Consider the following 548881-nt stretch of genomic DNA (forward strand, 5'->3'; position numbering starts at 1 on the left):
ATTCTCTTACTACATTTGTAGACTTCCTCTGTTAATGACTTATTCTCTTTTAATTTTACTGAAAGCATCTTTATACAAATCTGCATAAGTAAAGGTACAGGATACTTAAACTTGCTGTCCATTAAGACAGTACCTGTTTGCAAAAGGTTGTTTCTGAAATAAAAAGGTGCATACATTATTTGACTGCATTGATGTTTTTAGGACCAGCACCTAAGAAAGTAAATTAAGCAGCCTGGGTCAGCACTCTTACTTTATGATGATGGCTGTCATGTATTGCAGGGATTTGTGTGACAGTGCTTAGGGTCAGAAAAGAATAATCCTACTTCCAAAGAGCTTTTAATTTAAATTGAACACGTAAAGCCTGGCTTTAGCACACCTTACAGTTCTGCAGTGAACCTTACAGGTGTCTTGAGCTGGTTGTTTTCATATTGTTCTTTTGCAAGTACTAGCTGCCTTCTTTTGAGGAATTTCATGCATTTAATGTATTCCTGACTTGTATAGAATTTTTGCCACATAAATACATTTTGTTACAACACTGAAAAGGTGATGTTTGTATCATGCTTCAAGGATATGTGCTGAAGCTTTGCTTCAGTATTGGCAACTGTCAGAATTTGTGGGTAAATGCTTTCAAAACCAGTGACAGAATTTACTTCATACAGACTGTTTTGAACAGTTGCTGTCATGAGGTTGGAGAAATGTCTGTTTCGATTGAGCACTTAGCTTTCTGATTCCTTAATTTAACTGCAGTGCAGGTTTTATGCATTTATAATGCAGTTAAAAATAGAGGAGCAAGAACTAATGTTGTAAGAGTGATATATGCATGCAAACACTGTACCAACTCAACTAAGAATTAAAATAACATGTCAAAAATAGGCATTGTTTCTTGTGGAAGATTTTTTCCCCCCAGGCTTGAATATAGAGTGATGTTAAAGACCAGGAAGACACTATAGCATGCAGTCATCTCACAAAGTTCAATCCAGGAGCTCCTCAGAGAGGAAAGTTAAGAGGTGATTTGATCAGTGGCAGCACATCTTTGGTAAGACGACATTATATTCTAATAGACAAGTATATCAGCAGTTGTGCATGGAAGACAGCAAGTTTTAATTGAAAAAAACCACATGCTTGCAACAACCACAGCAGCGTCTATTGCAAAAGAGTTACTAGAAGCTACTATGTGCTGGCAGTTTTTTAGATCATAATTGGATGGTTTGTGTCATATATGCATTTCCATGCAGCAGTGATCCATTCAGGAAACTGCTGCTGTTTATCTGTCCACACGAGAGACTGAACTGAGTGACCCTTTCTGACGCTTACAGACCCAGAATGGATCTATCTGTAAACCAAGGTATTTGTTTAATGCTGGTTGATTTCATTTAGTTGCACTTTAACTCACTATCATTGCCCACTTTTCCCTCTCTAGATGGGATTCAGCTTTATTGCTGAGACATTTATTCAGTGGTATGACTTGTCTGCTTGTCTCCCATGTTCTTACGGGAGTTGATTGACAAGCCACAGGTTTGTGTTGAGGAAAGTCACCATGCCCATGATGCAGTAGGACCAGACTCTGATGCACTGAGAGGGGCTCAGCACTACTTCTGCTGTCAGCATCAGATCCACGTTCAATAGTGGGAGGATAAACAGTAGTCAAGTGTCTTGTGTTGGATGAAATTCTGCATCAATCTACAGGGTAGAGAAGTGGTGAAAGAGTTTGTAGAGCAAAAGTAAACAACCAGCAGATAGGCTTTTACGTGGAACAATTGCCTTTACAGATACTGTTTCACTAGACACATATTATGCTTTCGTGGATAGAAACTGTAATTTTACAAGGCAATAAAAATACTTTTTTAGAAACCCAGATTGATGCATTTTTAAAAATATGTGGAGGGAAATTCTAAGCTAAACAAAAGGAGAATCCACAGCGATTTTAGCACAGCCTGTTTAGAAGAAACAATATGGATAGTGTAAGAATTTGAGTTTGAATGGATACTATCATAATGCAAGACATTTTCAAGCTGCTTACAAAATCCCTTCTGTATTAGTTTTCTGGATCTCTATCATTAGGATTGTACAGGGCATTTATTTTAATAATGCATATTTTGTGCACAGTTGTCATGCTGTTTATAAATATTTATGAACAAGTTTTTGCTGTAATACAGATCCAAAATTGTTCAGACTTGGAGGTGTCAAATTTTTGGAGATGGGCCAACATGTAAAAGGATTCTAAGTGGATGTTTTGGTGTTCAGTTAAGGATAGAAAGACACTTTGGTTCTGTGGGGAAGTTTCTGACTTTATTTTCTGAACCTTAGAGAAGATCAAGGCTGAATAAAACTGCAGTAGATGACATGTGGGAAATGTAAAATTCTAATGGATGTGTCCAGGTTGCATGTAACTATGAAACTTGGTTGTTAAATACGTCACCACATTTGCTGAGAAAACTGCAGTTTGCTGGGCCTTTTCAGTGGCTAAAGAAATCTACTTGCGTTTTTCAGTTTATGCACGAGGATGACAGAACCATCCTATCAGCTGTTGCAAAATACAGGAAAGCACTTTTTTGAAAAATAAAGTCATGCTTCTCCTCAAGTTTCATAAATACTTAAGGGATGTGGCTAGTTTCATTATCTGTTTTGCCTCATACCTGCCCTGTTTCAGTGTTTAAAGCACATTTAGTGGAACTTTTCACTCTAAAGATACTGGAAACTACTTGTAGATAGATAGATAGATAGATAGATAGATAGATAGATAGATAGATAGATAGACAGACAGACAGACAGACAGATAGATAGATAGACAGACAGATAGATAGATAGATAGATAGATAGATAGATAGATAGATAGATAGATAGATAGAGATATTCCACCCTTCTCCAAATATTTTGCATGTTGAAATGTCTTCTCATGCATAATGTGCTGAATTTCTGGTTACTCAGAGATGAGCTAAGGAGGATTTGCCTGAGTTTTCTAAGAGTATGAACTCTGTGCAGACCTCCAACCCCTTGCAATAAGGTGGATTTATTTAAGTACCTATATTATAGTCATCAGATACATGTTTCATTTAGCTACTGAAATTTGTTAATTCTTTTCCAATTGCCACTAGGATTTTATTTTCAGAATACAAACATGATTTAACCCTAAGAGGATGACACATTGTGGGTTCTTAGAATTGAACATACTGATGCAAAATATTGGTAACTGAAAAGCTAAATGGATGCTGTTTCTGTATAGTATATATGTTTAACACATACCGATTGTTCTCAACTTGAAAATAGTAAGTGTTCTCATAGGGCAAATTATTGTCAGGGTTATTCCAAGTACAATATGATATCAGTATTTCTCTTGCTCCTAATCAGGTGAACAGAGAAATGTCTTTCAAAATATTTTGTTATTCGTCATAACTGTGTTTGACACTGCATGGTGATTTGTCTCTTTGGTTTAATTTTTTGGAGTAATGTATCGATGCTTGCATCTATCGTGGGAATGAAATTATGCAGAGTAGGTTATTAATGTTTTATAAATTACTGTTAAAAAAATCACACTTGTGATTTTTCTGGCATACTCTGGATCCCTCTGATGGCATGCTGTTCTGAACTTTTATTGGAGATAGTACTGGTGGTAAGAAAAAGGCTGTGCAGTTAAAAAATAAAAACAAATACCCAAAGCATACATTTTACATTACATAAATTAAGTTCATTTTTCATATTTTTCTGCTAGTCATTGTACAATTTTTATTATAACTTTTTATAGCTAGAACACTAGGGCAATATTAGTAATCTAGAAATAAATTTAAGAAAATACAGGAATTACCATAGAGAAGCTCATTTGTAATAGAATTAATTTCATCTCAGACTTTAGGTAGAGCCCGTCAGTAAAGCCTGATTTCCCCAGCATGACTTCTGTATAGTCCTTAAGAATGCTTCTCTTTCAACTCCTAAAATAACACAGGACTGGTGTGATGCAGTGACCTTGTCCACTAAACATATTTATGGGGATTAAGGTTCTGGTTTAGTGTTGCTTCACTGATTTAATGGTTCTATAAGAGATGGACATCTTTTTCAGTGGAAGAGGGGAGATGGTACAATGCAGACATTAATCCCATCTACAGTCTTCACAGAACCTGGTACACTTTGAACTTTGCTCTACAGAGTTTCTCTCATGAATCAAGAAACTCTATCAGGATATTAGTGGGTGGATATGTACTCCATCAGTATACATTCAACTGATTGACAGATGTACCTTATTTTGTGATCAGCTTATGAAATAATTTTCTTCACCTTTTTAGCAGAATTACTGGAGACAAATATTGCATTCACAGCCAACCATGAGTTTCCACTTGGTAGGTGTTTGTTTTTTGCCAGCAGGATGTCTGCGGCACTTTACAGATAAATTTTGAATCACAAACCACTGAATGAAGGAACTTGTCAGTCTCAAAACAGAGGGATGCTTTGTCCCAGGAAAATCTGAGGCATGGGATGATTGTGATGCTAGTATATGCATGTATTACCCAAGTATCGCTGTTACCAAGATAGTCAGAACATTTCAGGTCACTTTTGCATTCTATTTGAAAATTAAATGAAAAGTGAAATAAATACAAGCAGTTTAGTGGAAAAAGTCTCTGACAGTGGAAAAGAACTGAGAAGCTCCTAGGCACAAACTGAAACAATATTCTTGTCTCCCTGTTATTTATGCTGATAGAATGAGACCGTTCAGCTGTCTTTTTCCAGGTATATGATAATATTTTGAGCTAGAAAATGTGTGGAGAGTGTTCAGAGACCTCAAAATGCATGGTATGTCTGGATTCCCTCTTCAGATCAGTGCAAAGTTACACGTTTTGGAGGAGTACATTTCATGGATAATTGTCCTTATTGTAAACTTAACATGAACTTTCGTGCTCCTTTTGATCCATGTACCCATGGGTCTCTCCCACAAGTGATTTCAGTTTAACGTTTTAAGTAAATTAGAAAATAGAGCACTGAAAGCTGCAGTTTTGCAATTAAAGTTGCTGGTCTCCATCCTCTTTTCTTCAATGAAGGAGTAATAAATCTCATTATTGGTCTTTATGCTGGAAAAAAAAAAAAAATCTTTCATTTCTCTGTGTATTTTTTTTTCCCACTTTCATTTTTCTGTGAATTTGAGTTTCCAAGTTACTGACTCTGTCATGGCTCATTATGAATTGCTTTTATTAGCAATCTCAAACTTATTTGGATTGCTCTTACCATCTCTAATGAATTGTTCTCTTTCTCTGCTACAGTGACCAATCTTGTATTGTCGGAAGGATGGGCTTTAATGTAATGCTGGCATTGGAAAGTTAAATTGGGGTCTGTGGGCATATTCTCTCCAGTGAGCTCTCAGCTCTCAGTAATTGTGCTGTTCTCTGAACCACAGACGGAACTTAGTCTTCCTAGCAGGCAAGGGGACTTGATAGGAGAATTAACAATGTTTGGGTATATGGGCTTTGGTGTTATGCCTTGTTTTGATTCTTTCTTTTTTAGCATTTCCTTATTTTCTCCTCCACTTTCTTTTTTGTTTTCTTCATTCTTTTTTGTGTGTGTTGTTTTCTTTTTTTTGTGTGTGTGGTTTTTTTTCTTTTTCATTTGTTTGTTTGGGTTTTTTTGGTTGCATTAATATTCTAACTTTTCAGGTCAGGTGAAACTAACAGGGAAATAAATAGTATAGATTTCTTTTTATTTCACCCAATATTGTCAAAAATCTCAGTATCCATAAATGTTATGATGTGAGCCAAGAAGTGATATCTTGATCAGGAAGAAAATGTTCCTTTAAACAGATCAAGCTAGTGGACTCTTAAAAAAAATAAAATAAAAATAAAAATAAAGAAGAAAAAGAAAAAAGAGCTAATGGGAATTAAATATTGGCAGACATATTTCTTCCTGGAGAGATCATTCTGAAGCAAAACTGAACAGATTTAAACTTTTGAACCTTACCACTTTGGGCATGGATGCAAGCGGTTAACCCCTTAAATATGGAGGGGGTGGTGCTGTCATGAGCATAACAATGTTATGCTTTGTTTGAGGTCCCACTAAGGGATGAGGGGTACCAGGGCCTGAAAGGCTTAATGGTGTGAGAAAGGCAAAGCTAGTCTTGAGCTGGAGCTAGCTGAAGCCAATGAAGTTGTGAAAGCCAAATTCTGAGGTCCTAGGTTCCAGACTGACACGTGGTGGACTATGAATGTGGTGGTGTCTTTGTCTAAGGATGTGTTTGCTAGAAATTTCCATAGATTTAAGAACAGACCAGAGAGCATAGTGAAATAAAACACTTGAACAGGGCATATTAAGTATTCTCCAGCTTTGAAGACTGCTAAATTTGACAGCAAGTAAAGGATGGAATACTTATGGGAAATCCGTAAATGCTGACTCTTCCTAGGGTCTTCATATCTCCCAATGAGAAAAGAATGATGGGCTAAATATTGAATCAGTATGGCCCTTTTTAGGGAGGACTATAGGTTTAGGAACACATTGCTGTGTAAGGTTGCCTGTCATGTCGTATGCTAGAGACTTTCCAGTCCCAAATTCTGTACCCTTTATTAAAGAATTCATGCAATGTTACATTTCCTGATTATTGCTGTCTGCTGTTGAAAGCTCCCTCAAGATGCCATGAAGATTTTCAAATTTATTCTGTTCCATGCTAAGACATATTGTTTTCCTTGTTTTCTGCCTTAAAATCTGCTAGCTCTGCTCCCGTGGTCAGAAAATGTGACTGAAGGTGCTTGAGTGTTTGAGACCAGTGGGGCATCCAAAGGAGAGGGAGGAAGTGAGCTGTAATGACAGGCGTGAAGAGGGTAGAGGAAACTGTGGTGGAAACAGCAAGGAAGACAGGAATCAATACTGAAGCATGCTTGAAGATTTTTTTGCCTATTCCTGTTCTACCTGGACTCTGAAAAGCCTACAAATTGGTTAGACTTTCCAAATGGAAGTGGCAAATAAATGAAAAAGCTGTTAAAAATAAGAAAATAACAGGGAACAAAGGCACTGAAAGTCTGAAATTCCCAGTTCATTTATGACTTATTATCCTTGATTGTAGAGGTGTTCTGAAGCATTTTTTTTAATTCAAGGAACTCCTTCAGGTAAGACCCCTCTGCCAGTAATTGTGAAGGTTGCCTGCGCTTCACTAGTATAAAATGTGAAATTCCTCAATTTACTTTATTTTTAGGTTAGGTTTTCTCACATGTGTTCAGCTATGTTTACTCTAGGAAAGGGAAAACTGCTTTGATGAAGGATTATGTAAATCTAAAATACAGGGCATAGCAGGAATGAGGTCAACTTTTAAATTCAGTGGTTCATGATGTGGCTTTACCAGTGACTCTATCATAAGGGAGGCATTTCGTAAAAGACCTGTCTGATACACAACCACATCAGTTCTCCCTCTTAGTGGGTTATGAATAATGTGGGAAGCAGCAGACATTTTTACTGTCTTGTCAAGTATTTTGTATACTAAAAGCTTTTCTTTGCTAATGAAATCTCTCTGTATTTTAGTCTTCTGTTATTTCTGTCCATCATGTCTCCTTTATTTTTCTGATCCTTGCGTAATGTATTCTACATTATAGCAAAGCTGCCCTGCATTTACAGTCCTCCTGGAAGAGCCTTTCGAGTTTCCCACTTTTAATGTTTAAAAATATGTAGTAGTGTCAGAGTATCATCATTTTCATTATAACTCATGGAACACATAACAGATAGCTGTGTTTACACATTCAAATTGCAGTTTAAAGTCTGAAACTTATGGCAATCCTTCTCATCTAATCAGATATTTATTCCAGCAAGAATTAAAACTGTAGAACTATTTACTCCTTATCGTAATTATTTCTGGAGGTATCTATACAGCAATGAAGTAGGTTAGGAATTTTTTTATGAAATATCTTTGGAGCAGACTGAAAATTTTCAGTTAATGTAAGCCAAGACTCCCTTTTGTTTTGCCTGCACTGAGTTCAAGAAAATGTTTTTCATAAATGGTTGCTTTAGGGAGTAGAGATATGAAACCCCAGAGTTGTCAAGGATCATCTAATGGTTAAATGGTTAAATCCTGTAGATGCAGGAGATCAAGCTCATGTTTCTGTTTTATTTGATTTACAGCAGGATTTTGAAATTGCTTTTTCAGCATTTCAGATTGCTGTTCTTGTGAACAGGGTATAGTTATACTCTAGAAACAGCCTCTTAGTGGCTTGATTAATATTTCACAACTAAACAAAGAGGAAATACTCCAAACAGAGATAATGGCAGGAGGTAAGAGAGAAGAAAATCAAAATAATCAGATAGGCAAGGATCAATCAGCTAGTCTGTGGAAGATGCATGTAAATATAATTTCAAAAATTTTGGAGAAAATATTTTGATTCTGTCTCAACACACAGTGCAAATAGGCTTTACATTGTGTTGTGGTTTTAGTGGATTTATTTTTTTTTTTGGTCTGGCTCCTGATAGCCTACATTACAACTTTTACTTTATTTAGACATGGAAATAGAGTGTTAATGGATATACTTAATGGGATACATTAACAGACATAAGATATCCCTTAGCTTTCATGTTGAACAAACGATGCATTTATGATGAATGATTGTTACTGGCTCTTTCAGCTCCTTAAAATACATTTTAGTTTCAATGTACAACTTCATTGGGTAGATTGCAGTGACACTATGATATTTTCAATAGTGAATCCCTTGTCCTGAGACTCACAGGTTTATTGTTAAATCAGGAGGTAATGAGTGATAAGAGATTAAAGAATAAATACAGAATTTGAATTAATTCTATGCTGTGCACTATCCACCTTCTATTGTATCCTTCCACGTAAAAGGTGTGAATTAAAAGTGGAAATAATGTGTCTTAGCATGCAAAAGCATTTTGCTTAACATGCCCACTTTCCTAAACAGATTTTCAAATAACAGAAAAATAAAATGCGTCTATTTTGTAAGCGATTTTCCACACCAAGAAACCACTAGTCAGAAGACATTTGAGCAGTGAGCAAAATCTAGGATATGCTTAGATTTGAGGGGAAGAAAAAAAGAAAAAGAAAAAGCATGTATCTTTCTCTCTCCCTCTCACATTTGTTATTGCTTTCCCATGAAATTTTAATTCAGGCTGCTTCTATGACTATTACCCACTCCACCCCACCTCACCACTAGGGAAGGCAACAACCAGATAATGCTTTCTGCTTCAGAAAACTTTAACCGGTTATGGTTTGATTTGCCAAAGACCAAACACTCAAAGCAAATATTGACAAATAATGAGAAAAGAATGATGCCTGTTGGTTTGCCCTAAGGATTTTTTTTCTATGTAAAATTTTCTCAATACCATAATTTGAAATGTTTTTACTCTGATGTTATTTCAGCCTAAACTGAAAACCTCAGACAAGAAAAAGCAGTTAAGTATGCACTGGTTAGGATTTTGAAAGACCTTTCCAATAATCTGATGTCAAAATTGCTCTTAGGCTCAATTACTAAACTCATCCAAGAAATATATATTTAATGTGTTTCTCAAGGTTTGTCCTTAAACTGCACTTGTTCAAAAGCAGTAAGAAGAGCAGCAGCAGCAGGCCTGGATTTCAGAGCAAATAAACAGAGCATAAGGAAGCTGCTTGTAGCCTTATTTTCAAACATACCGAATGTACAGCTGCCGGTCCCAGTGCTTTAGAGCCTGGGTGTGAGGGTGCAGCTGAAAATCAGGCTGTAAATGAACTCTAGAAACAAAACGGGAAATAGTGTTCACAAACTCTTGTTTTCTGTTTTCGTAGGCGTTGATATTGTGCTACTAATTTTTTAACATACTGCTTTAATTAACACTGTTTCCTAAGGCCTCCTGTTCAAGTACTTATTTTTGCTGCATTTACATAGACAGAAGGTAGTGTTTTTCTCAAGCTGAAGTAGAAAAGACCACTTTGCGTAAGTAGCAAATGTCTTTCTCAAGTGTCAAAAAGAAACCCCCAAGTGCTAGGGATGTGTGAAAGATATTTCTTTTTAACAGCTCAGACTAAGAACATCAGTAGTTTCGTGGTGAGCCAGGGCACTGTGGAAAAGGATGCCCTTCTAGTAGATGTGAAGTCAGCCAGAAGCTTTCAGTAATTGCAAGTGATACTCATACCATTTTGAGCTTAATACAACAAAGCTTGGGGATATAGCTCATGCATACAGGTTAAATGGACGTGTTAAATGGATACTATTACCTCTTTTCCAAGAAAACACATCTGATCTGAGCCTATACTAGCATTAGTCAGATTCAAGTGTTTTTTAAATACTTGATATACTCGGTACTTTCTGTCACTCAGAAAGAATGTTTTTCAGTTTGATAAAGATTCAGCTAAGACAAGGTTTGAAGACAGTTATTTAATTAAAAAAAAAAAAAAAAAGCAACTGTTAATTCCAAGTAAGATACACTCTTATTTTAAGCATCTCAGGTAAAAACCTATTTGGAGTTGGCTTAGACTACAAAGGATAAATAAACTCTCCTTCACATAATAATAATAATTTATTATTCAAAGAGGTCTTGTAAAAACAAGTTGGCTTTTAAAGTATATTTTTCCTGTGTTTCTCAAACACCGCAGTAGGATGGAAGGACTATTAAGGTACTGTTCAGAGTTTAAAATAAGCAATATCTTTCAAGTGAACACATGGATTTTCATGTTCAGGTGATGTGAATGAAGATCATGGGGAACTACCACACACCTAGAGAATTTTGGATATGATGATGCCTCATACTAAAAAGCTACTGCAAAATCAGACTTCTTTGTGATTATGCTAGGTTAAGTCATGCTTTCATGAAATTTGTTTAAGAACTGAAAGCACTGAAGGTGTTCTGTATATCTTGACTGCAATGAAGTTGGCGCCATGCTTTTGAAATAGCACATCTAAATGTCATGGAAGTGGCAGAGAACCACTGAGACTTGCTTAATCCAGTATAGTAATGGAAAGGATAAAATTGTCCAGTACAACTGAAAACAGACAAGTTCATTGGCAGCTAAAGCACAACAGAGCACTGGACAGGCTTTCAAAGAAGGAAAGCACTGCCAGCAGCCAGAAAGCAATTCATTTTTGATTCAATTTCACACTAAGTTGCAATGGAATTTGAATAGCACTCCAAGGTGATGTGTTTGTGATTTTTCAAGAAGTTTCAGGTACACATTTAGTGTTCTGTATTTATTTGGAAACTCCTAGTTTTCAGTGACATTGGTGGGTCATGTGGTTTGTGCTACTTTCATAAGGATTGGCAAATATGCCATTTTTCAGAACTTTCCCTTTTTGTCTTCTTGCTGGATTTGTGTTTCAATCTGGCATATCTTTTGAACCTTCCATTTGCAACCTGACGTATGTTTCTCATAAAGTAACTGCTGTCAAGGTATCTGTTTCCTGACAGAAATGGTTCTTAGCTCCTTTAGTTCTGTAGAATTGGTGTGGTAGTAAAAGGAAGGCTTCACTCATTTTGTAAGGTAGCTGAGACTCAGAAAAAAATACTGATTGTGAGAGGCTAAATAAGAGAAAAAAAGGTTCTGGATTTTTTAAGTTACTGCCTAGGTTTTTAGAAAAATAATCTTTTTATTTACAAACTAGAAGGTGTAATATGAAAGTATTTAAAGGAACATATATTTGAAATAGTGGTACTTTTTCATTACTTTTTCATATTGTAACTGTGTCTGCAAAGCACTGTGACTATGACAGTAGTGATGATGGAAAAACTGTATAGCTCGTGAAATATCCTTAATATGGAACCCAAGTTGCACTATGGAGTTAAAGTAAAATATGTCAAAAATATTTCTAGATGGATCTGAGAAAAGTGTAATGTAAACTTTGAAAAAAGGATAGATTATGTTTAGATAACAGTACTGGCTAAGATCATATAGGTGTATAAAACAGTGAATTAATTATAGGGATTTTAGTTCTAAAATTTCGTTGGGTACCTTGATTTGTGTGCACATTATAAATCAACAAATTATAATCTCTGAAATAATTCAGGGTTCAGGAATGAATATAGATTGCTGCAAAGTTGTTGATTAAATTAGGAAAATAGAACTTGCTAACTGCTGCGAACAACGAAACTCACCTCCAGGTGAAAGAAAGGTGTGTTCATAGATGTGTCATATGCAAAACAATAATTTTAAAAATGTATATGGAAAATATCTAAAGACTTTTTGAGGGATGCACAGAGTTCATTTTTGCCATCACTCACCTCAATGGTGTTTTTGCAGCATGCACTTGAGAGAGATTATAAGAGATCCATGAAGTTCCATAAATCCCTCATAGGAAAAAAGCTCAGCCCTACCATCACAAACTTTAGAAGCAGGTTTCTATTAACTTAGATGTAAGAATGTCTATATTTTGATATAATTCACTGTCTGAGAGTGCCCACTTAATAATTTGTGACTTTTTACATTTTAAACCTTATCATATTTCTCCTGATTGATTTGATTTGATTTCTGAAAAAAAATCTTGCTTATGTTTTATGCCCTTTTCACCAAAAAAACACAAACAAACAAACAAATAAAAAAACAACCAACCAAAAAACAACAGCCTAGCAACAAAATATTCTTTCTCAGGCAAGTATTCCTGTTGAAGTTGTAATCTGTTATCATTGAATAAGGGGAGATTAAACAATCTAATCAGGAAAGATTAAAAAACTTTATATAGAATAGTGTGTGGAAGTTCAAACCCTTTAAAGTTACTGCATGTTCTTATGTGGAATACAAGACCAAAATAAAATAGTGATAACATGGCTTTCCCAGTAGTGCACAAGACCTTGCAAGCTGTAGTCATACAGGCACACAGAAACTTTGACTAGTGGAGATATTGATTTTCCTTTAAAATCCATGAATGTTTGATAACACAACTTGAATTCATTTTCCTGTCAAACCTGAATGATGTCTGCTCATAGCTGTCATTTGGGGGCTTTCTGTGCTGCTGCAGCATCGCTGAACTGCCAATACATTTCCAAGCCAGTGAGGGAGAAATTGTTCGGCAGGAGAAAAACTCCATGAAGCTGAAAGGTCCTGGCACACTGCATGAAATCCAGGACAGACTGGTCAAGCTTTGAATTAGAGCACAGACACAGGAAATCTACTCACAGGAAATTATTCATGTAGTAGTACCAAGGGAAGCTTTTCAGGAATCTGGGTCAGTTGTCATAGGAACAGTATGCATAATGATTTTGAAAATATAGAAAACACTTTTAATCATATCAGAAGCACAAGAGCTCAGTGGTGTGAGGGCTACTTATTAGTTGCTTTTCTGGTCTCCAGGGTGTTTTCAAAGAGAAATTAGGAGCTATCCTTTCCTCTACTCTGCCAGAGAAAGCCAGGGTAAGAAGTGAGCAGATAGAGTATGGAAGTACAGAGACGACTTCTGCGTGGGCATCGCACATCTCAGTAAAAGCGCCTGGCACTCAGGCGAAACAGAAAACAGGTTGCCATGTTTTTGGAGGCACTGGCTCTACTTCTGCACCTATTCAGCATAGTAGCATGTTTTTTCTTCTTGCTGGTCCACCTGTTAGATTTAAAGATCCACCTGGCTGTTTTTCGAAGATCTGAATAACACATGCTGCCAAGTCCAAAGCAAAATGGAAAAATGCTCTGAGTGAAAGACAAGTACAGTTTAAAAATGCCATCTAGTGTGGAAATCTCCCCAAAATGTCATGGCACTGGATGCTGGAATCATTTACTCTGCAGGAAAATGGCACTAGTAGCAGTGGTCAACAGCTGTTTCTGATGCTAGTGGTACTTGAGTGGGTTTTTAGTTTAAACTATGAAGGATAAGTGAAATGGCATTATAAATAAGCTAGGAATTTATGTCTAATAAAGCATATTTGTATAAAAATCTGAATAAGCTTTTGAATATGAGGTTAAAAAATGAAGAAAGTGGATCAAAGTGCTTATGTCTAAGAGGGCAGTCGAAAATTTCTGAAGGCTAAGCTGAATGTCTGATGAGAGACTAACTCTGTTTCAGATGGTGGGATAAAACACACAGTAAGAAAGGTCTTTGTGGTTAAAAGAAACAAATAAACAAATAAAACCAACAACAAACACAAAACAAAACAAAACAGCGTTTCACCATGCAGGTCCTTTGACACGTTTCAAAGCATGGGCTCGTCAACTCTGCTTGAGACAGTATGTATTAGATAATGCTACAAGCCAAAATCTGAACGAAAAGTCAGCTGGACACCACAGTACCAGTACAAGAAAACAGACAGACATGAGTCAATCATAGCCTTTGGGCAAGGCAAGCCCATTTGAAACAGATGGAAGACGTTAAATGGTTTATATCACTTTTGGGATTTAGCAACACCAGCAGGCTCTGCACAGCGTATAAGAAGAGCACAATAGGGTTAAATGCCTCATCAACAACTGTGCCATCTCTCTGGTGTAGGAAGAGATCACAGACAACATTGGATGACAAACTGTGCAAGGAGACTTGTGCCAACATCAACCACCACTAAGACTGCTGCTCTAAAAAACTGACTGTGGGAGGCGATCCTGATGGATGGAGCCTGAGAACCAGAAAAAACATAATTAGGTGAACTTTGCCAGAAGGGATTAAAGTAAAAAAAAGTATGTTAGTTTACCAAATTAAACAATGTGTTTTTTAGGGATTTTTTTTTCATTATTATTATTTAAGGATGGACCATTGTTTAGAAGGTGACCATAAAGCATGTATACACAGCAAGCTGCTAATCTGAATGTTATTAGCAACTTCTGTTATATTTTGGCATCAATTTAATGGAAGGAAGGAACACAGGGAAATAAAAAAAAATCTTCTTTACAGTCCTTTTGTATGAAATTATTTTCCCTTTGCTAATAGCCGAGTACATTTGACTCAAACATTGTGATTTGCCATCTGCCCCTACATAATGTGCCTGCTTGTTGCTGTCTTTAAATAGTTACATTTCCAACAGGTTCTTATCCTAGCCAGCTTCAGAAATGCAGAATCAGGGTTTACTCATAAGCCTGTTAGGAGAAAAGTTAGCAGAAAATGTCACATGACAAAAAAGTAAGTATTTTTAGATAGGTGAAATTACCTTTTTTCCCTGATAACTTACATTCTTTCCTTGCAAAGTATGACAAGGCAAGTAATCACGTATAAAAGTTGCTTTATTTCATGTGGTCATTCCACTCTGACTTCTGACCCTTGGAATAACAACGAATGCTGCACAGAGCACAAATGCCTGGAAACTGATCAAGCCAATGCTCTGGGTAGCCACAGGAACAGATGAGAAAGCCATTGAAAAATTGTTAGCATTTCTACACTTCAAAACTTCAGGCTAAATGTGATGTTCACTAGAAATGGATATTACTTATAGGGCACATTTACATGGGGCTTTTATGATTAATCAGGATACACTGTTGCAGCCTTTCTGCTCTGCTTGTGCTACACCAAAACCTAGCAGTACTTAAGTAACACTGTATTTTTGTTACATATAAAAGCTCTGTCAGTGCTAATAATACAATTTTGTAGCATATGAACTCTCTTTTTTTCTAAGGTATAATTTGCCATTCCTCTGTAAACTGTAATCCAGGCAAATTGTACTGTTGGGTAAACAGCCCCAATACATTTATTAAAATTTTCTTGTAAAGCCATAATATATCTTAACATGGTCTCTGAAAGCTTTTGGTCTCAGATCATTTTTGTTTCTAATGTTTTTTATACCCAGAACTGTCTTCTAGAAACATTATATAACAATACAGGTACAGAGAGCTGTGGATTTTGAAATGTACATAGGCATTATCAGCACTTTTATTAGTAATATATAGGGCAGCAGTTAACAAAACTTTGCCCCCTGTTAGCTAGTTGGCAAGTATCTAATGTGTGTGTGGAAATCCTCCAAAAAACTATTTTCCCTGTGCTACAAAACACACCTCTCTTCCCTCATTAACTGTAAAGAGAGCCAAGGCAACTAGCTGAGATGTGGTGCCCAGCTGATGTTATTGTTAATGTCCCATTCTTGTTTCCTTTCTTAATTTTTATGCAAGTTGCTTCTTTGTCACTTTCTTATTATCTCTCATATTATAAAGGACAGCATTAGAGAGAAATACAGTATACTTTTGCCCTGTCATTACTCCCACTGCTGCTATGTCTGTTGCTAGCAGAAAGAAGATGCTGGATACTTGGAATAATAGAATAACATGCTGTGGCCATTCATTAATAGTTGGTCTTGCCTACTGAGTCTGCTTTTTAGGGGTATTTTTAACCTTTCTTTTTTTTTTTTTTTTTTTTTATTTTTTTAGCCTGGGCGTTCTGTAGTCATCTTTTTAAAAACTATTTTCTAGAGGTGAATTTTCAAATAGTGAAAAATGTTTGGCAGTCATGATTTATTTATATGGTGCAGCCATGGTAATGGGAACACTTAAAATGAAATATTTTTAGTGATGTATTTCTGACACAACATCAATATAATTCCTTCGTCCTATAGTTTTAATCTAAATTGCTCTTAATGTAAGCACTTGACTATAATCTGAGTTTTCAATGAGTGCCACCATGTCTGTGTGTGCAAAATGTATACATTTTAATAAAATTTATTAGAAAAACAGAAGTAAGGAGCTCTAAAACCCATCCTGCCTTTTTTCTGCCTTTTTTTTTTTTTTTTTGTCTTTCCATTACTTGTGAAATTTTAAGCCCTTTGAGATTCATTCTCTACCTGAGCCAGAAGAGACATGCATCTGTTAAACATAATACTGTCATGTTTGTGGTAAAGTTTCTCATTAGATCCTCCTTTAGTGCCATGTTTACCAAATCAGAATAATCTAAGATGTTCTGCAATGTTACTTCTCTCTGCCAGTATAATTCTACAACTTAGTTAAGACCTTTAAAGGGTACAAATCCATTGCTTTTTGTTTACTTTTGCAGTTCTACTTGACAGGATATTGTTGTTTGCTTGTTTGTTTTTTATCTTCTGTATTATTCATTTCCTACTTGTTATTGGACTGCCAGTTTTGGTTTTGTTTTGGGTTTTTTTGTTTGTTTGGTTGGTTGGTTGGTTGGTTTGGTTTTTTTACAGCAAAAACTAACAGATAATGTATTTTAAAGCCTAGAAAACACAGAAACGCACAGACATCTGCAGTATATGAAATGATACGTAGACAGAGGAACTGGTGATTTAGAATAACCAGCTTTACCCAAACCTGCAACTTGTTGCTGAAATGAATGTTTCACTGAAACTCTTGTATTACAGATTTTTCAGTGACCATCTAGACTAGGTCGAGTCAAGAAGAGGAAAAAAACTTGAAAGTTGTAGAGAGGCAGAGCTGATTCATTGCTTTTCATGATTCAAGACTGAGCCTCCTACTCATTCCACATCACAGTTAAATTTCCTAGTTGGACGTAAACTTTCTGCTCCTAAATGAGCCATATTGGTTGCTATTTGTTTACAAGAAGAGGGAACTTGATAGTTTTCCCAAATCTCTGTTTTGATTTGTGATAAGTGTATTTGTTTTTTACTGTTATAACTCTTAGTAGGCTTTAGTGTCCTGGCAAAACAGTGCTGCTAATGCCCTTTCTCTGACATTCTCTAAAAATAATTTCTTTGTCCTTGGATACCTGCATTCATGATCTGAATAATTTTGATGAGAATTATGACTGCACCTCATCTTGGCCGTGTGATTGGCCTTTTGATCTCCTCTAAAGTTCATCAGCTCTCCCTGTTCATCTTCTGAAAAATACTCCAACACACCAGGACACAGCACGTACACTGAACAGCAGAGTTGAGAACAGCCATGCAGACAGGTGCTCTGGCAAAATGCCAGTTCTGGACAAAGTACTTGTCCCCAGGAGTCTGTCTGTCTGCAGTTTTCAAAGCAAAATCTCTTGTGAGATGTAACTACCTCCTGTGAGAACAGCAACATTGTTGAGAAAAAATGGTCAGTCTTTTAGGAACATTTTGTAGACCATGACCTCACCAGCATTGTTTTTGAAATGTCATTGATCTCAGAAATCACCTAAAGGATATTCATTTAGGGTAGGTGGGTATACTGTACTGTACCCATGTGTTATGTCTACTGTACTGTTACTTCATCCTGTTTTGGACCACAAAGATTCTGGTAAACTGAAGACAAGGACAGTAGCGGAGCTGAGCGCTGACAGTTCTGCTCAGATTGCAATATTGCTAGTCTCTTGTTCTGAAGACTGGTGATAAGTGCCGAAGTCTTTATAAGTAAAACTTATATTAAGTGATACATACCAGCCTGCCATAAACTTAATTTTACAGCCTAAGTTTTCCCACTAAGGAACCAGGGGTTGTAATGTGTTCAGGCTACACAGAAGGAAGTGTGCAGTTGTTGCATTCATTATTTTTAAGTTGCTGTTAGAAGCAGACCCATCTTATGATTTATCTATGAATACACTGGAGGTGTTACGAAAAGCATGTCCTCTTCTGTCCTTTTATCTCTATGCTGCTATCCTAAGTTGATTGTAGCATGCAGATATGAAGTGTGCGTATTTGTGAAATTAGGTGCTCAGTCACTCCTGTTTTTCTCACTGTGCAGTTTTCTGGCATTTTGCATAAAAATTCAGACTCGAGTAAAACAGGAGTGGAAGAGGGTGTCAGTTTTAGTTTTTTACTAAATAAAACCTAAATGGTGCTGAAAGCTGAGAATGACTTAACATTGCATCTTTTCTGATGAAGGATAGAAATTTAAAGTGTCATTCAAAATATTTCCTCTAACTTTGTTGTTGACTGATGCTATGTTACAATACAGCAATACTAAATTCTATGGAGTATAAATTTTATGGAGCATAAGAACAGCCACAGCTTAGATCCCTCTAAACTGTATACTAAAGTTGTTTTAATGAAACTGCATATTGTAGCATTCACTGCAAATTATCTCTTGCACTCAGAAGCAGCAGCTAATAAATGAGGGAAGTATATAAAGAATGAGGAAGTGCCAATACTTTTATTTAGGATCAGATTCAGCTGTTACTCATCCTAAGGCTTCAGTATGATGTTCACAGTGGGCTTGGCTATATGTGACAGATTTTTCCACTAAATTTGTTTTCCTCCATCAGGAACTATGCTTTTCTGACAGAGTTTTATTCTGCCCTGGAGAAAAATTTGTGCAGAGCTGCTTGCTGATAAACTTTTCCCCATTAGAAGCTATTTTTGTGGTACCAATCCTTCCTCACATTCCTCGAGCCTCCACACCTACTGTTAAAGTATCGAAGATGCTAACGAAGTGGTAAAAAAATATCTGCCAGGCAGCTGAGACAGCTACAAATAACCTTCAATCTAACTTTAAAAGCCATGAAAATGCATCCTTAAGCCAATGAAAGTCTAGCCTTGCTATTCCTCTCTCTAAAGAAATGCAGCACACAACGTGCAGCAGAAACCTGACTTCATTCCTCCCCGCGAACAATTCTTGCTCTTGCATTTTGAGGTACACACCTTTACTTTCATAGCTCAAGTTGTTAAGCCAAAATGGGTACATAGAATGGGAAAGCATGAAGAAAGGAGGAAAATTTGAACTGACAGGTTCAGAGAAAGACTCTTTGGTGTAAGACTGATGTGGTAAAATGCCTCCCAGTGTGCAGGATGATAGTAAGAGTATATCCTTGCTGACTTGCTCCTTTTCTGTTTGCTTTCGGTGTCTTGAAACAAGGTATATGTAGACCCCTGTCTGGTCCTAAAGTAACATATTGTATATAAATACTTGCATTCTGTATCAAATTGTATTACATACTACATGCAGCCCTTGACAACTTCTCTGGTCTGTACTCCTGGTGGTGAATGCTGCTATAGCTGCTCTGGAAGGAATAGGTTCACCGTGTTTTCGTGTTTGCTTGTTATTTTAGCTGCCTGTGAAAACTTTTTGAAGAACCTTTGCAAGAAATGGGTGAAATGAGCCTTTTATCTCAGGCAGTTACAGTATGATTTAATGAGATAAAGCTACTACTGTAGCCTTGAACACTCTCCTTGCCATATTTGAAAGGCTTACCTCAGATGATGGAGTTCTTTAAAAAATCATAGGAATTCTGTTGCCTGAAAGTTAGAGGAAACCTAAACACAGTGATTGGTGATTGTAGAGTCATGTCTATGGAAAAGTGGGTTTATTTTATAGAACAAGTTTTGTAATTAAAAATGCTCTTGGGGACTTGCTGCTGCTTTAAGCAATATGAAACATGGGCTGCAGATGCATCATTTCTGATTGTTGTTTGTACACAAACAGACAAGGTGAGGTAATACTCTACTCGAGATATTACTTAAATTCTTCTACTTCAGTGTTTTTAGAGTAATAATGAATAAAGCTGAAGTAACAGATACAGTGTCAGCAGAACAGGCTGGACATTTTGTGAGAGAATTCTTGCAAGAGTGTTTTAACTGCCTGCTAAAATATCTCTTGTTAAAGGAGGGGGAAACTCATCAGCATAAACAGCTCATGTCATGATATTGTGTAGATGTAGTATAATTTGTTAATCTTTTTCATAGGTGGCTGAATAATTTTATTTGGAAACCTAATCAACACGTTCAGGGACTCGGGCCATTGCTGTTAAAACCACACAGAAACAGGCTTCAGTGACCTGACATGTAGATGCTTCCACTGTACAGCCTAATGGGCCTACTCATGTGCCTTGCATTACTCGTGCACAACTATTTGCAGAATGGGGACCTTGACCTGTTCCTCAGCATGCTTAGGCATTCAGACCACTATGTTTTCGATTTAATGAATGCTTCTATTTCCCTTTAAATGCTGAAAAGAAATGTGTGTGGATAAAAATTAAGTTCTACTGCCTAGACAGGAAGACTGAAGACAACTCACTATTCCTCACAGAGGAAATGTTGAGGGTGTGTTTGTTTCTTTTTTTTTTTCCCTTTAATGACAAGTGAAGATATATATATATATATATATTTTTTTTTTAAATAATTCTAAGTATAATTATAAATTTATTTTTACAGACCTTTCATACCCTCTTCAGTATTCATTTGCCAATCATTCATCCGTTGATGAAAAATATTATAAAATCATCCACTGATTTAAAAAATGATAAAGTTCAACAATACTCCAAAGTTCAATATTCATGCATAATATTTCCATGTAATGCGCTAAGCTACTGTAGTCCTTCTACAATATTCAAGAAATTGTCAAGTAAGCATTTAATTAAATATTAATAGATCATTAAGTCCTCTTGGTTAAAACCTTAGACTTAGGACTAAATCCTTCTCATGGAGTGAGATTCTGGATGGAGTGACAGGATGGTTTGATTGTAGCAGAAGCTCAGTGTTCTTGTACCACAGGAAAAGTCTGAGATAGTAATTTATTACTCAAAATTAGAACTAGAAGTGGTTGCTTTGGTTTTATTTGAAAAAGAGATATTAATAGTAAAACTTTAAGCCTTCTAGAAATCTTTATAATGTTTTAATTTTTCATTTTAATGATTTTTTAAATATTTTTTCTTTTAATTATTCTAATTTGTGGTTATTTTGTTTTTACTTTGCAACACACTAGTGGAAGTAGCACATCTTATAACAAATATTACATTCTAACTTTACATAAGGCATATTAAAACTCAGATGTACTGCTTTATTCATAACCTTACTACTAATATATCATGATACATCAAAAAATGAAAACTATTTAATAACAGCATTTATTGTGAAATAATGCCTTAAAATTTTGCTGATGTTCAATTCTAAGTGACAATGTTTCTACTTTTTAAAATTTTTGCATTAAAAACGTTACTTAAATAATGCAATACTGAAAAAGCGGCTTAATAGGAGACAAAGTTCTGAGCTTGATTTTTAATTTAAATGGTGTGTTTGGTTTATAATGCACGCTACAAAAAGGAGAGAGATTTTCTAAGCAGTGTAATGAGTCTGAGGTTTGCATAAGTGTATCATACTTAACAAAAGAAGTAGTGACTAACTCGATGTGTAGGGTTCCCTTTCTGCCTGTTTGTCTGTTTAGAAACAGTGTAGGTTACCAATGTAGTATATGCTTTAGCATGCTTAGTAATATGCTTCTTGGTATGCACAGTTATATTTTATGATTTCTTCGTAGATTTTTTAAATTAAGATAAAGCTATGTAGCACCACTCCCTGATGCTGTTGTGTATGTGCATTCTTAAAATGTCTGATTCACCGCAGAATAATATTGGTGTTTGTGCAGCCTTTTTCCAGCATGGGTTCTCAAAGTATAAGTATCGATCAACTAACCTTTTTGTACAGAAGGGCAATATACTGGAAAGTACCAAGAGCCACAGGGATGATAAACACTTTGAGTGTGACACAGCTAATTCAAATAACTGGCTTTACTGTTGCTGCTAAATGCAGGATATTCTGCTTTTGAAATCTGCATATGCCTTGCGAAAATGACTGGCTTTTAAAGCACAATGGTTAGAAATAATCAACTATTATTTTAATTTATCTACATCTTCCTCTCTTCAGTGAAGAAGAGAAAGAAATGGAGGAGGTGGGTAGAGCTAGCAGGGGTGTAGTTGCATGCCCTGTGAGGAGAAATTTCAGGAAAAAAGTGTGATCAGGATTGCAGTACAGAGCCACAGGCACTGACAGTAGGACGGAATGTCATGTTGTGACCTCCCTGAGTCTGTCCCTGCCCCGTACACCTGCTTGTGTTTCAATTCCTCCAGCCAGCTTGTTGCTTTTCTCTGCCTCCTCAGGCCTCTTGTCTGCTGCTTCAGCTTCTACCACATTCTAAAGCTGCTAATGAGCTCCATCCACTTCGTTCTTGAAAAAAATTGAAGTATTGAAGTATTTGCATGGTCTGTTTTGTTACCTATCTCTTGCCTTTCTCACAAACGCATGACTTTGCAGCAGTATCTGAAAGAACTGATGGTGGGGCAGGATGAAAGAGAGACAATTGTTTGCACATGAGGAAAAATGTTGGGAAAATTGGCTAAATCTCTTTTGGTTGTGTCTGGTCCTAAGATGCTGTTCACCAGGAATTTGAGAAGTGAGGCTGTAGGGAAGGGATTCCTTTCAAGTGCAAGAATGACAGTAATAGAGAAGGTCCCCTATGGAAGTAGCACCATGATTGGATATTCGGTGAAAATTTACCCTAAGGAAACAAAAAAGATTTTATTAAAGAAGAAAAGTATTAATTTGCAGAGGTTTCTTGGTGTTTATTTGTATTGTGTCAGTAGTTGGTATTATATTAAGATAAAAAGAAAGCAGGTTAACCAAATGAAATCATGAGATGAGAAAAACGTGTTGGAGAAAAATGTGATTTTCTAAAAATATCAAGAAAATATTTTAATGTTTCCAAAAGCCTGTGTATTCTCTTTCTTTGTTCTTCATCTTTTGAAACTCTTCTAGATATAACATTTAATTTTATAATTTGTTTTCTAAATATCTTAGGTCAGCCTTTTTATAATATTAGCCATGCAAAATAGGACTCCCCGACATATTTGCTGTTGGGTGATATTGCTAAGTAACACCCTCTTGAAACATTTAGCATCAGCAAGGCATTAATTCTCACTAACTCTTCTTTTAAATAAAACTCTTGACAGTATACTTGTAGCTATTTGTTTTGTCAAGTAGGAGACCAAATTCAGCTTTGTGTGTAATCCAATTCAACAGTACCTGTAATGAGCCTAGTGTAGTAGCAGATCAAAACAGATACCATTCCATGACTTTGTTCAGTTCTCAGCCAGAATAAATCTCTGGAAAGAATTCAAAAACATGGGCAATTCAAAGTAATTCATCTTATGTGTGCTGTTGCTTAAGCTGAAATACATGTGGAAGGAAAGAAGCATACAATGTGTTTGCAATTACTTGCTATTAGAAATGCTGAGGAAATTATTTTGGCTTGCTTTTCCATGTGCTAGAGATGCTGTAGTCATGACAGTCTAAGAAATGAAGCTCCGTAGGAAAAAAACAATGGATTTTATTAGTCGACTATGATTTTGTCTTCAGAGGAACAAAGTTCCCTGATGAGATGAAAGGATGTTAAATTTGAAGACTTATGATCTAATTTTTCTGTAATGGTATACATTTGAGTGAAAATGATAGCATCTTTCCCTATATACTTTTTTAGTTTTTCATTAGTCTGCGTGTGGTTTTTTATTTGTCAATTTGTTTTGATCTATACCTAATACACACCCAGTTCATTCAGAGATAATTATAGATATCATTCAGAATTCATGCATTCAAGCATGAACAACTAATTTTTTAACAAAAGACAAAATGACAATATTCTGGGGTTAGTTTAGAGAGGGGTACTGCAGATTTTCAATCTGCATTGATTGTAAATCAATGAAACAACATCTCATGTTGACTGTCTACTACAACAGCTAAGGTTAAAACATACCTAGTTATACATGTCTGATTTCAACAGACAAGTGAACAGAATTTTGGCCACAGTAACCAAAGTAATAAAATATTTATTTATTTGATTTACAGTCATTCTAATTAAAAGTCTCTGTCTGAAGGCTGATTTCAACGTGTTACTGAGACAACGGCTGAGGAATATAACAAATTTAAGCCTAGTTTAGTTATGAAACATTTTCATTTGGTTCGTACGTGTAGCCTTTACTTGTACAGAAACAATTGAGAAGCAGAAGTTAGTGACTTAATATGTAAGATACATATGATCCATTTGATGCTTGTCATTTGATGAACAACAGTGTCCCTAGTGAATATTCACTTTCACTTTTCAGTGACCATTTCTCAGCAAGGCAGTCAGCTTGTCTGAAACAGTATTAGTCGTGGGAGTTCACTCAGAGTGGATAGTGCTGTCGTTGCATTGGCAGTAATCCTTTATTTCAGCATCCAGAGAGAAAATACTACTACATTACAGCTGTTAGTAACTGTTGATAATAACAGATACATATCTAATTCGGAAGTTAAAACTGAAACCCCCTGATAAACTGTATTTAGCATCACAAGCATACTATAATATCAAAATTAAAGGTAGAAGATAATGTTTAAATCCCCAAATCCAATAAACACTTCAGTTAATAAATAAAAGACATCAAAACAATAATTTCAGTGTTGAATACTAACACAATTGGTGAATGCTAGAAAGTATATGAGTTGTACTCTGAAAAATAATATGCAAAGCTGCTTATTTCTTGCCTCAGAATATGAAGTCTTTCCTTCTGCAGGGATCCCAGCTGGCTGCCTCCAGATCAGGAGGGGTTTATTGCAGATGTCTGCAGTACCAATGTGGGAAAAGCAAACTAAGAAAATTTAACTGAGGTTGTGGTATCCTTACAGGAACAAAGTCAAAATGTATTTTTAGCTCTTCAAAATATCACTGATAATCTTCATTAGGGATTAATAACAGAAGCCTGTGTTTATCTTAGGTAAATCTTGCATAATCCCCAAGGTATTGTGCATGTTGCAAACCATGGAAATTGCATTGAACATTTCCTGCTTTCTGGTTCTCTCCGCAGAAGGAAGAGTAGGATAACCTCAGACATTTAAGTTACAAACCGAGTAAAACAGGGAGGCAAAAAAAGTCTTAAGGCAAGAAATTCAGGTGGTATAGATAAGGATTCATTATGAATGGATGAATGTTCTAAATAATTTCAGCTGTGAACAGATTTCAGTGCCATCTGAGACCTACGGTAATAGTTCTCCCTCTAAATAAAAAATGTGGAAGTGCATTTACTTATAGCTCCAGTAAATGAAATCACTGCAGATAGGCTGATATTATTGGTCACAATGATTTTTTTCTTTCTAACCTAGTATGTTTATTTAGCTTTAAAGACTTTTTCTCTCCCCTGCAGAAAACAAGTCCTGTATTATTTGGCTGTATTCCTTCGAAGTAAATCCATCAGGTTTCATGTACAGCAGAGCACAAGGGGAACTTTTAAATGTTATTCTTATTAGAATTTCTTCAATGTATGATGTCAGCATAAAAGTATGTACAGCTGTATTTCAGGTGAATGTGGCACATGGTACCTCATAGTAACTGCATGATTTCATACAAAGATCAGAGGCAAAAAAATAATCATCTTTCTTAATGGAATGATATGATGACTTACAAAAGGTACCATCCTAAAAGACTGTTTGTGATTCTCCTTTTACATCTAAATTTATTAAAATTATAGACCCCATTTTATGTCACGTGTATATTTTTTATAAATTTTTTATTTAAGTAATTTCATTTTGAGAACAATAAAGTCAAATATGAAATGTAAACCATTCAAATATCCTTTTCCTCCACACAAGGAGCTATTCTCGCATAGCTGAAATAATGCATGCAAACAGCAGTTTCATGAAGCTCAAAAAAAAAAGCCTGAGGAAACTTATATAAGATCCTGATTAGCTTAATCAATATTTAGACCTAAGAGACTATTAGAGGGCCATATAAAGAAATATATTCCTCAAGTGCATTCTTCACTTGCCACCTGTATATAACATGGCCAATTTTAGCTGAGAGGAAGCCCTGTACCTGGAGTTGCTGTACAGTACAACTTTTAGTTTTAGAATTGTGCCATAATTCTGTGAAGCCTAGTTATTTTGCTTCCTCCCTTATTCTTTTTCTTGCTTTCACGCTATCAAACTGTTTAATCTTTTTTGTTGTTCATCTGATGGTAGAGGAGAAATGTTAGGCTTTGACTTTTGCTTTGAGTGAGGGAAATAGAGAGTAGAGGCTTATTCGCAACCATCTTCACTTAAGAAGATAATCCTCTGTAATTTGGGCATTAAGTCCTGTAGCTTCATAAAAGGAAAACAGAGCAAAATAAGTGTGAAGATAATATAGAAAATGTAGTAACAGGGAACTCTTGAGGTGGATATGGGAGAACTGTATCTGCCTTCTACTTATTACTTTGTCATACTATAGATAGTTATAAGTAGTACCTAAATTTTTCACTGCGCAGAACTAGGAAACCACAATATAAGATTTTCAGTACAGACAGTAAAACATTGTTTCTAGTTGGAATAAAACAGAAATGGTCACAATTGCAGAAGTAAACTTCTTTTGTGCAATTGGATTCATATTCATCTTTTACTTCTTTTCTCTTGCAAATTCAGATTCCACTTAGGCCAGCAATATGAGAGAGGAGGTATCTTTAAAAATCTAATTATCAGTACAGGATCTATTCTAGAAATGGCAAGATTGTCATGTTATTAAAAGGAAATCCATGTATAATGGTCAAGTATAAGCATCTTACTGCAAAAGTTATGATCACAACACATAACAGAAAATCATGAACAGCTAAAGATACTCAGCCTTGAACACTGAAGCATGGACTTTTACAGGATGCTGTTACCATCCTCCCAGGCTGCTTTGTCTTCCAGACATCAGTTTGGTTTTCTGACACGCTCTGCAGCACTCTTCACTGACCACCAGGGAATGCACACAATACTTGAGATGCATTGGAGCTGCCTTGCTGAGGCCGGCAGAGCGCTGTGGAATTGGAATTTGGCAAAATGCTGCAAGGTGCCCTGAGGAAAAGCACTCATCCACAGCTTTTCTTTTTAAATAGACTTCTGCCATATCTCTATCTCACCATTCTCATGCAAACGGTGTCCAATGTACAGAATTGCAGTGGCGTTTACATTTGTGTTGTGCTCACATGTGTCACGTGCACCTAAATAATTGTGGTATCCCTAAAGTCTGACCACCATACAGTTAAAATCCAAAACAGTGACTTGTACTTTTTTTTAGTGTTAAGCACAGAGTCTCAGCAAAACACCAAGTGTGGAGCCAGGATAGCAGATAAAATCATCCAGTGACTGCCTTCTGTTCCCTAGTGTCAACTTGTAAATCTTTCATTGTGCAAAGAGGTCTCTCTATTCTTTACGTACACTCCAGCAACAGCATGTGTCGGCAATGCAATGTTCGCTGACTTCAGAAGATAGCATTTGGGTTCTAGTTTGAACCAGTTACCAGTAAGATGTTACTATTAAAGTGAAAAGTTAAGCTTCACAAATGCTGTAGGGAAAAATCATGACTTCTGGTCCAGCCTTTTTTCTCTTACATACCTTGTTCATGTCTAACAAAAGTTCTTACTCCTTTCAGGAATATTCCTTCCTACATGTTATCCAGAAACAAAAGTAGCGGTAAGCTACCTTTCACTGGTTTCACTTCAAACAATACATCTCATGAGGTCCTATTCTTCTGTGGGTGCAAATGCCAGAAGTCATTGCCACGGGACTCTGGGGTCAATCTTACTACTGTACTAGTAAGTTACATAGCCATTCCCTACTTTTTAACAACGCAGAGGCAGATTTACCATGGCATGCTTCCCTGGGAGAAGGGGGCACAGAGCTTTGTTCTATAGGTTGGGTTTTGTCATAAATAGTCTGCATGACTGCAGTCTAGAATGGCTGAGAGACATTTTCCTCAGACCTGCCTTGGAGTTGGTCCTCCAAGCTTGAGGATGGTCCAGAACCCTCTATGAAACCTTTGGCTTCACGAGTTAGCATCTGCTCTGAATGGCACCAACAGATGTCTGCTTTTGTTTCAGCTTCTCCATTTTACTGAGGAACTAACCAACAACTAGTGTTTATCTTGAGGATTTTTTTTTTGTAAGATAATGAAATAATTCTTTTTAAATTATATTTTGTGACAAAATACTATCTCCTATTCATCCTTTAAATCATCCATATATTCTATCAAACTCATGAGCAGCTTTTGTAATGAGGGAAACAAAATTCACATTTCACAGGGCTCAACATCTGAAGGACCTTAAGTAAATACCTAGCCATATCCTAAAACCTGAATATTCTTCTTTATGGATGTTTGTAGTGAGTTTTTACTTTCGTTCTGTTCTGCAGAGTAACTCAGGTGTTTCAAGACCCACAAGGGTCACACTGCTTAAGTCAGCCTTTTAGCCATGGCAGTCAATCTCCAAAGAAAAGAAAGTTAAACATATCAATTATTAAGTACTTTCAAATAGATTCTTCTTAAAAAATTTAAAGGAAATGTAGGCGGTCTAGAGCTGACAAAATAAGAAATGGCCTTCAAATAAAATGCTAGCTGAACTAGAAACAGACTGGAAATCGTGAGAAAATTGTCCGTATGTGAAGGAAGCTTGAAGGCGATTGTTGATTTCTTCACACCTTGCTAGGATAAATTGTTTTTCTATATAGCTGCAGATAATCTATATGGACAAAGTCTATATAGATGTCTATCAAAGACATCTGTTAAGCAGAGGAAGTGAATCATTCTTGTGGAATAAAACTATGTTAAAAGCTACCTTCTGAAGTCCTCTTAGTCTCCTTTATCAATGTAAAAGTTGAGGTCATAAAATCAATAAGTGGAGTGTTTTTCCCTTCTAATTCTATGTTTGTGTGACATTACTCTGGCAGCATTATTAGATATTCTGCAGGTTGTCTAAGCCCCAGAGATCAGGAGAGAAAAACAACAGAAGCACTCTGAGATTTCAGTTTCATGTTACTGTTCCTAAGTTATTTTATTCCCTTCTATTTAGGCAACAACAACAAGGAAAAAAAAAATCTATTAAATTATGATGCAAATTCATGTTCTGTTACTAAGCACAAATGAAAATAGTAAAAGGGCTGAATGTTATAGCATTTCTTTGTTCTTCATTTGTGTGCAGTGTGCAAGAAGCAGGCTAGGTTTTTAACAAAGAATAAGAAAACATTCCTATTATCTCTTTCAGATGGCCAGCACAAAGGAAATGATGGAGTGATGAGGCTTACATACAACTTGCTGTTTTCCCTTTTTAAAAATTCCTTTTGATCAACTTATTTTGACAGCTCTTATTAGAGAGCAAGGATATAAATGTACAAAAGAGAGAGAAAATGGCTTGCTAATAACTCACTTGGAGCTGAAGTATGAAATGATACAATATGGATTCAGGATGGTGTAGATTCTAAGCGGTAGATTCCCACTGAGCAGTTTTCTCAAATACAATTTATCTCGTACACATCTTCATTGCACAATGTGAGACACCTTTCAGATGTCAGTCTATTAGCCACTTAGTTTTCTTTTAAACTGTACTGTATTTGTATTAGTCCTGGGCATTGATTTGTAGAACAAAAATATCTTTCTAGAAAAAAAGCAGTTAAGTAATTGAATCTGATGAAGCTTTTCTCATTCTTGCATATGCATTTGCTAATTAATACTTTATAAGTCATATCCAGTGAATGCTGACATCTCTGGTGGGTTGGAAAGTATTGCCACTCTGTGAGTTTGGGAGGGGAGGATTCCAATGGGGAAAATCCAATTTAGCAAGCTTACACATTCAATGTGCAACATGACTTCAACAGTTGAAGGGAACAAAGTGTCTGTGGGCTTCTTATGGAGACACGAAATGCCAGAAAATCTGTACACCAGTTTTTCACTCTGTGAGAAACCCAGTAGACAATTTGTACTACGCTCAATCTTCAAAAAACTGTTAGCACATGTTTTATGATCTTTCATTAATTTTATCTGCAAGCCTATTTGCAACATTTGCTAGATAGAAAAGTCAGTCTTTTATGTGAGTATACAAAATGTTGAAAACACATTAATTGGATGCTGGAATGTTTAAAACACTGAAGTTGTTCTGCAGTTCTTGCACTTCTCCATAGTACTAATTAGCATAAATCAGTGAAACATGATTGGCATGAGAGCATGTATCAATAAACCAAACTTGCTAGGAGCATTTCCACTTTGTTTTAATGGATATAAAGCACATATTTATATATCTATATATATGTCTATCTATCTATATATAGAGATACCTCGCTATATATATATATATGTAGATATCTCCATAGGCCGTATGTCTCAAACTACATATATAGAGAGGAAACTCTCTCTGAACCTTTCTAGTTGTTGCTTCTGTGGTACTTGTAATGCATATGAACAATAAATTACTGCCGTTGGGAAGGCTTACCAGGCTATGTTTGTATGAGTAAAGCTAGTTTGGAGCCAATGCAACTCTAGTATTGCTGTAACAAATACTAGTCTAATGGAAGCAGTGAATAAAGAGTGTCTGGATGATGCTCTTAGTCATGTGTTTTATTTTTAGGCAGTCCCACAAGGAGCAGGGAATTGGACTCAGTTACCTTTATGGGTCTCTTCTAACTTGAGATGTTTTATTATTCTATAATTATATGAATGTGAGGTACAGAATTATGTGGGAGAAGGAAAAGTTTTTTTGGTTCTAGCATGCTTCTTAGTTCCCACAAGTAACTTCTGTGCCTCTGTTTCTCTTAACCATGTCAACACTGCGTTAGGAGGAAGGAGCTGAGGAGAAGCTGTAGGACAGTGCAGCAGTCCAGGGTTGTCCTGTGGCACCCCATTCACTCAGTGCTGTGTGATATACTTATTGGGATGTAGCTATGCAGTTTGTGCACACACACTTGTGTGTAAATACCTTTAACATCAGATGAGATACCACAAAGTCTTAACAAGTTTTGCTTTGCTAAAGTAGCAGTGCTTCTATCTTACTGCAGGTCAGGTAATCATTAGTCTTCAGAATTAAAAAGCTTTCAAGTCCTGTAACAGGTTTACAGGTCATCTTCAGCTGCCTTACCCATCTGGCAGTGTCAATGCAACTGCACTTCATTTGGATTCAGATACGGAGGAAGGCAAAATGCTGCATTAAATGAAAGAGTTCCAGGCCTCTGATAGCTGGGAAACAGTCTCGGTGATCAAAAGTTCCCTTCTGGTTTGGTGCAATGTGCTGCTGTTGTCAAGCCAAAGATCCCTTTCTGCAGCACACACTGCCAGCAGCTCTCTTTATGGAGTAGGGAAGAAATACAAAGGTTTCTGCAAATGGTAGCTATGGTAATAAGGCATGGAGAAGGATGCATTCTGTTAAGTGATGAAGTATAAAGCTATTTTAAGTTTTATAGGTCATAGTCTTGAAGTCCACCCAGGCATCAGAAGGAGACTACTGGAGATCACAGAACAAAGGTGGTATACACTGTTTCTCAGAGACATTCTGCGAGCAAGATGCGTTCCCGTATTCTGCACTCTTTTAAGCTTCTCAGTAGATGCAGACTGTATTGCCTCTTCTGATCTGATGAGGCTTTTAAAAACCACAATTTTATTATCAAGTTTGGATATGAATATTCACACATTAACATGCTTCTTTCAGACTCTTATATACAAATTATTTTAGTTCTAATTTATATCCTGTCAATAATGACAGTTGTGGTGGTATATTTACTTTTAACAAGTCAGTGCTGTGATAACTATCTAGATGTTTGACCAAGAAGAGTGAGGCCTTACACATAGAAATGGTGTTATGTTGTGCAACATGATGTTTGTAAATTTTAACTCCCAAAAGAAATGGAGTATAATGCACGAACATTAGAAGCTTGATTATTATCATGTTGACTTGCCAAATTAAGACAGATTTCACAAACTGCTGAAGGGAACCTGGACAAACTGATAATGTGCTTTCCTTCCAAACTGCAAATATAGAGGGATATATAATTAGAGATGCTCAAAATTGTGTTGCTCCATCTAAGTATTTTATAATGCCTATTGAAATTAAAGGGAGTACTCCCCCAGCTTCAATAAGTTTTAGGTTTGGCCTTTGGTTATCTTCTTTTTGGTTGTGTTCTGAAACCATGTAATCAGCTGTGGTGTGTAGGGTAAGTTGCTGTAAATTCATCTTAATTGCATAAAAGAAGGAAAATTGTTTCTTCTGCAGAAATTCAGTTTCACTAGGTATCTCATAATCAGTAACAACTAATCTCTGCTTTTGTAGTTTTTTATTTAGGTTCCATTTTTAGTTGAAATTAACCTTTTCAAATGTTAAAAGTTAAGATAATATATATATTCTGCATGATATTTAATATAAAGACATATCTGTGTACATGTAATTTTCATTTTCTTTACAGTTTGTTCACTCCTTTTTTTTTTTTTTCTTTTCTTTCGAAGTCCTGGCTTTTCTATGTTACTCATTCAAAGTTATTAATCTTCACAGGAAGGTTTTTTTAGGTATCTCCACAACAACTGACCTGTTGGACAATTCATTGGGATTGCGTAAGTATTTTCAGGACTCTGTTCTGGAGGGTCCTGCAGATATAAAAAGGCTAAAAGGGTTCGGTGGGAACAATGTTCGGTGGGCTGGACAATGTTCACAAACAGAAGCCACCTTCAGAGTTGCTAAGGGTTTACAAACCATGCCAAACCCAAGAAACTCTTAATGATTGGGTGCTAGGTCACCATCACCCTTCACCATTGTATGTGTGCATTTGCCTTATTACGCTCTTCCCTAGGCACTGCCTTTAGCAAATTTTGGAGATAGAATGCTTTGTCTGACTTCCTTTCTGTTCTGACGTTCTTCATACCTGTATGCACATCAATGTAGTCTCCATGCAGTTCGTAATGCCAGCCTGTGATTTTGTTGTGAAATCCCACTTTTCAGTTATCATACTTTAAATTTGACCCACTCTTGTAGAGTGCATCTTCGCACTGGCCTTATTTGAAGATGTCTGCTCAAGATCTGGAGTAGAAAGAGAGTTTATAATCAAGCTGATTATCTTGCACAGTCATATTATTTTGATACTTCAAATGGCTTCTATCAATGAATATATTAGAACTTTAATTAATTCAACAATTTTTCTCTGATATGCAACATCAACTTGGAGTTATGGCAAAAATAAATTATGTCAGATAAATTGAGTAAAGAAAAAAGGAAATAATTTCACCTAAAAGTGACATTTCTCTGGATTATATCAGGTTATCTGAAAGTTATAACGCAGGGCTGTGCTGACATGCAATTTGTACTGAGTACAAACGGAAAGAATGTGAGTAAACTTTTTTACAGGTATCATATGATTTTGCTAAAAGCTAGGAGGCGTTATTCCAGTGCATTCAGATACTGTAGTTCATTTTTCTTAGTGCTCTGATAATCAGACACCACTTAGTTTCCTTCCATAGCAGTTTCATATGCGTTGTGCATTCTTCTTCTTCAAATTTATTGCATTGTGTTTTTCACAAATAATCTTGTGATAAGAAGAGAATAAAAGGCAGAAAACCAAGCAGAAATAGTACAAAAAGAAGAATCCCGAGAAAGTTTCTCAGCAAATACAACATCACCCATGTTTTAAATTGATTTCTATGACAAGACTAGCCCTAAAATGTTACAACCTTATTTTCTGTCTGATAGATTTAAATCTTACTTGGCTATCAAGGTGATGATGAGAACTTTTTCTCACACTGAGATGTGTTCTTCTCTAACTTCGTTATTGAACAACACCTTAGGCAAAAAGCTCCACCTGTTGTCTGTTAGATAAAATCCTTTCTTAGTGAGAAAATGCTTTACTTTTATTTTAATAAGTTGTTCATCACAAGAAGGCAGTTAAAGGAAAAGTTAAGAGTACATAAATGATGTAACAAAGATGTGTTGTGATTCAGTGCGGAAAAAGCTACTTTTTAAGAAATATCCATCTTTCCAAGGTTGCCTGACCATGGTAGTTGTCACACTCATGGTGGGAATTTCCTAAACTTAGTGTTATGCAACTTTCAAATAAAAGGTAATGCCACTGGCCACTGCACTGCTTCACTGTAAAACTGACACAAGGTATTTTTACTACTACCCAGTGTTTTTCAGTCTGCTCTTATCAGTGCCACAGTTTCCCATTGTTTGTGGTCTGTTATGTATTTGTAACCTGCAGTTACATCAAATGGTGGGAGAGAAGGAGCTGGAAAATATTTAGTTCCCTCTGTAGGCAAAAAGCTTTCAAGCTTCCTCTGTTTTTGTACTTTAAATTAGCATGCTGCTTGGTGTGTGTGTGCGTGTTTGTTTTGGTTTTTTTTTTGCTTAAATATTTTTATGGCTAGAAATCTCTAGACCTTTTAAAGGCAAGTTTATACAGCAGTCAAGGTTGCATATCCTGAAATGGTTGTTTATAAAGGTTATCATATCACAGCTGAGAACATCCTCTTCTGTGTTAATCCCAAGGTCCACCTACACCATTTGTCTCTGACATGGGCCATTAGGAAAGACTGAGAACAGGACAAACACACGGTGAAACTTACTAAGGACACTCTCCAGCCTACAGCTTTTTGGCACAAAGCCATTCAAACCTGGATGTGATCTCTCTCTATTTAACAGACATAGATGGACTTTTTCTTTCCCCCATGGATTTGCTAAATTACTTCTGATATCCTAGTGACTTCTACATATCTGTGATGTCCTGGGACAAAGCATTCCACACCAAGTACAGGCTGTGCAGAGGAGCAGGTTTTCTGCTTGTTTTTTACCAGCTGGTTTTCTTTGATGTCTCTTAGTTTGTGTAAAGAAAACATTTGAACAATTGTTTCCTGTTCACTTGTACTATTCCATTCAAAATTTTATTTCTTTCTATCATAGCTAGTTTGCTGATTTCTTTCCCAGGGCAATGACTCCTTGTCAGTATAATCATTCCCATTTGTACTTACAATTATCAACATCACCGTCCTCAGAACTTTTCTAGTCTATATATTAGTTTAAGATAAAGAATCAAACCCTACACAATGTTGAAAATGAAATGTACCATGGATTTATGTGGTAGAAAAATATCATTATGCTGTTAAGCTTTTTTCTTTCTTAATAAACCCTAGAATCTGATTTGCTTTTTTTATCTCTGCTGAGCTCTGAGATGACATTTTCATGGAACTATCTATTTTAGTCCTGTAATCTCATTTTTATGTAGGAAAAGACACCTCAGATACTGTCATTAGGTATATAAAATTAGGATTGGAGTTTATTTGTATGCATTACTTTGCTTGCGTGAAAGTTCATAATTTTATCAGTAATCCAGTCTTGAAATGTCTTTCTGCCTTTCTCCACATTAGGGCATCATCTTCAATTTGATGCCTAATAGCAAATATCAGTAAATTTTGTCACTCACTATTTTTTACTTTTCTAGGACATTAATAAATCTAAGGAATAGCATGAGACCAAAATACACAATGGAATATTGCTGACGGTTCTCTAGAACAAAAATTTGCCCTTCAACTCAGTTCTTTGTTTCCAGTACTGTTTAGCTGCCCGTTTTCCATTTCAGCTTTCCTAGTCCAGTTTCTTTAAGGATTTGTAATACGACAGACATCTCAAGTGCCTTTTGGAAACTCAGATAAGCTGTATCAACCCCACCTTCTTTGTCCATGTGCATATCAAATATTCCAAAGAACTCTTGTGTTTCCAAGGAATATCCTTCCTTCAGAAAACTATGTTGATGGTTTACTGTATCTCTGCTTCGACTGATTCTGTTCTAGAGTAAGTTGTCTCACAAATGTGTGAGACTTTCTGGCCTTTTCTTCCCTGAATCTTTTCCTGAAACCTGTAAGATTTTTGCCATCACCTTTGATGCCTTTCGTTTTTTCTGGTGTCATGCAGTTTCAAGCCAGATGAGTTTAAGTTTAATGTAATTTGTCCCCAGTGTTATATTATTGTTCATTTTGTCAATGTATTTTCATCAGAAAGGATTCCAATGAGAGAAAACTCCTTCTGCTGTCCATGGTGAACACAGTTATGAAAATTTGTTTGCTTTCTTTTATAACTTTATCTTCTCTAAGAGATCCTTTACATTCTGTCAGTCATCTGCTGGCCTTACAAATTCTATGACAAACTTCCTCCTCCCTAATGTGCTTAAATATGCATGTATATGTATGTGTGTATGTGTTTATACTCTCTGCAAGAGCTTCTCAAATGCTCTTTCTGATGCCTTTTGTTTTTAACCTGCCAGAGCTTATAATTCTTTTTATTACCATTCCTTAAACACGACTTTAGCTTTTTAAAGATGCCCTCTTATTTCCAAGATCCTTTCTTATTCTGTAGTGCCATGCAGACTTTATTTCGATCTGCCTAAAATCTTCCTGGATAGCTGCTGTGCATTTGATCCAAGTTACTAATAAACAATTTCTGTGCTGTCTTCAAACATTTTTCTCTTTTAGTTTTTCTTCATTGTTTCTTTTCAGAGAGTTTCCTCTCTAAAGCACTACCATATAGAAGTTCTTGGCTTTCCTTTTTCTCATGCAAGGAAACTGAATCAAAGTATGCTTTTGACACCTTTGGAAAGCTTTTTACTAGAAACTTTTTTAGTAATGTCCTTTGTGCTCCTCAGGACAGCTTTTTCTCAGCCACAGTCTTCTGTTGTTATCATGTCTCTTGCCCTTACAGACACATTGATTTCTCTAAACAAGTCATAGTCATTGTTCCTATCTTGGTAAGATGATAATGAGATTGTATATGCAAAAAAGTTACTTTGCTTATCTTACTTTACAGATATAGAATTATTATTACCATCAGAATTCATCTCACTCCCTATAATTTAAAATCTAAATCTAAACCCCTAAATTTCAGGACACAGTAGGTTCTATTTACCTGGATATCAATGATCCACTGAGCTAAAATCAAGGAAACTCAGAATTCCCCTTTTAGCACATTTCTGATGATGCTATTTGTGAAATTTAAGATACATATTACTATTTAAACATGTCTTCCATAGAATGCTACTAATGGTTAATAGCTCAAATGCTGAAATATATGTACCTACCGGTCATTTATCTTATGGATAAACAACACGCAGAAATATTTGTAAAGGTCACTATGTGGAAACGGTGACAAACCACAACATCCATTCCACTGGTTCTGTGCCTTTTTTCCTGAATGGCACATTCACACCGGAGTCTGACTTTGCTCTACCTGTTCCTGTCCTTGTGCACAGCAATACAGCAAAGCTAGCTCAGCCATTGCCCCTGATTTACCATGTAAAGATCTTGTGTGCTGCTGCTGCTGATCACTTCTGGTTAATGTAAGAATCATACCCCTCCTTGTGTCCATTATTTTCTCAGCTATTAAGTCCTTACCTGTAGAGCACAACAGAGAGATAAAACAGAGACATGAGTCTAGCTTGCAGGATTATTGTTGGTGAAGCCATCTGGTGAGCGGTCCCATGCTGCTAATGCAGATATCTGGGTTGTGGGAGTATGGTGGGTCTGTGGATTCCCTGACGGAGGGCATGGGAACAGAAATTAGCCTTGAAGATATTAAGGCCTACCTGTGAGAAAGATGGGACTAACGGAGTATCTGGAGATGTTAAGGATGTACCCGTGAAAGAGAAGGGAGTAAAAGAGTAACATTGATGATAGCAAAAATAGCCAATGAGATGTTACTGCTGTAACTTGTAACCAGTAGTGAAGAGACACATTAATTGGTAAAACTGTATAAAAATGCACTTGTGGCAATAAATGGCATCTACTACTTTCATCCTGGAAGAACTTGGTCTATGTCGTTTGTCCGTCTCAACCGTGACACTGGGTTACAGAGGCAAAGACGTGCTCTGGTAGCTGTGTCATACATGGGCAATACTAACAGGGTCAGTGGCCTGTGGGAAAGAGTTTTGCTGACAAGTGGTGCAACTTATGTACCATGGGTGGTCTGTAACTCCCAAGGAGCTGTGGGGCCAACTGGTAATAATACCAAAGCTGATTAGTTCTTAAATAGCTATTTCAGTATGAAGACCTTTTCCTCTACAAAACACCATCAGTGACTATTTGAGAACAGCAAACAGAAGCATCTCCTCAATGATAATAAGTCAGTTAGGGCTCAGACGTGAATAAAGTAATCAATACTATTTTTCACTATGTAAATTTTTAGTAAAGTAATGCTTAATTGTAATGGTAAATTTATAGGCTCCCACTTAGACTTATTTATCCTAATTCTTCTCCTCAAAGTCAGTGCATATAATCCTTGCTATTCTTTATTATCTGATCGCTATTTAATAAAGCACAGCAATCTCTGATATTGAAACCTCTGAAAGCTCTTAGTGGGGCTGCATTGATCCTTTTTTAATCCAAGTCTGCCAGGAGAGTGGTTTGTAGCCTTAGAGTGTAAGGCATAAGCAGAAATTCTACTGTGTGGTTATTTATACATTTCACAGCAATCTCTTAAAAGTGTCGCTACCTTCACCATTCCTGTCTTGCATAACTATTCGCATGCTGTTTACCTCGCAGTTATAACACACTATGGAAAAGGATTTATTTACTGGCTTTATTTCCTTTTCTTCTCTGTTGAATACAATTACTGAACAAAGATAACCAGTCGTTCATATCCCATGGATAAGTCTACATTTCAGTGAAAGGGGACATGAGATGATTAAATAGGGCTTTAAAAAAAAAAAAAAAAAGGCTGAATTTTGTAATTTTTGTTCTGTGAACATAAATTTACAGTCAGTAAGGTGCCAATTAAAAATTCTACTGTTCTTGTTTTTCTAAAGGGGCTGTTTAAGAACCTGGGGTTGCTGTAAACCAAACTGAATTCAAAAATATTCTTATGTAAAACACTTCATGAATTGAAACTTGCATAAAGTCTGCCAGTTACAAAACATGGTTTTAGTTCGTAAAAGAAAAGCCAGGGCTTCGCTGTTGTGAATGTATTACCCGGCTGTATCTCATCTTAGAACTTATGTGGCAAGAGGCAATAGTACAGGATTCGGATGTCATTGCTGTGAGCCGAGGAATATTTATTTGTCTCCAAATGTTTACCCACAGACTCTGAAAGTATGAAAAGACTCCAATCCTCTCAGTAAAAGCTGTCAGCTTCATAAACAGGAATAGTTTTGTTCCTCAAGACTACAGCATCAGCTCTGTCAGCTCTCAGCTGTTCCTGGTCAGGAATAAGAAGTAATTGAGGTCTCCTACAAAAATGGGAAGAAGCCTCATGTTTACAGGTGTTGTTTCACATGAGATATTTGTATTACACTGGTATCTGCTGGAGGGGTAGCACAGCAACCATGGGTGATTCAAGAGGTTTCTGGAGTGCTTTGTTGACAACTTGATGACAGAATTAATCAAGAAGCCAAAGAGCTCCCCTCTTTGCAAAGGGCTCCATTCTACTGGACGTCATACTTACGAACAAGGTCAGAGGTGTAGGGAGGCAACTAGGAAAGCTAAGGCCTCCTTAGAATTAAACCTGGCAAGAGGGGTCAAAGACAACAGAAAGAGCTTTTCAAATACATGGCAGATAAAACTAACACCAGAGGCAATGTAGGCCCATTGATGAACGAGGTGGGTGCCCTGATGACAGAAGATACAGCAGAAGATACAGAGAAAGCAGAATTACTGAATGCCTACTTTGTCTACTCTGCCAGAGGCTGTCCTGAGGAGCCTCGTACCCCTGAGGCCCCAGAGGAAGTCAGGACAATGGAGGAGTTTGCCTCGGTTGATGAGGACTGGGTTACGGAGCAGTTAGGCAATCTGGACATCCATAAATCCCTGGGTCCAGATGGGATGCATCCGCAGGTGCTGAGGGAGCTGGCTGAGGTCATTGCTGGACCACTCTCCATCATATTTGCCAAGTCTTGGGAAATGGGAGAGGTGCCTGAGGACTGGAGGAAAGCAAATGTCACTCCAGTCTTTAAAAAGGGCAAGAAGGAGGACCTGGGTAACTATAGACCGATCAGTCTCACCTCCATCCCTGGGAAGGTGATGGAACAACTTATCCTTGGCACCATTGCAAGGCATATCAAGGATAAGAAGGTCATTAGTGGCAGTCAGCATGGCTTCACAAAGGGGAAGTCGTGCTTCATCAACCTCATAGCCTCTTATGAGGATTTAACAAGGTGGATAGATGATGGCAGAGTGGTGGATGTGGTCTACCTTGACTTCAGTAAAGCATTTGACACAGTCTCCCACAGCATCCTGACTGTTAAACGGAGGAAGTGTGGACTGGATGATCGGGTAGTGAGGTGGACTGTGAACTGGCTGAAGGGAAGAAGCCAGAGAGTCGTGGTCAGTGGGACAGAGTCTAGCTGGAGGCCTGTATCTAGTGGAGTGCCTCAAGGGTCAGTACTGGGACCGGTATTTTTCAATATATTCATCAATTATTTGGACGAGGAAATAGAGTGCACTGTCAGCAAGTTTGCTGATGACACCGAGCTGGGAGGAGTGGCTGACACGCCAGAAGGCTGTGCTGCCATCCAGTGAGACCTGGGCAGGCTGGAGAGTTGGGCAGGGAAAAATTTAATGAAATATAACAAGGGAAAGTGTACAATATTGCATCTGGGTAGGAACAACTCCAGGTTCCAGTATAAGTTGGGGAATGACCTGTTAGAGAGCAGCGTAGGGGAAAGGGCCCTGGGGGTTCTGGTGGACAACAGGATGACCATGAGCCAGCACTGTGCCCTTGTGGCCAAGAGCGCCAATGGCATCCTGGGGTGTATTAGAAGGGGGGTGGTTAGTAGGTCGAGGGAGGTTCTCCTTCCCCTCTACTCTGCCCTGGCGAGACCGCATCTGGAATATTGTGTCCAGTTCTGGGCCCCTCAGTTCAAGAAGGACAGGGTTCCACTTAAATATGAGAAGAAACTTCTTCTCAGTGAGGATAACAGAACACTGGAACAGGCTGCCCAGGAGTTGTGGAGTCTCCTTCTCTGGAGACATTCAAAACCCACCTGGACACATTGCTGTGTAACCTCATCTAGGTGTTTCTGCTCCTGCCAGGGGATTGGACTAGATGATCTTTTGAGGTCCCTTCCAATCCCTAACATTATGTGATTCTGTGATTCTGTGACTGGTCAACGACGTAAAGGTCAGGGTCAGTCTTAGCTGTGATGACCATGAGATGATGGAATTCAGGATCTCGAGAGGATGGAAAAAATAGCACGATCACAACTCCGTACTTGAGAAACACACAGTTTGGCCTGTTTGGGGACCTGCATAGAAGAATCCTGTGGGAAATGGTCTTGGAGATAAGAAGGGTCCATTAGACCTGGTTAATTTTCAAGGTGATTCACCCCCAAGATGAAGAATGGTCTGCTCCTGACAAGCTGGAAATCACACAGGGGGACTACATGGATAACCAAGTCACCCCTGACAAAACTTGTAAATAAAAAAGAAGTTCACAAGAGGTAGAAATGGGGTAAGGTGGCCCAGGAGGAAGTTGGAGACACAATCTGAGTCAGCAAAGATGGGCTTAGGAAGGCCAAAGTCATTTTGGAGCTCAATTTGGTGAAGAAATTGAAGGGTAACAAGAAAGGCTTTTATGGATATTTCAGCAACAAAGGAAGAATACAAAAAGTGTGGGTCCATTGGTGAATGGGACAGGAAACCTGGTGACACAGGAGAGAGGAAAACAATGTACCTGGTGCATTCTTTGCTTTAGTTTTTCTGGCAAGACTTGCTCTCAAGAATCCGAGACCACAGAGACCAGTGGGAAAGTCCAGAGAAAGGAAGACTTACCTTAGTGAAGAAAGACCTTGTGAAGGAGCATTTGAACTGATGAGACATACACAGATCTGTAGTGGGATGCACCTGTAAATGCTGAGGAAGCTGGCTGATACCATTGTGAGACCTTCCTTGACACAGTTCTGGGTAACCTGCTGACCCTGCTCTGTGCCTGTGTTAAGTATGCAGTACTCAGGTGTCTTGGGTGCACTCAATTACTGCTCAGTTGTAACAGTCAGTGAGTATTTTGGAGGATCAAAAAATCATTATTTTGAACAGTTGGGGTTTTTTTTCCCTATTATTGGCTGATAAAGTGATGAAATAATTTGACTGGTTGATCCAAATGACTTTTTTTTTTAAGTATTAATCAATCCCTCTTAAATTCTTCTTTTTACCGGTTCTAATTATATATGTATTAGTTTCATACTGTTCATGAAATCTATGTTTAATGATATTCCAAAAGCAGCTGTATGATTTAGCAATATTCTATTTGATTTCATGAAACTTATCCTAACTGCTTAAAAATACACCTAGCATGTGCAATGCTGTGCTTGAAAAAGGTCTTTTTCCTTCTCTAATTAGAATTGCTTAGTGGCATTTCAAGTAAAGCCAGGTGTAACATCACTGGATTGGTCTTTCTAACTAAGATGAAGGTGGAAGCAGCACCAAGGCAGCACCACTGGGCTCTGAAATTTGTACTATTATAGTAACACTTCTTTCCATTTTACATATCATTGTGTCCAGCCCTTCAAGCTTGCTTTATAAGAAATGTTAGACAGAAGCCATATTTTAAAGTGGTCTTTGAAAAACCGTAACTTTCAAGGTAATTTTTTTCTTCTTATTGAAACAGTGCAAAAGAAAAGCTCTTCATTTGCTTTGTAGAGGATAATTGTAGACAAGAGACAGCCATAACTTCATGGTATCTAAATGCTGGTACAAAACACTGATTTTCCACTCCTGCATGTACAATTGCTTGACACTCTCTTTATTCAACACCAGAGGAAACCCATCAAATAAGCTTGCTTAAGTTTCAATTAATGCATTTAAATTGTGTAGAATTTTATGTAGCGTCACACTTGCATGGCATGACATCTGTTCTTGTTTTTAACCCTTTCAAGTATTTGCACACAAAGGGCCCTTGAGCCATTGTTGTCTGCACAAAACCAGTATATGTCAATTGTGCTGATTGACGGCTATATGTTAGGTAATGTGTTTAATGGACCACAAAATAATTTCCATGCAAAACCGTTGAATATCAGAGGAATACATTGCTTAACCAGTTTTGATAAACCTACCATCTAAAATATGAGGAACAAAAGTTGCATAAAGATGTGCTAAAATTTTCCTCTAATAAGATGCTTACCAAACTTCTAGCAGGGTGTAACCTTTTGCCACTGTGAGGTTTATTTATCTCTTATGATTGTATCTGACTAATAACACAAATGCAGATATAGTTATCTTGCCTGTATGCTGCCTTTCTATGTGTGTTTTGATACAGGTTGTTTATAATAGAAAGGATGACCTTTTTGTTATAGGTACAGGTGTCTAGTTTGGTCAAGCTGAGGTAGGACAGGACATAGGACTCTTGATATCATCTTGTTGCACTTGTATGAAGTAGCACCATTCTTAAGACTTTAGCTAACATGCAATATCATTCTCTGGTAAACCAGCCACTCAAGTGTCTTCTGTTATACATCATGGGAACAATAATACATTTGAACATTATTGTCACAAAATTTCAGGAGAGATTATTAATGCTGATGGCTCTAGACTAAGGGATTTCGTTTCTGCTGTACATTTTCTGCTCCTTCCTGGAGGACCGAAAGACACTGCAGGCAGACTCAAGCTTGTACTATATTAGTGAAGTTGGAAAGTGTTGAGTAGTGTTAATAAATTACATTTCATTAAGTAAAATATAGTAATGGGCTGTAGAAACTAATATACCATCTATATATGTCAAGAAAAACAAAATCAGTTAATGTTTTATAGGTGTATAATGATGTTTTGGTACAGAATCCTTCCCATAAAAGTAGTATGTTTACCTACTTAATGCTCTTATAGTACTACTGAATTGCATGAACAGTGGCCACAAATATTTATACAAGCAAGTAAAATTACATTTGGCTTATACAGAAAATTAGTCCCCAGGTTGCTCTAGCACACCTAGAAAAAGGAGCAAAGGGGCTAGCAAGACCCCTTGGTTCTCATTGTTGCACATCCAGGCTATTGTTCCAGATCAGAAGGGGGACACACAGGACATGAGGGAGGAGACAAGGGGCCACAAAAGGCTGCAGTTGCCCAACTGTGGACACACGCAGGGTGAACATTCCTTTCACCTGCTGGTTCTGCTTCAGGAGCAGAGGCTGCAAAGTCCATGCCTTCTCAGTATCAGCCTAACCTCTGTGGTCGTAAGGAGTTTGCAGAGGAGTTTGCTCATGGCTGGGTTGCAGTCCTTGAAGCTTGTGTATGTGGCTTACAGAGGAACTTTGTGTTGCTGCATTAGATGTAAGTATTGAATTCCACTTTAATCTTATTGGGCAGCCCTTGGCTAAATACCTCTCCACTGGGGATCCTCCATGAGAAGATCCCCCAAGGCCCCAGTGTGGGTCTAGAGAAAGTAAATCCACCCAGTGTCAGGCTGCCTGGCAGCGTGTCACCCAGGCATTGCATGGCTGATGCCTGGGAACTTATTCTCTCTAACAGAGAGTTCAAGGGAAGATTCTGTTATGAGTTTGTCTGCCTTTTTTTTTTTTTTTTTTTTTTTCTGGCTTTCCTGGCTCTCAGTCTAAAGCAGTAAGCTCTGCTCAGAACAATTTTCATAGAGGCTGTAGTTGTTGTCAACAGCACTTGAATTCTTGACAGCCTATTAAACCTATTGAACTGATTGTATCTTTCTTCCCTCAAAATCTCTTTCCAAGGTAGATTACATTTATTTGACAACAAAATGCTAGGGAAGTAACTGATACTCATTTTGGAAAAAATTCACGAAATACCTTCTCACTGTTTCCATTTTGTACTTGGAAATTGCCTCGTGTTAATCTAGGATATTAATATAAATACCATGCTACGCCTCTCAAGTCAAAAGCAAAATGAAAGTATGTATAACAGAAATGCAATTTTGGTAATGCTCAATATATTGAAAGCAGTCCCTTTTCCCTGGGTAAAAGAGATAAAAATGAGGTTGCGTGTGCCCAAAACAGTCCAGATGGAATCCCAGTAGGCAGCATACTAGTGTAAATGGAAGGAGTTCTATTTATTTCAAGCAATGTTCGCTTCACATTTCTGTTATGTTTCTTTGCTTTCCCAACTATGGCATGCTAATATTCAATTACTATGCCTTCAGGGATTTTTAAATTTCCAGTGTGCTTTGTCATAAAGAGCTTCTACATTTTCCTTGTTTCCTTTTTGACAACATGGGTTTCAAACCACTGCAAAAGGCTTTTGTTTTCCTGTATGCTTCAATATACTTGAAATATTATATATTTTGCCAAATAAAATACCTCAGGTAGCAAACCATCCTATCCTGTTACGTTCTTAAAAGTAATTTATGTAAGCTGTGCTGTAACAACTTTCTGAAGCTGAAAATATAAATCTAGGTTGTCATGGATACACGCATGAGAAGACTTTCTTTATAAATATATTATGAGTCTGACAATTTATTTTTAGTACATAAAAGTAGACTTTTAAAAAAAAAAAAAAAACGTAGTATATAACTAGGGTCATTATTGGTTACTCTGATTTCACCTAACTATGATTTATTTTTGTTCCTGTTCATAATCTCAAAATATTTTTAAACACTGAGGTTTATGTGGGTGTCAAAATGGCTGATGAGAACCCTGGGCTTTTCTTTCACTTGTCAGAACCCCCTTCGCAACAAGTATGCCTGAAGTGCAATTTGTATATTGTTTACCACCCATTAGAAAGTCAAGCTTTTCTTGTCTAGCACAGGGCCCAGCAGTGCTTTCAGATCTGAAGATATTTCAGCCAGCATTTTTCTCTCCCAGTAGTTAAACTGCACACAGTAATTATAACATGTAGCCGGATAACCTAAATAATTCATGGAACTTTCAAGTCAGTAGATACCTTCTGGTATCATATCTTGTATTTTGCACTGCCTTCTCTGCTACATCAGTAGTGCAAGAGGCAATGCCCTGATATGTGATCTTCTGTTACTGTTGATTATAAACCAGAAAGTTATAAGCCTATGATGAAAACTGATAAGCCTGTGATAAAAAAGAATTAAGAAATAGGAAAATATACTGTTGTGAATAGTTCACAGTAATAAAAATATACTAAAAAAATATGCTTTTAATGCTTTTGATCTGTAGGTTTTTGTAGAACAACAGAGGAGATACTAGTTTAGAACTCTCAAACTGGGTGTGTCTTGAAGTAGACTAAAACAATATAGAACAAAACAAACCCTTAAAGAGGATAAATGGATGACTTCCATAGAATACGCAAAAAAAGAAACCAACAAACTGTTATTTAGAGAGTCACATTTCTTCCAAGAGTACATAAATGTTAATCTCCTGCTTGTTATGGTGGTGAAAAAGCAGAATGTATTTAGAATTTGTACAGTTCTTTTAATGAAAACATTATGTGAACTAAAAATTTTTGAAAAATTCCACATATGAAAATATAGTCCCAAGAGGTGACTCATTTGACGTTTTTATCAAATGTCAAATAATCTTGAAAAATAGGTATCAAAGATGTTTATGTCAGTATTTGTACAAATGTTCGTTGTTGTTTTCCAGAAGGCTTTTCTTCCAAGAATTTCTGACTTGCTTATGTTTGTCCAGCTTCAATAGTCAGTTTTAAATTTTTTCTCCTCTGAATTAGTTTAGCAGCAGTAGCAAAATGATACATAAATCATAGCCATAGATGCTCTGTTCCATTAAGAATCAGAAAGTCTTTTTTTGAGTCTGAAAAATAATTCATGACTTGTGTCCTAAATACAACAGATACTTTATATATAACACAACAGAGGCATAAAGTCTAGTGCTAAGATACCAGGAAAAATATGTTTGTTTCCCTTCTGGAACTAAGGCTTAAATCAAAAAGTCAAAATTTTTGAACTAGAATATTAAAGAAGTGCTAAAAAGATGAAAGAGAGAGTGAAATCACACAGTCCTGGAGAGAATCTGTCATTTGTTAAGGCTGCCAGCATCACCATTGTTTGATGAAACAGAACATGGGATTACTACATTAGAAAATTGCTATATCTCAAATTTATTTTCAGGTTCTAGTGGAAGAGAAAGGGCCTAAAACAAAATCTACGTGTACTGGTTTTGCTTGTGATTTGAAAATCTTATGGATAAGGATTCATAAGTAGCAGTAGAATTAGTGGAATTGTACAAATCATAGGACCTAAATAACAGAGTGCTTTAAAAATTAATATTCTGCGTGTATCGGATGTTACGAAGACTTGCTCAGTATGCCAAAAAAAAAGCTCTTACAGAAGCTCCTTCCAGCAGCTCTGTATTGCCAGTGGGATCTGCCCATCTAGTGTTGGTACAAGTGGCTCAGTTTTCACAGTAGTGATGAGAGAGCCATGAGCACAGTGCAGTGTTAGAAAATACATGCTTCAAGCTATTGCAGAGGCAACTGCATAACTGAGTGACACTCAAATAATCCTTTTTCCTTTTCTTTTGCCTTTTTTTTTTTTTTCCCTTCTCCTGTGGATTCTGCTGTTGCTACATCTGAATAGTTATATGTATTCTCTTTGGAGATGTGGAAAAGCATGAGCAGCTTGTCTCCTTAAATAAACGAGTAGTTAGTCTGTCATGAGTAGTACTAGAGTTGTGCTCTACCAAAAAAGATAGATTCTTCTGCAGTGCAGTTTTATATTCCAGTTCCACTCTGCTGTCTCATTGAAGAGTTCAGAACTGCATTAATATGAGACTATTGTTGCTACTCAGTAAGAGGGTTCACAAAGAAATATTTAAAAACGCCCCACAAAAGTAATACAGCTTGGGCAGGTGTTTTTGGAGTATGAGTGATGGCTTTTCAAATGGGCTGATTTTATTAATTTATAAACTATGAAACAGATGTGATGTGATGCAATGTAAAAATAACAATGAGGATTTAATTTCTGATTTCCTGATTTCTGTGGTGTCTTTTGAGCAAGGAACTAAACTATGTGTTACATCTAAGCAGAAAAAGGGTTTAAATCTTAAAACAACAGCAACAACAGAAGAGATTTAAAAAGACAAGCAGAGTTTTTTCTGTCCTTTGAAGAAAAAAATACTGGAAAATATTTCCACCTGATGAGCTATTTTTTCCAGTCATTTCCCAGGTATCTACAGTCACAGGATTTCAGAAATACAACATTTAGCTGAAATATCAGACTCCAGTAAAAAATTGCCCATGATATAAGACACTATGAGAGAACGCCATACTTAATGGTCTTATATGTGCTTGATAGGTCTGAGTCTTCTGTCAGAGCTAGAACGATTTTTAGTAAGGCGGTGCAGACCATTTCTCTAACTTTTACAGACACCTGCCTTGTTGCCTTCAAACAGCATACCCAGGAATTGGTTAGGAAAGTGCAAGCTGAGACTGTGGCTTATTTGATACAATTGATGCTCTTTTTACTGTTGCGCTCATCTGGCACTTTTTGTGTCACCCACCTGTTGTGTCTGGTTAGGAAACTAGATTACTGTCTCTAGAGGGCATGAACTACTTTTCCTATGACTTTGATTTGTGATCAGTGTAAAAGGCTCCAAACTTTGATTTTGTTCCCGGTGTGCCACTGAATGTAAATACAAAATAAATACAACAGATGCTACCGGAAACACCTGTATAACACCATCCAGAGTTTGTTGCTGTCCAGATGGGTTTGTAATTGTCCCAGTGAAAATGTAGGTGTAAAATTGCAGGTGTTTGTGAGCCCAGAATATAACAAGAACATATGCGAACTTGTTATGTGTCTTTAAAAATAAATCAAATCCAAACCTGTGAAGTGCTAACAACATACTTGCTTAAGGTGGTCAGCTTGAAAGCATATTTTAAAGTAGACCAGAGGAGTAATTTCTATGGTTTTGAAAAGTGCAATTTGGAATAGTACTTTTTGTTGCCAACTTCATCCAGACTTGCCATGCCTCTCATTTAATTTCATGAAGATCTCAATCTTACACTTTTCCTTATGTTATTCTTTAAAAGAAAACCACAAATTGCTCAGGGGACACAGAGGATCACCTGCTCTGTAAGTCATCTTCCCATTGCCTAATATAGAAGACATTGCTGCTCAAAATGTGTGAGGAAAACATAATTACAACTCCTGTGCAAGCTTGATTTTCCAGTAAGTCTGAAACTTCTGCAAAGGATTTCCTAACAAAAGTTCAAGTATACAGTTAGTTAATTTGTAGCACCTGTGTAATAAGCAGAATTTTATCTCTCTACCAAGGACTTTTTGCTGTTAGCTACTAGCACTATGCCTGTTTGTGTTAAACTGATGTGACAGTCTCCCTGCAGCTGCTTCTGCGGTGCTGCCTGCTGTGTCACAGAATGTCAGGGATTGGAAGGGACCTCAAAAGATCATCTAGTCCAATCGCCCTGCTGGAGCAGGAACACCTAGATGAGGTTAGTGTCTATCTGTTCTGGGCCATCAGTCACCGGAGTGTTTCCTTGCGAGTGTGAGGGTGCCCCAGTATGGTCTTTTCAGTTTGGTGGCTGAACCATTCACCAGCAGACACCCTTAACCACAATCTCTTGGTGGCCAGATTAGCTCCTCAAACCGATATGAATATTGGTACACAGCTAACTGAGCAGCTGGAAATGTACTAAAGGCAGCAAAGGAGTATCTGTGTTCGCTGAAGATGGTAAAAATTTAATGGAAGGGAATTCTCTGGAAAAAAGACCAAAAAACAATTGGGTCAGTAATCAAACACTGAATGTACTCAACACTACAAATCTGAGACAGGTGGTTGCAGGAGGATTAACCATCAGAGGTGGTGTCTGCTCTAGGATAAGGCCTTTGCTTCTGGGCAAAGGTGGGGGGGATGCAGATGGGTATGCCACACACGTGGAAAACATGGTTATTTTGGTTCTTTATAACCCCACAGCAGAAGGCAGTCAAGATTTTTATAGTTCTTTGCCACTTTCAAGGCATACCAAACTACTTTCCAGTTCTGTTGAACTATGAGCTGAGGTGAGAAAAATGCTCTTGTTGCATACTGCATCTGTCTGCAGCAAACTAAGAGAAACGCCTTATTGCAAGATAGTTGCAGTGTAGGGTTTTTGTTGAAGTCTTTAACAGTCGGAGTAAAATGCTCCCTTTCATACAGTTTCTTTTTTTTTTTTTTTTTGCATTTTGTTTATCAAGATAATCAAGACTAGAAAATGTTTCCATTTATCTATAGGAAAATATTACACCAACATAACTCAGTCAAGTTGATATCTGAGCTGGAAATGATAGAGAAAATGAGGTTACAGGTCAAAACTGAGAAAGCATTAACACAAAGTTAAACAGTGCAGACAAGAAAATCATGGCTAAGATTGAGAGAGACTTTTAGCATAATCAGAAATCTGAATGTTTGAGCAACCTAATTTCTGTCCTGTGCTGGAGAGGTTACAGAACTGACAGCTTGCCTACACTTGAAAGTCAATTTAAATTAAGAGAGTTTGTAACTTAAAATGCAGTATTTGTTTCTAAGTAACAATCAACCATGGACATTTCTAGTCCCAAAATAAAAGTGTTATATGCCTATGTGTTTTAATGTGTTTCAAAGATAAACTTTAAGAGGCTGAAAACTGCAGTTATAGAGGAATGTGTGCTGAAATAACACCATTCAAGGATACGGCTTCAATAGTTAAGGGTAGGCAGGTTTACAAGCACGCAGAGAGCAACTGAAGATAAAACTATGCAAATTATCAGGACTTTCTGTCGGTAGTTGCAGAAATGAAACCACACATAATGGTTAAGGCTGGTTGTGACATATCTGCTCAAATTTCTATTTCTATGTGTGTAGTCAGACTCCGCACCTGCACCTCCACTTGCTTATTTTGGAACTGGGAACAATCTAACAGGGTCTCCAGGAAAACACCTCTGACAAGGGAGCATTGTGTGTGTCTGCACTGCCCGGATCACCCACTGTCTTCTCACAGGTCTCTTCCCCTGGGTCTCTGCAGTGGCTGTGTGCTGTGTCACTCCTCAGATGTCTTGTGGTCACCCAGATAGGTGCATTCCCAGGCATAAGCCAGGTGTAGATCAGTTAAAGGTGACCTCCAGGTGGCAGTGAGTAGGCATGTATCATATTTTGTATTAAACATACAGCTATAAAACTTAACAGAAAGAATACCCTTTATTCTGGCTTGTCAGTCAGCTACCAAAAGCCATACTTTGTAACTACATACAGTGATGTTTATGTATGTACTTGAAGCCATCTACAGAATTGCCTGCATCTAGGACAAATTAATTAATTAACATATAATAACTATATAGACATTACATTAATATGTGTATTTGTGTCTGGGGGAGAGGAAGTAATGGGTATGAGCATGTGGCAGAAGACCTGTGAAATACCTAAGCAAAGATAACAACATGAAAAGATACCTCAGGCATGCTGCAAATAGAAAAGATACAAAAGCAGTGGAGAAATTTTAAATTAATTTTCAGTTGAGTTAAACTTCAAGAAAATCTAGGTCCATAAAGCTGTTATGGCAGGCATAAAATTAAGCATAATTTATCCTGACTTCATAGCATATCTTTGTACTCTCTGATTTTTTTGCAAAAAATCACACAAAATGAAGGTAGATAAATAAATTGAAATCTGAGTGTGCTGGAAAAAATGCTATTGCTGTCATAAATATAGGCTTCTCATGATTGATGTACTCTTCAATATTGCTTAAGTTACAGACTTGCAAAGTGACTGAGTATTAAGATGGCCAGTACTTCTTAACCTGTGAAATGCTTTGTTAGCTCTGACATTTAAATATGAGCTTCTGAATTACTTCTTTTTTTTTCTGTTGCCTTCTTGCAATTTCCTTCGCAAGCCTAGTAGGTGGCAAAAGGTGTTATGAAGAGCTACTGCCTCTTCTTCTGCATGTCTCTGTAGCATTCCCATGATGAGCACCGCAAGCTAAAGAGGCAGAAGGGTAGCTCTGTTTTCTCTGGTATTTGCTACCCCACTGGCCAGTGCAAGCCTTTGGGGAAGCAGAAAAGGTGCTTGAGGAGAAAGGAAGGCTTGGCGAAGTGGTGCTGTAGCTGCACTGTGGAGATCTATCTTTCTTCTCACATCTGTTTATGTACATGGGAAAAATGGGTGTGATATGGCAAAACTCACCTGCCTCCACCTGATGTTTGACCCCAGTTGGGCAGCAACTGCACAAAAGAGGTTGCTTTCTACTATGCTGACCCATACAGCTTTCTGTTTTCCTTGTACTGCTCCTTCTGCTTTTCATTTACACAGTTTCTCTTATTTTATAGAGGAATTGTGAACTGGGCAGATGTGTTTGTCATCTGTAATACCTTTCTGTTAAATGTTTGCTCTCTGGTGTGCTGAGAGTGGTCTGGGTGTTAATGGGCTTCTCAACAAGTTTTCATTCTGTCACATTCCCAGAGATGTTAAAGTTTACTGTATCAAAGTTTTCTAAGTGTATTATTATCATATTGGATAGCAGGAATCTACAAAGAGGTGCTTTTTAAAAATGCTTTCCATGAACAATAAGTTTAAGAAGAACAGAAATCTCTCTGTATTGCAGGAAGCAATGAAATTTGTCTTTTATTTGCTATGTCTTCCTGTGATACCAAAGGTGCTCCTTGGCAAGATACAAAGAACTAGATGTGAATATTGATGGTGCAGTGAGCATGCTTCAGGGACAAAGTGTTTTAATATAACAGTGGCAGCTCCATCTATTAGCTCTCGCCAAGTAGCATCCTAAATCCTAGTGGGATTGCTACATCTTTGCATCTCCTAATGGACCTCAGATTGTAGAAGAGCTCAGCTGAGCACTTTCTTTTTTCAACAGGATAGAATAAGAGACTCAAACTCTGACTTTTTCACTGAAACAATAAAAAGCCCCGCAAACTAAACAAAAATCTCTCCCTGATCTTTCACTATCTTTATAACCATGTTGTCACAACCTCTGAAAAAAAGGCTTTTCAGGGTTTGCCTATTTGCTTCCTACCGCTTCACCATTTACACTTACCAAAAATTGGTGGATGCTACTGCCAAAACAACCTACCTGACTTTTCTCAAATTTACACTCAAGAGCCACAAAATCTCTGCCTACAGATAAGTGACATACATTAAAGTTAAAATGAACTAAAATGAAGGCCAAGCAGGGATTAAATGATCTATTCAAAGCATCAAAGAATGTTGTAGTGGAAGTGAAGCTCACATGTCATGGTAATGTCCTGTTCATCAGAGCTTTCTTGTTGCCACTGACAGAAGTTAGAATACTTGCACTCACTTTCTGCAAATACAAATGACTAGGCAAGGCACAAGGCCATGGAAAACAGGCCTGTGAAAGAAGGTTGGTGTGTATTAAACACTGCAGCACATAACAGCTCTTGTCCCTAAGGTACTGTTTGCAGAAAAAGGCAATGACAGAGCTCATCTCAAAGACATGAAGCTCTGTGGAAGCTAGAAGATACATTGGGCTCACTATTTTTAGTTTATTAAAGCTATCTGTTATGTTTGTTTATTGTCTTCAGCTCTGTAGCCTCCTCAGAGATTTGTTACTCTGCTCATTGAAAAGAAGGGCAGCATGCTATGATTCCTGTCTTCTTTGTCCCTAGCACTTAGGCTGAGCATCCTGGGTTATGGCAGATGCCTAATACAACACAGAAGTGACCTTTCAAGGTAATGATGAGTCTAGTAGCCCCTCCGCCTACCCTCCAATGAATTATTTTCTGATCTTCAAGGGTGAAGAAAAGTTATCAGCTTGGCCTGGGGGTGGGGGACAGGGGAAACATATGGTCTTGGTAGTGTTGGGAGTCTTTGTTTATTATTTGTTTGAGTCTTTTTCTTTCCTTTCCCTATGAATTCCAAAAGCTTAATAATTGGATATTATTGGAAATTACCATGCTGCACACATTTTAAGGTGCATGCTATTTTAAATCAGATTTTTTTTTTCTGCTTACTTAATTTCTCCTCTTTAATGGACTCTTAGAAAAGTAGTTTCAGAAAATCGTATTGACTTAGTCACATTCCATTTCACTTTTATAAAACAAATAAATTCAGAGTTCAAGCAAGAAGGCATTTAAATCTGTATAATATAAACTAGCTGACCAGTCATAACCAGGAGTTCATCTGCACAAGTTTTGTCACAAGGAAATGGCTGCTGGTGTTCTACCCATTCTGTTCCACAGACAGCCCACGGTCTGGTCTCTGCACGTTTGAAGTTTTATAAATTTGCCACATACAGTGGGGAGGAAGAGGTGGGAGCAGTCTTCTGGTCCACAGTCAGCCTTACATTATGTTCTGGGACATTATGTTCTGGGCAGAAGACTTTTGTATCCAACACTGATGTTGAATAAGAACATTCACAGAATAACTGAGAGGGTCCAGTGAGGAGGACTTCAAAAGAAGCATAAAGGTACTTGGCTTTCACTTCAATGCACACAGGCTCTTTCTTCATGGGCCCCAATATGTTGTCTTTGGAGAATATCAAACTATGTACCAGGGCAAGACTTCCTTCAGAGAGCAAGACTGTGGTGTAAACACCAATCCTTACTTTGTTCCACTGGGATAACTTCAGTGATTTACCTTGGAGGATCAGATGGTATTGGCTGAGGAACCGAGTTTCCCTGTTGTCCTGTTTTCTGTCCTTGAACAAACCTTAGAAAGCATTTCATATTAGAGAGTTTTAGATTTGTGACCCTACTGCAAACCATTATAGACAGTAATGTGTAAACCAGGCAGATCAGCCATGGAAACAATATTTTTCATTTCTTTTCTCTCATTTTGAGAAGTATTCAGCTTTTGCTGATGAATGTAAACAGAATAATAAGAATAAATAATAGAGGAGAAAAATCTGTGTGTTATTTGGATTAAAAGGAAATATGAAAATGGCAGTCAGTGAAATCTAGCCAAGTAAGTTGAATGTTTATTTTCTAACCTGAGGTGCAAGAGATCTAAACTTCACTGAGAACTGGCTGTTTTCCTCCATAACCTGAGTAATACCTGGTCATTACTGCAAACTGAAAAATTCATAGGATGTTTGCTTTTGCACTTTCTAACTCTTCCCTCATGTACTCTTCACCCCTCCAAAAAACAGTGGGAAAAGATGTTTCTCCTTTAGCTGGACAGACAGCTGGCATTAAGAATACCTTCATTAGCTGGGAAAGCCAGTTACTGTCCCAAATGAAAACATGGTTTGCCATACTTGAATTGCTCCAGCACTGTTACTTCATGTGTTTGCCTGTCTTTAAAAGAATTATTATGCAACTAGATTTAATACTAAAATGAACTGAATTCTGAACTTGGATTGCTTTGGTTTTGGTTTTGGTTTTTTTTCACTAGAATGTGCATGTTAACACTCATAGTCTCATAGCACAGCTTCTAACCAGTGCCGCTTACTGCTGACGCTCCAATACTATGCCAGATCAATGAAACTATGCTTTCTAGGTCCATCAGTAAACCAGGAGTGAATTATTTTTTTTCCCCTCTCAGTCTTTGCTGAGTGTTGGCCCCTCCCCTCATGCCGGTTTCCCTCTCCTCGCAATGCTTTGGGAAAGAAAGTGCAAGTGCCCCTCCGCTTGCTTTATTTAAATTAATCTCCTTTCCGCCCTGCTTCTCGCCTGGGGAAGCGGAGGAGCGAGGCGGATGGCTCAGCGTGCCGGGGAGAGGCAAACCCGGCTGCTCTCTGAGGAGGGCAGGAGGGAGAGAGAGCAGGAGCAGCATCTCTCGCCGCAGCCTTTTTTTTTTCTGCGGGCTGCTCCTTTCCGCTCCGCCAGCGCAGCCTGCCCAGAGCAGCGGGCTGGTCGCCTCCATCCCGCCGCATTTGGTATGCATGTGCACTGCTGTTCCCACGCAGGAGGTCGCTTTCTTAAGGAGGCCCGGTGGCCGCAGCCGCGCCGCTCGCCCAGCCCACCAGCCCCGTGCCCTGCGGCGGCGCGGGCAGCGCGGGCGGGATGCGCCGCTGTCCGGTGTGCGGCTGATCTCCCGGTGGGAATTCGCGGAGGGTCATGAATCAGACCGATGCTCCCCGGCCGCTCAACTGGACCATTCGGAAGCTGTGCCATGCCGCCTTCCTGCCCTCCGTCAGGCTGCTCAAGGTACGGTGACAGCCCGCGCCGGCAGCGGGGTCTGCCGCCCGGCACCTGTCCGGAGCCCTGCAGACGCCGCTGCTGGAAAGTTAATTCAGGAATAGTCCCAACTTTCCTATTAATTAGCTTCCCTACCGCCTTTAAAACCCTTTGCGGGTACCTGAAGATACCAAAATCGCGTGTCTGTGCTCCCGTTGGCATGTTTGACTGTGGGGAATGGTCTGTGAGAGGGGCAGAAGGGCAGAAAGGCGTGGTGGGTGTCTTCTGTGCTTCTGTTTGCCTTGCCTTGGAAAAATAAAGCCATGAACTTCTAGGGATGAAGAAGGAGTCTGTTTCTAAGATGTGTTCCTTTGTGAGCAGTCCTCTGCTACCTGTTCTTTGGGATCATCAGGTCCCAGGGAAGTACCAGAAGGTCCAATACTACTCAGAACAATGTGTAGATGGAAAGGTTTGTGAGTGGACAAAAATTATCTTGGTTTGCTGAAAGCTGTACATAGGAGTAGGGTCAGTTAACGACTGGCAATGCAGACAGCATCAGTGAAACTTTTTGGTGATGATTTTTCCTTTGTTTCTTTAAACAAGTGGCACACTTTTGAAGCTGTTTTAAAATGTGCTTTCCTATGACATAATTATTGATTTTCTGAAAAAAAATTATCTAGGATTATAGACAGTGGAGGGCTCTTAATCTCAGCACGCAAAGTGCCACTACTACTGTGTGTCCCATTGAAGCTGTTTTAGAGTCATTTGTAACCATAAAACACAACATCTTGAATCAACTTGTCAACAAAAAAACCCCAAAATATGTTAAATTGAACTGAAAAGTCTTGTTTTTTCTTGGAACTTCTTAATTAATAGGATTATACCATGAAAATTTAAACAATATAATCAGGTCCCTTTAGGCTGCTGCACCATTAGTATGTGTTATAAAATGTTGGATTCATGACACTAGTTATCTCAGTTGATATTGGTACTTGATAGTTTGGTTTTGAAATGAATATGCAGTCAGGTAAAACATGGCTACTCTAACAGTGTATTAGAAGGTAATGTTTGATACAAGTGTTTGGTTTTGTGTGGGTAGCTTTGAAATTAGGTCAGTCCTTACTAATGCAACATATTTGAACAGTAGTGTAGTGTATGATAGTGCACTTTGCAGGCGTTTATTTGTTGTATAGTTATTGTGCATGTGAGGCACAAGTGACTATACTGTGAATCATAACAGGTATTTTCCACATCCTGAGAGGAAGGGGCTACCCAGGAAAAATATTTCTGCTTCCAACCCAGGTGTATGGCTGCTGGGAGGTACATGGTGGGCAGCTCCAAAGAACAGAAGAAAGATAAAACTTAGGTTGCTGACAAAAACCAAAATATAACTAAGAGACAACAAATCAGAATGTGGGGTTGATTCTCTTGCAAAGGCTTTCCCAGCCCCAGAAGCACATATTAGAATATCCATACTCTCCAGCTGAAATGTATTTAGGAAAACATAATTTTTCCACGGTGTGAGAACTCAGATGTGGGAAATTTTATTACCATCCTAAATATCGGGGGGGGGAGGAGGCGGAGGGGAGGGGGTGTCTGCAATATTTATTGTTTGGCAGACAAATGTTGCCCCCTGTGTATGGTTTCTCTTCATTGCACATTTTAAGGGTGAAATGCTGCAACTGATTATTAAAAAAGCTGACTAAAAATTATTTTCTGAAGGTACTGCTATAACCCTTTAGGGCCAGACAGGGAGTGGACCCTGCAGAGTTAACAGGAGCAGGGCAAATAACCAGAGATAAGCAGCCTCTGCACAGGAGGGTGTGTGAGGTGTGGGAGAGACCATAGCAGAGGAGGTGGGACTCTGGCACCATCCTGAGCTGATGAGCAGAGCTGGTTGATTGGAGAAGGAAATGCTTATATCAGCATCTTCAAGGCTCCCAATCAGCTTAAAATTTTGCTTTCAATGTATTATTCTTATCTTTGTCTTTTATTATTTGACGTGTTCCAAGAAAGTGATTCACGTAAGAGCAGGACCCCATTGTCCTAATTCCCCAAAAGATACAACAGCCAACCTGAAGGAATTCTTCTGTCACAAAGAGCTATTAAGGAAAGAGTGTGATAACAGCAGCATTAAATTACCAGACAAGCAGTCTAAATATTTTCCTGGTTTTCCTCAGGGAATTTGAAAATTTTTATGTATACAAATTCCCTCATCAGAGGGTGTCTGTATTATTTTCTGATTTGCGTATTTCTCCCAAAACAAACAAACAAACACACCTGTTTTTTTTCCTTCCCTAAATGAGAGGTGGTCCTGGAAATCCACAAACAGTGGAAGGGCAAGTGCAGTAATCTAAGATCATTTTTAATTGCCCTTTTTTGAAATGTATTAAGTGGTTTTAAGGGCTAATGTAATATCATTTCTCAGCAGACGTCCAGTAGACCCTTTTTTATACAGCCTTTCTCTGCAGGGAATGACCTTATTAACATAGTAAGCCTTGCAAAAGCTGACATGTAATGGCACATTTTTATTATTATCTGCTGTATTTATGGTTGCCAAACTCTATTTCAATGTACATTGTGAATTAATTAAGAGTAAGAGAACATAAAATATTGTTGTGTCTTGGTCATTTCCATGCTTTATTTTAGTCTACCAGAACAAAAATAAACCTAAATGATATCACTAAGTTCAAAGATACACTTTTGCCTGAACTTCTAAGGAGAGATAGTAGAGCTTTCCTATTTTACACATGAAAAAAATCACTGTGGCATGACCTGGATGAACCTTGGTAGTAAACAGGATGAACATTTCAATTAATTCCCTGTCTTCTAAGTGAGAAATTTAAAGTCCTTATCCTGTGGATGTAAGTTTAAGTGTGGCATTGATGCTTTCACAGCAATGGATAAACACTGGAATCTAGGGCTTGCATGGAGGCCTCTTACTTTGTATTACTCACTAACAAATCTATAGGATTGTTTTGGATTAATAAAAGGTGTTATTCAGCAGGTAGGTTGTACTCCTGTTCTGTTGAAATGGTGTGCGGTGCTCAGTTGACTGAACTGACATTTGATAACAGCTCTGGTCACAGTGGCCTCATTTTATTTAGATAAACTGGGATCTTTTGCAGGTGCTGCCCAGCTTTGCTTCTTGTACTTTTCTTGCAGGTGCGTGTTTCTGTTCTAACCCATTTCATTAATACCTTCATGTTTAGGTATGGTTTTATAATCCTGTTTTCTCAGGTTTTCATTTTCTAACAGGCACGCACATACTAGGAGCTGTGTTTGAAGTACAGATTAAAACAAATTATTGTAGAACATTTTTACAACTTATGCCATCAGCTCATCCCTCACTGCTCTCATTTTTTCCCCTAATAAATATTTCTTATAGCATGTTTCATGCTGGTGCTTTTTGTAGTCGTTTCAATATGCTTAAACACGCACTAACGCAGCATCCAATGCCTTCCCATCAGAACTAAGTGGATTAAGAAGTGCCTTGAGTGCATGTGCAGAGAGGGTGGTTTTGTGCAGGGAGGGGAACCGTCCTTCTCCTGAGATGGTCAGGTTAGTTTCCGGAGATGGCTTTCCAGCAGTCACTTGTCCAGCTCATTTCTTTACGAGTTCTCCAACTTATTTCTTGGTGTGCTTGGCCAAGACCTTGTTACCTTGATACTTTCTAGTTTATTTTAAAGAAGGGTTGGTATTAGTGGCAAGCAGTCCTGATCTACTTTGTGCCATTGTGTATGTAAGAACTATTGCAGAAAGCTCTGGTAGTCACATTTTTGTTTGATTTGTTTTTGAGTCTCCACATATCAGAGGTTGCCTTCTAAGAAAGAAGCCAAGTCCAAATGGTGGAATTCAGAGAAAACAGACATTTTAGAAAAATGTTGTATGCTCTTAAAAAATTACTGAATGACATGATACTGAAGACTTCACTCAGAGGACCCTGTGCACTAGGAAAGATTGCAGGTGTTGCACTTCTGCCTGGGACAGATTTGCTTGTGATGCGTGCTGTGGGATCAAGGAATGAGCAATACACACACAAAAAAAACACAAACCCAAACTAAACTTAGGGTGGGCAGAGACCAAAAAATAAAGGGTCTGTAATGCACAATGAGTTTAACACCACAGATTTAGAGACATGCCTGCGTAAAAGTACTTTACAAAACATTAGGAAAGCAACAAATTACCCAGTCCATTTTTTAATTATACGACTAAAATTTTTTGTAATGAATTTGAATTGCATGTCAGTAAGCCTAAGAGGGCAAACACTAAATTTCTTACCAAATGAGAAACTATATTGTATTTTTGTTATTTTTTTTAAATTTGATTACCCTACCAAGAATGCAAAAGGTAACCCAAGAGAAAACGAAAAAGCTAGGAAATGGTTCATTTGAATGAGACACTGCCTTTTTAAGGATGACAATATATGCATACGAAATTCTGGTTGTGCTGAAATATGTGAAGTAGCAATGTGGACAATACTTCCCCTGCTACAGCAAGCTTGTCTGTGTCCATAAAGAATGTATCTACAGAAATAAAGACTGGGAAACATGTGGCAGGCTTTATTAAGGTACATAGTGAAATACCACACTGTTCAATAGCTTAAATCAGCCAAAACCTCATTGCTATTTGATTAGCAAAGACAACTTTATTTCAGGTCATTTTAAAAAAATTGATTTGGTAAACTGAATGAAAAATTTGCTTCTCCAGAATGACAGATGAATGAAATGTGTTGTTTGAACCTTCTACTATGAGAAAAAATAAGAGAAAAGAAAGCCGTATCTTCTTTTGGAACTGATTTTTTCTTCACATGGATTGGGGAGGGGGGCAGGGCGGGGAGTGGAGGTGTTATTAGACTTATAGAATAGTCCTATTACTGAGGGAAGATAGTTATGATTTTTTTTCTTTTAATTTCTTGTAATCGGATTTGTGTGCCATAATCACAAGATGGTAGTGTTAGATTATGTTATGGTCTTCAGAAACAGAATTGCAAGCTTTTGATGTTATTTTATTCACTATCAATAAGAAAATGAGTGGAAATCTAGGCAGAAAGGCAGTCAAAATGTGTAGACTTTTTATCTCAGTCTTTTGATGTCCAGTTGGCAGTGAGGTAGTCTGGTTTATCACTGCTTAATAGGTAAGGATTGATTCTGGTTATGATTTTAGCTAATTTACCATATACGCCTTTCAAATTGCAACAAAATGAGAGGGCAGGTTTGCTAAGTCTTGACTGAAAAAAAATGAGATATTTGGAACAAATCCTAATGCATACTGTTATCATTAGTGAGCTGGCACACTAAATGTTTCTGAAAGTAATATGCACATTACTGACAGTGAAATGAGGGCAGTAATTTACCTGTGCCCGCACTCAGCTGCTTACTGACTTAAATTGTAATAATGGATGAGCCACCACTACACTTCCTTCAGGAGGATTTGATGCATTCTGGGAAGTAACGACAGGTCAGCCCTCAGGATCAGACTGCTTAAAACATACTAGTGTAGCAAATATTAGTCAATATAACAATTTTCTTCTAAATTTGCTAATAGAAAAACTAGTCATACCTCTCTATGGTGGGCTGATGTATGTGGTGTGAAAGATATATAAGGTTTAGGAGTGCATATAAGTTCTGTTCTGAAACAAATTATTTTATAAACAAACATCTGTTTTCCTGCCAAAAGACCATAGTTATTTCTATTAGAGTTGTAATAGATGTTGCATGTTTTTGACTCTAATTCACAGATTTTGTGGTGCACATTATTTACCCTCAGAAACTCAAAAGCCACATCACAGCAAAGAGAAAGATTCTGCTTTCCGTTGCATGTTCTGTTCCTGTGCCATCACTTTCATCATTCAGGAATGGCAGAAAAGAGACCTGGCTAGGGCATTGCTGTCCCTTTGCAGTCTCCTGCTTTATCATCAAGAAATGCATTAAACACACCAAATCAAGGGAGCAACGGATGTTGCAGTGTAGCTTCACTGCACCTTTGCACAGGAATGCTTGCATTTCTCCTGCGCAGCTGTTAGCTGCACCTCTAGTGCTTCACATTTTATAACCAGTAATGGTCACCTGGTGAAAACATTTTATAACTGAGGCTGAAGAACTGATGATACGCGTTTTGGGGGCTGCATATTCCCCAAGGCTGCTTATTTCTTGAAGCCATGCATCTCACTAATGGTGAGATGAGGTGGTCCTTCTCGCATAGCATCTCGGCATGTTCATGTGTAGGGAATTTCTGACAGATTGTCAGTTCATTTCTTCTGAAAGGGAAGGAACAGTGGAAGCTGATAATGACTTTTCCTTTTTTATATACAGAAGTAGACTCTTCATCTTGTTAATTCTTTGTTGTACTGTACATTTTTTATGTGATCTAAGGTGAATCAGAGCTTCTTAGTACTTTGCTTTATTGACTGAATATTTCCCATGAGTGTGACTCAGGTTGGTGACCAGTGACTTGGAAGTGACGTAGCAGCAAAACAGCTTCCACAAGAAGAAATCATATCCTAATTAAGAAAAATGAAAGGGAGAGATGAAAATAAAAAGCATAGCAGTGGAAGTTATGTTTCCATGGGATAGCCTACATGAAAAAGAGGTAGACACATCACTGCCATTTTGAAGGAGGAGGCTGTAGTCTATTAATTCCATATGGAGGGAAAAATGTTTTTAACTTTCAGGTTGGAAAAGGCTGTGTGAATGCAAAGCTTCCTCTTTTTAACCAGAAAATTTTAGGAAAAAAAATGGCTTTTCTTCCTAGGTGTGCCACCACCGTATGAGTGCTTTTTAAAAAAAAGTGACAGAAAAGGTAGTATGCAGCAGCTAAGGTAGAAAAATACCAAGCTACTTTACAGTAAGAATCCTGCAATGGCTACTGGTTTTTATCCTCTTGCACATCTATATTATTTTGCAGTGCTTTCCCTAATCCTGCTGTTTTATGAACATCTTTTCCTTCATCTTAGAAAATACAGTGAGACTTTTGCCACCTTTTGTGCTGCATGGCCAGTGTACTACAGTGACAAAGGTGAGATATAGAGACACCATCCAGGGTTGTCCACATTTCCTGCATGCAGAAGGACTTGAGTCAGAAATAATCTCTGCTTCTCATGAGGCTCAGTCTTCTCAGGTCTGGATACTCACAGGAGGTGGCAAGCGGCCTCAGTTCCCACTGGCCTTTGCAAAAGTTGATCATGTATGAAACCACACAATAAACTTGCCTATCAGAAAGTAAATGCAAGTTTCCTAAGTTGTGACTGCATGAGAGATGCTTTACGGTCTTCTTTCCAGATAAATTTTTAAAAATGTAGCATTTTTATTATATATGAACAGAATTGAAAAGGATTAAGGCTGGTTCTGAATAGATGCTATTGTTTTAAAAACAACTGTAAAATGCTACTAAGTACAGAAGTCATGTAAACAAGAGGCTACAGATACAATTCTGCTTAATGTGTTAGTGGAATCCTGTGTTAACACCGTAAGATTTTAATGTTGTCCTGCAATACTGTTTCGTATGTTTGAAAGGGTGCCATGTAAAAAAATCAGGCCACAAGACCATAACGTGAAGCTGAGATGTTTTATTCCACCTGAATTGCTAAAAAGACTACATTGCAGTGTAAAAAGAAATGCCCTTGAGGCTCTCTAGAAATTTATGTCAAAGCTAGTAATAAAGCATAAAATAAAATCACTTCATCAAAAATATCTTTCGTCCCTCAAATAATATGATGATGTGAAACACATTGACAAAGTGCTTTTAGTAGTGTCAAGGAAGTAACTGAATAAAATATCAGGATTCTTATGATGTAATTAAAACATTCATCAGGCTGATTTTGCACTAATGAGAAGGTGACTGAGTGATAACATTGTCTTTCAGTTGCCTTTTCCTTCACCTGTTGTTGGTAGATGCAGAGTGTAGAAGTAGTAACTTACTAGGCCACCATAAACAAGAATTTAAGGAGGATGCACCACATTGTTTTGTCACAGAAGGATGCCAATTTCTGAACTTCGTGGTTTACTGAAACAGCATGGTATGTTGCTGCCAGGTCCGTTGCAGTGCAGTGTCACAGCTTCCCAGAACTGGATCAACTAATTACAGGGTACCCTGAGGACCTTCCAAGCTCACTTTTGTATGATTGTATGTAGAATATTCTGTTTTCTGAACTGCAGAAGGCATTTTCCAAATACGTTCTTGTTCAACTTTTGGGTTCAGTATTTCAAATTACTGGGTGGTGTCTTATGCAGGAGACTGTACTTGATGAAGTGTTTTTTTTTTGTCTGCAAATTATCACATTAAAACTGTGAAAATCTGTACAACCTAGCGATAATACTACTGCTTTTCTCATTTTTTTTCCCCTACATTTCTGCCCATATCCCCACTGACCCCTTTCCTGAACTGCATCACTCAAAGCAATTTTCTGACATCTAGCTGTTTCACCTTTACTCACAGAAGCAATAATGGTGCCAGGTTATGATGGCAATAATGATAACAGATAATTTGCTTACATGCAATCCGATGACTGAGCCATCTGAGGCTCCCTCTGCCTGAAAGATGGGTAGACCAGGCATCAAGATTGACCAAAATGCTCAAGCCAAGCACCAATAGTTTTTTTATGTGATGGCTGTAATTTTGTATTGTCTTTGATAGATCTGGTTGCAAAGTAATATTGCTTGGAAGCCAAATGTTTTTTAAAAATATTCAGTTCAAATCCAACTTTGCCTTAAAAAGGAATATGACACTAATTTTTTAGAGGTCCTATGCTTTTTTTTCTGTGAGAACAGGGTAAATTGAGATACACTGTGAAAAGAGACCTCCAAAAGTTTCCTACTCTAACCTGTCACTAACAAGACTACTTCAATATGCATAATTTCTTAGAGGTGTTTCTGTAAGTTCCTAAAGCCATAACCCTCACAGGCAATCTTTTATGGTGACCGCATCTATGCCATCAGAAATATTTTGCTGTGGTGTCTGCCTGGATCTTTCTTGCTGCACTTAAAGTGTATGATTTCTTGTTTTGCCCACTATGAGCAGAGGGGACAGATGAGCAGCCTTTCGTGCTTAAAAATTCTTGTGTTGCATTTGGACATTGGCCAGTTTAATAGATCTGCACATGACATAATGCTCTTTGTCATCTTCCAACATAAATTATTAGATTATTTATTCCACTGTTTCCTCCATGGAAGTTAGGGTGAGACTCGCTTGCTGCTTTCTTTTTTCTCTCTTTCTCTGGTCTTCAGGTGTCTTACTGGAATGGCCAGCAGGGACCTGAGGGACTCCAACTCAATCTTCCATGCTAATACTAGCCCTATAAACTGGGGAAGGGCTGGTAAGGAAACAGAAGGTATCAGAACCCTCCTACATTTCTGTCTCCTGAAGAGATTAAATAGCATTTCTGCTAAATTTCCCACAAAATCTTCCTGATTTAGCTGACTTTACAAGAACGTGAGGTGACTAACAACTATCAGTCTTCAGGGAGAGCACTGAGGGGGCACAGTCACTTTCTATTTGCACAGTAGAAATATTCTTTTTATTACTTTGTATAGTAATAAAACCTGTTCTTTTAATTGTCACATTAGCAAAGAAATATTAAAACTCAATGTGGGGGACAATCAGCATCACAGTACTTACTAAGACACTGAATTTCAAGCATATGTGCTACCTTTATTACATACAAATGAGGAAATCCAATGTTCATGTGGAATACAAAAGTGATTTTGATCCTTCTAACACAAATTTTGAGGTGGGAGAACAAACAAGGTTTTCAGACATATCCTAGTGGGAAATTAAATATGATCAGGTTATTTTGCCTTGATACATGTGATTATTTAAGAATAATGTGAAGACAAAGATATGATCTATCAAGGTGAAAATATCCTGTGCAGTTTCTTATTAATGGTAGCTGTGGGAGCTTTAGCTTATTCAAGATGGGAATAGTAAATTGTTCAGAGGATTGCTTCCCACTTAAAAGACGTTGATTGCTATTACTAACATCCAAGGATGAGGTTTTTCCTTTTGGTTAGTTTTATTTCTTAAGTAGTGAAAATTTCCAGTTTTATTTCATGCTCAAAAATTCTCAAGCATTACTAAAATGTCCCATGATAAAATGGATACCTGCAGAGTCAGAACAAATGAGATGAACTACTTCCTCACCCAGTGTTGCAGTCTGCCAGGGATACAACAGGAAGTCTTTTTACTAGTGAAACTGATAAAGCTGTTTGCATCAAGTTATCTGACAAATTTAGTACCTCAGTGCCATGAAATCTGTTAGCACGGATACTTTCCAGTAATTTATTTAGGACTCATCTGAAATCCAATTGGATCAATGGAGACACTTTCACCAAACATTAGGGGATGTGACCCTTACATGCCAGATATCAGAACTTGAAGCAAAAACACTGCAATAGTGTGGCATATGTATAATGTACATTACGTTATTTTGATTCAGGACTGGGCATGTGTTCAGATATCTCTGCTGCAGATAGCTGTGTGCATTACTAATGCTGCAAATTTTTCCCATACCAAATCCCAAGTCTGCTTTCCCCTTAAGGTAAATAAAGAAGGCAATAGTCTGAAGGAAACTAGTTAATATGATTAAATAAATATGAGTATCTGCAGAGAAATGTGTGGAACATTTATTAATTAAGTTGATTAGCAGCATAGCGTAGAAAAAAAATGCATTTTCTTTGAGCAATGAGGATACACTCACTATCGATCACAGTTCTAGCCCTTGTTTGCATTGATGCAATCAAAAAATGACATTTTATTACAGTTAAGCCACATTAATGGTGGATTGTATGTTCCCAGTGCTTTGGAATTGCATAGTGAAGTATTCTACTTCAGCTCATTTTGTGGAATACGCTTTATTTCATTATCAATGTGATCGCTTAATGTGACATTGCTCCAAGCCTTGATAACTAGATTCTTTTTGACAGTAATCCCAACCCTAATTGTGCTCTTAGCACTTGTAAGCAAATGCTCATTTGAAAGGCAGAGGTCATTTCATGTCAGGAAGGATTTCTCCCCAATGGTGACTTAAGCGTGGTAGAAGTGGCTGTTAGACCTGAGTTCTGGGCAACACTCTGTTCCTTGGCCTGAGCCAAAGCAAGGTTAATGCTGCAACACCATCTCAGCTAAGCTGGCATGGGTGTCCCATAGCATTTCTTCCTCATGCCAGAATGCTATTGAATGCACTGCATGTATCTGTATAGTCTAGAAAAGATCTTTTGCAGATGAAAAGTCCCAGTTTGGAAGCACCTGTGATGTATCTTCATGAGTAAAACTAGCATTAACTTTCTCAAAGTTGTTTTTTAATGCCTTGTTTTTGTGTGCTCAGAATTAATATCCCCTGACTCTAGACTGATTTTTCAGAAACAGCTGAGGCAACATTCTCTGGAAATAAGAGTCCCAATACAACCATAACATTGTGTTATCTTTCTTGAAGACGGAGAACTCAGAATCACTAAGATGAGGGACTTGTAACATGTCTGTAGCAAAACTGCTCCATTAAAATTTTAGCTCTCTCTGGATTCTCTGCTCTGTGCTTCCACAATGCAATAGGTAATGGCTCTGAATTTCACATTTGAGGTCTTCCTCAGATGCTCAGATTAGCTGTCATTAAAACACTTGCTTCCTGCTCTGATGTCTTTCAAAACTTTTCACTGGGAGGCCACAGACAGCAAAACATAATGCACTTGTTTCAGTGCAAAAAAAAATAAAGATTTAGCAAGGAATGAGATACCCATGATTAATTCAAGTAGTTGATATGTGATCTGAATAATCTGTAAATACATGAATTCTAAACCACATTATGTTTAAAGCAGCAATTATTATTATTATACCCTGCTTGTTTAGATTATGTGCACATTAGTAGAACTCTGCTTGCACTTGTTTTGTTTTGTTTGGTTTTTTTTTCAAATTCCATTCATAGTGGGTTATTTAAACATAAAATAATGAAGTAGGTTAGCAAGAGAAATATTGACAAGATGTTATAAGCAAAATAAAGCAGATGAAAATAGAAAAGTTAACATAGCGCAGTGTCTTTGAACTTCATGGACAGGATAAAATACGAATACATGACTAATAGCAGTTTCTTGCAGCAAGTTTATCTAATTAACTTAATCCTTTCGCTAGATGCTGTTTGCTGTCTGCTTCCTGATCTTGTCCTGGAGATAGCAGATTACTAATCCCAGATCTGAACTAAAATTAGTTAGCTCTTCCATGTATACTTAGAATCATAGAAACATAGAATATCTTGAGTTGGAAGGAACCAATGAGGATCATTGAGTCCAACTTCCTGCTCCTTGCAGAACTTCCTATAACTTCCTAAACTGTATGACTAAGAGCATCATCCAGACAGTTGGTGAACTCTGACAGGTTTGGTGTTGTGACCGCTTCCCTGGCAGCCTGTTCCAGTGACTGACCATCCCCTCAGTGAAGAACTTTTTCCTAATGTCCAGTCTGAAGTTCCTCTGACACAGCTTCATTCCATTTCCTGGTGTCCCATTATTGGTCACCAGAGAGACGAGGTCAGCATCTCCTCATCCGCTGCCCCCTTGAGGAAGCTGTAGACTGGGACAGGGTCAGTTCTCAGCCTTCTCCAAGCAGAGCAAGCCAAGTGATCTCAGCTGCTCATTTTAATTCTTGCCTTTGAGGCCTTTCACCATCTTGGTCACCTTCCTCTAGACACGCACTAACAGTTCAATGTCCTTCTTATATTGAGGCACACAAAACTGCACAAAACACTAAAAGTGCGGCTGCACCGGTGCAGAGTGGGACAATAACCTCCCTCGACCAACCCGCGATGCTGTGCCCCAGGACACAGTTGGTCCTGTTGGCTGCCGGGGCACATTGTTGACTCATTTTCAACTTGCTAATAACCCAGATCTCTTTCTGCAGGGCTTCTCTCCAGCCTCCTGTCCTCTAATTTGTACATATGACCAGGATTACCCTGTCCTAGGTGCAGAATCTGTCACTTGATCTTGTTAAATTTCATATGGTGACTGCTCAAACTCCCTAGTCTATGCAGGTCTCTCTGTAAGGCTTCTCTACCCTTAAGGGAGTCTAAGGCTCTTCCTAATTTAGTATCATCGACAAACTTACTGTACATTCAGCTCCTGCATCCACATCATTTATAAAAACATTAAAACATTACTTGACTTCCCATTTGCTATTTTACTCGCAATATTAGAAACAGTGGTGGAAACTGGAGTTCATGGTGAACAGCAGGGTTAAGCATGAAGCAGCAGCATACTCTTTCAGTAAAGATGGCCAGCTGCATCCTACACTGTGTTAGGACTGTAGGCAGCAGGAGTCAAGGGAAGTGATCCTTCCCCTGTATTCACGAGATCACATCTGAGTGCTTTGTCCAGTTCTTGGCTCCCCAGAACATGAAGCATATGGACATGTTGGAGTGAGTGTGGTGGAGGCCACTAAATTGATCAGGGAATTTTGCACATGACATGCAAGAGAAAGCTGGGTTTGTTCAACCACAGGAAGGGAAGGTGGAGGTGGAATCCTATATATCAAAAGCAGACTACAGAGGAGATGAAACCAGAGGTTTTTCAGAGATGCAGTGTCAGGACAAGTGTAATAGAATCAAGTCATCATGAGGGCATTTAAGCACTGAAACAGGTTGTCTGGACAGGCTCTAGACTTTCTGTCATTGGAGATGCTCAGAACTGAGCTGTATGGGGCCTGAGCAGCTTGATCTAAATGGAGCTGTCTGGCACATTGTGTTTTCCTGATTTGTTATAATTTGCAAAATGGAGCAAAGACTGTTAATTTTCAAAGAGAATGTGCTTGGGTTTACAGGCTTCTCTTCTGTTTTAGATGTGGGTAGAGATACATTTTTAAACACCTTCCTAAGCAGTGCAGAACAGCACTGCAACTGCTACGCTGTTATCACAGGAGTTTCTTGGATTCAGGAGTTGTTAGAAGAGTCTTTTGAAGTTACTGTCAGTGCTTGGTGGCAGCAGATATATCAAGGGTGAAAGGTGGCGAACTTTGCATGTATTCTGTGGATGTGGAGCGGAGTGGTTTGTAGGTACACATTACATTACAATTCTGTTGTGGAGTTGTTTTTGCTGTAGCAGCTTTGCAGCTGAGCGTCTCACAAATTTGTTTGGATGGCTGCTTGTATCACGATTGTAGAAACTGATTTATAGCAACAGCCAGCTTTCAGAAAGTTCAGACAGCCATTGTGTCTCTGACTCTTTAGCATGCTAGGAGTTGAGCTAGCAATTTATATCAGCTACATGCTGTCAAGATGTTTGTTATCTGTGACCTACTTCATCTCAAATGGAATATTTACTTGTTTATGCAGAGTTATGCACAGTGGGGCTTTCAGTCATTTCTTTGGCAGAACTTGGTTTGATAAGTCTTTATGAATAAGGCTAGGCACCACTGGCAGCGATGGTGGGGGCTGTATCCCAAAAGATCCTGAGATAGGGTTTAATCTTCAGGCTCTGGCTATCTCCTTCCCAGAGAGAAGCACAGGATCCCAATTGTCAGTCAGTAATGAGGTTGTGCTGCTGCAACTGTGTCCGCAAGGATGACAGGAAAATGGTGTGCAGGATGAAGAGGACAAAATGGCTGAAGTCTCATGTTACGGGTCTCATTAGATGATCCTGCTGGCTACAGCAGAAGCAGTGGTTGGTGTGGGGTATGACTGGTAGAAACTGGGGCCTTCCCGGCAAACTGAGAAGCCACGAAACTATGGGAGCCAGGTCTGACAGAGGCCCCAGCCACTGTAGTACGTTAGCCCTGGTCTTCGTAATGGAAATGACCTCAGTCAGCCATAAGCTGGAGTGGGCTTGCTGCCCCAACTTCAGTCTCCATGGATAATTTCATTATTTGTTCAGTGAGCCATGGCCATGGAGAGAAGGTCACAGTCCCCAGAGAACTGGTCCAGGGCAGCACATGAGGATTTGCAAACAGGGATTGCTGTAGGGGCAGGAGGTGCTATAGAGGCTTGCTTGCAGGGTTGTGACCTGCCCCAGTCAGAGCTGGCCTTGAGCACCTGAAGCCAAACCCCCAGGAGGGGATGAAAAGAAGTTGTGGAGGAGGATTACACAGATGGTTTCAGCCTGGCCAGCGCAATCAGAGCTCAAGGCCTTGGGCAAACCCTTGCATGGGGGTGCAATACTGAGCCAACTTCTGTCTCTTTTTTTCTTTTTTTTTTTTGAGGAGTAGGAGGGAAGAAGAGAGCACTGAGAGGAGCTGTGGAAGACTTCCCAGTCTCACTTTAATCGGTCTGTCACTCTAAGTGTTTGCTTCATGAAAGAATTTTAAGCAATCCAGTGAATGGAATTTTTGTTAATTCCCTGATATGTTTTCCATTTTCTTTAGACAGGCAATTTAAACACTATAATTTGTACAGGTTTGTTGTACATGTACACTCAGTTGAAGCATATTTTGGGAAAAAAAAGCTTTTTAAAATCTGAATTGTATTTTACAAATAATTTTCCCTTAACATAAATACATAGTAGAATATTTTTAATGAATAAATATTCCCCTTGTAGGGGGGGACTAATATGACCAAATTTTCAGGGTAAACCACTAAGTAGCCATTAGATTATGCTTTTTTTCTGAAGAAGCTGTGCTGTATCTGAAGCATTGATCAAGGTATTAATATGGAAAATAGATGTAAATTTTTTTCTGCTTTAGTGAAAATACAAATTCAGTATTTTCCCTCCATTCTCAGTCTGAGTGTTACTTTTTCAAAGGAAAACATGTATAATATCTTTCTGAGAAGGTTAAGAATTGTTTCTTCAGTTTGGTACTGGGGCTTACACTCATCAGTTGCTATTTGTTTGTAGGGCAGGCTTTTTTTTTTTCCTGACTGTTACACATTCTAATGCCTGAAGTAGTTTCCTCTTAAGCCTACTATGTATTAATAAACCAGTACTGTGGAAGAATCACTTACTTGTCACTGAGCTGGAGATATAGTGCTAGATATGACATTGCATCTTAGAATGATAGTGAGTAGAACTTGCATAAGGCTATATGATATAAGAGGTAACAAGTACAACTATTAGTCTTGTCTTAAAAGGATAAGGAAAATACAATCTGTATCCACCAAAGGTACGTTTGCACAGCAGAGGGTACAATAAGGTACCTCTCTGGGCAGCCTGTTCCAGTGCTCTGTCACCCTCAAGGTAAAGAAGTTTCTCCTCCTATTCAGATGGAACCTCTTGTGCTTCATTCAGTGCCTGTTGTCCCTCATCCTATCGTTGGGTACCACTGAAAGGAGTCTGGTCCCGTCCAGTCAGATAATTCCACTTCTGAAGCATGGAAGATGAATCACTTGTTATCATGCCAGACAGCATATGAGTTATTCACTGGTTATTCACCAGGCCTTGGGCATTGATGATGCTTTGAGCTCTGCTGTTTCTTTCCTTTGGTGCATGACAAGGGTTTGTTTTGTGGGGACTGAAAGTGTTTTAACTAGAAGTAATTCAACTAAATATAAAGGTCTACAATATACTGCAGGTTGGATCATATGACTGATTTTCCAAATGGCTTTGAATTCCTTAAAAATATTAGAAATGGATCTCATTTTTAAAATATTTTCTCAACAGGAGATGGAAACAAAATCTCATTGCGGTGAATTAGAAGGATGATTTCTTCCTCCATATTTGAATGAAAATAAAAATAGAGAAATATTATTTTTCTTAGTAAATGTATAGTCTGTTGTACAACAAAATATAACAGTTCTGGTACCATTCAGGTAAAAAAAAAAAAAAAAGATTCTTAATTAATTTACTCTTTCAATCATTCAGTATATTTAAATATGATGTGCTTTATCAGTAGTCATTATTCCTGTTGACAAGTAGATGTTAAGAAATATGCTATTCACGGTTCTTAATCTTTATTGCAATCGCACAATTATACCTGTAATGGAGCTAAATTAAACAAGATGCCATGTTTTCCATAGCCAGTATCTGTGCATAAAGAAACAAATAAAAAGCAGTCTAAACAAAATTAGTTTAACCAAAACTTTAATTTTGTCCTAATCTTGTAATTGCTGCAAGCAATTACCTATTAAAGGAAAAAGAATTAAGATAAAACCATGTCACTCTCTTCAGAATGACTTTTTGTTGGGAAATGGTTATGCTACCCCAAAAAACATGTGTTAATAACCTGGTATTGAATATTGCCTCTTTGCTGTACCTTTGCTGTACAGTGAAGCACTTCACTGAAGTACACATACAGACAACATGGAGACCTACTGTATCAGAGGACATGCACTGGTTTAAGTTGCAACCTTGACTGGTTTGGGCTCAAGTGGTAGCAGGCCATCTTTTTATTTTATGGTCTTTGCAGCTTTACTGACTGGAACCATATAACTGTAAAACAGAAACTGAGGGAAATTTGGCCCAGAGTTCTGCCTCTGTCCTTTTATAGACTCTGGCTTGCCTTGACCTATGACACCAACATTTTGCTACGGTGCTGGCATATGAAACTGTAAAATGCATGATGTAAAAAATTGAACGATGATTTGAAAATGATGTCTTAAGGACAGTTTCAAGGCTAACACCAAAGTATTTTTTTTTTAATAGATAAAGCGATACATAAGAAATGATATATTGATTACTTTTCTTTGTTCCTGTATAAGTAATACAAATTATGGTATTTACTCAAAAATATAAAACAAGAATGCATTTCTTAATAAGAAGACAGAGACAACAACAGCATAAAACAAACAAACCAAAACACCTGCTAATACCTAAGTTTGGCACATATTTGAATTCTTTTCATTCATTCATGTACTTTAAAAGATTTTTCTCCAAATTAAGAATACCCCATCATTTGCTATGAATTGTAATGTCTGCTTCAGGAACCTGAAGTATAAGGATCACAGACTAAAATTAAGGTAAAATAGTAAGCCTACAAGATGAACAGTTAGAATGGTAATGCTGAATTAAATATGATACCTCTATAAACACCATTGCATATATTTTTCATATAGAAAATCTACACCGCAAAAAATTTACTCTACTCATATGGTAATATCTCATATCCATATCTGCTCCAGAATAGGAGATGTTTCTGCATCTGCAATATGAATTTTTACAAAGTAGATTCAGCTTTCATATCCTATTGTGAGGCTGATTATTGTTACTTGATGTAGATCTTTTGTATAAATGTGTACAGTATTTTTGTCACTCATTCAGTTGTCTGAATTTTCATAAGGTAATAATGTACCAACCAAAAAATGAAGATATCCATGCCTTTTCCTTTTGTGGTATTAGTCTATAAATTTTATTTGTTCTTGATATATTGATCTGGAGATAGGGAAGCTGTCTTTATTCAGGATAGTATTGTTAGTCTTATGCATTTGTGTGGCATCTTTGAACATGGCTGGACCTGGCAATATTCCAGATCAAAATCATAAATTCTACAGAGATGATCAGAGAAGGTGCTTGTACAGGATACACTAAGACCATACTCAAATGGCACTGATGTTTCAAACCCTATATCTGAACTATATGCAATTCTGCTACGATTAGTGCCTTATTTTGTAAAATTGATGTGATAAATCTTTATGTACTTATATGCAAATAATTTATGACCAACAGAAAACTTCCACTTTGAGCTACTAGTGAAAAATGTTTCTCTCACAACTCTGCTATGTCTTATTTTCCAGGAAATGTGCTATCATGTTTTCCTAGTGGACTTCCAACATCCTTATCTGTTTGATGCATTAAAGTATATATAGTATTGAATTCACCTCAGTTGTGATTGTTGCTTGGGTGTTGAAAGTAGCAAATACAAGAATGCTCCCATTATCTTTTGTGATGTGAGGCTCAATTTTTGAGAGTGAAGCAGTCTTTTTCAGTTCTCTTTTAAATAAATCTATTCTATATATAGTGCTAGTGATCTCAACTGGCAAGGTTTGTAGGTCTTTGGTTATTCATGCACTTCATTTGTACAATACGTGCTTCTGCTCAAATCAGCTGGCAGACCCAGCTGTGCTAATTGCACACTGTTCTGGAGACTGGCAATGATTCCAGTTCATTGGGTTGCATATAGCATATGAAGATACAGTTGAGTTCTTTATTGTCACCTTATGGACCATCATGAGCGATCCCTTGAAGAAACTCATTTTGTTTGATTGTCTTACCTAAAACCCCATGATGTGAATATTTATGACATCCATTGACAGTTGACTTCTGCCTCTGTTATAAGAATGCAATTCTCTGCAAATCCACAAATTTCTATTGTATGGCACATTTGCTTTTGTGTGGAATGGTTTACTGTTACAGAGCATCTTTTCTGTCTGGATGACTTGTCTTTTCAGGTTACATGCACTTTGTTGCACACTCGCAGTTTGCATTTTTTTTCCTGTAAGGCCTGCAAAACAGACATTACTGCTTGTCTACTATGTAACATGAGATCTGTAAGGGAGATTTTTGTCCTTGGCATGACATCATAGTTTATTTGCAATAGGAATGTAGTTACTTCGTCTGATCATTATTTTGTCTGTGAGACTTACCTCTTTTGACTTTGATTTCTTGATATTAATATTCAGCTACTAAACCAGCACTAGGTTGCTTTGTGAACATATGTTGGATATCATGAGCTTCATTTGAATATAAAATGTTTGGCTGCTTCTCCTGCACATAGAGTGTATGTTCTGTTAATATTTTCTGGCACTGTTTTTTTTCTTTTGATCTTATTTCTGGCATGCAGCTTTTTATTGTTGTAGTCCTCAGCAGATCTGAACAGAAAATAATTTCTTTATCCTGCCAGAAGCATTGAGATTTCATTAATTCTTTCCTCCTCCAGAACAAACCTGAGATCACCACCCCTTCCACTGATGATTTCTGATAAATATAGGAAACCTCAGTTCTAAAGGTCCTTCAGCTAATATTAAATTATTATGTAATCTTCATTTATTGTGTGTTCCGATAAATAACTACTGGTAAATTCCTGCCGGTTATCCAGGTTAGGTCTTAGTAAATTGTCAATTACTTTAATGAAATATTTTTTTTCATTGTAGTTCAAATTTAATGAATTTTTAGGATAAATTTTCTTTTTATTCAAAAAGATAGGATTCTTATACAATTCACTGATCAGTTTAAACATCAGTTAAGAAAAAACTACTGTAAGATATTAAATACTTTGAATGCTTTTTAATTTTTTTTTTCCATTTGAGATGAACCAAAAAAGAAATTAAATTCTCATTAATTAAATGCTAATTTAGGATTAGTAAGTAATAACAAGTCAGTAATCTAGGGCCCAGTTCAGTTTAGGCAGAGCAGAGGGACCAGGCCACATCGGTTTGTGGGCATATGACACAAGCCTTGCACGTGACATAGACTGCTTATTTTTTCTTTCACCCAAGTTCTGTGCTCACTCTCATCTTGATCAGCGTTTGTTTCCTGTTCAATAAAGAGCAAAGGAACAAAACATTTAATTTCACTTAAAATGGTTTTAGTTACTTCTGTCAGATGAGATGACTGTATTTTTCAGCTTCTGTGGGGAATCAACTTTTAAAATTAGCAACTAAGGACTATCTAATTTCCTTTAGTTTTTCTTTTTTCAAGAATTCCACTCAGGAGTCCTCTATATCTAGGCCTGCCTGCTCTTAACGTATTGAAACTGGTGTCTGAGAATGTCTACCAGGTGCCCGTGACACCTCCTTTTGTAGCACTGAGCCAGCAGCTCAGCTGAAGAGCCTTCTTCCTTCCTTCCTTCCTTCCTTCCTTCCTTCCTTCCTTCCTTCCTTCCTTCCTTCCTGCCTGCCTGCCTGCCTGCCTTCCTTCCTTCCTGCCTTCCTTCCTTCTTGCCTGCCTGCCTGCCTTCTTCCCTCCCTCTCTCTTCAGGTATTTCTTTATTTCTGCAGACATTGGTGAAAATCACATGCTTCCTCCCTATGAAGGAAGAAAATTCAGTCTGCATTATTAGCATTTTGGAAATGATCTTTATTGTCATTTCCTTTTAGTGGCAAACCAGCCCAATATATTCTTGCTTCCACCTCTGTCCTGACCCCTATGCTCATATTAGTACAGAAATATTCTGAGCAGTGCATTTCCAATGAATTACTGCGTTTCTTGAGTCTTTTAAGTTCTTCTGGCTGTGCACGATGTGCCTTCAGTTACTATCAACAGCATGCAATGATTGCCAAACAAATGCATACTTTTAATGTCGTCTTATCTAAATGAGTTATATTCCATTGACTGTATACATAATTGTCTGAGAAACTGTTTCATGACCAAATTTCTGTAGCCTAATAATGTTTCTTTTGATTTAGGTCTTTTGCTTTCTTCTTGAGCAGCAGCAGGATTCAGAAGTGGTGCTGATGGAGTCACTGAGCATGTTGCTATGGTTGCCCTTATTTATTAATTGTGTCAGTACAACACATCAGTCCTTGGATTTTTTAAGTTTGGACCTGACTTTTAAATGTTCCTGAAAACATAAACCCAAATAGGCCAGGCTGTTCACTGCCTCACATGGGCCTTACACAGCTAGCAAGTAAAAAACTTTTTTGAATATAGTGCAGCTTCATGACAAATACATCTAATCAGCTTAATTTTAAAACAGCAAACTTTTAGATAAGATTTCTTTTGACCATTTTTTCTTAATCTGTTTCTATTTATTTTGAGTACAAAAGGTGGGTGCAAACATATACCTCTGTACTCTGCAGTTTACCTATATGAAAGTTCAATATGTAAATGTAATTCATTCTCTGTGCATTTTATTAGTAGTGAAAATGTTATTAGCAAGAAGACTAAGACTGGATAAGTGATGAACAACAGATGCTTCTCTCTCTCTCTTTAAATCACCTTAAATTGTGACCTCAGGAGGATCAACAACAGTGCTGGTATAGACAAGCATATGGCAGATGTTACCATGATTTTGTTAGAGCAGTTAATACCAAGACATCACTCTCTCAAAAGATCCTGAACACAAATTGTTTCAAAGAGAGAGAAGTAGAAAGATAGGTGTATCTACAACAATGGCTTTATTTCCATATGGGTTTTAGGTAATTTTGTTTTCTTTCGGATAGAAGTTTTTATCTTTAACACTTTTCCTTTCTCTTCTATCCTCCGTAAATCTTCTTGTTTAAAAAATAATACCCTTCACTAGAATCTATGTGAATTAGCTCAAGCCATTTACAAATACATACAAATATTTCTTAATTGTGCTGCTGCAATACATGACATTTTACCTTCCAGTACCCTTTTCAAAAAAGTAAAGCCTTAAGGACCTGAGGCCCTTAAATAAACCTGAAGATGATCAGTGTGTTTTTCTATATTCTCACAGGAGTGCAGAAATTACACTGTAGCCCAGCATTAGAATGTATGGACAACGATATTCTACCTGTGAGCTACCTAGTTGGAGGAAAGTATGAGCATGCAGTCACGGTTTTCTGTGTGTTGCTAGAAAAATGAGAATTCTGTAAATACTGAGCTTTTGGTAGGCAACATGCTAGCCACTGGCAAATGCTGCTACTGCTTTGTCTGAAAAATACTGGAGGTTCTGGGGAAGGGAGGGAGTGATTAAGGGCAGTCTTGCAGTGCACACCCAGGAATGTCACAAAGCTGAATACTTAGGGAATTGTCTAAGTTTTGAAGGCTGGGGTTTGCAGGCAGGCAGTCAGATGCAGTTAAGCATGCTGGCTGGTTTTTTGAACACTGACACTGGAAAAATGCAGGAAGGCTACAACTCAACAGGATGTTGTTGCGACAGGCATTCTGTAAACATAATATACAAATGAGTCTAAAATTATTGCTGTGAAAGCATCAAGAAAGGAACAGAGAGATCAGTGCAGAAATTGTGTGTTGGTGTAACCTCTACAGCAAACCAAGTCACAGAGGAGCACAGTTGAGACCCTGCTTCCTCCCCTGCTCCTCTGAAGAGTTGGTATTTTCTGGATCTCTGGGGCATCTGTGCTTGTTTCCTATGAGATTTGGAACTGGCTGCAGAACTGGTTCACTTAAAAGTACCATAGCAAGGGTTCATCTCAAAATAAGGATATTATACATTAATTTTAATATAATACAATTCTTGAACTATTTTTTAATGTTCATTGTATTAGTACTGGTCCAGCATTAATAGTTATTACAGTCAATGTGCTGTTACATGCTATTAAAATATTTTGCTTAGCATCTGCAGTGTCTAGTTATGCTCTCTCTATATTAAATCCTGTGAGGGACAGCTTCTTTGTAAGCTCATAATCTTGATGGCCTTGAAGTCAATTTGTTCTGAGTTACCTACAAAGAGATTTTCTCTTCCATTGGATAATAATAATTTCAGGATCTCTGCCACGTTATTTAATTTCTTTTCAGAATATAGCTTTTTTTCTGCTGAACTATCTTCTGTTGTAACTACGGTGTTATAGACTGTAGAATAAAAGGTGAATGTTCTCAGAACAATCTGGTAGTTAAACTTGTTGAGTGCTCCAGTCTTTCCTGGTGAAGGCTCTTTTCTTTGAATCCCATCAAATTTCCTTTAATGTTCATGTTTATGGCAGTTTAACTTCTCATGTTAGGCAGTCTCATGTGAATACTGGTTTTGATATGAAAATGTAGGGTATTTTCTATTGCCATCTTTCACAAGCAGCTATTCTTTCTTGTAAGTGGATGAGCTACAGAAGTGCTAGATGACACAAGAGAGACTTGTGCCTCAAGGAGGATGTAATCTGGAAATAAACGAAACAGTGGTGTATTTATTTCACTTACTGGAAGATAGAACTATTGTGTGTGTTTTCTGAAGAGAAAAAAATGTCCATTTGCAATTTAATAGGTTCAAGGCTCTATGAATTTGTAGCACTGACTTTAAATGTAAATACAGTGATAGAGTATACAGGTGTTATCACTGATTTTCATTGTGTTACCTGATGAGAGCAGCCCAAGTATTTTGAATATTCTGATATCAGCTTATCAAACAACTACAAACTGAGATTGGAAGATCTCTTGTTTTGTGTGTGCAGAATATGTAGGTCAGGATTTAAAATACAACTTAAGTGAATTATACTGAAAGAAGTGTAGCCACATTGTGATTTTTTTATTGTTGCTGGTAAATAAGTAGTTAATGGCTCAACTTCCAATCATTATTTGTTTGAGATCAAATATAGGACATAGTAGTTTTTGCAGCTCTCAGATATAAGGAAAACTGTGCAAAATATCCATAGTAATAGAACTGATACCTCATTTAAAAGGTCATCAGTTTCTTTCTGGCATCAGCAAAAAGCCTGTAGCCAGTAGTCCTTAAGCAACAATCATCTCTCATCTCCCACCAAAATTTGACAATACTTCTTTATATCTGCTGAGTTGCCCAAATCTCATGTATGTTCATAACAAATCAGAGATGAAATGTTTATCCTTCACATATATTTAGGATGTAGAAACAATATAAACAAGCATAGAACAGTCATGATCTACGCGTGTCAAATTCAAACATAGCAAGCATCTATGCTTCCATCATAGCAAACAGCAAAACCCTCAGAATACCTGCATTGTCGGCAAAAAGGATTGTCAATGAGTTAAAAGCACTGGGAAGCTCTGCAACAGCCTGTAAAGATTCATCAGGATTGGCTAAAAGCAGATTTTTGTTTTCCTCCATTGAAATGTTGTGGGCTTCACCAGATGCAAGCAACAAGGTAAAGCAAATTCAGCATTTTCACCCTCCTGAGGATTTTCTGTCCACTGTCATTGCTCTAGATAAATAACAAAACATAGTAGTACAGTTGCATCTTAGAAATGAACTGTGGCTTCCTCTAGGGAGATGTCCTCTGAGAGTACCTGTAAATTTATCATGAAGAAAGTCATTGCTTTCTAGTTTCATGGTACATAATGAAGGTTTCTCAGAGCTACATTCAATTTTGAAAGTTACTAAATGGATAAAAATTATACTACTTTTGTTAGAAAGTGGCATATTATGACATCTTTTGGACACCTACAACTTACCTGTGATAACACATTAGTTCTTTGTCAACACTAATGCAATGTCAAAAATTTGAAGCAAATTTCATACAAATATAAGGATGATTTTTGTTCTAGGAGTTAGCTGTTTTCGTGTTCGTATGCTTACAGCTCTGTGAAGTAGTGATATTTTAATATATGCTCTTTAATTATCATTTTGAGCTGCACAGGATTTCTAGCAATAATGAGTTTATTGTTTTATTAGCATTTTTAGACAGTCTTTCTGGTAATACTTTGGCTTAAAGCCAGAGCAACAGGGCTTCCTGAGAACACAGGCTGTATTACCTATATTGCTCTGTTTCTTCAGTGATGAAGCTGGTTATTTGTGTTCAGGGAACAGATGCACCTTGCTGTCTTTTGAGCTACTTTATAAATGCAACATTTGGTAATTTTAATTTAGGTGTAGGAATATGGAAACTGACTCCTTTACCAGAACACCTTTTTGTTGTAGAAGGGAAGAAAAGTTATTAAAAAAACCCACAGTGCAGAACTAGATTCCAGAATGAAAGTGTTTGATTCTCATTTTCTACTGCAAGAGAACTGTAATTTTTAGATAGGTCACAAGTCTTATGATTTTTAAATTTATTTATTTTTTTAAATTACTGTATGCTGGAAAGGAGAAAAATGAGAGTCATTGGTAAGATACTGAATAGCTGAGATTTAGTTAACAGGAGGGCGTTTCTTATGAAAGCAAGGACTAATCTCCTGATTATTCAAAGGTGTGTCTCAGTTACTGCTGCTGGATCTGCTCCACATTGCATAGGTGAAGTCATGATTGTACCAGGACTTAACCCTCTTACTTGTAAAGTTGAGTTACTGCCATATCTGTCTACAGATATGTCAGGAGCAGAGGTGGTAGCAGGGAGGAAGGCAAGCAGCTTCCAGAAAAGTCATGTGCAATCTAGTAGTAATACAGTGGTGGTAGAAATTTTGCATAAACTGAAAATCACCTTTTCGCTGTTGGTCATCTTCCCTAACCTATCAATTTTTCCCATGTGTGAACCACTGCCAGTGTAGTAGTGAAGAATGCTGATTGCTGAGGAAAGAAGCTATTTAAATGGAAAATAAAGGAAAACTCCACTCATTATATGCCATGAATTATTCATTCTGTATGCTCAAATCTTTCTGTTTCCATCTATCAAAAGAACTCTATTTTTATTTAATTGGCTTGTATTATGTATTATAAATCTGTCTGCTCATTAAACTCAGGCAGAATTACAGTGGAATTTAATACAGCAGTAGCTATTAATAATCCTCAGAATTTAGCGCTTAGTATTATCCCAACTAATGCCTACCAGACAGAATAATGGTATTTTTACAGTATTAAAAAGTTGTAAAACATTATCTCAGTGTTATTCATGCTAAGAACCTCATTTGCAAAATATCCAAAGTCTTTCCACTCCTGCTCTGCTCAAATGTGTGTTCATATCTTCCACGAAGATGTGAAGGACAGGATTTTGCAAACACAACCAGACACAGTGGGCTGTACTGTGAGCAGTTGTACAGCTGTTAAGATCATGAACGATCAGACTTCTCATTGGAACTGTTTGACATTGTACAAATATTAATTTGCTGTTTTATGTTAGGGTGGCAGGAACAGTGTTTAAGTCAGGACACCAAAATACAAACCCTGGCATCTTTTTCTGGCTTACGGGGGAGGTACCTTTGCTCTTCTGAAAATGTCTTGAGTTTAAAAAAAAAAAAAAAAAAGAGGGTATGAATTCTGGGACCATCAAAAGAAGACAGCATGCAAATGATAAGGAAAAAATAAAAAAAGGTCAAAGATTATTTTTAAAAGGAGAAGTTGATGGAAAACTGCAGCAAAAACAAGGCATTGGAGTCCAAGTGAAAGACCTGAGCAACCTTTTTTTCTCTGTCATGGCTACAGGGAAGAAAACGTAGACATCCAAGTCGATATTGTGAGGAGAACGTTTGCATTAGCTCTCTTCCAGGTGTAAAAGAAGTTTCAAGGAAAGCTAGGCTAAAAAGTTGCTTTTAAGTTATGTTTTTTCAAGCTTTTTTGGTCCTTTATCATAGAAATTCTTGCTTCACCTCCTGCCCCCCTTTCCTTCACTCAAAACCTAATGGTGATTTCATTTCTAACAGCAATGTACAAAGGTAGTATCTGTTATCAATATATGTTTTAGAGAAATTTAGGATACCTTTTTTTTTCTTTTTTTCTAATTACGAGCACAGAAATCTTGGTGATTTTGTTCCCAACTGAAAAAAAAAAATCCAAACCACATAGAAACAGGAAGGATATTTTAAATGTTTGTTTCAAGAGTGAAAGTTAAATCCAGACCCAATGTATAAAAACCAGCTGGAATTAGAAATGAACAATGCACTGCATTCTGCAAAAGTGACCTACATGTTACTGCATGCATCTTTCATGATCTCTTATAGCATACAAAGCCTATGGCAGCCACAAATACTGGAAAACATCCTTCAGTTAGCCCACGTCATCTCTGCTGGTCTCACCCATGTATATATATTTTTTATTTTTTAATTTTTTTTTTTTTTTTTTTTTTTTTTTTTTTTTTGGAAGGCAAACTGTATGACGTAAATATTTTACAATGTTTCACTCTCATTCTTTCATGGCATTCTGAATAACACCTACAAAGATTTTGTGCATCTTATCAAAATATGCTTTCCACCTTCATTCCTTTCCTTTCTGTCCAAAAATCTTTCTCTTCCAATAAGATCTTCTTTCTCATTTACCATCATGGACTCCAAAAGGAATATGTATTGTGTACTGATCCCTCCAGGGAGAGAGGTTCTCATAAGTGTTATGACATTTGAAATATTGTTTGAAATATCAATTCCCATTAAAAAATGCAATACTGAGCACTAATCGATTTACTGGCCAGCTTGTGGGTTGAATGCTGCAGGTTGTGGATATATATGTGCGTGAGATGTCTTGATAACTTATTGCTACCTGATGCCTGTGGAGGATTCTCCAGCAGTGTTCTTCCTCTCACATAAAAGGCACATGCACTGGAGTAACGTCTGCATCTCAACCACTGAAGGGATGCTACTTCCACAAGACCAGCTTTGCTTGGATGGCCAGGGAGGTAAAAGACACCATCCTAGTTTTATACTCCTTTTTTTCACTTCTGAAGAAACTGGTACCTGATCCACTAGGACGCCAGTGTTGGTTATAATTTACAGTACTTACTCAGCCAGCAGTACAAGGTGAATACCCTGTGCATGGGATTTAGGTGGAGTGAAAGGACTGTGTGTATCATTTCCTTTTATGCATCCGCAAGTGGATTACAACACCTGTGCGACACACCGTACCCAGAGGATCACTAGTGCTGCAGGTAGCTCCTCATCTATAATTCTTGTATACATTCTTTTACACATTTCTAGGAATTACTGTTTAGCCTATAAAAATAATGAAGGGTTGTTCATAAATGTCCATTTTCCTTTCTTCCATTTTCGTAAAATATGTGGCCAGCTGTTTGCAAAGTGGATTGTGCTGAAAGTTTGGAGCAGGGAGTGAAAGTACAGCACAGATGTCCTAAACAGACTTGAGCATAGAGAGGATTAAGTTTCTGAAATCCCTTAACCTGATGATGTTAATCCATTGGTAAAGCTAATTTATAGCTTCTCTTCTTGCAAGCACACCTTGGGTTTGTGAAAATTTTCCTAAATATTGAAATGTATTGTGGGTCTGAACAGAGAAAGAGATGTGCAGGTTGTTACATATGAAGGTGATATGAAGTATCATAAAGCAAGCACATGTTCCAAACATTATCCTATCTCTGACAGTGACTAATGCTTCCTCCTTTATGCAAATGCTCAAAGTATCCTACAGAAGATATTTATGGAAAAGTTTCAGCTTTAGCCTGATCAGTAAATGTTTGGCATATTTGCAAAAGCATAAGCATGTGCATATACAGCAACCGCATCTAATGGAACTCTGAATGGTAGCAATATTTTTAATTATATCTAATCCTAATTTAGTTATTGTTTTCCATATTATGTGGAAGTAAATACTTTTGGTTTATTATTCCCCAAGTTGGTTTCCTTTTACTGGATTTAAATTTCACTGAATATCCCAGTGTTTTTCCCATTTTCATTTACAATTCATGATCTTTGTTGAAATTTATCTTAATCTTCTCTTTCAAACAGTTAAATGTTCAGTCCTTCTCTCAACTATAGAACTGATTAGCATTCTCATGCATGTTTATCTGAGTAACTAGGATTTCTTACAAAGCTAGTTGTTGGTTTTTTTGTTTGCTTGGTTGGTTTTTTTTGGTGTGGTTTTTGTTGTTGTTTGTTTGGGGATTTTTCTGAGGGGTGGCCTTTTTGATTTACAGCTGTGCTGTACTTTGATTATGAAGCAAATTTGCTCCATGCATAGTTCAGTAATTCTTATACCATCAGCTGAAGATAGGGCACAAGTCATCACTTACTGAGGTGATTGGTTTGATTTTGAGTAAGCTTTGTGTATGAAAGTTATCTCTGTGGCCATTATTACTTCCACGTGAGAGGTTTGAGTCAGATCCACAAAGCCCTTGAAACAGAGTTGTGAAGAGTGAATGTTATTACGAAATGTCATTGCTGCCTCTTGTACATATACTTCTATGAGGGAAATGTGTTACATATAAAGTATTTCCACATATTCACTTGTAAAACAGGGATTCTTCTCTCCCCTAGTGTTAGCCATTGTCAGAAATAGTGAGGAGGTACTTTCTGGTTTGGAAACATGGGAGACAAGTGTTTCCCTCCCTCCTTTGCCTGCCAGGGCAATGCCATTTACCTGATTTCCCCAAGCTCCCTTGCAGCAGCTCACACTCCAATTCCATCTCGCAGACATCCGCTCCCCGAGCATTGCCCTGGCGGTGGGGGCGGCTCAGGGGAGATGTGCACGTGTCCCTGTCCTGTCCCCAGCTGGCCCTGGGGACCCCGCTGCTGACTCCCAGAATGCTGCCAGAGCACAGGGCAGGTGGTAGCTGCTAGCACAGCTGCCCTCTGCTCCCAGGAGACCCCCTTCTGCTGGGACACCTGGGGCAGTGTCTTGACAACACTGTTAATCGGGACCCAGTGTTTTTGTAACAGTCTCCCCCCTGCTTTTTAAAATAGATGATAATAATAACTGTCAAATCCAACCATATGCGTGGAATGTTGCAGATGCAGTTGTTTGAGCTGGATGTTCAAATAACATCTGCCCCCCTCAGTCGGTGTTTCTGTTTTGTTTATGTTCTGCCAGGGCAGCCTGTGAGGACTTCATCAGAGGCGGTGCTGGAGACACAGCTCTTAAGCCTGTCACTTTCTGTGTCAGTGGAAGCTACACTGAAGGCACTTGTCAGAGGAGACCTAGCTCTATGAATTAGTTTGTAACAGTTGGCTGCTTCAGAAAAAGGGAATTTTCTTCACTGCTAGATCCACCTCATCAATATTGTATTGCTTTCACTCTCCCTGGGTAGCCAGAGTAAGCTTAGTACATCTCTACCCCTTTGCACAGTACATCAGAGAGCTTTAATGTCATTATACTGCCTAGAATGGAAGTGGCATTAAAAAGGCTTTAGAAAGTGGTTCTCCTGTATCTTTTTAATGTTCTTGCACTGGAAGGAATGATTGCAATTAGTATTAGGGAACATTAAGTGGAAAGTGAGAACTAATTTGCTTCTTGCCCCTGAAATAAAGGGGTTTTGCATCTGAAAGAAGAACCATATGCAATTGAAATGATTGCAAAAGCTTACGAAATTTAAGTACATCTCAATTGTATTTTAATACCTTGGGGGTTGTTCAGGTATGCTCACTATATGAATAAAGTAATAGTATTATGCCTGTAGTTTATTTTTTGCTGCATGTGTTAGTGCCTTTTTACATGAAGATAAAGCATGTGTTTAATATATTGTTTCACATTTGTACTCTACAGCTGTTTTTAGACAAGGAGAATGCAGATCCAGTGTCTCCTTGGATTACTAGTTTCTATCATAGCAGAAATGGAGATAATGAATTTGGAGAACCCATGTTTCTTTTATAATTTATTGTTATAGTCCCTTCCAAAACTGCTGTGCTTCACTGCAAGGGGTAGGAGGCAATGACCTCTGTGGAATTACTTAGAAGAAGAAAGAAAATCAAAGCTGATGATCCCCCTAAGAGATTATTCAGATTCTCTGTCCTTACTAACTAACCAGCAGTTCATGTAATCTAACTGAAATATTTCTATACATTTTCAGCCCTGAATTAACTGAAATAGTACTCTAGGGAGTGGAAAAGGTGATGTTGATTGAATATTATTTTTTAATACTACCACAAACTAAGGACACAGAGGAAAAAAAAAATCACTCTTTGTCCACCCACTTAAGTGTTTTCGGATGTTTTTTTGAGATAAAATATATTTGCTTATGTTTAAATACAGGGGAATGTTACTGTCAAGGCAAACAAAATGGAAATTGTGTCTGATTCAGCTTTCATTTCCCCTGTGATTACTTTAAGGCAAGCTATTCCTCCTTGAACAGACTGTTAGTCTTTAGAAATAATGAGGAAGAAAGCAAACAACCAGATAAACGCAGTTTTAAACATGCGGTTAAGTACAATTGGGAAATACAGTTAACCATTCAAACAAAATTGATATTTGTAACATATCCTACATAACGAAACAAATTATTTTTGTGATGACAGATTATGTTTACTCAAGTATGTGTGTCATCCTATGCTGGATAACTTTCAAGCCTTTTCCCTTTAAGACAGGGCAAAATACTGAACAGAAATAGTGTCACCAACACATTGTCCAATGCATGTTTGCACAAAAGGCTCCACATTTTTCATTTATCTGTGCTGGTCTAGCTAAGCATTAGCCAGACTAGCTAACTAGCTCTTTATTAGTATTCTTTACACATTTTACCTTTCAGGATTTTTTTTTTTTCCCAAGAAGTGAAAACTTGGATTCCCTATGGTTAGGGTTTCTCCAAAACCATCTGAATGGCTGAGCCAGGCCTTTGCAGTACTAACCATGCCCTCCCAAGCTTTCTGGTGTTGCTGTAGTCATGCTGGCTTGTGCCAAGTCAATGGAAGGGATGTGCCATCCTCATTCCTGCTCTGGAAGAGCCATAGAGCAAATTTCTGCCTCCCTTAAGCATCTTCTGTGCACTGGGCATGCATGGGTTTCAAACTGTCTGGTGATAAACATGTCAGACATGTAGCAGGTCTTCATCTCATTTGCAGCACTATATGGAGAAAGTCCACCAATATTTGCATTGGTACTTTCTTACAAGGCCACAGACTTTTTTCATCTTTCTGTATGCAGCACATGAGGAAGCTTATCTCTACCTAACATCTTGAACATAATGATGAGGACATTCTTCACTGTTCTAAACATCTGGAGGTCATCTGATCCAGCCTTCTATTGAGCAAGACTAATTTCAAAGTTAGGTCAGGTTGCTCAGCTGCGTTGCGAAAATCTTCAAAGATGGATATACCACAACCTACCTGAGCAACTTATCCTTTATGTCGTGGAATTCAGCAATTATCTCCCACCCTTAACCTTCTCTAGGATGAATAAACCGATTACCTTACCTGCTCCTCATATGTCATATGCTCCTGTAATGAGCTTTTTCTGTCCTTCCTTGCACTGAGATTACTTTGGTGGAGCAGATTAATGTTAATGTTGTTTATCAGGGTTCCTTCTTACCACTGTTCTAGCTAGCCAAAGAAAACCTATCATAAGGAAAAATCCTTTACATAACTAGTAATAACTCAGATTTTATAAAGAAAAAAACTGATAGTTTTGTTTTAGTTTTGTTTTAGTTTTAGTTTTTTTAGTTTAGTTTTTCCTCACACGGTTTCAGCTTGCAACCTCTTCATTATGCCTACATGTAATTGCCATCTCTGACCACCCAGGTTCATCAAGTCTATGATCACACCATTCAGTTTTGTTTTTCCTATGATACTTGTGGCACCTAAAATCCCCCTCAGAATCAGACTGAGTGGCTAGCCCAGACGAAAGACTTGAGCAGCTTCTGTGAACCAGCATCCCCAAAGGCTGCTTCTCTTGACCAGAGGAGTCTGAGTAATAGCAGAGCTTTATGGATCAGTATATTAGTACAACTACCATTAGGTCACTGTATTCCTTACAGTTTCCCTAATGATCCAGTGGTAAATTCGCCTAAGGCAATGACCTGGCTCAACTTTGTATTATGAATATCCTGTGTGTGTAGTCGTTCAAGGAACTGTGTTAACTGTAATTAATAAGGCACTCATACTGAGCGGACCATACAGAAATCTAAAAAAGAGCTTACATTCAACTTTATTTAACTGGCTTTGAATTTCAACAAAGGAAATCAGGCCAAAAACAGAGAGCTGCTCCTTATAGTGGATGTGTAAGCACTATCCTGAGTTTTAAACTTTTTATCAGGTTGCAGAGCATATAGAAGGAAAAGTGGTGTTTCTGTAGATACCATCCTTTTCCTAGGTTATAAACATTCTTAGAATGTGGCCATTAGTGAGGCATTTTATTGCTAGATTGTAATTCATAGCAGTGAAAAGAACAAAAAGAGAAATACCAGGAGTAGCAGCTTCTGTCTCAAATTCAGTTTGGAGCATTACAGAACTTTCCTCAACAGCCAAGTTCTGACCAGCTTCTTCTTATATGAGTTCCTCTTTCATTGTACTTAGAAATCAGTTTTAAACAAAATTAATAGCCTTCGAATGTGGAGTGGGTGTATGTAGGCCCTGTGCCGTATAAAACATGGTATTTCTGTGTATGTGTGTATATATGCGTGTACATACATATATTAAAAAAGTTGCAATGAGCACACTGCATTAGTGGCTGTGTATAGAACATAGCAAAGCATCAAACACATTTTTTTGCATTTTATTTTTTTTCCTTTATCTCCCATGACCCACAAAGCTGGAGAAGTCACTCAGGACTAGATGTACCAACACAGGGCACGATGGTTTGACCACTTGCCTAATTTATCTTTAGCATTGAATGGAATGCCTTCATCCCCAAGGTACGGTCAGTCTCTCTCTCTCAAATTTGTGCATACACAAGTTTGTTGGTCAGTTTGGTCATAATCATATTCTCAACAAGAACTGTTGAATTCCTTATTCCACCATAAAGAAAAACCCTCAAGCTTTTGGAGTTTGGAGGTTTCTCCCACTAGACTCAATTCTCTAGGATGGTTTAGCTGGCTATACAAAATATATGACAGCAGAAATACAGTTCCATGACTATGCCTAGCAGAGATGCTGTTCTTTCCTGTATTTGCAAAAAATGGGAGAAAAAAAAAGGAGAGTGTTTTTTTTCACATTGGCTGGCCATGTGACTTTTATCTGATTTTTACACTCTGAAAGAAGGTGCTCTTTCGGCAAAAAAATTACCATAAAGACTAGAACTGTGTCTAAGTTGATGTTTTATGGTATTTTCAGTTGAATTGATCTAGCCCAAAAGACTTAATGCAGTTGAAAATGAACCATTTTCCTGTTCTAAGCAAGACCTTAAATGTGAACTAAAAGTATCACAATAAAGAACTAAAAGTTCCTTTCCTAGTAAACATTAACAGCTGAGTTTCCAGAGAGGGAAATAGTTCCTTTAATAGATGGTAGCTATTTTCCAGTGATGAATTAGGACAACATATATAGTTCATTTGCTAAGCATGAACTATGTAGTCAGTGGTGCATAAGGCGTAAGAGCAGTCTGTGGCTCGAAGAACATTTCAATCTAACACCACAGATGTTGACTAGGCGAAACGTGCCAGAGTCCCCAGCAGCAGATAATTGGTATTTTTAGTCAAATTTGTAATTAATATAATTTATTCCCTGTTTCTGGGCTCGACTGAAAAGGCCTTGACTGAATCCTCACTGAGAGAAGGGTCCATTTACTAAGTTGTATGAAAACATGTTTGATATGAGAAGTGGTTAGTGTAATTTCATCTAGTGTCAAGCAGATCAGTGAGCCACTGAACAACTTACTTGAATTTTTTTACTTTACTCAAAGCACAAGATAACTCTTTGTACATGAAGAGGGAATGCTATTCCCTACTGCAGACAGCATTTGGTACTGAGTGTGAGCTGTGGCTGTTGCAAATTTCAGCAGTACCTTCTTGATACTGCTTTCTGTTCCATACCCACACTTCATGACTACCTGTTGGCTTCCTATGGATAGAGATGTTTGGGTTATGAATCAGAACAGATGAGCTGCATTCTCCATCCATGGGCAGCGAGCAGCAGCTCTCTCTCTACCTGCCTTGGAAATCTGTGCTCTGTCAGGCAGAGCTCCAGAGCCATTGCAGCTGCAGTCAAGGGAAAGAAATGTTTAAATAGCAAAGCTCTCTCTGTGATGTGTTCTAAAAGAAACAAAAAAAACCAAAAACCAGAAAACAAACCATAGTGTTTACTCATTTGGGTGCCCAAAATTGTAATATATGTTGACATGAATCTGTCTCTGGCAGACTAATAATGTAACTGCTGATTTCACGAGTCTTGTGAAAACTGACATCTGTGAAGCTCTCAGACATCAGCAAAGATAGATGAAGAAAATCATTAGCATAGCCTGTTTCTCCATTTATAGTCTTGTGCAAGAGAGGAGAAAATGGATTTTTGTAAACAGTTCTTATGCATACAACTCTAAAATAGCTGTCTACTAAAAGACTGGATTTTCCTGTAACTGGAATTTACTGTTGATTAATTTTGAAATTCCATAACAATTTATTGATAAATTCATTACATTTTCCGACTGATGTATTGAAAGTTATCATCAGCTGCAGGTGCAAAAATGTCATCTGTCTTTCTCAGCTTGAAACTTCTTGAACTCTAAGGATTAGGAATGAGAGAAGTAGCTTCAAAAAGAGCTTGAAAACCAGCAGCACATGGTGGCTAGCAGGGCTAGAGTAGCACCTCTCCCAAGCAATAGCAGGGTGCAGCTGGGATTCATGCCACAGTGATGCTGCTGTGATGGTGGGAGAACTTCAGTTTCATCCAGTGGGAAAGAGGCAGCGCTGTGGTAGAGCAAACACGTGGATGATTGGTATTGAGTGGGATGAGAACCATATGGATGAGTCTTGTCCTGGATGCATGAAACTTGATGGATCTGGCATTGGGCACTGGGTTTCATAATGTGATACAAGCGTTCACCTGCAAGACAAGAAAATTCTTCCATTTCAGTAGTGGAAGTGGAGCCATTCCAAAATCCTTACATTCTCAACGTGGGAAAGGAGGAGCGCTTAATATGCTAATGATGTGTAGTTTGTTCCTAATTTTATCCTTTTTGTGGCTTCTTATGATGAAGATGATTGCAGTAATCAATTTTTCCTTTGAGTAAAATGTTGCTCTTGGCAGGTATTTATTTGATATTTTTAAATGACTGACGTTCCTTGGGTTAAAATAAAACAGGAAAAGTAGAGAGAGAAATTTAATGCCATCTAAGGAAAATAATCAGTGTTTTGTTTTTCTTCCTGAAAATAAGATAGTATAAAATACCATTCAGAAATAACAAAAATATCTTTTAAAAAGGACTTTTAAAATAGGAAATATTTTTGTTTAAACATCGTGCAGTTTACTAAAGTAACTTAAAAGCACTTTGCTTCATGTAAAGCCATTCTTTATTACATTCTTGGTAGGATTAAAATCAGCTGCAAGCAACAGTCTTGTTTAATTAATTAGATTTTATTTTAAGAGCTGAACTAACATGGTGTTTAGTTGGAAAGCCAGCATGTGCATAAAAATCTTCATACATCCTCTGATCCTGCTTCTTTTTCAATTCTACTTCCATGCCCGCTACTTGCATCAAATAAATAAGCACAAACGTAAAATCAATCTAGCCTGTTTAGAGGCCAGCAGTGAAAAATATTTAATTCACTAAATAGAAGTGCACTTGTGTGTAGAACCAGCAAATGTATTTTAAATCTCCTCCAACAGCCATTACAGTTATTTCAGAATCCAGTTTAGCAGTTCTGTTCATGTCACATCTCATTATATTGCTTGCATTTTAACACACTGAGGAGCTTTCTGATGATCTGTTCATGACTTTTTAATATCCTCTATTGGTAGGTGTGTAGTATTTATTTAAAGTGAAATTTCATGCTGCCAACCACAACCATTAAATTTTTGAAGTGCAACATATGGCAAATTCCAGCTTCTGCTCAGTCAGAAAGATACGGGAGGGATAGTGAACAGCACTAGCAAATAGAAGATGGCACATATGCAGATATTTGTATTTATGATAGACAGTTATGAAACACAAACCTTGGTTTCAGTTAGAAGGACACAAGTAGTATTTAGCACTCACATTCTCCTATTACATTTTCAATAAAGTACTGTATTTATACAGAACAGATATGGTGTCTTCAGAGATGACACATAAGTTTGGTAGAAAGCTGTGGCATGTCCAGCACAGAAGCCACATGTAAAGTTGGGGGCTGATACTTCTCTAAACAATCCTTGTTTCTGAGTAATCTCCTTGGCACTGCAGCACATGCATAAGCCAACAAGTTTTCCAGGCAGTTTGGACTAATCCTGATGGTTTCTATAGATATAACTATGTCAAGGTACTTCATGCTGCAGATCTATAAAGAAAGGGAAATGAGATTTGTGTTTCGGGATGCTTGGTTTGGCTGTTGGTGGTGGTTCTGGAAATTAGAACTAGAGGCAAATAATTAATGTCAGGTCTGAGGACCAGACCCTGATCATCACGTTGTGGATGAGGCTGATCAGCAACCTCAGTCCCTCTGCAGGCAGTCGAAGGAGGCAGATAATTTTCCAGCCAGTTTGGTTTTCTGTTTCTGTTCTCCAAGTGGGTTTGCTCCCTCTCTGTTCAAAAAGCCATCAAATGGAGGCAGTCTACTTCTGTGTATGTATTACTCATCATGTTGTGAAGACTCTTCCTGTTTGTGCCTTGTTTGGCAATGTTTCTCATGTTCTCCACTTGTTGAGATCCTGTAGGAGCTAGGAAACACAGAAGGCAGCGGTAATCACACCATCTGTGGTGGTACCCTGCAGCCTCTACTGTTACTTCCTTCGCAGATGATAAGGAATTTATCCTATTTTTATTTTCTTTTTTTTTTTTTTTTTTTTTAATTGTTGCTTCCAGTGTTGAATTAGTGAGAAAATCTCATTGCTCAGGAGTTTGAATGTCACTGCCAGAATTTACATGTGTTCTCAAGGGAAACGTGCCATTATAAGAAATCTCTGCTGTTCCATCAGAAAGAATATCAGTGCTTTGGCTGATTTTAGGAAAAACAATCTGGTCAAACAGTTAGTAATAAACAGACCATTCAACCACTTCGGTGCTTTTGTGCATATATATTTTTACAGGTAACACATTTATTTGCATGTATCAAGTGCAATGAAGGTACTAGGTAAGACAACATCAGGCAGTAGACTGCTTAGTAATGTTGCACAGGAGACGCTCAATAAGCGATCACTTTAGACACATAATAGGATTTCTGTTCTTTGAGAAAGGAGAAGATGAATAAAGAGGAAGTGGGGAAGTTCAAATTACTGAGCCTTTGATTCACTGAGTAAGACCAGTGTGGATAGGATATATTAATGCTTTCATTTCAGGTCCAGCTTTGAGACATTACCGCCAGAAAAATAGGGTTAGTAGTATTTTGGAAACACATTTTCGTAGCATTTTCCCTTGAAATGAGTAATACAAGGTAACAAATGGCTGTATTATGTGTTGGGTATTTCTAGTCACAAAAGGAATAGTCAGTTCTACCTTGATTCACTTAACCTCTGGCTTTCTGCCCATTTGTCATTATTCTGGTTGCAATGACCCTTCACTTCCCTACACAAGGTTACTGATGAACTGGGATGTTTATCCCAGCCATTGTCACCATTGAATAATATAATACTTGTTTGCTAGGAAGTCTTGGTTATATTCTATGTAAGTGCTACAGTTAATTGCACATTGTTCAATGTGTTTGCTGCTAGGAGGGAGTAGGAAGATATACCAAATGTTCAAGGAGAACTCTGACTCTTTGGAAAGCAAGGTACTACCAGCATTAAAGTTTTGTATTTATATATGGTACATCTGTTAGTTCTCCAAAACAACCTGTGAGATTTTGACACAAAGAACAACCCTTAGGCAGTTGTTGCTTCATGTCCGTTCCCTTTGTTTCTTGATAATAAGACCCTTTTGCATTCAGGAAGTGGGAAGTGATTCTAACAGAGTAATACTGCAAAATGAATTCTCCCATAAATGTCTGCAGTACACTCAAAAGCCTTTTCCATTTTACAATACCAAAGCTAAGGCTGAGAAAAAGCCAGAGGAGGAAGTTGTCTTCAGGCTCATTTTCCAGAGCCAGACGAGGCCTTATGATGAGTAGTTCCCATGGCAGTTGCTGGCACATAGATCACCATACAAACACGTGAACACAGATGAAGGTCCGTCACTCAAGGAAAGAGCTAGAAATTGAGTTTAATAAGGAGATAAGGCAGTCTGTGCTGATCAGGCACAGTACACATCATGTAAGCATACTGACCAGCCCCTTTTATCCCCCTCGTTGTTGATGCTTATTTTTCCTCCATGCTCATTCCTCCTCAAACCACCATGATCCCTCCTGGTTCTTCACTTGAACATCCCATAATAAGACTTGTACAAGCCTAAAAGGCTGTTCCTGGCATAATGAGTCATATGGCTCTGTTGGCCATAACGCTGCAGCCTGTGTAAGGATGCAGGGTCTACAGGCCCCAGGATCACTTGTGGGGCTCTCTGCTTTCCTGATTCTTGAAACTACAAGGCAGAAGGAGGCTGGTTCCTTCTTGGGCGCCACCTGCTGCTGTTAGCAATCCCTGGCTCTCCTGGAAAAGAGGTCTCCTTTCTCATGTCACTGCATGTTTCTATGGGAAAGTCATTCTAGAATATTTCTCAAAGGAGAAGTTCTCCAATATTTCCTAAGTAGACCTTGGTAAATTTCAAAACATTCAATATTTTGTTGTGACCGTTATGTTTTCAACACAATCCAGTGAAGTGACTGAAATGAGATTAATTGAGAAAATATAATATGATAGAGATCTTTATGTTCTATAGTCTTTTCCACCAGATAGCATAATGCCATTAAACTTTTTACTTCTAATTGTAAATATTTATACTTAGAACTGGGAGTCTCTTATGTCCAAACCTGCATGTTTATAACATAGCACAGTATAATATAATATACTACCATAGTATTATAAAAGTTATATTTCTTTTCTTGTCTATGTATGCATTGATCACAATATTTTTAAAGTGCTTCTCAGCCCCAGATCTTCTGTTTTATTAGTTCTTACCATTTCCTAGCGATAAAATAGAGTGATTTCATTTTACTGGCATTTTGCAAGTTGGGATGCTGAGGAAAAGTCCAGGAATAACTTAAGTGAGATTACTCAGGAATTTGCTGGCAGAGCAGCAGTTTCAACCTCTAGTCATCTATCTGAAGGTCCAGCCATGCTACATCTTGGATACAGTGATAGAAGCCATTAAAATTTCTTCTGCCAGAAACAAGCCATTAATGTAACCAGGATTAAGTGAAGAGTGACATCCAGTGGTCAGGCCCATTTTATTTCCATGACTGTTTTCATTCCTCTGGCTAAGCACCAGTTATCTAGGTATAAACCAGCTTAATTTAGCCCCTTTCTTTTCTGAGGTACTTTTTCTGAGCATCTCCTATTGAAAGACAGATTTTGAAAAATGTGCACTGCTCAAGAATCTGTTCAATGATGTATAAGTCATTTCAGCATCAGGACTGTTTTGAAATTCCTTGGTTGCAATTATTGTTTTATGGCTCTGCTGACCACAATTTATAGACTATATTTTTGGATTGATGATCAAAGCCTCATAGCGCTAAGATCCTAAGGATGTCTCAGACCTGCTGAAGCTCACAGCGTGAGATGGGTAGGCAGGTGTCTGTGCTTGCCTTTATGTCCATATTCCAGTACTCTTGCTAATCTTTGTCTCAAATACATCATTTTTTCCATGTTATTATACACTTTGGGAGTGAAAATTCACTTAGGGAAGACTGAAACATGTGTTCAAAAGTGACCACATATGTCAATAAATCCACTCTGCTATGGGAAAGCATACTCATCCCTTTCAAGAGCATCTGACAGAATGGGCATCCACAAAAAAACACTAGAAATATAGTTCTGTCAAATAGACTTTTTACTTCTGTTAATATCATTAAATACTTCTGATTTCTTTTACTTGTACCTAGTCATTTTCATCTACACCTCCTAAGATCTCAGTGTTTTTTTTCCGTATCAAAATGAGAAAATCCCCATAGATCACGTACATAGCAAAGCATGCTCCTCAAATGCTGAAATCTGGATATGGGGGGATGGGGACAAGAGCAGACAGCACTTATTATAAATGCTGTTTTACACACAGATAATAATAATTTGTCTCTATGCAGCAAACTGATGACTGAAAATGAATATGGTAAGAGGAGAAAGTTCTAAAGAATAGAATTGAAAAATACAAATTCTGGTATTTTTAGAGCAAGATAAAAGCTTTCATTAACTCTCCCAATGAAACACCACCAACTTGCGTATTTGAAGATAAGTTTTATGTGCTTTTTTCTTTCATTCTATATATAATAGTTACATTTACGCTTTTTTCTTCTTTATCACACAACCGCTGATTAGTGTGTAAATTATTGCCCATTACCAGGCTGACCCCACAAACTCAACTGATACGTATTCCTATTACAAGAAGTATTTGGCAAGTTAATAATTTGCTCAGTTCCTCATCAATTAACCTGAGGTCAGTCAATGAACCAGGTCTGAACTAAAAGATAACTGCATCACATGATCTAAATGGGCTATATTATTTTAGCAATGAAGTATCTGGGCTCAAATGAAATTACATTTCAGAGAGGTGACATGAATGCCTTTGTTTAGCCCACACTGCCTTTTGTTGAGCTGTACCTTAATATTATATTCTATTCTATCGTCTCACAAAGAATTGCAAACTAGAATCTTCTTTCTTAGGAAAAAAAAAGCAAAACAAAAAAAACCACGTTAGTTCTGAAGTAATAAGGTATTTGTTTGTAGCTTTTTAAAAAAAAAAAAATATTATTAGAAAAGAGCTCTTCTAATGAAATTGCTATATCACCTTGTGTTAAGATAGAGGTATCTCTGTTTAAGACATTCCTTCATTTAAAAACTTGCCATTTCAGTTAGGTATATAGAAAGCCATTCTGCTAGGTAAGACTAGCAGATAAATATAATAAATTTAATTTTTACAGTAGCAATGAAATCAAACTTTTCATAAAACCAGAGGCCTAAACTCAGACATCCAAGCTACTAATGTACCTAAATTCGTATTCAGAGGGTGCAGTTAAGGGATTTGTTTAGCTGATTTTTGGTTCTTGTAGTTTTGAGGGGGTTGTCACAGATTTCAAAAATTTGTTTCAACTGAATTCAAAGTGAATTATTTTTACTCATCTTCAGAATGGCTGGAGGGGCAATTTGTTTTTCCTGCTTTCTGTGAGTTGCCTTTTTAGAGAGGTGAGGAATGGCTAGGATAAATTCATTTTGAATTTTATATTTGTGTATCTATTGGTTTATGAATTTTTTAACTGGCTTCTACTGGTTCACAGTGGTGATAATAGAAATTACTGCTTTGTGTATGGGTGCATTAAAACATTTGATCCATTTTTCTAGAAGTCCTTTTACATGTTATTTCCTTTTACATGTACGCTTAGAAAAGTCAGTGCCCATGTTTTTGGAGGGGACTCATGCCCTCAGGAAACTACAAAAACCAATTATAGACTGCTGCTTTTGTCATAAAGAAAGTTAAAAAACATCACATCGTAAGCATACTTCTGGTTGCAAGCCCAATCTAGTTTTCAAGATAATATTTTTTATTCATTATATTCTGTGGCAAAATAGTCATGTTTCATGTAAGGCAGTAATAACGTAAGCCGATAATTGCAATGACAGAAATGTAGTGTTGCATGCAATACTCTGTGTTCACAGAGAACCTTTTCTCCCCAAAAATGTCAGTGCATTTCACAAACTAGGTATGTACCAAGGCTATATTCATCACTGAAGGGGGAAGATACACATCGTCTGTCATTACTAGCACATATCAAAAACCAACTCACCAAAACTAGGCACAACACGTAGGCCCTTATCACTGAAGGTGACAGCAGAAAGTTACCTTGCATGGCATGTTGCTATGCAGTTGAAAAGAAAGGAATAAAGTGATGATATTTCACTTAGGAATGCTAAGAAAATTCTCCTTCTTTGTAAAAACATAACAGAGATTTTTTTAATATTTGTAATTAGTAGACATAGGATTTTATGTGAAAAATTTGTTATCTGATGCGACTGCAGAACTTGCTATGATTCATAAAACAATAAATTAGTTACAGTGTGAACTCAGCATCCCACAGACTGAACGTCATGCACTGAAAATCACAGGGATATATTCAAAGCCTTCCTATCCAGTGCTGACATTATCTTTCACCATTGATCAGAGAGGCTTAAAAATTCAAACTGAAACACATCAAGGACAGAAGGCAAAATGTGACTGTGTGGACCTGTTCTATTTTCCCTTCCTACTCCTGAGAGTCCTCATGTCAGATCAACACTCTCCTTTTTTATTTAACCCTCAACAGGATAAGACATCACCCCCTCTATTAGCTTACTCGCTCCCTCACTACATGGTTCCATCTTTGCTTGCCTGGAGTCCTCATGCAACTGTCTTCTCCACAACATTTCCGGTAAAGATTAGCTTTGCAGTTAATTTTACTTCACTAGTGGAACTCTAGTCTCTCTTCTGCTTCCCAAACATGCTCCAGTGGCTTAACAGAGATGGGTGGGATATGCCCTTTCCTTTTGCTTGTTATATGCCTGAAAGTGTTTTGTGTTGCGTTTGTGGGAGGAACTGCTCTCACTATTCTAGAGATGCTGGTTTCTTAAGGTTCAAATCAGTTAAATCATGAGTATATATAAAAGGGGTGAAGGGAAAGGGATGACTGGTTGTAGCATCAGCTTACACTACACTGAATCACAGAATCACAGAATGTCAGGGATTGGAAGGGACCTCGAAAGATCATCTCTAGTCCAATCCCCCTGCTGGAGCAGGAACACCTAGATGAGGTTACACAGGAATGTGTCCAGGCAGGTTTTGAATGTCTCCAAAGAAGGAGACTCCACAACCTCCTTGGGCAGCCTGTTCCAGTGTTCTGTTACCCTCACTGTGAAGAAGTTTCTTCTCATATTTAAGTGGAACCTCCTGTCTTCCAGTTTGTACCCATTGCCCTTTGTCCTATAATTGGTTGTCACCGAGAAGAGCCTGGCTCCATCCTTGTGACACTCACCCTTTACATATTTATAAACATTAATGCGGTCATCCCTCAGTCTCCTCTTCTACAAACCAAAGAGACCCAGCTCCCTCAGCCTTTCCTCATCAGGGAGATTCTCCGCTGCCTTAATCATCTTTGTTGCTCTGCGCTGGACTCTTTCGAGCAGTTCCCTGTCCTTCTTGAACTGAGGGGCTCAGAACTGGACACAATATTCCAGATGTGGTCTCACCACAGCAGAGTAGAGGGGAAGGAGAACCTCTCTCACTCTAACCACCCCCCTTCTAATACACCCCAGGATGCCATTGGCGCTCTTGGCCACAAGGGCACAGTGCTGGCTCATGGTCATCCTGCTGTCCACCAGGACTCCCGGGCCCCTTTCTCCTACACTGCTCTCTCATAGGTTATTCCCCAACTTATAGTGTAACCAAGGGTTGTTCTTGCCCAGATGCAAGACTCTACACTTGCCCTTGTTATATTTCATTAAATTTTTCCCTGCCCAACTCTCCAGCCTGTCCAGGTCTCGCTGGTTGGCAGCACAGCCTTCTGCATGTCAGTCGTTCCTACCAGTTTTGTGTCATCAGCAAACTTGTTGACAGTGCATTCTATTCCATCATCCAAGTAATTGATGAATATAATGCATAGTACTGGTGCCAGTACTGACCGTTGAGGGATTCCACTAGATACAGGCTTCCATCTAGACTCAAGTCCCTTTGACCACAACTCTCTGGCTTCTTTCCTTCAGCCAGTTCACAGTCCACCTCACAACCTGATCATCCAGTCCACACTTCCTCAGTTTAGCAGTGAGGATGCTGTGGGAGACTGTGTCAAATGCTTTACTGAAGTCAAGGTAGACCACATCCATCACTCTGCCATTATCTATCCACCTGGTTATGTCCTCACAAAAGGCTGTGAGGTTGGTTATGCATGACTTCCTCTTGGTCAAGCTATTCATTCATTTCATTCAGCTGCCTCTCGTATAATGTATAGAAACTCTAATAGTGGGATCCTTCAAGGAAATCTGAAGCAACAGGGACTATGCACTACGCATTCATATTTGTGTGCATTGCACATGTTATAATAGGGATTTTGGAAAGAGAGTTAAAATAATCACCCATTTATTAGGTGTTTAATGAAATACTGTTATCATTTAGCTGTATGGGGTTTGCATGGCAAGGTGTTGGTAGTGGTGGCTTCTGTGAGAAGATGCCAGAAACTTCCCCTGTGTTTGATAGAGCCCATGCCAGCTGGCTCCAGGAGGGACCCACCACTGGTCAAGTCTGAGCCCATCAGCGGTGGTGGTAGTGCCTCTGGGATAACACATTTAAGAAAAGAACTGCTGCACAAGAGCAGCTGGGAGAGAAGTCAGAACATATGAGAGAAGCAGCTCTGCAGACACCAAGATCAGTGGAGAAGGAGGGCAGGAGGTGCTCCAGGCGCTGGATCAGAGGTTCTCCTGCAGCCCGTGGTGCAGACCATGGTGAGGCCGGCTGTCCCCTGCTGCCCATGGAGGTCCATGGGGGAGCAGAGACCCATCTGCAGCCCGGAGAGGACCCCACACCAGAGCAGGTGGATGCCCAAAGGAGGCTGTCTTGAAGGACTGCAGCCCATGGAAGGGACTCATGCTGCAGGACTTTATGGAGAACTGCAGCCTGTGGACCCATGTTGGAGAAATTTATGGAGGACCGTCTCCTGTGGAAGGCACCCAATACTGGAGCACGGGAAGAGAGTGAGGAGTAAGGAGCAGAGACAAAGTGTGATGAAAATCAGGAGAGAAATTGAGTCCAGCAAGAAGACAGGGGTGGGAGGAAGGTGTTTTAAAGATTTGGTTTTATTTCTCATGACCCTATTCTGATTTGATTGATAATAAATAAGTTTAATATTCACTTCCAGAAAATTGTAGATACGGTCTTTAGGCCTCTTAGTTACGTTATTCCTCAAATACACATATGTTAGTCACAAGAAACCTTAAATTTTATTCTTGTCATTTTGTGTAGAGAGATTAACAACGAAGACAGAGTCATAATCAGAGGTTGTGTAATAATTCTTGTGGCCTGGAAAACTGATGAGATATAGTGCATAGCTTTTGTCCCACTCCTATTAATTTGATGTAATAGTTCCAATGAATTAAAGAAAAGTCACTAAGTTATTCATTGTGGTGAGTGTGCAGCCACCTTTCAGAAAAAAATGAGCAGTTTTCAAGGAAAGTCTTATTACAGTTATCAAAAGACTTTCAACAGTTCTGTTGTAAAATTGTTTCATTTCATAAATAGTATTCCTTCTGTAAATCTTTGAGTAACATGAAGAGGTTAAGCAGTGCTTAGTCAAATTGAAAATTAACAAATGTGATTTGTAGTGAAAAGAAGATTAGTCTAGTGATATTGCCAGTGTTGCGTTTCATATACAGGTAAATAAATGACGTCTGTTTCTTCTGGTTCAGTAATTTTAGTTCTATCTGAAATAACAGTATTTTATGTGCTTTGGTGATACGACACTGACCTCATTGTGACTCCTGTTACTTGCCAGTTTTATTTTAGCTCTAGGGGAAGAACTGGACACTGCCATAGGTTATGGGTTCTCTGGACATAGTTCATCAGTTGTCATAAATCAGTGTGACTCTCTTGAAGTTAATCTGATTCTGCTTTACTCTTTTCAGAATCAGTTTTACACTGGCAATCTCAGACTTTTGTCACAAGCAGTAGGCAGTCTCTTGAAGTCCTGTAGCCTGATGAAGACTCTGATATCACAATATCAAAGCAAGAACACACCATGCAATGATTACACAGTTTCTGGCTACTGTTTTACCTTTCTCTCCATTATGATCAGGCTTATCTCATACTTTCGTGTGAGCACAAGGCCTCTTTGATACCTCTTCCTTATGTGTAACCCATCAGTGGACAAATGTGCAACTACTGAAGCTCAGTGTAAATGAGCAATGAGATGCTTGTTAAAGGAGGAGCAAAAATGCAATACTAAAGGCAAAAGCAGAGAATCCACAATGAAGTTAGATAGATCAGTTCAGGCACAGAATAGTACATATTGTGTATCAAAGCCAGGTTTTTATCTTTCTTTTTTTAAAACAATGATTGAGATAGCTTTATAACACTTTTGAGTAAAATAAGATGAACATTTTAATGTTTCCATTTTTAAACATTTTTATTTCATCTTACAGATAATTTTAGTGAAGAAACTGTTTGACATTTCCTTTGTTCCAGCTACTTTTAATTTAATTCAAAACATTCCTTAACAAAATTCCTCATAAGAAATACAAAAATAAGATAAATAAATAAATAAATGTGAGCAAGAAAAAGGTTCAACTTTTATCCATACATGAATCAGGGTATGTATGCAATACTTTTAAAAATTGCATTACTGTGATTAGTAGATACTGGTTTGTTATTGGTTTACACATATGATACAATGTGCACAGATGTGTGCACAGAGATAAAAATTAGTATCTCTTTACATTTAGTAAACACTCAAGAAGTATTATAGGACTTGTCACCTGTCCTGCCTCAACAAATGTAATTTAGGTAATTAACTAATTAACATTAATTTTACTCAATTATTCCTAACATTTGAAAGTGAATAATAATATTTAATTAAAAATTATGCCTTCTGATCTTGCCATTTCATTCAACTTAATTAAATTTTTTGCTTGATGTTTAAGAAAAACCAACATTCTACTAATGAATAATGTACCGTTGCTCAGTTTATGCAGATATATTATTTTAGTGAGAAGGGTTTCAAATAATTGCTTTTAGTTTTTGATCTTTATAGATTTACATACAGAAGCTATTTTTGTGCTAATACCTGAAGTATGGGCCAGCTCTTTATGAGGCTTTTTCAACGTTGCAAGCAAGATATTGATCTTCTATTTGATTCTTACTCTGACACCTTAAAATAAGCTGTAAGATCAGCCCTAGTTGGAGAAGGAAAGTTCTCCTCCCTATCCATGGGTGACCACCAGTGCCAGCTGACATCAAACACAGTGAGGATCAAGTCCCAGCTTGCCTGCCTTCCAGATTGAGGTAGAAATGAGCCAGGGTTGGCTTTATGACCTTGAAGTCTTGATTTAGGGGTGTTGTGACTGACAGTCAAAGCTGTTAATACTTCGAATGAGGCACTAATTCTCACCAAATCTGAGCAGTCATCCAGGGCTAACACACAATATTTTCTCCAGTTCTAGACCCCTCAGTTCAAGAAGGACAGGGAACTGCTGGAAAGAGTCCAGGACAGAGCCACAAAGATGATGAAGGGAGTGGAGCATCTCCCTGATGAGGAAAGGCTGAGGGAGCTGGGTTTCTTTAGCTTGGAGAAGCAGAGACTGAGGGGTGACCTCATTAATGTTTATAAATATGTAGAGGCTGAGTGTCACAAGGATGGAGCCAGGCTCTTCTCAGTGACAACCAATTATAGGACAAGAGGCAACGGCTACAAACTGGAAGACAAGAGGTTCTGCTTAAATATGAGAAGAAACTTCTTCACAGTGAGGGTAACAGCACACTGGAACAGGCTGCCCAGGGGGGTTGTGGAGTCTCCTTCTCTGGAGAGATTCACCTGGACACCTTTCTGTGTAACCTCGTCTAGGTGTTCCTGCTCTGGCAGGGGGATTGGACTAGATGATCTTTCCAGGGCCCTTCCAATCGCTAACATTCTGTGATTCAGTGTGATAATGGTACACCTTCTGGTAGCATTGAAGCAGAATTCACAACACATTAGTGAGGCTGTTGAAGCTGATTCCCCTCAAATTTGAAATATTTTATTTGACAGAGTTCTCAGGTTCTTTAGGCTGATTTATGTGTAAGTTCTTGTAGTAGGGTCATTCACCTATTGCACCAGAACTCACTAACAGTGCTGAATTTCTGTTTCATGTTTTTTATGTTGCTAAAAGCTCCCAAGTTATTTCTTATACAAGTGATGCATTTGTATATTATGCTTTTAAGAGTGGTAGCTGTCCTAACCAGCTCACTGATGAGTTGAATGACATGAGTGAAAAGTTTCGAACCAATAAGAAGTTTTGAGCCAAGAATAAAATTGTTAGCTGATTTAGAAAAGTATTGATTAAATTTCTGGTTTTGTGACATTCAATGCATTATCTGAAATATCTATAGCATGTAAATTAATGGCTTTTGAATTTGGAGTAAGAAAAAGTGTTGTCAATACAGTGATAGAATGCTGCATGGAAATTGACAGGAGACATCTCAGCTGAAGAGAGAGCTTTCTTTCTTTCTTTCTTTCTTTCTTTCTTTCTTTCTTTCTTTCTGACTTTCTTTATTTCTGACTTTCTTTCTGTCTGTCTTTCTGTCTGTCTGTCTTTCTGTCTTTCTGCCTTTCCACAATATTTCTGGATTACAGAAGCATTTTGATTGTGCATGTGTTGGTGGATCTTTACAAATATGTGTATTACCATTTCCACTAGTTTGTGAAGCGTGAAGGAAACTTAATCCTTTCTGGAAAAAAAATCCGTGATGCAGTCTGGAGATATCATTGTCCCAATAGAACAGTCTGTTTAGCACACACCATGTTGGCAAAGAAGGTGTTCTCAAAAAGGTACAGTGCTAGACAGGAGGCTGCACTTGCAGAAACAAATAAAAAATGAGAACATGAGGCTATGCACCCACCTCACTACTCTCTCTGGTTTCTCTTCTATCATCTAGCCCTTATTGTTTTCTGTACTCCTCTTTCTTATTCAAGAGAACATCTGTTAGAAATCAGTGACTCTGCTTCAAAAAGGACCTCTAGTTATTTCTTAGCTTTCCTTAGCTTATTCTTAGTTATTTTGGACCTCAGAACTAATTGTTATCAGGTAGAAGGGCTTTTTCAAGTCCAAGCCCCTCTTGGGCTTCAACAGGCACTTTGACCTGAGGACATCACATCTAAGGGAATGGGTACTGTGTCACAGTTTGCAGTGTGTTTTAGCAACCTCTCCAGATGAAATAGACAAAAAAACCCTCCAAGCAATACGATGAAATGCAAAACTGAGTTAGAGCTAAAAAACTGTGTTTGCACATCACAGTCCATGAATCCAAACAAGCTGAAGAAGAAAATGAGACCTTTGTGCAGACAGCTTGTGGGCAGAGACGGAACTGTCATCAAGATCTCTTGATTTCTACTTCAGTGTAATAACTGGCAGAGCTATAAAACCTTTGAATGTCTGCAAGAAGGATGTTCTGTGTAAGAATGATAAGCAGCAGTAGATGCAAAAGGAAAATGTATTAAAAGTAGGGCAACTATAAAATTATTTTCCTTTGTATACCCCTGAAGCTTATGGTAGACAGCAGTTTAAACGGTTGGTCAGGAGAATCTTGCAGAGCAGTGTGGTTTAGATACTTTGCTTAGAGACATCAGTAGTGTCTTTCATTAAATTAGCATTTTACTCATCTTTTAACTTATCCATCTTTAATTAGTTCCTTTAGCACTCTGTATCAATGTGTTTCACAGTTTAAATAATACCCTAGCTGAAAGAGGTTTTTTGTTTTTACACTTGCAGCAAAATTCTTAATTCCTAACTGCTTTTGTGAGAAATAGGGAATTACTATTCCCTGGTCCCCCTCAGCAGTATGCCTAATACTTTCAGGTTTTTATCTAATTTTCCCTCCCTCTCCCCACTTTGTCTCAGGTGGAAATGCCTTGTCTCTCATAGAATGTGGCACTATAAACCTATTTTGTAACTGTAATAATCTCTTTTGTCATTCTCTGTTTTTTCATAATTATTCCACATATTTCTTAAAATCAACTAACTAGAGGTATTTAACTATTTATGTTTTGTTCTCAAATCTTTTCCCAATAATTTGTAGGGTTCTGTTTGACTTGGTGATGCGTTCCAGGAATTATCGATGACAATTTCAAGATCTTTTCCAAAAGGGAATGGCTGAGTCAGAAGTCATACTTGTGATTTTCCCATTGGTGTTACTGCATACTTTCTATATTACATTTACCATTTTATTGCCAATTTATTCAGTATTAGAGGAACTCTGTATTTCCTAGTTGCTTTTAGGAACTGTGTGTTCTGAATAATTCCATGTTTTCAGGTCTTTTTCCAGTGTGCTAAACTGTTCATACTGCCTGTATCTTTTCCCACATTGTGATGCCTGGTTCATATCTCGACGTTAGTGAATGCAGACTCCCTTCCATTGCATGATGGCTTGTTTCTTTAGAAGGCTCTGCAACAGACTTGTTACAATTTCCCATAATATTCTTAGACACTATCAGCTCGCCCACCTGCTCTTTGAATCTGTCACAGAACTCCACCATATTTTTGAGACATTTTTATTTATCAAGATGTATTGATTTCTCTCTGATACAGTTTCTTTATCCTTTGGTATTTCCTCATTATAGGTTCTACTAGTTGCCTTGGTACAGATCACAAATATACCAGTCTGACTTTTTCATATAGTTTCCACACATGATTTTTCAACTTTCTGTTGTTAAAACCTTGCTGATTGCACTGGGCCAGGATTTTATGTCAGAGAGAATGAAAGTGCCAATTAAAAATGTTTCAGAAATACATTCAGATATGATATGTGTGAGATGTTTGTTTCGGTAGACTAATGCTTGGTGATTTATTTCCTTTGGCTGTCTTATCTGTCAGTTCTGTTTCATGAATTATTGTTACAGCAAATGCCACAGTAGCCAACAACTCACACTCTGTACCTGCTTTGCAATCTGACACACAGATGTTTGACATTTAAAACATATACCATTATGAAGTACAAAGTCAAATAAGAATGTTCCCTGTTTTTTTATTATCAGCAATATTTTGCATTGAAACATCTGGATCATGAACAGACAGGACATAACACAAAGCTAAGAGCATTCCCAGAAGGTTTGATTGCAACTTGTTAATGAAGGAAGCAGAAGCATGCATGTTACATGGGATTATCTTTAAATATTACCGTAACAAAGTTAAAAGACTTTTTGCAGAGATTTAGCTAATCTTCCTTACATAACTTTGCAGTTCTAGATGTTTGATAATAACACCTACAGCATGTCAAACGCTTACTGTAAATGTACAACTGACTTTTCATCTGTAGATACTGCAGATTTTATTTGCAGGTAGAAAAGTTCTTGAATACCTTTCTCCAAAATTATGAATAATATTGTATTTTCATGCCATTTGTCTACATTTCTGTATTTGGCACTTAATAGAAGCAAATATACGAAGTGAGTGGCTGCATCTGCTTCAATTAATTTTAGCAAGAACAAAGCCAGATCCTGAGATTGCAGAGCATTATACGTGAGTTTAAGTAAAACATGTAGATTTTTTAACTCATGGTTGTAGCGAGAAGACTTCGAAGAAGGCTTGTCAAATCTACAATCTTCTTACTATCAAGACCCAAGTTTTTCTCAGAGAAAATTATTAACATTGCAACCTGCTGGAGTCAATGCTTGCAAATCGTACTGTGGCCCCTCTCAATTTGCTTAACTAACAGGGGATTTTATTTGTCTCCATGATATCTGACAACTAATTCTAGAGATTGCTTTTATTTATGTAATAGGAGGATTTACAGAGAACAAAAGGGAACATACATATGATAGAAGAGGGCTGTTAAGTGGTTGTCCTCTCCTTTGGCAGTAATTCCTGTTATTTTGCATAATTATTCCTGACATTTTGCATAATCAACACAGATCTCTACACAGAAAATAGTGTTTTACAAAAATCCAGAATAACTGTAATTCTTACTAATATAGAAGCAAATTATTTACCTGTTAATTTTATTTCAACAGATACTCACTAAACTTTCTGAGTTCACGTGTGTTGTAGTAGCTTGTTTTACATTTTTATAGTGATTTTTGAGACCTTGTTGTTTTTTTCTTTGCACTCTTACTTTCAAGAATCACCTACTGTAGTATAGTTTACTTGAAGTCTGTTGCTACATGAATACAAAATTCAAGATGTGTAGGACTGTCTGCTACAGCTTATGAGGCCATTGTAATGTGACAGTTCTGTTTCTATACTGGCTTCTGAACACTTCTGTCTAAATGATAGAACTTAAATGTAGAAAATCCTAACTCATTTTGAGCTGCGAGTCCTAGAAGACAGTCTCTCTCTTTATATGACACCATTGTGGTTTAAACTCAGCTGGCAACTAAGCACCACGCAGCCACTCTCTCACCATCCCCTTCCCCGCCCAGTGGGATGGGAGAGAGAATCGGAAGACTAAAAGTTAGAAAAATTGTGGCTTGAAATAAAGACAGTTTAATAACTAAAGCAAAAGCTGCAAACACAAGCAAAGCAAAACAAGGAATTCTTTTACTGCTTCCCATTGGCAGGCAGGTGTTCAGCCACCTTCAGGAGAGCAGGACTCCATCACGCATAATGGTTACTTGGGAAGACAAACACCGTCACTCTGAATGTCCCCTCTTCTTTCTTCTTCCCACAAAAGATATACTGAGCATGATGCCATATGGTATGAAATATCCCTTTTGCCGGTTTGGTCCAGCTGTCCCAGCCGTGACCCCTCCCACCTTCTTGTGCACTTGGCACAATGTGAGAAGCTGAAAAACCCTTAACTACTATTCCTGGCAGTGGCAACAACCAAATCATCAACATGTTATCAACATTATTTTCATTCTAAATCCAAAACACAGTGATATACCAGCTATTAATACTAGGAAGAAAATTAACTCTATCCCAACTGAAACCAGGACAGACAGCAGTGCAGTTTCAGTCAGTATACAGACTGAGCAATTTCCACTTCTCTTTTGAAAAAAAAGAATGAACTTTCTGAGGTCTCTGAGCTTGCACTGCTTCTTGCACCACAGGTATAAAATCTGTCCAGGCACTTCATCAAAAGTTATCCTTTCTACCTTATTGGTGCCATTATTTGTGTGGCTTAGCCGCAACTGATGTGGGGTTCACACAGTTTCATCCTATTCATAGCTCAAGCCGTTAGCATTGAACCTGACAGTAGGTATCAAGTATAGCTTAGCACTCTTTACAGCATCATTCAAGCCAAATCATCTATGGGAAGATTCTTCGTATCTGGAGAGTGAGGATTTAATACTCTGGCCTCACCGGTGAGTGTGTGGCTGTACCTTTGGATATGCACAAGAGAAAGACTCTAATCTGTGTTAGATCAGATAAAGCTGGGAAACAGAATAAGTCTAGAATATTCTGGGGTCTTCTGGTGCAGGCATATAAACTATGTAACAGAAAACATTAGTAAAAGTTAAGGACAGCTTAAAGGCTTTTTTTTTCCCCTTAAGGAACAATGTGGATGAATTTTCATTTTTAATTAGATTATGATCTGGAGTCACATGTCTGTTCCTAAATAGAAAAGCTCTGATTTTCTGAGGAAATACATGTTTGCAACACCTACTGATTGAGTCTTTGAAAGAAAAGATTTTTAAAAGAAACCAAACAAACCTTTGGGTTTTCAAGTTTTAAACTTAGGACTGTCTTTAGCTTCATAAGATTATAGCATGCTTATATAGTATTAAAGCCTGAAAGTAACCATTTTACCCCTCTCAGAATTGCAAAATACAAAACCAGTAATGGATGCATTTTCTTGATTCTTGTATCCTATTTCCCCTTTTTGACTTTTTTGTTTCCTTCCCTACCCTCGCCCCCAGTACCATTGCAGAATCTTCGTCCTGACACATTTTTCTCACTGCTGTCTCTCTGTTCAACACATGTATTCATTACCCTTTCTCTCTCTTCCCTTTGTAACCGAAGTAATCTGTCTCTGTGACCCTAACCCCACACGCATAGGTAGCTCACTCTTTTAAGTTTTCCCTTTGAGGCATATGGGGCAACCCCTCCTGACAGTGGAGAGCAGTTCCTGTTTGATCTTTCTCTTCTGAGCAACCTATACACTTGCAGTTCAGTAGAAGAGTCCTCAGATCTTCTAGCCTATTGAGATACATGACTTTCCCTTGAAGTATACAAATGCTAGTTATAATATAGAAGAAATTCATTTAGACATTTCACAGTGATTTATTAACATCCAGATTGCAAAAGTCATGCATTCAATCCTATAGTCCATACAGTCTGTCCCAGCGAAACATTTAGTTAACTAAACTGAAAATATTTTTCTAGATGGAAGTAATAACAACCTCTTACGTTTTAGCAAATAAATGTTTAATAGGAGCACAGCATATAGTGACATAATGTATTAGTGTGTCCACATTTCACCTGAGAATATTAGTTTGTAGTTCAAACCACTGAACAAAATGGATTTAGGGAGTATGCCCGTTGTCTTCAGTTAGTTTCAAGATTTGAGCATTTCATAGTGTTTCAAGAGGTGATTCAAAGCAGGTGCTCAGTGCAGCTTTAGTTATTTAAATAATTATTGGGACTGAGGATACAGTGGTGAAAGACTGTGTCCTTTCAACAGTCATTTATGTCACAAAACCACCAGAAAGCAATAAATAAATCTGAAGTTCCAGCTATGTTTGCTAAAGGAAAACCTTAAATTGATCTGTGTTTTACTTGGATTTGTCCAAATTATTTTTGCAATTATAGTTTTGTTAACATTTTCTCCAGACCTATGATGAAAGTATTGGAATTCAGGTTTGATACAGAATCAGTGATCACCACATTTCTTTAACTCTCTGCGTCTTTAGTGTCTAGCATGAAACTATATATATATATATATACATGTATATATATATGAGTTATTTTATATTTCTTTCTATTGTTAGAGGATAATTTTGCATAACTATCATATTTAATTTATCATGAAAATGTACAAGTTTTTATTGTTTGATCTCCAGCTGTAACAGACATGCTCACTGATTGTTTAAATACCATCAAAGTTTCAGTATAGCTTCAATATTACCGCTGAACATTTCTGCATCATTAATAATTCTTATTTTTTTAACTCATTTGTTTAAGAAAATACTTATTATAAACTGACCTTGCTGATGAACAGTCTGATGAGGAAAAAAAAAAACAGAACAGATACATTTCACTGTCAGGTACAACAGTGAATCTGTTATCAATGAGTAAACTGAAAGGTGGTAAAAACAAAAATAGGAAGGGATTCTCAGAAGTCCCTGCCATGGCGTAGAGCTTGACAAGGAATATGATGTTTTGAACCGTGAATACATTAACTGTATCTGGAGTTTTGATATAGTATGTGGACTCATTGTCCTAGTTTAGAATACTTAGAACTTTACAAACTGTATGGATATTTCAGAAAATCTTGGCTGATTTATCTTTGTTTTACTGTTTTCTGTGAACTTGTTGGAAGAGAATATGCTAACATTTCTCTTTGTGATGTCCATGGGCTGTGTATAAGTGAGATCAGAAGATGTCAGGAAATATAACAGTGAAGTGTTTCAAAAAACAATCTCAAAGCCATGGGGCATTTAAAGAAGATTAATAATTACATCCAAAACCTGATTAGTTCTTTATAGAAATTTAAAACAGTAAGTGCTGTTTTGCTTTATTTGTTCTTTGATACTTTGAAAGCACTTTTTAGATTATTTGGTGGAGGACAAGTGGAAAGCCAGAAAGGCCTATGTAATGCTAGAGAGACACTGCTACAGTATTTATCTGGGAATGAGCAGGCACTTAAAATAGCCAAATATTAATCTGATAATAATGTCTTAGTGTCTGTGTAACACAATTATATCATCAAAGTAGATTTTCCAAACATGCAAAAAGATAAGTTGTTTTGGTTTGGGTTTTTTAGCAAACTGCGCACGGGTAAAGATTAGAAGATTCTGTAGAAAGTAAAATAAGAACGTACAGCATAGGTGATATGCTTTCTGGGTAAACCAGGAAACCTCTTTTCCTTACATTTTTGAAGGACTTAAGATCTTATCTATAGATCCTATAGATCTATACCATCAGAATTTATTGTTGTAGCTTTCACCTATACCTGAATTTCCATTAAAATTTAACAATGTGAACAAGTTCTGTGATATCTATTCATTACCTTTTTAAAAGGTAAATCTTAGGGTGGGAACTCTGATACAGTACAGTTAGGCAAAAAATATCAGTAAATGTATATGTCTTGATTGTACCAGTGTAGTGACTGAGATTCTAGAAAAACATGACATCTAAATATGTAGTTGTTCCTGTGAATGTGTATTGAGTGAACTAAAGGATGTTTATTTGCATAAATATCATTACTCGTGTACACACATTTCTAAGTAGGTAACCAAGAGTATTGTCATGCTGAAAGATTTAATGTGACATTTCTGGCCACTCTCTAAGTAAAAATATCTTCTCTCCTCCAGTCACCTCGAAGACTTTTCACACTTTATCACAGCAAATCGTTCCCTCAGTAATGAAAATCACTGACTCTCAAAAAATAACTAGTCTTCTTAAGATACTTACACTCTCTAATTTCATAAAGCATGAGATATTTCTTACTTTCTCAGCATCTCTGTTTGAACCTACTAAATATATTGAGGTTTCTCTGAATATGAAGTGTCACCTTCTTGCTTAGAAGAACTGAAATAACTGTGAGAGGAAGTCAGGCATGTATTACCTTTACAATGAATTATTTAGGATCTTGAGTTCTGTTAGAAGGTATGCTGGAATTTGAAATTTTCTGGATGATATGAGTCATGTCCAGAGATTATGTAGCCATGTGAGCATAGTATTTTTCATCCAAAATCCTTTGGCTGTGGAAGAAAACTCAAAACATTTTTTTAAACTTATCTTTTTCTCTGTACTTTATTCCAATCTCAGTACTTTTGCTGACTTTTCTTTCAATAGGCATTCTGCTTGTGTGAACACCATTTACACAAGAATTGCTCTGTCCTAACTGTAATTCACTTATGGCTTTTCCCTGTTGAAATGAATATTTTGTCTCGAGTGTATGCAGCAGCTTGTAACAGCTGTTATATAAAATGAGCTGGCTTATTCAAGTTTCTCCTCAAGTCAGCATTGGTAAACAACATATAAACCATTACATTTTTGTGTCCCATGGATTGACCTGGAACCATTCTGAGAAAATTACAGAGTTAATTAAAAAGAACTTATTTTGTCTCTCATATTCCGTGGATATTTTCTCTGGTTCTATGTTAATGGGGTCTACTGTGCTAATATGAAATACTGACAGCCCAGCAAATATCTTTCCAAATTGTCACCAGGATTTGTCCAAACAGTATGATAAATGTCAAGTTTCAATCAAAAAATAAATGGTTCTGTCCCATAGAGACAGCTCCTGAGCTGATGAGATTCATGTTATTTTATATGTCACATACAGACCAGCTCAGGGACTAAGTAGCTGTTGTGGGTATTTTAAATGGCCAGAAATTTGGGCTAACCACTCTTCGTGTTTTAAACTAAGGGCATCTACCTGGCACATTCCTTTTTTAAAAATGGTAGAGTAGAATTTCAAACTTTATGTCTGAATTTTGCATAGCTAAGAGTTCTCTTGATAGAGCACAGAAGTTCTTTAGTCCTGTTTTGAGTGTACTCATACCCTTTCAGATGTCTTCACAAGTTGAGGTTTGACCATTCTGTTCCCCTGCAAGATTCATTTTCACTTGGAGTAAACTCCAGCATCAGTCTCACTTCCACTGTAAAACATGTCTGACAACTGAACTGACACCTTCAAACAGATTTCACACATGGTAGGTGGAGCCAGTCAGCTTGCTGGCCTTGTAGGACCTGTAGTTTGGGAGATGGTTTTTGGTGGTGCTGTCTGCACAGAGTAGGACTGAGAAACTGAGGAGCCAGGTTTCTTTCAATGTTTATAGGTTTTCTGCCTAGCAGCAGTGATGAATAAAGGTCCTTTGCAGATCCAGTTTTTAGGTAGACAGGTTATCTTGCAAACTGAAGTCTTGTCTTCTAGAACTTACTCTTTTATTTCAGTAGGACTGCCTGCAAAATGTTTATATTGAACTGACAGAAGTTTCAAGGAGGTTGTATGTCCATAGAATCATAGAATGGCTTGGGTTGGAAAGGACCTTCAGAGGTCATCTAGTCCAACCCTCCTGCTTATAAGCATGTCTTTCACTAGATCAGGTGAAAGATACAAAGAATAATACTTTTTCTCTGCCCGTGTTAAAGCTAATGTCACATAAGCTCTGGTTATTTAAAATAAAAAAATTATCAATGCAAGACTATGATCATGAGAGATTGCTTTATGAAATATTAATGATTATAAAGAGAATTAAAATCCATGCAAATTTTGCGATACCTAGAGAACTTAGATCCACAGAATTCTTTTCCAGCCATTACTGTACTGAGCAGCTCCACACAAGATCATACCCAGGACAGCGTTTTTCTGAGTGTGGAGCATGAATGTCTCCAGTGACAACTGTTGCTTCCATTTCCCTGTGCCACTTTTAGGACTTTCTCTGAAAACCTTACTTTTTGTTTCTAAGTTTAATCTTATTACGAATAGTCTGAATAAAAAGCCCTGTGCTTTGAGTTTTCTCCAGCCTGTTGGTGTATTTGCATGTGCTCTGACTCATTCCAAACTGTGATGCTGACAGATTATCACTTGCTTTAGTTTTTCAGGTACGAGTCATGTCAATATACTTTTTCGTGATGAAAATCTGAACTGTTTGACTTTCATGATAAAAACCAAAAATATATATACATATATATGTATTCAAATAATTACGAGGCATCTTAAATTACATTTTCCATGTTTGTTTCCATGTTTGAGTACACTTTACTTAGACTGGAAACAAGTCTAGGGACAAAATGGCTGCCATGTTGGGCACACAAGGAAAGACGTAATATTTTTATGTTCAGAAAGCAAATAGCATTGGACTTTTCAAGTTATGTGTGCAAAAATACTCTGGAAACAATAGAGTAATGTGAAAAGAGCAAGGGGAATGTAACCTACCAGCCCTGTCTTCAAATGAAAAGAAATCATGTCCTTCACAAAAGAAATTGAAACAGTTAAGTAATTTTACTAATGCTGTTCTTAAATTTGCGTATGTACCAAAAATGCTTTTAAGCTTTCAACATAGAAGATGCATGCAGGGTTTAACTGAACATTCAGCCTCACAGAAGGACATTGTGGGTTTGGTATGTCCAGTCCTGTATTACACCTTCTGGAACAGAGGAGAGACTTGGAGGTAACCAGGTCAATCTTTTGGCATTGTTCAGATAACTTTCAGTGCTTATTTTCTTCTGCTCTGAGAGATGAGGTGGATGCTATTAACCAAGTAAAGATGCTCTTTCAAAGAGAGGGGAAGAAAAGATGGATTGCTTTAGGGTTGACTTATTGGCTGGTGATTCCATGGTTTAAAGGGAATGTTCTTTTCTGTATGTTTGTCGTTGCTTCTTCCTGCTGAATACTGGGGATAATATCTGGGAAATGCTCTTAAAAACTTAATATAGCTTTATAGTTATCTCTTTTTTGCACATTTCTCAGGAAAAACAGGAAAAGTAAGAATGTTCTGGAATTCTTTTGTGACCCCTAATGATGCCTCTCCAGTAGTATATCTGAACTTTTTGGAGAGAGCCTCCTGATCATCCCCATTTATGATGGTTGGCCTCATGCTGGAAGGATCTCAGAGAACACCGTAACAATTTATTTCAGATGAAACTAAGCAGGAAAGTGTATGACAGGAGCAAGCATATTGTGCTCCATTTTCTGCGCACTCACTTCCTGGGAGCAGACTAAACAAGTCTGAAGTTAAACTCTCCTAAAAGCATATGTTGTGGACCCTCAGCATCAACCGTTTTACTCTACTGATCTTTTCCTGTGGGCTGACACTTGCTATTGTAGAAATTGCTAAATCTATTAGCTGCACAAATTTCAAGACTCATACTAAAAGTTACTTAGAAATTAAGAAATTATGTTAATATAAAGAAATAATACATTTAATATTGTTTCTTAAAGAAATGCAATTCCAGTAGAAATCATATAATGTTCTTCACAAATACTTTTTAAAGACATTTTGATGCCACTCTCTTCTTCCCTCTGATTTTGCTGTTTCAGAGGTTTCTGTAAATTCTTCCAGGATGCAGATTCTTCCAACTTTTGGTCCATGTATGAAAGCAATACGGGCTTCTGGATACATTGAGATTAGCAGGTAGAATGGGACATTTTCAGCTCTGTCATAAAACTGCACGCTGCCCAGCTAACTATAATTGAAAGTCATTGAAGTCTGAAGGCCTTGACACGGCAAGCATAAAACTAGTAGCGTTGTCATATTCTAACGTTTGCAAAATTGATTCTCCTTCTTATTTTTAAGAAGAAACCCAGTATACTCTGCAAAACCCTTCCATGGAAAGTATGGGTGCATGCTGCTTGTGAAAATCAGGTATTAAGTGTACATCTGATGGCCAGAAACCTGCCACTTCATCTTATATTTCATCTGTTCTGGCAGAAGCCAAGACCTGACTGAGAAAAGGTTTAATAAATGACCCTCCAGCCCCCAGTAGGACTGAATAAATGCTTATACTTGCATTATCTGTATTACACTTCTGACAACTGGGGTTAGAGATCCCTCTTGAAAGTTGTCATGCTCTTCTTTTCCATGAAAAAGAAACTTATTTAATCTCTGTCTCCCTTTTTCAACTCTTTGTTGTTGTAGATGGTGTCACTCTATTTTTAGCATTATCCACTTAACTTTGGCCCTTGAGACATCTGATTGAAAAGAGAATGACAACATGAACATAGCTACTGACGGTAAAAAGTAAACAGATCATTTTGCCACTCCATCACTGATTTTCAAATCTCTAATACTTGGAAGCCTTTTGAGATCCCATCTGGAACACTTCCCACCGCAGTGCATTTCTTGATGGCAGGGAATGGGGCACTTCTGTTAAAAGAGCTGTCAGTTTGATAGAGGGGAAACGTAACGAAGGTGCAAACTATTTTGGCACAAAAGTATAGCACTTTCAAAATATTCTACATTTCATGCAATCATAAGCCTCTAAGGAGTGTTTATAAATGCTTTGTTGTTAGATAACGTTGAATTCTTTTGAGATCTACATTTTGAGGTAACCTCATTTGATTACTTTGATTTTTCTCTTCCTGTGGACAGTTTTTCAATTATTGGAATAGCATCACTTTAAAAAAGTGTTTCTGCAAGCATTAAAACTCGTTTCCCAAATTTGCCTTTCTTTGGTGATGGACTTTGCTGTTTAAAGTGAGGCAAAAATTAAATTCAAACTTTTCCTATTTTGAGGGCATTTCCCTTGTTGTCTCTTTTCCTTCTTCTACATGGACCCACTGTGCCAAGTAATGCATATGCTGCTTCTGTGTTTTTCCTATTATTGCCAACACCTACGGGATCAGTTCCTTCTTCTGTACAGGCTATTTTGGGACCTCGCCTCTATGTGACCTCTTTTATCCTGACCAGTTTCGATAAACTCAGTCACTTGTGTCAAAAGTCTTGGATGTAGGGAGCGGAAAATAGGACTACATGAGTCTAAGAAGCCAAGATAAAAATAGGAAGAGTACTTGCCTGAATTGCTTTACCTTCTATTCTCTGGCAAGCCTGGGTCTGAAATGAATGGATATTTTATAGTGCAACAATTCAGGAGTTTTTTAACAAAATCTGCTCACCAGTAAGTCACATAACAGTTACAGGTCTACTGAGATGCTTTTTGCCATGATGCCACTAGGAATCTCATCATATTTTTGCCTTTGTGGCCTTGGAGACAAGAAAGATGCTGAGAAATACTGGATTTCCCACAGGAATGCAGAACATCTTACATCTGAGACTATGATCAGTTTTAAACCAAATTTATTTTGGCTCCATATGCATACTGGAGACCATTGTGCAGTTAATGGTTATGGACTTTGTGTATTTGGTACCTGGATTTTACTGAGTTTATGATATTGAACCTTGTATCTTATGGTCAGTTTAGAAAGCAGTTGCAGAGACAACAGAATCTGAGGATTTGGAAAGAAATAGAGAAAGTCACTATGATGACAGATTCTGGAACTGAGAGCTCCTGTGAGGTAGAGTTAGAGCTAAAGTATAGCCACACAGTCAAATTCGATTGTTGCCTCAAACAAATCTATACATAGCTAAATACACACCTTGAGGACATATAAAAATAAAATTGAAAATCAAGACACAGTTTATAACCCTGCGGAAAAAGGAAATCAGTAATGCTGGTGTTCTGGGTGAATAGTTCCACTGCAGGCAATACTCTAACAACTGAAAAACTAAGCTCTCTTAAAATAAACTCAAATATTCAATCACGGTATCTGTCTCCCTCCTGAAATGGAGAAATTGGAGTTTACAGAATGGAAGGATGGAAGACACTGAAACACATTTGTTCTTTGGCAATGGATGTGAATGAAGTTTTCCTGCCACATTGGGTCTGATTGTGTTGTTCAGGTGGCAGTAATGTATTCAGTTCGTTGTTTCCTTGAGTATCTCTACCAGTATTTATCCTGTTTGCAAGTATTCTCGTATGCATTTGACCAAAGTGGCAACAAGAGAGACCAAATTCCATGGTTACAGTGCATCCACCTAGGAGATGAGTGTCTGAGTGCAGCAAACAGCTGTGTGTCTGAGAATATAAGGTTAACAAGAATCTACAGTACCTGATCCCATAGTATCCTAGGACTAATCAATAACAAATTTATATCTAAATCTCCCTAGGCTGAGGAGTGAAATGAAGTTGGGTTATTCATTTAGAAAGGTCAAGGGGCTTTACCACCATAGTTCTCTGTGGGCGTTTTTTTCTGTCTGACTGTATTTGACAAAGTCTGGCCAAATTCTTTAATAGTTTTTAAGTAGTTAGGGTTTTTTCCTGCTGTTTGTTTGGGGTTTGTTGTTGTTTTAAAGGCTAAACAGTTTACCCTATTGTACAACTGGATGCTAATAATGAATATATTTCAGTCCTCCCATTGCCCAGGTTAATGAACTACTCTCCTAGAAAGCACAAATATAGTTTTGACTTAGAGATAAAGATGTCTTAATGAGGATGGTTTTCACTCAGGGGTTGAGCTTCTTCCTGTTTTCAGGTATTTTGAACCAATATCAGAGCATGAAAGAAACTTTGTGGTCAGCTCCATGGTCAGATACTGAACATTTGTGCAGATGAGCCTATATTTGATTACTTTGTATTTCCATTTGCAAATATCCGAACTCCAGAAAAGAAGAGGTTAGAACAAGAAAGAATAGAGAAAACTGAGAAAAGGAAATGGTAAAGGAAAAAGCTAAAGGAAAGAAACAATGTGATTAAGGAAAGTTCTATGTAGATGTATTAAAAGTGGCATAAACAACAAAAGCTGCAGAAATTAACATTTTCCGATGATTTCTTTTTTTAATTAAGTTTTGTCAACTTGTAAGTGAAAAGGGAAACAATTCAGTGGCAAACCAATTCCAATCATAATTTATTATCTGTCTCAAATTCCTTGCATTTCTTAAGTAGTTTAATCAAGTTCATATGGCTCAAGCAAAAGGATTGTGTAGAGTCATGTACAAATCTTCATGAAAAGATGAGAAAGACAAGAGGGAAAAGAAATTACATAAATTGTTTTCAGATGGCTTTTTGTTGGTTTATTTTTAATTTTTAAGATACCATAGTTGCAGATCAATTTTTTCTTTTTATAAAAAACCTTAAAAATTATCATCTCTCCCTGGGATTCATCATCAGTTGAACCATCTGCTTACTTTTACATCTGTCATCTCCTCCTCTAAAATTTGAATTAAAGACTTGATGTAGACTTTGATAAAACAGAGCAAAGGAACAAAATTCATTGGTTTTCTTGCTAAGTCCATGGATGCTCCCAAGCGTCATCGCCTTCAGAGAAGCAGCTGGATGTTCACTGTGCTGAATCAAGTGTAATGAGAATAGGAACTCTATGTACTGCTCTAGCAATTGCTCTGGAAACACACTTGAGATATTCTCAGCCCAGTAACCTCTTGCAGAAGGAATGAAATTGAATCTGTCAGTTCTGCTTACACACTTTTGAAAAGAGGCTTTAATTGTTGCTTGTTTAGATTAAGATTTTACTTATGGTACTTACATGCACAGAATTTCAGGTTATCTGTACTTTAAAAAAAAATTCTCACCCACTCAGTGGTGAAGTGGGCTAATACCTACCTGAAATTTACTTTCCCCTGCTCCTTTTGTTGCATTATTTTCAAGGAACAATACCTTGTGAAGGGTTACATTGTATTTGGTTTGCAGTTTATACTACTAAATGTTGATAATTTCCTGGAAACCTTGGTAATATCTGGTGTTAGCACCCTGAAGTAATGCTTCTGATATAATTGATGGTGTGAAACAGTGTTGGTTAGATTGAAACCCTGTCTGTTCTGCCTTTTAGTTACAGCATTTCATACACTACAGATAACTCTGCCATCTTTCAAATCAGCTTTTGTGAACCATTTAAATTTAATTTCTGGAGAAACTGTAATTGTAGGTGGATGTTTAAGGAAACAGTAGAAACCAGATTTTTGGGTTTTTTTTTTTTTTCCATTGCATGTAATATGTTCTTTTAAAGACTTACTTGTGACAGGATGAATTTTATGTTTAATGGCTTTATAATTATTTTATAAAAATCGTGCTTGGGGTTGAAGATGGGACAAACCCATTCTACGACTGAGGACATTTTTTATGAAGCTGAACTAAGATAATTAATTATATGCCTTCAATAAAAGGATCAATATTGCAAATTCAGTGACATGGCAACAAATTTTCCCTCTGCCATACAAAACCCTTGAGGATCATACTGGAATTTTCACAGATGTCTGTACTTGGTTGAAAGAACAACCGAAGAGAGAGACTTTTCCACAGTCCTACTTTGAAAAGTTAGTGTTCTATGCTTATATTTTTAATTTTAGAAAATGGACAGTAGCAAAACACTAAAATTGGAAGGTGTCACTGCAAGAAACTAATTCCTTTGGCTACAGGCAAAAAGCATTTCAACAGAAGAAGGTATTTAAGCGAATGTTATATTTAGTCCATACCTTTGGTTGCATTCATGAATCTCAGTTTCCTTTCCCTGGCAACAGGGTAAATTAAGAGTGACTTGACTGAAATCCACTGAGTTTCACAGACAAAAATAAAAGAAGAGTCTGACTTGATAATTATTATTCATAGTAAATAAGTTTGATACATGTGTGATGAAAGCTGATTAAAAGTGGAAGCCATAAAGGCCATTTTTGCAAAAATTACTGGATTTTTAATTAAAAAATAAGCCATTAAAATAGTGTCACTCTTTTTTTCTTTTTCCCCGTCTTCTCATTCAAGGAAGAAAAACAAGAAAGGAATAAGGAGTAGGGAGGAAAAAAAAAAAAAAAAGAAAGAAAGAAACAAAAAAGAAGCAGAATTTAAAATAATTCCTTTCTTCTGAAATCTGAGAAAGAAATTTGTTTTTCTGATAATGTTGGGTTTTTCTGTTTTTGGTGAAAGGCTGTTGATACTTCTGTTTAGTTCTAAAAAGGGCTACTAGTCACAATTGATGAACGGTTTTCATTTCATCTGTGCTGGCCCATCTTTCTGGTCTTCTTTACCAGGCAGTTACTTAAAGCATCCACTTGTGAGTTCATAAGACAAAAGTACAGATGGCTGATATTGTTTTCATACTCTCTGTGAAATGTATATACCAGTGCACAGATTAGAAATTTAGAATTGAACGCAAGTAGGACATTTTTAATATACTTGTATACTCTAAGAAAAGCATTAGTGACATTATTGTACATAAACATTTCAATCTTCTAGTGTATCCCAAAATTGTCCCCAGCTTTCATTGTGGATCTACATGTCAGGAGAAGTATTTGTAAATTTCTGTGAGTGTGAGTGAATAGATCTAAAAGAAGTAGCCATCATATAATCTTGGTTTGAATGTTTATTTTTGAACTTGAAAGGATGTGTTTAAAGTATTTTGGGATGACAGGGAAATGAGAAGAAACATGTATTTTAAAACCATAAGGAGGAATTTTACCTGATGTTTTAAGTATCCTGAGGACAAAATTCTGAAACTTCACGAATACTGTTTACCTACAAATATAAAATAGCCACATACTCTTTAGCTAAGTGGGTAAAACATTTATGAGATAGGAAGAAAACAATATGACTAAGACTATGTTTGGGGGAATCAAGAAAGATAAATTCAAGTTTTGTACATTATTCCTGACTTTTCTGTCACCATCTTTTGCAACAGTGCTTGTGAGGCAGTATTCGTGAAGGTTTTTTTGCTATTGTCTAGTATCCACGTCTCTTCACTTGAACACAAAAGTGGAAACAAAAACTGTACAAAATCAGATCACCAGCATGTTATACTAGATTTCCATTTGCATGGAAATGTTAGGCCACTCACGAATTCCCTCCTTGGTTTTGAAAGGACATGCTGCTGATCTGACAGAGCAAGAGGGCTATGAGAAGAGAGAGTTGTTGTCTGATTTGGACAAAGACTCTTCCCTGAAGTCATGTCCAATGTGTACTACTTAAATGCAGAATCTGGAAAAAAGTAATTCACCTTTCTCACCTCTAAAGCATTTCTTTCTTTTTATGAAGTCTTTTGCTGTGAGCTAGAGAGAAGAGGAAGCTCAAAGTGTTTTCACCAGTGGGATTCATTAGTGGGATGACTCTTCCAAGTCCAGCAGGTGGCAGGAACATTTTGATGTTTATGTGTTAACACTGGAAGAAAAGTCTTGTGTTCCTCATCATGTGTGTGAAGCAACTGTATTACTATCCACGTATTTTTGACAAATTAATGAGAAAAATTATAGTTTCTTAGAAGAACGGGAGCATGGTGTGATGTGCTGTGCCACACTTCTTTACCACGTTTTCGTCCACTCACCAAAGGACTTCTGTAGCTGCCCTACCTTGCCAGTGAGACAAAAGGTTCTCTTTATTTAAGGATGCTGTGGATAGGAATGAGAGCAAGAACTTTTTACATGCTTGCTTCGTTATAATATTCTTCAGGAAGTATATTTTGGAAAAAAAAAATCCAGGAAAGATGGAAGCAGCCCTCAAAGTTTTCTTTAAATGGTGAACTGAAAGAAAATTGGAAGCTTAGTATTAATTCTGAAAACAACCTTTCCTTGCATTCTGTTTGAGATTTGATTTCAGTTCTGTTAGAAGAGCTTTACCTACTGGATTAGATTGCAGATCCAAAGCTTCCCAGAGTTACATTACATGCACACATACAAAGGAAACATAAAAATATTGAATTTTTATTACTGAAAACTTCCATTTTCATAAATACTGCAGAGCAAATCGAAACAGTGATTTTTTTGTTGTTGTTGTTTGTTTTACTCTATGGGTCCATAAAAGTGTATTTTTTGAGCTTTGATTAGTTTGACAAATGTATCAAATGTCTCTGTAAGTAAGGGACAGTGATTTTCTGTAATTATTGGCACAGATACACTACATGAAAGGTCTTTGTTTTTCCTAATCATGACAATCTGCCTGTCAAACAACTGCAAAACGTGGCAACCACTGGTGTCTTGAGTCTGTGGCTATCCACATTTAAACAGTATAAACCCAAAGTGATACATATTTGAGATAATACAACCCCCTAGAAACATTATAAAGGTGTATAGCACACTTTGTAAAGAGACAATGGTGCCCTCTGAAAAAATATTTTCTAAACTTAAGGCTTGATGCATTCAGGTTCTATACATGTATCTGTGGTTGTACAGGAGTGCATAACTAAAGATGTCTCAAACAACTTGAGGTTCAGGACATCTTTTTCAGTTGTTTTGGCATCAAAGTTGTCCAGGAAGATCTGCTATACAAATTCGGTTAGTGAAAACCTGTTGAAAAAATATAATATATACATTTTGAAGAATTCTTAAGTTTTGAGGGAGTCTCTTCGTATATTTCTTAAATATTAAGTGCCTGTTTTCTGCTGGTGTATTTCTACACAAGTGAATGTAAATAAACATGCCAGCACTTTTACAAGGAACATTGTGAATCCTGTTTTATTTTTCGGAAGAATGTCTGCATATAAGTATCCTTTAAAAATGGCACGTTTTTATATAATGACATACATTTATACATGATATATACTCTTATCGTCTTGAAAAATAATGGTGCAGAGAGAAAAAGTAACTGAGATGAAAATCTGATAGGTCACAAAGCACTAATGTTGCACAGCAGCTAAAACATAATGTACTCCCCTATTCATCTTAGTGATATCAAAGAATGGTTAATGTTGGGAAGGACCTCTGGAGATCATCTGGTACAAGCCCCTGGTTCAGTGAGGGCCATCTAAAGTCAGTTGCCCAGGGCCATGTCCAGCTGCCTTTTGACTACCTCTAAAGAGGGTAACTCCACAACTTCTTTGGACAACCTGTTTCAGGGCTTAGTCACCCTTAGAGTACAAACGTTTTTCCTGATGTTCAGAGGAAACCTTCTGTGTTTCAGTCTGTGCCCACTGCCTCTGGTTCTGTCACTGGACACCACAGAAGATAGCCTGGCTCCATCTTCTTTACATCCTCCTTTTTATATACATTAGTATGATCTCCACTGAGCCTTCTCTTCTCCAAGCTGAATTGTCGCAGTTCTCTCAGCCTTTCCTCATAGGAGAGATGTTCCAGACCCTTCATAGTCTTAGTGGTCCTTCACAGGACTCTCTGAGAGATATACCTCTAGTATCTCTCTTGTACTGGGGAGCCCAGTCCTTGGTCCAGTACTCCAGGTGTGGCCTCACCAGTGCTGAGCAGAGGGGAAGAATCACCTCCCTCCACCTGTTGGCAACACTCCTCCTAATGCAGTCCAGGATATCATTTGCCTTTGTTGCTGTATTGGCACATTTCTGGCTCATGCTCAACTTGACATCGACCAGGACCCTTAGGACGTTTTCCACAAAACTGCTTTCCAGCTGTTTGAGCCCAAACCTGTGCTGGTGCCTGGGGCTGTTCTTCCCCAAGTGTGAGACTTGGCACTTCCACTTACTGAGCTACATGAAATTCTTGTCTGCTCATTTCTCCAGCCTGTCAAAGTCGCTTCGTGTAGCAGCACTGATATATCAGGCAGTCCTCTCGTCGTACTGTCTACAAATTTATTGAGGTTGTGTTTGGTCCCATGATCTTAGAGACCACTTACTGGACTCTTTCCAGTATGTTCTTGTCTCTCTTGTACTGTACTGAGAAGCCCAGAACTGGACACGAGCTCCAGGTTGGCCTCACCAGTGTCAAGTATAGAGGATGGATGGCTTCTCTCAACCTGCTGGCAACACCCTTCAAATGCAGCCCAAGAGATCATTCGTCTTTTTTGCAGCGAGGGCACATTGCAGACTAATGGTCAACTTGATTTCTACCAGGACTCTCAGGGCCTTTAATGTAAAACTGCTTCCCGGCATATACTGGTGCATGGTGTAGTGTGAAGGACTTCGTACTTCTCTTTCCTGAACTTTTCAGTTTCCTGTCAGTCCATTTCTCCAGCCTGTCAAAGTTCATGTGGATGGCATGACCCTCTTGTGTACTGATACCATAAATCAGCCAATTAAAAAAACTTCTAAAACCAAAATTAGCAGTTTCAAAAGCAAGCATCCTTTATTGGCATGTCACCAGCCCCAGGGGATCCATCCTCCTAGCGGCAGGGTAGAAGAAGCTCCAGGCACAGGATATATCCATCTAGATCATACATTTTCATTACATTTCCAATAAATTCTTTGCATATGCATTACATTCCTTCGTTGTTCAGTTCATAACCTGCTTGCACTGGTGTCGCCATCTTCTTTTCTGAGAGCAAGGGCATTGTCCCATACCACAGAATCACAAGATACCCTTCCCCTGCTTATCTTAGCAAATACCATTCTTGTGACTTAATTTCTAATAAGTGCCTAAAATCTAATATCTGTGAACCTTATTCTGATTAACTTAGTAAATGCCTAAATCTATGACCCTTATTCATATAGACTTATTTTATTACTAATTGCTGGTTTTAGGTATCAATATCTGTCACTCCTTACATGTTTGTGCCATCATCAAACTTGCTGAGCATATGCTTAGCCCCACTCCATCTGGCCTGGACCCAGAACTGATCCTGGGGTACACCACTAGTTACTGACCTACGAGTAGACTTAGTACCACTGATCACCACCCTCTAGGTTGAGCTGTTCACTCAGTTGTCAGTCCAGGTCACAGTCTGCTCTTCTATCCCATATTTCATCAGCTTTCTCTATGAGGATCTTGTGGGAGACAGCATTGAAAGCCTTAATGAAATCTAGGTAGACAATATCTACTGCTCCTCCCTCATCTGCCAGGCCAGTTATTTCATCAGAGAAGTTTATTAAATTGATCGAGCATCACTTCCCACTGGTGAACCATGTTGACTACTCTTGATCATCTTCATGTCCTTCATGTGCCTGGAAATGATTCCCAGGATTAGCTGCTTCGTTACCTCCTCAGGAACTGAAGTGAGGCTGACCAGCCTATTGCTTCCTAGCTAGTTCTCTTTCTTGGAGTGGCATTTGTTTTATCAGGTCGTTATGTGTTTCTTCAATAAACATTATTGATCAAAGATTATTTAGAGTGGTCTCACAATGACATCAGCCAGATGCCTCAGCATTCATGAGTGCATCTCATCAGTGCCCATGGAGTTATGTATGACCAGTTTGCTTAAGAATTTATTCGCAATCCTGATTGCCTTCCACCAAGGGCAAGTCTTCTTTTCGCTGGAGTGTCCCCTGGTCTCTGGGGTGTGGGATTCCTGAAGGCCAGTCTTGCTAGTAAAGACTGAGATGAAGGAGATATTCAGTACCTCAGCCTTTTCCATGTCTTGTGTCACCATGGCCCGCACCTCATTCAGAGATGTGCCCACATTTTTCCTAGACTTGCTAGTCACCTATGCACTTACAGGAGCCTTGCTTGTTGCCTTTGAAAACCTATGCTGGATTCAGTTCCAGCTGGATTTTAGCATTCCTGACCTCATCTCTGGGTGTTCAGACAATGTCTCTGTATTCTTTCCAGAATGTCTTAATGCACTTTAATAGCTGTTTCACCATGCCTATTCTATATTTGTCCATATGGACAAATATGTACCCATCACAGGTAACTCAAATCTGACTAAAATACAGTCTCTCTGTATCATGAATACTGATTTAGTAGTGTGTGGAACGCCCACTCCTTCAGATTTTATGTCTTCTGCCACAGGCAATATATAGATAGCACTTCAAATGTATTTCTGTATTCTTGCAGAATACAGTAACCCTCAAAAGCATGTTACTAGGTGTGCATATTAGAACATGGTTAACTGTTGCTTTTCATTTCTTTGGTTTATTACGTTTCATGTAGATATCTAAAAGAACAGAAAATTATTTTGGAATGGATTGGAGCTTATTTGAGTTTTCACATACGTGAAAGGCTATTGCACAGTGTTGTACCATCAGGAATATATGTGAGATGACCTATTCTGCCACTCATATTTCTCTCTCAGAAATAACTGATGTTGCTTTCTTGAGGGGGAGCATATGCTGATTTGCATCAATATTTGTGGATGTCTTGGTCTATTTATTTTAAGTGGTAGTTTGCTCACCGGTCATCTGGTGGTAGGTGATATGTTTACTCTGAAATTACAGAGAGTTCATTTATGTCTGACCTTCTAATTGTTTTCATGCAATCTTATTTAACTGTTTTTCTCCTCTATTTCACTGTCAGCAGTGTAAACTGTTCTATTATTTGATACTCTGTCCCAAAACATGCAGAAAGTTCTGGAACCATATTAGTAACTGGTTTGGAAAGAAATTCATTGTGGTGCAGGAATGTATACTGAGTTTATGATAGGAAAATGTAATATCAGAAGGTTTTATCATGAGGGGTAAAATGGTAACCATAAAATGTTATTTAAATGACAAATTATGCTCTGATGTATATTGTAATATTTCTTATAAGAAAGGTTGTAACTCTCAGGGTGGTTGTGCTCAAATTGTTTAATAATCAAACAGGTCTAGCAGCACAAGGTTTTTATCTTTAATTTAAAAAGCATGTGCTTGGAGCATGTACCTCAATCAGTTCAGGTACTTGGTCATAATTACTTAGGAAATTCTTTTCTGAAAGACAGAAGTAATTCTAGACTAACAAGCAGGTTTCACTGCAGCAACATGAATAAATGTAACACACTGTGTCGTCTTGTGGTTCTGGAGGGCCATTTTCTGCCAATTGAAAACTGCTTTGCAGGGGTTCCTATAATGTGCAGTTATAGTAGAGGACTGCGTGGTGTTTAGACCAGGTCTGTGATTTACCCATCCTGACATGTGATGCCAGTTTACTCACAAGGTTAGAACAAATACTAGCTAGACTCTCCACGGATACCCTCCATGTGCTGCTCTTCTTGGCTCATTTATGAGGAAATACTTCTGGGCTGTGACAGGTGTCATTATTCTAGACAGACTCTTTACAGGATGGCCTTTTCACAGCAGAAGAGAAGGCTTCACTAGAAAGTATTTGAGATGTTTATTTTGGTAGGCTTTGGAGGTTGTTTGAGGTTTTTTTGATGTTGTGGTTTTTGTTTTTTTTTTTTTTTTTTGAGGGGGAGGATTTCCTTGTTTGTTTTTTCTCTGGAGTTTGTAAGAGGATAACTTCTCTGATCTTGTAGATTTAAATAGGACCTTAGGCTTATCTGCTTGCTGGTTCATCTTTCACCTCTGAATCTATTGTCTCTTTTTCTGGTTCCTTTCTTTGAGATTATATTGTATTTATCATATTCTAATTCAGTTTCCAGTAATGTATCAAATGTAAAGATATGGTGAAATTAGACTGAAACTTGACCTTGTGTGGCACCTGAATTCCAGCAAGACTCAAACCGTTGTTTCTGCTGCCTGCCCTTTTCCACCGTCTTACCTGAGATAAACCAGTGTTGTTTTTTATGGAGGTAGCAGTACTGTGAATATGCACATTGTTGGCTCTGAAGAAGAAATGGTGATGTTAAATACTGATTTCTGGTAGGCTGGGATCTTGAAAAAGAAAAGCACACTCCCAGAATTCGAAGAAAAATCTCAGCATCATCAAAGGCTCAGCCTGTAGATTTCATGCTCTGTCAGGGAAAAGTGTTTATATTCAAGGACAAATGTGTGGACAGCTGTATCTGTTACTAAGGAACTGTGGTGCCATGAAAAGAAGTCTGTCTTTATGTACTTCTGAATGTAGGTCTGCTCAGAAAAAAAAACAAACAACTTTATAAGGAATAGCTGATGATTTACTTTTCTACAAGAATTATCAAGCAAATATAGCTGACAGTGAACAGGTAATTCCAGACTGTCATATGTCTGCTTGCGTATTTTTAGTGCTTGATTTTGCTGCTACCTGCTTCTTTGGTTGTCCTTTTCCACATATGACTGTGGTTCAGGTACTGTTTCACCTGTGGTGGCATCTCCTCCTGCTCTTTTGTGGAAAACCAGAGAGAATCCAGCATCATCCTACTACCAATTTTTGGACTGAAAGGACTGAATTAACTTGCTGAAAGCTCAGCTATAGTAATCTGCTTCCTCAGGAAGACTAAACACATAATTGTTGACTTCTTGTATAATTTCATGCAGATCACTGCAGATGGGTCCCTGGGCACTGTCACACTCTCATTATCTCAGAGCTTTCTGAACTTTCTATCTCTCTGCTTAACTTTAGGATGCATTTAATCTAAACCAAATGCTGTTTTGTGAGGTCTGTTTGCTTTATTCCTTTACCAGTTTTTGAAACATCTTTAGCCTTCGTGTACATTTGGCAATTACTCTTTTTTCTGTCCTGCTTCTGTAAGCAGTTCTGTAACTATAGCAGATGTAAGATGTGCTTTTATTGAAAGTATGTGAAAAAAGCATTTCTGCAACTCTCAGCACATGAGTGGCCTGCTAAACTCATTGACCCTCCCTGCTGTGGTGTCATTAGCATCTTGCATTAGCATCCCAAGAAGTACTAACCAGTGAAAGAAAACATTGTATGTGACAAACCTTAAACATTACCGCATATTTTCTCTGTGATGGATTTTCTTGTTTTTCCAGCATTGCATGAGAGGGTAAAACTAGCTCTAGAACTGCAACAGTGCATGTTTTGAAGTACCCACAAGCCTTTTATATCATGTTTATTGTTTTGCTCTAAGTTCCCAGTGGCCTTTACTCTCCAACCACCACTCATGTTTCACATGAGCTTAAATGTGGAGGTAAATCTCTTACTGAATGGCATGTCTTCATGAGATCGTTCTAAATCAATAATGATGGAACAGAGAGAATACCATATAAAAGAGAAGTTAATGAATGATTTTTGTTGCATCTGTTTTTCTGGTGATGAGTCAGAAGCAATTAAGTGAGAGATCAGAATGTCCCAGAGCACAAAAAGAGATACGTATGAGCAATTTTTTACTGAATTTTTTCAGGTTAAATTTTCAATTTTCTTCCTTAAATGTCTGAAGATTCTTTAAATCAATACACACTTAATTTTTCTTTATGAAGAATGTAATACCTAAAGAGATAGAGGGGCATGTTTGTTGTTTGTTTGTTTGTGGGGTTTTTTTTTGTGGTTTGGTTTGTTTCTTATGAAGTGGCACAGCAGGTAGCATTGCCAAACTTGGAAGTCATTCAGGAAAAGGAGGCTCAATGATCTGTGAGGGTCTAGAGAATATTTTTAAAATATGACGTAGAGGAGAGTGGCTCCTTCAGATTAAAAAAACCAAGTGTTTAGGAAAGTATGTGCAAACATAGTTGAATAAACAGGGGAATGGATGAACTAGCTAATCCAGCAACAGTTATGGCTGTTGACAGAGAAACAAATTATGAAAAAGCAGAGCAATAATAAATGTACATGGGGGTGGACGGGGAAAGTGTCCAGACCTTATCAACAGTAATATTCTAAAAGAGATTTACATCGAGAATTGTAGATGTGAAAGATGACGCTTCTGTAAGAACACATCTCATTATACAGTAAAGGGATTATGTAACACGATGTCTGTGATAGATGCACGGGACCTAGGGACAACTGGATGCTTCAGTCACTGAGTCCTCTTTCCTGTCATGTCAGCAAACAGATGCATCAGCTGGGTTACTGGAGATATTCACTGGTTTATCCTCAAATGGCCAGTAAAGGATCAGATGGGTTTTTGGATTCCATTCTCAAAAGTGCAGGAAGCGATACTGGCAAGTTTACTTAAAGCTGGCTGCTCAGGCTTTTCCAAGCATTAATCCTAGTGAAAATCGGTGCTAACCAGATGTGCAGATTTGGAGGGGCTCCACTAATTAGTCTGTGACTCCTTCAGTCACCAGCTGGTCTGCAAAGCCAGCCAGCCATTTTCTAAATCACTGTTTCCCAAGGTAGTCAGAAAAATGTTAGTTATTGGAGCAGCTGCTGTTAGACCTGCTTAGGGGGGAGGGAATTATGTTTATTTGTTTTTATTTTGTGATAAATGAGTTTGTGTAGAAATAGTAAGGATGCAGAATTCTTACATAGTTTTGTCTGAATGACTTTGGATCAGTGTTCTGCAATCCCTTGGGAACAATTTTGTTTAATTTGATTGAAGACGACACCAAATGCCTGCTGTAGTTGACACTCTTTATTACTCAATTACATGCTTTTACATTCATTTTTTGTTAATTTTCCTTCTGCCTTCCACCACACATCTGCCTTCATTTCTGGTTGGTGGTTTGGTTTGGTTTGGTTTGGTTTGGTTTTCTTTTCCAAGAGCTTCAGATATTCTGCTTGAAATTTCTCTTGCAGATTTGTGGTCTTAAAATCCATTTCTTTCATTATTGTCTTTTCTTTGATTCAATTTTGTGTCTTCATGGTAGGTTGCTGTTTTTACTGTACAAACTGAGACAGACTGTGTAATCAAATTTCACTCTTAAAAACTGAGGCATCTGCAGCCATGAAGATTATACCTATTCCATCAACAGGTTTAATGAATGTCTTCCACTATGGGCTTTGCTGACATGGCAAGTAGAAGCCTGCTTATTAGTAATAGTTTGTTGCTTGATGGTTTGGGGCTTGGCTTAGTTTTAACTGTTGGCTGCAATGTCTGTGTACTCAGTGAAGGTTCCATCACACTTTTTTTTTTTCCTTCTCTAAGGTGTAATTTTTCTCATTGCCAAATGCACAGATTTGGACTGAAAAAAGAACATGGTCTTTCATTTTCCATGCATATCTTTAAAAATCTTGTGTTGTAGTCATATGTCCTCATTTAGTTTTTATAACACTCTGGACAAACTAAAGTCACAACACCTGCACACATTTGAAAAAAGGTCTTTGCTTTTGAACATCAAACTTTTCATCAACTGATTGTGCTCCAGTTTTTCCATTTATACCAAAATAAGAGATCCTTTAAGTCTCTCACAACATACATGAGTATCCTTTGGATTATTTTTTTTTAATCTTTTTCTTAAAGTTGCATCTTTTCTAAGGCTTTTCGTGCACTGTTCTTCATTTAACGAATGTCATCAGATGACGCAGTTGGAAATCTAAATAATCTGTGACATTACTAAGATACTACACAATCCTGTTTAGCCTTGCTCCTATTGTTTTCCGTTCTTGTCCTCCTCTGTTTCTTGTATATATGTGTAATCAGTACACAACTTTTAAGAGCGTGGTATTGTTAAAAGTTTGATGACAGTTCACACCAATAAAATAGGTTTCAAGAAAGAAATAGGACCATTGATGTCCTGTCAGATGATTGGGTGAATATTTTTGTTTAAATATTGTACACTTGGCTACTTTCTGGTCTTATATAGCAAAATGATCCATGGCTTCCTATTAATGCTTGTATCAGGAGACAAATTTGTGTTTTAGATTATTTTGAAGGCCAGACTTCCATTGGGCTGAATCTAATATCCAAACCCGTAATTCTGTTTGAATGAATTTTCACAAGAGGCATTACCCAGTGACAGTCAGTTTCACATTCTGCTTCTATACTTTATTTCTATGGTAATATTAGATAGAGTTGAAAACCTGATGGAGAAAAAAATAAGGGGTTTATGCAGTTTCGTTTTCAATTGCACTGCCTATTACTAAGCTAGCAAAATTTCAATTAAATGTAATTTTAATAGTTCATCATATTGTAAATTTTGACCAAGGCCTCCCTCTAGCAATTTATTTGTGACAGATTGTTCCTTTGTTCAAATGATTCTATTTTTAACTAAACATTCTTCTGTTAACATGTCTATTCTGTTCTGTTAACAGAAAGAGTGATGTATAGGGTTGAAAAATGTTATGAGAGAAGATAAATTCCTTTTGCTTTATTTTTTAAGCAGTCTAAATTTAGGAAAATATTCTAGTATCTGAGCTTATTAACAGACATGTATTCCCTATCCCAGCCACTGTCTATTGTACGGATTTTTGGCTAAATGCCAAGGTGAGCTGTAGTGCTCACAGAGAGCTGACAAAACCTGGATCACATTTTGGCCTTGCTGAAGTAAGAGTCCTCACTAGGCACTGACTTGGTGAAAGCTAGGACATGGCTGGAGATCTGCATGTGGGGTTTCAAGGTGGCAGCAAAGTTAGAGAGGGGATATTTTGAAAATCATCTGGTTCTTGGCATCTCCATGCATTCACAGGAAGCCAACGGGAGGAAACATATGTGCACGGGCTCCGTGAGAGCCGTGTTGTGCGGACTGTCCTGGGTGAGCTTGGAAGCTCATGTCTACAGGCAGCTGGCACGTAACCAACAGAAATTAGCTGTGACTAGTGTTGTATAAGCAAATCCTTAAATAGGAAGCAACTGCTTTCTTCTGGCTGGTCATGTTGTTAAGAGGGGAGAAGAGGTGTTGCCAGAACATCTCTGGATTGTGTTAGAGATGAATTCAAAGGGAAAATGCTCTAGAGAGCAGCCATGTATCAGAGGGAGCAGAGTGCTCCTCAGCCTCTTCTCCTGGCAGCTGCCTTTAACGTTCTTCCTAAAAATCAGGCCAGCACTACTTATTTAAGTTGAGAAATTATTATGTGCAAGATGAAGCATACATCTGTTAATTACTCCCAAAAGTATTTCTGTCAAGAATCATCAAATTTCCATATTTTACAAATGCTGTTTTTCTTACCAACCGTAAGCAACCAGTGATATGAAACCTTTAAATATAAAGAATAAAATGCTGGAGAATCTTTTACAGAGTTTTTACACCATTCACTTAGAGAATACTGCTTTTGGGTTTTTTTTTTTTATTTTTGATGTGAAATGTACAGACTTCATATATCGCTTTGGTTTTTGTTCCTGAGTACTTGGTAACATTTCTATATTCCTATTAAATATGATGTTGAAAACTGTTTTCTGAATTTCTCCTGCATTCCTGAGTCATTTAGAATTCCAGATGAATGTGGCAGCTCTAATATGCATCAGAGTGATGAACCTTTCCGTGATGTTTTGATGAGATGTCAGACCTGTACAACTGAGTCTTTGGGATGCTAATTAGTGGGCCCAACTAACATAAGCAAGCAAAGGTCTTGTGGCTTTTCCTTACTGTGTCATCTCAGAGGGGACATGAGACAGAAAACAAAGAGAGCAGGGAGCCTGAAAAATTGTGAAGATTGTGAAAGATTATGAACCCCAGTGTGGAATATAGCTTTTTGTAACATGCACAAAATCAGTGGTGTTCATCCAATTTAAAATAATCACTCCAGATGCTTGTGTACATGAAAGTGAATCCACAAAGCCCCAAGGTGTTTCAAAGAGGAAAACAGGAAAAACTGACAAAGCCTAACCTAGAAGCTGGTTGGGGAAAGAGAAAAGCAAGAAATAGTATTCTAGTTCCTCAGCAGAGTTAGCATTGCTTCTAGTATTCTGAGATCATCATTACTCTGAAGAGCCAGGTCTTTCTTTTGGCCCAGTGAGAGATACACATATGCCTACTGTATACAGACCACTCTGATTCTTTACAGGTTGTAGCTTACAAGTTCTAGGTCTTCCCCCCATACTCCAAAACGTGATCAGGTTAGCATGTTATCCAGCATATATCCTTTTGTCTTTCTAGTTATATTTTCCAGCAAATAGCATACCTACACTTTACTTTTCATTAACTTCAGCTGCTAAAACTACTGACAAATCAGTAGGCAAAACTTCAGCATGTTGTCTTAGTCAATGCTGATATCAAATGCTAAGGAAGTTTTTATTTTTTTTTTTTTTAACTGAAAACAAACTATCCTGAATACTCTAAAGTGATATGGATCTAAGCACAGACTTTAAAAAAATTTGCCAGGATAGTTACTATATAAATGCACTTTGGAAAACTATAATCTGTGATATAGAAAGTATTTCCAATTAATAATTTTGAATTCTGTGTGGACTATAAATTGTTAAAGATTATCAAACTTCCAAAAAACTGACAAGTGAATATTTATAAATATTGACTATACATCAGTCACTTATGAATTTGGAGATTATTCAGCAATGTATTTAGCAATGCTCTTGATAATATACCCAGGAAAAATCAATGCAGCAAGGTTTAAAAAGAGAGCTGCTGTAACAGGCATTTATTGATATGGTACAGATGTAAGTGGGATGCACTTAGAAGCAAATGGAGGAGACTGTACTTCACTGAAGACAAGAAATTGTTAGTGCTTTTACTGCAAGACTCTAATCTTAATTCAAAAGACTTTTATTTAGAGCATTTGAGGCACCTGATAATCAAGTATATTTAATATTTAATTGTAAATAAAGTCTTTTGTGTGTAGAAATTAAACATATCTAATGACATCCCTGAACAGTATGTAAAGGATGTAGTATGTGTAGTACTAATGAAAAATGGATATTAACAATTCCATTTTCCTGGTGATAAAAGCAATTTTAAATAAAGCTGGGGCAAGTGGTATGATTTCAGCAAAATAGACAATCTACTATAGAAGGAAAATAGGAAAGTTATGAACAAAAAAAAAAAAAAGAAAAATAAAAGCAAATAAAAAAGATCAAGTACCTAGGAAATCTTTGTCAAAAGTGGTAATTTCCCTCCAAAACAACTGTTTTCTCCAAGATTTAGAGCTACTTGTCTAAGGGCTCTTAAATAATTTCCTGTTTAATTTTTTTCATGATAAACACTTTATAAGATCTTGTAAGGAATAATCAAGTGTTAAAAAGTCGATATTTAAAAGCATATTGCATTGTATTTGCTTCGCATATTGAATTGTGTCAAATCAATGAGATTTAATTAATTCAAATGCAAGTATCAATTTCATCAAAAATTATTCTAAAAAATGTTTACGTTGAGCATAACTTTTTTTTTTTCTTTTTTTCTGAGCAAAATGAAAGGAAAAAAAATACTGGCTTTCTGTTTCTGTCGACGAAATTATTCCATTAGACTTGAGGTGAAATATGTTATTGTTGGCAATAGAAGAGCAAAGCAAATTAAAAGTCGGGACCACCCTTCTTGCCTTTCTGATGGTTAGATTATTTATTAATGAGATGGAAACGGAAGTCAACATTGGTTTAGTTTGTCTAAATAATGAAGTGCTTCTTGGAGTCAGAAGTGTAATTCTGGTGTCCCTTTACTATCCCCTGTGAAAATTGTCCAAAGTTTCAGAAAGCCATTCTGATTATTATCAGTTTCAGCAGATCAAATTTTATACTGGAGAAATAGACGCATTTACTCTCCAGCATATTTTTTTTGAGAGATAGAAGTGAGAAAACTTTTTTCCAAAATATTATTCCCACTTTACATCCGTGAGTAAAGAAATACTAAATACTAAGGGCCAAAGGAAAACACCAGACTGCTAGTGAAAGCACCCTCTGGGCACTAGCAGTGCTGGATTTAAATTCTCTACATCAGCAAATGTTTCCATGTGCAGAGAGGAGTTGTGTCAACCAGACAGGGTGGGAAAACCCTGCTCCTAAACACACGAGTGGTAAGCATTCTTCTCTGGAAAGTGAGAAATGTAATTCGCCAAACGCACCTGCAGCCTACATTTCCCTTTTTGAGTAAATATAATGACCAGGCTCAAAAGTTGCTGAAAAAAAATACTTTCACTATAGAATAGTATTTTTTTCTTATTTTTCTCTATATCTACCACCACCTCATGCTTTTTTCATTGTTTTTGGAAGGGCATTCTTTTAAGCATCATATCCCTTCATTCCATGAAGGATGTGTCAATCATATCAATTATTTTATGGCCTGTTCTTATTGTATCAGAGTTTTTAGATATATGTTAATATATTTTTTTTCTTGGCATATACAAAATCACCACAGGGACAGTGAATAGAAAATTTTATTAATTACAGAAGTAGTTTGTAATATGTAGTTCAAAATTATTGTAGCCCTAAGTTAGCTAGGGAAATAACTAAATCATTGATTATTGATTAACTAACATGGAAGCCCACAAATAACTAGTGGGTCAGTACAGAATAATTCTGTGTGAGGTTTCCTTATGTATAACCCTGCCTACACCAAAAGACTAAGAAGATTTGAGTGTCTTATACAAGAACATAGGATATAGTCAGAGTTCACATCAGTGAAAATATGAAGAAAAAGGAAAATTCAAAAAATGAATTTATCATTCTTCATCTACTGTATTTTAAAAATAAATATTTTTACACCATATTATACATAAGTCTATGAACTTGTCTACTCCAGTTGGTTTTGCAAGCTTGCCTTAGACTCAATAGCAGTGTAGCAGATTCTGAGGTCTGTATTTCTGCCATCAAGTCACAAAAGCAAGGTAAATTTCATACGTCTGCAAGCTGAAAAAGTTGATGAGGTAACATTGACTTACTTGCAACTCCTTTTTCAGAAAATGCTCCTTTATAGGGTCAATCTGTCTTGTAAAGAGAATTCCCACTTTGTCTTGTAGAACTCTTTATGGAAGAAATTAAGCTTCTCCTGGAATTATTTGGAAAACGTAGTTACTAAAATGCATGCTTTAGATAATATTACTTCTGAAATGTTTTTTGTCCAGAAAAAAAAACGTTTCCTTTGAATTTTTTCTAGGTTTCCACACATACCACACACTTTATGACAAATCACTGTTGTAGCAGCCTATGCTGCTTTGTCATAAATATTGACCTACTTATTTCTCCAACTCTATACCATCACATGCAGGAGGTTCCAGGTTTCACATATATGTTCATCTCACTGAGAAGTTTTATATGCATTTTCATGTTTCTGTGCAACTCAACAAGGCCAAGTGCTGGGTCCTGTACTTGGGCCACAACGACCGCCCACAACGCTACAGGCTGGACACAGAGTGGCTGGAGAGCAGTCAGGCAGAAAGGGACCTGGGGGTTATTAATTGACAGGAAGCACAACATGAGCCAACAGTGTGCCCAGGTGGCCAAGAAGGCCAATGATATCCTGTCCTGTATCAAAAATAGCGTGGTCAGCAGGACAAGGGAAGTGATCCATCCCCTGGAGTAGTGTGTTCAGTTCTGGGCCCCTCAGCTCAGGAAAGATATTGAGGTGCTGGAGCGTGTCCAGAGAAGAGCAACAAGACTGGTGAAGGGACTTGAACACAAGACCTATGGGGAGAGGCTGAGGGAGCTGGGGTTGTTTAGTATGGAGAAGAGGAGGCTTAGAGGTGACCTCATCACTCTCTAGAACTACCTGAAGGGAAGTTATAGCCAGGTGTGGATTGGTCTCTTCTCCTAGGCAGTTAGCAATAGGACAAGGGGGCATGGGCTTAAACTCTGCCAGGGGAAATTTAGGCTAGATATTAGAAAGAAATTCTTTACAGAGAGGCATTGGAATGGCCTGCCCAGGGAGGTGATGGACTCACTGTCCCTGGAGGTTTTTAAACTGAGATTGGACATGGCACTTAGTGCCATGATCTAGTAAATGGACTAAAGTTTGACCAAGGGTTGGACTTGATGATCTCTGAGGTCTTTTTCAACCCAGTCGATTCTGTGATTCTGTACTACATTCAGTGTATTACCTCTTTTAATGGAAGCCTTTTCTGTTACTCCTACTTTGGGCAAAACAGCTGGTTCACTTTCCTAAAAGCTTGAGCTCCTTAAAATACAAAACCATGCATCTGGAACTAGTGTGACTTAGCATCTCTCATTCTTAACTGGTTGGTTGCATGGAATGCTGTGGGCACCTATCTCTCAGTCAGTGTTCATGCAGATCAGGAAGTGCATGGTGGCAAATGAGGGTTTCCACCTGGATGTAAGAAATCTTCTTTCCTACTTCCATGCAAAGATTTTTATCTCTGTTCTAACATCTTCATATTATCATTCTTTAAGAGTTTAAATAAATGCTGAAAGAAAGCTGTGTATTTGCATTAGTCTTACAAGTGTACTTGTGGTGGGATGACCCTGGCCAGACACCAGGTGTCCACCAAACCCCTCTGTCACTCCCCATCCTCAACTGGATAGCAGGAGTAAAAATAAAATGAAAAGCTCATGGGTCAAGATAAGGACAAGGAGGTCACTCACCTATTACCATCATGGGCACAACAGACTTGGCTTGGGAAAATTAATATCATTTATTTCCCATCAAATCAGAGTAGGGTAATGAGAAATAAAACCAAATCTTTAAAATGCCTCTCACTCACCCCTCCCTTCTTCCACGACTCAGTTTGACCCCTGATTTCTCCACTTCCTCCCCCACAGCAGCACAGGTGGATGGGGAATGAGGGTTGCAGTCGCTTCATCACACATTGTCTCTGCCACTCCTTCCTCCTCACACTCTTCCCCTGCTCCAGCATGGGGTCCCTCCCACATGCAACAGTCATACATTAAATTCTCCAAGCTGGGTCCTTCCTATGGGCTGCAGTTCTTCACAAAATGCTCTAGCCTGGTTCCCTTCCACGGGGTGCGGTCCTTCAGGAACAGACTGCTCCAGCCTGGGTCCCCCATGGGGTCGCAAGTCCTGCCAGTAAACCTGCTCCAGCCTGAGCTCCTCTCTCCATGGGGCCATAGGTTCTGCCGGGAGCCTGCTCTAGCATGGGCTTCCCATGAGGTCACAGCCTCCTTCGGGCACACCCACCTGCTCTGGTGTGGGGTCCTCCCCGGGCTGCAGCTGGGTCTCTGCTCTCCTGTGGACCTCCATGGGCTGCAGAGGACAGCCGGCCTCACCATGGTCTGCACCACGAGCTGCAGGGGAATCTCTGCTCCAGTGCCTGGAGCACCTCCTGCTCTCCTTCTCCATTGAGCTTGGTGCCTGCAGAGTAGTTTCTCTCACATGTTCTCACTCCTCTCCAGCTGCTGTTGTGCAGCAAGTTTTTTCCCTTCTTAAATCCCAGAGGTGCTACCACTGGCCTTGACCATCTTGGAGCCAGCTGGCATTTACTTTGTTGGACATATAATACTTATATTGAGTTTTGGTATTGCGGCTGCCCTAGGAGAACTTCTCTGTGTATAGTCCGTGTGGAAAAGCTCAAAATCAGGCTTTAGTATGTAAACACAAAAACCTTTGTAACATTTCTGTGCAGTGATATTTATTTGCAAACTTTGAAAATGAGTTATAAATCTGGTTCTGTAGAGGAATGCTAAAACCAACAAATATCCAGTTTCATCAGGGAAACAAATCATACATAGCTGAATAATGGTTTGGATAGAAAGGTTTGAAGAAAGACTAGACAACTTCCGTGTTGGTTAGACTGGAAGAAAGATCTGTATCAGTTATCAGGAGATAGACACAAAATGTCTTCTTTTCAGTAAAATATTATATCATATAATCTTAGCACTCTTCAATTGCTAAGAGTCTTCCCCAGGAGCAGACTGGCTAGGGACATAGGTTTAAAGTGACACGTAATTAAAAAAATCATCATCTTGTAGCATAGAACTGTCTTAGAAGCCATCTTTGTTTCAATAAGTTCAGATGAAAGTATCTAGTCCAGCTACCATAAGTACAGCCATGCAACACCCCTCAGTGCAATAAAATTGTGTTTTGACTTCCCATCATACCCTCAGAGGGTAGCAGTTTTGATGCTTTCTGAGGGAAGTGCACTGTGTTGTCTGCAATGAAGCATCAAGGGAGACAGTGCAAGAAAATAATCAGCACTGTGCAAATGCTCTCGGGTGTCTCTCAGACATGGCTAGGGGAAATATTATGCTTTTTGGGGCAGAGAATTGCAGAATGTCTGCTGATTGTTCTCAGAATTTCTGGCCAGAGTAGGCCATGATTAGGTAACAAATGTAGGTCTTCCTTGAGTAAGCGGTCCAACAGTGTCATTATTTACTGTAGCCTTGTGTAGCACAACCATGCAGGTCCTTATCCAGAAGTAACTGTTGGTAAGATGCAAGCTTATTTCTGCTTATCAAGTATGTTGCTTTATTTCACTGCTTTAGATATCTTTTTTTTTTTTTCCTGGCATAATAACTGCTTTAATTACCAGCTAACAACCCTAAATACATGATCATAAATATATAAACAAGTTTTTTAATGCCTTTGAATGCGTCATGCAGTTTTAATGGCATTCTATATCTTCTTCTACTTGTATCTACTCTGCCCTGGTGAGACCGCATCTGGAATATTGTGTCCAGTTCTCAGCGCCTCAGTTCAAGAAGGACAGGGAACTGCTGGAGGGAGTCCAGCGCAGGGCAACAGAGATGATGAAGGCAGTGGAGCATCTCCCTGATGAGGGAAGGCTGAGGGAGCTGGGTCTCTTTAGCTTGGAGAAGCAGAGGCTGAGGGGTGACCTTATTAATGTTTATAAATATATAGAGGGTGAACATCACAAGGATGGAGCCAGGCTCTTCTCGGTGACAGCCAACAATAGGACAAGGGGTAAGGGGTACAAAGTGGAACACAGGAGGTTCCACTTAAATTTGAGAAGAAACTTCTTCACAGTGAGGGTGACAGAACACTGGAACAGGCTGCCCAGGGAGGTTGTGGAGTCTCCTTCTCTGGAGACATTCAAAACCCGCCTGGACACCTTCCTGTGTAACCTCATCTAGGTGTTCCTGCTCCAGCAGGGGGATTGGGCTCTATGATCTTTCAAGGTCCCTTCCAATGCCTGACATTCTGTGATTCTGTGATTGTCTTATTCTGCTTTGTATTTTCTTTGTGAATTATGTATCTTAGCGCACTACAGAAAAATATTTCTAACCGTCCTGGTTTTGTTAAAGTGAATTTCCCTGTCAGCTAAAGTCTACTTACTGACTGTGCTTTCCTGAAAGCCAGATACATGTTTTGGTAGACATAGCAATGGTATGCAAGGTCGCTGGACTGATAAGTATGGATGCACATCTCATGAGAGGGGCAACGAGAAACAGGTGACCAAAAAACTGACCAACTGAGTATACCTTCCCATTCATGTGATACTTCATATAAAAGTGGGAGATCACAAGGCTCTCATCCCTTTTCCTTATGACCAACATTAGGAGAGGACCTTATTAGCTGTCCCTCCGAACTGAGGCCTAGTGACAGACTGAATCCAGTTCTGGTTGGCTGCAGATCCAGTCCAGGACTTCTGGTGCTGGCCCTACATCTACCAGAGCAGTTGCCAGGACTTTCAAGATTGGTTTTGCATATTTTGTATTATTTTTTTATTGGTACCATCAGTTAAACAGTTTTAATTTCTCTCTCTGCCCTTCTTTCCCTCCCAATTGCCTGTCCTTTGTGGGAAGGGGAGAGAGGGAGGGGCTGAAGGGAGAAGTGGGGGGAAAGGGGGTTAACAATACATCTGCCACAGTTTTATTGTCATCCTGCAATCAAACCTTGACACTAGCATAAAAAATAAACAAGGCAAATAAGTATTTTTACAGGAAGAATTATAACCATGTGTTACACTGCAGTTGTACCACCAGGCCTACGTATATTTTAGAACTAAGTATTAGATTAATACCATGATCAGTGATCACTCACCCTTCAATAAGATATTCAGGTTTTGGCCAGATTCATTTTTGTGCTGGAATCTCTACTGCCATTGACATCAGTACTGATAGTTTGATTTAAGTAGAAGCAGTCTTTTGATTATTTAGGAGAATGTAATGAGAACAAGACAAATGCAGAAGAAATGCAGCACATTAAAAAAAAATTACATAATTCTCCAGGTACCTCACAAAACAGACACATCCAAGCTTATGTAACTCAAAGGCTTTCTTTTGTTGCCAAAAGTTGTATGGTTATTTAAAACTCACCAACTTTAAACCAATATTTCCCTTTTATACTGTTTTGTGGCAAGTCTCCTTCCTATTTTTAGTATCTGAAAGCAGTGTCTGAGAGTGCTTTTTGTAATAGCTATGTTTTGTTAAGGTAGAGGTGAATTTCTTTTTGGTTGAAACACAGTCTAAAACTGGAATATATTTATCAGAAGGTTCCCAGAGAAAATCAACCAAGTGTCATCAAAATGTGCTAGCACATATTTTGATGTGCGGTAGCACATCAGAAAGCTACAGTTCCTGGGCTGGGTACTGAGTTTCAGCTCTGTAGGTGTCACTGAGGTGAGAGCTGAATGCATTAAGTGCCTTACAGGACTGAATCCTTTCATTCCTTGCTATATAAGGTAGGTAGTGATTCAGTTAGTGAAAAGCTAACATTTTTTTCTCAGACCATGTGTAACAAAAATACCTGTCTGAGCTGTGATACAAACAGACTTAAATGAATAAATGCTGTTACTTCCAGGTAACAGGCAAAAAAAAAAAAAGCACTAAATCTTCTAAAAAATAGGGGAAAAAAGTTATTTGTGTGTGGATAGGAAGTAAATATAGTAGATAATGTAAATTGCATGTTTCAGAATGACAGCTCAATAGGCAAATCATAGCATTAAATGGTCTCAGCTTTCCTTTTAGCTAGTACAGGTAAAAAAAAATATATATATATATTGATCTAGCTGCGTTGGAAAATTGACAGAACAGGATGACCATAATTAAAGGAAGCAAGATACAATTTTAAAGTAATCCAGGAAAGATGGCTTTATATGAAAGACAAGAGAATTCTTTTATCGGGCTTTATCTTTTGCTGTGCTACCTCAGTAGGCAAAACAATGTCCAAACTGAAACTTAAGAAATATGAACTACTGTACATATTTGCCATGCTGTGAGCAAGGATTCACTTGAGCAAAGGAAAATAAATGTCTTCAGAAATACTTTACAAAGCTCAAACTGGTTCTTTGTCTCATGCTTTATGTGAAGTCTGTTGAAATCCTTAAAAATCCCACATTCACTTGCATTGCTTTAATTCCTGACTTTACTGTTCAAATGGTCTAGTACATACAGAAAACCAACACCAATTAGCCTGAGTTCTTGGTAGTCTCTCCATAGAAAGTTAACTATAGAAATCCTACTGTGACCGTAGGGAAGTTTTAGCAACAAAGCTGGCTTTAAAATAACAGGATTATGGACAATGAAATGTAGTCAAGAACAGCTTTGGAGTATAAGGAAGTATCTTAATATGGTGCTGGTGCTGAATATCTCATATGGTTCAGTCATGGCCTCATAATAACTGCTTGGTAAAATCAGTAAAACTGTTTAAAAATTTAAATGAACTGAGTAGAAAAATTCATCTTGTCCTGCTTTATGCATAAGCAGAAGCACCTCTGCTCTGATTCTAACTTTATTATTAGACATCTCTGAAAAACATCTGCTGTGTTTCAGTCACGTTAAAACACTAAAGCTTCTTTTACCAGAGTCTGAAATAATAGGCTTAGATGTAGGGCATATTGTATGCTTCTATTATTAAGACTTTCAATGGATTCTGACATTAACAGTCATAATATATTTTCTTTGATCATCTACAGCATTTGGGAGGCTGCCCTAGTGTACCACTTTCTTTTTTCCTTTTGTTTTTTTTAACATTCTTCTATCAATTTTTCTTTCCTCATCTAAGGTAAATTTCTCTATTTAAAAATATCACTGGAATTGGAGAAAAATTTGGAATTTGCATTCCATAAAAGCTTCAATACTTTAACATTCTAGAGAGTCTGTGGTCTTCAAAGAAGCTGGAAAATCTAGAAAGCCTCAGGAGGAAAAGAGAGCAAAAAGTTTGGTTTAGAATTCAGGTAAAATATAAAGAAACTGAAGCAGCTGAGTTTTTTTAGGTTGTCATGTTGTTACTTTCTTGGAGCCAGCTCAAATAAAGATTTTGTGTCTTCCCAGTGTCAATGTTGATGCACCTAACATGTATTGCAGTTTAGGCATCCAGTGTTATCCCAAGTAGCTGAAAAGCTAAATTGGAAGTGAGAGGAATGATCTCCTCTGAATTACAGCATACCTTTTCTTTATAAAATGAAATGCTCTTGGGTAGATGGAATTCAAAACTATTAGTTTTGGCTGCACTGAACCTCCTAGAATTGTTTTTGAAGACTGGGTTCTCAATCAACTGAACTAAGTTTCTTTAACCCGTTGTATTTACCTTGAGAAGCTTTTTTTTTTTTTTAATGAAAATCTATATAGGATTTGCTGGGAGAGCTTGCCTCATACAGTTAAAAGGAATTGCTAGAAATATCTTTCCCTCACTGTTGAAAGATGTAGCATGTCCTTGCCCTAGCTAAGGGTGATATTCCTTCCATTGTGATGCCAATTGTTCTCAGCAGGAAATAATGCTTTGCATTTTCTCACTGCTCAGTGAGACTACATTATAAAAAAAAAAAAAAGTGTCCTATTTTTAAAACCCTGATAGAATCTAGACAATTTGCATCTGCTTTTAGTCTTGATGGCTGTATATGCCAAAAAAAACAAAAAAAAAATCTTTCCCTAGTGTTTTTTTTTGTGTGTGTGTTTGTGTGTTTGACAGCTCACAAACAGTGTTCTAGTAAATGCCTAGTGATTTCTGACACTGCTGTTTTCACGATGTTTGTCTTGAATACAGCATAGTCAGATTACATTTGCAAAATATTTGGTAATTTGTTTATGACTGTAAACATCTGCTGACTTCCACAATTTAAGAACAATCTGCATTCATAGAGGGAGTTCTGCCTGGCAACCTTGAGTCATTTTTTTTCAAACAACTTCAAAGTGTGAAATCCCTTTGTGAAGCAGCATGTCTAAACAGGGAGACAATCCTGTTCTGGAAGTCCAAGTGACTTGCACATAGTTTTATTATAAAGTCCAATACTAGCACTGTAGTGCCATCTGCTGAAAAGTAGTGAGGACCCACTGGCATGTGAGCAGAGATTTCCAAATGCCCCTTTCTATATTGGATGGCAGATTCTCACTTCCCTCATACTTCCCTGCTTGTCTACAATTATCATTTTGTCTTAACTTTTTTTTTTTTTCTTTTCTTATACTGAATCTCAATCATAAACCCTTTTCTGCTGCAGTGTGGTAACGTCAGTGGTGTTGCTGTAGCAAACCCAGGAAAGTTAAGACACAAACTAAAAATCTTTCATATTAATCAGCCAGAAAAGTTTTTCCGTAGCTTCATTGTGCTCTGAGATCCCAAGTACAGATTTAGAAGTAAATGGACTATGTATATCAGAAGGTGGTTTCTGTTTTCAGGATCTCTGGCTTTACTGTCTAATACCAACAGTGTGGGTTTCTTGCTTGGGTTGTTTTGGTTATGGGGGTTTTTGGTCTGGGCTACATGGAAACACTATCTACCTCATGTAAAAGGTCTGCATCCAGTTTTTTTCACGGATACTGCACTGAGGTAGCCTCAGCTACCTCTCCTCCAAACATACAGCTACAGCTGGAAAGGAGCATACACAGTGCAACATCAGAAATGGTGGAGCAAGTCTGGGTATGCACGCTGCCCTTCTGACAGAGCAGGGGCTGCTGTCCTCCCTTTGAGTAGCCTCTTTGTCAGGAAGGTGGCCACAACTGTCATCAGTGGATGGAGGGTGACATAGCACTGAAGGTGTCTAAGGCATGATTTTTAGGGGATTCTCAAAAATTAAAGACGACGATAGTTTCAGTCCTGTGGAAGCAGATTCAGGTCTCATTTGCTCAGAACTTCAAAAGTTGTTTTAGCAAAGGGGTTCTTAGATATTTTTCTCACTTTTCATGGTAGGTGTCATGATATTCTTTTCACCAAGATAACTTTTTCTTAATCAGTACCTACAAAAGTGCTGAAAGTGGACATTAGGTTGATGAATAAAGTTGTTACTGGTTGCAAAGAAACAGAGAGAAGTATATGCCTATAACAAAATGCCAGCTGATGTGTTTAAACCCTAATGAGGGAGATTGAAGGGCCTAAAGAATGAGAAAAGGCAGTGGTTTTGCTGCTCATGATCTGATACTCTTAAACTCCAGTTAGTTATAATGAATTGTTTTCATCTGTATCAGTTCAAAAGAATATGTATGTAAGGAAAACAGCACAGCAAATCACTGACAAAGAGGAACACAAGACTACAAGTTTCATTTTATTGGGAAAAGTATCTTTATGCCTTTTTGATAACAAAAATTAAACCAACAGGCTTTCAAGACTTTTAAGATATAAACTTTCTAAATTAAATGTAATAGTGTCAAAGCAGAGGATAAGAACATTAGTAAGAACATTAGTATAGAAAGCAATATAATATAAGAAAAAATCCAAAAGTTCAGTACAAGTCTCATGTCCAAATATGTATATTCTAGGACCAGAAAACCATGTTCCATCTATTTTGCTGTAATACTAATGCTGATTTGAATTTAGAAATTCTCTTTCAGTTTATGGGCAAAGAGGAAGATTGTTGATAAAACATACTAGTGTCTTCTGAGGGTCTGAGTGAAGACTAGAGGCACAGTAGTGCAGAAAGTCACAAACAACAGAAAGTATTTATATAGGTGCATCAATAAATGTAGTGAAGATGAGTCCCTTGGGGTACTCTCTATACATGCTAATGCCTTATGGGAGGGCATATTCTGTGTAAAATACACTAATCCTCTTTGTCAAAGGTGCCTTTATGGGTCACTCTGACTGGACAATTGTGCTCTGATTTCATAGTAGTTTACAAGTTCCAGATCTTGGTTTTAATCTGTTTTGGACTGGGAGAAATACATTTTGTTTTCATAAACATAGTAAGAATATGCTTGCATAAACCCTAGTCATGAAGGTGCTTGCTCCTGTGGTAAGCAATGAATGTTCACGTCCTTTCTCTATCCAGTTTGAGAAGCAGGAGGCAATGAATGAAAGCTGTGAATCTTCCTCTCAGCTGTCCCTTGGTGAATTTGCATCAGGTCAGCCAGATGCCAGGTCTCTTTTTTATACCGTTACCTGCAGAACTGGAGTTTTCTTCTCACACTTTGCCAGCAAAATATATCCATGAACCATTATAGCATTATCTCAAAATATTTTGCCAGAATGACATGGCTAATTTTAATGGCTATGTCAGCAGATGGTCACTGTCATTTATTTTGTTTTCAGAGCCTGTTTTGTGATGCTGGTTAAAATGGCTTGCCTGCTGTTCAGTTGTTTGCATTGGAATAATACTTCATTTTGCTGCTCAGGCATCCGTAAAAATGGATATTTGGAAAGAGTTTGTGTCACATCAATGGGCTCCTTATCTAAACTCCGTAAGTTTTTCTTACTCAGCCTTCTCAGGCAAAGTGGTAAGCCCAGCTTAATAACTTTGTCACCAGCAACTTAATAAACAACTAAGAAAAAGAACAGTCCAAAAATCCAAACTTAATATGCTATGTATCACATACAGTTGAAATCAATTGAACAATCAATTTAATCTAACTAAATGAATAAATCTAATCTAATCTAATCTAATTATCGTCCAATTATCTCGTTTGATCAGTTTTGGTAAAATGTATTTAGATGCTTTCCATGCTAAGTACTAATCCTTGATCCTTGCTTACTTTATATCTAGATACATATACTTTGCTCAATAATTTGAGTCCATTTTCTGGACATTTAGTTAGTGAGGAAATTTTTATGATGACATTTTCACAATAAGAAAAGTACTTGCTCATAACTGATAAATTATGTGACAGCTTTCCAGAAGCAAGACTTTGATAGAGTTATTCTGCCTTTTTTTTTTTTTCAGTTACCATACTTAGGTGGCTGTAATTTTCAGGCACATTATGCTTCTGGCTTTAAAATCTATATTGTGCTATGTGGTCAGTAAGGCATTTCTGTGTCCCTTATTGAGTCTGGATGACTTCAAAATAAAGAGAAACAAAGGAAGCAAAGTTTGCCCATTTTGATTTCTTAGGTATTTTCCAATTTAGGTTTTTAGTGTCTTCTTGAGTTTAAAACTTTACTTTGCTATGACACGTGAACTTCAGGTCCATCTTGTTTTCTCCTTTTAGTCAGACAATTCTGATGTCTGTAAGAGCAGGTATTTCACTCAGGAAAGCACAGTGCTGATTAATATTTGCAGCACAATGTATAACGTAAAAATTACCATTGCCACTATTAGCTGTGGAAATGCAACAGTTGAGATTTTAAATATGTTCAATAATTAATGATCTTGCATATAATATCTCTCAAATCTTTTCATCTAGCCATTATAATGCAGGTGCAACATACTTAATTATGTTCTGAAATACATTTCGTGTTTGAGATATTTGTGTTTGTGTGTTTAGATTGTGTATTTGGGTTGATTTTCATCTGAAAAACATGTGATTGCTTCTGGACACACAGAGCTGTAAGTCTTCAGGAACTTTGCGTACTTGTGCTTCAGAAAATATTTTACTTCTCAGTAGCAATATAAGTAACTGTTGTGAAGGGGGGGTGTTTGATCCAGGTAAGAAATTTGTCTACAATTAAAACTAAAATGTACGTGTTGTGCATCCCAAATCTGGTATGTGGTAACAAGTGGGAACTACCTATCCAAACTGAATGAAAGTAAATATGACAGACTGAGAATACAGTATTAATTATGAAATTTTATTAATTTACTGAATGTTGCTATATCATCAGGTCTTCAACAAATAATTTAATTTAAGAGAGTAATAAAACTAGAATTGCCATAAACTTTTTAAGATAGTCAAGAAAATAATTGACATAAACAAATGTGCATACATACTCTTCCATACATTTAATTTAAATACCATACACAGAATTAAATTTGGGACATTGAGTAGGAGAAGGCAAAAATTTTGAAATTATTTTTGTGTTTGGCTTCTGTTTATCTGTCTCCTTGTACAGGCAATTCAAATTACTATTGGAAGTATTGCATCATTGTACAACTCCCGAACAGAGAGATCTTCCAGAGATATGTCTCTACTAGAGCTATGTCTGCATTAGGAAGAAATGTGGTGCACTACTGCAATTAGTCCTGAGATCCAGCATTAATGTGACATGTACTTTGGACATTTGACCTCAGCCAAGCTCTAGACCAGTCCCCTGCATAAAACGTATTTGTTGTGAATGGCTTTGAAACTCTGCAAACAGAAGTTGTTCTCTTGATTATGAACCCTAAGTGATCCAAGGAGTGCCAGACTGCTCTTTCTTCTGTGTCATGTAGAAGGTGGTAAAAGTTACTGCAGCCATGGAAACATCATCAAAGTTAGGGCACTGTCTCTTGACATTTTCAGCTGTGCTGCTCTATATTTGCAAGTTTTGAACCCACCCTCGATTATTCAGTGTCACAGGGTCAAAGTGGTACCTGCATGTTAAGGTATTGCCTGCCTCACTGCCCTTTTTCTTTGCCATTCTCCTTTGGCCTCCTCAGAGTCAGTAAGAGATTCATGTCACAGGTGGTGTCGCTTGGAAACAAGCAGGGACAAACAGAAATAAGCTGAGAAATTAAACAGGAACAAAAATGACATCACAGAATGTTAGGGATTGGAAGGGACCTCAAAAGATCATCTAGTCCAATCGCACTGCTGAAGCAGGAACACCTGGATGAGGCTACACAGGAAGGTGTTCAGGCGGGATTTGAATGTCTCCAGAGAAGGAGACTCCACAACCTCCCTGGGCAGCCTGTTCCAGTGCTCTGTCACCCTCACTGAGAAGTTTCTTCTCAAATTTAAGTGGAACCTCTTGTGTTCCAGTTTGAACCCATTACCCCTTGCCCTATCATTGGTTGTCACTGAGAAGAGCCTGCCTCCATCCTCATAACATTCACCCTTTATATATTTATAAACATTAATAAGGTCATCGCTCAGTCTCCTCTTCTCCAAACTAAAGAGACCCAGCTCCCTCAGCCTTTCGTCATAAGGGAGGTGCTCCACTCCCTTAATCATCTTTGTTGCCCTACGCTGGACTCTCTCCAGCAGTTCCCCGTCCTTGAACTGAGGGTCCCAGAACTGGACAAAATATTCCAGATGTGGTCTCACCAGGGCAGAGTAGAAGGGGAAGTTCAATAAAAACAATAGGATGGTAATTTATGAATTGTGAGGACAGCAAGAGAAGATAGAGTAGGCAGATAAAGCAGGAGAATTTCCGTATTTGTTCATGAAATCTCAGCCTTACAAGGGCCCAGAGATCTTGTAGATAATCATATGGAATATGAAATATCTGGCTCAGTTTGGCTTGTTATACATACAGAAAGCACTGCCACCTGTTTGTTTTGATGGTGGAAGGTTTAAAGACTGTCTATTGTCACATGCACTATGTATTATGTCCCGGAGGACTTCATGCTGGTACAGCCCACTTGTCAGCCCTGCATTCCCACTTGGGGCTGGCATGCAGTTTGAAACCATAGAGAAAAGGTGTTTTCCAAAAGGAATCTAATTCATACTCTCTGAAACTCATTCAGCAACTGAACTAGTGAAGGAAATAATATGGAGATTCACTTCAGAAACTCACTACTTGATCTAAATGCTAATGTTGTCAGAGGTGTATCTCAAAATGAAGAAACTTTTGCTGGCTTTTGTGTTTGATTAGTGACTTTTGAGAAGAAGGGGATGTTTGATTGGGATTTTGTTTGTATAGCTAACCTTAAATAATGTAAATTTCTGGAAAAAACAACAATGTCTTTTTAAATCTGATAATCAGATGTTGTTTTATAGTCATTCTCCATGCCAAAAAAGGCTGGAGCCTTGTTGGTTTTTAGTGAAAGCTAAAATACAGTGTAGCATTGGTAGGATTTAAATGAAATGATGAGTGTACTGTTCCATGGGCATCATGAGGCCCCAAAGGCTGTCTCTGTTGAAATTGCTGACAGCATAGAAGCAGAGTTATTTTTCCACCTGTCGTACTCTAGTTTTCTTGCTTACTGAATTATAGAATAATTTTGATTGGAAAAGACCTTTAATATCATCAAGTCCAACAAGTAACCTGATACTGCCAAGTCTACCACAAAACCATGTCAGTAAGAACCTCATCTCTTCATCTTTTGAACCCCTCCAGGGATGGTCACTCAACCAATTCCATGGGCAGCCTGTTCCAAGGTTTGACAACCATTTCAGTGACAAAATTTTTCCTGATATCCAGTCTAAACCTCCCCTGGCCCAACTTGAGGCCATTTCCTCTTGTCCTATCACTTGCTACTTGGGAGAAGAGACAAACACCCTCCATGCTACAACCTCCTTTCACGTAGTTGTAGACAGTGATAAGGTCTCCCCTCAGCATTCTTTTCTCCAGGCAAACAGCCCCAGTTCCTTCTGCTGCTCCTCATCAGACTTGTGCTCCAGGCCCCTCATCAGCCTCATTTTCCTTCTCTGCACTCTCTGTAGCACCTGAATGTCTTTCTCATAGTGAGGGGCCCAAAACCAAACACAGGATTCAGGGTGGAGCCACACCAATGCTGAGTACTGATCACTGCCTCAGTCCTGCTGGCCACACTGTTCCTAATACAGGCTAGGATGCTGTTGGCCTTTTTGGCCACCTGGGCACACTGCTGGCTCATGTTCAGCTGACTGTCAGTCAACACCCCCACCTCCCTCTCTGCCAGGCAGCTTTCCAGCCACTCTTCCCTGAGCCTGTAGTGCTTCCTGGGGTTGTTGTGACCCAAGTCCAGGACCCGGCACTTGGCCTTGGTGAACTTCATAAAACCAGCCTCAGCCCAATGATCTAGCCAGTTCAGATGTATGGCCTTCCTACCCTCAAGCAGGAACTCAAAGATCCAATATTGTTATTCATCCATTGGTAATGTACAGAAATAATGTTATTTAATGGTTTCTTTGGGGTTTTTTCTGGTTTTTATCTCCAGAAAGAGGCTGTGTTTGGCAGCCTTAACAAGGACGCAGAAGAGAGTATTGTGAACGCGAAATTACATTTCCCCTCTTGTCTGCCCTGGGAGATACTGCTTTTTTAATACTCTGACAAATGAAGAACTTGGGTGCTCTGACTGAATTGACCCATACTAAAATTCACCAGGGTAAACTTACTTGAAAATGTTTGGTACTTAGCATAGTGGATCTCTACAGTGCAATCACAGTGAATTTTTATAATAATAGTAATGCAGCTCTTTAGTAGTGTAGAAAGTGCTTGACAAAATAAACAGAAATTCAGAATTTAAATTCTACTGTAGCATAATTTTTCCTCTTTGGTTAAAAATATATAATTATTAATGACTCAAATTTATTCAAAACTGAATATTACAAATTCCTAGTACATCTTTTTGGTAGCGAGATAAAAGCTTATAACTATTAGCAACATAAAATCTATAGCTGAACTCCTTCATGCTTTCTGCAAAACGTTGATGGGCTTTGTTTTTGCCTGATATAGTCTCTAAATTGTTCTTATACTTTAAAAAAGTGGACACAAACAGTTCCATTCATGACTCTTTTGTGAAAGTTCACAAATCATTATTTTAAATAACCAAGGTTAAGATGAGATCCTGTAATTTTAGGGAAAAGGGAAAGACTATCACAGAACAGAGTAGTGATCACAACCCAGCTCTCATTCAGGCTCTCAGATACCTTTCCCCACCCCCATCCCCTTTTTCTTTTTTAAATGGTGCTTTTATGTCACGTACATATAATGGCTGTAATCCCCACAACCAAACGTGTCAGTCATTCTCTACCATAATAATGTACTGAGATTTTTAAAAGTCTGGTGATGAGTAGGAACTCATTTAAGCAACAAAGAAAACTCAGATAATTGTTTCAAGTGCAGAGCCCTGCTACACTGCAGACTATATCCAAGTCCTCCACATTGTCCAGGTTCAGTGACCTAGAAACAAGAGCTCCAGTACTAACACAGAGACTTGAAATGTCAGGAGTTTTAATATAAAGAATGCAAGGGAGTAATGGAATAGAGCTTTTCACATGTAGCTTGACGCTTAACATTTTGCTTCCTTTAAGGGATCTCCAGCACAAACCTTTTTGTTTGTTTGTTTTTTGTTTTTTTGGTTTTTGTTTTATGTTATTTACTGCTCTCTGAGGAATCATTAGTAAGGAGGAGGTTTATAAGAGCAAAATGAAAGAAGGTATTAACGTACAGTAAATGGGCAGTTTGGAGGTTTCTTATGTAATGATATGCATTTGTCTGTTCTAAAGCTCCAGGCTTAGGTCTGGTAGTTATTCTTGGTAAGCATTGGAAGAGAAAGTTTATGAAAACTGCTGACCTGTAGTTCACATGTCTTGACTTTACATATTTGCATAGTGTAATAAAAAGGATGATTCAACTCATGCTGATGCAGACAAGCTCACTTTCTGCTAACTAATATGAATGTTGAAGTTAAACCAACACAAAGGGTAGCATGGCTTAGCACCTGAGTGTGTAATCAGGCTCAGTTTTGCAGCTCTCACTTTCCATTGCTTTTGGTGATTGCATGAGTATTAATACCTGAGTCTGCAAACCTGAATCTTGCTTTGTACTTTTGCCTGCTTTCAGGCTGTGGTGACAACATACCGCTAAACTGATTCATAGTGGAGTAATCTTACACACCTAACAACCACAGCATTGGCCCCCAATCCACCACAGCCCACCAGTGAACATTTCTTCCTTGCAATAAATTTCTGAGGCTGTAAAGAGTGCCATAGCCTTATGAGCTGCTCTTTATTCTAAGACATTCGGTCTTGCAGAGCTTTCTCCATCATGTTTGGATGATCTGTTCCTTCATCCAGAGAGATGACGACTTAAAATCAGTGACCTCTGGAAAAGGATACGGAGATATTTTGTGTGTATTCAGCACATCCCCAGAAATGATGATGGGCTCAAAGAAAGTAAAGAAAAGGGAAAGAAAAAGAAGAGCTACATGGCCTGGAGTCTTCTTTCAATTACAACTGTTCTTACTCTCCTACACAGTTTTCTTCACATTGACAGAGGAGAAGCCCTGTTTACTGGAGAAACCATTCCCTGCAATGACATAGAAGAGCTCTTATCACCTTGCAAATTATATCACATACTTATCACAGAACCAGTTATATCTATGCAGATCTGTGACAGCCACTCCAAAACCTGAATGTTCCACACACTCTGTGCAACTAAGCCCAGCTGAGTTGAGAAGCAGGCAATTCATAGAGCAAGCACGAATGAATAGAAATTAAGGAAAAATATTTGCTTTTTATGGAATCACAGAACTGGAACAGTTGGAAGAGATCTCTGGAGATATCTCATCAAACCCTTTCACCCAAGGAGGGTGAACTACAGCAGGTTGCTCTAGGTCCATATCTAGTCAGGATTTGAATATCTCCAAGCATGGATATTCCATAACCTCTCTGAACAACCTGTTCCACTGTTCAAACACAGTAAGTTTTTTCCTATGTTTAACTGGCATATCCTGTATTTCAATGAGTACACATTGCCTCCAATTCTGTCAGTAAGCACCACTGAAAAGAGCCTGGCTCTGTCTTCACTGCATCCTCCCTTCAGGTATTTACATCCTTTGATAAGATTTCCCTGAGCCTTCTCTTTTCCAGGCTGAACAATCCCAGCTCTCTCAGTCTTTCTTCATAGTAGAGGTGCTTCCGTCCATCATCTTAATGGCCCTTCACTGGACTCCATGTACAGCGAACTCCATGTACAGCTGGACTCCATGTACAGTACGTCCATGTCTCTCTTGTACTAGAGTGTCCAGAACTGTACACAGGACTCCAGGTGTGGCCTCACCAGTGCTGTGCAAAGGGGAAGAACCACCTCCCACAATCTGCTGACAAGACTCCTCTTAATGCAGTCCAGGATACTCTTTGCCTTTGTTGCTGTATTGACACATTGCTGGCTCATGTTCAACTTGACATCCCCCAGGACCCCTAGGACATTTCCTGCAAAGCTGCTTTCCAGCTGGTTGAGCCCCAGTTTGTACTGGTGCCTTGGGTTATTCTTAGTCAAGTGCAGAACTTGGCACTTCACTTTCCTGAACTTCATGAGGTTCCTCTCAGTCCATTTTTCCAGCGTGTTGATGTCCCTCTGAATGTCAGCACTGCCATCTGGTGTATCAACCTCTCCTCCCATTTTTGTATTGCCTACAAATTTGCTGACAGTGTACTTGATCCCATGATCCAAACTGTTAATGAAGTTGTTAAACAGTATTGGTCACAGTAGTTATCCAGCTGGACTTTAAACCACATCTTTCTTCCTTCCTTGAAAACCAAGTTTGTACTTCAAAGTTGTAGACTCCACAAAGATTATCAGATGCGTAATTGGCAACATTTTTTCCAGAGACAAGATTTGTTGAAAGATTTTAGTTCAACTTTCAGAAAAGTCTTTCTATCATGTTTGGGTTCTGAAGCTACTTGTTTTTTTAAGCTGCTGATTTTTTGTTGTTGTTGTTATATTTTATAGCATTACTCATAGAGGCCTTTTCTCACTAAAATTATCTAAGAATGTATATAAGATGACAACTATAACCACTAAGCATTTCCTTTTCACTGCTTCTTAAGAAAATGTTTGACACCGCCCTCCTTTTTGCCTATTTACTGTCATGTTGGATTTCAAAGTTGAATGGAGATTGATGCTACCTAAAAAGTGATTCACCAGAGGAGGAGCAATGAATTTTACCTTGCATTATGCAAGTGAGACACTATTCACATCACTTAAACTAAGAACCTTTATGCCCAGTATACCAAACGAGGAAAGGACACGTCTGAGTGCAATAAACCACACATTAGCCAAAAATAAAAGTCCCGGAGCATGTAGTACCTGATGGTACTGTGCCATGTGTTTGAGGTTTGTAAACATATTCTGACTAAGCTGGGAATCTTGATTCACTGTTACACAGAAACAGTACATGAATGGACATGAATTTCTGACCATTGACGGAAAATGTCCAATATACTCCATATCTGTTCTGCTAAGAAGGAAGAGTGAAGGAAACATTGAATAGAAGTATCTGGGTAGCTGAACTTTTGCAGGCTCTACACTTCAGTGGCCATCTGCTGCATCATAAATTTTTTAGAGCAACTGAGTACTGCTTAGCAGGAAACACTAGCTAACAGGTGAGAAAAAAAGCTGCTTTTAGCTAGAAGCATAGAAAGTAACTAGATGCTTAAAGATCAGTGAGCCATGGACAGTGCCTATTTCTTGGACTCATGCTAGGCCCTGCTTGTTGCTACCATGGCATATGGGATCCATTTAATGCTTGCCATAGCAAGCTTTCCTCTGTCACAGAAACTGCTCTGGGCTAACATATGCAAGATGTATGAGATGTAGTGGTGATATGAATTGCTAGTTATTTTCAGGATAATACAATCAATAAACTCAGAACTTGGGCAGGGAAAGCATCATTTAGCCACTTCTACCTACAGCAATTTCAAAGATTACATACTTCAGTATCTTAATTCTAGTGCAACCAATGATGTGTCTAGTTTTTTATGAATGTTAATATCCCCTTTTTGGAGCATAATCATTCGTCTTTCTCTTGGCATATCCACCCCTAGCACGGCATGTGAGCAGATTTCTTTCTGACCAAGTTGCTCAGTATTGAAGAAAAAATTCTAAATCAATTAGATTGCAGAAAAACCATACTTACTAGTGCGTATTTCTGGTATTTCACGCAGGCACATTTCAATATTTGTCTCTGATGATGTGGGATTCTGCAGTGCCTGAAGTATCTGTGTGAAATATTTCCTGCTACCAGTCGAATTCCCATTGCAGATTGAGCTCTTGCTAGGCAGAAATCCGTTAAAATAGCAAATGAAAAGAATGTATTAGTGACGTTTATGTGTGCCCAGGGCATGAACATTAAAGATGTGCAATGATCAGGCTAGAAGTCCATGAAAACTGTTTGTAACCCCAGGCCTTTGTCTAACTTAGGATGTTTTGTAGCATAAGAGGGCAAAGCTGATAGGGATCCAAGGCCAGAGCATGCGATAAATGAGGGCCAGTTAGAAATAACCTGTGTGGCTGGATGTGACTGAGGGTTTGTTAAGGGGATGGATGTCTATAACAACAATTGTCAGAGGTACAGGGTCTGGCACGAAGAAAGCAAGATGCAATTGAAAGTGAGAGAGCTGAGATGGACGTGCTATGAGAGACATTTATTGCTCAAAACAGGCTACGGGTGTTAGCGAAGAAGTCAGATTACAGATAACATTTTTATAATAGAGTGGAAATAGATGGAAACTGATCTCTAGTATATATTTTGGTGCTGCCAGCGCAACGTTGTGTTTCCACTCTCTACCTTTGCTTGTGTTTCCACTTACTGTCTAGGCTCGTCTAAATCCTGAGTCCTTTTCTTTCTATGTGTAGTGCCTGCAACAGCTAGATTCTGATTTCAGACAGTGGTCTGTGAGTTAGTACAATATAAATAATTAATAATGCAATTAATATTGCATAACTAAATTAATACACTTTAAACACTGTGCTTGCTGTCTTTAAGGCTTTCAACCAATAGTATACTCAGCTTACTGAGAAACAAATGGAAACACAGAGACAAGCTGGTTTGCTCACTGTAGCATAAGAAATCACCAAAACTGATTCTCAGCACTATTATGTAGCAAGTGGCACAGATGAGCTTTTCAGAAGGTACTCCTTCTTATATGTTCTTTCTTTGACAAGGCCTCTTTAATTTTTATACAGTCTAAAAAGAGCTAGAAAAGTTTCTTCTTTTTTTCTACTCTTCTACTTTGTTTATTCTTAAATTACTCATTTCTTTCAAGTGGGAGATGAGATAGTACCTGTAGGACCAGATATCACTGAACCATTGTCATAGACAGTGTTCTGCTTTCACTGCTATATTACAGATTATGACTAGAGTGTTACGTATTTTAAAGTACTATTTGAAAAGAAAAAGTTACCAGTTTTTTAAAATCATCTGAGAAAATTGATAGCATGAGGTACACAGTTACAGGAAAATAAAACAGCTCTTGTGAGTTTCTTTTCTTCCAGAATCTCTCATATTTTGGGTGTTGGTTTCAGACCTAAAGCAAAAGTATTGTAGATGATGCAAGGTATTATTATTAAACACCTTGTTTTTATCACCTCAAATTCCAAATCCTACTTGCAAACTGTTATCTGTTTGCTTGTAGAGTCCAAATAAGGAACACTCTGAATGGTTTCAAGCCACCAGGTTTTACTAAATACTTCTTTAAATTGTTATTTATGATGCATGTGTGTTTTGTTGTCATCTCTTGATGTGTATAAATATAATCTGCAAATTGGGAATTGCAAAGCAAAAAACATGTGAAGCATTCTCAGCTCACTTAGCATACTGGCGAGAAAGGAGAGAAGGAATAAGAGTTGAGTATATAGGACATTCTCATATAGAGTTTTCAGTGTTTTTTTAAGAAAAACACTGATGAGGCAACAAAGGCAGTACTCTTTTACATACAATGAGAAAGACAGGATCTTGATTTTTTCCAGTGCTGTCACCATGGTCTTGAAATGCTTCTAATTATTGAAGCAGGAATTCCTTATAATTTTCAACAACAAAAGCAGGAAATTATGGATTTACTCAATATAAGAGTGCCAGTGTTTCAAAAGAAACTCATTACAGACTTCGTTCAATTGACAAAGATATTTCATATGAACGATTTCCTGATTTTTCCATGAGAAGGGATTTCTAGAGCAAGCAAGTGAAGTAGACATACAGAAGAAGATGGGGATTGTGTTTGTGCTACAACATGACTTCGGGTAGTGAAAATCTCCTGAAAACAATTACAGCTTAAAACTTGACTATATTAAATCCATCTGCAGTTTAAATAACAACTCTTTTCATTTGTTTTTGGTTTTTTCAGAAAATAATTAGTTTTGATAGAGATTCAAGTCTCTGTACCAAAATTATACAAAAAAAGTTAAAGAATGGGTGCACAAAATGTTTCTGTGGTTTCCAGTTCCTCCCTCTACTTGTATATACTTTTCTCTGATAGAAGCCTTTCAGTTTCCACTTCAACTTATGATGTGATAGGAGGGCACTTTTCTGGTAATGAAGTAACGAAGGTTATTTGTAAAGGTGAAGTTCTTGCAGACCTGACGTTTGTCAACTGTCACTTCAGGAAAGATTTGCAAGTGTACACTACTGTTGGAAATTAAACTTCTTGTGAACAAAAAGCTCTGGAATCAGACAATGAAATTATCACTAAACAGGCAAGAAAATTCTTCCAGAAATCTACTGGATTTTTTGGTGGTGGTGGTGATTTTTTTTTAATATATCCTATAAAGAAATCTTGAGTGTTTTTTCAATAGCATCAGTTCTGGATCCTCTTTCCCTTTACCAAAAGAAATCCAAAGGCAAAGCTTTTGTTTGAAGGTAACCCACTAAACCAGTGTTACCATCTTATTTCAAATATGTCCTACAGATATACTTTTATTTTGATACCTTCTAGGAATAGTTTAAGTTGGAGAAAGAGTTCACAGTAATTGGTACTTACTATTTGTAAAAAGTGACATTGATACCGTAGTTCTTGCCATATGTGTATTTATCTCAGGATAAAAGTAAGGTCATGGTAAAGAAAATAACTCCAAACTACTGTTAACCACAAGTATATATGTGGGGTGTTACTTATTGAAATGATGGAAACACCATTCTGTATTTGTCTTTGCTGTTGCAGCCATTAAATCCTGTATTTCAACCTAACAGTGAGTTAGGAATTACAGGGTTTGACAGTGAGATGCTGAACTTCCAGAAGACTTCAACCTCTAGCCCTTTCAGTAGTCCAGACTGTGGGAAATGCAAAGTTTTTTGCCTTTGCTAAGGATGAACTAAGAAATCACTGCTACAGTTTAAAGAGCATGCAGATTCTTTTATATTCTTTGGGTCAGGCACCCACTACAAAACATAAATTGATCATGAAGACACATCCTCTAGTCAGTCTAAAAAGTGGGCCAAAACCTTTCCTGGTGAGATTCCTGACTTCAGGTGAAACTCCCAGTGAAACTTCTGGATGAAGTTCTGGGAGATTGGTATCGACCAAGTCTGGAGCTGAGGGCAAGATGGTCCCAGCTTGCGGAAAGCAGCCACAGAGACCAGTTGTTTTGAGATACCAGACCAAATAGGAAGGAGAGCTGGTGCTGAGAGCTGAGCTGAGCTGAGTTGAACTGAGAGGAGGGGTGCAGTTTAGCCTCCCAGATAACAGACAGCAGCAATGGCAGCAGAGCTACCCAGGGGTTGTTTTCATCATTTTGCCACATGGAACTCACCTGCCTCAATCACAGCAGGATAGCAGCCTAATTGTATCAGGATTATAAAAAGACTGGAACCAGGGAGGATATTCTAAATTTTGAGTAATGAATGTAGTCTAATAATCAGAGTATGATAATAATTCAACACAGCATCATACAGATGCTGCTGCCAAAATCTGTGTTTACTGAATGTCCTTGAGCTACTTCGATGTTACCTTATTTTTATTTCTTCAAATAATGAGGTCTACAAGATATTCTCAGAAGTAAGATGTCTTTACAAGTTTATCTCCTTTTTATGCAGTATATGTACTTCATGATATAGTGAATTTGCTGGGTTGCATCAAATACAATAGCTATCTTTTGTGCATATCACTTAAGAGATCGAGGACTACTTGTCCATGGGAATTCTGCTTCACAAAGAAGTGTCAGTTACCTTTTGAATTTTAAGATTTTTTTTTTGTAATTGATCATCTTTGTTAACATAATTCTCCTCTCCTGAAGTGTAATAGAAACCTTCGTGCGTATGACGGTACCCTGTGCGTAAATGAGCATCTGCCTCCCCGGTCGTATTAGGTAGGCACAAAGATTCTGAATACATGTGCACCATCATAGAAAGGCTGGATAAAAAGTAGGAGTGGATTGCCCACACTTCTTTGCACATCATAAAACATCAACAGTTCTTCTACTAAAAAGTGTTAACTATGAATTTCCAGAAGTGTGTCTACTGTGTTCACTTAATAGGAGAGCATATTGCAATCCATGAAGTGGAGTAGCAGAGCTAAGATAATCCGTTTTGATTGTTACTCATATAAATACTATTTTTTGTTAAACCTCTCCCCTTTGCTCGTCTTCATGTTTGTCAGTGAGCCTACCTATAGCAAGGCTTAAAATCCCAGATTTTTTAGCAGGTTGTTTATTTTACGCTCTGATCAGTTGATTGGGTTGAACACCAAATGGTCAGCTTCTATCCTTGAATATGTGATTAGTTCCCATGGGTACACCTGTGAGTGCTTTGTTTGAGTGGGTGATATGTCTGCTTTGAAGGCTGAATTTAGTTCACTTGCATAATGCTGGATCACTGTAAGAATTACTTGAGGACTGAGCTTAGAGCATATTATTGTTGATTTTTAAAAATTGTGATTAGGTTGACTGAAAGATTTTTTTCTGAAGACAGTTAATCTAGCTGAACTTGTCTAGTTTTACCTGAAACACCATCCTTGGTGAAAGCCAGTAGAACAACTGCATCATAGTAGTTTTCCTATGGTCTACACAACGAAACAGTTAAATACTGCAACTGGAAAGATTTACCTTGCCAGCAAAAGGAGGGCAAACCTATGGCAGCAATTAAAGACAAACTGAGATGGATAAGGAGTATTACATGATTGCATCAAATAAATCTGACTACCAAAACAGTTTTTCAGCTCTTCCTCTTCCCAAATAAAGAAGTACCCTCGAACAGCATCTCAGGAAAAATAATGAGAGCATCCAGCTTTATTAAAATGCAGACAAATTCTGGGGAATAGCAAAGGATGAATGTAAATATCCAGTGCAAATATCTAATTTGCAATTCTGAACATTTTGGTTATACACTGTAATGGAACAGACAGCACATTATGACTGATTTATTTTAAATTTTATGGAACTGAAAAAGGAAAGAGACAGGACAAATGTTGTGTATAACTAATGGGGAAAATCAGCTGAATATTACTAAACATTAGATTTTCCCTAAGGATGCTTTTAAAGGTGTCCTTACTCTACTTAAATATAGGAAATAGTTTTCAGAATAACTGAAATTCTAGTCGTTAAGAGCAGAGTTGTATTCTTCAGAAAATGATTTATCCAATTTAGAAATGCCCTCACCTAAAACGACTGTGCTTTCATACAGGTGAACTAGACTGACCTAATAAGAGTCTTTAAAGCTTGTTCATGAAACTTGGCTTGTGACTGAAATACTGAGCACAAGCTCTTACGCACCAGGCTATTCCAGCTGTGGATTTTAAATTTATTCGACATACGATGACCTCACCAACAGAATCTAAAAGAGAAACAACAAGAGCACAAGCTGCATTCAGTAATTTAGCTTTTTACTGAGAAAAACAGACCCTTGGTTTGCCATTTATTTTCATGTGTGCGAAGTTAGAACCTGCAATGTGGACAAGGAAGACCAAGAAAGGCAGTTGGAAGCCTGTTGGTTAAAGAAGCCCTGATAACACAATATACTTATTCACTTTTACGCATAATGGGAGAAAGACTGCACTTCCTTCATATGCTTCAAATAGTTGATTCTGTTTGCTGCCTGATCCCCAAATCCTGGTTCATGTTTAACTACATAGTCACACAATCACTGGTGAGAGTCTTGCCTGTGTCAGGACAGAAGGTTGAAGCTACCCGGGTCTATATTTTATCACTTTAGGAAATACTTATTGTTAAAAAATAATAGTTATTAATGATTATAATAATAAATAATAAATAATAGTTAAGAATCCTGAAAGGAAGCCTGGAGACAAAATATTTCCTTCTGCTTTAGAGATGCTGTAGAGCTGCTGTGCTGCTTAAGTCATAATCTTACTCAGCACTCACGCTGTACTGCTATCCTTTGTGCCAGTCATTAGCTAAAGCTTTGTTTTCTGGCCTATTAGGTAGTCAGTGAAGACATCTAACCCACCAACAGCTGATGTGAAGCATGACCGGGGACCACTGACTATAGGTGGTGCCCAGCCAGGTGTGGGCTGCTGTGTTGTCAACTGAGAGGTTAACAGAGCAAGTTAGAAAGCAGCAGAACAAATGCAGTGTGAGAAGAGTGAAAATTGGAAGTAGGTAATACAACCTAATAAAAGCAAATATAGGGAGAGCAAGAGAGACACTGAAAATTGTCCAAGTAAAGATGAAGCACAATCTATTACTATGAGAGAGGAGTGAATGAGAACAAGAGGAAAATAGTAACAAGAAATGCATTAAAGAGAAGGATAACTTGAGACAGTGACTTTATTATAGAGTGTATCAAGCAGTATCCACTCCAGTTTCCCTAAACCACAGAAACATGTGGTCAAAGGGGAATCACGAAAGCACTGGTAATTTTGAAGCTTGTTGCTAGGCAAGTTGCTGTTGGGTCAGATTTAGATTCTGCAGCAGTGCTTTCCCTGGTCACTTCTGGAATAGCTAAATATCATTCCAAGTAAGGATGCTTATTTATTTCACTTTGTGTCTTACATTTTTACTTTTTACTACTGTGTAATTGGTCAGCATAAGTAATAGTTTTCCTATAGCATTAAATTATTCTGCTGTCTAGAAAAAGAACTTGTTTCCCTTCTTTCAATTGATGTATTTTTCTCTTGTTAAAACTAATTAGTGCATTTTAAAAGCTGAAAGAATGTATACAAGCTAGACTGTATTTATAGTATTGCTTAATGACTCTCACAGACTGAGGCCTTAATTCACGAAAGCAGCTCTATTTGGAAAAGTATTTGGGCAAAATTCGTTATGTTGCTGAGGCTTAAATTTAAAAACACATGACTATTGAATCTGAGTATGTATACAAACGCTTTGCCAAATCAAGATACGGGCTTTAAGAATTGTCTTTGACTCAACAGATTTTTTTTTATTTTTTTTATTTTTTCTCTTAAAGGAAAACTACAAGCCCATATGTTCTGACACAGATGAGAAAGTAATCTGTACGTCTGGCATGTGGAATAGCAGCCCTCCCCCACACGTCCTCTCAATTTTCTTTGGAGATGAAAACATGTCTCAACAGGGAGATTCCAAAGCAGTGGTTGTGTGATGGCTTAGCTGTGTCACACCAGCAGAAGTCAGAGCTGAAATCCCAGTCCCATAGGGTACAAAATGGCTACAACACCCATGTATTTCAATGGGAACTGAGGTCATTCAGCATTTTCCAGCCAAGATCTCTAGGATAATGAAAGCAGTGACTCTCCAACTAATCTCCAGTATTAGTGTTTACATAAACATTACATACTGCATGAAGTTAACTCTTACATTTTATGAGCATTGTAATTACTACCATTGGACCAAAGCAAAATTTAGTTAATGTTCTCACTTTGGGCTGCCCAGAGTGTTTGGAAGTCTATGTGAGAGAGAGTTAAAAAATGGTTCAAATGGCAGCCTCTAAGCCTTTAAATATATCTGTGGGAAATAAGCTGTTCAGTTGTTCTTTACTGCCATAATGTATTAGAAGTGACATTACAAAAAAATGGTCTCATCTTTCTGGTCCAGTAGACCAGTTGAGGCATTCACATTTTGCAGACCATGATTGCACAATTGTTGGCATCGCTTCTCCCCTTACAGTGTGTTTGTGGAAAGCCCTGTAAAATTATCTGTAGTCTTTTAGTATCAGTGTTTCACAGAGGAAAAAACTGTGATGATGTTGAGAGTAAATGAGAAGGATAAGTTAAGGGATGTTTTTTTGACCATGTGTTTGAGGCATACGCAAAGAAGTCATTTTCACATATTGCTTACTATAACCATGTTAAAGGGAAAATTGCAGTTGGTGAAAAAGAGATCAGCAGTATAAACAAAATCACTGACTTCTAGTGGTGTTGATTTCACTTTGACTTAATGAGTGTTACTTAGATGTCTAAAATTAGCCTTCTGGAGACACTGTTGATTTACACTTTATTGCTTAAGATATTTTCCTTTTATTAGCCATAGCTTTGAAAGCATTCATTTAGGAAGAAGAAATCCCAGATTCACTAAGATACTTAAGCATTTAAAATAGCCTCATGTTGCAAAATTCTGCATATTCCTTCTTAGCTGTCATAGCATTGGTTAAAAAACAGCTGCTGGCATCCTGTAGCTGCATGCACAGCAGCAAAACTATCTTTGCAAGGCTGACCAATTCAGTACATCCATACTAGTTATACATGTGTTTGATGAATATCTATCTTTCATAATCCAATTAGGTTTTCTAGGAGTGCACTCCATAGACTCCATTAATTATTATATTCTGCAGCTTTTAAAAAGAAAATCTATTATCTTCATTAGAGTTTTTCAGTTGTTGGCTGACTTTTTTTCCCACTTCCTCTTAATTTTTCTTCAATTCTCACACAATTTCAATGTCTCACAATAATTCTGTTAATTTATGGCATAGTTGATGAAGTAATTTTGTGATATAGGGAGAGGAATATCAGTGTGTAAGAGAAAAGTGCTTAAAACATGATCTTCACTATTTGCCTGACTTACCTAGTGTTTGTTTCTGCTGCAGTTCGAGATGGAGGTTCATGTCCATATGTTGGGCAATAGCATTAGTCATTTTGTCAGTGGTAAACTGTAACTCAGATCTCCACTGAAGCAAGAAAAGCAGGAAAGATAAACTTTTGCACTTGCGGCAATTTATTTCATAAGCCCCAATTTCAGACTATATACATTAGATAAAGTATCTTGCTGTCAGTGAATTTTAGGCAAAATTGCTAGTATTATTTCTCATCTTCAGTTCTAGCTTTCTTCTTTTTCTCAGAAGGCAGGTGCTCCCACTTATAATAAATTTTTAAGTTTTGTGGTGAAAATTTCAACTATCAGCAGAGTGGTGTGAAGAGTCACACAAATTTCTTCAATGTGTAAGTCTGATTGTTAAAATAAGATAAATAGCAGGACTGTGTTATACAACCTGCACTGAAGCATGAGGCACTGGTGAGAAAACTGAGTTAATTGCGATACGTTACTGGAATTGTTCTATACATAACTCTTTAAAAGCACTGCTAAAACAGATTTTTCATGTAAGAGGTGCCTTTGTTATGATTTCTGTTGAGATCTTGAGGTAGCAGATCATGTCACTGTAATTGTACTAGTGTCAGTGTTTTCAGAAAAAGAATTTGCAGTACTTGTAGAAAAAGAAATTGATATGGCCTGTGGCTTATTTGGTAAATTAAAATAAGATGGAAGAGACTGGTGAAGGGAAATAAAAGGAAGCAGAAAGGTATCTATTAAAGTCTTATGTGCTATTGAATTAATGCACAGTATGAGACAACTGAAGCCATTTATCTAAATTTGCATACCTGAACAGAAATATCAGTTATGTACAAAGCACAATGATTTCACTCAGTTTGCTGGACAAAGGTAGACTCCATGAGGTCAGATGGCATTACACCATTCTCATGAAGGCATCCGACATCTTCCCTTTCCAATTCGTAAGGCAGCCTCCCTCAGCTTGGCTCCTGTGACCAGCAGGTCCCTGCTGTGTGACAGCTCTCACTCCCTCCCTCTCACCTGATGTCCTGGGGTAAGAGGGAGCTCCGCACCCTGTGAGTGGTCCCTGCTGGGTATGCCACAACATGGCACAAGAGCACGAGGGTTTGCCACACACCTACACTTTGTGTGGGATTGGGAGGTGAGAAAAGGACAGAGACCGCCCTGCACAATGGGAAAAATCCTATTCCTTTTTCTTCCTTAACCCTAGTAGCATGCTGAATTAGCTGTATCAGCTGCAGAATCTCTGCCACAACATACTGATTCTCCACAAAGGTCTGTGTGAAGTGTGTGGCTTTTTAAAGGACGACCCAAGAAGGAAGGCTTTGGATAGCTTTGTTTTACTTTTTTTTTCCATTGCTTTTGGCACCTTTTTACAAGCTGATTTTAAAATGTTAAAGGAAAGATAGCTAATTTAAAGAATACTTACGTGATTTCCAGAAAACTCCTCAATAGTGGATTTGGGATGTGTTGATTATAGCAGAAACATATAAATACAATAAGCTGAATGAAAAGTTCAAAGCTAAAACATCCCAAATATTTTGCTGCTTGAAATATTGAACCAGGTTCAGTAGAGGATTCAGGTTTATTTTTCATGATCCTAAACCAACAAAGTTGTTTTCTGTTCCCGAAATGGTTAGAGATACATGGTGTTCAAGGTGCCCTTGAAGGTGGTAATGTGTTGAAAGTGTGCTGAAGTGTTTACTGCACATCCTGGAAGTGAGATCCCAGTGATTATTGAACACAGGGCCAACCTTGACACACATAGAGACCTGGGGGAAAAAGACACTTACCCCATCATTAAATAAGCAATGAAGGTTTAAAAATAGCCTTCAGTGTTCTCTTTTGACACAAAGAGATGATTAATTTCTGACTGCAGTTAGACTAAATGCATGCAGACTTTTTTTTTCTTTTTTTTTTTTCCCCCCAAGCAGATTACCTGGAAGGCCCTACACAAAGGCTGCGTAAATCTTTAATGATGTAACTATGGCCTGAAAGATTTAATACAGCAGGAAGAACATTATAGATTTGGTTACAAAGAAAAATAATTCTGCAAGATATTAAGCCTGTCTGGACAAACAGTTGTCTTCTGTGTATTTTGGATCAAATCCACCTGTGATGTAAGCACGCACATCTCACTTCGGTCAACAGAGATTGAAACTGAATTTGACTCACTATGTTTACATCCAGATGCCTGTCATTATACCTTTAGTCACAAAAGAAAAGCTATGATTGAAGGCTAAGGATAACTTTTCAGTTTTTTGATTGATGGTAATTGCAAAGCTGTGTTTGTTTTGGGATCTGGAGGCAGCAGTAACAAACTTCCCCATGTTTTCTAATTACCAGTGAATTGATAGCTGAAGTTTTTTAAAATTTTTATATTGTGCTTATGTGCATATCATGAAACATTTTTAAAATGCAGTGAAACAGATGTCTAGTAGAACAGAACAAATATTAGCTGTTTATCATAGTTGGAGCTATGGCCTGAAGCTGTCACAACTAATTACTAAATATGAATTTTGTATTTAGTTTCAAGATTAAAGAAACAGAAATATATCAGAAATCAAGAAATAGTAGAACCATGCCTTCCTTGTGCTTTGAAATCTATGACCATTAGTATTTTGGGAATACAAAGTTGGATCACCTATGGTTAAATATGTATGCAAAATCCCCAAAATTTCATTACATTCGCAAGCATACTGTGTGCTGCCATATAGGTAATGTTGTTGCAATGATTTCCTACTAGGAAAGCCCTTCTTGGGCTTTTAACTAAACATTTGTTGGTGGGAATGAGGTCAGTGATAGATTTTTCTATGTTTGGAGATGGTACATGCCTTGAAGACTTTGCACTAAATATACTCATCACCTTCCATGCCACTTGTAGCTCTACTGTCACGTTTGACAGTCCTTCAAAACCTCAGGGCCATAGATATTTACTTAAAATAGTGCTTCTGAAGCTGTGGGTTATAGTCTTGCAAAAGTTGTGGAGACTTTAATGAAGGTCATGTAGGTAAAGTCCTTTTAGATATAAAATTAATTAACTTTTAGGTTGACTTATTGCTAATAGTAGTTGAGCTCCTCCAAGGAAAATAATAAAAAGTTACGTTACTGGCTGCAAATACTTGAGTTATCTGGGGAATGGATAGCTACCTTTAATTTCTGACAGCAACTCAGCTCTGTAATGGAGAGTTGTGTGTGTATTAACACCTCCAGACAGTAATCACAGCCTTGATCTTCTTCTTCTCTCTGCTGTAAACATCCCATATAAAATTTAACCACAGACTCTCAGCCTGTTGAAGTCAATAACAAGATACTGTCCCTGATGACACTAATTACACTAAACAGCAACAGCCCCTACAGAGGTATGCAAAAAGTCCCTTCTGAACATCGACAAAATACTTCAGAGTCATATATTACTTCAGAGTAAAAATTTGTATTAACAAGCCAAACTAGTCAAAATTTTCTAGTTTACATCAGAGTCAAATACTTTCGAAAAAGCTGGGAAGGTAACATAAATATATTTTTAAATTATTTTTTTAATAATACATCAGGGTTTTTTTTCAGGTGATAAATCCCGAAGTATCCCGTTCAGTGATGACAAAAGCTGAACATGTAGGGGTAGGAGTATTCTTCTCCAAATCTGTGATATTTGTTTCTTTCATGGATTGCTTTTTGCATTCATTTCTGTTAAACAGAATCAGGTAGACTATGCTTAATTTTAAAACTCAGGTGTCCTGCTATCTGAGGCTTGTACTGAACATTGGTAGGTTTCTATCTGCACAGAAAAGTGTTAAGTTACAAAACCTAAGTGTTTAACAATCTGAAAGTTACTGAATTTAAGCACAGTATAACTACAGATAAAATCTAGAAGTGATAAATGTTAAATTAATTACACCAGAGTTGATTTATAATTATAGAGTGAGGACCTGTACATTTAATCATGTCTTGCCTTTGAAAAGGTTCAGGTTAAACAAAACTTCATCACACAGCTGAGGGAATTGTTCTTTCTCCATTGTAAGAGAGTAAGAGAGAAGTTGAATGTATGGGTAATAAGAGAGAAATCTGCATAAAGCTTTCTTTAAAGTATACTATGGGACACACAGTTTGTTATTAAAAAACTCATAGCCAATCTTATTTTTCTACAACATTGACACAGGGAAAATGCTTAACAAAAACATACATGAGCTTCTGGATTACCATTCAAAAGTTTTCTCTGACACAATTTGGGAAGGTCACAACAGTGGGAAGAGGTGGCCAGCATGAGGTAACTCTCCAGTTCCAGCTGAGAAAGGAATGAGGCATTTGGGAATGAGAATCACCTCCAAAGGCAACTGCCAAACAGAGGTTAGAAGTTTTCGTGGTTGTGGTGTTCCTGTCCTCTGCAGCACAGAATTATTCCCACAGAAACAGCAGCAGGGGAGTGGATGGGAACTGGTGACCCAGGCTTCCTGAGGAAGTGTTTAAAAGAAGATACAGGATTTATTTGCTTCACTTTCCAGAGATGAGCTACATCCCACCTTTGCAGAAAGATATTCTGGGGAATGCTCTGCTTTTGTGCTTTGAGCCAAAAGATTTTCCACCTGGAAGATCCCTCTGGCACAATTATTTATTTGTCTGTTTTTCAGGCATTTGAAACAGGATATTTTTTAACTCGTACATGTGTAAAGGGCCACCATTCAGTTCAGCCTAGAACTTTACTAATTAGCACCCATTCTGTACTAAGAGAACTAACCCTTTCTCAAGCTGTTGTCACAGGGAAAATCTGCTTGATGGTGGTCTCCACAAATGCCAGTGCTGGATCTTTCCCTTGTTCAGTGTCTTCAGCTCTGTTAGCTAAAATGTTAATATTACAATATGTGCTTTGTGGTAAAAACTTACAGATATCATCAAAAAGATAAACTGAGAACAAATTGTTCTCATTGTAAATGTTACATTACAGAGTAACAAGTCTGTTGGGCATATCTCTTTGTAAAGTATCCTCTTTTTGTCTTTGTTTCTCTATACTTTCCCACAACATTTGAATAGCTTTTACAATTGAACTCTGAGACACTAATGAGAAAGCTGTAGGGGAAAGGGAGTAGTATCATTCTGAATGAAATATTCAGAAACTTCAGATACATTGTGATAGTTTTCAGCTCCTCTGACCTCCTTTTAATTTTTGTTCTGTGTTGTGGTTATTCAGCTCTTGCAATTTCTTCCTTTGTGAAAAATACTTTTCATATCTTGTATCTAGCTAGCTGTCTGCATATGAATGTATTGTAACAAGCCAGGTGACCTAAATCCTGTTAGCATTGCCATACAGAAAAAGGAAATAGTCACGTTATTCTGTAAGTTGAAAGAGAAACCTTTAGAGCAAAGAACAGCTCTGCTCTGAACCTGTAGCTTCCAGTTTTTTAATTTATTGAAGTCTTATGACTGTGAGTTCCTAGAGGTATCTTAACTTTTTAGTTTGTGTGAGATAAGAAGTCCAAATCTATGTCACAGAATCCAGCTATCTGCAGAAAATAATGTCTAAAACGAAGAATACTGTGAACTATTTTTGCAAAGCATCATAGCTGCTATTCTACATCCTCTCATTTGGACAAACAAATTGATCATCTGCATTTGGACTCTGAAAAATTGCGGTTTGGTGGAAACAGGCACATAAAATTCCTGTCTTCATGAAGTGACTTCACAAGAAGATAAGCCAGAGATGCGCATTTTTCGTAAGAGGAGCTTGTGCTTCCGAGGCTTACAGTGTGATTTTCATAGATGCAACTTTCTGATTCTTCCTTACCTTGAGCCTTTTGCAGGCATGGACAAACACAGAATACTGACACTTGAAACAATTCATGGGGAACTCTTGTCTCAGGAAGCAGTTCGACTTCTTCCTTTTGATGAGGGACCTACCTTTCAGAGGTTGGTCTCAAATGTTTGCTTTTAAAAAATTCTTCACCTAGAGCCATGGTGCAGAATTATCCACCAAGTACCACTCAGATTTTGGCCTCTATCTTCTTGGCAGAATCATTGCTGTCTGAATTTAATCCTGCACATTTCCTTTGCTAGGAGGTCTTCGACAATTATAACATACAAATGAGTCATTAAAGATTAACAGGAAGTTTGCAAGATGTTGCATAGTGCAGACGCTTACTATAGTTCAGCAATTAGTTCACGGACAATACCTCACAAGTGTCAACGTAGAGAATAATAGATAGGAAAAGATTCTTCATGGAAAGGGTTGTCAGTCGTTGGAACAGGCTGCCCAGGGAAGTGCTGGAGTCACCATCCCTTAAGGTGTTTTAAAGGTGTTTAGACAAGGTTTTTAGGGACATGGTTTAGTGCCAAAGTTAGGTTAGTTATGGTTGGACTCAATGATCCTGAGGGCCTCTTCCAACCGAAATGATTCTATGATTCTATGATCTGTATCAGGTTTGTAGAAGTAATGAGAAATTTCCAAGGAGTGAACCACTATCGAGTCTGTAAACCATTGGCTAGATCGTAAGACAAACTCTTACAAAGAAAACAACCCAGTAACATATTGACTTACCAACCTGACTGGCAGAAAGATCATGGCAAGGCTGCTGCCAGGACTCCTGGCTGCGCCCAGGCCATGCCTCAGGGGCAAGGCTGCCACAGAAGCTTGGGCTACCTTCATCAGCATTGTCCCCAGAACCAGCTCCAAATATCTCTGAGAGCTGAAAGAGCAGGGAAAAGCTGACACAGCTATCCTCCTCCCTCACATCTCTTTTCTTTATTATTGCTGTTGGTTTGGGGCTGCTGATCTGAGGTGCCAATTCTAAGGCAAAATCTGTGCCTTTGGAGCTGTGACCTTCCCATAATCTGAATGAGTCCTTGTATGTCTTCCATGCATAATTAAGAAGTGCCAAGAGCCCTTTAAATCCTCAGAGACTGAGTGTTACTATATCCTTTTTCCTTTTCAAAAAGTGTAAAATTACTGAAGAAACATAAAAGAGAATAAGAAGAGAGCAGCATTCCCAGTTGTGCTACAGTGCAGTCCTTTGGGTTGCTAAGAAATCAGACTTCCCTCCACAGAAGCAGCCATTCTGGCTTGACCTGTCACTCCCATCTGCAGACTTTTCAAGCAGATGTCACTCATTTGAGTCTTATTCATGCTGTGAAACTGTGATTTTCATCAGGTTGGATAAGATAAACTGCTACACTCATTTTTTGTCGTAATACATCCTATTGCGGATCCTCTCCTGGAGATGAAGTAGCAGATATTAGCACTGTTAACTCCAGTTTATTGCATGAGTGTTGCCTGGAGAGACCCAAGGAAGCTCTATTAGAGAGCACTGAATTCAATAACTGAAGCTGGATATATACTAGCATTTCCAGCAGAGAGATAAAATTAGACATGTCCCATGCTGAATTCATCCCTGCATTTCATTGATACTACACCATTGATTTCAGTGGTTTGCCTGTCAGAAACTAAAAGCAAAGTTTGGCTAAATGCAATCCTCACCTAATGTTATTTCAAAAGATGAAACTAAAATTTGGATGCTCTTCAGTTTCATTTTGAAATTCACTTAAATCATTTCTACTACAATGTTTATTTCCCACTTTACTGTCTGACTAAAAAATAAAAGTGCAAAATGTCATTAATTCTAGTACAACTTTTTTAGTATATTATTATTTTTAGTCATACTTGTTGTGAATGGTCTCATTTACAGAATATAGACTAAACGGTTCTTAGAGTGAATAATGAACCTCTATGCTGGTAAACCTACATTGCCATAGCATGGTTACTTGTTTTGAAAACTTTTGGATGTGGGAAACATAACAGAGTTTAACAAAAGCAATAGTAATAAATTAAGTGTACTTATTAATTTTCTTCTCCAGGTTTGTAATGAACAGGTTTCACCCTAACCAGAATCCTACTGTGCTATATCCAGTACGGTTGTACATACTATATCTGTTGTGTGCAGCCACCACAGCAACGTCATTCCACTCTTCGCAGTTTGCAAAACTAGCTAGAGCTTTGTGTTGAAAGAGCAATCAGAGGCATCCCTGTATGACTCAGAACTGAGCCTTTCCTCATTGTCCCTTTTAGTTTAGGAGGAATTCTTCTGCTGGGTGAAAAAAAGGAGGCATTTGTTACCACATCTTCTCCCTCTTAGAAGCAGAGGTATTTTTTCCAGGTGTTTTAGATACAGTTGCTTTAGGTGAATTGGTTTTTTTCCTTTCCTTTAATCCTCTTTTCCAAGGCTTTCTAAGATTTTTTTTTTTTAATTTAAACAAAGACGACTTTCCAGTGTAAATCATTCACAGACTAAAACAGACAGTATATTTAAAATAACATGACCTATTATTTTTCATTGAATTTTCAATTATCATTCCCTAAGAAGTCAACAGTGAAAAATAATGAGGCAGACATCTTCATTTAGAATCTAAGATTTTCTCAATAATCTTTTAATGAATTAGGTTTCAATGAGTCAGTGACACTGTTTAATGAGTCACTGACTGCAGTGGGTACATGATTATTCCTCAGATTTTCATAATCTTTCTTAATATTGCTGTTCAATTGAGAATAAAGTTGTCAGCAAAACCAACTATTTACAGAAAACCTTAGGAAAACAAATTTCAAATAACAATAGACCATGTGTTCCAGCAAATTTTTTCTGTTTTTTCTTTTCTTATCAGATAAGAGTTCCAGGTTTTAATTATACATTTAGTAAGACATTCTTGATTGTTGCCTTAATTTATTCTTTTTTAAAAATCAAACCAATCCAAGAGAGTGCTATTGTGGTCAACTCAGTTTCTAGGTTTGCTGAACGATAGACACCTCTGTGACTTAAAAAACTGCCAGTTTAAAATACCCAAGCTAGAAGTCCTATAGTAATGTAACCCCTCAGTAGCCCAATGTGAAAAGGTAATTATTTCACTCAGTGTTATTTTTTTGTGTGGGAGAGCAACAAATTAAAACAACTAATCCACTTTGCTGAACAATATTTAGCAGAGCTCTGAGTCTTCAATTAATCACAATTTAATAAAGGTACTAATCTGTATTAAATGAAATCCTTCAAGGGCTCACATTGAAACAATGCATAAGTAGTAATCAGCAAGCCCTGATAGAGGGGCCTGCTGGGGCAGATAGCTGGAATGTACTGTGTAATCAAATTCCAGGAGATTTAAGCCCAACACAAAAAGATAAATTGCTCAAGCCTTTTTTATGTAAAAGGTGTTTGGTTATGGTGCGTTTTTTTCCCCCGTTACTAGATTTTAATATCTAGCTTATTCAAAACTGAATATACTAAAAAAAATACATTAATATCCTTATTTCAAAGTCAAGTCAAAACAAGAAAGTAATTTAAAAGTGCTTACATGCCCTCCATGTGAATTACCTCCGTCACACAACTCGGCACAGTAAGACTAAGCTCCTCAGCCATGTTTTTTCCACCTCTGTACTATGTGGCTTCACTAAACTCAGAAGTTTTCATTAGCCACAATTTGTGTATTTAATTCCTTCCAGAATGCTCTTGAACACTGCAAACTGCACTCAACATATAGTGCTGGAGAGCAGCAGTGATTTTTATCCTCAATCATATGTACATTTGTGTGTATGTAGAATTAAGAAATTTGTAGAGTTCAGATGATTTATGGTAGCACTGTATTGCATTTTAATGGACTATATTTGATTTGTATTAATTTAATGGAAGGCCCATACCACCTTGCTTTCCTCAAGTAGTTTCAGCACAAGGAATAAAGGTATTGAGACATGGTTGTGTTCTGAAGATCTTAGTGCAAGTCTCATAGCAAGCGAAAGTAAAAAAACCCTTAGCAAAACAAAAGCAAAACACTCCCAATTGAATCACATATTAGAAATGTTTGTTTTGATGTGGGACTGAAATTCCAACTTTGTTATCAGTGGATCAACAGACTGCCAATTTTGCCAGTCCTGTCTGACCCCTACAACAAGATTGAGCTCCACCTTAGTCTTTCTTGGGTGACAGGTTGGAAATTGTACTTCCCATACCAGCAGTGTTAATGTGTTACCCTATGTGGTCTGAGCTATGTCTTATGTATGTCTGAACACCATTTCTGGCATCTGGTACATGAAACTAGTACACAGAATCAGCTAACTCTTGTGACTAAAAGTACAAGAGGTTATGGCAGCAGTGTGAAATCATGGGCCTTGTTTTCCTCAGTGCTGGGCTCCAGACCTTCAGATTTTCCGTAGTCATGACACTGTGGGTTGCCGACATAGAAGAATTTGGAGGATTTGAGAATTAATGAGGCCCACCCAAGTTCAATATAAAATTGTAATCCTAATATTAATTCAAGGATTAGAAATGAGGCTGTAGGACTGGCTTAATACTCCTGTTAAATCAAAGACAGACTAGGCTGAAATAAGGCCTTTCAGTAAAGCTTTCAGGCATCAAGCAAAGCTAAATCCGTAAATTAAAATATAATAAAAATCCAGTGAAATATTTGCTGTTATATATAATGTAGGTCATAATTATCTGTTGATACATATTATGGTTAATATGATTAAATTCTGATAGATGTTACCTTTAAAGCTATTTATTGCACAAGAATTTAAAAATCCTGCTTGAGTTTTTGTATCATGTGTTTTGCTTGAGGAATTCAACAGATTGAATCAAGTTTCAGACTTTCTGAGACTAAGATAATAGCTGATTTTTTTTCAACTGTGCTTTAAAGTAAGACCCTCTGTTCAGATCAAAGAAACACTGAAAGCACATACTAAAATTATATTTCCTGTGATTTTCTTTTTTTTTGTTTACTCTGTGATTTAATAAGAAATTTTGTCTCAAAGCTATTACTTTCCTTCTATTTTAACCCTGAAGAAAGGTCATGAAACTTTATAACATCATATTTGGTGATTGTTTCTGTGTTATTAAAGAGTACTGTATTTACTTCCTTTAAGCCACATACATGGTTAGGACATAACATCAGGAAGAAAACAGAAATAATGGATTTCTGTGCACTGAAAGAAAAAAAAACAACCACACTAAGACTTTTATTACACCCATCTTGGAAAAATGTGTATGCTTTTACTGTCGTACTTGAGTCACGGAACAGTTGAGATAATGATTGCATTGAATATAACTGATTATATTCGACTTCTGTTGCCAATTAAAAAGCACATGCCGAGCAACAACCTGTGTGATTTTACAGTCCAGGGGGAAAAAGACAAAGATTTATTATACACATAGAACTATATGACAAAAAATATCTTCTGTCATGCACTTATCTCCAGTTGGGCTCAACATTTAATTGACAGATTTATACACTTCTGAATTTCATCTGTGTGAAGTTTTCCTTTTTTTCACAATGTTATAGGGCTCTTGGATTAGATAATCTGACTGCTTTCCTCTGAAAGAGGAAAAGTGTTGATAGCACTAGTCACAGTGATGTTTGTTATTTAACTGAAGTTGAATCAGTATAGACTGTTGATAGAAAGATGGAAAAAATGACGTTTCATTGCCAAGGGGAGTAAACGAGGAGTGATTAACACTGGAGCATATAACCTAGATGAAAAATATTGTAGTGTGACAAGGTCTTCATGTTCTCAAATTGGTTGTGATTCTGAGTCAAAAATACTAGAAATACAGTGAAAATTCCTTGGCATGAAAAAAACAGAGCCTTGTCTCTTGACCCTGACAGATAGGTTCATGGCATGGAATTATTATGGGCTAAATAAGATCAGAAAACTATAAATTTGCTGCTAATTATGACATGACTGATTTTCGCATTGATGTGGCAATATAGTTCATAAAATAATATCTGATCTGAACTTTTTTTAAGAAACATTGAATTGGATAATGCTGTAAACAATTGGTGAAGACATATACCTGAAAAGAGAGATATTAAATCTGTATGCTTCTACAAGGGACTGTTTGACTATTTCACATTTGCTGATCTATGACATTTAAAATATGTGCTGCTTGCATCATTACACAATTACACATCCTTCCCTCATGACAGCATCTTATGTTCAAAACATAAGCAAAGTGCATAAAAACAGTTTCTTGTACTGTTCACAACATCTGAATCAAGGTTTATCTGACAGTGTTTCAAATTGATCATTCACTCCAATGACTTCATCAATGCTCATATTCTCTAGATGTTTTCTGCTTCACTCACAGCTATGCAAATATGCTCTAGTTGTTACAATAAAAATATATTTTTGTAAAGAAAAAGTATCTATAAGGTATTATTATACTCCTGATTAATTCAGGAATTTAATCATTAGGTTATACTTTAGTTGTGTTTTTCTTATTTATTTATTCCTGGCTGAAATGTTGCTTTAAGTGGACAACTGAAATTGGGATATTATTTTTCAGGAAAATCAAATGTCAGCAATTTCTGGGTACTTAACAGAAAAGAAATATGGTAACTATACACCTAAGCCTAGATTATAATAATGCCAAAATATTATAATGCCCAAATCCCTAGGGAATAAAATACTATAGTGCCAAGCTTCATATAGGTATTTCTAAAAGAAACGTAAATGTTACCGCAGAGAGCAAGTTTTCTTTCTCAGAAACAGATTTGTAAGAGCCACACTTTGCATTTGCTATGTATTTACTAAAACAACTGACCACAAGATGTTTTTAATGCATAAAAGATTTTTCTGTTTTTCTGTCTCCCACGTTTCCCCTCCCCAGCCAAAAAAAAAAAAAAAAAAAAAAAGGAAAGAAAAGAAAAAAAAGGCAAAGGCCTCTAAGGGTTGCACGGGAAAAGATCTATCAGACAGCATAGGACTTTCTCATAGGACTTTCTCTCATATTTTCCATGGCACAAGGCAGAGAAGAAAGGTCTGCACTGCAGGGAGAGGAATAGCTGTTTGTGCAGTGGTATGGAATGATCCAAACCTTCCGAAGTAGGGTTTTGGGGGAAAGAGCTGCTCTACTTCTGTCTGCAGGAGTCACTGTGGAGCCTGGACAGTTGCTCTCTCTTCCCCACCTCAGCTGTGCTTCCAGCTTCTTCCTGGCAGTGTGTCCTCTCCCTCTGTTCTGACCAGATACGGGCAGGTACAAGCAACAAGAGTGAAAAGAAAGTATTTGCCGTTTGTATTGCATTATACGTCTGAATGCTTTCCCATTCCCGCTTGGTGCAAACATCAGACTAATATCTGTGACTTGGATGTAAGCTCTCAAGCCTAACAAGCTTGTTTTTACTTCTTCCATCCACTTTCATGTTTGGTGAAAGGCAACTGTGAGTCAAAGTCAAAATGTCCATTTTGACCTAATCTGCTGACAAATGTTTTCCATAGCTCTATTTCACATCAGTACCAAGGATCACTAGGATTTTACTCAGCTCAGTTTCTAGTGGTACGACATTGGCATCATGTCTTAAACTCTTTATTTAAGAATTAGCTAAAGTAGTACATTTGTTTTCAGTTCAACATATCACTGAAATCAAAGGTTACATCATATCACAGAATAAAATTTGACATCTGAAACAAAAAAAAAAATATTGGAGCTGTTCTTAATTCCATCTGAATGGCAAATTAGAGAGAGTGATATTGTTGTAATTTCATTCAGAATATGTCCACTATCTATTCACAAGAGCACATATCAACAACCTAACATTGAATGCTGCAGTCAGCTATCAGACTCCAAATGATGCATGGGGCTTGACACATGTCTAAAACATATGTCTCTGTTACTTGATGTTTCCTAGTGCAGAAACCAGTAAAATCTGGTGCACAAAGTAAGGGGAGAAGAAAAGTAAGAAATGTGGGTTATGGGACAATGAAATAGCTACATACATTCAGGAGCTGTACACTGCAGTACCTAAGTTTTGTATCATGAAGTTGGCAAGAGTGGTCCAGGAGGGCACCTCTCCTACCTTCCAGCAGCATCTGTGAACATGATGATGAACCTGACATGAAGATAATAGCTACACAAATAGCATAGAGATCCTGGCTGACACTTTGCCAAAATCTGGCTACCCAGCTCTTCATCTGGCATGGTGTGTTTACAGTCCAGAGCTCATGTTTTGTTGTCACGTTTTGATGTGGTTAGTGCCAGTGTTGACTTCCATACATGGAGAGTGCAGTGATCATCTGTTCTCTGTCTGTACAGGATTTTGTGTGATACCCAGGAAAATCTTTTAAAAAGTGAATAACCTGTGTTGGTAATACCTCATCACAGCAGGGGACATGCCTTGCAGCTGTGGTGTGAAGATAATTCAATAGGTTCTGCCATAATGTTCTCCAGCCTACTGTAGGATTAAGTTAGTGCCAGAGTTCAGTGAATCAGAGTAAGCCATGGTTTGTTGGTGACTGCTGTCCCATGATAATGGGTTCTCTGAAAGTCTGTGCTGGGTGTTGTAGTCATTTCGGCCTTCTGAGGGTGTCTGCTGTGCACTAGAGCTTTGGAGTCTCAACGTGACTCAAGCAATGTGTTTTCAGTGTCTTTCACATGCCTGTCTCTGGGATCTGTTCAAGTACCTAAAGATTTTTTCATTTTTTTAAACAGGACTGGACCTAAAAGGTGAAGAAACTACAAAATTACTTTAACTTTGACAGGTTCATCATGACAGATTTCCCATAAAAAGAAGCCACATTAGTAAGTTTTGTGGCTCTTGAAAATTTTGACCCTTTTTTCTTTCTTAGGAAAAGTGATTGATGCAAGTCCTCTGTGTTATCTTTGAAGTGTTACTATGGCATCTATAATTATTAGCCATCTATAATTACTTCTCTCACATTCTTTTGTCCCTCTCCATCCCAATAGTGATCACTTGATTTGGCAGCAGTTTGCAATTTTATATAATGAATTACGAAAATCGTCACAAGTGGTCCCTTGATGAAGCTGTTAACAGAGACATTTAGAAAAATAGGCATGGAATTTGCATTAGTAGTGAAAAAAGGAGGAGAAAAATGTGTCTATTAGGGTGAAGCTTACTATGAGCAAGTTTCTTTCAACTTATGCTTTAGAATTCTAATGCAATTTTGTATCTCACTAGTTTCTAATTATTTATTAATGTGATAAATATTTAGCTATTTGATCTGCCCTTGCATTTTCTGAAATGTATCTTTTGCAGTTTCTTTTCTTGCAAAAATATCTGTCCTGCTACTTCTGCAGCGAAGAATCACTACTGTACACAGTTGCACTGTAAGACAATAATGAGAAACTTGGACAGTCAGAGTTTATGTCTAACAACCTTGAATGTCTCAAAAAATGTCACGTTAGTCCAGCATATCTCATAGCAAACTTACACGGTTAGCTTTATTTTCTCTTTGAAATGCAGACTACATAAATGAATTCACATTAGAGAATGGAAAAAGTATCAACGTGAAATATTTCCATCATATTTTACCCCTACTTCATAGAAGATGTTATTATACCAAGTTGAGCTACGTACAAAGAGTGGGTATGTTTACATTTTTCTCTCTGCATGTGAGAAGCTACAGCTATGAAGACTGGACAGAAGGAATCCCTGTTTCCAAATCTCTCGTAATTGCAGCTGAAGTCTACTTAAAATTACTGTCCAGAGAGATACTAGGAGTTAGCCTGCATTGTTAGATCTTCCCGTATTATTTGCAACTGGTTCAATTTTGTCTAAGCTAATAATGCAAATTCCAATTGACCCTATCTACCTAATGATGTTCACATAATCAGAAATCTTAACATGTTTATTTCTTACACATGTGACTTTGGCAGTATGATTATCAGCAGAAAAAAGGGCAGTGCTGTTAGCTTATTCCATATTAGATGACTATCAGGTCGCAATAAGAGGGCCTCATATAGTTCAAAATCATATAGTTCCAAAATACCAATTAAAAACCAAAACAAACAAAACAAACAAACAAAAACATAATTAAGGATTTCACTTTATCACCTTAGAAGCATCACAACTATACCATGCTACTGTGCTGCCAGGGTGAGAGATACTTGTCCTCAGACTTTTTTGTCCTGCGTCTATTTATTGACAGTGTTTGTGCAGGAAGCCAAGGTGGCTGTTTCTAGCACCAGGAGCCTGAATGTTATTCCCTTGTGCTGTGCCATGCAAAACAGAAGAGGGGAGTTATCAACAGGACACTGCAGAGGAGACAGCATCACACTTGCCCTTGGTCTGGTGAATGAAAATGTTTTCAAACAGTATGACCCAGAGTAGATTCTAGATGCAAGGAGACTCTGGGAGAAGATAAGGGTGAATGGTGAAGAAGCACCAAGAGATGCAGAGGGGGGGAAAGGGTGTTGCTCTGCCCCAAAGAAACAACCTCTGGCGTTTTGCCTTCTCAGTGTTTTGGTTGGCAGGCTGAATTTTTCCTTTCTTCAGCTAAGGGAAGCTCCCCTTCTTTTGCATCTGAGAAAAACATGAGTTTGGCTCAGTAGAAAAGAAGGGAGACAGAAGAGCTGATCAACAGTGCTGTTTCATCTCAGCTGGCTCTTTTCTTGTTCCATTTCTCCAAAACAGTGTCTGTAGGAAGGCTAGAGGGTGGTGAAACCAGGACCTCAACCAAGACATTCTAGCAAAGGGTGCCTGTGGGGCTGCATTACGGGCTCAGGAGGGATTTGTAAATAACTGCAGGGCAGGAAGATGAGATGATATGTGAACAGTTGGTCATTCTGAATGTTTAGGCTTGGGGAATGACTGGAATCCCCATTCCTTGAGGCCCTTTCATACAGTTATGTAAAATTTAATTTTAATTGCTTCATCAACTCAGCACCCACACAGTGGCTAACAAAACCACCTCACTGTAATGAAAGAGCAGGCAATGTTATAGCTGTCATATATTTGTGGGGTAGAGTGAGCAATGTGGATATCGAGTAGTTCAGACCAAAATTAGATTCAGTGCAAAACTCCTACATGTGCATTTTAACCTCACAATTTTTTATTAGAGAGCGATATTTGCCTTGATGTGAAGGTTATTTTCTTGCCTGAATTTGGGGAGTTAGGAATAATGTTACAATTTTTTAGAAGCCAAAACCAAGTTTGCTGGTTTAAAAGATAGGTAGGCTGCCAACACTGAATGCCAGAAAAATACTTCCTTTATATTCTACTTTTTGGTTATTTATGTGCACCTGTAGACTTCTATGATATCATATTTCATTATGATATGTTAAGCTACATTTGACATAAATTAGAGTTTTGTATTTTATTTCTGTTCTGTCAGATTTTGATTAAAACAGTTTGATTTTTGTAAGCATTCTTTATGATTAGAATTGTAAATTCTTTACTAACTGGAGTGAAATACTTGGGTAATGCTAGATACTTCTGTGAAAACATTACCACAGTGCTCAGCAGTGGTGGTGGGGAAAAGCAAATCAATTTTTAATTGGAATTATTAGGAAAGGGATAGATACCAAAACAATGAATGTCCACTTGCCACAATACCAATCTGTAGTTCACCTTTGGTGCACAGTTTGGTTCCTCTGAGAAGAAAGAATAAAACTAACTGGAAAAGGTTTGGAGGAGGGCAGCAAGGGTGATAAAAAGCAGCAAACAAACAAAAGGCTTCTATGTGAGTAAACACTTGGAAATGGTTAATCTGAGAAGAAAAAAAGAAATTAAGAATGTCTCTTGCAAACCATGACTGGTAAAAAAAGTTGAGTGGGAGCTGACTCTCACTGCCTTCCTCAGTAATAAACATCATGGGAAAGTGTGAGGAGTCGCATTCAAAACAAACAGAAGGAGCTGATTCCCCCTGCAGCAGGGAGAAGGATGTTAAAGATGTTTAAAGTTCACAGAAAATCAGCAGCCAGGCACCTGGATGATTACAGAACATGTAGAAATCACAACGCAGGAAGTCCATGAGCAGAAAATAGTTGCTACCTGATAGACTATTAGGAAAAATAATTATATGCATTTGACATACTTATCATTTTCTCCAGCACTTATTTATGACACTTGTGGAGACAAGACAGTGGTCTAGATGAACCCGTCATCTGATCATGTAGGGCTTTCTTGCTAGAAAATGTTTATTTACTTATTTAAACAACTTTAACCTCACAGCAGATTTGGAGAAATCATAAATATTTCTCTAAAGAAACATAATGAATGAAGTCAATAGGCTTAATTCTTCCACCCATGTGCCAGTACACACAAGAAGGAAATAGTGGAACTTTTTGTGAGTGTTCTTTACACTATATCCTTCGTTTTAATAAGCTTTCCTTTAAAAATTGTCACTTGGCACTTCTACTTATCTCAGGGAGGTCCGTAGGAGCCTGGATGTGTACACTAGTTCTTGGATCTAATCACTCTGGTGCTTTTTGAAATGTCTGTTATTCTTTCCAGTTAATTTATCAATAGCATGGATAATAACAACTGGTCATATATGCTTGGTCTATATAATGTTTTGAAAATTATATAAAGTACAAATACAATTTTGTTTAGTAGCATTAGCAGAGACATACGATTTTCACTTCTGTTGCCTTGCAGTAAGAAAAATATCAGATATAAGGCTCAAAATCATGAACTGTTGAGTGAAAAGTTTCCAGTTATTTTTAAATTACTCTATTTCTGATAAGTACACTACAAAAATTACATGTGGCAAACAATGCTAACAGATAAATTCTGTTACATGCAGTAGTAATAAATGACTGCAGTCTGTGCCTTCCTACTCTGTACTGAATACAGCTTTATTTTCAAGTAAATTCAACATTGTCCTTGGAACAAATCTGATGATAAGGTGCTTGGGAAATCAGCTAGCAGAAGAACAAAATGTACAGAAGTACAGCCCTAATTGATACAGGCCTGATGGCCAGTCTGTAAGATGCTACTAGTAGTAAACATCTGTTAGAAAATGAAAACATTTGGGGGATAGTCTAACGATCCATATTTTAATATGCAGAGAGGTCAATTCCTAGTACTTTAAGGAAGACGTAAAAGTTCTTATAATGCTTATAATTGGGCAACACTGAAAGAAGGAGTAGAAATTTGGCTTCAGCACATCTAGTAATAAGGTTATATTGAAGCATTGCTATCCTTTGTACTAATCTGACTATATATGTTTACAGATACAGGGTTTTTACTCAGAGACAGTGGGATTTGCGAAAGTGCCCGTTTGATTAAGGAACACTAATCGTATCAGCTTGCAATAGCACTGATGTGGTTCAGCTACCAGATGCTCCAGCAAATCCTGTCTGTAATTTGCTTCAGTAATACTCCATTGCCTGTCCAGCTGCTCTGCCCCACTACGAGGCAGAGAAAGGCTTTTAAAACCTCTCTTGCCCTGATGAGACCTGTCTTATAACCTGGATGCTTGTTGGAGATAAACAAAGTTGGGAAGCAGAGGGTGAGAACTGCCTCCAGTTCTGCTCTGCCACTGAAATTGCAGGTTCCTAAAACTGTCGCACTTGGAGCTCTTTTAAAATATTAATTCTGTTCTTCGTTGATTTTTAATATTTGTTCTGCTCCTTTACAAGGAGTCAGTACTGAGGTCATTGCTGACTGCTGTTTGAGAGTTTGTTTCATTAACAGTGAGTTGGGTTGAGGATGTAAATAATATGTGTGTTGGTAGCATTAAATGTGCAGCATCCCCCTCTCTGAAAGGACTGTTTTGCAGTTGTACTATATTGAAAAAGGCAGCTGTCTCTGCTTATTGGCTGTTTCTTTATTAATCCTCAAAATATTAGATATTTTCATTGCCAGAGTCATAACATTAATGTATCTTTAAATGAACTATCACAAATACAGTGGCATATGCCAACTCTTCCTAAGTCCCTATCTGTTGAACAACATTCACAGTGCCACCAGGTGACACACATGAATGAGTACAGCCGTTGTTCTGTTGCTTCTGTTGAATTGTTTCATTCCAAAGTCAGATTTGGATTTCTGTGCAGTTATCTCGTTCATGTGAAGTCCTTCCTTTCCTCCCCTCTTTCTCAACCTTCTCAACCAAACCAAATTCCTTGTGTTAAAATGCAAGCAGTCTTTTTTTATGCTGACTCCCCAGTCATATTCTGTACCTCACTGAGCTGTTTACTAGCTGGCACTGCAACTTTCTCTAACTTTGCTGTTCTCCACAGACCATCTTTGGTCTGATCGTGTGCTAAAGAGATCTCACAAGATGCGCATGTGGTGTCTGTTGCTCTGAACTCTGTGGCAGAGAAATCTGAGAGGTCGTAATGCTGCTGGAACAGAGTGTGTATATATTAATATATGCATACCATGTGTACATGCACATACTTCATATATATATTACATACAAAATACCTTTATGTATTTGACACAAAAACCTCAGCGAACTGAGAGAGAAAATACATCTAATGGATTAGCTAGCATAGCAGAAGCTTCTCAATATGTGTGATGGTAAAAGAAGTTTAGAAATTGATGCATATGCTCAGCTTTGCCCATCCTGGGCCCACCAGATCTAATATACATGCAGAATAGTTTAGTGATTGTGTATTCATCAGTGCCAAGGGTGCACAGAATGTTTTCCATGCATTAGATGCAGCCTTATTGAAAAGGAAAGGAGGCTATGTATGCATATGTAGGAGTAGAGAGGAATTCACGCAAACTGGGCTGGTGGAGGGGAGGGGAGAGTAAAACTGTTCTATATTTGGAAAACTTTTGAAGTAAGTAATTGAACACATATAATGGTTGAGTACTAAAAAAATCTGAAATGCTGTTGCTATGGAAAACTTGTTCTTCAGTGTTGATACCAAGAAGGTACAGTAAAGAAGTAGTCCCAAAATTTGTAGACATTCAGTTTGTGATTTAAGTTATTAACTTTTAATTAAGATGAAAACAATGCAGTTGCTTGTCTCTGAAAGACAAAGGTTTATGTTTATGACCTTCTGGAAAGTTACATTCACTACAGTACAGCAACTATGATAAGAAACAGAGACAAACCCCAGCTTCTTTGGAAAAATGCCATTGTTGATTAATTGAAATATATTTCAGCTGTGCATAGATTTCTCACAGTTACCCAATAAACACACTGGTTTCATTCTTCACAGATTAACAATCTCTCTTGTGTGCTCAGGTTCTTTCCAGCTTAGTACACTGTTTCTTTTGAAGGATTTGTTTTCCTGAGTTGAATTTAAGAATTCAGAGCACCTTATCACACTTTCACAGGCTTGCTCTCTGAGAGAGAGGGGGGTGAAAGCCCGTCAAGGCTTGTGCCACTTAAATCCAAGCTCTCAGGGGATTTGTTTTTCTTTTTGGCATCAGATCAGATGTTCAAACCAAGCAGTGTTGTGGGGCCGCGGGTGAGTGTCCACCAAACCCTTAACAAGGCTAATCCCACAGCAGCGCATTCCGAGCAGCTGATGGGTGCCAGGGCTCTGCTCGCCCTCAAATCTCTGCACCGCAGATGGACTGAGCCCCCGGCTCGGGGGGCAGCTGCAAATGTGTTATTAGCGATGACCAGCACCAGGGAAATGCGGACAGCAGAGTTTGCTCCGAACAGACCTAAACGCCAAGTTTGATGCTCAGGTAATGGAGAGGGAGAAAAAATGCTCTTGGTGGGATTTCACAGCTAGGTTAATAAGGAGAGAAATGTAACCTGGAGATGTAAGCTATGAGTAAACTAAACCCAAACATAAGTATGGCACGTACTTTAGGAATTCACTGTTTCATTAATCAATACTGAAGGAGTTTATGAAATAAGAGAAAGAGAGATAAGCTTATTGGTCTACTATTCTTGAAAACTCTTTGCAATGCTTTTTCTAAACTTTTGGCTACTTTATTAATTCACATTATAAACAAGAGTTTAACGCAGACTGTTTTGTTACAATTGTATTGATTTTCTCAAGTTATTCTAATGTTTTTATGAAGGCTCTATGGCAAGTACTATAATTTATTATACAGCTGAACTTTATATTTCATCATAAATTATCTCTGTCACAGAAAGGCAATGTCATGAGGCAGTGAAACCAGATGCTTTCTTTTTAGTTTGGACAAGGAATTATGAAATGAGTAAATCATGTATTTTAGCATCATGACTCTGTCAGGTAGGAAAGTATATAGTTTCAGATCTATAAATTGGAAAGTCTTTCTTTCTGATGTGAATAAAGCACTTTTAAAATCAGCCTATCATTTTTGCAATGTTACATTTGAAGAAGCATAATGAAAATTCAAATGCAAATGATTACACATAGCTGGGTTTCTTTTCTACTTGCAAATACACTATGAAAAAGAGTAGAAAAACAACTTTTAAATGACAGTTTCTTGGTTTTTGAAGGCCAACTTGTACACCTAAAGAAAGTGTTATCAGTGAAGTACCTGTTACAGCACCTTTTTGTATTAGATCTTGAGGCTTAGAGAAATTGGATTAGTGGTCATCTTTAGAAATGATACATTAGCTCTATGCAGTAAGTAAATACATTAAGTAAACTGTTTGCAGGAAAGTATGCAAAATTTATGAAAATTAATAAAGAATATTTTTAGGGAATCTTAGCAACATAAGTGATAATCATATATTAGGCAAGTTCTGCAGTAGGAGCTGATTTTTTATACCAGGAAGAAAAGTTGGCTTATAAAAGCTTTTCATGCTTTCTGGAGAAGATAAATGATATTGTAGGCATGTATTGTATTTATTGTTGAAACAAACAAGCATGGAGACAAAATTGGCAATATTCTGTAAATGTTCCTTTCATACCAAAATGTTAAGGTATACATATATATATATATATATATATATATACACACACAACAAAGGCGATTCATAAGTCTGCAGCTACTTATCAGTGTGTGTCTTCTTAAGGCAGTATAGAAAGCTTGTGTACTCCTGGAACTCAAAGAGGAGAAATTTCAAGAATGTGTGGTCCATACAGTAAAGTATGTAATTTCAAATGTTAGCATTGCAATATCTGAATAATAATTGTGAATTCCTTTATTTCTCTACAACACTCAACAAAAGAAAAACCCTAATTTTCCCACACATTTTAGCTCTGAAAGTCCTGCTGTAAGAGGGTCAAATGAAGTTCACTCTGGTTGCCTTGACAGTTCTAAAAACTTAGTTTATAAAAATTATTTCTTTGCCTGAAAAGACAACTAAATTGAGAAATTAGTCAATGCACTAGACTTCTAAGGTGTTTTGACTGTATCGTGTACAATGTCATGTTAATGATTATTATTATTACCTGTATCATAGGCTTGTAAGCATTTGGAAGTTATAATAAATTAGAACATCAAGGTAATATCTCCTATGTAAAGTAAAACTTTTTTAGATTTTTCTGTTTAACTGTCCTTTGCTTAAACATGAAATAAACCTTGCCCCACATTCTATGATATATTAACTTTCTGTTTTCTACAGTAATGACAAAAGTCAAATAGAGTTCTATTTGTTGTTTTTAACAGACTTTTCTTTTTCCTGACAGTAAAATTCATGTTAGGGTGTCTGCCATTCCTACAAAACATGAAGTCTAGCAGACTTTCAAATAAAAATGCAAGTAGAGCAAAGATAAAATATCATTACATAACATGAGTGACTACTAGATCAAATAAGTTATTATCTTCTGTGAAAAAGGAAAAAATCGACTTTTTGTGTGCTGAAACTGATGAGTAATGAACATAGCTAGAAATTCTTATTATAGTGCTTTATAGTTTATACTGCTTACATTCATTGACTCCCAGAAATCTCCAGTTCACAATGATTTACAGAAGTCCCAGAAATGCATGTTTAAACATGAAAAACAGATTGCAGGCTGAGTTGACGAAACAGTAATGTTAGGTTGTTAGTAAGGTTACATCAGTTAGTAAAGGTAATACTTAGGTTACTATCTAACCTTAGTAAAAGGTACCATTAGTTAGTTAGGTAATGTTAGAAAGGCAATTTCATATTTTCTCTCTTTATAGAGGCAAGATGCTCAGATTTCCTTTGTGTTATTTAAAGCCCATTTCACATTACGTAAATTACAGATAACTTTGTCATATTTCATAGTTTATAGTTCTGTTTATGCTGTGCTATTAAATAGATAATGTTGTTTAAATACATTTTATAAAATGTATCTGTTTGAAGTTACTTTTTAAAAGAAAGTTTCAGCTCATCTCCTTATTAAATGAAATAATTAAATTGTATTTGGGGGAGTCTTGTAGAGAGCTTGCCAGAATTCCTGTGATATGGAGTGAGGACTGTCTAGATAATTAAAAAGATTTCAGAACTCTGAAAGTCTCTTTGTTGTTTTGTTGTTGTTGTTGTTTTGGATTTGTTTGTTTTCTTTCCTACCAATCTATCTTTCTTTTTACAAAGATCTCTTGTGTATTTGAAAATTAAAGACTACTCTGAAAAATTAGTTATTTTCCTGCGAATATGTAGGGCATAGCTCAAGTCAGTTTTAGAGGTTACATCATCTCGTCATCTGACTCTTAATATATCAAAGTTTTTTGTGTTTCATTTCAGAAACAGATCTTCCTTTTTTTTTTTTTTTTAAATTTCATTAAGATGTCCACATATGAATCTGTATTTTCTGGCTCCGTGTTAAACAACACTCTCAGTACTTGTATGAGAAATTGCAGTTGAATCATGTTGTTGTTTTATGGTGAGATATTTTCTGGTTTTTGAGATTATTTTTTTTATTAGAATGAAATTAGTTTTATCACTAAAATAGGAAAAGATTTTTTTTTGAAGACTTTTTAATGAATAAGTGTGGTTTTTCCCTACAATGCAGAAAGATTTACAGTTTGAATTAATTATTCTCCAGTGATTCCTGCTATGAGAATAGAGATGACATATCAAAGTCATCTGCCTAGTGAATATGAAAACAATCTTAAGAGTTTGTGTTGTGTGCTTAGCTCTGGAAGGGAACCATAGTTCTAACAGGAAATACTCTGCAAAAAGCGCACCGCATATCTGCAAAGTCAGTGAAGTTTCTTTTATGCTTGAAGTTTCTCATCAGTTATACTGTTGTGTTTAATAAGCAAATACAAATCACATCATTTCCTTTCTGATTTTTAGGCACAGAAGTCATGGATAGAAAGAGCATTTTACAAGAGAGAATGTGTTCATATCATACCCAGCACCAAAGACCCCCATAGGTAATTGCATGCTACTTGTTTGAAAAATGGAAGTCATTTGCAAGAAAATGTCAAATTGTATGTGTTTGTATGTATGCATACGGATATAACTAGTTTGTAAAGACTTATTTGGTCAGAAGGTGATGGAATTACATCCCTAGTGATGGATTCCTATGGACACTATTTGTTTACATTTCAAAATTTATTTCATTAAAAAAAGAAAAAAAAAAGGTGGATCAGCATCTATATTTAATTTATTTTTCTTCTTTGTTATATATTCAGTGCCTTAAATATTTACCTAAATTCAATGCATGGCACACAATACTGTCAAAAGAAAATAATTGCAGTGAACCAGCAATTTAAAATATGTGGTAGTCCATGATTATTTGGCCTGCTGTCATCTGAAGACAGTAGAAAATGTTCTTTAACTTCATTTTGTACATATTTAGAACAAAGCATGATTTTATTGAAATATAGGAGAGTCCAAAGTAAACAAGATCATAGGAAAAAAAAAAAAAAAAAAAAAAATCTGTACTATGTTGCTTCCACAAGTAGAGGCTTCAGATAGCAGGAAAATGGTCAGCAGAGTTGAAAAGGATGGGTTTTTTGTTCTGTTTTTTGAGGATTTGTATTTCATTTAAGATGGTTTGTTTCCCTGTTCTATTTGTACAGACACGTGACTCAAGTTTTCTGCTTGTTTAATGTCATAGGTGTTGCTGTGGGCGTCTAATAGGTCAACATGTTGGACTGACTCCAAGCATCTCCATTATCCAGAATGAGAAAAATGAAAGCAGGCTTACTCGCAATGACATCCAGTCAGAGAAGTGGTCCATCAGCAAGCACACGCAGCTCAGCCCGACGGACGCTTTTGGAACCATTGAGTTCCAAGGAGGAGGTCACTCCAATAAAGCCATGGTAACCATGTTTTTTTCTTAGATAAATAATGCTGCTAGCTTAAAAAAGGCATTCACAAGGAATCAACAGCATTGTTTCTTAACTTAGTTTTAAAGTATTATTTAGTGTAAGACCGTATCATATGTTATTATGTATCATGTACCAAAGAACTGGTGAACAGAATTAACAGTAAAAGCTGGAGTACAGCGTTAGAAGGGCTACCTTTATGAAGACTGAAGACATGTTGATGTGTTGCTGTCTCTATTTTCTTCCAGTGGCTTGCCATCCTTCTTTTTCTGCATAAATTTACAATTCAACTATGGTTTACTATTGCTGGACATATCTACCAGGCAGATGAATCTGAAATGTACCAAATTTCTTTTCATATTCCTCCAGACATATATCGGAAGATATACCAGTTAAACTTATTGGTTCATCTTACAATGAAATAAGAGGCCCAGTAAGTGTCTAAAGCTAGGAACTGGGAAATCCATATTTTGTCACAGTTTCCTTGAGCAAGTCATGTAAAGGTAATACCATTATATGGAGCAATACCAAAGTATATTAATGCAAAGGCATTGCTCCACTAAGTTGGAGAGATGTTTCCAGTACGCACACTAACCCATGCATGTGTATCTTCTATGTGGCATTACATGGAAGGAAGACTCTCTCTTGTTGGCTAACTGCATAACCTGGGACTTTGAGAATGAAAGATGAGAGTGTACCTAGCACATCATGGCCACAACACTGCTTTGGGCAGCAGTGAGGGCAGAAGCAGAACCCCTGGGCGCTCTGCAGAATCACCTGCCCAGCAAATCCAGAACCATTTCCTTTGCCTGAATTCTTCCCAACAGGTCTCTCAGATCTGTTGTGGTACTAGATGGATTAGGGACAATTAAGAGCTCAAGTACTATGCTAGCAAGAGCCAGATGTTTTCCTCAGATACATAGGTGCTGAAGTGGAATGATTACTGGAGTGCATGGTTCTGTTCGCCCAGATGGGTGGCTTTCTTTGATAGAAATCAGGAAACACTGTTGCACCAAAAATAGATAGAAAATTGGGTAATTTCTCTGGGAGTATCACAGACACCTTATGTTCAGTTGGTAACCAATCACCTAAAAATCTGTAAGGCCACTTCTAGAGAGAGACTCTGATTCAATAAATAGCATTTGTTTAGTGTGAATAAATTGACACCTCCCTCAGCACTGAAATTAAACCAAACCACTCTGTTGGTGTCTTCACAAAGAGCAGGAACAAAACAGAATGCTTTTGACCAAAGCTGAGGAAGATTCAGAAACATAGTAACCACCATGCTCTTAACCTTATATGCATACACTGCATTAAATCTGCCTCTATGACAGGGTAGTCACTAGAGCTTTTTGAGTGGTGTCCTTGAAGATCACTATAAAGCAATAAACAGCCCTGCTCAGACAAAAGTAGTCTGGGTCAGCCAAGAAATGATGAAAGGTTTAGGGAAGCTGTTGATTCCAGTGTCTCTAGAGAGCTTCTGGTCTTTGTTGGGATTCTGGTGTCACAGCATAGTGCTGTAAGAGAATAGGAGATGCCTCAAGGCATCTGTGTGCTCAGAGGAATATACTTGAAGTAGAGATAAAACTGGAAGTCAAGATGAAGGAAAGAAAGGTCTTGTCACAGAGTACAGTCAGGACTGAAACCATGAAGAATTTAGGAAAAAAGAAGACAAGAAGAGGTTAAAAATCTGAGAGATCTAAATAACAAGTTGAAACTTAGAGATTAATACAGACGAAACATTTTTTGCTGGAAAAGCTCTGGATTTGTTTTGATGGTAGTGGAATCAGGAAGATAGTTCCATATCCCGTCTATTAATAGTTGTTAAACTCTGCTTGAAACATGGGGACAACCAAATTCTTCATGAATTAAATAAGTCTACAAAAGTTCCAGAAATTCAGTCATCCCACTAGTTGGAAAAGTGCTTCAAATTAAACAATTCACTGAACATCTCTTTAATGGGTATCCTTCTTGGTTACCCACCAATGAGAAAAACATCTTTCGTATGACCAAAACAAAAATAATGTTTGAATAACCAGTAATAGTGCGTTTTTTTTAATGGAGATGAAATAAAGACCTTTATTATACTATGGCGTTTCCACTGAAAGCATAATGCAGGTGTCCTTATGGTGGTATTTCCATTCCCAAACATTATTTCAGGGTAGACTATAGCCAATGAGCTACCTAAGTAGTTGTTTCAGTTTTACTAATAGAAAGAATGAAACTACTATCTCTGAATTTACCAGGTACAAGATCTTTCCCATAATAAATAAAACTTACGAAATCAAAAGCCTTCTGTGAAAACTAAGAGTTTGCTCAGTCAAAGCAGCCAATCTACTTTGCCAGCAGGGAAGGGGAGAAAAAGAGAATCTAGATTATCTTGAATAATAAGGCTTGGAAAAAGGAACAAGTACATAATAATCCTTAGAAGCGTTCTTGTTCAGACAATGTATTTTCAAACCCAAAACCAGGGAAACTGCAACATCAACAGGGGCACGGGGAGAGAGAGAAAAGGGAGAAAACATGACAAATGGGTATTTGTTCTTTTATAAAAATATGCTACTTAGTTCATGTCTAGGTACTGTATGTCAAATATTACTATAATATACAAGCTGATTTTTGCTGACAGTCATGGTAAGTCAATATTGTGCCTATTGGCTAATAGAATAACCCTTTAGAGCAGCAAGATTTAGCAAGCTAACCAACATCAAGAAAAGCCTCAGGGGAAGAATTTGGCACAGAATTCACCACATGTTCCTTAGTTTATTTGCTGAAATGGGTGCTTAAGTTATTAAGCAAGGGAAACATAAAACTGAGCAGCATTATCTTGGTCTATGCTAACAGTAAAACTGGTAAATATTTCTGAATCAGGCTACAAGGAATGAGATTGAGTTTATTAATGGAAACCATAACCTCAGATCTATAATTGGGAAATGGCTAGTTAATTAGTGAAACAGATTAGTGTGTATAAGACTGACAAATAATTATTTCCTCCATTGAAAGTAACAGCATTAGATTTCAATAATATATAGACAAATTTGATAGTAAATATATGTATACTTTGCATGTATATTTGCAAGCTAAAAATGCAGTGATATAACTTTATATCAGCTGCCACCAGACAGTTAACAGTGGCACCTTTAGCTGTGAAAATGAAAATTACGCTGAAATTATAATAGAACACAGGGATTCAGAACATAACAGAAAAGACAATGTAGGTTTATATATTACCAGTTGTACTGACTGTGCCATTAATTCCATTTCCACAACCACATAGAACAAAAATTCTCAAACAACACGAATTTTGCTAATACCATTGAGTTGTTAGAGTCTCTTAAGTGGGGCTGCACTAAGGTACTTAAATCAATAATTTGAATAGCTGAGGACGCAGCAGATTGTATGGAAACATATAGCCAAGATTAGATAACATTTGTTAATGAGATCAGTCACTAAAGAGGCCTTTCTTTCAGTCTCTGTGGAACCACAGATGATCCTGCAGCAGCATTGTGGGTTTTAGATGTCTACCAATCTCATATTTTCTCTACAAGTGGCTCATCCCATTAATGTTTAAGAAACACATTTAATAGTTTTACTGTTCACATTTATGTTTTCTTATGGCAGATTTTCTGTTTTGACAACTGTAAAAAATCTCAGAAGGATGTGGATATATGTAAACTTTATTAACACTTTTTGCAATAAATTGGTGTATTAAAAAAAAAAAAGGAAAATTAATGAAATGTGATCTGTTTATATCAGTTGGCTCTTAGCAGTTTAAGAAACGTCATGCATGTGCTCATCTAGCTGTATACTGGAAATTTATTACCCTAACTCTTAGAGCAATTATCAAGCTAATGTGGATTATTCCATTCCAATTATGAGCAATATTCTGAACAATTTCAAAATAGAACTATTCTGGTTTCAGCCTAAGTGACAGTTTTTCTGTTGAATTCAGAGACAACTACATCAGGCCTATTTTTAAAGTCAAGATCATACTTTAAGGGAATCAGTCTTTAGCTTGAAGAAGTGTCTGCAGTGATGGAATCCTATTTCAGGTACATTAATTAGCCACCAAGTACCTGTATGCATCAAAGAGAAACAAAGGAGCAATGTTAGACTACAGATCAAAAAATGTTCTCTGAAAATATTTTCTTTGAAGAAATACAATGAAATTCTGAATCTTTCTATTTTATTCACTGAGACTCTCATCTGCAATCATTCACCATATACTGTAATGAAACAACTGTGCTTCAGTATCAGAGCAGTAATTTTATGACTCAACTTGCAAGTCTCTTCTGTTTGACTGATGATGGGCAGTTATTTTTTAGGAAATCACTTGATAAAAAAGTGAAACAACTATTGCCATCAAATGGCACCCTTGTTGACTACTTCGGTGCTAGTTCAGGGATCAAATGGCCACAATGGCTTGAAATTGGTGATTTATTGTTTCACAGTATTATGCTGACATCAGTCAGGTCAGTCCATATATTTTGTGTTTCGAAACTGTACTTTCGCTTCCTATCTTACCCTGCTTTTCTGACACACAACTGTATTCTTGCATTGTATCCATACACCATTCCCATAAAAAACTGATTAAATCAGCTCTCGTTAGAAGTGATCATTTCTACAGGTGACAGATACATCACACATGGAATTTCAGGATAACAGAGCAGCTTACATTTACATTTAAAATTTAAATCTGCCTCTGGAGGCTCTGGCAAAATAATTCAGGAATGGCTGAAATACTCATTAAGATTGTAAACAAAAACTGAAAAGGCCAAATATTCTGCTACAAGATTGAAAGAAATTTTTAATACAGATGAAAGTTGCCTTTGAAGTGTTTATTCATAACTTAATGCACACTGTGAATATGATGACAAAAGAATTCTCTTATACTTAGTAGTTAACATATTAAGTAATGGCAAAATACTAATCCCAAGCATAGCAAACTGAAAAATGGTCTCTGTAAGAACAAAAATGAAATGGACAATCATAAAAATGTAGGTCTAAGCACAGAAGAAAAATCACGATGTTTGGCAGCTCTGTGCTTCCCAAGTTACTTCTAAAAGAGTAAAGCTTATCCATGATGATTTATATTTCAATTTGCATGAAAAAAACTTTCAGATTTTTTTTTCTTAAATTTCCTCTTTATAAAGTAAAATGAATCCTAAGTATAGAGGGGTTTAGTCTGCCATATAAGGAGAAATCCATTGTTTGTAATAAAAGATGTCTACATTTCTAATAAATGTAAGAATGTATTTCTTCCAACTTCGTGATTCACTATATAGATTTATATTTATTGAAATTCAGAGGTCATACTGGATAAGAAAGTGGAACAGATTTTTGCTAATTAATGTATAATCTTAAGAAGGACAATGAAGCCACAAATTCTGGGGTCTAAAATAGTGCTAGAGAATTGAAAAAACATTCAGTGACTGGATTAGATAATACACATCTGATGCCACTTGTGCCTTCATCTGAATGTCATTCCAGATGATGCAGTGGCCTCTGTTTTCAGTTAATTTTTATGCACATTACTACTATGATTTCACTTTAATTATTTTCTTAAAGTTCCCGTTCTGTTTTCACCAAAAAAAAGAGAGTAAAGTACCAGTGATCTCAAAACATAATCTCCATACTTGGACCAGCAGAGATTTCGTGTAGCTTCCCTGAAGGCTGTGATCTGTCTATCAATGCCTGCAGTGTTAACAATGCATTGCCTTTTGCAACCTCAGGTCTCCCTAAGGGTAGAACAAAGGAAATAAGGATCAGGCTCCTTACAATCCGTCTGGTGTGCTAAAACTTTGACAACCCTTGAATCTTAATCAAATTATTAGTTTCACCATCTGGTTCAGCAGGGTTATATATCATGAAAGGTTTTCTCAGCTCCCACACAAAAGTGAATAGGTAGCTACTGAGGATGAAGATCATGTATTTATAATCTCAAGGGTAGGTTATGCTCCTGTGAGATATGAATATTGTCCATCAGCTGTCATGAATTTGACTGGCTACTGCAGAGAACGTCACTGATGCAGGAGGGTGAATGTGCATTCCCAAGTTTTTGCTCAGCTTTAGGTTCGGCTATACTCCCTTGTTTCCCTGTGACTATTTGCCCAAGTGGGTTTCTGCTTCCAGATTGTATGTTCACTGTGCAAGAACTCATTCTTGGAAAGAAACCTGTTTATTAGCAATTTCTTCTGGAAAAAATCAAGTCCTTATTTCTTCTTCTCTAGAAAGGAGTCCACTTTACTGTCATACAATTCACTAAAAAAAAAAGAACAGTCTTTTGGCAAGAAATAGTGATTAGATATGTTCAAAAGGGACAAAATTATTACATAGTATGTGTGAATATTATACTACCTGGCATGTTACAATAAAAAGTTAGAACTAGGCATTCCTCTGCCTGGAAGAAAACATGCCTGAGTTATAAACCTGATGATTGTGCTGACAACCTGTCAAGGGAAAGACTACTGAAGCAACTCTATATGGACTGGTTCAGTCAGAAGTTGCATAGATGAGGGGCTTTTTAATAACCTCTTTTATTCAAATAATAGAGTCCTTCCAAATCTTACCAGCTATAGAAAGAATTCTACCCTCTTACGGCATGTTTCTGCAATGCAACTAGGATTCAAAAATGATCATCTGCCTTGTCATGGGCTTTATGAAACCCTTAATACATCAGCAACAGAAAGAACATGGTAGTGCTGTAGAAATGTTGAACACAGTTGTTATTTTTGAGCACACACAGGCGGGCATGGTCTCCCTTGGGGCAAAATGCTGCAGATGTAGCACAGAAGAGCCAAGAACTGGAAATGTGTAAAAGTGTTTCAAAGCACTTTTTGGATCCTGGGTCTTGTTTGACAAATTCTTGGATCTATACAAATCAGTCTGTAAGTCCTAAGTTAGCACTCATTCATCTGAGAAGTACCTGTTTAGTAGTCTTGCTCAGTTTAAACTTGCCTGTGCATGAACAACTGAGCTTGTTTCTGTTATTTCCTACCTTTCGAGAGGGTCACACAGTTGTGTCCCTGACTACCTAGGTCATCTTTGGCAGATCACTTGAATTTTCACCTCAGTTTTTGCAGCCATGAATTAAAGACATTTATCTTTCAAGCATTGCTAAGCATATTGAAACAATTAATGTCTTAATTTCCTAAATAAAGGAAAACTGTCCAGCCTGCGAATTGAAAGTGTTCTGTTGTTTCTAGTTTCCTAACTTCTGAAAAATCATCAAGTTAGCAATTAGTGCTTTTGTCACAAAGGTTGCCTTTTTCAGTGATCTGTTGGGCATAGATCATATGCATTAGGGACAACTGAGTATAACCAATGTTTTTTTCTCTACTACCACCCCTATTTCTGCAGTATGTGCGTGTGTCTTTTGACACAAAGCCTGACCTTCTTCTGCATCTGATGACCAAAGAGTGGCAGCTGGAGCTCCCTAAACTTCTCATCTCTGTGCATGGGGGCCTTCAGAATTTTGAACTTCAGCCAAAACTCAAGCAAGTCTTTGGAAAAGGCCTCATTAAGGCTGCTATGACAACTGGAGCATGGATATTCACTGGAGGAGTAAACACAGGTAACAGCAACATTGCAATGAAAGCACAGTGGCATCTAGGAGATTTCATCACAGAAAAAAAATAGAAGTAATGAGATTAAGAAGTTGTTCCATGTTTTGTTTTATTAGTGTTGGCTGTACTGTGTGCAAACAAGAAAATACCAAGTTCATACCATCCCGGCAGCTACCATGGAGTAAAAGGCTTGCTAAAGCATGAAAGGCACACTGGGGAGCTGAAAATAAAACCTCCTGTGAGGCAATTATATTAGTATATTGCCAGTGAAGACTTTATAAGATCAACACTAAGCTACAGGGAGGGACTACTACCCAGAAACTGAAGAAGTCAAACTTTTATTACATAAAGGGGAAAACATTTTCATCCAGAAAACAAATTTATTTTATGTTATAAGATGTCTTGAAGTATGAAAGGAAAAAGGTCTCTTTTCTGGATGTAGTAGAAAACTTTCTAAGTGTCGCTTTTTACTTGCTTGTAAGCAGCTTGGCATAATTTTTTTCTAATAACCCTGTGGCAAGAGCGATAACATTGCCATTTCTATTCAAAGTTAAGAACGTCTATAAAATACCATATGGGTGTCCTAATGACCCAAGAGATCAGCCTGCCCAGCTCTGCTGGGAGATAGCATCCAGATTTGGGGAATAAGCTGCAAAGCATAGTTCCCCACATAGAAAAGGTTGAGCAGTAGCTTCCCAGTTACTCTCCTTGAAGGAGGCAGAAAGGGGGAAAGAGTGAGAGGAAAGTCAGAGAGTTTTGCTAGAGATAAATGCAAAGAGTTTTGAGCTAGGACATGTAATTGTAAATTCTCATGTCATCTCATTTGCTGCAATAACAAAGCTACAATTTATTACTCTAGTGATCTCACAGCGTATCCTGTTACTATCTATGGATAACATTGTAATCACTCTATCTTGCATTAATTTTAGTGCATTGTGAATTAACATCTACATATTTGAATATGAATGTCTAATAGGAGTCTTGGGCTTTTTAGTTTTCAGAGCACATCAAATTTGAAACAATATTCAGTTTTATCACTGTGGCAATACAAATAGCAAAGAAGAGGCATAGATTTCAACATGCTAGATAGGTAAATAGACAGACTCATATGTATGTAATATCCCCTCACCTCTCTGCAGAACAAGGAAGAAAATCAGGTTAAATGTTGACCTGTGTACTGCGAGGACAATAGTTACATTAGTTGCCTGATACTCTTGTAGTGACAATGGCAAGAACAGATACAAATTTTAAGTTAAAAGCACATTAGAAAACTGTGGATATTGTACACTCATTGGAGAGGATTACCACAGGAGCTGTAGAAATCAAACTGCAGAAATTTTGTAAACAATGACTGACTATAACATTTGCATTTGGCAAATGCACAACTGCTTCATATGATTTTTCAAATCATCATAGTTGCAAATGCCAAAACAATACAAATGAGGCAGGAAAGTCAACATAATTACTGTTTTAAAATATTTTTTTCCTGCAGTAAAAAACTACCTAGACAAAACAATGAAGTTCAAATTGCTGTGCCTTGTTTTAAAAACATAATTCCAGAAGCAGTTCTGCATTATCATTTACCTCTTATTGCTGTGTTTCATTTCTGGACCAAATAAGTTGGTTGCTTGGGGCTAAGTTTTCGAACTGTGTAGGTGAAAATTAAGTGGTTTATTTCTATGTGAAATTGTACAAACTGATTATTTCTGAGTACAATCTGTTCTGTTGATGAAGGATTTTTAAATCAGATTTCTCCTAGAGAAGGGCATAATTGAAAACTCCTGGAATACTGCTGTTGAACTGAGATTCAGTGATGTGACAGGGATGGTACATACCTGGCTATAACCAGGTTAAAAGACTTAAGTTGTTCTGAATAGTCATGTCATGCTGCAATTTGATTTTTCTAAATATCAGAAGTACTTGCAGTCTGGACAGACTTTCTGCTTTGATTCTTTGTGTTGCTGGATCGTAGCTTAATTCATAGCTGATGGCAGGTACAAGTTTGGTTTGTTTTTTGTTTCTCTTTTCCCTTTTTCACCCCAGGAGGGAAATTGGACTCCAGGACTTATTGGTTATGTTGTGGGTTTTTTTCTTACATGGTTCGTTTACAGTGTAGAAATACTACGACTGAAATCACATCTGTTGTGTGACTGTTGTAATTCCAATCCAGTCATCTTGAAATCATGCAATTTGTACAAGAAGCAAACACAGAAACTGAGTAGCAGATAACATCCACAGCAAATCCACAGGTCTGCTTCAGTGCAGCCACATCACAAAAACAGTTATTCATACACAGGTAAAAAAAAATATTTTATGAAAAGGAAGGAGGAATGGCACTTGTCCTCTGCACAGAGTTAGCACTGAAAGACTGACAAAGCTGCCTTAAAATGTACAAGGAACATTATCAGAAAGCACTTGGAGGAGAACTGGGAAGCAGTCATTCTCTCTGTGCTAATTTCTGTTTTCTCACTGATCCCCTGGGGGTTTTCTAATACTCCACTGGAAGTTATCTCAGGTGACTGAGTTTGTTTGGAAAGAATAGTAGAATAGTTCACCACAGAGTAGTGTGATGATGTTTTCACATTTCCATCCTTTATTCAGACAGAAGGGAACATTTGTGTGTGAGCTACACTTTTGGGAGGGTTTTGGAATGGGGGTTTAATTCCTGTGCTTCTTCCTGCCATTGGGAACAATTCAAATGCTTGCATGCACATGTTTGTGAACACAAGTGCAGATAAACAAGTTACAGTCAGCTGTCAACATTTCCATTCTTATTTCTAGAGCTGTGTAATTTATTTTCTTGCTACTTCATTTAATACTTTTTAGGTTGGATAAAACAGACATACAGTATTCCTGTAATAATAAGTAGGTATATATAAATAGCTTTACTTAATTGTAAGTGTATGCATAGGTGTTCCCTGAAAAAGAATTCTATACTAAATCCATACCAACAGTGAATGAAAAGGACATAATTACTAATTTCTGTTTTATGCTGTTTCTTTCCCAGGAGTCATTCGGCATGTTGGAGATGCACTGAAAGATCATGCCTCAAAATCTCGAGGGAAGATCTGCACCATTGGTATAGCTCCCTGGGGGATTGTGGAAAATCAAGAGGATCTGATTGGCAAAGATGTAAGCCCTATACGGACATATATATACACACATATATATATCTTCCAGTTATTTTTCATTTCCTCTCCATCCTTCACTTAACAGTTCCTCACAGAATTAATGCCTGCAGCAAAAAATCAATACATATACAGGTTTTCCATTATGGCTGACAGCAGTTTTGATGTGGCAACAATAAAAATTCCAGCACTCTACATTCCTTAAAAATAAAGTATAAAGAAATTTCATTAAATGCTATTCTTGAAAACGTATTGAAGTTTCATACTTAGAACACTGTGAACCCTGAAAAGAGCCTAAGAAAACACTGATTGTAAAACTTGAAGCCTAATCTATTTTGAAACAATATTATGATATATTGGTTAAATTCAGGATTGCAAACTGTCCCTCTTGTAATGTGTTCCATCTTATACATTTTTATTACTGCAGTTGTGAAGAGGCTTATAAATGTATTGGACTTTTAAATACATTAATAGTTTACTTAAACTGGTTATTTATTACCTGAATATTTATTACCTGAAGCTTTTCTGTGCCCTTTTTTTTTTCTTCACCTCTGTTTTATTCCCAAGCAATCTACTTGAGTACTGGCTGCCAACTCTGAGTAAAGAGGAGATAGAGTCTTCATTCTGCATAATGAACATTTTCTTTGTCTACATTACTCTAAACCATTCTTCTCTGTATCTTCATCCATTAGCAAGATGGGGAGCAGAAGAAGATTCAATTATAAGTTAGTTCAGAAGGTATCACAATGAGAATTGATCCAACTGGAATTCATTGCAGTTCGCTATTAAAGTATAGCCATTAGGGGGAATTGTATTAGCATAGGGTTTTGTGCTCTAATATCACCAGTGCTGTATAATAGAGTTACCAATATATACAAACAAGCAGGATGGGAATCTTCAGCGGTAATTCTGAGTTACTAATTAACTCTTCTGAGATACAGTGTGAAAAATGACTATCAGAAATAGCTAATCATAAAGATGAGGTGCATCTTGTTATAGAGTGTAACGTACACATCAGTATCAAATAAGCAATCTTTACTGACTATGCATGTAGCTCTGGAAGCACTTCAAGAAGACAGAAGGCAAGAAAAGAGGTCACATTAGTTGTGAATTTTGGGACATTGTTATTCCTCCACTAGTTATTTCTACCTGTTGGAAAGCTACCTACCTCTGTTCCCAGCTAGTCACCACCTGTTAAAGGGGCTCTGGAGTTTTCTTTTACAAAAGCATCTGAAGAAAGAAGTTTCCCAGCTGTTTCAGCCGAATGGAACAGCCTCCCCAATTTCTGACTTCTTTAAGGAGTGTTTCCCTGTAAATATCCTTCCAAAGTAATAGAAAACCAGAAGTTGTTCTAAAAAAAAAAAAAAAAATTATTTCTGGTAGACCAAAAAACATTAATACTTAGTGAGATCATCAAATGGAAAGTGACAAACATTTATAAAATGATAAATGAAACAATAATGGTAGTCTTCCATTAATGCAGCCACAATTCTGTCAGTAGGATTACAATTACAGGATCACCACTAAGGACAAGAGTAGTTCCAAAATGTATCTGTGATAGACAAAGTTGAAACTTTTCCTCTGAACCTCCTTGCCCATAATATTTTCATTAAATGTCTGATCAATGGCATGATGCAATGTTGAATCACATCTGGTTTCATCCATCTCTAATGCACATGTAATGATATTGCTTTATGCTTACCAATATTGAATTTCATCTTCCATTTTATTGCCTAGTCAGACTGCCTTATGAAGACTCTCCTTAACTCTTCATAGTTCCCTGAAATATCTGTAAGCTTTTTACTCTCTTACTAACCCCAAATCTCTTACAACTGCGTTGAACAGAACATGACCCAGCTTGAGGTAGGCCACTTATGTCACTAAATCTTCTTAGTAACACTCAGTCTTTGCAAAAATTAGTTTTTCCTTCTAACGGTTTTCCCTCCCTTCCCCCCAGCTTTTCCCAGTTACTAAGTTTCCAATCCCTCAAAGGACTTTCCTTCTTATCCAGTGTGTGCAGTTTCTTTAGAAGCATTTGGTGAGGAAGCTTTTTGAAAGCTTTTTGAAAATCAAAGTGTACTATATTGACTGGCTCATTAGAGATGAATGCTGTGAAATGAACCAAGAAGGGGAAATATAAATAGTACCATAAGCATGTAAAATTAATCATCATTAAGCAAGAAACAAAGGCCACAAAGGATTATGCAGGGGTGAAAAAAGTCAACCAATAGTAAAAAGCCTGTTGAACTCCGGCATCAATGTGGCTTTATGCCTGTATGCACTGTGTCTAGTTAAATTATTATCAGAACTGAAGAACTGTCAAAACATACCCTTCCAGCACCAGACAGATACAGAGAATTGTCTTAGTAATGGGATTTGGGGAGGGCAGGGGGGCAGTTATTGCTGTTGGACCAACCCCACACGTGTTGCCTCCCCATGCCTCGTGGCAAGTCAGGCAAGCTCAGCAGAGCTCTGTCTCCACATTAGTGATGCTCCAGCCCTTGCCTGGCCTGCATGGATCTCAAAGTCATTGCTGAGGAGCTTTATTAAATGTACCAGTCCATCCACATCAGTCAGCTCTTTGGAATCCCAAGGGCTTTCCTCAGAGCCATAAAGACAACTTACAAAGTAAAGCAAAATATTACTGCTGTGTGCCATTTGTTATATTGTGATGGTTAAAAATCCCTAAAGAGACATGTCTTACTCCAGTACCATAAAAACAATATAGCAGAAAATAGTGGCCCTCATAACGTGCTTAGGTCCTAGTTTGAAAAAAGAACATGCAAGGGAAATGTGGTTAGTTGCCTTATTTCCAGTCTTCTGGTAGAAGCACAGAGAAAGTAAGGTGGCTTGCTCAGTCTTGCAGAAAGCTTGGATTATAAAACAGTTTCTCCCTACATACAGAGCTATTCTTCCTTTAAAAGAGTGCACTCCGTGACTCTTCATAGCATGCATGTCTTTCTTTTCAGAGTCTGTACAGTCCTCATTGGTTTAATTCCTAGTCACTTCAGTAGGAGCAATGCCTGGATTACAGAGAACACTGATTTAAGTATTTTCTTTTTGCTTGATAAAATCAGTAAATAAGTTTCATTTTTAGTCCAAAGAAGCTAGTATTTGAGACTTCAATTAAAAACCACTGTTATTATGCAACTCAGTGAAAAGGAGGTTTTCACCCTACTGTGATATGTCATTGATCAGTCAAGATGGTGCAGCATATAACCTACTAACTTAAATAGAATTTTTCAGTAATTAAAGTTTTGAGGAAAAAACAAAACAACAACAACAAACAAAAAACAAAAACAAAAACAAACAAACAAACAAAAAAAACCACAAACCTTTTTCTTACTGAACTAATTGAAACTAAAATTGAGCTTCTGTGCTGCTATGCTGAACCATTACAAAACCCGTAACATCCATTCTTCCATGTCTGCTATGAAAATCCTTCCACATGTGGATCCATCAGGTTGACATAAAGCCAAATTCCTAAATTCCCTCCAAATTTCTTGGGTTTTATTTATCTCCCTTAGAGTACTGTTATAGTTGTGGATTATAATGTGTTTCTCTTCCTATATTACTTCATTGATCTTCTGGTTACTCTCAACAACTACACTATGGCAAAACTGAAGCTTAGCAGAAATTTTTGAAGAAAAGTAGAATACTTATTATTTTTAAGAAAGCTTTTAGCAGTGACAAGGAAGCAACAGTGGCCAGCTTTTATCATTTAGTGCAGCAGAATGCAAAACCCAAAATATAAGCCTACTCTGTAGACTTGTGCATAAGCAGATAGAAGTCCTACATAAAAGCAAAAATTGTTATCTGAAAGAAAACTACTTTCTCACAGAAAGCTTTGTATCTCTGTAATAAAAATATATTATACAAATATATAATATATATAACAAATATAGTGTCTATTATAGTAAATGTCTCATATATGTTATATATAATATATATTTTAATATATATCAACCCTTTTCATGCTCTCTATGTTATGGAATAAATTGCATTTTTTACTTCCTAGAACTCAAATGGGCACAATTGTTGCCAATTGTGCATGTTCTTTATAAACTTCACTAAAAACAGATGCCTATTCTTTTATACTGCTCAGAATATTCAGAAAAAATAAATTTAATAAAACTCAAACAATGAATATACTGCTACTCAAAACCTACTCTTCTGCACAGCTGAAATCATAAAAATAAGAAGTGAATTTGTCCCTTTATATATAAAAACCTCTATAAAAACTACATTTATATTGGACAAAACATAAGTTGGATGGAAACATCCATTGATGTTTGTTTTGTTAAAAAATAAAGCCTGGCTTTCTTGGTGAGTTTCTAGATAATGCTTCTGATTTATTAAAAGACTGCAGAGTAACCAATTTTTATACTACAGCAGTTGCTGAATTTTCTAACTATAACTGGAGGTAAGAACATGTCATCACCCATGTTTTCTCGGGGATGCTCAAACAGTACTCACAGAACTCTGCAGTCTTGCTCTACTTGCTCAGTTACATCTTCAGCTTTTTTCAGTATTGATTTGGATGTTGCAATAGGAAAAAAAATAAAAATTGGAAGGCTGGGTAAACTTTGGAGGGTATGGTCACAACAGAGAAGTTAGAAGTCAGCCTGTCATGGGAAAGGTGCTTACGTGAACTTTTTTAAATCCCTGGACAATAACAGACTAGGCAACTTCTTCAGGAAAGTTGGGGTCATTCTGTGTTGTAGTGGGTCACCAGGTAATTATTAATAGTTAACAACTCGATTATGTCATCACCCAATGCTATTTGAGAAAGTTTAGTAATATGCTGGAATCTGGTAACAAGACTGATATGTGACTTTGGGAATCATTCATTTTATGGCACTGGGCACAGGTGAGGCCAATGTCTAGTTACGAGACAAGTCAAGGAAGTAAAAGGAAACAGGAAGTACAGAAAACACAAAAAATGAAGAAAACCTAAAGGTCGATGAACTGGAATTGTTTACTACATATTACATCTGAACTGAGAAAGGCTTATGTGCATCAACACACCAAGTCCTGCCCCCTTCCCTTCTCCCTGATCTCATCAGTAAATGCTTCATCATAAAAGACTTCACTCTGCCAGTACCAAGTTCCCTTCATTTTCAGAATACCACCTACCTCCCCAAGATTACCAAAAGTTATCCAAACCACAAGAAGTGTGCCCTCAAGAATTGACTTCACCTTAGAAGTAATGTCTCCTTACTACTCATGTATATGGCAAAAAAAATCATTTAGCTGTCTAAAATGATAGGTATGTAGCCAGAGCTCATCACTTTAAACCATGGTCTTTAAAACACATTCTGGTGAGTCTTGTCAGAATGACCAGCATTCTTGTTACCTGTTCTGTGTTTGTGTACCAGACAACACGTACATGTGACTGTCCAGACATTTGCTCTTCATTCTTCCATAGTAATCTGAATAACAATGTTATTTTATAGCATAAGACTGTTTTCTTCTGTCTTTCATACTCTGTTTTTACAGTGTCAGAAAGATTATGATTGCTGCAGGTTTCAGAATAGTGATATAAGTTTCAAATCTCAGGCAACCAATTAATGTGTATTACTTTATTGTTGTTGGATTTGTCATTACCAATTTTGACTTGGTTTTGGTAGATATTTTGCAATTGTCCTTCCAGAAATATGTTATTCTTTGAGAATTAATTTAATTGCTGGGTGAAAAAAAATATTACAAATAACCATAAATAATTAGGTCACAAGTTTGTTTCACTGTATCTTTTATCTAATGTCAAAGTATCAGAGGCCCCTTGTAGGCCTGGTCAGGAAATAATTACTCTAAGGAAAGGTGTAAGGAAAAGAGATTCAGCGTTCTCATTGAAAACTACAAGGTGGGAAGCATGCCTGGGGCAAAGACGGGGACTGGTGTATTTGTAACATATATGGAGAATTTGAGCTGTGATTCTTCCAGAGTCCTCTAAATCAAACCAGAAACTACTCTATTCCCTAGTGTACCCCAGAACAGTGAGGCTGCAGAGAAAACTTAATTTGAACAGCAACTGCTACTTTTGGGAAGCAAAGCATATATGTCTCTCTTTTTCCACCACTACATGGAACACGCTAAGTTTATTGCAAAGTCTTGGATTTCACCTAGACTGTTCAGATCCACGCACTGGATCGCATGACACATGCTCATTGCCTGTGGTGAGTTACCCTGAGCTGAGTTACTCTATGCTGAGTGTCATGTGCCCACAGGGAATGTAAACAGAGAATAACAGTGCTTTTAATTCAAGTTTTCTTGCCAGCTCAGGGTGCAAATGCAACTGCTGGGGTTAGCCCAGTTCCTCACCTATTGACAGAACATCCTCAGCCCATGCAGCGTGAGCACAGCTTCACAGCATGGCTGCTGTCACATTCATTAACCTATACTTAGAGGGGTTCTCTTGAGCATAAATGCTTCCTTTCAGCTCTGCAGAGGAAGATGCCAGGGGATATTATGCCCTCGTCTCAGTGCAGAAAGAGGATGAGGAGACTTTAAAGTCAAAGTTTTCCCAGCCTTTTAACTTGCCTGTAAAATTGAAGGGATTGAAAAGAACAAAGAAATGGGAACTGCGAGAGTGAGAAATTGAAAATCTGCTGAGTATTGTGGAAAAGCAATTCACCTCAAGGAAACAGCCTCAAAGCATAGGATTTTCTTGCCTTCCTGAAGATTTTGCTTATCCTTTAATCAGGAAAAGGGTCTGACAGTGTGGTTTGCAAAATTTATTACCAAAAAAAAGTATTTCGCCTATTGAACTGTGCGTGCTGTGAACAGTTCAATCGAAAAAAATAGTATTCTCATTTCCACATCTATAAAACTTAATAATAGGATTCAACTCGTAACTAAACAGCAGAGAACCAAAGTGTAGGCTTCTAATCTGCCCTGCAGCAGCATTACTAAGTCAATGTGTGAAGCCTTTGGTGTTGCAGCTCATTAGAACTGCAGATCAAGCTGTCACCATTGTAAAGTTTTGAGCTGTGATTCCTGGGAACAAATCACAAGCTGTCACTAGAACTGAATTGCACAGCAGATTGTAATCATAAAATGAACAGGCAGCTCAAGTCATTCCTCTTATACCAGATCTTGTTGGCCTGTGCCCTTTGTCTTTTGAGAGATGGGGCAGGTATCAGTTTAAGAAACCTGTAGATTTTTTAGTTTGATTTTATTTTATTCTCAGGCATTTGAGAAAGAACTTTCTTTTTCTTTCTGATTTTAGCATGGGACACATAGTTTCTGTGTCTGCAGAAGCTAATTAATGAACACATTCCAGCAGCATATTGATATTTGTTAAGCTATATGCGTCTGTAGAATAAATGTTTCATGAATGTGGCACCGAAAGAAACAGTATAAACGATACTTGAGCCAAGGCTATCACCTGCTCTTGCAGTGGTGTAATATCATGTGTACATCTCTCCAAGAGTGGAACTCACCTACATTGGTATGTCTGCAGAGGACCTCCCAAGCTGGTGGCTCTGAATGATCTAGAAGAGGGGACATGGTGCTTGGTGGGGTCTGTGAAGGAAGGATCAAAAATTTCAATCAGATGTAGTGAGGATTTATGGCCATGCTATTGAAAGGCAACAGCAGACAAGGGTGTACAGTGTGTGTATAGTCACACTGGCCTTTGGAGGACTGACCATTACCTGGACTTAACACTGAAACAATGGCCATTGGTGCTATTGGAAGAGATTACCCTGGGACACTCTTTAAGCCGTGTCTGCATCCAAAAGGTCAGTGTTTACAAATGGTGGACACACCGGTTTAAGTTCTAAGGTTATTTTTTACTTTACACATAGAAGACAGCTGTGCTTGAATGCAATACTTCAGACAATGTTAATTTTTTTCTTTTTCTTTTATCTTGTCAGCTGCTGTCTTATAATTAATTTAGTTCAGAGGGTTTTTTCTGTTTAATACTTTTTTTTCCCTCTATCTCTAAAATGCAGGTGGTCCGACCATACCAGACGATGTCCAATCCCCTGAGTAAGTTGACAGTGCTCAACAGTATGCATTCTCATTTTATTTTGGCTGACAATGGCACCACTGGTAAATATGGAGCAGAGGTGAAACTTCGTAGACAGCTGGAAAAGCACATTTCACTTCAGAAGATAAATACAAGTGAGTAACATTTTGCTTATATTCTTTTATAATTGCAATTATATTAAAGACACTATGGCCTTAAATAGGCAATAAGATCTGTATATTCTGGGGAGCATGAGCTAATAAAAACAGATAATGGTGAAAAAAATATGATAAAATTTTATTTTAGAGTACCATGGTGAAGGGTATAGCACCAATAGCTGAATTTGTTACTGTTAAGTTTCAAACAATATTTGTAAAGGCTCTTCAAGTTCAACTTACATCTTTAGTACCCCCATGTCCTTAAAACTGTATACAGTTGTGATCCCCTTTGTTTTGTAAAGCATCCAGTGGAATTAGTAAAGGTAGAGAAAAGGGTGAAAAATTAAGGGAGAGCTTTTTATGATAAAGACTTTGCATATTGGAAGAGAGATGACTGAGCTGTATAGACATATATAAAATCCTGCAAGGTTGCAGGAAAAATTACGGGACAACTCAAACAGTCCCAGAGCCATTGATATCTAGAGGCAGAGAGAATATCCCATAGAAGCGTTACTTTATGTTTGCACTATGGTTTCAGTTCTTCTTAGAGAGCTGTTCATTAGCTACAGTCAGAGACAGAATATGGGGTTAGATGGTCCTTTTCCCTCATAGTTTACAATCACATTCGACATCATGATCAGACTGAAGCCTCGGTTTTTCTCTCAAAGTTCTGGTTTTTTTTCCTTTTACAATCATTTCCTACATAAAATGAAAAATAATTAGTCACCTAAGTAAGCAGTTCTTGCATAAAATGAAATATGATATATCAGTATTAGTATTTTTACTTCCGTAGTGTACTAATGCTTAATTTAGATGGGGAGTTAATTTCTTTCTAGATATTTTGGATTTTTTTTTGTTTCTGTTTTCAATCATTTACTTTTTAAAAACTTTGTGCTATCAAAAGAAAAAAGGATAAGCTCTAGAAATTGAACCTAGGCTGTACATAGGGAAGAAATCTTCCTTTGGACACTAGCCAGACAGGAATTTTTTTAGTCTCACAAGAAACCTCGATGTGGTACCTGTATAAGCTACTTTTAGTAACAACAGATCTCATTTTTCAAAAGTGATCATATGTACAGCCTTTCTGCTGATAACTCTCTGTAAATATACAATTTTGAGGCCAGGAACAGTGACAGTTTTTGTGATATAGGCACTTGAAACTGGAATGAGACTAAGAAACACATTTAGACTCTTGGACATCATATGATAACGAATTACAGGCAAGTCCAATGGGGTGAACATAAACAAGCATGTTGGTCATGCTTAATAAAGCTTTCTGTCTGATGAGTATAGTCTGTGCTTAAATCAAAATAGTGTGCTACTTACACCTTTCAACACCACTACGTGAACTACACGCACCACAAGCTTATTGTTTTTGTAATATCAGAGTATATATTGCATTTCCTCAGAGTAGGTATGCACAAATTTTTGTGCAGCCTAAGTGGTGTGTGCATTTATATACTTTTCCTAAGGAAACCAAGATAGTATGGTCAAATCTTAGGTTGACCAGCAACAAAAATTCACATTTGAAAACGACATATATGATGTAATAAAACTGTAGGAAACAGTGCCATAAATAATAATCGTTTTGAGGACACTTATAAGAAAAATGTGAGCTTTTGCAGTTGACAGCATGGCATTGTGTTGAGGTAACCTTTATGTTAAAAAATAAATATCTTTAGAGAGATTTAACCTAAAGTTTGGACAAGATGCGTATCTGTTGAAAAGTGACTGGCGGATGAATCTCCAAGCATTGGTAGTTAAAGTCAAATGCTTTCCTGACCTCTTCAAAAACATACCAAAAAATGAAGGATTTCTCTTCTCTGGCTTCTCTCTGCCACCATCCCCTTGCCCATCCAAGAGTTTGTCTCTTCCTCTTCCCTTTTGTCTGTGACAGAGTCTCTCTTATCATTTAACTTCTCCTTCCCAAATCTCTCTCTCTTGTGAACACAAGTACACTTGGGTCTAACAACACTTCTTCAAAATAGAAATGTGTGAGAACTGTTAAGAAGGAAGGTTGCTGGTAAGATTTGTGCAGCTTGGTCCAGTGACATCCAAAACGTTCCTGCCACGTTTTATTTTCCTTTGTTTTAGGAAAAGTGACTGAGTCCTGCCCAGCCTGTAGTTAATAGAAAGGTGAACATATGGATGAGAGAAGGACCACCTACCCTGCTGGGTCACCCTAATAGATGGCCACTTTCTGATGCCTCTCCTTACTCTCATTCCTAGCAGAGCAATGGAGATCCTCAGCCCTGCTGCAAAGGGGTCTTCATCTAGACAGGTGTGTGTGCAGGCATGCACATGTGCCTTTACTTACCATTTTCCAGTAGTAAGCATGTGGAGTGGGTAAAAACACTAACAGCATCAGACTTTTGTTTGCAGAAGAGTCAGAAAAAGGTACAATTTTTAGTTAATCACCAAACAAAAGAGCAGAGGGCTAAAAATCAGAACAGATTTAGGAACTAATAAACAGTTGGTAACTTCTTATTTCACAGCCTGTCGCTGGACAATAGTGCTGAAAGCAGATTTTATTCTTATTTTTAAGCCTGCCTGACTTTTACATGATAGGCTTGTCATTTCTTCTTATTTACTTTCCTTTACTTCAACTGTATCTTTCTGCAGTTCAGTGATAGCTTTCCTGGATGTTTGGGATCACACATTATTCACAAAGGGAAACTTCAAGCTTGTGCTTCCCTATTAAAGACTCAGAAAATGGTATTCCCTTCAAATGGATTAAGACAGTTGCAGTCTCTTTTATAAAACTTATATCAGGTTGTTAAGTATGCCAGATAATTCTGAAAGACTCAGGTGGTTTTGTTCCTAATATGGCATCACTCTCAGTCCTTCAGCAGTTACCTAGTTTCCAGAATCAGTGTGCTATTCAGTAATCATAATTAAAATCTTGCTTTATGCCCCCTATAAACACTAGAGAAAGTATTTCATTGAATACTCTGTTTTCACTCTGCCTTTTTAGCTTTTACCACTTCCATAGTTCTTACTTCTCCACAGCAAATTCTCAGGAATTAAAAAATGGTTTTGAGGCAAGCAGAGGGTGCAATTGCATTTATGGGTCAACCTGAGACTGCAGGTTCAGGACAGAGTCGCTCAGCTGTGCATTTAGCTAGAGGACAATTTGATGCTTCATTGCTCAGGGCAGGTCTTTCTTATTTTCGCAAGTGAAGACTATTTTTAACACAGACCAGCAACCATTTCTTGCAGTGAGACACAAGTTGTCCCAAACTCATGAAGTTTCAAAGAGCATCATTTCATAGTAAGAAATGTTGAAAGTAAGATCAACTTAAAAAAAAAAAAAAGTTTCAAGATCAAAAGGAAATGTTGAAGGTGACCTGATCCAAAATGTTTCTGGTTTCTGATTCACCAAAAAAATCATTTGAGTCCTGGACTTTTTGCGGGAGTTTAAGGCAGGGAGATCACCTTAAGATATGCTTTGGAAGGCAGGAAAAATTCGTGGCCATCTCTGCCACATGGCTTGTTTGTACAGCATTGCATGGATAATTTGACAGGTCATGAAAAAAAAAATTACATTGAGATGTGGAATTAAAACGATTTTAATTCATCTTATTCCAAAAATATTGCATTGATGAGCAGAAAGGTTTCATAACAGAGGTACAGAGATTTTAAATGCAATAAAATGTCCCATCTCAGAAGGTGTGATTTTTCAGATACTGTAAGAGGACTGCAGCCATGTTCGCAGCTATGATGCTGTTCTCATACTGTTTCTTGGCGTGTAGGGATTTACAGCATGTCAGGCTGGTGTAACTCACTTCTGACCATTTGCTGATTTCTGATTCAGTGCTTCTAGAAGTGCTTTTAATACTAAATGCTGTCTCACTGCCTTGAACACAAGAGGGTTTACAGCTATTCTAGAATGATAGGTTTCATGTGGGCTGGAGCAAACCTCTGAAGGTCCCCAGTTCAGGTCTCCTCTCAAAGTGGACTATTGTCAATGCTAGATAAGCTTGTCCATAGCTTTTTTTAGCCAAGTCTGAAAACCTCCAATAATGCGAATTCAACCATCTATACAGACTCTAGCAGGATGTTTGGAAACTTCTACCACCCCACCATCAGTGTCTGGTCTGGAGCTCCCGAATTTGTGGCCATTTTCCCTTCATAGGGCCTGGCCCTAGCAAGAAGAGTGTGTCTCTAACACGTTTTTAACACCACTGCAGATAGCTATAGGCAGATATTAGATCACTTGTTAGACTTCCTTTCAAAAGGATAAACAAGCCTGTCTGTCTCAAACTCTCTTCCTTGTCCACTTTGTAGCTGCTTTTTCCCAAATATTGTATACTTAGACCTTCTTTCCAATGGGTCACAATGGTGCAAAGAAATGTTTCAAAAGAAATGGTGTAAAATAAAAGAGGTAGAACAATTTTCACCAGAAAACTGATATTGGCATTGGATTAGAAATCAATTAATATCTTATGATCCCATGAACCATTAAAGTGCAGCTAGTCTTTTTTATTCCATCCTGGGAAAAAAACTGTGGCCAGGACAGGAAGAGAACTTCATGTATTACCAAACAGATTATGTAATCTATAAACAGAGAAAGGAAATAAATGAAGCATCTAATTACTAGACATGTCCTATTGCAAATTCTCCAATTATGACATTCCTGGATGCTAACAAAGTGTTTCCACGAAGTGTACTAAAATGGCCTAGTCATTTGCTAAGATGTACATTGTTACCACTTCTGCAGAACATTACCAAGTAACACAGCAGGTTCATCAGTCCCACCTCCAAACAGAGACACAAATTAAATCTATCTGAAAAATGTGCATTAGAAGTTATAAAATATTCATTCCTGCCAATCCACAGATTATTAGATTACAATAATCGCCAAAGTAGCAACTCAACTAATAGGTCTCATCTGAGGACTGTTAATCACTTTCAGGCAAAGTCACTCCAATAGGTTGACAAGATGTGAGTTTCACCAATTTTGTGATTAGCCAGAACAATGCATTCTCATTAACAAGTATGGTCTAGAATTACTTCATATTACGTAAAATACCCATACCAGTACTTAGAGCATCTTCAAGAACCCTACCTAAAGTTTTGCCCTTCTGTCTCTGCACTCACATTTGCATTTTTATAATACGCCGTTCATTACTCCTGTTTGTATTAAGGCCTTCAGTTGATCACAGTATCAGTATGTTTGGGATTGGAAGGGACCTCAAAAGATCATCCAGTCCAATCCCCCTGCTGGAGCAAGAACACCTACGTGAGGTCGCACAGGAACATGTCCAGGCGGGTTTTGAATGTCTCCAGGGAAAGAGACTCCACAACAGTTGTTGCTATTAACTGAATTGTTACTACTAACTGAAATACTCGCAAATCCCTGAAGAACTTACAGCATGATTGCTAAGCACTTCCATCACAAATGCCTGGTTTCCTTCATATGAATGATCTTACTGGAGGAGTGAAGAAAGACGACGACACAAATTATTTATATACATAAGATAATCACATGTAGCATATATTAATTTGAATGAAAGGGGTTGCAAATTAATTAGGAATCTTGTAAATTTTTCTTCAGAAGAACATGTATGTCTGTCAGCAAAATCAGAATCTTCATGCTATGAGATGCATAGCATAGGACAGCACAACATAGCATAGCATAGCATAGCATAGCATAGCATTAGCATAGCATAGCATAGCATAGCATAGCATAGCATAGCATGGCATGGCATGGCATAGCATAGCATGCACTTTAAGCATGCTCTTGTGTATGCATAACTATTTTTGGAAACATACAATCATTTTCTTTGTCTTGCACGTATCAGTACATACACATCAGTAATAAAATCTGTGTTTGGTATGTGTTAGAAAGAAGTAATGTGCTTTTAGTAGAGGTTAGAAGGGCAGAATAAACTTTTGTGTGATAGATCTTTTATAAACTCCTTTAACAAACACAGTATTTTAGCCTTTTTGTAGCTTACAGATCCAGCAAATTGACAAAATTATTTCTTCAAAGCCAGATGTGGGCTGTAGATCAGAAGGGATTCATTTGCATGCAGCTCTGGAATAGATGGACTGTGCCACAAGGCTTTGAAGAACAATCTGTACATTTATGTTAAAGCTAAACGTCCATTTATGTTAAAGTTACCACAACAGGTGTGTATTAGTGAGCCTCAACACTACTTTTCATCTCTCACTCTGCTGCTGCAACACTATCACCTTAAGTGTTATCTACATTGTGCTTCATCTTCTCTACACCATATGAAAACAACAGTCCTCTTTTCTAGAAACTCTAGAGATCTCGGTGTTTTGGTTTGTATTTTCCTAAACAAACAAACAAGAAACACCTCGTGTATTTTGCCCAAGAATCACTCTGCACTGCTCAGTCAGTTCCACACACTGAAGCATGTTGATATTTCTTAGAAAGGTTACCACACCAAATCCTTAGGTTGTGTGGGTCCACCTTGTGATTTTCTTACTCTTCTTTTGATTAGCCCATTTCTGGAAGAATTGTCTCCTAGACCACATAGGGTTTCATTATCAATCTGCAGTTGTTCTTAGTTTAAACATGCTGTTTGGTGCTAAAGGTTTGCTCTGCCTCTATGGTATGCTGTTTTAAAATAGACCATAGATGTTGGTAACTGTGTCCCTGTATTTCATCTTTCTTCTTAATTGACTCGTTGAATGTAGTTGAGTTTTAGTAGGCCTGTGAGAAAAAGTTACCTCTGAGTAAGTAATTGGTGGATAGAGTTGGGTGATTGATTAAGTAGACAAGGCAATTTGGACAGGGTAATGTGTCAACAATATCTGTTCATGTGACCCGTGGACTTCCCTTTGTCATCCTATGCCTGAGAATATATGAAGGGGGCTGGGAAGGCAAAGGGACGTTCAACTGTCATCACTGGCATCTTCTCTGACCATTGCACCATCATCAAATACATTGGAATTCTCATTTGTTTCAGATTTTTCCTTCATATTCTGTGCAGCCCTAGATGCATTTTCATAACTGCGTAGTGGGGAAGATGTAGGTACAGACTTATTTCTTCTCCTAAGAAGCCTGCTGCAAGTTTGAGTTCTGTGAAATCTGAGTTAAACTCAGAACTATTTGAAGCTTGACTCATTTCAGATTTTGTTAGAGATGGAAGCTTGGTCATTTTCATAAAAAAGCATCATAATGTTGGTTGATCAGGCAGTGGAGACATAAATATCATCTGAGAATAGGTTGAGAAAGCACATGCAGGTTAAAAACTGTTCTTGAAGCACAGATAAATATGCAATTGATTGAGTACAAATGGATCAATAAATTCCTGTCATGGGCTTGACTTTCAGCAGATCAGTTTGTTGAAAACATGTGTTTTCATATAATTGATATACAAGCAAAATAACACAGGCCATTTCACCTCTGGTCTGGACATTTTAGATTTATTGAACTCACTATAAAAATCAAAACAAAGCTATAAAACTAAGAAACAGATTATTTTAGAGCGGATTATTTTTAGCAACATTTCTGCTGTTCTGTGTCTCACCTGTTGTAGTTTTCTAGAGCAGGTAAGAAACAAGGGATAATTTTCTGAGATTATATAGTGTCCAATATTTTGACAAATATGCAAAATATGACAAGGAAAACCTCCTCAATATGTAGTTCAAGGCAGTGTAAAAGTTGGTTATGTTACTCTGAGAACTTTCTAAAGTGCTGGCTGCAATGTGGTAGTGCTCACATCCGAACCAGGGAAAGTACCAAGTAATATTAGACAGAATGTGAAAATTACTGAAATTGTCATTGTTTCTGAATCTTTAGGCCATTACCTACAGTTGATGAGCTCCAAGAAAAGTTAAATCAGTTAGGTCCTGTAGTATGGGTCTAATAAACAGTTGGCTGCTAGGCCAGATAGGGTAAGTTTTGACTGAAATCCATGAAGGCTCTTGTGTTCATGTCTTTGAACTTGACATACCAGCTTTGAAAAATATATCACCACCCTGTAGAAAGCAATCAAGTGGGTTCTTACTGCCATGTGAGGTTCACAAATCCCAGGGCTTAGTCTTACATAGACTCTTCCTGCATCTTGCCTGTTTCAAGGACTCTCTAAGGTTTGTTCTTTTGCAAAGACAGGTATGAAAATCCAAAGAGGGCATCACAAATTTTTCATCAGTTTTTCTTGTTACCATCCTTGATGTCATTTGAAGAAGTTTTTAGGATCAGTCCAATATTAAGTTAGGGTCTAGGCATCAGGTCCACAGATTTCTGTGTCAATGACACATCTGGTAGGATGGCAGATACATCACTAGGTAGATTTAGACAGATGATGCAGGAGCACTGGACAAACAAAAGTGAAAGTACTCAGATGAGGGAGAAGAGAAAGGAGAATAGGCTAGCACAAATGAAATGTGATCATACTCTTAGTGAAGAGCATGATTAAAAATATAGAAGATAAAAGAGGATTATGGATTAGACATAAGGAGACAGAGAGGAAGTGAAAGTGTGATTGGGATAGCAAAAAGGAAATGAGATGAGAACACAAAATGCAAGTGACCATAACAAGGAGAACAAGGAGAATGAATGCAAGCTACAAATGAAACAATAAAGCAGAACAAAATGAAATTCATTATAGTAATTTTAAAGCATGGTTGGGAAGCATGAAAAGAAAAAAGGAAACTATAGAAAATGAGATTCAGTGAACCTATGGCAGAAGAAATGTAAAAAAAAAAAAAAAAAATTGAAGAGCAAAAATAAGTCAAATGGTTGTGAGCCTTCCTTTATTAGTAGTGGTTCTGTGTCATTCTGTCACACATAATCCTTTAGTTCTGAGCATTTGAGAAAGACAACAAATATTCTTAGAATGTGTTCTATTGGCTTACCAGATCACTTTGTTTTCTCTAGATGTAGGGCATGTAATGCCCTTCCACACAAGTGGAAGTTCCATTTAATTTATGAAAGTAGAAAACAGTTAAAGTTGTTCAGAAGAGGGTAGAATGAGGGTTTTTTTTTTTTAAATAAAATCTTTAAGTTTCTCTGTTCTGATTATTGAACAATCCTCTCAAGGATTAAAACAAATATCTATCTCATCTTTATAATATCTGGAGTAAGAAGTAACTGGTTCTGTTCTGGGGAAAGTACTGGAGATAAGAAGTGAGGAAAAGGGAGAGCTGACTGTAAGAAGAACAGCTATGTGAAATTAAGTTTGAGCAAGTTGAGGCATCTGAGGGATGTTCCTGTCTTTCTGGGTAATAAGACCCAGCATCCCTTTCCATCACTCTGTGAAAGCAAGCTACATTTCTTTTTTTCCAGTCATGTTCACTTTTCAGTTAATGGTGTAGTTGTTCTGGTGGCAAGCTGTGGAAGCTGTGATTTGCAGAGCTGGTGGAAGCAGATCTATTGCATATGTAGGTCATCTTATGTGTTTGCTATTGATATTTTAGCCAAAATTGTTTCATATGCATCAGGAGTTGTTTCCAAAAGGGCCTGAAGACTGAAAACAATAGCCTGAAAAAACCCAAGCTGTAATGTTATTTCACTGTAACCTAATAGGAAGGATCTGGACTATTTCAGGATGTTCTTTGCTGTCACTTAGCCTTTCTGAGGCACTTGAGACCACAGGCATAGATGTCCAGAGGTGAAGCAGATAGATTTGTATGGGCAAACTATTTAAAGACTGTTGTAAATCCAATACCATTTACAATCTGCTTAAGCAAAACTTACCCTGTGGTTAGGCACACTCTGTTAACAAGCAAAGAGCAATATCTGTTGATCCTGTATTACTGTAAGGCAAATATTCGTTCAGAAATTAAAAATTACTGTCCTCAAACTTTTAAGCTCATGCTGGGTGGACTTTTGCTTATTAAAATTGCAGGGCATATTTATCCCTTTATCCATTCTGTGTAAGTACTTCTCACTAGGATAACCAAGTGTTATGCAAACACTTGGATCAAAATGCTTCTGAAAGCCACAGGGTTTTTTTAATGTGATGTGTTTTTTCAGTCTTTGCTGATGCAACACACTGCTGTATACTGTGCTGGCCCCATGAAATATTGCAATGGCCTGGAAGTTAAACTTTTAAGACAGACTTCTTGAGCTAAGGTCTTTCTTTCGTTTTCTTTAAGTTACCAGAACCTCCAACTTCCAACTTGAGTTTCAAGAAACCATAAGCCTCAAACTCTGCAAAATACTCAGAAAGGAATGCTGGTTTGCCCTGTGTCAGATAGGAATGATGAATGACTTAGAGACACTCAGTTTTATTTGCACAGATCTCAGGGGTGAACTTAGAAATAGTATGCAACATTCTAACATGTCCCAGTTACTCTTATAAGCACACTTAAAAACATGAGTAGTAAACGCATGTTTCAGTAAATGAGGCATTTTACTCACTTGTTGATCTGTGAAAAGATGGGTAACTCATGTTTAGCTCATCATAAAAAGAATTAGTAATAATTTATAGGATAATTATAGCTTATTTATAAGTATACTAACAGTATTAAACATTCGTGTTTTTCCAAGAACTGGGAAAAGAAAGTAGGACTTCTGCAAAGCGTGATTGATTTTTTAAAATCCCCTTTCACACCACAAAGGCATTATGCATTTTTTTCTCGCTTCCATTTCCAAATTCATTCATGTCTTCTAGTTTATTGTTTTAGCTTACATGTTCATGTGCTGCCACTTTGTCAAGGGGAAAATGGGATTATTTTTCTGTATAATAACATGAAGGCCTACAAGCTGATATTGGTGCACATCAGGACAAATGTTCTGGTATGTATGTAACTTCCTGGAATCACAATTGCTGGAAAGTCTCTCAGTGGCTCTGCTGCTGTGCACAAAGGCAATAACACAGTAATGAAGCTTTAGGTTGACTGTATAAATCTTTCAAGCAATATTGCAGTCTAATTTACAATATTGAACCAATGCACCAATAGCTAACACCATGAACCACTTAGCAATCTAGTGTACCCTGCAAAAATCTATGCTTGTTGAAATGCTCCAAATACAAGTTACTGTTTTAGAAATTAAGAAAAAGATGAGCCTCAGACAGCTGGTTTTAGCTCCCAGGTCTTTGGTACTATTTCTTCTTCTTTTTGCATGAATCATTATACAAAATGAAAATACAAACACTGTTTTGTCAGTATTCTATTAACTAAGTAATGAGAGACTAGCTTTTTTTTGCATTTATAGCAGGAATGCTAAAATTTAAGTATGTCAGGTGGGGATCTTATTAAATGAGAAACAGTAATGTGCAAGTTTGTATGAGATATTTCACACACGCTTGCTGTTGAATACAAGCTGGATATCTCCTTTGAAAATGTGAGGAAAAAATCTCCTCTGTGGCTTATGAACTATTTTGCATACCACAGAAAAAAAAATCTGAGACCATTCTTAAGTAGGAAGACTTTTGATTTTGAGATCAGACCTTTTCCTTCCTGAAACATCAGTGTAGTTAACTGTCACAGAGGCACCCTAAAGCCTGTTTTAGGTGGAAAACAAGTTCCAAAACAGACTTTATTCTAGTCAGAAAACTGTATCCAATGAACAGACTAGAAACAGGGTTTATGCAATTATTTAGCATATACAGTTATTTAGCATAAAACACAGGTTTGGATACCAGTTGAGGAGATTATTGGCTTACAGCAATATAAGAATAATGAGGATCCAAAATGTGCACACATACACTCACAGGAAACAAAACTAGGGGTCTCTCACTCAAAGGTACTCAGAAGAAATAATCACTTAGGTGAGGACTCACTCAGGGATATATCCAATAGAGAAAAAAAGCACCACGGGAAGAGTTGAGGTGCTCTCAATCCTGGGAAGTCTCCTTAGACAGTGTCCCAGTCTGAGGGGAGAGCTCCAGTTCACAGACCTGCTCCTCCAAGACCACTCCAAGGGGGTCTTCAACAGGGACCCCGTTTTATAGCCCGGTCAGATCTGGCTGTGGGCATTACAGTATGGTCTAGAAGCTGCTCAGCTTCTCTGGGCACCTCTTTTGTTGAGGACCCTGTCAATTGACTGAGGGTCCCACCCCTCCTGTCCCCCCCACCCCCAGCAAGATGGAGTTGAAGTCACCCTGCCCCCAGTGGGGAGGACATGACTGTCAGCACCACCCTATGGGCACAGGCACAGTGGAGCACAAAAGGTGCTAAAGAGCCATCAGCTGCCCCGTTGAAGGTTCTGGATCTCATCTGGGGGATGTGCAACTGCCAATTAACCAAGTGGCAAACTTCACAGGGTTAACACAATAGTCAACATTCCCAGCTGTTCTCAAGTCCACAGATATAATGCTAGACACAAAGGTTTCTCTATTTTACAAAAGGAAAGGGAAAAAGATTTGCTGAAACCAAAGCCCATCCTAGAAATGCTGAAAAAAACAATGAGCTGAGTAAATTTAGAAATAAATCCTCCATGTAACTATCAGGCGGCTGGAAAACATCATAATTTTTCAGATAGTTAAAAATAATCTACTTGAATTTAAAAGATTATGTCTTTCTCTATAAATGATGTAAAAAAATTCTAAGTAATATGTCTTTTACTGCCTTCTAAGAAACAGGAAAAATATGCAAATCTGTGAAAATGAATTAGTCTTTTTCTATATTTGGAGCACAACACCAGTGATTGCAAGTCTTTCCTGATAATGATAATGTGTTATTCTATACTGAGAAGGGTTATCTGCAGTTTAAGAATGGAAAAGATTTCGGTGGACTATATTATTGCTACTGTCTTTTCTGTTGAAAAAATACGAAACACACAATTTCTAAGGTTGTATACTTCTAGAGTACTCAGTGAAAATGGCAGTATTGTTCAGATTACCCAGCAAGATGAATGCTATCCTTAGTTTTACCCAGACTAGGGCTATTTTGTGGTAAATTCCACACACAAAAAAAAAAAAAAAAAAAACACACTTGAAGGGAATACATCTTTCTTGTTGACTTATTGGGCTTGACACAAAGTTCCCACCTTCTGGTTGTGTGCTAGGAGACAGCAACCCTGGTAATGTAGTCCAGTTTTTCATCAGCGTGGTTCTATCTTGGGATTGCCTCCTTTCTGACAATCACATCTCTAGCAAGAAACTCTTTTTTTAATTGTGGTGTCCTTGGCTTTGAAAAGAATGTGTTATTTCAGATTTTGCATCTCATCTCCCAGTCTGACATTCTCCTTCTGAACGAACGGGCTGAAACAAGAGGCTCTCTGTGGATATATCAGGCATTTCCAGCTCCTACTTTGCAGACTGTTATATAATGTGCATGCACAAGCTGAAATAGTGCTCTTGCAGAGAATTCCTGACTCTTGCATTTCTAATGAGATGCAGAGAGCTACAAGGAAAACTCTTTTGATTATGAGTTAAAATCAGCTGCCTTCTTCCCCCAGTGAAGGTTCTGTCTTTATTGGCATGACATGCCAACATTTTGCAAATTGATCTGATATTACAGTAAGATGAGGCATGTTCAGTTCTCAGGTTCATAGGTGCAAAAATTCTTAGCAAATGCAGTGTCAATATTTAATCAACCAGTGTCTTCCTACCCACTGTAATTTTTCTACAGACTCTCTGCATTCATCTCCAAATTCCTAATATTTAACAGCAAAGATGAATCCAGGATTTTTTACATCAAACTATGTAAAAGTTTAATTCAAAATTTTCTCTGGGTTTCACCTGAGAATTATTGAGATACAGACTCTTTTGGGCTAAGTAGCTAAGCTTTTATTCTGAAACAAATATAATGCCAAAAATAATTTAAATGTGATTGGAAACATCATAGAAAACTGAGACTGTCATATTTCCCACATGCTATCTTTCTCAAATTTTAAGATACTCGAGCAGACAGGCCTTTTTTTTTTTTTTTCCCATGTCTATAGACTTCCTTTCATACACTGTAGATACCATCACTGCTCAGAAGTTAATCATCATAAATCTGGAAAAGCTCATAACATTAGCATCCAGACAAGCTTCAGAGAGGTTTTCTGAAAGCCAGAAGTCATTATAGTCTGAAGAAATATCAACAAATTATTATTAACTGATTTTAAAATGCTATATCTAATTCCAGAAATGTTATTTCTAATTTTTCTTCCAAACTAAAGAAACAACATGTTTTTGTAAACCAAAAATATTTATGGACAACAATGAAAATTATAAAGAAAAAAATTCTATTTGCTGAGTCTCAGCGAGAATTTCCAAAAGCAAAGGAGATGTAAAAATCAACTTTGTGTTTTAAATGTTTTCTGTTTTACTAAGAAATCTACCAGAATAATTGAAAGACTTGTATTTCAATCTGGAACTTAATCATATATGATAAATTAAGGTTCACATGAACTTTTTTCTTTAAACTCAAACCTATAAAGTTTAATTGAGGAGGGGATTTAGAGAGAAGGGGTTTTTTGTTTCACTAGCCTCCAATTAGAGGACTTTTCATGCTGGATGTGTTTCTACAGGATCGAGGGGAGAAAAAATGCCATTTCATCAATTGCAGTGAAACACAACTGAAACACTTGCAGAGAACTGTTATATACCACACAACTGTTGTGACTATAGAAGTTGAAAACCTAAAAAATTACATAGCTCATCAATTTCAAGCAGAATAGATTGAGATTGAACAAACTTCCAGTAGACTGAAGGAAGCTGCTTTAGGAACAGTTTGAGATACATAAGGTGACTGCATCTACAGTGATTATCGAACGTCACTCCAAACTCAGGAAGTTTTTCCGTTTTAGTCTTACTAGAATGCTGTGAAGACTTCATACCTCTGATAGCCAGGAATCTTCTGAACTCTGTCTAAAACTACTAATAGCCAATGTACCGTATGTCATAGAATCATAGAATTCTTTTGGTTGGAAGAGACCCTCAAGATTCAGTCCAACCATAAACCTAAGTCTGGTACTAAACCATGTCCCTAAGAACCTCATCTATACATCTTTTAAACACCTTCAGGGATGGTGACTCAACCACTTCCCTGGTCAGCTTGTTCAAGTGCTTGATAACCCTTTCTGGGAATAATTTTTTCCTAATATCCAATCTAAACCTCCCCTGGTGCAACTTGAGGCCATGTGCTCTTGTCCTGTCACTTGCTACTTGGGAGGAGAGACCAACACCCTCCACACTACAACCTCCTTTCAGGTAGTTGTAGACAGCAATAAGGTCTCCCCTCAGCCTCCTTTTCCCCAGGCTCAACAGCCCCAGTTCTCTCAACCACTCCTCATCAGATTTGTGCTCCAGACACCTCACCAGCTTTGCTGCCCTCCTCTGAACTCTCTCCAGCCCCTCAATGTCTTTCTTGTAGTGAGGGGCCCAAAACTGAACACGAGGATATTCAGACGTATTGTCTTTCATTCTTCAATTTGCTAAGGAAGATGAGCCAAACTCATCTAATCGTTTCTTATAAGATGGGGTGTTTATTCCCCATATACTCCTTTTGACTTTTTCCTCCATCTGTTCTAGTTTGTTCTTTTTGAGCATGGGTGAGCATAGCTACATACAGGATTTTGCGTGGAATTTCATGAGTGGCTTGCATACTGGCTCTGTTGTACCCATATTTCCTACTGAAAATGCTTTACTGTCTGTATTCCAGGATCATATCTGCCTTCTTCATTGCCTTGCTACACCAAAGACCCAGTTCTCCTGTGATCAGCTGGATCACATCTTTCTCTTTTCTAGTATTTCCTCTTAATGACTTCCCAGTTTACAGCACAATTCATTAATCACCCAGTAAATGACTTTGTGTCATGCACTGTGAATTTTCACCATTTCTGTTACTCTAATGTCATCCAGACACAATATAACTAGTTACTGAGAATACTTAATATTATCTTATTAGCAGATGTCAGTATCAGTTCTACTTCTTGAAGTCATCAATAATAATAATAGGATCAGGGTAAGTTCTTCAAGAAACTCCATTAGTACTACAGTTCCACATACAACTGTACCCATTAGTTAATTATATACTTTCAAATCTCTGTACTCCTATGCAGTTTTGCTCACAATTTCATATATGATGTTATAGCAAATACTTTACAAAAGACTACCTTTGGTAAATGTTAGGATCAGACTTCTAAACACACCACTGGGAGGTTTTTTTGGCCATAATGAAACAAAATGGGCCCTACCAGTCAGTTTCCAGTGGAAAATACTACGCTGCTGAAGAGGAATGCTGATGTAAGATTTCAGTGAGTTGTGGGCCTTCTAGTCAGACTTCATGTTTAGATCTCCTCTGTGATCAGTCTTTCAAGCAAGGAGGACTAAACCAAGAACAATAAAGGGAAATCCTTGTTCAGCTACCAAGAACTCATATCTTGAAAAACTAACAGCAGAACTAAAAATGCTCAGAGTATTGGCTGTACAGTGTAGTATAGAGAAAATCTACATGAGAAGCAGCAAGTACTGATAGAAAGTTCAAAAAACTTGGTAACATTCATAAGCCAGACCAGAAGAAATTAAATGATAAAATATCTTCTTCCAATTTTGTATTAAAATTTAATTGAAGAGAGTCTCTCTTCAGCTTCCATGTGATTATGTTTGCAAGTACCATAAAGAAAAATATTCATCATGAAGAACCTTTTTTTAATTGATTTTGTGATAGCAATTGTCTTAAAAAAAATTATTGTATTAGACATGAATAGAAATGTTTCTTTTGTCACCTAGTAGCAAAGGAGAACCTGGGCAGACTTGTGACGTGAGGTTCTCTGCTGCATGCTCAACTGCAACCAAATGTATCATATTACATACGTTGTTAAGGCAATAAAATAACGTTATTTATAAGACCCTCAGAAAAAAAAAAATGTTTTATATTGTTTATATCTAGAATGCACTCCTAAAGGATGTAATTTCAAGCATGATTAAGATGAATGTAGGTAAACAGTGCAAATTTGTCAAACAAAATTCATCCTTATCTTAGATCCCTTAATGTTAATGAAGTGTATGTGGGACAGGTTAATCCATGAGATTTACAATTCACTCTTCTTAAGCACAGTTCCTAATTTTCCTTTCTCATTTAACTCTGCTCACAAAAACTGCTTTTCCACTAAGACCATTGAAGGAACTTAAGGATTAGGTAGAGAAGCTATTCAGGGAAATCCTGAAGTGAACTCTATGTAAATTGTTCTGTTGATCACCTTGTTATGTTTTACCATTCTTACTTTCTTACAATAGTCTGCATTTTATAACTCTGCTTATAGTTTGCTTAAATAAACACCATGCACTTTATTTATGTAATAAAAGAGATACAAACTGACAGTAGATACAGCCATAACAAAGCATCCAACACCATGTTTGCTTGTAAAGTTGTTCAGGAGGTGCTTACAATATTTTGCTGTTTTATGTAAGAACTGGGGTTTTTCTTTTTTAAAGGACAGCTCACTTCATTTTTTGACAGAAATCTACATCTTTAAAAATTTTTGTGACTATCAAAAATCATTAGATTCGTGAATGTTTCTAGAGGATCTAACCAGATTCAATGTTGCAGTCCCACAGGCTTATGTTTGCTTCCGTGGACTGAACTCACTTTAAATGGAAGCCTAAGGCAGTCACATTAAAACTTCTTGATACCTGGCCTTATGCAACTCCCCAACCCAACTATTAACAGTTTGGGACACCCTTTCTGTTTTGTAGTGTAACATGGAAATTTTGTGCCGAATGCTTATAGTGTTTCTTAGGAAAAGTTACTTTAAAATGAAAAACTTTCTGTTGACAAAAAAAATGCTAATAGAAAATGTTCAACTATTTCTACTGCCTGAGTCCTTTTGAATGTCCTTTGAACTGGGCCGTAAGTACCAACCATAAAAGCTTTTTCAGTCTTGTTAACGCCAGCCTGGTGTCAGATTGTCTTTCTCTAAATCTGTAAGACTTTCTGGGCAAAATCTGTGCTTCAGCTTTTGCAGAGGACTCTGATCTAAGTGTACCAGAAGTATTGAAAATGGATATGTCTCTCCTCTAGTTCAGCATTAGTTCAGCTTTTTCTGGAGTAATGTATCCAGTGTGAGGTCTGCAAATCAAGGAATACGCTGCAAAATTTGGAGAGAATTCAGAGAAAAATTAAGAGACTGACTGGAATTGGAAAACAAGTATTGCCTTGACTTGTAACACAATATGTTTAGTTTACCAAATAGAAAGCTAAAGGACTACCCAACTGCAACCTTAAAATGCATCTAATACAGCAACAAAAATATCATAGACGGGATTTTAAAACAGCAAGCAAAGCTACTGGAAAACCCAATGGTTGGAAACTGACACCATGCAAAATCTAGATTACAAGCAAGTTACAAAATCATGACTCTGAACATGTTAGGAAGAATTGTGGCAGCTTCCTTATGCTTTCAAACAAAGATTCAATCTTTTGAAAAAGTCGTGGTCTATTTCCACCATAAATATTGTATCTAAAACACCAGATAATTCTAGAATATCATGGTTTACTTAGCGGAACCGACAAGATGACTACACTGGTCCCTTCTATCCTTAAAATCTATGATTTTTCTGAATGCTATTTTCTCTAACCTAACACTGTACAGTGACAATGCAGTAATTTCAGTCTAATTTTTTTTTTTTCCTGTCTTCCGTTATGTTTTGTTTGCTTTGCTGGCTTTGTATTTTTTGTTCCTTTGTTTTTTGTTGTGTTTTTGTGTTTGTTTCTTTCTTTTACTCCAGGAATTGGTCAAGGGGTTCCAGTGGTGGCCCTCATTGTGGAAGGAGGTCCCAATGTTATCTCCATTGTTCTGGAGTACCTGCGAGACACTCCTCCTGTTCCCGTTGTGATATGTGATGGCAGTGGCCGGGCATCTGACATCCTTGCCTTTGGTCACAAATACTCTGAAGAAGGAGGGTAAGTCATTTCCTAGTGTGTCTTCTTTCTCCATCCGCAGGTTCAATTCAGTGGTAAGACAGAGCCCAGGAGGTTATAAGCAATATAGTGCAAAACCTACGGGTGAAATATTGAAGGTATCCAGAAGGAAAAAAAAAAAATAAAAAAAATCAATGGAGTGTTAAAGCAACACTGAGGAAAGACTACAGAATAGAACACGTCTAGTAACTCTATCATATAGTTACTTGCAATAACATGTAACCCATCGATTTGTACAATGTATGGTGTCTTGTGGTTGCGAGTCAAGAGATTCAGTCGAAGGGCACGGGTAGTTATTTTCACTAGCTTATATATGCTATGCCATTATGGTGTAGTGTACTGCTGTCTTCAGGTTTTGTTTAGCCCAATATGTTCACATAAGCTAGTTTGTATTTGGCTTGCTTGTTGGGCATGATCCCGCACACCCCCCTATATTCACAGGTGACTGCTTGTGCACTGATCTGTGTTTGCACTGTCTGACCTTTCTCTGCACACTCAAGGTGACGCAAGGGTAGTATTTAGCTTGAGTTATAGAAGAATCAAGTGTGGTTTTTTGAATCAGGCTGTAAGCACGTTTTGCAAGTTCCAAAGTGCATATTATGACTGAATGCCCAAATCTTTAGTATCCTCTCCTCTGTCTCCAAAATATGAAAACAACCATAGAATTACAGAATAGTTGAGGTTGGAAAGGACCTCTGGAGGTCATTTAGTCCAACACATCTGCTCACGCAGGGCCACCTAGAGCTGGTTGCTCAGTGCCATGTCCAGATGGCTTTTGAATATCACCAAGGATGGAGACTCATACATATGAGAAATTCAGTAAGTCCCACAGAGTAGCACAACTGTGTCTTATTTGTAATTCCAAAGGAAGAAAACATCAGCAGAGCTGTTTCTTACATATGGTGTGATTATCTAAAGTGCAAATCATAATTAAAACAGAAAATCCCCTAAGCTTCCTATAAAGGAGGGAAGGGAATAGTTTTCACATCACACTGATACTTTATGAATATATTTATCCTGAATAAAAGGAATAATTTTTTTTTAAATCACAAATGAAAAGTTAGGAACTAATTATGTGCAGTTCATTGAATTGAGCGTTTCATTTCAAGAATTTCAAAACATTTTACTAACAATAAATTTAAAATATCTGTAATGAACTTGCATTTTGAAATTGGGTTAAGCATATTATTTGTAAATCTCTAGCACATTGTATGACTCCATTATTAAAAATCTCTAGAGAAAAAAGATGTCGAGGGTTTAGATTGTGGGGTGACAATAAAATCCTGGCAGATGTATGGTTAACCTCCACTTCCTCCCACACTTCCCCGTTTTTGTCCCTCCCTCTCCCCCCTTCCCACTAAGGACAGGCAATCGGGAGGAAAAGAAGGACAGAGAGAAGAGAGCTGGAAAAATTAAAAATGTTTTACTAATGCTACTAAAAAGAATAGAAAAAATAATACAAAATATACAAAACCAATCTTGAAAGTCTCAGCAACTGCAGAGCCAGCACCCAAAGTCCTGAATTAGACTCTGCAGCCAATCAGAGCTGGATTCAGTCTGTCACTAGGCCTCAGTTCGCAGGGACAACTAGCAAGGTCGTCTCCTAATATCAGCCATAAACAGAAGGGAAAAGGGACGAGATCCTCATGATCTCTGTCACGGAAGAGCCCCGAGGCTAGTTTAAGGGGCAACAGGGTCCAAAACAACTTTTATTAAACCGGTGATTAACAGGGTTTTAGCACTCCAAAAGTGACTTAAATATAGGTTCGGATATCAGTTGAGGAAAATTATTAAGGGGCAGCAACTAATACAATAGGTGGTCCACAGCGTACATGCACGTGGCTTCACCCAAAACAATGCCGGAACCGTCTGAGTCCAGGAAGAGTACACACTTGCCTGAACACGGTGCGGGATTATTCTTATAGAGATATAGGTACTCGTAGTGAGTACGGAAAGTGTACGCTCGCGATTCCGCGAGGGTAAATCTATAATACATGCAATTCTGCGAGGGTTAGTTTACTCACACGTGCAAATGTGCATGGAATACTACATGTGCCTATATGGAAGCACGGGAGGAAAATACACTCGCGATTGTGCGAGGAAATAATTTAAAGTACGCGTGCAAATGTGCACAGAAAGTTACTCGTCCATATGTGCACGGAAAGTTACTCGTGCTTGTATTAAACACAGAAAGTTACATGTGCATATGTGCACGGAAAGGAAAATACACTCACGATTGTGCGAGGAAATAATTTAAAGTACATGTGCAAATATGCACGGAAAGTTACTCGTGCATATGTGCATGGAAAAGATATAAATATACTCGCAATCCTGCGAGAAGTTCTACTCACACACGTGGCAGCAAGGCAAGCGGAGTCTCCATCCAGGGAGCGGCTCTTGGTGGCAGCATCTCACTCGTGCTCCGAGAGACCCGCGACAATGGGCGGAGTCTCGACGAGAGTCCTGTTTTTTATAGGCTGATCAGACCTGACTGTAGGCATTCTTGAAGCTTCTCTGCACCCCCCACACTGGCTGTGGGGTGCCCCTGAAGCCTCCAAATATCCCCCACACTGGCTGCAGGCGCCCAGTGGCTCACTGTCGCCTTGGCACTCCCTTCTCCTAATGGTCCTGGCCAGGGTGCTCTGGGGCCAAACAAAAGAAGCTGTTAGCCTCAAGTAGCAGAGAGAGAGAGGGAGATGTGCCTACTCCTTCCATACTGAAGGAGGGTGGGGAGAGAGAGGGGTTTGCATTCTGCCACAATCTCCCACTTTTATATGAAGTATTCACGTGAATAGAATGTTCTACACAGTTGATCAGTTTCTTGGTCACTGGTTTCTTGTTGCCCCTCTCGCGACATGTCCATCCATGCTTATCAGTAAGTTTGCATTCCATTGCTAGGTTTACCAAAACATGTATCTGGTTCTCCAGGAAAATGCAGCTAATATGAAGGCTTTAGCTGACAGGCAAATTCACTGAAAGAGAAACTTGGTTTTTAACAAAACCAGGACAAAAGACTAAATAATTTTGAGAATGGCTGTGGCTATGGGTCAGATCTTTCAAATGGTCTCCAATGTTCACCACAACTTCATACATGAGTTTGAAAGACTGTAATGTTGTTGAGTGGAATGTCAATCCTCTCCTCAAGTATTAGGCAGGACTTTAAAAAAAAATTCTCTCTGAGGAGGGAGGATGCCAAGATGCTGTCATCTGTTTCTTCTGCATTGGCCAAAGCAATTAAGGATGTTCTGCTTTGCCATTTAAACTTCCAGCATCTCTTGGACAGAAATAGGATGTCACTTCATTTACTTTGTCACTTCACTGTTTTTAAGTGACTTCTCCTAATGGATCCAAGACATCTTTCTCCTTTTTTCCTGTGGTAATGCCATACAGGTCAGTTCTGATAATCTGATGCATCAAAACTGATCTTGGTATCTTCTTTAAAAAAAAAAAAAAAAGTCACTCTTAGCAATAATTATCAGTAGCTTTTTTTTCTGAAACTAAGTGTAGATGTATGTAGTTCTACTTTAGATACCAGATTTTTGACAGTAGGTATCTAAATTCCAACAGCAATTCAGCTGTTGGGGGGGGTGAAAGTTGAATACCTGGATTGATAGGAAGATGGGCTTATCTTGAGTATTTGAGGAATGAAAGAACAGATTTGAACTATGCGGGGAACAAAAGAAAAGAACAGGTTAAATTGTCTTTTTGTAGGGCACTTTCTTTAGGCAGAAGCAAGTTACCTGCAGTATTGCTTCCAAGGCAATTAAATGGAATTCAGAGATTCATGCCATCAAAATGCCCCAAATAGGGCTTTATTGTTATAGAATCATAGAATGTTTTCATTTGGAAGAGACCCTCAAGATCATTGAGTCCAACCAAAACCTAACTCAGGCACTAACCATGTCCCGAAGAACCTCATCTAAATGCCTTTTAAACACCTGTAGGGATGATGACTTCTTCACTTCTCTGGGCAGCCTGTTCCAATGACTGACAACCCTTTCTGTGAAGAATTGCTTCCTAATATGCAATCTGGACCTTCCCTGGCACAACTTGAGACCATGTCCTCTTGTCCTATCAGTTACTACTTGGGAGAAGAGACCAACACCCTCCACACTACAACCTCCTTTCAGGTAGTTGTAGAGAGTGGTAAGGTCTCCCCTCAGCCTCCTTTTCTCCAGGGTAAACAGCCCCAGTTCCCTGAGCTGCTCCTCATCAGACTTGTGCTCCAGTCCCCTCACCAGCTTTATCACCCTTCTCTGAACTCTAAATATGTTGCAAAATATTTTCTGGGCTGGAACCTAGCAGAATTGTGATAAAAATTACTATCTTCATCTGACGTTACCAGATTTCTTAGGGTGAGAGTATGCTGACTTTGAAGTTGGTCATAGAGTTTCTGTCTAGTAAAGTGTACAGTTTTATGCCAGTGGAGATTTATGCATATGAAGTTCATAATCCATGACAGAGGCTGCTGAATATACTGTTCCCAAGTTAGTGGCCAAGAATCAGAGGTGTTCTAGGTTAGACTTCTAATCACAAGACTCAAGTAGCCATCTATTTTCTCTCAAATCTAAAAGTAGGAATCTGCGATTTTTTAAAATGGTGCTGAAGTTATATGTGTAACAAATGTGGTTGTATTTGCACAGGGGATAAATCATCACCTCTCTGGAAAGTCACAGTTATTTTGCTCACAGTAGTCTGGGAAGTTACTTGTTCTACTTGCACTGGATTTGATGCATGCATCATAGGTTTAGCCTTTAGTAGCCTGGCACAGTTTGTAGTTGTCCCAGCTGGGTTACACAATGGGGAACTTTGATCTGATACCTTCTAACACAGGTTCCTAGGGAGTGAATGCATTATTTCATTGACATGACTGAATTTCAGTTTACACAAAGCTTAACTCAGCTATGATTACTTTATCAGAAAGCTTGCTATTGTTGTTTCTACTTTTGATTGCAATCACTTCAAATTTTTCATCTCACAAAGACATTGAACTGGCTTGCTGTAGAATTACAGAGATGTTAAAAAAAATACTTAGTCTAGAAAACTTCATAAATCAAATGATGACAACAGGAAGTTTCTGAGCAGTGGTGCTGCTACAGGTGTTTACTCCTGTAGTTAGGGAACCACTTCCTGATACTTAAAAAAAAAAAAAAATCCTCCATATCTTTCACATGAAATTTGCCCTATATGCTGTTTAAACATGATATCATACAGATTCTGATAGCTTTAATTCAGGAAAGGAAAGTGACAGCTGCTTACGATGCCTCAGGACTTAATTCTGCTTCACTGCATGCCTATTAAAGCAAATTTCTCTTGCTTTCTGTATGTGTTAGCCTGAGAGAGACAGTTTCTGGAATTAAATTTCAGGGTTGGATTATACACTTTTTTAAAGGAAAATTACACTATGATGAGAAAACAGGATAGTTTTGATCCCAGGATCTTTCAAAATGTTTTCTCAAATTCTCTAATTTCAGAATCCTCCATTTGCATGTATTTTTTCAAATACTTCATATACTTACCATACTTCTTCATGTAGTTCTCTTTCGTTTATCATTTCCAAAGGAAATCAGAGCTTTATTTAAATCTCCTTTTAAGATTCTTCAGTTGATGTTTTTAGGAAACCTGTTCTTAGTGTTTAACCTCCTTTTTTTCTTTCTTAGTTTGAAGGGTGGAAAATTGCATAGTTCTGAACCACTTATAGTTACAGTGATAGCACCATTTTTTTTTTAAGAACAGCCTTCTTGATTAAAGCAAATTTCCAACTGATTTTTTGTAAAGACCCTTAAAAAGGGTCTTTAGAATTTATATCATATATGCCCTACTAATCTGCAACTCAAAGTATGTCACTGCTTTTCAGGGTATCAGTCTTTCCAAGTTGATTTTCTTTAATATGGACTGAATGTGCATTTCTACCTGTGCTCTGACATCTTGTTTCGTGTTTCCATGTGCTTGCAATATCCTTGGTTTTGTACAAAAGGTCAGGTAATTTTTTCTTATGATCACCACAGAGAAAGTCCTCTGCTCTCGACTCTCACTGCTGCCCACCAAAAGGGCTGTAGGTTTTAACTCATGGTGTGTTGCCTTTTGGGGAGGAAAGCAAGACACACTGATGGGACAGAGCACTTACATAGACAGTGAGCAGTAAATGCAGTGTTGTCTAGGATCTCAGGAGAAGACACATCTGGGGCCATACTGCTCCGTGATAAAAAGAGCAAGTGCAGAGGTAGGCTCTCCATTCAAGAGGAGTCTGTAATAAAATAGAAGATAACGGGAGGAGCCAGGCATGGAAAGAACAGTGATGCACAGCGTAGTCTAAAACCTCATATAAACTCATTTTAATTCAAACACATTGACATATGCCTTACAGGTTTCTTTTTGAAGTGGAAGTCCTACTCAACAGGGATATTTACAGTCAGAGTCAAATTTAGACAGTAGAGAACATATGCACTCCATATGCCAGGCATTCTGTATTTTCCTGTGCACCTCTATACCTCTTTCCCATTCCCATTCCCTGTGTCTTCTAACAACATGTTTGCTGTAAATGTAAAACTGGATAGTTAAATCATATCTGCGATTCAATTGTGTAATGAATATCCTGCATGTCATTTGGGCTTCCTTGCTACAGGCAACTTTTGGCAATAGTATGAAATAAACAGAGGTTTGGTCATTGTTCTGCCAAAGCAGCTGCCATAAGCTAAAAATTACTTTTAGATAATGTGCTTCTTCTGCTAATTCTTTGCAGTTTCTGCAGGGCTAAATCTTTGTTTACCTTCTGTTGTAAAAGATGAGTCATGGAGATTCTCTGATCTCCGTGCCCTAGGATGATCAACAATGACTTATCGTGTAAAGCATCCTGAGTCAGCTGATTTGAAACACTCAGTTAAAATTTTTAAGTGAGAAAACTCCTATAGTGTAGAAGCTTTCATATATCAAAGGATACGTGTTCTAAATTACAGCCCACTTTTTTCTAAGACATTAAGAACAGCAGTGTTTCACCCAGAACAGTCCATATGGAAAAGCTTTTTGATAGCAGTCCAAATCCTAATATTCCATTTAATATTACTATTTATTTCTGCTCTTGGTCCACTTTTTGCACGTACTAACACTTGCAAGCACTGAAGAGGAATATATAAATGATAAAAATCTCTCTTTAAACTGCTGGAAGATCAGCATGAACAAAATGCAAAATGGTTTCTGAAAGTGGACTCAGAAACTGAGAAATTTTTTTGTCATTTTCTTACTTGATCCTGTGTAGCATCAATAAGGTGAGTTAAAACACTTGGGAAATGCAAGCTAAAATAAAAAACTATGATAACACAAATGCTTCCAGTTTCATAACATGAACCATGAGTTGGATTCTATGAACTCACTGACAGAAAGGGATCTTCAGTTCACATAGAAGTGTTGTTTTGTAGCAAATCCGGAGTGTCAGTGTGGTTCTTGTTTTTGTTAGGAATTCCCACAGAGCTGATAGTCTGAATGACCTTCTGTCATGCAATATGGGGGAACTGAAACAAAAACTTTGGAGATGAGTGACCCCAACATGATCGAAATGTTTTTCTAGAACAGTGTTTTCCAGTTCATCTCTGATGGTTTCAACAGTTCCTGTCCTTCAAACTTCTTTAAAAAAAATCTGCAGTGATTTGTTGACTGATTCTTATTTGTTTGACCCTTGGCTGAAGCTGTAATGCTCCTTCATGTCTGTTTTTCTATATTACTTTTTCTTTCTGAATTTCAGACTTATCAACGAGTCTTTGAGGGACCAGTTACTAGTTACCATACAGAAGACTTTCACATACACTCGAACCCAGGCACAGCACCTCTTCATTATCCTCATGGAGTGCATGAAGAAGAAGGAGCTGGTATGTTCACACTTTCCTTAAAGGCAAAGAAACAGCTCAGTGATCAAGTGTTTCAGGTGCTGGTTGAAGGATTTCACAAATCTGATCATTGTGATACACACTTTGGAAGGATGTTATATCATGCTAACTTTTGTTTGCTTTAATCTGTAGTTTCTCATTTAAAGTGACAAATCTAACATATCTGTTCCGTTTGTGAATTCCTCTACATTTGCTTTGACAGGACAAAATCCAGCTAGTAGAGTATGGATTTTATTACTTTTCAGTCATCTTCAGTCTTATCATGATTAAAATCTACAGAAAATGTCATAAGGAAGATAATTGTCTGTCACTGGGATCATTTTAGAGATGCTATAGAGTTCTATATGTATCACTAGGGCTATTACTCTATTATGGAGATGTGTGGCAGCCTGTTTCCAAGGTTCCTGTTCTGCACTGGCAACACTGTACTTCTAGTCCATGTTTATACTTCCTTGAAGAACATAAGAGCTTTCAACAGTTTCTGGAAGCTCCATGAGGCTGCTTTTGCTGAAGTATCACTGAAGCAAAATCACATTGTAAAAAACTGGGGATTCAGTTCCAGAAGTTTTCATTTGTTACAAACTAACTGAATAGGCATGCTTCTAAGCTTTGCTTTGGGTTCATATCACAGCTTCCTGGAATTCCAGGCTGATGACAGTCTGCAACACTCTGCAGGGTAACACTCAAGAGGGAAGGCTGGCTCAGTTGGTTTACAGAAGTTTCATTTTCAGCAACTATGTGAGTTTTTTGTGACCTCCTCCTCTGCAGTGCTTTTTAATTTTAGTTGAAAATATGGCACAGAGTAATTAATACCACTGGAGGAGAATGGGGAAGAATGGTTAGCAAATTATTAAAAAAAAAAAAAAAAGTCTGCCCTTCTAGACCTTCTAGACAGAGCTTTGCAAATTATGTGGTTTAGCTTGTTGAAAGTGCAGTATATTGTTCGCTAATCAGCAGTTTGTGCATCCATCTAAAAGTGGTCAGCCTTCCTCAAGCATAACTAAACGTTTACATGAACCACAATCACCTGGCGTGTATAATGACAGAGAGGAGAGGATCCCACGGTTTCTCTCTGATACCTCAGTTGTGCTCAGAGTGTCAATCTTAACAGTGGTATGCTAGAAAGATTTTATGCCTCAGATGTGTTACTAGGCTAATGGTTTCTAAGTCTCCTCACCTTGTATATAAATGTTTAAAAAAGACAAAAAAGAAAAAAAAAGAAAGAAGAAAAAATTAAAAAAAAAAAAACAACACACAAACAAACAAAAAAAAACCCAACCAAACAAACCACAAACACTCATAATGATGAAGATGCCATTATCAGAGGAGATGGATGACCCTGGAGATGTGAAGTATTCCCAGGAGTAAGTGGTGGTTTCACTGGTTCTACAAAGCCTGATATTTCATATTTCCACATATGTCCCTGCTCTTGTCCTTCCTCAGGCTTGACCTTCTGATTTGTTTGTGTGGAAGGCAAAACATTGCTTGATGAACGGACTTCATCATTAGCTTGATTTCCACTCTGTCCAAAGAAACAAATAGAAGGAAGATGCAAAAGATTGTCTCAGGGAGCTCAGCAGCAGGCAAATTGATCATGACTGTTTTCCCTGAATTTACGGTCAGTGTGCCTGATTTTGTGGCTGTTGAATTCATAGGAAACAAAGTAGGAAATGCAGGAGAGGCTTGTCCTATTGCACTGTGCTGCTAAACAATTAAGTGCTAACAGGACACAGACAGGAAGGTGATCTTATAGTAAAGTACATAAATACAGATGAATCACAGATGTGGAGAGATAAAATAAAATGCAAGTTAATCTTTGGGAAGGAACAAAAAACTATCTTTGAAATAACTGCTTAGAATATGTGAAAAGATTGGCATGTCTTTTGCAAATTTGACACGTGTGGTGGCCAGGGAAAAACCATAACCATAACAAAAATTATCCTCTTCACGGAACATCAAATTTTTCAAGTTCTGGCATTCTGGGCTTCATTCTTAAAGAATGGTCTCTGAATTGTGTGCCCAGGGAGCATCGTTATTATGATGTGCAATGTTCCATTTATTTGATAAAGTGTGTGTTCATTTGTTAAATAAAGTCACAGAATCACAGAAAATCAGGGATTGCAAGGGACCTCGAAAGATCATCTAGTCCAGTCCCCCAGCCGGAGCAGGAACACTTACATGAGGTTACACAGGAAGGTGTCCAGGTGGGTTTTGAATGTCTACAGAGAAGGAGACTCCACAACCTCCCTGGGCAGCCTGTTCCAGTGCTCTGTGTTCTGTCACCCTCATTGTGAAGAAGTTTCTTCTCATATTTAATTGAAACATCTTGTGTTCCAGTTTGTACCCATTGCCCCTTGTTCTATCATTGATTGTCACCGAGAAGAGCCTGGCTCCATCTTCGTGACACTCACCCTTTACGTATTTATAAACATTAATGAGGTCACCCCTCAGTCTTCTCTTCTCCAAGCTAAAGAGACCCAGCTCCCTCAGCCTTTCCTCATCAGGGAGATGCTGCACTCCCTTAATCATCTTTGTTGCTCTGCACTGGACTCTCTCCAGCAGTTCCCTGTCCTTCTTGGACTGAGGGGTCCAGAACTGGACACAATATTCCAGATGCGGTCTCACCAGGGCAGAGTAGAGGGGAGGAGAACCTCCCTCGACCTACTAACCACCCCCATTCTAATACACCCCAGGATGCCATTGGCCTTCCTGGCCACAAGGGCACAGTGCTGGCTCATGGTCATCCTGCTGTCCACCAGGACCCCCAGGTCCCTTTCCCTTACACTGCTCTCTAACAGATGGTTCCCCAACTTAGACTGTAACCTGGACTTGTTTCTGCCCGGATGCAAGACTCTACACTTTCCCTTGTTATAATTCATTAAATTTTTCCCCGCCCTACTCTCCAGCTTGTCCTGGATGGCAGCACAGCCTTCTGGTGTGTCGGCCACTTCTCCCAGTTTTGTGTCATCAACAAACTTGCTGACAGTGTACTCTATTCCCTCATCCAAATAATTGATGAATATATTGAATAATACTGGTCCCAGTACTGACTCTTGAGGCACTCCACTAGACACAGGCCTCCAACTAGACTCTGTCCCATTGCCCACAACTCTCTGGCTTCTTTCCTTCAGCCAGTTCACAGTCAACCTCACTACCCAATCGGCCAGACCACACTTCCTCAGTTTAGATGTGAGGATGCTGTGGGAGGCTGTATCAAATGCTTTACTGAAATCCAGATAGACCACATCCACTGCTTTGCCATCATCTATACACCTCGTTATGTCCTCATAAAAGGCTAGGAGGTTGGTTACACATGACTTCCCCTTGGTGAGACCATGTTGACTGCCCCTAATGACCCTCTTATCCTTGATATGGCACCTAGGATAAGTTGTTCCATCACCTTTCTAGGGATGGAGGTGAGGTTGACCTGTTTATTGTTACCCAGGTCCTCCTTCTTGCCCTTTTTGAAGACTGGAGTGACATTTCCTCCAGTCCTCAAGCACCTCTCCCATTTCCCAGGACTTAGCAAAGATTATGGAGAGTAGCCTAGCAATAACTTAAGCCAGCTCCCTCAGCACCTGCAGGTGTATCCCATCTGGACCCATGGATTTATGGATGACCAGATTGCTTAATTGGTCCCTAACCCAGTCCTTGTCAACCAAAGCAAACTCCTCCATTGTCCCGACTTCCTCTGCGGCCTCAGGGATACAGAGCTCCTCAGGACAGCTTCCGGCAGAGTAGACAGAGGCAAAGAAGGCATTCAGTAACTCTGCCTTCTCTGTATCTTCTGTCACCAGGGCACCCACCCCATTCATCAGTGGGCCTACATTGCCTCTAGTGTTAGTTTTATCTGACATGCATTTGGAGCTCTTTCTGTTGTCCTTGACCCCTCTTGCCAGGTTTAATTCTAAGGAGGCCTTAGCTTTCCTAGTTGCCTTCCTACATCCTCTGACAACAGCCTTGTATTCTTCCCAAGTGGCCAGCCCCTCCTTCCACGATGTGTAAACTCTCCTCTTCCACTTGAGCTTACCCAGCAGTTCCCTGTTTAACCACACAGGTCTTCTAGCTCCCTTCCTTGACTTCCTACTTGTTGGGATGCTCTGGTCTTGAGCTTGGTAGAAGCAGTCCCTGAATGCTAACCAACTATCTTGGGCCGCTTTACCTTCCAGTACCCTTTCCCACAGGATTTCCCCTAGCAATTGCTTGAATAGGCCAGAGTTTGTCCTGCTGAAGTCCAGGGTTGCGATTCTGCTCGGTATTGTGTTCCTGCCACATGAGATCCTGAACTCCATCATCTCATGGTCGTTGCAGCCAAGGCAGCCCTCAACCTTTACTGCTTCAACCAGGCCCTCCTTGTTAGTGAGGATGAGGTCCAGTAAAATCTGAGTACTCAAGCTGGATGATAAACTGAGGCCAGAGTAGAGAAGAGATCTAAATCTGTTAAGTTTACAAGACAGAGTAAAATCCACTTCTCAGTTTAATGAGTAGTTTTTATTAAATCATAAACTTAGCTGTGTTGATACTGTTAACATCAGAGTTTATATTTAGGAATATATTTAGACCAAGATGCTTAATGAGGTCTATGGTATAAAATCTGTTTAAAATTCAGTAGACTACACAGGTCTGTATATATAACTGTAGATTTCAAGGACAGGAGCGTGTTTTGTATATAATTTATGGAAATTCTCTACTGTTGCATTTGCATAGAATTCTTAAAAGAAGTTTATATCACGAAATTCCAAAAATAGGAGCATGAAAGTTCCCAAAGCAAAGTGATCAGGAGACGGTATTGTAAAGTCCAGTTAGCACTTTATTTCAAAAAGCACCATGAACCTTTTTTACGTAAGTTCCCATCTCCTGCATGTAGCTAATGAAAATCTTAAACAGCCCATTTGATGATACCTTGCCTGCCATTTGTCGAGGGTTAAGATTGCGGGGTGACAATCAAACCCTGGCAGATGTATTGTTAACCTCCTCTCCCCTCCACTTCCCCCTTTTTGCCCCTCCTTCTCCTCCCTTTCCACAAAGGACAGGCGATCGGGAGGGAAAGAAGGACAGAGAGAAGGGAGTTGGAAAAATTAAAGATGTTTTACTAATGCTACTAATAAGAATAGAGAAAATAATACAAAATATACAAAACCAATCTTGAAAGTCTCAGCAACTGCAGAGCCAGCACCCAAAGTCCTGGATTAGACTCTGTAGCCAATCGGAGCTGGATTCAGTCTCTTACTAGGTCTAGGTTTGCAGGGACAACCAGCAAGGTCCTCTCCTAATGTCAGCCATGAGGAAAAAAAAGGGAAAAGGAAAAGGGCAAGAGGGGATGAGATCCTCGTGATCTCCCACTTTTATATGAAGTATTCACGTGAATGGAATGTTATACACAGTTGGTCAGTTCTTGGTCACCAGTTTCTCGTTACCCCTCTCGCGAGATGTCCATCCATGCTTATCAATAAGTTTGCATTCCATTGCTAGGTTTACCAAAACATGTGTCTGGTTCTCCAGGAAAATGCAGCTAATATGAAGGCTTTAGCTGACAGGCAAAATTCACTAAAAGAGAAACTTGTTTTTTAACAAAACCAGGACACCATTAAATTTAAAAAAAAAAAAAAAAAACCCACAAGGCAAAACATAAATTAAAAAAAAAGGGGCTGGGGGTGGAATTTAGGGAAAGAAAAAATACTTTTTTTCTTTGGACATTTACATTCTATGTCAATTAGTCCAATGCTACAATAAGATGGAATTCCATAAATTAAAAAAAAAAAAGTAGAATAAGACCATCTTCAACGGTGTTTTTTGATCTTTCATTCTACTGTGGCTACCTTGCTGTTCTCAGAATACAAAAAGCAGGTGAGCACACTGCCTGAGGACTCAGTCTCACAGAGACAATTCCCGCTGGTGCCCCAGCTCGGTGCTGGGGTCAAGTGGCAGTGAGGCAGCAAATCCCTCTGGTAGCAGGCTGGGCTAATTCGCTTCACATAGTCCCTGAAAACTCATTGTGTTGAGTTATACTTCAGAAGTCTGTTTCCAGCTGTGCAAAGGAGTATGTATTTCTGTCTCAGTAAATAAATTAGACTTATTATTTTCCTTTAAAGACAGTAATTCTGTTGTTACAGTTTTCTGACAAATACAGGCTGCTCCATTCCTTTAGGAGTATTTAGTCATTTTGCAGCTTAGACTGTCATGTTACTGAAGTGCTTTGTTCACAAATCACAATGTGAGTTTCTCAGAAGCAAGAATCTGCTTTCCAACAATCTGTGTGGGTCCATCTGTGGAGCTTCATTGGGCAGGCACTGGGAAAGGCCACTTTGGCAAGCCAGAAAGGTCCACATCCCTGAAAACAACAATATAGTTGGAGTGAGATACATTTGTCATAAAAACAGTGCTTCCAAAATAGTCCTTTGAGAGTGAATAGACCTAATCTTATATCCATTTAATAGAAAAGGGACTTGGCATGAATCAGGGTAAATCCAGTCTTAGTACCTTAGTAATCAAAAAATGGCACATTGACACCAGCAGTAAGGACAGTGTACTATCTGCTGGTTAAGTTTGTCTTTGTGTTACTACCATGACCATTTTCTGCTACATTTGTTTTCCTTGACTATTTGGAGGTTCAGTTATTACATTGTCATGGTTTAACCTGAGCTAGCAATGCAACCATGTTAGCCACCCCTTCCTCCACCTCTCTCCCCCTGCCTCCCAACAGGAGAGAGAATCAAAAGGGAAGGAAGAAACTTGGATTGAGATAAACACAGTATAATAAAATAATGAAATACTAAAACACTACTAGTAAACATATATGTGTGTGTGTATATATATATATATACACACACATATATAATAGAAATAAAAGATACTTAAGGCAATTCGTCATGAACACACTGAGCAGCCAGTCCCAGGAAAACAGTACCTGGTCCTAAAGCTGATCCCAGAGAGAGAAAAGAGGAAAAAGGCAGAAAGGCTCAGAGGCCTCTGCAAAATGGCAAAAAAAAGCAACCTGGAAGGTCCCGACTCTCCTTAAATATGAAGCATGACGCTAATGGGATGGAATACTGTCATCGATCAGTCTGGATGTCAGTCAAGCTCTGCCCCATCCATGCCCCTCTTCCTCGATGCCTCACACCTGTGGGCAGAGCACTCAGAACATCCTTGGCTCTCAGACCAGAGCAATTAAAAACTTTAACTCTGTCCCGGGGTGTTATCTCTTGTTCTCAAACTAATTCCAAATAATGAGTGTGCTAGCTATGAAAAAGAAAGGTTTCTAACTGCATGAAGAAAATTAACCCATTTTCAGTCAAACCAGCATAACATTACGCAAACTGATAGTGTCATTGCTTACCACTGCATTACAAGAGTCTGCAGAATAAAGAGCGCATGTATGGTGGGCATAGGTTTGTGTGCATCCATGAATTCCTGGAATTCATTTCCACATAGAGGCAACAGATGTTGATGTGGTGAACATAATGGCTGCTTTGAGATAGTCTGAACCTTACTTGTACTTTGTGTTGCTGGGTGTATATATATGGTAATAGGTCATTCCCGGTGACTTCATTACTAACTTGCAATTCTGGTGCTGTCAGATTAAACAAAACTGGTGTCATGCTGAAGTAGCTGGGTGCTTTGAGCTGAGATCAGAACAAGCTGCATCATGAAGGTGCTTGATACTTACTTTGTTTTTCTTTCACAGATGGATCCAAATTGTCCAGAAATGCACAGCACATGACCAGGCTGTGTTGCAAGGCTAACATACATACCCCTGTATTATTTCACTAATGAAGTGCTTAGTTTCAGCTTATTGGTTAGCTGTTGAGTGATTTAGCAGTTTCTTTTCTATTTGGACTATGAGTAAGACCATCTTCAGTGGTTTTATCTGACTGGAAAGGATGGAGCAAACCTGTCCATGTTTCTGAAACTGTTTATACTGGGAAGATCTTGACTTGATCATACACTGGCTGCAAAAAACATTGTGTTTTTTGCTGGATGTGCAGGCTTAGTGAATTTGCATGCTAATTAAACACCATCTGCAACTGTTTACTAGCATATGCACAGATATGTTCTGAATTACATATTAGCTAAATCAGATGGACTTTTAAGAATTCACCAGCATATTGTCACTTCATCTCTTTGACCTTTCCCAAAAGTTAAAAAGTTAATTCAGATCCATTTTTAAGAAGGAATTTGTTCAAAACCAAATTATTTCAGCTAAGATTTTGTAATGCTTATGGAATCTTTTTTATAGAGGAGACAGAAGAGGGCTCAGTGAATTCTCAAACAGTAAAAATCAACTGTAGTTCCTGCAGGAGTATAGTTGCTGTGAACAACATGCAATTTGGCAGTAGAGGTCTGGAGCAGGAAAGCATCAGATAACTAATGACCTGCTGGTTGCTGAAACAGCTCTTGTCCCTCCCATGGAAACAACCTGTGAGATTTCCAGAGTCAAGTGTACTGATGCTAATTAGTTTTCTGCATCCAAATGGAGTTGCCAGTCCTCTTCTGCAGTGACTGTAGCAACTCTCCAAGTTTTGATGAAGGTTAAACGTCCTTTCCAGTCAGTGCATATCAGTAGGATTAATCTAATACTTAGGCCCTACCTCTGTAATAAGTGTTAATATGATGATTACAAGGTAGTTTTAAATTATGCAAACCTCATTTGCTTTCTTTTTACTAAAGAGATAAAACCGTGTTTTTTTTTTTTTTTGCAGCTGCAAATAAGTCATATGGTGTTAGGGACTGGTATTTCACTACCTGAACAGTCATAAGCTACCAATTACCATGGAAGCCAAATTTTTAGAGTAATTCCTGTTAAATTATTTTCTGTGCACCTAGATGGCTTTTCAATTACAGAACTGATGCCTTTCTTATTAGCACTGATTCTTTTGTTTGTTTCCTGCTTCTTACCAGACAGTAAGTCTATTGCCATTTACGGCATCAAAGAAAAATGTAAAGTGTTGCAGTACTGCCACACAGAAGGACATGTAAAATGGAAAATTTACAACTAATATTCAAACCTCTCCTCTCATGTGTGCTCTCTCTTATTTCCTTATTTGGAATTCTCTTTCTTACTCCTCAGAACAGCAGACCACTTAATTTAGGTTTTCCCTAAACATAATCCTCTCTAATATTTCTATTCCTGAATTTCTTCTTATTTGACCATCCCCTTTCTTCTGCAGTATTATCCATGGACCCACCTGCTCACTTTGATCTTTGTTATGCCTCGACATCAAGAAGCTTTTCCCTGGGTTAAGCAGGATTATTCATTGCAATAAAAAAGAAAGTGCTTTCCCCTCTTATCTGAGCTATTTGAGGCTGTGCATAACTGTTGTCCTTTAATGGTTTTATCAGGCTCTCATTTTTCTTTTCAGGGTAATTTTCCTCTGAAATATTCAGGTAGGCCTAGCTAAATTATAAATGTCAACAGGCATTCTGGAAGGAATTGCCTGTTTTGCTGAACTGTGCTCTCAAATAAAAGAGTTTCAGGCTGTATTTGCAATTGCACCTGCTTTTTTTGTAGAAAAGAGAGCTTTTTTCATGACTTATATAACCAAGATGCATACAAACAATTTGTGTGTTTGTCAGAGTTTGAAGACATTTAAACATTTTCTGGAAATAGCAGAAAAAAATATCACTTTGCATGAATTTTAAATCACCTTATGTTTTCTCCTCATGTCATAGTGAAATGATCGTAAGAAACAACTCCACCTCTAAAAGCACGAATAATTTGCAACATTCTTGAGATGCTATGAATACAGCATGTAAGAGAGCATTCTCGGCTGCCTTCTCTTTTCTCACCACTGCTACCCTGTTTTTTTCTTCTATCTTCAGCTATCCATTGCCTAGTCAGCAGGCACTGTCATTTTGAGATGTAGAGAATGATTTTTCTTCCTTATCTCTCATCTTTTTCATGACAGAGGATAAAATGCCTTTCTGTGCAGATGTGCACTGCATTCTCCCTGCTGATTCAGTGATGATTCCTCTCTCTCCAAACAAATACAAGCTAAAAATCTGAGTGTATTTCAGCTCACTTTTCATATTCCAAAGTAGCTGACGTTGACCCTACTGTAAAAAAATGTCCACATGTAATAGGATATTTTAGAAATAATAAGTACACCCTGGTGCTGCATAGCAGCAACTGATTCCTGGGCCCTTATACTGGCCTTGAACAGAAGAAGCTTTTCCATCTCTGTGGACTTTTCAGAATAAGTCCTAGAAAAAAAATGGTGCGGTGGGAGGGAAGGACTCACGTTTCGGTAAAAAAAGGCATTAAAAGAGGAACCAAATGTGCTGGTAGTTGAAAATAATTTTTTAATCTCCTGTGATTAATATCACCAGACACCTTCTCAAACTATTTCAAAATAGTTTTTTACATTAATTGCCTTTCTATGACATGGCGAATTTGCAGTTAGTGATGACTATGGCTGATGACTTTGCCTGTTGCTCTTTCTAGGGACAAAATTGACTTTGTTTGTGCAGAGTACAAAACTGTTCACAGTGTAGCAGTTCATACTGATTAATATTTATCAATTATATATCCAGCTAGACCTGAATACAGAAAATTGAAACACAACTATCCTGGCTTAGAGAGGACTTTATAATGCAAAATAAACAAATCTTTGTGTCAAGGAATGACTTGCTCATCAGGGCACTAGAACTGCTTCTGCCTGCCCCTCTACATATGGTGGGTTTGCTTCACCCAGATTAGTTAGGGACAGAAACATGAACAGTTATTCAGGAACTGGCTGGACAAACAAGTTGTAAGAATTCAGAAATTTTACCATCAGAACCTATTACAGCCTGATCCTTGACCTTATCTCATGGCTCCTGCCACTTCAGGCGTTGTGTCATATATGACTTCATCTGCTTTCTGTTTGACCATACCTTTCCTCCTCAGCATCTATTTAACTATCCTCTTCTTAGCTGGTCCTTTGATTTGGCAGCTGCCATTGAGGAGACCATGTATACACATCTGCATATGGACAGCTGTGATTCATATATCTAACGCAACCCTGCATTTACATGCACACAGAATCTGAGAAATCCTAGTATCTGTGTCTCTCGGTGTGTGAATGATTTTTGAAAGTATGCTTGGTATTCACTGTGCTCAGGTAAGGGGATATTACCTAATTTTGCCTATAGAAGAGCAATGCAGTGTTGGTATGAAGGCAGCAGAACGAGAGAATGCTTTATATTAGGTTAAAGTGACCCTGCTGAGCCAGAAACTGTGTAGAGGAAAGGGAAAGAAAAAGTAATCTGTCAAACAAAAATGCAGCTGGTACTAAACAGAAAGCAGAGCTGTTTTAAAATGAGTTCGCTTGATAGACTCTAAAGTCAGATAGATAATCTCTTCCCCCTGCTCCCTCCCCACCCTGCCTCCCACCTTGCTTTCTATCCTGCTGCTTTTTGTTTTTCCCCTTCTCTTTCGTTTTTTATTTGCTTTCTACCTGCCCTGCCTGAAAATTAGGTTTCTACCCTGCTGGACTGTAATTATTGCTGGCAAGTATCACAGTGTGCTGTAATCATTGTGCCTGCAGAGGAGGTCTGTTTTGGCTCAGTGATTTCCTAGCACATTTTCCTAGGAAGAATTAGGACACAGCTATGTTTTTTTTTTTCCCTGGAAGTTAATCCTGTTCACATTAGCATACTTCAGTCAAATCTGCAGCGAGGTGGAGAGAAGGCCTTTCCAGTTTTGTGTTCTTTTTTGTTTGCTTTTTGGTTGGTTGGTAGGGCAGATGGGCGGGCGGGTGGAGAATCCTGCTTTTATAGGCAAACCTCAGACATTTCACTCAGGCAGGTTTTGTGGAGGCAAATGAGAGGCAGTCTTGTGACACAAGGGTTTGACTGGAGTGTCCCAACCACCTCTTCCTGATATGAGCCTCACAGAGCTGGTGGTCCTCAGCCAACAGCCCCAAGAACTGGAACTAGCTGCTATCTACTGTACTTTGCAAGTAGACCACTATAGGCATATCAAAAGAAATCCTGACATTAGAGTCACAGTTAGCAAGAATCTGGGTGCCTATTAACTGTGCTTTTGCGGCTTGTTGGTGCAACCTTTGCTGGTGCCTCAGAGGCATTTTGCTTGTCTGTTTCTGGTGTGATTTCTTCTGGAGATTTAACTCTTTCTTCAGTGTGATGCAATACAGTTTTGTGTTTGTAAGGGATGTTAACATCAGCTTCTCTTATATTTGTAAAGAGGAGAATAAAAATGTATTTAAAAAAAAAGAGATTGCTATTGAAAGCCACAGTTGTTCACTGAGATGCCTCAGGCATTTACCTGAAAAAGTCATTTCAAACCAATAAATAGTGTGAACACTGAGGAAAGAAAGGAGAAAATAAAGATAAGGCCAACCCCAAAATATCCAAGGTAGAGGTAGAGGAACAAAAAAACCCCTATTATTTTAAAATAATTGTGTTTAACTTCAACAATTGAAATTACCAGCTACATGGAAGTAATAATGTGGCCTAAATCCCTGGGAGAAAAAAGAGTACTTGATTTTGGGATTTGTTTCTTCTTTGAACATAAATTGGTTTTCCACTCAAAAGAAATAGCTGTGTATGGTAAATGGTAGTTTTGCTCTCTAACACAATTTCATTATGCTCAGGAAAATAGAAAACCATTTATAGATATAGTTTGAATCAGATCAGCATAAAGAAAATTTCTCAGTTTAAACTGATCTCATTTTCACAGCAATGCAAAAGAATGGCTAGTGGTAGTCTGACTAACACTGCAACTCTTACCTTTGTTTTCTTTTGGCAGGGTAAGCAAGTCTCGAGCATGTATTACTTTTTAACGTCAACTTCGTGGGGGTTATTTTGTTTTATAATTAAATGTCCTGGATTACACAGACACACCTTACTAGGTCATTTTTCCTCTCATTTTTTCACTGAAGTTGTACAGAGGCTAGGATGGAACAATAGGCTTAAACGGGATTACAGCAGGTCTTTTTAAAGGTGAATGGCTCTTAGGCACTGTCTCTTCATTTAAAGAAGAAAAGTTTTCTTTATTTTCTTAGTAATGAGTTATTAAGTGGGTTTCTAAGTCTTTATTTACTGCTATTTTTGAATCTCAGTGGCAGACATTCATCCAGCTAGAGGTAGCTGGGAATAGAGTTTACTGATCCAGGTTTTTTTTTTTTTAGCACGGTAGTGTTATATACATTGGTGCAGTAACATTCATAGCCCATTTTAACAGGGCTCTAGTCAATGTCCTGTTTTATTAGCACTGATGTGTTGTTTCTCAGTTCTTCACAGTGATTTACCCACCAGAGTACCTGTAAATGGCAAATAGCAAGATGTCAGATACGTGAAAGAACTTGCATCTAGATGACTATATTGCAAACATAAAATTCTTACCTGTTAATTGGGATAAAAGAAATCACCAGAACAACAGGTCTCCAGAAAGATAGACCCAAGATAGTTCTTTTGAGACCTAGAGATATTGAACAATTCTAAGTGTGAAGTCCACACAAATACTTCAGAGTATGTCCCTATTTCCTCCTGTCTCTGACTGCAAATCCTAAAGGATGCTGGAAAAACTACAAAGACTGTATAAGAAAAGAAGTAAATCCATGTTTTAGGAACAATTGCTGTCTGCTTATAACTGTACTCATAAAATGCAGAGAGAAAATTCATGCTTTCTTTCTGGAAAGGTCAAGAGTGCTTAGCACAAGACAGGAGGATCTCATCCAACAACAAATTGTATGTTTTTCTGCCCCTCTCAGTGTTTTACAAAGCCCATTTATTTCTCTTTTTATCCACATTTAAATGTGATGGAAACGAACAAACAAACAAACAAACAAAGGGACAGCCTCTCTGGATGCATTTTGAGTAGAAGTTGTGAGAAAAGGCAGGGGGGATGTGCAGCCTTCTTCATTAATGAGTCATGCAAGCATGACAGCAGCCCAACATAAAGCTGCATTGGATAAGCAATACAGGTCTACTCAAGATGTTTGGGATTCCTCACAGACTGCTAGTCATTGACTCAGAACGCAGCACTGATATTCTTTCAGTCCCACTACCTTTTGTCTGGGTCATAAATAGCTATGGGATAAGAAGAAAAACTATAGCTATGTGGTTTGATAATGATCTGGTTTTGATAGGTAAAGTAGAGTTATGATGAGACAAACGGTTCAGCAGCCAGCATGCTGAAGCTGTAAGCCTCATCTTCCAAAATTCATTCTGCAGAGCCCTAAGTGCTGAAATACTTTCCTTTAGCCATTTAAACGCAAGTGACACTATATTCAAATACTTCTGACATCCAACAGTGAAAGCAAGCAACAACTCTAGCAAAGATACAAGGTGAATGAGTTACACCTGAAGTATGCTGCAGATGAGGACTAAGAGTTTATCAACAGAGATAAAGATTTTATCCACAGTGTGACAAAGTCAGCTTCTTGCCTAATTATACTGCAGTCCTATTTTAAACCCTCCACCTTGTGAATGAATAAAAACATTAGTCAAGCTTTAGTGCACTAGCAAAAAGAAGAAATTATTGATCTTCCCAAAACCATGGGAAACTAAGACAGGGCAAAGACCTACCTGTGAGGTCCATATTTATGAAAAGCTGTTTCGCTGGGCTGGGAGGCAACAGTTCAAAGGATTATGAGCTGTGAAAAGTTTATCAAAAAAACTGCATAAGAGTGGTAAGTTGTGCAGGTTGTCCAAAATAATTTTTGGGACCCGTCAAAGGAGGGTGATGCAGGAGAGGAGTCACAGATCACACAGACAAATCTGGTCTACTAGTTAGTTTACTAAGTTCTAACCATAAAATTTAGGTATGGAGAACATTTAACAAGTACAGGTGGACTGACAGTCTATATTCTACTATTTACTGTACTTAAAGTTAGTATGGGATATAAAGATTATCATGGAAGCTTACTATGTGTATCTTAGATGTTACATGCATGCAAGAAATGTCGCTTACCAAGCCATTGGTGTCTGGTGTCAGGTAAGAGATCCCTCAGCCTCAAACAGGTACCTTGAGAGCGGTTCCTACTCAAGGGGAGGTCACCGCCACACAGCTAGCTGCCATGGAGGGAGAGCTCAAGGGCCCCAATGGCTGCAGATAATTTGTAGTGTATTTGTAGTCAGACATTCTGCTGTGTTAATGCAGTTTTGGCTGCATATCAGCCCAGTCTTCAGCCAAACCGCTTTTTGGAGTTTGATGCTGAGTTCTCACTGATAGCCTCACTCAACAGGATTAGCTTTGGTTAGGCTAACTTGCTGATCATCTGCCTGGACCAAAGTTCAGTGAATTCAAACAGCAGGAGTGCATCCGCCACCGAGAGGAAGCAGCTATAGATAGATACAGTTAACCTAAATGATAGGGAGAGGCTAAACATCTCTGTTTACATTCCTGGAAGATTTTTTGCATTCAGAACAGGCGAGTGTCCACATTATCAGATGAGTCTTTAAGTTACTAAACTCACAGCATTTTAAAACCAAGTATCATAGTATTTTGCGTTGGTTTTCTCTAAAATTCTAGTTCAGTCTTGGGCATGACTCCCAACATTATAATAATAGTGATATGAGTGTGAGCACTCTTTCGTTTTCCATCTTTTTTCCTAATTATTTATCTCATTTTTCTTTATTTTACTTCTTGAATCATGTCACACCTCTTAAAATATCAATAAAGTAACAGTTACTGTGGAAAGACAGCCTTTTAATTCTAATGTAACTAAATTACAGTTAGGTTTTATTTTTAATACAGCAGCAATTTGTTCTGCTGAAATGGGTTTATTTTTCTGAGGCATGCAAGGAAGCAAGATGAAAAATAAGTTGGAAATTGAGAAGCATATGTGATCTAATACATGCAAAGTTCTTCCTTTACTTTTCCTGTGGTGATATGCTGTTCGATGCTTGCAATTTACATGATGGCTTTTAATTAAGCTGGGAGTTCACTGAGCATGTTCCCAGCATTAGCTGATCTGCTTGCCAGGCTCTTGGACTTCCATTCAGTGCTACTGGAGGCCTGTTGCTGCAAAAAGTGTGTAGGAAATTGCAAAACATTGTGGGATGCTATGGTCACACTGTTACATGTCCACACTGTATTCACCCACTTATTGTCAGCACCTGCCAGAACTGCCTGTGAGAAGGGAGATGTTCCTCTTCCCTGCTGGGTGAGGGAGGGAGGCTTTCTCTTCCTTCTGCCTTCTGACTCGCTTCCCTGGCTGCTACACTCTGTGGCACAGTTTGTTATCTGTGCATGGGAAGTACATCTTGAGCACATACAGTAGAGGGGCTGATCTCATCAGCTCTCATTTTTATTGTGGTTTGAGATGAGACATACACAGATATGTGTATTTCTACCCACAGTACCTGTGCCCTACACATCAGAGGAGCAGACTGCCTGCACTGCAGGGAGAGCTTCCTTGACAGCCATTGAGGTCACAAGAAAAACATTAGGAAAAACATTAGGAAGCATTTTTTTATCCACAGGGTAGTAAAACCTTGGAATAAGCTTCCTAAAGAGGTGGTCAATGCCCCAAGCTTGTCAGTGTTTAAGAGGCGTTTGGACAACGCCCTTAACAATATGCTTTAACTTTTGGTCAGTCCTGAATTAGTCAGACAGTTGGACTACATGATTGTTGTAGGTCCTTTCCAACTGCAATATTCTAGTCTAGTCTAGTCTAGTCTAGTCTAGTCTATTGCTGTATGGGGATAGACACCAAGTGGTTTTCTGGAAACACCTGTAGTCTCCAGGGGGAGAAAAGCAATACGTCATATAAGTATTATTTACAGTATTTATGCTTTGTTTCTTGAATTCTTTGAAGGGTCAAACTAAGTCTAATTGGAAAACAGTCTACTTTGACTGGGGAGGACACCTAACATAAATGCTTTCTCATATTAATTGTTTTGAGCATTGTCTAAATGAATTGACTAATTGAGCTAAGTTGATTTCTTATTACTTCATCCATTTTCGCTTTTCAGTCTCTAACATGCTCTCCTACAGTCACTGGTGTCAAAGTTTCTTACCTCCCTTTGAACCCTCTGGAGCTCTGAGATCAATTGAAGGTACAATAGGTGCTACAGGAGGGCTACACTGGATTTCTTGGGATACACTCTGCAGCGCTGTTAGCCAGCCAGCTAAAGCTGGTCACCAAAATCTTGTCTTTGCCTTGAACACTTATATATCTTCTTTCCCCCTTACGGTACACTGTTCTTTATGCCCTGATGTTTGCTGACCTCTGTCCCTGATACTGCTGCAATTCAAAGGTGCTGTATGAGTAGGAGTCTAGGAGTGTGGGTACCACATATGCTGCTGAATATGAATGTAAAATATGTTTACACAATTCCTAATTAAAGGTATCACTTAAAAAAAAAAAAAAAGCAGTCTGTGCCGGCAAAAGGAAAAAGAAAAACAGATAACAGGTATTCAGATCAAAATTATGACATAGGTTTCATTAGTAAAGAAAAGGGAATAACAAAAAGCTGCAGCCTCAGTAGCTTCACAAGAAGCAGAGTTTCAAGAGCAGCTATTGCTATGGCAACAAAGGGAGCAAGGGGATTTACACTTCTATATGTTTCAGTGCAGTCTTAACCAAGAGTGAAACTGGCTTGAAAGAACAGCCCTACTGTATTAATTCTTATTCTTTATGGATTGTGTATCTCACATCACTGCCTCAAATCTTGTATCTTTAGAGTGCTAGGTCACTGACCACACATGGCTAAAGATATTTCTGGACCGGTTAGAAGCCTAATCCTGAGTTTATTTATATAACTTTCTGCTATATATAAAATAATGAATTTGAATAGGTTGCTAATTTTGATTGAAAATATTTATTCAGTGCTGTATGCCATAATCTATGTCCACAACCAATAATATACCTAATTCCTCCTAGCAGTGTATTGTGAACACTAAATCTAATGTTTCACTAGCACAAGAACATTCCTTCATCTCTAATTTCACCTCGTAAGTACCGCTGAAGACTTTTCTTCCATATGTTCATTAATACAATATCTATCTTTAGCAAAATTTATATCTCAAAAAATACTGTGTGCTAATCCTACCTAATAAGCTTCTCATAAAATGTGTAAAGAAAGATCATCTTGCAGACATCAGGACATTTTGAGATACAAATGATGCTGCTCTGATTGAATTTCTTTTTTAAAAAATAACTCTGTTTTCAATAATGGTATTTTCTTTTAATTTTTCAGATCACAGTATTTCGCATGGGATCAGAAGGACACCAGGATATTGATTTAGCTATCCTGACAGCGTTACTAAAAGGTAATGAAGTTTCACACCACAGTGAGTCTGTATCAATCCAAATGGATTAACTCTGCATCTCTGCTATGCTGAAACCTGCATTTATTGACAATATCTACTGTATCAAGATGGTAAATTTATAGCGTAAAATTGAAGTATACTTTTTGGTCTAACTGCTTTATACAAATCCAGCTCTTTCTTTAATGTTTCAGTAGCTACTGGTTTGCCTCTCTGAATTTTTAGAATCACTAATATGTCACGAGAAACATCAGTGATGACCCCCCACCAGTTACTTGAGAAAATTAATACTGAGCCAGCGAACTTCTCAGATTTAAGATTGCCTTAGTGGCTGGTAGGACATCCAGAAGGAGGTTATCTCCTGTTAGATAAAACTGGCACTATTGTTGAAGTGAAATATTTTTCCTAGGAAAGTCTGGGAACTGTGTGGGATTCCTTCCAGCCTGGCAGAGCTAAGAAGGCAGCTGTCGGGGTGGTAGAGGTTTTAATCTTAAACTTCACAGGTCACTAAATCTTTCTAAGCCATTAAGTGTTACACTTGCGCTCTTAAAAGATTGTTTTACAATATGTCTGCTGTTGCTACAGTTCATTACAAACCCTTGTCCTGCAGACATGCCATTTGGCTTGGCTCCCTTTAAAATATTATATTATCAGGTATTTTAATACTTGCTTGCAAATATGGAAACGTGAGACTTTAAAGACACTGAAGCACATGTACTTACCCGATGAAGGATTACACACCTAAGCAATGGCTGGGCATTTCTAGCCCTCCATTTATATGGTACTTCCCCCAAACAGGATTTTCACAAAGATTGTCAATAACCATGGTCATCTTCTTGCTGTCTGGTCTGTTTTGTGTTGCGTGCTACAGGCAGGCACTGGCCACAGCAAAAGTGTGATTGCAAGCTGATGGGTACCAGCCAAGGAAGTGAGCTATAATTACTAATATTTTGCTCCAGTAGCTTTTGTTTCTTTAAGCTTTTCTAGTATTACTTTCTCCACTTCTTCTGCTCATTTCAATCAAGATACCAGTTGTTTGTCCTGAAGGTAACGTGACCATTTTGCTGCTACCCTGAAGTAACAAGTTTTAACCATCTGCATAATTAAATCTCAAGGCATTTTGGATATCTTCACACAGAAACAGTATAAAAAAAAGTTGAATAAAGGAAAAACACATTAATTCAAAGCAAGGAACTAGAATTGCATCCATCACCAAATTCCTCTTTTCTATCCTTGGGAAATATTTTAATTGCAGATTTCATTTTTATCTTAAATATGACTGGATCCTTCATTATCCTCAGCGTAAAGTGTATTCTCTTCACATTTGTTCTTAAGGCAATCACTGAAACTATTACTCTTTATCTCTACTAGTAAGATACAGATTGTCTTAAAGTTGTGGTTCCACTCTAGGTATATTTGCAAGGTCTGAATCCAAACATAGACCCCTGGAATCTTTTACCACCTTGAAAGCTGCCTCTTGGAAGCTGAAGAAAATAAATCATAGGCCTGGGAGGGATTGCTTTCTGTTTGAAAATTTCTTTTGCAGTATTGACGTGAGCAGCTGCACTATGGTTGCAGTCTGGATATATGAGTAGTCCTCTCTGATCTGGAATATCCATTTTGCAAGTACCTGAATGGTCCTGTCATCTCCTTAGTAAAATAAAATTACCTTCCCTTTTACTAATAGTAGTGCAAGACATCATAGTGAACTTCTGTTAGCTCAGAAGGTGCCTGGATCTGTGTAAGTAATTTTAACATCCCCTTTCATGCTTGACAATCCTGATTTTGTAGTCTGCTCGTTGAAGCAGAACTTGTGTCTTGCTCAAGAGCCAGGGGAACTTAAACTTATACCTCATTTTCCCTGTTTTTCAGCACATTCTGATAATGAGGGTACTCAATTAAGATTAGATTAACAAAATGCCTCTTGTTAGTCTGAGCTTTCTGATCACAGGGATTGAAAGTCCATATAACTTTTTAATCAATGTGTGTGAAGATGAGATCTCTTGTCTCAGGCAAGTCAGTCCTTACTTACACCATGTCTTTGTAAAAAGGTTCTGGCATGCCCCAAAAGAAATACTATCTTTCTGTAAACATACCCCATCAGACTGATGTTGAGTTTTTCATCAAATGAAGAAATCTAAAGTAACAATGCTGAACCACTTGTCTACTGATTTACTGGTAAGCAACTTTGAAGACTGGGTCTGAATTATCTTGAAATTTGTAAATTTAGATTCAGGAATTAATCTCTTTCACCACTTAGGCACTATGTGAGAAGAGGGCAGAAAAAAGTAGGAAACTGGTGAGTGATTATTGATTATTTTTTCTCAGTCTCACAAATGAGGGTTTTGCACTTCTTGCTAGCCAGTGGTCAAGGCACACACAGGCCAATTACCAGTCCCACCCTGATCTGAGTGATTTGTTCAGGAAGTATCAGGAAGACAAGGATGGGGAAACATGAAGTATGATTTCCTGCTTGCTGTGTAAAATTTGCGATGAGCTGCTCTGTTTTTAAACCCCCATTGGGCATATTGCCAATGCAGGAACTCTCCTGGACAGGATATTCTACAAGCCTCAAACCCCACGCTGAATATGAGAGATTATTTCCCTGTTTGTTTTCATGAGTCACTTGTTTAATCTTGTCAGCAGATCTATCTTTCTTGGAATTGATCTCCAATAAACGAGAGAATAGCATCCGAACTGGTTATCAATTTACATTGCATGGATGTCACAACAGCATATGGCTTGTGATTTTTTTTTTTTTTTAATTTTGAGAGATATGCCAATGTGGGAAGTAAGTTTCCAATTGCATGGATTTGTAGCAAGTGAATTTATTGATGCAGTTTAACTGTTTGTGCTCTCTTAAATTGAACAGTTGGAACTCAAACAGTAACGGATTTTGTCCTTTTGCAGCTGCTAACTGAGCAGAAGGCATACGACAAGGAAGTTAAAGACAGCATATGGCGATGTTCTAAAATATATTGTTTTACAGTGCCAGCAAAGATCCTAGTTCATTAAGCTGTTACAGTGTCTGGAGCATACTAGCAGCACCAGCCATGTTTCAGCTGGTGCTCTAGAAACCTTCCCAGTGCAATTGTTGGCACTGGGAAAGAGGTGCTGTGTGGTATATGCATATTGTAATATTACTGCCATGTGGACCTCTCAGATAAGCCGTGCTAGGCTGATGCAGATCTCATGTGTCTGCATACTTCCCAGCCTGTGAGTAAGCCATGGTTCATGCTCACTGAACAGCCATCATGGAGTATCAGACGGTCCTGGAAGACAGTGTGATGGTCTTGCCAGTCCAGAAATCACTGACACAGAAGGATTTCAGACTTAGGTTAGATATCTGGTTACTGCCCTTATAGTTGTTGTTGCTATCAGCTTTGTTATTGTCGATTGATTTGCTAAATGCCAGGAAGATGCTTGTAGCAAATGCAGTGGAAACACAGCCTTTTCACCAAAGAGCTGCTAAAACAGAAGACAATGCAAGACCTACTGAGATGTAGGGCAGAAGGTTAATTTGTGTTGCTATTTTTCCCAATCTAATTATTTTCTTTAAATGATGATTCAAAGAGGACACTGACATGCTTAGAAGCACTGTGGTCATGAAGATCCAGCAGCCATTTCTGCCTAGATAAATCAGGTTTGTGTGATTCCAGCTTTCAAAATTCCTGAGCACTAAGTATCATAGCCTATCCCAGGAGAATCCTTTAGAGGTTTAAATTGGTCACAGTAAACTTTAGCCAGTATATAAAAGCCTGCAGTCTGTCTCTTCAGTGATCTGGGATCCTGCAAGGGCACAATGCTTGTTTGACATGTACCCTGGCTCGCAGAGGATACAGAGTCAGGTTTATGGTCCCAGGCTTTATCATCAAGGGATATTGTATTTTTCGCCCAAGATATTGGACAGAAAATCTGACTTTTTACCAGAAGAATCTGTGCAAGATATCTCAGCACTCCTGGATGGCCACCTAAAAGCGTAAAGTTAATACCTGCAGGAACTAACAGCTGTCACAGATCTCCTTGTTCATTCAACGTTGCACCATCCTTGCATTGTCTATCCAGCAATATCTCTACAGAAATAAAATACTGCCAAACCAGTGCATTGCATCCCAAATGCAACTTTTGTTCTAGGAACAGATGAAGGAAAGGAGGAGTCCCACTGCAGACATTAGTCATATTGTCATAAAACATTATTTTGAGGAATATATCTTATACTCAGCCAGACACCTGGATACTGAGTAAATATTACACAGACATCAGTCATATTGCCTAGAACACTATTTAAAGCAGTAAGTATACCATGGTAATAAAAATAATACCATGCAACTAAGCAGATAATCTTGATGAGGCAGGATGAAACAGAAATGTAGGGTAAGGAAATGCTAATTTCTCACCGCTGACAGTGTTCAGGGTCTAAGAACTGGTTCCAGTGTGATCACTGTGTCAAGTTGATAAGAGCAGTAGGTTATTAACTCTACCTTATTTTTTGATTTCCCAAATATCCTTTGGGTTATTTTCAATACATTGAAAAGATGCTCGTGAGTGAGATGAGTCCTCAGAGAGGTCACCTTTTGTATTCTTCTTACTGACTCAAATCTATGCTCTGTGTTACTGAGTGCAATCAAGGAAATGATTGAAAGAAGACATTATCGTAAGAAAGCCCATCTCACATCTGTTCTAGGGAGTTTTTCTTATGTTAGTGGAATTATTTTTGCTTCTCAATACTGGGTAGAATTCCACCTGAAATAGCCTGAATACTTTCTTTTTAATTTGAGTCAAAAACCATCAGTCCATCTGGAATAAAATCAATTAAATGGCATCTGAAGCCCATATGCTGCTCTGTACAAACTTTTATAGCTGTTAGCTTCCTTTTCCTCATACGTAACACCGGTGTAATCCACATGCACCTAAAAAATAGATAGGGAAGAAAGGAAAGAGGAGAAAGGTGGAAAGGTTTTCCAGCAACAAACTTCACTCTGGCAGCAGCCATCCAGCCATGTGCACCAGAGCCCTAGAATGCAGACCTGTACTGCTCAGTCTATGCCCTAGCTGATGAACTGGTCTGGAACTGCCAAATGTCTGCAGCACTCTGCAAGATAATATACCACTTTGGTAACAATCACTGAGAAAAGCATCATCTCTGGGACTGCACATGGACCCACAGGAAAACTTGTCCACTGCTGGCAGCCTTATACACCATGGAGGGTGATGGGAAGGACAGAGTCTGGACCATGGCTTGCTTCTCCCTTTGCTCAGTACTTCGAGCAATATGCAGGCTCAGAGAAAACAATTCTGATGAACTACCGGGCTTGGAGGCCTTTCTGGAGAGGCAGCCACCACCCCATGCCTCACTCCAGTTGCTCTTTCACATCATCAGGTGCACAAGAAGGCCCTATGTTCATCCAGCAGCTGGGTCCTTCCTAAAGTGCAGAAAGGCCCAGGAATGCTGAGGCACTCAACACAAACTGGAGAAGTCTCCCTGCTAGGGATCAGATGGTGCTTACCTGGAGCCGTTATGATCTTGCTTGAGTTTTGGCTGAAATGGGAGGAGTGTAAGGGGCCCACTTCCTTCCTCAAGTCCACCTGATCCACTCTTTATCCCAAAAGGTTTCTAACCATTCTGCACCACTGGATACCCAGACTGTAGGCTGCAGGCAGCTTTAGGAAAATGGCAGGTGAAGCTCCCCCATCACATGCAAAATTGTGCCAGGCTGCATAATTGCTGTCACTGCCCTTGGGTTTTGGAATTCACCCATATGCCTCCTCCGCTGTTCACCAGACAGCTTGCCTGAGCACCTGCCGAAGTTCTCACTTCTCCTGCAGGCACAGGGATGGGAAAGAGGAGATCCAGTGACATTTTGAGAGGAACTGTTATTTGCTTCAGAAGGGGGGAGAACATTATTTGCTCTCTGTACTTATGTTATCGTACCCACCCTGGGTAGGTTTTTTTCTGTATTTATGAATAAAGCTGTAGGGACATTTTTGCCCTTACCAAAGGTAATTTTTTTATTTCATGTTGCTTGTGTAAGAACTTGGAAAGGGCCAAATGTTGTTGGAATTCCGCATGAGGTCTCTTGTGAGAGCTTTTGTCTGTGTCATACTATATAGCGATGAGAAGCTGTGTCTTACACAAAGAGGTATTCCTGTTACTTCTTAGTTACAGAAGGATCTTTTACTGTTTTCAATGTTTTTTCTTCTTCCCTTGATTTCTTTATATTGTTCTGCTCCTGCATCACCTTATTTTTTATCAGAGCTTATTTCTGTAATAAAATGGAAGTGATCTGGATGATCACAATCCCAAATCTCCCAAATAATTGCTGTAGATATTGCCAGTGAGCTGACTGCAAAGTTGAGAGTTATGAAATAAAACTCTAGGCTAAGCTTCCTGAAGGTCTGTTGAACTGATCCTTCACAGACAACTTCAGCAGCCAGCATGTCACATTTATGTTTTCTGTGCCTCCAATTTCAGAGTCCAGTTTGAACTGGAACAGTATGTTATTTGGAATGGTACTGAAATGGGGATAGAAATGCTTTGAAGTAATGAAAAGCTCTTGTTTGTCCTCACTCCATGGTATCAGTGTAGGAATTAATAAAGACAAGAAAACAGTGGATGTATGAGGCCTTTAAAAAATGAGGCATTATAAAGTCACCCAATCACTGCAAGCAGATATGTAGTTAAAAGTCAAAGGGCCCTTTGTTTATTTGGTCGATCATTTCATTCAAGCCAGTTCTCCCTGTAACACTGTAGCACAAGTACTGTTTTATTATTACAAATCAGCTAATAACCATTAAATCCTTAGTGAAATATTAAAAAAGCACAGCAGGGCAGGAGTGTCCCACAGAGTCCATTAAAACTACAGGGAAAAACATACCCTCCTTTCCAAATAACAAACATGTCAAAACCTATCTTATAATCTGCAGAGTTTCGTATTTAACTTGGGTATTTTATACCTTGACACCAGTTTTCTACCATGCTTTCTTGCACAAATATTGCATGTATGAAGGGAAATTTGTGTCACCAAGACCCCTCAGTACAAATAAATAGAAGAGAAATTCCTATCCTTGTAAAGGATCTCCACCTTATCAGGTAGGGGTGCATAAAAGACGTACATAAAATGTGTGACTATTGAAATCAGTGTGGTCAGTGTGTGTAATTGCTAGATACACCTGTATGTGTGTGTTCATATGCATACCTGTATGTGTGCGAATTCCTGCAGCTGGATCCGTATCCTGCCTGGCTTCTGCTCCTGCTTCCCACCCAAGAGGAGGGAAACCAGTTCACTCCACTGCAAGTTGCATCAGCTGATATCACATGTACCTGCTGTATTTTTTAAGGGAAATGTCAGGAAATAATGAATGTTTATGAGACAGTCTGAGAACCATATATACAGATTTGAGAACCAGTATTTTATTACAGGGAGAATGAAAGGTTTGGTTTTGTTTTAATGTGAGATCAGCTGCAGAAATGAGATGGACATCTGTGAGACTTTTGTCAAAGAAGAATGATCATGGCGGTTTGTTGGCTGACTCTAATGTTTTGTTTCTTTTTCCTCCTCCTCTGTTCCTTGCACCCCTGTCTGTGTACACAGGCGCTAACGCATCTGCTCCCGACCAGCTGAGCCTAGCATTAGCCTGGAACAGAGTAGACATCGCCCGCAGTCAGATCTTTATTTATGGGCAGCAATGGCCGGTACAGTATACATACAGCATCTTGTACTGAAAATACTTTAAACCCTGTGCAGTATTAAGTCCATTCTGTTGGTGGAAGTAGTTTTAACACAGTTTAAAATATAGTGAGTCGTGCTCTCAGCCAAACACAAAGCTCCCTTTTACAGCTACTGAAGGCAGACACGGTAACAAAGATGTTAACATGTTCGCTTGTTCAAGGAAATGGTGACATCTAGTGATGCCTTAACACTGAGAGACCACGCCTTTAAAGAAACGGGAAGCAACACATTTATACTGTGAAGCAATGATTCTGCAAGCTGAGAAAAACAAGTATGTGTTTACAGCCATATTAAAATGTTAGGCTATAAATGAAAGGAAAGGCAAAACTTCTTTTTGCTCTTCAAGCAATCTGCGTTTATATACAAATACTGAATTTGGTGATGATTGGACATCAAAATTATCACAGAATCACAGAATGTTAGGGATTGAAAGGGACCTCAAAAGATCATCTAGTCCAATCCCCCTGCCGGAGCAGGAACACCTAGACAAGGTTACACAGGAATGTGTCCAGGTGAATGTCTCCAGAGAAGGAGACTCCACAAACCCCCTGGGCAGCCTGTTCCAGTGTGCTGTCACCCTCACTGAGAAGAAGTTTCTTCTCAAATTTAAGTGGAACCTTTTGTGTTCCAGTTTGTATACGTTACCCCTTGTCCTATCATTGGTTGTCACGGAGAAGAGCCTGGCTCCATCCTCATGACACTCACCCTTTACATATCTGTAAACATTAATGAGGTCACCCCTCAGTCTCCTCCAAGCTAAAGAGACCCAGCTCCCTCAGCCTTTCCTCATCAGGGAGGTGCTTCACTCCCTTAATCATCTTCATTGCCCTGCACTGGACTCTCTCCAGCAGTTCCCTGTCCTTTTTGAACTGAGGGGCCCGGAACTGGACACAATATTCCAGATGCGGTCTCACCAGGGCAGAGTAGAGGGGAAGGAGAACCTCTCTCAACCTACTAACCACCCCCCTTCTAATACACCCCAGGATGTCATTGGCCTTCCTGGCCACCCTTGTGGCCCACAGTGCTGGCTCATGGTCATCCTGCTGTCCACCAGGACCTCCAGGTCCCTTTCCCTTACACTGCTCTCTAATAGGTCATTCCCCAACTTATACTGTAACCTGGACTTGTTCCTGACCAGATGTAAGACTCTACACTTTCCCATGTTATATTTAATTAGTTTTTTCCCTGTCCAACTCTCCAGTTTGTCCAGGTCCCGCTGGATGGCAGCACAGCCTCCTGGCGCATCAGCCAATCCTCCCAGCTTCGTGTCATCAGCAAACTTGCTGACAGTGCACTCTATTCCCTCATCCAAATCACTGATGAATATATTGAATAATATAGGCCCCAATACTGACCCTTGAGGCACTCCACTAGATACAGGCCTGCACAAATGTTGGACATCATGAAGTGGACCATGAGAGATGATCAGCAATGTTACCAGAGGAGGGCTGTGGCTCCAAACCTGGTGTTAATTTGGTGCCCAGTTCTGATCTGCATCAACTTGTCTGCTACATGCCTGCCCCATCCTGTGCTCCAGCTGTGGGAATGCTCAGAGCAGAGTTCTTCTACAGGAGTGGGAGGGCTGCACACAGTGGGGTTATGAACCCTGTGTGGAGAGAGGAGGATTAGTCAACTCCCAGCTTGTGCTGCAGTTTTTACAGCGGCAGAAGTCACTGAGGGAAAAAACAGGAGGACTCTGTCTCTACCTGTAGCTCCTTGAAGCTAATGTTATCTTCGTTTGCAGGTTAAATTGGATGACAATATTCATTACTGTGACAATTGTTTGGTCACCAACCTGAAAACCTCATATGCTATCATTGTGTAAGCATTTAGAAATCCCTATAGAAAAAATTATAACAAAAGGAAAAGCTTTAAATGTAGTTTCTGGAGTTTGCTGCCCTTTAAATCTAGTTTGAAAAAACATTTCCCTTTCAGTTATGGAGTGAACAGAACTATTTATCTTGTCTTCAATACTGGGCATATGTGTGCATCAAAGCATAGGAGGGATTTTAATGGTATTAAACTGTCCGTATCATTATCTCTCCATCAATACATCATAGGAAAAAATTGCATAAATGCTGCAAGCTGCAATCATTTTGCAAGCTAAAAACTGGAAGTTAGAGACATTTTCTCATCCTTCTAACTTCCCTCAACCTGCAAGAGATAGAGAAGGAGAACTTTTGCATAAGAAGACCTCTTGCATTTGGCCCTTCAAAGAAAAGCTAATTGTAAAGCTATTTCTGCTTTCCTGTGTGTCAGTTTCCCTGAGTTTCCACACCATGAACAGAGGAAAGAGCTAGTAGAGAGAAAATTAAATTGTGTGTGCATATAAAAACATATACCCAATATAAATAAAATATTTATCAGGAAAGTGAGAAATAAAGACAATGATATAGCGAATCATGTGGAGATGTGGTCACCAGTTTCCTGGGTTCCAGTTCCTTGGTCCTAATCTGGATTTCCTAGTCTATGTTTACCTTCACACTCTGACACTCATTTTTTAAATTCTGCCCTGAATCAGAGAAACCAACATAGAATAAAAGTGTGATTATCCCTTTTTAAACTAGCAGAGCAACCCTCAGAATTTTCTCAGGATTTGCTGCTTGTGGCACAGTAACTGGACCAGCCGGATACAGCCTGGTATTCAGGAATGGCCTGAATTAATCACTTGCTTTGCAGGTGGGCTCCCTTGAGCAAGCAATGCTGGATGCACTGGTGTTGGACAGAGTGGATTTTGTGAAATTACTCATAGAAAATGGAGTAAGCATGCATCGTTTTCTCACCATCTCCCGGCTAGAGGAATTGTACAATACGGTAGGGCCAACCTAAGGCAAATATTCTATCTCTATGTTCATTGTTTGAGTTCCCACCCCTATTACAATGACATGATGTTGCACAAAGCAGCCAACACCTGCTGCAGAAGTTTTCTGTGTTGGAAGTCCGCATTGACTCTTAGCTTTGTCTCTCATATAATGGAACATGCTGTGTCTTGTCCACTTAATCTGCCGTACAGATTTTTTAAGACATGGATGAAGCCCCACGCAGTACCAGCTGATTTCTGGTCATTGTAATTCCAATATAATACACCTGAGATCTAGGCAGATGGCACTGACTGGAAGACAGTAACTGGCAAGTAAGGACCTGTAGGATGGAGATATATGACTCCTGACAGTGTAAACCCTTATGGTTTCATAAAAATCTTGCGCCTGGTAATCAAACTCAGGCACTAAAGAACAAATAGAAGCAAACTTCCTGGGATAATATTCTGAATTTAAAGATGTATTCTCATTATTTCAGGAGGTCTGTTACAGTGGAAAACTTCCTTTTGTCCTCAATGAATGTTCCAAAAATTATACTTTGACCTCTAAAGGCCTGTGTTCAAGTTTTATATCTTTGCCCTTAAATGGAACATAAAACTGCACAGGTTCAAATTGCTTCTGAGCTCTCAACTGCAAAACACATTCCAGCATTCACTTCATTATTGCCTAAGAGAAACCAATAGTTCAAATTGCTTAAGAAGTACAGAAAAAGTCATGAAGTATTTTCTAGTTCTTAGGATTGCTACTCTGTCTGTTGGGGAGTGGTTGTGATATAGTGTATTGCCCTTTTAAAAAAGTTTTTTTTCTTCCAGTACTTTTCAAAGTCCTACCATCATACGCTGCCACACTGGGCTGTTATCCAGAGATGTTTCACACCAATGGTGACCAGAATTCAGTCTTTCAAATATATCAAACTTGAAAATAATTCATTAAATTCATGCAAAATATAGAGGAACGGGTATCCATGCAAGCCATGAGAACAATTCCCATCTGATCTTTGATCGTTGTAAAGTTTACATATCAAATACCATCTGTGTATAAGGAACAGAAAGCTTATCTGCATTCTTGCTACAGAGATGTGCATTGTAATTCTTGTAACAAAAACAGTTTTCACAGGAAGTAAGTTTAAGGAAAGTTTTCAGTTCTACAGATTAAAGGAGGTCCTTTTGAACAAATTTATTGTAAGCTATAGAAATGGCCGTAAATTATACATGCAAGAATTCCAGAAGACCCAGTCTGTGAAATACCTGAATTACCAATTGTGATATATGACCTAATGCCACAATAGATTTAGCACCAAAATAAATTTCCAAGGCCAGTTAGAAAATACAAAATTTCAACATGAGCCCTGAGAGTGGCCAAGGAAGATACAAACCAGTGAATCTGACTTCTGCCATGGCACATTTGTAAAAGTACAATAAAGAATAGCATTAATAGACAAGGGGATCAATTTTATGTCGGGAAAGAGTTTACCTGTCTTTTGTAGGAAAATATTAGGCCTTAGAAATCTGTCACCATTTCTGAAGTCAACATGCAGGAGAACAAGGATGTTGCATTTGGTCCACCTGTTTTTGAAAAACCTGTTTGGCAATATTTGAAGACCTCAAAGGTTATTAGAGAAATTTATCTGTCGTAACATAGAAGATAAGGGCTTGAAAACTACTTGAAGTATAGATAACAGAGTATAGGAATATGTGGTCTGTTCTCACCACAAAAAGACATTATGACCAGAGGTCATCCAAGATCCTGTTCTGGGAAGACTGCTGTTCAGCATGTTTTGAGATGGTCTCAAAAATAGTAACTACTGAAGGGACAATGTTCACAGATGTTTTAACATCACTCAGGGTAGGCAAATCTGAAGCAACATATGAAGAAACACAGTAAAGTCTCATCATGTTCAGTGGTGGGATTACATAAAGTTAAGTGTAGGCAAGTTCAGAGCAAGGTTTGTATGGAAACACTGACTCTGCACGTATGCAGTGGTCTCATCTGTCATCAATTACAAGTAGTGAGACCTCCCATAAAAGTCTCTTAAAATATCAGCAACAGTCAAAAACACAACAAAAAAAAAAGGAAGTACTTCTCTACATATAATTGAAGTTGTGGGAGTCCGCTGCAGATTGTTTTGCATGTCAGGTGGAGTCAAAAGAAGACTGGACAAATCTACAGACTGCATGCTGTTAGTGGCTTTCAGATGAGACAGCCTACATGCAATGTCGGGCTCAGGGACTCTCTGAGCCACCAGTGGTGCCAAGACAGGCAGCTGTTCTTCCTTCCACTCTCTCCCAGGGGCTGTGCCTGTTATGCTGGGGTCCTATTTTGCCTAGGCCAGGAGCCTGATCTGGTATATAGGACCTTAATTTACATCCAGTATGGCAGTTCTTGTGGTTTTCTAGCTGGAAGGTTTTGTACAAGTCAGGTGAAATAATGCTCTTGTAATTTATTTTTATTATTTATTTTATTTTTTTACTTCATACAAGTGTACAATTTAAGTGCTCTCAGTCTGATTTTTAAACTACTAGGTGAGAAAGCCATTTCAGCATTTATACCTTGAAAGACTTTGGACAATGCAAAACTACTTTTTCTTTTTTATTTGTCCTTTGCAGAGACATGGACCATCCAACACTCTGTATCATCTAGTTAGGGACGTCAAAAAGGTAAGAGCCTGATAGACGGTAGGTTGGAGATAATGCTATGATTGCTTTCTGTAGCTAGATACAATCTCTGTTTTGCACGAGCTTTCAGTCAGAGCCTTCTCCTTCCCCTGCCATTACAGAATGTCCTGTTTGTATGTACCGAATATGAGCTTCTTGCATATAAAGTACAATTAGCAAGTTATTTGTCTTGCTTTCTCTGTGCTTTTAGATGCTTGGGTAATAGTGCTTCTGCTAGTATAACTGTAGGCCTTTATATATTGTGTGGATTTATGATGTTATCTGTATTTTTCCGTACCTGCAACTATTGTCAAAGCTAATTTCCATGTTGTTAGTTTACTTCTGAGCCTGTAAAATAGCCCTTATCCTTGTGCTGGATCCTAGTTTGTTGAAATAGTTTCTCATTCTGTGTTGTGTGGTATGTATTGTAGCCATCTTCCTCACCAGAAATATACAAAAAAAAAGTAGTGCAACTTCCCCCTGCCCACTTATCAAGATAATTTCAAGCATCTTGAATTACAAAGAGTCATTAGCAGGGCAGGACAGAAACACAGAAAGGTATAATGACAGGAAGGAGATACAAATACCTTCAGCAATGTGTTCAGGATTGAAAGTGTTACAGCAATAGCAATGAATGAGAATCCCTTATCCTCTAAATACATGGACCAGCTACTTCTCTTGAAGCCCAGGTTACCAGGTTGTTGGGGTTTTTTTAGTAAATACGCAGTTATTTATGTGCCTATAATAGTTTGAAACGAGCATAATCAGTCTTCTTACTTTTAAATTTATTCCTTTTCAAACTCCTTCTTTTCCCCCAGCATCACCTTTCCAAGCCTGATTTCAAAGGTATAACAATTTGAATGACTAAATAATATCAATATCTTTTTCTGACTCTTTAACAAAAGGTGTGTTTTCAAAGGAGTTCTTGAAAAAAAGCATCAAATAGGCAAAGACAATCAGTATTCATAGGTGTATGTTGATAGACACTCGCATTAAATAAACTTACGCTGTATGACATTATTTGTTCCATAGTGATTGGTAAATGTTAGGAGATGGTCATTTTTCCGTAAATTCATCCTTCTCTCCTCTGTCCATATCTAAAGTCCCCAGTAATTCCCACTACCTGAAGTCAATGTATGCTCTTATTAGAACATAGTTAAGGGCTTTAAAAACAGCCTGCTGCAGCCCTTTAACACCTTCATCAGAAAACTGCACGTCTGGTTCTGTATTTCTCATTTTGTCAGTGATGAGGAAGAACCACAGTTTGCTTGGAAAAAAGTGACAGCTCGACATAGCACTGCCATCTGGGCAGATGCCTTACCAGTCAGCCACACTATAAATCGGCCAGCAGATCTGACAACAGTTTAAATGGAAACACCTCCTTGGAAATAACTTCTTAGTGGACATCACTATCTGACCATTACATCACCACTGTGCATTAAAATAAGGCCACACTGCTGATGTTCGTTCTGTGAGTTTATATATATTTGATGCCACATACCTAACCTCTCCGATTTAATTACAGCATCACAAAATATAAACACAAAAAATGTAGTATGTCACCATGAGACAATGCTTAAAGGATATGGATACTCTGTGCTTTTTATGCATACATCCCAATTTTAAAACCTGTTCTAATTAAAGGAGTGTGCTATAAAAAGCTATTTATATTCTGCATCATTGTGAATTCTCAAATAGAAAACGGATGCTTACAAATCATAGAAGCATTATTTCATTTACTATTATTGTATTACATAGCTCTATAAATCACCAGGAGGGGGGGTGGGGTTGGTTGGTTGTTTGAAAAACCACCCTGCCTGCTTAATAAAGGAAGAAATTTGAACAGAAGCCACACTACCACATCCTGTTTATGGCAGCTTACAGACACATATGTGTGCACACATGCACAAATATATAAGACAACCATTTATTTTCTTTCTATTTTTCCAAATATCATTGTGAAGACTGTTGGCCTGGGCAGCATATTGTAAAAGCCTGGTGAAAGAGTCTTAAAAACTTTACAGTAATCACAGCGTGCCTAAATTCTGCATATATTAACAAGACAAAATATTTATTAATGGCTCTGCTTTAGAAACAAGTGTGCTTGTGTCTCTTTTCGACCCTCTCAATTCCATAACTACATATGGGGACAAATCTGCCTGCATCGTCTGCATGATGGCCTTTTTGGCATCTGCTGTCAAGGAGACAGAATTTAGCATACAGGGTTGACTTCCTCCCTCCGTCGACTGAACAAGCCGGTGCATCCAGACGAAACCGTGGCCACGCTGGGCATCCTGTCTGTAAGTGGAGGATGCCCTCTACAGGTTGTTTTCAGAAAGTCCTTCCCTGGCTCCACGAGCTAATGACAATCAGCAGAAATTAACAGATTGATTTTTTTCTTTAATCTAAAAATCGTATATAATCAACATATCTTAATCCTACTCTGCGGTATACAGGTTTTCAAAGTCCTTTAATTTGGACTGCCCCTATATGTCTACATTTCCAGAGAACTAACAAGCAATATACAGAATTTTTAAATAAATTCTTTTTCCCCCAGCATGTAAAATCAGAGGCTTGATACCTGCTGAATATAAAAATCCTCTTGAAGGGAAAAAATACTACAACTGATTAGCTACGCTTTGAAGTCCAAGTTTCTTCAGGAAAATAATAATGCTTTAGCACTGAAGAGCTGTCCCGGCCACTGTACTTGGCACTGGCGACGCCCCACCTGGAATCCTGTATTCAGTTTTGCGCCCCTCATCATAAGACGGACATTAAGGTGCTGGAGAGAGTGCAGAGGAGGGCAACGAAGCTGTTGAGGAGTTGGTGAGGAGGTGAGGAGCTGATGAGGAGCACAAGTCTGATGAGGAGCGGCTGAGGGAACTGGGGCTGTTTAGCCTGGAGAAAAGGAGGCTGAGGGGTGACCCGATCGCTGTCTACAGCTACATGAAAGGAGGCTGCAGCATGGAGGGTATTGGTCTCTTCTCCCAAGTGGCAAGTGATAGCATGAGAGGAAATGGCCTCAAGTTGCACCAGGGGAGGTTTAGATTGGATAATAGGAAAAAATTCTTCACAGAAAGGGTTGTCAGTCATTGGAACAAGCTGCCCAGGGAAGTGGTTGAGTCGCCATCCCTGGAGGTGTTTGAAAGGCATTTAGACAAGGTTCTTAGGGACATGGTTTAATGCCAGAGTTAGGTTAGGTTATGGTTGGACTCCATGATCCTGAGGGTCTTTTCCGACTGAAATTATTCTACAGAATTCTAAGAAACAAAAGTTTAGTTGATTATAAACAGGGGTACCTATCATAACCAAAAATCAGACCTTCTGTCATTTCTGAACAACTTGGCTGTACTAGAATGGGCCCATCCAAACTTTTGCTGTTCTTGGGAGGGTACTGGCCCACGTGCACCACTCTGCTTCACTCACAGCAGACTCACTGCTGCCAGGGTAGTTCAGGGTGTCTGCTGATAGAGCAAATGCTTGGCAGATGCATAACTCCTCTCACAAGGGTGGTCAAATTGGCTTTACTAGGACTGCTTATTTTGGAAAAGTGCTTGTGTGTTATCATGGAGCCATATCTATGTCTGTGTCTATTAAATGTGTATTTCTGCTCTGAACTTCTGAACAAAGAAGTTTTCTTTGGTAAAGTGTTTCAATATTATCTGGGAGTTTGAGATGTGTCTTTTATTAAAGTTACTCTACTGGAAATTTTTTATCTAAATCCCTATGTGAAATTCTAGAAGTCAGAAGAACTGTATCAAGAAATTCATGCTTTCTAATACATGTGGCACCCTGCTGCATGTTCTGCTTTCTTAATTGCTGAAGTATTTTTTGCCACTTACTAGTATCAAAGCATTTCATTTTAGTGTCTTACATTAAGACAGCAGGAGTCTGTTGAAAAACTACAACTCAGTCTTGGAGCTACAATTGCCACTTCTGCCAGTGTCTTCATTCTTGTTCTAGAAAAGCTGCCATTGCATTAAGCATTCTGGAGAGAGAAGAACATCTGGGGGGAAAACAAACAAACAAAAACCAATAAAAAGAAGCTAACAACAGCAAAAAGTAGCAGGATTTAATTTTTAGACTTATGTTCTTTTTCTTGAAACAGGTCAGAGTAAAAATTACTAGGTTCAAACAAACTAAGCTAATATGCATTCCTGCAAACCACAGAGATTCTCTGACCTACCAGATTAGCCAAGAGTAGGAAGAGTGCAAAAGGACATGCTAAGGGACATTACTGAAACATAGTTGGCAGCTTGTCTTTTGCCACAAAATTTGCTTGATCTTTTGTCCCTTTGAATCCCAGCTCAGTGCTCTGTGTAGTACACCACAGCACCACCTCCCTCTCTCCTTCCTCAGCCTTCCAGTGTGCTGCTTGTACTGTGGTGAGCAGGAAGGGAAATGAGCATTGCTCTTCCCAGCTGATGTAGAGAAGGAAGGAGGGTCTTTGCATCCATTTCATCTCTTGTGCAGAACCCGTTGCCATGTGTTCCATTAGTGTTTCTCTGCTCTGAATCTAATAAGCCCATCTGCAGAGAAGCCAGGCAGATATCTGCAGACATGCAGATATTTCCAGCAAGGCATGACAATCATAAAATTGCTCCATGCAAATTACTAAACTTCTTTTGATGACCACATAAGAAGAGGTACATGCTAACTGTAATCTTCACTGTATATCATTATAGAAAATATCATTATTTTATTACAGTGTACTGAAAAAGTTTGAAGCTAACTGTTACAACTTCCTGGTTCTTCTGCAATGTTGACTATGTAAGTTAATTTTTTTACTAGAGTAACTTTCTCCTTTTACAAGGCTACTTCTCTCAGTACACAGAAGTATAATTTGCTTCTCTTTCCACCTTTAATTTTTAGTTACATCTCTTGCACAGTGACCCACAGGACAGAGAGGGTTCTATAAATCTGCAGAGTTCTTAATCAGATCTCTAGGTCTGGGTGACTTATTCACAATTTGCTGAATCATACCTTTCTTTTGTGGTAGGGAACTGCTCTCTGAACCACAAAATGTTGTCTGAACAATTCAAGAGGCAGTGATTTATAGGAGGCAAAATTTAATTTGGGGGCATTCTCTTCCCATTAGCCCTTTCCTCCTGTCAAGGGATCAGAATTTACCTTATGAAGTTCCCAGCAGGGGGAGGGGGAACAGAAGAGCAGATGTGCCCACGCTGGGGCTTTGTTCTTCCATTGACAGAGACCCCCAAGAGCACTTCACCAGCCCATCCTTGAGAACAGCCCACCCTGAAGTTCTTCTAGCCTGCTGGGTGTTGCATCAGGCTCACTGCTACCAGTTAACTCAAAGGCACTCAGCTGCGCAGTAAGAGACCATCTCATGCTAAGACCTTTCTTCATAGCTTTGCAAGCACTAAGTCTCGGAGAACTCATAACCTTAGTTCTGCTGTTTTCAGGCCTGACAGGGAAGAGAAGGATGATACGTGCAAGGGTGTTCACGAAGTAAGGGCAATAAGACGTGGACATATTTATCATTCTTTTTCCCTTCTAAATAAAAGGTGCATGCTGAAGACGTTGTACATACATATATATATATATATATATATATATATATGTATATATAAAATGTTTAACAGAGGATAAGGGAGTAAAAGAAGGGGAAGAGCAAGTATGTAGACATATTTTCCAGGTTCCTGCTAATGACCACAAGCACAGTTCACCTTTAGGGAGACATTCTCCCAGGCACTGCTGGAAATTAGGTAGCAAGACTACTGTGCTTAGAGGAGTCTTCAGTAAAATATGTTAAGAGTTCAAGGAGACACTGTCTAGGAAAATTGCCACCCTTCTCGTCTTCTTCTTGAACAAAACCTCGAAGAATTAGACACAGATATTTTGTTTATTACAACGTGCCACAGATATTTTGTTTATTACAACGTGCATAATTACTTTCATACATACAGATGCTTTCCACATACTAGGTGTGGAATTTAAGTGAAGATATGTGATATGCGAGGTTATGTACAAATAAGTACATAACCCCAAGGACAAAAAATAACACACTCTCCTTGCCTCTCACAACTAGCACTAATAATAACCCATGCGCTGTGTAAGTCCTCTAGATGAGGCAACACAGCTCTTTCCCCCTGCCCTTCATTTGCTGGAAGATGGGAAAGAAACACCACAGGATGGGAAGATCACATACAGGAGCTGGTTTCATGTGAACAAATGATGTCACTTCTCTGTGCCTTGGCAATGCAGATGGGGCAGGCCAAAGAGATGCCAGCAGAGACGTGAGATGGCTGGGTGAGAATTATGGGGACAGATGGTGTGGAAAAGGTGCTGTCTTGCAGGACTAGAGTCCAGCAACTGTGTGTGCCTTTTCAAGTGTGCTGATCCTCGTGCTTTTTGTTCTGCAGTCATGCTCCTTGTTTCCCCAGCTGAAGAATATGAGCACTGTGTACTGACATTATCTTCTGTTGCTTCCAACAAGTTCTTCACCTTCTTATTTAACTTATGTCTTCTTTCCAAGCGAGAATATCCAGGTTTCGGTTGGATCTATTTTAAGGTGAATTAATTAATCAGCATAATAATACATTCCTGTATTTAACTATTTAATTTTTTTTATTTTTACACCATTATAAAGTATATTTAACAATACCAGTAATAAGCATTTCTTCCTCCCCCGCCATCCTTCTTATTTTCATTACAGGGAAACTTACCTCCCGATTATCGTATAAGTCTGATTGATATTGGTTTGGTGATAGAGTACCTGATGGGAGGAGCATATCGCTGCAATTACACCCGAAAGCGGTTCAGAACACTGTACCACAATTTATTTGGGCCCAAGAGGGTAAGGAGCAAGTTATTTGCCTTCTGTATGACTGGATCCAGTGGCAGGGTGACTTCTTAGATGGATCGAGGCTTTGGGGATCCACACGCACATACTATTCAGTCTGCAGATTTATTTCCATTATGTACATATCAGCTATTTCACCACAACATACCGCAAGCCAGACACTGATGCAAGCTGCATTTTTTATTAATTTAATGAAAAGATTATTGGGTTCTGCTGCCCTGGTGACCAGTGCATAAAACAGCCTACTCTGGCTTTAGAATCTGTCATTATGAGTATCTATAGCTTTTGAAATAAAAGTCTTTTGACCTGTACCAATAAAGCCATAGGGCACTTAAGTTAGACTTGGAAAAACATGTGTTTTGGTAGACACATTACCTGTCTCTCTTCTTGATTGTCAGGGTGTCAGGGAAAAGAAACTTCAAACTCAAAATTTGCTTTATTGGCCGGATGTGGCTCCAGCTGAGTCAGTGGGCTCATGGCAAAACACCATTCAGTATTTTTGGGGTTTCATGTTTGACAGATTACAAAACTATGAATCCAAAGTAAGTTTCCTAAAATACAAAAGATATTTATTGTCATCCATAATGCCACTGATCCAATCCAGCACAAAGGAAAATCTGCTCAACTGTTCCCAGTAAGATTCATTGTTCTTTCGTCGCCTATTTTTAACTCACGGTTTCATTTCATGTCTCAGTTCAGCTTTTAGCAATACACACCATTGAACATTTTTCTAAGTGGCTATAAAGAGCAACAGCTCTTTCAAACAGTTGCAGCCAAATACCTGAAATGGGTTTGTTCATTCTTCACTTTTGAGAAGAAAGGTAGTAATTGTAGCTGCTGGGAGAGACTCCGCTGCCTTAGTCACTGTGCCAAGTAAAGCGTTAGAGTAGCAATTTCACAGATACTGAACCAATACACAGAGCAGCTCCACAGCAGTCAATAAAAGTGTGCCGTGGAACAACCAAAATACTGATGTACTCCAGAGAAAACCATTTGTGCCTCAGCAGCAATTCCTATCTCTTTTCCATCAGAGCAGCCCCAAACCAGGTGTAATTTGTAACAGAATCCAAATGCATGTCTTCTGTTGTGTGTTTTAGTGAAATAAGGTCAAATTCAAGGTTAAATTAAATATATGTGTAATTATTTGATTGATATGTGCATATTATATTACATTACATTGCTTTACATATATATTATCTATAGCATGTTATATGCCTATGATATGCTCTGCATTATATTTTCTGTATTATACAGGGTGTTCCAAAAAGATGGACCCAACATGTTACAGTTACACAAAAGCTTACAAACAGTTTAATGAGTTATCAAGTTTTAGTAACCTTTTTATAAATGCTCTGTGTTCCCTCCACCTGCTGTGTGGCCTGTATGGTTTCATTCATGGGCAGTTCATGGTTGCAGATATATAGTGATTTTGAATTGGGTCCATATTTTTGAAACACCATGTATACTCTATATTATATGCAATACATCACACGTTATACACTTACATATATATGTATGTATGTATACACATATAGTTGCTATTTTTCATCACCCTTCTGGGAGAAATAACATTTTTCTCATTTTTTTGTACAGCCAAAAGCCCTGAAACTGTTGGGAATGGAGGTAGGCAATCTGTGAGAAATCTTAATGTCTTTTACTTCTTTGACAAATACATGCTATATTAAGGTAATATTTAAATTCACTGTAATGAAGGCACCAAAACTTGTTTTCAAGTTTTGTAAGAGAAATGTGCCACACAAATTGTATTTTTCATCCACATAACTTGTTTATGCAAGGGCCAGATTAAGAAACATTTCTTAATAAAACTCCAGTGGGTAGACAAGAGAAAAGGCTCTGCCCCCTGTGTGTTTCATTTTTCTTTTAATGAAGATTAAACAAAATATTTCCGTCTGTCAGCCCAAGCAAAATTCAGTTCAGATAACTATATAACTTAAAAATGTGTTCAGAGAAATTAGGCAGTTGCAGAGGATGATGGAGAAATATGTACATAGGCCAAATTTCTGTCAGTTTTGTTGATGCTTTTGGCTACCCTGATGCTTCAAGGAGGCAGTAGTGTCTTCTTGTTTGTTTATTTTATATGACAACTTTCATTTTGCAGTCTACGGACACAGCACAGAATGGGTCAGCTCTTCTGATAAAAACAGTAGGCTAAAATGGGAAGGAAACTAAAGGTGACAGAAACAACAAAGAACTGGAGAAAGAAGGGTTAAACTTGGGATATAAAGACAGAATGGGAGGAAAGAAAGGAGACTCCTACTCTTGTGAGAGGGTAAGGGAGAAAACACAAGAATAAGCAGGGAAGGAGTCTTCAGCAGTCCTGAGCATCCCCAGGATATATGCTTTCTGGAGGTGGAAAAAGGCAGGTGCCTTACAACAGATGTTACATTTGGAGTGAATTCTTAATTTTATTTTAATGGTGGCTATTGCAAAATGATTTTAGACATTGTGTGATTGTGCTCTCTGTTCTTACGGAGAAAGAATAGCTCAGAGTGGTAGTCCAAAGCTCTTTATCCCTGTGTTTAGGTATGGGATTACTGACTTCTCAGTTATCATGCATGGACCAATACTTTTCCCACCATTTTCCTGTGTAAATATTTTGTCCAAAATATCTGAAAGGGCTGGCCTGCAGGGAATGTGTTTAACATTTCAGATACTGACTCCAGTGCATTGTGTGAATTGACTCAGTTCTTTCACTAGCGAAACAAATTTCTCTACAATTCTCACAGGATGATGTCCCTTTGCGGCGAGGAAGGAAAACAACAAAGAAAAGAGAAGAAGAAGTTGATATTGATTTGGATGACCCTGAGATCAATCATTTCCCCTTCCCATTCCACGAGCTGATGGTGTGGGCTGTGCTGATGAAGCGTCAGAAGATGGCCCTTTTCTTTTGGCAGCATGGGGAAGAAGCTATGGCTAAAGCACTGGTGGCCTGTAAACTCTGCAAAGCCATGGCCCATGAAGCATCAGAAAATGACATGGTGGATGACATATCCCAAGAGCTGAACCACAATTCCAGGTGAATTTATTTTCATGCACACTTTACGGGGTCAAAAAAAAAAAGGAGAGAGGCTGCTGAACCTGCCTGACACTTGCTTATCTGTGTCTTACTTTCATTGCTAACTTGTAGGGAAAATGAAGTTCCTTCAGAGAAACTCTAAACGGCTTTCAAACAATTTGTCTGCCAGAAAAGCAGAGTTGCTAGCAGTATAACTTCTGAAATGAGAAGGTGTCAAGAAGGCAATGAAATACTTGTATTGTCTACCTGTTCTCCCCGAGACCTCAAGAGTCAGGCTGCAACCTTTTCTCCGTGCTTTTTCAAGACACTCTGTTCACCTGAAGCAGAAGATTTGTTGGAATCCTTATGAACATAATATTCAGGCATAAGCCTTAGTTAACAAGATACTAGGATCCCTATTAATCTTTCCTGTTGTTAAAATTCTGAGAGACAGAATTTTTAAGTGTTTTGAACCCTCCTTTTTACAGAACACTTGGCCACAAAATCATGGGCAAACAGCACAGAAGTAATCCTCTAAGTTATAGATAAGCAGAGGATTTCAGCTAGAAAATGTCAGGGAGGTGGGCAGGCAGGTGGGAGCAGACAGCTGGTAGGTGTGGGTGCTCATCACTTCTAACTCAGGGCACTTATTTATATGCCTATCATTAGCCACTCACATTTGAAAATGTGGGTTTCCTTGTGTACAGTCAACATCATGATTTGCATGACAGAAGGTGGGTGCCCCCGTTGCAGGGGCTGCCAGTTGCAGAGGGGTGTTTTCTGCAGCAGGCTGCGTGGGATAATGGGAATGAACAAACGTCCCTCTGTTGCAGGGACTTCGGCCAGTTGGCGGTGGAGCTGCTGGACCAGTCATACAAGCAGGATGAGCAACTGGCAATGAAACTGCTGACCTACGAGCTGAAGAACTGGAGCAACGCCACATGCTTGCAGCTCGCAGTGGCAGCCAAGCACAGGGACTTCATTGCTCACACTTGCAGCCAAATGCTGCTAACAGACATGTGGATGGGTCGTCTCCGGATGCGCAAAAATTCTGGCCTAAAGGTCAGCACTGTTTTAAAACAAAATCAACAGCTTCAGGAGTTCTAGTAGATGGTGATATGGTGTTGAGGGTTAAGATTGCGGGGTGACAATCAAACCCTGGCAGATGTATTGTTAACCTCCTCTCCCCCCCACTTCCCCATTTTGCCCCTCCCTCTCCCCCCTTCCCACTCAGGACAGGCGATCGGGAGGGCAAGAAGGACAGAGAGAAGGGAGTTGGAAAAATTAAAGATGTTTTACTAATGCTACTAATAAGAATAGAGAAAATAGTACAAAATATACAAAACCAATCTTGAAAGTCTCAGCAACTGCAGAACCAGCACCCAAAGTCCTGGATTAGACTCTGTAGCCAACCGGAGCTGGATTCAGTCTGTCACTAGGCCTCAGTTCGCAGGGACGACCAGCAAGGTCCTCTCCTAATGTCAGCCATGAGCAGAAGGGAAAAGGAAAAGGTAAAAAGGGATGAGATCCTCGTGATCTCCCACTTTTATATGAAGTATTCACGTGAATGGAATGTTATACACCATTGGTCAGTCTCTCGGTCACCAGTTTCTCGTTGCCCCTCTCACGAGATGTCCATCTGTGCTTATCAATCAGTTTGCATTCCATTGCTAGGTTTAACCAAAACATGTGTCAGGTTCTCCAGGAAAATGCAGCTAATATGAAGGCTTTAGCTGACAGGCAAAAATTCACTAAAAGAGAAACTTGTTTTTTAACAAAACCAGGACACATGGTTCAAAACAAATCAGTAATAACTGGCTCAATTAACCATATTTCAGGTGCTTATTTGTAGTGGCATTGAGCAGGGTATGTTCTTCCTGTGTCCAGTTTTTCAGCAAGGAGCTTAACACAAAGCCAAGTTCAAAGCAAGCACGTTACTTAGTTTTTTCATCATCTTTATCAAAGCCCGTTCCAGCATCAGTGAGAGTTACCAGAATAAGAACTGAGCCAGGAGGTTAGTATGTCACCCTGCCCTGGATACTTGAGGAGTTAGCCAAGGTTTTTAAAAATATATAAAGAAAAAGGATGTGTAAATGAATTAACTGCCAGAGAAAGGTGCTGATCCAACAACCTTCCCCAGAGCAGGCCAAAGCAAGCAGTACAAATTTTCTTGCAATCCCCTGCCAATCTTCCTTATGACTGACCTGAAGGAACTGCTTTAGAGGACCTAGAGGATAATTCAATTTTCAAAGCTGTTTCAGCTTTACTTCCACAGTCAGTGAAACCGCTAACAGAGTAAGGTGAATACTGGGAGGTGGGTTTTTGTTAATGGGCTGGCATCTTCCACCATCCCCGAAGTAGTCACCAGTCAGTACATAAACAGGAATTGCTTTTTCCTCCCGGCTGGCTGAGAAACATTTTCAGTGAGGGGTTCTCACTTCTGCATTAATTATGTGTGTGAAAAGTGATAATTGCTCAGTTGTTTTACTGTGTGAAAAATACATTTGGTAATGGCAGGAATGCTCATGAGTACATGCATCGTTATCATACTGGGTCTAATCCAGTGACAGTGGTGAATGAGAATAAGTGGCTGATAGCATTCTCATCATCCTCTCCCAGGAGCTGTGCATAAATGTTGTTCTCACAGATAGAAAGCATTATCACATTTGAAGACATCTTTACTACCTATTTTTCTCACAGTCCCATTGCCCTTCAGAGGGACTGCTGCCTTCTTCACTGCTTGGCTTTGCAGATGTTCAGCCTGGGTTGATGGGGATCAGTGGAGCAACTAATTTCCCACACTATGCTTTCTTTGCAGCATGCATCTCTTAAGCCATAAAATAGACCTTTCTTTCACAATGAATAACTGAAGGCAACAGAATCTGTTTCCTTTCCCCTTCTTGTAACATCAGGGCTTCACAAGGATGCTTCGCTCAGTTGCTAGTCTGTGTTTTATTTCACTGAAGCTCATTAGCAGGGCCTGCTTAAAGCTAAAGCAGGCTACAAGCTACATGAGCAGGAGGCAGCATGGTAACGAAATAAATTTTCAAGCATGACTCATGGATTATTTCCCATGAACAATTTTCTCCTGTCAAAACTGTCAAATGGCAAGAAGGCTGAATGTATTATATGTATAGCTCCAATGAAAGGGGGAGGGGCAATTGTTAATCCTGCCTGTTCTTAAAAATATCTCTTCTGGGAAGCCAGGTCTGCCTGTAAGCCCCTCTCCCTGCACACATCCTTTTGTGACAGGCTGGGTGCAGGAGCAGGCCAGGCAGCTGCTGCTCAGCGCCTCCGAGCCTGGGCACAGTGTTCACATACACTAACTGCTCCTAACTGTGGTTCTTCGGGGGGTTTCAAACAATATGCATGCTGTCTGATGATATGATGACCACAACCAGTCACCCTCCCTGACCTGCCAACAAGCTCTCTGGTTTCACTGCCATTTAGGGAGAGATTTATGACAAAAATAATTTCCCAAGAGATTACAGCAAAACCAGGAAAAGCTGTTGTGCTTGTGGATTTCGACAAACCACTTCTTTTTGTATTGTCATGATATCTCTTTGGTTATACTACTGATTTAACCCCAGGTATTGTTCATTGCAAGTATCCACACAAGGTAATTTTAATGGTTTCTACACTGTCACATCATAAGAGAAGAAAGGCAGAAAAGAAGGAGCTGGCAGTAATGTGAGCATTACATGACTGCCAGGTTACTGAAGCAAAATCTAAGGGGACCTCATAGCTAAACACATCAGCATTTGCTATTACTGGCTTTGCCTTGTCTCCTTAGATCCACACAGACTTATGCCTTGAATACCTGTGCGCATTACACATGAACACAGAGAGCTTGAGACTTAGTAACCCTCTCTGTAGAAATTAATACTGCTCATTTGCACTGGTATTATCTATTATGTAAAATGCAGAATTCTGCAGGTCCAAGGTCTGAACACCTCTGTGGTCCCACCTGCCTCTGACCTTATATAATATTTTGTAAATATATTCTAGTATATAACGAGATGCTTCTGATGAGCAAGCAGATAAAGTATTCAAGAGGGCCTATTAGCCATAGCACTCACAGCAATGCTAGTAGAACTTACGTGCTTTGTTTCACTATAGAGCTCTGAAAACATTACCCCAGCTGACAAATACTCTATTTCCATAGAAACTCACATGCATGCATGTTTTTCTTTTCTTAAATGTCCTGACAGAGTTGTTCCATTTGATACTAAGTAACCATCGTGATTGCAATCTGTTTACTGTGATGATTATTGTTATCATTATTATTGCTTTAGGTAATTCTAGGAATTCTACTTCCTCCTTCAATCCTCAGCTTGGAGTTCAAGAACAAAGATGATATGCCTTACATGTCCCAGGCCAATGAGATCCATCTCCAAGAGAAGGAGCCAGAGGAACCAGAGAAGCCAGTGAAAGAGAAAGAGGAGGAGGACATGGAACTCACTGTAAGTGTCGAAAATAAGTTGCCGGCCTCGGGGCTGTCAATTCGCTGTTCCCACCTCTGTGGGCGTTGCAGGCTGAATTTAGCAGATGATAGGATACCATTCCTAACAGTCCCCTCTCCTCGAGGGGATTCAAACCAGACATGTTGGCATAATTGTGTCTCGATGTTGCAGCAGTGCATGGTGATGGTGAAGCACCATGTTGTGATGTGATATCCTCATATTTTGATTCAATATGATGCCACGTTGTCTGAAATAAATTCATAAGATTTTGGGACTGAAGCACTCAGCCATGATACATGAGTGGGCCTCTCTGGCAGAAAAAGGGTTGCTAAGTCTTCCTTTGGATGGAAATGCCCAAAGATTTGTAGAAGCTGGACATTTTTTTTCTTTTGGTTAATTTCATTAGAGGGCCAGTAAGTGCACAAACAGGCAAGAAAAGTGATTAAAACATTTTTTTCAAAATTCTTTGTGAATTTGTGGTTATTGCCTCTCACACATACACACATGAGTTTTTAATCCACTGAAGACATTAGCAAGCAGCTAGACAGCTCAGCCCTTGCTAAGAGCTTCTGCCTCTCAGCAGAACTGTGTAACAATGAACTTATCTTTATTAGTAACATAGCCTTAGAGGAATAATTTACACCACAGAGAGAATCAAATACCTAAATCCCTAAAAACCATCCAAGTAACCGATTTCCAATCTCTTGTTCATAGACTTTTTTGACACTTTTTAATTTGGGCAATTATCACATGAACCATCAGACCTGCCTTAGCTTAGTTTGGTTTGCTTTGGTTTGGGTTTGATTGTGGCATCTTTGAAAGGCTTAAAGCTCAACCGCAGTTGGTCAAGGTCAGGATAGAGGCATAGAAGTAATTTTCCTGGTTAATTTTTTTTTTTTTTAAATAAAGGCAAAAAAAAAAAAAAAAAAACAGACTGTTTCCCACAGGCAAACAGCAGGAGCTGCCCACAGGACCCCGTCTGCAGGCAGGCAGAAGGACCTGCCTACAGGACCCAATATGCAGGCAAGCCGAAGGAGCAGCCCACAAGACCCACCTACAGGACCCGTTTGCAGGCAAGAACCTGGCCATTGGGAAGGACCAGAAGCCAGAATAGCAGCAATGGGCCGTTCTCTGCTTATTAGCTATTAATTGCAGTTTACTGTCCCTGGCTTCTGATCCACTTATGAAGTGCCTATTCTAATCAAATAAGCACTTCACAAGCTGCCTTTTTCTTGGCAAAGGGGAGAAATTTGGGAAGGAAGTGATTTCCATCTCTCTGAAGTTATCCCAGATCCTGGTTTCTTGTCTACAATACTGTTTCCTTCTTACCTTTTGACTCCTACTACAAGAAAGCCATGTGCTGAACTGGATTTCTTTTCCAAATGAGTCTTAGATGTTCCCTCCCTTCTCCCTTCCATGTGCTGACAGTCCTGTTGCTCTTTCCTGTCATTAGCTCTGCCCTTAACTCCCTCAAATCTGATGCATCATTCTAGTGAAGTTTCAGATGCTTACAGCCTTTTCTGTAAAATAAGAACTGTTTCTGTGGAGTCCAGCGAGTTTAGAAATTATATATTTGGTACAGTGCTACTGACCTAATATTTCTGTTTATAATCTGTCCTGTGCTTTAGGATTTCTAACACAGCTTCTTCAGTCAGGTGCCCTCCAAAGGTAAGAAGAGATGACTGGCTAGCAGAGGCCTTTACATATATTTCTATGGTTAGATGCCATAGCCAGGTATATTTAGTTACATTTGGACAACATGTCAGGGAGACTGTTCCTACCTGACATTTTTTAAATATAAGAAAATACTTTAGTTTGAAGCTTTGCATTGTTCTGGCCTCAGTCAAATGGTCTGGCATAAGTTAGGTCAAGTCTCCACTGCTGAGAGGATGCCTGCAAGGCTCTTTGGGAAGTGACTTAGTGAAGTTTCCCTAGAGCCACACTTATATGAAGGATTCCTTATTCATAGTTCATCAAGATTAATAGTTTATTGTGATGTACAATCATAAATGTTTAATCGATTGCTGAACTTTGGCTCAATAGATCAGTCACTCACACTAACCATAGCTTGCAACTGTTGTATTCAAAATGAACTTCATATTTTTCTCCACACTTTTTCCTTTCAGAGAGATCTTTTTATTTTAGCGATTGCTGGGATTTTATTTTATTCATTTACTTCCATGGCACGTGATTGGTTAAAATATTTTCAAAATCTTTCCACTTTTTGGGTTTCTGAGCTTTGTTCAGCTTAAAGCTTAAACAAACAAAATTGATGAACTGAAAATCTCTTTGGTCACCTCAAAAGTCCATGGTTTTGGAAATCACCCACACCACCACCACACAACTGCCCTGGCACCCTTTGTGTCCTTTGCCATGCTCAGCAGCCAGGATGATGGAACTCCTGGGGCTTTAGCCCTGTTCCTCTGTATTCACCTTAAAGAACCACTGAACACATGAAAAATCCAATTTTATATACCTGTAACTCAAAGACATTGAACGTTTTTCCCACCAGTATTTCAAGGCAGAGAATGGTCCCCCTAGAAAAGCTACCATGGAAGTAATGTTTCCATACGTAGTGTAGGATACAATGGCGTGTGCAGAGACAGGTGTGGTATATCCAGCCAGCTAGGTACCATTTTCACACATGTTCTGTGTGAATACAGGGTAATTCTTTATGTAGCATGTAGATTTCACTAAGGATAAAATTTGAAGAGCCTGTGATAATTCTAGCAGGACTGAAATTCCTGTTATTTAAAGTATATTATCTTTATAAAGATTTCTATTTATAGGATCATTAATGCAAAAACGCACAACCCAAAACTGTCCTGGTTCCGTAACAGTGAACCATCGTCAATTGCATAAAACAAAATCTGCCCTCCCCCAAAAAAAGAAGAAACAGCAACAAACACTATCATTACCAAAACCACACCAAAGAATCAAAAAAAAATCCTGATTTCTAAAATCTCCATGTAAAACTATGCTCACATCAATCCCCTCAGGCTAAAATGATGCAGTTGTACCATACTTTACAATGTAGCTGAGCTGCTGTCAGGCTTACCTTGCATGACTCATGGTGAATCATGGGCAAAATTGTGTATTAGGGAAAGAGATGCCACCCACACAGCGCAGTGTCTTGAGTTATTCCCACCCTAGTGCTTCCCCCTCTAAGTGAAAACACATTTGTTCACATTCAGCATTGCAGCTGTTCTGTTAGCACAGTCACTTAGGTTATTTCTGTGTGTTTCTAATGGGGAGGCTTTTCAATTTGTTAATACTGTGATATAATTAACAGTCAGGGACATCAGGTCAAACCTAATCCCCAGCCATCTCAGAGCAATTCCTCATCTGTAGCATGGGGGAGGGGAGAGGTTACTATTATATGATACATTTAATTCAAAAATAATTATAACAAGATAAAATTACAGTATCATTATGAACAAAAAAGCAATAGCAAACAAGAAATCGGCATCCCTGAGCTAAAGCATAAGTCTGAGTACTGAAAGGACTTCGTCCTAGAAACATCCACAACTCACTGATTCCAGTAAGAGCTAAGGGTGTCTAAAGATCAGTAAATTTATAAAATTGTGAAGGATTTAAACCCTGTGAAATAATCCCTTTCGCCAATGCACAACACTATTCATTTGTTAATGCTGTCAGCTTTCATTTTCACTCTGCTGCCAAATTTTTGAGCACCAGAGGACAGTAGAGACAAGGCTTTGGGAAAAGCTACAGAAAACTCTGTATGCCGTATTTCCCCAAAAGGGCATCTGCAAATAGAGAGAAGCAAAGAAATTAGTACCTTCTTGGGCTATAATTTTCCCAAAGCACTTCAGATCATATTTCACTTCTTTTTCTCTCAAATAAACAATCCCTGGTGTGGATCAAGGAATCACTTTTGTTTTGTAGACTTCAGATAATGATACCTGGGATTCTGTGAAAGCTATATAATCTCTGCTACTATAGATATATTCAGTAAGAATCATGTTCTTGCAGACTACGTGCTTATCTAATAAGAACCGTTTCCCTCTGCTTAGCAGCCGCTTAATTTTTTTCCTTTTTTATGAAACTCTTGATGGTCTTTTAAGGGGTTTTATGTGCTCTCTGAGAATCAACAGGAGGTATATTTAATTTTTTAATATGCATTGGTTTATCTACATTTATGACAATGAACTTAGAAATCTGCAGGTATAAAAAGATAAAGGAAACAGGTTCCTTCATCAGAGCTGGCTGCAGTTTTAAAAGTATCTCAGCAGGTTAGTTTCAGTGCAGCATACTTGTGTCCTGAATCTTTGTTCTATTCTGTTAAAAATGCACAGGGTAACATCTGTGCATAGTCAAAGTCAAGAATGTAAGGCATCATGTGGAAAGTAACAACACTGGAGGAAAAAACTACTTGCATAAATGCAATGAAAGAGGAGCATTAGGCAGGAGCCATCTAGGATGATACACAGTCATAATAATGTCACAAATATCTACACTAACTGAAACGACAGAAAAAAAAAAAAATGTCATCAGTTTATCATTACAAATTACTATTTTACAGGACCAAAGACTTACATGAATAGCTGCACATGAGGCCTAGAAAAGGGAAGACTGTGATTCTTACTTTTATGTATGTGAGAAGGGTATCTCCTGTTCCTGCAGGGCCCTAGAACCAGATCAAATAGCTCACCTGAAGCTGATTCACTAAGTATGTGCTGAACATCCTGTTGAATCAGAGAGCACAGAGATAGATAAAAGAAGGACCTCTTTATTGAAAGACAATGTGTCTATCATCTAATTGTTCTCTTTAGGGGCTTAGTTTTTCATGTTTTTTAAGTTGTAGATGCGAACAATGATAACATTGTTCAGGGATGGTGAAAGTTTGCTTCATTTAACAAAGTATAAAAGTAAGAAGCATTTAAATAAAATAATCATCTTGCAATCCCTGCATACTTAGGTAGGACAGTGGTATCTCAATTCTTGCAATTCCTTTGATGTACAGGAGTGCTACAATCTATAGGTGCTGCCACAAGCCAGATAGTAGGAACTTGCTCAAGGCACAGTGACCTGAAATCCACTCTTAGTCTACCATTCACAAAATAATTGTTTCAGAAAGAACATTTAATAGATTATACTGTACGCTAAATACAAAGGAATACTTTATTCTAAGCATCAAATTCAGTGAGTAGTTTAGTCACTCCTTCCACCTCTCTGCAACTGACCATGAAGTTAAGAGTAAATAAAATATTACCGTCTTTTGCCTGTTAGGTTTGCACTTATAGCTGAGGACTTGAGTTTGTGTTTCTGGAGCTCAGCGTAGCTCTTCAGCGAGTCTGAATTGCAATGGTAAAAGTGGGATCAAGCCTAACAGAGGCAGTGCATGAGCAGTCTGGAACTTCATCATGGAAGAAACTACAATCATGTAGAAGGATCTTTCAATCCAAGGCCTTAATGCTGCAGTGAACTCCTCTACATCCTTGTGAACTTCACTGTGGGATCATCGCCTGTGACAGATCCAGAGATCAACATAAAAAGACTCACTGGCTTTGTTGTTTCCAGTCCAGCAACTGCTAACTTATCTTTCCCCTGTTATTCTCTCTCAGTCTCAGCCTGATGAACTCCTCTCTATTTAAAACCAAAACTTGTCTGTTTTCTGCGTGCGTCTGTTTATAGTATAGAAGAACACCACAAAAAGCGATTGTCAGGTAAAAATTTTGCTGTCCACACAGCAAGAAGGAGAAATGTTCTCCACATCTTTTTTGTTGTTCACCAGTCAAGGATTTCACACTGGTGCTGACAGTTGCTGCCAAACCATTGCTTTTTCGGTTTACAGAGTATTAAGCAGCAACTTCCATGCAAAAAAAAAGACAATCTGAGAACAAAGCATTTTACAGCTAGCTGTGGTCACCTGGTTTTGTCTGAAGATGAGGAAATCAGAGAAGTTTTGAATAGCTTCCTTTTGAAATTTCAAAAAATACCTTAATTTGTCTTTCACAAGGAAAGAAACACAAGAATGTTCTTTCTTGTAGGCAATGCTTGGACGAGGGAATGGAGAATCCTCAAGAAAGAAAGAGGAAGAGGAAGTTCAGAGCAGTCACAGACTGATCCCTGTTGGAAGAAAGATTTATGAGTTCTACAATGCTCCCATTGTTAAATTTTGGTTTTACACAGTAAGAAATCTTTCCTGTTATATTACTACTGTATGGACAAATACTGAAATAGGATTAATGTCATCTTGGGTATTTCATTGGAAGTTTGCATCTGCATGCATTGGAGGGCTCACCTATAAATAGTTTAATAAAAATCTTTTGTGGAAGTCAGCTAAAGCTTGCAAACTTGCCTAGGAATTTTAAAGACCATCATTCCATTCAGGAAGTTAATGGTTAAAATTTGATGGACTGTGCATGTTTTCCTTCAAAGTAGCAGATTGCTGCCATCAGTGTTCTCAAGGAATTCCCTATAGGAGAATTCCCAATAGGAGAGCTCCCAATAGTAAGCCAAATAGGAGGTTGTGCTGGACCAGGATATTGAATCGTGTAATAATTGATGAAAAAAAAAAAAAAAGGCAGATAGAGCACATCTTTTCTTGGAACATTTTTTCTTTGTTCTGTTTTGACTAGTCTGCAGAGTGTCTCTCAGAGAAAGTGTAAGTACCCACAAGATAACGGAGTAGCAGCTAATGTACAATTTTCAGGGACAAATTATGTCAAATCATTATAATCTCCCTGCGTTGTAAAGAAACAGACCTTGCAGGTGGAGCAGAAGAAAAAATACGTCATGTATTTTGACTAGAGTGAGACAATATAAAAAACTTCACAGGGTATTCTCACAGATAAATTAATAACTGCTATATTAAAGTTACTATGTGGATACAAAGCTTTTTGGCAATTAGTCTGCAAGAGCAGATATTAATTATTCATTATCAAGCTGGAAGCAGGGTTTGGAAAGGAGTCCTTCAGGTTATCTCCTACATCAGGTGCTGATATTTTCATTCAAAACTTGGATAATGGAGTAGAGATTAATTATTAAATTTGCAAGTTGCCCTAGAATGTGGAAGGATGAGATCAAAAAGTAAAATGAAAGTAATCCTTTCAGTCTCCTTGTCTGGAATATTCTATTCCAGTTCAGATTCTGCATCATGTGACAAATATGGACTGGTTTGAAGGACACAAAAGAACTTAAGGGGAAAGATTTAAGGAAGTGAGGTCGTTTTCTCTGGGGAAAAAAAAAAAAAAAAAGTCTACAGAAGGAATGTAGTAGTTTTCAAATATGTGTAAGTAGCTGCAGAGAGGAACAAAATAGAATGATCTCCAAATCATTGCTGAATAGGACAAGAAATAGCGGTTTAAATTGCAGCAAGGCAGTTCTAGGTAAGATGTTAGGAAGCAGTTTTTAACTACTCTGAGAGCTACTGTCATAAACTCTGTAGGGAGATGGTAGATTTTCTATTATTAGTGATCTCTAAGTCTATCTTATAAAAACATATGTCCACTATGGTACACTGTAATTAGTCCTGCCTCAGCACAGTGGAATTGGCCAGATTATTTCAAGTGGTCCTTTCCAGGAATACTTGAAATCCATTTTCCATCATTCTGCTGAATGCACAGCAAATAACAAAGAATGCATCCTTCTGTAGATGACTTCTTACAAGAAAAATTGCCTTGCTCAGATCCAGGCAATGATGTCTAGAGACAGCAGGAACAACTCACTTCAACAGAGACTAAACTGTACTGAACAGCTTATGCTGCAAATAACTCCAGTTTGGCAACTGGGAGTAACTAGTTGCTGAACTGTGTGGCCTTTGAACATTAATCAGGCCAATGAGTCTGGAAACTGCTCATCAGCAACCTAGTCTCATTATCAATTGCAATATGTATTTTGTATAACCAAAAAAGTCTTTACACTGTAAACAGAAAGAAACATCCAGGCTCTCCCTGTTAGTTCAATTCTGAAATGGGAGAAAAAGATCAATATTGCATTTCCATTTAGACCTGTTCTTACAGTTTTATGTCCTGAGGCAGGTTTCAATCAAGGTCACTTACTAAAGCTGCCTGGCTACACTGAACTTGAAGAGCAAATTAAGGTGGATTCTGGCTGAAGTGCTTGACTAGTTGGGTATATTGAGAAACTCCTGGAGTCTAAAAGCAACACAACTCTCAGATGAGGGTTAAAATTCCACAGTCTGTCACACTGTTTACAAGTACAAAGGCAAAAGTATTAATCATAGATTTCAAAATAAATCCTCCAAATTTTATATTCTACAGTCCAAAATGCAAGAAAAGTGACTATAATCGTGGCTTTGTATGCCCTTTAAAATCGTCTGATTATTCTATATCTACCTACCAGCAATCACTCTATAGCTGTATCCACCTTCATTCTTAAAACATACAAGAGTGGGGATGTTTGAGGAAGTAACATTGTGGCTCAGCAGATGAGCCAAAATAAACTGCTTTTTATCAGGCAAAAAAAAATTTCAGCATTTCTCTCTGGACATGCAATAGTTTAAGAAGTCAACTGCTCTGTTCTGTGGCTGTTACTTTAAAAACTATGGCTAAAAAAGTCTCATCTCGCAGATTTCTTGAGGAGAAGAGGATGGTCTTTCCCACTTAACTACTAGCTTTAGGCTGAGATGCTAGCAGGTTGTAAGAGCCCACACTTCTGCCTCTTCTGAGAAGGAACAGCTGCAGAGGGAACTGAACCCAGAGTACAAGTCATATTCTAAACATCAAAACAGCTTTGCCCTAAGTTTTGCATTTTGGGACCACTTCATTTTATGCTCATTTAACTTTTGCAATCAGTGAGAAAAGGAGGACTCTGTAGCTGGTACAATTTCGTAGTCTGTCCCTGACCGTAATGAGTATTCAAGTGTTTTCTATAGAATGGTACAGCATCCATAGGAGGATAGGGAGCAACTCACCCTAGAAACTTCTTAGCAGGCATTGTCTCCTTAAGTTCTTGAGGTACTGCCCTCAAGGGTGAAAATGGCAGGACCTAGCTCTTTGTGAAGCCATGTAAAAGCAAGAAAAAGACAGTTCAGCTACTTGTGTAGCAGCACTTTCAAAGAATCTAGAGTACCTGCATGGGCAGCTGTACTGAAAAAAGGAAACAAATTTTCAGCAAAAAAGTTTGCAGTGATTTTCATTACATTTTTTATAGATTCACAGAATGTCCTGAGTTGGAAGGGGCCCACAAGGATCGTCAAGTCCAACTCCTGTCCCTGCATATGACAACCCCACAGCTCACACCATGTGTCCGAGGGTGTTGTCCAGTCTCTTCTTGAACAGTCAGGCTTGGGGCCGTGACACCTCCCTGGGGGGCCTGTTCCAGTGCTACACCACCCTCTGCACGAAGAACCTTTTCCTAATGTCCAGCCTAAACCTCCCCTGGCACATCTTCCTGCCATTTCCTCGGGTTCTGCCACTGGCCACTAAAGAGAAGAGCTTGGCACCTGCCCCTCCTCCTCCCCTTGTTAGGAAGCTATAGCCACCATGAGGTCTCCCCTCAGCCTCCTCCAGGCTGAACAAACCAAGTGACTCATAACCACGCCTCATATGGCTTCCCCTCCAAACCCTTCAACAACTTTGTAGACACTCTCCAGTAGGTTTCTATCATTTTTATCCTATGTTGCCCAGAACTGCACACAGTGCTCCAGGTGAGGCCGCACCAGTGCAGAGCAGAGCAGGACAATCACCTCCCTTGCCCAGCTGGCAATGCTGTGCTTGATGCACCCAGGACACAGGTGGCCCTCTTGGCTGACAGGGCACTCTTGGCTCATGTTTAACTTGTCGTTGACCAGAGCCCCCAGATCTCTCTCCACAGAGCTGCTCTCCAGCATCTCATCCCCCATTCTGTATGTACAGTCAGGGTTGCTGTGTCCCAGGTGCAAAATTCACCAATGACAAGTGTTGTTGAACTACATGGGTTTTGTGACTGCCCAGTTCTTCAATTTGTCCAGACTCCTCTGCAGGGCCTCTCTGCCCTCGAAAGTGTCAACAGCTCCTCCCAATTTTGTGTCACCAGCAAACTTAGTAAGCAATCCCTCAAGTCCTGAGTCTAAGTCATTTATAAAGACATTGAAGAGTGCTGGCCCTAAGATGGATCCCTGCAGAACCCCGCTAGGGACTGGTCACCAGCCCAATATAACCCCATTTACTGGAACGCTTTGAGGCTGGCCCATCAGCCAATTGCTCACCCAATGCATTGTGTGTTTATCCAGCTGTGTGCTGGACATCTTGTCCAGGAGGATACTGTGAGAGACAGTATCAAAGGCTTTACTGAAATCAAAACGATCATGTCAACAGGCTTCCATTGGTCAACTAGGTGGGTAACCTTGTCATAGAATGAAATTAAGTTGGTCAGGCAAGACTTTCCTCTCATGAACCTGTGGTGGCTGGGACCAATGACTGCATTGTCATTCGGGTGTTTTTCAATAACTCACAGAACAATCTTCTCCATGATTTTGCCAGGAACAGAAGTGAGGCTGACAGGCCTGTAGTTGCCAGGTTCATCCCTGTTGCCCTTCTTGTAGATTGGGAAAACATTTGCCAGCTTCCAGTCTTTCAAGACCTCTCCAGATTACCAAGAGCACTGAAAGATCATGGAGAGAGGTCTCGCTATGATGTCAGTGAGCTCTTTAAGCACCCTTGGGTGAATTCTATCAGACCCCATCGACCTGTAAGGATCTAGCTGCATTAGCAAATCCTGTACAAGTTCCAGATTGACTGGGAGTTTATCATTCTCACACTCATGATTTTCCATCCCAGGGTTATGGGGGCCCCCAAGTTCATCATTGGTGTTGAAGGCTGAGGCGAAGAAAGCATTAAACATCTCAGCTTTGTCTATGTCCATGTTAAGAAGGTGACCATGTTCATCAAGTAATGGACCAGTGTTATTTCTAGCTTGCCTTTTACCATTAATATATTTTCAAAAGCCTTTTTTATTGTCCTTCACCATACTGGCCAGCTTCAATTCTAATTGAGCTTTGGCAGCACAAATTTCCTCCCCACAGTGGTAACCAGCATCCCCATAGTCCTTCCCATGAAACCTGACCTTGCTTCCATTGGCCATGTAATTTCTTTTTTTGCTGTATTTCAAGAAGAAGATCCCTGCTCAACCAAGCTGGCTTTTTGCCTCGCCTGCTAGATTTTCAACATTTTGGAATTGCCTGATCCTGTGCTCTTAGTAGGTGGTGCTTAAAAAGTGACCAGTACTGATGGACCCAAACACCTTCAAAAGCTTCTTCCCAGGGAATCTTACTAAGTCAGCCTGAAGTCTGCTCTCCTCGTACGTACTATTAAGGTCTTGTTGGCAGTTTTCCTCCGGTTAGCAAAGATTTTAAACCTGACCTGCTTCGTGTTTGCTGCAGCCAAGGAAGCCGCCGGTCACCACATCTCCCATGAGACCCTCTCTGCTAATGAGAATCAAATCCAGGAAGGCACTTTTCCTGGTCGGTTCCCTTAGTACCTGCACCAAGAAGTTATCATCCATATTTGGGTTGACAAAAAAAAAAAAAAAGAAAAAAAAAAACCACCACATACAAAACAAAACAAACAAATAACAACAACAAAAAATAAAGAAAAAACCACACACACGAAGAAGCAGCAAAAGCCTCTAATTACACTCAGGGTCTTGTGGTTTCTGCAACCTGTGTAAACCATAGTGCCCTTATTCTTTCATCATGTGAACTGCAAATGCTCAGCAAAGTCTGCTGAGTCAGACCAAATTAATAAGATTTGCTGATAATTAACAATCAATAAGATCTAAGAGGAGGGGTATTAGGTGACAATATCACCTCACTTTTTGCACTTTAGTAGAAGGTGTTATTTCAGTTAGGGAGATGTGTGTCCAGTTCTGCCAGCCCAGACAGAGTTTCTGCTGACTCAGCTGACACCCTAGACACTGACCTAAGTCAATATTGCTCTCCATTTCCTTTAGGAGTGTTAAGGGATAACCAGTCTCTAGACCTGAGTGTTGCAATCCATCAACATGCACAAACTGAAAGAGAAATGAGATAATTTCCTCCTCTGTTTTATGTAGACCAGAAGCAGTGGTTCAACTGGCTGTCATCTCTGTACTGATAGTTATGGACAATGTAAAGAATTCTCTGAAGCGCCCTTCAAACAAGCGACTGGAAGAGAAGTCAGAACCCTGTGGCTTTTACACAGAGCAGAAGTGGTGTTCTCTAACAAATACAACAGGACTACAAATCCTGTTCTGTGAGGTGCTGAACACTGAAATAATCGTACCCAAATGCCTCAGCCCCCTCTGTGGTTGTTTCATCTTAAGTCTGACACCAAGTACACGATAGTTGTGAGTAACATGCAGCTAAGAGAAAAAAATTGTGTTGAAATACAGATGCTTGGTATAAGCTTTCTGTCATAGTGATGAAAATGTTAATGCACAGAACTGAATCATCTTTTCTCTGGTTTAAATTTGGCTTATGATGCATTTTCTTGTAGGGCTGCTGTTTGAAAGCTGAAGTAGACAGACAGTTGGATTCTGGCCACCACAGACTCCAGCCACAGCCTTTCACCCTTGCTACAGCCCCTTCCACAGTGTGACACTTGCGTTTCTCTGAGTTTTATGAACTTGATGGTGCAGTTTGTCAGTCTTTTTTTGAGTCATCATTTCATTATATTCAGCGTGTATAAAGAAAGGAAGAAGAAACTAAAAACATAATCCACTCCTTCCACTGTATCAAAAATTAGGCCAGAAGGTAGATATATTAGAGAATGAAAAGGAAAACAGTTATACTTAAAAACTCACAAAAAATATACAGCAAATGAATGTCTGGCTATGCCTGGCTACTTGCTGCAGCAATGTGAGTAGGAGGAACAGTGTTTTGGGAAGGAATCATGGTGAGGGTTAGGTCAGCAATACACTGGGTAGAAAGACCTCTAGCAACACCTAGGACGTTTTGGGCTCTAGGCAAGGATTGTCCAAAAAGGATGTGGAATGGCAGAGTCAGCCTAGGCTAGCTGAACAGGGAGAAAAAACACAGAGGACCGGTGTTAGAAGTAGTTGAGGAAGAAATCTCCATATAGGTAACTTAGTTTGGTAGTTGTTATAGTGGTATCAGAGTTCCCATCACTGCGGTATAATCCAGGGGGACCGCATTAACACAGTGTTTTTGGGGAGGCTGATGTAGCTGGAGCAGAGGTTGTTTGTGCATGTGTTATGTAGATTCCACACTGTATGTGAGCTTTTTCAGATAACCCAGAATACTGTCTGATTAAACGCTGGTTATGGTCGAATTAGGAATATTAAATAATGCCTAAGAAACTGGCTCCATCATATAATTATATTGACTATTGACACTCGTTTTTTTTCTTTACAGCTGGCATATATAGGTTACTTGATGCTGTTCAATTATATAGTGTTAGTGAAGATGGATCGCTGGCCATCTACACAGGAGTGGATTGTCATCTCATACATTTTCACTCTGGGAATAGAGAAGATGAGAGAGGTAAAATCGTCCTAACCAAGAGAGGCAAAATGAAAAAGGAAAAGTGTGGGTTTTTTCATTTTAACATGTTTGTATTATTTTTCTCAGGATAATTTTTCATGAACAGGTTTACCATAGAATTGCTCTTTTGTTTTTTTGGAGAAAAACAGATGGATTGCTAAAAGCGCAGCACTAAAAAATTTATCCTCCTCTATTTTAGAATCAAGAATCTCTCTCCAACAGAATTTCTCTATTCAGACTTCAGTGTGATGCATATTTAATAGCATTCACAGGTATAGGACAGTATTCTGACATCAGCCATATTTCTTGAAATGTAGCCCAGTGACTGAGGAATGTTTCAGGGAGAGGGAAAGGAGATATGCTGTAACAAAATGGCTATGGAGACATGGTGATAGCATGACAACTGAAAAGCCCATGTTTAATCCCCGCCTCAACTCAAATAGAGTTCATTCAAAATTTACAGCTGTTCTGTCTGTCCAAGTATCTCGAGCAAAGGCTTTAAACAAAACCAGACATAACTGGGGGGAAATTCAGATTCACGTTGAATATTGCAGCACATTTCTAATAGTATTTCCCCCTTTTGATCTTGAAATTTCTTGCTAATTATGTCAAGCAATAGCATGCATCTCCCTAAAGATGCTAAAGCAGACACATAGATCAGAAACAGAGCATTTAAGGTGGTTATCAGTCTACACACACAGTGAGGGTGACGTGCCATCCCCTGCCCCTCATGGTCTCTCCCACTTGCAGCTGCCGCTCTGTCCTTTGCACTTGGCCAAATGTGCATTTATTCCACAATGACACCAGAGGCCAAATTCAGCCCTGATGTGAGTGGGTGCGAGTCCTGTTGACCTCAGCTGAAACAGCACATTTGTACCCCTGGGCTGAATTTGTTACCATCTACATTTGTATTTTGTACAGCTTTTGAGGACTAGACAAAAAATGGTTTTGCAACATCCACTTAGACGTCAAAGGTTTCAAACACTGTACAGTAAACTCTGCATTACAAATAAAAAGAGCAGAAGAAATTACACTACTTCTGTGGCCTATAGTGAGTGTACTTCGCTAACCAAAATAAGAACAGTGGCAGTAGCCACATGAGGACTTTTCAGTGCTGATGGAGACAAAGCACCGCTGGCTCAGTAGGTGGGAGGCTGCTGACAGGAATTATGTGTGCCATGTTTGTCTGATTGTTCACCCCAAATCATTCTTTCCACAAAAGTTTTTCAAGAACATTTGTCAGAATGGATTTCGAAGCAGATGTTGAGATGTTGAGATGAAAGTGAATTAAAAGAAAATTTTAAGAATGGTGTTCATCTTTTTAAGAACTGTATGAGTCTGCTCAAATGTTCTCAGGCTAAATATAGAAAATTGAAACAAACAGCTTGTTAACTCACTAAAAGCTAGGAATTTTTCGCAGAAAACACTTGAGGAATAATTTCAACAGTAATTTGGGGAAAAATCAGGTCTCCAAAAGGATCTTGCAAATAGAATGACAATAAATTCATAAGGTAAGATTAATTATTTTTGTGAATTGTATTTTCAGCTATGGAAATTAATTTCCAAAACCAGGTCCAAGTAGTAGCTAGTATCTCTCTGGATTAAATGCTAAACTCAGATCTTTATGGTTATTAATTATTTATTGAGAGGTTGATACACATTTTAGAATATTTTTCTTTACACCTACAGTTTCTTCAAATGTGAATTTTCTAAGAAAAATATATTTCTGTATTTCTCCCTCTATTCCAAGACTCTTAGTAGTGTCAATAAATTTGAAAAACAGAAAGGTATGCACGTATTTCTTCTGATTTTGTGGGGATTTTAGAGCATGTGAGGTTTTAATCCTTTTTCTTTTAAGTATCTTGTACATAGATATATGTTGATAATGGTTCGAAGGGAAGATTTCTCAAAAAAAATCACTGAGTAGATGAGACATATGTATATGACAGGAGCCTATCAGCTTTGCTTTTGGCCTGTGTGGCATATATCTGTTTACTACAGATTTCTTCAAGCTTAAATTAAGACAACTCAGCTCCTTTCTTCTCCATGTCCTCTATCCTACAGATATTGATGTCAGAGCCTGGGAAACTGTTACAGAAAGTGAAAGTTTGGCTCCAGGAGTACTGGAATGTTACTGATCTCATAGCCATCCTCCTGTTCTCTGTTGGAATGGTGCTCCGTCTGCAAGATCTACCACTCCGGAGCGATGGCCGGGTGATATACTGTGTTAACATAATTTACTGGTATATACGGTTATTAGACATCTTCGGAGTAAACAAGTATTTGGGACCATATGTTATGATGATTGGGAAAATGGTAAGAGAATTTGGTGTACTCCTTCAGTGTTTTGCCAGCATGTTCTTGACTTGATATCTTTGGCTAATGACATCACTGAAGATTTATCTGTATTTGTTTTTACACATTAGCATTTTCATGTAAGCTAGAAATCAGTGCCTTATTGAATCAAAACCATAGAACTGAGGATTAGACTCTCCCTGTTCTGTTAGATGATGTATTGCTTGTCTTTTTCGGAGATCTCTCTGCAAGACCAAAGCCATCCATCCTACAGCTCTGTGCCTCATTTGCAGAAAATACAAAGGATGCTAATACTCAACTAGTATTAGCAACTAAAGGAGGCTGGTTTGTTAAGGTAAAAAACGAAACCAAAACAAAACAAAACAAGAAGACAATAGGATGTTGATGATGGGGATTTTGTATAGCTCCAGAGTACAGAGGTGAAAACACTCAACAGTTCTTGCTGGAGGTTACTGCAAAAGGGCAGCAGGACAAGAGAAAGAACCAAAGACCAAAGGGAAAACATTGTTTCTCTCCTGGCTGACATGGACTGTGTCCCTCTGCCAGAGGATCTGGTGGTCACTAGGGCTTACACAATACACAGTGTATAAAATTCTTAAAAAACAACTACCCTCCTACTCTCTTGTATTTTTCACAGGTGTCATGCACAGAAAGATTCAGAGCTGTGGTGCTAGCAAAGGCAGTCTGAAAACCAGTTCAGTAATAAACAAATTGGCCATGAATTACATCTTCTGTTATAGTAGCCAGTGTTATGGATGGCTGATAGGAGCCCAGCTTCACCAATAGTATAAACAGTGGTTTAGTTTTCTCCTGGGGTCAACAGAGAAAGGAAGTGGTTGAAATCGGCAAAATAATACAATTTCCATTCCTTTGTCATCCTCACATGTGTACAACATATCAAGACTCACTCCACTTTCTGTGGAAAACAAATACAGGAAAATCACTGCCCTCTGTAGGCTCAGCACCCACTCAGAAGGTGTTGAATTTAGCTACCAGAGTACTCCGAAGGTGCGGGCAACTGTTAAAGGACGGAAGTTCTTTTATTTTGTCCCTTCCTGTTATTTGATTTTCATACCTCAGCCAACTTTCCATGCACTCAGCAACTCTGACATATCCACTTTGCCCACACATTCAGTGCCCAACTGGTTTGAGTTACACAATTTTGCCTCTTACATCTATTTTCTGGCCAACTTATTCCCCTGTGTAGTGGCCAAACAATTTATATCATGCACAGATTTCCCTGGGAGTTGCACCTGCTTGCTCCAGGATGCAATGTGCTCCCTTGTGTATTTTTGTTTAAATCATATGTCCATTTACGTCCTTGGATTTTGTCTTTTCCACTCCATGGTCTTGCAAGTACCATTGAGTACTATGGAGAACATCAAATTGGTTATACATATTGCCACAGAGTAAGCCCATCACAGCTACTGAGTTCCTCTGCAGATCAAATTTAATGCTTGAGCTTTTATCTTGAGCTTCTATCGCAAGTTTTAGACTTAGAAGGAAAAATATTACTCTTTCTATCGTTCCAATGGTAAGAAATTTTCTCTTCACCTGCCCCTACATTGTACGCATCAAAACAGCTGTAATAGGTTTTACCTCTGGGCACTGTGAACAAATATGCAAGTGAAATTAAGCAAGGGTTTGAGCATTTCAAAAGCAATGGGCTAAAGCAAAGGTGAAGATAGGAGGAGGAAGCTGAATGGCCAAGTTTATTATTGTTTACTAATTTCAGTAACAGGATATACTTATTGTAATGTGCTTTTCTGACCTCTGCACAGTGGTAGATTTACTCCCCTCTTATTTGAGAATGAAAAGAAATCACTGTGGCATGTCAGGAGAGCCAGAGGTAAATCAGTTCCCTTACTGTGTGGGAATGTCTACATTTTCTTAGCTTGCCTGCAAATAAAAAAAGGGAAATTGAGCCAGCTTTTTTATAAAATTGCACCAACAGTTCCTTATTTTGTCACTTTTTAAAACAAGTGACTAATGAGTTCTTCAGAATGGTTGAAATAGCCATTGCCTTGTGGAAACAACAATTGTAGTTTGACCTTGCAGGCCAAAGGGCTTGATACAATGCCCATTAGAGTCAGTGGGAACTCGCCCCTCTATTTCACTGGATTCCAGACAAGCTATTGAGGTTTTAGAAAGATACCCAGTTGAAGTAGGGAAAAGCTAATATGCAGCTTTAATAGCGAACAGCACTGAAAATTTTTTTTCTTGCAACATGAGATGAAACCTGATTGTCTTACATTGCCACCAAATACTTATGTTTATTTGCTTGCATGACATTTTAAAATCAGTATTATATTACATCATATCATGTTATATATTTCTACCTGAAACAAAGTTTCATCAGAGAAGAAAGGAGGAACCAGATTTCATCTCCAAATTCCTTCCTTAAATGCAGCAAGAACTAAATGTAATTATGTAGCTTTCCCATTTCAGGATGGTCTCTGAGGTACAGTGAACTGGAGTTTATTTTTAGGAATGTTGGTGATTTACTTGTCTGTTTTTTTAATTTTTTAAGGCATTTGTTTTCCTCTCTCATATCCCTAGGGTTTCTTTCTTTCTTCTTTCTTTCTTTCTTTCTTTCTTTCTTTCTTTCTTTCTTTCTTTCTTTCTTTCTTTCTTTCTTTCTTTCTTTCTTTCTTTCTTTCTTTCTTTCTTTCTTCTCTTTCTTCTCTTTCTTCTCTTTCTTCTCTTTCTTCTCTTTCTTCTCTTTCCCTCTTTCCTGCATTTTATATTGACCTGAAGACTTTTGTTTTCCCCTGCTTTTTTTTACAGTTGTAACAGTTCCTTCTTTCCAGCTCCTTAACTCTCTTCTAGCAGAGCCCTGCCCTACAGGTGCAGTACTACCCTTTTCTGTTTGCTCCTCTTTTCTCTGTTAGATACGTTCCCAGTGTTACTTTGACCTCAGGCCTCTTTCCTTGTGCTTAAAACTGAAGAAGCCCCACAGCAGTACCAGATCTCTCTGCTGCAAATGAGTTCCCTCTTCCATCAGCTCTTGTCGTGAGCAACCCTGCTCTTGAGCTGCAGCACGTCCCCCATAGAGTGATAAGGCCACTGATTGAGATGCAGGTTGGTTGCACAACTGCCTCTCAGGGAAAGCAGAAGGCAGGTGGGCCAGAAAATGCAGAGACTGAAGGGACTGAAACTCACAAGCTTTAAAGGAGTTTTGGGTTCAGATTTGGCCAGAGACAACACTCACATACAAAGCTGGCAGTAACAGCTCTGTTGTAACCAGTCTTACAACTAAAGATCTATAAGTAAACCTGTAACTAAAGGTTTTAACGGGATCTTACCAGGAACCTTACAGGAATCCCGTTTTTTCACATTCATTTTGGGTTATAAACCATCTCTGCTGTATTTGATTGATGCCCATTGCTCTGCTCTCTGGAGGGTCTTTTCCAGCACAGCTCCTCTTCTAATCTTCAGCCTCTATTCAGCACCTCCTAGGATTGCTGTCCTACTTTTCCAGGAACATTTTGAATGGCTAGGCATTGTTTGCAAGCACTAATTAAATGTGTGCATATGCTAATGAGACCTTCAGCAATGGAGAAGTATAGAGTGTGTAGTCTGCTTGCTTTTTTTTTTTATATGGCCTTTGTTGGACTCCCCCCACTAAGCTGATTTCTCGTCCAGCCACTGTTACAGCTTTCCTTTCTCACTGGTTAACACCATGGTGTCCCTTATGTTGCTGTAACAGGCTGTTCTGCCACCCGCTACTCCTTATGTTAGATGCAGCTTCTTTCCTTTGCTCCAAGACAATGACTATCAGTGAATAAAATAATCCATGTCAGTCCTTTTGTTTTGGTACAGTTGCCACTAGGTGCTATAAACAATACATCATCTCATGGCCCTTGCCCAGACCAGGCTGCTGATTCCAGTGAACCTGTATTCTTGTTCGGGCAACTGGTGTGACCAGATGGTATCTTGTATTTTCAAGCCTATTCATAACATGTAAATTGTTCTTAAAAGCAACACTGGGTAAAACCAAGGACACAATAATACCACTTCATTTATTTGAAAATGAAACTTCTGTATAAAACTGAGAATGGTTTTTCAAAATTTGTTTTTGAAAATTCTGTTTCTAAGATTTACAAATTTTTTTTTCAGCATATAGTAATAGGAGTATGTACAAATAAGTTCCTCTAATTCTTGTTCCTTCTCTCTCTTTTCCTGTTTTTACATTCAGATGATAGACATGATGTACTTTGTCATCATCATGTTGGTAGTTCTGATGAGCTTTGGTGTCGCAAGACAAGCTATTCTCTTCCCCAATGAGGAGCCTTCATGGAAGCTGGCAAAAAACATTTTTTATATGCCTTATTGGATGATCTATGGGGAAGTGTTTGCAGACCAGATAGACCGTAAGCAAGTTTATGATTCTCATACTCCAAAGTCAGGTATCCAACTTTGATCAGATGATGTCTTATTAGATCGTGTGTGTGTGCTCAATAAATGGCTCAGGATAGAGGAACTCATTCATCACAGAGAAGGGTCACAAAAACACTTCTTAAGCTAATATTGGGCTCTCAGTTTCAGAACGTTCTTCTGGCGTCACTTCACAATTATTTAATCAGAAATCTGTAATGCTAACTGTAATGCTAAATTATCTTGCATATATGTAATGTTTTAAATGGTTCCTTTTTACCATTTGGGTGACAGGGATACCCTCCCAGGTATCCACCACAAGTCCATTGGTATACCTGGGACATAAAACTCACTTCTTATTTTCTCATCCATTGGTTTGATTTTAGACCTAAATACTGTTTACCTAACTTCATACTGAGCATCAAGTCTAATATTACTGGGTTAGAACTCAGCTTCTGTACTTCATGAGGCTCTAATCCAGTGTGTTTCTTTTTCTCTCTTACCTACTGTTACCTACTCACTGTCAGTACCTTTACTCTAAACCATGTGATACAATTCTTTCGGGACAGTAGACCCATTATTATAATTTTGCTTTATTTCTTTATGGAAAGGCAAGACTGTGCTTACGTCAGTGCAAACGGAATGAAAGCCAGTATTTCATATCCTGTCTCCTCAGGGTTCATTTGGCTGGTGATCAGCAAAATACTGGTTTTCTATTTAAATTGAACCTCCTGGTGCCACCCAGTGCATTATGCCAAAGGAGAGGGGTGGTCATGAGAAATGATGTGATAGATGCACAAACTAAGAAGCACAAACAACATATCTTTAGCAAACACTGACACCAAACTGATGTTCATCATTCCTACTTAAATATGTGAAAGCCTTGGCAGGATTTAGAAGCGAGTATATTTTCCAGTGGCAGATGGCATCCATTAAAGCTCAGTTTAGGATATTCCTTTTAATCCTATGTACCACATTAAGAAGGGCAGTGTTTTCATAATTCATCTTCTGCTTGTTCACTATTGATGAAGTTTGAACAGCAAAAATGTGTTGATTTTTTTCCTGAGCTGGTTAAGGTAATACATTTCTCTATATCACAAAGAATCCCCCCAAGTTAATGGAGTATCCAGTGGACAGAGGCATACATATCACATGGCAGATATTTCAGCAGTTCCATGTTCATTTTTTCTCCCTGGTTAGCACAGAATCATTACAATGTATACAGATGAAACCTCTTTTTTATGTTTACTTCCCTGCTTTGTTTTCAGAGGCAGCATGGCATGCAAGGAAGTAAATAAAACCCTTGAATCACAAAGCTTCTCACTGAGTTTAGTTTTTTACCTGACTCCCTCATTTTTATCCTTTTTCCCTTCCTTTTCTTTTGAAAAATTCATTTCATTTCATTCCAAAGGCATAATAGCTGGGGATATAAAACTTCATCTTGCTCTAAAAGCACCATAGAGGGATAAAGATTTATCCCATTAAACTATTATTTCATTCCATCAGCAGAATTCTACCTGTCCCTCTACAAGTGGCCATTTATTGATGTTGTACTAAATAACTACCATAGTGCAACAAACATGGCAATTGGCTGAATAAAAGGTTCTTGGTATTTTATTAAATGAAGTGCTGATTATAGTTTAGAACCCCAAAACCTGAGAAACAGAAGTGTCTTTGAATGAAGTGTGGTTTTTAAATATGAAAAGAGGGTGGCAGGCTCCTTACCCTTGCAGGAGGATTTAGGGATAGTCTTGTGTGTTATTCAGATGCCCAACATTTAAACCTTGAAAAAAGACACAATAATTACTCCAGAGGCTTAGAGGAAGCAAAATTCCTGATGGTTTCTACTCCAGCTGTAAGTGTAGACATGTTGTTTTTCTGTCTCTGTGAAGGAAACTAGGAGTTGCAGCAAAAGTGGTGATGCCATCTAGTTCTTCCTTCCTGAGAGACAGGTGATGCAGGGAATTAGAATCTGCCACTCTTTCAGCACAAAATATGTGCAATATGTCATGTCTGTCTGAGGCTCGGTTGTCTCAAAAATGTTACCTCTGGAGTAGACTGAGAGAATGAGCAAATGATTGATTGGTGATGTTGTTACACAAAGCAATCTGATTGGCACTCAAAAAGTTTAACTAGTATACTTAGATTTTTTTCACTATTTGGAAATTTGTTGATTTATCTATTTTCTAAGTTGTTCTAAGCTAAATCAGCCACTGTATTCATGTTAGAGTACTACAATGTTTGTACTTTCTCAAATAAGATACACATGTTCTAAGATTGTTATGCTACATCTAAACTGCAACAGAACTTTATAACTTTGAACAGATATTTTTAATTACTATTATTTTAGTAAGCCAAAAGGGTTTCTTTGTGGCTTTCTTTGTACTTTGGTTTTTAATATTGCAATGTTATTTGCAAGTTTGGGATTCAACAAAAGTGCTCATCTTGGAAATATAAACACATTTGAGCCACGCTCCTGGAGATTATCCTAATGTCTGAGAAATGTACAAAAAAAAAAAAAAATTGCTTTAAAATTGCTAACATACTTTTTAAAAAAAAAAAAAAAATTATTTTCTGTTGATTTGTGAAGCATGCCATTAAGGCTGACCAGATACAACACCTCGATCCATCTCATCAGCTGGCAGCCTTTCCATCTAGTGGGTCTACTCTGATTTTTATCTCAACACACTGTACTGTTAAAACACTAGCTAAATATATCACTCTAAAATAATGCATGACATACATTTACATTTTTTACCCATAATTTCTATATTCATTTTATTTTTTAAACACATATGTCAACTGGAGTGTGCATTACTGTCCTGTTGGCATGTGATCTCATCTTCAACTCAAAAGTGAGGACAGAACTATATCCTCACTTCTGGGAGTATGAATACACTATTCAATGGTGTGGTTTATTATCAGTATTGTACATAATTACTACATTCCTACAAATTTCTGACTATCAACCAATTGTAAAGGGGGGGGAAAATAATACACAAAGTAAATCTTTTAGAACTGTGTTCAAATTTTCAGGTAAATTCAACAAAAAGAACAAAACCAATCCCCAAGTAGGTCCTCTCAGACTGATAGCTTATCACATCCACGTTAGCTGGGGGAGGAAGGGGAACCTGGGTCAGGGAACCACTGACGGTGATATGTAACTGTCTCAATTTTAGGCTACCTTTCCTAATCTAGCTGAGTCTTGTGCTGCCCAGTGGCATCCACAGGGCATCAGTCAGCCCTTTACTTCAGAGAATGCCCATCCATAAGGAGATGCGCAAACACTGTAAAAAATCTCTCCCTCTGTTCTCCTCATGTGTTTTGGCACTATTGCTGGCCATTTTAGCCAAAAAAATCACAACATAGTTGTCACATGCAAAGAACTTTGTTTTCACCTTACCAGACCTACCTGGCCCTCCAGAATATTATGAATACAGAAGTATGTAAGAAATGCTGAAGACAGAAGGATTATCCCGGGAGTGAGTTTGCTTGGCAAAAAATCTAGATAGGTGGCATAAATGGCAACTTGAGAAATGGCAGTCACCTGTAGACAATCATCATCAGACCTCACATTTTCCTATATTCAGAAGGCAAAGCAACTGAGAGTGCTGTTAGCTGACATGGGTTTGGGTTTTTTGGTTTGGGCTGCTTTTCAGATTTGCCTGATGTCTCACATGTCAGATTTGCATCTGGATTTTCTTTCCAGCTGACAGTATTTCCAAGTGCCATCTGGAATCTGAAGATCAGTCTGAGTTGTGTTTTTTTCCCTGTGCCAAGTCCCTTATTGGAAAAACCGACATAGTTTCAGAGAAAAAGATGGAGCCTCCTTCTCTTTCACTTGTATTGGAGGAATGCCAAGTAACCAGAATGCAGTTGTTTCAGAAGATGAGAGACAATTATATTCAGGTTTTAACTATCCAATGAACTTAAGAGGAAAGTATGATTACTACAAAAGACTTTTAAAAATTATTCAAATTTCTTACTCTGTTAGATTTATTTATTAAATTATTGAAGGTTTCTTAGTGTAAATGAAAATTTTATACTGAATTAATACTTTTCATGTCTCTGTAGAGGCTTCCTGTAAGGGCTGTTATTTGTGTGGATCATTCAGGAATTAGAACAAACAGAGCAACTTTGCACATACCTATGCTTTTTTTTTTTTTTAAATCTGTGTTGCAGCTCTGCAGCACAGGTAATATTTTCAGCATTGTTAGATAAAAGCAGAGGATAAAATTTGTGCAGAGCCTACACACCAGTTTGAAAGTCTCTCTGGCCTTAGTTGCAGTAGTATTCCCCTTCCTAGCTCTCCTCTGAGGTTATCATTTGTGTTCCGTTTGGTTGGATATTTTTAATGTGAGAAGAAGGAGGAGGGAGAAAGCACTAGAGAGAAAAAGAAAAATATAGGGATTTACTATAAATTATTATTAAAATACCAGCAGATTGGAGAGACTCTTCAAAGTCATTTTTAAGGTAACTGAGGGCAAGAAGCAACATGTAAGGTCACAATGCTGTAGTTAAAGTAACTTTTTTGAAGTAACGAGGCACCATGCAATTCTCTAGATATTTCTGATTATCAACAGAGAAATAGTGTGAGATTCAGAGTTCCCAGAGTTCAGTATTTTCTCTGTCGGTGAAGGAGTGGTCAGGCCTAGGCGGCTCGCTTAGCTTTTTTCAATATTCAGCAGTCTGTCTGGTAAGTTGATGAGGTTGCTGAGGCATTTGCTTAAAAAAATTGTACAATGCTTCCACATCATTTGGGTTCACTGCAAACAAAAATTGAAAGGTGCCTATATACTCATAATCAGGGTGATGAAAGAGCATTTAAAATGTCCACACTTGAATTTTTAAAAAAAAAAAGCTGGTTTGTTGGTTAAGACACACTTATTGGTTTCCCTATTCTTTAGAATTGTGATCATCTGAACCCATTCCACAGTTTCTTGTGATTTCAAACAAATCAACCTGTATTGTAAGATTGATATCCATTTTTACCTGAGAAGTTTTTATCAAATGTAAACACCTATTTGGTAACAAAGCTGTTCAATTATGTACATTTCTCTCTCCATTATTTCCCACAACTGCTCTGGCAGGGTGCAGCTGGAGGAAGAGTCATGACATAGAAATTCCCAAGCCCTCCACCCAATACACAGTGCCGGTGTCATGACAGTAATTACAGTGGAGAAAGAAATTCTTCTCAAGCTTTGCCACCACTTTAGGCCTGAAACACACAGAGCTGTGGGTTACTGCTCTTTGCAACTATTTGCTGGCCAGGAAAGAGGAAGAGTTAGGTATGTAGCAGGAAAGGCCCACATAGGAAACTGTAAATGGGAGCCAGGAAGGAAAAATGAGCACAGGAGGAGACTGTGAAAAAGGAAACAAGAGATGCAAAAAATACGTACATCCGCAGATGTCTGAAGGCAATATTTGACACTGAGTGAATTTAACATATGTAATTGAAATTAGAACTCCAGACATGTATTGTTTTCCAAAGGCTGAACTCTGGACTTAATGTCTGACCTTTATCCAATGGCCTGTTCGTATCAGATTGATCAGGATTTTCAGCTGCCTGAAATAATTATGCTAATAGAATTTACTTCAACAAAACATTTCATTAGAATTAGGTACTCGTGTATTTTTGTTAAAGTGGGTCTGTAATGTAAAAAGATGAGCACGTTTTCACGCGTTAATACTGTGCTTTGAAAATAGTTCTCACAATACACTACTGCGCAAACTACAAAAATTACTGCATTTTGCCAAACATAATTAAAATGGTTAAACCATGTTACAAGCAAAAAAGCAGGTGGGGATCTCTCGGGGATCAGGCACAACACTCACCAAGGGAAAGATTTGGCTTTATGTAAAGTGTAGACGCTGACACTGGAACAAATGGGGACCCAATGCAGTGGAGCCCTGCTCAGGAAAGAAGCTCAAGGGAAAGCACTGCAGGGCTGAATAATAACACCTGTGCAGATTAACAGATCGTGCATATGCAATGTCCTGTTTTGCTCGTTAAAGAACTCGCAGGTGTAACACAGGTATTATTGTCCAAACTCTGAGATCCGCAGCTGGCTGTCATGTTGGTGCCTGTGCAGGGGTACGTGCAGATGGGGCTGAAGTGAACTGTGTCAGGTTATCATAACAAAGAGATAAAATACGTGCTTCAGATGAGGGCGGCTGTTACTGTTACAGGGTTACTGTAACAAAGTCTTCTAAAACCCTCCAAACAGAATTCTAATTTCTTAAATGTAAATAAATCAGTGTGTCCTGGCAGCCAAGAGGGCCACCTGTGTCCTGGGTGCATCAAGCACAGCATTACCAGCTGGGCAAGGAAGGTGATTGTCCTGCTCTGCTCTGCACTGGTGTGGCCTCACCTGGAGCACTGTGTGCAGGTCTGGGCAACACACGATAAAAAGGTTATAAAGCTACTGGAGTGTGTGCAGAAGAGGCTACAAAGTTGGTGAAGGGTTTGGAGGGGAAGCTGTATGAGGAGCGGTTATGAGTCACTTGGTTTGTTCAGCCTGGAGGAGGCTGAGGGGAGACCTCATGGCAGCTACAGCTTCCTCACAAGGGAAGGAGGAGGGGCAGGCACTGAACTCTTCTCTCTGATGACCAACGACAGAACTCGAGGGAATGTCAGAAAGATGTGCCAGGGGAGGTTTAGGTTGGACATTAGGAAAAGGTTCTTCCCCCAGAGGGTGCTGGAGCACTGGAACAGGCTCCCCAGGGAGGTGTCACGGCCCCAAGCCTGACAGTGTTCAAGAAGAGACTGGGCAACACCCTCAGACACATGGTGTGAACTGTGGGGTTGTCGTATGCAGGGACAGGAGTTGGACTCAATGATCCTTGTGGGTCCCTTCCAACTCAGGCCATTCTATGATTCTGAGATCTCAAAAGACTATTAATGCTACTTTTAGCATCCTTCCAGAGTCCTCTGTCCTTTTTCACAGAGAGAGAGATTTCTGTTTCTGGTTTCCTGGTAGTAGTTACTTTAAACAAACAGTTTATTTAATAGTGGAAAAAAATAATTTAAAATTAATGTTATAGTTTAAATATGCAAGAGTATGTTCAGTTATGTGTAGTGGAATGCAGGCTTCTGCATTTTGGACACACATCATACATATTCTCACGTAGCTGAAGACATGAAGATTAAGTGGTGGCTCACCCCTTAAGTAAGGCGTGAGATTAGTGTCCCCTTATTATTTAAAAAATGTTCTTGCAACAACGTGCAAAAAAGAAAAACTTTTGCCAGCCTTCAGGACCTGTGGAACATCTATGCATGTATGGGATAGACTGTGGCAACCTTTCTTTGTAGGAAGTCAAATTTGGCCATCACTGTGTGGCATAAACTGGCAGGGATGCATTAAATGTATTCTAAGTAGTCTGTTGTAGGAAAATAAAGCTAGGGAACTATTTTTTGTCTTGGTAGTTGTCAAAGCTGATTTTTTTTTTAAGATTAAATTATCTTTTTCTGATTTAAAAAAAAAAAAAATGGATAATGGAATTCTAACCAAACTTGAGATAGCTTTTGATCTCATTGATCTAGGGTTTAAAATATGCTTTTCATCTATCAATATTTCTCTCATTGCTATAAAAGACATTGTTTCTTCTGTTCTTCAGCACAGAAAAGGACAACAGGTTTTATCAACTGATAGAGTGGTTGTTCTGTCACTGGTGAAATCATGATGGCTTTCAGTACTGTGTTGCATTGAACTTTGTAGTTCTGAATCAGCAGATGAGCAAATTAGTGTTTCTACACAGACAGAAACGTATGTCCCACATTGAGTGCTGATACCAGGATGTATTTGATATCCCGGTTTCTGCTGGCTGAAGCCTGGATGCACATACCCCACACTCATAGCAGCTCGGAGACAGCATTTTGGACGTCTAAATGAAACCACTGCTAGGAGCAGTGCGGGAAGCATTAAGTCAGCATGGTCTTATAATTATCTGCAAGGTGATGCTTTCTGAGAAACAAATAATTACTTACTCTCAGTTTATTCCAGTAATATCATGGTTTGTTTGTTTTTTTAAGTAGGAAGGACTAGTGACAGGTCCAGACACAACACAGCTGCTTGTAAAAGCAGTATTGCTTGTATTTGGCTTTGGCATTTTTTTTTCTGTGAGTTGAGTATTTTGGGAGAATTGTAGTTTGAAGCTGATGTATCATGTATTCTTCTGTTCCATATGGCTATAATATTTCTATAGGTAATAGCCTAACAGCTATATGTAATGCCCAAAACCAAGTATCCAAATCACACATAATATCAAAAGATTGCCAGTACAGAGACCCACAGTTGAATTGCATGTTCTGTGAACCAAGTTTAGAAGGACCTTTTTGAGAAGAAGGAATAGTTGGTATTGGAAATCATATATTTGTTGGTACATGCTGTAATTTTACAAAACTCATGGCACTGGCAAACTTTGTTCTCCATGAAGTCAGTGGGAAACTCTCATTCAGATCAGCAGGAACTGAGCCAATGTTGAGCACTTTGAAAATTCCTCACTTAAACTTCTTTCTGATGGGGACAAGGGGAAGCTAGCTGTAGTGCTTTGAGAAATTTACTAATATGGTTTTGTATATGGAAGCTGTTGCTTCAGTTTTCTTGAAGACCTAATGACAGAAGTAGTTTGGATCACTAGGACTGGAGCTAGGAAGACATAAACTGAACCCAGAGTTGCAAATGCAGATCACCTGCTACACCACATGAATACATGTAAAAAAATAATCAAGAAAAACTATCTCACAATGTTTTCTCTGCCCTTGCTTCAGTTCTACAACATTAATACTGAGAACATTTTGGTTCCAAAGCATTTGGGGAAGAAACAGGTGGCAGCTCTGCTGCCTACATGTCCCTTTAGCTGGTAAAGACTTGATAATCTTCCCCACTGTTTCTAGGCATGCAGTCAAAAGTTCTTAATAGCACAGGGTCATTTTGAATATCTCCCAGAAGGGCTTGGGGCAGTGCAGTGCACAACAATAAATGTCTACTCTTTAATTTACTTTTATATTCTTCTTTTTCCTTACACAATTTGTCACATCCCTCTCTATCAATCAAAAAAAGAACAAGCTTTCACCATTAAAAAATAATACATAAGCTTGCTTCCAGGATTAAACATTTCGATAATTCTATTTGCACAACCACTAATTACTAGCAGAGTACCACGATATTTTAGCTGTATATAACCAGGCAGCTTACTCATACCAGGCATGTCTCCTGCAATTTCTGAGGGGAATATCTTGATATTCATGGCAAAAAACACACAATAACAAGAACTGCAGCTTCTAAAATCTGTGCTAGCAAGTGCAGACTTCTTGGGGGGAGCATCAATGCCACAGTTACTTGAAAGATATTCCTTTGGCAGACAGGCCTTTATAAATATTTAAATATTTCTGTAAAAAGCATTGAAAAAATAAGATTCATTCCCATTTTGCATTTTTTTGCATTTTTGTCCCCAGCTCCTTGTGGTCAAAATGAAACCAGAGAAGATGGCAAAATAATCCAGCTACCTCCCTGCAAGACAGGAGCATGGATCGTTCCTGCCATCATGGCCTGTTACCTCTTGGTTGCAAACATCCTTTTGGTGAACCTCCTCATTGCTGTTTTCAAGTGAGTGACACATTGCAAAGTACGGAGGGGCAGGGGGAGGATGGACATTATTCACCACCCAAGAAGGCTGCTAAGCTGAAGACTTTGGCTGAGACCCATTTTCAGAGGATGTGAGGGTGAGAGGGAAAGAAGCTTGTCTACAGGGAATGAGGGAAATGCCAAGTTTTTCACATTGTCTTGTTTCCCAGGACAGACACTCAGCAGGAATTAGGGCAGAGAAGCCAAAAAACTTAAAGTTCAGTTATGTCCTCATTCACTCCCAATATGGAAAAGAAGAATAAAAATGCTTCCTTTTCTCACTGGGTTGTTGTAAGGCAGTGGTTGTACAGAGCAGATATACAGAGCAGTAAGATACTTTGAAATGGCTGACTACCACTCTGCTTCGCAGAAGCACAAACGTATTCATTTCTTTTGCTGTTCTTCCTCTTTTTGTGACAAGGTAACATTTGCCACTACTAAGGAAATGTCTTTAGTTAAGGTGCTGTCCTATCGTCTTCTGCAAAGTACCCAAAACCATTTCAATCTGATGTTATTTTCCTCTTCTTGCCTTATAGCAATACATTTTTTGAAGTCAAGTCCATATCCAACCAAGTATGGAAGTTTCAAAGATATCAGCTAATCATGACGTTTCACGAAAGACCTGTTCTCCCACCACCTCTGATCATTTTCAGCCATATGACTATGATATTCCAGCACCTCTGCTGCAGATGGCGGAAGCATGAAAGTGACCCAGATGAGAGAGACTATGGATTAAGTAAGCCTTAGACAATTTACAGAGTGGAATTTTCCAATGCCCTTGCTATTATCTGGTGTTTGATAGGAATGAACGCTAAGTCCAGCACCTTCTTAACTTTTCCAGCAGAGAACTACTTTTAACTGCAAAAATTTTGCCTGAATCAGTGAGTTTTACCTGCATTGCACAACCCTTCATTCTCATCAGAGCATTAATGAGGCTATGTTTTTCCTGGGATTCTGGGGGGTTGTTGCCCACATTATTCCTTCAAAGCAAATGGGTCTGCTTTGCTGTTGCTAGCAGTCTGTTATTGATGGAATTTTTCTTGCAGTCCATCACAATTCCAGATCTCTGTTTTGTTTCTGAAAACAGAGCAATCCTGCTGTCTGAGCAAACAGCACATACTTCCCCACAACACACTTTTTGCCTAGATAAGCTGAGAGATGGTGAGAAGTAATTATTTTGTAGACACGTGTTCTCTTCCTGACATGGACTCAAACTGGAGGAGTAGTTTCTCCAAACGCTTTAATATGAACTCCCATAAGCATGATGGAAAACCTGTCAAATTATTTTGATAACACTTTCTCCCCTCTATCTAGTTCTTCAAAGCCAAAGATCTCCACCTCCTCTAGTGTTTATGCCAGAGGCAGGCAGCTAAGGGATGTGCATCTCTTCTCAACACTTGCCTATGCCACAGCCCTCTTCTCTATGAGGAAGAAGCTGAAGCCATGTGGTGGCACTGGAGATGCAAGATGCAACCAGACTGATCTCCTCCCACTCATATCACACTGTCTGCCACAGCCCTTGCTGCTGCCTGCAGATACTAGCTCTTGTCATGTCAAACAGACCCTCTGTACTCTCAGACTGCTTCCCTAGCAGTCTGTGAATTTGATTATATTTATATTAGGTTACAGGTGGGCTTTGGCTCCCACCACCTCTCCAGGATGTGGCTGACAGCTGTGTTTAGATCTCATGCAATCAAAACGCATTCATGTTTGCTCAGCATTTGCCCGCTTAAGTGTTTCTGTCTCCACAATCATATGTAATTGAAGCCACTAATTTGGTAATTAGCTGTATCTATCTGCTTTCATACCAAAATGCCAGATAAATTTGAAGGCTGCTTTTGATAGTTTAGTCCATGAATTCTACAAAAAGAATGTAGTTAATTTCATATGTTAATCTTTGCCAAATTCACATTTTTCCATTGTTTCCACAGAACTTTTCATAACTGAAGATGAATTGAAAAAAGTCCATGATTTTGAAGAGCAGTGCATAGAAGAATATTTTAGAGAAAAGGATGACAGATTCAATTCCTCCAATGATGAAAGAATCCGTGTCACTTCAGAAAGGTGCATTTTTTTGTTCGTTCTCTCATAAGTTGATCTGGATGCGTGTTTTCTGTTGCCATTCTCAACCTTCCTTTCTCTTTCCTGAAAAGGGAAACATTTGAGGTATTTTTAGTAAGTTTTAGCTAAAGGTCGTGAATTTCCAGTCTTCAAATTATCAGTCCTAAAAATTCAGAAATCTGTTCATATGCTGTGGTGTTTATTTACTTTCATCACACAGCAGCTGAGCAACAGAGTTAAATTTTGAGGACAGTTTGTTTGATTCATAGCACTGTTACCAGTAAATATTTTAGGGCAATATCCTAAGATATACTAATAAAACTTATGAACCACTGAATATTCCATTCCCAGTATACTCCACTTTAACTTGAGTAATAGAGCTCAGATGAGTTGTCATTGTAAGCAATTACACAGATATAACACTCTTCTCCTTATACATAATCTTCTAGCACTGCCCCTGATGCAGCTATGCCTAAAATATATCTTTTGTAGGCAAGGAAACACACTTTTGATTTGGTCTTGGAATAAATCTATCCCAGAGCAAGATTAGCAGATATTTCGTCCTTTAATCATCTGCATTACTGAAAACAGCACTCTTATAACACATATTTTAGAAAAGGATATTAGAGATATGGTTAGGCTTAGAATGGCTTCCTCATAAAGAATGGCCAAGTAAACCGGCTCTGCTGGAAGAGACAAATGAGGAATTAAATGATAGAAGTCTTTATGAGTGCAAGGAGAGCGTGAGTAGAAATCATTTGTTTGCTCTCTCTCCCAGAACGAGATGTAGGGGAGGAACAGATTAATCCAGCAGCACTGCAGGGTTCAAAATGAACAAAAATATGTGATTTTTCATTCAGTAAGTAGTGGAACAGATCAAATTCTTGAAAGCTGATGAGGTCTAAAAGAAGCTGGTCATGTCAGCTAGAAGTCCATGCTGGTTCAAATAGAGCTTAGACAAGCTTATGGAAGGTAAATCCAGTAAGGACTGCTACATACATGGAGATCATACTGAACCCATGAAGTTCCTGTGTAGAAAATTACTGGGGAGAGAGAGAGAGAGAGAACGAGACTGGGAAATATAAGGGAGGAAGGATTACATATGCTTCAAAGTAAGATAGCAGGTTAAATTGATCTGTGGTCCAACTGAGTACCTTATTTCTTGTGTTCTGATACTCCAGTGGTCAGAGAACTAACCTGAAAACCATAGATACACGTTCAGGCACAGCTTTCTTCTTGCTGGCCAAGGAAAGAAGAGGCATGTTTGAAGCCTCTGGAAATAAGCAATAATCCAGCTGAGACCTTCCCTACACTAGGCTAGTGCTGTAAGTCCTTGAAAATGAATACATTATGGTCAGCCTTTGCACTCTGTGCTGGCCCTGTTTTATACGAAAAGAGCTCTTATCTCTATTTTAAATGAATGACTTAAAGCATCTTGTTTGAGAAGAGAGCTCATGATTATGAATCCCAAATTAAGGCAAGCACCTGAGCCCCACAGATAAATAGTTCTTTAAAAATCCATTTACTTTAGCCAATAGCGTAACGCAGAAACCAGCATATCCTAGTGCTGTACAGGAGACCCTGGTAATGACCCCATGGAGTACAGAGGCCACTCCCCAATGCAAGCAATTGCAGCAATTAAATCAGAGGTGAATGCAGTTCTCATAATAGCTCTCTTCTTTCCTTGCTAAACCAACCACAACGCTGTACCACAAGAGGCAAGTACAAATATGTATCATAGAATCACAGAATGTCCTGAATTGGAAGGGACCCACAAGGATCATCGAGTCCAACTCCTGTCCCTGCACATGACAACCCCACAGTTCACACCATGTGTCTGAGGGTGTTGTCCAGTCTCTTCTTGAACACTGTCAGGCTTGGGGCCGTGACACCTCCCTGGGGAGCCTGTTCCAGTGCTCCAGCACCCTCTGGGGGAAGAACCTTTTCCTAATGTCCAACCTAAACCTCCCCTGGCACATCTTTCCTGCCATTTCCTCGGGTTCTGCCACTGGTCACTAAAGAGAAGAGCTTGGCACCTGCCCCTCCTCCTCCCCTTGTTAGGAAGCTGTAGCCAAGATGAGTTCTTCCCTCAGTCTCCTCTTCTCCAGGCTGAACAAACCAAGTGACTTTACCCACTCCTCCTATGGCTTCCCCTCCAAACCCTTCACCAACTTTGTAGCTTCTTTTGGACACCCTCCAGTAGCTTTATATCCTTTTTATCCTGTGGTTCCCAGAACTGCACACAGTGCTCCAGGTGAGGCCGCACCAGTGCAGAGCAGAGCGGGACAATCACCTCCCTGCCCAGCTGGCAATGCTGTATTTGATGCACCCAGGACACAGGTGGCCCTCTTGGCTGACAGGGCACTCTTGGCTCCTGTTCAGCTTGTCATTGACCAGAACCCCCAGATCCCTCTCCACAGAGCTGCTCTCCAGCATCTCATTCCCCAGTCTGTATGAACAGCCAGGGTTGCCACATCCCAAGTGCAAAATCTGGCACTTACCCCTGTTACACTTCATGTGGGTGGTAATTGCCTGGTTTTCTAAGTTCTCTCGTGGGAAAAAGGAGAGGTGCTTGAGGACTGGAGGAAAGCAAATGTCACTCCAGTCTTCAAAAAGGGCAAGAAGGATGATTCAGGTAACTATAGACTGGTCAGCCTCACCTCCGTCCCTAGAAAGGTGATAGAACAACTTATCCTTGGTGACATCTCAAGGCATATCAACGATAAGAGGGTCATAAGGGGAAGTCAACATGGCTTCACCAAGGGGAAGTCATGCTTGACCAACATCATAGCCTTTTATGAGGACATAACCAAGTGGATAGATGATGGCAAAGCAGTGGATGTGGTCTACTTTGACTTCAGTAAAGCATTTGACACAGTCTCCCACAGCATCCTTACAGCTAAACTGAGGAAGTGTGATCTGGACAATTGGGTAGTGAGGTGGACTTTGAACTGGCTGAAGGAAAGAAGTGAGAGAGTTGTGGTCAACGGGGCAGAGTCTAGCTGGAGATTGTATCTAGTGGAGTGCCTCACAGGTCAGTACTGGGACCGGTATTGTTCAATATATTCATCAATGACTTGGATGAGGGAATAGAGTGCACTGTCAGCAAGTTTGCTCATGACACGAAGCTGGGAGGAGTGGCTGACACGCCAGAAGGCTGTGCTGCCATCCAGCGAGACCTGGACAGGCTGGAGAGTTGGGTGGGGAACAATTTAATTAATTATAAAAAGAGCAATTGTAGAGCCTTGCATCTGGAAAGGAACAAGCCCAGTTTCCAGCATAAGTCGGGGAATGACCTGTTGGAGAGCAGTGTAGGGGAAAGGGACCTGGGGGTCCTGGTGGACAGCAGGATGACCATGAGCCAGCACTGTGCCCTTGTGGCCAGGAAGGCCAATGGCATCCTGGGGTGTATTAGAATGGGGGTGGTTAGTAGGTCGAGGGAGGTTCTCCTCCCCTCTACTCTGCTCTGGTGAGACCACATCTGGAATATCGTGTCCAGTTCTGGGCCCCTCAGTTCAAGAAGGACAGGGAACTGCTGGAGAGAGTCCAGTGCAGAGCAACAAAGATGATTAAGGGAGTGGAGCATCTCCCTTATGAGGAAAGGCAGAGGGAGCTGGGTCTCTTTAGCTTGGAGATGAGGAGACTGAGGGGTGACCTCATCAATGTTTATGAATATATAAAGGGTGAGTGTTACGAGGATGGAGCTAGGCTCTTCTTGGTGACAACCAATGATAGGACAAGGGGCAACGGGTACAAACTCGAACATAGGAGGTTCCACTTAAATATGAGAAGAAACTTCTTCACAGTGAGGATGACAGCACACTGGAACAGGCTGCCCAGGGATGTTGTGGAGTCTCCTTCTCTGGAGCCGTTCAAGCCTGCCTGGACTCATTCCTATGCAACCTCATCTAGGTGTTCCTGCTCTGGCGGGGGGATTGATGATCTTTTGAGGTCCCTTCCAATCCCTAACATTCTGTGATTCTATGATTCTGTAAGTGGTCTTAGGGTCCAGGTGGGAATGTGGCCAGGAAAGCCCAATGTCCTCAGCTGGCAGGAACCACCACACCTGGAAAAATTGGCTGGCTACTTCCATCAGCAGTTCTTTACCAAAAGATGTTAAGTAAAGTACCAATGCCCTGTTACAGGTTTGGGAACTGCTGTCTATGTTTTATTTGAATAAAACCATTCTCCTGTCACCTATAACAAGCAGGGTGCATACCTCTTTGAGTAACTTTCAGTGTCCATAGTTTTCATGGCATTGAAAAGGATATTTAAGTATAAATGATACCTTCAAAATGAAAAGAGTGCCTTACTTCTGTTAAGTCATTACTTCAATTGAATTATTGATGAACTGATGTGCAACAGCTAAATATAAATATAACCAAAATGAATGCCAGAAAAAGCCATAACCTCCCAAACCATAACTATAATTAAAAGGCTCATCACAGGTAATATAACATTTTTGCCATGTTCCCAGGTCTGACCTTTTATGTTTTCTTCCTGGTCACTGAACATTATCCTTCGATAGCCCATGTGTGTTTCACTATTGGAAATTTTTGAGCTTCAGCAAAACGCACTTGAAACACTTTTTACATGTAGCCATCTCTTTTTCTGTTCTCATCCACATCTGCCAGGATGGCTTGGCACTTTCTCATACATTGGATAAATATTGCTGTGAGGAAAAGCACAGGTGAAGCAGAGGCACCATACATGGATATTGTGAGATTTGCCAAAAGGTTTATACTTTCTCCAATACACCTACAAAAAAAATCAAAACAAAAACTTATTTTGAAGTCATGTTTTAATTCAAAATGGTTCCTGAATGAAATACAGCTCTATCTGTCCATATCCTGAGTGCAAGATAACTCACCAACATGGGAAAATAGAACATTTCCTTTATTAAAACACCTTAAGGACCAGAATATGACCATATTTGTCCAGAACATATACTCTTATGGCTGACATGATTTTATCATGTTTCTAGCAGGATTACTCCCCAAGCATGGTGCTGTTCTGTGTGGTGAATTATTGCAGAACTGAATTTCCAATTAATATAAGGGAATAGCACTAATTAACTATTTGTTACAAAGTCTGGGAGTGGCCATATGCAATATATTTGACAAAAGGTGACTAAATTTATTTAATAGTTTGGAGTTTGGATGTGATCATCACTCAAGCTTTCTTTTTGTGAATAAAATTTTACAGTCAGGTCCATCCAGTGTAAATACATGTATATACTTCTTAGTTATCTATGCACATCCCTGGGTACCTCTGGTTTCTGAACCCAGACTACACTATCCTTATCTTGTTGAGTTGCTATATAAATTTCCCACTACTATCAATGTAATCACATCTGCAATTATTTCCATAGCAACCAACAGACCATGTAACTCAAAAGTCTCTCTTCATCTTGGCCAGCAATACCAACACTCTTACATTCTGTGCCTCTGGCAGTAGATAATGGTTCATGTTCAGGGAAGGCAGACAAATATTTGAATGTTTACCAGTAAGGTGTGAGTCTAAGTTCTTCTTGGGATTCATTAGTTGTGTTCAGCAGCATCACACTCATGTGAATGTAGTATGCATATCTTATCCCACTATGGACAGTTATATTCCAGATACAAATAAGTAACCAAGTGCAATAATAAAAAATAATAAAAAATTTAAAATTATGGATAGGTAAATTTTAAACAAATAAATAAAGAATTTTTTAAACCCTATAAATTTATTCCAGTTCTTGGGTGACTTGATGCGGTGAATGTTTTTTCTTGGTTGTAATCTGGGCATTCTCAGGTAAAATCCAGGAGGTTTTTCAAATTGTTCCATATGTCTGACAGCCCTCAAGTTGTGATGTTATATCTGTTCATCATCTTGGAGCAGTTGTTACAGAATCCAAATGTGTGATAAGGCACTCAATTATTAGCTGATAAATATTTCAAAACTATAACTGTTTTTATAAAATAGTAGTTCAGATAACTAATAACATGAGTGAAAATTCAACTGCTTCCCATATAAGCTGCTCTGTCACTATGGAATTATATTGTGTGCTTGCAATAACATGAATCTATTTTGTTGGAGAAGCTGGTAGAACTACAGTAGACTGCTGCTTAAATGATAATAAGATGAGTAGAACAAGATTCTTTGAAACTACCAATTCTTTTCTTAGAAATGATTACTTGATCTTTCATCTATTGAAGTCTGATGACAGCAATACAGTTACTGCTTCACATTTGATTTGCTCTGCTTGTGCTTTCAAAATTCACAATCTTCAACAGAAAAAGCCCATATTTCACAGGAATGTGAGACTTGCTGTAGGGAGTGGTGTCACACTCCTCCCTCTCCTCTCTTGTGTGGGTGGGTTCCTGTTGCTCATCACCATGAGGCAGTCAGACCTCAGTGTTTCACCAGCTAAAGTTCTGTGCTCTAATTAACAAGACATTAATGCTGCCCAATGTGTTGCTAAAATCTGGCTTCCCTTTGGGTGACTAAGAGTGCTTGTGGTGTTGCCAGTTCCAGGCCACTTGTCCTGTTGGAAATTCAACTAGCAGTAGTAGAAGATTATATTTATCTCATCAGAAATCCTGGCTATGATTGACAGGATACTTATTAGCATTTGAGTATGAATTGCACTAACAGGCAGAGAGTAAGAGACTTGTGAAGAGAAATGTGTGGAAATCTTGCCATTTGGTGTTCATCACCTCTCTGTTCATTTTTCAATGTCTACAGGAATGGGAAAAACCAGAACTGTAACGTTAAAAATCAGACAAAGATAACTATATAAATGCATTTGATAGATAATGGAGGTTGCTGGTCTACCCTAGGGACTGAAACCAGAGAAAATAATTATGAGAAGGAATTTCGTATGTGCTAAAGGCAACTTAATTGTGTAAAATTAGAGGACTCCATATAAATCCTTCATTTTCTGGCATTTTAGAAGCCAAAAAATTGAAATGGTTGAAAGCCACCAGCATAAATTAGTATACAATTCACCTTACAGTCAAAAACATTTTTAAATAGACAGATCAACAGTCTAGAATGGATATGCTAAAGTTTTGATTAGGGTCACACATTCAGTTATTACCTATTAATAGTTTAACTGTTTATTTATTTATATATTATGATAGTTAGCAAAGAAGTAACTATCCATCATTTAAATCCCTAATCTATTAACACAGACTACCCAAAGCACAGTAATGGTGTAATCTTAGTGTGTGTACCCTATTGTAGGCTGTATTTGGTTTGATCAGTGTTCTCCTCCTTGCAGTTTTCATGCACACTTCACTTGAGATTAGCCACACTCAATACAATAGCTGATACTTCCTTTTTTTTTTTTTTTTTGCTATAAATCTAAGCTAAAAATTAATCAGAGAACAAATAAACTATCTCATTAGGTGCACATAGCAGTAGGTGGTGTAAATCTGGAGCAAACATCAGAGGAAAAAAAAAGGCAATGTTACCCACATTTTTCATTTAGTTCTGCACTTACACATAGTGGCCCTGCCTGTGACACAACTGGAGACAACATCGTGTGTCATCTGCTCTAAGTGTTATTCATTTATAACAACCTAATTAGAAGTTTTGGCAGCAGAGAGGCAGCAAATCATAGAATCATAGAACTACAGAATCATATAATAGTTTGGGTTGGAAGGGACCTTCAAAGGTCATCTAGTCCAACCCTGACTCCCAGATTGTAGTAACATTTCTCTAATAACCTGTCCCTGGGATAGGGGATACCTCAAATCCCTTCTACATTACTCAGCAGACACCCCTGGTTTAACCCACTGGAGAAATTTCCTGACTGGTATTTCTTTGCTGAACATCTTTTAGCAGGGCTTTGAAGGAGCTAAGGTGGTGTAGGTGGTCTATGAATTTTAAGACCTATTTGTTCCCCTTTGTTTTGGTGACCTATTAGCTGAACATCATTGCCTCATATAAATTAACCTGGTTAATTCTTCCCTTTTTTAAGGGTAGAGAACATGGCCATGCGACTGGAAGAAGTAAATGAGCGAGAGCACTGCATGAAGGCCTCTCTACAGACCGTTGACATCAGGCTTGCTCAGCTGGAAGATATGATGGGACGAATGGTGACTGCCTTAGAAAAACTGACTGGCATAGAGAGAGGTGAAACAACCAAGATACGATCCAGGACCTCATCCGACTGCACTGATGCAGCCTACATTGTAAGGCAGAGCAGCTTCAACAGTCAGGAAGGAAATACTTACAAGCTTCAAGAGAGCATAGATCCCACAGGAGAAGAGTCCATGTCCCCAACATCTCCTACAATCACACCCCGCATGCGAAGCCACTCTTTCTATGCAACAAATATGAAGGACAAGTGTGGGTTGGAAAAGTTTGAAAGCATTTTTAAGGAAAGATCTCCAAGCATGCATCGGGCTATCAGTTCCCACTCGATAGCAAAAGAAGGAAAAGTTCCCTTAGCCCCTACTAGCACTTTGTCAATTGCCCCAGACTCCAGAAGGCCTTCATCTTGTATAGACATCTACGTTTCTGCCATGGATGAGATGCATTCTGACACAGAGCCTCTTGACAGCTCCATAAATATTCTTGGTACCGGAGATGCAGCTCTGCAGGCTCACATAGCCTCTTCCATTTTAGCTAACAGTGCGTACATTAGCAGTACACCTGGCGAAAAAATTTCTGGCAGGAGTCTTGATTACGAGGAAACCTCTGGAATTGAAACAAGAGCATTTTCTTCAGGCTATTCACAAATCACAGATTGCCAAATCCCCTGGGATTCAGACCCTCCTTTGTATCACACTTTAGAGCGATCTAAAAGCAGTCGTTATCTGGCTACAACCCCATTTATTCTAGAGGAAACGCCAATTGTGAAGTCTCACAGTTTTATGTTCTCTCCATCTCGAAGCTACTTCAGCAGCCTTGGCGTCCCAGTCAAAACAGCTGAGTACACAAGTATTACGGACTGCATAGACACAAGGTGTGTGAGCGCTCCCCAGGCCATCGCAGAGAGGGCCAGTTTCCCCGGAAGTCTTGGGGGCAAGGTGGAGGACTTGGGATGCTGCCACCCAGAGAGAGAAGCTGAACTAAGCCACCCTGGCTCTGACCATGAGGATAGTGAGGCCAAAGACAAGAAGGGGATCCCCTTATCTCCTCAAGATGGCAATGCTACAAGAACGCTGGCCAACAGTATCCTACTTCCAAAAATAGAGCGAGCCAACAGCTACTCTGCAGAGGAGTCTAACATGTTGTATGCACAGCACACACGGAAGAGCTATTCTATCAGTGACAAACTTGACAGACAGCGAAACGCAACAGGCCTGCGAAACCCATTCCAGAGGAGTAAGTCTTCCAGGCCGGAGAGCAGAGGGGACAACCTATCCATGAGGAGACTGTCAAGAACAGGAGCCTTCCGCAGCTTTGAAAGCAAGCACAGCTAGGCCTAGACAAAATTCACCGACAGTCTAAGGGTCATCTGCTCTCCAGTCAATTTTTCTTAGCAGAACTAAAAAAAACACTCACATCATCCCATGTCAACTCTAGTTGGCATTAGCCACCAGTCAAGGGAGCACATTGTCAGTTTCAGCATCACCCACTGGTTGCTGCATCTTGACCCAGCTGACATTTGCACTTAAGGAAAAAGGGAGGGATGAAAGCTTTACAAAGACTTCAGTAAACAACAGGAATAAGAAGCCCCCTTTATGAAGTCACAGTAAACAAATGAGTAGGTTCAGAAATCTGCCTTTTATTAGAAGGCATCCTAATATCTTTGATCATTATTCAAGTTTTTAGGATGCAGAAATTAACTGGCAAAAAGAAACGTACAAATTATATATTCTAAACTTCAATCACAACTTCTTTTTCATCTGTTTCACAATTGTGATGACTGATGAAAAGCATTTGTTATTTCTGTAGGAACTGGCAGCAAACAAACCTGAAGCCTACCAAATCCCTTGCATCCCACACTTGTGGAAATGAAGGAAGATGAACAAGATAAGAACCACAACGTTCACTTGTCTCTTTTTGTATCAGCTTATAGTGCCACAAAAAGTTTATATTTTCAAGAGCAGAAAGGGAAATGAGATGCCTTTTATACTGCAACTTAAATGGAGGAAGAGTTGATGTTAAAATATCAGGTGATTTCCTGTATAAAACAGGCACTCTAGATTCTAGCACAGCTGAACAAGCTCAGGATGAATGTAACTAAGCGGAATAGTATATATTTATTTTTTTACCACATTTGTCATCAATATGTTGTCTCACTGCATCAAAGGATGTGATGGAACAGTAAGAACAGAGTTATCCAAACAGAGCACAGTAATATTGTCAGGTTCCCACTGCTCCATTTAATTATGTATACAAATTGGGGAGATTTACCCACCAGGCCACTACCAGGCTCTTGCTGTTCCATTTGAGCTTCCAATTTTTTACATCATTCTCTCACCTAAAAATATACACTTTTTTGTTTTGTTCTTTTCATGAGGACATGACCATATTTGAACATTTCAAAGTATACGAGATTTATCAAGCAGTCTGAATCCAGATTAATACAATTAGACTGAAGTTGCTTAAGTGAAAATGTTCTTGGCAGAGGACTGGAAGACACGAAAAAGTATATATGCTTTTAAGGTAAGTTGAAGAACCAAAGCAAAACTCCACGTGTCTGTAAACTGCAAAAGCCAACAGTTGAGACTAGGCTTTCACTATTCTGTAGTGTGTCACACAATGTACATTCTAGTAGGAGAAAGTATATCTGAACGGTAGTGCGGTTATGGGTTTTGGCTGAAGACAGTCGTAACTCCTCTGACCCCACCCAGGTACCAAGGGTCCACAAAGTCAAGCAGAGTTTCAGACTTCTCATGAGAAGATAACACATTGGTCACGGGTGGAAGGGTATGTATAAGATAGGAAAAGGATGGAGAAGCATGAACTGCAACTACATCAAAATTTCACATCATTTATGGAGGCATGATTTTTAAGCTTGTAAAGAGGTGAAGCTAGTGCTACTAAAAATTAAAACATCTCTACAATGACCAAGATCTGTGTAGAACCAGCTCCTTTATATTATTAAAAATGAACACATGCGAGTGGGGTACATACTTCCCATTATTTAAATGGGAATTATCTTCTGAATCTCTAAGGCAGCTTTGAAAATGCAGGCTGACATTTTCTCACTGGGATCTCACCCTGGGAGACTCAGAGCACTGTATGAGAGCTAAGTCTGAAAGGCAACAAATCTAGACATAAAACTAATCATCAGCCTCCAGAAAAGAGGCAAAGAAGGTGGAAACATTTAGGTACCAAGTCACTACGTTGGAAAGTTCAGGAAATACAGAAATGCAGCATGGGGACTTTAAGCACAATGTGTTTCACACTTCCTGCACCAACGTGTTCCTTGCTTTCTTCCATTTGATCAGGCTTTCAATGAGCTAAACTCCACCACGACACCGTGTTTATGCAATTGCCTTGCAGTCCATGTGCAATGTTAAGGGTCACATGGCAACACCGAGGAAGGTCAGAAACCTTTCTGTGCATTATGAAGCATGCTTGAGAGGGGCTGATTGTTGAACAGCAAAATGCCCAGAGGCAAAGGAACTTGTGTTTAACAATCTGCTTCAAATGTGCCAACTTTTGTTAGCAGCCTTTTCCTAAGGCTTCTCCAAATCTATCTATCCTTGGTGAGTAGAGGGGGATATTCTCACTTCGTTTTCTTTGTTACTTTTACGAATGTCTGCTAAAACTGTTTGTGGGCTCTTCCACCTTCACCGTATTTACTGGCCTGCTCTAGAGGAACTTCAGATTCATTAGAAATTCCTCAACAGCACTTAGTGAATTAGTTCAAAGCATAGGGCTCTCCTCTGGGGTAGACTTCATTGCTTAGTTTGTCAGGGTAAAGGAATTTGCCAAACCCAGAAGCTGTATAAATGTTTAGGATACAGCACTTTATTGATCTGGAGCACATATTCCAGGTAAAATGAAACAGGACACTTTATTTACCTCTTAAAATTTGCCATTATATATAAAATGTAAATTCAGATGTTAGGAGTGTGATTGCAAGATGTTGGAACACTACTTTTCCTGAATGTTTCCCATTTATTCTACAATGTGGTGTCTATAGAATATATTACGATGGATGTTAGATTATTTTATCTTCTTCTGTTTTTTTTACACATTGCATCAAACTGCTCCTTTTCAAATTTGATGGTAAAGCACCCATTCCTTGCAATGGGACCAGATTTCCCACTCCCAATATTATTATGACCATCTAGTGAGAGTAGAAGTCTGACCATCCATCATCACGTAGCTGCAGCATGTGCCATATGACATACTCTGTATCGAAGGATAGCTTATGAAATATATATACACGCGTATATACATATCTCCCATATATAAACCAATATAGTTGTGACATGTGGTAATATTAGTGAACGTTACAGGACAGTTTTAATATCACATTATGAGGTCTTGTTTGTAAATCTGTAACATTCAATAAAATAGCACATGTTGCATTGAGCATTAAGTTCCACTATCAAATTATTAGCTTACATATGGAATATGCATTTCTGGTCACAGTGTGTAAGTTTGGTATGTCCCACACACTTCTCTGTATAGTTCCACTTAAATGTCTGTATGAGCTGATGTATAAACCTCTAATGAGCCACTGTGGGCTGTGACAGGTGAGTTGTGATAGTGTGAAAGGTGAATTGGCATGTTATGCAAAAGATATAAGATAAATGAACTTTAATAATATTTTGAAACTCAACTGAGCTTAGCTGTTTGTTTACATATGCTGGCCGACTGAGGAAGCGGTGTACAGTATTTTATAAATATTTTCCTATAGTAATCTGTTCTGTTGTTTCCAGTTTAAGTGATGCTATTCTACAGTTGGGGTATACACTTGTCCTAGGTATTGGATTATAGCACATTATTCTTTCACAATAACAGTGTGATATGACTGAAGTAGTTTCTCTTCCTTACAGTCCAGTCTTTTTTTGTGTCAATGAAAATGCATGCATTGTTTCATGAGTTTCTTTGGACTACTATGAGACTCAACATTTTGCTATTGCCTGCCTGTAAAGATGAATCCAGTTAGGAATGAATTCAAGCTTTTGGATGTTTACATTATTTCCATTATGTTTGATCTTTAGCAAAGTAAGTGATTTTTTAATTATTTTTAAATGACAATTGTATTTTATGAAATTGAAATATTCAACACAACATGCGGACATACAGCAGTGCTCAGACATTTGGCTCTCTCTTTTTTTGGAAGAGATAAGGTGCTACATTATTGTTCTTAGCACAAGTGCCAGTTAACAAATGGCAGTGAGGGGATAATTTGAAAATATAAGGAAAAACCAAAACATCCATTCATCCACATAAGGAAATCCCTCCGGGTTCCAGATATAGATGACTTTTTTTTTTCATTTTCCATTGATAGATTTTTGGTAAAGAAAAAAAAAAATGATTATTTGTACTTTTTGTGGAATGGATAGCCTTTTGTCAGGGGATAAATATCTTAGTTAGGTATATTTTTTGTATGAGAAGAAAATGATTTGTTTCTTAGAAACTGTCAGTGCATGGAAAATGCAGCTACACAAATAACTACTAAAAAAAGTGCTGGTAGCAGCACACAGCCTTAGTCCAATGACTGCAGTTGGAGCAAACAAGTATTGGTCCTGTGAGCAGAAGTTATTCAAGGTATTAGCATAGAGCAAGCCAGTGAAACAAAATTATCTGTAAACTCATGGTGCAAATTTTCAAAACAAGCATAAATGTCTTGTTATGTTGCTCAGGTTATATGCTTAAGAGGAGCTGATAATCAACAGAAGGGAAAACGTGAGCTGGTCATTCCTGGATTTGCCTAGGAATACTTAAGTAGTTGTGATATCTCTCCCCTGCTTAAAAATAATAGTATAATTGCATTTTTGCACAAATATGCACAATCGTTTCAATAAAGGCCACATTTTCAGTTCTGTTAAAAGCCACCAGGTACAGATCACCTTCTTCAAAAGAAATGGGAAAGCTTCCTAGCATGAGCTTTCCCTCCTCCACCTCACATAACAGCACAATCCAAACTGAGCATAAGTAAAGCGTTGGGGGTGTCTGCTTACCTAATGAAACCCCTCATTCCTCTAGATGGAATTCACCTGCTTTGCCGCACATTGGCTTAAAAGCAGTAGTGTTGAATGTGGAGAGACTGAGTTTCTGCACCCCAGTGAGAGTTATCCTGTTTTATGGCCAACCGCAGGGTGAACGCTACAGATCACACAGGCTTCTCTTCTCCGATATTGACTACAATTATGATCTTACTGATGCTGGTGCAAATCTGCAGAAAATTTGCTTATTTCAATGGAGTACTCTGACTTTTGCATTTCTAACTCTATATTACTTCAAGTCATGGCACAGATTATCCTAAATCATCATCAAGTGGGAAGTCTAATGACTGAGCCTTTGGCCAGGCTGGTTCTGAAACAGTCTCTGACCTTTTAAATTTTGCTGTATGCTTTCAGATCTCTCATAGAGCCACACAGTATGTATTTCAAAAAACTATTAGGAAACAACGTTTGATTATGGAATTGCTGCTGTTTCTGCTGCAGGGGGGTGATAATTCGCTTATTTTAGTATTTGGTAGGGAAGGTGAAGGGACAGAAGTGGGAATTGGCTGTGAAATACAATTTTATGCCTGCACAAGAGTAAATTGTATTAAAGTTATATCTTTCTTCCACCGCTGCAGTTGTTGTACATGAGGAGAGTCTATATGCTGCTACTGCTGTCTGGAACAGTGTTTGCAATATACTATACTAATAGCTATTTAATCGTTTATTATTTGGGCTATCATTTGTAAGTGTATAACAATCATTTATAAAGGGAGAAAAATGATTAAAATGTCATTTTAAACAAATTCCTACTAATATGAAGCTTTTCAAGTATGATTTGTCTAAATGTATATCACTAGGGAAAACAGTCCTTTCCAAAGGTCTACTGGATTCACGATGCACTTTTAGACTGTGTTTAGATACGTAATAAAAAGCAGAAGTTGGCAATTACTACAGCAGAACTTTCTGAAATTTCTGTAACAATTGTTTTGCAATAAAAAAAGAGATGTAGTTCAAAACATCTGTTCTTACAGGAGCGTTTATTTATGGTCATTTGCTTTCAAAGCAATAAAGCAACAATGCAATGGCAGCTGTTTTTTCTAAGATCTGTCACTGCTCTAGTTCTAACTTTACAGCTCCAAAGAAAACCAAGGGGTTTACACTATTGCACTCAATAGTTTTGAATACTCTAAGTTATTTACACCTCTGGGATCAGGAGTCATTCACGTGTCCCTAATTCTGGCCAATATTAGGCCCCAGTTTGAAAGAAGACAGACAAACTTCTCAGTGTGTTTATTTAAAAGGAAGGAATAGTTTCTTTTATTTCTAGCTACCATTTTGGCAAGGCAGGGGGAAACATAGGCACTGATTGCAGATCCCCCCTAAATGGCTTCCACATAGACTGGAATCAGCACACTCCTTTGTAAGGCAGTCTCCCCAGATGGGTGTGGCATTGCTGGCTCTGGTAGCTAAGGAAGGTTCATTAAAAACAAGGGCCGCCAAATAATCCACTAGTACCTGTGACCTGCTCTGAACTGGTATCTCACCTTCCTCAAGAAAGAAGTCATTGTCTCTCTCTCTTCATGCAGCTACAACCAGCTCTGACACTTCCTCACAAAAATGCTGAAAGAAAAAAAAATAAGGCACTGACACAAAATAAACCAAGGTCAGGATCTGCCACCTTCACAAATCAGCCTTCACTGAGGTAATAATGTCTTTTAGCTAAATGCAAAAGAATCAAAGGAAACAAATATTCAATTGAATAAGAAGTATATCAGATAGTCAGAACAGTTCTGCGCAGGTGGGTCACCCTTCAGGAGAGGAATGGTTTAGAGAGGTGTTCTTTATTTCACATTTCTAGGAAGGAAATGCTAAATTCCTGGATCAGATTTTATCTAATCCTTTCTCAGGGACTGCCATTCAGTGAAGACTATAGGAGCTTTGAAACTCTTAAAAAAATATTAAAAAACAAAATAAAAATCTGTGCCAGACAGTTGTCATTGTGCTTCTTTCCAGGTAATATTATATTTCTGGTCTCCCTAGAATTTTTCACAGTAACGAACTTCACCTAAATTCAGCCAATTAGTGCTGTAAAAAAGCAACATCACCAGCCTTGATTTTCATTCCCATGAGCTGCAATCTTGTAGTCTTTAGGGCAGCGGTCCAGTCTCTTTTAATCTCATTAATTCATAATGGCAAAGAACTCCATTTAACATTGACCATGGCAGTCAACCCTAATTCATTATCCTCATGACTGAATACAGCAAAAACTTAACAGCAGCCCTCACTGTCTTTGCGTATCAAGCTCAAATTTCACCCAGTTTATATTTCTGGAACAACAGAAAACTTACAAAACCCCAGGATTTCACTGTTTTAAATTTTTCAAATAACTGATTGCAGGCATAAATATTGTATATTTGGATTATACTTTTGAGAGGCAATAATGACAAGCATTATCTGATAGAAGGTTACTGCAGTATGTTTATGTGAAATAACAGTAGTAGCCCATGAACAGTTACAGACAACCCACTGCAGATGATACTGGCTATTGTTGTAGAGAACTATGGGTAGAAAAAGAACAGCTATGAAAGGAACTGCCTTTGTTAGTCTGGATTTCAAAACAAGAAGTCCGACAGCTGGACAGACAGTTGGAGAGACTGATATGCTCCTACCACCTTCTAAAACTTATTTCTTTTGCTACACCTTTCCTCACTTAAACATGCAGCCAAATGTTAAATAGTGACAGGAACACCACTGAATCAGCCTGTGGAGGTGACAGAATTATCCTCACAAAATATTCCAGTGGTTTTTATTCACAGTGTGCAAGATGATAATTTTCTTAACAAGCTTGGAAAAATAACATACCAAGGCTCTGAGGACATTACTGAAAATGTTAACACATAATCTTTTTCCTTTATTTGAAAGATGACAAAAAAAATCAACTACCAGTGTAGCATTTCACTATTCACTAATGAAAAACCTGAAACTAAAATTGCATTTTTAGGCAAAAATCTGTCTTCTGGAAGTATCAGTTAAAAACAGTAAATCTGAATGAAGAATTACTTTCTTCAAAAACTCCTTAGAAATATTAGTCACAAACCTGAATTCTAACCCACAGCTGCTGAACTACAGTAACTGCACTGTAATTTGGGAAGGGGTGGGCACACAAGAGGGATGCAAATGGGCAATGGGAAGAGTTAGTCTACCTAAAGGAAAATATGAACAATGAACTCAAATTCACATCACTCTTACTCTGTAAGGCTAGATCCCACTTCTTTTCAAAGTGGATGCTTGGGGAACTATACCATAGCTCTGCAATTAGTGATAGCGTTAGTTTATGGTGAACCCATTTCTACCATGCTATCTGTCTTGGTAGTATTGTCGTATGTCCCTCAGAGAATCATAACTTTGACAAACTTACAGCAACGATGATCAGTCTCTGCTTATTACAGAATAAATAGTCCTCGTCTCAGTGGAGCTGTTAAGCATTTTTTTAATATCTAAAAGGGCATTATGGCTCTTTTCTCCAGTCTTATCTGAAGGATGGTGAGCCCTGTTGCAAGAACAGGACAAAGCTTCAGAAAACATGGCCTGGTGTCCAGTTCCCCAGAAGATCGCTTTCTCCCTGAAGCTTTTTGGCTTTCTAACCCGAGCAGATTGCCTTCACCTCCACCACAGTTCAACTGTGTCAGAGAGAAGTAGCAGCCACCATGGGAAGCACACAGCAATGCAGGGACACTCCTTTCCCTTTCCTCACTGTTCAGGGGCGTAGCTACATTACCACTGCAATCCTCTGAACATTTATCTGAAACTTTTGTATACTTATTTGGTTTCAATAAGCCTCGAAAATAAAATAAGCCTACCTTAGTCCAAACATAATCTCCTCTAAAATGTCTGGGTATTCTCAGGCAATAAGGCACTGTGGACATTTCTGGGGAAACAAGTCAGTAGCTGAACCTATTCACTGGCCACTGATGATGCAAAGATTACAACCGTCTCCGTTTTGTTTGAGATGATGGAGGGAAGGGTGTTGCAGCACCTCTGCAGTTTCAGTGTGGGGCCCTAGCCCTGGGGTAAGTTGAGCTGGCCTCACACCAGCTCTGTGTAATGCATGCTCCAGGAATGAGCAGGTCCAGTAGGTCTGCTAACTTTGGCATTGAGTCGGCAGGGGAAAACAGCATGGACACTAGAGTGAGGAATAAAGGGTGTGGACACTTTATCACCAGTTTGCTCAAGACAGGCTTGACAGTAAGACTGGAAAACAGAGGCTTATCTGTATCCCCATTCTCCTGTGTTCATTCCTTTCTGAGATGCAGTGGAACCGTGTCAGTGCACGTGCTATAATGTATAGGTCTACCCTAGGTAAGTCCAAACAACACATTGCAGTCCAAGACACAAATCAAGGGAAGGACTGCAAAAAAACCTTGAATGCTTCAGGCTTACAAATCCCACAGCAAAACAATATATAAATAAACAAAATGAAGTGCACATCCTTACATACTCTAGCTACATACACAAGATATTTTAGCAGCATGTTGGAGTATTCATCTCAAACAATCACTGGAGCACAATGCTGATCCCCAAGTCTCCTCTCTGCAAAACATGTGCATGAAGCTGCTGTCTTTAAAGTCGTAATTTCTTCACTTTGCCTGCAAGGAAGTGTACACATTCATGTCCTGCAGATAAGCAGCTAATTTATGAAGCCGAACAAAGCTTAATGTGAAGCAGACACTAAAGACTCAGTTTTACTGAGAACTTAGTTCTGGGTGCACCACAAAGTTAGTCATGCACAAACTAATTTTACATTTAAAAAAAAAAAAAAGTATTAGTCAAGAACAGAAGACTAGTAACATGAGCACTGGAATTTCTCTTGTAAATAAGCATTTTCCAAAATTGTACTACAATACAATACAAAATAATGTAAAGTATGCATTATTTGTTAAAACTATTCTAATAATGCTTTCATGTGTATTAAAGGAAACTTTATCTTGCCTGTACTAAAAGGGAGACACTTAATAACTGCTCCTGTCTACTCCAGTGGAATTAACCCTACAATCAAAATGGTACATTTTAACATGTTTTAGTAGAAGTTATGATCTAAGATAATTGAGGGAAACCACTTGTTCTGTGCACTGATTGCTGGGACAGGTACAGAAACTAGGAACACACTTGACCCAGGGAAGGCTGGGCTTATGTGGTGCTGTGCAACTTCTGTTTCCCTACACTCCTGTGTCTATGGGATGGGATCTGCCAGTTTGCCCTGCCAATATCTCAAGTTGCCCTTGCTGGAAGCCAGGGGCATTCAAAAGCTGAATGGAGGGGTACTGGAAGACATGTATTCTGCATGGTAAGGAAACACAGCATTTCAAACCTTTCGCCTTCGGCACCGGTCATCCCTCCCCAGGCCAGGTGAGGTTCGGTGGTGCCCCACGCACATCGTGACGCCGGTTTTATGACGTGATGTCATTTCTGTCAAAGCGGCCGCTGGATGTCACTGTTTCATCTCCAAGAGGCAGCCACACAGAATAATTTCTCTGGCACGAAAGAAAGGAATTTGGATTCTTAAGGACAGGGGGAAAAAAAAAAAAAAAAGAGCTTCCCGGCCTGCCCCGGAACAGCTGTTTGAAGCATCCCTTATTGAAAGAACAGGTGATACAGGAGCACCAGGGGACAAGCAGCCCCCCTGCTATAGCAGGGGTGACACTGCAACCCCAAGATTGCTGACTGAACCACAGCGAACTGTGGTTGAGATATACTATTAATAGCAATTAAGGATTATGAACACTAGCAGGCTGAAGTGAGAAGCTCTCTGAAGTAAATTCTTGGGATTCTAGATAGATTTTAGATCTTGGGATGCTAGATAGACCCTAGACTCTCGGGTGGATAGACCTACCACTATGTAAAGCAAGAGCCTTTGGAGGAGAAAGTGGAATGCCTGCTGTATCTGCATTATCCATGCTCATTACAATTTTTCTAACTCCAGGATGAAAAGTATTGCATAAATAGCATAGCTGCTTGTATGGAAATCATCTTCAATTTGGAACTTAATTATATATGGAAATGGTAACATTATTTCTTATGTAGGGAAATGTCAGGAAATCTTGATCATGATTGTTCAGAATTTTGCTAAACATTGCAGTCTGTAAGGCTGAAATGTTCTGGCCTGATTCCTGGTTGGAAGTGAATGTAACCAGGGAAACAAATGAAAGTTTTGTCCATGTTAAAATAATAATGATAATAGTACACGTTTGAATTCTGCATGCATGCACTAAAAACAATGAGCAGCTATGCTTTTTATATTAGCATATAAAAAACATGGAGATTGCACAGAATCATAGAATATCTCAAGTTGGAAGGGACCCATAAGGATCATTGAGTGTAACTCCCTACACATGGTACATGTGGAGATCTGATGAGGACTTACTTACACATGCAGCAACAGGCTATGGTGGGTCATTTTTGGACCAACCATCAAAAGCAGAAACAGGTTTCTCGCTTTGGTCCCTTATGAAATTATCTTCCCCAATAAAAATCTGCATAGCAGATACACAGTCTTCCACCTTGCTGGTGAACCTCCCTGTGAGAAGGCTGCAGTTGAGCATTCGAAGCTTGAAAGTGCTAGACTAAAAGTAGCTCCTACAACTTTGATTTGCTGCTCTGGAGCATCAGATCTAGAAATTTCACACTATTGTACACCACTTGAACTACAAAGCCTTCCCTAGCAAAGGCCTGGCTTTAAGCTGGGCTGTCTCACAGAAAGTTTGAAAACTGAAAGGTTGTCTATGTGAAAAGTTTTTTTCTATCAAGGGAGTTTTAGACATCTGGTGAGATAGGGTGCCACAGAAAGTGTTGTACTAACTGTGTACTGGGCAGTTGGCATTTATCTTACGCTGTGGTGCACTGTCCTTGGGGGTTGTTAATCAGAAAACAACATCCTTGAAGAACAACAAGGTGATAACTGTGTTTTTCTCATTTTCTGAATTTTTGGCACTGTTTTCCTGTATGCCCTAAGGCTGAAAACTCGGGATGAATGGAAATCAGTGGGAGCTGCTCTCTGATAATGTGCACTGCTGTATAATGCCAAAACTCCTGAGAAAACAGGTCCCTAATCAGGACCTAGGTCTCCCACAGGGCATTTCTTTGCCTGTCCTTCTGCTCCCATATGCGAGAAGTAGAAGAAAGTGTGGTTATAACTGTCTTCACCCTTTAGGACCAAGAACCTTTTTTTTTTAATGTAATATTCATCCACATGGAAAAATTTGGTATAATCCATCATCTAAGTCAATTTTTTCTAATACAAATCCCTCTCTCCCACCTCCCCAGAGAGAAGCTAATCACATTTCCATCTGTGAGTATTCTTGGGCAAACCACTCTCAGTCAGGAGACTGTTTGAAGCTATTCATTGAGCCAGAGGGCTCCAGAGCCCAGAGCAAAAGCTAGGTTAAGGCATTCCCCTGGTGCAATTCGAAGAGTCTCAGACAGAGAAGAGATTGTGAAATGTGGGAAATCTTTCAAAGTTCAGAGTGCTTTTTATATGCTGTATAATAGAAGGGGACACCAATGACATAACCAGCTGTTTCTCCTGCTCCCTGTTTTATTACATGTGTTCTCAGTTGGCCTATTTTAAGCCTCCTGGGCTTGGAAAGCAAACCAAAAAGGCAGAAGGGGAAAAACCTGTTTAATGACTCCTTAAGAGACTTCATATATCAGGCAACCTCCTGGCTGTTTGGGAAAACCATGCATAGAAAGTATTGGGTGTATCTCCCCCAAGAGACTTCAAGAAAACACAGGCCGTTATGAACTTTAGGCACCTACTGCATTAGGCAACAGCTAGGCAGATATATCAATCTGTCTTTTGTGCATCGGTGTTTCAAACTGCCATGATATTACATTGATTTGAAGATCTAGTGCTCACCCACACTCTCCTTCAGTTCCACATCTGCCAACAGAAGCATTGCACAGGAGAAAGGACTGAAATTTGTGAAGACTAGTATTACAGATTTTAATCCACTACTGTGGCAACATCACACCTTCAACCAGTCTATTAATCTGGAATTTGGGAGGGATCTTCTGCTACCATCTTTCTATTCATATCTGTTTAATGCAGTGCAAAAGCTGAACCGCAGGACAACTTGACAACTCCCTCCACCCAAGCAGCTGAGCTGTTAAAAAACTCCCAGGTTTGTTTCTCTTAGGGCTCTGAGCAGCATAGGACCACCTGTAAACCTATCAAAAATGCAAATGGAAGGAGAAACAGATACTTCGAAGACGGAAGTCTCACCTTGGTTAAACCCAAACTGGTCAACTGTCTGTGTCACTGAAGCAACCAAGTTACTCAAACTGGGCACTCAAATAACTAGCAGCAAAACTCGGCACAACAAATGAAATCAACCTGATCAGCAGTGCATAGTATGAGCAGTGATGTTGGCTCTCTGTTTCAAATAAAGGAGCATCTAAACTCAAATGAGTAAGAGCTGCTTCGTTTTTCTCTTAACAGGATGTATCAACCTTACTTTTCTTATGGCTTTCTACAAAAAACTCACTTCAGCCCACTTCTCGTATATGCTCGTGGTTCATAAACTGTGTGGGCTGCAGTGATTCATCAAAATTTACATAGTAGCTGCATGCGAGGTTTTAACTCCTTTCAGTAAGGAAGGCCAACTTAACAGCCCTGAACTTCTGTGTAAAAGCTATTGTTAGAGTATCGGGGTAAAACATTGCCCCAGTTGCCAGCACTAAGGATTTGTAATTATCTTTTATTCCAGTTATAGCAGCACACTGCAGGCTTATGTTTCTATTCCTGTCATTATTATTGATAGCCACATTTCTAGATCTAACAGCAGTCTTCTAAAGCCTACCTGTGCCCACAAATGATAGTGATTCATACCTGATGATTAGTCAGAGCTGTAATCAATGGAAAGCTAAGGGTAAAACTCCCTTTTACTTCTGTTCCTTTTACTCCCACTTTCAGTCAGCATTTTCAAGCCATTTCCCCAGCCAAATCTTGGAAATGAAAGAAAAGGAACATTTACCTGTTGACACCTGCCAGCCCACTGCTGCCACACAGACACAGGTGGCCAAACATCAACTCATAAGGCCTACAGACATGCAGAGTGAGCTCTGCTAGCCAGCTGCCACCTTTTCTCCTGGCAACTTGAGGTGACACAGGAGATGGGGGGTGGAGAGTGTCCGATTAGGCAGCCTTTAGGTGAAACTGCAGCCGTAGCTAAGCACCATACAGCACTACAATAATTTCAGATCATCATAGCGATGCTTAGGTACAAGAAGTGTAACTATCCACTTAACACACGGCCCAGCCATGCAGGTCCCAGGAGGGAAACGTTCTGTCATTCCAGAGCAACAGCTCACGGGCTGTGCAGGGAGCACAAAGCAGCACTAAGGTGCTCTAGGGCACAGAAGACTTCGCCACAGTAACCCAGGACAGTTCACCTCTCCCATCCAAGTGTGTACAGTCCCAAGCACATTTTATCTCCTTGTTACAATAACCTGACACAGTTCGCTTCCCCCGGTCTGCACGTACCCCTGCACAGGCACCGACATGACAGCCAGCTGTGGATCTCAGAATTTGGACAATAATACCTATGTTACACCTGCGAGTTCTTTAACGAGCAAAACAGGACATTGCATATGCACGATCTGTTAATCTGCACAGGTGTTATTATTCAGCCCTGCAGTGCTTTCCCTTGAGCTTCTTTCCTGAGCAGGGCTCCACTGCATTGGGTCCCCATTTGGTCAGTGTCAGCGTCCTGGGGCTCCCACCATGGTAACTCTACATAAAGCCAAGTCTTTCACTTGATGAGTGTTGTGCCTCATCCCTGAGGGATCTACACCTGCTTTTTGTTCCTAACAGATGTGATTAAGCAAGCTGGGGCGCTTCGGCAGGTGAGGCACTGGGGAGTTCACAGGCCATTTGCTATAAGCTGCATGGTCACTTCCCACTTTCAGTGGGGAAGTGCCTCCACGAAAAAGACAGCATCTTCCAAAACGAAGGCCCAGAGGCAGAAATGGAGATCTGTAACAGAAGGGCTAAGACCTTGCTAAGGACAGTGCTTTAATAAGCTGTATCTTGTAGGTACACCTTGAGATTGGAGCTTTTAGCTGCAGACGGAGTCCCATTGCTTCAATAACCTATCTTCAGGTCACAGACGATCTTTGCAGTTTGCTTCCTACCATACTGTTGATTAAGATGCATTCATTTCTTCCAGAGCCACTAATGTGAAACACCATTTGTGGCCGATCACCATGGGGCCTCAGTAAGCAGATTGCTGGTTGTCTTTCTTGGCACAGTTTTACATGGATGTTGGTGCACAAAAGCAGAACAGTTGTGTTGAGTGCTTCATAGGCCACTAACAGTGCTGTAACTGTTGTCATCTGCACTGGTATCTCCAATGGGTATGGTCATATGAGCTTTTTGAGCTTTGTACCTTTTTCTATACAGACAGTGGATTAGGAGCACCAGCTGAAAGGGTCATACCGCTCTCAGATCTCACCATTTTTCCCTGCAACCTTCTGTTTTCATGTTAGAAAAAAATTCTGCAGTGCACTCAACCTAGAGCTTCTCCCACTCCCTTAAAAAACATTAACATGTTGGTCCATTTCTGTGGGCTTCTTACCTGCATTTGTACATATGACACACCACAACACTCCCTCCCCACCCCCCAAAAAAAAAATATATATATAGTGTCATAAAATCGATCCTACAGATCTACAGCTTGAAAACTTACACTTTATTTCTCTTAAATTCCATTGGGAAATGGGCAAAGAACTAAAACACAGGAAGAGCAATGTCCTACAAGTAAATAAAATTTCTTAACTAAGCTCTGCATGATTATAACTTCTGAGGTAATTTTTGGCCAATATTTTTTATTAATACATTAATTTATTTTTATGAAGTTCACCTCTGTTAGTAAACAGTACATGAACTAGTATTACTCCATTCAGAATCACTCTCTGCTTGAATGATCTGTCAAATACCTGCAAAATGCTTTCTTAGTTTTTGACTATTTGCAAGCAGCTCATTCTCTCTCACCAGATAATAAAAGAACAGGACATTTTAGATTTTCTGACAAACTGGAGTATATCCAAGTCCTTTTCTGGGAAATTAATTCTTGCACATATGAATCTGAAGCATGTTTTGTAAAAGAGTCTGGAACTAGCACTTCAAACTGCTGCTTCAACTAATGCTTCAAGGAAAAGCCACTTCTTACAAAACACACAGGCAGGAAAGCAGGAAAAAGCCATTCTTCTCCCCACTCACTTCTAGGAAATCAGAAGTTAATATTTCTATTTCTGTTTAACTAGATTGTGACTCAGGATCAGATATTTGAAGGTGCTTAGCTCCTAATTCTTCATGGATAGTTTAATATGAAAACACTCAAGAGCTGAGCTTTTCTCCTTCAGCCAAATAGTGGGTTTGTAACTGAGTTATCAAGGTTATTCAAAAGGGTCACAGACTCAGCCACAGTAAGTTACTTAAACTGTAAATAGATATTTATTGACATTCTTCAGTTATCTGTCTAGCTCACTATGGGATCGGCACAATAAGCCTGTTTCAATACAGGAAGCCAAATGCTTCCTGCACAGCTTTGAGGTCTTTCAAAAATGTAAGCAGTAAAATGAACTCTAGACTTCCATTGTATTTTGAAGGTACAGGGAACTGTAGCTACATTCTTTAGTTTCTCTGTATCCTACAATAACAAGCGTTATTAAAGTTGCAAAGCCCTAAAAAGTTAAAAATTAATGCATTCCCTTTCTGCACAAAATGATAGATTTATTTACATATTAAAATGCTATTCACTCCCTGCCCCCACCTACCCATAGGTTTGGTTTAAACTGATGAGCAGCTATCCTGTTTTCTCATCAATTGTTCCACATCTTTCTCAACCTGCTCTTGAAGATCAACTTGTAATTTCATAATTACTTTTTCTCTAATAGTTATTGTTAAATAATCAAGTGGGTTTACATATTTATGAAATAATTTATTTCCACAACAACTTTGACATTATGATAATCTCAGTTTATAGAAGGGTCTGTAATTGTGGAAACTCAGTCTGAAAAAACTTATCCAAACTTCTAGCATGTTTCATACTAAATGTTATCCATTTTAGGTATTGGTGGCTTTTCCTACAGCTGCAAACATACATTGCCTTTGCGAATGGCTTCCTGTGAGGTATCTGGAAAACAAGGGAGATTTGGTGACTCCAAAAAGTTTAATTGAAACAACTTAACCAAAACCATCAGAGTTTTGCGGCAGAAAGAGTGACAGACCCTAGTATTTCAGAGACAGACTTCTCCATCAGATCTTCTCTCCCTTTCCAGCAATCCCCTCTCTCATTCATGACTACTGACTGGAAGCTTTCCACAAGGAGGTATTCTGCATCAGAAAATGTCCTTTCAGAAAAGTCAAATATTCTTTAGGATATAGAAAAACTACAGAAGCAGAAACTGTTCTTCTTCAGCAGCCCATGCAAAAACAGACAATTTTCCTCTCTGTCTGAGCATGCTGACATCTGTCTGCTCAGCTGCCACAGCTGAGCTCCCCCCAGCCTCCTCCACCTCCTCAAGAGCCAGGCAGGGGAAGGGAGGCCTCACAGTCCCACACCTAATGGCACCAGGGCTGCAAGGGCCTCGTCGTCATCAGTTTGTGCCTGCAGGAAAAGCGTCAAAATTGAACTCAGGCATCCAGGAAGCCAAAATTCTATTTCTGTTCACTCGTAACTAAATTATAAAAAAAAAAAAAAAAATCCAAATGCATTTTTCCCCACATGAGGAGTTATTAGATACTAATCAGCTTTATTCAGACTTCAGAAAGAAATGAAATCTGACTCCAGCAGACAAAAGCCTCCTTTGCTGAACACCTCTTATTCACCCCCAAAGCAATTCCATCCTGTGCACAGACTGAGGCAAAATCCTGTGGATAAGATGGTACATAATTATACAATTAAAGACTGGTGAACACACAAACCTCAGGGGTCTAGCTGAGCCTATATGGGGACCTACAAGCATAGCCTTTCTCAGCTTGTGAATGTGCAGCTTCTAAAGATTAATACTAGTGGTTTGGGACATCTATATTTTTTGCATTTTTCTTAAAGGAAGAAAACAACCCACCCACTCAGCCCTGCCAGATATTCCTCATGTGTAATTATATTGGACCATAGCAGAGATGGAGCTTGCAGCGGCAGCTTTGTGCTTGAGTTAATGGAGTGGCTGGTAGTAACTGCTGTCACCTTCAGGGTCAGCAGCTGCGAGGGGGTGTCAGGCCTTCTCCTTTCACAAACAGACACAAATGGGCTACCAGCTCCCCACAACCGGTTGCCCCATGGCTGCCTCTGCCCAGCTCCCAGCCTCACCCCACTCCTCCACTGCACACCCATCATCCTCATCCCTACATCTTGCCTCTTGGACACCAAAGGAGGCCGTGTGGTTATTAGGTGATACTCTGAGCAATAGCTCTCTTTCTGAGTCCCAAGCGGTTTGTTTCAACTGCTAGAAAATGAGGGCTTCCCAAGTTGCCAAAAATATGAAACAGAATACACCTAAAAAATCTCTTTCTTACCTTTAATTTCACACCAGTTACATTTAATTTCTCTTCAACAGTACTAATCCTGGCTTGCCCTCAGATGAAAAAGACAAGAATTAGGCCTGTGTTTTAACTTGTGTGATATACAAACTCTAGATGGAGTTTGATATCTCAGAGTCTAGTTTTCGAACAACTGAAATTCATTTTAAAGACTTTCAGTAGCTCCTGAGTCCCCCTCACTCCTGCACTGCTGTGAAAGACCCACATAAAAGCCAACACGCTACCCTGAGGATAAAGTCAAAGGGAAATTAATCTAAATGCTACTCCTAACACAGAAATGTTAATGAAGCAATGTAGCTACTGCTGCAACTGAAAGAATCTTGTCTTTTATCTGCAGCACTATGGAAAACTATGTCAGAAAGAAAATCTGACTTTCAAGTTGATTGTGGCCTCTTTAATTTATAACCTGGTTTTAAAACTATAGCCCATACTGAAAACATAGGATCTCATCCATCAGCAGAACTGGGGGTGCATTCTCCTCCAGTTACTACTGTACAAAATTATAAACTTCAGTAGGAAGCACCAGAGTGGATAGGGACAGAGTTTAACTCCAGAACTTCTAACCAAGCCATAACCTAGCAGACTCCAAAATCCAAACAGCCACAGTGGAAAACAACCTGTTGGACTGAGCCACCTCACTGTGGATGCAGACCCTCAGCAGTGACCAACAATCAGAGGAGTGGAACATGCGTTGTGAGTATGACTGCACAGACACGACTGCCATCCTCTCCTCTAGATTGTGCATTTGTTTTCAGTTTCATGCCTCTCGCTGTTCTCTATTTCTCCAGTCAGTCGTGATGCCAGCCTCCCTCATACACTGCTCTTCATGCATGGGAAGGACTCCCAAAGGTATTCATTGCTCTACCAGAACTCCTTTAAAGTCCTGTGCAAGGCTCAATGCCCACAGAAGACTCATCTGGTCAGGTTACTGATGGGGTGGTATGGTGCTGTCAAGTTGCTTTTTTCTACTTGTCTGTTGGTTTCCTACACTCCCTTATAACACAGGTGTGTAAAGTCCATGTCTGTTTCTTTAGGCAGTACCTGCACAGCAGCCAGCACAGTGAGGTCCTCCTCCCTACCTCAGGCTCCTTGCCTAGGTGCTAACACAAGCCCAGAGGAACCACAGCAGCATCACTGTGTCACCCAGCGAGGTGCCTGTGAGCAGCAACAAGCTGAGATGCAGCTGCGTCTCTCCCCAAGAGGACTCCACAAGGAGCACAAGCCCAGGCGGTGTTTATTATCCACGCTGGGGTGAAATGACCTTGCATCTTGTTTTTGTCTTTGTGCAGTATTTGAAATAGACAGGGATTTCTGTTCTCCCTGTCAGCTCTCAGAGGAGTTTAGTACAAACTGTTCGTTTCAAGTGGTACTGGAGGAACCTGTGAGTTTAAAAAAAGCAGCTTTGTCAGCAACACGAAAAGAATACCCGGCTCTATCAAAGTAAGGCATAAATCCATCCTGTTCTTTTTCAAGCATACTTTGTCACCTGCTCTGTTTACTAAGTATATCTCTTTCATAAGAGAGCTTTCTCTATTGGAGGGCATGACTATTACAGAGGTCTTAACAACTCTTCTTTGTTCTTGAAAAAAAAAACCAAAATCATCACAATCATCCTTTTATCTGCAACTGCAAATGATTATAAAGTTATTGGACTACATTACATAGCAAAAGAAAGAAGGAAAATGGAAAGAGTTAGTCTTCTGCCTTCTGTTCATAACTTCTGTGAGGCTGCCACAAAAATGCCCATTAAAGATGTCCTTTACAGTGACACTAGGTGGAAGGTGCTGTCCACTTTGTGTCACGGTAAAGTCATGATACAAACCCAGTAGCCAGACTTGTAAGCTATTACTACTTAAACATCTAGCTTGGCCAAACTAATTCAAAAAAATATTAAAACTTCTCCTGTGTGATCTATAGCCAAAAGAGATTTTGTTAAAAAACAAAACAAACAAACACTCCAGGTAATCCGAACATGATTTTTTACATGTATGGCTTTGTGTCCTGGTTTTGTCCAGGACACTTTGCTAAGCAAGTCAAAGATTATAATCACCCATAGTCAAACATTTTTATTTCAGAGTTTACCCAATGCTACACATATTCAGCAGTGCTTGTAAAAATTCATAAGCTGACTAATTCACATCCAGGGATTTCGAAACTAGTAATCTAAGTTCACATTCAGACATTTGAGTGAGTTCCCTGATTTCCAGCACCCCTGCAACACCACCATGAGCAGTTCCTTCTTGTTCTTTCACAGCCTCTTCTCAGGATGAAGAACTCATCACAAGAAACTTCTGCTTTGCCAGACTTGTTAGGCCTGGTTTCACATACATTTCACAGAATATATGTTATATATTCAACAAATCTGGCAGAGATGAAAAGTGTCCCTATACTCATACTCAGGAGGTTTTTTGTTGGATTTTTTTTTTAAAGCAATGATAAATGTGTTCAGATGAAAACATTTATGTCAGAAAATCTGCCAATAAAATATTACTTAATAGAGTCTTTTAGAATACCATTTGAACTTTCAGGCCATCAGTGATAGCAAGAGAAGTCTCGTTAGATGTTTCATAAAAAAATATATGCTAATTTAACTTTTAGACACAAATACAACTGTTTTAAAATAGGTTTACAAGCTCTGATGCTTTAGTACTCCTGATCTGTCATTGTAAATATACATAACGGTTTGAAAATCAATAAATGTATGAGTCAAGTAATTCAACACAAAAGTTCAGAAAAACAGCCTTTGCTGTGATACATACTCTGCTACCTCCACCCCTGAGTACACACGTATTCCTAAAATACTCATGAATTCTCGAATCACGGATTACATTCCCAACATGAGTCATATCTTCTGCATGTGAAAAAGCTACCCAAAAGGAGGCCTACCTCCAACTCAAATCCTTTTAAACAAGCAAAAATCAAAGTACCCTTTTTCTGGTGTGGGAAAATAACAGAAGATCAGCGAGGAGGATTATAAACATACTCAAGTGACCTGCACCTGAGGAGTACAAAAACATATATCATACTAATTGTTCTTTGGCCTTGTGTGTGGGACAAGTAGAAACTCTTTGTTTCAATAACATAGGCCTGTGAAATACTTTGAGGCACCTTATTGGACATCCTTGAGATTCCTGCCCTGCTGTGGGAAAGATCAAAGCACAGTGGTAAACTGCTCCTCCACAAATCCCACTAAACAGGAGAAAACAGCAGGTTCAGTGATCCTCTAGCACGGATTGAGCTCCGTGGTTCCTGTGTCTCCTCTCATGGGCCTCTGCCCAGGTGCTGCCTGGGGGTTCCCCAAGTGGTAACAAAACTAAATGTACTCTTTGCATTTCATCTGTGGTCCTGTTGTTGTTCCTGTATCCTGTATCTGTGCTAGCTCACACCCTTGGTATCCCGATCTGTCAGAGGTTCAATGTCCTCAGCATCTAGTGGCATCTCCATCCTACTAAAAATTTCCATAACCATTCCCACATATAGCCACAGGTCTGCAAACCCCCTCCACAACACACCATTGTCATACATTCCATGATGACATTGAGATCTGTTTGCCTTCCCACTCCAGACTAAAAAGATGCTTAGTTTAATTTATTTAGCCTTTTCAACGAGCTCCTACCCCTTCCATTGAGCTAAGTCAAAGCTGTTGAACTGGAGAAAAGAGGAACTGAAATTTCGCCAAACGGTCAAACTCAAAGCCAGCCTTGCAGATTTCTGAACTGAACACCAAACGAGACATGCATTTTCCAAGTTAGCTAGCAACATCCCACAAAAGCCAGTATTCTTACAGCATTTTGAGTTTAGGAGGTTCAAGTAGCACAAGTACAACCTTTGATCTCAAATCTTACAAAACCAGTCCACAAGTTTGGGTGGGGTAGAATCCAGGTCCCCTCTGAAGGGTCTAACCTTTAGCTTCTAATGCAGGTACTAAACCCCGTTCCAAATGTATTTTGGGATCAGACCTTGAACTTTTTTTTTCTGTTCTTCTCCAACTGTAACTTGGTCATGGGTACATTTGTGCATCAGGCTTCCTCAGAGTGAAATGCTGTAACGCTGCTCAGTCTCCTGATGCAAGCTTGCTACTTATTCAAATGGCAAATCATAAAAGAACTTCTGTTTTCTGGGGAAAAAAAAATAGAGAAGTCTTCAGCCAGATCTATACACTGTCATTAAGGCTAAAGATCTTACCCTAAAGCTAAGGCCTAAGGATAAGTGTAGGGAATGGATGCAAGAGCTAGAACAGTTCTGAATAAGCAACAGTAATGAGGATTAGCAACTCATTCTGACAGTCTAATTATATCAGAAGTTTTCATAAAGTCAGCAAGTACAGTCTCTCAAAAACACGTACATAAAGAGAGGTATGCAGCTCTTTTATACCTGTATATAAAATATATGTGTGTGCACTTATATATATATGTCTCTATGCATATATATTTAACATTTTAATACATTTTTTATGGTTCAAATGCACACATTATCTATTACAGAAATGAAATTTCTTACTGTCAGGTTTTGGGAGAACTTGTTTCTTTGGTTCCTCCAAACAAAATTCAAGGTGGAAGGGGAAGAGGTGTAAATAGCCATCAGTGCCTCGCTTGCACCTACAGCATACAAGGTCTAAAGGATGGAAAAGCTAGGAAAATCAGGTGGAAAACGCTCTTATTGATGGAAGTGCTGGACCCTCACTAGGAGGGAGGCAGGAGATGACAGAGCAGAGCTCTGCGGGGGGCGGAAGGACACAGCACTCTCATCTTCAAGTGACATCAAAGGAGACTGCACTGTGTGCTCCCCCAGGATTCCCAGCATCTAAGTTCACCCTGAGCACAATGCCTCTGCCTGGGGACTGCTGACAACGTACAGCTGCTTCCTCCCCAGACACAGATGAGAGCCTCGCTTCTGAAAAATTGAAGAGTCATGAACTTTTCATGATTTTACATCTGTGGACCTGCAGATAGGAACAGGAGGAAAGAGCAGGCATTGATCATCTACACTCTTTTGCAACTCTCACTGCTGTCTGGTTATTTTGTAATTATGCTGTAATACATGGAGGGCAGCATCGCCCTCTCTCTCCCTCACTGATCTGGAGAGCATCAGTTGTCATCTTGATAATGATAACTAACTCCAAGTCGTTGCCTACCCTGAGAGCTCTGCCTCCAACAGGACCCAGAGCAACTCAACCACTGAAAAGGTGATCAGCCCACCCATCTGGAGGCCCTTCCATTGGAGAAAGGAACAGCTTGTGAGCCACCATTATCAACCAAGTTGATAACTCCCTCTGCCTTGTACAGAAAACTTAATCCATGGCAGACTTGGTGGATATTCTCTTTTTGTGCCAACTTAGTAGGACACAGTCCCAAAGACAACTGAAAATGGAGAAAATAAAGTTTCCTGCAACTTCCAGACTGGAAGAGAACCTGACAAAATTGCCAGAAATAGTTACGAGTCTTCTCATTATTGCACTCTAAAGTGGTACTGAAAGAAAATCATAGAAAGTAAGATCTTCCACACCGCTGCATTCAGTAAGCCCAGAGCAATTGGAGACCTACAATCTGCTCCCATGTGTGCACAAAGAGAATCACAAACTGCTGGAAAGGATTATTAAAAAAAAAATAGAGCCTTCTGCTACCCGTGAAAAAAAAAAATCACTTGGAGAAGGAACATTTTCTTTGTAACATCCAGGTGTCATGTCACCGTAATGAATAAGACTAAGTCCTCTGAATTTGAACGGATATCAAACGGAGTAATTAGGGATTAAATCAGTTTGTGGTGTAGCCAGTGGTTAGGTCAAAGCAAAATTATTGTGACAAATGGCCTTGGTTCTCTGAAGAATATTAGATCTTTGCAGGGCTTGTGGAAATTGAGATTCTATGGGGAAATCATTAGTAAGCATTCGAAAAACTGAGCCCATACAGTTATATGTGCACAGAAGAACAAGAAGGGAGAGCAGCCGGGGTGAGGACATGTGCCATCTCCTGGTACAGATGTGAAAGCAATTTCTACGATGAAAAGAGAAAAAAAACCCACACAACAACAACAGCAAACTTATTGCAAATGGCAGGAATATCATGAACATATTTAAAAGCTGGTTTGTTTTGTGAGGACACAGCCCTGTTTTCAAGAACTACAAAGAAGCACACAAAATAAATAAATCATAAATAAATTCAAAAATGCAGTTATATAAATGTAGCTACTGGGGCAAGTCATGAAGTTGAAAAATGTCATTCCTAATGATACAACAAGACAATTCTGTGTCAGAGTGAAAGCTGAACTTCCTGGAGAGCAGTGTTTCCAAACACAGTGTTACCACAGTCACAATCTAGAGGGACACATATCACATAAAATAGAACTGAAATCCCAGCTTGTTTCACAAAGCCACAAAAAACTGCAAAAAAAACCCCTAAACTCTTTGTCTCTTTGCCAAGTCTGCAGCTCTGTAACTCACACTGCCGTGCTCTGCGATGCATGGAAAACCAGGAAGCTTTCATTAAAGCCACAAAACTGTGTCAGGAGCTAGGCAAGTAAGATTAGTTAGCAAACACTGAAAAGACAGGTGTGTCTTAAACCCTACCCATTGTCCAAGGCTTAGATTAAACAATGCCTAGTACTAGAGACCCAAATCTATGGCTTAGAGGCCAATGTTTCTCATCAAGGAGCCTTATCCAGCCCACAGATTCATTCCAAGTAGGAATGCATGTGTGTCGAGGGTTAAGATTGCGGGTGACAATCAAACCCTGGCAGATGTATTGTTAACCTCCTCTCCCCCCCACTTCCCCCTTTTGCCCCTCCCTCTCCCCCCTTCCCACTCAGGACAGGTGATCAGGAGGGAAAGAAGGACAGAGAGAAGAGAGTTGGAAAAGTTAAAGATGTTTTACTAATGCTACTAATAAGAATAGAGAAAATAATACAAAATATACAAAACCAATCTTGTAAGTCTCAGCAACTGCAGAGCCAGCACCCAAAGTCCTGGATTAGACTCTGTAGCCAACCGGAGCTGGATTCAGTCTGTCACTAGGCCTCAGTTCGCAGGGACGACCAGCAAGGTCCTCTCCTAATGTCAGCCATGAGGAAAAAAGGGAAAAAGGGCAAAAGGGAAAAAAGGGACGAGATCCTCGTGATCTCCCACTTTTATATGAAGTATTCACATGAATGGAATGTTATACACCGTTGGTCAGTCTCTCGGACATCAGTTTCTCGTTGCCCCTCTCACGAGATGTCCATCCGTGCTTATCAATAAGTTTGCATTCCATTGCTAGGTTTAACTAAAACATGTGTTGGGTTCTCCAGGAAAATGCAGCTAACATGAAGGCTTTAGCTGACAGGCAAATTCACTAAAAGAGAAACTTATATTTAACAAAACCAGGACAATGTGTAAGATAGGAAAAAAAAGGCTGTCCCACCTCTGTTCACCATACTTCCAGCTCCTCTCTCCCACACACCCTTCAGTCTGCCGGCTCAGCCAAATCACTGACCCAATCCACTAAGAACAACAACCTAGAAAAGACCATTTTTCAAACAGATCAACTCCCTGACCCAAAACAGTTGCACAGATGCTGGAGAGTGGGAGCTGGTGCATGTTTAGAGCAGGTATGTCCAGGATGCAGCTCAGGTTCAAGTGACCACCAGTACAAAAAGCCCAAGAGACTTGCTGGAGAACTGCACTGCTGGAGGACCTGCAAACTTGACCCATCTGCCTCCCACTCTGTGAAACTACCATGTCACGCTGTTGTCCATAATCCTGACCCTCAGCCTACAAAAAGTAGCTTACCCCTGTTTCACAGAAAGGAAGTGACCTTTGGATGAGTCTTATATAGTTATAGCACAGCAGCCTTGCAAAGGAGGAGGAAAGAGGACTATACTAACTCTCAAGTGCTGTGGATAATATAAAACACACAAGGCTGTGAAGCAGACACATTAATTGATAAGAAGCAGGAGCCAGCGCAGTGCAAGGCACCATCTGAGAAAAGCCAAAAGACAGGGCTGTGGGAAGAAGATAAATGACAAGTACCAGAGGGAAGAAGAGTATTGATGAGGCATGGAACAAGGACAAGGGGTGTCTTTAGGTGGAAAGAGAACCAGAAAGACACATGTGTCCCAGCAAGAGACCAAACTGGGAGTCTCCTTCTCTAGCAGGTGAGACACATGTGCGGCAGGTCCAACAGGCATGCCCCACCCCTTGCACAGCCCTACAGACTGTGACAAGGCTACAAAACCCCAGTGTCCTACTCCATCCCTGTGTGCTTCCTCTCTCCACCCCTTGGCTGCTTCAGCATGCAGCAAACTGACAGGATCAGCTGGCAAAGGGTGCAAATCAGACCAAAAGGGTGTTGCATGTACGCTCACTTTTGGACCAAGGCATGGTGTAAGTGCTACCTGGAAGGCTGCTCTTGTGCTTACTGCATGCATCTGCCTGGAGACAACTTGCACAGGTTTTAAAGGGGGCACAGTATAACCTTCCTCACAGTACACAGGAAATGAACTCCAAAATGAGAGTGATAGAGTTTTTCTGTATATTTTCTTATTTGTGAGGCAAGTAGCTTATCTTATATTCAGGACAATATAAAGTAGTAAAACAAGGGAAAAAAAGGACCTTGCTCACTGGTGTTGAACTACAAACCACAAGAGGGTGCATCATTTAGCTGTTGAATAGGTTACCAAAAATATCCTTAAAGGATTTGATGAGGTGCTTAATGGACTGGAACACAGCAAGGATATAAGACATCGTAATGCTATAAATCCCAGTTTGCTACCAAAAAAAATATATGCAGATGGCATCCATTCAGGACTGAGGAATAAATTAGAAGTTAGTCAAACTGGACTGGGTGGTGAGATTAGCTACTGTGAAGAACACACAGACAATGAGTGGGTTAACCCGATAGTCTCCACAAGAAAACCAAATCAGAGAGTGGTAGAAAGTCTTTCTAAAGCTCTGAACATGTGAGATTTGCATGAAATATCAGAAATTATATAAAAGAGCTACCAAAGTCTCTTGAGATTCCTGATTCATTTTGATCCAAGATTGGCATGGAACCAATGTCACTAAAGATGAAAAATGCCCAAGTGTGCTGCTAATCCAGTCACTCCTTGTAACAAAGTTTTTACAGAGACAACCCACAGCAATGCTGAGCCAAGGAGTGATGTCAAGGCACCCAGGGTGTCAAGGCACCTCTGCTCCCAACCCTGCTGACCTATCTACCTGTTGCAGGCTGAAACTGCTTCATTTATTCCTCTCAACCTTTCACAGGGTATTTTGATCCTGACATCCTTACACAGCTTTAATTGAGAACAGCACCACAGGGGCACAAAATTTCTAGGGGCCACCAGTTTTGAAGACATACTCTAAAAAACAAAAACAAAACAAAAACACACACACACACAAAAACCCACAACAACTTGTGGGGATGAGGTGTTTGTCAAACCTTTGGCCTTTTCTTTCTCAGGTGGGGTCAGTGGCACTTTCAGTTTCCTTTGGAAAAGGAACTGATGTATAATGTTCAGGACGGGAGGGGAGAGTAAAGGAAAAGTATTTGTTTAACAGTGGCAGGCAGCCAAAAAAACAACTGTGCCATTAATCTGTTTCTGTAAAAGCAGGTTTACTGTGTCTTTTTATTTTTCTCCATCTCTTCTCAAAGTACATTTGTTTATGGATGCTGATTTTCTTGCACTTTTTTGTTCTATTTTTCACTCACGCACGCACACACACACAAAAAAGGAAAAAAAAAAACAAACCTCACCCCACCCAATCTAAGTACTTACGATGAAACAAACCCTCGGGGAACTTCCATTTCTCCACCCCTCCTGCTTTTCTTTTGCTGTCTCTCCCCCCGCCCGCTCCCCCCGGGATGTATCTGTGCGGTCCCCGGAGCACGGCGGGCTGGGGAAGTTCAATCGCAGTTCAGGGGCGGGCAGGGAACATTGTGTGCTAGCCACTGCAGACGGGGCGGCTGTAAACCAGCAGCAGCAAGCACGATCGCAGCGGCGGAGCCGGGGCGGCGGGCGGTGCTGGACACACACGCCCGGACAGACCGACCCACCCCCGACAGGTCTCCAGTTTTCCCACCTGCCATGTGAACACTGGGATTTCTTTCACCTCACTGTAAAATGCTTCTCCACCCCGCCCCTCGCCGAGTTTAATTATAGCAAAAGCATTTCCAAGGAAACGATCCTGCCCTTCCCTGATTCCCTCAAACGGCCAGGGACTGGACAAAGGTGGTTTTTGCCTGTCACCACCACCTTAACTCCAGGACCGCAGCCTGGATCCATCACTGACTCCATCTGACAGGCCTCAGAGGGACATCACAGAAAAAAAGGGGAACACCTCCTCCCCCTGCAGAGCTGTTGGTTTCACTGGAGCCAACCAAGTCCTGCTACATCTCTCATGGGGCAAGGGTCCCTGTGAGTTGTCGGGCCTCCTCTCAGTGATGAAAAGTGTGACCTCCTCATCTCGCAACCTGTTAGTTGTTTTAAAAGGATCAGTAATAGGAACGCATACGTGTTGGGCTGGGTATGCCAAAAGGCAGATGAAATGGGAGTAGTAAAGGCGATTGTTGATTGAAGGGATGTTTTCAGCTGTGTGTGGATGTCCTCCACTGACCTGTATATGTAAATTACAGTGATTCATTACTTCAGCAGTCTCTGGATCTTGTTAGGCTTTAAATATAGAAAAGTGAGACTTGTACTATACTCTCATCATCTAATCTGTCTTTTTTTCCTGTTTCTGAAGAAATGCAGAGAATTGCAAAAGCTACAGGCATTCCATATATATAGGAACACTGAGGCTTATTCTTGCATAATAACCTGTCCTGAAACGCGGGTACAAATAAAAGTAGGAGTTCTTACAAACAAAAGGACCCAACACTAATAAACCCCAACTATGTTCTTTGTTCCCAGCAGGTAGGGATGTCAACAAAGGGAAACCAAAGGTCACCAGAGGGAGGGCTGAGAGGAAGGAAAAGCTGTGAAGAAGGAATGCTGCCTGTCTTTAATAACAGAGATAATGACTGGAGACTAAAGGTGCCTTACAAGGGAAGGCAGGCAGGAATCAGGGTTCTGTGGAAAAACACAGCCCAGGACACTGTGCCGCGGGGGTCTCTGTACAGAAGCAGGCTCAGGCAGTGGTACCACCCTGCAAGGTGACAGGGACACTTTCCAAGGTGTGTGTTGAAAAGTTTGTGGTACTTAATGTCTTTTCAATCTTACAGTGACTGTGTGTAAGCAGCTTCCTTGTTGGCTAGTAAATGGAGCACACTGGCAGACAAAGATATCTGCAGCTTTAGCTTAGACTTACCAGAGTCATTGGCAGGTTAAAAAAATACCAAGCATTATTAATTCCTAGTATTTCCTTCTGTGACAAAAACACATCTCTGGCCCAAACATTATTTCTTCATTCCTCTCTTAGAAGACTGAACTTCTAGCTTGTTGGTGCGTGAGCTTTAGAAAGGGTGGAGAAAAACTTTGAAATGAATCATCAAATTTACCACTGAAAGAAAATACTTGAAGTCCAACTGCATAGCTCAAGCATTGGCTTTTTCATTGAGTGAACAGGCCTTGGCCATTGTTAGCATTTTATTGTACATGTATTATTTTTACACTGTGCTATTTTTATAACTGCAGTGCTGGAAGCTGAAAACAACTGGATTCCCACAGAGTCAGATAGGAGATTATAGGGAAACTGAGAGTTGACTGTTTTCAACAAAATCATGCACAATTTTTGCATAACCTCCAGTACAAGTTCCTTCCATTTTTTTGTACGTTTGTTCAATGTTTCATCTGATAACATTATTTATTTTAAACTGTCACCCTTTTTCCCTCTCTCTGACTGTCATCTGTCTCCACCAGTTTCTGCAAATATACAAAAAGACTTTGATCACTTTAAGATGGAAAAATATTCCTCCTCAACTCCTCTGTGCTTCCCTCGTTAACTGAATGGATTAACATCTCAATGTGTATTGCCAATGCATTAGTATCCAATTATTCATAATTAATCTCTGGGTGTAACTATATTGTTCTTTCAGTTTCAAATTAATGATTTCACAAGGCTTTTTTCTGTATATTTTATTTTTCATAGCTAATATGCTGCTCCAATTCTACAGATGGTGGTGAAATACAAGAAGGGTTTTCTAAACATTTATGTATTGGCAAAAAAAATGCAGTGAACATGAAAGACAAGTACCTACTCTTAAAATGCTTTGAATTGTCACTTTCACAGAAGATAATTTTAGAGATCTGTACTTATCATATTACAGCAAACCTTCTACGTCATATATGTCTGTGCACACAACACACACGCACACATACATATTTTCCATGAACCTGCACAGTGGCTAGAGTAGCTTTTGCAGTGCGACAAACAGAAAAGAAAATTATGGCCTACAGAAGATCAACGGGGTCTCTTCATCCACATACATTTTTCAGCCAGAAATACCGCTATATAAAACTCAACAGGAAGCAGCTTATATTGCTCAGGGAGGATTTTGTGAGTCTCTGTGGTTAATCACTTTCATTTTCAAATTCTAGCTTTTAATTCCAGTGCTTCCCAAACCATTTGATATGCTACATAGTCTACTCTTATTTCCTTAAATCCTAATACTGAGCTTTGAAAGCACAGGCAAAGCTGTTGTATATTTGGCTGTCACCCCAAAATGCAGCTGGAACACTTTGCCAGCCTAGAAACTGCAAGATGCTAACACATATATATAGCTAAACAATGATATTACAAAGTGGGGAGGTGATGATAGCACAGCATAGTAAATGAAAGGGAGTGTAAGAGGCTGAATTACAGAGAATGCTGAAAGTGAGCAAGGGTGTTTTAACTTGTTGTGGCTTGAAACAGCAAATTGGTGGAGAAACTCAAGAACAAACTCAATTGCTCAGAAATATGCTTGCACTATCATGTGTTGAATGGATTTGGGCTGGAGATAAAGCAGGAAGAAAGGAAAAAAAATGTGGTGGTTGCCCACAAAGCAACATTAGGGCTTGTTTCAAAGCATTAGCAATGAAAGCAGATGTTGAGATTGAAGAATGTCCATTGCTTTCCTCTTAAGCGGTAAGGCCAAATGTTTCAACTTGCCTTTCATTCAGCAAAAGAGAATGGGAAGAATACCTTATTCTCAAGCACCTTAACTTATGTGTGTCATTTCCAGTCTTCCATCCATAATACTTTGTTTAAACAGGTTATTCTTAAAGAGTTTTCTTTCCTGATGGTAGGGTATAGTCCTCCATTTTCTCTACGCTCATGGCTGAGCTCTCAGACACGAGACCTCTTCTTCTGGCAGTCTGTTACTATAGAGACAAAGTAAAAGAAGTGTGTACATCTATCATGTCACGGTGCTAGAGAACACCCCCTGGTTCCAGCAGCAGAACAAAAGATACAGTTGTTGTTCTCTCCAGCATAGACATATGTGTTATAGCAGGTACTCCAAAATGAGAACATCCTTTATCGATCTGCCTTTTCCAATGGCACAATGAAGGGGGTAGGCTGTGCAATGGTACAGCCTTTAAAGATGGAAATCAGTCACAGCCCAAACCGTGGGAAGGACTGTAGAGATGCAAAAGTACTGTCTGGTACCACAACAACATCTGCTGTACTACTCAGTGCTTATATGGGGTCAAGTTAGGTTTAAAGTCCCCTTAAACCCACAGCTTGGCCATATATGTCTCTGATTACATCTGTGCTGAGCTACAAGGTGTTAATAAGCAGTTTGCTGAGATCCTTTAGCCTTCTTTATCAGTAAATCTGCCTTCTCAACAACTGTTCAGGTTATTTTCCCTGTTTTGAACTAATGCTCTCTCAGGACAACCACTTCTCTTCCTCTGGTTTTCACTCTCTGATGACACTTTCCTCTTGGAACACGCACACTGAGAAATAAGTCTTTGGTAATTTGTGTTTGGGTTTTTTCTTGTTGTTTTGTTTTGTTTTACTTTAATGTTCACACTGCAGACAGGAAGCAAATATCTGACAAGCTTCCCACACTGGGGTCAGTAAGCATACCCAAATGCTAATCCACTCTGATATTGTCAAGGCTTATTCAATGACTTATTACAGAGCTGAGACTACTGCCTCTCAGCAAACCCACGGCCTTTGGTGGCACTGAGGGGCAGAGGAAAGTTTGTCTTGATTTCTCTGTGAATGAACAGCCTCAAGTCATCCACTTTTTTGTATTAAATCAGAACAGGGGTCAACAGGCTTTTCTCTCCCAGTACCACAGAGTGAAAGGTCTAAATATGAGAGCACAGGGCAATAAAGTGTCCATCTTAGTGTGAACTGAGTTTAAGAGAGAATGATAGAGCACAGTTTAGCTGCCCACATAAAGTTATATTCACTTCACCTTGCACTTCGTATATCCTAGTAAGAAATTGTAAAAAGACTGTTTGCACCAAAGGAATAAGATGTAGAGTACAATGCATGCTCAGAGACACATTTCATTTTCCCTTATTCTCTACGTTTATTTATTTCTGTGCACAGTGAGATACCATGGCCTAGTAACTACTCTCGCTCAGCAATTGCCTTGATCCTTAAAAGCTGTATTAATTTATTCATCCACTTGCTAAAAAACATAGTGGGATTTACCTTTGATTTTTTCTGTTTCGTTTTAGGGAGATTTATTCTCTGCATGTGCCAGCCACAGGAGTAAGAGTAAGCACGTGAATGATGCCACAGTATGTATGAACTTCCCTTACTGTTCTACAATGACTGTGCTAGAACCATTTTTAGTCAAAGCTTTATGAATGGTGGAGTATGGGACCATGCCCCAGTACACACACGTGTGTGCTTGTGTGTATGTCTCTGCACACATGTAGAAATACCATATGCTGGTCAGAAATACTGAGCTGTTTTTAACACTCCTGTTAGCACCATCTAGCCACATACAGTTCCAACCATAGACATGCATGGCATTCCCACTTCCTCATCTTTCCCGCTACAGACTGGGGTTATGTTTGCTCCATGAGAAAGAAAATGGCAATTATCACTCTTCTTCCTGTATGTTATAGATCACACAGAGAAATATTATGGGGGGGTTGGTTGGTTTGGTTTGGTTTGGTTTGGTTTGGTTTGGTTTGGTTTGGTTTGGTTTGGTGGTAGGCATTGTGAAGAGAATAACCTGGAATATTCACACAAATCAATTTCTTTTTGTAGCTTTCACACGAGTCCAGTCTTTGGGATTTTTCTAACTAGCTTGATTCCATAATCTTGCAATACTTCCTAACCATCATGTCACAGGGTTTTCCTCAGTAAGATGCCATAGGTGCCTTGCATATTTGTGCAAGGTCCTGCACCTGGGTCAGGGCAACCCCCAGTATCAGTATGGGCTGGGGGATTAAGGGATTGAGAACAGCCCAGCAGAGAAAGACTTGGGGGTACTGGTGGATGAAAGATTGGACATGAGCTGGCAATGTGCTCCTACAGCCCAGAAGGCCAGTCATATCTTGGGCTGCATTGAAAGGAGCGTGGCCAGCAGGTTGAGGGAGGTGATTCTGCCCCTCTGCTCTGCTCTGGTGAGACCCCACCTGCAGTCCTGCATCCAGCTCTGGAGCCCTAAGTACAGGAAAGATATGGACCTGTTGGAGAGGGGCCAGAGGAGGCCACAGAAATGATCAGGAGGCTAGAACACCTCTCCTGTGAGGACAGACTGAGAGAGTTGGTGGTGTTCAGTCTGGAGAAGAGATGGCTCTGAGGAGACCTTATTGTGGCCTTTCAGTGCTTTAAAGGGGCCTATAAGAAAGATGGGAACAGACTTCCCAGCAGGGCCTGTTGTGACAGGAGAAGGGGTGATGGTTTTAAACTAAAAGAGAGGAGGTTCAGCCTAGACACGAGGAAGAAATGTTTTACAATGAGGGTGTAAAACACTGGCACAGGTTGCCCACAGAGGTGGCAGATGCCCCATCCCTGGAGACATTCCAGGCCAGGCTGGACGGGGCTTTGAGCAACCTGATCTAGTTGAAGATGTCCCTGCTCATTGCAAGGGGTTGGACCACGTGGCCTTTGAAGTCTCTTCCAACCCAAACTGTTCTATGATTCCTATGGACATAAATAAAGATTTACTAAAGGAATAAGATATTATGGTAATATAGAAGAAAAAAATAATTTAGTTGAGAAGTGAAATAGAATTCTTTGAATATAGCAGACAGCTCTGAAATCTTTTGATGAGGCATGATTTGTTCAGTCTGTTTGGGCAGACTGGGAGCTTATCAGCTACATTGCTTGCAGATACCAGGCTTTTATGAATAAAACTTCAGTGGTTTTGGTTGGGAGATGGTAGTGGGAGAAGTACCTCTTAATTAAGTTTTCTTGTTTTCTCTGACGTTTTCACAGCATGTATGCCAAACGCAGCGCTTCCTGCACAACTGAAAGCAAAATGGATTAAGAGTATGTGAGATTTTTAGGCTTCCTGTTACGTATTAAAAACAATCTCTACAAACATAAACTTATGTGAAAAGTTCATATATTTTACGAACAGAGTAACCATGCACAAATAGCCAAAATATTTGGTGGCTTACGTCTCAGGTCACAACCACTTTATCTTACTTATTTATAATATAATCAAGCCCATTGTTTATCATTTCCAGCCCTGTTGAGTAAGCAATAATAGAGAACAGGGTTTCTGTTCATCAGCCAACATCCACACTTTACTGTGGATGAAACAAAGATAAAGTACTAATTAGCTTTTGTTTTCTTTTTCAAATATAAATCCTTTGCTAGAGAAGAGCAACACTTTTAAACAGTTGTAACACTTATTTGTTTGGCAGTAACAAATGGTAGTTTATAGTTGTAGCTGTCTCCACAGAGCTTTATGCATCTTCTCCAGCAGTAACGAAAATTCATTGATGCTGGTACTGGTATCACAGTTTCACCAAGAGCATCAATATTAGGCTGCTGGCTTAAAAGGCAGTGCTAGAAAGAAACAGGATGGATGTACATGCACCAGGCTGTAAGCATGGAAAAGATGAGGAGGGAGGGGGAAAAAAATAATAAAAGAGCATCAGAAAGCTGTGTTTTAAAGAAATAACTTCACCCCTGCCAAAAGCACCTCAGCAGTGCTGGAGAACCAGCCCCATGCACACAGCAGGAAAGAGAACTGTTAAAACAACTTGAGCATTAAAATAATGTACATATTTTTAATAACAAACATTATCTAGCAATACCTGTTTGACCAGATCTGAGTCATGATGGGTCTGACCAGTAATCAGACAAAACACCTCTGGAAAATAAGGAGACACTTCAGAAAAATAACTTAAGTAATTCAAAATGTGGCATTGGTCCGCATTGGTCAGAATGAAAACAGTGGGAACTAGAAATTACGGAGTTATGAAATGATGGAGTTAGTTCAGCTGTCATTGGAGAGAAACTCACGTCTATATGAGGCTGCTAAAATGTTGCCATTGCACTTTTCAGAAAGAGAGATTGGAAGTTGAAATCTCCTATTCAAATTCCAACAGAAATAATTACACTCTGGATATATTTCTGCAGCTGCATAAAAAGCATTCCTCAGTTCTTGCCCTAAATTTTTGTGCTGTTTGAGAATTGACTTCATTCTTCATTCCTGTCAGGAAGTAGTTCCTTTCAGCTAAGGATAAAATGATGATTCCCATGCCTTACTCTTCAAATATTTGGAGATTCCTCGGGAGGGTACAATACAGAATGAATATCATCATTATCTACTAACTCTCTACTAACTTTTCATCCAGGATGAAGTTACACAGTCTTAAGTATCTATTTACCTGGGTTGCCTCTCAGAGACCTAGGGGATGCTAGATTGTTAGGATCTGTAAGGATTTTTATTTTCCAAGTACAAATTGCAGATAGCTTTGGGTCAGGGATACGACACATACTGCAGGATTTTTTGGCACCATCTGTACAAAATAAATTGGCAGTGCATGTTCAAGTACTGTTAACCACTAGTCAGATTCCTCCTGCTTTCTCATAGTTTTTTCCTTTGATGCATTTTGTTAGAAAATAAAAACATCTGCTTGAAACAGCAGAAGACAGACTCTGTTAATAATTCCACAAATCCTCCACTTAACCAGGAACAATAACGTGGACACAACAGAGTTCATCTGGAGGGTTACTTTACTTTCAAAGACCATCTCTAGAGCACCAAAAAAAAGTAACTCGTTAGAAACTTGAGAAGTTCACTGTCTGCTGACACATACTGTACCTTTTCAAAAAGAAAAAACATAAGTGATACTAAACTGCTGTATTAGTTTTTAAGGTTTCATTAATTGCTTATTTTGATAGGTCAGTTGGCATCAATCACTTAAACAAAATGTTGTTTCGAAAATACATTAATTTATAACCGCTATCTACCTATCCAACTCTTTCAAAAAGTCATTCTTATTGATTAAAATCAGAATGCCCTAGTGACTAACTGAATACCTCAACAGATTAATTTTGAGAAGTAGACTTTGTTTTCCATTTACCCTAGGAGATTTTTTCACTGTATGCTGGTTTTCAACAACAACAACAACAAACCCAAGAGTGGTGTTTACTGTTTGTATCACCTAAAAATAAATTGTACTGCACGTCTGTTGTGCAACACTGAAAAAAGGCTAATAACATGAGATACTCGGCATGTTAGATCTATTCTAAGTATTGTGCTGTGTTTTTAGAAAGCTACAAATCATTCTGGACAGCAGTGAAAACACCAGCCACATGGAGAGCTTAGTAGCATAAACAACCCAAATCCATTGAAAGATATCAAGTGATCAACAGACATCCTGACTACAGAAAAGGTGCTCAGGGATGTGTATGCCAGCTTTCAAGAGAATTCTTAAGTTAGCTGTCCCCAAAGGGGGGACATTAACCACTGCTTGGTGGCTGTGCATTCCTGCCTGAGGAAAGAAGCTGGAGGGTGTTGTACGTGTGATTTAGATCTCCACTGCGATAATTCAGATAAGGCAGGTAGTGTTTGCGAGTGTTCCAGTATTCACCACTCATGTGAAGAGAAATATTGGCTTGAACTGGTATGAGACTTTATCAGAGTGTTTCCACATATTTTACATTCCTGGAGGACAGATTGCTCCACAATGAAATAATATTGGTTATTAAATGTGGCAGTCAATTGGAAGCTATCTAACTGAGACCAGAGGCTACAATGATAACTAAAAGTGTTTTTCTTAAAGTTATCTTTACAAGAACAGTGTATTGTAATCCCCAAAAGCCCATCGTTTGTATCTCAACAGAGTAAGTACTGCAAAGTGAAGATACTGTATGATCTTCTATGCACAAACTTCTCAAAGGCAACTGTGTGCAGTCTCAGAGTGTCTAACAACTGGTCAAGATAAAATGCCATTTGCATCTGTTGAAAGAAATGAACTTTTTCTATAATCATTCTGATCTCTATACCTATTCTGTGAAGTGAATTTATTTTACAAGCTAGGAAGGGAAGAAGATAATTGTGGAAATTACAACTAGTACCTTCAGCAACCTGAGAAGCAGATAAAATTAGCTCTCAGACTGTGTCCTTATTGGTACTTGCTGAGCATTATTGCTCTCTGTGGACCTTGTCTGGTACAGCAGATTGAAAGCCAGCAAATGCTTATATGTAGAAAGGAAAGAAGAATCTTTGCATTGGTCTTTTTTACGTGTACAGTAAAAAGATGGGAATTACAAGTTTCTGCTCTTCTTTTTTTTTCTGTTTGGAAACAGTGGCTGTAGTAGAACAACATAGCAAATGAAATCAACAGGTGTGATTCTTAACATGCACAGAGAGTAGGCTTCTCAAAGTTGTGAGTACATGTAGATCTACCTAAATGCACATTTAATTGTTTCTCCTGCCTTTCACAGCCAGGTGACTCCCGGAGGAGGAAAAATCAAGATGTATTCATTTCTGCAGAAATACTATAAATTATTTTGTTACAGTGTAATAGCCAATGCCAATGTTTGATGAAATTAATGCTGCAATTCTCAAAACAGCTACTGGTGTAAACATCAACAGGTAAACCGAATTTCCATTCACAGTCTCACACAAAATATGGCATGATGGATATGAAGAGGAACAGCATAGTTGTCTAATGTTATTTCTATGGATAAATGTTTACAAAAGTTGACCATTATTATTTGATCTTATATTGAATTGTAAGGAGGACAAGTTGTGGATCTGAACAAAGCTCTTGGCAGGTTCAACATCATGGGTAATAAGCTCCCTGTACATTTAACTACTGGGGGGGAGCTAAACAACCATTGCCTACCACAAAGTACCAGTTGATGTATGCAGTTCACTACTTAATTAGCAAGCTAGGTCTTCTAGATTAGTATTTATAAAAAACTTCATGTGCAATGCCAGCAGTAGCCAAGTGCTAATTTTATTGTAATTCTGGTTTTGCAAACAGTGGCAGCATACTTAAATGTCTTTGGCCTTTAGGATGCTGGAATCCAAACTAGATAGGTGAAACTTATGTTTACATTACAGGTTGCTAGAAAACATATTATATTTTTTATTTGCATTACTACTTCTGACTGGTGTGACTTGTCCAGGAACATCTTAAATATAACTGGACTTCTGATTCATATACATTTGTGCAGAAGGTTCTCATCTAGTGTAGTTGGAACATAAAAATAAGAGTTTTCCAGGCTCTACCAAGTCAGGTGAAGTAAGCTTCATGGCACTAGGCAAAATTAAGAAAGCCTAAATAACAGACTTGTTCCATCTCTCTACTCAGCTCCTTTAAACAATAAGAAAGGATAATTCATACTAGTTCTGTATTTGCAGGAGCAATAGTTGCTCCTTGAACAGTATTAGTGAGAAAATAATAACTTTTTCACAGAGAAAATTGGTTTAGAAGACAAAGCTAGCCATGGTGCTGGAAGTACTGTCCAATTAGTTCTGCAAAGTTCCCTTGCAGCTGTCTTGTTAAATTTGCTTCACTCAAAAATTAAACCCCTGCAGCTGTTACACAAAGTTAAACTATTTGGTTTCTAACCTCAGCACCATTATTTGAACAGTCTAAGACCACCAAGAATTTGCTGTTTTGACCCATACAGTCTTTTTAAGATTTGTTCTATCTTGAAGAAGAGCTAGACAAACAGGTTTAGCATCAGCTAGACCTACCCAGCCTGGGTAAAAAAGAGTGACAAATGTTACCTGAAGTGCCAAACAGCACATTGCTGATATTGAAGTCCAATGCTGACTTTCTCACCGAGCTCTGAAATCACAACAAGATGTCCCATTTGTCTGATTCGGTGTTGATACTTGTAACAAAAAAAGTAGAAGTCACATTAATGCTATGAGTACTAATTACTATTCTTACTAGATTTCAGATAATTGAAATATGTATAAAGAGACACACACATAAATAAATAGCTGCATTAAAAAGAAGGAACACACATTCATAAAATAATTGCATCCTTTCCCAGTTTCTTGCCTCAGAAATTGAGCACCTTTTAGATCATCTGGTTGTCCAGGTCCTTGAACATATAATTCAGTTCAGCTAACCAGCAGCTTTGTTAATCTTTTTTCCATTCTCTTTACAATGTTTTCTCTACATACTGAATTACACAAGTTTGCAATGCCAACATGCATGATATTCCACCATGGTAAAGTCACACACACATGCAAAATACGTATTTGAACCTGGAGCCTGCATTGCATTTGTGATGGCAGAGATCCTGCAGCGTTACAGGTGCTAGCATTTGGGAAGATTAGGTGGAAATTTGGCACTGCTGAGAGAAAGAAGGAAAGAAAAAGAAGAAAAAATATCTCTGGTGCAGACAGCAATGTAACTGCAGTGACAACTTTCTCACTCCTGAATCTTCGCATTGACGCGAATCTGCTTTGCCAATTGCTAAGGCAACCGTGAGGCATCATGCTGTGCATGTGACAGTATCTCTGTGCTTTTCCTGCGCGTGTGGGGTCACACCTCTGAGGTGGACAGTTGAGGTTGGGACAGAAAGCTGGATGACTCAGGATCTGCTCCACAACCTTGCTCAAGCACTGCCCATGCTGGAGACTATAAGTTATGCAGCCAAGTCAGCACACTGAGCGCGACCTAGTATCCTCTTTACCCTGATAGGACTGATCAGCTTTAATTTAGCACTGGGTTAACTGCCCACACTGGAGCTGACTTGCCATCAACTATCTCAGAAGCAAGGGCAGAGTGTGCTTTTGTCTGCCCTACACTGGCAGCCTTGGAAAGGCTTTCAGAAAAAGGAGTGTGCTGAGTAGCGGGACACTTGGAGCAGCCAGGAGGAAAATACTAAGGTTTTAGCCACACTCCTCTCTGGAAACTAGGAGTCTTATTCAGTCAAGCCATAGAAAGGCTTCCCCCAACTCATGGTCTCCAGCCTGGATCACAGCTATGGTGTGTTTTGAGGGTGTGGTTGTCACACAATCACACAGAATCACAGAATGTTAAGGATTGGAAGGGACCTCAAAAGATCATCTAGTCCAATACCCCTGCTGGAGCAGGAACACCTAGATGAGGCTACACAGGAAGGTGTCCAGGCAGGTTTTGAATGTCTCCAGAGAAGGAGACTCCACAACCTCCCTGGGCAGCCTGTTCCAGTGCTGTCACCCTCACTGTGAAGAAGTTTCTTCTCATATTTAAGTGGAACCTCCTGTGTTACAGTTTGCACGCACTGCCCTTTGTCTTCCCATTGGTTGTCACCAAGAAGAGCCTGGCTCCATCTTCATGGCACTCACGCTTTACATATTTATAAACGTTAATAAGGTCACCCCTCAGTCTCTTCTCCAGTCTAAGGAGACCCAGCTCCCTCAGCCTTTCCTCATAAAGGAGATGCTCCACTCCATCATCTTTATGGCTCTGTCCCCATGAGATCAGTCCTTAGAGAGAACTGGAATTTCCTGTTTCCTGAGGGGATTCACACCTGCAGTTCTTGCCTTGAAACCAAGCACTCAGGATGCTGGGCTGTTCTGGAGGAGGTGGTCTCCGTCTTTCTTTTTAAAGTCATTTGACTTTGAATGAGAGAACGAACTTCTCCCTTAGGATACTTGGATGTAACAGGGTGAGATCTGAATCCCAGGCTCCAATTTAAGGGCTCCTTGGCATTTTGCAATCAAACGTGAAGATACCACGAAGCCTCTGAGCTACTTTGAATATTGTTTAGAGCAGTTTCTTAAATTCTTCCCTAGGCCACTGCTGCAGACAGCACCATGAGTGTGACTGGCTTGCTACAGATGTCTTGATTTTCTTGGCAGGAGCCGAAATCTGGGCAAATTTACAAACTGAATGCTTGTTTATGTGTAGACTTAATTGTCTAAGAGCTCATACAGGAGCTGAATGTCACGAGGTTTAAGTTCTTTTAGCATTAAGAGTCAGCTGCAGAGCAGATCTTTGAGATTTTGAATTCGTGTAGAGTTTATGTGCATCTATGCTCCTCTAGGCATCTAAAACCTCTTCTGGCTCTCTCACAAACAAAACCAAGCTAGCTAAAGCTGATTTGCCACAGACTTTACCTTAAGTTGTTTTCAGTGCAAGACTGACTAGGAGAGATTTTACCTAAACTCAGTCCAGGCTAACACTAAAACTGGAGCACAGAAAAAGAGGGTCAGTGAAAGTCAATCATTGATTGTTATACAGAAAAGCACTTTGTACATATAAAAAGACAACCCAGTATTTTCTTCAGTTTGGAGTTATAATAGCATTTTTCACATTCTGTGGTAAATGTAACAGGTAAGATAACCTTAATGAGTAAGACAACCAACTGATTATTTCTAAACAAAGCTTATGCTGCTACAACCAGACCGCAACAAATTCTGCTATCGTATTGTTTAGATACATCTTTCCAAGACAAAACTTTCTTTAACAGGGATATCTTCTTTTGGAAAAATAAAGGGGCTAGAAGGATGGGTTTAAGGCCGGAGAAGCCTTTCTAGTCTCTCTTTTGTCCTTAGCAATGCTTTATGATAATGCGGTGCATATGTGCAAGCACAAGCATATTCAAGCACAGTACAATTATATCATACAACATGTACAAAGGCCATGTAGTAAGTAAATCTTAAAAGCTAAAAAATCATTAGGGGCATGAACTGTAGAACCCATGTGACAGGTATAATCCCCCCACCTAGGACCTTACAGTGGCCTTTCAGTACTTAAAAGGCGCCCGTAAGAAAGGAGACATTTTAGCAGGGCCTGTTACAACAGGACAAGGGTAACAGTTTTTAACTTCAAGAGGGGAGATTCAGGCTAGACATGAGGAATAAGTGTTTTACAATGAGGGTAATACTAGAACAGGTTGCCCAGAGAGGTGGTGGATGCCCCATCTTTGGAGACATTCAGGGCCAGGCTGGACAAGGCTCTGAGCAACCTGATCTAGTTGAAGATGTCCCTGCTCATGGCAGGGGGGTTGGACTACATGACTTTTGAAGGTCCCTTCCAACCCAAACTATTCTGTGATTCTGTGACCCTGCCTGGTGACTGTGGTCACACATACAGCTTGGGTGGGTGTTGACCCTGCCAAGTGCCATGCCTATAATCACGTACACCTCTTGGTTGGGGGACAGGAAAGGCAAGACCCCTTGGTCAATGGACAGGGCCCTTAGTCAATGAAATGCCTTGGTCAATAGATCAGATTTGACCTAGGGTATTAAAGGGGCCCTTCTGGAGACTCCCCCTCCTTTGAGCTGGCAATCCTCCGACCTGGAGGTTTGCAGCTGGGGACTCTCTCCTTAGGCTGGGACACCACCTAAGGGTAAGCTCCTCGAGGCTGAGTGCCCTTCCCTCATTAGTGAGTGATTGCGTCTTCTGGGTCACCCTTGAGAGCTCTCACCTTGCCAGAGAGAGACTGCATCCTCTGGACTGCCCCTGAGAGACCTTGCCCTACTGGTAATTCTGGGTACCCTTGAGAGTCTTCATTTTTCATGAGTGAGTGCTTTGAGTCACCATTCCAGAGTCTAGGAATTCCCTGTGTCCTGTGTGTTGGCTGTTGTCACAGAAGCACCCCAGAAATCAATTTAGGCAGGCAATAAGCTTCAAACAGACTTCATTCTAACCAGAACTCTTTAGGGGAGAACCAACTAGAAATGGAGTTTATAAAAAATTATTCAGCACTCTGAAGATATTATAAAACACAGGTTCTAATTCCTGTTAGGAGTTCAGTTACAAAGATGATTCAGATTCAATGTATCATATCCTGACACTCTGGAGTGATGATTCAAAATGCACATCTTCATATTTGTACGAAGTGAGGGCTCTCGAGGGTACCCAGAAGATCATTTACTAATAAGGCAAGGTGTCTCAGTCCTCAAGGAACTTCCTTGGGATGGCCAGTCTAAGGAGGAGAGCCTTCCATTGCAGAACCCCTGCTCCAAGGAAGACCAACTCAATGGGGGTCTCCAATGGGGTCCATTTATAGCCTGGTTGAATCTGAACTGTGGTCAACTATAGTAGTGGTCCGGGAACTTTTCTCAGCTGAGGTGTTTCATGTGTCAAAGGCCCTGTCTGTCCACCAAGGCACGTGTGCATGACCATAGTGGTCCATCAGCTGGTGTTTTTGAGGTGGGGGAGGGAAGAAGGATGCAGCTACCACAACTTTGTAGTGACTTATTCCCAATCAGTACCCTGAATCTGTGGTTATAACGTTATCAGAGTGCTGAATGATTTTTCAACAACCCTTATTTCTAGTTAGTATCCTGCTGCATAATTTCCTGTCTGAATAAAGTTTGGTTTGAGATTGTCACCTGTTTGGTGTGGGTTTGGTGCGCCTCTGTGAGAACCTACAAGACTCCCTCACTGGTACCAGAAAACACAGGACAATTGATACAAGGATATTTTTCAGCAGTACCTAAAATTGTGAAAGGAAGTTAGTATGCTTAAACCATTCGCTTTTTCTGTCACATAGTCCTGAACATTGACTCTGAACTGGAACTGACTGACTCATCCAGCTTTCAGATCACAGAACCATAGACTGGTTGAGGTTGGAAGAGACCTCTGGAGGTCATCTGGTCCAACCCCTCTGCTCAATCTGGGACATCTAGAGCCAGTTGCCCAGAATCATATTCAGGCATCTTTTGAATGGATGAGGACTCCGTAACCTCTCTGAGCGACACCTGCCAGTGCTCAGTCACCCTCACAGTGAAAAGTGTTTCCTGATGTTCGAATGGAACCTCCTGTGTTTCAGTTTGTGCCCATTCCCTTGGTCCTGTCCCTGCACACCACTGGAAAGAGCCTGGCGCTCTTTGCGCTCTCCCTTCAGGTATTTGTACAGATTAATAAGATCCCCCCCCGAGCCTTCTCTTCTCCAGGCTGAACAGTCCCAGCTCTCTCAGCCTTTCCTCACAGGACAGATGGTCCAGTCCCTTCAGCATTTCTGTGACCTATCGCTGTAATTGCTCCAGTGTATCCATGTCTCTCTTGTACTGGAGAGCTCACAGCTGGACGCAGCACTCCAGGTGTGGCCTCACTGGTGCTGAACAGAGCAGGGAAGGCTCACCTCCCTCCACTTGCAACCAACATTCCTCCTGATGCAGCCCAGGATGCCATTCATTTTCTCTGCTGCAAGGGCAGACTGCTGGCTTGCGTTCAACTTGGTGTCCACCAGGAACCCCCGCCTTTTACTGCAAAGCTGCTTTCCAGATCCTTATTTTGTCTGGAATTAATTTCTACTGACAAAGAATTAAACTTCCTGAAGAGAAGTCTCACGCTGAGCTGCGCAATGCCACCAGCAGTGGCAATTACAACAGTACTGTAAATTTAGTTGCTGGGTACTCTTATAGTTACAGCATCTAGCATGGCTTCCCAGTACTATACTTGAGGAAGCTCCAAAGCCAGCCTGTGCTAGTGCTTCAGGACTCCCACTGCTGGAGGATTTGCAGCACTGGTAACGCAATGGTGGAGGACTGCAAAAGGTCCTTGCTTCCTGAGGAAAATTATCTGTGGGGGAAAACACAGGCATCTTTGATTCCAGCTAGAACGCTAGGAAAATCTAATGTGAAGTATGAAAACACCCCCCTCCCTTCACACTTCTTTTGTTTTTGATGAAAAACACCAGTAAAGGCGAGGGAAATGAGATAAAATAATTCTGCACATAAGTGGAAACCAAATATTGTATTGTAAAACCTTTAAAAAATAACTTTGATATTGAGAATATACAACACAAGCACTCCCCAGTTTGTTTCCCTGCCTCTCACCTTCCCTAAAACCTTCTTGTCAGGAGCTGTCGTCATGCAGAAAATCTTGAACAATTAAATTACGGGAGAATAACCTGCTGTATTAGCTCTGCAGGCTTTGCAGATAATTAACACCTTCGGGAACTGAGCTCAGGAGCCAGGGTGAAATGCGAGGGTTCTTGGCGCTGGGGTGGACAGCAAGGTGCCTCCTCGCCTCGTGGTATCGTCTCAGTTTTGGTGGTGAGTTAATGCGACCTGGGAAAAGGGTGATGCTCAGAGCTGGGGGGGGGCGGGGAGGCAGCGGGCGGGCGAGGGAGACAGGGCAGCCACGATCCCGCCCGCCGGTCCCGGAGCCGGCGGGTCCCGGCGGGCGGGCAGGCAGAGCGAGGGGAGGCGGACATGTTAGCGGTGTCGGCCGCCCCCGCTGCGCTACCGCGGGGGCGGGCGGGCGTAAGATGGAGGCGGCGGCGGAGCGCGGCGGTGGAGGGCATCTGAGGTGAGGCGAGGCGGAGCTAGTGATGGGGACGCCCGTCCCCTTCCCGGGAAGGAGGTGGAGGAGGTTGAGGATGGGCTGTGGCTGGAGGAAGGGGTCGGGGGGGGCGGTGGGGGAGATGCTGGGACTGGGGCATCTCCGCTGCACACGTACAGGCGCGATCGCGGCGCTATTAATAACCGGCAGCAGCCCGGCGCGGTGGTTGCAATACCTCCCCGCCTCCCCCTCACCCCCAATTCCTCTTCCCTCCAAAAGTGTGCTCCCGCAGGCTGCCAACCCCGCCGCCCCCGTGCGCCGCCGGCTGCCCGCTCCCCGACAGCTCGCCCCGCTTGTGGTCTGATGCTACGATCTGCCGCCTCTCCCGAAACGAGAAAATAAAAACAACAAAAAAAATGAATTAAGCATATATTCTATATATTTATTATTTAGATGTGTGTACATTGTATTTGTTATATATGTAATATACGCACATGTATATATTACATATGTGTTATATACAGAATGCATGTAATAGACGTAATATATGTAATATACATGTACGATAGGTTTATTTTATATATAATATATAGAAAGATGTTTACGTATTATATTTAGATATTCCATTTCGATATATTATCTAAGTATTTGTTTTATACATAAATCTAAGTTATATCTATGTTTGGGGTTTTTTTTGGTGGCAGTGGCCGCAGCGAGAGTTGAAAAGGACGACGCCGTGGGCTTGCAGGGTCCTCCCCGCTGTGGAAAAAAAAAAAAAAAAAACACAAACCACAAAGAAAAATATACTGATAATTTTAAAAAATAAAAACAAACAATAAAATAAACTAGCACGGAGAGGAAAACAGCCGCAGAGCCCCGGGAGCGCGGTGCCACCGCGGCAGCGGGGGCGGGAGGAGCGGGGGGGCTGTTTCCACGCGGCTCACGTGGGTCGGTCGCGGGCGGGGGGAGGGGGCGGGCCCGGCACCCCCGATCTAGGGCAGTTTGTTCAACTGCGGTAACGGGAGCTCGATGTTCCCGCAGCGCGGGGATTTCTGAGAACTGGGGCTGTGTCCTCAGATGAACCCGGCTGCCTGCTTCCCCCTGCCTGCTTCGGAGCCTTAAAGCGGCGATGCCGGCAGCGCGGTGGGACCCACCCCTGCCGCTGCTGCACGTACGCCTGCAGCCCGCAGTGCGGAGAGGGGCTGCGGGCAGCTCGGGGGAGGCAGGCAACGCTGCCCCGCGGTCCCTCCACCCGGGGACAGAGACCCTGGACCTCACTGAGAAGCCTGCAGGTCCTCCAGGGCCTCTGGCTCCAGGTGGTGGGGCAGAGCTGGGGTCTGTGACCGACCCCCAGACCAGGAAAGATCCATCTCTGTCCTCGAAGACCTCACACCTTCCTTGAGGCACATGAACTGCACTTCTGCTTGTTGCATTCCCATCCTTCTCTTTTTTTAGATGTTTTTTCCTTTTTTAAAAAATTTTTTTTTCAATGCGTCATCCAGGGGTTTTGAGCTGCACAACAATGCTTATCACATGTATTGCAGCATCTCATCCCCATGACACCCTTCCACAATAGAACGGCAGAGCTGCCATGAACTGATTCTTGCTGTTGTGTCAATGTTGATTACGAAGTTTTGAAGGCCTTGCCTCAACAGACTTACCTGATGAGCGAACGGAAATTACAAAAAGCTGTTTTGACCTGGCATAGCGGCACAAATCCTGAGAAAGGAGCTGGAATGTCTTTTTTACATCGGTTTATGAAAACATATCCTTTCAAGCCAGCCATAAACTGAAGCTGATCTGCGGTCCACATTCCCTGTGTACGTTACATGCTGGCTCTGCTGCCAGTTCATTTTTCAGTGGATGTCTTCACTGCAGTCGAAGGTAGACATTCCCAAATTAACATTATTCTAGTTTTCTGCTTTTAAACTTGAGACTCACACACCCATACACATACTGAAGGATGGTGTCTGATGCAGGCTGTAAAATCCATCTGGGATCTTGAGTGCGTACTCAAGCAGCTAGCCCACGCTGAGTTCCATGCTGCCATGGCTACACCACCAGCAGTGCCCAAACCGAGTTTAAATCCAGATCCCCAGTGTCCACATGGGCTGTAATTTTATTGAGGCACAGACCTGCAGAGGTAAGCCCCAGGACACAAGAGTTGTCCTTCTTTCTGAGGTTTAGGATCAGTAGAATTGGTCACAGTTAAGGACATCAGCTGCAATCCAGGAGATACTAAAAAGAGCTCAAGACCCGTGATCAGTCCTGCTGTGCAGAATATGGATGGAATTACACCAGATTATGTTAAAGGTAAGAACAGAGAAACACTAATTCTTCAAGTAGCAAATGGTTTGCCACACAGAGTAGCAAACAGGAAAGGAATGCATTCTCCCATACGGCTCTGTATCCACAATGCTTATTCTTAGAGAAAGTTGAATTTGAGACTTTTAATCCTCATACTCCTGGATTTTAAGGCCAGAAGTGTTTTCTGTCAGCAGACTACTACTGTGTGGCTGCTTTTAAAATGGAAGGCCAGTTTGCTAGTGTAAAAACTAGTTTCAGCACAATCACTATGTCTTGCAAGCCTTTATATGGCAATCAGCTGTGCTGGCTCATTTTCCCCTTTTGATCTACAAAAGTCGAATTTGGAGGCTTTTGTTACTTCAGATGGCTTTATAAAGCAACTTTGGCCTGCACTGTGCATTCAGTGACTGAGACAATTTCTTCAGAAGGTTAAATCACTTCCTTGCTCCCACACCAGGCTTTGCAATGGGCAGTTGCTGTTGTCTCATGGAAGAGGTTGCCGTATTTCCCTGATAATATATGCAGACAATCTGGGCAACACATTGGTATGAAAGGCAGCTCATACGTGCAAAATACTTTACAATGTGTTCATATTTATATGACCACTGAATTACCATTCTGTAACACTGCCAGAATATCAATCACGTAACAAATTTTCAGTATGGTCACAGCCTTTAAGAACTCAGGTCAGCAAACAGGCCGTTTATCTTGGCATATAATTTCAGCCATTTCTAACCATCAGTTAGTCCTCATCATCTTGTCGAACTGTATGAAGCTTATACCACATGTAGTTTCAAGGGCCCTGGAGAATTAAAAAAGTGAAAGCAGAAACTGGAATACCACTCAGAGCCTTTGGCCTCAAAATATTAGCAAATATTAATACAGAAGCAGAATGGAATTCTTTATTTTGTCTGAGTAGGAAGACACTGTCAGAGAAGAAACTTCCACGGTCTGTAGAAGAGCTCACAGGAAAAAACTGAACAAGGTTTGAAGGAGAACAACTGACTCCTGAAGGTCTTTACACACCCATTTGCTCCTCAAAAAAAGTCTTCTCTGACAGCAGCACTCAAGGTCACTTACACGAAGAGACCTTTGGAGCACAAAAAGTTGAGGGCTCCTGCAGACTGCAGGTTTCTCCAAGGGTGCCTTCCAGGCACTTGTGTGCCATCCTCATCCTCAAAAACAGGGTGCAGTGTTTTAGGCTAACATCGAGCACAGAGTTAGGGTGCAGGAGATTGGGGGAGGGGGAGAGAGGGGATGAACAAAAGGAGAGCTGGTGTGTTTTTTACTCTGAAAACTTCAGCTTTTGAAAACAGAAGACATTTTCAAAAGCCTCAGAGATAGCACATAGCTCTTCTTCCTCCCCAGGTTCCCGTCTCTCACAGAACCTGTGCACACCCTGGCTCCAGCAGAGCTCTGCTCCTGGGAAGGAGCTGCCAGATGTGTTCTGTTCCTGTAGCTGCAGACTGCACACATCTGCCCACGAGGAGCTGGTTTGAAGCCACAAACCACTCTGAATTTGGACTCCAGGCTTTGGAAAGCAAGTGCCATTCAGTGCTGAAGCTGCTCAAGGTTTCAGAGCTATACTGAAATGCTGGTAGCAGGTTTAAGGTATTAACTCTACAAGCTACAATAATCATCCTTGATTAGCCTAGGTATTGCAAAAACTTAGCTTTGCTATGGACCTGTGGATTAAGTGTATTCTCTGTAATCAACTCCAAATGCTACCACGACCAGAGTCAAATCCAAGTTATAGCCCCTGTCACGGGATCATGTGGAGACAAAGGCATTTGTGAGCATGATCCCATTCCCTGGCACCTATGTGTTGTTGTTCAGAAATTAGCTGCAGTCATTTTGACACTGTCTCTGAATATAAAATTCTACTTCATAAGTGTCATTTGGACCTAATTAGCTTGGAGTCTTGGAGCTTTGGACTACTGCATACATCAACATGAAAGGTGTTATTTTGTCTTTATTAGGCCATGTATTCTTGGAGGCATACCGGAATTATTGTAAAAGCTCAGTATGCTTCTTCATTATGGAAATGGCCACAAACTGTATTCTAGCTTTTGAACTACAAGCCAAGAGTTAGCTCAAAACAAAACAAGTTAGCAAACAAAAAAAGTTTGGGCTTTTTTTCTTGGTTATTAACACCTCCATCTCTGAGCTGTATAAATTAATGTAAGAGGTAACGAAGGATTTGTTAATCCTTCTGAGAAGCAACCTTGGTGTCACCAAAAGGTGGAGGACAACCTCTCCTAGCAGGAACTTTTGGATGATGTCAGCCAAAGAAGTTCTCGAAGTGCTGTGAAGAAAGCTGACCAACAGGCAACGTGAAGCTATGGCCCGGATATCCAGATTAATGTACCAGGGGGGCAGCTTTCCACAGAAAATGCTATTGCCCCTCTGAAGGGAACAGAAGGCTGCAGCCGCTGGTACTAAAGAAGAAAAGGCACATTTATCAATAGTATTAGGGTTACAGCAACAACTGTTCCTCCTTCCCACCTGATCTGAAGATTACAGCTTCTTATTCTGCCTGATGTTTTATAAGCACTGGAGGCCAATGGATGCTGGATAGGCTGGGAAGAATGCTCAGAGAGCAGGGCAAAAGTGACATTCATCTTCTGATGGCTGTCTTGTTAGGTAAATTGCTCTGTTCATGTTTTCTGTTTGATCTTCGTCACCCTACAGATGATTCAGTTACAGAGACACTTGTTCTTTTGTTTGCATTATTGTTTTATATTTTTTTCCCAGCTATGATATGCAAAATGATTTCAGCCTCATACTAATTATCCATGGCAAAGGATTATTATTGCCTGAGGTTTGTACCTAGAGATTTAGTGTGCTAGCATACAAAATGGCTGATACATACTCTTTTTTATTTCCTGCAGTAAGAGAGCAATGCCGCCTTATTTCCGTAGCCACTTCTCCATTATTTTCATTCCAGTTGAAGGGATTAATAGTAATTCATACGGCTTTTTACTATTTGGTCCCTGTCTGTTTTTGTAAGGAACGATGAGCTGCAGCGGGGGACAGTGAGGTTCAGTTTGGGACTCTGCCATGGCTCAGATTTCAGAGCCCCCCTGGTTTTACTTCGGCTAATGCTGTATGGAGGTCTATGTACATTATTTCAAAGGCTGGATCTTTGCCCGTTATGCTCTCTCTCGAGGCTTCCAAACCAGTAAAAAATACAAACTAACATACTTCATCTCTCAGTACTGCTGGCTTATGGATGGTGGCAACTTCTTTCCCTTTTTTTTTTCTACATAGCACTTGGTCCAGAAAATATTTTTTCACTTTTCTCCTATAGAGCGCAGGTCAGTCAACCTTCACAATGGGCTGTGAGCTCTGAGCATCCGCTGGAGCAGAAGGAGGTGGGGGATGTTATTTTGATAGAGACAGCAGGTTTTCCGGGTTCGTTTGAGCTTTAACCAGCCCCAACTCTGCGAGCCGACCCGTAGGGCAACAAACGCTTTCTGCTGCGAGGCGGAGCTCCCCCCGGACACCCGCCTGCCCAGCCGAGGGCAGCGGCGGCCCCGGGGGGGCGGCTGGAGGGTCCCGGCCCCACCCGCCACCTGTTTTCCCTGAAACGGAGGGAACTGTGTGTCTCGGTGATGACGTCGTGGCGATGAAATCTAAAACGGCATCGGGTTTCTCGGGAGCGTTTCTCGGGGCGGCCGCTCCGCCCGCCGCCCGCCCGCGGGGCGCGGGGAGCCCTGTCCCGAGGCCGGGCTGAGGGGCGCGCCCCGCGCGCAGGGAGGGAGGGGCGCGGTCCCGGTGCACGCCTTGGTCACCCAGACGCCGCTCGGGAAGGGCCTTCCCACGGCACGGGGAGGGAGGACGGGGGCGCTTTGCCACCCCACCCGCCGTGCAGCCCCAGGGGCGCGGGCAGGGGCGCGGGTGGGCGCGCGCTGCCGGCGGGTGGGCGCGGCAGGGCCGTTCGCGAGCGCCCGCCGGGTTTACAAGTGTTGCGCACCCTTCGGAACCTCGCGCTGATTGGCGGGGGCCTTGCCAGTGACATCAGCCGGCTCACTTTCCATTGGCTGGCCCGTTGCTGGGACCGTAGGGCTTCCAGGGAGGCATTTAACCCGCTCGGCGCCGGGCGCCGGGCGGCCCCGTCCCCGCGGACCCACGGCCGGGGGTGCTGCCGCCTCGGCTGGGCAGCGGCCGCGGGCGGCTGCGCCGGACCGGCGGCGCGAAGCCATCTGCCGCGCCCCCTCTCCCGCCTTCCCAGCGCTCCGCTACGTCGCCCTTTTAAGCGGGCGCGGCGGGGCGCCCGGAGTAGCACGCGGCCTGCGGAGGGAGCGCGGCGATTGGCGGGGCGGCCGCCCGGCGGACACACCCCCCCTAGAAAAGGGGAGCCGTGAGTGGCGGGGGGAGAAGGTAAACAGAGCCGGCCGGCCCTGCCCGCTGACCAATCGGGGGGGCGGGAGGGGGCTCCGAACCTGACGTGATGGGATTCGGCGCGGCCGTCCCCGGGCAGGAGCACGCGGGCGGCGAGCGGCGCGGGGGGCGCGCGGCGGGCGGTCTCTTCTCCCCCGGCCCCCGCGCCGGACCCGGCCCGGCCGAGCGGGCGGCGGGCGCCGCTCCCCCCCGCCGGCTGCGCGCCGCCCCCGGGGGGCGGCGGTGAGGGACCTGCCCGGCGCCCCGCTATTTATTTTTCTGCCTCCCCCTCGCCGCGGGCGGGCCATGGCTGGCGGCGCTGCGGTCGGCCCGGCGGGCGCGCACTGAAGGCGCCCGGAGACCCCCCGTCGTCGGGGCGCGGCCGCACCATGTCGGCCGTCGCCTACGTGGACTTCGTGGCGGCGCAGTGCCTGGTCTCTATCTCCAACCGCTCCGCCGTGCCCGAGGCGGCGCGGCTGAAGGTGCCGGGCGAGGGAGAGGCGGCCCGGGAGCTGCGCGACCCCCGCGACGCCTGGAAGGACTATTGCGCCCTGCTGGCCATCGCCAAGAGCCTGCTGGAGCTGAACAAGTACCGGCCGCTGCCCACCCCCTCCGTCTGCAGCGACAGCGTGGAGAGCCCCGACGAGGACGCGGGCTCCGACAGCGACGCGGCCACCGAGCCGGGCTCCAGCCCGCCCCGCAGCCCTCCGCCGGGGCCGCCCCCCTGCCTGCGCGCCGCCGGGGCCGCCCCCAAGGGGAAGCTGGCTGCCGAGAAGCGGCACAAGTGCCCCTACAGCGGCTGCGGCAAGGTCTACGGCAAGTCCTCCCACCTCAAGGCGCACTACCGGGTGCACACAGGTCAGCGGCGGCGGCGGGAGTGGGGACTGGGGAAGGGAGCGAGCGCTTGTCCTCGGGTGAACCTGGCCGGCGGCGCGCACGGCGCCCCCGCGCGTCCCCGCCGCCTTGCCCTTCCGCTTTGGGTTTTGGGGGGATTTTTTAATCTTTTTTTTTCCTCTTCTGCGTACCCCCCTTTTTTTGCCTTTCTTCTCCTCCCATCCCTCCGCGCCGCGGTGCCGGACCGGCGCCCCAGATCCTGCGGGAGCGGGCGGCCGCCCCGGGTGGAGCTGCGGCAGCGCCTCCCGCCGCGCCCCGCCCGCTGCCTGCCCGTCTCGGCCGGGAGCGCCCCCGTCCCCGCTGCGGGCCGCTGGAGAGCGGCGTAAAACTTGTCGTGGCCGGGGTGGCTCGGAGGGCGGCTGCGCAGGGGGACGCCGACCCCGCGCGGGGTGTCCGTCGAGGAATCACCGGGAGAGCGGGAATCGGGTTTTCCGCTGGTGTCGGGGGGGGGGGGGAGGGGAGAAGCGGGGGGAACGGCTGCCGCGGGGCACAATTTGGCACGTATTCTTAAAACAGGCGGGGGCGGGACAGCACCCGCGGGCTGCGGACGGCTGTGCACTGCCCGCGCCCCCTTGCTGCCCGTGCCGTCGGAAGCCGCCTTTCGTTGCCCGCGTTTGCAGCGGCGCCTCCGAGCTTCGCTGCGTGGCGGGGAGCGGCCGCGGAGCCGGAGCTGGAAGCGGCGGCATCTTCCTCGCAGCGCGGAGAGCTAAGGGCTCCGGGTTTGGCCGTCACACCCCACTCCGGCGGGCGAGGGACCCGGCGGGCTGGAGGGGAAGACTTGAAAGGCACATCACCTGAATGCCACAGTCCCCCCCGCGGGCTCCCGCTGGAGCAGAGCCCCGATGGTCAGAGGGGATTGTCACCCAACCCTGCCGGGCTCCTCCGGCCGGGCGGATTTATTCGAGCGCCGTCCGCAGGGGACCGGCCGCTGCCGCGCCCAGCTGTCCCTGCCGGTGCCGCTTGTCGCGACCCAGCCTTATCCGCGTCCGCAGGGGCTTCGTCCGTCAGGCTGCGTGGGGCCGGACCCCTGTCCCCGCCTCGGCGCTTTAGAGGGTGTGGCAACATGGAAACCTAATGATTAAAAAAAAAAAAAATATCTGCTGCAGCAATTCGTACTTCCTCCGGCTCTGCCGAAGCGCGAAGGGGACAGCAGTTGTAGACTTTTTTGTTTGGTTGTTGGTTTGGTTTGGTTTTTTTAAGCCCCCCTGGTGCAGGTGGCTGAATAAAAACCTTTACATGTCTGAATTGCGCTTGAGGTCACAGTGCAGTACACAAGGCTGCTTAAAAATTGCTCTAAATGGAAGGGTCGTATGCAAGCGGAAAGGAGCGGGTGAGAGGAGGCAAATGCTGCCAATACTGATTTCATGTACTTCACATCTGTTCTGTAGATGGCAGTTCTCTTCTGGATTTTGTCTGCTGGCAGTGGTGGTAAGTGGTGAAGTACAAAACAAGTTTATCACGCGTGGAACGTACTGCAAGGCATCGCTGTAGTATTTAAGGCAGCCTGGGTAGGGCATGGCCCCATCAGAGCACCAGCCAAACTTCCATGGCTTTGGCTTGTCTGTGCACTGCAGAGCACACCAGCGCAGGTTGCTTACCTGTCCTCTGCTGGCAGATCTGCTGGGCGCTTTCCTCAAGAGGTCGGGAGGAGGAGGATTACCGGATGTGGCTCAGCGGTGAGCTCTGCAGTTAGAGAGTTAAGACTGCCTCAGTGAGGTGGGAAAGAGCATGGTCAGTGATGACCCTGGGTTGACCTCAGGAGCAGTGCCAAGGATTATTGTGTTATCGTCTTAAAACCTGCAGCTCTGATGTTCTTTTGGAGGCTGAATGTAACTGATGCCTCGCAAAATGTTAGCTCACAAGTGACAAAGAAAATGCATTAGCATCATTTCCACTTACTTCCCCATACTCAGATATCCACTCCTAGATGGGAACCAAAATAGACATCAACTGGGATAGCATTCTGTGTGATGACATGTAAGTTAATGTACTGTACAACCCACACAACTTGCTGTAAGCAGTACTGTTATAATAAGTATCTCCTGAAGTGGCATTAGGTTTAGCATGTGGCCACAAATAGGTGGCCATAGCTCCAAGTATGAGATGTTCAGCTCAGATGTGCTGATGTACTGTCACGGTAGTTCTATGTGATTAAAACCACTACAGATGTCCAGCAGTAATGAACTCTCTGAGCTTCCTAATGTGAACAGTTAATTGCAGCTAACTGAAATGCCAAACAATACTGCTAATGTTAATTCTTTTTATAGATGGCAGAACAATTCCTTAGCAACAGTGGGATTCAATGGGACCTCTGGAGTTATTCATAACTACATATTGCAGAGCATTAATGCTCCCTCCCTAGTACCATTTTCTTTCTTTTTTTTTTTTTTCCAGATAATTTCTCTCTCATATATTTGAGCCTCTTGAATCGCTTTCATCTACCTGCGATTTTTATTTGGGCCACCAAGTGGGTTTCTTGCTGCTTTGCAGCTTTTAGTGGAAGTAGGTACACAGCCACCAGTAGAAGCTTCCTGGTCTTAAATTTTTAATATTTAATCCCAGTCTTTCTGTCTTGGAAGATGGTTTCAGGATTTCCATTGACACCCATGAGTCTGCATGTAGCCACAGCTCTTTCTACTCATGGACATTAACCAAACAAGTTGGGAAGCTCTGATTACTGCTCTGTGCTGTGTAGTGGTGGGAATATAAAAACTCACCATGTCACCTTTGGTAAGTAAATGCAAAGCGAGAAATGAAATTCCAAATAAATGTAGAAGAGCAGAAAACCAAAATCTTGATGCTCAGAGGTTAGAGGTCTGTATCTTATTAATGATTCTTTAAACTTGTTGGTTCAAAGGCATTCCATATCTCAGAGACTAAAAAATATTTGCAAAACTGTTCGTTTCAAGTTTGGGCCTTTGACGACTCTAGTTCAGTTTTCCAGAAGACTCAAGCTAGCCATCCATCAGAAATTGCGTTCTTAGTTGATCTCAACAGTAGGTCAGCGGATGGCACTGCACTTCCTTACATGTGCGAAGAGCCCCTTTGTGTGTGCTGCCAGTCCTGCTGAACTCGATGTGACTTAGTGTAGCAGGGTTCGTAGGAGGAAGCCAAAGAATTCTGAACTCTGCCCCTTCCTGAGGGGATAATCCTTTCATTCTTTGCCAGGCCTCCGCTGCTTCTGCGATACGATCAGGCACTTCTTCATTCTGTCATGTATGTGTTCCTGCATTCAAAACATATTAATTTGCAAAGGCACGGGGATATGAGGACAAGCGCATCACTGGAACTGAGCTGTTGTCTCCCCGTCTGTTCACTACCATGCAAAAGTAACTTGGAATTTATTACAAAAGTTCTGGTGTCTTGAGCAGGAAGAGCATTAGAGGTACAGTTGTTCTTTGTGAGCTGTTTCCAGCAGCATCTCTGGGGGGCATGGTGCTTGGTGTGGGAGAGACAAGATGTCATTATCCCTAATGGCTCACAAGCCAAAATCTGTTTGTCAGGAAGGCAGGTGGAGGGATAGCCCCACAGCGTGGCCATACCTTAGGTTTCTCCATCCCTTATGGGTTGGTGTTATGGGAATATAGGACACCTAAACTCTGCTGAAGCTCACCAGTGGCAGGAGGGATTAGGGGTGGTGTGTCTGCTCGGGACTCTTGAGCATTGAGATGTCATGACCAAGTCTTGCAGACTTTCAGCCCATAGAAAAAGGCGCAGATGCATCAGCAAGAAGTGCATAAGAACCGAGCCCTGGAAGCAATGCAGAGGTCAAGAGAAAGCAAGGGATTTGGGTGACCAAGAAACTGACAGGCAACAGCAGATATGCAGAGAGTAACCTTGAAAACACACACACTTCTCAAAATAGGTAGTTTTAGAGGTTCAATTGTGGCCGGTAGGGATTATGTGTGGGGTTATTGTTAGCCTCAAAAATGGTGCCAGGGGCAGAGCTGAGGGTGCATCTTGAAAGAGAGAGATGTGCAGGCCAGATGGTTTCCAGGGAGAATGAAGGCATATGAGAGTAAACAAGCAATCTCAGTCAGAAGGCCTGGGCAGGGAGCGCGGAGCAAAGGGCAAGACACCAACAGGGAGAGAAACAAACTTTAAGGAAGGTACATTCGCTATGATGGTGTTAGCAAGCCAGTTAAAGCGCATGTGGCTGCTGAGAGCAGATCCTCCTGGTCAGGAAAGAGGGACGGAGAAGGTACTGCAAAGCTAATTCGTGAGATGCCTCCTCATACAGGACGTGTAGGAGTTTACTCACCTGGGGAGGTGAATCACAGATGCTTCTCAATACGTGGTGCTGCAGATTGATGGCAAGTTCACCATCAGGTACCCTTAATTAAGAGGTTAGACACACAAAATACAAATGTATGAAAAGTTCTCCCTGTTCGGCTAGTCTCTTCAGCCAACTGCATCATTGTGTAGACTGGGTCCAAACAATACCGAGATTTTTTTACATCAGGCAGCTGATGCACCCTTGAGCTCTCCTGGCATTTTTTTCTCACTGATATTTGGTAGTGGGGCTGTAGGCAGAGGAGTGGACCCATAAATCTGCCACCTGCACAGTGAAGCTGGGGAGCATTTCTCGTAGAAAGGAGAGGTAAGTGCTGCCACTGTCTTATGCTGCAATGTAGGTGTCATGGTGTCGATCCAGCCCCTACCTGTATCAATTTGGTTTTGACTGTGCTGCTTTGTTTTTCGTGTTCTAGAGTGTCACTAGCTCAACAGACAGTCCAGATGCTGATACGTTGACAATCCTCTGCTCCCTGGGAGCTTTTTTTGGTATTTTGTGTGAGCATAAGCTGAAATTTAGCATTTTAAGCCTCTCTTATCCAGCTCATATGATGTCACTTCGCTAGATCCTATAGAATAAGACTGAAGAGCAGCAAGTGGAGCCAACAGGACACTTTTCACTAAATTTAGACCCCCACCTGAAATGCCCATTCTGAAGGGTTAATACAAATGTGTGGATTGCTGGAGTTCTAATGGACACGTTTCCAGCTCTCGAAGAAGCATGGTCATACTGACTGGAAGCCTTGCCAGCTGAGTAAAATAGGCAAAAATCCTAAAGATTAAGTTCAATGTTGCCTGACTCCCGGTTGCTTTTTTTTTTCTGCTACAAAATAAAACCATTAAGCTGGTGTATGCGTCACAGTGGGAAAGCACTCCAGGAAGGTTTATATATTACTTGAGTCAATGTAAAGAAGTTTACAGGTAGAACAGCAGCAGTGAGCAGGTGTCATCCATAGGAGTGCAACTCCTGTTTCCAGATGGTTGTATTGAAAACGCAGCTTTACTGAGTTTCCTGCACGCTCTTGTGCTGTGGCATTGAAGACTGTGTGGTGGGTGTCACCTGCTCTTGTTAGCTCATGTGCCTTGCAGCCCCAGTGGTGAGGATCCCTGCGGGAATGATCATTCCCCTTGGTTGGCTGCCATGCACTGTGGCCTCTCGCAGCTCCCGAACCTGCAGTTGTGAAAGCAGGGAGGGGGACAAGGTGAGATTAAATGGTAAGAGTCTGGGGTAGCAATGGCAAAGCGCAACTTCAGAGAGTGTTTACTTATGGTAGCTTAGCTCGCTCTCTATTCAAGTAACGGTGACTGTGAATAGCCTGAGAGCACTCTTTAAATACCTGAAACTTGAGGGAAGAGTCTGTTGAAATACTGGCTAATAAGTTCATAGTGAAATGACAAAAGTTATATTAGCATTCTGAATGCACATAAAATTGCATTCCTCTTTCCCCTGTCAAAGCTGTTACCACTTAGCGAGCATTTAATCATTCAGACAGGACAGGTGCCTAAACCCTGTGCTGTTCAGTCCCAGGTGAGTGCCCTAAGCACTAGGCTAGGAGTTGGTCTCCATTGTTCAGTTAATATTTAAATATTACTGTAAAATGGAGGAAGTTCAAATGGAGATAAGACAGGAAAGGAGAAAAAGTAGCAACTTGTCACAGGTACCTGGGAGTATACTGCTGAGGGCACTCCTCTTGGGTAGGAAAGTGTAGATCTACCTCTCTGGTTAGCTTTGGGGAGGTGTCTCCTCTCCCAGGTAGCTTCCCCAGCTGATATATAGAGATGGACATATCTAAGGAGGCACAGTCCCCAAAGGCTTGCAGCGGGGTCCATGATCTGGCAGAGAAGCTCTAAGGATATCCCTTGCATCTGATGCTTTGTAGATGTGGGTAACGGTAAGAGTGGGTCTCGCTGGGATTTAGGCTCCACAGTGGTGCATTTTGGCAGGTGGTTTTGCATCTGGTCTTTTGAAAGAGACTCAAACACCTGCGTGTGCAAGCAGCTGTTGAGTGGTGGTTCTGAGGAGGTCAGAGCAGTCTAAATACTTGCTGAAAGCAGAATTTTAACACCTGAATCATCCTGTGATGTTTAGTCCTGGGTGCTGGCAGAATAAAACCCTTGCTGCAACCCATCCATCCACTGACAGTCCTGTAGGCAATGTCTGTCTGATTTGTTGCCAGACCCAATGGCCACAGTTTAGGTGTTGCAGAAACCCTTGTTTTATACACATGGTACCCAGCATCCTCACCGCTGATCTCACCACTCTGCTGTTTTGCACCAGCATCTGTACCTTGTGGTTTGCCACGTGTTTTCATGATCTGATTTTGGAATATTTCCGAAGAGGAAAAAGGCTGTTTGAAGGGACTCCGATCTCTGCTCAGAAGTGGATGTGCAAATGTCTGTAATACCCACCTTCACCAAAATATCTTGCATGTGGACACAGTCGAAGTCCAGTGTCCCGCTGGTCAAGGTGTGGAACAAGCAACATACTGGGGAAAAACATGATAGAGACCTGAGATAGCAGCTGTTCTGTGGCAAGGAAGATAGCCTGCGTTTTTGTTTTGTTTCGTTTTCTTAACTCTTGCCATAATCTGGACCGTGTTTTTGGCATCCATCTACAGACCCTGTCATACTTCAGGAGATGCAGAGATATGTGAGAGCAGTGACTGAGTGGGAACACAGGAGAAAAAAAAAATAGAAAGAAATGCTTATCATTGTTATGTGTAAGAGGTTGTGTAGGGTACCATTAGGTGTCCCTTCGTGCAGCTGTAGCTATAGTCCACTTGGCTTTCTAGTTAATGTGTGACGCAGCGTCATTAGCGTTATTTGACAGCAAACTGCTCTGTGTCAGCTAGTGCTGATGCCAGACTGAGTTCGTGGCTGTGTCCCATCTCACCTTTGTCAGTGAGGAAGACAGTGTGAGCCTAGCAAACCATTCACCTTGGACAGACTTCCTTCCACACCAACAGCAATGTCTGAATGTCATCTGTAAACTCGAACAGTTTCTTAGTAATTCATGTAGAGTCAGTACTTCATTCCACCACAGAAGCTCAGTGTGCTCGAGTCCTACTGCATGTTCTGTTACATGACGAGAATTGCGCAAGTCTGTTATCATCAACTTTGTCTTCAGCTTTTTCAAACACAGCCTCTCCCCTCCCAGAAAAATGTCACCCAAAACCTACCTATCCCTTATTTGTCCGAACAAATTAATCTTTGTTACAGCCACCACGAACTGCAGCTCCTAACCTCAGTCACCTACATCTAAAGCAGCATTTTTTAGTGAGAAGGCAGATGATAAATCAGGATACCAGTACCACCTGTACTATTAAAAAGTCTACTAATGCTCGATCCTTGTGCTTTTTCAGAAACCCTTCCTGCACTAGACTGCAATGTGGGAAAATCTGAAATGTCCCAGGGTAGGGTGAAGAAGCTAAATAATTTACTGTCTATTCAGAATAAAATGGAAGTGGAATAAAATAAAGTGGACCTGCCTCAGGTCATGCAAAGCAGCTTGGATACAGAGTTTAAACTCGCAGAGAAAGAAGAAACTAACCATTTGTGGTAGAGAGCGGCAAGGAGGAACAGGGAGACAAGCTCAGGTGAAGCAAGAAGGCAAAAGTCAAAAGGATTTGCAATGGCCTTTATATCCATATGGGATTTACAGCAAGCCAGGCTGCATGAGCAGGCATTCTTCAGACTCCAGGGCAGACCTGTGGAGGGCCACCATTGCTTGTGCTCAGTGTAAGACTGTGTCTCCTGCTACATTCCTGGTGGGACATAGAACAAAGAAGTAGAGTTCTGCAGACACACCTATTCCTGTAGCCTGTAAATCAGTTTCTGCTTCAGTTGTTACTTCTGTAAGCTGCCCTGGAGATATATTTTATTTATTTATTAAGTATTTACATCTTCTGTTCAGATCCTATCACACAGTTGTAAGGAATCATGATACACCACTGGCCATTCTCTCATCCCTTGATGGAAATCCCATCTAAGACGTATCTTAAAACGTAAGTAGCACGCTGCTGCTGAAGGAAAGGTGGTGTAATAGCACTCTGTTTTGATGGTTCATTCTGCTGCTTTCATGCTTTAGCATTACTACTCCCAAAACTAAAGGGTAAAATCATGTGGAAAAGACACTTCTTGGCTGCAACGTGACACAGAAATCCCTGTCTCCAGATGGAGGCAGCACTAGCTTGTACTGCAGCTCTGTGCGCCATTGCCTGCCTGGCTGTGTACGAGTTGCAAGACCTGTTTGCTCCGTGGACTCTTCCACAAACATCTCTGCTGCTTTGAAAAATAGCGTGTCAAATGCAGCCAGCAAATACAGCGACCAACTTTGCTGAGTGGACAATCATCACATGTCATCAGGCATCTCTACATTGCTTTAAAAGCTCCCTGGATGCACACTCCACCCCTGCTGTGCAGCTGTGAAGTCCATCACTGAAGCACCGTCCTTCTGGGCCAGTGTCACCTGTTACGGCTTTGTCACCAAGGGGAGCAGCAGATCTTCAGGCTCAGAGACTAGCCCTGAGGCGCTGGAAAAGCTCCCTCCCCCTTGTCTCTCTGCTCTGGGAAGTCTGGAGTTTAATGCGTCCCGGTGCCGGGGATTACGCCTGGCCTACTTTCACACACAGGCTTGCAAAGTGGCTGTGACAGCCTCCACGGGCAGCCACTGCCAAGGTGGTGAAGCTCTTCTTGGCTGCCGTATCTGGGGGCTCGGCAGTGGGCGGCAGGTGCCGGCGGTAGCAGCTCTCATGTGTCGGGGGGGGTGCAGCCGCTTGTCCCCAGCAGCATCTCCATTGTGTGTGCCGTGCCCGGGCACGGCTGCTCTCCCATCAGCAGTGGGACTTGCCCCCACCTCACCAGGCTCCGTGTAGCTCCCAGCGCTCCCCTATGAGCTTGGGGCTGGTTTCCCAGGGAGTGTGGTGCCAAATGTACACAAGGGTCCTGAGCAAGCCCTGCCTTTGCCCAAGGCTTTGTGGTTATGCTGCATAACCTAAAAGTGCTTTCCTCTGGCACGTGAAGTGGGCATGCGGGATAGCGACAGTGGAGGTCATGCTGCTCACATCATGTTTCAGAGGGAATTTCAGTAACCAGGCTCCATTTTATCTTCTCATCTGCAGTTCTAGGAAGGGAGGGGGGAAAGCCCAGTTTCTTGAGGGCTACATGGGGCCAGATTCAAAACACTCATTTTAGGCACCTGGATTAGATACTACTGTGCCTCAAATATAGACATTTCACCCAAGAGACCATGATCCTTGTTATCCAGCCCGGACACCTAGTCTCCTTATAGTACAGTTAGGCAATTCTGCAGGATGAAGAGCTGTGCTGAGGTGGATGGTTGGAAATGCAGCTTCTGTGGATGGGGCAGGATGCCCTGAGCTGCTCCCACTGTTCTGGGCAGTAAGTGCCTGACATTGAGTCGTATACTAGATGCCTCCACACATGCAAGATGTACAGCGCTTCTACCACGTTCCAGGGGGAGCTAGAAAGCTGTTCTGCACCTCCCACTGCTGCCTTCTTCCAGGGGCTGTAACAGAAACGGCGAGATGAATAGCAAAAGAGCAGCGCAAGTGAAGCGCTTGCCTTGGGTGCCCAGGGCAGGCGCCGGGCTGGCAAAGCTGGGATGATGGTGGGCACCGATGCGAGTGCTCTGTACAGCTCCGGGTGCTGCTCGGCTGTGTAGCTGTGGTCATGGCCTTCACGCACGTGTAAGCCTATGTACTGTTTTAATTAATTTCTTTCATACAGGCAGTGGCTGTTTGGAAAGGCTTCCAAGCATGTCTGTAATAAAAATGTACAGCAGGGAGCCAAGAAACCTGTTTATAAAAAAAAAAATAGCCCTGGGTCTGGATGGCTGGGGCACGTCTGCCCGCTCAGCATCCTTCTCTCCTGACCGAGGACCAGCATCGCCACGAGGGGAGGGCACAAAGCGCAGGGGAAGCGGCTGTACCTGATCCGTCCTCATCCTCCCTGGCATTTCAGGTGCCATCAGTCACTCTCTCCAGCCCCGTTTCTCCTCCCTGCAGGTCTGCAATACGTTGCACTGCTGGTTGTCCTTCTGGCATCTGGGCTGTTCACTGGAGCATTTAGCCTTTTGTTGTGTCTGGGGAGGACTTGTAAGTGGCTCCTTTTTTTGCAATCTGTAAATATAAAGTGAGCTCACCCATTGTGCCAAACTTCACAGTACAAAGAAATACTGGAGTTCTTGAGTTTTGTTCCAACCCATCCAAGTTGGAAAACTCCTGGGAGAGTTTTTGTATTTCACCGTTGACTATAAATAGCTGTCACATAGCTGTCATTTATATTCCCTTCAGGAGACTCTTAAGAAAGGGAATTAAGGCATCAAACTGCAGTGGTGCGTGCTGTCTGTGACCAAAAGCTTTCGTGCGAACTTCAATGCCTTTGATTTCCATCTGTGCCATGGACTAGGGTCAGCCTTGTCAGTTGGGAGGCGTTGAGTATGTGCCTGTAGGCAAAGCCTGTGCAGCCCGCAGAGGTGAACTGCAGGGATGGGGGTGCCAGGCAGATTCCAGTGAATGCTGTTTGATCCTTACACCCTTGCTTTTAAAGCAAAGGTGTGGTGTTCTATAGGTTAAGGTGTTCAGATGGGTTCTTCACCATTGTAGCAAACGTTAATACTGATAGAGCTGTGAATAATGAAGTGGTTTTCGGGTCCTCGAAGCAGCCATCTAAGAGACTGAGAGGACACCTAGACTCTCTGGAGTAGCTTGGGTTTCTGGGCAAAGGGAGGAGAGAGGCACGTGGTGCTTCCCTCTGCAGCTGCAGTGGTTTTGCTCTACGTGTTTGCAACCCCGAGGCTGCACCGCTTTCCCCAATCCCTCCGTGCTCACTTCTTCCCAAGCCAGAGCGACTTGTGGGAGGTGAAGGATTTTTTTTGGCTTCTTCTCTAACGGTTACAAATGATTTTATTCAGCAGAATGGAAGTGTCAGGGGAATAATACTGGCACTCATTTCCCAAACCTCCGTAATGAGCCCGACATGAAAAACATACAGGCACAGGCAGAGCTCATCTGTTGTTTTGACAGTCTTTGGGGTCATGTAAGGTTCTGCACCAGAGTGCGAGTTGCATGCGGTTGGAGGGGTTTTTGGCTTCTGCTAGAGGTGAGACTGAAACCTGATGAAGCGAGTCATCAACAACTCCACAGACGCTGGCACCGCGGCACAAAACAAAAGCAGCTTTTTCCCCTCAGCAGCATGTTCCGCAGCTCCTCATTGAAGCCGGTACGTGCTAGCCTGCATTACCCCTGCCCCCCTAAATCTCTTGTCATCCTTTCCTCCCGGCAGGTGAGCGACCATTCCCCTGCACATGGCCTGACTGCCTTAAAAAGTTCTCCCGCTCCGACGAGCTCACCCGGCACTACCGAACCCACACCGGTGAGAAACAGTTCCGCTGCCCCCTCTGCGAGAAGCGGTTCATGCGGAGCGACCACCTGACAAAGCACGCCCGCCGCCACACTGAGTTCCACCCCAGCATGATCAAGCGATCCAAGAAGTCCAGCTCCAGCAGCGCCTTGTGAAGGCAGGGCTGGGCCGGGGAGGGGGTCGGCGGGAGGCGATCCGCAGCGAGGATGCAGGCAGCGGTGCTGGAGCATGAGCATCCGCTGCGGTGCCAGCTGCCCTTGTTGGCCAAAAGCACATGTAGCCGACATTCACAAAAAAAACGTACTCCAAGCCCCCCTCCCCATGCTCCACCTCCCCAGCCTGTGCTGGGTACAGCGGTCTGGAGCAAGTGACTGCAGGGATGAGAGGAGTTAAGGGGATGCCCATCAGAGGAGGCGGCCACCTCCTCTAATGTAAAGCTTTGATGCTGATGTACATACATCCGGCTGGATGGTCCGGCCTCTGCCACAACAGTAGTGTGACCCCAAGGTCTTTGTGATTGCTGTGTCATTAACATGTTTTGTTGAACAGTGTAATGCTGCTTGTATTTAGAGTTTGTCAAGTAAAACCACTTTCCGAGTCACATATATAACACTCAGATAAAAACTCCATAGCACATTGTAGAAGTGGGTTTACTTCTGTCTCAGAACTATCCTGCATTGAAAAAGACTGTTAAGGTAAACATTACATATGTTATTCATAGCATCTGATTGATATACTGAGATAAGGTGAATTTATACTCAAGAAGGCCCATTGAAGTAAAAGGGTCTTTTTAATTTTTCTTTGTATTAACTATACTTTTGAATATAAGCTGCACTTTTCCAGTAAAAACATGTATAATTCAAGCAGATACTTAAAGCAAAAAACCCCATAACAGCTCAGTTGTTTTCTGACCAAATATGTATTTAGGTCTGTTATTCACTTACCTGGAAAAATACAAGTCAGCCTAGATAATGTGGCGGGGGCGTGGGAGCAGAAGCATATGTCTCTCAATTGATCCTATACTTTTAATTTGTCAATAAATACAGTACTGTACTATAGAAATGCCACTAACAGTGCTTTATTCTGCTGTGTTTTGTTTGAATGGATGCATAACAGCAGCTACCATCTTTATAAACTGCTTCTTTTTTAAAGGCTTTTTCTCTTCCTACACTTGCCTTAAAGATTTATTCTCTTCATACTCTTGCCTAACTCCTGCAGAGTCCTATGGGAGTTGCGTGTGCTTATGGAGAGAGTAGACCTTTCCTTAAGAGCACTCTGCTAATGGAAACAGCTGAAATTATTGTCAGGAGCACTTTGGAAGGGCTCCTGTTATCTCTTGATTGCTGTTTTTTTGTAGAGTATGGGGAAAACCATGAGCTAATTGAAGTACAGCATGGAAGGTGTGTCGTAATACTCCTTACGGCATAAGCTTCTCTTGGTACTTTTCATTGTACCTGTGTCATGTATGGCAAGTAAAACACTGATAAAGGCAATATTACTTCTATCTTAAAGCTATTTTTTGCTCTTTAAGTGGAGCAAAAGGATCACTGAAGGGCAACTTTTAGTTGTGCTCATTAGCTGAGTATTTTATTTTTTTTTTATCAGTGATTTTCCCCCCACCCCAAAACACCCAGCATATAGGGGGAGAATTCTGTTTACACATTATTTTTTGCAGAAGCATTCTTCTCCTGTTTGATTTTTACCCCTTCCTCCAGAAGAGGATGAGGAGGTGCAGCCCTGCTATAGAGACTTAGCACCTAATTCATCTCATGAGTAATCACGTTGAAACCCAAAGTGTTTCCACTGCAGATGAATTTAGGTCATCCTGTAAAATTCTGTATATAAAAAATCTTGTTAGTACACCTGCAATTCCAGTATCTTATTGTTTTACCTGATAAAAAGCTTGCTTCCTAGAAACGAACATAAAAAAAATGAACTCGGAGAGTAGAGTGTTTTCTTCTACAGTTGTATAAGGCTTTCTGCATTAGAAATCAGTTTGCATATAGTGTTTTTACCTGTGTAGTTCATGATAAATTCCGTCTATGTGAAGAGAACTGCTTTTAAGGCATAAGGGGATATTGAAGAGTCTGTGGAATAAAAAGGGATGTGTTTTCTTCAGTGAAGACATCAGGAAACCAAGCACACTTTCTACCTCCGTTTCAGCTTTTTGAAACATTTATTTTAGAAACCAAACTTTAATTTCTGGTGTCCAAATTGAGTCGTAGGGACATAAATTCTTCCTAAGAAAAACAGGTAGCCTGGGGATCTCTGTTGATCTAGAAATACAGAAAGTGTTCTGCTTACCAGTACTATTAATGCTGCCTTGTTGAGTGGGGTCAGGGCCACGTGTAGCTTGGTGCAATTCCAAGGTGAATGTATATTCATCTTCATTCTTCTCTGTGAAGATCATGCAAAATTTCAAATCCATCCTGCAGTCTGGATTGTTGCTATGTGGTAGAACAAATGCAACACTTGGAAAATTAAGGCCTGATCCCGTGAAATACAAGACACCCTCACATCCCATCAACTGCAATGGGAAGCCACAACTGATAAGCAGTTCCTAAATCAGTAGGTAGATGTTTTGGTCACTTAGCTACCAGGATGAACCAATACATGGAAGTAAATAGCCAGATTTATGGTTTCCACCTTGTGTATTTGGGGTAGAATGCACATTTAATGAAACACCATTGTTCTGCAAAGTCTGAAAAAACCAACAACCCAGAGGGCCTTCGGTCCACAGGACAATGGGATGTACAGGCACGTGTCATCGTGGTGTGTGACAAGATCCTGTTTCTGAAAAAAACCTTCCTAAATAGTAACCAATTTGCTGTGATGTGTGCTGTGTTTCAGCACTGGACAGACGGGATAAATGTGATTCATTAACCACTAACAGAATACATTGGGAATGATCAGGTTTAGAGATTTTGGTTTATTGTTTTGTTCATTTGGGGTTGGTTTTTTTTTTTGTTTTTTCTTTCAGTAAAAGCAAACAACGGCTCTAACACATAAAACAAACTGCAGGTTAGTTCTTCGCATCTTGAAGTTAAGTTTTGAAGAGTGTTGCAAATGTTGGAAAAGAGAAGGAAAATTAGGTTCTCTAATACCATATGTACTTGTACTATTTTGGAAATACTTAATAGTGCTGAATTTAGGACAGCTCTTCTCCTTGGTTAAGAAAGCCCATTACTATAGAGAACTCATAGCTTTAAAGGCATAGCTATACAACATACTTCATTCTTGAACAGTTTTTTCATGACCTATATTACAGATCTGTTTTCAGTTCGCAGATGGACTTAGCCCAGCATACACCAGACTGGACACATACTTTAAAATGCTGTTTTACAGACTCGTGATCTGTAACACTGTAAAATACCAACTTCCAACAGTTTAATCAGTTTTATTTTTGTACAGTATTCGTATCCTTTATAAGTTATTTTGCTGTCCTGTTTTGTAAATCACATGAAATTGTAAAAAAAAGAAAATTAAAAAAAAAGTAGGCATAGATGGTTTTTTGTACATATGTATATATATATTGTCCAAATAAAAACAGAATTAAAAAAAAAAAAAAGCATGTTGTTTTGAATAATTGGAGCCAAGCAGTGGTCATGTAAACCTGCATGAATGATTATGAAAAAAATACTGCTGCACAGGATGAGATCTGTGAGTTGAGTGGTGTATGAGCCAGCTTCAAAGGTCTTGGTGTTGCTAGTCACTGTTAGACTGGGTCTTGTTTCTCTGCTTCACCTGGGTGTTTTCACAGGTATTCTTCCTCCCTGCCACTGCTGCAGGGAGACAGACACAGGGTGTTTGCAATCTGTGTCAAATGTTCTGTGATCTTCAGCTGACAGGTAGTCAGTTTGAAGCACTGTTAATATATTACAAAACTTAGACACCTCGTGGAGGAGCATCCCATCACCAGCACGCTCTGGCTCCCAGGAGGTCTCTCTCCCATTGCTCAGGCTGGTGCTCTCCCTCGCACCCTGCAGCTGCCCCATCAGCTGATGATTCAGCCTGAGCAGCCACGCTGCTGCCTTGAGATTTCCACGAGATTGGAGGGGTTGCTGGTGTAAGGAGAAGAAAAAACACACCTGCTCAGCCTCTGAAGGAGCGAAAAGCAAGGAGCCCTGTGCCAAAAAGCTCACTGATGTTTACAGTTATTGACATTATGGTTGCAAAAAAAACGACTACTTACATGAAGTTAACCTGGTACATGGGAATGGTGCCAGGGTGTGAATGCAAGGTGAGACTCCGGACAGCCTCGCTGTAAAGTCATTCAAACTGAAATAAAGGAGATTCTCTGAATATAGGTTACTTGAATAATTTTTCGTAAGAATACTGATTTCTGAAATACTGGTGCTTGAGGAACTGCATACACACTGTATGGCTTCAATGAGGGCTACAAAGTTGGTGTAGGGTTTGGAGGGGAAGCCATATGAGGTGTGGTTATGAGTCACTTCATTTGTTCACCCTGGAGGAGGCTGAAGGGAGACCTCATGGTGGCTACAGCTTCCTCACAAGGGGAGGAGGAGGGGCAGGCACTGAACTCTTCTCTCTGGTGACCGATGACAGAACCTGAGGGAATGGCAGGAAGATGTGCCAGGGGAGGTTTAGGTTGGACATCAGGAAAAGGTTCTTCCCCCAGAGGGTGGTGAAGCACTGGAACAGGCTCCCCAGGGAGGTGTCACGGCCCCAAGCCTGACAGTGTTCAAGAAGAGACTGGACAACACCCTCAGACACATGGTGTGAACTGTGGGGTTGTCATATGCAGGGACAGGAGTTGGACTTCATGATCCTTGTGGGCCCCTTCCAACTCAGGACATTCTATGATTCTATACTGGTATCAAACCAGTACATTTTATACAGCAATGTGTACTTTAAGTACTAAAAAAGTTCTGACCAAGAATATCCTTCATGAACAGCACAATTGGACTCAGAAGCAGTCACAAAGTGGATCCAGATTCCTCACCCACTGAGGCCCATAGAAAACTATAACATCAGTGGCTTTTCATCTGAACAGACCTTTAAGCGTCATTGCAGCAGCACAGAGTGCGGCTGATACTGTTGGTGGTGTCTGTGAGCAAGTCCCTTTGCACTCCTCGAGCTGATCATCTGCTTTGGATTTACTCTGTGTTTGTAATTCTTCAGGAAAAAACAAGAAAAACAAACACATACCCCAACAACAACAAAAAAATCCCTGACCAACAAAACCCTTTGTTGTCCATGAAAAATCCGTTATGTGACCCAAACTGAGGTACAGTCACAGAATGTTTTGGGTTAGAAGAGACTGCAAAGATCATCTAGTTCCAATCTGCCAGCCATGGGCAGGGACACCTTCCACTAGATGAGATTTCTCAAAACCCCATCCCACATGGCCTGGAACACTTTAGGAATGGGGCATCCACAACTTCTCTGGGCAACCTTTTCCAGTGTCTCACCGTCCTCATGGTGACAAATTTCTTCCTTATATGTAGTCTAAATCTACGTTCTTCCAGTTCAAAACCATTACACCTTGTCCTATCAGTACACGCCCTCATAAAAAGTCCTTCTCCAACTTTGTTATAGGCCCCTTTAGGTACTGCAATGTTGCTATAAGGTCTCCCTGGAGCCTTCTCTTCTCCAGGCTGAACAGCCCCAACACTCTCAGCCTGTCCTCACAGCAGAGCTGTTCCAGCCCCTGATCATTTCTGTGGTCTCCTCTGGCCACTCTCCAACAGGTCCATGTCTTTCTGGTGCTGAGGGCTCCAGAGATGGACACAGGACGCCAGGTGGGGTCTCACCAGAGCAGAGGGGCAGAATGACCTCCCTCGACCTGCTGGCCACACTCATTTTGATGCAGCCCAGGATATGGTTGGCTTTCTGGGCTGCAAATGCACACTGCCAGGTCATGTTGAGCTCATCAGCCGACACCCCCAAGTCCTTCGCCACAGGGCTGCTCTCAATCCATTCTCCAGCCAACCTGTACTTGCGCTTGCGATTGCCCCAGCCCACGTGCTGGACCTTGAACTTGGCCTTGTTGAACTTCATGAGGTTCCCACAGGCCCACCTCTCAAGCCTGTCAAGGTCCCTCTGAATGGCATCCCCTCAGTGTGTTGACTGCATCACTCAGCTTCGTGGCATCAGCAAACTTGCTGAGGGTGCGCTCAATTCCACTGTCTGTGTTGCCAATTAAGATGTTAAACAGCACTGGTCCCACTACCAGCCTCTGAGAAATGCCACTCACCACTGGTCTCCAGTTGGACATCAAGCCATTGATGGCAACTCTTTGAGTGCAACCATCCAGCCAGTTTCTGGTAAACCAGTATTAGTGGAGTGCAGTCAAAATCAAGCATAATATTCACAGTCTACAGCTTTGGTTACAAACTGAGGAAGGAGAAATCAGAGACTTTTCCCCTTTCAATTACATGATCCTGATTATCTTAAAGCATGTATGCCCTCTGAACCATCCATGTTGCATGTTACCTTCTGTGTCATCTTCTGCTTTTTGTTGTTTTCCAAGTCTCCTTGATATCTTCTGCCACCATCTTCTCTGCTATCATCTGGTCCCTCCTTCTCTAGCAAAATCAACTTTGTCTGCTACTGTGCATGATTCTTTATCCCCAACAAAGTGAATTTTGTCATTCCTTTCCAGCTTACTTGCCATGTTTTCATCGCCACGCTTCCAAAAGAGATTGTCAGTCTGCAAGCAGGTGCTTTGCTCTTCTACAAATACACACTGGGCATATTTGCCATCTTCTATGTAGCTTCCAGGTGCAATAGTTGATATGAACAATTTGCAATACCAAACTCTAGCTAATAACATACATAATATCATGTTTTGAGGCTAACCTACACTGTTCTTGTGGGCTAAGCCCAGGCAGCAGCTCAGCCCCAGCCAGCCACTCACTCAATCTCCCTTTGCAAGATGGGTGAGAGAAGGGCAAGAGCAAACTCCTGGGCTGAGATAAGGACAGTTTAACAGGGAAGGTAAAAGCTGTATGCACAAGCAAGGCAAAATTAGGAATTCATTATTTCCCATTGGCAGGCAGATCTTTGGCCATTTCTTCAGAAAAGAAGGGCTGACCACACATAGTGGTTACATGGGAAGACATAACTCCTGAAGTCCATCCTTCCTCCTCTTTCTTCCTCCAGCTTTTCCTGCTGAACACAATGTCATATGGCATGGGATATCCCTTTGGTCAGCTGGGGTCAGCTGTCCCAGCTGTGTCCCCTCCTAAGTGCTTGCGAAATTCCTGTGCTGGCAGGGCAGCGTGAGAAGCCTTAATGCTATGCAAGCACTGCTCAGTGATAGCTAAAATATCCCTGAAGTACCGACAGTGTTCTAGTCACAAACCCCAAACCTAGCCCCAGACAAGCTACTTTCAAGAAAATCCACTCTATCCCAGCCAAAACCAGGATAACTGTCAAAAAAACCCACTGGCTTAGTGGGGGTAATAGATCAACAGAAATAAGACTGGACAACTGGGGAACTACTTTTGAGAGCAACTGGGGAGCAGAATAGTGGAGAAAAGCTGGTGGAGATTGGTGTAAAGTGCAGAGATGGGAATAGCTGGCAGGGAACTGTGCCATTGGGAAAGGGCTGAGCCACAGGAGAGGTCACTGGCGGGTAAGCTGGTATAGTGCTGGTTATCACCTCTTTTGTCTTCTCCTCTGCTCGTGCTACTTGCCTTTCTTTTGCCATGTTTTCCCTGCTGGCTTCAAACACTGCCTGAAAAGCTTTCAGCGGTTAACCACTTCTAGTCCATGCACTCATCCCCCCGCTCCCTGTTTAACAGTTGAGCCTTGCAACGGCTGAAGTTAGCACTGAAATAAAATGTAGTGTACTAACTACTAAATCACCCCCTACACGCGAAACACTGCCTTGTGTCCAGGCTGTCCTATTATTCAAACAACAGCTGGATCAATGAGCCTCACGGGAGAAGCATGGCTCTTGGCAAGCCTGGTCTGTAAGCACAACAGCAGAGAAACATTCCTGCAATTTTCAGATGTTCAGGCTCGGACAGGGGGAGGATTTTTCTTGGAGCAGAAGTGGATTTAATTCTCTTCCTCATCTCCTTCCTCTCCAAATTATGATGTATTGAATCCTGGGTTTACTTTGAATTAGAAAGTTACTGGGAAAAAATGTTTCTGTAACAAAAAGTTCTATGAAAATTTATTTTGGACATTGTGTTTCAGTGACTCAGAACTGAAGAGAGTAATTCTGGCTCAGAGTTATTTACAGTGAAGCTGGAGTGCCAGGGTTCCCCCTGCTTCCCATGATGTAGCTTTCCTTCCAGACCTCTCCCATCAGATACGGTTCCAATCCAATAAGAAACTGCAATGCACCTTTCAAGAAGCAGGCCAAATAAAGACAGGGGAGAGGACAGGGAAATTATGCATGCAACATCAAAACAACTTCCATAAAATTGCAATACGCTGTGATGTAGAGTTACTAGGTGTTGCTGAGCCATATAGCCCTTGGCCTCAGTGTGGTGCTCCTTTCCCAGCACAGCTGGTGTTGAAGGTTGTGGGATGTGGGGACAAGAGAAGGAATCATGCACTTTGTGGGGACATCTACCTTTAGTCAAGCCACAGGACCCCTGCTCAGCTTAGTAAACAGTGAGCAGATCCTTCTCACATTTCTGTCCTTCCCCCAGGTAAATTCCAATATTCAAAGCCTAAGCATGGACAGCACAGACAGTATCAGGCAACATGTTATCATTGTGCAAGTGTTTGTAAAACAATGACAAATTTCACATCTTACATTATCTGTTTGCTCTAGCACTCTGCTTTTAAGAACACAATATGGAGAGGCATGGGAATTGGCTGAGGAAGGTAAAAATTAAGGCCTTTTAGTAAGAGGTGTTTGGAAAATTAACAGGCCTTGCAAAGGGAACAAGCAAGTAACTGCAGACTCACAGAAGAAACTCAAGTTGGTTTTCACAATCCATGGGAAGCAGTGTTTGAAGATGGTCCAGAAGCTTCCAGAAAGCAAGCATCAGCCAGAGAGCTTAGTAATAGAAGGGTGGACACGTTGGCATGAATTGTATACAAGAGTGTTAACTCTAAATAAAATTTGCCATTAGGCTTGCACCAGGAGCCCATCCTGGTCTCTAAAGAGCACCCACCGTACTCTTCAGTGACCATCCAAGCAGCCCAGATCAGGTCTGTTTGTCTCATCGTCTCTCACCAACTCCGAAGCCTGCAGAATAGGTGTTCCCAGTCAGCAACAGCCTTAGCAGGCATAATTTATTTTTCTTCCAATAAAAGCCCAAGCTTCATATAAAAATGTTAAAAGCATTGTAGTTGTGCAAAGGTACATCCTCATTCTAGTTTGCTGCTTCATCTGACTAAGCCATCTCTCCTAGTTAACAATAGCATACATGCACAAGTGCCACTTACAATTCTAAAATACAGTAAAAGGTGATTTGTAAGTGCTTCTCAGTATTCGGTTTCTCAAGATATTTTTATTTCTCACAGGAAGTCACAATTCCCATGCTGCTTCTCTCTCTTTTTCTCAATAGATGAGCAGACACAGATGTTTGCCAGAACTGCAGATGGTGAGGGAAAAGGATATTTGCGATAGTTTTCAGCTGGTCTGAACAACAAGGAAAAGTACCTATTTTCAGAGAAAGCTCAATTTATACTTCAGCTGTCAGGACTATTTGGGGTCTTTCCACTTCTGCATTTTTGAGAGGTCCTGTCTAGTCAGCAGGAAAAGCTGGATACTACACGTATATTTAACCTAAACTCCCACTCATTCCCTCCTCCTCAAAGTTGTACAGGTTTTTATAAGCAAGCATTCCCAAGTAACAATAGCAAAGCATAAGGAACAGCAATAAAGCTGGCGGCACAGAAGGGCCCTATATGTGGGTAAGGAATGCTAAATAACGCTGTAGCTACTGTATGGGGATATAGCGGAAGATTTGGCGAGGAGGTTAGTTAAATGTAAATACGCTCAAGTGACTTGCACTTGTCTGTAGAAAAAGCACACACATCACACTAATTGTCTTACTGACCTTGTGCGCTTGATGAGTAGAACCTCTGTGCTAGATAACACAGGCCTGGGAGAAACTCTGGGCACCTTATCACTGTGTCTGAGATTCCTGCTTTGTTGTGAGAAAGAACGGGAGGCTGCACCTGCCTGAAGCCCTGAAATACTGGTGAGCTCAGCAGGCCCAGTGATCTTCCAGCAGGGCTGAACTGACCAGCGCCTGCGTCCCCGCTGGTGTCACCTCTGCCTGTGAGCTCAGGTGTGGCTTCAGAGATCCCCCAGTAGAGAGGTAACTAAAATAAAACTTGCTCTTTGCAAATGCACCTGTGGCCTCTGGCTCTTCTTGCAATGTGCCTGCGTATGTGCACACAGCTACACTATGCAACTCACTGTGGATTCTCATGGTTGAATACACAATTCAGTTCAGAAGACTTCCTTGTACACCAGAAGGCCTCTGTGTGTGGCGAGGATGCACCTGTCTCGCGAATTAGCAGGTTACCAACACACACGTGGGAGGCACAATCAAGTTGTACAGCCCACTTGCCACTAGCAAGGGCTGCTTTTATACACCAGGTTGGTTTTGCAGTTCTTTTTCAAAGGCTTTAGCTAGCAGAATTGCTGGATAGTAACGCCCTACTGGTCAGTAATGTGACAGTTGTACGGTTTTACAGCTTGTTACACTGCCTGGCGTAAGTTAATATGAATGATAGCATCCTATTAAGATTGTAGCCAGACATGTTGAAATCAGGACTTTGAATAAATAGCTGACAGACCTCCAAGGAAACAGCAAACACCCACAAGACGGTCCTCTTCTTCACTTATGCAGTGTGGCAGGCACACATCCTGAAGATGTAATTTTTGAGACAGGATCTGAAGTGCCATCCAGTTGAAATAAGTCAGATTTGCATTTCATACCTCAGCCTGCAACATGAGAAAGGACCTGAACTCTAGGAAGAAATTGCACAAAGTCCTAAGATAACAACCTTAAGAACAGATTGTCAGTGCTGTCTAGCCATAGGATTAAGTCCTAACACATTTCATGCATGTAGTTTTGCTTATTCAAAGAAAACCAACCACACTTTTCATATAGTGAACCTCAGATCCTAAACAGAATGTATGTTTCCATTCAATTTAAAAAAATTGACTTGTAAGTTCAGGATTGCAAGAAGCCAAGTATTTTGAAGATCAAGGAGTACATTTAAAACTCAGTCTTGCAACACAGTGGACAGATAGGCCTGTGGCCTTCATTAAGTTGAAGATACTCTGCTGGCCCACTCAGTCCCTGGCCCACAGCCCAAACTTCCACACTCTTTCAGTTCTTCCGTCAAATATTTGTGTATGGACACTAATCCTCATGGAACTTATTCCAGGAACTCATTTCACAGTCACAGTGAGCTCCATTGATCAACAGTGGTCTACAATTTTAGAATGTGTAGTTTTCTATTCCCTTAAAGGCTGCTCTACTCAAAACAAGAATTAAAGTACTTAACTTTTAATTTCTCAAACCGTTCAGTTCCTAGCTTATATTTGCAGTGGGTCAGTTTATTTCTAACATTCTAATGTAAAAAGCCTGACATACCACCTCCATTGGCAAAGTCTACAGACAGGGTGCTGTTAAGAAAAACTCCCACTCAAAATCAAGTGGACACCAAATTTTACATAAAATGCTATTGAAGGCTACCCCCTTTGTGAAAACAAGGATACTGTATATTTTCAGATGGTGTCCTGGGACTCAATCATTTTTACATACCTTTTACATACCAATCGTAGTTTCCACTTCTTTATTAATCATACTCTTCACAATTCAGTATTAAACTTGATATTTTTTTATAGTTACTTAATAATTGGGACTTTATTTCAGGCAATCAGCATCCCAGCTTTCAAATGCTTATCAGCTATGGCCAAAACCTCACTAATGAATTATATAGTTATTGAAAAGTAATTATGTATACGATCACTCCAACACAGCTAAAGCCTTGTAAAAAGCCTCCTGGTTTTAATTTAAATGTGAAATCAGCAGGACTGTTTTCTCAATCGATCACCAAAAACATATCGTTTTACTTAAAAAAACAAAACAACCCCCCACCTTATATATTGCTTAGCTTATATTTTGCTTACTTCTGCAAGCTAACTAGCTCATTGTTTCAAAAGTACCTCACTCTGTCAATCTCCTTGCTGAGAGAGACTTGCTAGAAAAACAAAGACCTTACCCTTCAAGGAACAGGAAATGGAACATTAGCTCAAAAAGAACAAATAACAGTAATGAAGTACATTACTTTAAGAATAGTATATTCTTTATATTAACTTCAGGTATACTTTCACTAAACAAAAACAAATGTGCTACTTACAAACCACTCTCTTTCTACACATCACCTTCTCCATTAATTAAAAACTTCCCATTTCAATAGGAGAAGTTTGAGAACCTCCTTAACTGTTTAAGGGGAACATGACTTATCAAAAACAAACTCCAGTTTTTGGAATTTTTGGACAGGATGCCATCCAGAGGGACCTGGACAAGCTTGAGAAATGGGTTCATGTGAAGCTCATGATGTTCAACAAGGCCAAGTGCAAGGTCCTGCACCTGGGTCAGGATGACCCCTGGTATCAGGCTGGGGGATAAAGAGATTGAGAAGCAGCACAGCAGCGAAGGACTTGGGGGTATTGGGATATAAAAGCTTGGATACGAGCCAGCTATGTGTGTTCGCAGCCCAGAAAGCCAACCATATCCTGGGCTGCATCAGGAGAAGTGTGTCCAGCAGGTCAAGGGAGATGATTCTGCCCCTCTGCTCTGCTCTGGTGAGACCTCACCTGCAGTCCTGCATCCAGCTCTGGAGCCCTCCGGCTCCAGAGGAGGTCACAAAAATGATCAGGAGGCTGGAACAGCTCTGCTGTGAGGACAGGCTGAGAGACTTGGGGTTGTTCAGCCTGGAGAAGAGAAGGCTCTGAGGAGCCCTTATTGTGGCCTTTCAGTGCTTTCAAGGGGCCTATAAGAAAGAGGGGGACAGACTTTTTAGCAGGGCCTGTTGTGACAGGAGAAGGGGTGATGGTTTTAAACTAAAAGAGGGGAGGTTCAGGCTAGACATGAGGAAGAAATGTTTTACAATGAGGGTGTAAAACACTGGCACAGGTTTCCCAGAGAGGTGGCAGATGCCCCATCCCTGGAGACACTCAAGGCCAGGCTGGACGGGGCTCTGAGCAACCTGATCTAGTTGAAGATGTCCCTGCTCATTGCAGTGGGTGTTAAAACTAGATGAGCTTTGAAGGTCCCTTCCAATCCAAACTATTCTATGATTTTATAACCTAGAAAAACGAACTGTATTTCTGTAGTGGTTCGAAATAGAGTTAATTTTCTTTATGCAGTTTTTTCTCAGCTAGCACGGTCATTGTTTGAATTTAGCTTGAGAACAAGAAGATAATAAGCTAGGCCAGAATTAATGTTTTTCTTCAAGTAACTTTCCAATGGTTTTCAGATGGAATGGAGAGCACATAAGAACTTACTGTTATCTTAGTTGTTGTCTGGGAGCCAAGGTCTTTCTGGGCTGTTTGGAGGTGCGAGGCAGCTCAGAAGGGGGGCAGACCTTGACTGACATCTGGGCTGACCAATGAGAATACTCCATGACATTAGTGTCATGCTTCATTTTTAGTGGGAGTTGGGTTTTCCAGCTGGAGAGACAGAGACCCGTTACGGTTCTGCTCTGTCTTGGTGAGTACTGTTCAGGAGTTTCTTTAGTTCCATCTTTTGCTGCTTCGCTGTTTTGCAGTGGCCTCTGGGCCTTTCTGCTTTTTTCTCTCTTCCCAGAACTGGCTGCTTGGTACTGATGGACTTCATGAGGAACTGCATTGAGTATCTTTTACTTTATATTACCTTTTGCATTTTATATATAATGTATCTTTCACTTTATATTACCTTTGCATTTTATATAGAATGTTATGATCAGTAGTGTATTAGTATTATTTTGTTATTTTATTAAACTGTGTTTATCTCAGCCCATGAGTGTTTCCCTTCCCTTTCGATTCTCTTGCCTATTTCAGGATAGAGAAGGGGGGAGTGAGCAAGCGGCAATTTTTAGATTGCTAGCTTGGGTTAAACTGCAACAACTTCTCATGCTACATTATTGATAAAATAGCAAAATAGAAGGAGCTTCCCTTTTATTTAAAACTACTATTCACAAAAAGTTGTTTCTTTGGCAAACAGGCCACTACGAAAGATTTGGAAAAAAATCATGTAGTTTAAACAATAACCAATTCTTTGCAGGTTCTCATCTTTCACAATTTCTGAAGTCTCGAAAGTCAGATGTTCCAAAAAGTTCTAGAAAAGCATTATATATTATACATTAAGTATATATATAAATATACATATGTATCACTGTTCATCATCCATTCTTCCAAGTCGCCGCCGCCGCTTACAGAAAGACTTCAAGTTCCATTTGTCTGCATCCAACATAAAAGGTCCGTTGTAGACAAACAACACTGTCATCTTGTCATTGTAAGTGAGATTCCGCAGGAGCTGGAGAAGAGCACAAAACCCAAAGTCAAAATAGCTAGACATTCCCCATTATTTAACAAAGGTGAAGAAGGTCTACATAAAGACTCGAAAGGTCACTATAGCAGAATTATAGCTTTTCTGAAAGATGATGTATATTTGTTCCTAGAAATCCCTTAAAGAGACTCCACTCATTCTTCAGGCAATTTCCATGCTTCACTGTTCTTACTACAAGAAAAATCTTCATATGTACCTTCTTGCTGCAGTTGTGGTCATTACTTTTTTGCTGTATCCACAATAGGCAGAGAATATTGGCTGTTTTTCTTTCTTTGCCAGGACAGGGCAGGAAATAGAGTTACTTGGGCACAATTTTTATGTCTCTCTTCAGCCGCATGCTCCTCCAAGCTAAGCAGTTTCCATTAGTGGAAACTCAAAACTTCCAAAACTTCTTAAAAGTTGCACTCCTGTCTTCTGGAGTAACTCCAGCCACTGTACTACCTTTCCGAAGTGTAACAGCCAAGGTTGGACACTTACTGTCATCCAAATCTTGTCAGGCACCAGCAAGAGATGTCACACAAGCTACAGGGTTATCTGCAGTGTTCAGGATGACTTTTAGCAATTGACTTGCAGCTGATGCTCAGCTTGCCATCCACAGTAACTTCTCTTTCCCCAGTCATTTAGGCTTTTATGCCTTTAACCAGATGCTGTTGTTGATATTTCCCACTTAAACACCAAGTCTTATGCCTGGCTGTGCTGAAATACATCCTGTTTTCAAATAAAGTTACCTAATGTAAGATTGTTTTGAATTCTAACCTTGCTCTACAGCAAAGAAGCATTCACTCCCAACATAGTTATTATTTGTGTGTTTAATGTGCATAGACTGATATTAAAAATACTGATTTTCAAAAAAAAACCCCGCACTCCTAAGGAACACATTCAATTCATCTACTCATTCTGCATATTAATCTATAGCCCTTCCTCTCTGTAACTTCCTTAAAAATATAGCTGGAGTAACAGTGTGAACATACTGAAAAAAACACAACAGTTTTTCCTGTATCCACTGGATAGATACTTGGAACTTAGCTCACTATGACAATTTGCCACACTTTGTAGTACGTAATTATATACTTTCTTTCTAGTAAGTGAAGACTACAGCATAGGCTCAGGAACTGCAGGCAAGTCACTTTAACAGCAGAATCTGGCTTCCTCCTCAGCCTGCTCTGTACAGCCTTTTAGTTATCCTCTGATGCAGCCCACTCAAACTATCTCATCAGCTAAAACCTTTACATGAAGTGCCATCTCAACAATGTTCTTTGTGATAGGCCACTGTAACTTCACCGTGTTAGCTGTGGTGATCATCTACTTGCAGTTGATCAAAAGAGAGAGAAAGGAAAGAAGAAAGACCTCCTTGTTCCTCAATACTGGTGCACCATATTCCTTGATCTTCCTCTTATCATAATGTTAAATCAACTTTTTTTTTTAAGCCTCCAAAATGTCTTACTTCTGCTTTACCATTTTTACTCTGATCTTTGCAGTTAGCTTTGCACACGCAATTTTCCCCCTTGTCTGTTCTTAGTAATTTGATAATGAGCACAACTTTTAAAACAGACTCTGAACCCTAGACAGTAATTTTCTACAGTTCCTTCTATGTGGGAAGCATTATAGTTAGTAGAGCTATCTCTACCCTTTCAACATCCAAAGCACTCTCTTATTTATAAAAGTAGGAGAGCAGAAAAGCAGATCCAATAAGGACAGAAATCACAAGAAGACAAAAAGGTGATAAGATAACACACAGAACAAAAAAGAAGAAATGTGGACAGGAAACTACCAAAGTGTGTGGAGGTACATATACGACAAGATTGGAAGGAACATCAAGCATCACCTTCCTCTGACTTTCAGTCAGTTAAATGCCGTTGGTGGCTTTTCTCAGGTCCTTCAACTGCTATTTACAGAAAACAACACTACATACCAGCCAGATTTTTTAAAATACATTGAGGTACAGGATGCAGGCTAACTGCTAATAAAAAGCATAAAGCCCAGTACTGAATGCTTGTCTTCTTGATGTACTGATAACCTTCAATAGTTCAATCTGTTTTGGAACAATCTGAACAGAACATTAGCCTCTGTCAAAGGTGCACGTGAAGAGCCACTATACTTAATAGTTCTTTCAAGCCACAGCATCACACCACTGCATCAGCTACTAAATCAATTATCTTTCCTTTAAATTATTTTAACAGAAGAGCACAATTAAGCACTGGTCATTCTTGACTGAAAAGTCCTCTTCAAGCCATTCTCCATGGAGCATAGAACTGACATTTTCTGACCTTATAAATATCAGGTTATTTCTTGAATAGTTTTCCTCCTTAATGCTGGACTCCTCTAGTTCTTCTCACATCAGCAGCACTAGCCTGTTCAGTATCATTATCTGACTTGTTTGAAAATTGGTCTCTGCTACAATCCCAACCACCTGTAAACTACAGGCATCACATTTCACAGCCTTGTTACATGGTAACCCCATCCAGTGGTGGCTAACTGGTGACACTTCCCACAGAGGTCACACTTCCAGAATGTGTTTATGACAAGAGCCTTAGCATGAGTTGTCTGCTAGGACTGTCCTCAAAATTGGCAAATTCTCTCACAGTTCGCTTTCATATTACATTGTTAGGTAAAACAGACGTAAGTTATACAGTGTTTACAGGGATATTATCACACAAAACTTAAGTTTTGAACTTTTTATTTCATTTTCCGCAACATACCTTTGGTGTAATAAGGAAGTACTGAGATGTGCTCTCTTTACAAGCAGTTTTCACAACCATTTCAAAAACTCTTCTCTCATTAATTGGATCCATTCCCTAAAAGAAGGAAAAAAAAAAAAAACCAAACAAGCCTGTTCTGTCTGCTATGTCATAAGCATGTGCATAGGCAAGAGGTTACATACTGCAGTATGGATCCTTACCTGGTTAATTTCATCCACAACCCTGAAAGGGCATTTGTTGAGCTCCTGTAGGGACATCAGGTACAACATAGTGGAAACACTCTTCTCACCTCCACTCTGATGAAATGGAGTCAATTCATGAAGTTCAGTGCTACTGTGGAATTTGACTCTAATGCGAATCCCGTACTTGTCATACTCCTCCTACGAAAGCCAGTACCTGTTAAACTCAGTTTCTCTGTATTGCAGCTTATTTGATAATGATATACAAATCAAAGGATATTTACATCAAATGTTTTACATGGGTCTATGAACTACTCAAGTTCAACTTAATATCAATATATTAATTCTGTTTCATATATTTTCCTTAAGTCTGATCTATTCTTGTTAGACAGAGAATTTTCAATACCACTCCCTTTCCGTGACAATAATTTGTTAATTTCCAAATCCCTAGTAAGAAAGACTGCATAAATATTAAGAACATCACCATGGACAAAAAATTCTTAGCTAGAAAAAGGAGAAAGCAATGCCCCTATATATTCCATTAATCAGAAAAAATGTAGTAGGGCACATAATGTTATCAACTTGAATAGTGGGGTTATGGGGTGACAGGGGGGGTGTGTAGGTTAGGATCCCATTTCAACCTCTTCAACTGCAAGCAGTCTAATTAAATCCCTCCCTTTTCCTCCACTAGCAGATTGACATACAAAGCCCCTACAAATTGCACCATGACAGTAATTTTCCCTGTACCTGATGGAATTTAACATTGGAGAGGATCTATCAGATCCTCTCAGATAAGCCATGTTTTGGTGTTGCTGGTGTTTTACTACACCTGCAGTCAGACAAACATCCTCAAGAATGGAAAGTGTAAGGTCTTATACTGGCATTTACTTTCATGTACTACAAATCTCTGTTGCTTCTGGTGTACCAGTATTGTAGAAACACTGAACTGTGAATCCTTCAGGCTGAGACAAATGCATATACACCTTAGGAGAGAATGAAGGTGACCTGACATAGTTATAAACTCATGGTTGCCAAGTGTCAACTTTTTCCAATTTTGAGACAGGTCACTTTTCTCATCCTCTATGTTTTCCCTGTTGGCAAATGACTGTCACTTTCAAAGACAAACTGAAGACCTGCCTTGAGAAGGAGTGCTATATGATCATGACAGGCACACTGGAATAAAGCAATGCTTAATGCAATTAAAACTATTTTCAAGCTGATTTTGGTTACCATTTTATTCTCCCCTGCTATGGAAGAAATTTCTTCTTTGGTATTTAATGCAGCTCATCAGAAGAATAATTAGCTTCTCAGATTTGCAGATTGTAGTTTAATATCCATGCCTGATAATCAGGAGCCTAAGAAGGAAAATCATGTGGCATGCTTTCAAAACAAATAAATGTTGCTGCACTGACCTTTCTGGAGGTGGTATTTTGCTAATAAGACATTCTCCTGATCAGTGAAGATAAGAGCACCATGGCTTAGATGAACTTCCTCCATTTAGTACAACTTGGTACTGTATTGTCAGGATCAATCTCAACAGACTCACAGTCCGCCTTGCTTATGACCAGGAATACAGCATAGTGGTGTGAACAAATATCCTTAAATTCACAATTTAGTTACTGTTTCTTCTCCAACAAATACTTGCAGAGCTTTTGCTATACTCTTTGGAAAGGGATGAGGCTGTGAGACATGACGAACACAATGACTTAATATAAAGAGAAAAAAAAAAAAACCAGGATCTAAGGCCTCTAGGCCCACTGTACTTTCATATGCATTGGCACAGATTGAAACTTGGCTCGGAGAAGTTTACAAGGCACAGGTTGGCAAAACCTCCAGTAAAAAAGATCCACCTTCCTTCACAGCTACAATGGCACCAGAAAGTCAGGTCTCTGTTGCCAGACTGCTGGGAATACCAGTTAATGTAACTGACAGATATTCGAAGACCTGTCAAGAATGATGCTCAAAACTCCCTGTGGGGAATGGAGGAAGGTGAGGGTTATCACCATTGGCACTCTGAATTCTGGTTACCAAGTCATAATGTTCACTGAGGCTTCTGCTAGGATGTCAAGGAAGAACCTAGTCAAGTGTTTCACAGAGTAGGTGCTATCAGATCTCACGTTTCCTGCAGGGCAGGCTAACAGAGGTTTGAACTTTGGTATCACAGGAATATTCTAACAAAAGTAATCCTGCCTGTAGGGTTTCTCTTTTGATATTTACAGGTCAGGGCAAAAGAGTGTCCTGCAGAGAAGGGTAAGGAATCCAAGTTCTAGAACAGATTACCTGCCTCTTTGTATTATAGGCATTGATGCCTTGATGAAGAAGTGTTAGTCATTGGCACAGGACCACTAGCTAATCTCTTAAACTATCTGTGACATCTTTGCAAGAAAAAAGCACGACCTTCCAAAGAAGATACTCAGAAAGACAGTCCAGGCTCCGTTTTTACACTACTCTACTGTTTTTCTATATACTCTCTCACAACTTACTTTTAGATAAAAGATAATATTACTGCAATATAGATCTGACTCTGCAGGTAACTATTAAAAGAACTGATAAGTCCATGTTTTAATGTCCTACTGTTTCATAATACAACACATTTTTATGCAGTTCATGTAAAGAGCTTTGTCAGTCACTATTCTTCCTCAGTAACTTCCACTTCAAGTATTTTAAGAAAAGCTGCTTGAAAACAGCAAACAAAATGTTTAAGTGTCAGCTTTAACTATTGTTCAGTATATGCAATATATATGAGAGTCTTAAAATCATCATTATTGAGATCAACTTAAAACAAAATACTCAATTTCTCTTCAGCCCACTGCACTGAATATTTCTCCCCAGAGTACTACTGATGCTTTAAACTCTTCGTCAGAGGCAAATCCTGCCTATAAATGTTACCGAGGACATAACAGTCTAGGCCATATGATTGCTACTTCCAAAACAGACAAAATGTCAGCAGACTTGAGTAGAAACTACAATAAATACAACACTTAATAATAGTAGACTTCTCCACTAAATGATAATAGTGCACCTTATCTAAAAACGTAGAATTAAATCACTAACTTAATAAATCTGAGTTACAGCTAAAGTAAACACAATGCTTCTAACTGAGCCCTGTAAGCTGTGCGTAGCTCACAAACGTCAGTGAGTTGAAGTCCTGTGCAATGCATATGAACAAGGACTCATTTTCCTTTAATCAGACTGATAAGTCAGTTTTAGCAAAAAAAATTGTTATTTTTTCTCCAGCAACATACAGGCAAAAGATGATGTATGAAAATACAAATGTTATTCTTCCATCTGAAATTTAAATCATACCTCATTTTCCACGTGAAGATCAACTTCACCAACACACTGCATAGAACTAAAGAAGCTACTGAACTTCTCGTTAATTTGTTCAATCAGACTTTTCAAGGGGTTTAGCCACCTTTCTTTGACCTAGAAACAGACATTTCAATGTAAAAGCATTTTAATTACTGGGTTTTCCTTTAAGATAGCATTTAAATTAAAAAATATCATAATTACAGAAGTTAACATCTCAGATTACACTCAAGGCAACTTGGAACGTTACCCTTTAATTTTGTACATATATTCTATTCTAATAAAGACAGAATTATACAAAAGTGATAATTTCAGCTATTACCTTGGAAATGTTTTGCTTGTAGGCATCCAATTCATTTTTCTTTTTCTCTAAAAATTCTGTCAGCTGCTGTATTTCTTCTGTCTGCTTATTGTAATCTTCAACAACCTGCCAGAATGAAAAAATAACCAAGCAGTCAATAAAGTGTTTCCAAATTCTAAACCTTGACTGTAAAAATATCACACTGCACTGATTCTGTTGAAACACAATTACATAGATCATTGCGCTGCACACTGAAGAAGACACATTTCTAGCTTTAAAGCAAAGAAACTGTATAGCATTGCTTATATCAGGTTATTGCAACTTTTTTTTTTTAAAGGCAGAGAACACACTGTTCTTTTGGAAGAACCTACTTAAAATTCTAATAGATGCAAAATCTGGCATTTACAACACATTGTTCCTGCTGTCTAGCTTATTATACCAAGACATCTAGCACAGAGTGGGAAGCAAGTACAATACAGGTGGAGGGGGAAGATGGGAGAGCGGAGGGAAAGCAGTGAACATACCGAAGCATTCAGGCCTGTGAAACAGGAGGCCCTGGTTCTCTCCTCATTCAGACAAGCATCAATTTCCTCCAACGTGTTCGGAAGAGCCTGAAAAGCCTACAAGAGAAAGGATGCAGAGTAACGCTAATGAAGGACTCAAGTTTGCTAAAAAGAAATCAAATAAGCCATAAAATATTTAATTACTTTTTATCAGGATGTTACATATTTAAAATTTAACACAGTAAGATTCCCTCGCAAACTATTCTGGACACAGAAAGAAGGCTAGAAGTGCTATTACATAACAAAGATACATAATTAATTGCTCCTCAGTTGCCCACCTTGTGCAGGTACAGATGCTCACGGACTTACTATAGTAAGGGGCTATGCTAATTAAATCATGCAAATACTTCTAGAAGCTTGGAAGACCTCCAGGTAAGCAGGTCAGCCCAGACTCCAGGTTTTTTGTGTTGCTCCATGAGAGCAAGAAGCTAGAAAAATATGGCTTCTAATTACTTCTATAAACACAAGAGTACAGATTTTAATTGAGATTTCAGATCAAGTCCTCTCTCCTCTGCACACAGAACTAAGTAGTAGCCAAAAGATATCTCAGTACTATCTAAAGGTACTTTAAAAGCATAACTGACAATATATGAGTCAACATCAGCAGAAATACATATGATCCTTTACTGGTAGCATTCTAATACAAAATAGATATTTTTCTTGCTAGACAAGTTAGAATGGTGTATAACATACAGAATTTAGAAGTTATCTGGAGATTTGGTTTGTACATACAATTTGAAATTCTTTTGGAAGATGTTGATCTGGACTCAGCTTGCAGACCTGTCGAGCTTTGTTCAGCAATTCCTTGCAGTTCTCTGTAAGAACTCGCTTCATATCATCCAGTTCACGAAACCGTTGCTGTTAGAAAATATATTTAACGTATTAAAATACACATTTTTTTACTTTATTATGGTTTTTCAGTGGTGACACCAGCATACTGGCAACAAACATCTAAATCAGAGAATGTAGGTGAAATCAGACTGCTTAAAGGTCAAAAATCGTTTTTTCCACACACAGAACTCATACTGCTTCTCTGCTTGAAGTCAACAGATGCCAAGGTAAACTGATCAAAATCATGTTCTTGTAATATAGCTAAATTTATTTTCTCTCAACTAGACAACTGTGCATGTAGATTCAACATATGTCTCAAAATAGACTATTTTACTTGAAATCCTTTACAAGCCAAAACACAACTATAAGCCTTACTGTTTTTTAGCTTCCATCTAACTGCATTCATTTGCTTGAGAGAACATGGTGACCATGATGTACACTGAATGGTATTTTACATGAAATTTTACAGAGTAAACATCATAATTACATAATCAGAAGTACTTTGCTGTTTCATATTCTACCTCTGTAATACAGCCAGCAAATTACAAACCAGAAACAGACATAATTTTTAAACTAGTGCTGAAAAATAAGTGAAGAGAAGGTACAGTTTCTGATTTTGAACAGTGGTCTCAAGGCTAAACTCTTTGGAACTTACTACAGGTAAGCAGTCAACCTAGCCCTATGACTTTTATAATGCCATGCTACCACAACAGTAGTTAAAATACAATACACAAAATATGATACCTTCATGGAACACTAAGCTAACAATTATGTCAAATAAGCAGTATTCAGGCAAAGAAATTTGGAGAGCCTTAAGTATCTCTTTACCTTTGGCCCCAGAAATCCTGGTCACTATGTACCAAGCCACTGGAGCTTTTAACCCAAGTTATTTTACTATACATTTACTTGGTGATTACACATGCAATCCATCTTTTTAACACCCAGTAACACCATGGGAATACACTGTTTTCACTTTTTTCAGAAGCACAAAATTCTAGCTCAAAATCCATAGGAACAATATTTTGCTTCAGAACTTTCTTCTGACTGGAAAGTTTAGTTATGCTCCTACACTTGGGAAAGCTTTATCTTCCCAGTTTTTATTGCTGTGTACTTCAGTTAATGGGAGCCCTCCAGTGGCAAAAAAATTTCAAAGTGTTGATTTGGAGAATATAGTTAGAAAAATGTTCATTACACATTTTTAAAATACAGGACACAGACATTGATAGCAATTGACATTACTTTCTGGCAATCTAATTAATTTTTATATACTAAATACAACAGAAGCAGTAGTAACTAAAGCGATCAAGAGTGATCATCGAGTTCCCACACTCAAGAATTAGGGCTACTGTTCTTTACAGCATTACCAAGTCAAAAATCCTGATCTTTCTTCTTTCCACCCAGCACTAGGAAACATACTTTGTTTTAGAGGTAAGCATTTCAGTCTTCACAAACACATTGTAAAGTTATTTTTCTACGCTATGTTGATGTTTTCAGAAAGGTAAAAAAAAAAAAAAGGCCTTTTTCAGACTTTTTTCCCCCTTCATAAAGTCTATTGTAGAGAAGTAGGGACATGCCATAAGGCGGCAAGAAGGACTGGCATTAGAGCTATACAGATAAAGAAGCAATGAGCAGTGGATGGCCCTCTTTTTGGTTATAGCCAACATCTCATGTCATTCTGAATTATCACAAATAAAACTGTACACCACAATACTTATGTTCCATTATATATATATCTGCATATGCAAATATAAGCACATATGTAATACATTCAACAAACAATATTTTAGAAACATTTTAGAAAGTTCTAAATAGAAACTGGACCGTATTTTTGATCCCAGAAATTTAAAAGCCAACTGGCTTCATCTAGAACGTGTCTGACCTCATGACAACGAAGGCAAAGGATTCAGTGAAAAGCAACATGCCCATATTTTTCTATACCAGAAACATCAATTTTATGCTCATGTGTTTGACTATTTCCAAAGCCAAAGCCAACTCTGAATAATCTGAAGTGGGGAATCTCAGTTCTCAGTTGTACATAAAGCTCCCACTTGAAACCATGCAGCCCAACATTTCAGGTTGACCTCTAGGCACTGAAAATCTGAAACTGATTCAACACTGAACATGCTAGACCCAAACCTAAGGCAAGCAAAATTCTTCAGGGTGTGAAAAGGAAAATACTTGTTTGGCCACACGAAAACCTCAGCATTCAAACAGGAAGACTGGGAAGTAACAGACATTTGATGTGGTTATGAAGCACGTACTAAATAAAGCATATAATAAAGTACATGCTAAATAGAATTCAGATAAATAAATAAAAAGACACAACTTTTGATTACTTCTCCCTTATACATTAAAAAGTGCATGGTGACGTTAAGGTTTGTGTTGATTTCCAGAAAATGCCTCAATAAAACCCATTTAGAGAAAAAAATAACTCTAAGTAGAAAGAATTACTATTTTGAATAGAGATGCTACCATGAAAAATCACAGCCTAGGTATAACTTTACATTTGTTTTAGCCAACAGCATAAGAACCAACTTGGAAGGAGTTTAATTCGGGTACTTCAAGGAAGTGTTGTAGTAGTGCAGGGCTGCAATTGCAGCTTCCTGAAAGGCATCTCCCTAACAGCAGAAACCAATCACATTCTGTTTGCACAAGCAATTTGTATTCTATTGTACTCATCAGCACTGTAACTGGTTTTGGGCAAAATAAGAAGCTAGTTAAAGAAAATATAGTTACTAGTAGCCAATGTCTTCTCAGGAATTTGAGTTTGAATGCAGGCTTGGTGACAGCATTTAATTATTTGAAGTTCAGAGATTTACACAGAGAAAAACCGAATCTGCATTTTCTTAAAAGCTGGCTTAAGGAGCAAATGCTGCAATATACATACTGAGTATTAATACCAATGATTTAAATTTACACCAAATGAACCTGAAAATTAACAAGCTATCAAAGCAAAACAATTAGCAAGGCTCTTTCAAAAAACTATCATAAACATGCAGGCAACTGTGCCAATTATCTAACGAGCAGATGGGGCTAAAAATCCTCCCTCATGTTCAGCATGGGTCACCAACACAGATTTGCTTCTTAGGCTCATCAAATAAATTAAATACAAGAAGTTGTTAAAGTAACACTAAGGTTCCCACTTGAACTGCAATGACAAAATACAAACCCTGGAATCTGTTGTTGCTAATTTGACTTGTTCCAAAACACACTTTTTTGACTTTTCCATCTAAGTGGTTAAAAAAGCCCCACCGTAAAGCAACAAACATGATGCTTTCTCCTCAGTATCCCAGTTCCAAGACCTCACAAAAGGAACATATGTGATCTTCTCTTAGATGTACTAAGTGGGGTTTGTGTTTGCTTCAAATCTTAATCAGATATTTATTATACTTGGGTATTATAAATAGCTCAGGATTGCTTGGGAGATAAACACCATGAGTAAGTCCTAAGTATTAACAAAGTTTAGTGGCTTCTTTGGCTGATACCAAACATTCCAATTTCAATGACTGCATCATAACCAACACATGATCTGAGGATTAAATAGAGAATTAATGGTCCCAAAATTGTAACATTCAGGCTCCAATTTAGCTCACTACACAGCATTTGTAAAGCATACTTATTTCTATTTCTGTTTGGCTCCCTCCTTTTTGCAGGTTTGTTTACTTCATAAAAATATGCAGCAACTGTTTGCAAGACTTCCTTGAAGTGTTGTGATGGCACCCTTAGAGGCAGCTTTAGAGCAAGAATACTGTAACACAGTACTGCTGTAGGATCATACCCTATGTATCATACCTAAAGCCCCAAAGAAGTTGAAAGAAAGGGCCAATTTAAACATATTCTTTCAAATAATACTTAGTTTGAGATCAAACTAATAAGTACTGAGTTTTTCCCATGGAAATGAATCTCTTGAGGCAGAAAATAAGAAATAAACCACAGAATGTACAACATACATCATTCACAGGGCAACAGAGGAAAGAGAATTTTTTTAAAAAGGGACTAAAGACTAATATCCAAATACAAAAATTGACCTCTATGCACCAATCCACGAGAGACCACAGCGTTCTCTGCTCTTCGAAAAAAATACTTGTTTGTGGAACTAATTCCTCAGAGATAGTCTTTTCACCTGAACACAGCATAGCTTCCCAATACCATCAACAGGACTAATTATCTTCCTTTTTGTCTTTCAAAAAAGGCATTTAATTACAGTATGAGAAAATAAGCTATAAAAGAAAGGTAAAACCAGCTCTGCTCTATTCTGATACAGTACCATGTGGTTTGGGGCTACTTGTCTACAACAGGCTTAGAAGAAAAACACTACTTTCAAATAACAGCTAGCCTTTTTACAGACAGTATGCACTATGATAAAAAGATCCAGGACGTGACTGCTCAGCACATTCTCACAGAAGCTAAGCTGTCTTACTTGAGGAAGGCAAAGCTCCTGCTCAGCTTTAAATGAAGAGGTTGAAGTCAAACTACAGAAATCAAGGCTAAATATTTAGCAACACTAATATCCATTTCTAAACAAAGACAGAGACAGAATCATCCTTTTCTATAATGTAAAGGCTTCCGCAGAAGATGTTTTCATAGCAAATACCCCAGTATTCATAGAAATGGTTACCTCTGCAGTTCTTAGCTGTACACTTGCTGCTTTATACTCTGATTCTAGTCTGTTCTTCTCAGCAGCCACTGCAGTGCTCTGAAGAACCAAATCTGCTTTGAGGATGTTCAGTGATACGCAATTCTGCATAGGAAAACAGAAAACGTCATTTTTTTCCAAAAGAGACTCAAAACTGATACAATCACTACCAAGCTTTAGAAACTATCAATTTTATAGACATAGCATACAACCTCACACTGTGTTCAGTTCTCCAAGACTGTATCTGTCAAATACTATGAAAAAGGTGACTTATTGGTGACCCAAGCTCATCAAGATGTATAGTCCCCATGTAGTTTCAATTTGTAAGCATACACATATCACTTCCAACCAGATGATTTTATACCAAAAAGCACGCACTCTCCTTCCCTACACCATATACTTACACATGAAATCTAAGAAAAGGCAAAGCCATCTCAGTCCTTTCTCAGAGACACATGTGGATTTTGGTGGACTTTGGAAGTCACACAGAGAGACGGAAACAGGTCAGAAAATAAATACATAAGATACACGCCTCTTTCATTGACAATGTAAAATGACTGATGGGATTGACAGTGATTCCTATGTCTTAACTGGAACAGTGTATAACAGTGTATAACAGGAGGAGGCTCTATTTTGGAAGTTCCATAGCAGAATTCAGTGATTCCCAGAATCTGGTTTGACAATTTGAAGACTAAAATGAGTCAGCCTCAGGAATGGTCTATAGAATTCAAAATTAGCGATGTTTCTGACTGTGTGAAGGGTAGCTTCAAACCTTGAATTATGGGGCATTGACAACACTGGTTTAGTATTTTTTTTTTTATGATCAGCATATAAATACAAAGGAATCCTCTCTCTTAATGCAGTAGAGGACAAAGTTCCAACTGCAGATCCAGGGGATCTGCAAGGCAAAGTTTTGAGAGTGTCAGCTTCTGAACACAACGGTGATTCAAGGGATCTAATTGTCTATTTCTCATTTCAACACAAAGTTTCTACAGCATGAACTTGGACATAAGAATAGGTTTATTAATTTCTAATCTGCTTAAACAGTTTAAAAACAATTATCACAGAAGTAAACTGGAAAAAACAAACAAAACAAAAGAGTCATGATGCAACAAGATTAAAATTGGAAAAAGTTAAGATTATTCAAAGACAACAGCACAATGAGAACCACATGCAAAAGCAGTGCCAGAATCCGAAACAGTGGAACAAGGCTGTGTCAGCTGTTTGTAAAGAACTGAGGAGTATTAGGTATGTGCCAGGTACACTCTGCCGTGTGTATTTCTGTAAATACACATGCAGCCTGTCACTCTAGTTGACTGTTCCACACAAGCCCCAGAACTCTAAAAAAAGTAGAGCATATTGCCACCACACAAACACATAGAAATCCCACACACGTTTTAAATTCCCTTCTGCGGCAGAAGTGAGTATGCCTGAAACATACGACTACCTAACTTTTTATCACTTTAATAGCCTACAGCTAGTGTAATTAAAAACCTAGTTAGGAAAGTACAAAGACTCCCATAAACCTGGAAGAATTAATGAGGTTTGGTTTGGGGATGACCAGAAATGTATGGATTTCAAAAATTTTCATAAAACATCTAATGAAACACCTTTCTTGTATCAGACCATTTTCTTCTTTTCAGTATGTACTACCATACATTTCACACAAAGGAAGAAAATTAAGCTGATAAATACCTGAAATAAATTCCTTTTGTAATCAATAACTGTTTCAGGCAAATACCATCCACCCTCACCTATACCCCTGGGTATACTGAGAACCACACCATACATGCAAAATCTGTTTTCCTATGTTGGGTGAAAAAGAAAGTAAGACACTCCTCCTTCAGGCAGGTCATAGAGCAGACAGTGAACAACTTTTAAAACAGCAACACACTTCGACAGTTTATGTACTGGGAAACGGGAAACAAATACAAAAATCAAAAGCATATTCTAGAAATTCCTGTTATGAATACAGAACATTTGCACAAGTTTTGAAAAGAGTTAGTTTTCAGTACTGTTATTACCTGTCCAAGTTCTGTAAAGCAACCTACAGCCTAAGGAACCCTTCTAACATAGCAGGTGCCATTCTTGGGCACTTTCAAAATTGCTTTTGTTAGCTGACCCAAAGGTGATCTCTGAGACACTCCAATTTTTCCTATTAACAAACAGATAAAGTCCACCCATTCGGAATACTTTTTTCTTTATTTATTATATAAATACCAGCAACTGAAGTGTACTGAAATCAGCCTCACTTCACAGGTAATACTCAACTCTTTTCAGGGTTAAGCAAGAACACATTTCAAAATTAGTAAGGCCTGACAAAGGAACAATATACATGCTCAGTGTGGTTACAAGAATGGCATCATTTCTTGCTGATTACAAAAGCACAAGCAGATTCCCTTGGGACTAAAAGTAACTATTTCTTGTTCCTTAGTTACTAAAAAAAAAAAAAAAAAAACCAAAAAAAAATCACCTAAGAAAATTCACCAAGTGGCTGCTCCCATTATTAGGAAGGTTAAGCTAAAGCTACAATTAAATCCAGACTGGTTTTCCTTACAACTTTTTATTTTCTTTTTAACTAAAAACGACAACAAAAAAGGAGATTATGAACTACGATGGAAGGAACAGTTCACAGAATTATGCAGTATTGTGAAAATGTACAGGCTGAAATGGTTACACAGTTGATTCCTAGTTCATTCCTGTATTTACTGAATCAGACCGTGAATTGTAAGATTTCAGTCACTAAAAAGTCTAAATCCACACAAGCAAATAACCTACAAATTGAACCAATGACAGAGGAACAGGTTCAAGTTCATAAAAGCTTCAGAAGATATTTATCTTGAAGCAAGTTAGCTTGTAAACATTTATAGTAACACATCAAAATACTGCATAGCTCCTACTTAAGTAACAAAAATTTGACTTTTCACAATAGTTAATACTAAGTTAAAAATACATACCTTTACGAGATCCATTAATTCAGTAACAAGTCTTACTTTCTGGATATTTATTTCTTTGATCTTTGCATTTGCCTGTTGAGACTCCTTCTCTAGGTTGATAGCATCTTGTTCTAGCTGTCTTAAACTATGGGAGGAATCAATATTTGATTAATCCCGATTAAAAACAAGGAGTACAAAAGTGCAAGAATAGGAATCTGTACATCTAATCACTCCAAACACATTAGAGGCATTCCCAGTCTATGCACTTTAAACCTAAGAAATTCAAAAGACACAAAAATCATAATTAAATAAACTGATTTTGGCTACTAAGGGGATCACTCAGAAACCATACTCCTTTACTTCTGTAAATTTCAGATTTAAAAAAAAAAATCAGTGTAAGGATGACATTTTTGTTCTGCTACGGTCTCCTTGCAACAATACAACAGATGAGCGTTCAGAAGGTTTGCTTAATTGTTGTTACACATATACTAGTAAAAAGAAAACTGTGTCCTCAACTTACTGCAGAAAACCAGAATTTTCACTTGTTTTAAACCCCCAAAACATATAATTATGAAGAACTTCATATGAATATTCATAATGTTTAGTGAGCTGCAAAGCATTTGGAGATCTTTAAAAATGGCCAAACAGGCCAAGAGGATGATCCAGGAAACCACAAACTGATCACTCTTACTTTGATCCCTGGGAAAAATTGTGCAGTAAGTCCCCTCAGGAAACAATTCTAGGGTCATCAGGGAGGAGGTGATCAGGAAGAATCAGCAAACATTTACCACAGGTACATCATACCTGATGAACCCATTGTAAAATGACTGTATGGCAGGAGATCAGTTTCAGCACAGCTTTCCTTTGGGTTATCTGATAAAAGCTCACCTGAACACTCAAAAAGGAGAGACAATAGCAGGTGGGGGAAGTCCAAATAATACCCTACCCTGGCTACCCCCAGGCCCATCAGCCCATGAAACACCCATCTCCACAAGTCCAGAGGAGCACAGGGGCACCCTAGCAGGCAGGAACTCAAATTAAGGACTCAGAAGAAGGGACACCCTGTCCCAGGACAGGCTCAGCACCAGTGTCCAGATGTGAAACCCAGCAAGATAAGTCAACACCACAGCACCCTCTGGTTTGAGGGGTGTAGTTTGCTGGGGTATAGGAGATGCTACAGGATCCAGCAGAAAAGCATTTTGGCACTGTGTAGGACTTATGACTGGATACTCAGGGGAGAAACCAAATGTGGGGAGACTTGGAAAGAAGTGCAAGAAAATGCAGGGATATGGGGATAAAAGGGACAGTTACATGTAAACAGCTGGTTGGTCAATACACTAGTCCAGCCATGCCCAATTGGCACACTCTTTTCTTACTCAGTTCCATTTTCACTCTTTTCCTGGGCTAGGGACTCTCTATTCACATGTGTGTATGGGACTGCAAGTACAAGCAACTACAATCAGATCACAAGTCAGAGGAGAGGGCCTACTTGTCTGTGATGCCAGCACCCGAAGACCAGAGTGAGGAGAATTAAGTCACTGGAGTGGGATTACAAATCAGAGGTCCATGTGTCCATGGTACCAGCACACAGGTTCAAGTCCAGGTGTGAAAGTGAGTATCTGATCCATAGTGAGGACCAAGCTAGACTAGCTAGCAAAGTAGGTGAAGTGGCCTGAGAGCCAAGGGGGTACATGTGTCACTAAGGGCAAGACCACAGGAGACAGATATTGAAGGGACTAAGGGGGTCCACCCTGGCTGCCAGAGACCATGAGGTCTGCTGTTTCTAGGAGTGAGACCTGCTGGCATATCTATGTGTTGAAAGGTTAAGATGTCAGGGGTAACAGCTATTAGGGGTGACCACAGGAGTCACAGCTACCTCTTTGCATTTGTACGCCTGTGTGTTGCTGCGGAGAAGCCCACTGAGCTAGCTACTAGGAAACCAAGGAGTCCCAGACAGTTCTGCAAGTGTGCACATGAGTGAGTGAGGCAGCCTTTAGAGGCAACAGGAGCAGGGCTGCAGCCTCTGGGGTTTGCATGCCCAGGTATCAGCAAATGAGGAGATGGAGGTCCATGAGCAGCTACAGTGCACACACAATGTGGGGACCCAGGAATCCATGTTGCCATATGTGTGAGTCTCACGAGGTAGGTCCCATCCTGTTCACGCAGAGTAGGAACATGATGAGGCCACTGGTACTTTGTTTGCTATACTGCTCTGTGTGTCTGTCTGTGCAGCTGGTTGTCTGTAAATATGTGCATATGTGCTGTTTAGATGTGCTCTGTGTGAACATGTCTACTGAGAAGACAGTAATGGTTGAACCTGGGAGCAGTGAGATGCATCAGTTGCCTCTTCCTCTCAGGCTGCTGGATCCAGGCCTAGTCACCTCACTTTTTCAATGCTGTCTCTCACAATATTGTTGTACTCAAGTTGAAAGACTACAGTCTAGATAGAAGGAAGACTAGATAGGTTAAAAAATAGTGGTTGGATGACCAGTCATGGTTAGTCTGTTGTATTCTCCCTGGAGGTCAGTATGAAGTGGGGTACCACAGGATTAAGAACTGGGGCCTGTCCTGTTTAACAGCCCTGTCAGTGACACAGAGGAGCAGACAGAGAGCACTCTGGTCACATTTCACACTAAACTGGGGGCACAACAGGCCTGCCACTCGAGGTGGGCTGCTGAGACTGGAGGAAAGGGTCAACAGAAGCCTCATGAGATTCATGAGGACAAGTGCCAAGAAAGTGGGTCTGGAAGTGATACAGCCTCAGCACAGACAGGGTGGGGAGAAGCTCTGCAGGGAAGGACTTGAGGTATTGGTGGACAATTTGCTAAGCGTAAGCCAGCAGAGCACCCTGGCAGCAACATGGTCCCCCAGCACACTTGCCTGTATCAATGAAAGCACAGGCAGGAGGAGAGTGATTTTTCCTCTCCGTTCAGCACCACACCCTAGTTTCGCCCCCTGCCCCGAACATCAACAAACTGAAGCAAACTTGGACAGCAATCAAGGCAGTCAGGGGCTTGCAAGAACAGGAGGAGAATGCTCAGCTTGTTTGCCCTAGACAAGAGACAGCTTTGCAGCAACTAATAGCAACCCCCCCCAGTATTCCTCCCACAAGGAAGACGGTATACAAAATGGAACGAGATGCATAGCAAAAGGATGACAGTAGACATAGGTTGAAAGAAGAAAGATCCAGACTGGATGTCAGTAGAAACTTTTTCCCCATAAGGGCAGTCGAGCAGTGGAACAGGATGTCCAAACAGATTGTGCAATCTCCATGGAGACTTTCAAGATGCAGTAGAATACAGCCCTGAAAACCTCGTCTGAATTCAGTGTTGACCTTGCTTTGAGAACACAGCTGGACTACCGACTACATGAAATACCTTCCAACCTATGCGATTCTGTCATTATATATTACTTTCAAATTTATATCCAGCTTTATTCAGATACTCATATCAATTAGAAACACAAATACTTGAAAATAGTTATACTCACTGCAAGGATGATTTAAATAATCGCTATCACTACAGAAAGATCCACATTATACAAGAAAATTTGTAACAGCCTATTCTGTAATAGTGTTAGGACCCTTACTCCTGTTGAAAACTAACAATCACAGAATGTTAGGGATTAGAATGTAATTATTTTTTCAAAAGGAAGAATTTAATATTTGTTTAGCTAAAAGGTCCACCTCCTACAATATTCTGTATTCTAGTAAAACACGATAACAGTACATATACACTTAATAAGAAACTTGAGAGCACTATTTGGCTTTGAGGCTAAGCTGACATCCACAACGTTTGAAGTAGCTACTTTTCACAGCAATCTAGATACTTGTGATTATACAACAGTTGGTTCTGGTCCCTCTCACATCTCTGCAGGTTTGTTGTTTGGGTTTTGTTTGTTTTCAATCTCTTTTTAGCTTAATGCATCATACATAACAAAAGGGCTGTCCACATAAGCACAAGCACCAAGTTTCAGAAAATGAAAAGTGTGGCATAATCATATAGGAGTATTTCAGGGTACAAGGTCTGCTTGGACTGTGTTACAGGAGTGGAGGGTGTGAAGCCTGGGGCAATCTCATGTACACTGCCTTCTCGGTCTGTAAGATAAGTGAAATACCTCTTGAACCATGCCCAGGTTCTCCCTTATGACAAAGCAGTAACCGAAGAACTAAATGCAGAGGCCCACAAAACCAGAAAATGCATTACGACAAATACTGTGGACAAGCAGGATCCAACTCAACCCCTAACAAGCTTACTGAGTACCATTTACATACCTGATGGTATTATCTAGTTATGTGCTACCATGATAGAAGACTATGGTAATATTTGAGTAACGACCACAATGCTCTCTCACTTTAACCTATGATTTTATTTCAGGAAACCATTTGGAAATTGTTACATGGTTTCTCAAATACTGTTTTAATCTCCATTTCTAAACATCTTTGTCTTTATTATTGCCTGTATCTGATGGTCAGTTACTGGTTACTTTGTAAAGGTAAAAGCACACTGGAGTAAGAGGAAGCCAAAATACTTATTGGACACAAGACAGACATTTTCCATGATGAGAACAGTCAGCCAAGAGAAAAGTCTCCCCAGGGAAGTGGTGGATTCCCCAACACTGGACACTTTTAATGTCCAGCTGGACAGGGTGCTGGTTTGTCTTGTCTAGACTGTGCTTTTGCCGAGAAAATTTGGACCAGATGATCCTTTCAACTGTGATATTCTATAATACCTTTCTTATTAAAATTGTTCATGTTTCATCGATAATATAGTTGTTTCCTACCTATCATACTTCACACCAATTTTTGATTCCAACTGTCTCTTCTTGTTTCCTCTCTCGAAAAGCTCCTTCTTCTGTTGTCTGAGCTCATTGTCCCTGCGTTCCAACTGTTTCTGTCTTGCAAACAGTGTAGTCAAATGCATATCCAATGACTTTATCTTGTTATTGATGTCCTGAAATAAAAGAATACACACCACTAGCATTCGTACTACAAACTACTAACATACGCAAGTAGTCTGTGACGCAAGTAGACTGTGCTTATTGCATGCTAAAAGGGATAGCAGTTCACATCATATAGAGCACAGAAATATATTCTTACCTGTTGTTCATTTTCCAATTGTCTTCTCTCATCTGTATCCACTGAACTAGTGAGAAACTGTGCTGTCCTCAGGGATGAGTTAGTAGAGAGGGTCAGGTTTGTATAAGCAGATACTTTAACAATATATTTTTCTTCTGCTGTGTATATTTGCCTAAGTTTGGTTTCCCGTATGACCTAAAAATCATACAAAAATATTAATCTGACAAAAGCATTACTTATAGCAATGCTTTTCAGAACAAAGTAGCTAAAATCCACAGAAAAGAACTTCAGCTTATGCAAGACTCTGATTTGTTAACAAACCTCTGCAAAAAGACGATGCTAAGTGTAATGTATCATTATACTTGTAATTCAGACTGGTCAACAGAGAATGGTTAAGATACTGTCAAGCACAGTGTGTTACCATAACCAATTAAAACAGGTTGTGATGCTACAGATAGACACTGGGAAAATCTGTTAATAGTTGTACCACATCATGAACAAGGATTGTACTTGGTGTAGATGCGTAAAATGCAAATGTAGCCTGTGTACCAAAGAACCAAAAGTACTTAAGAAATTAGTAGATGAAACCATAAGGTGAGCTGTAATGCATGAACTTCAATGAAGCAAATGTATCTGTAGGGAAAAAATGAGGTCTAAAAATACTAGAGTTGCTATTTTTAAATGACTTGTGTAAAAAAGGATATAAATAACCAAAGATTTACTATAATGCAAAGTAATACAGTACTTCAAAAAAAAATGTGCGTCCAGTAAACAAGGAACAGCAAAAAGCCTCCGCAGGACAACATGAATTTGGTGGAAAATTCTATCAAATTATATACACAGCACCAGAAATATTCCGTTGATCCGGTTTCTGGACGCTGAAAACCACATTTACTTTGCTTTACAGCTCAGGCTGTGGTTGACAACATTTCTATCTTAGTCTTTTTTCCATATGCTCAGCTCTATACAACACATCTTCTTTTAATCTAAAGCTTTCTCTGGCGTACGTGAAACAAAACATTGCAATCAAAAATAATAAAAAAAACCAATAAACTTTACACAACTGAACTGAGGAAGTGCCATGTGCTACACATTCAGAACAGTGGCTCATCTTTGCCCCTAGACCAGTGATTTTTCATTTGCTGCCCACAGTCTTCTGGAAAGGAACATCTAAGGAGTAATTCTGACTGGTTTACAAAACGTAACTCAAAGGCCTATTACATAGGTAAATCTGCCTCATCAGGTGATACACAAAGTCTTGCAGAACTGCAGTTTAAAGATGAAAATGCTTAGAAAAACCATTAAGAGAAGAACTTGGCATCTAAGACTCCTTCCACTTTTAATTTCCTCTTCCTCATTCTTAGAGCCTCAGAAACATACAAGATAGATAGGATGGAGTAACAGCCATCCCAAAAACCAGGCATTGTTTTCATTGCTCTCAGAGGGCCCAAAGTAGTCTTCTGAATTAGGAGTTCACTTTCTGTATAAGATGACAACAGATGTCCAGCATAGATGGAAAAGTGAATAAGGATTTAAGCTGAAAACTGCCATGTGTGTTACCCATTACAATGCAGCAATGAACCCATGAAAGACTAAGGTAAGGAGATTACTCCTAGTGGAAGCTCTTAGCCTACTTCTAAGAACCCAAAACATTTATACACTATTTAGCACATAAATTCTGACTGAAGCTATACAACTGTATTTGCCAGAAACTGAACTTCTTACTGTATTTTTAAAAAATTTAAAAAGCAGCTTCTGATTGTTGATTTAAAAATGACAGGTCAGCAATGTCAGCAATGTCACGTACTATTAACTGTTTGATCAAATATTGCACAGAATATCTCAGGCACTTAAAGTAGATGTTACAATGAAACAACTTCATATAATTAACTTGGAACAGCGTGCAGGTGCAAGATATATTTAACTTTCTGTGAAGTACTGTCTTAGATTTACTAGATTTGTTAAAATGTCTTGCAATATGTTTACATATGATAAACTGGTTTTACTTATCAAGGCCAAATAAAAGGCTAAGGCATTTTTCTTTTGTTTTCTTCACATTAACTTCCAAAAGAATTTCTGAAATAAAACTCCAGACCACAGGTGTATTTGTACTATTTAGGACATCTCACCCTTTCAATCATGTTTCTGGTCTTCTCTGTTCCCACAGGGACATCATGAATACGGTACTGGGAGCAAAGATAACTCATCACAGGATGAGGAGCATCAAATAACTCTCGTAAATATGAGAAAAATCCATATCGGCTGAAAAGGAAAAAAGCATACTTCAGAAATAGAATTTGGCAAGTAAGCAAGCTGAAGTTAATGGAGGGTCAGAAAGAAGTCCTGCTAAACAAGAACTGAATTGTTGAAAATTTGATTTGCATAGAAAATCCAAATATATATTACAGCAACAACAACAAAACATTGTATTTAAAACCATCCCCCACTGATATAATCTGATACATACCATAATTCTTCAATAGGTCTTGAAGGTAAACTTTCAGCACATGATGCAGCAGGAGCACATACAGCATTCACTCTTAGTTTCTGATGATCACGTATCTAAATATAGATTCCATTAGATTATTTGGTAGTAAAGAGCAGAAAAATTCACTACATGAAAGTCAAGTATCTATTCTTGATTCACAGAATCCAAATGATTTTAAACTGACAGCTTCTGGAAGAACCCACAAAACTCCACTCCGGCTCACATCTGACTGAGTTCTCTAAAAGCCAAGCTCAGTTAATTTCTCTCTGTGAAAATGCCATGGATTAGAGAAAACAAAACCAATCAAAGAAATCCAGAGCCAGATGCTCAGCCTAAATAGCCAAGCTGTATGTAATAAGGAACCCCCCCTCTTTCAGGCTGTATGACGATTTTGCACAGGCAGTGGCAGACCACTAGCTACAGAGGCTCTGAAAAGCCTGATGCTAACAAGGCAGAAAAGATTGAGAATAAAAACGAAAGATCAGTTGCGCTAGCTTAGCGGTGGGTTCCACAACCATGGAAGCAAGACAAGCCCCCAGAACCTCAGATATCACCACTAGTGTTCACATACATAAAAACAACTAGCTCCTGTGAAAATTTCAGGACAGTTTGTCATTAATCACACTATTCTGTGGACAGTAGTTGGGAAGTTAATGCCAGTTATGACAGTTAATGCCATATCTTATGGCTTTTTTTTTCCTGCATCATCTGTCTGGCTCTTAAAGGGAACAACTGCCCTATCGCTCCAGGAAATAGCAGTACTAAGAACATGTAAGCTTGATTTGTTGCTGGAACCATTGTCTTCTCACAAAAGATGTTCTCTAGCCTCTTTAGTCAGGAGGCACTGGAAATGCTTTGTACTAAATTAGTAGCTTCCTGCTCATTTTCTTGTACACAGTATTTTCTCCTCAGTGATTATTGCCTTGTCAAGGAAGACTAAAGTTATTTCTAGAAAGAAATAGCTTTTTAATATTCCTGTATCCCTGCAGCTGGCCTAGGCTTTAAAATAAATAAATTTAAAAAAAAAAAAAAATCTTACTCCAGATGAAAACCCTAATCCAGAAGAAAAATTTTGAATACTTTGTACTAGCCATTGTGTTGATCTTGTCAATCAAAACTTAATAAATACAGACTTACTCAGTAGACTCCAAAGTTTAGGGCTCCTACATGAGTATTTACGCAATTTTTAAGATCAGTGCCTACTTGCCTCCACAAGAAATGCTTCCATATCTTCTTGACTTTCAAAAACAAAAGCTCTCATGTCATTGGCTGAAATGTGATTTTCAACATACTTAGCATGCTTATTGTCTTTCATATTGATCTGATAAAGAAATTTAATGAGAAAGAGATTTAATACAATTGGACGTAACACCCCTTCCCAAAATATTTTAAGCAGTCAGATGATATTCGAGCTTTAATTTAATGAAAACAAAGACAATGCTTAAGTGTCTTTAAAGACTTATCTCCTGTTTTCTTGCAATCAGTTCTTTTGGTAGGAAACCTACAATAATTCACATGTCATCATGTTTGAGATTTTAGGAATCCACACCCTTTCTCAGCATTCCTTAATCTATCATATCACTGTCTCCACCAGACCACCTCCCTCTCTTTTGCTCCACCCTAACCTTACAAATTGCAAACACCACCATCTCATGTCTAGCGGCTCTGCTCTAGTACTACTAAAGGTATCTCACTGTTCAGAAATAGTTACCATAAGGAATCAAAAACAGCAAATGCCACACTCCGTAAGTTATTCATATGCAGAGGAAATCTGCAATGAGGACTTTAATAAAGAACCGCTCCATGAGAAGGGAAGGAAACACCCATCTTACTCAATGTCAAGTATTACTGCACTGCCTACGAAATTACAAACAGTTCACCATGCTGATGTATGGTACCCTGTATGTAACTGGCAGTTCTTTCAAGACGTGTCTAGAAAGTCTTAAAAAGTCTTTCTCAAAGTCTTGCAAGGCACAAATAAACGAAACACGAACTGGTTAGAATGACATTCAAGTAAATTTTCTTACTTCGAGCATCATGGGTTCACAAACTCTTTTTTTAAATTTGTCTTTGTTCTGTCTTAGCCACATAAGAGCAGAGTGGGTGTCTCGGAATCTCACTTTAAGATTCTCTTCCTTCATATTCATTATATTATTAAGTTGTCCAAGGCGATCAATTATTCCTGCAATTTAAGGCCGTTTCTTAAACAGAATCCATAGCAAGTACACATAAGCAGTATTTTGCAATATTTATCAACTAAGCTACTGCAGCAGTAAGATTGTTAAGAGATTATTAAGAATTAAGAGTTTCCCTTCCCACAACCAAGCTGTTGCTTATCCTAAAGAAATCTTAACAACTATTAAAGCTCAAAATCTGAAGTACAATGAAGACTTACCCGAAGTATAACAAAATGTGGTAGCACAGTAAAAACATAGGAATTTAGTGCTAAAAATATCTCTTTTCAAAACCTTTTCTACCTTTGTATTTAAAACCCAAAACACCCCAAGAGGAAAGAGGCAGTGGGACAAGCAACATGAAATCTGAGTGTTATTTCACGCTTGCAAAAAAACAAATGTATAACAACAGACTGTGTACAAAACATTTGCTGTTCAGAAGAAACAGATCAAATACTTTCTGTGCTTCTCAAGGTAAAATACATAGTGTCTCCTTCCTCAGGTCACTTGGTCTCTTTATATATCTCAGTTTCTTCTTGGATTCCATGACAAGCTGAATGCCAGAGAAAGAGGCATGTGGAAAGGTACCACAATCGCCAAGGAATCTAAGCAACACTCCCTAACTGACAAGCTATAATTCTTGAATTTACTAATTGTAATTCCTAGGGTAATATAAAGGAATTTACTCTAATTAAGGTTAGCTCAGGTTCATCTAGAAAGGACAAATGCAGCATCAGTAGCTGATATGATGCCAAAGAGCTAATTTTAAACACTGCATCTTCAAAGCAAACTGCTTTTGTTTCAGTTTGTTTGTTTGTTTTTGTACCCTGCTAACATTTAATAACAGGAAAAAGCCAACCAATCAACAGAAAAACAAACCTCCCCCACCAAAAAAACCCCGAAACCAAGCAAACAAAAACCAAAACCAACAAAAACAAAACTGGCAAAGCAGCCTCCTTACCCAGAGATCATTGAAAACTAACTTTTTGGAAGGACAGTTTTAAGGTCAGTTGCTGTGTTTGAATCTTCTCATTCCTTCTTTGAAAGCTGTTTCTGTTACTTTTAATAAAACTAATAACAGACAAGAGGACTGTTATACGTGTTAGAAAAAACTATGAGGTTTGAGGTAAATGTCTCAAATAATTTCACTACAGTAGGACAAGTAGGTTCTGTACTAACAGTCATAAAAAGAAGAAAAAAAAAAATCAACAAACAAAACCCCAAGTAACTTACTTTTCATTTCCCTCTCTTGGTTCTTTTTCTCTGCTGTTAGATCACTGATATCAATATCAATATTTGTCCTTTCTTCTTGTAATTTTTTCAGCTCATTGTTAACAGCATCAATTTGTGGTTGAAGATTTTCACAATCTGCTATTGTATTGAGCTCATTCTTCCAGTCCTCTATCACCTTCTGAGTGTTGTGTATTTTCCTCTTTCTGTCCATTTCTTCATATTTTTTCATTCTCAAAGCTTGATTAATTTCTTCAATCTATGAATATTTAGTATTTCCAATATTAAAAGAGTTTATCATACAAAATTTACGACAAATAACTACAATATCTGTCCAAGTGGTATTAAATGCCGATGTAACCATGCACAAAAAGCGTAAGAGTCTGCTATATTTCCAATAGCCTTATGACAGTTGAAGAAATGACAAGATTTTGTTAAGATTTAGGAACATTTAAGCAAAAATACAATCAAGTCTTTAAGTCAATTTTTGAAGTTCCTTTATTTTTACAAAAGCAGAAGCTTAAAGGCCAAAATCTTGCTTAACACATTTGAAAGTTAGTCTAAGACTGCATGAAACCTATAGCACAAACACAATGTGCATCATTAAGTGTGCACCCTTACACATTTAATTGACACATTTCTTGACTGAGTGCTTAGATGGAGTTCTGTAACTGCTTTATAACACTGTTTTCTTTTTTAAAAAAGCTGGATGTACAAACTGAACAGAAGCAATAACCCTAGCCTATTGCATAGAATATTTGACGGCATATTTAATGCTGAGGGCATTACTGTATGACAGAGGCTGCAGCCTTTCAAGGAAAGTCTGTAATGTATAGTATATTTACACACACACACTGTCTATTCTTAGATTTGTTTCATTAAGATAACTGATTTTATGTAACATGTACCTGTACCTTAATAATACCTGTTGGATCAACAGGCATTTTAAAGACTGGAGTAAAGCGTGCAAGCACTTGCAGCCTCTTCAGAGAAACTTCCCTCTTCGCTAACAGAAGAGCAGACAACCCCCCCTTCCCCATTTATTTGTGTTTTAATGCAGAATTTTAGAAGTAGCATTCCACTTGAATGCAGCGTATGCTACAGCTAGTACTGAATTTATACAGTAGCAAAGAAACACACAAAAAATTACAAATATCAAGACTCTTACTTGCTTATCTTTCATTTCCAAAGCATCTTGCTTCTGTTTACATTTTTGAGAAGTGTCTTTGATTTCAGCAGCCTGAATACAGTAAGATATTGAAATTAGATAGTCAAATTCAGTTGCAGTTGTATTTGTAAAAAGCAGTCACATTTTAAAGACTATTCTGTATATTCATAAATAGGTATTTATTTCACATTTTATTACTGACAAAGTCATACTCACTAGTTTCTTATTGTTCTTATTTGTATCTGTAATGTATATTTTCAGCAATTTGTGAAGAACTGAATAATGGCATATAAACTGTACACAACCATTCAGCTATAGATGTGTCAATGCAGGCATGACAGAGGAGTCTCCTAACCAATCTGAAATGAAAATAACTCCATCCTCAATTTCAATAAAATGTTACATTCAGATCCTTACACTTAAAAAATATTCTTGCCTCTTCTTCCAAACCAGCTTTATCAAGGAACGTTTATACTTAGAGCAACAAAGGTATCAGTTCCTACACACAGGACAGCCAAAACAGAATTTATCAAAGTCACTCTGCTGCTTAAGTGCGTTGTGCTAAAGCTATATTCTACACAGCTGAGCTTGACAACTTGTTGGCTCACGTACAGGCACCTGTATCTCTACTCTTTCTCAACTCTTCTCATTTTCTATAGAGTTGTAAAATAATATAGGTTGGAAGATACTTCTGAGCATCACCCAGTCCAATTCCTTGCTGAGAGCAGGTCTTACTGTGTCAGGTTGCCCAGGCATTTGTACAGCTGAGTCCTGAACACGGTGGAATTGTACTATCTTTTCTCTACAAACTTAATTCCTCCTTTCCTGAACCCTCAAGACAGAAAACAGCCCAAGTAGAATGCTGCAAGACTGCAGAAGGATGGAAGGAGTGTAAGTAAATCCCACTGCAGATATGGAAACAAAAACAGCATTCTTGCTGAAGGAAATGTCTTCCTATAAACAGAGTCACACTGGAAATGTTAAGGTGCATCAAGAATAAAGAAAACAAAACTATGCAGAACCTTTTCCCTCCTGTGAGCTGAAAGATGCAGAAAAATTAAAGACCTTGATTCTACAGCTGTTTGAATGAAGGCAATATGAAACAATACATCTTGGTCTTGCATTTGATAGCAACACAGCACCAATTCCCTCTACAAAGCCATCAGGTAGACACTCTGAAGAGGAAGCTCTCTCACAGGCAACTGATGCAAAATATTCACAAAACAATTCTGAAGGCTCTCAAAATCAGGACACTAGTAAGGAACTGGAATTCAATTTTTCAATTATCATTATATTGTCAGTTATCATATATTGATATACACCTACTTTACAGAACAGACTAACAACTGTAATCGTCTTTGTGGTTCTCATACACCGCTTTACACTGTCAAATGTTGCTAAAAAGACTGCAGTGCGTAGTCCACTCTGTTCGAATTACTTTACAAAACATAAACTAGAAAGTATTCTAGGCTTCTCTCACACGATTTTATCAACGTCTTCTGATGAAATGGGCCAGTTTCTTTTTTCCAGAATCTATATGTCCTATACATGCAAAGCACAAAATTTTACTACGAATTCTTAGTCTAACCAAATCCTTAAAAAGGTTTTAACACAAAGAGAGACAGGAGAAATAGTAATGCAATGTCTTAATACATTAATTTCCTCACAGATTTAGCTCTGGCTTTATTTTCAGCCCAGCTCCTTCCAGGCAAAATCTGTAACACCATATCTGGCTTTTTGCCAACAAAGGGCAAAAAATACATAATGAAGAGGTGCTTTATCTCTGCTCTCACAAATATATACTCAAGCCAAGAGCAAGATCTCACGAAGCAGTCAGGATTACCATTACTTGATATAAGCCTGGACCACAGAGCCTGAAGACTATTATGTTCCTTATAGGTCTGTGTGTCCAAAATAGAGAGGACTTAGAACATTAAACTGCTTTCCCTTAATGCCAAATTGAAATTTGGCTTTTAAAAAACAACTTTGAGGCCATAAATAGAGTTATACTGTTTTTATAATAAAATAATTCATTAATCAACTCCTGCTGGTTTACAAGGGAATTATCTATTAAATGCTCATCAAATGCTTGCATCTACAAAGATAAAATTCTAAGTTACAATAAATTCAAGCAGCATCTATGAAAATGTGAAGAACTAATGAAGAAACAGCAATTTAAACAATTTTAAGGTATGGTACTTGAAAACCTTGAGGTTTTGCCTTAGGTCGAAAGTATCTCCTGAGAGTGCAAGCAGCCCTGATTCTCCTTTACAGGGACTTCATTTTCACAGGCCAGCTAAGAAGGTAGGTGGGAGGGAAATGTATTTCAGTACCCAAAAGAGCTACTGCCACAAAAGTTCAAGAAGTAGCAATACATCTCTAAAAACTTGTTAACATTCCTGATGTCACACAAATTGTTTATGCCAGAACCACATATACAATGTATCCCATAAAGCCTTTTCCCATGATTTTGGACTCCATGGGGGCTTCTTCAAGGTGGAATATTAATCGTTCAAATTAGACTTGGACATATCATTTAATATTGGAATAAAACTCAGGTTTGGAAATGTCTTATTGCAATATTCTATACAACATAGTATTAGCTATACATTGCAACTAAAAGAATAGCAAATAATCTCTGGAAAGCAGTATTAGAGTATCTCAGTCAGTCTTCTGTAAGTTATTTACTTTAAATGTAGCATTTTTCCTTCTCCCCATCTTTTTGTCTTCTGGAATATTGTAGAACAAAATGCCAGTAATTCATTCCCAAGGCCCAAATTAAACACCACTTCAGCATACAGTTACCCTTGTGAATGTTTCCTGTATGAAAGCCTTATGCCACAAGTTTAGATTGAGCAGAAAAGTATGTTGATTCAAGAGTATGAGTCGATCAGCTAGTACATTTCCCCAGTTTTTCTTTCACAGTTCTGTAGCAAATACTCTATGCTGAGCATGCTCCCTGCAAGTTAAAACTAAAATGCTCCCTGTTCTCTCCTAGGTTTCTCTCATAAATATAGTATTAACTCATACCAACAGAAGACAACTTTCATATGAATATAGCTCAATACTTCCAAGAATTGTGGTAGCAATGGTTCAGCAGAATTATTTTCTGTTTGAAAAAATATATAACATTAATTAAAAAAGAAAAATAGGAGTAAAACCTTGTAAGATAATACCAAGTGGTGCAAACAAAGTTTAGCACTTCACAAGCATGAAGGCCATTAATGCACTACGAAAATTAATTTCAAGCTCCCAGCTGTTAACTTTCCTTTAAAGAAAGTAAGTACACTTACATGTAAACAACCACAACAAAGAACAAAACAAACAAAAACCCCCCAACCACACCCCAAATGCCTACTTAAATAAAACTGCAATGTTTTAAAATGTTTAACTATTTTGAATCCCAGCATAATAAACTATTATAGTATTGTGGAACACTAAATTCAAAGGATACATTTAGCAAATAATAACAACAATAGTAATGTAGTTGGGTGAGTAATACTGTTTACATCACAACAAAAATGAAAGTGGTGTGAACGACAGTCTGTGATTTTGTTTTTCTCTAGTCTTTCTGGTTTTGGGGTTTTCTGGTATTTTTTTGGTTTTTTTTGGGGGGTGGGTGTGTTTGTTTGTATTTTAAAGCAAGCACATGGACAGTGTAATAGCTCACAGTGCACTAAATGGCACTGAAGTTCCAAACCCTGATTTTACAACATGCCTCATGACAGCAGTCCTCTACAGATGTCACATCTCCACACCAAGTCTTTTGATCTGACTAGTTATCTTCAAACAGAACTCACTGCACTGAACATTCTCATGTTATGATTTAACTTTGGTTATGTGTTAAAAATTTGTGCAGTCTATGTATACAATGACTTCTGCAGCTGGAATAGTACATACTAGTTAAAAATCTGCAGAGAATTATAATACGTTTCTATTTGTCATACAGAAGTGGTAATGTTCCATATCCACAGAGAGAGTAGGTATTAAAAAAACAGTAAGTCGTAAGGCAAAGGTAGGTTTACCATTAAACTGTCTTACAGGTATGAGTATTCACAGCTGATGGAGAATTACTGTGTAATAAAAGAATATTCCCTACTTATGGAATTAGGTTAAATATTAGAGGAACAGTTTTAGGGCAGAGTTGTAATTTAGTTTAAATCGACCACCAGCTACAAACCAGCTACATTTTAAGAAGCATCCATGAACCCAAACTACAGAACAAATGAAAACAGGCAACCAATTTAATATAGGTATCTAACTCAAGGAAACTCTAACATTATATCCCTGAAGATTTTGAAGGTTCTACAAAGAGAATTACAAAATTTGTGTGCTCTTACAATACTAAGAGAGCGGACTTTCAGAGCTGCTGTTGAAGGTTTACTAAGGAAGACATTTTTGAGTTTTACTGCTTTAACGGAGCAGAGACACGGAGAAGGCAGTGAGAACTAAGAGCACAAGTACTTCAGAAAAATTTCTTCAGATACACATCATTATGGCACACGACAAAAAAGCTGAGAATGCCTCAAATATTCCAAAAGTTATCTGAGAATTTAAAATATTACCTTATCTCTGATTTTCTTATCCAGAGACTCAAAATATTCTTCAGTTTCTTGGATTTTTTTTGTGACTGGGGACTGCTTTTCTTTCAGATTCTTCAGTTCTTCCTTGGCTTGTTCTCGGCTTTGTTTTACTTCCTCATGCCGCTGACGAACATTTTCATATTCCTTAGAGGAGTTGAAAGTAAAATAATTAAAGAATTCTGTCTTTTATTACAGCATTTTATACTGCCCTAATATTTTAATATTTTATTTAATTGCACATGCTTTTTAGAAGAAAAATCTTGTTCAGAAGCTAGAAGTAGAGCAGCTACTTGAGTAAGCCTCTTGTTACTAGTCACTATGACTAGGAAATGTAGGGATCATTCTGTCCCCAGCGAACCACTTAATGGTTCTTAAAGAATATGCAATTTAAGTAGCAGAAGAACCTATCAATTTGTCTGCAATTATCTTACCTCTAAGTCCAACTGGGATCAGTGTGGAAAAAGTAATTCTTTAGCCCTTTCTGTCTGTAGTTTGAGTACTACTCAAGGCAGAAATCCTCAAGCTAATAACCGCAGAAAACATAAAGAGAAATGAAGGAGCTGGACAGTTTGTCAGAGCCAGTAACAGACATAACCCTGAAGTAAACCAAGGACAGAGACAGAGCAGGACAGAACCTCGGAAAACAAACAAAAACTCCACTGTACACCACAAATACCTGGGAAGTCACTACCTATGGAGCTTAACTGGAGATGCATTCCTGAGAAGAAAGAGACAGTAAGAAGTGTGGTGACCAAGAACTTCCACTTCAAGAAGGGGGAATTTTGAAGCAGAAAGTAGCTTAGGCTGAAGGAGTCATTACTAGTGAATTTTTTCGGGTGCTAGGATGTCTGGAGAAAAATAAACAAACAAAATGAAAATATCACGACATTCAATGATTTTTAAGGGTTCATGAGGAAAAAAAGGATTCTTGGAGGGCCAGAGGGAGGAGCAGTAAACACATGTACATGGGGTGCAGAGGAAGGGAAAGCTGTTTGATTTGGCGAGCACATCTTAATTTTTGTAACCATTACGCAAATAGCCTTGATTGTAATCATGCACCTAGTGAAAGATCTGCAGAACTTCCAAAGGATTTCAGTCCTCCCAAGAGATATTTGTCCTTAAAGTATGTGACAAAGCTTTTCTCAGTTGTGAATAGAAAAGGAAGAATAGAAGAATGAACATGGCTTGGTCAAAACATATTTTTAGAACTATGTGTTTTCAAGACATTTACAGCAGGAGGAACAGCAGCAACTCCTGCTGTTACAATACCTTAAAAGAGTATACTTTATGGTATATCATACTACTTTAAGCTTAAGCTCGGAGGGGTAAGAAACACCTTTTCATTAAGACCCTCCAAAAGAAGGACAACCTACTTTTTTTTAAAAAATGCAGCTCCTTAAATCTGCTCACTGATTATAGATGACACAATCATTTGATGGAAGTCCCATTAAGATACATACAAGAACATAAAACATCCCCTAAATCCTTGAGTCTAAATCTTTAACACTACTCCTAGGGTCCATTTTATGGAATTTAAAGCAGATGCTCAAAAGCCTATTAGACATAGACATACATAAAAACAGTGTGAAATTCTACACATACAGAAGCAAATGACACTGATAAGAAAACACTTGACTAGAAAAATGTTCCTCAGGTAAAAAACAGTGGAGTCTTTAGAATAAAAACAGTTCTACAGTGGTCATATAATAAAACAAGTTCAGCACTAGACTTCTTTTCTACTAGTATCAAGACACAATCCAGTGTCATATTTCAGCTGACCTGTTTTCAGGCTGCCTGCCACCTCCATTTTGTAACATTCTGCAGCGTTTATATGCAACTACTCCTACGGTTATACAGTCGTAATATTACTTTCAGCCCTTTCAAGGCAACCACGAGGCCGAAGCGGCTCTGGCAAAAAATGAGTTTGACACTCCTGACCTAGAGTATCAGTTCACATTAACTATGCAAGACCTGTATCACTACTAATAAAATAATTCCCTCTTCTTGCTAATTAACCAAGGCTAATGCATGTATAGTAAGAAAAATTTGCATTATTCGGCAAGTGCAGAAGTCCAGTCCTAATGGTACAGAGCACACATCCCCTTGCTTAGCACCCATCACCATTCATCTACTTCAGTTGCTGCTCATATATCCCTCTCTGCTCTGTGTGGAGGTTTCAAGGCAGTGAAGTTACAACCCTGAAATCAGTTGCTCTTCAAGATACAAGGAACATAAAGTTCTTTGTATACCCACGTGAGGCTTTGTTATCTGTAAAATTGCAACAAAATGCCTTACTAAAGTTTTCTTCATCCATAAAGATTACATGTAAGTTTTTATAAGTTCTGTACCTGTATTTCATGAAATCTATGAAGCTTGCGAACAAGGCAAACAACATATTGCTTCAACATAATAAAATACGCATCAGCTTAAACTGTTAATAATAATTTACTCTGGCTGACCATTCAACATTAAACTAAACTACTGTCAAAGTGCTGTTCAGAAGGACTTCTTTTGCTTCATATATATGACCGGTCCTTGATCCTATGCTTTTTTAAATTGGTGTAAAATTTCTATTGCTCAAAATGATACAATTTTTGAGACTGGCAACCTATATTCACCATGATTTATGTAATGCACTCCAAACCTCAATTAATCAGTTAAAATTAGCAAAGGGGGAAGGCAACCTGATTAAACAAAACGAACAAACATTAAAAAACACACATTCTGTAAACAAAACCAAATGTTATAGGTAGAAGAAGCAAGCGGAACTGGCTAGGCATAGCTTGAAGTAAGCCAGTTGTGTCTTTAAGGAATAAAATGGAGTACTGCTCTTGGCCCATAGTGCTAACTTTCCTAAATGCGTAGTAACTGCTTAAGTTACATCTTAAGCAATTTCTTCAGTCCAGCTACATGTACAAGCAAAATTCTGATCAAAGCTGGGCCAAGAGTAGTATTTCAAGACCTGGCACTTTTGCACCAAGCAATTGTAGTAATAGCTAAAGTTTTTTTAAATAAACTTTCGACATATATCTAATATTGCAGTATTAGGAAAAATGGTTAGGTAAGAAAAACACTGAAAAGAAGACAAAAGCTTACCACCCAAGGCCTTTTCCTCTCAAGCATCTCAACTGAGTCTAGATGGCGCTTGCGCTCATGGTATCTCTCAACATCTTGTTTGTATCTTTCAACCCTCTGTCTCATTTTCTCCAACGCAATAGCTTTGTCTCTGCACAAGTTCTGCAAGAATACAGATTTTCACGTTTTATTTTGTGTACTTTCATCTGTGTACATACATGATACTTCCATGTATCTACTTCATGAAAACACTTCAGAAATAGTCCACAACTCATCCGTACATTAAAGCAGAAATGTAAGAAAGTATATTTTAGTACAGTGGTAATTAGAGGGGAACAATTCAACTAAGAATAGTTGTCCAGCTTTTTCAAGTTCTTTTATCACATACTTTATGTGAAAACAAATCTAATTTAAAACAGAAATCTTAATCTGAATTATTTATTTTTTAAAAATTTTCTCAGGAAGTCAGTCCCTACAGCTCAATCCTCCGTTAATCTAGACATTTCTGAACCACCATAACTGGTTATGATAAATATAAATAGCAAAAATGCTTGTGAAAGATCTTGTAGAGATTTGTAACAGAAATGTTAAGTTTTGTGAACGTAGCATGTATGAGTCAAAATGCATATATGTGTGCAAGCACAAGAAGAAATAGCAGAACACAAGATTAAAAGAATGACCTGTATGGCTGATGACAGACACTGTTCCCAAGGCAACATTCCCAGCAGTAACAGGAAGAAGTACATTACTCCTGCAAAGATCACTAAGCTGTGCTCTGTTAAGATCACAGCACAAGTGACTCTCAGGGAAAGACCCTGTATCCTAACACCAGGACAGCAACAAATTTCAGCTTATTGCATTTACTCTTTGTTTTCCTCTTTGTTGCCTCCTACTTATTTTTCCTGGAGTATTAACAATCTTGTCCACAATTTATGGAAGCTGAAGTCAGCAAGACTGAAGCAAAAGACAACCCTATGACAGCTCATGATTTCTAAAAGGCATAAAAGATCTGTCCAGAAAAGTTACTGTAAGTCAAGAATCACAGAGAAGTGATAAATACTTGACAAAAGGCATCTCCTGTTCTCTGTGTCCAGACCATTAATACTTGCACATGCGTCTTCATGCTTACAAGCATGTGAGTGTTAGAGTCAATGAATACTGAGAGATGAACGTGATTTGCTAAAATCAATCTATCACAGACTTTGTAAACAAATACCACCCCTAATTCCGTAAAATCTCAGGCTAAGTTTTATTATGCTTATTTCACTACAGTCACTGCACTCTGTCTCCAAAATGTGCATGTATACCTCCAGTTCTCTTTCCTTTTCTCTGAAGTTCTTCAGCTCACAGTGATATTGGTATATTTCTGGAGAACCAATAGATTTTTCAGTGGCTTCAAGCAACTCAATCTTACTCAGTTTTGCAAATTCTCCAACTTTGTCCTAGAAAATAAAAAAATTATTACAAAAATACAGTATTAGTTAGAATAGTGCGATACAGTAACATAGGATTTAAACACAACTTACTTTTCATGAACATGAACTTACAGTTCTATGAGATAGCTCTGGCATAGTTAGGCTAAGCATAGGATAACCATCTCAGAGTAGCAAACAAACGCTCCTAAATATTTGTAAGATTTCATCCATGTGTTTTTTGGACCTGTTCTGGAATTATTTAAGATTAAACCGTAGCTGTTCTTGGCTGTTTGGCAGCTTTCGCAACATCGTTTGGTTCGTTATTTTTAACTGGTTATCATTCTTCTGAAAAAGACAGTTTAGTACAGACAAATAAAGGTTTTATTCCACTGTATTCTTAAATCTGTTCTCACCCTGCTGAGGCTACACCTCCCAGTATAAAAGCTATGGTTAACCCAAAAGTTAAGCAATGTAGATGTTAATATTAAGGTTGGCAGCCAAGGGCATCAAGAAGCATCGTTGCTGTCCAAAGCAGAGGAACAGCTCAAACCCAAGAAAGACTGGAATGAAAGGTGTGCTTGTCATTGCTACAGTGGCAGAGAGCAAATAAACCAAAACTTTCAACACAATAATATTCACTGAACTGATATTTATGTACTAAAGAAAAAAAAAAAGCTGTTTTAAATACAAGAGTTATGTTGGCAGAGTATGCAGAAAGTTATAGTTTATAAAAAAATATTGTGAACATATAAATGAAAAAACACCGGAATATTTGTTTCCACAATATTAGCTTTCGAAATTTTAATGTTTTTCAGCATGTCTTCTTTAATGCATTTCTCCTTGAATAGAGGAATAAACCCATTGTTGTCTATGCTCGGATAAGGCTTCCTCGTATTACAATCCCTGATGATTCACATGAACTGGAAAGGTCCGAGGAAGGAACACACTAACTTTTTTTTAAGGTGCAATTGTGAGGCACCTTAGTTATCCGCACAGAAATCCTGACATGCCTGAGCATGGATTCAGATACAGTAACTACTCACACACTCTTTAATCTTCTCTCTCCTAAAGGAGATATTTCCCTTCAGGATGATTTTATACTTACATGATTTGATTCTAAACATCTTTAAGTCCTACTCTATCTAAGCTCAAGGAACTGTTGAGCCACAAACGTTGCCAAGAAGGCTCTACTGGCAATCTCTGTTGCAACTGTAGAGTCATTTAACAGGACTGCTTTCTGTTTTTCAGGGAAAGAAATGCATACAACTCCCCTTCACTTACCAAGTACGGGATCGAATCCTGAGGAACTGACTGGATATAACCCAAGAAAAGTTCATACAAGGATTGACTGGGAAAGTCAGGGATGCAGAATTACAGGAACCGCGGAGGTAAAAATACAGAGACAGTGCTAAATCTAAAGACCTTTTAAAAATTTCCCTATAGATTTGTTGTTTAAGAACATTCCTACAGCAGCACACACAGCACAGAGAGATACTGCTGCTAGTGTTGATCAGCAGCTTTCCTTTCAGTCTCAACTGACAGCAAGTACAAATTCATCCAATTAGTGAGCCTTAAAAGGTCATACAGTTCCTTCCTTCTTCCACCATAACACCAGTACGGCTACCTCATTCTTTAAGTTGTCTCATTAAACTGCTGAAGTGCTACAAAATCTAAGAAGCAACAAAACCCTCTGAAAACATAAACTCCATTTGTACTCACTGTCTTTCAAAATTCATTCATACCTGAGGAAGAAACTGGCACAAATTGTCCACCTGGATGTTTAAGGCTGCAATCTGCTCTTCTACTGTTTTCAGGGTTGTTGGCTTTTTGTTGATAAACCATGCTGATGAATTGTTCACTACATGAATCTCACGTGTTATAATGATATTTTCAGGTGGCTTAAACCTGATTAATAAAAAGACGCGTTTACACTTCTGAGAATATGCAAAGATTAACAAACGTCAAAGTATTATGATGCTAAAACTTTTAGATAGCTAAATATTTAATATAAATAAACTTGACAGTAGCAACAGATCCACATTTTATGCTTCAGAAAACATCCAGTATTTCAGTGCTGAATTAATCACACATGGAAAACATTGAGAATATCTGAAAATCTTAACTCAGAGGAACTTATTCATATAAATTACATAGTCATGCTGAAGGTATGAACTATTTAAAAGTTGTTAGAGATGTGAATAGTACATATAAAAGCGTAGGGTTTTTATATGACATTTAGTAAGTTTTAAAATTGGTATGCAGGAGGTACACAATAATGCTATGCCTTTAAAGTAAAAAACTTCAGTGTACAGAACTACATCAGTAAGCTGTGTATATATATTCAATTTGGGAACAAAAACAGTATCATACAGTAAGAAAAATACTAATTTCTTTTCATTTTCTGCTTTTAAAGAACAGCAAAGATGCACCAGTTGTCCATTTAGTTCTCTAGCTCAAGTCTCATCTTCAAAAACTTCCTCTGGTTAAGATGCATCAGTAACAAATGAGCAATGAGATAGTAATAAATTATTGAAATTCTGTTCACCATTTTGGTTTAGAAATTGTCTAGTGCCTGACCAGTCAGCATACTGTCAAAGATGGAGAATAAGGACCATAACAGTTTGGAGGCTGTGTACCTTAGGAGACTTAAGAGTAGAGGTCAAAGCAGAAGCAAGTAATTCAACAGCTTCCAGTGTTTGGAGTAAGTGCCATAAAGATATTAAACTACTTCTTGAAGACTGTATGATTATTTCCTCACAAGTATCCATTACCTTATTTTAATATACCAGACCTCCTTCAAAAGACCTACAAAGCCATGCTCTTTTTTTAAATTAAATTAAGGACTTTTTACTACTATAACTATTTCAGTAACAATCCAGATTCAACCAAAATGGTGCATGCTTACAGAATTAATATTTTAAAATTCCTGTCAAAAAGCGATCTTCTGCATCATTGCTCTCTCACCCTAGATGTCACCTTTAAATATTTTCTACCCATTAGACAAAGGACTGAATTGCATTGCAACCACTACAACAACAATGCCCAGTCTTCACATACCGCAAGTCTCTCTTTGGACTTTCAAGTAACATCGGGATGTGTCTATGTTGAAACAGAGTCTACCACCTGACCCATTGCTTGGCCAGTCCCCAAAGAATGTCTTTCTTGATCACTCACAAAAGAATGAAAGTGGACAGGATTATTTCAAAGGTCCGTTCCAGTATATCTTTTTTCCTTAATACAATGCTCTTGATCAGGGTGGCCAACTGTTACACAAATTAACTCATGCTCTGAATCAGTTGATTTGCTCTATGTTCTGTTTAGTTCAGGCAAACGGATCAGGTTAAGGCTCATCAAAACCACCTGTGCTATCACAGCTTCATGTTAAGACCACTACAAAACCAGCACCCGTTTAGGAACTCTATTAGGGTAGTCTCTCTTTAGTTGGAAAAAAAGCACACCTAATATTGCCCTGTAACCACAGCTTACTGATCAGAATTTTACAGAGTAAGTCCACATTATTTTCAGCTGCTCTGTTTTGCAGAAGTTTACCTGGAAGACTGCATTAGCCAAACTAGTGAGATCTACTTATTTTTTTCCTTCTATTTTGTTTCAGTATGCGATGCTTTCACTAAGAATGTAGAGGAATCCCAAATACCAGCAGTATATCAGTATAACAGATTGAAGGCAGAATATCTGGTTTTACAATTTAGACTTTGTTTTTGTTGTGTTTTTTTTTTTTTCCTTCTTTAAAAATAATTTCCAACCACTATGTTATGATGGCAATAATGACTGTATCTGAATCATCTGGACCTTAAATGTAATCAAAAGCAAAACACATCATATACATCAATAGTTATCTATACATTCTTTGTACATCAAGACAAGGTAAGATGCTTCAGAAAGCAAAATCAAGACCAGTCATAACTGCTTATTTCTTGAGTGATAATTATTTAACTTTAAAATGTTGAAAGTCTGAGTAAAAAAAAAGTAAATCTGAAGCTTAAAAACAGACATCTGTACACCAGATTTTTTTTCAAAACTTTGTAAATGACTGCGTGCAAAAATAAACTAAAAATGCATGAGAAAATACAATTTTACTACTTACAGTTCAATTTCTACTACAGCTTTCAAGCACCCCTGCTTTACAAAGAGAGCAACCTACAAAATTAATTACAGAAATTATTATTGCAAAGTAACAATGTATTAAAAAGTAAACTCTAACAAAAATATGTATTTGTATAATAGAGTAGTTGTAATGCGTTATTTTCTTGAAAATTCCCAATTAAAACCTAAAATTTATCTTGGCTGTCTATAAACTAAAAATAAAGGAAGACAGAATTATCTTCCTCATCAACTGTCAGCATTAGAGCTTCCTTCCCAGGTTAACAATTTGTCATCAATTTCAGCCTCCAAATCTGAACAAATCATAATCAGCAGATCCACAGGGACGAATAAGTTCTCAAGAATCTGAGGAACAAAGGCAACACAAATGAAAGACATTGCCAAATATCTGTACTAACAGAACTGCCAATTCTAGTAGTATAAAAACATATAAGCATGAAAAGCATATAAAAATTCCGATACACAATGCTGCCATGCAGTCAATTTTCCATATTTACAATTGCTCAAGACTGAGCTGCAATCAAAGAATATGTGCAATCATTTAGGTACTCAGCTTCAGCGCTCCATGATCTACTGAAATATGTTCTATCCAACCAGAATATCCAAGAAAGCAAGAGCAAAACTTAAAAATTTGACAGTACAAACTTACTCCTATAATGTCAACAAATGATCTCTTGAGAGCAAAAAATGAAAACAGTAGAACAACCCCCAATAAATCCAACTTCCATTCAAATAAAAAAAAATCAGTTGCTCCATTGTTTTACATAAATTCTCAGGCACATCAAGGACATGTTATTTCTACGGGTTCTAAATACTTGGAAATTTAAGCTAGACTTTTAAAAAAATTTTTCTCTTAGTAAATATTTCTGATCAAATGTTACTTATGCATTAGGTGGCGTTTTCCTAACACACTGCGGAATTTTAGACATCTCCAAGTATAACACCTAGTCTACTCAGGTTCCAGTACAATTCAGGCACTTCCATTTCATAATTCAGCCAAGACAACAAGCAGTTAACTAAGACAAAACCCCTTTGATAAAAGCATGGCTTCTGGACCAGATTATTCTACAATTTGGACACTTTACTTTTTATAAAAATAAAACAAATCAAGAAAGACGGTACTCCCCCCTCCCGGAACATGTCTCTTAATGAAATTCAGATTAAACATTACAATTACAAAAGGTCATAGTTACCTTATCAGCTCTCCCTATGAAAGAAGGTTTTCCAGCCAGTCCCAGGCAGATGGCACAAACAATGCTTGACTTTCCTGTTCCATTCGCACCTACAATCATGTTCAAGTTGGGTCCTGGACGTACTTCACAGATGTCGTATGTTCTGGAAAGCACAATAGTTTTTTGAACCTTATAAACACTATAGCACTTAAAAAAAAAAAAAAAAATCAACATAATCCATGTACTTCTGTAAAAGAATCGTTAATGTTGACGCTTAAACTACAATCTTTGAAGCTTCACTTGACATCTGTAACATGATCTGTGAACTACACAGAACTGTGTTCAAGGCTGACATGGAACTGCCAGCAGAACAGCGGTAAGAAAACGCCCTGAAAACTTCTGCTGGTAACTATAATAGTTTCAAACAGAACGGTATTCCCAGCAGGCAGAAACTGGACACAGCAGGTTCTTCCTCGCTCCCTGAGCAAGGGACCACCTGCCACGGAAAAAACGTTTCACGTACTCCTTCTTCTAGCCTTACTAAGGCCTCCCGATAACCGAGGGGTCTCCCCGCTTCGCGCACCCCGGAGGGAACGGCCGCGGCGCGCGCGTCCCTGCCCCGCCAGAGCGCCGCTACACGTTTGGGCCTCCTGAGTTAACCGACAGCTCTCCAGCCTCGCACCCGCTTAAACACGGGGCGGCGGGAGGCAGCCGAGGCCGCCCAAGGCAGACACCGACCCCCGGGGCGGCAGGAGACCGCACACCAGCGCCCGGGGGCACACCGCGAGCAATGGCGGCGGGCTGGACACCGCCCCTAGGAGGACAAAGCGCCCACTGCGCACTCACAGAAAGTTCTCCATGAAGATCTTGACGATGGAGCCCTCGATGAAGCGGGAGCGCGCCTCGGCGCTCCTCAGGGGCCGCGGGATGCTGCCGCCACGCTGACAAACGACAGGCTGCCGACTCCCCGGCGTCGCCATCTTCTGCCCTCAGCCCGCCCAATCCCCGCCGCGAGGACGCGCCCCGCGCCTCGACCTCATTGGTGAGCGGGAAACGCCGAGCCGGAGAGCAGCGCGCTCATTGGGTGAAGGGGCGGGACTAAGCCCACCACGAGGTTTTTCTTTGGCTTTTTGGGTACCGCGCTAGTGCCTATTGGCTGAGGAGAGCGGGGCGGTAAGGTTGACCCGGGAGGGAGGTTCTAGTGTTGCTTTCGGTTTCCCCGGTGCTGAGGCAGCTGCACGGCCTCACGGGAGGGGTCCCTGCTCGCGGGGCGCGAAGAGCCGGGTGCTGCGCTGAGGGAAAGCGCCGCTGCCTGCGCCGCGCCCCTGAAGGCGGCATTGCCGCCCGTGTTGCCCCTCTTCCGAGGGGCAGCCGGCAGCGGCCCCCGCCGCCAGCGCGCTGCGCGGAGCCCCTGCCGGGTGGGCTGGGAGGGGGCTGGGCGGGCCGCGGGGCGGAGGTGCCGGTGCTCCCGGCAGGGGGCAGCGCAGCCCAGGAGCCGGGCGGCCAGCGCTGCGGAGGGGGGCCTGCCCGGGAACCCCCTGCCTTCGCAGGGACAGGACTGGGGTCCGGGCGGGCGAGCTATTAATTGTTCTCATGTTCCAGCGCCTGTCAGAGCTTGTTTTTTTCTTAATTTTTAACAAAATGACGGGAGAAACTTTATTTTTTACATTTATTCCTTCAGAGATCAGGAAATCTGTAGGAAGGATAGATATCCCTTAGAACAGGGACATAAAACTCATTTCCACTGGGGGTCACGTCAGTCTCACGGTTTCCTTCAAAGGACCAAATGTAATTTTAGTACTGTATAAATTACACAAGTAAAAATGAGTTTGACACTCCTGCTTTAGAAGTCATCCTACAGGAAAGCCTGTGTGAGATTTGCGGCATTTTGACTGCAGGGCAGCCATCAACGCCCTTGCAGCTGCCTTACCTTCCCACACCACTTGCGGTTTTTTCTCCCAGAGCAGGAGCTCCTGCTGCAGCACAAGGCCTCATAACCAGCCGAAGCTTCTACAAGGCTGATTAAGGCTGCTGAAAGTCACAGAATCACAGAATGTCAGGGATTGGAAGGGACCTCCAAAGATCATCTAGTCCAATCTTCCCACTGGAGCAGGAACACCTAGATGAGGTTACACTGGAAGGCGTCCAGGCAGGTTTTGAATGTCTCCAGAGTAGGAGAGTCCACAACCTCCCTGGGCAGCCTGTTCCAGTGCTCTGTCACCTTCACTGAGAAGAAGGTTCTTCTGATATTTAAGTGGAACCTCTTGTGTTCCAGTTGGTACCCGTTGCCCCTTGTCCTATCATTTGTTGTCACCAAGAAGAACCTGGCTCCATCCTCATGACACTCACTCTTCACATATTTATAAACATTAATGAGGTCACCCCTCAGTCTCCTCTTCTGCAAGCTAAAGAGACCCAGCTCCCTCAGCCTTTCCTCATAACAGAGATGCTCCACTCCCTTAATCATCTTTGTTGCCCTGCACTGGACTCTCTCCAGCAGTTCCCTGTCCTTCTTGAACTGAGGGGCCCAGAACTGGACAAAATATTCCAGGTGTGGTCTCACCAGGGCAGAGTAGAGGGGAAGGAGAACCTCCCTCGACCTACTAACCACCCCCCTTCTAATACACCCCAGGATGCCATTGGCTTTCTTGGCCACAAGGGCACAGTGCTGCCTCATGGTCATCCTGCTGTCCACCAGGACCCCCGGGTCCCTTTCCCCTATGCTGCTCTCTAATAGGTTATTCCCCAATTTACACTGGAACCTGGGGTTGTTCCTGCCTAGATGCAAGACTCTACACTTGCCCTTGAAAGTCAGATATAAGAAACTGCCTGTCCTTAAGTGGAACGAGGTAAATGAATCAACACATAACTGGAGCTATTTGTCCTAGAAAGTTTACAAAGAAGACAAGGTTTTTCCAATATGAACCAGATCCTTGGGGTGTGGAGGCTTTGCAAGGCCCCCTGTATCCAAGCAGCTCTTCCTGTAATACCCTGCAAAGACCAACACTGCCATGGTAAAGATGTCAGAACAACCTTTTTGAGTATGGATGTAGCAGAGCTGGGACCAATGAGGAAAAAATAATCTAAGGCAGGTTGCTTCTTTGAGGGAAATTTAGGTAGATAAAAGGAAGTACAAGGGCAGTGAAAAGGCTGTTCTGCATACAGCAGAAAAAGTGGGGGAAGAACAATTAAATTCAGTTAAAGAACGAAGGGGACTTCTGCTCCAACAGTATGAGTGCAGATGCCCACAGATTGTAAAGAAGTTGCCATGCATGTCCAGCCCACCAGGACTTTGGATAACCCACTGGAATCTCCACCAGGTCCATGTCCAGAAGACTTGGTGTAGAAAAATAAAGAAGCATAGAAATGCACCTTAGTATTACGTGCTGTGGATGGGAAAGGATAATAAAATTGGAAGTATATCATTCATAAGATTTGTGGTAATAGCTCTGTAATAAGAGTGCGAAATTGTATCACTGCAAATTAGTAACAGTGGTGTGTCCATTAGTTAATTAGAATATTAGCTGATTTATTTGTTGGTAATGTTTTGCTTAATAAAAAATAGCTTTTGAACAAATTTTCAGACATTATTTTTCATACAGGCCCAGTATAGCAGAGTCTTAAGTGTTCTTTGCCCTGCTATTGTCTGTGTACAGCTACTGCAGCAGTGAGAAACAGAAAAATAGTAAATAAAAATGGATCCATGACAGAAATTAGCTGCACAGTGAGTTTCCTAGTTGGAAAAACCTAGAAGGTTTTTTATCTTACCAGGAGAAATCTTAATGCACCTTCTCTGGTTTTCAGATGTTTTGCAGCCATTCTTCCACTAATTTATTAAGCACCAAAGTAATTGAAAACTAGCTTTAAATTTCTCTGTTCTTTAATTCCTGTGGCAGAAATGCGTGCAAAGCTGCTGTTGTTTCCTACTGAAGGAAGAACTTGAGCTTCTTTTTTCAGTCAGGACAGTGCTTCACATGCTATCGATAAATATAGGGTGTTTCCAAAAGATGGACCCAATTTGAAACCACTATGTCTTTGAAATTGGGTCCATCTTTTCAAAATGCCATGTACTACCCTCAGTGATACCAACAAAGCCACTGTATAATACCAGTGAGGTTCCTGGCAAATGCTCAGCAGCGAGCAGAGTACCTTGCTCACGTCCTTGTTCTTATCAGCCTAAATCGGATTACTTTGATGGAGTGAAGCAGAGTTGCACAAATTGCTAAGAGACAGGAATCCATTTCATTTACAGAAAAGTCCCATCAGTAGTTTGGAGAACCAACAGGTCTGATGATTTCAACCACTTCATTTTCACTTGTTTGCTGCTTAGATAATTTGATCTGAATGTTGATAGCAAAGTATAAGCTTTACAGAACAACTGTAAAACTACATTGACTCTTAGAAAACAGTCCAGTGTTTCTGGTCGCTTTCATTTTCAGAATAATAGCAAGAGCGATGCATTCATAAGCAGCTGCCAATGGGAACTGTGGGTAGCCATGATGGGCAGTTAAGGTGTCATCTCCTTTTGCCTCTCGCTTAGTCTCTTGTAAGTAATAAACTGCTTCAATCTGTGTGGTCAGATAAACATGTTACTACTGAGAGTATTTAATTCAACAATCTCTTTATTTGTGTGTGTCACAAAAATGAAAAATTACTAAAGATGCAAGGGGCTAGATTGTCCCAAGTGGTATTGATCCTTATAGGACACTGGGAAAAATGCATACTTTGTTCTAAAAGGAGTAAATGGTATTTCCATTTTTCAGGGTTTGCATCTTGCAGTAACATCTTGAATGTGATGGCTATAAGAATAATTTCTACGGCTCAACACAGGAACTTCCTGCAGCAGATCAGATTGCTTTCTGTCAGCTGTCTTAGGTGATGTAACCCACACATTTCATTTTTTTCATATTTGAAATACTGAATGCAGGCTATTATATTAGGTTCAGTTGTTTCTCATTACAGTGATAACTATGAAATCTAGACCAAAGCAATAAGATTATTTTCAAAGTTACATTTTATTAGGAAGTTATAATAATTTCAAAACAAAACCTTACACACAAACACATTAAATCTTAAAAAGTAACAAATTGTGTGAATTCAGTTTCCTATTAGTGTAAGTGCAAGGCATCTGTGGTTGGGTAAAGTGTAAGTACATTCTCTGTGAGTGTACAAACTGACTTAATAAAAAACCACAAGACTTGTATGCTAGAAAACATGGCTTCAAAGTGTTTCATTTCATATAGCTCAAAATGGCAGCAGCTTACACTGAATTACACTGAAACACTTGAAGTGAGTTTGTTATTGGCAAGGAAAACAAATATATTTGTTATAGTAAAAGAATACAAAACCACAAGAAATTGTCAGCAGAGAGTTTCCCAGAGAGATTTGTCATAATGAATAATTGCACTTAACCTGTAGGTTATTACTAGTAGCTAATACTATTTTCTTTATTATTTCAAAATGTTTATGATTTCCTTAACAAAAATCCATTCTGTACCCAACACAAAACATTCACTGAATGCAGATTTAAGATAACACAATATTGGATTTTAATTGTGCACCTTTACTTTCCTCTTTTTACCTATATACTAGAAAAGTAAAAACAAAAAAAAAAGGCATTAAAATGAATAATCTGTGCAAAATGGGAAGCCTTTATATAATAACTGCTACCTCATGCAAAAGAGAAAAAAAAGTATTAAAAAAAAAATCCCCCAACAGTCTAAGAAGCCCTGAGTCAATAATTTCATTGCAAAGGCGAGGAACATGAGTGCTGTGAGTTCTTCCTATATATCAGTGGACATTCAAACCAGTCCAGTATTTACTTAAAACATATTTTAAAACAGGCAGTTTGCTCAGTTTCTCACATACAAATCTTCTACGCACTCCATTCCTTTCAGCAGACTGTATTTAATACTCGATTTCGTTTAAGCTGTCAGGATAGCCTGATGAGAACTGAATTTCTTCCACTTCTAGAAGACAAAGAATGGGGAAATACTGTAATTATTTGTATTTTCATCATACATAGGAATGCATAAGACAGAATGTAATTACCATGCTGGACTTAACTGGGACTGCCACAGAGTTTTTAAAAAGTGTCACATCATTACTGTTATAGTCCAGATTCTAAGGATGGCCTGGCATCTTATTAGAAAACAAAAATTCTGCACTAACCCAACAACATGATACTAAATTTAGATCCATTCAGTAAAGATTCAAAGGAGCACGTACTACCTGTCTAATTACACAAAGCACTGTGAATCGCCAGGTGTCTCCTGAGAGAAAAAAAAGTATGTTTAAACTTACCTAAACAGGGTCCTGCCTGGAACAAAACATCATCAATAGCAGTGTCACTTCTCATCGACACACCACGGATCGCCTCAAAAATAATCTGTAAAGGTAAGATACAGCTTTTCATGAGTCCCACACAAGGAAGGATTAAAAAAAAATTAATACCCATGCAGTATATAAAAGGACCTCGGCTGTCCTGAAAGTCTGCCTTTTGGAAAGGAGCCTCTATGCTCCACCAGGGAACTGATTGCCCTGCTCAGAGAATTTGTGTGTGTGCTATGCCAAAGGAAGCAGATTTCTCCTCACCATTAGTTAAGAAATTTCTGCATGCTATAGACCACTGATAAATTACCCTGGTGATGTAGCATTTCAGTCTTGTTTTCAGCACAAATTTGTTGCTGTGTGTTGCCCGTAGTCTTACTGATGAAGCTGAAATTGTTTGTCAGTAGAAAGCTTTTTTTTTCCTAATTAATTTCCAGACTCTTAAGGCAAAGCAATTACAAAAACCCCACAGAACATCTTTGGTTAGTGATCAGTGCAGTTTTGTGCTCAATGCTGTTTCAGTCAAAAGCAACTTCAGTTTCCTCTTTGACAGAGAAATTGAAGCAGGCTTTGTCTCTGGCATTACTGAAATGACAGCAGTGTGGACACCAAAGACAGAGCTCTGGCTTTGCATCAACCCTTGCCTTTGGCACCACCGCAGAAAGACCATCCTGCAAGCAGCAGACATTCTGTCACAGCTTAGTGGTTACATTAATTCTATATGGCTTTAAACAGCTGAAGGAAAATAAATTGTACAAGTGATCTAAATAAAAACCACCACTACTGAAATGATGGAAAAGCAGCATTTAGATACTAAAAAAAAAACCCTTTTGAATTAATGAACTATTGTAATATTTGTAAACTATTAGTGTCTTAAGTAATTCCCTCCCTACCTTCATTTTTAAGAAATTAGACGTTACTTCAACTTGTTTAGGTGTACGTTCAATGCTATCTATGTTTTAACTTTTTTTTTTTTTTTTCGCCCCCAACACAACCCAAAATTTGGATTCAGTTCAGTATTTCACTTTTACTGCTTTTGGTTTGTTTTTTCTTACCTGGTAGTTTCTATCACTTTCATATTCTATCAGTCCCCTTAGCCATGAGATGCTTTGTTCCCCTGTCCTCCTCCACAAAGGAATCTCTTCATCATCACCTTCCTTTTTCAGATAAACACTTAGTAATCCAGTCCCAGCTCCATACATGTGATAGAAAAATGTCAAGCACTGTTTTCCAGAGGTTCCTCTTAGTGATCTTGACACTAGGTATGCTCTCTGTCCATAGACCATGTTGGATGCCTCTATATACATGTAGTATCCTTAAAAAGATATACAAGGAAATAATAGCAATGTAGAATACATTCTCGTTATGCTCAGCATGCTCACATGAAAAAACTATGATTGAAGCTATTTTGATAAAGATTTTTTACACTGTAGACTGTTATATTTGTAATCTTGTAACAATTCTGTAGTGTAATAATGGTAATATTTGTGAATGCTAACATGAGAACACTTAAAAACCCATTTATATCTGATAAGATACACAGCAACAGAAAGGAATATAAAGTAAGAAAAAAATCACAGGTGTTCTTAAGCCAAGAATGCACTCTGACAGTAGTCAACTAATTGGATTTCAGAGACAGCTGCATCTATGTCTGAGGGTACAGTTTAGGCAATGGCTCAAGTTAATGCTACTCACAAAGCAAATGAACTGAAATATCTCTTTTAAATCACATACGACATCAATAATATTTTTCCTTCTGTGATCTCGATGTGAAGATGTGAGGAAAACTAGACTCTCTAGAATCCATGAGTGAACAAAAGATTGTCATGAACTCTCATCTGTGGAAAAATTAGTCATTAATTGGTGGCAGGCAAATTAATGCCTTCCCTCAATCCATTATTCGGTTATTTCCAACTGGAGCAAACTGAGGTGTGTGAGAAGGCTGAGGAGCATCCCCACATCCCATCATGTGGCCGCTGTTCTGCATCTGGAGATGTACAGCCAGCAGGCAGTGAGCTCAGATTTTACAGCAGCTTTAAAGCTTGAGAGCAGCAAGAGCTGCCAGTGGATTCTCAGAGTGTCACTCGTGATGTTCAGAGTCCTAGTACCTACACAAACCCATGCTGAAGATGACCCCTCTAACCCGGCTTCTAGTTTGGTGGTGAGCAGCAGTAGAGAGCAAGGGTGCAGTACCATTTTGTACAGTGTGTTGGAAAATTTCCAAGGCTATTTATACCAAACCTGGTGCAAGCCATTGCAAAGATTTTAATGTTTGCTGTGAAGTTTGTTAAGTTAAAAATCAAAACCTACAGCTCATACTACAGTATAATAAAATAACTTACCTTTAGTTCTAAGGCCTGAATCATATAACAAACTTGGAAAGACTAGATCACCTCTTGGTTTTGTGAATGCAAATCCACAGATTTCTCAGCACACCTTGCTGCAATGAGGTGTGTGAAATAAGGAATAAACATTGTTGCCACAGGTGAAGTTTACAAGATTCTCTTGCTTCACCAGCTCTGAAGTCAAGCTATCAGCCTCAGATCTCAGAATACTCAGTGATCTACATACACCAAAAATAGGTCTAAAGTCAGTTTCTGCCTTAGAAATCAAGAAAATTGTTCTAGCAGACCATTCCTTTTCTTGAGCAAGAAACTCTAAAGTGTTGCTCTTACTAGAGGAGAGGGCTATTGACCTTGGAAACACAAGAGCTGGGATACAGAGTATTTTAAAGAGGAAAAAGAAAACATATTATCTAGGGAATAACCAGGAAAAAAAATCAAACAAGCCTGAATGTTGAATCCTTTTACAGAATTGACTTCAGTTACCCACCGAAACAACCAGCAACTTTAATGTGATGTATTCCTTTTGGATTATATTTTGTGGAAAAAGACGAGTCTGCCTGACAATACAGAGATGGCCTACAGATGCCTCTCCAGAAGTCTCACCCACATTTTACAATAAAAATTCTCAAATTAACTTAAAAAACTGTTAGGAAAAATTCTCATTTATTTTACAGCTGGTCATCACATGTCTAGTTGATGAAGAAGAACTGGACAGCATGGATAACAAAGACTTACAGTATGTCATCTAATTCATTCTAATGTCATCTAATTTTTAAATGGAAAAGGGACAAACATTTCAATATTCCCTTTCGAAATTCATTCCATAGTATAAAGGTATCATCTGGAAAATGTTCTTGACTTGTAGATTGCCTACGTTTTCACTTGGATAACTTAGCCAACAGATCTGCTCAGAATATGGACAGATTTATAAGTAATGTTTCTCATTTTTATTTCATAACACATAGAGGAAGTTTTAGCTTTAAAACTTATATGTGAAGGCTATTCATATTTCTACCCAGAATCAGTCCTGTTTACAATTAACAATGGAAGAACATTACTTCTTGCTGATCTGAAATTTCAAGCCAAAGAGAAACATTCCCATCTGCATTCTAAATTCCACATGTAGGATTTTGGCTATACAGTCCCACACACCATGAATTTATAATACATCTCTCTAGTCAATTTCCATACCTTACTGAGGATGCAGCTGTTACAGAAATTTTACCAGGAGATAATGGCAAATAGCTACTAACCACTGTGAAGGAGGGCAAATCCAAAGGCCTCAACAGCCTTTTCAAAAAGATGTAAGCATTTACACCTCACAGCCTTAGGGCAGTTTCATCCCTTTTCCTGAAGTCACTGGCATTGTTACTGAGGTCCTCCTCTGCAGGAACACGAGCACTCAACAAAGTGGTGCCATTCATCATCTCCAGAAGTCACCAGCTGCTGCCCCCACTGTGGGGGCAACTCTGATGCAGTTTTGTGTGCACTCACTCATGCTAACGGAGGCCTTGCTTGCCTAAATACGTTAAATGATACAAATGAGGTCATGGAGCAGTCTTTGGGACCCCTTTTATTACCCGTGTTTTCTTCTGAGGAAGGTGTTGAAGCAGAAGAGCTCCCAACCACTTTTAGTTTCAGGGAATGCTCACGTAAGATAGGGGTTTGGAAGAAGGCTTTTTTGTGGGGTCTGGAGAGTCATCCTGTCCTTTTTCTCCCAAAGTAAAGGGCTACTTTAGGACATGAAGACTGAATTACCCTTGGTCTGCAGGTAATTCAGATTAAACATCACATTCTCAAAACCATGTGTGGGTCCCTAAGAAATCTGTTTACTTCATTTGATTAATAGCTGTTCTGAACAAAACAGTAAAAACTGTCTCTGTTCTATAAAAGGTTATAATTTCAAGGTATTTTCGATTAACTACAAATCTCTGTACTGAAAGTTGGACGTTGAGCTTAACTCACCTACCCCAGTAGTGTGGTCTCCTTTCGGTCCAGTGTAAGAAGTGGGAGTTGGACCCCTCCTCCTGTGCCAGCTCCCACGACCTCTCTTCTTCTGGGTAAACACACACTCATCTTTTTCAAAAGTACACTCTCCAGGATTTGGCAGCAATAGATCTATAAGGAGAGGACATTGTTTAAACTGCAAATACATTAGACAATCTCTCCATATATGGAGAGATTACGCAAGCAATGTATTGCATTCACTCGCCTGCTGACATCATTTACATCTACCTAGCAATACTTATAGTACTCAAAAGGTTATAGAAGCTAGCTTCAAACTGATATACAAAATCTAATTTCATTTTCTTCACAGCTTTGGGGAAATCTGTGCCCTAGTCTGGCTCACTAACATGTACTAATATTTCTTGAAATATCTCATGGAGTATATTATCTCATCATAGCTGTTACTCCACAATGGGCACTATCAATGTAATTTTCTTCACTGCTGTGGCATCCCAAGCAGTTTAATGAGCTCCAGCATGTATAACTCGCATATTATATGAGTCTTGTCAAAAATGGGAGTTTCTGTGATCTGAAATCAAATTTAGCTCTCTTACGTTCCCTTGGCACCAGATTCTAATACCACATACAACAGACCACAGAGCCACAATTACTGGACTATTTTCATTTTTTCAGTTCTATTAGATGATGCAGATGAGAGAAAGTTGACAATTCAGGTGCTTGCCAGGAAGCCTCTGTCAGCTCTTCTGCTCTAATCCGAATTTGTAGTTCAGGAGTGGACACACTGAGCTGCTTTCGCATTTTGGAAAGGAGGAAGCCTCCGTGCCTCGCATGCTCTGGGGCATTTTTCAGGCATTTTTTTTTCTGCCATCAGCAACAACTTCTGGTACGACTGTTCAACCAAGTATCAGTTCTGCACCTTTGGTTCCTTTTCAAAGTACTTAGGAACCAGAGAAAGGCAAGACAGGCAACTGTCAGAAACACTTTAGAAAAATGGCATCTTGTTTTATACATGTGACTTCTCTCTGTTCTGTAATGGCTAGCTGCCTGAATGCATGAAATCCAATCAAAAGAGGTCATTAAAAAGTTATCATTACACAGGAATATAAATGGCATGGAAGATCAGCCTCATCACCATTTCAAAGGCATGACTTTATTCCAAAGCAGAATGGGATAATAGATTGTGCCTGTCTCATGAGAATGGTTTCCAAATTAGGATACAATCGTTGCATTGTCAAATCTCAAAAAGCCCCAGAAGAGGGAGTTTGGGTGAGTTCAGAGATGTTTGCCTGTGCATGTCAGAGGTTAAAGTCTGCTCAAAAACATTCAGTTCCTCCCACTCCTGGAGGAAGAGTTAGACTTGTTTTATCTGTCTTCATTAAAGAACTGCAGCTTAGATAAGGGACTGTGTCTTGGCCTTCACAACTGTACTTCCAGATCAAAAAGAATAATGCTGTGTTTTGAAAATATTGCTTTTGGGTCCACTCCTGGTTTCCTGAAAGCCATTTGAAAACAACTTTCCCCTCAGTTGGAGTGTTTTGGGTTTGGTTTTGTTTTAAATTGTAATGCCCCCAAAGAAACACTCCCCTATATTCAACCGCACCACAGTCGGTGAAGTTAATTAGGAGTTAGGTGGCACCCCTGTGAAAAAAAAAGCTAGTCCTTACTGTTATGTATGCTATTGCAAAAATAAGACTTATGCAATAGTAATTGGAAAAAGAAAAGAAACCACAGTGGGATGAGGGAAGCTGTAGGCTAGGCTTGGAAAATGAAGGTATGCGATGATCTCCTACTAAAAAGGGTAACAGCTGTTGGATAACAAATATTCACGGTCTTACCAGCAGCCTGGCAGCTTCCCAGGCTCAGTGATACATCATCCAGTGCCACAAGCCCACAGTCCCAGAAGCTTTTACACCAGCTGACAAAGACAACCTGCAATACATGAAGAAAGTTTCAGGTATCTAGCAAAAGCTGGCACTGTTAAGATTCTGAAATTTTAGGGTTTTACAAATGCACTAATAATTTTTACATCTACAGAACAGAAATAATGAATCCACTTTGGCTTGGCACATACTAATACTGCCAGTGAATGAAATTTCAAATACAGCTGGGTTTAGATGTATGTTTTCATTCAACAGAAAGTGTTTTCTCTCTTTTACAGGCAAATGATGTATCTCTGTATGTAGCTTCCATTTTTTTTTAGGAGTGTGTATATATTCTAGTGTATAAGCAAACATGACTCACTGAGGCTGTTGTGTTTTATTCCCCCCAAAAAACCCACATGAAAAGCTCAAATGTCTTATCCTTACAACCAGGAGGTTTTATCCACGGAAAAATAAATTTGAAAGAGTAATGCATAGTGGTGGCCAAGAGAAATGGTAGTGGCAAAAACCAAAAAACAATAGACATGAGCTGAAACTACTGCATAAAATGGGATTATTCAGAAATGACACAAGGCTGTGATATCATAGAGCAGGAGGCTGGTGTTCATTATTCACATCATTCTCAGTGTTCATCTGGGTTTGCGAAGGTTAATAATAGTGTCCAACATGTTTTAATTGACTACACATTAATTCTGCCATGGAAAATACAAGTCACTCAAGAGATCACAGAATAAAATGTAAAGAAACTGTGAGATTCCCAGTTGCCTTTCTCCCAAGGTTGACACAGGTCTATTGGAATTACAGAAGACACAATAAGGTTTATTTTGTGAAAATACTGCTGGCAGTTTTATTTGCCTAACTACTGCAAACCATCTGTATGACCACTGGGGTTATGACCATAATTTGGGAAGAACTGTTCAAAACAATTCCTTTGTGATGAGGTCTGAGGTAGTGACTGGAGATGGATGAGTGTCACTTCTAACGGTTTAACACTCTGCAACAACTTTAAACACCTCAAGTTACATATTTGAGTTTAAATGCTGACTGACAGTTTCATGACACCAAAAGCTTGTTAAAAGTCGTTAATGCATTATTTAATATGTCCTCTTTTAACAGGCTCGGTAACACCTTCAATATAGTCATTATACCAGATTTTGCTAGACTGCTTTGCTATGTAGCATTTATTTACCCATCTGCCCACAAAACAGCCTGGGATATCACTTCAACCCTTAAAGCACGCATAGGTTATGCTGCCGAGGATGGAGACATTTGCAAAACCATTTTCTATTCAGATTCAGTGCTACCAATCCCAGTAAGAGTGACTGTGTTACACACTGTTACAGGTGTGGGCTTGGGAAGTGCCCCTGCACAGCATGCACAATTGCCCAGTGTAATAGTGGCATAAAGCTAGCTGTTGGGCTTTGTTTGGTTCGGATTGGTTTGTTTTTTTTTCCCTGTAGAGCTGTTCTATTATCCTTAAGGTTTAACAGGACAAAAATTGTTTCCTACTTTGTAAGCTCATTACCAAGAAACATGCATAATCTATTAAAAAATGGTAGCATCTCTTGAAACCAAGAATACTGATGCTGGGTGGACGTCATTCCCCAGACTTTTAATAAATGCATTCTGGTGAACATTTGTAATAAACTAAAGACATACTATAGTCCCAAACCCAAGAATCTTCAGAAAACCACATATGAAAGGGTGAGGTCAGTCCTCATTTGTGAAACAACATTTCTATACTCTGGACTCATGTTGTAAGTCATGCTTTCCTATTGACATCATTGGGAGCAGGATCAAATTCTTTATTCTTAAATTGCAATAATTTGTTCCATACAAGGTATGTAATTACCCACTGGATCCTGCAGAAAGCCCTCCATTTCAAAAGCATCACAACAGTAACTGTTGGTCTCTCAAAGGCCACTGAACCAGTCGCCTTTGTACCATAAAGGGTTGATCGGTTTCAGTGACACTTGTAAGCTTGTTCAGCTTTGTCATGTGTCGCTGCAGTGTTACTAATTCTCCACTTGCTTTTTGTGGTGTTGAGTGACACCTTGCCATGAGCAGACTTTGCAACTGCACAGGGGAGGAGTGGTGGCACTTACGCTTGGAAATGTGGACTTCCCAGTACCAGCTGTAGCCTCTGTACTGAAATTGTTCCTTGTCTCCTTGGCTTATTTTGTTGTTATGTTCTTGATGTAGATTTAAGCACCGGGGGGGGGGGGTAGAACACATTTTTACTCACAGGTCAAATTTATTCACTCTTCTTTTGCCCTAAATGTCCTATTTTGTCATAACGGGACATCTTTCACTATTTGAACTTTAGCTACCAAACTGTATTTGGATTTACTCAGTTACTAATTTGGATTTACTCAGCTACTCATTTTCACCCTATGTCAGATCTCTAAATCCTTTCTGCAGTCTCGATAGGACTAATCTCATGATGCTTTACATTTGTTCTTGCTTTGAATGAAAATATTTCCTAGGTCAGTTCTTCCAAAAGAAATTTTTATGAAGTTATCTCATGCCTTGGATAACAGAATAGGGGGTTCTTTGTGCTCAGCTCACACTTTGTCATAAACGATGACAGATGAACAACATACCAATTGTTTCAAACTAGGTAACAAATCTTCACAGGCTTGCATGCTGTCTTGGAGGCTAGATAAAAAACATTATTGAATGCAGGCAGTTGTTGCCTGTGTTACTAAAAAATAAAACGTATTTTCTTCTCATGCCTCTTTTTCTTCCAATAACAGGACACTGCCAGGGCAATAGTTTCTTTTCAAATCATTGCCCCAATTTCTAGAAGCTGGTTTGTTTATCTTCCAGTGCTTAATCAATGTTGCTGGCCTGCAGCTCCAAGTATCAATAATTGGTTCTTAGCATTTATCCTGGATTATATCAGTAATGAGGAACACCAGATGAGAACAGCCGGTAGAGCAAGCAGGGTTTCACTCCTCTCATGACATGTTGTTGGGTTGTGCTGCAGACACCAAGGTGAGGTAGAAGGAACTTCTCATCCTTGGCACTCTGCATCTCTACAAGTAGATGTGAGTTAAAATGTATGCATACGAAATTCACCTGCTTTTGGAGGACAAGAAAGAGTAGGACATGCAGTAGGGTACCTCTGTCAAAAAGCGTAAGGAAGGACTAATGGGGAAGCTTCTAAAAGGCAGTTTGGAGGGAGCTGGACTGAGAACAGGAGAAAAGCAGAGAAGATGTGCCCAGATCCCTCGGGGTTCTTTGTATTTTCTTTCCTACTTGTTTATCCTAGAAAATATAGTTCTTGCTCAAGTAGAGAGCCAGACCAGCCAAACAAAACTGTGACAGCAGCCAAATCTGGTGAATTTAAAGCAAGCTATGCCTCTGCAGCAAAGTAATTTACCTAATTTCATTCTAGTGAATATTCCTAGGTTTAAAAGACATCCTGTATATCAGTGTAGCCACAAAATTCAGTCTGTCACTTAGACATGTATTTAGGTTCAACTTCTCAAAGGAGAGAGGCAGTTATAGTGGAGTCTGAGGTGGATTTTTGTGGGAAGCAACCATTGTAGTTTCCATACAGTGACACAAACCTCAGTATTACGAAATGAAAAAATAATTCAAGCACCAGAAACAAAAGTGCAACATGAAACAAAGAAGCAGTTTCCCAAAACAGAGAGCCTGATTTTCAGTCAGTTATGCTTGTGCACAACCATATCAGCATGTAAGACAGGGACCCACCACTGGCACAGGCAATGGGAGAACCATTCTCATTGTCCCAGGGCTGTTTGATACAAACATTATCAGTGCAGCCCAAATTACTTTTAACTAGTTTAATTAAACTAGATTTTAAACAGCTTGTTTTTCTTTAGCTTAAACAGTCAGGAGTTCATTTATCAACAATATAAGTAAGCTATGAAGCCAAAATTACAATGTCTGCAGGCTTCTGTCATTGAGAAGAAACTGATTAAAAGTGCCACTCGCCAGGCAAGTCCAGTTTCTTGCCATGTAAATACAATAAGCTTCTATGGGAAAAGTAAGGGATTATGAAAGCTTCTACATAAATAATTGGATAACATTGGTAATAAGCTTGTGACATTTGAACAAATGTTTTTGAAAATCTTTCCTGTCCAAGGGCCAATGGGCTGCAGAAACAAACATTGAAAGAGAAACACAAAGAACAACCTAGGTCCACAGGCTGTTAATGCTACATCTATATTCAACTGGATTGTACTGCCTAGTAGGGAATACTGCCTGCACAGAAATGTATACACACCACCAATATCCCCAGCTGTCCCCCAGGGCCCTACCAGACTTCCAGAAATCTGCCATTATGGCTCTGTCCTCTTCTTAGAGAAACAGTTTCTGTGTCTCTTTTTATAAGAGGGAAACATTCTTGCTTTTAGACTGAGGAGACTTGTCAGATGATGAGGCCTTATAATATCACAAGATTAAGTACCCAGAACAAAACTTGAGCAAAAAAACGTAAATGTCAGTTAACTCTCACAGATATCAAAAGGAGGTATGTAATATTCTATGCAATGTATCTCCTTGCTTAGCTACTGTGAAGATGCAGGCCACTGAAGTAATTCTTTCTAACCTCAACAATTTTTACAGTTTACCGTATGTCGTTTCCGTAACTGTATATTAAACACCACAGACAGTGGGGTACACATTTTGCAAGCAGTAATCCTACTGTTTACAGACCCTAATGTTCTTATGTTAAATAGGCATTTCCACTGACTGGTCTTCAAGAAATTTGTTTTAGAGGTGAGAGAAAGAAGGACAGAAGGGACATGCTATAAAACTGCAGCTCACTCCAACCTCTTCAGGTTGCATACCTTATTGTGGGAAGACTGATCAAGAGTTGTGTCAAAATAGTACGAAAAAGCTCCTTTATTTGACACAAGCGAGAGTTTTTCAGAGGAAGAAGAAGAGGAGATGAGGACTAGGATGTCTGCTTTCCTCCACTCGATACCTGACTGGAGAACTGTGTCCTTTATACTAGTGACTTGATCACAGGAATCTAGTACTTCATCATATATCCAAGATTGCTTTAGTCATTTACCTATGACTTTGGTAGATGAGTGGAAGACACAAATTTCTCAGCAGCAAAAAGAAATGCTAGAATAATTTAATATTGAGCATCATCACAATGATAATGTGAGAATAAAGGTCCAAAACCCCTCATACTGAGCCCTAGGAAAGTGGAGGGATGATAACAGTTGTTTAGGGGAAACAGTACGAGAAACAAATAAACCACAAAGCTATTTGTGCCATTATGTGCAGCCCCCAGAGAGCTGAAAAACTTACTGAACTGGAGGTCACACCTGTACCGCTGTGTTTACAGTCACTGCGAGGTCTATTTTCTATGAATTTGGTTAATCCCTCCTTAAATGCACGTGTACTATTGGCCTCCACAGCAAAGGATTTCAGTATTTAGTCATTCCCCAAAAAAGTTCTCCCTTTTGTTTGTTTTAAAACATGTAAATATTGTAGTGTAACATGCAGTCATTTGATTTAGTTTTCTCACAACTGCAACTAAAATTAGCTATGGAGGATGGGTGAAAACAAACAGATGAATTCAAGGAAAGAGAGTGATGGGAAAAAAGCATCAGAGAGGAAGACAGGTAGACTGAAAGAATGAAAACTCCAAAAATGCTGCCACAACTAGTCTGATGGAAGTAGGCTGAACTGTTATGATGCCAGCTACCATTCTGAGGATTTGTTTTTCAGCTCTGTGGGAGGTATTCAAGTGCTACAGCACTGGGTAACATCATAAAAACTTGCATGAATGGATAAACAAGAGATGTTTGCTTTTGAAAACCTGAACTTCAGAATGGTGAACCGAATCTAGCAGACATGAACAGAACTGAGCTAAGTAGACCAAATGGCACTCAAACCATCATTTTAATCTAGGCATTTGTGAAGTTGCATGAAAGAAATATCTTCCCATGGTGGCATATACACACAAACACACCCATAATATTCAAATGCAGATTCTTGCTCCATGGTGCACGTGAGCATCTCCAGGCGGTGTATGCCATATGTTAATTTTTGTTTTGGTTAGCTCTGACATTTTCCTGACATGTAATGGGTTGGAAGATCAGTTTCAGTACATTCAATCAGATAAAACAAATCTACATATTTCAGACTCAGGTTTTTATGCTGCTCTTTAAGAGGCTTATACAACAAATCATGGAGAGTTTCATTTGTTTTACTAAATATTAGGATTTTTTAAATTCATTTCTTCTTTCTCCTATTTATTCTTTGGGCACTACAGAGTATAAACAATACTGCCTGTGTATATGATCATAGGTACTTACGCTATCTAAAAGAGAAAGTGCCTCAAGTACAAATTGAGAAATCAGAATTTTTTATTTCCTGGCTTCTAACTAGCATTATATAGCCTACATATCTGCACTATGTACACATACATACATACATATGTATAAATGTTTATGATTTGCTTAGCTGGATCATACCCACCTAACCTTTTCAATGTGGTATTTTCAAAGTGTCATATTAAAGCCTGTTGGCCAGCTTCATGTTTCCTGCTCACAGAACTGAAGCCAACAGTCTGTGCCAGACTGCGGTTAGCTAACTCTGAAAGAACTTGCAAAAACCATTACACAGACCCAGAGATGAAAAAAATCTGAGCCTTTTTATTGTCCTGTTATCAAATTTAAAACATATCAGACAGATTTTGTATTGTTTTTGAAGCCTTGGGAATAGTGTTCATAGCAGAAGAAAGATGAAGGATATAGGTAACCAGGTATCTTGGAACAATTTGTTTTCTGGCTGCAAAATCATTATGACCTTCAGGACTTCCCAGCCAAAGGAGCATAACGACAGCCTCACTGGCTTCACTGGCCGTGAAGGAACTGCAAGGAGACTGTTTACAGTTTCCACAGGCGCTGACCCAACCTACATGTCACACCTAGTAACCAAGAACTTGACCAGCCAAACTACTGTGCATGCCTACAACTTCTTATCATCCAAGTCTAGACATGATGCATCTCAGATGGGGACATCAGCCACTACATCTGTGTTAGAGGAAAGGTGGTAGCCTCATTTTATTTTGAGACCACCTCACTCCACGAAAAGACTGTTATTCACTTGCTTATAACAGTGCCAAGGCACAACGATTTCAGCTCAGACTTTCCATGCTGGGTCCTTGCTTCAGGCTTGTTTTGGAAGATTCAAGCAAAAACAGTTCCATCATTTCCAAGAAAAAGGCTAGGAAAAAAAAAATTATTTTGCCCCTATTTAAAAAATTCTTTGAAAAGCCTGGGCATTCCTAGGCTTTGGAGTAGAAGCATGAAAAGCGTCAGGGTTTGGTCTTTGTGCCAGAACTGTGCTTTCTGTCAAGTCACTAGTTTTTGAAAAACTAAAATGTGCAAAAACCGGGACAAGCTGGGCAAACAGATGGGGACGTGGACAGGATTAGAGGGAAAAAAACTGGACTGTCCAGAGCTGAGGAGCCAGGAGTATGATGGGGAATATAGGTTGCTGCCTGCAGGGAAGATAGATAAGACGAAGCTGCATCAGGAAGGAGGCAAGACACACAAGGACATGCTGGAGGACACAGGACGAGAGAGGTCAAGCTTCAGTGAGCTTTTTTCTCTCATATTTCTCTATACTGTCAGTCCCTCCAGAGCCTGAAGTTTAATCCCCTGACCTGCTGGTTCCAACTACTCCTTGCTGTCAGGCAAACCATACTTTGATGCACTTCCACTGCTGGCCTGCTCTGAAGATGATCATTGAAGTGTTCCTGCTCAGCTATTTCACTCCATCCTAGAAAGACACATCTTTGCAGATAACTAACCTAAGTGTTTATATGATGCCACACAATGCTCCTTCATTTTCCTTCTGTTGGCTTAGAAAAGAAGAAACAAACAAAACAAAGCATGAAAGGACTTTTTAAAGCATTATGGTTGTAGAATTGGGCATGAGATTGCAAGGAAAAGCCAGAATCAAGTTATCTTCAATCAGGTGCAACTACATTCAAGGCTGCTTGTGAATAACACAAGCAGACAACATGTAACTACAACAGTTTTTCACTCTTGCCTTATGGAAAGCAGAAACATGCTTAAACTTTGTCATCACTTGTATTCTGTATGCTACCTTCTTAGCTGTAAACTCATCTTGATATCCTTTTCTATATTAACATGCTTCAGAACATTGTCTTCCATATAATATTTGTCTAAACTTTACAAACTGATGGTGTATAGACATACACAGACTTCATGTTATTCAAAGTTCAGCACATTGGAGCCTTGTGCATGATTTATTATGTACCAATGGCACCTACTATCTATACAAAACTGCAACTCAATCCCTATTCTAAACCTAATTCAATCTTCCAGTCCAGGAGAAAAGACAGTGTGAAGAAATAGGTTTAAACCAAGGCTAAGGTAGAACTTCACCCCCATCTCCCCAGTATTGGATAAGGGGTGTCTGTATCACTACAGATCATTGATGACAACTTCTTGACCCAGGTGGTGGAGGAGCCAACAAGGAGAGGTGTGCTGCTGGACCTTGTCCTAACAAACCAAGAAGAACTGTTTGGAGATGCGAGGGCTGGGGGCAGCCTCGGCTGCAGCGACCGTAAGATGGTGGAGTTCAGGATCCTGCATGGAGGAAGCAGGGCAATAAATAGGACTAAAACCATGGACTTGAGCAAGAAAAACCTTGGCCTCTTCAAAGGCCCTGCTTGGAAGAATCCCATGAGTTAGGGCTCAAGAAGGTAGAGGGTTCCAAGAGAGCTGGTTACTATTCAAACCTCACTTCCTCCAGGCTCAAGACCGATGCATCCCTATGGGCAAGAAATCAAATAAAGGGAGTAGGAGGCCAGCATAGATGAGTAAGGAGCTCCTGTCAAAACTTGGTTGGAAGAAGCATGTTTATATAATGTGGAAAAAGGGACAGACCACCTGAGAGGAATATAAGGTGGCTGTTAGCGTTTGCAGGCATGTGGTGAGGAAGGCCAAGCTATGCTTGGAATTAAATCTGGCCAGGGATGTCAAGGACAATGATAAGGGCTTCTTCAAGCATATCAGCAGCAAAAGGAAGGTTAGGGAAAATGTAGGTCTGCTGCTGACTGAGGTGGGTGTCCTGTTGATGCATGATACAAAGAATGCAGAGTTACTGAATGCCTCCCTTGCTTCTGTCTTTACCACTAAAACAGGCCCTCAGGAATCCCAGACCCTGGAGGTAGGAGAGAAAGCCTGGCAAAAGGAAGACTTTCCTTTAGTTGAGGAGGATCAGGTAAGAGATCATTTAGACAAACTGAACATCCACAAATCCATGGGCCCCAATAGATGCATCCATGAATGCTGAGAGAGCCGGCAGATGTTGTTACAGAGTCCCTCTCCATCATCTTTGAAAAGTCATGGAGAACAGGAGAGGTGCCTGAGTGCTGCAGGAAAGCCAGTATCACTCCAGTCTTCAAAAAGGGCAAGAAGGTCAACCCAGGAAACTACAGGTCAGTCAGCCTCGCCTCCACCCCTGGAAAGGTGATGGAACAGCTCATTCTGGATGGCATCTCCAAGCATGTGGAAGAAAAGAAGGTTATCAGGAGTAGTCAGCATGGATTCACCAAGGGGAAATCATGTTTGACCAACCTGATAGCCTTCTATGATGGTATGACTGGCTGGGTAGATGAGGGAAAAGCAGTGAACATTGTCTGCCTTGACTTCAGCAAGGCTTTTGACAACGTCTCTCACAACATCCTCATAGGTAAACTCAGGAAATGTGGGCTGGATGAATGCGCAGTGAGATGGGTCACAAACTGGCTGGATGGCAGAGCTCAGAGGGTTGTGACCAACAGTGGAAAGTCTGGTTGGAGGCCTGTAGTTAGTGGGGTTCCCCAGGGGTCAGTATTAGCTCCAGTCCTGTTCAACCTGTTCATCAATGACCTGGATGAAGAGACTGAGTGCACCCTCAGCAAGTTTGCTGATGATACCAAACTGGGTGGAAGGGCTGATACACGAGAAGGTTGTGCTGCCATTCAGTGAGACCTGGACAGGCTGGAGGACTGGGCAGAGAAGAACCTAATGAAGTTCAACAAGGGCAAGTGTAGGGTCCTGCACCTGGGGAGGAATAATCCCAGGCACCAGTATAGGTTAAGAGTGGACCTGCTGGAAAGCAGCATTGTGGAGAGGGAGTTCAGAGTTATGGTGGACAACAGGTCGACCATGAGTCAACAATATGCCCTTACGGCCAAGAAGGCCAACGGTATCCTGGAGTGCATTAAGAGTGTGACCAGCAGGTTCAGGGAGGTTATCCTCCCCTTCTGCTCTGCCCTGGTGAGGCCACATCTGGAGTACTGTGTCCAGTTCTGGGCTCTGCAGTTTAAGGACAAGGAATTACTGGAGGGAGTCCAGCAGCGGGCTACAAAGATGATTAGGGGCCCAGAGCACCCTTCTTAGGAGGAGAGACTGAAAGAGCTGGGTCTGTTCAGCCTGGAGAGGAGAAGACTGAGAGGGGATCTCATCAATATTTGTAAATATCTCAAGGGTGGGCGTCAAGAGGATTGGACCAGACTACTTTCAGTGGTGCCCAATGACAGGATGAGGGGCAACGGGTACAGACTGAAGCATAGAAGGTTCCATCTGAATATGAGAAGAAACTTTTTTACTTTGAGGGTGACAGAGCACTGGAACAGGCTGCCCAGAGAGGTTGCGGAGTCTCCTTCTCTGGAGACATTCAAAACCTGCCTGGACACATTCCTGTGTGGTCTGCTCTAGGTGACCCTGCTTTAGCAGGTGGGTTGGACTAGATGATCTCCAGAAGTCTCTTCCAACACCAACTGTTCTGTGATTCTGTGAATTATGATATGATGAACACATGCTCTGTTTTCTAAAGCTCAATAAACCTGCCCTTTTTGTGATATTTGAGGAATGCCTCCTCCACAGAAACATTTTGCTATTTGTTTCCATGGGAAAGGAGGCTTTCTCATCACAAGACTTGAAGGATTCACTGAAGGTTTTTGAGAATTGCCAGAGGCCAACAGACCCCCCTGCTGCAGACCACGGGGTTTCTTCCCTCCTGCAGACCATCAGGTGCAGAAGCAGTGAGGATATTCCCTTGACTTCTTTATTCTCCCCTCTGCTGCTCTCCCCATCTTCTCCTGCCTACAGACAGACTGGTAACTGGAGAAATAAAAGCTACAGTTCATGAAAAGCTTTCCATCCCAGGCAAGCTTCTTCACAAGTGTTTTAGATATAATACTTTCTGGGAAAACATAAAAATAGATCTTCATAAATTCATTTTGGAAAAGATTTTCCCTGTAAATGTCAGATGCTAAGAAAGCTGCCACTTCCAAGGCTATAAACCATTTTTAACAGTCATGCTCAGCTGTCATCACTACTCATACAGTGCATTAGGCTTCACAAGCTACTGAACCTTTTTAGAAGTAATAAGTAATACATAAACAGGACATGGCAAAAGTATGCTATAAACATGCCTTTTTAACCAATACCTTTCTATGATTTTAAAAAAAGAGAAAAACACTCCTGTGCAAATATTTTGGGATGATACTATGAGAACCTTTTCTGTCCTGCACTTACTGGGCAGTAAAAAAGGTTTGAAAAGAACCTAGAAATTCTACTCTCTTTTATGCATAAAAATATATACATAAAAACTCCATCAGTTTTTTAAGGTATTAGATCTCTGAGAGAAAACACTAGCCAATGATTAGGACTGACACTTTCAGCATAAATTTCCCTTTGAACACAGGCAACATTTTTTTGGTGAACATTTTCTTCTATAGTGTATTTACTTTGAAGAAAAACATTTTTTTTTTTAATTCAGGAAAAGTTAAACTCAATAACTACCACCATTTCAAAAATTGCTTTATAGTGGGGAAACTGCCTAAGAAGTTTGTCTAGAATTTGGAGTTTGAAGTTACAAGACAAGTTTTCATTCATATATTCATAGTACTATCACACTCTGAAAAAAAGCTGGCTTCATCTCTGGGTCATCAGGTAGTGATCCATCTGGTCCTCCTTAGGTGACCCACAGATGGTAAAAACCCATTACAGAAATCGGGATAACGGCAGAAGTAGTACCTACAAAAATTTGTGTAAAAGTCAGTCTTTGAAAAAGGGTGGAGATGAGGAATAACAGCAGCTTAAGGACTTACTCAGGAGGCGATGTGAAACATTCTGTTATTCTTATTAACTTGCTGAGATAACAAAGTGACCCCTCCAATCAGACATTGCAAATACTTCAAGACTATTGCTCTAAATTACATGGATTTCTGCTTTCATATTTTAACGCAGTGGCTGAGCTTAGGAAAGTAGTATCATTTCCCCATTTTATCCAGAACTTACCAGCACTGATGTTCTAGATTAATTACAAATCTGTAATTGAGTATGGTGATGAGAATCACATAGGCAAGAAACACGAAAAATGAGTGAACATGAAGCCTGCTGAGAAACCAAGACACAACTGGCTCTAGTTAGAGCTCTGCAAGTGAAATTTCCACAAATAGTGTAACTGAAGTAGAGGACACCAGGGCAACACTGTTCCTGGTATGAAGCTCCTTTATATGGGCTCCCATGGGAGCCACTGTACTGCCTGGGGAACTCTATTTCACTTTGCTGGTATGGCTCACTTAGGGTTAGCCCCCGGATAACACAGAACTCTGGGAGGAGAAGATAAGGAAAATCTCCATCCAGAATTTGGCAGTTTTGAAGAGTTGGCTCTTACCTTGCAAGGCATAGGCTTTTTGAACGAGATTTCAGCTTGAGTCCAAACTCCCTTTGGAGAGTCCAAGACAGACCAGATTTTCTCTTGAACGACATGATTCTCCTCAAAGATATAAACAGCAAGAGTGCCACTCATTTTGAAAAACCCATATAAGGCATAATAAAAACGCAGACAAAACTGCATGTTTCCTGGAAGGGTCGGGCCGTACAGACGTCCAATATACCCAGGCTGTGATGTAAACTTCGTGTTCGCCAACAAGTAATAACCTGCAAGACAGCACAATTATGGAGTATTTCTAATACACAATTAGCACAGCTGATTTGCTGTTATAGCAGCTTCCCTTACTGCATCAGACTTCATTTACAAAAACAGATTCTGCTGGAAGGAAACAGATTATCATACTTTTTGGAAGGAAACAAGAATTTCTCTATAAACATCACGGCTACTTCAAGCTAAACTGACACATGGCTAAGTTACCAAAAATAAGCATATTTCCAATTTACATTGAAAGATTCTCTGGCCTGCTGGCCTCACTGGAATCCTCGCTCTATGAAGGGTACTGCTCCGACATCGAAGAAGGAAGAATGGGGCACAAAGCCTATTATTCCCTACCTCAAGTGTAAAGAGGTGAGACTTTAGCACATATGATTAAGAACCATGAATACCCTACACCAAGAGATGCATGAGTTTCAGAAGTTATTAGCAGACCTTTCGCTATGTTGCTTCACTACGCAACATTTCACAGTTTTCCCTTAAAAATGCCATCTATCCTAAACCTGAAAGTCTAAGACCCCACCACTCCTCTATATGAAAAGCAATGCAACAAGCTATTATTATATTGGCTTGCATATTTTTGTGGAATCATCCCTTCAGCGACTACAGATCAGTATAGTGAAGATACTCTGATTTATGGCCCTGCATGATTATTCAATAGGCAACCTTCCTGCTTTACATGTGAGAGGCAAAGCCAGAGTCTCACTAGGACTGAGAGTTATACACTGATTTTTAATGGCAGGGAGCCACAGTGAGGAAAACTAACCAGTGTGCTAATTACACTATTTAAAAGAATGAACAATTATACAACAGGTTAACCTTTATATCCAGTTTGACTTTCCTAGTGAAAAGCAGTTTTGATTTACCAAACCCAGTAGTGTGATCTCCTGCTCTATACACGTTACGCTTCACTTTCACTCTGCTCCATCCTGGGCCATCTTTGTGATCCTGGTAAAAGTTACACAGATCTTCCTCAAAATTGCAGCCTGCCTCAGCAGGATTGAAAAGAGTTCCTGAAAGACAAATGCATGTGTTCTGTTAGGAAGAGCCCGGTATAATAAGCATAGGTATTTGAAGCACAAAGATGCCAAAGTGTACTTTTCACATCAAAGATGAAGATGTGCAAAGATGGTATGCATGCAGAGTGCAAATTCACAGTGATATCAAACTATCAATTTTCTACTTGAGGTGGGTGTTATTTTCTTATATTTTTCCTGGAGCCAGGGAGAAACCTCCGTCACAGCTCCTATACACAAGTTACAGATAGGAAGTGAAGATTCCTCATTCAGGACATAATGCACAGAGACATTCAGACCATCTGTTTTCATCCTGCTCCTTCATTCAAAAGATTTTTGGACAAAATGAGTGTGCGTGTGCGCACGTGTGTGCAGGGATGTCATATTTTCATCTCAGTTTCCATGGGAACAACTTTCTAACATCAACATTTAATATTCTTTTAAAGACCACTTTTTAAAAAACCCTTTTCTAGTCATAAAATGTGTATGCATATGCACACTCTAAGTACATAAGCGTTTGGTTCATACACCACCTCATGGCTACTGACTTCTGGACCTATGTCTTTAGGTAAAACTTTTCTACTTCTTTATAAACCTCACCAGTACCAAATGCTGGCATAAGGAGGGGCACAACCCAAAGCCACCTTGCAATTTTTGGCAACATCAGAAGTCAGGAACCTGTGAGCATCACTCTGTGGCAGCATGCATGACTGTTCTGTACAGAGGCCTAGAGGGACTTCACAGCAAGGGCAGGGACACAGGAGATCAGCTTCAGAAGCAAGACTTTGGCTTTGGAGAGATGCCTGCAGCCTTTTCAGCCTCAGGTAAGCCTGATCTAAGCACTGCCCATGTGTCTTTCCCTACAGAGAAGGCAGCCCAGCGCCTCCCCTGCTGCTTTCCTAGTTAATGACAGCTGGAGCACCACCAGGTCTGTGCAGCATTAAACCCATCTTCTGATTTATCCTTTGGTGAAGTTTAATACTCTGGTACCCTTTCCCTCCATTTGGCTAACGATGAGGCCTTTGTTGATCAAATTTTTTTTTTCAGAAAAATAAGGAAAAAACTTGATACTGCTATACACACTGCTACAGCTGAATACAAGGAGAATGAAGATCTTCCGCTTTTTAACATCTCTACTCAAAACAACTGAAGATGTAAATAGGACACAAGTCTGAAGGATTAGCCAGCTTTGTTGTGTTCCAACAGAATACAAAGCAAAGGGTTGGCATTCATTTCTCAAACCGGAAAAATATCCCCAAAACTTCAAAATCAGAGTTTGTATGCAAAGCTCTACCTGAATCTATCAAATTTACCAGAGTAGATCTGAACTTGGGCTGTGACAGCATGATGATATCAGGGCTGGGGCAGAAAATACTATAAAACTTATCCCACACTTCAACTCATCTAAGCATCTGAAAATCAAAATGAACACACAGATGAGCACACAGCCCCAGTCCACAGCATAATGCAAACATTACTCAGGATTTTTGTTGCAAAATAAAGTAAAAACAGAACAAGCATTTAAGAGTTAACGAAACAACTAGATTTACTCAGTCAAGAGTGGTGAACTAATAACACATCTAGAATCTACCTCCTATTGATACTTGAGCGGTGCAGGTAAAGCTAGCAGAGACTCCAAGCAAATAAAAAGGGAAAAAAAAATTTCCACGATCACTTCAGAACATTAGCCAAAAATTCAAACTTGTGACTGAAAGAATGGATGGGGTCAGTGGGAAACCACTAATCTGCCTTTGACTATTGCTTAGCGCTACAGTAAAACCGAAGCAACCAGCACACAGCTACTTAAGAGGCTGCATTCACAAATTACAAAGTCCTTGGTCCCAAGTGCCTCTACCACTATCTCACAGATTCAGCTGACTTCTTCTGCTGTGAAAACCTAATAAAAACCTGACCAATACGCCACTCTGAGATAAATAATAACCCCCAGAAGAGTGAAGGACAGCAAGGCTCCCTTTTTGGCTCTGACAAATACCTCAGGGCATGTAGCACAGAAGACAACATTCCCTATATCAGTGTCCTGGTTTTGTTAAAAAACAAGTTTCTCTTTTAGTGAATTTTGCCTGCCAGCTAAAGCCTTCATATTAGCTGCATTTCCCTGGAAAACCAGATACATGTTTTGGTAAACATAGCAATGGAATGCTAACTTATCAATAAGGACAGATTCACATCTCCCGAGAGGGACAACGAGAAACTGGTGACCAAGAAACTGACCAACTGTGTATAACATTCCATTCACGTGAATACTTCATATAGAAGTGGGAGATCACGAGGATCTCATCCCTTTTTCCCTTCTTATGATCAACATTAGGAGAGGACCTTGCTGGTCGTCCCTGCGAACTGAGGTCTAGTGACAGACTGAATCCAGCTCCGGTTGGCTACAGAGTCCAATCCAGGACTTTGGGTGCTGGCTTTGCAGTTGCTGAGACTTTCAGGATTGGTTTTGTATATTTTGTATTATTTTCTCTATTCTTATTAGTAGCATTAGTAAAACATCTTTAATTTTTTCAACTCTCTTCTCTCTGTTCTTCTTTTCCTCCCGATCGCCTGTCCTGAGTGGGAAGGGGGGAGAGGGAGGGGCAAAATGGGGAAGTGGAGGGGAGAGGAGGTTAACAATACATCTGCCAGGGTTTGATTGTCACCCCACAATCTAAACCCTCGACAATCAGCAATAATGAAAAGCCCAAGACATTTTCTTCCTCCTACTGTCACACCTGGGGAAATTTCCCTCTCTTTCTGCGATAGGTCTGCAAGTTGTAATTTGTTCAAAAGCTGGGATGATGCAAAATACAGAGTTCTGTCAAGCACTACAGCTGGGGATCCCTGAGGCCATGTCTTTGGAGAGGAAGCATTAAGGACGGTTTCTGGATGAAATGAATCGCATTAATGTTTATCTGCTGTTTTGTCACTAGGAGGAAGAGGAGTCCAATGGTGCTGGTCAGTTGATATGGCAGCATCTGCACATCACTACCAAATATTGCAAGTATTGACAGACTGTTCAGAGGAGAAAAACCAAGAGGGAAAACAAGGAAGGTAAACAGCAGTAAGAACTCATACCTGTCTGATTGCTGCAGTAAACCGGAGAGAAAGAAATGTCATCAAGGGCAACGTAACCTCCCTTGGCACTATTGAAAGCAACTTCAAATATTACCTGGAAATGGTAATAGTTCGTTATTTATCTACCATATATACACAACAATAATTCTGATACATATCTTCGTATTACAGAATTCTGACTGGATGTCCCAGACAGACTCCAGGGCAGCTCAGACAGCACTGCAGGTGTTGCGAAAAATTAAATTACATCACTCATTAGGAATATAAATCAGAGCCTGATCCTGGCACCTGATCTTTGCCCACTCACAAGGTCAAGGAAAAATCAAGGGGAACATAGCTCTTCTGCTGCTTCATGAAGCACAAATCTTAAACTTGCAGTAAGGCTACTGTCATGGCAGCATACAAACCCAGTATTCAGAGTCATCAGCCTGTAAGACTATAACTCCAAATAATTACTGTCTAATTACTACTGTATCTAGAATCTACCTGCATTCAAGAGCTAAAAACAAACTGTGTGGATTACTCTGCTGCTACAATACTAAGTTTTACTGTTTTCTGTAAACATCCTCGGACACTGAAACCCATGCCTTGGCATCAGCTGGCAGGAAAGACTTCCTTTGAAAAAATAAGATGAGAAAGAGAAAAGTTCTTGCTGTGTTTTGTTTACCACAAAAACCAAACAATATTTCTACTTCGCCATTCCCAAGGGACATCATTTCCTCAAGTAAGTGGAGTGCAGTTCATGACTCTTGAGGAAGTATCTTAAAATTTATCTTAAGTATCAAAGCTCTGAGTTACAGGAAAGCTTTGAAAAAAAGGGATGAATCACAAGGCAACCCCAGGGATAAAACAAGGATATAAGAATAAATGATTCCAGAATGAGATCCTGTTTGGTGAAAGCAATGCCTGTGATGTCTTGCCTAGGGATGGGAGCCAAACTAGGAGAGTTGTAAAAGAACCATGAGCAATCTCCTTCAGTCAGATGAAACAAAGAGGAAGAGCCTCTTGAAGTAACTGGAGAAATAATATGAAAGGTTTTAGTTGTAATTCTATGAAGCGATCTCTAAAAGCGTTGGACTACATAAAAATTCTTGCTGTAAAATAAAAGCCTATCTAAGTCAGTGTCTTGTTTCCAACAGAGATCATCTACAGAATGAACTGAAGGCAATGACAATTTTTCAGTTCTTCCCTCATATTGCATTCATGATGGATGCTTTTCCATTAATTTGTCTAATCAGTGTTTTAAATGATCCCAATAATGGTATCCATAGCACACTGTGGAAGTGAGTTCTACAGTGATGTGATGGAGGAAAAAATCCTCCCTTTGGTTTATTTTTAAACTGTTACTTGGTAATTAAGAATTTAGAACAGCAATGTAAATTATCAGAAAAAGGCAACAGTTAATTTCTGTGTCATTCATTATTTTTATGAACCTCTACCATATTCTGCTTCAGTCCTTTTTTTTACAGTCTGAAAGCTGTTATTTCATTAACTTCTCCATACTTTTGATTATTGCCATCTCCTTCTTGTAGTTCTAGGATATTCTTTTTTAACTGAGAGGGTAAGAGTTGCATACTCTGCTGAACAGAGGGGTATTCTGTGCATTCATCCAGTGGTACAACTGGATACTTCCAGCATAAATAGATTCCAGCATTCCAAATGGTTTTATGAATGCCACTGAGATCTGAGAGGATATTCTCCCAGAACTAACCACAGTAATGTCCAGCTCTAAGTGATCATCAATTAATTTCCATCTCTAACACTGTCACTGTTTTTCCCCTTGCATATTTATTGAATAAGTAATTCACTTACCATTCAGTATTATGAGATCTTATCTGATCTAATCTTCTTTGCTATACCATTTGAAGTCTTAGAATTCAAATGGATGACTTGGTCACTTACTTTACACAGTATAAAAGGTCTTTGTAACATCTGATGAAAATTAGCTTTACCCCTAATACTTTCTGAAAATCTGGAGGCTTACAGTGAATTAACAAATAACTTATGTGGAGTTAAAGCAAGTAGAATGAAAGATGATTTATTTGTAATTCTAGTATTAGTAGCATATATACATTTAGGGAGAAAGGATGTATATACATATATACACACATATAAAGTACATATATATGTAAAAAGCATATATATATATATATATATTTACACAAGTAAGTATATATGTGTATATATCATACATATACATTGTTCGTTCCAATCTTCTAAGGTATTTATATGTGTATTAGACACAAGAATGTAAATTTTACATATATAAAGATATAATGTAGATACCATGGTATGCGTATATATATATATATATATGACATATATGTATACACATTTTTATACGTGTGTATATGTATTTATATTTTCTGTATGTATTTGTATATATAATGTTTATTGCATTCTTCTAAGCATCCTCAGAAATGGATCTACAAGTCACAGAAACATGTGGCTGAGAGAACATTTACATTATTTAGCAGGAACTGAAAGACCTCACATTAGTAGGACTTTACAGCCTCCCAAGGTGTTCTGTTCAAGAACTTCACCTCCTGACTTTATCTTTGCTGAAAATCAAGCATCGGTACGCAAAGTGATTCCTCCTTTGCTCTTATGCAAGGAAACAACATATCGCCAGCATCTTTACAACCACCTTTCAGATACTGGACGGACACTGCCATGTTCCTGACTTGCCCTGAGTCCGCACTGACGTCTCATGCAACCTGGAAGCCGTAGCTGGGCTGCAGAGGAATGACTGTGTTACCTCCATGGGGTACGGCGCGTTGAAGTCCACTTCTGCTAGCGCCCAGTCCGCACTCGGTGCACGCTCTGTTTTCCAGATCTCTTCATAAAAGCCACTTGTGTCTCTCAAGTAAACGGTAAAAACAATGCTACTCTCCTGCTTAAGTTGATAATAAAAAGACAAGCAGCCAGACATTGGGGCTGTGGTTTTTGGTGAGATTAGCTGGGCCACTTCCTGAAAATGTTTGACATAAACAGAGTCCACATACATGTAGTGACCTACAAGTATAAAAGAAACTCGATATAAGGACACTTTTTAAAGGACACCACTTACAAGAAGTATCAGGAGATGGGCAGGCACTAGAAATGTATCTCTGCAACTCCAACAATGACAGTTGATTCCCAGGAAATTTTAGTAATTCTACGATATTGTTTTCTTCTCCTTTCCTATGTACAATCCAAAGTTGTTTGGCTAAAATACCACTGACAAAACAGTCAGTCTCAGTTCTTTATTAGGTCTTTATTTGAGACCTTTATATTAGAGAAGGTAATAAACTCGCTGAATTTTTGAAGCCACTCATAAAATGGAAAAATGTGTTACCACTGAGTAAATTCTCTGCCTTCCAGCAGCTCAGTATAGTATTTAGTCTTTCTCTAAGTGCAACTTTTACTGAAGCACTCAAGTAAATGAATAAGACTATAAGCCATGTGTTTTTTCATGTTTCACTCAGCAGTTCATTTCATATATCCAGTGAATTGTCAAATAACCTTTATTCTGCACATTTCACAGCTTGTATTATTCTGCCAAGTCTGTATAGGGTTTGGTTTCTGAAGGTTTTACCTTAACTGAACAGACCTTTTTTTTTTTTTTTGTAAAATCCTTTAATAAGACTTTCGGGAGATGCTAATAAAAAAAAAAAGGCATTACATATAAGTAGACTGCTTCTCCCTCAACAGCCAGTATGACCTGCAGGATTTTCAAAGGGTATAGCTGCTCAGGCACTGATTTTGGGAGAGCTATCTCATTTGAACAGGAGACATCCACTTGCACAGATATGCTGTGCATCTCTGTCAGTCAGCATCAAACAGTATCAGTTGATGAATGGAAAAATGGTTCTTCACAAGTAGAAAACTTGGAGGAGAATGAAGTGTCAAACTGACAAGGTACTTCAGCACAGACACTGCAAACTGTGTCGTTAGGTCTCTATTTACACCACTATGTTAATTAGCTGATAGCGTTCTCAACCTGGAGGTGTTATTGCTCACTTCAGTCCAGTGGAAGGAGGAGAAAGGGCTTGCTTGGCTGTGGGTCTCCTCCAGCCTCCCACTCCCAGGGGTGACACTTCAACAGTACTTGCCTGAGTTCTAGACTTAATTTTCGCTCTGCAGTTTTACCTTTCATAGTCTAATTACTATGTCCTTGATGATGTACCTTCCTAGCATAATTCTTCTAAAAAAGAAGGTTCTTAGGTGACTTTTGGCTTCTTGGTGTCTTCTCAGCCAATGGTAAGCAGTGAGGGTTTGGTGTGAAGAAGAAACACTGACCATGAGCAAACAGATCCCTCCAGGCTGGCAGCATTTCCTGTCACAGACAGTACTTTGTTTAATAGGTAGAACTGCTGTCTGCTGTTGAAGTTTTGGTGAGTTAAACTTCCATCAAAATTTTACTAGCATGTAGGTGCCATGGGGCGATGCAGGGCTGGACTGACACTCTGTACTCAACTCACACAATTGTGAAACAAATAAAAAGGCACAGCGGCATGAGTTAAGGAAAGAGAGTCAACCCCACCTTTCGTGAAGTGATTCCTTGCACCATCACAAGCGTCACGTTACCCAAGATGAGCAGTGTGCCGTAGCAGGCAGATCTCCTGACCGTCACCTGCTGCAGCAACCCATGCAATGCTACATCAAAGATGTCCCTCAACCCTCTCTACAACTGTGCAAAGCCTTCTTCTCTCAAAAAGGTGGATGAGACAATGATTTAATACACGGCAAGGACTGAAAATCCTTTAAGTCTTCGCAGCATTCTGCCTCTGGTGGACTGTATTAACAGTTTGACTGAAAGAAACAAAGCTCGAGTACTCTGTGCAATTCAACCCGAGATTTTCCAAACATACTTCAGGTCCTTAACTTTCCTATTCAACTTGCCCAATAGCCACTGGAAAGAAAACACCTGTCAGAGAGAGGTACAGTGGAGTAGTACAAGGTTTTAAAACTTACTGCGGTCCATACTTTCAGAATCCACAGAAAGATGAATTTTCCCCCTCCATGTCCAAAAATTTATCCTTATTCTGAGTATTTTTTTAAGCCTAGCAAAGGACATAGCAACCTTTGTGTGAACTTCTGAAAACAACCCCTCTTTCTTTCTAGTCCTGTTTTTCACATAAGTCATTCTTCCCCCACCCAATGCCAGGAGAAAAGAAAGAACTCACATAATAATTTTCAGTGTAAGTCATAACGTGGATCATAGAGCCAGATTTTTCCGTATACTTCTGTTTTACATTTTTTGCTTACCCAGTTCACTATTAAGTGTGTGGTCTTTGGGCAGGATAGACTGAGAATTCCGAATGTTCCCTCCACCAACAAACCAGTTGACATTGGGGTTCCATCGGTTCACAAAGCCACAAAGATGATTTTCTTCAAAGTCACATTCTGCAATTGGAGACATCACCAGCTCAGTGCACAGATTTTCATTACAGAAACTGGAAGAGAGGTTATTTCCAAGGATAGGCCCCTTTTTACATACGGCAGTGTAGATAACACCTATATTTATAAAACTGGACATAGCACTTAACAGCTTGTAACAAATGAAAGTAAACTTAGCCACAAATTTTGATCAATTTTTGATAAAATTCTCATTTCCATCCTCTTCAATCGATCTTTTCATTAGTTTGCAATATAGGATTGCTGTAATTTAAACAAATAAAACAGATTTAAAATATACCACTTCAGAGTATTAAACAGTCAGAGCAGCACTTCTACTTGTAAACCAGGAATGACTGGAAACAAAGCAGGACTAGTATTTCATAGCAATAATGAGACTGCTTTGTTTCCTTCACAGAGTCAAAGAATTGTGACAATTTTGTGGGACTCAACCAGAGCGCCCCAAAAATGCAAAGGTCTCCCAGCCTCCTAGACACTGAAATTTTTGAACTCCATCAGCAGTTTTTGGCAAATATCATGAGGAAATAGCAGTAAGCGTAAATATCAACAGATTTCTGACTCTGCGGCCTGGAGGATGCCGCTGTTGGGAAGCATGAGCAGGCAGACAGCAAAAATAATATCGCAGCTGTTATGCCTAATATTTGCAGCAGTCTAGCTTTGTGAAAATATAACATTTGTTCCTGCTTGAACAATAAACATCTTTAGAATGAATTATTGTATGTGACATGGCTATATATATCACAAAGATGGGTGAATAAAAACACATATTGCTGTGTGGAAGCTTAGTTTAAAAATATCTATATCAAATATGACAGCCTACTTTTCAATAAGGAAAAAGCCACTGTCTCTTTTCTAAACCCAGACCTTTATTTTTAAACTGACAACAAGGTATTTTTTTCTATGCAGAGAATATGGGAGCTGAGCAGACAGTACTTACCAATACAATATCCAGGAGTTATTTTAATTTCAAAAACTGCTATACTGGCAGATTTATCTTGTCCCATTTCACCTTCCAGTACAATCTGCACAATATAAACAAACCTGTAAATTTTAGGGTTTCAGTATTTCCATAACTGCCCTGGACATTTGAGCAGGATAAAGAGCAGAACAAATTAAATATCTGTGGAACACTTATCATCCCTACAGACAGGAGAGGTGCTTTTACTGGAAGAGCTTGGCGTTGAGGATCGAGATAACACCTCTCCTTGAGGTCAGAAAGCACACTGAAGGACAATGAGACAAAGACAAAAAATCCCACACTTCATATAAAAGTATGGGACTCCAGACTCCTCAGCTGTGACTACACAGGCCGTTTTTGTGAGAGATGCAATGTGGTGGGTGTTGGGTAGAAATACTCTCCTCCCAGCAGGGCACAGAGAACAGGAGCAAGTGAGCACAGCTGCAGACCCCAGATCTGGAGGTCCTATATCTGCTGAGGATTGCCAGAAGTTCCGCAGAGCTCTGCCGCCCTAATTTTAGGGATGGGGGTGGGTCAACTGACTCACACCCTGGAGGTTAAAAACAACAATAGGGCCCAGGGCAGAAATGTTCAACAAGCAGTCTGCGCACCCCAGTATGTGCATCAGAACGCCTGTGGCATCTTCTGAAATTGGGCTTACCTTGTACTTCTTTGTGCTGTTGGTTAAATCCAAGCTTGCTATGAGCCAGCTGTCTGAAGGCTCCTTGGCTGACCACAGCAAACGATCGAAGCTCTCTCCCTCCTGCCGCAGGTACAGATTGAGCCTGGCGGGACTGGGTGAAGTCTCAGAAGTCGTTGCTATCTGATAAATCAGTCTGACACAGCTCCACTCCTCCGAGTACAGCTCAGGGCTGGACAGCACTGCCTTCTCACCCTCATAAGATGTATCCACAGAAATGTAATGTCCTAGGAACAGAGACACATCAGAATAATAAATGTCAGAGCCTTTGCTTCTGCATCCCTGGATAAAAGTACTTATTTATAAGGGAACCGTTGTTCTGGGGTTAGGTCAGGCGATTGAGACTGTCACTTGTTCATTAAGTGATTCATTTAGCCTTTTAATGCCCCACTGTACCCACACATACGTCACTTCGTGTGTCTCACTGCATTTTTAATCACAATTTTTAAATTATTTGAAATCTTCAGAGAGAGATGATGTATCAGTGTTAAGTAAATTATTAAGGAAAGACATGGACCAGTTGAAGAGGGTCCAGAGGAGGTCGCAAAAACGATGAGGGGACTAGAACACCTCTCCTGTGAGGACAGGCTGAGAGAGTTGGGGCTGTTCAGCCTGGAGAACAGAAGGCTCCAGGGAGACCTTACTGTGGCCTTTCAGTACTTAAAAGGGGCCTATAAGAAAGATGGGGACAGACTTTTTGGCAGGGCCTGTTGTGACAGGAGATGCCGTAATGGTTTTAAACTAAAAGAGGGGAAATTCAGCCTAGACATGAGGAAGAATTTTTTTGCAATGAGGGTATAAAACACTGGCCCAGGTTGCCCAGAGAGGTGGTAAATGCCCCATTCTTGGAGACATTCAAGGCCAGGCTGGATGGTCTAGTTGCAGATGTCCCTGCTCATTGCAGAAGGGTTGGATTAGATGGCCTCTGAAGGTCTCTTCCAACCCAAACTATTCCATGATTCTATTATTCTGTGATTAAGTATTGCCCTCCAGACCTGATAGCTGTAGACAGATTATTTGATCGACAAGATAATTTACACAGGCAGGAACATGTTGTGGGAATAATTGGTTGTTTTATAGATGAAAACTTTCTAACTTTGTTTTTATAACTTGGATTTTAAAACTATACCTAAAAAACACATTGCAGCCAAAAACTCCTAAAGCATTTCTGGTTTTAAAGCAGAATATAAAGACACTCTTACGTAGTAAAACTAGCAGGTACAAATATGCTGATTCAAAAAAGTGCTAAATTTAAAGCTACATTTAAACATATCAACAATCTCAATGACATTATTTCAAAATTACTCTCTGGATGGATATTTTAGGAGCTGGGTCTAAAATATAACCTTCTTTATAAAAACAAAAGAAAGGATGCAATGACAAGCTAAAAATGCAGGAGGTAGCCAAAAAAATGCCAAAGAAACAACATGGAGAAAAAGGAGGCAACAATAAATAAACCACAGTGAAACAGAAGCCTGGTCCAAGAGACTTTACTAATACGTCAAAACCAAGATCAGGAGAGTAAAAAGGGATATAGGAGTCATAGAAACATGGAATGCAATGGCAGAATGCAATGACAGAAACAAGCTAGGACATCTATGCCTGAAACATCATGCCACAGAAGATCTAGAAAATTATCCTCCTAACCTAGTGGCAATGTATATCAGACAAATCCCTTTCCTGATACTAATTTGCTGCAGCCAGGCTGCAAGACTGATAAGAGTGGTCAGGGACTGCACCAAGTCAGTCCTTCACCCAGCAGCACTTCACACTTATCCTCTTTAGCCTACTCAGAGCACATATTTCCTCTTCTTTTACCTCATTTCACTTGACCACAGAGCCCATCCTCCGTTTCCACACATACGTAAGCACTTGCTTCACTTGGACACACCAGCAACTGGACTAATATTAAATATATTTCTTGCCTTTGAGGCACACCCTCCCCTCACAAATCCTGCCTGAACTCTCCAAATCTACCAAGCCACCTTGGAGTTGCCTTTTGCAAGTACCCTCGCCAATGTGAAAAAAAATCATCCGCATGGACAGTCACTGCCCACCCTCCAAGGCAAAAAGCAAGTACAGATCTGGTCTACGAGGTTCCCAAAGTCATTTCTCATGCACCCTCAGGAAGATGCCAGGAGTGGGGAGCAGCTCTGACAACACCTGATTTCTTGGGCAGTGCATGTTACACCAGCCCACTGCATCCGCTCCCTCTCTCACCTGCAGATGCTGTGCACAGCCACCCATCTGTACTGGTACATTTTTGTTCAACAGATGTAAGATAGATGATTGCTACTTACTTAGGGGGTAGATGCATCCCTTAGGAGTATAAGAGGCTGTGTAAATACAGAAAAACTGCATTTTCTCTCCCTTTTTAGGGAATGGAATTTTTTTGCCTGTTACCACAATTTCTTTTCATATCTACTGTGTCTGGTTTTAGTCTCCTGAAGGAATATACAAAATCACTGATTAAGTATGAGTAACTTGTTACTACAGCAGCATATGAAAGAAAAAATAAACACAGGAATAAATATTTAAAAGTACGCACCTAGTGTGCCTGCCAAATACTTAATCTGCCACTACATAAAATGTGAGTGCATAACACACCCACTTGCATACAGATATCAAATGGTTCACAAGAATTATCACGCACAGCATTTATATGCTGGCATGTGCTAGTCCAAGATATGCATGTTTTTCACAGGCACAGAGGATAGAGGGAAATCTCCAAGGCTCTGTCAGAAGTCAAATGCTTCTCACATACTTGTTTTTAATTGATATAAGGGGAAATATCCAGTTCAGAAAAAGAATCTGTGGTTTTAGACTAGTCTGAATTTGGATGATTTTGCTTACAAAGAAACCTACAATTCAGAATCCATGCCTGGCAATTTCTGTTTAGATTTCAGCCCTATTTTTGTCTGCACTTGATGAGTATCCCCATAGGAAACCGAGTTTTCCTATGATATTCATCTTATTTTTTTTCAGAAATAAATTAGTGTCAACATAGGAAAATACATTCACATGAAGACCTCAAATTGCCAGCTATGAGGCTTAAATAGCTGCCTGTCTTCATGACTTAATTATAAGTAGACCAAGGTTCTTCTACAAAAATAGTGATTTAGAAGAGAAATAAAAACCTATTGGATTTTCCAGCCAAGATTATTATGTTCCTATAAACTTGGATCTGGGGATTATTACGTTACTGTAAACCTGAATCTGCGTTTTCTGTTTGCTGTACACTTGCTCTCATTTTGTCTGATTGCCTGCTGATATGAGAGAAAAGATCACGGGCTTTCTTTTCAATATTTTTAAAACTATTATTGCCTTTTTAAAAAGAAAGCTTAATTCGACCTATTCATTAAGTCTCAGAAACAGAGTGCTCTCACTCTCAACCTGCTAATTATTTTAGCATGTTGTGGATATTTAAATGTGTGATTTGCTCTTCTGAAATCAATGGGAGCACTGATAGAGAGCTTTATGTGTAAGTTTAAATGCTTTGCTAATCAGGATAAGGGAGCCTGGCACTTTGCAGTATCAAGCACAGAAAATGCTAAACTTCTTCCAAATGAATACTGGCATTGACTAAATGGCCTTTATACTAAACTGTATTTCAGTAAGGGCAACAACATGTGCCACTGCTGCAGAAAGGAAGGTCTCACAATGCAGACCTCTAGGACTGACACAGAGCAATTGTGAGAGCAAATCAATGCAAAGAAGGGTTTCCTTGGAGTAAAGAAGCAGACAACTTTCCACCCTTGTTTGTGGGAGGAACAGAAGGATATTTAGCAGTCTATGGATTATTTGATGAATGCGCACTGCTGTAGCCTGAAATTTCATTAAAAATGTAACATACAGCTTCATTTTACAGCATGCCACACATTTTTTTTTTCCTCAAAATCCTCCTAGAAATGCCCATTGCACTTAATTCATTATAGTCATTCAGGAGTTATCAAGAGAGGGCTACTCTTCAAAACCACAGGAAAGCAAAAGAGAGGTAGTCACAAAATACTAGGAAAAGATCAATAACACAGAAACACAAGCATGAAATTTCTGGCAATTAATTGCTTGGGGGGGAGATGCAGCCCTAAGAACTGTAAGGAGCTGTGCACATATAGGAAAACTGCACTTCCAATTTTTTAGGAAATGGCAGGGAGTTTGCCACTATGGTGTAGAAACCATAGAAGCTTCTTCACAGACAAGAAAAGCCAGTAAAAACTAACTACCTTTGACTGATACCAGCTAGCAGTTCCCCAGTGGAAGCAAACACCTCCAGCCAGCAGAAAAGCTGTGAGAAAGGGGATTCTCAGGTGTATGTCCTTCACCACTCACTCACTATTCAGGCAAGCGAGTAATGCACTTTCTACCCACATTCCTATAATGACTTTCTGCCTACTGTGTAACTTCACTGTCTTCTCCTTGACAGCTGAACCAAACTGTACAGGACCAAGCATGTGTATATTTTACATTCCTCCATGTCCAAGTAAAATATTGAGCCTAGAGGGGATTAGGACTCAGTGTTTGAAACCTATACCTTTCTCATTGCAACTATGCATTGCAGTGGTAAGATTCACAAAATGAGACCTTTAAAACCCTTCTGTGTGCATCTCTCTCATCTTGCTCCTCTAACAAGCAGTTCCATGCAGTCCCTCTTTAGTACAGCTGGTGATACATTAACTCTATGAGTCATTCACCAAAATTTTCGAAATCTATCATTCTTTTTTTCTTGTTGTTGTTTTAGTTTACTTATAAAATAGGCACAAATATATCAGTCAGCAATAATTGTATCAGTGGCTTAGGGGAGAGACAGTTAAGACCAGCAGTACTGCTTTTTCCCAAAAAACAGTGCAGAAACAACACTGATTGCTCACTCTGTAAATAACAGAAGACAAAATGCCAGACACAGGCTAACGAACTAAACAAAATTCCAATAACAAAATGAAAAAATAAATTGGGATGACTAAAATTACCAGTTAGCTTTTCAATTATACGTTTCATCTGTAAAAGCTTGGTAGGGTAACCACAGATGGTTAGACTCTTCGTGGGGATATATCTGACACAGCTGTTCGCTTAGTTCAGCAACACTGCAGCTTTACAAGAAAAACAGCATGTAAGCAGTGAGCTCCAAGACAAACAGTATTAAGGAAATATGAAGCAGAAAAGGTTTGGGAATTTACAGTTGATTAGGCACTCATTTATAAAGAAAATCTGCAACAAAGTCTGGATTTTGGGCTATGGCTTTAGGGTTTTTAAAAAAATATTCTACTGCCAAAAAAAGAAAAGGGCAGCAAATCAGTTCATTTTTAGGACCTCTTAAGTCTTCTTACATCTCCAGAAAAAGTTAGTTTAAAATATTGATACAGACAGAGAGACATCATTTTGCAAATGAAGTTTGCACAGGGAGGCTTCCCCTGGGTACGGATTAGGTTTAGATGAAAGTTCAGAGTTTGAGTTAAGTACACAGAAATTCAACAAGCTGCTCCAAATGAGAACACTTCAGACTCAACACTCCATTTTTCATTCAACTTATTTTCAGCAGACGGCAAACTTCTCAGCTAAAGTGGATATTTTTTCCTGAAAAATTGTCTTGAAATACAGACCTGTGTGGATCAATGTTAAGCTTGTTCTATAAACAAAAAGTTGAGATTTTCTACAGAAAATTCTTCAGAACAGTGTCCATGCATTTTAATGAGGCTTTTTGAAGAGCTGGAGTGTGAGGCTGGGGTTGGGGGCTCAAGTTTTTTTAGGCAGTGTCTTGGAAAAGCAAAAAATTGCATTAGCAAGTGACTTTTCAATTGGAGGGAAATGTTTTGTGGTACATCTCCATGAAGAAAGTAAAAGAAATCCCCAAACCAAGCAAACACACAAAAGCCTGCACAAATATTTCGTCTGCACCCACAGTATTGTGCTGGGATTAGAGAATCAGCTTAAACTGCAACTATGGTGGCAATTCTTAATGAGAAGTCAAACAAATGCAGTTTGGAATACTTTTGGTATCTGTCAATCTACAAGCAGAGGGCTGTTATCGGAGTTGGAGGTCTTTGCAGCAAGTTTTGCTCCATGCAGCCTTACAACCTAGGCAGCATCAGGCTGGGGACACTTAGCCCTCGTCCCAGGTCCCATGCCGCTGCCATGGTACAGCTCCAGCAGAGCGCTGGTGCTGGTGCCAAAGCCACCACAGGCTTCTCCTCGCTGCCCTTGCCTGTCTGCCGCGGGGCAGGTCCCCTCTGGGCAATCTTAGCCACAATGTCACCAAACCTGAGGAGCATCAAGAGCCACCAAAAGCCACCCAGACCTCTTACACAACCAAGGTCTCACATCCCAAGCAGGCAGAGAAAGCACTGCCTCTCACCACAGCTGCTGGACCTGAGGAGGAGGTCTGTCCACCACACAGAAACCTGGGAGGTCTGCCCCACATCCCCCTCCCTAGCCTGGTGTATGCTGGGACCAGTTAGCATTGTCATCACAGGAAGAACTTCTTGGTCTTTAAACCTCCTTGTCTCCTGCCTGGTTTCTTAAAAGCAGCTCTGTGAAAACTGCTGAGAGATGAAGAAGCAGGAGGTGGTCTGTATTTGTTGTGTGCAGAGACTGACATGCACTGCTACTGTCCAGGCTTTTCCTCCTCTTGTGTCTACAGGGGCACTTCAAGCCCAAAGCTGTCATCTTCCTGCAGCAAAAACGCACAGTCCTGCCCGGCTGCTGCCCCAGCCCCTTCACCGCCCAGGCAGGGAGGGCACCTGAAGACCCCGCTAAATCTGCCCCTGTGCTACTTTGCTTCTCCAAGGGGAACAGTGGGGTTTCCAGGCAACTTTCACGAAGCTGAGTGGTATTTATTGAAAACAAAAGCATTTTGTCAAAAAGCACGGCCTCGGACAATGAACACCCAGGCAGTTCACCCAGGCAGTCAGGCACCTTCCTCCTGCTTGGGTGGACAGCCCTGACAACAGGAGCTGGACCAGCAGCTTTCTCTCTGCTCACCTTACTTCACAGAGTCCCCCTCCAGGAACCGAGACTAATCATTTGACCCTTTGTTTGCCATGGCCACCAGAGCAGGCCGGAGAGCTCATGTTTCCCAACCCCGGGGTGCGGGAATCTTGAAAGATTCCTTTCCCAGCAGAGGGCTTGGACTGCCCCACCTCCTGCCCTGTCCTTCACTTCTACACAAAAGTTCAGAAATACAGCTGTCAGCCAGCCTGTCAAAAACCATAAAAGTAATACAATTAGCCCTGAAACACTTCATGACTGTGGCATCTGGTTGCAGCTACTACCATGCTAGCAAAGCCTTCCAGCAAGGAAGTGTGGATCCATTGGCGTGCCCATGAGAGTCTGGCAATGGTCCAGCCTGCGCTGCTGTTCTGTTTCTGATTTTAGAAGAGTTGCTCCACTGCACTGGGGACGTTTGAACTTTTAAGAGCTTTCTGGCAACAGCCAGGTCCTCTCGTTGCTCTCTCTCTTGAAGTCCCAAGATCCTTACATCATGCATCAATTACACCAGACCTTCTGTTTGTTCCAATACAAGCATGTGGGTTTGTTTTCTTCCACAATGACCTCACGGATTTTTATACACTTGTCAAGTTTTCTTTCTGTTTGTTCCAGCCAACCCGTCCATCCCAGTGAGCTGTTGTTCAGACCACTGCATTCCCCTTTTCACACAGCTCATTACATAACTTTGACAGTTTTTTATCTGCTGACACAAAGGCTCCCAGGTTCCTCTCTCATATCTCTGTTTTTCTTTGCAACAGCTCTTTCAAAAAGCCATCTCTGATTTCCATTAGCTCGTATTCTTGAGCAGCATGTAGGTAAGATCTGGAGACACAAGATTCTCTGCTGTGAACTTCTGAATCAGAAGTAATTCAGAAAAGTCGTTTCTTTATTCTTTGGCATCCTAAATCAGTTTCCATTGTCCCCAGTTCACGGGGAATATAAAACATAAAAAACAGATGAAGTAGAAATCATCAAGCATCTATTTGTTCACAGTGCTAATCTTTTTCATCACTAGCTTTATCTTTGCTAAACCATGTTTCCACCTGGATCAAGCACACAAGGGAAAGCACAGCTGCTTGTGCAGGCAGTGTGCATCACAGAGGTGCTTTTCTTCAGCAAAAGAGTACAAAATTTCACTCCTGCAGTATTCCCTTGCATTATGTTGTCTGTTTACTTCGTTGATTGTTCATTTATTTATGTAGATGCACATGGTGCGATGTGGTGGAGCATACCTGTAACGTACTACGGGTTCTGGTTCACATTATGTGCCAAGCATGTCTCAGCCTGCCCAAGGCAAACCTACCCATCCACAGTCCACATAGCTTTGGCACTTTTTTGAAGAAAAATCCATCAGATTTACAACCCAGACCGAAAGGTTGGCTTGCACCCCGCAGGGGAACTAACACGAGGAAGTGAGTGAGCCAGACCATGAGACAGGTGACTTCTCATTGTGTTTTAAGAGCGGAGGTTTCTGGGGCCATGCTTCTCCTCGAGTCAGAGTAACAAGCACAGCCATAGGGACTAAGTGCTTGAGTGAGTGAAGAAAGAGATACACCAACCCTGATTTGGTTGCCATGTGTCAGGATTTCTGTCAATCTGAAAGATCATGCTTTTGTGCTTCGAAAGCAAAGACTTCTTGGTCAAGAAACTTCCTTTGTATGCTCCAAAGGGGTTAAACTAAAAGCTGGTGGCGCTCACCATCTAAGCAAAACTCTGAAGCAAGCCTGCACTCAGCCAGGGAAACGGGAAAACCCTGGTCACAGCAAGTAGTGGCCCCAGGAGGGAGAGGACAAGGAGCCTTGGAGCCGGGGCCCAGGGGTGAGCAGGAGGAAAAGTCCACCCAGCATGGCTTGACTTAGGTGCATAGGGGAGTCATGCAGGGTCATCCTGGGCCAGACCCGAACACTGCCCTTGGGGAAGGAAAAAACCTGCAACCGGCAGCCTTCTGGAGCGTATCTGCAAACCACAGGGATGCACTCAGTGAACGATTATAAAAGCAAAACTTTTCTACTGCATGGTTCTGCTGTCTCTGCATGTGCCAAATCACTTGGCCTACTGCATTACCCTGAAAACCAGCTCATCTGCCTTAACATTTGTCTGTCCCAGCTACAACAGATCAATTAATAAACTGTACCCTGTGCCCACAAGCCTTGTCCCTCTGTGGAAAGTTCTAAATGTGTATTGGTTTCACTGGCTTCAGAAGCTGGAACTCCTGTGAGTTCAGTTTCCTGCTTTCTGTAAGCTTGGTGACTTTAGACTCTTTTTTTTTAAAGTCAGGATTGTTAGCATGACTGACAGGCTCACTGTGGGCTGATCAGTGACCTCGCATCACAAAATACAAACAGAACTGCTACCAGATGACGTGCATATTTATATCCATATCCTGAAATAGCTGGCTACAGAAGGTGCTTACAGATGAGCTAATCAGATCCCGCCGGGTACTAGCAGTATTCTGGGAGAAGGTCACCCGAGGGAATCAGCCTAGCCACACCATCCGTTTCCAAAAGCTGTTGAAGGTAGCTGTCTTGTAATTTATCACCAGCTGCTGCTGTGGCAGCCCCGTAGCTGCTGCTGTGTTTACTCAATGGCCACTCTCGAGTAATCCACTCCAAGAGAGAAAGCAGACACAGTGACTCATCTTTTGCCCCAGCAAGCTTCATCCTGGACCAGGAACATGCAATGGTGAAGATTCAGTGTCTGCAACCACAAAACCTGCAGCCAAGGAACACATCTGCTGATGCTGAACATCACAACCACCAGGACCATGGTTAATATTTCCTGGAGCTCTGCAAAACTGCATCCAGCAGTTAGCCACTTCAAAGGTCAACATCAGCACCTTTAGTTTACCAGGGGTGCCTTAAGGCCTGCAGTCCTGTACATCATTCCTGCCTGGCAAGCAGCTGGTAGCAACTAAGGATGTGTGCGTGTACAGACATACTGAGCCAAAATACACAAAACTGGAGATGGGGGGTTTTCCAGAGTTTATCAAAATAGTCCCAGGTTAGATAACTGTAACCTCTAAAACATCTTATGCACATTTTAGGGGAACAGAAAGTAGTTGTAAATTTAATCCTGAAACCTACATTTGCCATTTGAGCTTTAAGTATCACCTGTTGTACCACCACTTCATTAGGCATCAAACACCTGACATTCAGAGATGTTTGCCAAAGGATTTTTCATGTAAGTATAATGCTTTCAGCTTCCTGCCTCATTCTCTGAAGCAGAAAGTACCCTTCACATTATACATATCCATGCTCCATGGTAGAGTACATTCATTGGAAGCTGAGCACAGGGTCATAACCTGCAAGAGCACTCCTTTCAACAGACATGAGTGATGACTTCTGGCTGAGTACCCTTAAACAGAAACTGTTAAAACTGGCAAAATTAAACAAGAAATTAATTTAACAGCCCACAAAGCCTGGAATTCAACCTACCAAGGCTACTCTGAGCTTTTTCTTCTTCAGTTACTGCTCTCTATCTCTTTTTGTTGAGTGGATAATTTTAAAAATATGAAATGCTACAAATTAAAAGGCAGGAATGAAAGCTTGCTCTGATTTTCTTTTTTTTTTTTTTTTCTGAGAAACATGAATATACTTATTGACCCCAGAACGACTTCCCAATTTTTACACGGATTATAGAAAACTGCACATTGATACATTTACTGCTGGTCTCAAAATTCAGAATATCCCGAAGTATTTTACAGAATGCTGTGGGGAGGGGCTGATGCCCAATGGCTCCCTCCCCTCTGCCTCAGTAGCTGCAATCTCTAGTACCACCGCAAGGAGATTCAGTTGTGGAGCTTCAGCTCACAGCGAGACATTTGGACTACCCAGAACTATGTTTACAAGCATCACTTGATATCAAAAGAAAAGACACCTCCTAGTGCAAATGCCAGTATAAGAGAACAGGAAGAAATGGATACAAATGAATGTTATAAATGTTTAGGAGATTTAGGAACCAGTATTCTGCTTTACACAGGTTATCTGACTGCTGACCATAATCAAGAGAGTTCTGATACATTTTAGTTTCCCTTGGCTTTGTGTTACAATTAAAACAGTCAAAGCCTCCTTCTGGACTGAGTCCATATCAGTGAACTACCTTACACATCTGAATTCATCTCAGGTCATCAGATGTCAACCAGAATATGCACAGGCCTCTGCCATCTGTCTGGCCCTGTCCATTCCTCACATGTCTATCACACTGTGGTGGTCTCTCTGCTTCCCCTTACTAGGCAATGGTCAACAAACAAATTCCTTCAGGCAGTCCCTTCACATGCTCCCCAGCTGCCCAGGGACACTTGTCATTGCAGACGCTCAGACTTTATTCTTAACACAGGCTCCAAATGTTTCCATTTTGTTTCTAGTTAATTTTGGAAGGGAAAAGCTACTGAAACTTTTGGTGAATTTTAGCACTTACTGCAACATAATTCCAGTGAATATCCAGTATTATACCCAGGCATTTGCTTGCAAGGGCATTTAGCAAACCTCAGTTGTGCTATAAGACACGTTTATCAAGACAGAAATAGCACTTGAGATGCAAACTGGTCATTGGAAAAAATCTATCCATCTGACCCTGCCAGTTCATGACACTGCTTCCTTCAGGATATCCTCACTGACTCCCATTTCACTGCTAAAGTAAGTAAAAGTTTGTCAAATCTTTCTAAAGTATCAGAGTTCATGGGCCTTCATTAGATTTTTTTTTCCCCCCCTAACAATCATTAAGGCTATTGTGCCTCATTCTATTTACTTTGCATCCTAAATATGCTAGGGTTATCACACAGATGATAATGAAGTTCAGGTAAATCCATAAATGCTATTTAGATTAACCTCCTTCAGTGCACTTGGCCTGCCAAATCTCACTGGTCACTTAACACGACCCACAGGGAGCAGCTCCCTTGCAAGTGTGTCCCCCCATTTATTCCTCAGAGTGTAACTAAAGGACCCCAAAAGACCACAGCAGCTCTGAACCCGCATCCTCCCAGCTGGCTGTTAGTACCCAACAGCGCTCACAGATGGACACTTGGGGAAGAAATAAGTGTAAAACAGGCACACTGAGATGCTCCACCTCAAGCCCTCTGAGGCCCTGCTGCTATTTTCCAGCCTGAGCTGGCTGTGGTATCCACTCTATCAACAGATGATCCCGACCGAACAGCATGTGCCTTGTACTTTTTCTAAATAAAAATAAACTATGTACAAAATAAACCCTGCAGAAATAACTTTGCTCTATCTGCCAAGCTTTGTGTGGTCTTTCTAAAAACAGTCCTTAGTCCAGTTTTTCTGAGAAAGCCTTTTAGTGTTGGTTTTGCCATGAAGTATACTTCGGAAGTTATTTGAGACAAGGCAAATGCTGGAATGCTTGAAGGTGTTACCAAAGTTCATACAGTGTCAACGAACAGGTTCAGCACTGGTCCCAACACATTTTCTGTATGTTTACAGTTTCCCCAGGAACAGTGAATTCTCTGCTGGAAAAGTATTTTCTGCAAACACGAAGCGTTTGAGGGGAAATTGGAGCCAGGAGCTGCCTCCGGGTGCCTCCAAGTGCTCCCATATGCTGCTGCTCCCCACGCTCGGCAGCTCTGGCTGGACCCCGGCAAGCCCAGCTGGCCACTGGCAAGGACCCACCAACTTGCCTTCTGCTGTCAGCAAACAGATTTTCAACTCTCAAATTGTGCCGGCAGCTTCTCCCACCAGTTTTGCCTGTTAGCCTGCAGAGTCAGAAACTTGTGCTGCCTGCAGAGAAAGCTCGTTGTTTACTGAAGAAACTCACAGTTGTACTTGCCAAGGAAGCATCAATGGACATCTTTGGGATTACAGAGGCAATTCACTCCTTATTAAATGTTAACAAGTGATCAGACAAACTTTCTTTTCGGTTCACATTTCACACATGCGCCACCGGTCTCTTGAAAGAGAGGATGTAGGATTGTCTTTTCCAGCCTCTGCTCCAACTATAAACTCAAATAGCATTGACAGCCGCTCTGCAACTCACACACAAAAGACATTTGCCAAGAAGCCTTTACCAGTGCAACTTTCTGGCATGGTCCTCAGGCTCTGCCTTTACTGTGGAGCAGGAGAAAGACCCATTTCCACAGCACAGAGACTGTGAAACTCCCAGAGCTGCCGCTCCTCCTCCACACCTTAAAAGCTGAGAGTAAGCTAGGCCACAAGACCAGCTGCTTGCCAAGTTTTATCTTGGAAAACAAGGGAAATATTTATGACTGTTGGGAACTCGGGGTGGGGGGGAACCAAGAAGACAATGTTTTAATGCGTGATACTGAAATAGCCCGAAATACTGAGCCAATATTCCTATAACTGCAGTGCTCCAAGGGAGGAAAACACAAGGTCTCACGCACCAGTCTTCAAAAGTCTGGTCTCTACCAAGAAGCTGATCCAAGCCAACTGAGTACAGAACAACCATTTAAGGCCTAAAATTTTCACATTCAGAATTCAGGAAAATGTCATTTCACCATATCATTACAAACCAGAATGTTGCTATTTGTACTTTTTTGTAGTTGTTTTCATTTTAAAAAGAAAAATGCTAATGGAGGGGAGCGGCAGGAATCAATAAAATACATAATGCAAATACATAACTAAATTTCCTGTAAATTCTTATGACGCAAAAAAGCACACAATGTTTTAGAGAGCAAGGGATACACCATGCAACACAAATAAAACAACCAAGCAGGGATATTCGTTTACACAGCTATTTCCTTGCTTTTAAAAATGCTCTAGTTTATCTTCTTTTACACAATACTTTTTTCCCCATGCTGGCTTTTAAAAAGAAATCAAAGTCTGCAACATCTTTTACATGTTGCAAATAAATGGCTTGTTTCTTTGTGATGCTTCCGACTCTTGAGGCAAAATACAGGAGTATTAACAGTCAGGAAATGGACCTCAAGACATGCCTGCCGTTGTCCTTGTAACTCTCTGGGGAGGAAAATGGCTCTGCTTCCCAGCTGCTCTCAGACCTGTGACCCAAGCTGTTTCAGGAGAACACAGCCAAATCCCAGCACGGGCAGCATATAATGAATTTTAAACCTGCTTTCCTCCTCTACATCTCTGTGCCACATGAAGCCCAGTCAGGAGAAAATCAAACCCACAGAGCCTTACTGAAAACAGATCTGAGTAGCTCATCTTTGGCTTAGCTATTCTATGAGATAACACACCTGTAGTTACTTCTCTGTGCCCCCCTCCATAAGTAATTTAGGGCTTAAATTCTGCATCAAAGTGCAAAGAAAATAAGATCAACTGAAAAGTTTGTTTAATCATGGCCTGAGGAATTCCCAATGGACCACTGGATAGAAACTACAAGCACAAAACAAATTATCTCCTACACTAAGCAAAAGCTGTGTGTGCCTGCCAGATGATGAGGGATAACTCTGTGGCAAAGAGGCCTGCACGCTGCGCAAACACAGCCTCTGCCGTCAGGCTCATTACCTTCCTGACTTGTTTGCTGAACCTCCAGGACATCCAAAATCCCTAATTTCAGAATTTCCTTCTGGGCACATTTTCCCTCTGAAATGTATATCCTTTCTTTTCAGGGAGAAAGAATACATAGACATTTGATGGGACAATGGAATAGTTTCATTAGCCATTCTTATTGAATAGCAACTGTGGGCCACTTTTTAAAGACGTTCACCGTTCTTGCCAGAGTTCTCAGTTATATGAAAACAAATGTGGTATAAACCAAACTGTGCATACTTTCACAATGTCTGGTTAACATTACCACTTATTTCTTCTGCAGAAGCAATGATGAAGGAGATTTCCATTGCAGCATCATGGCCTGAATCTTCAAATAAAATTACACATTGGCTTTTTGAATGCCCTTCCCAAACAGCTCAGAGTCAGGTGCTAGAATTCAGCTTCAGTGGTCTTTTAGTAAAAATTAGTCGAAAAGGAGAAGTATACTTCCTGCTCCAGAAGAGCTGAAACTTTGCCATTCTAGTTTGTATATGGTCTTATTGTGTACAAGTGTTGCCATACAATGACAACATATGGCAACCTGGGCAACAGATCATACAAACAGACATCACCCTAATAATGAAGTATGTAAACAAACAGAAAACAAATTCCACTGAAACCAAACTGTACTCCTCAGTCAGACTTGCTGTAGTGTATTTCTGTTCCAGCTATGAAAGAAACATGACAGCACAGCTGAATATAGAAATGAGACTCAATAAAATTTGGAGCATGGTCAAGATGAGTCTAATATTACTTATGATATTCAAAACTAGCAGCCATTTGTTAAACTCAGAAAATTCTCAGATATTGAGAACAATCTTTGACACAGAGACATATGGATTTGGTCGGTGGGCTAGTTGATGGATGAAGAATTTGCTGGATGGCCACATCCAAAAACTTACAGTCAACAGCTCAATGTCCAAATGGAAACCAGTAATGAGTGGTGTACCTCAAGGGTCCGAGCTGAGAGAACACTGCTTAGTATCTTCATCAATGACATAGACAGTGGGACTGAGTGCACCCTTAGCAAGCCTGCAGCTGACACCAAGCTCGGTGGTACCATTGATTTGCTTGAAGGAAGGGATGCCATCCAGAGAGACCTTGGCAGACTTGAGGAGCAAGCCTGTGCAAACCTCATGAAGTTCAACAAGACAAAGTGCAAGGTCGTGCATCTGGGTCACGGCAATCCCTAACATCAATACAGGCTGGGCGATGAAGGGACTGAGAACGGCCCTGAGGAGAAGGACTTAGTGCTACTGGTGGATCGAAGTCTGGACGTGAGCCAGCAATGTGTGCTTGCAGCCCAGAAGGCCAATTTTGTCTTGGGCCGCATCAAAAGGAGCATGGCCGGCAGGTCGAGGGCACTGATTCTGCCACTCTGCTCTGCTCCAGTGAGACCCCACCTGGAGTCCTGCATCCAGCTCTGGAGCCCCCAGTACAGGAAAGACATGGACCTCTTGGAGAAGGTCCAGAGGAGGCCACAAAAATTATCAGGGAGCTGGAACAGCTCTGCTGTTAGGACAGGCTGAGAAAGTTGCGGTTGTTCAGCATGGAGAAGAGAAGGCTCTGAGGAGACCTTATTACAGCCTTCCAGTACTTAAAGAGCGCTTATAAGAAAGATGGGGACGGACTTTTTACCAAGGCCTGTAATGAAAGGACAAGAGGCAATGGTTCTAAACTGAAAGAGAGGAGATTTAGGTTGGACTTTGTATGACGACGATGGTGAGACACTGGAACAGAGAAGCTGTGGATGCCCCAACCCTGGAAGTGTTCCAAGGTCAAACTGGATGGGGCTTTCAGCAACCTAATCTGGTGAAAGATGTCCCTGCCCATGGTAGCGGGCTTAGACTAGATGATCTTTGAAAGTCCCTTCCAACCCAAACCATTCTATGATTGTATGATACTAAATATGAATGGAACTGTGAAATAAGTTGGTAGGATAGGAGAATAAAGCAATTAGTATAGTATAAATGCCTTGTAGCTGGCATTTCAAAATCAATTAATTTAATGTTAGTTAAAAAAAAGTCATCTCTGAAGCTAATGGCAAAGTCAATTATTTGGAGTAATACCTACGTCATCAGTTTGATTTGAATCTGACTAGGGAATACGCTAATGTACTCACCTCCAGAATAACAGTCTGGACCGAAATAACCCATCTCATGCTTGTTGCTGATGTTTACTGAAGTTGTCACAGAGCAGGTCCATCCTTCCTTACAGCTTACTGCTCTTTGATTATGGGTGCTTGCAAACACATTGCTGACAGGAGGCTGTTATTATCAGCTATAGATAATGGACAGCAGAATCAGTTGGAATATCTTGCAACCTCCTCAGCAGTGCATCAGCAGGATCACCAGTAAAATGTACAGACCCTTTGTGCAGGCACAGCCTGCAAACATCTCCCTCCAAAAGATCTTACAGGCTGCCTTGTTCCATCAGACTCAAGTGCTGCATTACCCTGAGGACCCTTCAGACTGCCATCCTTCTCTCCCAGGGAGTTTCCTGCAGTACAATACACTAAATGTTACAAAAACTAGGATGGTACAATCATCAAATTAGAAAAGGCCTCAAGAGAGGCCAGTGCAGATGTACAGCAAGCAACAATTCCACTTTCCAGCAAGTTTCAAAGGTTAAGGTTTTGGGTTGTGGGTTTCTTTTTCTCTTTTCACAGAATCATTTCAATATTTTCAAGACATGGACTTATATTGAAACTTCTACTGCTCTGGGCTTAAGCTGGAGCTCCTTTTTTCTCTCACTTTCTCTCTCTTGAGTAGCCAAGAGAGATACGTAAGCTGAAAAGTAGGTGTCACAAGCAATCTTGCAGTAAGCAGCTATGTTATTTCTTTTAAGAACAGCGAACTAACTTGCAGGCTGACAAAAGGCAGAGCAGTCAAATTCCCTTCTAGATGCATAACTAACAAAAACCACAAAATGGTCTATCAAAAATAAACAGCACAAAAGCTAAGCAACCCTTGAAAGGCTAACATAAAAGATCTAGCTGACCCAGCACAGGAAAAGATTATTGGAGTCCTCTACTAGTAAAGGGTGATTGATCATATAACCCTATTTTGGATTCAACACCCACCAGCTGCGATGTCTACTCCACATTCATGAGTGCTTTTTCATATAAAAACACTGATTACAGCTCTTTGCTTTTTACCTACATGTGGTGGTCCAAACTATACATTCCACTCATCTTATTTCCATATATGACAACTTCGCTGTGCAAAGTTCTCTCTTCTTTTTCAAACAAACTACAGTTACTGCCCTAATAACTCTCCAGTTTGACACTTAGTTTAAAATAAGCACTGGAAGTGACTATATTTAGAGAACAATCTGGTATTGGTATAAATCCTCTCATGTTTCCACTTAAGCACCCAAGAATATTCTTGGCCAGGAGAGAAATCCCGTTGCAAAAGGCCTTGCAAGAATTAAAACGCAAAATTAACAACTATATAAGAACTAGAAAAGATTCCTGTGTTTGAATTTCTCCTGCTTGTTACTAAACTTCAACTAATCTTACGCAAATCAACATCTTCAATTAGCATTGCCTAGCTGTAAGTATGCAGAATTTAAAAGTTACAAAACATCCTACTTGAAATGTTATAAGCAACAGCTTAAAATGAAACATGTAAGTTTTCAAGGATATATATGAAGATGTTAACAAGTAGTTCGCTGTGAAGCTGAATATGCAACTGGAGGTGCTAAGCAAACCATTCACTGATAGACTTGTAAAAAGACTTATTCTGTACATGGCCGAATTTTATCATTGTTTGTGCCCTGGACGTTACCATGTCTCCAAGGCATATCGCTAAGGGAAAAAAAAATGAAGTTAATCCAGTTTTCTCAAACATATTTATTGTAGTTATATTGGGTACACTTTAAAAATCCGGCTACCAAGATGCTTGTACTTGGAGTTTTCATTTGTGTATGTGTATGTACTCTAGCACTCAAGGCAGCCTTTACTGGTCCCCATAAGGGGACTTAGGAATTTAAACATTTACGAATCAGCTTACACTCAGGAAAACCACAACCATTGATCTTCTGATTACTGTGAAGGCTCCAAGTTCTTTCACAGCTATGGGAGTATATTGCTGCTTAAGCTATGGCTCAAAGCCTGAGGAGTACTGAAAGCTGCCTGCATTGAGTAAATTTTCTACTGCGCTCTTAAGAATGGTTCCCATGTCCATCATACAGGACAAAACTGGCTGTCACCTAGCATTTGGGTACTCAGATATAATTTTCCTGACATGAAAAGGGTCTCAGGAAGATTGTGAACCATGGCTTGACACATGGAAATGTGTCTCCAGATCTTTCTCTTCTGGTTCCAGCCCCTACTTAGAGCTTGTGACTGCTTGCCTCAAGTGTGCACATATTTAAGGCAGGGAATATACTTCTCTGTACATAAGGTACCTGGCACATGGCAGAATGAGAGAAGAAGGGATTTGCTAAGAGCAGACAACAGCAATAAATACTGATAAAGAACAGCAGATCAGCTTGGGGATACATGGCTTCGGAGAATTAAGGCTTCTATTTCCCAAACAGGCACAAGGCAGACAGCGCAGACATCTACATCTGTTTCAGCACTTGCCTGAAACTATTCTGATGAGCTCAGAGCAACTCGGAGTCCATATCCATTCATTCCTCTGCCTCCCTGCTGACTTCACTAAACAGTTACGCCAATTACTGTCAACTCTGTCTTATGGCCTTGAATGAACTCAGATCACTTTGGCTAAAGAGCTGTGAGACAGTAGGTTCAGTCAAGAAGGTTAATTTGCAAAATGATCTGTCAAGAGTGATTAGGTGGAGTGGAACTATTTTGCTAAAGCTTCCTCCAGATAACAGTCAGAAGTCTTCAAATGCAAATTACTAAAGAAACAGGAAATTATGAAGCACAGACCTTCTTCAAAATTCGAGTGTGCTACCTCTTAGCTTATCTGCTTCCTATGAAACTGTTCACCTGCAGCACACAAGCAGTAAGAGAGCAGCCATGCCACAGAACAGCTCGATTTTCATATCACCCACACCTCGGCTGCAACTCATGTTGTCTTCCCCATCAGCAATATGAGTTGCCTTCCCGGAGTAACTATATCTCAAAGAATATAACATTGCAAATGCCAGTAGTAATACAACCAATAATAATCACCGTTGCCTCAGAAAGATTTTTAAATGCAGAACACATTGGTTAAGCTCATTAGTTCTAACTTCCTTTATGAGAGGCAAAATGCCTCTTTCTTTAAAGGAAAACAAAATGGGTTTTCCTATTGTATTTTCCTCCATTTATATTTTCTAGATGAAGTCCTTAACACCCAACACTGTATTTATGTATTTACTCCCCAGTATGTACATAAACTTGAGCAAGCCAAGAGATTCCTGAATACAGAAAGCATATCAGAGGCAACTCAAAAAATACAGATGCTATCCAAAATCTTCTGGCTGAGGTGCTACTATATCCAGTCATTGCAATAAAGCTGTGCCATCCAAGACCTGACAATTTGTGAAACAAGAAATAAAGAGTCAGGGAAAAGTCAGAGTGTTATCTATACCTCCCAGGGAAGTCAGCACTATTGATTTCCAAAGAAGATACCCTACAAACCAGATTATCATCACTCTGCAAAAATAGAAGGAAGAAATATTAAGGCAGAACTCATGGGTTTTAACTCTGACAGGCACTTTTTCCTGAGGGCAGGACTACTGACTCCTGGGAAATTAGTGGTATGGCCCAATAACTGCATGGACATAAAAAAGTATCTGTTGCCCACTCAGACTCTCTACACTATTTCTCAGACACATCTTCTCCCTAACCCATGCAATGAAGAGCCTGTGTTCCCCCATTATAGCCCTTGGACTTATGGCTCCCTTCCACCCTGCCAGTCTCAACATATGCCCAGAAAAACTGATGACTCTCCTGCAATATGATGGAAAATGATCCGAGCACTTCAGTTTGCTGCAGCATAAACAGTACGGAATGTGCTCCCAAAGGACCAAGTCTTGCAGTACCCAAGAAGACTTTAACTCAGAAGTGACTTTGCCTTGCAACTACCTATATGTATATGAGGCAAGCCAGGAATCTCATAGCCAGGCAAAACCTCTTCATCTAAACCTGGAGTGAAGAGACAGCCATTAGAATTATGTTTGCATTCTTTCTGTGTTTCACAGTTCCCTGTTCCAGACAGGTACTCACCCTACCTGCTGACATCAGCCTTCTTCAAGAGGCTTCTCAAGCCATGTCCGTGATAGTCACTGAAAAGCAAAAAACCATGTTCCAGGCTGGAGGAAACATGGCTCAGCAAATGTAAAACAGGCCTATGAAAGGCAATACATTTTCATTACAAGTTCTAACAAAGAATTACGGAGTTATATTGGACAGTATACTTTACTCATCTATACATCAGCTGAGGAATTCTACTGCAAGTAGAAAGCACTCTGTGGAGCACTTAGAGCTTTATTGGAGAAAAGTGTTTAGTTAATCTAAACTTTGTTCTTAGATACAGTGCATTAAAGCATGATCTTTAATGATACTATCAGAAAACAAGGAAATCTTCACAAAGCTGGTAGGATTATCTGCCTTACTTACACTTCAGCCATGACCTTTTGCCACAAATGCCTCCAAAGCTGAATGCAATAGCTTCTGTCACACAGAAGCCTCCCTCAACCTGTGTTCAACTGTGAGTTCTAGATAAGGCAACAGTCTCACCGTATTGATTGATTGGTATGATGTAACACCAAAAACACCCAAACCTCACATCTCACTATGGTTTTGTGTACAACAACATAATCTGTCCTTCCATTTCTGTAGCTCTTCCTGGATTTTTAACATGAAATACAGTTTATGGGCCAGCAAATATGAAAAAACTCACCAAGTCACAACAAAGCTGCTTTAAGTACTTTAATTGTTCACTAATTGAAAACTATGAAGACTGCTTCCCAGAACACTTTGGCTGATATTTCAAATGGAAATCTAATTACTGTGATTCATGGTATTTTCATACTAGGACATGCAAGGTTTTCAGAACTGAGCAAAGTGTTAGTAACATGTAGCTCATACTTTATCAGAGAAAACATCTATTTAAAGGAACATTCAAAGTAAACCAACACAATTACTCAGACTATGAGAGTTGTCTGATATACTGATCTTGGGCCATGCTTGCCAAAAGAAAATGTGTTGGAGGAACAGACATATAGTGTATAAGAAAGAGTCTGTTAATCAAAGAGCATTTTTAAAGTGGTGGGCATGATAATGTCAGGTAAAATTGCAGGAATCTTTTATTATTGTATGAAGACAGACTAAAATAATCAGACTTGAATCTTTGGCTGCCTAGAAACACAGGGAAGGACAGGGCAAAAGACGCTTACTCTTTTAAATGCGAGTAATAAAATATATTCAAATTAAATAAAGGCTTCTAAGTAATCAAAGCATTGCATGAAGTTACAGGGATCACTATGTGGGCCTTCTATCTATCTAGCCTTCTATAGCATTACTGCTACAAAGTAATATTAAGGCAGTAAAAACTGAAATATTAAAGGAAAATACCATAGGATCATAGAATACCAGGTTGGAAGGGACCAAAAGGATCTATATATATATATATTTTTAAGCATTTTTTCATCAGATGTAACAGTAGAAGGTTTGAGCCAGTTTGATAAGTTTAGTCAGTCAACTAATTATGGCATCGCCTGTACTGCTCTTACACAGGGTGTCTAAGGATGAAAAACCTCAGAAGGTAATATAATGGCAGAACTACCCAAAAAAAAAAAAAAAGACAAAACAACTAGTTGTGACTAGTTTGGGCTTTTTTTATTCAATACGCTTTCAAAGATTTCCACTTGGTATCATCCTGTATAATAAGGCTATTAGGGCATTTTGAGGCTGATTCTATTATAACTCCAAATAGTCTGTACCATATGCAAGATGAATCAGTCATTTTCAGCAGTAGAAATGCTCCTGAAATGCCTGTGGTTACACTTCAGCACAAGTGCTAGCTTATATTTCCTCACTACAGATCTTGACCCACATTAGATCTTGACCAAAATACATACTTAAAATTTTCTGTGCTGACAATACCTTCCCTTCCCTCCAAAAAAAATGAACTGGCAAATTATTAGCTCTCCTCTTCATTTTCAAGATGATTACACATGTAGTATAATAAGTACAATACCAGAAAGTAGTTCATACTGCCTGTCAGTCGTATTACTGATATAACAGCTTACACCATGCATGCACCTTGAAATTCCTAAAAAGACACTTCAGCTACAGTCATTTAAGTATTTCATTTTTTCGTAAAACTGGAAATATTTCTAGCTGTTTTCAGCAAGTGATTTTGTATGTTTGTACTTGTATTTTAGCAAACTTCAGCAATAAATATTTGCAAGGTCAGTATCCATTCTGTTTATAGCAGAAGCCTAAAACATAGTATTTAACTTCCTATTAATGGAGAAAATAACCTCAAAAAGCTAGACTGATTTCCCAATCCTGGGCCCTATCCATCTCAACCAGAGCCTCACCTCACCTTCCAGCCCAGGACTGAGATGTGCCCAGCTAGTTTTTCATATAAATGTACAGCATTTTGAAATGTGAAGCTGCAATATAATTTTTACTGAATGTGGTTTACAGTGCCATATCAGATGTAGAGAACCATACAAGTTGCTCCACCCTACTAACAAGTAACAAAGCCTGTTACCTAGAGGGAATCAGATTTACTCTGGGGTTACATGCAAGTTATTTGTTTGACTGAGGTGATTTGGCCTCCCAAACACTCTTTTGCCCTTCTGCATTTTAATTCCTTTTTTCCAAATTCTAGTGGTAAATTGTCTGTTTTCATTTTTCATGCAAAACAACAAAGCCCAGTCTATTGTCAGGAGTTGAAGGTATATTCAATAACCGCAAATTTTTTAAGAGCCATTGTCCTTCTCTTGTGGCCGGCCTCCACAGCTCAGTGTAAACTGCACTAAAATAGCTTGTTCACTGTCTAACCACTAAAGCACTAACAGCTGTATGTGAAAATACACTTCTGAGAACTGTACTATCCTGTGGAATGCTTTGAAACTCATCTCTCACACAGTGACTCACCGATAACAATTTAGGATTCATTTGTTCTCCCTCTGCAAATGGAAAGCCAAGACTTATCAAAAGTGTCATGCACAGGCAGCTGCTGCTGAAGACCTCCGTGAATGTAAAGCGCTCTTGGACATCTCTTTTTGCACAAGACCTGCCTCTGAAGATGAGCAAAAAAGTATGCTAATAACTGTAATTTGGTCATATTTAAGTATAAATGCTACTGCCAAGACACCTGGGACAGAAGTTATACCTGTGCAAGCAGAATGTCCAATTTCCTGATGGTATCAGCAAGAAAAGGGAAAGGCTGTAGCAAGGCTGAATACTACTCACACATGGTACTACTAAGCTGCTGTTGACAGACTGAACAAGAGAATAGCACTAAGAAATGAGTTCCTACCACAAGCGCAGTGGCTGAGTAGTCAAAGTGGGGTGCACAGGTGAAATCACACAAAAGGTGAAGGAGAAACAAGAACACCACAAGAATCTAAGTGCATCACAATACGTGAGAGTTCACCTTTTTTTTTTTTCCCTTGGGAGTGACTAGGAAGGACGGTTGACACTCCAAACACGATTATTTTGCACAGGATGACCAGCATTTTAATTATCAGGTCAACGCAAAACAGACTGTGTGCCAGTTCTAATGGCTTAGCTGCTCCATCAAATGGCATTCGGTGCAGAGGTGCCCAGCCTACAGGTTTGCGAGAGCCAAACCAGTAAGCTTCCATGGCAGGGTGACTTACCAGCTGAAAACCTTGCCAGCAAGCGAGCATTGCAGTATGCCAGCCTGGTTCTGCTGTAGCTAGATACAAGCTGGTGCAAGTCTCCCTGAATTACCATCTACTTTGCTCCCAATTACACAAGCAAAAATACGTGAGACTGCCTGTCTCACCTTAGGATCGTACAAAGCCAGCAACGTTACACCTTTTCTATCTTTTCAAATTGCTTACTTTCCTATGTACAGGAAAGTACTGTAGATAGATGGAAAGAAAACTGAGACTACAGATGTGCCAGTCTACCTGCCAATAGGTTTGTAACTGGGCACAATCCACGTAATAAATGAACTGCATTTGCTGTGCAAAAAAATCTACGATCACCAGTGATTACTTGTTTCATTACTCTGCATATTACAACCAAATGGTGTGGCATTCAAGATGAGAGAGCTTAGGTCAAAAGGGGTCAGTTTTAAGTCATATGGCACAGCTGTAAATACAAACCATTTAGATGGTATGCAGGCCATGTTTAGATTTGAGATTCCTTATGCTGCTGCTCTCATGCCTGACTTATCTGATGCCCTGGGATGGCTGTCCTGCCTCATGAAATAATTTTCCATTTTAAAACCATTTTGAAGCATAGCTATGTGATAAGTATGTCCCAGAAGACAAACTTCAGTTTCCTGATGCTGCTGTCAGTGATGTTGCTTGTTTACCTGCTTACCATAAACTGTTACCTGGTGGATGCCCATTTTGAGTGTGCCACAGAAACAGTCTTGGACTAATGCAGCAAAAAGTAGAGATGTTTTAAGGAGAAGAAAATGAGCATATTTTAAAATACATCATTACTTATTACATCACTCATCTGAATGAAATCTATTTCTTTTTAAGGATGAGTGCCCTTTGGAATAGTGCAGGAAGAGAAAACATCTTTAAAAAACTTTGAAATGTATACTACTAAAATATAATGTTGGAGACATAAGATTAGAAGCAATGCACACCTCCAGAATTTTAGAAGGAGAGCAACACACATAAAACTTGGTTTTAAAGTTCCCAATAATGATGTGAGAGCCAGATGCATATGGCTGTATCAACTACCAGTTATAGCTTTAGCAGCTCAGTGCCACATAGCTCATTATAGAGATAGACATGGAAAGTTGTTTGACAACACTCCACAGAAGAGTAAATGTGATAAGGAGACAACTGTACAAAACCAGTTGCCACCAGTACTAAAATAGCTCCAAGACGAGTGCAATTGCCAGTGTGTGGGCACATTTAACAATGATAACTTGCTTTCTGGAACACAATGCTCATATAAACAACCTATCTTCCCCATACTTTGCAATGGTAATAGAGAAATTCCTTATCTAATGCTTAAATCCAGGCAAACAGATGTAGCACAGCAAACTTCATTAGTGCAAATTTAGCTGACAGACAAACGCACATTATTTCTAGCTCTATTAAAATGGTCTCTGTTAAAATGAAGAGAGAAGCAAACATACTCACAGACATAGGCACACAAAATGCTGTACAGCTATTCTTGGCAAAAATGTAAAGGTTGTCCAGAGTCACAGAAAAGATGTCCCACAATTATTTTGTCTAATGAAACTTATCTGTAATAATCCTATGAGCAGCATGTTCTCACAGTCAGGTTACGGCTTGTTCTGTGCTAGACAAAGCTGTGAGGAAAGCAAAAAAGGCCAAAATCCAACCCTGCAGAACAGCCGCAATTGACACAAGGTTGTCTTTCCTACTCCAGTTTCAAGGGGGTCTACATGGCTTTATTACTCTACTCAGGATTACTGCCTACTACACACAGCATTTTCCTTTGTTTTAAAGTGTGAAGAAAGTAATCTGCTTGGTGAAGAAGATCATTAAACTTACAAAGCAGGTGGGTCCTCTGGTTAAAGAGAATCTCAAGATTATTTGATTAAATCTTATCACACGAAGTTGAACAGCATGTATTAAAATTAACAAGGTCTTTCCCTTGCAGCAAATACTGCTGATGCAGAAGTAAATACTTGTGGAAACCAGCCACTATGTACCTGCAAAGTTTTGTGCTGCAACATAACTAGACATGAATTCATGCTACATATACTTGTAGGTGTTAGTGGTAAGCAACATGGAATTCCTGCTCCTCAGCTATCTCTAAATATTTATACCACAGTAGTGATGAATATAGATCTGTTTTCTAAATTTCTCATCCATTAGTTGAGTCCAAGGACTTTGATCTTTGTCTTATATTCCATATCTGGATTTTAAGATACAAATTATCCGTTCAGAGGCATCAACAATGCAGGAATATTTATGGGAGCATGCCTACACCTCTGAAGTTAAAACTGGCCGTTGACACCTTGGCTTATGTGTACTAGCAAATCACTTAATGCTTGCAGAGCTTATCATTGGTCCATTGATCCCACACAAACTCATCTGTTGCTAATCAGATTTCAGAACCAGGATTATGTGATGATGCCCTTTTCCTGAGCAACAACATTACTGTGTTTCTTGTGCAGCTGGTATCCAACAATCACCCACTTCATGAAGCACATCACGTTTGCATGGGATTTCCCATCTGACACTGAAAACAGAACTGGCACATTAGGAAACTTGCTGCCTCAAGCATGATGCTATATTTACCCAGCCTGGGCCATGACCTCAGCTGGGCGTGCTTCTCAGCCACGGGTAAGCTCGCAAGAAGTTTATATCTTCAGCTGTTTCAATATTGTACATTTTCCTTTCCACAGTAATTGTCTGCTAAAAATCATTACAATTCTAAAATGCAAACACCAAGTTAGCAGATGACTGACTCAAAAAGCTAACAGTTAAAAAGCACACTTTGATGTTTATGCGTGAAGGTGTTATTGCTGAATTCAGAGCCATGTGAGAGAGCTTGAGCCTTACAGAGGGTTTCAGTGAAGCAGAAGTTTATGGGAGCCAAGGTCCACGTGACAGATATTATGGTAAAATGCCTGATTTGTTTATTGTGTAGCTGGTATCCCACAAACACCCACTTCTTTAAGGCCAGATTTGCCAGCCTAGAGTAAAGCAGTAAAGAGTGAAAGTTACGTGTCTTAGCATTGACTATTTTGATTTTCCTTTTACACACGACTAAAATGTGCCCTAAAATGCCAGTCAATTACAGGTATCAAAACTTCAACTTAAGAAAAATCAAAATATTTTCAATAATAAAAGTGATTAAACACAGAAAAAAAAATCTCTTATCCCAGAACTACCAGAATACTCAAGAGAAGCTAGGAACATTTTAAAAGCAGTTGAACCATAGAAACCTACTGGTTTAATTGGGAATGCATAGCTGTAAACAAAAGTAAAATTTAGCCTCACTCTTCCTTTCTGTGCCTGGCTCTTCAGAAGATATCGCCTTCCTTGGCAATTGGGCAGAAAACTTTCAAGTATGGAGTGGAAATTTCTGGGCAGGACTTTAGTTGTATCTACATCAACTTGACAGTTTGGCACAAGACCTCACTATTGAGTGATTTAGAAGATGAAAGAACTTGTACTGCAAGTCAGATAATCCCTGTAAGACGACTGCTGTATACAGCTCCATATTACAAATAATATTTTGAAATAACAATTTTGAAGCAATGCAAGGAGAAGTGGAACAATTCAAAACTAAGCTGCCACTCCCATCCTTAACTTCCTCTGTTGTGCCAATAAATTGGCACATGGACGTACAGTGACCTGCAAATACCAGGGCCCAGTGCTGCCAAAAGGAACATAGTTTTACTAGATAAAAAGCAGCATCTAAGGAAGACTGGTTTTGCACACCTGCTACATAGATTTGGATGAACTATGTTAAACTAGATTTAGTTATGATTCCACAAACTTATTTCTGAAGAGGCTAATACGTTGTGTGCCAAATGTTTGTGTGGAACGACTTACTATGATTAAATTGCAGACTGCAGAAAAAAGGCTTATGATGGAAATGCTGACAGAACTGTGCCTATTAAGAGAACTGGTACATCACATATCCTCCCAAGGTTTAACAGTTCAGTTATATGTCTCTGAAAAACAAGACCTACAATGACAGAAGCTGTGTAGCCACTGTTACGCTTATGGTCACATAGAAAAATCAAACTACTGCAAGCAAAATAGTATTCCATGGGCCAAAAAATAAAAAAAGGTAGTCTGCTGATGATCCAAACCTCTGATAAAGTATCCCTGTTTCTTGAAGCACTGTAGCAAGGATGTGCACAACAAAACGCACATCCATTTCTGCAGGTATTACTTGTAGCATCTCACAGTCCCTTGGAGCTGCATCAGTACCACAACCATGTAGCTCCCCATTAATCACAAGGAGGAAGTGCCGCTTCCAAGACAGGTGGCTTAAGGGGGCATGGTGTTAAAAGGCATAGCTGGGAAAGCAGAGACGGCTACTCAACTTCTACTAGTATATATATAAAAAAAAAAAAAACAAAAAAAAACCTATGTATGTTTAAATTAAAAAAAAAGAAGAAAAAAACAATTATTTTAATCAGAACATCCCCACAGCCTTTCCTAAGTTAACACTCTTTGTACATTCTCAAACAATAACGTTAAATCTGAAAATTAACAATTAAAGATGACTTACTTTGCAGATGTAAGAACTGGGTACAAATCAGAAAAAAAGAAAAAAGCTTCATTATCAACTGAGTAACAAGTGGAATGGCAAAACTGGACCAGCCAGTTCTGAATGCAGCACTGATGAGGGGTAATAAATAGTGTCTATCTCTTTGTATCTGTACTCATCTCTTCATTGTTCTTGGCACCTGTTTTGGACCTTAGAAGCTTTGAAAACACATAGCCTCTTTCACTGTGTGAGCACAACTTCCAGTTAATGAGTGACATTGTGGCCAAAACATAACCAAAACTAAATTATTTTATTACACAGTTATAACAATATTGTATTTATTTTTGTTTAGTCTTTGGTTTGTTCGTATTGATTCTGTCAAAAATGGGAACCTACACTAGAAACTTAACAGGAATTAAACTTGCATGGAAACTCTGTACAGTGACAGGATTTTGTTCTCTCTTTCAATGGCAGTCAGTGAAGTCTAATAAAACTAACTGAAAGACTAATGCTTTTTCCTATCGAGCTGTAGGTATCATACAATCTTAACTGAACGTGTTGTAAAGATACTGTTCACAAAGATTGTATCCTGCCCTGAAAATGCATCCACTTCTAGAATAGAACCCAAAATATATTTAGAAAAAAAATAAATGCAGCTTAATAGGAATTTGACAGATGTGTTTTTTTCTGGGAAGAGGATACATTAACTACGGCAGATTTGCTAAAATACACCTTTTCCCAACAGAAAGTGAAAGAAATAGGAAGGCGGTTCCTGAGGCATCCTGCAGAAACCTGCGGCAGACCTGCGCCTGGGGCCCCCGGACGGCTCCCCGCAGCGCCTGCCGATCACTTGTCCCGGCACTGACACCCAGACACCGAAACTGCACACGGGAGGGCTCTGGTGGCCGCCGCTTCCCCGGGAAGCTTCAGCGGCGCGTTCCCGCCGGGTGGCAGCGGCACCCCGGGAATCCACCCGCGGAGCGCTGCGCGCCGTCACCGCGGTCGCGGGCAGCAGCGGCGCCTGTGGGGCAGCAGCGGTACCGGGCGGTGGGCTGTATACCCGAGGGGAGCTGCACGCCCGGTGGTGGGCTGTACACAGCAACGCTCCTACCTTCCCCGTGCAGTACCCAGGGCAAATGCGCGTAGTCCCACTGGTATCCGCAGGCGCTGTCCTCGAAGGCGCACGACCCGGGGGAGAGCAAGGCGGCCCCGGCGAGCCGCAGAGCTGCAAGGAAGAAGCGTGTCCCGGTCACTGCACGGCGAGCCCGGGTGCCGCGGGCTGGGAGCCGCCGCCAACCCCGGAGCAGCGCCCACCCCTTGCCCCGGGCTGGCGGGGGGCGTCGCGGCGCGTCCCCCGCCGCCGCTTACCGTGCGCGGCGAGGAGGCAGAGCCGCAGCATCTTCCGCGCCGGGGGAGCCGGGGCTGGCGGCGGCGGGGCAGGCGGGCGCGGAGGCCGGGAGCGCGGGGGCGCGGCCGCGCCGAGCCCGGGGCTGCGGCGGCGGCGGCGGGGCTGAGCGTGGCCCCTCGGCACCCCGGCGGGGCGCAGGGAGGAGAGCGCGGCCACTGGAGGGCAGGGGAGGGGCGGGGATGGCCCCTGGGCACTCCGGGTGGGCGGCCCGTCCCACCCCCGGCGCGGAGCGGGGTCGGTCCCGGCCGGCTGCCCAAGGACGAGGTGGCTGGGGCTGGAGTGTCCTCGAGGATGGATACACCGCTGTGCCTCCGTGCAACTTGCTGCAGTGCATCACCCCTTCACAGTAAAAATGTGCTTTCTTATGTTTAAGTGGATTTTGCTATGTTTCAGCTTGTGCCCACTGCTCCCGTCACCTGTGTGCCACTAGAACAGCCTGGCTCCACCTGGTGTACTCCCCGGTCAGGTATTTGTACATATTAGTGAGATGCTCATTCACACCTATTTGCAGAGAACAAAGTGGCTCTGACCCCACCAGGGTTCCTGTGCCACCACAACCAGCCCTGCCGTTCTTCTCTGCCACAAAACCTGCCGCATCAGAGGGCCATGGCAAGGTGCCCTTGCTCTTTTGGAAAAGAAAGGTGCACCATCTCCTTGCAGGGCAAGGGCTCCAGCCCCACTGTCTCTATGTCCTCCCCTCATCTCCCACCAATTTGTCAGTGTCATTTCTGTACTGGGGACCCTAACTGGGGCAGTACTCAGACAGGGGCTGGAGAGGCACCTAGCAGGGGACAGTCCCTGCGATCCCCTGGTTCTTGAGGCCATGTTCTGCTCATACCTCCAAGCCACTGCTGGCCTTTGTTGCAGCCCAGGCACAAGGCTGGCCCTGGTTCAGTTCAGCGCCCACCAGTGCCCAGGGCTGCCCCCAAGAGCTGCTTCCCAGTGCCACCAGCCCCAGCCTGCATCTCTGCAGGGCCCTGCCTTCCCATTGCTGGGCTTGACATTTGCTCTTGTTGAGTTTCCTGTGTTCCTTGTTGGCCTCTGTTCATGTCCTCCTCAGTGGCAGTCCTGCCACCTGCCTATTTACTGATCCCCACATCTGGTGTCATCTGGAAAACGGACACACCTTTTCTCTGTTCCATCCTGCTCTGAGTCAGATCTAGTGGCTAAGGCCAAGTAACATAACCTAAAGCCTCTACATTCCCTGTTCAATTGTTTTTCATTCATCTTGCCTTGCTTGCTTCAGCAGTTGTTGTTCCACAGAGTTTCCCATTGAAATGTCTGGGAAAATCAGGCTCTCCAGAGGATTCCCTAGTCTATCCCAAGGTAAACTCACTTCAGCCATGCTTTTGAGTCATACCTAAACTAGCCAGGTGTAGTGAGACATTTGAACAATGACTTCCTGAAAATGTCCCTCAAAACTACGTAAGTAACCAAACAAATGTAGGATGTCAGAACCTTTTTAGTGGACTACTCCAATACCACTCTCTACTGATCCATGGGTGGGCTCTAGGGAAACAAGAACAAGCAACAAGTTGGGCAGGGAAAAATTTAATGAAATGTAACAAGGGCAAGTGTAGAGTCTTGCATCTGGGTAGGAACAACCCCAGGTTCCAGTATAAGTTGGGGAATGACCTATTAGAGAGCAGTGTAGGGGAAGGGGACATTGGGGTCCTGGTGGACAGCAGGATGACCATGAGCCAGCACTGTGTCCTTGTGGCCAGGAAGGCCAATGGCATCCTGGGGTGTATTACAAGGGGGGTGGTTAGTAGGTCAAGAGAGGTTCTCCTTCCCCTCTACTCTGCCCTGGTGAGACCACACCTGGAATATTGTGTCCAGTTCTGGGCCTCTCAGTTCAAGAAGGGCAGGAAACTGCTGGAGAGAGTCCAGCGCAGGGATACAGAGATGGTGCAGGGAGTGGAGCATCTCAGTTATGAGGAAAGGCTGAGGGAGCTGGGTCTCTTTAGCTTGCAGAAGAGGAGACTGAGGGTGACCTCATTAATGTTTATAAATATGTAAAGAGTGAGTGTCACAAGGATGAAGCCAGGTTCTTCTTGGTGACAACCAATGACAGGACAAGGGGCAATCGGTATAAACTGGAACACAGGAGGTTCCACTTAAATATGAGAAGAAACTTCTTAACAGTGAGGGTGACAGAACACTGGAACAGGCTGCCCAGGGAGGTTGTGGAGTCTCCTTCTCTGGAAACATTCAAAACCTGCCTGGATGCCTTCCTGTGTAACCTCATCTAGGTGTTCCTGCTCCGGCAGGGGGATTGGACTAGATGATCTTTTGAGGTTCCTTCCAATCGCTAACATTCTGTGATTCTGTGATCAGTCCACAGAGATCCACATTTCAACAAAAACTGCTTTAATTAATGCCAGCTAAACTCTTCTTGGTTTTAACAGGTACTCCTATTTCTTAATTTTCTCAGAGTCTGTGTTAAAACGTGCTTCTCGTGAAAATGGGTATTCAAAGTACAATCACTAGCTTCAATATTAAATAATTTGGTAAAGTTATGTCAGGGAAGTACTAAGAATAGTGCAGAACAGCTGCACGGGGTTTTTCTTCAGCCATTTTGAGCAAATGTGTTGTTTGCACGACAGCCCACACAGGCTGTTCCAATTATTTGGTCTTCCTGTTTCACAATGTTAGCAAATTTTTGCATGTATCAAAAGCCTTGACAGGTTTCTAGCAAAGTCACTTGAAGCCAGTAAAAGATCTCTTACACTCACCAAGTTTTTAAATTCCCGAATAACTGTCATGTAATCTCTTAATATACTTTATATATTGTTAATACCATTGCAAAATCCCATGTAGATCGAAAACGTTTCCCCTTAAACTGACATAGGCACTACATCTAGTGAACTGTGCTAACAGCCCTGGTAATATCTTGTATGATTGCTTTAGTCCTCACCCAGCTCACATTTTGCCCATTAAGATTTTCGGATGACAGACTTTATTGCATTCTAGGGGGAGGAGGTTTATAATGTTGGATTAGCCATGTACACAATCTGCCTCTTTAATTATGACACCCAAATGTGTTTTATTTGGAAGGCATTAGTTTTGTACCTAGAATAACAAACTGTATTCTTATGGGGAGGACACACTTGGTAGCTTTGGGGGACAACAGTGAATGGCTTACAGGAAGTTCTGTAACCTGCATAAAGTTATTAAATACTTTTAAAATGTTCTTTGTGCATACACAACAGGCCCATAATGTCAGCTGCTCCATTGCAGAAGGACTAGAGTAGAACATACCTTGGAGATATCCACTGGTAATTTTATTTTAGTTTGCAATTCTTTCCCCAAAAACATACTAATATTCGGCTCCCTCATTCTTGGCTTTGCACAGCAACATTCTCAGGTTTCTTGCTCAGATAGTTAGATTACACAAAATTGGCTGCACAGTCCACCTTCCAAAAACTCCTTGTCCCTTTTCCTTTCCCACTGGAGCTACTATACTAGCAGTTCCCTGAATTCTGTCATTCACCTGTACTCCTTACTGTATTCACAATACTTCTATAATACAGAATTTACAGCTGTTTGTGTGCCTTAGAGCCAAAAAACAATCTAAGCTTTCTAAACGTTTGATCATACTTCTCTACCAGCATTCCAGATGGATGAAAGCAGCATGTATGCAAACCTTAGCACCCACAATAAAATCAGGAAGTTATTCTGTTTTCCAGTGAATCACTTCCCACATGCAGCCTGTGAAACTGGTGTGTCCAGAAAGTTTCTCAATGTCCACAAACATATCCTCTGCTTTTCCTAGGGACACATGCCAGGCCTGTCTGTACACCTCAGGCAAAGAGAACAGCTGGCAAAAATATCAGTCACTGACTCCCCAGATCATTCTCAGGTGATCGAGAAACTTTCCATTTTAGAAACTCATTCAGTTCATGTGGATCTTTAATGAAACTAGTAGTCTTGACCAGCACAAGTAGCCTCATTTTGTGCTGTTTGTTTTTTGTTTATATTTTTTGTGAGCTTTTGTGTTTGTTTTTTTGTCATTTGTTTTGCTTTGCTTTGTTTGCAGTTTGACTCCTGGTTTTCAGACAAGGAGCCTGCCAGCCCCTCTTTGAGTTGCTGTTCCAGGGAAGTGGAAGAGTATAAGCATCTCAGAAGAGAGGGCTCCCTCAGCTCTGCTCTGAACTCTGTCCAAAGCTGCATTATCTCCTGGACAAAGCTCTCAAAATCTTCCCCTACCACCATGGTGTCCCATTCCATCTCCTCCTTCAAGGAACGTGCAAAATTTGCCCTTCAGCCATGGGCTGGTCCTGAACTCTATGATTCTTCTATCTTCTTTTCCTTTCTCTGTTTAAAAACATAGCATTCCCATAATTCAGTGTTTTAGGGCATGCAGAATATTGCAGCTTGTTAGAAACATTAAGTGCTTCAGAATCAGCTTCTTCAAAAATAAAGTCAGGTGGTTTTTTGGTTGTTGTTTGTTTGTTTGTTTGTGTTTGGTTTTGTTTTGGTTTGGGTTTTTTTTTTTTTTTTTTTGTAGTGTTCTGTTTCTCATCCACATACAGTTAAGTAGACTTGTCCATGTTTTCAGGGAGTAGGCTCTTTCCTGTGGCTTCTACCTCGCCCCATCTCTACTCCTTTGTTTAATTTATTCCTACTATTCTAGACAGAAGATCCTGGTGGGATGCAAAACCTCCTTATGGTCCTCTAGCTTCAGCCTTCTGTAAATTAGATTATTTGTCTGATAGTGTCCAGATAGAGATAGGCCTGAAGCTGTAGCTATTTTGGCAAGTTACCTCCCAAAAAGTTGAAATGTTGCCTGTGTAGTATCTTCACCCAAATTTTGCACCTGTGCCTTTGTCTTCCCTGCATTCCCACCTCTGTTGCAGTGTGAACAAAGCCCACACAAATACACAAACTTAAAGTCAAGAAGGTTCTATATGAAAAAAACAAAAGGCAGAGGCATGCTACAACTTTTTCCAGCCAGCTAGCAAAACTAGGAGGGTTCTCACAGAATCTTCTTCAGAATCAAGTCTGTTTGACTACAGTAAAATTGCTGCTTATTCAGAAATAGATAAATCCAAAAAATAAACTGTCAGCTAAAGATTATTTTTCTCTTTTTGATGGAAGTACTTTAGTCTTTTAAAATTTTTATTCTCTGTTGTGGCTGCCAGTTGTGTAACAATCATCCTTCTCTTGAGCTGACCCAAGCAGACTCCTATTGCTGAAGAAGAAACGAACAAAACTGGACACTCTGCATGCCATTAAGTTCCATTATAATGCAGTGACAGATTCAAACTATATCTTTGAGTGATGTACGCAGAAACTCTAGACTTGAAGAGAATCAAAAGGAAAAACCTTTCTTTCTCCTAAAACTATTTTAATTTCTTCTTCCTTTGTTCCAACACTGTTGCTACAAGTTTCCTTTAATTGTTCAGTTAAGACTAAATATATGTCTTAGACGTAACAACTCTGGGTACTACAGAAAAGATCAGTTTCCCAGCTTTGACCTTCACACACCTTTCTTCCATCCCTCTGTGACCTCTCCTCTCGCCTCCTGTTGAACACAAGCTGCTTTCTTTCACTTTCAAAGCCTTTCATGACCTCCATCTCCCAGGATGGCTCTTCCTCAGTGGTGACATCAGCTTCTACCCACTTTGATCCTCTCACATGTAGGAAGCTCTCCATAATCACCCACACAGTCTTCCTTGTTCTGCTTCAGGTTTTCTCCTTAAATGTGATTTCTTTGTGTTGAGGGGGGGGCACTGTGTTCCTTTGTTTCTTTTGTTTTTGTTTTCCCTGTGAGACATGTGAAAGATTGTCGACAACGTGGAAACTTGTGTGCTGTGTCTGACATAAGTCATGCAGGATTGTTGCATTGTATTTTAGATTTGCAGAGTAATTTAGAGGAATTGGAGGAGGATCACAGAATCACAGAATGATACATGATTTCTGAAAGCCTAGGTAAATAGAATTGTGACAGACAAAACAAAATAAATTAAAATCCAGGCAAGGATCTTGAGAGACTAAATGTTAAAATGACATAAAAATTCCTGAAACTGATCTAAAACCTCAGAATGGCTCTTTTTATCCACTGTCCCTTTTCATAGGCAGAAAACTTTTGGGAGAGGCAAGGATTACTTTTATTTCTGTTTTTGTACAAAGCCCAGTTTAATAGAGGTACTTTGATTCCTAATTGCTATGGTAACACAAACAATAAGAAATAACAAAGAAATCAGGATCACTTCATTTGTTACATTGCAAATACTGAAATTCTCCATTATCTGTCTATCCAGGCTGTAGATGGAGCGTACTTGTCAGATCTGACTTGTAGGACACAATAATGTTTAAAATATAGATCTTCATTTTAATAGCATTCTGCTGCCTCCTCGGTAAGAAGATTTTACTTAGGATTTATCTAGTCAAAGCCATACACACTTGTGATTTAGACTTCACTCCTGGTCCAGACTTTCATAACTAAAATCCTCAGGGACTTGAATGATCTAATTTCAGGACGTATCTCCTGTGAGGCATTTCTGACAACTGGATGACTAATATCTCTACTTTTAATCTTTCAGAATAAATGGATTTATTCCTGTTTCAAAGAGCAACAAACTCTTGGCAGGTCTTTTAGCCAAACTTTCTGAAGCCAGATATGCAACACCTGACATGAATTAATTTTGATACGGAGGCAGCTGATCAGCTAAATGTCTCCAGCAGCTTTGAAAAATGCCAATTTTTACAAAATAGATCCATACAAGATCAAGTATAGTGCATTATACAGTACACGCCGCTTTTGAAGAGATGATGGCCCAAATAGCCAACTGATTGTGGAGACTCACCAATATCAGCATTCACTAAGAACAGCTGAAGTGGCTATTGCCCTCAGTTGTTTCCCATGCTGGTGTCCAAGATGCTGCAGCTCTTCATGGGGATGGCTCAGCTGCACATGCAGCAGCTCCTCAGCCACTGAAGTTTACAGCTCCATGTGTTAAACTGATTATTAAGCTGACAAGTCAGGATTGTTGTAACCTCTTGGTAGCCAAGGAAATAACAGGAGAGGTGTGTAATGGCAGGGATGTGTTCGAATGAGATGTGCTGAAGGGCGAAGGGAAAAAGTGAACAGAAATGTAAACAGCAGTTAATATCTGGAAGGTAAAGGGAAATGTAATAGATGCAGAGTTTGTGAAGAGATTTGAGAAAAATTTTTAAATTGTGAGGCCAATAGTTAGGGCAAATTTTTTTTTAAGTGTAATTTAGATTTGCAGAGTAATTTAGAGGAATTGGAGGAGGGTGATACAGAATTTCTGAAAGCCAAGGTAAACAGAATTGTGACAGACAAAACAAAATAAATTAAAATCCAGGCAAGGATCTTGAGAGTAAATATTAAAATGACATAAAAATTCCTGAAACTGATCTAAAATCTCAGAGTGGCCCACTAGACTCCCAACAAATGTGTAGAGGAAGACAGAATATTTTCCTTAATAATTAATTTGTAAAAGCAATTTTCACCTTATTAACTCACATTTCCCAAAATCCTACCTTATCCTTTCCTGCTACTAAATTAATCAGGTTGTCCTTTTCATGTCAGGGAGTAGCGTAATCATGCATATGCTAACCTCACAAGGAAAAACAAATGTCAGAAGTATCATTAATCATTATATATGAGTTTTTGGGGAGTACAAAAGCCTTCTACAAATGGCAGAGTTTAATTCCACAGGCACTTCTCCAGTTTGTTCCTGACCAGCCAGGAAATGGGTAAGCCACGTTTGTGCTTGTTGCCTTTCAAGACAGGGAATGCAGAGATCCAGTTACATCTCTTGTTAAATACTATTACTAAGGACAAAGATGTTGCATGGGCCACAATTTGCCTTACATTGAGCCCTTTTAAATTTCCAGATTAACTGCAACACCAGAGAAGCAGAAGAGCAGTGATTAAAGACTGAGCTTTTCCAAATTCTCTGCACTCCTAGCTACAGATGCTCTCCTCTCCAGTGTTTGTTTTGAAATCCCGGAAAATACACTTTGTTGAAAGTTCTCATTGCATGCCCAGGCACATCCAAATTTTCCACTTGTTCTCAGACGTTGGACACCAGTACTGTTCTCGGCTGGAAAAGGACATCAGGGCTGGACAAGGAAATGAGGTCTTGTAGCACAGTTCAAAGCTCATATTTCAGTCTCCTCATATACATGTGTTAATGTTATTATTTTATGCCTTATATGCTTTAATGGTACTTCAATCATGCATGTCACTTTGCCAGTCTAATTAGGCAGAAATCCTGGCATCTGTTTTGTTTAATATTTATCCTCAATACAAAAAAGAAAACCAAACCAAACAAAAAACCCACAATAGTCTGAGCTGAGGTCACCTAATCAAATTAACTTTGTGTTGGTGTATATCCATAGCTCTTATGTCCCTCGCCCGTTTTCTCCAGTGTTTCACAATACCAGACGATTCTGATCTCGGTTATGAGCTAGTTTCTGCAGCTGCTGTCTTCTCCATTCTCTGGAATTGTGTCATGCTGTGAGAATACTTCCACTGGTAAGGTACAAGCCATGTTAAGAGTCTAGACCTATCAGAGGACATGACTATATTATATCACAGAGTGACATTAACAGTGTGATGTAGTTATATTGGGTTCAGATTTGATATCTGCAGTGAATAAGGACTCCCCTTCTGTGTTACTAACCAAGAGGTGACATGACATGGTGATAGTGAGCAAAAGGAGTACACACACTAATGTCTTTTTTTCAAAATTTTCTGAGGGATTTGATTATTAAGAGAAACCCAAAGGGAGACTGATTAGAAGGTACTGGCAACCAGTGACTGTGCTGTCCATTCCTGCTCCCATATGGTCTACGTGCCATTCTGGAGGAGGAAAAGAGAAGAAATGCACTCATGGGATGAGCAGGAAAAGGTCCTGACAGTTTTATTTGATTTTTCTGATTGCTATCACATTGCACTGCTAGCAGCAAACTGCAGCTGCCAGCTGGAGCAGCGGGGAGGGCTCCTACCTCTGCTGTCTCTGGCATGAGCCACACGTGCACTTCAGCACAGCAGGTACATCTGTGTGCTTTTTCAGATGTCTGAGAGAGGAAATCTTTTCACATTCTGTTGAACTGGTTCTGTATAACATTTTGGAGCACTCTGCTCTGAACAGCCTCGTATGGTTTAGTACTAACGAAGTACATGTGTTTGGCCTGTTGTCCCCACATATTGCATCTTCATTCAATATATTTACTCTTCCATGCGCTGAAGTTTCTTCTGGTGACTGATACCTCAAAAGCCTCATGTGGAGACCATGGAGGTCTCCAGTACTTCTGATTTACTGAGCGTCGGTGACTGATGGTAGGAGGCACCTGAGTGTGCTTATGGAAATTGCAGTCAAACTGGTGCTGATTCATCTGCTGGGACTCCACAGAGGGGACCGTGATGTGGCTGAGATCAGCAGGTCCTGGGCATGGTGATGCAGAACCAGGACAATGGACAAGAGGGGGTTAAGTGGTTTTATATGTGGAGTCAGCATCTGCTGTGTACATGTGAAGTCAGTACTGCTGTACTGCTGTACAGATGTGGGCTTTTGCTGCATAGCACCATGATCTCATGAGGAGGAGTAAAGAAACAGCTGAAAATGACACCTGCATGTGAATTTACTAAACAAGTTAAATTCCAGTGATTTGTTTCTCTCTTTGTAAAAGCTGTGCTGGCACCAGCTTGCTCCTTGGAAAAAAGGTAATCAGATCTCAGGGGAATAGCTAGCATAAAAACCTCAGTTTTACAGCTAATTAATTTTATAACAGCTATTGTATCTGATTTCAATTTTTCTTTTCCAAATCATACAGTTAGCAGATAATTGGACTGTAAGGCATCTAAACATTGCCTACAAGCCTGGTTAATGGCATGTTAGGCAGGTGGTGGCCTCTGAAGGCCATTGTCTGTTGCCTTCAGCTGCTGGTTCTGTCCTTTTCAGTCAACAGAGAGAGTGCCAGCCACTGAGATTTCACAGCTGGTGTAAATGGTCAGGTGGAGTGATCTGAAGAGGATGCCCGTGCTTGGTCCATGCTAGAGAATGCAGGTGACTGCAGATTATCCTGCTAAAAAGGGACCTTTCCACATGTATGAAAAGGAGTTTCTGCACGTAAATCCAAGCTACATTATCTGTGCTTTGCCAGCAGGAGACAGAAACCATCAGAAGAGGACATCTGGATTCACAAGGCAAAGCGAAGGCCACCTGTGGTGGAGCTCCTGAGATGTTCTGCTAAAGATAAGTAGTTATGAGATGAACTTGGAGAGGAGAATAAAGAAATACTAATATTCCATGTTTGGGCCTTTTGGGGTCAGTATTCAAAGGTATTTTAGTTCCTGGATTAAACCACAAAATTACTTTAGAGTTCAGGTATTTTACTGGATATTTCAGCTACTCAGGTGAGAACAATAATAAATGCTTCAATTAAAGCTGTACTGTAAGTGTCCAGTTACTGAAGGTTAGTGATATCTAGATGAAAAAAACAGCCTTTGCTGCTGTACATGAAGATAAGAGTTTAAATTTACACAAATTTAGAATAGGGACTGCTTGCAAAAATAGAGTCTAAATATTAATTTCAGCACAAGTACATTTTTCATTTAAAGTGAGATTTAAAGTACATTGAAACAATATATGCTGGAGCAGGCATTTCTGTAATGATTGATAGTGTAACTCTAGGTAGTAAACATCAAATTTTTGCCTTGAAGAAAAAATTCCAGCAAAGTCCTTCTCACCCCAAAGCTAGGATGAGGATTTGGGTTAGGATGGGGAATTGAGATAATGATGGTTTCATCACCCCTTTCTGACTGGGTGGGTTTGATATCCACACTAGTGAAGTGTAGCATTAGTGTCGGAGTTCAGAAAGAAAGGATCCTCGGGACTGGAGTAACATTGAAATCCTGCTCTACCCAGAGAGGCAAATGAAGGTGGGCTCAGGATGGAGTGGTAGGCCACCATACATTTTGAACTGGGGATGTTTATCATCTTCTGTGCAGAAGGGTAGGGTTAGGGTTCAGTTTGGGGCTAGGGAAATTCAAGACCTTAGACCTGAAATGCCAGCAACATCGTGCTCAGCCCAGAGACCTGGCCAGGCAGCTGGGCTCAGGACAGGGCTGTAACTCAGTGCACATCTGGAATCAGGAATTGATCTTATTTCCTGCAAGAAAAGCTGAGTTTTCAACGTAGGGACTCACCTAGTTAGCTGAATGCCACTGTATGATCCTTGGGGTAACATCTAATTGACAGAAGTAAACTGTTCTTTCCAATATAGGCTACTTGCATTCTGCTATACATTTAAGCTCTGAAAATAGAAAATTTTGTTTAAGCACTATTAAAATGCCGTTATTGTCCTAGTTCATGACAGAATTGACAAGGTACGAGAAAATGTTGTAAAAAATTTTGTAACAATCCAGAAAGAACAAAACACTGTGGACAGTATTCTTTCATTTGTACCAGACACTACACAATAGGTGCAAAACTAAACATAATTAGGTCTATTAACAGCAAAATAACACCATTGATCATTTGTAAATGTACTTGTAGGCATGTTCAAACCAGAAATCCATCAACAGCTGTGGAAAACCTTTCCTATGGATGGTGTCACTTTTGCTTATTACTTCTATGCCTAAAACAATCTAGATTTTTAAGATGTTTTTGAGATACCAGCTGTGGAAGAAGCAGGGGAATGCCCAGCTGTCCAAAGCAACTTAATTGTCCAGAGGACTGCATAATGAAAAAAATAGGGTTGCCATGGTAAAAAATTCTTTGTATACAAATAAATGCCCTGCGGTTAGTTTCTCCCTCAGATGACAGTACTTTTGCAGAACTTGAAAGAAAACAGAGGAGAGAGCCAAATATGAGGAGATGTGAAGAGATGGAAAATGGAAAAAAAAAATAAAAAAGGAAGTGAGGCAGAAGAAAAGGCAGATTCGTTCAGTTCTGTTTAAAATCAGTAGCCCCTAGTTTTCAGGACTGCGTGAAGTGGGTCTGCATGTGCTGTATCTTGCTGTAAAGCAGCTTTTCAGGGAATACTTTATAAGACTGGTGCTTGGGTAATGCATCTCACTGGCAGGGGCAAAATAACTGCCAAAAATATTGCAGAAATTCTGCAGAGGAGGGTTGCCCTGTTTAAAAGAGGCCTCCAGCACTAGTTCAGCTGTGTCAGGGGCTTTTGTGTCTCCTGAGTCAGCAAAGAATTGGCAGGCAATATGTCAGTAGCATATCCTTGGGTTTTGGAGTCCTACAGCTGGAAGTTACCGCTCTCACCTGGCTGCCGGGATAGGATTTTGTGTGGCTTAAGTAATATAGTAATTCGTGTCTTAGCTGGGTATTTCCTCTGCCTTTGTCAGAGCTTTCTCTTTGCCAGCATTGGCATCACCTCTTCTTTTGGAACATGCCGAATAGAATAAGGATATATAGGTAAAAAGTAAAAGCATGTTCACAGCAACATCAGTTCCAGTGACAACCCCAAATAGGAATGGTATAAGATTGAAACAAAACAAAAACCACATACCAGGAACACACAACAACAGTAAAAACCCCTTGACCACAAAAAACAGAGAGCTGACATACATATGCCAGTTTTGTTTGAAGGTGCTGTATCTGAACTTTTGCTGATTCATATCATAGTGAAGAACACTCCATCTGACTGCAACTGCAAAGGAAATCAGGATACTCCCTCACTCTGGAGATTGATGATTGCCACAAAAAGAACAGCTTTGCTTTTACAAACCTTCCAATTGAGGCAGCTCCAGCTGCTCCCCGTTTTTCAGTTTGACAAATACCATAAATGTACAGACCAAAAGATAAATGTATGTTTAAAGCTGTACAGGCAGGTATTGCCACAGGGTTCCCCCCCAGCCTGTTCATGTTAAATGCCAGCATTTCAACAGATTGTGTACAACAAAGGAAGATCTCTGTCATGTATTGCTTACTTTGATTACAGGTCATAACTTGTTGCTTACCTGAAGGAAAACCTGCATGGCAGCTCCACCGTGTTCCTGCATATCCAGCTGATCCTGACATTCACCTTGTTTCATGGGGATAACTGGCCTTTTGTTTTGCTGTTACACCAATTTGTTTTGATCTCTGAATTTTGCAGCACTCAAGCAGTGTTGAAAATCTTTAAGGTGGCAGTTATTGCAATGGTATGAGAAAGGAAATTATTGGAAGAAGAAGAAAGAGAGATGAGAGATGTGGTTGTTTATTGTTTGGAATCATCCATTTCATTCCTCAACAAGAAGAAAGCATGCTAATGAACACAGATTTTTATATTTTCAACATTATTTAAACATTGAAGGCCCAACTGAGGTTTCATATATGGATTTTATACTTCAGTCTAATTCTACCTGATTTACCCTGCAGCTGGGTGTGAGGAGAGTGAGGCTTCCCAGACAGAAATGTTATGTAGCCCAAGTTAAGGAAGTATAGGATCTAACAATGGACATAAATGTCTTAAATGTCAGAGAGACAGAAACATCCCTGTATGTTCTGGTCTTTAAAAGCCAAGTTCCATGAAAGAGACAGCACGACTTTGTCATTCCTGATTCACTTTCCAACCAAAAAGCCTTGCCAATTCAAAAATCTGCAAGGACAAAAAAATGTATTCCTCAGGTTAAAATATTTATTCCCCAGAAATTATCAGGGGCAACTGTCAGACATTATGAAGTCTTCCTGCTTGGCAGAAGGAATGACTGAGTCATGCCGATCATCTCTAAAAAAAAAAAAAAAAAGACAGCCAAAAAAAAAGTAAATCTAGACATTTCAGAGGCCCTTCTTCCTGTTTTTAAAGCTAGCAAACAGATGAGGAAACTTCTTCTAAAGTTTTTCACTTAGACAAAAAATAAAAGCCGAAATTACACCCCTTCTTGTGGCTGTGGTTTGCACTGTCAGCTGGTTTGATCAATGTCTGCAAACAATCTGCGTATGCAAACTGGGCCTCTCACACCAGGCTGAAATGATCAGATGTGCAAGTAGTGGTCCTTGCACCAAATGTTGTGCTTTGTGGTAAACAAACAAATTTTGCTTGCCAACAAAATGACAGATCTGTGACTTCCTTGAAACCATGTAGAGACAAAAGCACAGATTAAGGATTACAGTAGATGGCAGGGTCCCAGGGGGAAAATGACTAATAGTTAATGACGCTGGGTATGAGGTGGCCACAACAATGTGCTGTCATGGACTGAGTCCTATGTCTGGCTTACAAAATACGGGTATTTCTCTATGAGTTTTGTTCTCATCTGGTTAGGAGCTTTCCATTTTCAATTCTAGCATGGTGACAATATGGGCTCAATAACCAGCAAGTGGATAGATCCCCTATTTCCATCCGTTTCTAGATGTTGATCGTTACTTGATCTTCTTCTGAAACATGCTGTGAGTCTCTCTAAACTCTGTGCCTCTTCTGACAGACACAGTAATGCCTTAGCAGCCTCTTTCTGTTGTTTCTCCAGTATCACGCCCAAGGCCAAAGCTCACAGATTTATGGTTATGATGTGCCAATTTCTGTAGCCAGGTAGAGAACAAATCAGAATAAGTGATCAGAGTCTCAGTTACAAGAGTTGGTCATCTGCAGAGCTCCAGAACAGGATTCCCAGCCAGATTTGGCAGCTGTCACCACGACAGAGCAACAATTCTATCATTAATGTTTACAGATAAATAAAGGGTGAGTGTCATGGTGACGGAGCCAGGCTCTTCTCAGTGATAACCAATGATAGGACAAGGGGTAATGGGTACAAACTGGAACACAAAAGGTTCCACTTAAATTTGAGAAGAAACTTCTTCTCAGTGAGGGTGACAGAGCACTGGAACAGGCTGCCCAGGGAGGTTGTGGAGTCTCCTACTCTGGAGGCATTAAACACCCGCCTGGATGCCTTCCTGTGTAACCTCATCTAGGTGTTCCTACTCCGGCAGGGGGATTGTACTAGGTGATCTTTGAAGATCCTCTCCAATCCCTAACATTCTGTGATTCTGTGATTCTCCAGACTGGCTCCGAGGCATCTCCTGCTCACCAGTGCTCCATCTTTTCCAAGCACTGAGGCACTTCTTTGTTCAGACCTAGTGATATGAAATGGGAGAGCTGGGCTCTGTCAGCACAGCAACCTTCATCTCCTAATTAGCTTTCTATTGATCTCCTTTATACGGAAGTGAACTTGGCTGAAGGTCTGGAAATCATCACCCCAACTGACAAGTAACTGGTTGTTAATAAGAAGAATTAATGGTGCCCAATAGTCCAAGTTATACGACAGCTTACTATGTTACTCAAATCACTCTCTACAGAGCCGCAAAGCCATGGGCTGAAAGGGCCATGAAAGTGTTCCCTGTGGTTTATCTTTGACACACTGGATGGGAGACTAAACAGGAGCTTGTATCATACTACCACTCTTTGTACTGCACTGTGCGTAACAGACAAGAGAAAGGAAAGCCATCTTGTTGACTACATTTACCCCTCACATACAGGATCTTCTCTCACCCCCCAAAATCCTTTCTCTTTTCTTCATGTCTTCACTCTGCCTCTTGTTGCTGTGGCTCATCAGCCACAGGCAGAAGTGGTGCATCCTGGAGCGCTTTGGATCAGGCTTTTCAGACTGTCCCAGCAGAGATTAAGCTTTACTGAGCAGAATGCGAAGAGCACACACTGGGAAAGCTCACCAGAGAAAATCAGCACAGCCCAGTATGTCAGTCGTTACACAGAAAATAGTTGTTATGAAGACAAGATGAAGATTATTTTCACAAAATCATTCTTTCAATAAATATGAATTTGCAGGCCAAGCACTTGGTGTCACTGCAAAACCAACTAGGCAGTCTGGACACCAGTAATCTTCCTAGCTGGGTGATTGACAAACTAGGCTTTGCAGTGTTGTCCTGGGAGATGCAGTATCTCAGTTCAGCACTCTGTCTGTCTGATTCGAACTGGGATCTTCCACCTCCTGGAAGAGCACCTTTGTCGCTGGGACACAGGGTGTTTCGGGTCTGAGCATTTTGCAGTCTGTCCTGGAGGGTTTTCAGTTTATGTAGAGAAACCATGACATTTTGAATGGGGGAAGATAAATGCAAATCATAGGATCACAAAATCACTCAAGCTGGCAGGGACCATAGGAGGTCTCTGGTCCAAGCCCCTGACAAAGCAAGGAAGCTCTGCGTTGCTGAGAGCTTTATACAGTCAGGGCATAAAAATCTCCAAGAATGGAGATGGTGAAGCCCCTTGGCACCCCCAGCTGCATTGCTTGATTGTCCTCTTGGATTTTTTTTCTTGCTCTTGTTATGTCCAGATTAATGTTGCATGTTTCCATTTATGACCGTTTTCTCTCAGCTGGTCACCTCCTGTTGGTGCAAGGGCTGCTGTTGGGTGCCCCCAAAGCCATCCCGTCTCCTGGTTAAACCAGCTCCAGCCCCTTAGTTTCTCCTCACAGGGCAAGAGCTCCAGCTCCTGGTTATCTTCATCCACCTCTGCTGAAGTCACTCCAGTTTACTGATGTCTGTCCTGTGCTGGAGGAGACCGCAGCTAGACACGGTGCTCTGGACAGGGATGAACAAGTGTTGAGTAAAGGGACACTATGCCCTGGGATGTGGGGTCTCTCCTCACTTCCAGTGACCAGCAAGAGTCACCTGAAGGAAGGCCTCTGTTCAAGACTATGGGTTGGGTTCAAAAAGCGAGGATTTGGACTTCAGCATGTCACGACTGGGTTACTGTGCACAGAAAGGGTGTGGACACTTCCTCCTCCTCGGTTTTGCTAATCCAGCCTTCTGTTTCTGCTTTTCCAGTATAGAAGTCTTCACAAACAAAGATAGGAAATATTGATCAAATCAGTAATTTAATTCCATTTTCTTAAAAAAGGTTCTCTGTTGAACAGAAAACAAATTTTCCTGTGCTTTTTGGAGGGGCAGGGGGAAAAACTTGAAAAATCATCCCATGGAAATCTGAGTTTGCGAACTCTGTGGTAAAGGGTTTGGTGACTGGAGACCTTGCTAAGCAGCATCCAGTGACTGTGAGACTCCACAAGACCCCTAAAATTCACTCTTGATTCGGAGGAAACAGTAGTGGAACTAAATGCCATCACCCTTTAATCTCTGTTCCTCTTCCCATCCTCTCCATCTTTGGTATCAACCTATGGGAGAGCCTGGACTACAACTTGCTGTAGGCTTAAAAAGCAGCTTCCACTCTTCTCCCATACTCTACTGTGCACTTGCTTAATGCTCAGAATTAATGCTTACACTTTATAACTCAGTGTCTTTCATTAAACAGTGGACTAATTGGATCATGCTGTGCTAAAGTTCCTACCAAATTAGTCAGGCAGTATCATGTAATAATGCATGAATTTCCTGGCATTTCTTTTAATCAAATTATTACAAAGAACCATGCTTCAAACAACTATGTTAAACAAGGGTATCTTGCAGCTGACAATACCATAATCTTAAATAAATTATCCCTTAAAATTGGTTTGTCAGCTGTGATTCCTCCTTGTAATTTCTGTATGAGTAAACTTTTCTAAAGCTTACAGCAAAGTCTGTTTTGGAATATATTTTGATCACAGATTCACGTGACAGAATTGCATAGGTTGGCAGACACCACTGGAGATCATCTAGTCCAAATTCCTGCTGAAGCAGGGTCAGATACAGTAAGTTTACCAGGACTGTTGTCCAGTTGGGTTTTGAATATCCCTAAGAATGGAGACTGAGAAACTAGTCTCAGTGTTTGATTGTCCAAACAATAAAAAGCTTTTTTAAGTGTAATTTCCCATGTTTGAGTTTGTGCCTACTGCCTCTTGTGCTGTCACTGGGCAGCACTAGAAATGTCTGGCTCCATCTTCTTTGTTCACCCCATCAGGTATTTTGTGCACATGGAATTCCACCATCTCATTGTAACTGCAGCCATGGCTGCTCCTGGTGTTCGCATTCCCAAACAGTTTTTCTGTGGAAGTGTCAGGAGCAACAGAGCTTCTCCTCTCTTTGGCTCCTCAGTCACCTGTGTCAGGAAATTGTCATCAGTAAAGACCAGAAAATTCCTGAATTGCTTATTCTCTGCTGCATTAACCCTCCAGCAGATGTCAGGGTGGTTCAAGTCCCCCATGAGGGCCAGTGTGTGTGAAAGTAAAACTTCTCCCAGTTGTCTGACGACCATATCTACTTCTTTTTCCCGAGCATGTGCTCTGCAGCAGCCGCCTGTCACAGCACCACCCATGTGTGTATGCCACCCAGGGCAGAGCTCCATGAGCTCCTGCTGCTCTCTCATGCGGAGGACAACTCCTTCTCCTCACTTTCCCAGCCTGTCCTTCCAAACAAACCTGTGTCCATCCATCACAGCACTGCAGTCATGTGGGCTATCCCAATACTTCGCTGTGATTGCAATGAGACTGTAGCCTTGCAACTGCACACAAACTTCTAATTCCTCCTGTTTGCTCCTCATGCTGCACTGGATGATTAAATGGTAAAGGGTGCTTGGAGCTTAAGTTATGAATTCCAAAAGACAGTGAAAAAAAAAATACAATTTTAACCTCTTTTTTTTGCGCTTTTTATTTACAGTCCTTTAGGAGTAAAAATAGCTTAACCAATAAACAAACAGCTATGATTTTTCCTCCAGCTTAATCCAAAGACTTTTGGAAGCACTAGGCATTAGATAGAAACAGAAAATGATACTAGGGAATAAGTAATTGAGCATTGCAGCCAATTATTTGCTTAATTTTGTCAAGTGATCCCTTTTTGGGAAATCACTACATTTCAGTTTCATGTTACCTTAAAAGAATACATCATGCCTGACTTTTACTGTAGTGACAGTCAGTAAAAGGTGGGGAGCAAGTAAACTCCATCCTTGCTCATGAGACAGCTGTAAGCCCAGGCACCACTGCGGCGCTTTGAGAACGTAACCCAATAGTGCAAGCTGAGATGCCCCAAGCGGATGGTGGCATAGAGACATGACACAGGCTTGTGACGCAGAGAGTGAGACCCTCTCTCACATGGAGAAGAGAGCTAGGGACTTTGGGTAAAGGGATACACTGCATTTAGCAGGTGGGTTGGACTAGATGATCTCCAGAGGTCCTTTCCAACCCCAACCATTCTGTGATTCTGTGATTCCTCTTGAGAGGTGGAGGAAACAGCACACATCTGTGTTCACCAGGCATATTAATGAGGCATTTTGAACACTTGCGTCATTTTACTGTTTATATGAGTCAATGATGTCGTAATATTGCAAAGAACAATCAGATGTAAGGAAAACTGTTGGAAAAAGGGAGGAATATGAAGTAGTAGGATGGGCAGGGAGATCTACCTGTACAGTACTGCGTGGAGGACAGAAGAGGAAGATGAGATGGGCTGCAGAAGCAAAGAAATCCAAGCATGTACTGCAGCTATTTTTCATGAGGTAGAATCATAGGTAGCAGCCTCATCTTCCCTTGTTATATTAATTGGCACATCATGATGTTTGCAAAGAAACAGGCTGGCTTTTGAACAAGTGTGAAAATTAAGATATTTCTGCCTTGACGGAAAAATGCAGCTTGCAAGAGAAACTTCTGCCACAACAGTAGCAACTGTGAACACAAGCAGATGGAGAATAATCCTGAGCAGCGTGTTTCCTACATAGAACCAACAGAAGTTAGAACTATCTTAGACAGCCACAGGGGCCATTTAACAAAGCCAGCTTTTAAAAATCAGCAGACCTTGGCTATTTCTGTAATGCAATAACTCCATGTTTACACCCACTTAATGCATGCAAGCTTTTGAAAACAACCTCACCTGCCAATTCCGTATATTTGTTGTTGTGCTGCATTGTTCCCTTTTCTGTTGTATATTAATTTTCAGTTTTGTATCTCTATGCTTTTCATTTGAAAATTTGTCTTATGTATTTCATAATATATTATGATACCACTTCAAATTTCTACATGGCAGTTACAGATTTCTATATAATGTAAAAATCACTCTGCAAAATAAAATGTGACTGATTGGAGCTCTGTTTTGCTGAAGACCCTAAGAAGGAGGTATACACAGAATCACAAACCACAGACTGGTTGACACTGGAAGGATGTCAGGAGGTCATCTAGTCCAACCCCGCAGCTCAGGCTGGGTCACCTAGAGCCAGTCACCCAGAGCTGTGTTCAGACGGCTTTTGAATATCTCCAGGGATAGAGACTCCACAACCTGCCTGGGCAATGCGTGCCAGTGCTCAGCCACCCTCACAGTGAAAGTGTTTCCTGATGTTCAGAGGGAACCTGCTGTGTTTCAGTTTGTGCTCCTTGCCTCTGACTGTGTCCCTGCACACCACTGGAAAGAGGCTGGCTCCGTCCTCTTTGCATTCTCCCTTCAGGTATTTGTACCAATTACTGAGATTCTCCCCTGAGCCTTCTCTTCTCCAGGTTGAACAGTCCCAGCTCTCTCAGCCTTTCCTCACAGGACAGATGCTCCACTCCCCTCAGCATCTCTGTGACCCATCGCTGGAATTGCTCCAGTGTGTCCATGTCTCTCTTGTACTGGGGAGCCCACAGCTGGACCCAGCATTCCAGGTGTGGCCTCACCGGTGCTGAGGATCCCTGTGCCTGCTGGTATCTCTGCTCCTCATGCAGCCCATGAGGCTGTTGCCTTTTTTTAATTTTTTCCCACGGGGGCACATTGCCAGTTCATGGTCAACTTGGTGTCCACTGGGATCACCAGGTCCTTTCCTGTGAAGCTGCTTTCCAGCTGGGCGGCCCCCAGCACGTGCTGGTGCATGGGCTTGTTCCTCCTCTCTTGCAGAACTTTGTGCTTTTCCTTGTTGAACTTCATGAGGTTAAACACCACAAAGCACATCATGAAACAAAACATATTTTGTTAATTTCTGTTCAGCAGAGCTCAACTACAGAAGCAAGAAGGAAGCTACCATCTAAATAATTAATTTGTCTGCTTTATTTTTTACACATTCAGCTGAGGGCAAATCCCATGTTTAGATAAGCATGCTTGTAATTTGCAGTAAGTGTATTTTAATTTGCAGTTCTCCATATATTTAATAATGACAATACCTAGCAAATTGTAAGCTAAAGTGCAGCTAATGTTTCTGCAACTGAAGTTAAAACCAGAAGAATCATTAGGTATATACATCTCATACATTTTTAAGTGTATATAGCATGCAGTTCTGTGGGGGAAAAAAAAAATAAATCTAAAAGCAGAGATTTTTCTCTCTCACTAGACCAACTCACATAGTTGAAAAATTTAATTTTAATTGTCCTGCCTGTGTCCACGGACCACCACAGCCACAGCACCATTTCCTTGTCTCTGAATCAGCTTTTGGCTACAGCATTAGAATGGCCATTAGTGCAAAGGCTAAACTTGGCCCTTTCACATTTCAGGGGTACCTACTGATACTATCTTTGGGTTTCATTATCATGGATAGATGAGTTTCATCTAAGATTAATATCTGAACAGCCTGCAGATCACAAAGGCGATGGTTAAAAAAGAAAATCCACCAAACCTTGTTAACACTGCAAAGTTTTAATGAGAACTCACACAGCAAATGATATTTTCATCTGTTCAGTAGTGACCTGATGTCACTATCAGAGGAGCAGACTGTGACTGTTTTTTATTGGATGTTCCTTACATGTAAAGGATCTTTAATACAGTTACTAAATTATTGTGATCTGGAAAATACATCACTTGTCTTGAAGTAGTGGAGGCAGACATGGCATTCTTATTATTGCAGGCATATCGGTGAAACTGAAAACATTTAACACCTTGTATTTTGGTATACAACTAAATGTAATTCATTTTCAAACTGCCTAAGGTGTTTGGTGCCTCTATATCCAGTTACCTCCGCATTATCGTCTCTAGGACAGTGAAGTTACCCACTGCTAGAGAAAGTGATGTGATACTTGTGATATTCTTATTTCTTCTTTATGAATCAATTTGAATGACTACATTGATAACCTCTTTGTATTTCACAGTTACTTTTAAAAAACATACTTAATTCGTTACTAGGTTCAAATAAATACTTTCTTAATTGAGTTTACCTTAATAAGCAACTATGTTCATTTGCGCTGATGAAAACAAAGACCACTACAAATTTAGGAGGGCCTAATTCTTCATGGATACTAACCTATTTGCAGTCAACACTATGGATTTGGGGATAATATACACACCAGGACTTCATTTATTCTTGCTTACCGCAGCCAGCTGAACAGCCACACAAGTGAAACAGAAAGACGAGAATCAGGACATGAGCAGGGACAGCAGAAGCTGACTGGCAAGAAGCTAGCAATCACCGTATTTTCTTACACCAGCCGTGAGGCCCCAATGGCATAGCATGGCAGGGGGCTCGAAGGCATGAGGTACTGGTGCTGGAGAGCAGTCCTCACAGGTTCCTGTTCAATATGAAGTCTCTCAGGGCAGGAGTGCAAGGGAGACCACAGTCAAACCCTGAGATAATGGCTTCAGTGTAACCTGAAACTCGAAGGAACAAATTTTCTTTAAAAATAAGAGGCTTAGACTAACTATATGCTGCTATACATCAGAGCACCTCCACGCACCATTATCACCCTGCTAAATGTTATTGTCTGCTCAACCACAGAGCGCACTCCTGCTGTGAATACAGAGATAGAAAATGTGACACAGGGTGTGTGTTAGTATCAAGATCTGACAACACTGAATTTTCCTTTCCTAAAATGAGACATTTTCTAGTCATGGACTATGCATTGTGATTTTCTGTTAGGTTATGTGTAAGTATAAGTATATGTCAGTATAAGTAAGTATAAGTGGAGACACTGTGGTAGTTATTCACCACAGTAGTGGGCACTGTGAACACTTGCAGGCTTTGGTCTAAAGGGCAGATTTTGTAGAATCAGAGATAAAATGTCCAGTATCCCAAAGGAAGGAGTGAGTTAAAATAAAAGTGACCCATATTTAAAGGTGTAAAGATACTTACAAGTCTGAGCTGAGGTGAAAAGATCAGGTACAGTTTAGTACTTGGCATGGATGTGGAAGCAATAGAGTAAAATGGCTACTAAAACCTACAGTGCATATGCAAAACAAGTGTATTTCTACTGAGACAAGTTGTGTCATTTTGAAGAAGCCAGAAATTCAATGGAAAAGACATGAAAATCTATGCCAAAAAGGTACGCCATGATCAACAAACTCTTCCTGCTTGGAGTCCTCAGATTTGGTTCTGCCAGGAGCTTTTCATTATTGCTGCAGACAGTTTCATGCAAAACATGAGTGTGAAAGCAGCAGCTGTTGTTTCTGCAGACATGTGGGGAAACGTGGTACCCATCAGAAAATGGTATCATTTTTGTATACAAGACGTTATGCAGAAAACATAACAAAATTCTTCATTTAAACCATTTCTGCTCAAAACCTACCTGTGCTAGTTTTCTTCAAACAGAGGAATCCCCAATCTACCATCAAAAGCAGAGACTTCTTTGGGCAGAAGTGAAAGCATCTGATTTTAAAGACAGCCATATAGTGAATGAGTCTTCACAAATTTTGTATATGTAAAACACATATAGATCCTAATTCTGGTCTCCAGTATACTCACAAAAACCAGGATAAAGCCTCCCCAAGCCAGTGAAACTACATTTCATGAGGAAGTTCAATTTAAGAAAAAATACAAGTACAATGGTGTAAAACAGCTGGTGGCCATCAGGGCTGTTGAATTCAGGCCATCAACTCATTAAGGCAGGAACTATTAATACTCCTTTGTGCCTGGTGTCTCATTCCTTAATTGCCAGAGTTATTACACAAATGAGAATGGGACAGAAAGCTCTGATTTTTGCTAATTCAAAGCAGAACTAGAACTACATGAGTTTGTTAGAATTGGAAACCAAAGTTTGACATGCATAAATAACAGAAACTCTCTTATACCATGTGGAGCACTAGAAAGTCAGTCACGTTTGACTTTGCCATGGTCACACATTGTGTCCAATACTAACATTTTACACAATCTCCTGCTTAAAGAAAAAAAAATATAGCCATTCGTATTTCTCTGTCTACAGTTTGATGGAGATGCAAAACCTCTTGATGAAAATAGATGAGAAAAACACCAGTGTTGCAATAAACATACTCCTGAAAATGTTGGCACAGGCAGAATTAAGTAGTCAGCCTACTCCAGTCTGTCTCATAGTAATACATTTCCCTGGTTTTGTTTGTAACATTCTCTGAACTTATTAACTAAGTCTTTCCACTGATGGTTCCAGTGTGCCAAAACAACACACTGAGTGTTGTAAATAGAAAGTGAATGTAGTAAAATGCTAGAGAATGACACAATATTAATACCTAGTTAATTTCTACAATAGTCACAAGGAAAAAAAAAAGTAAAAAACCAAAACAAAACAGGATTAGACACTGATTTGAAAGCAATGCACTTAATTACTTCACCACGCTCCCACCTAGGGAAGAAACGGACTCTTGATGTTGATGGAAACTGGCAAAGGGCTTCAGTCACCTAGAGATGCTGCAAACTGAAATGGTGTGTATCCTTGATTGCATGGGAAACAAGGAAAATGCTACATTTTATTCTACTTTATTCACAGCTACTTGACAGTATAAATAGAAAGGTAGTCTAAATAGCACCAAAAAGTTCTCGTCAGCCACTGGAATATCCAAACACAGTAACAGAGATGCTTATTATTTTTTTTTTTTTTCTCTCACTGGAGGTGATAATAAAAAGGTGACAAAACCCAACAGAAGTCCTGACATAGACAACCTGTGCTTGAAAAGCATGCTCTGAGCAGCATGGCTGGGAATTGTCTCCGAGATCCAAAGGGTAAATAGGGAATGAAAGACACCTTACCTCAGCTCATCCTCAACATCGCAGCAGAAGATGAAGGCTTCTAGCTTCAGAACAGAAATAAACCATTATTTTAAAGTTAATTGTTGTGTGAAAAGTTTATTTTCTTTCCCTCAGTGTGCATTTTTTCCTAAATAAGCTTGCGGTTCAATTTTTCTGATATCTCTTTAAAAACCCCATAGCACTGGATGAAAAATTCTCCTCCTTTGTCTTTCAACGGCATATAGATTCACATTCACTTTCAGAGTAGCACTTCAGCTGTAGGCAAAACAATTGCTAGTTCACTGGGATGCAAACTTAAGCTTAGTTCTCGTTCCTAAACACACTGTTTAATTTTTCTTTGTGACTGAATGCTGCACACAAGAGGCAATGCATCAAATTCTAGTCACATCCAATCAGACATAAAATATAGCACACCCACGTGAAACCAAGGCAGGCAGTATAACATGCAAAAGAAGCCAGGCGTTTTAGTCAGGAGCACGAATCCATCTGCAAAACAGCCTTGCAGGTTTTTTTCTTTGCCTTCCAATCAGTTTGTGTATAGCTGTGACAACCACTTCCCATTTCTGTCACCACTCATCTTCAGGGCAACCATTTATTTGTACAAAGAACCTCTACCCTCCTTCACCTTCACCAGCTGTGACTGTGGATCTCCAGCCACCCCATTGCATTCAATGGGGTCCTTGCCAAACTCCCTTCCCCCGTGGGAGTGGTGTCCCAAAGGCTGAATTTTGATTTGCATTTGACAAGCATTCCTGTGTTAAAAGAATTTGCAGGGTGTTCACAACTGAGGGCAACTTCTACACAAACTAGTCATTTGGAGCCTGTGACTACTCCAGCTTCAGACATAGATTTAACGTTGTGGGTTTTACGAGCCTTTGAAGCTAACCCCGGAACAATTGTCAGCATTTATGGTGGTGATTTCTAACATGCCACTGGGGATTGCTTCATAATCAGAAAGAAAAGAAAAAGAACCACAAAAGTAAAAGTCCTGCCAGAAAAGAAGCAGACCAAATCAGACAGATGGTTAATATTAGCTGAAAGGGCATCCAGATTTGTGATTTTCCTTAACAGCAATAACAACAAACAAGTTGAAAGCTCATAATATTTCTTCAATTAAGCATTCAAACACTTAGTCTCCTTGTATTGCACAGGTGATGTGCCAGCACCATCAGCTTCATCTGCCGTACGAACAGGGCAAGTGGGGACAGGTGTGGGGACAGGTGAGACCTCACATGATTCCAGAGATTTCTCCCTTTTAAATAAGTAACCTTTTTTTTTTTTTTTTTGTCCACTAAGACACTGTCTTTTATAATTATTTGGATGAGGAGTATTTTTAGGCATTAGCCTTGTATCAGAGGATATGCGTGATCTCTTCTTCTGTAATTTAAACATAGCTGCACAAGAAAAAGAGTAAAGGGGTCCAGGCAGTAACAAAAACAGCTGTTGCAGTATTACGAGAAACTAGTGAAGTCTTCTGTCACAGAGCATATGTTTGGAGTTATCAAAAGGCCTATTTTTCCACTCCAACTAAAGAGAACAAAGAAAAGGAGGATTTAGCTACAGACCTGACAGCCTCCTATAATTATGGTATAAAAATAGTAATGTTCTCTCCAGCAGCCCAGACACTGATCAAGGCCACTCAGGGTCAGACCAAGGCTGACCTACACGAGACTTGCATCTAAACTTAGTAAGATCTCTGTCACAGCAGTGATTGTGCCTGCAATCCCTGGCACCTGCTTCAGGGAGAGAACCACAGCCTGGAGATCAGCTCGGCAAGGACTGGATTTTATCCAGCCTGCTTGGGGACAGCAGCCTACGGAACAGCACGGCTGTGCCCACACCCCGTCACCATCAGCGTGAACCTGCTCTGCACCATCCTTGTTGTCCTGGTCATAGTTGCTATTTTTTGGTGGCAAACTATGCAGAATGCCCAAAGATATAGTGCACGCCCTGCCACTGTGCTGTGTTACTGAAACATCATACTAATGATGCGTTTTTCCTGTCCTAGCACAGGGCATGAAGACATGCACTGATCTCCTGAGGCATCAGTGAGGGAAGACACACGTGGTGCTATGAGTGTTTGTGCTGCCTGTTCGTAAAGGTCTTGGAATTGAAATACCCTGCCAGCTCTGCCCAGGTTTCTCTTGCCCCAACTTAGAGCGAACCAGCACAAATACATCCTGAATGATGAACCATAGGATAAGGTCCTTGCAGCAAAGCCGGCATTATGATAAACAGTCAGAATATTTGTTCCCATACACTCTGCAGTGGTAGAGGAAAAGATGCCAAAGAAGTTCATCTATGTGCTTTTGTTTCTCTTGTACTAGTCCACCCTGTAACTAGGTCCCCGAGAGTTTTTTTTCTTCTTGATGCTCAAGTGTCCACTCAAAACCTAGGATTCATGGCCACTAGGCTGTCATCTCCAGGGTGGGTAGCCATGTGTCTTTCTTCTTGGGTGGCTTCCACAGTTGGATACTATAATCAGGATCAATTATGGATTTATTTCCTACAAAGAACAGCCACTTCTCATGGTTTACTCTGCTTTCTTGGGCCAGTGCATGAGACAATTCAGATTCCTGTGTCCCGGACAGAAAATATATTATTGCAAAAGAAATAGGAGAAGGTTTAGCAGACAGGATTTCTTGGAAGTAATTCTTCCTACATATAGTAGGCCACAATGTGGGCAAAATGTGTCATTAAAGAGTTATTATCAGGTCATGAGAAACCCCTGGAAAATCCTGGGGCAATCTACATTAAAATCTTCTGAAATATCTGAAGATAAGATTTCAACATCAGACAAAAGAACTACATAGCTGAATCAAAGAAGAAAAGAGGAGCAAGCCTTAGCTTTTTCATGCATGAAGCTTTGTCTTTGCAGCAAATGGAGGTTCAGGCCACTGCTGTACAAACCAGTGAAGCATCCCAGAAGATGTAGCTTCATAAAATACCGTTTTACTGGAGTTGCACGGTCTCCTCTATGAAGCAGCCCCATGTGACCACCAAGCACCAGGGAGTGTGGAGCTGCCAATGCTCCAGCCTCAGCTGGGCAGGAGGACATGCTGAAGGCCCACGGCTCACCAGATGGAGAAGTTTCTCCTGCTGAGTTTCTTCCACAAAACCTGAATTATCAATGTGCACCAAAAAAACACAGGTCCATAGAAGCACAGAATCACAGAATGATTGGGGTTGGAAGGGACCTCTGGAGATCCTCTAGTCCAATCCCTCCGCTAAAGCAGGTACTCGTGGACTAGATGGCACAGGAATGCATCCAGGTGGGTTTTGAATAGCTCCAGAGAAGGGGAAACCACAACCTCTCTGGGCAGCCTGCTCCAGTGTTCTGTCACCCTCAAAGTAAAGAAGTTTCTCCTCATATTCAGAGGGAACCTCCTATAACCTTCATGCTGAATGGTCCTTGGCTGTAAGAACACCTTACCCACGTAAACAATTGCTCCAGCAAAACAAAGGTAACCAGGCTACCATGCTTCTATTTGCCTACTCAGATGCAGATGTCATAGTTCTGCTCTACTCTATGTGCCATGAAGGGTACAATCCCAGTACAACCACAGTATTCCTGCCTGCTGCTTATGCTGTTACACTGCAGTCAGTTCTGCTCCCATGCAAGCACCCATGAAGCTGTTTGTGCATAGAACAGCAGGGAAAGTCATGTCTCCTCCACCAGCACCTGTCAGCAATCACCAGCAGAGATATTCCAGCCCTATCATACTAATTGATGCGGCTGTTCAGAATATCAGATATCAGTATTTTTAAAGTTTTATTTGTCACTATTGCCAGATGTCAAAGTAATTATTAACATAGATGCTAGTGTCTGAGACGCCTGCAGTGAGGTTATGGTGACCCATATAAGAAGTCTCCGTTCACATTCCTGTGGTCTGGGACTTCAGATGAATCCTATTAGCAGATGATTCATACATTTAGTAAGTGTTTATTTGTTTCTAATTGTACTTGAAGCTCCATCTAGGGTATCTGCTAGAGCCTGAAAAGGTCAGGCATGACCCAGTAAACCATGAGAACAATGAAGGCTTTTACAGACATACCACACTTCAAGATGAAGACACATTTTTAAGGCTTGCTCCTTTATTGTAGTTTCCAGAGCAAATTAAAAACTCTTCTTCAGTTGTTTTAAAAACAGGTTACTGAAGTAACTACCACTTGCCTTCAACTCGTCTTGATTTAAGAGGAAAAGCAATGGGGAAACAAAAAGAAGGGCTATTGATTTGGTTTGGTCTGCACCTTTTGCACTGTGTAACACAAAAGTGGCTTAATAACTCTAGCATATCCCTTTGAGAGAAAAGTTTTAATTTTTAAAGCACAACTCTTTCTAGAGTAAAAAGTAGCTAAAAGTAGAATTAAGATTTGCTATCCCCAAGATGCCTACATTGGACACAGTTTACAAAGACAATATCTGTGTTGTAACCTACCAACCTGATACGCCTACATGTGTTCTCTGCTTTGTGTGCCATTGCCACAAATATTTTCACTTCAATTGTCAATGATACAGGAAACAGGAAGAGCTCAATGGAACAGAACAGAGTGGGGAAACTAGACAGAGAAGTGGCTTTGAGACCTTTTCTCTGCCTGCAGCTCTTCTGGAAGAGCTGTTCCTGCATGGGCTGCCAGTGTAACCAGAATCAGGGATGTCGAGGGATAATGGTCTTCCTCTGTCAGCTGCAAAGAATAAGGAACAGAGTAGGAGACACAATAACAGTTCTAGTTTGAAACATGTTTTGTGTCCTCTTAGCTGTGTTTTGAGTGGTTAAACTGCTGTTATTATTTCCCAGCTTAACAGGAATCATTCCAACTGCTCATGTTCAGTAGCAGAACAGGGCAAAAGAAATGTTAGATCAGATTATGAGTACTTGTTCCTGCAGTTGAACTAAATAACCTGTGCTATTTTCAGTGTTCACTTTTAGTGAAAACTACATCTAGGATAAGTATTTACATGTAACATTTTTTCAACTCTTCTAACTTTAAAAAAAGTCATAGCAAAATACATAACACATAGACCTCAAATGAGAATTTTGCCCTGCTTCTTTATCCAAATGTAGAACTTGTCCTCTGTATGAAAATAGCTTGGATAAAACAGTAATTTCTTTGAAGTGTTGTCATCACTTGTTTATAGGAAGAGACAGAGCTAAAATTTTAGTTAAAGAAATCTTATAGTTTGAGCAATACACTTCCCTTTTACACTTTCTTGGTCCTTTTACAAAATTTTCCTTTCAAACCCCTCCAGTGTGAACAGCTATGTTCTTTGGACCTATTCTGAGCGGAAACACAAAATCTGGTTTCATTCTGAAGACACTGAAAATTTACAGACAACTATAACCTTTCTCCTATATTTTTCCTCTTAAACCTCTGCAAGTTTCTTCTGGTGGGGAAAAAGAAGAAAAATTTTAAAAGTGGGGTCAGCATTAGTACTGAAAATTTAAAACAGCAAGAATGGTATACTTAAATTTTTAATGAAAGAAAAAAATTAAGTGTCCAAATTATAGTTGAAATTAATTTTTCTTTAGAAATTTCTGCATCACCAAAATGAAAAATCAAGTCATAATTATTATTCTGTTGTGGAAAAAGCCAATATTAACACTACCACACTTTTCTGAGGTGTATTGGTAAGCAATGCATTGGAGGAAGAAGCAAGTGCAGTTAGAGCATTGTGTACCTGTTATGAAATGCCTCAAGGTCTGTGAGGACCACACCAGTGGCATAATCTAAGAGTGGCCTGCATGCCCCTGGTTGTATCCATCCAATTCACATGGCATCTGCTGGCTGACACAGAATTCCACTAATTCTAGTTCTACTAATTTTGCACACATTTTCAATGCTGGTGACAGACCTTGACTTCTGGACAGGTAGAGTAGAAGACATGGATCTGAGCAATCCATATGTGGGTCTCTCTCACATTCACAAGTAACTTGTATGAAAATAAGGATGAAGCAAAAAGTGTTCCATCTTTTGTTGTTTCATTGTTGTTTCATTTCCAGTAAATTTATTTTAATAATTAAGCTAGTTCTAAAATACAGTAAATACCACATGAAGGACATATGCCATGCAAAAATTTATCAAATATGATTACCATTGTGATTAATTTAACTATAGAAATCCCAGACTAATCAATACTAACAAGACATTTGAAATTACATGTTACTGTGGTTTTTCCTAGGTTCATAAGCAATGGAAGGAATATTTCAGACATGGGGTATTTTTGATGGTAACTGGACAGATAACATGCAGCCTCAGGAGTGATTAAATATCTTCCACTTAAAATGTTATGCTGTTTTTGTAGAATCTTAAGCCAATTAATTTTCCATTTTTGGCAGAGCTCCAGTAATTTTACACAATCATGTTTAGAGCTCTCTGTGTTTCACGTGAGTGCATTGCTGCATGGTGGCTTCACACACAAAATACTGCAACAACAAAAAAGAACAATATAATACTCGAACTGCTTTTACATCTCCAGGTATATACAAAATTCAGGTTTTACCTCATTTCAGTTATTAATGGCAGAATCATTTCTCTTCCTTCAGGTTTCAATTGCAGGGAAAGAAATCAGCTAATGAACAGTACAATGAAATGTTTATATGAAAATCCCCAAATAAAACCTACAGTTTGTAACTCAGAGTGGGCAGTGTTTGGAATAGTGGCTGTAGTTATTTTAATTCTATAGAATTGAGCTTAATCCATCTGCATATTAAAAACACTAAAACCACTGAGAAAATACTTTCCTAAAAAGTCCTGAAAAGAGTCCATCTGCTGGGTGCAGGATGAGAAAGTTTTTACTGTTTATCACCTTGACTCAACATTTAGATATCTCCATTTGGTTCTGAGATGAGACAGTAGAGAAAAAAAATAAAACAACAACTTATCTGGCTTTAGTAACAAAGCTGGTTCCATGATGTTATAGTGATCACAAAACACCAAACCAAAAAAACCCAACCAACCAACCACCAAAAAAAACCCAACAAAACCCCAAACACCAAGGAACCTCCCCCCCCGCCACACACACACTAAAAAAAACTACCCCACGCAAACCCTGAGAGATTGAAAGAAGCAAAAGCAAGAAGACTACATAGTTTCCAAAAAGTGCATTTTGAAAATTCTTTTCTAGTAACTAAGGCAAGATTTGTGGCTGCCTGTAGCTGGAGAAACCTAGTGAGACATGTTCTTGCTGGTTTTTACAGATGGATAGGGCCATGCATAGTCCAGACTCAACAATATCCATTTAGGTAAACACAGCAACAATTCATGCATTTCTAATGTTTTCTATGGCCTTCTGAGGTCTTCTAATGATAGGTCCATCCAAGATTGATTACTTTCTAATTAACAACAACATGAAATTTTCACAGCAAATAAGAACATATTTTATTTGCCTCTGCAGATCCTCAGTTAAGATAAATCTTTGTTGCCCCGTTAACTTCAGTGAAATTACTTGCATGGCATTTGAAAACATTATCAATATGTTATAAGACTTTTAAGATATAGCCATCAGTATTTTCATCAGATATACTTCCCTCAAATTTAGCTCAGTGTTCTAAATGTAATTTTCAAAGGAATATTAAACTGATTTGGTGTTTAATTGTGATATGAACCAATTCAACTCCTTAGTTCAGCTCCTACCATCAAAATTCTGAAAGGAGATTTACAAGAAAGGCTGAAAATTCAATTCTACTACAGTTGTAGTGAAAGAGAACACCAACAAAAGAAAAAATGTAAGGCTATGCCAACTATAACAGGCAACCAAGACAATTTCTGTCAAATGTTAAGCCTTCTCACAGCTCCTTTATAAATCACACACAGCTTTAATGTCAGCCTTAAAGTTTATTAGATGCGAAGGAATCTAGTACACAGACTTGTGCGCAAAACTTTTAAGGACTTTTAAAACTTCCTTAGTACTGCCTTTGACCACTTCCATTTTTGTCCACAAGAAGAAGAGTATGAGAAGGTGAAATATTTCTGTCTGTACAAATCTTTCTTCTCTCATCCTAGAGAACATACAATCACTCAGGTTGGAAGGGATGTCAGAAGACCAACCCCCTGCTCAAAGCCGGGTCAAGAGAGAATGCAGAGCAGAATGCTCTGGGCATTGTTTAGTCAGGTTTTTAAAATCTCCTGAGATGGATACCACGACCTCTCTGGGAAACCTGTTCTACTATAATATCTCATTATCTCCCATAGTGACATTTTTTCCTTGTGTCCAGTTAGAACCTTCCCTGTTTTAGTTCATGATCCCTGTCTCCTGGTGTGCATCTCAGCAAAGAGTGTGACTCTATCTTCTCAGCAACATCTTCGTCAGCACCGCAAATCTGACTTTCGGTTCCCAAAAGCCACCCCTTCTCCAAACTGAACAAATCCATCTCCCCCATCCCCTCTCTGTCCAGTCTGTGCTCCAGCCCCCAACCATCTCAGTGGCCCTTGCAGAATTCAGATTTATCAATATCTTTGTTATGCTGGGAGCTCAAAACTGAATGCAGTTGTCTCACAGACTGTACAGGAAGAGTCATATAAAAGATAATACACCTGAAGTTCAGTTGATCAAATGACCCTCAGTGATCATGGAACTCTCACTTTCTGCCATTTTAGCAGTCATTGACAATCAGAACACAAAGCTGCAGAATTATCTAAAGATGTCAAAATGAGTAATTCATGTTCACATAGGCCAATACAGGTACTACAGGTCATTGCAATCTGTGACTAAACTTTAAAATTTTCCATCTGTGGATCCCCAAATGTTCATTTTTATCAATTAAATCAGACACAGTCTTCTGTTTTCTGTCAGTGCTTTTTGAAAATATGTATATATAATCTTCTTAATAACGCAGTGCATAGAGAGAAAATACAGCTTTCACCTGTTCTTTGACACCTAGAGTAATGACTAATATGCTTAAACAGCTAAGGCAAAATAGTCCAAAGTGTCTGCCACTTAGACTTTCAAATGGATACCAAAAAGCTATTTATTAGCCTCAGGTGAGTACCTGGAGTACATTCATTGGACATAAAACATCTTGTATGGTTAGAAGATGTTGTATTAAATAAGAATGCAGTGCAGAGGACATCTTCCTTCCTCCCCTCACAAAAATCAGACAAAACTCTCAAAGTAGTGTGTTGGAATCATCTTTCCCTTGGACATTCTCTCATGAGCTGCAGAAACCTTAATTCTGTCCCTGCTTAATTGCACACAGATTTAATCTTGCTTTTCCATTTTTAGTGTAACAGGTAGCTTACCACAAGATGAAGAAATCTGAACAACTACAATGCTCATATGGGTTGGAGAAAAAAGTGTAGTTAGAAGGAAAGTTCCCCTGGGATATTGCTGAGGACAAGGTCAATATCTGACCTTCTTAATTAGCAAAAGACTCTTTGCTTCTGGTGGGACTAGCACATATTTACCACCATCTGTTTTATCAGAGGTATGTTTTATCAGCCTATATGTTTTCAGTCCTGTTCAGCCCTTTCTTGAGCTCTGTGTTTTAAGTGTATTTCCAGAGGTGCCTGAAAACCGTTCTCCAACATTTGTCTACCAGAAAATTGCAAAAAAAGAGGACAACTGGGTCACAGTTCTTATTTCACTTAAGGTTTCAGTCACATAGGGAACCACCAATCACTCGGTTTTTTTAATGCACACAGGAAACAATGTAATCACCCTCATTACAGTATCTGTTTCATTATTTAAAGAACCCTCTGAACCACAATTGTATACACTAAGGCTGATTTTGATTTTTATTTCCCAGCCAGAGAGATGATGCAGTGGATGTGTGGAAAGAGGTTGCCCATGCAAGATTTAACACAAACACCCAGTTGAAGTCCTGAGGGACTGCAGGTCCTCCACTGCTCCATTTCTGCAGCTGGGTCTTGGATTTACTGTCCACTGTTACTTAACTGCAAATAATCACTACACAAAATTGATTCAATAAAATTAAGCTGACTAAGCCTTCTACGCTTGTGGGAAAGCAGGTGATGGTGACTCTGCTGCATTAACTACAGACTTTTGGGACGTACATGCATCTGTTACTAAAAAATACCATAACAAAGTGGTTTTTGTCCAAATCTCCCTTCTTTCTAACTCACTGTACCACCATTTATATTAGGGTCATGATATCCTATGAATTTCTTTTTGAGAGAG

At 39.6% G+C, this 548881-nt stretch overlaps 4 protein-coding genes and 1 long non-coding RNA gene across 10 annotated transcripts; 2 read left to right on the top strand and 3 right to left on the bottom strand.

Annotated features, from left to right (window-relative positions):
• Positions 1-56076: 56076 nt before the first annotated feature.
• On the top strand, positions 56077-331355 carry TRPM3 (transient receptor potential cation channel subfamily M member 3). 3 transcript variants are annotated; one of them, XM_071802596.1, is made up of 27 exons: positions 56077-56216; positions 192253-192332; positions 193022-193226; positions 200592-200805; positions 203805-203929; positions 211881-212052; positions 230643-230817; positions 238574-238697; positions 256863-256935; positions 264525-264625; positions 267342-267476; positions 270088-270138; positions 276632-276667; positions 276812-276952; positions 278552-278581; positions 279706-279995; positions 280808-281036; positions 284270-284437; positions 285385-285510; positions 290449-290589; positions 297756-297884; positions 299949-300200; positions 304399-304573; positions 314035-314185; positions 314740-314939; positions 316135-316267; positions 324231-331355. In XM_071802596.1, the coding sequence occupies exons 1-27, from the start codon at positions 56127-56129 to the stop codon at positions 325678-325680; spliced, it is 5196 nt and encodes a 1731-aa protein (XP_071658697.1). In that variant the 5' UTR covers positions 56077-56126; the 3' UTR covers positions 325681-331355. The 3 variants fall into 3 exon arrangements, with proteins under 3 accessions (XP_071658697.1, XP_071658699.1, XP_071658698.1); XM_071802598.1 differs by lacking the exon at positions 285385-285510; XM_071802597.1 differs by lacking the exon at positions 276632-276667.
• A 46773-nt stretch (positions 331356-378128) lies between these two features.
• On the top strand, positions 378129-394249 carry KLF9 (KLF transcription factor 9). The gene is made up of 2 exons (XM_065861595.2): positions 378129-379009; positions 390644-394249. The coding sequence occupies exons 1-2, from the start codon at positions 378541-378543 to the stop codon at positions 390874-390876; spliced, it is 702 nt and encodes a 233-aa protein (XP_065717667.1). The 5' UTR covers positions 378129-378540; the 3' UTR covers positions 390877-394249.
• An 8415-nt stretch (positions 394250-402664) lies between these two features.
• Positions 402665-448204, bottom strand: SMC5 (structural maintenance of chromosomes 5). Of its 3 annotated transcripts, XM_065861399.2 has the most exons (24): positions 448036-448204; positions 447211-447352; positions 446001-446053; positions 443638-443800; positions 441788-441922; positions 440502-440642; positions 437388-437549; positions 432823-432894; positions 431658-431913; positions 430278-430432; positions 429458-429571; positions 428230-428324; positions 427892-428024; positions 425784-425957; positions 425468-425637; positions 420707-420830; positions 417732-417854; positions 413015-413140; positions 412244-412339; positions 411741-411845; positions 411416-411535; positions 408131-408310; positions 407931-408026; positions 402665-405198 (listed from the first exon to the last, which is right to left on the bottom strand). In XM_065861399.2, exons 1-24 carry the CDS (start codon positions 448167-448169, stop codon positions 405055-405057), a joined length of 3213 nt encoding a protein of 1070 aa, XP_065717471.1. In that variant the 5' UTR covers positions 448170-448204; the 3' UTR covers positions 402665-405054. The 3 variants fall into 3 exon arrangements, 2 of the variants coding, with proteins under 2 accessions (XP_065717471.1, XP_071658779.1); XR_011736692.1 differs by lacking the exons at positions 402665-405198; positions 407931-408026 and adding an exon at positions 409522-409789 and having other exon boundaries at positions 408221-408310; XM_071802678.1 differs by lacking the exons at positions 443638-443800; positions 446001-446053; positions 447211-447352; positions 448036-448204 and adding an exon at positions 442028-442142.
• A 3981-nt stretch (positions 448205-452185) lies between these two features.
• On the bottom strand, positions 452186-514092 carry MAMDC2 (MAM domain containing 2). 2 transcript variants are annotated; one of them, XM_065860876.2, is made up of 14 exons: positions 513972-514092; positions 513715-513828; positions 483795-484060; positions 483113-483197; positions 482026-482163; positions 479534-479790; positions 476776-476869; positions 473551-473697; positions 472412-472677; positions 459668-459761; positions 457830-457982; positions 454575-454834; positions 453493-453577; positions 452186-453158 (listed from the first exon to the last, which is right to left on the bottom strand). In XM_065860876.2, the coding sequence occupies exons 1-14, from the start codon at positions 514000-514002 to the stop codon at positions 453097-453099; spliced, it is 2052 nt and encodes a 683-aa protein (XP_065716948.1). In that variant the 5' UTR covers positions 514003-514092; the 3' UTR covers positions 452186-453096. The 2 variants fall into 2 exon arrangements, with proteins under 2 accessions (XP_065716948.1, XP_071658237.1); XM_071802136.1 differs by lacking the exons at positions 452186-453158; positions 453493-453577 and having other exon boundaries at positions 454713-454834; positions 457834-457982.
• A 6617-nt stretch (positions 514093-520709) lies between these two features.
• Positions 520710-527083, bottom strand: LOC139826382 (uncharacterized). Its single transcript, XR_011736388.1, has 3 exons — positions 526970-527083; positions 525200-525306; positions 520710-521079 (listed from the first exon to the last, which is right to left on the bottom strand). It is a non-coding gene; the product is annotated as an uncharacterized lncRNA (long non-coding RNA).
• Positions 527084-548881: the final 21798 nt, after the last annotated feature.

Source organism: Patagioenas fasciata, chromosome Z (genome assembly GCF_037038585.1).
Source record: "Patagioenas fasciata isolate bPatFas1 chromosome Z, bPatFas1.hap1, whole genome shotgun sequence".
NCBI classification, from domain to species: Eukaryota; Metazoa; Chordata; class Aves; order Columbiformes; family Columbidae; genus Patagioenas; species Patagioenas fasciata.

Excerpts from the sequence above, each read along its gene's own strand:
- TRPM3 (XM_071802596.1), top strand. The coding sequence starts at position 56,127 with ATGAATCAGACCGATGCTCCCCGGCCGCTCAACTGGACCATTCGGAAG. Across the intron at positions 285,511-290,448 it reads CCTACAGGACCCGTTTGCAG|GCAATGCTTGGACGAGGGAA; the intron begins GCAAGAACCTGG and ends TCTTTCTTGTAG. Across the intron at positions 304,574-314,034 it reads GTTTGCAGACCAGATAGACC|CTCCTTGTGGTCAAAATGAA; the intron begins GTAAGCAAGTTT and ends TTTTGTCCCCAG.
- KLF9 (XM_065861595.2), top strand. The coding sequence starts at position 378,541 with ATGTCGGCCGTCGCCTACGTGGACTTCGTGGCGGCGCAGTGCCTGGTC. Across the intron at positions 379,010-390,643 it reads GCACTACCGGGTGCACACAG|GTGAGCGACCATTCCCCTGC; the intron begins GTCAGCGGCGGC and ends TCCTCCCGGCAG.
- SMC5 (XM_065861399.2), bottom strand. The coding sequence starts at position 448,169 with ATGGCGACGCCGGGGAGTCGGCAGCCTGTCGTTTGTCAGCGTGGCGGC. Across the intron at positions 440,643-441,787 it reads AAAAGGAAAGAGAACTGGAG|AACTTGTGCAGAGACAAAGC; the intron begins GTATACATGCAC and ends GTATTCTTGCAG. Across the intron at positions 425,638-425,783 it reads AATTGGAAAATGAACAACAG|GACATCAATAACAAGATAAA; the intron begins GTAAGAATATAT and ends CTTTTATTTCAG.
- MAMDC2 (XM_065860876.2), bottom strand. The coding sequence starts at position 514,002 with ATGCTGCGGCTCTGCCTCCTCGCCGCGCACG. Across the intron at positions 482,164-483,112 it reads AACTCCTGGATATTGTATTG|AATGTGACTTTGAAGAAAAT; the intron begins GTAAGTACTGTC and ends CTCCAATTGCAG. Across the intron at positions 473,698-476,775 it reads TTACTGCAGCAATCAGACAG|GAACTCTTTTCAATCCTGCT; the intron begins GTATGAGTTCTT and ends TTTGTCTTTCAG.